The 576716-nt window shown below is 43.8% G+C and overlaps 1 protein-coding gene and 2 long non-coding RNA genes across 3 annotated transcripts; 1 reads left to right on the top strand and 2 right to left on the bottom strand.

The window, feature by feature from the left end:
• Positions 1-239179: 239179 nt before the first annotated feature.
• On the bottom strand, positions 239180-271761 carry LOC130295967 (uncharacterized). Its single transcript, XR_008849077.1, has 3 exons — positions 271692-271761; positions 239734-239884; positions 239180-239653 (listed from the first exon to the last, which is right to left on the bottom strand). It is a non-coding gene; the product is annotated as an uncharacterized LOC130295967 (long non-coding RNA).
• Positions 271762-275189: 3428 nt separating this feature from the next.
• On the top strand, positions 275190-525886 carry GALNT16 (polypeptide N-acetylgalactosaminyltransferase 16). The gene is made up of 15 exons (XM_056547334.1): positions 275190-275560; positions 387449-387624; positions 395739-395837; positions 421735-421802; positions 441976-442041; positions 463644-463765; positions 466372-466459; positions 478200-478284; positions 483885-483988; positions 501476-501602; positions 505601-505693; positions 513970-514053; positions 517384-517525; positions 518385-518501; positions 524860-525886. The coding sequence occupies exons 1-15, from the start codon at positions 275381-275383 to the stop codon at positions 524995-524997; spliced, it is 1689 nt and encodes a 562-aa protein (XP_056403309.1). The 5' UTR covers positions 275190-275380; the 3' UTR covers positions 524998-525886.
• Positions 466489-479930, bottom strand: LOC130295966 (uncharacterized). Its single transcript, XR_008849076.1, has 3 exons — positions 479264-479930; positions 467170-467345; positions 466489-466804 (listed from the first exon to the last, which is right to left on the bottom strand). It is a non-coding gene; the product is annotated as an uncharacterized LOC130295966 (long non-coding RNA).
• Positions 525887-576716: the final 50830 nt, after the last annotated feature.

Here is a 576716-nt window from a genome sequence, read left to right as displayed (position 1 = left end):
GCCCAGACAGCCGTTTGCTGTTTGTGCATGCTGGGAGTTGTAGTTATGCAAGATCTGGAGGGCTACAGTTTATAGACCACTGTACGGTGATCTGCAAACTGTAGCCCTCCAGATCTTGCAAAACTATAAATCCCAGCATGCGAAGACTGCTGGGCATTCTTGGATTGTAGTTTTGCAAAATCTGGACAGCCACAGTTTAGAGACCACTGCACAGTGATCTCCAAACTCTGGCCCTTCAGATCTTGCAAAACTACAAATCCCAGCATATCCAGAGAGTAAATGGCTGTCTGGACATGCTGGGAGTTATAGTTTTGCAAAATCTGGAGGGCCACAGTTTAGAGACTACGCACAGTTGTTTCCAAACTGTGGTTCCCAGATCTTTGAGGACCTCTGCCGCATCAACGACGCCTCCTGTCAGGATGGCAGTGCCGCTGATCTTTGCCCGCCAGGGTTGAGCTGCCTGCCGCTGATCTTCACCCTCCAGGGGTAAGCCGCCCCTACTTCACAGTTCCCCTGCTCTTCCTGGACTACCATTGGTGGGCAGAGTGGAGGGACTAAATTTTGCCCCCGCGCCCTCCTGACCGACCAATGCCAAGGACAGGAGGGGTGGCACCCCTGCCACCTCACTCCAATCCCTTCAGGGTAATAGGTGCTGTCTTAGACAGCACCGGTCACCCTTATTTCCCGATCCATTGGGTCACCAGCTTGGCCCTGAAAAACAGCGATTACTGTTATGGGTGGGTCTCAGGCCACCCCTAGGCGATGTGCCGGGAAAAAAAGAAGCCTATAGTGAAATAATGTCATACATGCCATTTCTGGTATTAACTAGCTGAGTACCCGGTGCTGCCCAGTTTTTCCTACCTTATCCTTGTGGGGGAGTAAAAGTAACATAGGAGGAAGCTTTTGTCCTCATATCCCATCCTTAAATCCTGACCCCATATCCCCTCCTCATATGCCGACCCCAAATCCCTTCCTCCTATTTCAACCTCATATCCTGTCACCATATCTTGTCCCCATATCCTGACCTCCATATCCTGTCCTTATATCCCATCCCTATATCCTGTCCCCATTTTCCGACCTCGTATCCCGCCCTCATATCCCGTCCTCATATCTCGACCTCATATCCTGTCCCCATATCCCGACCTCATATCCCATCCCCATATCCCGACCTCATACGCCGACCCATATCCTGTCCTCATATCTAATCCTCATTTCTAATCCTCATATCTTGTCCTCCGGGGGGGCTGCGTTGTGGTTAAGATATCGTAAGCTGAAAATAAAAGGGGTTTGGCTTAAATGGTGGGCGTGTCTAGTGCACGATGGGGCATGAAATGTGGCCTGCCAGCCGGACTGACGCATTTTTCAGGAGATGCAGAGCGGAGATTGTGGAGTAAGGTACCAGAAGTCCTATATACATGCATGGGAATTGAAACAGAGTCCCCATCCTTCACATATCGGGGTAGGGGTTAATTTAATTATTATATATTTTTATTTGACATATAAGTAACATGTGACCAAGTATTATTTTTACTGGACTTTAACCGGTTGCTGTCTAAGGACGAGCCGGCTCGTCATGAGACCGCAAGCGGTGTATGACTCAGGCTGCATCATAACGGCCGGCCACCAGCTGATTCCTGTAGCTTGGGGCTGCCGTTATTAACCGACATAGCCGCAGCCGGCTATTAACCCTTTAGATCGCCTCTGTCAAAGTTGACAGCAGCGTCTAAAGGGACATTTAAACCATCCCTGGTGGTCCAGTGGAGTGGATTGCCCCCCCCCCCCCCCCGCAGTGCAATCCACTGTGGGCGTACCCGGAGGGCTTGCCTCTCCTGTTGAGGCCGTCCCGGCTCTGTGATTGATATGGCAGAGTTTTCACACCAGCCAGGTGTGAAGGGCTGAGGGATAGATGACAGCGCTGTCCACAAGCTGGATGGGTAACTTTTATTCACATGTAACGCGTTTCAAGGACGCTCCGTCCTTTTCCTCAGACATGCTAAATATACATAAAAACAACACATATATACTCATTTGGTTATAGGAACCGGAAATGACATCACAAATCAATTTGCATAAAATGACGTTTTTCCATGTGATCCAAGATAATATAAAAAAAAAATTCTTTAAAAATTCTTTATATACATGGATAAATAAATAAATAAATAAGACTCCGAACCTATCATTGAAATGTTTTATCTATTGTCTCATTTAATCCCCTGGGCCACAAGGAGTTAAGAGAATAAATCCAAAAGGATTCCCTATTCACTAATTTTTTTAAGCGGTCATCATATTCTAAAGGGATACTTTCCAAGATAGTTAGTTTCAAACAATTGTGGTTACTGTTGTGTAAAGCTGTGGTGTGTCTTGATACACTATGTAGTATAACATTGTTTTTGATATTATATCTATGTTTATGTATGCGGGCACGTACAGTTTGTACCGTGCGGCCCACATACTGAAGCCCACACTCACATGTAAGGAGATAAATAACAAAGGAATCGGAGCAGTTAAATTTTTCTTTCAATGAAAAAACTTCGCCTGTAGAGAAAGATGTTACTGAATCACAGGGAGGAAACGCAATCCATTCGCAGCACAGACAGCGTTTTTTTTATCGCAGCGGAATGTACCAATCATGGTAGGTATACAAATATTTGGTTTGATAATTATATCGTCATAATAATTGGCCAGTGGTTATTTAATATGTTTCTTATTTTGTTTGTGGCATTGTTAAAAGTAGTAATAAAATTTAATTTGGGTGTATTTTTTTGTTTTTGTTTTACCTCATATTTAATCAAATCAGTCTGTTTTAGTCCCTCTACTCTTTTATATGTGTTTGTTAATATTTTTTGGGGTAATTTTTTTCTTTAACCCCTTAACGATGCAGGACGTAAATGTACGTCCTGGTGATGTGGTACTTAACGCACCAGGACGCACATTTACGTCCTGAGCATAACCGCGGGCGTCGGAGCGATGCCGGCATCATGCGCAGCAGGTCCCGGCTGTGGATCGCAACCAGGGACCCGCCGGTAATGGCGGACACCCGCGATCCCGCGGATGTCCGCCATTAACCCCTCAGATGCAGATCAATGCAGATCACGGCATCTGCAGCATCGCGGTCACTTAACAGGACGATCGGATCGCCCGCAGCGCTGCCACGGCGATCCGATCATCCTGCACGGCAGATGGAGGTCCCCTCACCTGCCTCCGCTGCATTCCGGGAGTCTTCTGCTCTGATCTGCCTTCCTGCAGACCAGAGCAGAAGATGACCGATAATACTGATCAGTGCTATGTCCTATACATAGCACTGAACAGGATTAGCAATCGAATGGTAGCTATAAATAGTCCCCTATGGGGACTATAAGAGTGTAAAAATAGAAGTAAAAAAAGTTAAAAAATAAAGTAAAAAAAAATGTGAAAAACCCCCTCCCCCAATAAAAACGTAAATTGTCCCATTTTCCCTATTTTACCCCCAAAAAGTGTAAAAAAATTATTTTATATACATATTTGGTATCACCGCATGAGTAAATATCCGATCTATTAAAATAAAATTTAAATGATCCCGTACGGTGAACGGCGTGAACGTAAAAAAAAAAAAGTCCAAAATAGCTGCTTTTTATAACATTTTATTCCCCAAAAAATTTATAAAAAATGTCAAAAAAAGTTTTGTATAAGCAAGTATGGTATTAATAAAAAGTACAGATCACGGCGCAAAAAATGAGCCCTCATACCACCGCTTATACGGAAAAATGAAAAATTTATAGGTCTTCAAAATAGGGGGATTTTAAACGTACTAATTTGGTTAAAAAGTTTGCGATTTTTTTTTATCCCCTTAAGGACCAAGGGCGTACAGGTACGCCCTTGGCCCTGCTCTCCTGATATAACGCGGGGTTACACAGTAACCCCGCGTCATATCACGGCGGGCCCGGCGTCATAGTGAAGCCGGGACCCGCCTCTAATAGCGGCTAAAAGTGAAAGTGGCCGGCTAGCTCAGTCGGGCTGTTCGGGATAGCCGCGGCTAATCGCGGCATCCCGAACAGCTGACAGGACAGCGGGAGGGCCCCTACCTGCCTCCTCGCTGTCCGATCGCCGAATGACTGCTCAGTGCCTGAGATCCAGGCCTGAGCAGTTATGCGGCAGAATCGTTGATCACTGGTTTCTTATGAGAAACCAGTGATCAATGATGAAGATCAGTGTGTGCAGTGTTATAGGTCCCTATGGGACCTATAACACTGCAAAAAAAAAGTGGAAAAAAAAAGTGAATAAAGATCATTTAACTCCTCCCCTATTAAAAGTTTGAATCACCCCCCTTTTCCAATAAAAAAAAAAACACAGTGTAAATAAAAATAAAAATAAACATATATGGTATCACCGCGTGCGGAAATGTCCGAATTATAAAAATTAATCATTAATCATTAATTAAACCGCTCGGTCAATGGCGTGCGCGCAAAAAAATTCCAAAGTCCAAAATAGTTCATTTTTGGTCACTTTTTATATAATTTAAAAATGAATAAAAAGCGATCAATAAGTCCTATCAATGCAAAAATGGTACCGTTAAAAGCTTCAGATCACGGCGCAAAAAATGAGCCCCCATACAGCCCCATACACGGAAAAATAAAAAATTATAGGGGTCAGAAGATGACAATTTTAAAGGTATTAATTTTCCTGCATGTAGTTATGATTTTTTCCAGAAGTCCGACAAAATCAAACCTATATAAATAGGGTATCATTTTAATCGTATGGACCTACAGAATAAAGATAATGTGTCATTTTTACCGAAAAATGTACTACGTAGAAACGGAAGCCCCCAAAAGTTACAAAACGGCGTTTTTTTTCAATTTTGTCGCACAATGATTTTTTTTTCCGTTTCACCATAGATTTTTGGGCAAAATGACTGACGTCATTACAAAGTAGAATTAGTGGCACAAAAAATAAGCCATCATATGGATTTTTAGGTGCAAAATTGAAAGAGTTATGATTTTTTAAAGGCAAGGAGCAAAAAACGAAAAGGCAAAATCGGAAAAAACCCCGGTCCTTAAGGGGTTAAGCGCAACAGTAATAGAAATGTGTATAATCATGGGTATCATTTTTATCGTATTGACCCAGAGAATAAAAAAGACATGTCATTTTTACCATAAATTGTACGGCGTGAAAACAAAACCTTCCAAAATTTGCAAAATTGCGGTTTTCTTTTTAATTTCCCCACACAAATAGTATTTTTTTGGTTGCACCATACATTTTATGGTAAAGTGAGTGATGGCATTACAACGGACAACTGGTCGCGCAAAAAACAAGCCCTCATACTAGTCTGTGGATGAAAATATAAAAGAGTTATGATTTTTTGAAGGGGAGGAGGAAAAAATGAAAGCGTAAAAATAAAATTGTCCTTAAGGTCCAAATGGGCTGAGTCCTTAAGGGGTTAAAACGCTTATATAAAATTTTTGATTGTTCTTTAAAATCCTCGGAGGAAGTACAATTTTGTTCTTATCCTCCGGTACTGTCCGTAGGGGATATTTGTAAGCCACTTAGAATAATGACAACTATCAAAGCCAGATCGAGAAAAACTGTAGAATTAAAAGAAAATTTCATAGTGAAATTAAGACCCCAATCATTTTTGTTTAAAAATTCAACAAATTCAAAAGCTTCTTCCCGTGACCCCTTCCACAAAATAAACAGATCATCTATAAATCTCTTAAAATACATAATATTACCATTAAAATACCAGGGAGACTGTGCGATGGACACACTCTCAAATAGACCCATATATAAATTTGCATAGCTTGGTGAGAAACGTGTGCCCATCGCACAGCCTCTCATCTGGCGATAGACCACTTACAAATATCCCCTACGGACAGTACCAGAGGATAAGAAAAAATTGTACTTCCTCCGAGGATTTTAAAGAACAATCAAAAATTATATATGTGTTTTAAAGAAGAAAAAAAAATACCCTAAAAGAATATTAACAAACACATATAAAAGAGTAGAGGGACTAAAACAGACTGATTTAATTAAATATGAGCTAAAACAAAAACAAAACAATACACCCAAATTAAATTTTATTACTACTTTAAACAATGCCACAAACAAAATAAGAAACATATTAAATAAACACTGGCCAATTATTATGACGGATCCTATTTTAAAATCATTAATCCCAAAACGTCCTACCCTAACATTCAGACGATCAAAAACATTAAGGAATCATTTACCCCAAACAAACTAAAAAATTAAATTATCAAACCAAATATTTGTAAACCTACCATGATTGGTACATTCCGCTGCGATAAAAAACGCTGTCTGTGCTGCGAATGGATTGCGTTTCCTCCCTGTGATTCAGTAACATCTTTCTCTACAGGCAAAGTTTTTTCTTTGAAAGAAAAATTAAACTGCTCCGATTCCTTTGTTATTTATCTCCTTACATGTGAGTGTGGGCTTCAGCATGTGGGCCGCACCGTACAAACTGTACGTGCCCGCAAACATAGATATAATATCAAAAGCAATGTTATACTACATAGTGTATCAAGACACACCACAGCTTTACACAACAGTAACCACAATTGTTTGAAACTAACTATCTTGGGAAGTATCCCTTTAGAATATGATGACCGCTTTCAAAAATTAGTGAATAGGGAATCCTTTTGGATTTATTCCCTTAACTCCTTGTGGCCAAGGGGATTAAATGAGACAATAGATAAAACATTTCAATGATAGGTTCGGAGTCTTATTTATTTATTTATCCATGTATATAAAGAATTTTTAAAGAAAAGTTTTTTTTTTATATTATCTTGGATCACATGGAAAAATGTCATTTTACGCAAATTAATTTGTGATGTCATTTCCGGTTCCTATAATCAAATGAGTATATATGTGTTGTTTTTATGTATATTTAGCATGTCTGAGGAAAAGGACGGAGCGTCCTTGAAACGTGTTACATGTGAATAAAAGTTACCCATACTTAGCTTGTGGACAGCGCTGTCATCTATCCCTCATCCCCTCACACCTGGCTGGTGTGAAAACTACCGTTCTTATTCCCACGCTGTTGCCTGGGCGGGATATAGCTGCAGCCCACATCGGATTGTTGTGCCTCTATCCTAGCACAACTATATCTGGTGAGTCTACCGATTCCTCCTAAAAGTCCCCTAAGGGGACTAAAAGTGTAAAAAAAAAAAAAAAGTTTTAAAAAACACCCATTAACCACTTCCATATTAAAAGTTTGAATCACCCCCTTTTCCAAAATTCCATATAAGAAATACGTAAACATAATAAAAATAAACATATGTGGTATTACCGCGTGTGTAAATGTCCGAACTATAAAACATAATGTTAATTAAACTTCACAATCAATAGCATACACCATGGGTGTCAAACATGCGTCCCACAATGAATATCTTTCTGGCCCGGCAAAGATATTCATTGCTCTGGTTACCTGGAAACGGGCAGAGATAAAATAAAAAAGTCAGAGGCTGTCCAGGAGCGGTTGAAGGATGGCGGAGGCGGTCCAAGAGAAGTTGGAGGCAGTCCAGTAGCTGACAAGCGGTCCAAAAGAGGATGGAGGCTGTCGGAGGCAGTCAAGAAGCAGTTGGAGGCGGTCCAGGAGAGGATGGAGGTGCGCAGAGGTCAACGTCATGTCCTGATGTGACGTCATCAGGCTGCTCCTTAAAGGAGTTCTGACACATGCTGCGGACGGCACCATTGCGGCTATAGACACAGGACACCAGATTGACAAGGTGAGAAAAGTAAATATTAATGCTAATATTGTTGTTTGATTTTTTTGTTTTTTTAAACAGGGAATGGGGTCTTGTGCAGGGGGGTCATGGGGGCAAAAGGGGCATGGGGTGTTGTGCAAAAGGGGCCTGGGGTCTTGTGAAGGAGGGGCATGGGGTCTTGTGCAAAGGGGCATGGAGTCTTGTGAAGGGGGGTCATGGGGTCTTGTGAAGGGGGTCCTTGGGTGTTTTGCAGGGGGGCATGGGGGTCTTGTGTAGGGTGAGCAGTGTAGGGTGATACAGTGTACCCAGTATACCCAATATACCAGTGTACCCAATATACCAGTGTACCCAGTGATAGTGTACCAAATATACCAGTGATCCAGTGTACCCAGTATACCCAATATACCACTGTACCCAATATACCAGTGTACCCAGTGATAGTGTACCAAATATACCAGTGTACCCAGTGATCCAGTGTACCCAGTATACCCAATATACCAGTGTACCCAATATACCAGTGTACTCAATATACCAGTGTACCCTATATACCAGTAAACCCAATATACCAGTGTACCCAATATACCAGTTTTACCAATATACCAGTGTACCCTATATACCAGTATACCCAATATACCAGTGTACCCAATATACCAGTTTTACCAATATGCCAGTGTACCCAGTGATAGTGTACCAAATATACCAGTGATCCAGTGTACCCAGTATACCCAACATACCACTGTACCCAATATACCAGTGTACCCAGTGATAGTGTACCAAATATACCAGTGTACCCAGTGATCCAGTGTACCCAGTATACCCAATATACCAGTGTACCCAATATACCAGTGTACCCAATATACCAGTGTACCCTATATACCAGTATACCCAATATACCAGTGTACCCAATATGCCAGTTTTACCAATATACCAGTGTACCCTATATACCAGTATACCCAATATACCAGTGTACACAATATACCAGTTTTACCAATATGCCAGTGTACCCAGTGATCCAGTGTACCCAGTATACCCAATATTCCAGTGTACCCAATATACCAGTGTACCTAATATACCAGTGTACCCTATATACCAGTGTACCCTATATACCAGTATACCCTATATACCAGTGTACCCAATATACCAGGGTACCCAATATACCAGTGTACCCAGTGATACAGTGTACCCAGTATACCAGTGTACCCAATATACCAGTGTACCCAATGATAGTGTACCCAATATACCAGTGTACCCAGTGATACAGTGTACTCTCCCCAGGGCATCGGCTGCTCTTCTGCCCCACATAGTGGATAGTCCTGATGGGCAGGGGCATATATTGTCACTAGGGTCCGGGTATATACTGTCACTGGGGTCCGGGCATATACTGTCACTGGGGTCCGGGCATATACTGTCACTGGGGTCCGGGTATATACTGTCACTGGGGTCCGGGTATATACTGTCACTGGGGTCCGGGTATATACTGTCACTGGGGTCCGGGCATATACTGTCACTGGGGTCCGGGCATATACTGTCACTGGGGTCCGGGTATATACTGTCACTGGGGTCCAGGTATATACTGTCACTGGGGTCCGGGTATATATACTGTCACTGGGGTCCGGGCATATACTGTCACTGGGGTCCGGGCATATACTGTCACTGGGGTCCGGGCATATACTGTCACTGGGGTCCGGGCATATACTGTCACTGGGGTCCGGGCATATACTGTCACTGGGATCGGGTATATACTGTCACTGGGATCCGGGTATACACTGTCACTGGGGTCCGGGTATATTCCTCTTTCCTTCCTCATTAAACTAAAGGGCTCTTGTTTTTCTTGTCCTGTGTTTTCAAATATTTAGATAATGTGGAAGTTAGTAGGCAGGGGGGGGGGCCTTGAGTTGTGTAAGGGGCCCCAACATTTCTGATGGCAGCCCTGGTCTTGTATATAATCACTTATATGGTATACAGACCCTGTGTACAGCTGGTAACTTTTGCTATATGGGCACTGTGTGGGGGAATACTGGTCTGTGTATAGTGGTTTTATTCAGTACAGTATGGCGGTATTATCAAGTTATTGTGTGATGTATATATTTCCTCCTTGTATACTGGTATTATTGTGTGATGTATATATTTCCTCCTTGTATACTGGTATTATTGTGTGATGGTATATATTTCCTCCTTGTATACTGGTATTCTTGTGTGATGGTATATATTTCCTCCTTGTTTACTGGTATTCTTGTGTGATGTATATATTTCCTCCTTGTATACTGGTATTATTGTGTAATGGTATATATTTCCTCCTTGTATACTGGCATTATTGTGTGATGGTATATATTTCCTCCTTGTATACTGGTATTATTGTGTGATGGTATATATTTCCTCCTTGTATACTGGTATTCTTGTGTGATGTATTTATTTCCTCCTTGTATACTGGTATTCTTGGTCATGGAAAATTATCTTACCTATGTTAACTTGTTATATATTTTCTTTTATTTTGTGTGTAGGTTGGGGCATTAGGAGGCATTTGGGTTGGATAGGGGCGTGGCAGAGGTGTGGCCATGTGCGGAGCCTCACAGGGGGCCCTTGCTTTATTTGGTCCGAGGGCCCTGAGTGTTGTCAGTCGGCCCCTGCCTGGGTGGTCACATGGGCTGTGTAACCTCCTGACCAGCGTGACACGGTATCGTAGGACGCTCCTCCCCCCTGTCAGAAAGAGGATGGTATGTGCTGCTTTCCTGCCTGGCCCACGCCCATCAAAAAATTTTACTGTGTGACAGTGGCTGAGGTCCCGCCGGCGGTCATTGTTCTCTGCTTCTGAATTCCCCTAAAAAGGTACCACCACCAGTCATGAACTGACTTGCCATTCAGGTACATAGAAAAGCTAGGGGACAATTTCTCACCTAGCTTTTCCATGCTCCTGAATGGCACGCCTTCTTATAAATGCTCAGTTATTATAGGCAGACATGCCATTCAGGAGCATGAAAAAACTAGGTGAGAAATTGTCACCTAGCTTTTCTGTGTACCTAAATGGCAATGGTGCTTATCATAGGTCAGCTGTTATAGATAGATTTACCTATAACCTATAGTCATATCTGTCTATTCTATGGTAAGCACATATGCCATTCAGGAGCCCAGAAAAGCTAGGTGACAATTTCTAACCTAGCTTTTTAATTCTCCTGAATGGCATATCTGCTTATAATAGCTCATCTGTTATAGATAGATTTACCTATAACCTTTCTGTCATATCTGTCTATTCTATGGTAAGCAGATATGCCATTCAGGAGCCCAAAAGCCCAGGACCTACAAAATAAAGCTAATGGGAGAGACTTATCAAAACCTGTGTAGAGTAGTGGTGCAGTTGCCCATAGCAACCAATCACATCGCTTCTTTAATTTTTTTTTAAAAAGCCTCTGAAAAATTAAAGAAACAATCTGATTGGTTGCTATGGGCAACTGCACCACTCTTCTTCACAGGTTTTGATAAATCTCCCCCAATGTGGAACTGTTTGCAAAAAGTGCAGTGTAGAAAGCCCTCAAAATTGGATTTTTTTTCAAGTTTGTCCCACAAATATTTGTTTGTTTGTCATTGCAAAGTATAATTGGTGATGCAAAAAAACAAGCCCTTATATGAGTCTGTAGGTAGAAAAATAAGAGTTATGTCTAGAGATGAGCGAATCGGAGCTGACGATCCAGAATTCATTACAAATTTCAGAAAATATATATGATTCGCAACAAATGCGAATATTGCTGCGATTCTATCGCACAAATCGCTTCATTAAACTCCATTTACTGTGGTGCAGGCTCCAGGGCATCTAAAATGGCGGATCCACATGTCAGTATATGGGGCAAGGAACGCTGGGAAGGTGGGAAGAGAAGTAGGCGGGATGACCCTGAATCACATGCAGGATGTAGCCAGTCACCCCTGTGATGTCACAGCCCTATGTAATCGCAGCCATATTGCGGCCAGTCACTTCATTATATTACACTGCAGAAGGATCATAGGACGCAGAGCCTGTGTGTGTGTTACAGCAGAGAACAGCGCAGTCCAGCAGTGTTTAACATCCTCCTAGTAACATCAGATAAAAGAAGCGATCTGATTGGTTGTTGTGGGCAACTCAGCAACTTTTGGACACTAACATATATTCATCTATCCTGGTAATTTAATGTGCATAATACGTGACGGATGCGCTTTATTTGTGTTAAACAAAATTGCTTTGTGTTGCTTTTTCATTTTATATATTTCGATAAAAAGGCCCATCAAAATCTTCAGCACCAGGCCCATGATCCTCTTAATCCGGCCCTGCAAGTATCATCAAAATATCTCCAGCTGGAAGTTATGCAATAACATATACCGTAATTCTCATAGACTTGTATGGGACTTTAAACAAAAACCTAAATCACCTATCCTATGTTTGTTGTTAACATACAAGTAACATGTATACCAAGTTTCATTTTAATATTTTTAGCCATTTGGTGATGCTGGAACATACATACATACATACACACACACACATTGAGTTTCATATATATATATTTACCATGGATATACTCTGTTTTTGTTAATTATGGCATATGCACGCACGCTCCATATGAGCGTGCATATTATCATCTTTTACCATATAATACCATATTACATACTTTTTAATTGCTCTGTAAGATAATACCTCCCTAATTTCATTATACCATAAGGCTACGTTCACACAGGCAATGTCCACATGGAAAAATTCTATGCAGACATTTCCCCGACAGCAGAACGCTGGCAGAACAAGCCAGCGCTAGGACTGCTCGGAAATGCTGCATCTCCTAGATGGCAATGCATTTCTGTGCAGACTCTGCAGAAAGAATAGACACGCCCATTTTTTTTGCAGACTGCAAAATCAGGATTTGTGCAGCAGAAGCATCTGCAGTGGAAATTCCGCTGTGTAAACCATGCAGCAGAATCCCATTAATATCAATGCTCCGTGTGGAATTCCATTGTGTGAAAATTTGTTTTTGATATCTGATTGTAGAATATATTATTTTGCTTTTTACACAATAGTACTCTACACTACACTAAATTGGGAAAAAAGAGGGCATCAAATGAGGGAAATAAAGTATGCAGCACATAGTACTACACTAAATTGCCATACATTTACCATTGGTATATGATCGTTTTTTTAATACCATATAAGAGGTTCAAGCTAGGTACAATCAAATGTATTGTTTAGCCCAGTGTCTGTGTATATATACTGATTCACTAGAATAGTACTTATTTAATTTCATTGTGGACCAAAATCCTGTATTATTTGTTGGCATTTTTGATGCACTCTTTAGTTTCTTCTCTTTGAAGTCCTTTATGTAGGTCTTGTCTTCACATGTATGAAATTGTTTAGCAATTCAGTTCCCCCCCCCCCCCCCCAATATAAATAAATTGGCCAGATACCAACCAAGCAGCAACAGCCTGACATTACCAGGGTGGGTGAGGACCATTATTATTGGTCCTGCCCAGCCTAAGATATGTCAGCCTGTTATTGCCTAGGCCCAGGAGCGCCATGTTTGACGATCTGGCCCTTTTGGTACCGTCGCTTCTCGGCACCCCTGGGGCGATGGGTACCAGGGTAATATTTGGAGGTCAGCGCTAGCTGTTTTTGGGGCTAACACTAAGGCTGCTTTCACACTATAAAAATTCATCTGTTATAAACGTCCGTTAGAAAAGCTTTAAAAAAGGATGTTAAATGTCCATTACAAAATCCCATTAAAGTCTATGGGATTTTTTGATTATCCGTTATGACCCATTATAGTCCGTCATGACTAGCGGACGTTAATTGTGATGGAAGAATTAACGGCACATGCACTAATTTTTCTTCTGTCACAAGAAACGGATAAATTAACGGCCATTATTTTTAACATTGAAGTCTATGGCAAACGGATGAGCCTTTATGTCATCCGTTTGCACCTGGTTTATAATATCCGTTATTTCTGAGGTGACATCAGCAGACTCCTGCAGTGCTGAGGGACTACTACTACTCCCATTATGGAACAGACTTATTTCCATGATCGGAGTAGTAATTCCCCGGCTGCGGGAGTCTGCAGACAGCTGGGGAGGCTACATTAGTGTTTGTACTACTACCCCATCATGGAACAGAGTCTGTTCCATGATGGGGGTTGTAGTACAGGGGCTGAGGGATTGATAGCACTCTGCAACCCTGCGATGTATGGTGTGTTTTAACATTTATTTTTGAATCCCCCGTGGGGAGTCCTGAGTGGCCGATACCGAAGGGCCATTCAGGGCTCGCAGCGAGAGATTTAAAAATTACCATTGTGAGTAGCAGGGGGCCATATCTATATTAAAAGCGCTGTGGGGGCAAGATATATATAGTGCTGCAGGGGGGGGGGCAGACATAAAGCCTATATATCTAGCCCCCCAGCGCATTTATAATATGCCCCCTGCAGCACATTAATAAAGATATGACCCCCCCCGGCACATTTATACATAAATTCCCCTGCCGGCACATTTATACATATGTACCCCCCGCCGGCGCATTTAATAAATATATACCCCCCGCCGGCGCATTAATAAATATATACCCCCCGCCGGCGCATTAATAAATATATACCCCCTGCCGGTATATATAAGTAGTGAGACTGTCCAGGCATGCTGGAAGCTGTAGTTCTGCAACATCTGAAGGGCCAGATGTTACAGAACTATAACTCCCAGCATGTCTGGGCATGCTTGGAGTGGTAGTTTTGCAACATCTGTAGGACTACAGCTTGGGCACCACTGTATGGTGGTCTCCAAACTGTGGCCCTCCAGATGTTGCAAAACTACAACTTCCAGCATGCCCAGACATCCTTTGGCTGTCTGGGCATGCTGGAAGTTGTAGTTTGGCAACTCCTAGAAGGCAGCAGTGAAGATCACTTACCACTGATCTTCACTGCTGCCTCCACCGCTGCTCGTTTGCCGCCTCCTTACTTCCGCTGATGCCTGCCGGTTAGTCCCAATGTGAAATCAGTCAAATGCATTCTACACCTCCCCCCTTTTCTTCATACTCTTTTCCTACCATATCTTTCACTCCCCTGCTATTTGGGGAAATTGGAGAAGGGAGTGCCTACATACATTGTCTTGGCTCAACAGGTGTCGTGTCAACTGTGTCCCTCCATATACACCAGGTGAGTTCTACTACATAAATGGCATTAGTGACTGTTTGGATGAGCGCTGCCCGTTTTGTAATTCTTACTGGGGGGTATTCATCAAGAGTGGTGTAGGTGAACGTTTTTTTACCTTATTAAATCATGTGTAGAGATGAGCGAACTTACAGTGATTTCATTCGTCACAAACTCCTCAGCTCGGCAGTTGCTGACTTTAGCCTGCATAAATTAGTTCAGCTTTCAGGTGCTGACTTTAGCCTGCATAAATTAGCATACCTTTCAGGTGCTCCGGTGGGCTGGAAAAGGTGGATACAGTCCTAGGAGAGAGTCTTTTTATGTAGGGTTTTTCTTTTTTTTAATAGTGTTAACTGTGCGGGATAAATAACTTTATTTAATTATTATTTTATAATACAGGGCTTTATTAGAAAAGGGACATTTATATAGTTTTTTTGTATTTTTTATTGAAAAACATTTTATTTTCACACTTTTTACCTGTTAAACTATACTGCAGTACAACTTAACTGCAGTATAGTATAACTGCTATGACAGTTCAGGCTAGGATATAGCCTGTACAATTCATGCTAGGACTGGACCTTACAGGCTTCCATACTGAGAAGATAGTAAGCTATCCACTGGCTTTCTGTTGCCATGGTAACCAGCCAGGTCGCGTTGACAATCTTGCGGGAATATAGACACAATTTTTCCTGGAATGAATGGAACGCATTCACCGCTTTAATCATTGTGGGGTTAGTGGACATTTCCAGGAATGGGAGCGTACCTGTACACCCTACGTCTTCAACTGGTTAAACCAGTGCCAACAAATAAATGAAAGGATGGCAGCATATGGCAACTTTACTGACCTGCATTATGAACCTGAAAACCCTCATGGGTTTTTCGGGTTGAAAATGTGTAATTTTCCCTTATGCTGCTACCCTCTTATAATCCATAATTTTTGGGCCAGGTAGTCCGATAACTTGGCGACAAGATAACAGTATAAGTGTATGATGGTTTGGGAAAATAGGTGTAAAAGGACAAATGGATGAAAGGATGGCAGCATATGGCAACTTGACTGTTTGCTTTTTTCAAAGCAAAAGAGGAGCATATAATTGTTAAAAGGCTATTCTTGGAGATGGACAGGCAGGCTGCAGGGGAGGAGGTAGGCCTGTAATTTGAACTTAAGAACTTAAATGGATTTTTGGGTTCAAAATGTGTAATTTTCCCTTATGCTGCCATCTTTGTAATCCATAATTTTTGTGCCATTTAGTCCAATAACTTGGTGACATGAGAACAGTATGAGTGTATGATGGTTTGGGAAAATAGGTGTAGAAGAAGCATGGATGAAAGGATGGCAGCATATGGAAACTGTACTGTTTGCTTTTTTCAAAGCAAAAGAAGAGTGTAAAATTTGTAAAAAGGGCAATTTTGGAGATGGACAGGAAGTCTGAAGGAGAGGAGGAGGCCTGCATTTTGAACCTGAAAACCATCATGGGTTTTTGGGTTCAAAATGTGTAATTTTCACTTATGCTGCTACCCTTTAATAATCCATAAATTTTGGGCAAGGTAATCCGATAACTTGGTGACATGAGAACAGTATGAGTGTAGGATCGTTTAAAAAAAAAAAAAAAGAGGTGTAAAAGGACAAATGGATGTAAGATGGCAGCATATGACAACTTTACTGTTTGCTTTTTTTCAAAGCAAAAGAGGCGTGTATAATTATTACAAAGGTTATTTTTGAAGATGGACAGGCAGGCTGAAGGGGAGGAGGTAGTCCTGTATTTTGAACTTAAAAACTCGAATGGGTTTTTGGGTTCAAAATGTGTAATTTTCTCTTATGCTGCCATCTTTATAATCTGAACAAACAAGCGGTCAAAAACATTTGGAAAAACAGGACATCGCTTCGGGGCGCAACTTCAAAGTAAAGGAATTCTTTATTTCCACGAGGAAGGATGCAACGCTATGGCTTACATAGTTACATAGTTAGTACGGTTGAAAAAAGACATACGTCCATCAAGTTCAACCAGGGAATTGAAGTGTAGGGGTGTGGCTCAATATTGGGGAAGGGATGGGATTTTATATTTCTTCATAAGCATTAATGTTATTTTGTTCCAGGAATGTGTCTATCCCTGTTTTAAAGCTGTTACATTTTCCTGCTGTGACCAGTTCCTGAGGTAGACTGTTCCATATGTTCACAGTTCTTATGGTAAAGAAGGCGTGTCGCCCCTTGAGACTAAACCTTTTTCTTTTCAGATTGAGGTAGTGCCCCCTCGTCCTTTGGGGGGGTTTAACCTGGAACAGTTTTTCTCCATATTTTTTGTATGGGCCATTAATATACTTATATACATTTATCATATCCCCCCTTAAACGTCTCTTCTCAAGACTAAACAATTGTAACTCCTTTAATCGCTCCTCATAGCTAAGATGTTCCATGCCCCATATTAGTTTAGTCAGCATATCCCAGGTGAGGCCGTGCCAATGCTTTATAAAGGGGGAGTATTATGTCCCTGTCCCTCGAGTCCATGCCTCTTTTATACATGACAATATCCTGCCGGCCTTGGAAGCAGCAGCCTGACATTGCATGCTATTCTGAAGTCTGTGATCTACAAGTACACCCAGATCCTTCTCTACCAGTGACTCTGCCAGTTTAATCCCCCCAAGACATACAACACATGCATGTTATTAGTACCCAGATGCATAACTTTACATTTATCCCCATTGAAGCTAATTTGCCAAGTGGATGCCCAGTCACTTAGTCTATCCAAGTCATCTTATGACCTATACACATCCTCCATAGACTGTACCATGCTACAAAGCTTGGTGTCATCTGCAAAGAGAGAAACAGAGCTGTTAATGCCATCCTCTATATCATTGATAAATAAATTAAACAACAGCGGGCCCAGTACTGAACCTTGGGGTACACCACTAATAACCGGGGACCAATCAGAGTACGGATCATTGACCACCACTCTCTGTGTACGAACCATGAGCCAGTGTTCAATCCAGTTACAAACTAAAGTTTCCAAACCCAAAGACCTTAACTTACCTGTCCGACGTCTATGAGGGACAGTATCAAATGCTTCAGCAAAATCCAGAAACACTATATCCACAGCCATTCCTCTGTCAAGGCTTCTACTCACCTCTTCATAAAAGCTAATTAGATTGGTTTGACAACTTCTATCCTTAGTAAACCCATGCTGGCTATCACTTATAATACTATTATCCCCTATGTATTCCTGTATGTAATCCCTTATAAGTCCTTCAAACAATTTACCCACAATGCATGTTAAACTTACCAGTCTATAGTTTCCTGAGGAAAACCTAGAGCCCTTTTTGAAGATTGGCACCACAATCGCCTTGCGCCAGTCCCTTGGCACAATACCAGACACTAGTGAATCTCTAAATATCATGAACAGGGGTACAGATATCACTGAACTCAGTTCTCTAAGAACTCTTGGGTGCAATCCATCTGGCCCTGGAGATTTGCTTACATTTATATTACTTAACTTACCTTGTACCATTTCTACATTAAGCCAGTTCAGTACATTACATGATGTGTTACCAGCACTGACCTGTCCAATGTCAGCGCCTTCTTCCTTAGTATATACAGAACTAAAGAACCCATTCAGTAGCTCTGCTTTCTCTATATCGCCTGTGACAACCTCCCCATTATCATTATTAAGGGGTCCTACACATAGGCGTGCGCAGCCTATTGCTTTAGGGTGTGCACCCTAAAGCACAAACTCACGCCGTGCGTATATATATATATATATATATATATATACGCACGCATGCACACAGTTAGTATAGTTCCCCCACATTAGGTGCAGTATAGTTCCCCCACATTAGGTGCAGTATAAGTCCCCCCACATTAGGTGCAGTATAGCTCCCCCACATTAGGTGCAGTATAGTTCCCCCACATTGGGTGCAGTATATCTCCCCACATTAGGTGCAGTATAGTTCCCCCACATTAGGTGCAGTATAGCTCCCCACATTAGGTGCAGTATAGTTCCCCCACATTAGGTGCAGTATAGCTCCCCACATTAGTTGCAGTATAGTTCCCCCACATTGGGTGCAGTATAGTTCCCCACATTAGGTGCAGTATAGTTCCCCCCACATTAGGTGCAGTATAGTCCCCCACATTGGGTGCAGTACAGTTCCCCACATTAGGTGCAGTATAGTTCTCCCCACATTAGGTGCAGTATAGTTCTCCCCACATTAGGTACAGTACAGTTCCCCCACATTAGGTGCAGTATAGTTCCCCCACATTAGGTGCAGTATAGTTCCCCACATTAGGTACAGTATAGTTCCCCCACATTAGGTGCAGTATAGTTCCCCCACATTAGGTGCAGTATAGTTCCCCACATTAGGTACAGTATAGTTCCCCCACATTAGGTGCAGTATAGTTCCCCCACATTAGGGGCAGTATAGTTCCCCCACATTAGGTGCAGTATAGTACCCCCACATTAGGTGAAGTATAGTTCCCCACATTAGGTACAGTACAGTTCCCCCACATTAGGTGCAGTAGTTCCCCCACATTAGGTGCAGTACAGTTCCCCCACATTAGGTGCAATATAGTTTCCCCCACATTAGGTGCAGTATAGTTCCCCCACATTAGGTGCAGTATAGTTCTCCACATTAGGTGAAGTATAGTTCCCCCACATTAGGTGCAGTACAGTTCCCCCACATTAGGTGCAGTACAGTTCCCCCACATTAGGTTGGCAGTATAGTTCCCACATTAGGTGCAGTATAGTTCCCCCACATTAGGTGCAGTATAGTTCTCCCATATTAGGTGCAGTATAGTTCCCCCCACATTAGGTGCAGTATAGCTCCCCATATTAGGTGCAGTATAGTTCCCCACATTAGGTGCAGTATAGTTCCCCCACATTAGGTGCAGTATAGTTCTCCACATTAGGTGCAGTATAGTTCCCAACATTAGGGGCAGTATAGTTCTCCCCACATTAGGTGCAGGATAGTTCCCCCACATTAGGTGCAGTATAGTTCTCCCCACATTAGGTGCAGTATAGTTTCCCCACATTAGGTGCAGTATAGTTCCCCACATTAGGTGCAGTATAGTTCCCCACATTAGGTGCAGTATAGTCCCCCACATTAGGTGCAGTATAGTTCCCCACATTAGGTGCAGTATAGTTCCCACATTGGGTTGGCAGCATAGTTCCCCCACATTAGGTGCAGTATAATTCCCCACATTAGGTGCGGTATAGTTCCCCACATTAGGTGCAGTATAGTTCCCCACATTAGGTGCAGTATAATTCCCCACATTAGGTGCAGTATAGTTCCCACATTAGGTGCAGTATAGTTCCCCCACATTAGGTGCAGTATAATTCCCACATTAGGTGCAGTATAGTTCCCCCACATTAGGTGCAGTATAATTCCCCACATTAGGTGCAGTACAGTTCCCCCACATTAGGTGCAGTATAGTTCCCACATTAGGTGCAGTATAGTTCCCCACGTTAGGGGCAGTATAATTCCCCACATTAGGTGCAGTATAGTTCCCCACATTAGGTGCAGTATAGTTCCCCACATTAGGTGCAGTATAGTTCCCCACATTAGGTGCAGTATAGTTCCCCACATTAGGTGCAGTATAGTTCCCCACATTAGGTGCAGTATAATTCCCCACATTAGGTGCAGTATAGTTCCCACATTAGGTGCAGTATAGTTCCCCCACATTAGGTGCAGTATAATTCCCACATTAGGTGCAGTATAGTTCCCCCACATTAGGTGCAGTATAATTCCCCACATTAGGTGCAGTACAATTCCCCCACATTAGGTGCAGTATAGTTCCCACATTAGGTGCAGTATAGTTCCCCACATTAGGTGCAGTATAGTTCCCCACATTAGGTGCAGTATAGTTCCCCCCACATTAGGTGCAGTATAGTTCCCCACATTAGGTGCAGTATATTTCCCCCCACATTAGGTGCAGTATAGTTCCCCACATTAGGTGCAGTATAGTTCTCCACATTAGGTGCAGTATAGTTCTCCACATTAGGTGCAGTATAGTTCCCCACATTAGGCGCAGTATAGTTCCCCCACATTAGGTGCAGTATAGTTCCCCCACATTAGGTGCAGTATAGTTCCCACATTAGGTGCAGTATAGTTCCCCCACATTAGGTGCAGTATAATTCCCCACATTAGGTGCAGTACAGTTCCCTACAAAAGCAAAATAGATATGGAGGCCACCAGCCTCTGGGGGTGCTACCTTCCTACTGGCAGGAAGAGGGGGTTAATTTGAGGGTACTACTTTCTTACTGGGGGGAAGAGGATGCTAATTTAAGGGTACTACTTTCTTACTGGGGGGGTTAATATGGGGGTACTACCATCCTACTGGGGGGAGGGGGGTTAATCTGGGGGTACTACCTGCCTACTCAGGGCCCCAGATTAACCCCCCCGGTTGGCCGGTAGTACCCAAGATTAACCCCCTCCCCCCAGCAGGCAGGCAGTACCCCCAGATTAACCCTCTCCCCTCAGCAGGCAGGAAGTAACCCCCAGATTAACCCCCTCCCTCCAGCAGGCAGGTAGTACCCCCAGATTAACCCCCACCCCCCCAGTAGGATGGTAGTACCCCCCAGTTTAACCCCCTCTCCCCCCCTGTACGAATGCAGTACCCCCCAGATTAACCCTATCCCCCCCACCCTGTTAGAAGGTAGTACCCCCCTGATTAACCCCCTCCCCCCCCCTGTAGGAAGATAGTACGATGTCCCAGATTAACCCCCTCCCCCCAGACCCAGTAGGCAGGTTGAAATAACATTCACTCACTCAACGCGGTAATCCTGTGAGCCGCGTACCGTCACGTGACACGTCACGTCACGCTCTGGGGCCGGCGTCCTTGAATACAGCGTGACGTCCTGATGGTCATGTGACGGCAGTGACGCGCGGAAATACAAATCCCGGACCAACTGAAGGTGAGCCAGAGCGGAGCTGGGCGGGGCACAAAAAGGAGCATGAAGCTGCGCTGTGCGGACAGGCGCACCGTACCGGGGGGGGGGGGGGGGGGTTGGGCTGGGCTGGTGAAGGACGGTCGGGCTGGGGATGCTGCGGAGCGTCTTGGTGTCACCCCATTAGGTTGGTGTCACCCGGTGCGGGCCGCACCCCTCCGCACCCGGGTCGCAACGCCATTGGATTAGGGTGTGCCTGGGCACACCCGGCACACCCCGTGCGCACGCCTATGGTCCTACATGCTCTGTCCTTGGTTTCTTTGCATTTATATATCTAAAAAATTATTTAGGATTAGTTTTGCTTTCTTTGGCCACCTGTCTCTCATTTTGAATTTTTGCTGTTTTTATTACATTTTTACAGATTTTATTAAGCTCCTTGTACTGTTTAAATGCTATAGCTGACCCATCAGATTTGTATTTTTTGAAAGCTGTTTTTTTGTTGTTTATTGCTCTTTTAACATCATTCGTCAGCCATGTAGGATTTAGTTTTAATCGTTTATATTTGTTCCCCTTTGGTATATATTTAGCTGTATAGTTATTTAGAGTTGATTTAAAGATGTCCCATTTACCTTCTGTATCAGTGTTTGACAACACCTCCCCCAGTCTATGTCCTGTAGTGCAGCCCTCAGCCCAGGAAAGTTTGCCTTTTTAAAGTTATATGTTTTTGCCTTCCCCGCCTGTCTTTGTTTTCTACATTTTAAGTCAAGAGTAACTATATTGTGGTCGCTATTACCAAGGTTTTCCCGCACAGTTACATTACCAACCAGCCTTGCGTTGTTGGAAATGATCAGATCCAACACTTCTTGTTGGGTCGTCCACAAACTGGCCCATAAAATTATCCTGCAATACATTTAGGAATTGTCGCCCCTTTGTAGTTTTAGCCAACCCCGGACCCCAATCTATATCTAGATAGTTGAAATCTCCCATTATTACCACTGTACCTGCCCGGGTGGCCCTCTCTATTTGTTTATGCAAATGTGATATTAGGGGGTCTGTAGATTAGATTACACCAAATATTATTTTTTCAATATTTCCCTCCTTTTGTAATTCTACCCAAAGTGATTCCACATCCTCAGAATCATCACACACTATGGCATCGTTCACACTGACTTTCATATCACTTCTTACATACAGACAGACTTCACCACCTTTTCTGTTCATTCTATCTTTGCAAAACAATGTAAACCCCTGCAGATTGACAGCCCAGTCATGCGAGGAGTCCAGCCTTGTCTCAGTGACCCCAACTATATCAATATGTTCCTCCAGTATCAAGGCCTCAAGCTCCCCAATTTTATTTGCTAGGCTTCTTGCATTTGTGAACATACACTTTACATTTCCATACTTTATGTTATTGGGGTTAATGGGATTCAAGGGTGTAAGTTTTATTTTCCTATTTCCTATTTCCTAAGCCTATTCCTATTAACTATTCTAACCCCTCCATCCGCTCCACCCCCAGGTACATTATTAAGTTCCCCCTCTCTATCTACACTATCTTCCCCCTCTTTGCTGTAGGTTCCCTCCCCCCAAGTCCCTAGTTTAAACACTCCTCCACCATTGTAGCCATCTTCGCTCTGAGCACAGCTGCACGCTCCCCATTGAGGTGCAGCCCGTCCCTACGGTAGAGCCGGTAGCCGACAGCGAAGTTGGCCCAGTTCTCCATGAACCCAAACCCCTCCATTTTTAAGGTCCCTCCACCTACCTCTTACTTTGTCATTGGTACCAATATGTACCATGACTGCTGGGTCCTCTCCAGCCCCACCCAGCAACCTGTCAACCCGATCCGCAATGTGCCGAACTCGAGCGCTAGGCAGACAACACACTGTTCGGCTATCCCGGTCTTTGTGACAGATCGCCCTAAAAGTTACAAAATGAAATTTTTTCTTCAATTTTGTCGCACAATGATTTATTTTTCCGTTTCGCTGTAGAATTTTTGGTAAAATGACTAATGTCACTGCAAAGTAGAATTGGTGGCTCAAAAAATAATCTATCATATGGATTTTTAGGTGCAAAATTGAAAGAGTTATGATTTTTAGAAGGTGATGAGGAAAAAATGTAAATGCAAAAACAAAAAAAACACTGAGTCCTTAAAGGGTTAAATAAAAACCCTGACCCTGGCAAATGGGGTTGAGTAAGGGTTAACTCACCTATCATATCTTTGTTCTTGACATATAAGTAACATGTGTGCCAAGTTTCATGTTAATATCTTTTGCCGTTTGGACGTGATGCTGGAACATACACACATACATACACACACACACATTGGGGGAGATTTATCAAAACCTGTCCACAGGAAAAGTTGTCCAGTTGCCCATAGCAACCAATCAGCTTGCTTCTTTCCTTTTTTAAATAAGGCCTCTGTAAAATGAAAGAAGCAATCTGATTGGTTGCCATGGGCAACTGCACCACTCTTGCTTTGCACAAGTTTTGATAAATCTCCCCCATTGAGTTATATATATATACTAGCTGAATACCCGGCATTGCCCGGTTTTTCCTTCCTAATCCTTGTTGGGGAGGAAAATAAACAAAGGAGGAAGCTTTTGACTTCATATCCCGTCCTCATATATTGTTGTCATATCCCAACCCCATATCCCGTCCTCATATCCCAACCTCCTATCCCGACCTCCTATCCCGTCGTCATATCTCGACCTCATATCCCGTCTTCCTATCCCGACCTCCTATCCCGTCCTCTTATCTCGACCTCCTCCTATCTTGACCTCCTCCTATCTCGACCTCCTACTATCTCGACCTCCTACTATCTCAACCTCCTATCTGGATCTCCTATCCTGACCTCCTATCTCGTCCTCCTATCTCGTCCTCCTATCTAGACCTCCTATCCCGATCTCCTATCCCGTCCTCCTACCTCGTCCTCCTATCCCGTCCTCCTATCCCGTCCTCCTATCTCGACCTCCTATCCAGTCCATCTATCCCAACCTCCTATCCCGACCTCCTATCCCATCCTCATATCCCGTCCTCATATCTCGACCTCCTATCCCGACCTCCTATCCCAACCTCCTATCCCGGTCCTCCTATCCCGACCTCCTATCCCATCCTCCTTTCCTGTCCTCATGTCCCGACCTTCTATCCCTACCAGTAATATGTGTACCAGGTATTGAAATGTCTCCAGCCGTACGGAAGTTATGTGGGAACATACATTTCCCATTGACTTGTATGGGACTTTAAACATAAACCCCGCCCCTGGCAAATGGGGGTGAGTAAGGGTTAAATCACCTATCCTATGTTTGTTGTTGACATATGAGTAACATGTGTACCAAGTTTCATGTTAATATCTTTAGCCATTTGGACGTGATGCCAGAACGTACACACATACACACATTGGGGGATATTTATCAAAACCTGTCCAGAGGAAAAGTTGCTGAGTTGCCCATAGCAACCAATCAGATCGCTTCTTTCATTTTTAGGAAGGCCTCTGCAGAATGAAATAAGTGATCTGATTGGTTGCTATGGGCAACTGGGCAACTTTCCCTCTGCACAGGTTTTGATAAATCTCCCCGATTGAGTTTTATATATATAGATATATAGATTAAAGCATGCAGAATAGAACTGCTATGTAGAAGAAAATGGCAGAAAAATTACCCTTTTCCATAGACATGTATCTATCTATCTATATATATATATATATATATATATATATATATATATATATATATATATTTATGGTCAGGGCCTTTCAGTGCGTATGGAACGTACGCCTACCTAACCTAACATACCATGATAACTATAACCCTATTTCCTATCCTGTAACAAGAATACCGGACATAACCTACCTTATCTAATCTGCGGCAGAGGTGTGCCCATGCCGCCGTCGGGGGGTACACCTTAAGTGGGCATACCCTGAATGAGGATGATGGAAGACCTGAAAAAAGAGGGAGGGCTGATGGGTGGGACAGCGTGACGTCCAACGTGCACCTGAACCTGCACGTGCTGGTATTTATACCACCCAGGCCCCTCCCATAAACCCAGGTTGTCATTCAACCTTTCACTTATGGTCAGGGCCTTTCAGTGCGTATGGAACGTACGCCTACCTAACCTAACATACCATGATAACTATAACCCTATTTCCTATCCTGTAACAAGAATACCGGACATAACCTACCTTATCTAATCTGCGGCAGAGGTGTGCACCTTAAGTGGGCAAAAAACAGCATGCCTAGGGGAGTGGTATAATATGCCCTTGTGATACCAGAGCCTGAGCTGCCGACCCAGTCTTCAGGCCATGTTCCCAACCCCCTCAGCGAATATCCGATATTACTGCGGACATCCCTATGATGACACCTTCCTCACCAGAAGCCCTAGCTACCATCTAGACACCATGTGCATATTCGCCACCTGAACTTGCTGAATGGACTGACCAACCCGCTCCCTATCCTACTGTACCACATGACCCACTATCCGTGAACCTAGTATGTAGTTTCCAGGATTATGGCCAAAACCTGACAACCGTAGGGAGCCCTAAAAAGAAACCCAAGTGTCATGAGACACAGAACATTACAGATATATACTGCCGATACCACGAACTATTCCCTAAATCAACGACCATAACTATGGGAGAAAACAACTAACTGAACCATGTTAACATGTGTGCACAGGTCACCTGTAAATGATCACTTAATACCGGTATAACAGTCGTATGCTGCAAACGAGTCAGAACATACGACTATGCAGTGCATCCCACCTGAGAACGTGACGGGTATACAGCTGCCTATGTGTAGTGCCGTTACTGCTCTGAAAATGTGTCAGCAACAATAACCAAGTAGTATATCCCACCTGAGGACGTGTCAGGCATATCAGGTATATACTCCTCTATGTGTCCTGCTGCTACTGCTCGGGAAAACGTGCCCGAAACAATAGCCCAAATGATGTATTCCCCTGCAGACGTGGCAGGCAGTGTGAGAATATCCGTAACCTGTAAACGTAACCCGATTCAAAATGGTTGATAATGCGCCTATGTGCCTGATGCAAATGACCATCACGTGTAAGATCCGTGCACTGTGGTTACCATGAAAGTAAGCACTATGCCTAGCACGTAGTGTCATACCCGCAACAATGACGTAAGCGTATGACTACTGTATGCAAAGTAAGATAGCTTGACGTAGAACCTATAACGGTGGTATGTTAACGTAACCTGACCTATTCATGAACGTAGAATCAGGACTAAGTAACCTGCTTAAAATAACATACGTGTACGGAGACCTTTACTGGGTACCCGAAACAAATGGGCAAATAAGCATTGCGTCATGCAAGTAGTAACTTATACGTAGAATGCCCGAACTTACGTGGCGCATGTGCCGTAGTAAATGCTATGATAGTAAGCGAAATTACATAAGGTATACATACCCATATTATAGCAACCAGACTCAGTACACCCGTAAATGATCACTTTAATACCGGTATGGCAGTCGTATCCTGGAAACGTGTCAGAACATACGACTATACAGTGCATCCCAACCTGAGGACGTGACAGGCATAACAGGTATACAGCTGCCTATGTGTGGTGATGTTATTGCTCTGAAAACGTGTCAGCAACAATAACCAAGTAGTATATCCCACCTGAGAATGAGTCAGGCATATCAGGTATATACTCCTCTATGTGTGCTGCTGCTATTGCTCAGGAAAACGTGTCTGAAACAATAGCCCAAATGATGTATTCCCCTGCAGACGTGGCAGGCAGGTTTAGAATATCCACAACCTGTAAACGGGACATGACCCAAAATGGTGAAAATGCACTCAGTAAGACATGTCTAACCCAATTATCATAGACACCTATGCTTACCACGGTGAGAAAACATGATCCAGTTATACTATAGCCCGGTAAGCGTGTAATACCGTATGGAAGGCCTACGGGTATGTGTAAGCTATATGGAATTTGATCGCATTAATCGTATGGAACACCACGTGTTATGCCGTATAGACACCTAAGCGTATGATAACGTGTGGAAACCTATGCGTATGCCACGTATGTGACATGAGCGTGTTGTACCCTATGGTGAACAATAGTATGCCATGGCATATGGAAATATGAATGAAATCTCGTAATGCAACATCAACGTTGTAAGCCATCGGAAACCTGAGAGTCACACCATCTAAACCATAATCGTGTTATCCCTAATGGAAACTGAGCGTGTAACTGAATGGAACATACAAGTATGTATACTGTGTGCTAATTACCAGCACACACACCGAATGGTAAAACACCCACGCGCACCCCGTATGCCAACCACAGGCAGGCACACCGTACAGAAAACACCGGCATGCCCGCCGTACAGTAGACCCCAGTGCGCGCACCCACAACAACCGCCGGCATGCACCCACAACAACCACCGGCATGCACACCGCATGGCAACCACCAGCGTGCCTACAGAATGGAAATGCCATCGTGTATACCGTTATGAAAATGCCATCGTGTATACCGTACGGAAAATGCAATCGTGTATACTGTACGGAAAATGCGATCATGTATACTGTACGGAAAATGCCATCATGTACACTGTCCGGAAAATGCCATCATGTATACTGTACTGAAAATGCAACCACGTATACTGAACGGAAAATGCAACCGTGCCTGCTGTACAGAAGATACAATTGCATATACTGTATGGAAAGTGCAATCATGTATACTGTACGGAAAAAAGCAATCATGTATACTGTACCGAAAGTGCAATCATGTATACTGTACGGAAAATGCAATCGTGCCTGCTGTACCGAAGATACCATCGCGTATACTTTATGGAAAGTGCAATCATGCATACCGTTCAGAAAATACCATCGGAAAATACAATCGTGTATACTGTATAAAGAAAATACGAACGTATATTATATAGAAAAGTGAGCGTGTCTACTGTACTGGAAATACGAACGTGTATCCTGACCTGAAAATACTAGAATGCATATTATACTGGAAATACGAGCGTGTATACTGTTCTGGAAATACGAGAACACTGTACTGGAAATACTAGCGTGTATACTGTACTGGAAATACGAGCATGTATACTGTACTGGAAATACGAGCATGTACACTGTGTGAAAGAGTAAGCGTTCATACTGTACGAATTACAGTCATGTGTACCGTATGAAACACCAGTGTAAATATTGCATGAGAAACACGAGTGTGTACATCGTAAGAAACCCAAGCGTGTAATCTATATGGAAAATGCAAGCGTGCCTACCTTACAAGCGCGTATACTGTGTGAATGTGCAATCGCATATTTGTATGCAAATACCATCACATGTTCTAGAGAAAACAAGAGTGTACACTGTATGCAAATACAAGCATCTATACTGTACGCAAGACAAGCGTGCATTCTACCTGGATGATAAAAGCACTTACACTGTAGGACACACAGCGTACACACTGTATGCAAATCCAAGCGTGTACCCTGTATGAAAATCCAAGCGTGTTCTTGAAAATACAAGCGTGTCATACTGTATGGCAATGCGGGCGTGTCCTTGTATGAAAACCCAAGCGTGTCCTACTGTATGAAAATACACGTGTGTTCTATTGTACGAAAATACAAGCGTATTCTATTGAACAAAATACAAGCATGTTCTGTTGTATGAAAATACAAGCATGTTCTATTGTATGAAAATACAAGCATGTACTGTAAGGACAATGCAAGCGTGTATACTGTATGGTCAATACAAGCGTGTATACTGTATGGAAATATAAGCGTGTATACTGTAAGGAAATATAAGCGTGTATGTTGTATGGAAAAAACAAACGTGTATACTGTATGGAAAATGCCAGCGTGTGTACTGTATGGAAAAATGCAAGCGTGTATACTGTATGGAAAATACAAACGTGTATACTGTATGGAAAAATACTAGCGTGTATACTGTATGGAAAATACAAACGTGTATACTGTATGGAAAATACCAGCGTGTATACTGTATGGAAAAAACAAGAGTGTATACTGTATGGAAAATACCAGCGTGTATACTGTATGGAAAATACAAACGTGTATACTGTATGGAAAATACCAGTGTGTATACTGTATGGAAAATACAAACGTGTATACTAAATGGAAAATACCAGCGTGTATACTGTACGGAAAATACAAACGTGTATACTGCATGGAAAATACCAGCGTGTATACTGTATGGAAAATACCAGCGTGTATACTGTATGGAAAATACCAGCGTGTATACTGCGTGGAAAATACCAGCCTGTATATTGTATGGAAAATACAAGCGTGTATACTGTATGGAAAATACCAGCGTGTATACTGTATGGAAATGCAAGTGTGTATGCTATATGGTAAATGCAAGTGTGTATACCGTGTAGTAAATGTAAGTGTATACTGAACGAAAATATATGCGTGTATATTGTATGGTAACATGTAATGACTGCACGGTGTAAATGCTATGAGTGACTGCACTGAGTGAAAGCTATGAGTGACTGGATGGTATAAATGCTAGGTGACTGCCAGGCATGAATGCCGAGTGACTGTACGAAATAAAATTCTGTGAGCGACTGTGCATTATCAACTGTTATGAGTGACTGTATGGCACAACGTTGTGAGCGGCTGCATGGCATGGCCGCTACGTGAACCGTCAGCCACCATTAAACGTGGTCCGTGGGGACCCTGCGTCCGGCAGGGAAACCTCGGGTCTGATAAGTGGAGGAGGGGAATTGCAGCGGAGACTTCCCCCTTGGCATACCCGCGGCCCTGTGGTCGCGGGGAGCCGGGCCCTTAGATGAGTCCCTCGTCTATAGGGAAGCCGGTGTATTGACCCGCTTTACCGATCCTGCCACTCGGCCACGGGTGGCGGGAACCTCGGTAAAACTCCCAGGCAAGGGATTCGGGCCCACCCGCAGAGGTCAGAATCTCCTCCGCCGCTCCGGCAACCCAGTAGCCGCCAAGGCCCCTCCCCATGCACCGTCCAGCAGAGTTAAAACGGCAAAGGGGGGGGGGGGTCCAGGGGCCACCGCAAAGAGAGCGGAGGAGAGTTCGGGACGGGGGAATCGGGGACGGAGTACGGGAACCCGGTGCGTAAGTGGGAACATAATTAAAAAAAACTGGAGGTGCTGAAACCGTGGCCGGGGCTGAGCGAGGGCGCCCTCCGTGCTCCGGCTTACCTCAGGAGAGTGGGCTGCCGCGGATGTCGGCACGCCGGCCGGCCCCGGCCGCTTACCATTACCCTGAAAACCGTGAATCCTGTGCATCAGCTGACTGGCGTGTCAGCTGATCCCCTACAGCGTGACGTCCAACGTGCCCCTGAACCTGCACGTGCTGGTATTTATACCACCCAGGCCCCTCCCATAAACCCAGGTTGTCATTCAACCTTTCACATATATATATTATATGTGTGTGTGTTTTTTACATTTCTTCCCTTGCTTATAGAACTGTGAGACAAGGTTGGTGACATCACACATGTGACATCACAGGGGATCATCTATATCTTTGCCTTTCCTCAGCAAAGAAGACAAGAAATTTCAAGGATCAGAGGGAGGATGGCCAGGAGCAGCCGAATACAACCAACAAACCAAGAAGATTGGTTCCTAGCATGCCTTCAAAATGCCTAGGACAGGATAAAGAAAACATTCAGAAAAGAGAAGTTGAAAGGGGTAATCCAGGATGAGAAAATCAGAGCTGATTTCTTCTGAAAACTGCACCACCTCTGTCCTAATGTTGTGTGTGATATCGCTGCTCAATTCTTCAAAAGTGAATGGAGAAAACTTGTAATATTACATACAACATGAGGACAGGTATGGTGCTGTTTTTGGAAACAAATAGCTCTGTTTTCTATTCCCTTTTAACAAACTCCTAGGATGCAGCAACATTCATCTGATGGACGGCACAGGTAGGACACTACATGTTTTTCTATACATTTCTCACTATTAACACCAGATTCATGTAACTAACACAATCATTTCAATGGCCTCAGTGCTGAACTTCTAGACACATGGGATATTTATCAAAACCTATGTACAGGAAGAGTATCGTCTTTCATCCTTTAGAGATTTTTGGTGAGATTTATCAAAATCCGTGCAAAGGAAAAGTTGACCAGTTGCCAATAGCAACCAATCAGATTAATTTTCATTGTCAGATTAAAATTAATTTTGCAGAGGCCTTGTTAAAAATAAAATAAGCAAGCTGATTGATTGCTATGGGCAACTGGGCAACATTTCCTCTGCACAGGTTTTGATAAATTGTGAGCTCCTGGAGGGGACTTTTTTTGTGCGAACTTGGCGAGTAGTACTGGTTGCCTAGTTTTGGTCACCCCAATGTGAAATCAGTCAAATGCATTCTACACCTCCCCCCTTTTTCTTTATACTCTTTCCCTACAATATCTTTCACGCCCCTGCTATTTGGGGAAATTGGAGAAGGGATTGCTTACACACATTGGGGGACATGTATCAAAGATTTTAGCCCTGTTTTGTGTTTAATTTTTTGCGCAAAATTTTGCACAAGCTGTTTTTTTGCGTCTTTTTTTTGCACACATTCTGGTGGAGTAGGTTTTGGTGTACCTTGGAGTGATATATTTAGTACACACAAATGTATTAACTGCATACATTTCATTTACCCACAGAAATCTTGCGTGATGACCATATTTTTAAAGCAAATATAAGCCATCTTGTACTGCACTTAGCAAGATGCTCTAAATCATGCATTTAATTTTCCATTTGGATTGCGGAGATTACTATGCTTCTGTCATCAGTCAGATTATCTCTGTGATACTTAAAATCTTTTTCATGTACCTTTTAAAAAAAATGAAATGATTATAGACCACTTATGATCACCCCTTCACCCGCAGTCTAACCTGATTCAACTGGAAAATACATCAGGTTATAGTGCAGGTGAAATACTTCCGGCACAGTTCAGACTTCAAACTGTGTAAAATTCAAACTCCCCAGCTGCTCTTGATGAGTGCAGGAGATTGCACCTGTGTAGTGTAACCATGGTGACCACAGCTAAGAATATACCACTGTATGTGCAGGGAGAGACAAGAAGGTATCGCTGTTAGGTCTATGTATATGTGTGAGTGTGTGTATGTAGCAGAGGCAGGTGTGTAAGTGTGTGTATGTAGCAGAGCTGAGTGTGTAAGTGTGTGTATGTAGCAGAGCTGAGTGTGTGAATGAGTGTTTGTAGCAGAGTTGAGTGTGTGAGTGTGTGTATGTAGCAGAGTTGAGTGTGTGTATGTAGCAGAGTTGAGTGTATGAGTGTGTGTATGTAGCAGAGTTGAATGTGTGAGTCTGTTTATGTAGCAGAGTTGAGTGTGTGTATGTAGCAGAGTTGAGTGTGTGAGTGTGTGTGTATGTAGCAGAGTTGAGTGTATGTATGTAGCAGGGTTGAGTGTGTGAGTGTGTGTATGTAGCAGAGTTGAGTGTGTGAGTGTGTGTATGTAGCAGAGCTGAGTGTGTATATGGAGCAGAGTTGAGTGTGTGAGTGTGTATGTAGAAGAGTTGAATGTGTAAATGTGTGTATGTAGCAAAGCTAAGTGTGTTTATGTAGCAAAGTTGAGTGTGTGTATGTAGCAGATTTGAGTGTGTGAATGTGTGTATGTAGCAGAGTTGAATTTGTAAGTGTGTGTATGTAGCAACGTTGAGTGTGTGATTGTGTGTATGTAGCAGAGCTGAGTGTGTATATGAAGCAGAGCTGAGTGTGTGTGTGCATGTAGCAGAGCTGAGTGTGTGAATGTGTGTATGTAGCAGAGCTGAGTGTGTGGTTGTGTGTATGTAGCAGAGTTGAGTGTGTGAGTGTGTATATTAGGCAGAGCTGAGTGTGTGATCAGGTGTATTTAGCAGAGCTGAGTGTGTGATCAGGTGTATGTAACAATGTTGAGTGTGTGTGTGTGGTCATGCTTACACATAATCACATTCAGCTCTGCTACATACCCATGTTGCACACTAATTTCTGCTAACAGGGTGCCTCCAGCTTTTGCAAAACTTCAACTCCCAGCATGCCAAGTATTGCAACACTTGGAGGCATTCTGGTTGGTAAACAATGATATAGAGTTAAGGGGACAGATTGTTCAGCAAAATTACATATGTTTTTAATCCCAGACATTCTGGGGGAGATTCTCAAAAACTACTGTTATTATTCACACCTTCTTTTTCTCCTCACATTTTCAAAGGTCTCTTTTGTTGCTTTGAAAATATGTGAAAATTCATTTTTGTGCCACTTTTGTTTGTTTTTTTGCACCAAAATATTTTTTTTGTTGGCTAATACTACAAAGGGGCAACAATTCCTAAATTTATTGCAGGATAATTTCATGGGCCAGTTTGTGGAGGACCCAACAAGAAGTGATGCCTTGTTGGATCTGATCATTTCCAACAACGCAGAGCTGGTTGGTAATGTAACTTTGAGGGAAAACCTTGGTAATAGCGACCACAATATACTGTATATACTCGAGTATAAGCCGAGTTTTTCAGCACGATTTTTCGTGCTGAAAACACCCCCCTCGGCTTATACTCGAGTGAACTCTCCACCCGCAGTGGTCTTCAACCTGCGGACCTCCAGATGTTTCAAAACTACAACTCCCAGCAAGCCCGGGCAGCCATCGGCTGTCCGGGCTTGCTGGGAGTTGTAGTTTTGAAACCTCCGGAGGTCCGCAGGTTGAAGACCACTGCGGCCTTGGACATCATCCAGCCCCCTCTCACCCCCCTTTAGTTCTGTACAGTACTCGCCTCCGCTCGGCGCTGGTCCGGTGCTGCAGGACTGTCCGGAGAGGAGGTGGTCCGGTGAGATAGTGGTTCCGGGCTGCTATCTTCACCGGGGAGGCCTCTTCTAAGCGCTTCGGGCCCGGCCCCAGAATAGTCACGTTGCCTTGACAACGACGCAGAGGTACGTTCATTGCCAACGTACTTCTGCGTCATTGTCAAGGCAACGCCTCTATTCCGGGCCGGAAGCGTGGAGAAGAGGCGCCCCCGGTGAAGATAGCAGCCCGGAACCACTATCCCACTGGACCACCTCCTCTCCGGACAGCCCTGCAGCACCGGACCAGCGCCGAGCGGAGGCGAGTACTGTACAGAACTAAAGGGGGTGAGAGGGGGCTGGATGATGTTGATGGCCGCAGTGGTCTTCAACCTGCGGACCTCCGGAGGTTTCAAAACTACAACTCCCAGCAAGCCCGGACAGCCGATGGCTGCCCGGGCTTGCTGGGAGTTGTAGTTTTGAAACCTCTGGAGGTCCGCAGGTTGAAGACCACTGAGGGCGGATGATGAGAAGAGGATGATGAAGGGGGGGTGTGGGATGATGACAAGAGGATGATGAAGGGGGGGTGTGGGATGATGAAGGGGGGTGGGGATGATGACAAGGGGATGATGAAGGGGGGTGGGGATGATGACAAGGGGATGATGAAGGGGGGATGTGTGGGATGATGACAAGGGGATGATGAAGGGGGGATGTGTGGGATGATGACAAGGGGATGATGACAGGTGATGATGATGAGGGTCTGGATGATGACAGGCGGTGATGATGATGAGGATGTTAATGACGGGTCTGGATGATGACAGGGGGGGATGATGTATTTCCCACCCCAGGCTTATACTCGAGTCAATAACTTTTCCTGGGATTTTGGGTTGAAATTAGGGGTCTCGGCTTATACTCGGGTCGGCTTATACTCGAGTATATACGGTAGTTACTTTTGACTTAAATGTAGAAAACAAAGACAGGCAGGGAAGGCAAAAACATATAACTTTAAAAAGGCAAACTTTCCTGGGCTGAGAGCTGCACTACAGGACATAGACTGGGGGGAGGTGTTCTCAAATACTGATACAGAAGGTAAATGGGACATCTTTAAATCAACTCTAAATAACTATACAGCTTAATATATACCAAAGGGGAACAAATATAAACGATTAAAACTAAATCCTACATGGCTGACAAATGATGTTAAAAGAGCAATAAACAACAAAAAAAATAGCCTTCAAAAAATACAAATCTGATGGGTCAGCTATAACATTTAAACAGTACAAAGAGCTTAATAAAATCTGTAAAAATTTAATAAAAACAGCAAAAATTCTAAATGAGAGACAGGTGGCCAAAGAAAGCAAAACCAATCCTAAATATTTTTTTAGATATATAAATGCAAAAAAACCAAGGACAGAGCATGTAGGACCCCTTAATAATGATAATGGGGAGGTTGTCACAGGCGATAAAGAGAAAGCGGAGCTACTGAATGGGTTCTTTAGTTCTGTATATACTAAGGAAGAAGGAGGAGCTGACATTGGACAGGTCAGTGCTAGTAACACATCATGTAAGGTACTGAACTGGATTAATGTAGAGATGGTACAAGGTAAGTTAAGTGATTTAAATGTAAGCAAATCTCCAGGGCCAGATGGATTGCACCCAAGAGTTCTTAGAGAGGTAAGTTCAGTAATATATGTACCCCTGTTCATGATATTTAGAGATTCTCTGGTGTCTAGTATTGTGCCAAGGGACTGGCGCAAGGTGAATGTGGTGCCAATCTTCAAAAAGGGCTCTAGGTCTTCCCCAGGAAACTATAGACCGATAAGTTTAACATGCATTGTGGGTAAATTGTCTGAAGGACTTATACGGGATTACATACAGGAATACATAGGGGATAATTGTATTATAAGTGATAGCCAGCATGGGTTTACTAAGGATAGAAGTTGTCAAACCAATCTAATTTGCTTTTATGAAGAGGTGAGTAGAAGCCTTGACAGAGGTATGGCTGTGGATATAGTGTTTCTGGATTTTGCTAAAGCGTTTGATACTGTCCCTCATAGACGTCTGACAGGTAAGTTAAGGTCTTTGGGTTTGGAAATTTTAGTTTGTAACTGGATTGAACACTGGCTCATGGATCGTACCCAGAGAGTGGTGGTCAATGATTCGTACTCTGATTGGTCCCCGGTTATTAGTGGTGTACCCCAAGGTTCAGTACTGGGCCTGCTATTGTTTCATTTATTTATCAATGATATAGAGAATGGTATTAACAGTTCTGTTTCTATTTTTGCAGATGACACCAAGCTTTGTAGCACGGTACAGTCTATAGAGGATGTGTATAGGTTACAAGATGACTTGGATAGACTAAGTGTCTGGGCATCCACTTGGCAAATGAGGTTCAATGTGGATAAATGTAAAGTTATGCATCTGGGTACTAATAACCTGCATGCGTCGTATGTCTTAGGGGGGATTAAACTGCCAGAGTCACTGGTAGAGAAGGATCTGGGTGTACTTGTAGATCACAGACTACAGAATAGCATTCAATGTCAGGCTGCTGCTTCCAAGGCCGGCAGGATATTGTCATATATAAAAAGAGGCATGGACTCGAGAGACAGGGACATAATACTCCCCCTTTATAAAGCATTGGTACGGCCTCACCTGGAATATGCTGTTCAGTTTTGGGCACCAGTCCATAAAAGGGACACTGCGGAGCTGGAAAGGGTGCAGAGTCGTGCGACTAAACTAATATGGGGCATGGAACATCTTAGCTATGAGGAGCGATTAAAGGAGTTACAATTGTTTTGTCTTGAGAAGAGACGTTTAAGGGGGGATATGATAAATGTATATAAGTATATTAATGGCCCATACAAAAAATATGGAGAAAAACTGTTGCAGGTTAAACCCCCCAAAGGACGAGGGGGCACTCCCTCCATCTGGAGACACGCCTTCTTTACCTTGAGAACTGTGAACTTATGGAACAGTCTACCTCAGGAACTGGTCACAGCAGGAAAAATGAATAGCTTTAAAACAGGATTAGATACATTCCTGGAACAAAATAACATTAATGCTTATGAAGAATTATAAAATCCCATCCCTTCCCCAATATCGCGCCACACCCCTAACCTTCAATTCCCTGGTTGAACTTGATGGACATATGTTTTTTTTCGACCATACTAACTATGTAACTATGTAACCATGAGATATTTTTATGCCAAAATTGCCGAGTTTGGTGCCAAAATCGGCAATTTTTGTGCCAACTTTTACATCCAAGAAAATTCTGGTGGAAACATCTCACAAAATATTCTATGGTTACTAGTGCCCAGACAAGCAATAACTGTATAAATAAAACATTTCTGAGCTTAACCCCTTCAGGACGGAGCCCATTTTGGCCTTAAGGACCGGAGCGTTTTTTGCATATCTGACCACTGTCACTTTAAACATTAATAACTCTGGAATGCTTTTAGTTATCATTCTGATTCCAAGACTGTTTTTTTCGTGACATATTCTACTTTAACATAGTGGTAAATTTTTGTCGATACTTGCATCCTTTCTTGGTGAAAAATCCGTAAATTTTATGAAAAATTTGAAAATTTAGCATTTTTCTAACTTTGAAGCTTTCTGCTTGTAAGGAAAATGGATATTACGAATACATTTTTTTTTTGGTTCACATATACAATATGTCTACTTTATGTTTGCATCATAAATTTGACGTGTTTTTACTTTTGGAAGACACCAGAGGGCTTCAACGGTCAGCAGTAATTTTCCGATTTTTCACAAAATGTTCAAACTCTGTATTTTTCAGGGACCAGTTCAGGTTTGAAGTGGATTTGAAGGGTCTTCATATTAGAAATACCCCATAAATGACCCCATTATAAAACTACACCCCCCAAAGTATTCAAAATGACATTCAGTCAGCGTTTTAACCCTTTAGGTGTTTCACACGAATAGCAGCAAAGTGAAGGAGAAAATTCACAATCTTCATTTTTTACACTCACATGTTCTTGTAGACCCAATTTTTGAATTTTCACAAGGGGTAAAAGGACAAAATGTTTACTTGTATTTGTAGCCCAATTTCTCTCGAGTAAGCACATACCTCATATGTCTATGTAAAGTGTTCGTCGGGCGCAGTAGAGGGCTCAGAATGGAAGGAGCAACAAGGGGATTTTTGAGAGTATGTTTTTCTGAAATGGTTTTTGAGGGGCATGTTGCATTTAGGAAGCCCTTATGGTGCCAGAACAGCAAAAAAAAAAAACACATGGCATACCATTTTGGAAACTAGACCCCTCGGGGAATGTAACATGGGATAAAGTGAGCCTTTATACCCCACAGGTGTTTCACGACTTTTGCAAATGTAAAAAAAAAAAAAATTTTACCTAAAATGCTTGTTTTCCCAAAATTTTTTAATTTTGAAAAAGGGTAATAGCAGAAAATACCCCTAAAAATTTGAAGCCCAATTTCTCCCGATTCAGAAAACACCCCATATGTGGGTGAAAAGTGCTCTGCTGGCGCACTACAGGTCTCGGAAGAGAAGGAGTCACATTTGGCTTTTTGAAAGCAAATTTAGCTCTGGGGGCATACCGCATTTAGGAAGCCCCTATGGTGCCAGGACAGCAAAAAAAAAACCCACATGGCATACCATTTTGGAAACTAGACCCCTCGGGGAACGTAACAAGGGGTTAGGTGAACCTTTATACCCCACAGGTGTTTCACGACTTTTGCATATGTAAAAAAAAAAAAATTTTTTTACCTAAAATGCTTGTTTTCCCAAAAATTTTAAATTTTTAAAAAGGGTAAAAGCAGAAAATACCCCCCAAAATTTGTAACACAATTTCTCCCGAGTACGGCGATACCCCATATGTGACCCTAAACTGTTGCCTTGAAATACGACAGGGCTCCAAAGTGAGAGCGCCATGCGCATTTGAGGCCTAAATTAGGGACTTGCATAGGGGTGGACATAGGGGAATTCTACGCCAGTGATTCCCAAACAGGGTGCCTCCAGCTGTTGCAAAACTCCCAGCATGCCTGGACAGTCAACGGCTGTCCGACAATACTGGGAGTTGTTGTTTTGCAACAGCTGGAGGCTCCGTTTTGGAAACAGTGACGTACCAGACGCTTTCATTTTTATTGGGGAGGGGAGGGGGGCTGTGTAAGGGTATGTGTATGTGTAGTGTTTTTTACTTTTTATTTTATTTTGTGGTAGTGTTGTGTAGTGTTGTTAGGGTACAGTCGCATGGGCGGGGGGTTCACAGTAGTTTCTCGCTGGCAGTTTGAGCTGCGGCAGAAAATTTGCGGCAGCTCAAACTTGCAGCCAGATACTTACTGTAATCCTCCGCCCATGTGAGTGTACCCTGTAAAATTTGCAGATGACACCAAGCTTTGTAGCACGGTACAGTCTATAGAGGATGTGCATAAGTTACAAGATGACTTGGATAGACTAAGTGTCTGGGCATCCACTTGGCAAATGAGGTTCAATGTGGATAAATGTAAAGTTATTCATCTGGGTACTAATAACCTGCATGCGTCGTATGTCTTAGGGGGGATTAAACTGTCGGAGTCACTGGTAGAGAAGGATCTGGGTGTACTTGTAGATCACAGACTACAGAATAGCATGCAATGTCAGGCTGCTGCTTCCAAGGCCGGCAGGATATTGTCAGGTATAAAAAGAAGTAGTTAAACGGATCCCTCCAAGGAACAAACCAGGATAGAGGCAGCGCACAGGACTTCAAAGGTAAAATGGTTTATTTACCCGGCATGCAACGCCTTTCGCTGGATAACCAGCTTCATCAGGCATGCCTGATGAAGCTGGTTATCCAGCGAAACGCGTTGCATGCCGGGTAAATAAACCATTTTACCTTTGAAGTCCTGTGCGCTGCCTCTATCCTGGTTTGTTCCTTGGAGGGATCCGTTTAACTACTTCGCCTGTGTGTCCAGGAGCAGCTGCCGCTCTTCGCCCGTTGCAGGGTCACTTCACGCCTTCACCATAGTTGTACTTGGTCGCAGTACAACTATACTTGGTGAGCAAGTTTTCTTGTCTGTTTATATTATCTTTGTATTACAGTATCACACTAGGAGCGCTCTCCTTGTCTGTATATTGATGTATAAAAAGAGGCATGGACTCAAGTGACAGGGACATAATACTCCCCCTTTATAAAGCATTGGTACGGCCTCATCTGGAATATGCTGTTCAGTTTTGGTCGCCTGTACATAAAAGGGACACTGTGGAGCTGGAAAGGGTGCAGAGACGCGCGACTAAACTAATATGGGGCATGGAACATCTTAGCTATGAGGAGCGATTAAAGGAGTTACAATTGTTTAGTCTTGAGAAGAGACGTTTAAGGGGGGATATGATAAACGTAAAGTATATTAATGGCCCATACAAAAAATATGGAGAAAAACTGTTCCAGGTTAAACCCCCCTAAAGAACGAGGGGGCACTCCCTCCGTCTGGAGAAGAAAAAGTTTAGTCTCAAGGGGCGACACGCCTTCTTTACCATGAGAACTGTGAACTTATGGAACAGTCTACCTCAGGAACTGGTCACAGCAGGAAAAATTAACAGCTTTAAAACAGGATTAGATACATTCCTGGAACAAAATAACATTAATGCTTATGAAGAAATATAAAATCCCATCCCTTCCCCAATATCGCGCCACACCCCTACCCCTTAATACCCTGGTTGAACTTGATGGACGTATGTCTTTTTTCGACCGTACTAACTATGTAACTATGTTGCAAAACCATAAGTCCCAGCATGCCCATAAGGGAATGCTGGGAGTTGTGGTGGTCTGCCTCCTGCTGTTGCATAACTACAGCTCCCAGCATGCCCTTTTTGCATGCTGGGAGCTGTTGCTAAGCAACAGCAGGAGGCTGTCACTCACCTCCAACGATCCACACTGCAGGTCAGTCCCTCGTTGTCACCGCCGCCGTCGCTGCTCCTGGGGCCCCGATCCCAACATTGACGCCGGGGATCGGGGTCCCCAGCACCCGGGGTGCACGTCCCGCACCCGCTCACGTCCTCCGGAAGAGGGGCGGAGCGGGTGCGGGAGTGACACCCGCAGCAGGTGCCCTGATTGGTCGGCCGGTAATCCGATTACCGGCCGACGAATCAGGGCGATCGTGAGGTGGCACTAGTGCCACCTCACCCCTGCAGGCTCTGGCTGTTCGGGGCCGTCAGAGACGGCCCCGAACAGCCAGTAATTCCGGGTCACCGGGTCACTGGAGACCCGATTGACCCGGAATCGCCGCAGATCGCTGGGGGGCATAATGACCCCCCTGGGCGATATGCCGGGATGCCTGCTGAACGATTTCAGCAGGCATCCGGCTCCGGTCCCCAACCGGCTAGTGGTGGGGACCGGAATTCCCACGGGCGTATGGATACGCCCTCGGTCCTTAAGGACTCGGAATGCAGGGCGTATCCATACGCCCTATGTCCTGAAGAGGTTAAATGTGAGGGCTGGTGCAGTGACCAAGAAAAAATAAAATAAAAGTGTGTGTGTGTATGTGTATGTATGTATATATATATATATATATATATATATATATATATATATATATGATTAATTAATTACTTTTTTAATAATTACTTACATAACACCTTTTCCCAAAAAAACAAAGAAAAAAGACCCCAAAACAATAAAATGACAACCATTTCTTTGATTTCTACACTATCAAAAAGCTGGTGTGAAATGTTTGATGTAAACTGGACTCTCACCCCTTTGAAAATATCATATTAAGCAGACAATATACGTGGACACACCCACTTTAAAAAAACTAACATGAACAGTGTAAACCGTGGCACAAAGCTCTTTGAAAATGTGGTTGATACTTTTCGCGCCAAAATAGATTTTTTTTTACGCAAAATTCTTTGATAATCTTCCCCTCTGTGTACTTGATAAAGAATTAAGATTTTACTATTATGCAAAGTTTTGTTCGGCGCACACTGCTGCTCCAGCACTTCTAGCTATGAGCAGTGAGCAGTGTACCGTGTGAGGTAGAGAAGGATGCACGGTAGAGCGAGGGGGGGCCTTTCTTTATTTGCACAAAATTTATCAAAGGACATGCACAACTTTAGTAAATCTTGAGCAAGAGTGTAAATTAGACAAGCAGTGTAAAGGGTAGAACTGTGTCTACAATAGACACCTAATGATACAGGTCCCCCATTGTCTTGGCTCAACAGGTGTTGTGTCAACTGTGTCCCTCTATATATACCAGGTGAGTTCTACTACATAAATGGCATAAGTTTGGATGAGCGCTGCCCGTTTTATAATTCTTTTCTTATGTAATGAACAGAGTCATGTCCTTCTGGATCTATTTACTGGGGGGGGGGGTATTCATCAAGAGTGGTGTAGGTGAACGTCTTTTTATCTCATTAAATCACGTGGTTTCCCTGTTTGTGTGGCCATAACTTTTTAATTTTCATCCAACCTCATTGTGTAAGGGCTTATTTTTTGCAGGACAAGCCATACTTTTTATTTGTAATATTGTTGGGACACATGTTACCTTTTCATCATTTTTATTCCAGTTTTTTAAACAAAATTAGCAAATTTTGCGTTCTTATGTAGGGTTTTTTTGTTACCAATGTTTACTGTGCGGGACAAATAACATAATTTTAAAGTAAAAGTCATTATGAATGTGGCAATACCTATTATGTATAGTTTTTTTTTTTCCAATTGTTTAGTAATACAGGGCTTTATTAGAAGAGGGAAATTTATATAATTTTTATTTATTTTCACACTTTTCACCTGTTATACTATACTGCAGTACAAATTTACTGCAGTATGGTATAACTGTTATGACAGTTCGCCTGTATGGTCCAGACTAGCACTGGACCTTACAGGCTCCCATACTGAGAAGACAGAAAGCTATCCACTTGCTTTCTGTTGCCATGATAACCAGCCAGTTCCCGTTGACATTCTTGTGGGAATGTAGACACAATTTTTCCTAGAATGGATGGAACGTACCATTACCTCCGCAGCCACCGCTTTAATCTTTGTGAGACTAGTGGACATTTCCAGGAATGGGAGCGTACTTGTACACCCTGCGTCTCCAACTGGTTTAACCAGTTCCTCTTGAGGAATAACATACTGGAAAATTTGACTTCACTTTTTAAACTTATGTTGTTAAATTATTTAGCAATATATTAAATTATACAAATACCCACATAAGTATTGAGTTCAAAATACCGTATTTATCGGCGTATAACATGCACTGGTGTATAACACGCACCCCCATTTTAATAGAGAAATTTAAGTAAAAAAAAAATACATATAAGATAAATGACAGACTAAATGCCATATCATCCCTCTAACTTTGATTTTGCCTGAACTTCAGTTTGGTTCCCCCTTCCAGTGCCACATCATTCCTCCCCTTTTATCAGCCCCTGTGCCACATTTACACGCATCCCCCCCCCTTACCCTCTCATCATTCCCCCACTGTCTTATCATTCCTCCACGATCTCATCATTCCCCCACTGTCTCATCATGCCCCCCTGCTCATCATGCCCACCTGCTCATCATGCCCCCCTTCTCATCATGCCCCGCTTTCATCATGCCCCTCTGCTCCTCATGCCCTTTCCCCCCCTGTTTTTGATATATATACAGTATATATATTTTTCCCCATCTTCCTTACCTAGCCGCGCTCAGCAGGCCAGGTCCGGTGTTGGGTCTTGCGGGCTGCGGTCCGCTGCACAATCAGGGATGTCACTCATTCAACGGTGCTGCCGGTGTGACTATTCTAATGGCTGCGGTTGCTGTGACCACACTGACCAGCGGCGTCTGCAGCGAATGATGAGTGACGTCCCAGAGGCTGTGCAGCCGGCAGAGGACGTCACTCATCCTGCTTCTCAGACCGCAGCCGGCAAGACCCGACACCGGACCTGGCCTGCCAAGCTCGGCTAGGTAAGGGGGGAAGGGGAGAAAAAAAAAAAAAAAGTGGGAGCCGCGCGCTGGTCACTGATTTAAATCTTTGACAAAACTTTAAAACAGTGACAAAAAGATTTATCGGCGTATAACACGCAGGAAGACTTTTTGCCTTGAATTTAAGTGTTAAAAGTGCATGTTATACTCTGATAAATACGGTATGTAATTTTCCCTTATGCTACTATCCTTTTATAATCAATAATTTTTGGGCCAAGTAGTCCGATGACTTAGCCATCTTTATCATTTTTGACTTGGCAATATTGATAATTTTTAGGTTCAGGTCATCGGGTTACACGTAAAAAGTATGAGTGTAGGATGGTTTGGGAAAAAGGCTATTTTAAAAGGGGTACTCCGGTGAAAAACCTTTTTCTTTTTTAAATCAACTGGTGCCAGAAAGTTAAACAGATTTGTAAATTACTTCTATTAAAAAAATCTTAATCCTTCCTGTACTTATTAGCTGCTGAATACTACAGTGGAAATTCTTTTCTGTTTAAAACACAGAGCTGTCTGCTGACATCATGAGCACAGTGGTCTCTGCTGACATCTCTGTCCATTTTAGGAACTGTCCAGGGTAAAAGGAAATCCCCATAGCAAACATATGCTGTTCTGGACAGTTCATAAAATGGACAGAGATGTCAGCAGAGAGCACTGTGCTCGTGATGTCAGCAGACAGTTCTGTGTTTCAAAAATAAAAGAATTTCCGCTGTAGTATTCAGCAGCTAATAAGGTATACATTTTGAACTTGAAAACCCTCATGGGTTTTTGGGTTCAAAATGTGTAATTTTCCCATATGCTGCTACCCTTATATAATCCATAATTTTTGGGCAAGGTAGACCAAAACCTTGGTGACGAGCACAGTATGAGTGTAGGATGATTTCGGAAAAGGCTAGTTTTAGAGATGGACAGGCAGGCTGAAGGGGAGGAGGTAGGCCTATATTTTTAACTTAAAAACTTAAAGGGGTATTCCGGTGCTTAGGGGATATGGGATAAGATGTCTAAGCACAGAAGTACCCCTTTAAATAGTTTTTGTGTTCAAAATGTGTAATTTACCCGTATGCTGCTACTATTTTATAATCCATCATTTTTGGGCCATGTAGTCAGATAACTTGGCGACACGAGAACAGTATGATTGTAGGAAGGTTTGGGAAGAGGCTACTTTTAGAGATGGATAGGAAGGCTAAATTGGAGGGGAAGGCCTGCATTTTGAACCTGGAAACCCTCATGAGTTTTTGGGTTCAAAATATGTAATTTTCCCTTATGCTGCTACCATTTTATAATCCATAATTTTTGGGCCAGATATTCCGATAACTTGGTGACATGAGAACAGTATCAGTGTAGGATGGTTTGGGAAAATCGGTGTAGAAGGACAAATGGATGAAAGGTTGGCAACATATGGAAACTGTACTGTTTGCTTTTTTCAAAGCAAAGGAGTGTAAAATTGGTAAAAAGTCAAATTTTGGGGATGGAGAGGAAGGCTGAAGGGGAGGAGGAGGCCTACATTTTGAACCTGAAAAGCCTCATGGGTTTTTGGGTTCAAAATAATTTTCCCGTATGCTGCCACCCTTTTATAATCCATAATTTTTGAGCCAGGTATTCCGATAACTTGGCGACACGAAAACCGTATGAGTGCAGGATGATTTGGGAAAAGTCTATTTTTGGAGATGGACAGGCAGGCTGAAGGGGAGGAGGTAGGCCTTTGTTTTGAACTTAAAAACTCAAATGGGTTTTTGGGTTCAAAATGTATATTTTTCCATTATGCTGCTATCCTTTTATAATCCATAATTTTGGGGTCAGGTTGTCCGATAACTTGGCAAAGTGAGAACAGTATGAGTGTATTATGGTTTGGGAACATAGGTGTAGAAGCACAAATCGATGAAAGAATAGCAGCATATGGCAACTTAACTGTTTGTTTTTCCAAAGTAAACGAAAAGTGTATAATTATTAAAAAGGTATATTTGGAGATGGACAGGCATGCTTAAGGGGAGGAGGTAGGCCTGTATATTGAACTTTAAAACTCAAATGGGTTTTTGGGTTCAAAATGTGTATTTTTCACTTATGCTGCTATCCTTTTATAATCCATGATTTTTGGGCCAGGTAGTCTAATTACTTGGCGACATTATAACAGTATGAGTGCATGGTTTGGGAAATAGGTGCAGAAGGACAAATGGATGGAAGGATGGCCGCATCTGGCAACTTTACTGTTTGCTTTTTTTCAATGCAAAGGAGGAGCATATAATTATTAAAAAGGGTATTTTTGGAGATGGACAGGCAGGTTGAAGGGGAGGAGGTAGGCCTGTATTTTAAACTTAAAAAGTCAAATGGGCTTTTGGGTTCAAAATTTGTATTTTTCCCTTATGCTGCTATCCTTTCATAGTCCTTAATTTTGTGGGCAGGTTGTCCGATAACTTGGCAAAGTGAGAACAGTATGAGTGTATGATGATTTGGGAACATAGGTGTTGAAGCACAATTCGATGAAAGGATGGCTGCATATGGCAACTTTACTGTTTGATTTTTTTCAATGCAGTGGAAAGGCTTAATAATATTAAAAAGGGTATTTTTGGAGATGGACAGGCAGGCTGAAGGGAAGGAGGTAGGCCTGTATTTTGAACTTAAAAACTCAATTGGTTTTTGGGTTCAAAATTAGTGTTATATTCGCGAATTCGCGAATATTGCGAATATAGCACTATATATTCGTAATTATGAATATTAGTTTTTTTTTTTTTGCATATGCGAAAATATATGCGAATATTAAGTCCTCCCTTATTTAATGGTATAGGGAACTGTGACTAGTGCTTAACGCTGTGATTTTTTTGCCCATTGTAACCATTAGGCCCATTGTGGTCTATGGGGGATCTCATGGCATGTAAAACAGTAAGCTAAGCAGGACTATCTTGGCAGCACAGTGGATGGGAGACTACCACTGGTTCGAGTCCCAGGGTGGGACAGAGTTTTACAGTGTTGTGGTTTAACTTTACTTTCATGGAAAAGCTGCTGAGTTGCCTATAGCAACCAGATTGCTTCCTCCATTCTTCAGAGGCCTTTTCAAAAATGAAGGAAGCAATCTGATTGGTTCCTATGGGCAACTGCACAACTCTTCCTCTACACTGGTTTTGATGAAACTCCCCCATAGAGGGAGATTTATAAAAACCTGTCCAGAGGAAAAGTTTCTGAGTTGCCCATAGCAACCAATCAGATCGCTTCTTTCATTTTTCACAAGGTCTCTGCAAAATGAAAGAAGCGATCTGATTGGTTGCTATGGGCAACTCAGCAGCTTTTCCTGGAAGTTTCTGAGTTACCCATAGCAACCAGATTGCTTACTTCATTTTTCAGAGGCCTTTTCAATAATGAAAGAAGCAATCTGATCGTTTGCTATGGGCAACTGCACAACTCTTCCTCTACACTGGTTTTGATGAATCTCCCCCATAGAGGGAGATTTTCAAAACCTATCCAGAGGAAAAGTTTCTGAGTTGCCCATAGCAACCAATTCCTCTATGTGGGAGATTTATCAAAACCAGTGTAGAGGAAGAGTTGTGCAGTTGCCCATAGCATCCAACCAGATTGCTTCCTTCATTTTTGAAAATGCCTCTGAAAAATGAAGGAAGCAGTCTGGTTGCTATGGGCAACTCAGAAACTTTTTCAGGAAAAGTTTCTAAGTTGCCCATAGCAACCAATCAAATCGCTTCTTCCATTTTGCAGAGGCCTTGTGAAAAATGAAAGAAGCAATCTGGTTGGTTGCTATGGGCAACTCAGCAGCGTTTCCAGGAAAGTAAAGTTAAACCACAACACTGTAAAACTCTGTCCCACCCCGGGACTCAAACCCGTGGCGGTCTCACATCCACTGTGCTGCCGAGAAGGTCCTGCTTAGCTTACTGTTTTAAATGCCGTGAGATCCCCTTAGACCACAATGGGTGAAAAATCACAGAGTTAATGCACTAGCCACAGTTCCCTATACCATTAAAGAAGGGAGGGCTCAATATTCGCGAATATGCAAATATATTTTCGCATATGCGAAAAAACGAATATAACGAATATGCGAATTTTGCGAATATATGACAAATATTCGTCCATATATTCGCGAAATATCGCGAATTCGAATATGGCCTATGCCACTCATCACTATAAATTTGTATTTTTTCCTTATGCTGCTATCCTTTTATAATCCATAATTTTGGGGCCAGGTTGTCCGATAACTTGGCAAAGTGAGAACAGTATGAGTGTATGATGGTTTGGGAACATAGGTGCAGAAGGACAAATGGATGAAAGGATGGCCGCATCTGGCAACTTAACTGTTTGCTTTTTTTCAATGCAAAGGAGGAGCGTATAATTATTAAAAAGGGTATTTTTGGAGATGGACAGGCAGGCTGAAGGGGAGGAGGTAGGCCTGTATTTTGAACTTAAAAACTCAAATGGGTTTTTGGGTTCAAAATGTGTATTTTTCCCTTATGCTGCTATCCTTTTATAATCCATAATTTTCGGGCCAGGAAGTCTAATTACTTGGCGACATAATAATAGTATGAGTGCATGGTTTGGGAAAATAGGTGTAGAAGCACAAATCGATGAAAGGATAGTTGCATATGGCAACTTAACTGTTTGTTTTTCCAAAGCAAAGAAGAGTGTATAAGTATTAAAAAAGGTATCAGTATCTTTACAGTTCTTGGGTTTCCCGCGTGACTAGCGGCAGAATGCCTAAGAAAAGAGGTCTGATTGTCGATGAAAAAAGAACAAAGATGATGGAAATATTTTTCGAAACTAAAGATGTATTCCAACTAAAGGATCTGGAGAAAATTGCCCCAAAGCAAAAGGGAGATGGACAGGCAGGCTGAAGGGGAGGAGCTAGGCCTGTATTTTGAACTTAAAAACTCAAATGGGTTTTTGGGTTCAAAATGTGTATTTTTCCCTCATGTCTTTTTATAAACCATAATTTTGGGGCCAGGTTGTCCGATAACTTGGCAAAGTGAAAACAGTATGAGTGTATGATGGTTTGGGAACATATGTGTAGAAGCACAAATCGTTGAAAGAATAGCAGCATATGGCAACTTAACTGTTTGTTAGCTTTTCCAAAGCAAAAGAAGAGCGTATAATTGTTATAAAAGGTATTTTTGGAGTTGGACAGGCAGGCTGAAGGGGAGGAGGTAGGCCTGTATTTTGAACGTAATAACTCAAATGGGTTTTTCGGTTCAAAATGTGTACCGTATTTATTGGCGTATAACACACATTTTGTAGGCTAAAATTTTTAGCCTAAAGTCTATCTGCGTGTTATACGACGATAAGCCGCTGCAGTTCAGTGATTCAGGGCGCTTTAAATCAATGAACTGCAGCGGCTTTTGCAGGTGCAGAGACCTGGTGTCGCTGACGGCTTCTCTCCCCCTGCTATTGGTACCGCTGCCCCTTCTCTCCCCCTGGCTATCGGTGCCGCTGCCCCATTGCCGGCGCTGATAGCCAGGGGGAGAGAAGCGGCGCCAGCAATGGGGCAGCGGCGCCAACAGACAGGGGGAGAGAAGGGTCAGCGGCAGCTATTGTATAATGTTGTATAATTACTTGTGGCCGGGGTCCTGTCAGCGCTGCTTCAGGCCTCCGGTGTGCATCCCGGTGTGCATCCCCTGCGTCGTTGCTATGCGCTGCATGGCGCTGCGCATTGACAGGTGACGTTACTCGTCATTGTGTCTTGCAGCGCATAGCAACGACGCAGGGGACGCACGCCGGAGGCCTGAAGCAGCGCACCAGCACTGGCAATGGGTGCCGCTGCCCCTTCTCTCCCCCTAGCTATCGGCGCCGCTGCCCCATCGCCGGCGCCGCTTCTCTCCCCCTGGCTATCGGCGCCGGCAATGGGGCAGCGGCACCGATAGCCAGGGGGAGAGAAGGGGCAGCGGCGCCGATAGCAGGGGGAGAGAAGCGGCGGTAGCAGGGCTCTAGACCCCAAGAAAGGCAGGGGGAGAGAAGCGGGCAGCGACGGCCTCTCTCCCCCTGCCTTTCGGGTATACACATGCACACACACGCACCCTCATTTTATCAAGGATATTTGGGTAAAAAACTTTTTTTACCCAAATATCCTTGGTAAAATTAGGGTGCGTGTTAGGGGCCGGTGCGTGGTATACCCCGATAAATACGGTAATTTTCCCTTATGCTGCTACCCTTTTACAATCCAAAAGGAGGAGCGTAAAATTATTAAAAAGGGTATATTTGGAGATGGACAGGCAGGCTGAAGGGGTGGACGTAGGCCTGTATTTTGAATGGGTTTTTGGGTTCAAAATGTGTATTTTTCCCTCGTGCTGCTATCCTTTTATAATCCATAATTTTGGGGCCAGGTTGTCTGATAACTTGGCAAAGTGAGAACTGTATGAGTGTATGATGGTTTTGGAACATAGGTGTTGAAGCACAAATCGATGAAAGGATAGCAGTAGAGATGAGCGAATTTACAGTAAATTTGATTCGTCACGAACTTCTCGGCTTGGCAGTTGATGGATTATCCTGCATAAATGAGTTCATAAACTCAAAAACTGAAATGTTTTGACCTATCTTGACTTCATATCCCATTCCCGTATCCTGTCCTGATATCCAATCCTCCTATCACATCCTCCTATCTCCACCTCATATCCCGTCCTCTTATCATGTCCTTATATCCCAACCTCATATCTTGTCCTCATATGTTATCCTCATATTCTATCCTCATATGCTGTCCTCATATCCCGACCTCATATTCCATCCTCATATCCTGTCCCCATATGCTATCCTTCTATCCCATCCTCATATCCCAACTTCATATCCCTTCCTCATATCTCAACCTCACATCTCAACCTCACATTCCGACCTTATATGCCGTCCTTATATCTTGTCCACATATCTTTCCTCATATCATGACCTCATATCCTGTCCTCATATCCCAACCTCATATCCCATCCTCTTATCCTGAACTTATATCCCAACCTCATATCTCGTCCTTATATCCTGTCCTCATATCCCGACCTTATATCTCGTCCTCATAGTGCAACCTCATATCCCGTCCTTATGTCCCATACTCATATCCTGACCTCATATCCTCTCCTCATATGCTATCCTCATATCCCATCCTCATATGCTGTACTCATATCCCGACCTTATATCCTGACCTTATTTCCCGACCTTAAATCTCATCCTCATATTCCAACCTCAAATCCCGTCCTTATGTCCCATCCCCATATTCCGACCTCATATCCTGACCTCATATCCCATCCTCATAACCCGACCTCATATGCTGTCCTCATATCCTGACCTCATATCCCATCCTCATGTCTCAACCTAACATCTTGTCCTCATCCTGTCCTTTTATCCCGTCCTTATATCCCTTCCTCATATCTATCCTTATATCTCGACCTCATATCATAACCTCCTATCCTGACCTCCTATCCCGACCTATGCTGACCTCCTATCCTGACCTCCTTTCTCAACCTCATATCCCATCCTCCTTTCCCATGCATATATCACAACCTCCTATCCCGTCCTCCTATCTCCACCTCCTCCTATCCTGTTCATTTCCCGTCCTCATAGCCCAACCCCATATTCCGTCCCCATATCCCGACCTCATATCCCGTCCTCATATCCCGTCCTCATATCCCAACCTCATATCCCATCCTTATATCCCATCCTCATATCCCATCCTCATATACTATCCTCATATCCCGTCCCCATATCCCGATTTCATATGCTATCCTCATAACCCGTCCTCATATCATAACCTCATATCCCATCCTCCTATCCCGTTCTCATATCCCGACCTCATATCCCGTCCTCCTATCTCGACCTCATATCATGTCCTTATATCCGTCCTCATATCCCAACCTCATATATCCACCTCCTATCCTGACCTCCTATCCCAACCTTCTATCCTGACCTCATATCCTGTCCTCATATCCTGATCTCCTATCCCCTCCTCCTATCTCGACTTCATATCCCGTCCTCATATCCCGACCTCCTATCCCGTCCTCCTATTTCAACCTCATATCCTGTCCTCATATCCTGTCCTCATAACCTGTCCTCCTATTTCGACCTCATATCCCGTCCTCATATCCTGACCTCCTATCCTGTCCTCCTATCTTGACCTCATTTTCTGTCCTCATATCCCTCCTTATATCTCGACCTCCTATCCCCGACCTCCTATCTTGACCTCCTATCCCGACCTCCTATCTTGACCTCCTATCCCATCCTCATATCCCTTCCTCATATCCCGACCTCATATTCCGTCCTCATATCCATCCTCTTATCATGACCTAATATCCTGTCCTCACATCCCGACCTCACATCCCGTCCTCACATCTTGTCCCCATATCCCTACCTCATATCCCGACCTTATATCCCATCCTCTTATCCGGTCCTCATATCCCATCCTCATATCCCGACCTCATATGCTAACCTCATATGCCATCCTCATGCTGTCCTCATATGCTATCCTCATATCCCTTCCTCTTATGCTGATCTCATATCCCGTCCTCATATCCCGACTTCATATCCTGTCCTCATATCCCGACCTCATATGCTATCCTCATATCCCATCCTCAAATCCTGTCCTCATATCTCGACCTCCTATCCCGTCATCGTATTCCATTCTCATATTCTGTCCTCATATCTCAACCTCATATCCCATCCTTATATCCTGTCCTCATATTCCCACCTCCTATCTTGACCTCATATCCCATCCTCATATCCCGACCTTATATCCCATCCTCATAGCCTATCCTCACATCCCATCTTTATATCCCGACCTCATATACCGTCCTTGTATCCCATCCTCATATCCTGTCCTCATATCCCGACCTTATGTCCCATCCTCATATCCTGTCCTCAGATGGGACTGATTTGTGATGAAGATATTGTAAGCTGAAAATAGAAGGGGATGTGGCTTTGTGGGACTGGGCATGATTTGCAAGCCAGACCGATGCACATAAAAGGGTAGATAATATAAGGAGTGGGGCTCAAAATGTGGGCTTTAAACAAAAACCCTGACCCTGGCAAATGGGGTTGAGTAAGGGTTAAATCACCTATCATATCTTTTTTGTTGACATATAAGTAACATGTGTGCCAAGTTTCATGTTTATATCTTTTGCCATTTGGACGTGATGCTGGAACATACACACACATACATATACACACACACACATTGGGGGAGATTTATCAAAACCTGTCCACAGGAAAAGTTGTCCAGTTGTTCAGTTGCCCAGTTGCCCATAGCAACCAATCAGCTTGCTTCTTTCCTTTTTTCATAAGGTCTCTGTAAAATGAAAGAAGCAATCCGATTGGTTGCCATGGGCAACTGCACCACTCTTGCTCTGCACAAGTTTTGATAAATCTCCCTCATTGAGTTTTATATATATATATACTAGCTGAATACCCAGCATTGCCCGGTTTTTCCTTTTTAATCCTTGTTGGGGAGGAAAATAAACAAAGGAGGAAGCTTTTGACTTCATATCCCGTCCTCATATATTGTTGTCATGTCCCAACCCCATATCCCGTCCTCATATCCCAACCTCCTATCCCGTCATCATATCTCAACCTCCTATCCTGTCAACATATCTCTACCTCCTATCTCGACCTCCTATCCCGTCCTCATATCCCGTCCTCCTATCTCGACCTCCTATCCCTACCTCCTATCTCGACCTCCTATCCCGACCTCCTATCTCGACCTCCAATTCAATCCTCATATCTCTTCCTCATATCCCGACCTCATATCCTGTCCTCATATCCATCCTCTTATCACAACCTAATATCCTGTCCTCATATCCCGACCTCACATCTTGTCCTCATATCCCTACCTCATATCCCGACCTTATATCCCATCCTCTTATCCTGTACACATATCCCGACCTCATATCCTGTCCTCATATCCCATTCTCATATCCCAAACTCATATGCCATCCTTATATGCTGTCCTCCTATCCAGACCTAATATCCCGGCCTCCTATCCCGTCCTCATATCCCATCCTCATATCCCGACCTCATATCCTGTCCCCATATCCCATCCTCATATCACATCCTCATATCCCGTCCTTATGTCCCATCCTCCTATCCCGTCCTCATATTTCATTCTCATAGTCTGTCCTCATATCTCAACCTCATATCCCATCCTTATATTCTGTCCTCATTTTCCCACCTCCTATCTTGACCTCTTATCCCATCCTCACATCCCGACCTTATATCCCATCCTCATATCCTATCCTCAGATGGGACTGATTTGTGATGAAGATATTGTAAGCTGAAAATGGAAGGGGACGTGGCTTTGTGGGACTGGGCATGATTTGCAAGCCAGACCGATGCACATAAAAGGATAGATAATATAAGGAGTGGGGCTTAAACTGTGGGCTTGTCTATGTGAGATGGGGTATGGCTTTCAAGCCGGATTGACACATTCACCAGGAGATGCCGAACGGAGCTTGTGGAGTAAGGTACTGGAAGTCCCATATACTTGCATGGGACTTTAAAAAAAAAAAACATCTTTTATATAAGGGTGTATGTAAGGGTTAATTTAACTATCATATCTTTTTATTTGACATATAAGTAATATGTGTAGCAGGTATTATTGAAATATCTCCAGCTGTACGGAAGTTATGTGGGAACATACATTTCCCAATGATTTGCATGGGACTTTAAACAAAAACCCCGATCCTGACAAATGGGGGTAGTTAAGGGTTAAATTAACTATCCTATAGTTTAAGTTGTCATATAAGTAACATGTGACCAAGTATTATCCAAATATCTCCAGCCATTTGGAAAGTTATGCAGTAACATATATTTTCCATAGACTTGTATGGGACTTTAACCCCTGAAGGACCAGGCCATTTTACACCTTAAGGACCAGAGCGTTTTTTGCAAATCTGACCACTGTCACTTTAAACATTAATAACTCTGGAATGCTTTTAGTTATCATTCTGATTCCGAGATTGTTTTTTCGTGACATATTCTACTTTAACTTAGTGGTACAATTTTATGGTAACTTGCATCCTTTCTTGGTGACAAATCCCCAAATTTTATGAAAAAAATGAAAATTTTGCATTTTGAAGCTCTCTGCTTGTAAGGAAAATGGATATTCAAAATAATTTTTTTTTGGGGTTCACATATACAATATGTCTACTTTATGTTTGCATCATAAAATTTATGAGTTTTTACTTTTGGAAGACACCAGAGGGCTTCAAAGTTCAGCAGCAATTTTGAAATTTTTCACAAAATTTTCAAACTCACTATTTTTCAGGGACCAGTTCAGTTTTGAAGTTGATTTGAAGGGTCTTCATATTAGAAATACCCCATAAAAGACCCCATTATAAAAACTACACCCCCCAAAGTATTCAAAATGACATTCAGTAAGTGTATTAACCCTTTAGGTGTTTCACAGGAATAGCAGCAAAGTGAAGGAAAAAATTCAAAATCTTCATTTTTTACACTCACATGTTCTTGTAGACCCAATTTTTGCATTTTTGAAAGGGATAAAAAGGAGAAATTTTTTAATTGTATTTGAAACCCAATTTCTCTCGAGTAAGCACATACCTCATATGTCTATGTTAATTGTTCAGCAGGCGCAGTAGAGGGCTCAGAATGGAAGGAGCGACAAATGGTTTTTGCGGGACATGTCACCTTTAGGAAGCCCCTATGGTGCCAGGACAGCAAAAAAAAACACATGGCATACCATTTTGGAAACTAGACCCCTCAGGGAACGTAACAAGGGGTAAAGTGAACCTTAATACCCCACAGGTGATTCACAACTTTTGCATATGTAAAAAAAAAAAAATTTTTACCTAAAATGCTTGGTTTCCCAAAAATTTTACATTTTTAAAAAGGGTAATAGCAGAAAATACCCCCCAAAATTTGAAACTCAATTTCTCCCGATTCAGAAAACACCCCATATGGGGGTGAAAATTGCTCTGCTGGCGCACTACAGGTCTCAGAAGAGAAGGAGTCACATTTGGCTTTTTGAAAGCAAATTTTGCTCTGGGGGCATGCCGCATTTAGGAAGCCCCCTATGGTGCCAGGACAGCAAAAAAAAAAAAAAAACACATGGCATACCATTTTGGAAACTAGACCCCTTGGGGAACGTAACAAGGGGTAAAGTGAACCTTAATACCCCACAGGTGATTCACGACTTTTGCATAGGTAAAAAAAATAATTTTTTTTTTACCTAAAATGCTTGTTTTCCCAAAAATTTTACATTTTTAAAAAGGGTAATAGCAGAAAATACCCCCCAAAATTTGTAACACAATTTCTCCCGAGTATGGAGATACCCCATATGTGACCCTAAACTGTTGCCTTGAAATACGACAGGGCTCCAAAGTGAGAGCGCCATGCGCATTTGAGGCCTAAATTAGGGACCTGCATAGAGGTGGACATAGGGGTATTCTACGCCAGTGATTCCCAAACAGGGTGCCTCCAGCTGTTGTAAAACTCCCAGCATGCCTAGACAGTCAGTGGCTATCTAGCAATACTGGGAGTAGTTGTTTTGCAACAGCTGGAGGCTCCGTTCTGGAAACAGTGGCGTACTAGACGCTTTCATTTTTATTGGCGAGGGGGGCTTTGTAGGGGTATGTGTATATGTAGTGTTTTTTACTTTTTATTTTATTTTTGTTAGTGTAGTGTTTTTTGGGTACAGTCGCACGGGTGGGGGGTTCACAGTAGTTTCTCGCTGGCAGCTTGAGCTGCGGCAGAAAATTTGCCGCAGCTCAAACTTGCAGCCGGATACTTACTGTAAACCTTCGCCCATGTGAGTGTACCCTGTACGTTCACATTGGGGGGGGGGGGGGGGGGAACATCCAGCTGTTGCAAAACTACAACTCCCAGCATGTACGGTCTATCAGTGCATGCTGGGAGTTGTAGTTTTGCAACCGCTGGAGGCTCCGTTTTGGAAACAGTGACGTACCAGACGTTTTTCATTTTTATTGGGGAGGTGGGCTGTGTAGGGGTATGTGCATATGTAGTGTTTTTTACTTTTTACTTTACTTTTTGTTAGTGTAGTGTAGTGTTTTTAGGGTACAGTCGCACGGACGGGGGTTCACAGTAGTTTCTCGCTGGCAGTTTGAGCTGCGGCAGAATATTTGCCGCAGCTCAAACTTGCAGCCAGATACTTACTGTAATCCTCCGCCCATGTGCGTGTACCCTGTACGTTCACATTGGGGGGGGGGGAGAAACATCCAGCTGTTGAAAAACTACAACTCCCAGCATGTACGGTCTATCAGTGCATGCTGGGAGTTGTAGTTTTGCAACAGCTGGAGGCACACAGGTTGTGAAACACCGAGTTTGGTAACGAACTCAGTGTTTTGCAACCAGTGTGCCTTCATTTCCCAATGATTTGCATGGGACTTTAACCCCTTAAGGATGCAGCCCATTTTCACCTCTAGGACGAAGCCCTTTTTTGCAAATTTGACCACTGTCACTTTAAACATTAATAACTCTGGAATGCTTTTACTTATCATTCTGATTCTGAGATTGTTTTTTTGTGACATATTCTACTGGTAAATTTTTGTGGTAACTTGCATCCTTTCTTGGTGAAAAATCCCCAAATTTGATGAAAAAAATTGAAATTTAGCATTTTTCTAACTTTGAAGCTCTCTGCTTGTAAGGAAAATCCGTGAGGGGTGTATTTTCCAAAATGGAGTCACATGTGGGTGTTTTTTTTTTGCGTTTGTCAGAACCGCTGTAACAATCAGCCACCCCTGTGCAAATCACCTCAAATGTACATTGCGCATTCTCCCTTCTGGGCCTTGTTGTGTGCCCCAGAGCACTTTGCGCCCACATACGGGGTATCTCCGTACTCGGGAGAAATTGCGTTACAAATTTTGGGGGGCGTTATTCCCTTTTACCTCTTGTGAAAATGAAAAGTATAGGGCAACACCAGCATGTTAGTGTAAAAATGTGTGTTTTTTTACACTAACATGCTGGTGTAGACCCCAACTGTTCCTTTTCATAACGGGTAAAAGGAGAAAAAGGCCCCCCAAAATTTGTTAGGCAGTTTCTCCCGAGTACGGTGATACCCCATATGTGACCCTATACTGTTGCCTTGAAATACAACAGGGCTTCAAAATGAGAGCGCCATGCGCATTTGAAGCCTGAATTAGGGACATAGGGGTATTTTATGCCAGTGATTCCCAAACAGGGTGCCTCCAGCTGTTGCAAAACTCCCAGCATGCTTGGACAGTCAATTGCTGACCAGAAATGCTGGGAGTTTTTGTTTTGCAACAGCTGGAGGCTCCATCTTAGAAACACTGCCGTACAATAAGTTTTTCATTTTTATTGGGGAAGGGGGGTGGTAGGGGGGGCAGTGTAAGTGTGTATATGTAGTGTTTTACTCTATTTTATGTTAGTGTAGTGTAGTGTTTTTAGGTTGCATTCACACTGGAGGCAGATTACACTGAGTCTCCCGCTAGGAGTTTGAGCTGCGGCGGAAAATTTGCTGCAGCTCAAACTTGACGCGGGGAACTCACTGTAATCTGCCGCCAGTGTGAATGTAGCCTGTACATTCACATGGGAGGGGGGTCAAAACTACAACTCCTAGCATGCACTGACAGACCATGCATGCTGGGAGTTGTAGTTTTGCAAAAGCTGGAGGCACACTGGTTGGAAAACCTTGAATTAGGTTCTATGACCTAACTCAGTATTTTCCAACCAGTGTGCCTCCACCTGTTGCAAAACTACAACTCCCAGCATGTAGTGATTGCGAAAGGGCATGCTGGGAGATGTAGTTATGCAACGGCTGGATGCACGCAAGTACAACTCCCAGCCTGCCAAGACAGCCTTATGCTGTTCCAAAATGCTGGGAGTTGTAGTTTTACAAGATTTAGAGGGGTTCAGGTTGTAAATCACTGTCCAGTGGTCTCTAAACTGTGGCCCTCCAGATGTTGCAAAACTACAACTCGCAGCATGCCCAGACAGCAAACTGCTGTCTGGGCATGCTGAGAGTTGTAGTTTTGCAACATCTGGAGGTCTACAGTTTGAGACCACTGCATAGTGATCTACAACCTGAACCCCTCTGTAAACTGTGGCCCTCCGGATGTTACTAGGCAACAACTCACCTGGCAGGACCCGGATGAATTGCTGCCGCTGCCGCACATGGGGGATCGCGCTCCGGGATCTGGGTAAGGGACCTTCGGCGCCGGTTCCTGGACAGTTCCCCCATTTTGCCCGGACACTGATAGGTGGCCAAAGCGGGGAAACCGAACTTTAACCCCCCCTCCCCCGGTCTGCTATCGGTCGGTTGCTCGGCCGACCAATAGCAGGGATAGGAGGGGTGGCACCCCTGCCACCAAACTCCTATCCCTTCAGGGGGATCGAGAGTGTCTCGGACACCCCCTTCCCTCTTATTTTCCAGGTCACCGGGTCACCAGTGACCCGTATGACCCGGAAGCGCGCAGATCGCAGGTCTTAATTGACCTGCGATTTGCGCCCATCGCGGTCATGGGGGGGTCTCAGTAACCCCTCGGTGATGTGCCGGGATGCCTGCTGTTAGATAACAGCAGTCATCCCGGCCCGATCACCGCTACCGGTGACGCGGCGCTCTCGCAACCCTGCGACGTACATGTACGTCGCTGCGCGCCAAGTGACACTTCGTGGCGCCGTACATGTACGTCACTCGTCGTGAAGGGGTTAAAAAATAACCTGACCCTCACAAATGGGGGTAGTTAAGGGTTAAATTAACTATCCTATAATTTAAGTGGTCATATAAGTAACATGTGACCAAGTATTATCGAAATATCTCCAGCCATTTCAAAAGTTATGCAGTAACATATATTTTCCATAGACTTGTATGGGACTTTAAACAAAAACCCTGACCCTGGCAAATGGGGTTGAGTAAGGGTTAAATCACCTATCATATCTTTGTTGTTGACATATAAGTAACATGTGTGCCAAGTTTCATGTTAATATCTTTTGCCGTTTGGACGTGATGCTGTAACATACACACATATATACATACATACACACACACACACACACATTGGGGGAGATTTATCAAAACCTGTCCACAGGAAAAGTTGCCCAGTTGCCCATAGCAACCAATCAGCTTGCTTCTTTCCTTTTTTAATAAGGCCTCTGTAAAATGAAAGAAGCAATCTGATTGGTTGCCATGGGCAACTGCACCACTCTTGCTCTGCACAAGTTGTTATAGATCTCTCCCATTGAGTTTTATATATATATATATATATATATATATATACTAGCTGAATACCCGGCATTGCCCGGTTTTTCCTTCCTAATCCTTGTTGGGGAGGAAAATAAACAAAGGAGGAAGCTTTTGACTTCATATCCCCTCCTCATATATTGTTGTCATATCCCAACCCCATATCCCATCCTCATATCCCAACCTCCTATCCCGACCTCCTATCCCGTCGTCATATCTCGACCTCATATCCCGTCTTCCTATCCTGACCTCCTATCCCGTCCTCCTATCCCGTCCTCCTATCTCGTCCTCCTATCCCGTCCTCCTATCTCGACCTCCTATCCAGTCCATTTATCTCGACCTCCTATCCCGTCCCCTAGCCCTTCCTCCTATCACGTTGTCATATCCCGTCCTCATATCCCGTCCTCCTATCTCGACCTCCTATTCCGACCTCCTATCCCGACCTCCTATCCTGGTCCTCCTATTCCGTCCTCCTATCCCGACCTCCTATCCCATCCTCCTTTCCTGTCCTCATATCCCGACCTCCTATTCCATCCTCCTTTCCTGTCCTCCTATCCCGACCTCCTATCCCATCCTCATATCCCGACCTCCTATCCCGACCTCCTATCCCGACCTCTTATCCTGGTCCTCCTATCCCGTCCTTCTATCCCGACCTCCTATCCCATCCTCCTTTACTGTCCTCATATCCCGACCTCCTATCCCGACCAGTAATATGTGAACCAGGTATTGAAATATCTCCAGCCGTATGGAAGTTATGTGGGAACATACATTTTCCATTGACTTGTATGGGACTTTAAACATAAACCCCGCCCCTGGCAAATGGGGGTGAGTAAGGGTTAAATCACCTATCCTATCTTTGTTGTTGACATATAAGTAACATGTGTACCAAGTTTCATGTTAATATCTTTAGCCGTTTGGACATGATGCCGGAACGTACACACATACACACATTGGGGGAGATTTATCAAAACCTATAAAGAGGAAAAGTTGCTGAATTGCCCATAGCAACCAATCGGATCGCTTCTTTCATTTTAGGAAGGCCTCTGCAAAATGAAATAAGGGATCTGATTGGTTGCTATGGGCAACTGGGCAACTTTTCCTCTGCACAGGTTTTGATAAATCTCCCCGATTGAGTTTTATATATATATATATATATATATATATATATATATATATATATATATATATAAAAGCATGCAGAATAGAACTGCTATGTAGAAGAAAATGGAAGAAAAATTCTAAAATTACCCTTTTCCATAGCAATAGAGACATGTATCTATCTATATATATATTATATGTGTGTGTGTGTTTTACATTTCTTCCCTCGCTTATAGAACTGTGAGACAAGGTTGGTGACATCACACATGTGACCTCACAAGGGATTAGCTATATCTTTGCCTTTCCTCAGCAAAGAAGACAAGAAATTTCAAGGATCAGAGGGAGGATGGCCAGGAGCAGCCGAATACAACCAACAAACCAAGAAGATTGGTTCCTAGCATGCCTTCAAAATGCCTAGGACAGGATAAAGAAAACATTCAGCAAAGAGAAGTTGAAAGGGGTAATCCAGGATGAGAAAATCAGAGCTGATTTCTTCTGAAAACTGCACCACCTCTGTCCTAATGTTGTGTGTGATATCGCTGCTCAATTCTTCAAAAGTGAATGGAGAAAACTTGTAATATTACATACAACATGAGGACAGGTATGGTGCTGTTTTTGGAAACAAATAGCTCTGTTTTCTATTCCCTTTTAACAAACTCCTAGGATGCAGCAACATTCATCTGATGGACGGCACAGGTAGGACACTACATGTTTTTCTATACATTTCTCACTATTAACACCAGATTCATGTAACTAACACAATCATTTCAATGGCCTCAGTGCTGAACTTCTAGACACATGGGATATTTATCAAAACCTATGTACAGGAAGAGTATCGTCTTTCATCCTTTAGAGATTTTTGGGGAGATTTATCAAAATCTGTGCAAAGGAAAAGTTGACCAGTTGCCAATAGCAACCAATCAGATAAATTTTCATTTTCAGATTCAAATAAATTTTGCAGAGGCCTTGTTAAAAATAAAATAAGCAAGCTGATTGGTTGCTATGGGCAACTGGGCAACATTTCCTCTGCACAGGTTTTGATAAATTGTGAGCTGCTGGAGGGGACTTTTTTGTGTGCAAACTTGGCGAGTAGCCCTGTTTTGTGTTAAATTTTTTGCGCAAGCTGTTTTTTTGTGTCTTTTTTTGCGCACATTCTGGTGGAGCATTTCCTCCAGATGTGTAAGTTTTGGTGTACCTTGGAGTGACATATTTAGTACACACAAATTTATTAACTGCGTACATTTCATTTACCGACAGAAATCTTGCGGGATGACCATATTTTTAAAGCCATCTTGGACTGCACTTAGCAAGATGCTGTAAATCATGCATTTAATTTTCCATTTGGATTGCGGAGATTACTATGCTTTTGTCGCCAGTCAGGTTATCTCTGTGATACTTAAAATCTTTTTCATGTACCTTTTAAAAAAAATTAAATGATTATAGACCACTTATGATCACCCCTTCACCCGCAGTCTAACCTGATTCAGCTGGATAATACATCAGGTTATAGTGCAGGTGAAATAGTTCCGGCACAGTTCAGACTTCAAACTTTGTAAAATTCAAACTCCCCAGCTGCTCTTGATGAGTGCAGGAGATTGCACCTGTGTAGTGTAACCATGGTGACCACAGCTAAGAATATGTGTATGTAGCAGAGGCAGGTGTGTGAGTGTGTGTATGTAGCAGAGCTGAGTGTGTGTATGTAGCAGAGCTGAGTGTGTGAATGTGTATATGTAGCAGAGCTGAGTGTGTATATATAGCAGAGTTGAGTGTGTGAATGTGTGTATGTAGCAGAGTTAAGTGTGTGTGTGTGTATGTAGCAGAGTTTATTGTGTGAATGTATGTAGCAAGAGTTGAGTGCGTGAGTGTGTGTATGTAGCAGAGTTGAGTGTTTGAGTGTGTGTATGTAGCAGAGTTGAGGGTGTGTAATAGAGCTGAGTGTGTAAGTGTGTGTATGTAGCAGAGTTGAGTGTATGTAGCAGAGTTGAGTGTGTGAGTGTGTGTATGTAGCAGAAATGAGTGTGTGAGTATGTGTATGTAGCAGAGCTGAGTATGTAAGAGTGTGAATGTAGCAGAGCTGAGTGTGTGAATGTGTGTATGTAGAAGAGCTGAGTGTGTATATGTAGCAGAGTTGAGTGTGTTAATGTGTGTATGTAGCAAAGCTGAGTATGTATATGCAGCAGAGTTGAGTGTGTGAGTGTGTGTATGTAGCAGAGTTGAATGTGTGAGTGTGTATGTGGCAGAGTTGAGTGTGTGTATGTAGCAGAGTTGAGTGTGTAAGTGTGTGTATGTTGCAGAGTTGAGTGTGTGAGTGTGTATGTAGCAGAGCTGAGTGTGTATATGGAGCAGAGTTGAGTGTGAGTGTGGATGTAGCAGAGTTGAATGTGTAAATGTGTGTATGTAGCAGAGCTGAGTGTGTTTATGTAGCAAAGTTGAGTGTTTGTATGTAGCAGATTTGAGTGTGTGAATGTGTGTATGTAGCAGAGTTGAATTTGTAAGTGTGTGTATGTAGCAAAGTTGAGTGTGTGAGTGTGTGTATGTAGCAGAACTGAGTGTATACGTGTGTGTAGCAGAGCTAAGTATGTGAGTGTGTGTATGTAGCAGAGCTGAGTGTGTAAGTGTGTGTATGTAGCAAAGTTGAGTGAGTGATTGTGTGTATGTAGCAGAGCTGAGTGTGTGAGTGTGTATATGTACCAGAGCTGAGTGTGTGTGTGTGCATGTAGCAAAGCTGAGTGTGTGAATGTATGTATGTAGCAGAGCTGAGTATGTGAATGTGTGTATGTAGCAGTGCTGAGTGTTTGGTTGTGTGTATTTAGCAGAGTTGAGTGCGTGAGTGTGTATATTAGGCAGAGCTGAGTGTGTGATCAGGTGTATTTAGCAGAGCTGAGTGTGTGATCAGGTGTATGTAACAATGTTGAGTGTGTGTGTGTGGTCATGCTTACACATAATCACATTCAGCTCTGCTACATACCCATGTTGCACACTAATTTCTGCTAACAGGGTGCCTCCAGCTTTTGCAAAACTTCAACCCCCAGCATGCCAAGTATTGCAACACTTGGAGGCATTCTGGTTGGTAAACCCTGATATAGAGTTAAGGGGACAGATTGTTCAGCAAAATTACATATTTTTTAAACCCAGACATTCTGGGGGAGATTCTCAATAACTACTGTTATTATTCACACCTTTTTTTCTCCTCACATTTTCAAAGGTCTCTTTTGTTGCTTTGAAAATATGTGAAAATAAATTTTTGTGCCACTCTTGTTTGTTTTTTTGCACCAAAATATTTTTTTGTTGCAACCATGAGATTTTTTTTATGCCAAAATTGCCGAGTTTGGTGCCAAAATCGGCAATTTTTGTGCCAACTTTTACATCCAAGAAAATTCTGATGGAAACATCTCACGAAATATTCCATGGTTACTAGTGCCCAGACAAGCAATAACTGTATAAATAAAACATTTCTGAGCTTAAATGTGAGTGCAGGTGCAGTGACCAAGAAAAAAATATATAAAAGTGTATATATATATATATATATATATATATATATATATATATATATATAACATATAATTACTTTTTTAATAATTACTTACATGACACCTTTTCCCAAAAAAATTAAAAGAAAAAAGACAACAAAACAATAAAGCTACAACCATTTCTTTGATTTCTACACATCAAAAAGCTGGTGTGAAAGTTTTGATATAAACTGGACTCTCACCCCTTTGAAAATATCATATTAAGCAGACAATATACGTGGACACACCCTCTTTTACAAAACTGACATGAACAGTGTAAACCGCGGCACAAAGCTCTTTGAAAATGTGGTCGATACTTTTCGCACCAAAATAGATTTTTTTTTACGCAAAATTCTTTGATAATCTTCTCCTCTGTGTACTTGATGAAGAATTATGATTTTACTATTATGCAAAGTTTTGTTCGGCGCACACTGCTGCTCCAGAACTTCTAGCTATGAGCAGTGAGCAGTGTACCGTGTGAGGTAGAGAAGAATGCACGGTAGAGCGAGGGGGGCCTTTCTTTATTTGCACAAAATTTATCAAAGGACATGCACAACTTTAGTAAATCTTGAGCAAGAGTGTAAATTAGACAAGCAGTGTAAAGGGTAGAACTGTGTCTACAATAGACACCTAATGATACATGTCCCCCATTGTCTTGGCTCAACAGGTGTCGTGTCATCTGTGACCTTCTATATATACCAGGTAAGTTCTACTACATAAATGGCATAAGTGACTGTTGGATGAGCGCTGCCCGTTTTGTAATTCTTTTCTTATGTAATGAACAGAGTCATGCCTTTCTGGGTCTATTTACTGGGGGGGGGGGGGTATTCATCAAGAGTGGTGTAGGTGAACGTCTTTTTATCTCATTAAATCATGTGGTTTCCCTGTTTGTGTGGCCATAACTTTTACATTTTCATCCAACCTCATTGTATAAGGGCTTATTTTTTGCGGGACAAGCCATACTTTTTATTAGTATTATTGTTGGGACACATGTTACCTTTTGATCATTTTTATTCCAGTTTTTTAAACAAAATTTGTAAATTTTGCATTTTTATGTAGGGTTTTTTGTTACCAATGTTTACTGTGCGGGACAAATAACATCATTTTAAAGTAAAAGTCATTATGAATGTGGCAATACCTATTATGTATAGTTTTTTTTAAATTATTTAATAATACAGGGCTTTATTAGAAAAGGGGTATTTATATAATTTTTTTGCACTGTTTATTGAAAAACATTTTATTTTCACACTTTTCACCTGATTTACCAAATTTACTGCAGTATGGTATAACTGTTATGACAGTTCGCCTGTATGGTACAGGCTAGCACTGGACCTTACAGGCTCCCATACTGAGAAGACAGAAAGCTATCCACTTGCTCTCTGTTGCCATGATAACCAGCCAATTCCCGTTGACATTCTTGCGGGAATTTAGACACAATTTTTCCTAGAATGGATGGAACGTACCATTACCTGCGCAGCCACCAATTTAATCTTTGTGGCGCTAGTGGACATTTCCAGGAATGGGAGCGTACTTGTACACCCTGCGTCTCCAACTGGTTAAACCAGTGCCTCTTGAGGAATAACATACTGGAAAATTTGACTTCACTTTTTAAACTTATGTTGTTAAATTATTTAGCAATATATTAAATTATACAAATACCCACATAAGTATTGAGTTAAAAATATGTAATTTTCCCTTATTCTACTATCCTTTTATAATCAATATTTTTTTGGCCAAGTAGTCCGATGACTTAGCCATCTTTATAATTTTTGACTTGGCAATATTGATAATTTTTAGGTTCAGGTCATCGGGTTACACGAAAAAAGTATGAGTGTAGGATGGTTTGGGAAAAAGGCTATTTTTAACTCCTTGGGGACGAAGAGCGTATGCATACGCCCTCGCGTCCCGTCACTTAAGGACGGAGGGCATATCCATACGCCCTCGGCATTTCCGATCACTGCCGCTCGCCGGGCGGTGATCGGACCGGGTTGACTGCTGATATCTATCAGCCGGCATCCAGTGGCAATGCCCCCCCCCCATATCGGCGATCGCAGCAAATCGCAGGTCAATTCAGACCTGCGATTTGCCACGATCTGGGCACATCGGGTCACTGTTGACCCGATCTCCCAGAAAATAAGACTGATCGGAGCTGTCAGAGCCAGCTCCAACCAGCCTAAAGGATAGGAGCGAGGTGGCAGTGTTGCCACCCCCTCCTATCCCCTGCCATTGGTCTGTCAGGCTGACCACCAATGGCAGGAGGGGAGCGGGAGGTTAGAGTTCATTTCCTACGCTCGGGCCACCGATCGGAAGTCGGTACAGAGCGGGGGAACACGGGCGGAGTGGAGGGAGCATGGCCCGGCTTATCCGGACCTTTGGAGGCGGCATCCCGTAGCAGTGGCGCAAGCAGGAAGAGCGGCGGCCGGAAAGTGCGGCGGAGAAGGCTGCAGTGAAGATCGCGATAAGTGATCTTCACTGTGGCCTTCTAAAAGCTGCAAAACTACAACTCCCAGCATGCCCACACAGCCAAAGGCTGTCTGGGCATGCTGGGAGGTGTAGTTTTGCAACATCTGGAGGGTCACAGTTTGGAGACCACTGTGTAGTTGTCTCTAAACTGTGGTCCTCCAGATGTTGCAAAACTACAACTTTCAGCATGCACTGACTGTCTGGGCATGCTGAGAGTTGTAGTTGTGCAACATCTGAAGTGGCACAGTTTTGAGACCACTATATGGTGGTCTCCAAACTGTAGCCCTCCAGATGTTGCAAAACTACAACTCCCAGCATGCCCAGACAGTCAGGGATGCTGGGCGTGTAGTTCTGCAATATCTGGCCCTTCAGATGTTGCAGAACTACAACTCCCAACATACCTGGACAGTCTGGGCATGCTTGGAGTTGTAGTTTTGCAACATCTGGAGGGCTACAGTTTGGAGGCTACTACTTAGCGGTCTCCAAACTGTTCTTCCCCAGTTGTTGCATAACTACAACTCCTAGCATGCCCAGACGGTCCAGGCATGCTGGGAGTTGTAGTTCTTCAACATCTGAAGGGCCAGATATTGCAGAACTACACGCCCAGCATCCCTGACTGTCTGGCCGTGCTGGGAATTGTAGTTTTGCAACAGCTGTAGGCACACTGGTTGGGAAACACTGAGCTAGAGTCTGTTTCCTAACTCAGTGATTCCAACCCGTGTGCCTCCAACTGTTGCAAAACTACAACTCCCAGAGTGCACTGACAGACCGTACATGCTGGGAGTTGTAGTCTTGCAACAGCTGGAGGCACATGGGTTGGAATCACTGAGCTAGAGTCTGTTTTCTAACTCAGTGGTTCCCCACCAGTGTGCCTACAGCTGTTGTAAAACTACAACTCCCAGCATGTACGGTCTGTCAGTGCATTTTGGGAGTTGTCATTTTGCCACAGCTGAAGGTTTGGGGTGACCCCCATCCATGTGAATGTACAGGGTACATTCACACAGGCGGGTCTACAGTGGGTTTCCTTCAAGAAAACTTACTGTGAATCCCTGCCTGCGTGAATGTACACTAAAAACACTACACTAACAAATAATAAAAAGTAAAACACTACATATACACCCCCTTACACGTCGCCCCCCCCCAATAAAAATTAAAAACATCTCATACGGCAGTGTTTCCTAAACGGCGCCTCCAGCTGTTGCAAAACCACAACTCCCAGTGTTGCCGGACAGCCATAGACTGTCCTGACAGGCTGGGAGTCTTGCAACAGCTGGAGGCACCCTGTTTGGGAAACACTGCTGTAGGGTTTTGGTGGAGACAAGCCCCGTCCTTGTAACCGGGTCCGCCCCTATTGAAAATTCCTTATTCAGGCCTCAAATGCGCACTTCAGAGCCCTGTCTTATTTCAAGGCAACAGTTTAGGGCCACATATGAGGTATCTCCGTACTCGGGAGAAATTGTGTAACAAATTTTGGGGGGATTTTTCTCCCATTACCCTTTGTAGAAATGGTAAATTTGGGGGAAAAAAAGTGCACTTTAGTGAAATTTGTTTTTTCATTTACACATCTGAATTTAACAAAAAGTCGTCAAACACCTGTGGGGTGTTAAGGCTCACCGGACCCCTTGTTACATGCCTTGAGGGGTGTAGTGTCCAAAATAGTATGCCATGTGTTTTTTTTGCTGTTCTGGCACCATAGGGGCTTCCTAAATGTGACATGCCCCCAAAAACCATTTCAGCAAAATTCACTGTCCAAAATCCCATTGTCGCTCCTTCCCTCTACTGCGCCCGCCGAACACTTGACATACACATATGAGGTATTTCCATACTCAAGCGAAATTGGGTTACAAATTTTGGGGGGCCTTTTCTCCTATTACCCCTTGTAAAATTTCAAAAACTGGGTCTACAAGAACATGCGAATGTAAAAAATGAAGATTTTGAATTTTCTCCTTTGCTGCTATTCCTGTGAAACACCTAAAGGGTTAACAAACTTACTGAATGTCATTTTGAATACTTTGAGGGGTGCAGTTTTTATAATGGGGTAATTTATGGGGTATTTCTAATATGAAGGCCCTTCAAATCCACTTCAAAACTGAACTGGCCCCTGAAATATTCCGATTTTGAAAATTTTGTGAAAAATTGGAAAATTGCTTCTGAACTTTTAAGCCCTCTGATGTTTTCCAGAAGAAAAAACATGTCAACTTTATGATGCAAACATAAAGTAGACATATTGTATTTGTAAATCAATATATATTTTATTTGGAATGTCTGTTTTCCTTACAAGCAGAGAGCTTCAAAGTTAGAAAAATGCAAAATTTTCAATTTTTTCATCAAATTTTGGAATTTTTCACCAAGAAATGATGCAAGAATCGACAAAAAATTACCACTAACATAAAGTAGAATATGTCACGAAAAAACTATCTCGGAATCAAAATGAAAAGTAAAAGCATCCCAGAGTTATTAATGCTTAAAGTGACAGTGGTCAGAATTGCAAAAAATGCTCCCGTCCTTAGGGTTATAATGGGCTCTGTCCCCAAGGAGTTAAAGGGGTACTCCGGTGAAAAACTTTTTTTTTTTTTTTTAAATCAACTGGTGCCAGAAAATTAAACAGATTTGTAAATTACTTCTATTAAAAAATCTTAATCCTTCCTTTACTTATTAGCTGCTGAATACTACAGTGGAAATTCTGCTGACATCATGAGCACAGTGGTCTCTGATGGCATCTTTGTCCATTTTAGGAACTGTCCAGGGTAAAAGGAAATCCCCATAGCAAACATATGCTGTTCTGGACAGTTCATAAAATGGACAGAGATGTCAGCAGAGAGCACTGTGCTCGTGATGTCAGCAGACAGTTCTGTGTTTCAAAAAGAAAAGAATTTCCGCTGTAGTATTCAGCAGCTAATAAGTAGAGGTAGGATTAAGATTTTTTAATAGAAGTCATTTACAAATCTGTTTAACTTTCTGGCATCAGTTGATTAAAAAAAAATATATTTTTCCCTGGAGTACCCCTTTAACCTCTTAAGGACTCAGGGTTTTTCAGTTTTTGCACTTTCGTTTTTTCCTCCTTACCTTTTAAAAATCATAACCCTTTCAATTTTCCACCTAAAAATCCATATTATGGCTTATTTTTTGCGTCGCCAATTCTACTTTGCAGTGACATTAGTCATTTTACCCAAAAAGGCACGGCGAAACGGAAAAAAAAATAATTGTGCGACAAAATCGAAGAAAAAACACAATTTTGTAACTTTTGGGGGCTTCCGTTTCTACGCAGTGCATATTTCAGTAAAAATTACACCTTATCATTATTCTTAAAATGATACCCTACTTATATAGGTTTGATTTTGTCGCACTTCTGGAAAAAATCATAACTACATGCAGGAAAATTTATATGTTTAAAAATGTCATCTTCTGACCCCTATAACTTTTTTTATTTTTCCACGTACAGGGCGGTATGAGGACGCATTTTTTGCGCTGTGATCTGAAGTTTTTATTGGTATGATTTTTGTTTTGATCGGACTTTTTGATCACTCTTTATTCATTTTTTAATGGTATAAAAAGTGACCAAAAATGCGCTTTTTTTGACTTTGGAATTTTTTTGCGGGTACGCCATTGACCGTGCGGTTTAATTAATGATATATTTTTATAGTTCAGACATGTTTTGCCGCAAGACGCGGCTTTGTCAAGAGGCTTGACAAAGCCGCGTCTTGCGGCGAAACATGTCGAGGGGGGCATAGGATAGGTTTTTAATATACAGTGCGGACTCCCCCACCAACCGTGTGTACACTGCAGGTACACACAGGTAGATAATAGGTGATGCCTGGTTGGCACAGACAATTACTAATAATACGGGAGGAGAGATACACTGCAATTTTTAACTCCTTTTTTGTTGGTGGTTTGAAATGAATAAAGATTATACCTTTTAACAAATATATGGGAAATATAGGGAATTAGTGGATCACCTCGGTGATCTTTTGGTGAATTGGTTTAAATAACCCTCCATATATTGGTCTGCAGTTGGATCAATGATCAGTGTTATCGGCGCTGGACTGCTCCTGCCTGGATCTCAGGCACGGAGCAGTCATTCGCCGATCGGACACTGAGGAGGCAGGTAAGGGCCCTCCCGGTGTCCTGCAAGCTGTTCGGGACGCCGCAATTTCACCGCGGCGGTCCCGAACAGCCTGACTGAGCAGCCGGGTAACTTTCACTTTAGTAGCGGCGTTCAGCTTTGACCGCCGCTTCTAAAGGGTTAATACCGCACATCGCGGTAAAAGTAAAGGCATCCCAGAGTTATTAATGCTTAAAGTGACAGTGGTCAGAATTGCAAAAAATGCTCCCGTCCTTAGGGTTATAATGGGCTCTGTCCCCAAGGAGTTAAAGGGGGACTCCGGTGAAAAACTTTTTTCTGCTGAATACTACAGTGGAAATTCTGCTGACAACTGCTGAATACTACAGTGGAAATTCTGCTGACACCATGAGCACAGTGGTCTCTACTGACATCTCTTTCCATTTTAGGAACTGTCCAGGGTAAAAGGAAATCCCCATAGCAAACATATGCTGTTCTGGACAGTTCATAAAATGGACAGATATGTCAGCAGAGAGCACTGTGCTCGTGATGTCAGCAGACAGTTCTGTGTTTCAAAAAGAAAATAATTTTTGCTGTAGTATTCAGCAGCTAATAAGTACAGGAAGGATTAATATTTTTAATAGAAGTAATTTACAAATCTGTTTAACTTTCTGGCACCAGTTGATTTAAAAAAAAAAAGTTTTTCACCGGAGTACCCCTTTAAAGATGGACAGGCAGGGTGAAGGGGAGTAGCTAGGCCTGTATTTTGAATTTAAAAACTCAAATGGGTTTTTGGGTTCAAAATATGTAATTTTCCGGTATGCTTCTACCATTTTATAATCCATAATTTTTGGCAAGATAGACCGAAAACTTGGTGACATGAGCACAGTATGAGTGTTGGATGATTTGGAAAAAGGCTAATTTTAGAAATGGACAGGCAGGCTGAAGGGGAGGAGGTAGGCCTGTATTTTGAACTTAAAAATTCAAATGGGTTTTTTGGTTCAAAATTTTTAATTTTCCATTATGCTTCTACCCTTTCATAATCCATAATTTTGGGCAAGGTATTTTGATAACTTGGCGACATGAGAACAGTATGAGTGTAGGATGGTTTGGGAAAATCAGCGTAGAAAGACAAATGGATGAAACTATGGCAACATATGGAAACTGTACTGTATTTTTTAAAAGCAAAAGAGTGTAAATTGGTAGAAAGGCCAATTTTGGAGATGGATAGGAAGGCTGAAGGGGAGGAGGAGGCGGCCTACATTTTAAATCTTAAAACCCTCATGGTTTTTGGGTTCAAAATGAGTAATTTACCCATAGGCTGCTACCCTTTTACAATCCATAATTTTTGGGCCAGGTATTCTGATAATTTGATGAAACGAAAACAGTATGAGTGTAGGATGATTTGGGAAAAGTCTATTTTTGGAGATGGGCAGGCAGGCTGAAGGGGAGAAAGTAGACCTTTATTTTGAACTTAAAAACTCAAATGGGTTTTTGGGTTCAAAATATGTAATTTTCCATTATGCTTCTACCCTTTCATAATCCATAATTTTTGGGGCCAGGTATTCTGATAATTTGATGAAATGAGAAGAGTATGAGTGTAGGATGGTTTGGGAAAATCTGTGTAGAAGGACAAATGGATGAAAGGATGGCAACATATGGATACTTTTTGCAAAGCAAAGGAGTGTAAAATTGGTAAAAAGTCCAATTTTGGAGATGGAGAGGAAGGCTGAAGGGGAGGAGGAGGCCTACATTTTGAACTTGAAAGCCCTCATGGGTTTTTGGATTCAAAATGTGTAATTTTCCCATATGCTGCTACCCTTATATAATCCATAATTTTTGGGCAAGGTAGACCGAAAACTTTGCGGCAAGAGCACCGTATGAGTATATGATGATTTCGGAAAAGGCTATTTTTAGAGATGGACAGGCAGGCTGAAGGGGAGGAGGTAGGCCTGTATTTTGAACTTAAAAACTCAAATGGGTTTTTGGGTTCAAAAGGTGTATTTTTCCCTAATGCTGCTATCCTTTAATAATCCATAATTTTTGGGCCAGGTAGTCTAATTACTTGGCGACATTATAACAGTATGAGTGCATGGTTTGGGAAAATAGATGCAGAAGGACAAATGGATGAAAGGATGGCCGCATCTGGGAACTTTACTGTTTCCTTTTTTTCAATGCAAAGGAGGAGCGTATATTTATTAAAAAGGGTATTTTTGGAGATGGACAGGCAGGCTGTAGGGGAGGAGGTAGGCCTGTATTTTGAACTTAAAAACTCAAATGGGTTTTTGGGTTCAAAATGCGTATTTTTCCCTCATACTGCTATCCTTTTATAATCCATAATTTTGGGGCCAGGTCATCCGATAACTTGGCAAAGTGAAAACAGTATGAGTGTATGATGGTTTTAGACCATAGGTGTAGAAGAACAAATCGATGAAAGGATAGCAGCATATGGCAACTCAACTGTTTGTTTTTCCAAAGCAAACGAAGAGTGTATATGTATTAAAAAAGGTATTTTTGGAGATGGACAGGCAGGCTGATGGGGAGGAGGTAGGCCTATATTTTGAACGTAATAACTCAAATGGGTTTTTGGGTTCAAAATGTGTACCGTATTTATCGGAGTATACAACGCATTTTTTAGTCAAAATTTTTTAGCCTAAAGTCTATCTGCGTGTTATACGCCGATAAGCCGATGCAGTTCAGTGATTTAAAGTGGGCGCTTTAAATCAATGAACTGCACCGGCTTTTGCAGGTGCAGAGACCTGCTGTCGCTGACTGCTTCTCTCCCCTTGCTGTCGGCACCGCTGCCCCTTCTCTCCCCCTGGCTATCGGTGCCGCTGCTCCTTCTCTCCCCCTGGCTATTGGTGCTTCTGCCCCATTGCCGACACCGATAGCCAGGGGGAGAGAAGCGGCGCCAGCAATGGGGCAGCGGCGCCAACAGACAGGGGGAGAGAAGGGGCAGCGGCAGCCATTGTATAATGTTGTATAATTACCTGTTGCCGGGGTCGGGTCAGCGCTGCTTCAGGCCTCCGGTGTGCATCCCCTGCGTCGTTGCTATGCGCTGCATCGATGAAAGGATAGCAGCATATGGCAACTTAACTGTTTGTTAGTTTTTCCAAAGAAAAAGAAGAGTGTATAATTGTTAAAAAAGGTATTTTTGGAGATGGACAGGCAGGCTGAAGGGGAGGAGGTAGGCCTGTATTTTGAACGTAATAACTCAAATGGGTTTTTTGGTTCAAAATGTGTACCGTATTTATCTGCGTATAACACGCATTTTTTAGGCAAAATTTTTTAGCCTAAAGTCTATCTGCGTGTTATACGCCGATAAGCCGCTGCAGTTCAGTGATTTAAAGCGGGCGCTTTAAATCAATGAACTGCAGCGGCTTTTGCAGGTGCAGAGACCTGCCGTCTCTGACGGCTTCTCTACCCCTGCTATCGGCGCTGCTGCCCCTTCTCTCCCACTTGCTATCAGTGCCGCTGCCCCATTGCCAGCGCCGATAGCCAGGGGGAGAGAAACAGCGCCGGCAATGGGGCAGCGGCGCCGACAGGCAGGGGGAAAGAAGGGACAGCGGCACCCATTGCCGGCGCCGCTGCCCCGTGGCCTCCCCCATCCCCGGTTGTATAATTACCTGTTGCTGGGGTCGGGTCAGCGCTGCTTCAGGCCTCCGGTGTGCATCCCCTGCGTCGTGCCGCTGCCCCATTGCCAGCGCCGCTTCTCTCCCCCTGGCTTTCGGCGCTGGCAATGGGACAGCGGCACCGATAGCCAGGGGGAGAGAAGGGGCAGCGGCGCCGATAGCAGGGGGAGAGAAGCGGCAGTAGCAGGGCTCTAGACCCCAGGAAAGGCAGGGGGAGAGAATCAGGCAGCGATGGCCTCTCTCCCCCTGCCTTTCCTGGGGGCTCTGTGGGGTGAGAAGCAGTGTATCGGGGTATACACATGCACACACACGCACCCTCATTTTATGAAGGATATTTGGGTAAAAAAAATTTTTTACCCAAATATCCTTGGTAAAATGAGGGTGCGTGTTATAGGCCGGTGCGTGGTACACCCTGATAAATACGGTAATTTTCCCTTATGCTGCTACCCTTTTATAATCCATAATTTTTGGGCCAGGTAGTCTAATAACTTGGCGACATGATAACAGTATGAGTGCATGGCTTTGGAAAATAGGTGCACAAGGACAAATGGATGAAAGGATGGCTGCATTTGGCAACTTTACTGTTTGCTTTTTTTCAATGCAAAGGAGGAGCGTAAAATTATTAAAAGGGTATATTTGGAGATGGACAGGCAGGCTGAAGGGGAGGACGTAGGCCTGTATTTTGAATGGGTCTTTGGGTTCAAAATGTGTATTTTTCCCTTATGCTGCTATCCTTTTAAAATCCATAATTTTGGGGCTAGGTACTCCGATAACTTGTTAAAGTGAGAACAGTATGAGTGTATGATGGTTTTGGAACATAGGTGTTGAAGCACAATTCGATGAAAGGATGGCCGCATATGGCAACGTTACTGTTTGATTTTTTTAAATGCAGTGGAGGAGCTTATAATTATTAAAAAGGGTATTTTTGGAGATGGACAGGCAGGCTGTAGGGGAGGAGGTAGGCCTGTATTTTGAACTTAAAAACTCAAATGGGTTTTTGGGTTCAAAATGTGTATTTTTCCCTCATGCTGCTATCCTTTTATAATCCATAATTTTGGGGCCAGGTTGTCCAATAACTTGGCAAAGTGAAAACAGTATGAGTGTATGATGGTTTGGGAACATAGGTGTAGAAGCACAAATCAATGAAATGATAGCAGCATATGGCAACTTAACTGTTTGTTTTTCCAAAGCAAATGAGGAGTGTATAATTATTAAAAAAGGTATTTTTGGAGATGGACAGGCAGGCTGAAGGGGAGGAGGTAGGCCTGTATTTTGAACTTAAAAACTCAAATGGGTTTTTGGGTTCAAAATGTGTGTTTTCACTAATGCTGCTATCCTTTTATAATTCATAATGTTTGGGCCAGGTAGTCTAATTACTTGGCGACATTATAACAGTATGAGTGCATGGTTTGGGAAAATAGATGCAGAAGGACAAATGGATGAAAGGATGGCCGCATCTGGCAACTTTACTGTTTGCTTTTTTTCAATGCAAAGGAGGAGCATATAATTATTAAAAACGATATTTTTGGAGATGGACAGGCAGGCTGTAGGGGAGGAGGTAGGCCTGTATTTTGAACTTAAAATCTCAAATGGGTTTTTGGGTTCAAAATGTGTTTTTTTCCCTCATGCTGCTATCCTTTTATAATCCATAATTTTGGGGCCAGGTTGTCCGATAACTTGGCAAAGTAAAAACAGTATGAGTGTATGATGGTTTGGGAACATAGGTGTAGAAGCACAAATCGATGAAAGGATAGCAGCATATGGCAACTTAACTGTTTTCCAAAGCAAATGAAGAGTGCATAATTATTAAAAAAGGTATATTTGGAGATGGACAGGCAGGCTGATGGGGAGGAGGTAGGCCTGTATTTTGAACTTAAAAAACTCAAATGGGTTTTTGGGTTCAAAATGTGTATTTTTCTCTTATGCTGCTATCCTTTTATAATCCATAATTTTGGGGCCAGGTAGTCTAATTACTTGGCGACATAATAACAGTATGAGTGCATGGTTTGGGAAAATAGATACAGAAGGACAAATGGATGAAAGGATGGCTGCATCTTGCAACTTTACTGTTTCTTTTTTTCAATGCAAAGGAGGAGCGTATAATTATTAAAAAGGGTATTTTTGGAGATGGACAGGCAGGCTGTAGGGGAGGAGGTAGGCCTGTATTTTGAACTATGCTGCTATCCTTTTATAATCCCTAATTTTGGGGCCAGGTTGTCCGATAACTTGGCAAAGTGAAAACAGTATGAGTTTGGGAACATAGGTGTAGAAGCACAAATCAATGATAGTATAGCAGCATATGGCAACTTAACTGTTTGTTTTCCAAAGCAAACGAAGAAGGTATAATTATTAAAAAAGGTATTTTTGGAGATGGACAGGCAGGCTGAAGGGGAGGAGGTAGGCCTGTATTTTGAACTTAAAAACTCAAATGGGGTTTTGGGTTCAAAATGTGTATTTTTCACTAATGCTGCTATCCTTTTATAATCCATAATTTTTGGGCCAGGTAGTCTAATTACTTGGTGACATAATAACAGTATGAGTGCATGGTTTGGGAAAATAGATGCAGAAGGACAAATGGCTGAAAGGATGGCCGCATCTGGCAACTTTACTGTTTGCTTTTTTTCAATGCAAAGGAGGAGCGTATAATTATTAAAAAGGGTATTTTTGGAGATGGACAGGCAGGCTGTAGGGGAGGAGGTAGGCCTGTATTTTGAACTTAAAAACTCAAATGGGTTTTTGGGTTCAAAATGTGTATTTTTCACTAATGCTGCTATCCTTTTATAATCCATAATTTTTGTTCCAGGTAGTCGAATTACTTGGCGACATAATAACAGTATGAGTGCATGGTTTGGGAAAATAGATGCAGAAGGACAAATGGATGAAAGGATGGCCGCATCTGGCAACTTTACTGTTTGCTTTTTTTCAATGCAAAGGAGGAGCGTATAATTATTAAAAAGGGTATTTTTGGAGATGGACAGGCAGGCTGTAGGGGAGGAGGTAGGCCTGTATTTTGAACTATGCTGCTATCCTTTTATAATCCCTAATTTTGGGGCCAGGTTGCCCGATAACTTGGCAAAGTGAAAACAGTATGAGTTTGGGAACATAGGTGTAGAAGCACAAATCAATGATAGTATAGCAGCATATGGCAACTTAACTGTTTGTTTTCCAAAGCAAACGAAGAGTGTATAATTATTAACCCCTTAAGGACTCAGCCCATTTTGGCCTTAAGGACTCAGACAATTTAATTTTTACGTTTTCATTTTTTCCTCCTCGCCTTCTAAATATCATAACTCTTTTATATTTTCATCCACAGACTAGTATGAGGGCTTGTTTTTTGCGCGACCAGTTGTCCTTTGTAATGACATCACTCATTATATCATAAAATGTATGGCGCAACCAAAAAACACTATTTTTGTGGGGAAATTAAAACGAAAAACGCAATTTTGCTAATTTTGGAAGGTTTTGTTTTCACGCCGTACAATTTCTGGTAAAAATGACATGTGTTCTTTATTCTGAGGGTCAATACGATTAAAATGATACCCATTAATATATACTTTTATATTATTGTTGCGCTTAAAAAAAATCACAAACTTTTTAACCAAATTAGTACGTTTATAATCCCTTTATTTTGATGACCTATAACTTTTTTATTTTTCCGTATAAGCGGCGGTATGGGGGCTCATTTTTTGCGCCATGATCTGTACTTTTTTTTGATACCACATTTGCATATAAAAAACTTTTAATACATTTTTTATAATTTTTTTTTAAATAAAATGTATTAAAAAAGTAGGAATTTTGGACTTTTTTAATTTTTTTTCGTTCACGCCGTTCACCGTACGGGATCATTAACATTTTAGTTTAATAGTTCGGACATTTATGCACGCGGCGATACCAAATATGTCTATAAAAAATGTTTTTTACGCTTTTTGGGGGTAAAATAGGAAAAAACGGACGTTTTACTTTTTTATTGGGGGAGGGGATTTTTCACTTTTTTTTACTTTTACTTTTACATTTTTTTACATTTTTTTTTACACTTGAATAGTCCCCATAGGGGACTATTCATAGCAATACCATGATTGCTAATACTGATCTGTTCTATGTATAGGACATAGAACAGATCAGTGTTTTCGGTCATCTTCTGCTCTGGTCTGCTCGATCACAGACCAGAGCAGGAGACGCCGGGAGCCGCACGGAGGAAGGAGAGGGGACCTCCGTGCGGCGTTATGAATGATCGGATCCCCGCAGCAGCGCTGCGGGCGATCCAATCGTTCATTTTAATCGCGAACTGCCGCAGATGCCGGGATCTGTATTGATCCCGGCACCTGAGGGGTTAATGGCGGACGCCCGCGAGATCGCGGGCGTCGGCCATTGCCGGCGGGTCCCTGGCTGCGATCAGCAGCCGGGATCAGCCGTGCATGACACGGGCATCGCTCCGATGCCCGCGGTTATGCTTAGGACGTAAATGTACGTCCTGGTGCGTTAAGTACCACCTCACCAGGACGTACATTTACGTCCTGCGTCCTTAAGGGGTTAAAAAAGGTATTTTTGGAGATGGACAGGCAGGCTGAAGGGGAGGAGGTAGGCCTGTATTTTGAACTTAAAAACTCAAATGGGGTTTTGGGTTCAAAATGTGTATTTTTCACTAATGCTGCTATCCTTTTATAATCCATAATTTTGGGGCCAGGTTGTCCGATAACTTGGCAAAGTGAAAACAGTATGAGTGTATGATGGTTTGGGAACATATGTGTAGAAGCACAAATCGATGAAAGGATAGCAGCATATGGCAACTTAACTGTTTGTTTTTCCAAAGCAAATGAAGAGTGCATAATTATTAAAAAAGGGTATTTTTGGAGATGGACAGGCAGGCTGTAGGGGAGGAGGTAGGCCTGTATTTTGAACTTAAAAACTCAAATGGGTTTTTGGGTTCAAAATGTGTATTTTTCACTAATGCTGCTATCCTTTTATAATCCATAATTTTTGTTCCAGGTAGTCGAATTACTTGGCGACATAATAACCGTATGAGTGCATGGTTTGGGAAAATAGATGCAGAAGGACAAATGGATGAAAGGATGGCCGCATCTGGCAACTTTACTGTTTGCTTTTTTTCAATGCAAAGGAGGAGCGTATAATTACTAAAAAGGGTATTTTTGGAGATGGACAGGCAGGCTGTAGGGGAGGAGGTAGGCATGTATTTTGAACTATGCTGCTATCCTTTTATAATCCCTAATTTTGGGGCCAGGTTGTCCGATAACTTGGCAAAGTGAAAACAGTATGAGTGTATGATGGTTTGGGAACATAGGTGTAGAAGCACAAATCAATGAAAGGATAGCAGCATATGGCAACTTAACTGTTTGTTTTCCAAAGCAAACGAAGAGTGTATAATTATTAAAAAAGGTATTTTTGGAGATGGACAGGCAGGCTGAAGGGGAGGAGGTAGGCCTGTATTTTGAACTTACAAACTCAAATGGGTTTTTGGGTTCAAAATGTGTATTTTTCCCTCATGCTGCTATCCGTTTATAATCCGTAATTTTGGGGCCAGGTTGTCCGATAACTTGGCAAAGTGAAAACAGTATGAGTGTATGATGGTTTGGGAACATAGGTGTAGAAGCACAAATCAATGAAAGGATAGCAGCATATGGCAACTTAACTGTTTGTTTTTCCAAAGCAAATGAAGAGTGCATAATTATTAAAAAAGGGTATTTTTGGAGATGGACAGGCAGGCTCATGGGGAGGAGGTAGGCCTGTATTTTGAACTTAAAAGCTCAAATGGGTTTTTGGGTTCAAAATGTGTATTTTTCCCTCATGCTGCTATCCTTTTATAATCCATAATTTTGGGGCCAGGTTGTCCGATAACTTGGCAAGGTGAAAACAGTATGAGTGTATGATGGTTTGGGAACAGAGGTGTAGAAGCACAAATCAATGAAAGGATAGCAGCATATGGCAACTTAACTGTTTGTTTTCCAAAGAAAATGAAGAGTGTATAATTATTAAAAAAGGTATTTTTGGAGATGGACAGGCAGGCTGAAGGGGAGGAGGTAGGCCTGTATTTTGAACTTAAAAACTCAAATGGGGTTTTGGGTTCAAAATGTGTATTTTTCACTAATGCTGCTATCCTTTTATAATCCATAATTTTGGGGCTAGGTTGTCTGATAACTTGGCAAAGTGAAAACAGTATGAGTGTATGATGGTTTGGGAACATATGTGTAGAAGCACAAATCGATGAAAGGATAGCAGCATATGGCATCTTAACTGTTTGTTTTTCCAAAGCAAATGAAGAGTGCATAATTATTAAAAAAAGGGTATTTTTGGAGATGGACAGGCAGGCTGTAGGGGAGGAGGTAGGCCTGTATTTTGAACTTAAAAACTCAAATGGGTTTTTGGGTTCAAAATGTGTATTTTTACCTTATGCTGCTATCCCCATCCCTGGTTGTATAATTACCTGTTGCTGGGGTCGGGTCAGCGCTGCTTCAGGCCTCCGGTGTGCATTCCCTGCGTCGTTGCTATGCTTTGCATGGCGCGGCGCAATGACGAGAGACGTCCCTCGTCATTGCGTCTCGCAACTCATAGCAATGATGCAGGGGACGCACACCGGAGGCCTGAAGCAGCGCGGACCCGACCCCGGCAACAGGTAATTATACAACTAGGGATGGGGGAGGCAACGGGGCAGCGGCGCCGGCAATGGGTGCGGCTGCCCCTTATCTCCCCCTGGCTATCGGTGCCGTTGCCCCATTGCCGGCGCCGCTTCTCTCCCCCTGGCTATCGGCGCTGGCAATGGGACAGCGGCACCTATAGCCAGGGGGAGAGAAGGGGCAGCGGCGCCGATAGCAGGGGGAGAGAAGCGGCGATAGCAGGGCTCTAGACCCCAGGAAAGGCAGGGGGAGAGAAGCAGGCAGCGACGGCCTCTCTCCCCCTGCCTTTCCTGGGGGCTCTGTGGGGTGAGAAGCAGTTTATCGGGGTATACACATGCACACACACGCACCCTCATCCTTTTATGAAGGATATTTGGGTAAAACTTTTTTTTTCCAAATATCCTTGGTAAAATGAGGGTGCGTGTTATAGGCCGGTGTGTTGTGCACCCCGATAAATACGGTAATGTTCCCTTATGCTGCTACCCTTTTATAATCCATAATTTTTGGGCCAGGTAGTCTAATTACTTGGCGACATAATAACAGTATGAGTGCATGGTTTGGGAAAATAGATGCAGAAGGACAAATGGATGAAAGGATGGCCGCATCTGGCAACTTTACTGTTTGCATTTTTTCAATGCAAAGGAGGAGCGTATAATTATTAAAAAGGGTATTTTTGGAGATGGACAGGCAGGCTGTAGGGGAGGAGGTAGGCCTGTATTTTGAACTTAAAAACTCAAATGGATTTTTGGGTTCAAAATGTGTATTTTTCACTAATGCTGCTATCCTTTTATAATCCATAATTTTTGTTCCAGGTAGTCGAATTACTTGGCGACATAATAACAGTATGAGTGCATGGTTTGGGAAAATAGATGCAGAAGGACAAATGGATGAAAGGATGGCCGCATCTGGCAACTTTACTGTTTGCTTTTTTTCAATGCAAAGGAGGAGCGTATAATTACTAAAAAGGGTATTTTTGGAGATGGACAGGCAGGCTGTAGGGGAGAAGGTAGGCATGTATTTTGAACTATGCTGCTATCCTTTTATAATCCCTAATTTTGGGGCCAGGTTGTCCGATAACTTGGCAAAGTGAAAACAGTATGAATGTATGATGGTTTGGGAACAGAGGTGTAGAAGCACAAATCAATGAAAGGATAGCAGCATATGGCAACTTAACTGTTTGTTTTCCAAAGCAAACGAAGAGTGTATAATTATTAAAAAAGGTATTTTTGGAGATGGACAGGCAGGCTGAAGGGGAGGATGTAGGCCTGTATTTTGAACTTAAAAATTCAAATGGGTTTTTGGGTTCAAAATTTGTATTTTTCACTAATGCTGCTATCCTTTTATAATCCATAATTTTGGGGCCAGGTTGTCCGATAACTTGGCAAAGTGAAAACAGTATGAGTGTATAATGGTTTGGGAACATAGGTGTAGAAGCACAAATCGATGAAAGGATAGCAGCATATGGCAACTTAACTGTTTGTTTTTCCAAAGCAAATGAAGAGTGCATAATTATTAAAAAAGGTATTCTTGGAGATGGACAGGCAGGCTGAAGGGGAGGAGGTAGGCCTGTATTTTGAACTTAAAAACTCAAATGGGGTTTTGGGTTCAAAATGTGTATTTTTACCGTATGCTGCTATCCTTTTATAATCCATAATTTTGGGGCCAGGTTGTCCGATAACTTGGCAAAGTGAAAACAGTATGAGTGTATGATGGTTACCTCTGCTATCGGCGCTGCTGCCCCTTCTCTCCCCCTGGCTATCAGTGCCACTACCCCATTGCCGGCGCCAATAGCCAGGGGGAGAGAAACGGCGCCGGCAATGGGGCAGCGGTGTCGACAGACAAGGGGAAAGAAGGGGCAGCGGCACCCATTGCCGGCGCCGCTGCCCCGTTGCCTCCCCCATCCCCGGTTGTATAATTACCTGTTGCTGGGGTCGGGTCAGCGCTGCTTCAGGCCTCCGGTGTGCATTCCCTGCGTCGTTGCTATGCTTTTCATGGCGCGGCGCAATGACGAGAGACCTCCCTCGTCATTGCGTCTCGCAACGCATAGCAATGATGCAGGGGACGCACACCGGAGGCCTGAAGCAGCGCGGACCCGACCCCGGCAACAGGTAATTATACAACTAGGGATGGGGGAGACAACGGGGCAGCGGCGCCGGCAATGGGTGCGGCTGCCCCTTATCTCCCCCTGGCTATCGGTGCCGTTGCCCCATTGCCGGCGCCGCTTCTCTCCCCCTGGCTATCGGCGCTGGCAATGGGACAGCGGCACCGATAGCCAGGGGGAGAGAAGGGGCAGCGGCGCCGATAGCAGGGGGAGAGAAGCGGCGATAGCAGGGCTCTAGACCCCAGGAAAGGCAGGGGGAGAGAAGCAGGCAGCGACGGCCTCTCTCCCCCTGCCTTTCCTGGGGGCTCTGTGGGGTGAGAAGCAGTTTATCGGGGTATACACATGCACACACACGCACCCTCATTTTATGAAGGATATTTGGGTAAAACTTTTTTTACCCAAATATCCTTGGTAAAATGAGAGTGCGTGTTATAGGCCGATGTGTTGTGCACCCCGATAAATACGGTAATGTTCCCTTATGCTGCTACCCTTTTATAATCCATAATTTTTGGGCCAGGTAGTCTAATTACTTGGCGACATAATAACAGTATGAGTGCATGGTTTGGGAAAATAGATGCAGAAGGACAAATGGATGAAAGGATGGCCGCATCTGGCAACTTTACTGTTTGCATTTTTTCAATGCAAAGGAGGAGCGTATAATTATTAAAAAGGGTATTTTTGGAGATGGACAGGCAGGCTGTAGGGGAGGAGGTAGGCCTGTATTTTGAACTTAAAAACTCAAATGGGTTTTTGGGTTCAAAATGTGTATTTTTCACTAATGCTGCTATCCTTTTATAATCCATAATTTTTGGGCCTGGTAGTCTAATTACTTGGCAACATAATAACAGTATGAGTGCATGGTTTGGGAAAATAGATGCAGAAGGACAAATGGATGAAAGGATGGCTGCATCTTGCAACTTTACTGTTTGCTTTTTTTCAATGCAAAGGAGGAGCGTATAATTATTAAAAAGGGTATTTTTGGAGATGGACAGGCAGGCTGTAGGGGAGGAGGTAGGCCTGTATTTTGAACTTAAAAACTCAAATGGGTTTTTGGGTTCAAAATGTGTATTTTTCCCTAATGCTGCTATCCCTTTATAATCCATAATTTTTGTTCCAGGTAGTCGAATTACTTGGCGACATAATAACAGTATGAGTGCATGGTTTGGGAAAATAGATGCACAAGGACAAATGGATGAAAGGATGGCTGCATCTGGCAACTTTACTGTTTGCTTTTTTTCAATGCAAAGGAGGAGCGTATAATTATTAAAAAGGGTATTTTTGGAGATGGACAGGCAGGCTGTAGGGGAGGAGGTAGGCCTTTATTTTGAACTATGCTGCTATCCTTTTATAATCCCTAATTTTGGGGCCAGGTTGTCCGATAACTTGGCAAAGTGAAAACAGTATGAGTGTATGATGGTTTGGGAACATAGGTGTAGAAGCACAAATCAATGATAGGATAGCAGCATATGGCAACTTAACTGTTTGTTTTCCAAAGCAAATGAAGAGTGTATAATTATTAAAAAAGGTATTTTTGGAGATGGACAGGCAGGCTGAAGGGGAGGAGGTAGGCCTGTATTTTGAACTTAAAAACTCAAATGGGTTTTTGGGTTCAAAATGTGTATTTTTACCTTATGCTGCTATCCTTTTATAATCCATAATTTTGGGGCCAGGTTGTCCGATAACTTGGCAAAGTGAAAACAGTATGAGTGTATGATGGTTTGGGAACATATGTGTAGAAGCACAAATCGATGAAAGGATAGCAGCATATGGCATCTTAACTGTTTGTTTTTCCAAAGCAAATGAAGAGTGCATAATTATTAAAAAAGGGTATTTTTGGAGATGGACAGGCAGGCTGTAGGGGAGGAGGTAGGCCTGTATTTTGAACTTAAAAACTCAAATGGGTTTTTGGGTTCAAAATGTGTATTTTTACCTTATGCTGCTATCCTTTTATAATCCATAATTTTGGGGCCAGGTTGTCCGATAACTTGGCAAAGTGAAAACAGTATGAGTGTATGATGGTTACCTCTGCTATCGGCGCTGCTGCCCCTTCTCTCCCCCTGGCTATCAGTGCCACTACTCCATTGCCGGCGCCGATAGCCAGGGGAAGAGAAACGGTGCCGGCAATGGGGCAGCGGTGTCGACAGACAAGGGGAAAGAAGGGGCAGCGGCACCCATTGCCGGCGCCGCTGCCCCGTTGCCTCCCCCATCCCCGGTTGTATAATTACCTGTTGCTGGGGTCGGGTCAACGCTGCTTCAGGCCTCCGGTGTGCATTCCCTGCGTCGTTGCTATGCTTTGCATGGCGCGGCGCAATGACGAGAGACGTCACTCGTCATTGCGTCTCGCAACGCATAGCAATGATGCAGGGGACGCACACCGGAGGCCTGAAGCAGCGCGGACCCGACCCCGGCAACAGGTAATTATACAACTAGGGATGGGGGATGCAACGGGGCAGCGGCGCCGGCAATGGGTGCCGCTGCCCCTTGTCTCCCCCTGGCTATCGGTGCCGCTGCCCCATTGCCGGCGCCGCTTCTCTCCCCCTGGCTATCGGCGCTGGCAATGGGACAGCGGCACCGATAGCCAGGGGGAGAGAAGGGGCAGCGGCGCCGATAGCAGGGGGAGAGAAGCGGCGATAGCAGGGCTCTAGACCCCAGGAAAGGCAGGGGGAGAGAAGCAGGCAGCGACGGCCTCTCTCCCCCTGCCTTTCCTGGGGGCTCTGTGGGGTGAGAAGCAGTGTATCGGGGTATACACATGCACACACACGCACCCTCATTTTATGAAGGATATTTGGGTAAAAAACTTTTTTTACCCAAATATCCTTGGTAAAATGAGGGTGCGTGTTATAGGCCGGTGCGTGGTACACCCCGATAAATACGGTAATTTTCCCTTAAGCTGCTACCCTTTTATAATCCATAATTTTTGGGCCAGGTAGTCTAATAACTTGGCGACATGATAACAGTATGAGTGCATGGTTTGGGAAAATAGATGCAGAAGGACAAATGGATGAAAGGATGGCCGCATCTGGCAACTTTACTGTTTGCTTTTTTTCAATGCAAAGGAGGAGCGTCTAATTATTAAAAAGGGTATTTTTGGAGATGGACAGGCAGGCTGTAGGGGAGGAGGTAGGCCTGTATTTTGAACTTAAAAACTCAAATGGGTTTTTGGATTCAAAATGTGTATTTTTCCCTTATGCTGCTATCCTTTAATAATCCATAATTTTGGGGCCAGGTAGTCTAATTACTTGGCGACATAATAACAGTATGAGTGCATGGTTTGGGAAAATAGATGCAGAAGGACAAATGGATGAAAGGATGGCCGCATCTGGCAACTTTACTGTTTGCTTTTTTTCAATGCAAAGGAGGAGCGTCTAATTATTAAAAAGGGTATTTTTGGAGATGGACAGGCAGGCTGTAGGGGAGGAGGTAGGCCTGTATTTTGAACTTAAAAACTCAAATGGGTTTTTGGGTTCAAAATGTGTATTTTTCACTAATGCTGCTATCCTTTTATAATCCATAATTTTTGGACCAGGTAGTCTAATTACTTAGCGACATAATAACAGTATGAGTGCATGGTTTGGGAAAATAGATGCAGAAGAACAAATGGATGAAAGGATGGCCGCATCTGGCAACTTTACTGTTTGCTTTTTTTCAATGCAAAGGAGGAGCGTAAAATTATTAAAAAGGGTATATTTGGAGATGGACAGGCAGGCTGAAGGGGAGGACGTAGGCCTGTATTTTGAATGGGTTTTTGGGTTCAAAATGTGTATTTTTCCCTTATGCTGCTATCCTTTTATAATCCATAATTTTGGGGCCAGGTTGTCCAATAACTTGGCAAAGTGAAAACAGTATGAGTGTATGATGGTTTCGGAACATAGGTGTAGTAGCACAGATCAATGAAAGGATAGCAGTATATGGCAACCTAACTGTTTATTAGTTTTACCAAAGCAAAAGAAGAGCGTATAATTGTTAAAAAAGGTATTTTTGGAGATGGACAGGCAGGCTGTAGGGGTGGAGGTAGGCCTGTATTTTGAATGTAATAACTCAAATGGGTTTTTCGGTTCAAAATGTGTACCGTATTTATCGGCGTATAACACACACTTTTTAGGCTAAAATTTTTAGCCTAAAGTCTATCTGCGTGTTATACGCCGATAAGCCGCTGCAGTTCAGTGATTTAAAGCGGGCGCTTTAAATGAATGAACTGCAGCGGCTTTTGCAGATGCAGAGACTTTCTCTACCCCTGCTATCGGTGCCGATAGCCAGGGGGAGAGAAGTGGTGCCGGCAATGGGGCAGCGGCGCCGACAGACAGGGGGAGAAAAGGGGCTGGCGCCGCTGCCCCGTTGCCTCCCCCATCCCCGGTTGTATAATTACCTGTTTCTGGGGTCGGGTCAGGGCTGCTTCAGGCCTCCGGTGTGCATAACCTGCGTCGTTGCTGCGCGCTGCATGGCGCGGCGCAATGACGAGTGACGTCACTCGTCATTGCGTCTCGCAGCGCATAGCAATAACGCAGGGGACACACACCGGAGGCCTGAAGCAGCGCGGACCTGACCCTGGAAACAGGTAATTACACAACCAGGGATGGGGAAGGCAACAGGGCAGCGGTGCCGGCAATGGGTGCCGCTGCCCCTTGTTTCCCCCTTTCTATCGGTACCGCTGCCCCATTGCCGGCGCCGCTTCTCTCCCATGGCTATCGGCGCAGGCAATGGGGCAGCGGCACCGATAGCCAGGGGGAGAGAAGGGGCAGCGGCGCCGATAGCAGGGGGAGAGAAGCGGCGGTATCAGGACTCTAGACACCAGGAAAGGCAGGGGGAGAGAAGCGGGCAGCGACGGCCTCTCTCCCCTTGCCTTTCCTGGGGGCTTCTGTGGGGTCAGAAACAGTGTATCGGGGTATACACACGCACCCTCATTTTATGAAGGATATTTGGGTAAAAAACTTTATTTAACCCAAATATTCTTGGTATAATGAGGGTGCGTGTTATAGGCCGGTGTTTGGTATACCCCGATAAATACGGTAATGTTCCCTTATGCTGCTACCCTTTTATAATCCATAATTTTTGGGCCAGGTAGTCTAATAACTTGGCGACATGATAACAGTATGAGTGCATGGTTTGGGAAAATAGGTGCAGAAGGACAAATGGATGAAAGGATGGCTGTATATGGCAACTTTACTGTTTGCTTTTTTCAATGCAAAGGAGGAGCGTATAATTATTAAAAAGGTTATTTTTGGAGATGAACAGGCAGGCTGAAGGGGAGGAGGTAGGCCTGTATTTTGAACTTAAAAACTCAAATGGTTTTTGGGTTCAAAATGTGTATTTTTCCCTTATGCTGCTATCCTTTGATAGTCTATAATTTTGGGGCCAGGTTGTCCGATAACTTGGCAAAATGAGAACAGTATGAGTGCATGGTTTGGGAAAATAGGTGCAGAAGGACCAATAGATGAAACGATGGCTGCATGTGGAAACTTTACTGTTTGCTTTTTTTTCAATGCAAAGGAGGAGTGTATTATTATTATTAAATAGGGTATATTGAGATGGACAGGCAGCTTGAAGGGGAGGACGTAGGCCTGTATTTTGAATGGGTTTTTCGGTTCAAAATGTGTATTTTTCCCTTATGCTGCTATCCTTCTATAATCTATAATTTTGGGCCAGGTTGTCCGATAACTTGGCAAAGTGAGAAGAGCATAAGTGTATCCCAACCTCATATCCTGTCCTCATATCCATCCTCTTATTACAACCTAATATCCTGTCCTCATATCCCGACCTCACATCCCGTCCTCACATCTTGTCTTCATATCCCTACCTCATATCCCGACCTTATATCCCATCCTCTTATTCTGTCCTCATATCCCGACCTCATATCCTGTCCTCATATTCCATTCTCATATCCGGACCTCGTATGCCATCCTCATATGCTGTCCTCCTATCCAGACCTAATATCCCGTCCTCCTATCCCGACCTCATATCCTGTCCTCATATCCCATCCTCATATCCCGTCCTTATCTCCCATCCTCCTATCCCGTCCTCATATTTCATTCTCATATTCTGTCCTCATATCTCAACCTCATATCCCATCCTTATATCCTGTCCTCATATTCCCAACCTCCTATCTTGACCTCATATCCCATTCTCATATCCCGACCTTATATCCCATCCTCATATCCTGTCCTCAGATGGGACTGATTTGTGATGAAGATATTGTAAGCTGAAAATAGAAGGGGACGTGGCTTTGTGGGACTGGGCATGATTTGCAAGCCAGACCGATGCACATAAAAGGATAGATAATATAAGGAGTGGGGCTTAAAATGTGGGCTTGTTTATGTGAGATGGGGTATGGCTTGCAAGCCGGATTGACACATTCACCAGGAGATGCAGAACGGAGCTTGTGGAGTAAGGTACTGGAAGTTCCATATACTTGCATGGGACTTGAAACAAAAACCCATCTTTTATATAAGGGTGTATGTAAGGGTTAATTTAACTATCATATCTTTTTATTTGACATATAAGTAATATGTGTACCAGGTATTATTGAAATATCTCCAGCTGTACGGAAGTTATGTCGGAACATACATTTCCCAATGATTTGCATGGGACTTTAAACAAAAACCCTGACCCTGACAAATGGGGGTAGTTAAGGGTTAAATTAACTATCCTATAGTTTAAGTGGTCATATAAGTAACTTGTGGCCAAGTATTATCGAAATATTTTGGAAAGTTATGCAGTAACATATATTTTCCATAGACTTGTATGGGACTTTAACCCCTTAAGGACCCAGCCATTTTACACCTTAGGACCCGGCCATTTTTTGCACATCTGACCACTGTCACTTTAAACATTAATAACTCTGGAATGCTTTTAGTTATCATTCTGATTCCAAGATTGTTTTTTCGTGACATATTCAACTTTAACTTAGTGGTAAAATTTTTTGGTAACTTGCATCCTTTCTTGGTGAAAAATCCCAAAATTTGATGAAAAATTTGAAAATTTTGCATTTTTTTTTAACTTTGAAGCTCTCTGCTTGTAATGAAATTGGATATTCCAAATATTATTTTATTTTATTCACATATACAATATGTCTACTTTATATTTGCATCATAAAATTGACGAGTTTTTACTTTTGGAAGACATCAGAGGGCTTCAGAGTTCAGCAGCAATTTTCCAATTTTTCACAGAATTTCCAAAATCACAAATTTTCAGGGACCAGTTCAGGTTTGAAGTGGATTTGAAGGGTCTTCATCTTAGAAATACCCCACAAATGACCCCATTATAAAAACTGCACCCCCCAAAATATTCAAAATGACATTCAGTCAGCATTTTAACCCTTTAGGTGTTTCACAGGAATAGCAGCAAAGTGAAGGAGAAAATTCACAATTTCCATTTTTTACACTCGCATGTTCTTGTAGACCCAATTTTTGAATTTTTACAAGGGGTAAAAGGAGAAAATGTATACTTCTATTTGTAGCCCAATTTCTCTCGACTAAGCACATACCTCATATGTCTATGTTAAGTGTTCGGCGGGCGCAGTAGAGGGCTCAGAAGGGAAGGAGCGACAAGGGGATTTTGGAGCGTACGTTTTTCTGAAATGGTTTTTGGGGGGCATGTTGCATTTAGGAAGCCCCTATGGTGCCAGAACAGCAAAAATCCCCCACATGGCATACCATTTTGGAAACAAGACCCCTTGAGGAACGTAACAAGGAATAAAGTGAGCCTTAATACCCCACAGGAGTTTCACGACTTTTGCATATGTAAAAATTTTTTTTAAAAATTTCAATAAAATGTGTGCTTCCCCCCAAATTTCACATTTTTGCAAGGGTTAATAGCAGAAAATAGCCCCCAAAATTTGTAACCCCATCTCTTCTGAGTATGGAGGTACCCCATAAGTTGACATGAAGTGCACTATGGGCGAACTACAATGCTCAGAAGAGAAGGAGTCATATTTGGCTTTTTGAGAGCAAATTTTGCTCGGGGGCATGTCTCATTTAGGAAGCCCCTATGGTACCAGGACAGCAAAAAATACCCACATGCCATACCATTTTGGAAACTAGACCCCTTGAGAAACGTAACAAGGAATAAAGTGAGCCTTAATACCCCACAGGGGTTTCACGACTTTTGCATACGTAAAAAAATAAAATAAAATTTCACTAAAATGTGTGTTTCCCCCCAAATTTCACATTTTTGCAAGGGTTAATAGCAGAAAATACCCCCCAAAATTTGTTACCCCATCTCTTCCGAGTATGGAGGTACCCCATAAGTTGACCTGAAGCGCACTACGGGCGAACTACAATGCTCAGAAGAGAAGGAGTCATATTTGGCTTTTTGAGAGCAAATTTTGCTCGGGGGGGCTTGTCGCATTTAGGAAGCCTAAATGGTGCCAGAACAGCAAAATAACCCACACAAGGCATACCATTTTGGAAACTAGACCCCTTGAGGAACGTAACAAGGGGTACAGTGAGCATTTACCCCACACTGGTGTCTGTCAGATCTTTGGAACAGTGGGCTGTACAAAATTTTTAATTTGCGCAGCCCACTGTTCCAAAGATCTGTCAGACACCAGTGGGGTGTAAATTATCACTGCACCCCTCATTACATTCCGTGAGGGGTGTAGTTTCCGAAATGGGGTCACATTTGTTTTTTTTTTTTTTTTTGTGTTTGTCAAAACCGCTGTAACAATCAGCCACCCCTGTGCAAATCACCTCAAATGTACATGGTGCACTCTCCCTTCTGGGCCTTGTTTTGCGCCCCCAGAGCACTTTGCGCCCACATATGGGGTATCTCCGTAGTCGGGAGAGGTTGCATTACAAATTTTGGGGGGCTTTTTTCCCTTTTACCTCTTGTCAAAATGAAAAGTATAGGGCAACACCAGCATGTTAGTGTAAAAAATTTATTTTTTACACTAACATGCTGGTGTAGACCCCAATTTCACCTTTTCATAAGGGGTGAAAGGAGAAAAAGCCCCCCAAAATTTGTAAGGCAATTTCTCCCGAGTACGGCGATACCCCATATGTGACCCTAAACTGTTGCCTTGAAATACGACAGGGCTCCGAAGTGAGAGCGCCATGCGCATTTCAGGCCTAAATTAGGGATTTGCATTGGGGTGGACAAAAGGGGTATTCTACGCCAGTGATTCCCAAACAGGGTGCCTTCAGCTGTTGCAAAACTCCCAGCATGCTTGGACAGGCAACAGCTGGAGGCTCCATTTTGAAAACAGTGGCGTACCAGACGTTTTTCATTTTTATTGGGGAGGGGAGGGGGGCTGTGTAGGGGTATGTGTATATGTAGTGTTTTTTACTTTTTATTTTATTTTGTGTTAGTGTAGTGTAGTGTAGTGTTTTTAGGGTACAGTCACACGGGCAGGGGGAGTTACAGCGATTTTCCCGCTGCGAGTTTGAGCTGCCGCGCAAAATTTGCTGCATCGCAAACTTGCAGCCTGATACTCACTGTAAGCCCCCTGCCCATGTGAATGTACCCTGTACATTCACAAGGGGGGGACCTCCAGCTGTTGCAAAACTACAACTCCCAGCATGCACAGTCTATCAGTGCATGCTGGTAGTTATAGTTTTGCAACAGCTGGAGGCACACGGGTTGGGAAACACTGAGTTAGGAAACAGACAATGTTTCCCAACCAGTGTGCCTCCTGTTGTTGCAAAACCACAACTCCCAAACATTCTCAGGCATGCTGGGAGTAGTAGTTCGGCAACATCTTTAGAGCCAGATGTTGCCGAACTACAACTCCCAGCATGCAACATCTGGAGGACTACAGTTTGCAGACCACTAAAACAGTGGTTCCCAATCTGTGTCCTTCCAGATGTTGCAAAACTACAACTCCCAGTATGCCAAAACTGTCCAGGCATGCTGGGAGTTGTAGTTCTGCAACATCTGAAGGGCCAGATGTTACAGAACTACAACTCCCAGCATGCCTGGACAGTAAGGGCATGCTGAGAATGTGTAGTTTTGCAACATCTGGAAGGGCACAGTGGTCTCCAAACTGTGGACCTCCATATGTTGCAAAACTGCAACTCCCAGCATGCCCAGACGCCAAGGGCTGTCTGGGCATGCTGGGAGTTGTAGTATATAGGGTCCCAATACAGCAATGCATGTCGCTTTACGGCGACGTGCATTGCTGTAAAGGGCCCGACCACGGCTGAAGATCTACTCACCTGTCGCCGCCGCCGCCATCTTCCTCGCCGGGATCCGGGTCTTCAGGGACGAGGTAAGTACCGGGGCCGGTCCCCAGCACTCCCCCGTCCCCCGCCACGTTCTCCAGTCTTCCTCCCGTCCTCTCCGGACTTCAAGGGGCCGGGCAGGACGGGAGGAAGTAACCGCCCCCCCTCCTGCGATTGGTCGGTTAACTAACCGACAGATCGCAGGGAATAGGAGGAGGTGGCAGGTTTGCCACCTCGCTCCTAGTCTTCACCATGGTCCTGGCTGTCTGTGACAGCCGGGATCATGCGAAATTACCGGGCGGTCGGGTCCCAGAGACCTGATCAGCCCGGTATCGCCGCAGATCGCAAGGGCGATTTCCCTTGCGATTTGCGGCGATCGCCGACATGGGGGGCATACATGGCCCCCCTCGGCGTTTGCCCTGGATCCCTGCTGAAGGATTTCAGCAGGCATCCGCTTCCGATCTCCGCCGGGTGAGCGGCGGAGACCAGGAAAAGACATGACGTATGCATACGTCATGGGTCCTTAAGACCCAGGGTGTGATGACGTATGCATACGTCATGGGTCCTTAAGACGTTAAACAAAAACCCTGACCCTGGCAAATGGGGTGTAATGGGGAGTAAGGGTTAAATCACCTATCGTATCTTTGTTGTTGACATATAAGTAATGTGTGTGGCAAGTTTCATGTTAATATCTTTTGCCGTTTGGACGTGATGCTGGAACATACACACACATACACACACACACACACATTGGGGGAGATTTATCAAAACCTGTCCACAGGAAAAGTTGTCCAGTTGTTCAGTTGCCCAGTTGCCCATAGCAACCAATCAGCTTGCTTCTTTCCGTTTTTAATAAGGCCTCTGTAAAATGAAAGAAGCAATCTGATTGGTTGGAAAATAAACAAAGGAGGAAGCTTTTGACTTCATATCCCGTCCTCATATATTGTTGTCATATCCCAACCCCATATCCCGTCCTCATATCCCAATCTCCTATCCCGTCATCATATCTCGACCTCCTATCCCGACCACTTATCCCGACCTCCTATTCCGTCCTTCTATCCCATCCTCCTATCCCGTCCTCATATCCCGTCCTCATATCCCATCCTCCTATCTCGACCTCCTATCCCGACCTCCTATCTCGACCTCCAATCCAATCCTCATATCCCTTCCTCATATCCCGACCTCATATCCTGTCCTCATATCCATCCTCTTATCACGACCTAATATCCTGTCCTCATATCCCGACCTCACATCCCATCCTCACATCTTGTCCTCATATCCCTACTTCATATCCCGACCTTATATCCCATCCTCTTATCCTGTCCTCATATCCTGACCTCCTATCCTGTCCTCATATCCCATTCTCATATCTCGACCTCGTATGCCATCCTCATATGCTGTCCTCCTATCCAGACCTAATATCCCATCCTCCTATCCCATCCTCACATCCCATCCTCATATCCCGACCTCATATCCTGTCCTCATATCCCATCCTCATATCACAACCTCATATCCCGTCCTTATGTCCCATCCTCATATCCTGTCCTCATATGCTATCCTCATATCCCATCCTCATATGCTGACCTCATATCCCGTCCTTATGTCCCAACCTCATATCCCATCCTCATATCCCGACTTCATATCCTGTCCTCATATCCCGACCTTATATGCTATCCTCATATCCCATCCTCAAATCCTGTCCTCATATCTCGACCTCCTATCCCGTCCTCATATTCCATTCTCATATTCTGTCCTCATATCCCGACCTTATATCCCATCCTCATATCCTGTCCCCACATCCCGTCTTTGTATCCCGACCTCATATACCATCCTTATATCCCATCCTCATATCCTGTCCTCATATGCCGACCTCATATCCCTTCCTTATGTCCCATCCTCATATCCTGTCCTCAGATGGGACTGATTTGTGATGAAGATATTGTAAGCTGAAAATAGAAGGGGACGTGACTTTGTGGAACTGGGCGTGATTTGCAAGCCAGACCGATGCACAATATGGGTAGATAATATAAGGAGTGGGGCTTAAAATGTGGGCTTGTTTATGTGAGATGGGGTATGGCTTGCAAGCCGGATTGACACATTCACCAGGAGATGCAGAACGGAGCTTGTGGAGTAAGGTACTGGAAGTTCCATATACTTGCATGGGACTTGAAACAAAAACCCATCTTTTATATAAGGGTGTATGTAAGGGTTAATTTAACTATCATATCTTTTTATTTGACATATAAGTAATATGTGTACCAGGTATTATTGAAATATCTCCAGCTGTACGGAAGTTATGTCGGAACATACATTTCCCCATGATTTGCATGGGACTTTAACCCCTTAAGGACGCAGACCATTTTCACCTCTGGGACGAAGCCCTTTTTTGCAAATCTGACCACTGTCACTTTAAACATTAATAATTCTGGAATGCTTTTACTTATCATTCTGATTCTGAGATTGTATTTTCGTGACATATTCTACTTTAGCATAGTGGTAAATTTTTGTGGTAACTTGCATCCTTTCTTAGTGAAAAATCCCCAAATTTGATGAAAAAAATAAAAATTTTGCATTTTTCTAACTTTGAAGCTCTCTGCTTGTAAGGAAAATCTGTGAGGGGTGTAGTTTCCAAAATGGGGTCACATGTGGGTGTGTTTTGTCAGAACCGCTGTAACAATCAGCCAACCTGTGCAAATCACCTCAAATGTGCATGGCGCACTCTCCCTTTGTGCCCCACACTTTGTGCCCACATATGGGGTATCTCCGTACTCGGGAGAAATTGTGTTACAAATTTTGGGGGGCGTTTTTCCCTTTTACCTCTTGTGAAAATGAAAAGTATAGGGCAACACCAGCATGTTAGTGTAAAAATGTTTATTTTTTTACACTAACATTCTGGTGTAGACCCCAACTGTTCCTTTTCATAAGGGGTAAAAGGAGAAAAAGCCCCCCAAAATTTGTTAGGCAGTTTCTCCCGAGTACATTATACTGTTGCTTTGAAATACAACAGGGCTTCAAAATGAGAGCGCCATGCGCATTTGAGGCCTGAATTAGGGACATAGGGGTATTTTATGCCAGTGATTCCCAAACAGGGTGCCTCCAGCTGTTGTAAAACTCCCAGCATGCTTGGACAGTCAATTGCTGTCCAGAAATGCTGGGAGTTTTCGTTTTGTAACAGCTGGAGGCTCCATCTTAGAAACACTGCCGTACAATAAGTTTTTCATTTTTATTGGGGAAGGGGGGTGGTAGGGGGGGGGCAGTGTATGTGTGTATATGTAGTGTTTTACTCTTTATTTTATGTTAGTGTAGTGTAGTGTTTTTAGGTTGCATTCACACTGGAGGCAGATTACACTGAGTCTCCCGCTGGGAGTTTGAGCTGCGGCAGAAAATTTGCTGCAGCTCAAACTTGAAGCGGGGAACTCACTGTAATCTGCCGCCAGTCTGAATGTAGCCTGTACATTCACATGGGAGGGGGGTCAAAACTACAACTCCCAGCATACACTGACAGACCATTCATGCTGGGAGTTGTAGTTTTGCAACAGCTGGGGGCACACTGGTTGAAAAACCTTGAATTAGGTTCTATGACCTAACTCAGTATTTTCCAACCAGTGTGCCTCCAGCTGTTGCAAAACTACAACTCCCAGCATGCATGATCTGTCTGTGCATGCTGGGAGTTGTAGTTTTGACCCCCCTCCCATGTGAATGTACAGGCTACATTCACACTGGAGGCAGATTACACTGAGTCTCCCGCTAGGAGTTTGAGCTGTGGCAGAAAATTTGCCTCAGCTCAAACTTGAAGCGGGGAACTCACTGTAATCTGCCGCCAGTGTGAATGTAGCCTGTACATTCACATGGGAGGGGGGGCAAAACTACAACTCCCAGCATGCACTGATAGACCATGCATGCGGGGAGTTGTAGTTTTGCAACAGCTGGAGGCACACTGGTTGGAAAACCTTGAATTAGGTTCTATGACCTAACTCAGTATTTTCCAACCAGTGTGCCTCCAGCTGTTGTAAAACTACATCTCCCAGCATGTACTGATTGCGGAAGGGCATGCTGGGAGATGTAGTTATGCAACGGCTGGAGGCACGCAAGTACAACTCCCAGCATGCCAAGACAGCCTTATGCTGTTCCTGAATGCTGGGAGTTGTAGTTTTGCAAGATTTAGAGGGGTTCAGGTTGTAAATCACTGTCCAGTGGTCTCTAAACTGTGGCCCTCCAGATGTTGCAAAACTACAACTCGCAGCATGCCCAGACAGCAAACTGCGCCGGTCCCTGGAAGGTTCCCCCATTTTGCCCGGACACCGATAGGTGGGCAAAGCGGGGAAACCGAACTTTAACCCCCCCCTCCCCCGGTCTGCTATTGGTCGGTTGCTCGGCCTACCAATAGCAGGGATAGGAGGGGTGGCACCTATCCCTTCAGGGGGATCAAGAGTGTCTCGGACACCCCCGAACCCTCTTATTTTCCAGGTCACCAGGTCACCAGTGACCCGTATGACCCGGAATCGCGCAGATCGCAGGTCTGAATTGACCTGCGATTGGCGCCCATCGCGGTCATGGGGGGGTCTCAGTACCCCCTTGGCGATGTGCCGGGATGCCTGCTGTTGGATAACAGCAGTCATCCCAGCCCGGTCACCGCTACTGGTGACGCGGCGCTCCCGGAACCCCGCGACGTACATGTACGTCGCCGCACGCCAAGTGACACTTTGTGGCGCCGTACATGTACGTCACTCGTCGCGAGGGGGTTAAACAAAAACCCTGACCCTCACAAATGGGGGTAGTTAAGGGTATTATCGAAATATCTCCAGCCATTTCAAAAGTTATGCAGTAACATATATTTTCTATAGACTTGTATGGGACTTTAAACAAAAACCCTGACCCTGGCAAATGGGGTTGAGTAAGGGTTAAATCACCTATCCTATCTTTGTTGTTGACATATAAGTAACATGTGTACCAAGTTTCATGTTAATATCTTTTGCCGTTCTGACGTGATGCTGGAACATACACACATACATACACACACACACATTGGGGGAGATTTAAGTTGCCCAGTTGCCCATAGCAACCAATCAGCTTGCTTCTTTCCTTTTTTAAAAAGGCCTCTGTAAAATGAAGAAGCAATCTGATTGGTTGGGCAACTGCACCACTCTTGCTCTGCACAAGTTTTTATAAATCTCTCCCATTGAGTTTTATGTATATATATATATATATATATATATATATATATATATATATATATATACTAGATGAATACCCGGCATTGCCCGGTTTTTCCTTTCTAATCCTTGTTGGGGAGAAAAATAAACAAAGGAGGAAGCTTTTGACTTCATATCCCCTCCTCATATATTGTTGTCATATCCCAACCCCATATCCCATCCTCATATCCCAACATCCTATCCCGACCTCCGAACTCGACCTCCTATCCCGTCCTCCTATCTCGTCCTCCTATCTCGTCCTCCTATCTCGACCTCCTATCCCGACTTCCTATCCTGACCTCCTATCCAGTCCATCTATCTCGACCTCCTATCCCGTCCCCTATCCCTTCCTCCTATCACGTTCTCATATCCCATCCTCATATCCCGTCCTCATATCCCGTCCTCCTATCTCGACCTCCAATCCCAACCTCCTATCCCGACCTCTTATCCTGGTCCTCCTATCCCGTCCTCCTATCCCGACCTCCTATCCCATCCTCCTTTCCTGTCCTCATATCCCGACCTCCTATGCCGACCAGTAATATGTGTACCAGGTATTGAAATATCTCTTGAAGTTATGTGGGAACATACATTTCCCATTGACTTGTATGGGACTTTAAACATAAACCCCGCCCCTGGCAAATGGGGGTGAGTAAGGGTTAAATCACCTATCCTATGTTTGTTGTTGACATATAAGTAACATGTGTACCAAGTTTCATGTTAATATCTTTAGCCGTTTGGACGTGATGCCGGAACGTACACACATACACACATTGGGGGAGATTTATCAAAACCTGTCCAGAGGAAAAGTTGCTGAGTTGCCCATAGCAACCAATCGGATCGCTTCTTTCATTTTTAGGAAGGCCTCTGCAAAATGAAATAAGTGATCTGATTGGTTGCTATGGGCAACTGGGCAACTTTTCCTCTGCACAGGTTTTGATAAATCTCCCTGATTGAGTTTAATATATATATATATATATATATATATATATATATATATATATATATATATTAAAGCATGCAGAATAGAACTACTATGTAGAAGAAAATGGCAGAAAAATTCAAAAATTACCCTTTTCTATAGCAATAGAGACAAGTATCTATCTATCTATCTATATATATATTATATGTGTGTGTGTGTTTTTTACATTTCTTCCCTCGCTTATAGAACTGTGAGACAAGGTTGGTGACATCACACATGTGACATCACAGGGGATCATCTATATCTTTGCCTTTCCTCAACAAAGAAGACAAGAAATTTCAAGGATCAGAGGGAGGATGGCCAGGAGCAGCCGAATACAACCAACAAACCAAGAAGATTGGTTCCTAGCATGCCTTCAAAATGCCTAGGACAGGATAAAGAAAACATTCAGCAAAGAGAAGTTGAAGGGGGTAATCCAGGATGAGAAAATCAGAGCTGATTTCTTCTGAAAACTGCACCACCTCTGTCCTAATGTTGTGTGTAATATCGCTGCTCAATTCTTCAAAAGTGAATGGAGAAAACTTGTAATATTACATACAACATGAGGACAGGTATGGTGCTGTTTTTGGAAACAAATAGCTCTGTTTTCTATTCCCTTTTAACAAACTCCTAGGATGCAGCAACATTCATCTGATGGACGGCACAGGTAGGACACTACATGTTTTTCTATACATTTCTCACTATTAACACCAGATTCATGTAACTAACACAATCATTTCAATGGCCTCAGTGCTGAACTTCTAGACACATGGGATATTTATCAAAACCTATGTACAGGAAGAGTATCGTCTTTCATCCTTTAGAGATTTTTGGGGAGATTTATCAAAATCTGTGCAAAGGAAAAGTTGACCAGTTGCCAATAGCAACCAATCAGATTAATTTTCATTGTCAGATTCAAATTAATTTTGCAGAGGCCTTGTTAAAAATAAAATAAGCAAGCTGATTGGTTGCTATGGGCAACTGGGCAACATTTCCTCTGCACAGGTTTTGATAAATTGTGAGCTGCTGGAGGGGACTTTTTTTGTGCGAACTTGGCGAGTAGTACTGGTTGCCTAGTTTTGGTCACCCCAATGTGAAATCAGTCAAATGCATTCTACACCTCCCCCCTTTTTCTTTATACTCTTTCCCTACAATATCTTTCACCCCCCTGCTATTTGGGGAAATTGGAGAAGGGAGTGCTTACACACATTGTGTTTAATTTTTTGCGCAAAGTTTTGCGCAAGCTGTTTTTTTGCGTCTTTTTTGCGCACATTCTGGTGGAGCATTTCCTCCAGATGTGTAAGTTTTGGTGTACCTTGGAGTGACATATTTAGTACACACAAATTTATTAACTGCGTACATTTCATTTACCGACAGAAATCTTGCGTGATGACCATATTTTTAAAGCCATCTTGGACTGCAATTAGCAAGATGCTCTAAATCATGCATTTAATTTTCCATTTGGATTGTGGAGATTACTATGCTTTTGTCGCCAGTCAGATTATCTCTGTGATGCTTAAAATCTTTTTCATGTACCTTTTAAAAAAAATGAAATGATTATAGACCACTTATGATCACCCCTTCACCCGCAGTCTAACCTGATTCAACTGGAAAATACATCAGGTTATAGTGCAGGTGAAATAGTTCCGGCACAGTTCAGACTTCAAACTGTGTAAAATTCAAACTCCCCAGCTGCTCTTGATGAGTGCAGGAGATTGCACCTGTGTAGTGTAACCATGGTGCCCAAAGGCTGTCTGGGCATGCTGGGAGTTGTAGTTTTGCAGCATCTGGAGGGTCACAGTTGGGAGACCACTGTGTAGTGGTCTCTAAACTGTGGTCCTCCAGACGTTGCAAAACTACAAATTTCAGCATTCACTGACTGTCTGGGCATGCTGGGAGTTGTAGTTTTGCAACATCTGAAGTGGCACAGTTTGGAGACCACTATATGGTGGTCTCCAAACTGTAGCCCTCCAGATGTTGCAAAACTACAACTCCCAGCATGCCCACACAGTCAGGGATGCTGGGCATGTAGTTCTGCAATATCTGGCCCTTCAGATGTTTCAGAACTACAACTCCCAACATGCCTCGACAGTCTGGGCATGCTTGGAGTTGTAGTTTTGCAACATCTGGAGGGCTACAGTTTGGAGGCCACTACTTAGCGGTCTCCAAACTGTTCTTCCCCAGTTGTTGCATAACTACAACTCCTAGCATGCCCAGACTGTCCAGGCATGCTGGGAGTTGTAGTTCTGCAACATCTGAAGGGCCAGATATTGCAGAACTACATGCCCAGCATCCCTGACTGTCTGGCCACGCTGGGAATTGTAGTTTTGCAACAGCTGTAGGCACACTGGTTGGGAAACACTGAACTAGAGTCTGTTTCCTAACTCAGTGATTCCAACCCGTGTGCCTCCAGCTGTTGCAAAACTACAACTCCGAGTGCACTGACAGACCGTACATGCTGGGAGTTGTAGTCTTGCAACAGCTGGAGGCACATGGGTTGGAATCACTGAGCTAGAGTCTGTTTTCTAACTCAGTGATTCCCCACCAGTGTGCCTACAGCTGTTGTAAAACTACAACTCCCAGCATGTACGGTCTGTCAGTGCATTCTGGGAGTCGTCATTTTGCCACAGCTGAAGGTTCGGGGCGCCCCCCCCCCCCATGTGAATGTACAGGGTACATTCACACAGGCGGATCTACAGTGGGTTTCCTTCAAGGAAACTTATTGTGAACCCCTGCCTGTGTGAATATACCCTAAAAACACTACACTAACAAATAATAAAAAATAAAACACTACATATACACCCCCTTACACGTCGCCCCCCCCCCCCCCAATAAAAATGAAAAACGTCTCATACGGCAGTGTTTCCTAAACGGCGCCTCCAGCTGTTGCAAAACCACAACTCCCAGTGTTGCCGGACAGCCATAGGCTGTCCTGACAGGCTGAGAGTCTTGCAACAGCTGGAGGCACCCTGTTTGGGAAACACTGCTGTAGGGTTTTGGTGGAGACAAGCCCCGTCCTTGTAACCGGGTCCGCCCCTATTGAAAATTCCTTATTCAGGCCTCAAATGCGCACTTCAGAGCCCTGTCGTATTTCAAGGAAACAGTTTAGGGCCACATATGGGGTATCTCCGTACTCGGGAGAAATTGTGTTACACATTTTGGGGGGATTTTTCTCCCATTACCCTTTGTAGAAATGGTACATTTGGGGAAAAAAACTGCACTTTAGGGATTTTTTTTTTTTTCATTTACACATCCGAATTTAACAAATAAGTCGTCAAACACCTGTGTGGTGTTAAGGCTCACCGGACCCCTTGTTACGTGCCTTGAGGGGTGTAGTTACCTAAATAGTATGCCATGTGTTTTTTTTTTTTGCTGTTCTGGCACCATAGGGGCTTCCTAAATGTGACATGCCCCCAAAAACCATTTCAGCAAAATTCACTCTCCAAAATCCCATTGTCGCTCCTTCCATTCTGAGCCCTCTGATGCGCCCGCCGAACACTTGACATACACATATGAGGCATTTCCATACTTGAGAGAAATGGGTTACACATTTTGGTGGCTTTTTCTCCTATTCCCCCTTGTAAAATTTCAAAAACTGGGTCTACAAGAACATGCGAGTGTAAAAAATGAAGATTTTGAATTTTCTCCTTCACTTTGCTGCTATTCCTGTGAAACACCTAAAGGGTTAACAAACTTACTGAATATCATTTTGAATACTTTGAGGGGTGTAGTTTTTATAATGGGGTAATTTATGGGGTATTTCTAATATGAAGGCCCTTCAAATCCACTTCAAAACTGAACTGGCCCCTGAAAAATTGCTTCTGAACTTTTAAGCCCTCTGATTTTTTCCAAAAGTAAAAACATGTCAACTTTATGATGCAAACATAAAGTAGACATATTGTATTTGTAAATCAATATATAATTTTTTTGGAATGTCTGTTTTCCTTACAAGCAGAGAGCTTCAAAGTTAGAAAAATGCAACATTTTACATTTTTTCATCAAATTTGGAATTTTTCACCAAGAAATGATGCAAGAATCGACAAAAAATTACCACTAACATAAAGTAGAATATGTCACGAAAAAACAATCTCAGAATCAGAATGAAAAGTAAAGGCATCCCAGAGTTATTAATGCTTAACCCCTTAAGGACAATGGACGTACTCCTACGCCCCCGTTTCCGAGTCCTTAAGGACCGATGACGTAGGAGTACGTCCTGTCCATTCCCGGCCCCCCGCCGCTAGCCAGAGGGGAGCCGGTGCCCGATGCCTGCTGAAATCGTTCAGCAGGCATCGCGGCATATCGCCCAGGGGGGTCATTATGCCCCCCAATGTCGGCGATGGCCGCAGATCGCTGGACAATTCAGTCCAGTAATCTGCGGCGATTCCGGGTCAATCAGGTCTCCAGTGACCCGGTGACCCGGAATTACTGGCTGATCGGGGCCGTCAGAGACGGCCCCGAACAGCCAGAGCCTGCAGGGGTGAGGTGGCACTGGTGCCACCTCACGATCGCCCTGATTCGTCGTCCGGGACATGCACCCCTGGTGCTGGGGACCCCGATCCCCGGCGTTAATGTTGGGATCGGGGCCCCAGGAGCGACGACGGCGGCGGCGGCGGGACTGACCTGTGCGGCGATCAAGCAGCAGCAGGAGGTGAGTGACAGCCTCCTGCTGTTGCTTAGCAACAGCTCCCAGCATGCAAAAAGGGCATGCTGGGAGCTGTAGTTATGCAACAGGAGGAGGCAGACCACCACAACTCCCAGTATGCACTTATGGGCATGCTGGGACTTATGGTTTTGCAACAGCTGGAGGCACATTCTTTCTATGGAAAAGTGTACCTTCAGCTGTTGTGTAACTACAACTCCCAGCTTGCACAAACAGCTAAAGTGCATGCTGGGAGTTGTAGTGGTGCATCTGCTGGTTGCATAACTACAACTCCCAGCATGCCCGTTGGCTGTCGGTGACTGCTGAGAGTTGTCGTTTTGCAACAGCTGAAGGCACACTGAGTTAAGTAGCAAACCAGTGTGTCTCCAGCTGTTGCATAACTACAATCCCCAGCATCTCCAGCCAAAGTAGTATGCCTCCCGCTGTTGCATAACTACAACACCCAGCATGCCCTTCCGCTGTCCGTACATGCTGGGGGTTGTAGCTTTTGCAACAGCTGAAGGCACACTGGTTGCAAAACACTGAGTTTCTTGCCAAACTCGGTGTTTCACAACCTGTGTGCCTCCAGCTGTTGCAAATCTACAACTCCCAGCATGCACTGATAGACCGTACATGCTGGGAGTTGTAGTTTTGCAACAGCTGGATGTCCCCCCCCCCACCAATGTGAATGTACAGGGTACACTCACATGGGCGGAGGATTACAGTAAGTATCCGGCTGCAAGTTTGAGCTGCAGCAAATTTTCTGCTGCAGCTCAAGCTGCCAGCGAGAAACTACTGCGAACCCCCCGCCCGTGTGACTGTACCCTAAAAACACTACACTACCACAAAATAAAATAAAAAGTAAAAAACACTACATATACACATACCCCTACACAGCCCCCCTCCCCAATAAAAATTAAAAACGTCTGGTACGCCACCGTTTCCAAAACGGAGCCTCCAGCTGATGCAAAACTAAAACTCCCAGCATGCACTTATAGACCGTACATTCTGGGAGTTGTAGTTTTGCAACAGCTGGATGTCCGTCCCCCCCCCCCAATGTGAACGTACAGGGTACACTCACATGGGCGGAGGATTACAGTAAGTATCCGGCTGCAAGTTTGAGCTGCGGCAAATTTTCTGCCGCTGCTCAAACTGCCAGCGAGAAACTACTGTGAACCCCCCGCCCGTGCGACTGTACCCTAAAAACACTACACTACACTAACACAAAATAAAATAAAAAGTAAAAAACACTACATATGCACATTGCCCTACACAGCCCCCCTCCCCTCCCCAATAAAAATGAAAAACGTCTGGTACGCCACTGTTTCCAAAACGGAGCCTCCAGCTGTTGCAAAACAACTACTCCCAGTATAACCAGACAGCCACTGACTGTCCAGGCATGCTGGGACTTTTACAACAGCTGGAGGCACCCTATTTGGGAATCACTGGCGTAGAATACCCCTATGTCCACCCCTATGCAAGTCCCTAATTCAGGCCTCAAATGCGCATGGCGCTCTCACTTTGGAGCCCTGTCGTATTTCAAGGCAACAGTTTAGGGTCACATATGGGGTATCACCGTACTCGGGAGAAATTGTGTTACAAATTATGGGGGGTATTTTCTGCTATTACCCTTTTTAAAAATCTAATATTTTTGGGAAACCAACATTTTAGGTATAATTTTTTTTTTTTTTTTACATATGCAAAATTTGTGAATCACCTGTGGGGTATTAAGGTTCACATTACCCCTTGTTACGTTCCCTGAGGGGTCTAGTTTCCAAAATAGTATGCCATGTGTTTTTTTTTTGCTGTCCTGGCACCATAGGAGCTTCCTAAATGCGGCATGCCCCCAGAGCAAAATTTGCTTTCAAAAAGCCAAATGTGACTCCTTCTCTTCTGAGACCTGTAGTGCACCAGCAGAGCACTTCTCACCCCCATATGGGGTGTTTTCTGAATCGGGAGAAATTGGGCTTCAAATTTTGGGGGGTATTTTCTGCTATTACCCTTTTTAAAAATGTAAAAAATATGGGAGACCAAGCATTTTAGGTAAAAATTATTTTTTTTTTAACATATGCAAAAGTCGTGAATCACCTGTGGGGTATTAAGGTTCACTTTACCCCTTGTTACATTCCCTGAGGGGTCTAGTTTCCAAAATGGTATGTCATGTGTTTTTTTTTGCTGTCCTGGCACCATAGGGGCTTCCTAAAGGTGACATGCCCCCCAAAAACCATTTGACGCTCCTTCCCTTCTGAGCCCTCTACTGCGCCCGCTGAACAATTAACATAGACATATGAGGTATGTGCTTACTCGAGAGAAATTGGGTTTCAAATACAAGTAAAAATTTTCTCCTTTTTACCCCTTGCAAAAATTCAAAAATTGGGTCTACAAGAACATGCGAGTGTAAAAAATGAAGATTGTGAATTTTCTCGTTCACTTTTCTGCTATTCCTGTGAAACACCTAAAGGGTTAATACACTTATTGAATGTAATTTTGAATACTTTGGGGGGTGTAGTTTTTATAATGGGGTCATTTATGGGGTATTTCTAATATGAAGACCCTTCAAATCCACTTCAAACCTGAACTGGTCCATGAAAAATAGCGAGTTTGAAAATTTTGTGAAAAATTTCCAAATTGCTGCTGAACTTTAAAGCCCTCTGGTGTCTTCCAAAAGTAAAAACTCATAAATTTTATGATGCAAACATAAAGTAGACATATTATATATGTGAACCCAAAAATGTTTTATTTTGAATATCCATTTTCCTTACAAGCAGAGAGCTTCAAAGTTAGAAAAATGCAAAATTTTCATTTTTTTCATCAAATTTTGGGATTTTTCACCAAGAAAGGATGCAAGTTACCATAAAATTTTACCACTAAGTTAAAGTAGAATATGTCACGAAAAAACAATCTCAGAATCAGAATGATAACTAAAAGCATTCCATAGTTATTAATGTTTAAAGTGACAGTGGTCAGAATTGCAAAAAACGCTCTGGTCCTTAAGGTGTAAAATGGCCTGGTCCTTAAGGGGTTAAAGTGACAGTGGTCAGAATTGCAAAAAATGCTCCCGTCCTTAGGGTTATAATGGGCTCTCCAAGGAGTTAAAGGGGTACTCCGGTGAAAAACTTTTTTCTGCTGAATACTACAGTGGAAATTCTGCTGACAACTGCTGAATACTACAGTGGAAATTCTGCTGACATCATGAGCACAGTGGTCTCTGCTGACATCTCTTTCCATTTCAGGAACTGTCCAGGGTAAAAGGAAATCCCCATAGCAAACATATGCTGTTCTGGACAGTTCATAAAATGGACAGATATGTCAGCAGAGAGCACTGTGCTCGTGATGTCAGCAGACAGTTCTGTGTTTCAAAAAGAAATTAATTTTTGCTGTAGTATTCAGCAGCTAATAAGTACAGGAAGGATTAATATTTTTTTAATAGAAGTCATTTACATATCTGTTTAACTTTCTGGCACCAGTTGATTTAAAAAAAAAGGTTTTTCACCGGAGTACCCCTTTAAAGATGGACAGGCAGGGTGAAGGGGAGTAGCTAGGCCTGTATTTTGAATTTAAAAACTCAAATGGGTTTTTGGGTTCAAAATATGTAATTTTCCGGTATGCTTCTACCATTTTATAATCCATAATTTTTGGCAAGATAGACCGAAAACTTGGTGACATGAGCACAGTATGAGTGTTGGATGATTTGGAAAAAGGCTAATTTTAGAAATGGACAGGCAGGCTGAAGGGGAGGAGGTAGGCCTGTATTTTGAACTTAAAAATTCAAATGGGTTTTTTGGTTCAAAATATTTAATTTTCCATTATGCTTCTACCCTTTCATAATCCATAATTTTGGGCAAGGTATTTTGATAACTTGGCGACATGAGAACAGTATGAGTGTAGGATGGTTTGGGAAAATCAGCGTAGAAAGACAAATGGATGAAACGATGGCAACATATGGAAACTGTACTGTATTTTTTAAAAGCAAAAGAGTGTAAATTGGTAGAAAGGCCAATTTTGGAGATGGAGAGGAAGGCTGAAGGGGAGGAGGAGGCCTACATTTTGAACTTGAAAGCCCTCATGGGTTTTTGGGTTCAAAATGTGTAATTTTCCCATATGCTGCTACCCTTATATAATCCATAATTTTTGGGCAAGGTAGACCGAAAACTTTGCGGCAAAAGCACAATATGAGTATAGGATGATTTCGGAAAAGGCTATTTTTAGAGATGGACAGGCAGGCTGAAGGGGAGGAGGTAGGCCTGTATTTTGAACTTAAAAACTCAAATGGGTTTTTGGGTTCAAAAGGGGTATTTTTCCCTAATGCTGCTATCCTTTTATAATCCATAATTTTTGGGCCAGATAGTCTAATTACTTGGCGACATTATAACAGTATGAGTGCATGGTTTGGGAAAATAGATGCAGAAGGACAAATGGATGAAAGGATGGCCGCATCTGGCAACTTTACTGTTTGCTTTTTTTGTCAATGCAAAGGAGGAGCGTATATTTATTAAAAAGGGTATTTTTGGAGATGGACAGGCAGGCTGTAGGGGAGGAGGTAGGCCTGTATTTTGAACTTAAAAACTCAAATGGGTTTTTGGGTTCAAAATGCGCATTTTTCCCTTATACTGCTATCCTTTTATAATCCATAATTTTGGGGCCAGGTCATCCGATAACTTGGCAAAGTGAAAACAGTATGAGTGTATGATGGTTTGGGACCATAGGTGTAGAAGCACAAATCGATGAAAGGATAGCAGCATATGGCAACTCAACTGTTTGTTTTTCCAAAGCAAACGAAGAGTGTATATTTATTAAAAAAGGTATTTTTGAAGATGGACAGGCAGGCTGAAGGGGAGGAGGTAGGCCTGTATTTTGAACGTTATAACTCAAATGGGTTTTTGGGTTCAAAATGTGTACCGTATTTATCGGCGTATACAACGCATTTTTTAGTCAAAATTTTTTAGCCTAAAGTCTATCTGCGTGTTATACGCCGATAAGCCGCTGCAGTTCAGTGATTTAAAGCGGGCGCTTTAAATCAATGAACTGCAGCGGCTTTTGCAGGTGCAGAGACCTGCTGTCACTGAATGCTTCTCTCCCCCTGCTATCGGCGCTGCTGCCCCTTCTTTCCCCCTTGCTATCAGTGCCGCTGCCCCATTGCCGGCGTCGATAGCCAGGGGGAGAGAAACGGCGCCGGCAATGGGGCAACGGCGCCGACAGACAGGGGGAAAGAAGGAACAGCGGCACCCATTGCCGGCGCAGCTGCCCCGTTGCCTCCCCCATCCCCGGTTGTATAATTACCTGTTGCTGGGGTCGGGTCAGCGCTGCTTCAGGCCTCCGGTGTGCATTCCCTGCGTCGTGCAGCTGCCCCATTGCCGATAGCCAGGGGGAGAGAAGGGGCAGCGGCACCGATAGCCAGGGGGAGATAAGGGGCAGCGGCGCCGATAGCAGGGGAGAGAAGCGGCGGTAGCAGGGCTCTAGACCCCAGGAAAGGCAGGGGGAGAGAAGCAGGCAGTGACGGCCTCTCTCCCCCTGCCTTTCCTGGGGGCTCTGTGGGGTGAGAAGCAGTGTATCGGGGTATACACATGCACACACACGCACCCTCATTTTATGAAGGATATTTGGGTAAAAAACTTTTTTTACCCAAATATCCTTTGTAAAATGAGGGTGCGTGTTATAGGCCGGTGCGTGGTACACCCCGATAAATACGGTAATTTTCCCTTATGCTGCTACCCTTTTATAATCCATAATTTTTGGGCCAGGTAGTCTAATAACTTGGCGACATGATAACAGTATGAGTGCATGGTTTCGGAAAATAGGTGCAGAAGGACAAATGGATGAAAGGATGGCTGCATATGGCAACTTTAAAATTATTAAAAAGGGTATATTTGGAGATGGACAGGCAGGCTGAAGGGGAGGACGTAGGCCTGTATTTTGAATGGGTTTTTGGGTTCAAAATGTGTATTTTCCCTTATGCTGCTATCCTTTTAAAATCCATAATTTTGGGGCTACGTACTCCGATAACTTGTTAAAGTTAGAACAGTATGAGTGCTTGATGGTTTTGGAACATAGGTGTTGAAGCACAATTCGATGAAAGGATGGCCGCATATGGCAAGTTTACTGTTTGATTTTTTTCAATGCAGTGGAGGAGTTTATAATTATTGAAAAGGGTATTTTTGGAGATGGACAGGCAGGCTGTAGGGGAGGAGGTAGGCCTGTATTTTGAACTTAAAAACTCAAATGGGTTTTTGGGTTCAAAATGTATATTTTTCCCTCATGCTGCTATCCTTTTATAATCCATAATTTTGGGGCCAGGTTGTCCGATAACTTGGCAAAGTGAAAACAGTATGAGTGTATGATGGTTTGGGAACATAGGTGTAGAAGCACAAATCGATGAAAGGATAGCAGCATATGGCAACTTAACTGTTTGTTTTCCAAAGCAAACAAAGAATGTATAATTATTAAAAAAGGTATTTTTGGAGATGGACAGGCAGGCTGAAGGGGAGGAGGTAGGCCTGTATTTTGAACTTAAAAACTCAAATGGGTTTTTGGGTTCAAAATGGGTATTTTTCACTAATGCTGCTATCCTTTTATAATCCATAAATTTTGAGCCTGGTAGTCTAATTACTTGGCGACATAATAACAGTATGAGTGCATGGTTTGGGAAAATAGATGCAGAAGGACAAATGGATGAAAGGATGGCCGCATCTGGCAACTTTACTGTTTGCTTTTTTTCAATGCAAAGGAGTAGCGTATAATTATTAAAAAGGGTATTTTTGGAGATGGACAGGCAGGCTGTAGGGGAGGAGGTAGAAAGAAAGAAGGGGCAGCGGCACCCATTGCCGGCGCCGCTGCCCCGTTGCCTCCCCCATCCCCGATTGTATAATTACCTGTTGCTGGGGTCGGGTCAGAGCTGCTTCAGGCCTACGGTGTGCATCCCCTGCGTCGATGCTATGCGCTGCATGGCGAGGCGCAATGACGAGTGATGTCACTCGTCATTGCATCTCGCAACGCATAGCAATGATGCAGGGGACGCACACCGGAGGCCTGAAGCAGAGCGGACCCGACCCTGGCAACAGGTAATTATACAACTAGGGATGGGGGAGGCAATGGGGCAGCGGCGCCGGCAATGGGTGTCGCTGCCCCTTAGCTCCCCCTGGCTATCGGTATCGCTGCCCCATTGCCGGCGCCGCTTCTCTCCCCCTGGATATCGGCGCTGGCAATGGGACAGCGGCACCGATAGCCAGGGGGAGAGAATGGGCAGCGGCGCCGATAGCAGGGGGAGAGAAGCGGCGGAAGCAGGGCTCTAGACCCCAGGAAAGGCAGGGGGAGAGAAGCAGGCAGCGACGGCCTCTCTCCCCCTGCCTTTCCTGGGGGTTCTGTGGGGTGAGAAGCAGTGTATCGGGGTATACACATGCACACACACGCACCCTCATTTTATGAAGTATATTTGGGTAAAAAACTTTTTTTACCCAAATATCCTTGGTAAAATGAGGGTGCGTGTTATAGGCCGGTGCGTGGTACACCCCGATAAATACGGTAATGTTCCCTTATGCTGCTACCCTTTTATAATCCATAATTTTTGGGCCAGGTAGTCTAATTACTTGGAGACATAATAACAGTATGAGTGCATGGTTTGGGAAAATAGATGCAGAAGGACACATGGATGAAAGGATGGCAGCATCTGGGAACTTTACTGTTTGCTTTTTTTCAATGCAAAGGAGGAGCGTATAATTATTAAAAAGGGTATTTTTGGAGATGGACAGGCAGGCTGTAGGGGAGGAGGTAGGCCTGTATTTTGAACTTAAAAACTCAAATGGGTTTTTGGGTTCAAAATGTTTATGTTTCCCTCATGCTGCTATCCTTTTATAATCCATAATTTTGGGGCCAGGTTGTCCGATAACTTGGCAAAGTGAAAACAGTATGAGTGTATGATGGTTTGGGAACATAGGTGTAGAAGCACAAATCGATGAAAGGACAGCAGCATATGGCAACTTAACTGTTTGTTTTTCCAAAGCAAATGAAGATTGCATAATTATTAAAAAAGGTATTTTTGGAGATGGACAGGCAGGCTGATGGTGAGGAGGTAGGCCTGTATTTTGAACTTAAAAACTCAAATGGGTTTTTGGGTTCAAAATGTGTATTTTTCCCTTATGCTGCTATCCTTTTATAATCCATAATTTTAGGGCCAGGTTGTCCGATAACTTGGCAAAGTGAAAACAGTATGAGTGTATGATGGTTACCCCTGCTATCGGCGCTGCTGCCCCTTCTCTCCCCCTAGCTATCAGTGCCGCTGCCCCATTGCCGGCGCCGATAGCCAGAGGGAGAGAAACGGCGCCGGCAATAGGGCAGCGGCGTCGACAGACAGGGGGAAAGAAGGGGCAGCGGCACCCATTGCCGGCGCCGCTGCCCCGTTGCCTCCCCCATCCCCAGTTGTATAATTACCTGTTGCTGGGGTCGGGTCAGCGCTGCTTCAGGCCTCCGGTGTGCATTCCCTGCGTCGTTGCTATGCTTTGCATGGCGCGGCGCAATGACGAGAGACGTCACTCGTCATTGCGTCTCGCAACGCATAGCAATGATGCAGGGGACGCACGACGGAGGCCTGAAGCAGCGCGGACCCGACCCTGGCAACAGGTAATTATACAACAAGGGATGGGGGAGGCAACGGGGAAGTGGCGCCGGAAATGGGTGCCGCTGCCCCTTATCCCCCCCTGGCTATTGGTGCCGTTGCCCCATTGCCGGCGCCGCTTCTCTCCCCCTGGCTATCGGCGCTGGCAATGGGACAGCGGCACCGATAGCCAGGGGGAGAGAAGGGGCAGCGGCGCCGATAGCAGGGGGAGAGAAGCGGCGGTAGCAGGGCTCTAGACCCCAGGAAAGGCAGGGGGAGAGGATCAGGCAGCGACGGCCTCTCTGCCCCTGCCTTTCCTGGGGGCTCTGTGGGGTGAGAAGCAGTGTATCGGAGTATACACATGCACACACACGCACCCTCATTTTATGAAGGATATTTGGGTAAAAAACTTTTTTTACCCAAATATCCTTGGTAAAATGAGGGTGCGTGTTATAGGTCGGTGCGTGGTATACCCCGATAAATACGGTAATTTTCCCTTATGCTGCTACCCTTTTATAATCCATAATCTTTGGGCCAGGTAGTCTAATAACTTGGCAACATGATAATAGTATGAGTGCATGGTTTCGGAAAATAGGTTAAGAAGGACAAATGGATGAAAGGATGGCTGCATATGGCAACTTTACTGTTTGCTTTTTTTCAATGCAAAGGAGGAGTGTAAAATTATTAAAAAGGGTATATTTGGAGATGGACAGGCAGGCTGAAGGGGAGGACGTAGGCCTGTATTTTGAATGTTTTTTTGGGTTCAAAATATGTATTTTTCCCTTATGCTGCTATCCTTTTAAAATCCATAATTTTGGGGCTAGGTACTCCGATAACTTGTTAAAGTGAGAACAGTATGAGTGTATGATGGTTTTGGAACATAGGTGTTGAAGCACAATTCGATGAAAGGATGGCCGCATATGGCAAGTTTACTGTTTGATTTTTTTCAATGTAGTGGAGGAGCTTATAATTATTGAAAAGGGTATTTTTGGAGATGGACAGGCAGGCTGTAGGGGAAGAGGTAGGCCTGTATTTTGAACTTAAAAACTCAAATCGGTTTTTGTGTTCAAAATGTGTATTTTTCCCTTATGCTGCTATCCTTTTATAATCCATAATTTTGGGGCCAGGTTGTCCGATAACTTGGCAAAGTGAAAACAGTATGAGTGTATGATGGTTTGGGAACATAGGTGTAGAAGCACAAATCGATGAAAGGATAGCAGCATATGGCAACTTAACTGTTTGTTTTTCCAAAGCAAATGAAGAGTGCATAATTATTAAATAAGGGTATTATTGGAGATGGACAGGCAGGCTGATGGGGAGGAGGTAGGCCTGTATTTTGAACTTAAAAACTCAAATGGGTTTTTGGGTTCAAAATGTGTATTTTTCCCTTATGCTGCTATCCTTTTATAATCCATAATTTTGGGGCCAGGTAGTCTAATTACTTGGCGACATAATAACAGTATGAGTGCATGGTTTGGGAAAATAGATGCAGAAGGACAAATGGATGAAAGGATGGCCGCATCTGGCAACTTTACTGTTTGCTTTTTTTCAATGCAAAGGAGGAGCGTATAATTATTAAAAAGGGTATTTTTGGAGATGGACAGGCAGGCTGTAGGGGAGGAGGTAGAAAGAAAGAAAGAAGGGGCAGCGGCATCCATTGCCGGCGCCGCTGCCCCGTTGCCTCCCCCATCCCCGGTTGTATAATTACCTGTTGCTGGGGTCGGGTCAGCGCTGCTTCAGGCCTCCGGTGTGCATCCCCTGCGTCGTTGCTATGCGCTGTATGGCGCGGCGCAATGACGAGTGACGTCACTCGTCATTGCGTCTCGTAACGCATACAAATGATGCAGGGGACGCACACCGGAGGCCTGAAGCAGCGCGGACCAGACCCCAGCAACAGGTAATTATACAACTAGGGATGGGGGAGGCAACGGGGCAGCGGCGCCGGCAATGGGTGCCGCTGCCCCTTATCTCCCCCTGGCTATCGGTGCCACTGCCGGCTCCGCTTCTCTCCCCCTGGCTATCGGCGCTGGCAATGGGACAGCGGCACCGAAAGCCAGGGGGAGAGAAGGGGCAGCGGCGCCGATAGCAGGGGGAGAGAAGAGGCGGTAGCAGGGCTCTAGACCCCAGGAAAGGCAGGGGGAGAGAAGCTGGCAGCGACGGCCTCTCTCCACCTGCCTTTCCTGGGGACTCTGTGGGGTGAGAAGCAGTTTATCGGGGTATACACATGCACACACACGCACCCTCATTTTATGAGGGATATTTGGGTAAGAAACTTTTTTTACCCAAATATCCTTGGTAAAATGAGGGTGCGAGTTCTAGAACGGTGCGTTGTACACCCCGATAAATACGGTAATGTTCCCTTATGCTGCTACCCTTTTAAATCCATAATTTTTGGGCCAGGTAGTCTAATTACTTGGCGACATAATAACAGTATGAGTGCTTGGTATGGGAAAATAGATGCAGAAGGACAAATGGATGAAAGGATGGCCGCATCTGGCAACTTTACTGTTTGCTTTTTTTCAATGCAAAGGAGGATCGTATACTTATTAAAAAGGGTATTTTTGGAGATGGACAGGCAGGCTGTAGGGGAGGAGGTAGGCCTGTGTTTTGAACTTAAAAAGTCAAATGGGTTTTTGGGTTCAAAATGTGTATTTTTACCTTATGCTGCTATCCTTTTATAATCCATAATTTTGGGGCCAGGTAGTCTAATTACTTGGCGACATAATAACAGTATGAGTGCATGGTTTGGGAAAATAGATGCAGAAGGACAAATGGATGAAAGGATGGCCGCATCTGGCAACTTTACTGTTTGCTTTTTTTCAATGCAAAGGAGGATCGTATACTTATTAAAAAGGGTATTTTTGGAGATGGACAGGCAGGCTGTAAGGGAGGAGGTAGGCCTGTATTTTGAACTTAAAAACTCAAATGGGTTTTTGGGTTCAAAATGTGTCTTTTTACCTTATGCTGCTATCCTTTTATAATCCACAATTTTGGGGCCAGGTTGTCCGATAACTTGGCAAAGTGAAAACAGTATGAGTGTATGATGGTTACCCCTTCTATCGGCGCTGCTGCCCCTTCTCTCCCCCTGGCTATCAGTGCCGCTGCCCCATTGCCGGCGCCGATAGCCAGGGGGAGAGAAACGGCGCCGGCAATGGGGCAGCGATGTCGACAGACAGAGGGAAGGAAGGGGCAGCGGCACCCATTGCCGGCGCCGCTGCCCCATTGCCTCCCCCATCCCCAGTTGTATAATTACCTGTTGCTGGGGTCGGTTCAGCGCTGCTTCAAGCCTCCAGTGTGCATTCCCTGTATCGTTGCTATGCTTTGCATGGCGCGGCGCAATGATGAGTGACGTCACTCATCATTGCGTCTCGCAATCTCGCAACGCAGAGCAATGATGTACGGGACGCACACCGGAGGCCTGAAGCAGCGTGGACCCGACCCCGGCAACAGGTAATTATACAACTAGGGATGGGGGAGGCAACGGGGCAGCGGCGCCGGCAATGGGTGCTGCTGCCCCTTATCCCCCCCTGGCTATCGGTGCCGTTGCCCCATTGCCGGCGCCGCTTCTCTCCCCCTGGCTATCGGCGCTGGCAATGGGACAGCGGCACCGATAGCCAGGGGGAGAGAAGGGGCAGCGGCGCCGATAGCAGGGGGAGAGAAGCGGCGGTAGCAGGGCTCTAGACCCCAGGAAAGGCAGGGGGAGAGGATCAGGCAGCGACGGCCTCTCTCCCCCTGCCTTTCCTGGGGGCTCTCTGGGGTGAGAAGCAGTGTATCGGGGTATACACATGCACACACACGCACCCTCATTTTATGAAGGATATTTGGGTAAAAACTTTTTTTCCCAAATATCCTTGGTAAAATGAGGGTGCGTGTTATGTGCCGGTGCGTTGTACACCCCGATAAATACGGTAATGTTCCCTTATGGTGCTACCCTTTTATAATCCATAATTTTTGGGCCAGGTAGTCTAATTACTTGGCGACATAATAACAGTATGAGTGCATGGTTTGGGAAAATAGATGCAGAAGGACAAATGGATGAAAGGATGGCCGCATCTGGGAACTTTACTGTTTGCTTTTTTTCAATGCAAAGTAGGAGCGTATAATTATTAAAAAGGGTATTTTTGGAGATGGACAGGCAGGCTGTAGGGGAGGAGGTAGGCCTGTCTTTTGAACTATGCTGCTATCCTTTTATAATCCATAATTTTGGGGCCAGGTTGTCCGATAACTTGGCAAAGTGAAAACAGTATGAGTGTATGATGGATTTGGAACATAGGTGTTGAAGCACAAATCGATGAAAGGATAGCAGCATATGGCAACTTAACTGTTTGTTTTTCCAAAGCAAATGAAGAGTGCATAATTATTTAAAAAAAAGGGTATTTTTGGAGATGGACAGGCAGGCTGATGGGGAGGAGGTAGGCCTGTATTTTGAACTTAAAAACTCAAATGGGTTTTTGGGTTCAAAATGTGTATTTTTACCTTATGCTGCTATCCTTTTATAATTCATAATTTTGGGGCCAGGTACTCCGATAACTTGTTAAAGTGAGAACAGTATGAGTGTAGGATGGTTTTGGAACATAGGTGTTGAAGCACAATTCGATGAAAGGATGGCCGCATATGGCAAGTTTACTGTTTGATTTTTTTCAATGCGGTGGAGGAGCTTATAATTATTGAAAAGGGTATTTTTGGAGATGGACAGGCAGGCTGAAGGGGAGGAGGTAGGCCTGTATTTTGAACTTAAAAACTCAATTGGGTTTTTGGGTTCAAAATGTGTATTTTTCACTAATGCTGCTATCCTTTTATAATACATAATTTTTGTTCCAGGTAGTCTAATTACTTGGCGATATAATAACAGTATGAGTGCATGGTTTGGGAAAATAGATGCAGAAGGACAAATGGATGAAAGGATGGCCGCATCTGGCAACTTTACTGTTTGCTTTTTTTCAATGCAAAGGAGGAGCGTATAATTATTAAAAAGGGTATTTTTGGAGATGGACAGGCAGGCTGTAGGGGAGGAGGTAGGCCTGTATTTTGAACTTAAAAATTCAAATGGGTTTTTGGGTTCAAAATGTGTATTTTTCCCTTATGCTGCTATCCTTTTATAATCCATAATTTTGGGGCCAGGTTGTCCGATAACTTGGCAAAGTGAAAACAGTATGAGTGTATGATGGTTTGGGAACATATGCGTAGAAGCACAAATCGATGAAAGGATAGCAGCATATGGCAACTTAACTGTTTGTTTTTCCAAAGCAAATGAAGAGTGCATGATTATTTAAAAAAAGGGTATTTTTGGAGATGGACAGGCAGGCTGATGGGGAGGAGGTGGGCCTGTATTTTGAACTTAAAAACTCAAATGGGTTTTTGGGTTCAAAATGTGTATTTTTCACTAATGCTGCTATCCTTTTATAATCCATAATTTTTGGGCCTGGCAGTCTAATTACTTGGCGACATATAAAAACAGTATGAGTGCATGGTTTGGGAAAATAGATGAAGAAGGACAAATGGATGAAAGGATGGCCGCATCTGGCAACTTTACTGTTTGCTTTTTTTCAATGCAAAGGAGGAGCGTATAATTATTAAAAAGGGTATTTTTGGAGATGGACAGGCAGGCTGTAGGGGAGGAGGTAGGCCTGTATTTAGAACTTAAAAACTCAAATGGGTTTTTGGGTTCAAAATGTGTATTATTCCCTTATGTTGCTATCCTTTTATAATCCATAATTTTGGGGCCGGGTTGTCCGATAACTTGGCAAAGTGAAAACAGTATGAGTGTATGATGGTTTTGGAACATAGGTGTCACGATGCCGGCTGGCAGGTAGTGGACCCTCTGTGCCAGAGAGGGATTGGCGTGGACCGTGCTAGTGGACCGGTTCTAAGCCACTACTGGTTTTCACCAGAGCCCGCCGCAAAGCGGGATGGTCTTGCTGCGGCGGTAGTGACCAGGTCGTATCCACTAGCAACGGCTCACCTCTCTGGCTGCTGAAGATAGGCGCGGTACAAGGGAGTAGGCAGAAGCAAGGTCGGACGTAGCAGAAGGTCGGGGCAGGCAGCAAGGATCGTAGTCAGGGGCAACGGCAGAAGGTCTGGAAACACAGGCAAGGAACACACAAGGAACGCTTTCACTGGCACTAAGGCAACAAGATCCGGCAAGGGAGTGCAAGGGAAGTGAGGTAATATAGGGAAGTGCACAGGTGAAAACCCTAATTGGAACCACTGCGCCAATCAGCGGCGCAGTGGCCCTTTAAATCGCAGAGACCCGGCGCGCGCGCGCCCTAGGGAGCGGGGCCGCGCGCGCCGGGACAGAACAGACGGGGAGCGAGTCAGGTAGGGGAGCCGGGGTGCGCATCGCGAGCGGGCGCTACCCGCATCGCGAATCGCATCCCGGCTGGCAGCGGGATCGCAGCGCCCCGGGTCAGAGGACGTGACCGGAGCGCTGCAGCGGAGGGAGTGAAGCGAGCGCTCCGGGGAGGAGCGGGGACCCGGAGCGCTCGGCGTAACAGTACCCCCCCCCTTGGGTCTCCCCCTCTTCTTGGAGCCTGAGAACCTGAGGAGCAGACTTTTGTCAAGGATGTTGTCCTCAGGTTCCCAGGATCTCTCTTCAGGACCACAACCCTCCCAGTCTACTAAAAAAAAATTTTTCCCTCTGACCTTTTTGGCAGCCAAAATTTCCTTGACCGAGAAGACGTCCGAGGAGCCGGAAACAGGAGTGGGAGGAACAGATTTGGGAGAAAAACGGTTGAGGATGAGTGGTTTGAGAAGAGAGACGTGAAAGGCATTAGGGATACGAAGAGAAGGAGGAAGAAGAAGTTTATAAGAGACAGGATTAATTTGACACAAAATTTTGAAAGGACCAAGATAGCGTGGTCCCAACTTGTAGCTAGGGACACGGAAGCGGACATATTTAGCGGAGAGCCATACCTTGTCTCCAGGGGAAAAAACGGGGGGAGCTCTTCTTTTCTTATCCGCGAACCTCTTCATGCGTGAAGAAGCCTGTAAGAGAGAATTTTGGGTCTCTCTCCATATAATGGAAAGGTCACGAGAAATTTCATCCACAGCGGGCAGACCAGAGGGCAAGGGGGTAGGGAGGGGGGGAAGAGGGTGACGGCCGTACACCACGAAAAATGGGGATTTGGAGGAAGATTCAGAGACCCTGAAGTTATACGAGAATTCGGCCCATGGAAGGAGATCTGCCCAGTCATCCTGGCGGGAGGAAACAAAATGTCGCAAATAATCACCCAGGATCTGGTTAATTCTTTCTACTTGTCCATTGGACTGGAGATGATATGCAGAGGAAAAATTTAATTTAATCTTGAGTTGTTTACAGAGAGCCCTCCAGAATTTAGACACGAATTGGACCCCTCTATCCGAGACAATCTGCGTAGGCAACCCGTGAAGACGAAAAATGTGTACAAAAAATTGTTTAGCCAACTGAGGCGCAGAAGGAAGACCAGGAAGAGGGATGAAATGTGCCATTTTGGAGAATCGATCAACGACCACCCAAATAACGGTGTTGCCACGGGAAGGGGGTAAATCAGTAATAAAATCCATACCAATCAGAGACCAAGGCTGTTCGGGGACAGGCAGAGGATGAAGAAAACCAGCGGGCTTCTGGCGAGGAGTCTTATCCCGGGCACAGATAGTGCAGGCTCGCACAAAGTCCCCAACATCCGTCTCCAGAGTCGGCCACCAATAGAAGCGGGAGATGAGTTGCACAGATTTCTTGATGCCCGCATGACCTGCGAGATGGGAGGAGTGACCCCATTTGAGGATTCCGAGGCGTTGGCGTGGAGAAACAAAGGTCTTTCCTGGAGGAGTCTGCCTGATGGAGGCAGGAGAAGTGGAGATCAGGCAGTCAGGTGGAATGATGTGTTGCGGAGGGAGATCAACTTCTGAGGCATCCGAGGAACGAGAGAGAGCATCGGCCCTAATGTTCTTATCGGCAGGACGAAAGTGAATCTCAAAATTAAATCGGGCAAAGAACAGAGACCACCGGGCCTGGCGAGGATTCAGCCGTTGGGCAGACTGGAGGTAGGAGAGGTTCTTGTGGTCGGTGTAGATAATAACAGGAAATCTTGATCCCTCCAGCAGATGCCTCCATTCCTCAAGTGCTAATTTAATGGCTAGAAGCTCTCGATCCCCGATGGAGTAGTTCCTCTCCGCTGGAGAGAAGGTCCTAGAGAAAAAACCACAAGTGACAGCATGCCCGGAAGAATTTTTTTGTAGAAGAACAGCTCCAGCTCCCACTGAGGAGGCATCAACCTCCAATAGGAAGGGTTTGGAAGGGTCAGGTCTGGAGAGCACGGGAGCCGAAGAAAAGGCAGACTTGAGTCGTTTAAAGGAGTCTTCTGCTTGAGGAGGCCAGGACTTGGGATCAGCATTTTTTTTGGTTAAAGCCACGATAGGAGCCACAATGGTAGAAAAATGTGGAATAAATTGCCTGTAATAATTGGCGAACCCCAAAAAGCGTTGGATAGCACGGAGTCCGGAGGGGCGTGGCCAATCTAAGACGGCAGAGAGTTTGTCTGGATCCATCTGTAGTCCCTGGCCAGAGACCAAATATCCTAGAAAAGGAAGAGATTGGCATTCAAACAGACATTTCTCAATTTTGGCATAGAGTTGGTTGTCACGAAGTCTCTGAAGAACCATACGGACATGCTGGCGGTGTTCTTCTAGATTGGCAGAAAAAATTAGGATATCGTCCAGATATACAACAACACAGGAGTATAACAGATCACGAAAAATTTCATTGACAAAGTCTTGGAAGACGGCAGGGGCATTGCACAGTCCAAAGGGCATGACCAGATACTCAAAGTGTCCATCTCTGGTGTTAAATGCCGTTTTCCACTCGTCCCCCTCTCTGATGCGGATGAGGTTATAGGCGCCTCTTAAGTCCAATTTAGTGAAGATGTGGGCACCTTGGAGGCGATCAAAGAGTTCAGAGATGAGGGGTAAGGGGTAGCGGTTCTTAACCGTGATTTTATTAAGACCGCGGTAGTCAATGCAAGGACGTAGGGAGCCATCTTTTTTGGACACAAAGAAAAATCCGGCTCCGGCAGGAGAGGAGGATTTACGGATAAAGCCCTTTTTTAGATTCTCCTGGACGTATTCGGACATGGCAAGAGTCTCTGGGGCAGAGAGAGGATAAATTCTGCCCCGGGGTGGAGTAGTACCCGGGAGGAGGTCGATAGGGCAATCATAAGGCCTGTGAGGAGGTAGAGTCTCAGCTTGTTTTTTGCAGAAAACATCCGCGAAGTCCATATAGGCCTTAGGGAGACCGGTTACTGGAGGAACCACAGAGTTACGGCAAGGGTTACTGGGAACCGGTTTTAGACAGTTCTTGGAACAAGAGGACCCCCAACTCTTGATCTCCCCAGTGGACCAATCCAGGGTTGGGGAATGAAGTTGAAGCCAGGGAAGTCCAAGGAGAATCTCCGAGGTGCAATTGGGGAGGACCAAAAGTTCAATCCTCTCATGATGAGATCCGATGCTCATAAGAAGGGGCTCCGTGCGGAAACGTATGGTACAGTCCAATCTTTCATTATTTACACAATTGATGTAGAGGGGTCTGGCGAGACTGGTCACCGGGATGTTGAACCTGTTGACGAGAGAGGCCAAAATAAAATTTCCTGCAGATCCAGAGTCCAAGAAGGCCACTGTAGAGAAGGAGAAGGCAGAGGCAGACATCCGCACAGGCACAGTAAGACGTGGAGAAGCAGAGTAGACATCAAGGACTGTCTCACCTTTGTGCGGAGTCAGCGTACGTCTTTCCAGGCGGGGAGGACGGATAGGACAATCCCTCAGGAAGTGTTCGGTACTAGCACAGTACAGGCAGAGGTTCTCCATACGGCGTCGTGTCCTCTCTTGAGGTGTCAGGCGAGACCGGTCGACCTGCATAGCCTCCACGGCGGGAGGCACAGGAACAGATTGCAGGGGACCAGAGGAGAGAGGAGCCGAGGAGACGAAACGCCTCGTGCGAACAGAGTCCATATCTTGGCGGAGTTCCTGACGCCTTTCAGAAAAACGCATGTCAATGCGAGTGGCTAGGTGAATAAGTTCATGTAGATTAGCAGGAATTTCTCGTGCGGCCAGAACATCTTTAATGTTGCTGGATAGGCCTTTTTTGAAGGTCGCGCAGAGGGCCTCATTATTCCAGGACAATTCTGAAGCAAGTGTACGGAATTGTACGGCATACTCGCCAACGGAAGAATTACCCTGGACCAGGTTCAACAGGGCAGTCTCAGCAGAAGAGGCTCGGGCAGGTTCCTCAAAGACACTTCGGATTTCCGAGAAGAAGGAGTGTACAGAGGCAGTGACGGGGTCATTGCGGTCCCAGAGCGGTGTGGCCCATGACAGGGCTTTTCCGGACAGAAGACTGACTACGAAAGCCACCTTAGACCTTTCAGTGGGAAACAGGTCCGACATCATCTCCAGATGCAGGGAACATTGGGAAAGAAAGCCACGGCAAAACTTAGATTCCCCATCAAATTTATCCGGCAAGGATAAGCGTATCCCAGGAGCGGCCACTCGCTGCGGAGGAGGTGCAGGAGCTGGCGGAGGAGATGACTGCTGAAGCTGTGGTAGCAACTGTTGTAGCATAACGGTCAGTTGAGACAGCTGTTGGCCTTGTTGCGCTATCTGTTGTGACTGCTGGGCGACCACCGTGGTGAGGTCAGCGACAACTGGCAGAGGAACTTCAGCGGGATCCATGGCCGGATCTACTGTCACGATGCCGGCTGGCAGGTAGTGGACCCTCTGTGCCAGAGAGGGATTGGCGTGGACCGTGCTAGTGGACCGGTTCTAAGCCACTACTGGTTTTCACCAGAGCCCGCCGCAAAGCGGGATGGTCTTGCTGCGGCGGTAGTGACCAGGTCGTATCCACTAGCAACGGCTCACCTCTCTGGCTGCTGAAGATAGGCGCGGTACAAGGGAGTAGGCAGAAGCAAGGTCGGACGTAGCAGAAGGTCGGGGCAGGCAGCAAGGATCGTAGTCAGGGGCAACGGCAGAAGGTCTGGAAACACAGGCAAGGAACACACAAGGAACGCTTTCACTGGCACTAAGGCAACAAGATCCGGCAAGGGAGTGCAAGGGAAGTGAGGTAATATAGGGAAGTGCACAGGTGAAAACCCTAATTGGAACCACTGCGCCAATCAGCGGCGCAGTGGCCCTTTAAATCGCAGAGACCCGGCGCGCGCGCGCCCTAGGGAGCGGGGCCGCGCGCGCCGGGACAGAACAGACGGGGAGCGAGTCAGGTAGGGGAGCCGGGGTGCGCATCGCGAGCGGGCGCTACCCGCATCGCGAATCGCATCCCGGCTGGCAGCGGGATCGCAGCGCCCCGGGTCAGAGGACGTGACCGGAGCGCTGCAGCGGAGGGAGTGAAGCGAGCGCTCCGGGGAGGAGCGGGGACCCGGAGCGCTCGGCGTAACAATAGGTGTTGAAGCACAATTCGATGAAAGGATGGCCGCATATGGCAAGTTTACTGTTTGATTTTTTTCAATGTAGTGGAGGAGCTTATAATTATTGAAAAGGGTATTTTTGGAGATGGACAGGCAGGCTGTAGGGGAGGAGGTAGGCCTGTATTTTGAACTTAAAAACTCAAATCGGTTTTTGTGTTCAAAATGTGTATTTTTCCCTTATGCTGCTATCCTTTTATAATCCATAATTTTGGGGCCAGGTTGTCCGATAACTTGGCAAAGTGAAAACAGTATGAGTGTATGATGGTTTGGGAACATAGGTGTAGAAGCACAAATCGATGAAAGGATAGCAGCATATGGCAACTTAACTGTTTGTTTTTCCAAAGCAAATGAAGAGTGCATAATTATTAAATAAGGGTATTATTGGAGATGGACAGGCAGGCTGATGGGGAGGAGGTAGGCCTGTATTTTGAACTTAAAAACTCAAATGGGTTTTTGGGTTCAAAATGTGTATTTTTCCCTTATGCTGCTATCCTTTTATAATCCATAATTTTGGGGCCAGGTAGTCTAATTACTTGGCGACATAATAACAGTATGAGTGCATGGTTTGGGAAAATAGATGCAGAAGGACAAATGGATGAAAGGATGGCCGCATCTGGCAACTTTACTGTTTGCTTTTTTTCAATGCAAAGGAGGAGCGTATAATTATTAAAAAGGGTATTTTTGGAGATGGACAGGCAGGCTGTAGGGGAGGAGGTAGAAAGAAAGAAAGAAGGGGCAGCGGCATCCATTGCCGGCGCCGCTGCCCCGTTGCCTCCCCCATCCCCGGTTGTATAATTACCTGTTGCTGGGGTCGGGTCAGCGCTGCTTCAGGCCTCCGGTGTGCATCCCCTGCGTCGTTGCTATGCGCTGTATGGCGCGGCGCAATGACGAGTGACGTCACTCGTCATTGCGTCTCGTAACGCATACAAATGATGCAGGGGACGCACACCGGAGGCCTGAAGCAGCGCGGACCAGACCCCAGCAACAGGTAATTATACAACTAGGGATGGGGGAGGCAACGGGGCAGCGGCGCCGGCAATGGGTGCCGCTGCCCCTTATCTCCCCCTGGCTATCGGTGCCACTGCCGGCTCCGCTTCTCTCCCCCTGGCTATCGGCGCTGGCAATGGGACAGCGGCACCGAAAGCCAGGGGGAGAGAAGGGGCAGCGGCGCCGATAGCAGGGGGAGAGAAGAGGCGGTAGCAGGGCTCTAGACCCCAGGAAAGGCAGGGGGAGAGAAGCTGGCAGCGACGGCCTCTCTCCACCTGCCTTTCCTGGGGACTCTGTGGGGTGAGAAGCAGTTTATCGGGGTATACACATGCACACACACGCACCCTCATTTTATGAGGGATATTTGGGTAAGAAACTTTTTTTACCCAAATATCCTTGGTAAAATGAGGGTGCGAGTTCTAGAACGGTGCGTTGTACACCCCGATAAATACGGTAATGTTCCCTTATGCTGCTACCCTTTTAAATCCATAATTTTTGGGCCAGGTAGTCTAATTACTTGGCGACATAATAACAGTATGAGTGCTTGGTATGGGAAAATAGATGCAGAAGGACAAATGGATGAAAGGATGGCCGCATCTGGCAACTTTACTGTTTGCTTTTTTTCAATGCAAAGGAGGATCGTATACTTATTAAAAAGGGTATTTTTGGAGATGGACAGGCAGGCTGTAGGGGAGGAGGTAGGCTTGTGTTTTGAACTTAAAAAGTCAAATGGGTTTTTGGGTTCAAAATGTGTATTTTTACCTTATGCTGCTATCCTTTTATAATCCATAATTTTGGGGCCAGGTAGTCTAATTACTTGGCGACATAATAACAGTATGAGTGCATGGTTTGGGAAAATAGATGCAGAAGGACAAATGGATGAAAGGATGGCCGCATCTGGCAACTTTACTGTTTGCTTTTTTTCAATGCAAAGGAGGATCGTATACTTATTAAAAAGGGTATTTTTGGAGATGGACAGGCAGGCTGTAAGGGAGGAGGTAGGCCTGTATTTTGAACTTAAAAACTCAAATGGGTTTTTGGGTTCAAAATGTGTCTTTTTACCTTATGCTGCTATCCTTTTATAATCCACAATTTTGGGGCCAGGTTGTCCGATAACTTGGCAAAGTGAAAACAGTATGAGTGTATGATGGTTACCCCTTCTATCGGCGCTGCTGCCCCTTCTCTCCCCCTGGCTATCAGTGCCGCTGCCCCATTGCCGGCGCCGATAGCCAGGGGGAGAGAAACGGCGCCGGCAATGGGGCAGCGATGTCGACAGACAGAGGGAAGGAAGGGGCAGCGGCACCCATTGCCGGCGCCGCTGCCCCATTGCCTCCCCCATCCCCAGTTGTATAATTACCTGTTGCTGGGGTCGGTTCAGCGCTGCTTCAAGCCTCCAGTGTGCATTCCCTGTATCGTTGCTATGCTTTGCATGGCGCGGCGCAATGATGAGTGACGTCACTCATCATTGCGTCTCGCAATCTCGCAACGCAGAGCAATGATGTACGGGACGCACACCGGAGGCCTGAAGCAGCGTGGACCCGACCCCGGCAACAGGTAATTATACAACTAGGGATGGGGGAGGCAACGGGGCAGCGGCGCCGGCAATGGGTGCTGCTGCCCCTTATCCCCCCCTGGCTATCGGTGCCGTTGCCCCATTGCCGGCGCCGCTTCTCTCCCCCTGGCTATCGGCGCTGGCAATGGGACAGCGGCACCGATAGCCAGGGGGAGAGAAGGGGCAGCGGCGCCGATAGCAGGGGGAGAGAAGCGGCGGTAGCAGGGCTCTAGACCCCAGGAAAGGCAGGGGGAGAGGATCAGGCAGCGACGGCCTCTCTCCCCCTGCCTTTCCTGGGGGCTCTCTGGGGTGAGAAGCAGTGTATCGGGGTATACACATGCACACACACGCACCCTCATTTTATGAAGGATATTTGGGTAAAAACTTTTTTTCCCAAATATCCTTGGTAAAATGAGGGTGCGTGTTATGTGCCGGTGCGTTGTACACCCCGATAAATACGGTAATGTTCCCTTATGGTGCTACCCTTTTATAATCCATAATTTTTGGGCCAGGTAGTCTAATTACTTGGCGACATAATAACAGTATGAGTGCATGGTTTGGGAAAATAGATGCAGAAGGACAAATGGATGAAAGGATGGCCGCATCTGGGAACTTTACTGTTTGCTTTTTTTCAATGCAAAGTAGGAGCGTATAATTATTAAAAAGGGTATTTTTGGAGATGGACAGGCAGGCTGTAGGGGAGGAGGTAGGCCTGTCTTTTGAACTATGCTGCTATCCTTTTATAATCCATAATTTTGGGGCCAGGTTGTCCGATAACTTGGCAAAGTGAAAACAGTATGAGTGTATGATGGATTTGGAACATAGGTGTTGAAGCACAAATCGATGAAAGGATAGCAGCATATGGCAACTTAACTGTTTGTTTTTCCAAAGCAAATGAAGAGTGCATAATTATTTAAAAAAAAGGGTATTTTTGGAGATGGACAGGCAGGCTGATGGGGAGGAGGTAGGCCTGTATTTTGAACTTAAAAACTCAAATGGGTTTTTGGGTTCAAAATGTGTATTTTTACCTTATGCTGCTATCCTTTTATAATTCATAATTTTGGGGCCAGGTACTCCGATAACTTGTTAAAGTGAGAACAGTATGAGTGTAGGATGGTTTTGGAACATAGGTGTTGAAGCACAATTCGATGAAAGGATGGCCGCATATGGCAAGTTTACTGTTTGATTTTTTTCAATGCAGTGGAGGAGCTTATAATTATTGAAAAGGGTATTTTTGGAGATGGACAGGCAGGCTGAAGGGGAGGAGGTAGGCCTGTATTTTGAACTTAAAAACTCAATTGGGTTTTTGGGTTCAAAATGTGTATTTTTCACTAATGCTGCTATCCTTTTATAATACATAATTTTTGTTCCAGGTAGTCTAATTACTTGGCGATATAATAACAGTATGAGTGCATGGTTTGGGAAAATAGATGCAGAAGGACAAATGGATGAAAGGATGGCCGCATCTGGCAACTTTACTGTTTGCTTTTTTTCAATGCAAAGGAGGAGCGTATAATTATTAAAAAGGGTATTTTTGGAGATGGACAGGCAGGCTGTAGGGGAGGAGGTAGGCCTGTATTTTGAACTTAAAAATTCAAATGGGTTTTTGGGTTCAAAATGTGTATTTTTCCCTTATGCTGCTATCCTTTTATAATCCATAATTTTGGGGCCAGGTTGTCCGATAACTTGGCAAAGTGAAAACAGTATGAGTGTATGATGGTTTGGGAACATATGCGTAGAAGCACAAATCGATGAAAGGATAGCAGCATATGGCAACTTAACTGTTTGTTTTTCCAAAGCAAATGAAGAGTGCATGATTATTTAAAAAAAGGGTATTTTTGGAGATGGACAGGCAGGCTGATGGGGAGGAGGTGGGCCTGTATTTTGAACTTAAAAACTCAAATGGGTTTTTGGGTTCAAAATGTGTATTTTTCACTAATGCTGCTATCCTTTTATAATCCATAATTTTTGGGCCTGGCAGTCTAATTACTTGGCGACATATAAAAACAGTATGAGTGCATGGTTTGGGAAAATAGATGAAGAAGGACAAATGGATGAAAGGATGGCCGCATCTGGCAACTTTACTGTTTGCTTTTTTTCAATGCAAAGGAGGAGCGTATAATTATTAAAAAGGGTATTTTTGGAGATGGACAGGCAGGCTGTAGGGGAGGAGGTAGGCCTGTATTTAGAACTTAAAAACTCAAATGGGTTTTTGGGTTCAAAATGTGTATTATTCCCTTATGTTGCTATCCTTTTATAATCCATAATTTTGGGGCCGGGTTGTCCGATAACTTGGCAAAGTGAAAACAGTATGAGTGTATGATGGTTTGGGAACATAGGCGTAGAAGCACAAATCGATGAAAGGATAGCAGCATATGGCAACTTAACTGTTTGTTTTTCCAAAGCAAATGAAGAGTGCATAATTATTAAAAAAGGGTATTTTTGGAGATGGACAGGCAGGCTGATGGGGAAGAGGTAGGCCTGTATTTTAAACTTAAAAACTCAAATGGGTTTTTGGGTTCAAAATGTGTATTTTTCCATTATGCTGCTATCCTTTTATAATCCATAATTTTGGGGCCAGGTTGTCCGAAAACTTGGCAAAGTGAAAACCGTATGAGTGTATGATGGTTATCCCTGCTATCGGCGCTGCTGCCCCTTCTCTCCCCCTGGCTATCAGTGCCGCTGTCCCATTGCCGGCGCCGATAGCCAGGGGGAGAGAAACGGCGCCGGGAATGGGGCAGCGGCGTCGACAGACAGGGGGAAAGAAGGGCCAGCGGCACCCATTGCCGGCGCCGCTGCCCCGTTGCCTCCCCCATCCTCGTTTGTATAATTACCTGTTGCTGGGGTCGGGTCAGCGCTGCTTCAGGCCACCGGTGTGCATTCCCTGCGTTGTTGCTAGGCTTTGCATGGCGCTGCGCAATGACGAGAGACGTCACTCGTCATTGCGTCTCTCAACGCATAGCAATGATGCAGGGGACGCACACCGGAGGCCTGAAGCAGCGCGGACCCGACCCCGGCAACAGGTAATTATGCAACTAGGGATGGGGGGGGCAGCGGCGCCGGCAATGGGTGCCGCTGCCCCTTATCTCCCCCTGGCTATCGGTGCCGCTGCCCCATTGCCGGCGCCGCTTCTCTCCCCCTGGCTATCGGCGCTGGCAATGGGACAGCGGCACCGATAGCCAGGGGAGAGAAGGGGCAGCGGCGCCGATAGCAGGGGGAGAGAAGCGGCGGTAGCAGGGCTCTAGACCCCAGGAAAGGCAGGGGGAGAGAAGCAGGCAGCGACGGCCTCTCTCCCCCTGCATTTCCTGGGGGCTCTGCGGGGTGAGAAGCAGTGTATCGGTGTATACACATGCACACACACGCACCCTCATTTTATGAAGGATATTTGGGTAAAAAACTTTTTTTACCCAAATATCCTTGGTAAAATGAGGGTGCGTGTTATAGGCCGGTGCGTGGTACACCCCGATAAATACGGTAATTTTCCCTTAAGCTGCTACCCTTTTATAATCCATAATTTTTGGGCCAGGTAGTCTAATAACTTGGCGACATGATAACAGTATGAGTGCATGGTTTCGGAAAATAGGTGCAGAAGGACAAATCGATGAAAGGATAGCAGCATATGGCAACTTAACTGTTTGTTTTTCCAAAGCAAATGAAGAGTGCATAGTTATTAAAAAAGGGTATTTTTGGAGATGGACAGGCAGGCTGATGGGGAGGAGGTAGGCCTGTATTTTGAACTTAAAAACTCAAATGGGTTTTTGGATTCAAAATGTGTATTTTTCCCTTATGCTGCTATCCTTTTATAATCCATAATTTTGGGGCCAGGAAGTCTAATTACTTGGCGACATAATAACAGTATGAGTGCATGGTTTGGGAAAATAGATGCAGAAGGACAAATGGATGAAAGGATGGCCGCATCTGGCAACTTTACTGTTTGCTTCTTTTCAATGCAAAGGAGGAGCGTATAATTATTAAAAAGGGTATTTTTGGAGATGGACAGGCAGGCTGTAGGGGAGGAGGTAGGCCTGTATTTTGAACTTAAAAACTCAAATGGGTTTTTATGTTCAAAATGTGTATTTTTCACTAATGCTGCTATCCTTTTATAATCCATAATTTTTGGACCAGGTAGTCCAATTACTTGGCGACATAATAACAGTATGAGTGCATGGTTTGGGAAAATAGATGCAGAAGGACAAATGAATGAAAGGATGGCCGCATCTGGCAACTTTACTGTTTGCTTTTTTTCAATGCAAAGGAGGAGCGTATAATTATTAAAAAGGGTATTTTTGGAGACGGACAGGCAGGCTGTAGGGGAGGAGGTAGGCCTGTATTTTGAACTTAAAAACTCAAATGGGTTTTTGGGATCAAAATGTGTATTTTTCCCTTATGCTGCTATCCTTTTATAAGCCATAATTTTGGGGCCAGGTTGTCCGATAACTTGGCAAAGTGAAAACAGTATGAGTGTATGATGGTTTGGGAACATAGGCGTAGAAGCACAAATCGATGAAAGGATGGCCGCATATGGCAAGTTTACTGTTTGATTTTTTTCAATGCAGTGGAGGAGCTTATAATTATTGAAAAGGGTATTTTTGGAGATGGACAGGCAGGCTGAAGGGGAGGAGGTAGGCCTGTATTTTGAACTTAAAAACTCAATTGGGTTTTTGGGTTCAAAATGTGTATTTTTCACTAATGCTGCTATCCTTTTATAATACATAATTTTTGTTCCAGGTAGTCTAATTACTTGGCGATATAATAACAGTATGAGTGCATGGTTTGGGAAAATAGATGCAGAAGGACAAATGGATGAAAGGATGGCAGCATCTGGCAACTTTACTGTTTGCTTTTTTTCAATGCAAAGGAGGAGCGTATAATTATTAAAAAGGGTATTTTTGGAGATGGACAGGCAGGCTGTAGGGGAGGAGGTAGGCCTGTCTTTTGAACTATGCTGCTATCCTTTTATAATCCATAATTTTGGGGCCAGGTTGTCCGATAACTTGGCAAAGTGAAAACAGTATGAGTGTATGATGGTTTGGGAACATAGGTGTAGAAGCACAAATCAATGAAAGAATAGCAGCATATGGCAACTTAACTGTTTGTTTTCCAAAGCAAACGAAGAGTGTATAATTATTAAAAAGGTATTTTTGGAGATGGACAGGCAGGCTGAAGGGGAGGAGGTAGGCCTGTATTTTGAACTTAAAAACTCAAATGGGTTTTTGGGTTCAAAATGTATATTTTTCCCTTATGCTGCTATCCTTTTATAAACCATAATTTTGGGGCCAGGTTGTCTGATAACTTGGCAAAGTGAAAACAGTATGAGTGTATGATGGATTTGGAACATAGATGTAGAAGCACAAATCGATGAAAGGATAGCAGCATATGGCAACTTAACTTTTTTTTTTTCCAAAGCAAATGAAGAGTGCATAATTATTTTAAAAAAAAGGGTATTTTTGGAGATGGACAGGCAGGCTGATGGGGAGGAGGTAGGCCTGTATTTTGAACTTAAAAACTCAAATGGGTTTTTGGGTTCAAAATGTGTATTTTTCCCTTATGCTGCTATCCTTTTATAATCCATAATTTTGGGGCCAGGTTGTCCGATAACTTGGCAAAGTGAAAACAGTATGAGTGTATGATGGTTTGGGAACATAGGTGTAGAAGCAAAAATCGTTGAAAGGATAGCAGCATATGGCAACTTAACTGTTTGTTTTTCCAAAGCAAATGAAGAGTGCATAATTATTAAAAAAGGTATTTTTGGAGATGGACGTGCAGGCTGTAGGGGAGGAGGTAGGTCTGTATTTTGAACTTAAAAACTCAAATGGGTTTTTGGGTTCAAAATGTGTATTTTTCACTAATGCTGCTATCCTTTTATAATCCATAATTTTTGAGCCAGGTAGTCTAATTACTTGGCGACATAATAACAGTATGAGTGCATGGTTTGGGAAAATAGATGCAGAAGGACAAATGGATGAAAGGATGGCCGCATCTGGCAACTTTACTGTTTGCTTTTTTTCAATGCAAAGGAGGAGGGTATAATTATTAAAAAGGGTATTTTTTGGAGATGGACAGGCAGGCTGTAGGGGAGGAGGTAGGCCTATATTTTGAACTTAAAAACTCAAATGGGTATTTGGGTTCAAAATGTGTATTTTTCACTAATGCTGCTATCCTTTTATAATCCATAATTTTTGGGCCAGGTAGTCTAATTACTTTGCGACATAATAACAGTATGAGTGCATGGTTTGGGAAAATAGATGCAGAAGGACAAATGGATGTAAGGATGGCCGCATATGGCAAGTTTACTGTTTGATTTTTTTCAATGCAGTGGAGGAGCTTATAATTATTAAAAAGGGTCATTTTGGAGATGGACAGGCAGGCTGTAGGGGAGGAGGTAGGCCTGTATTTTGAACTTAAAAACTCAAATGGGTTTTTGGGGTCAAAATGTGTATTTTTCCCTCATGCTGCTATTCTTTTATAATCCATAATTTTGGGGCCAGGTTGTCCGCTAACTTGGCAAAGCGAAAACAGTATGAGTGCATGGTTTGGGGAAAATAGGTGTAGAAGCACAAATCGATGAAAGGATAGTTGCATATGGCAACTTAACTGTTTGTTTTTCCAAAGCAAAGAAGAGTGTATAATTATTAAATAAGGTATCAGTATCTTTACAGTTCTCGGGTTTCCCACGTATCTAGCGGCAGAATGTCGAAGAAAAGAGGTCTGAGTGTTGAAGAAAAAAGAACGAAGATGATGGAAATATTTTTCGAAACTAAAGATGTATTCCAACTAAAGGATCCGGAGAAAATTGCCCCAAAGCAGAAGGGAGATGGACAGGCAGGCTGAAGGGGATGAGGTAGGCCTGTATTTTGAACTTAAAAACTCAAATCTGTTTTTGGGTTCAAAATGTGTATTTTTCACTAATGCTGCCACCCTTTTATAATCCATAATTTTTGGGCCAGGTAGTCTATTAACTTGGCGACATGATAACGGTATGAGTGCATGGTTTGGGAAAATAGGTGCAGAAGGACAAATGGATGAAAGTATGGCCGCATCTGGCAACTTTACTGTTTGCTTTTTTTCAATGCAAAGGAGGAGCGTATAATTATTAAAAAGGGTATTTTTGGAGATGGACAGGCAGGCTGTAGGGGAGGAGATAGGCCTGTATTTTGAACTTAAAAACTCAAATGGGTTTTTGGGTTCAAAATGTGTATTTTCCCCTTATGCTGCTATCCTTTTATAATCCATAATTTTGGTGCCAGGTTGTCCGATAACTTGGCAAAGTGAAAACAGTATGAGTGTATGATTTTGGAACATAGGTGTAGAAGCACAAATCGATGAAAGGATAGCAGCATATGGCAACTTAACTGTTTGTTTTTCCAAAGCAAATGAAGAGTGCATAATTATTAAAAAAGGGTATTTTTGGAGATGGACAGGCAGGCTGATGGGGAGGAGGTAGGCCTGTATTTTGAACTTAAAAACTCAAATGGGCTTTTGGGTTCAAAATCTGTATTTTTCCCTTATGCTGCTATCCTTTTATAATCCAAAATTTTGGGGCCAGGTTGTCCGATAACTTGGCAAAGTGAAAACAGTATGAGTGTATGATGGTTTGGGACCATAGGTGTAGAAGCACGAATCAATGAAAGGATAGCAGCATATGGCAACTTAACTGTTTGTTTTTCCAAAGCAAATGAAGAGTGTATAATTATTAAAAAAGGGTATTTTTGGAGATGGACAGGCAGGCTGATGGGGAGGAGGTAGGCCTGTATTTTGAACTTAAAAACTCAAATGGGTTTTTGGGTTCAAATTGTGTATTTTTCCCTTATGCTGCTATCCTTTTATAATCCATAATTTTGGGGCTAGGTTGTCTGATAACTTGGCGAAGTGAAAACAGTATGAGTGTATGATGGTTTGGGACCATAGGTGTAGAAGCACAAATCGATGAAAGGATAGCAGCATTTGGCAACTTAACTGTTTGTTTTTCCAAAGCAAACGAAGAGTGTATAATTATTAAAAAAAGGTATTTTTGGAGATGGACAGGCAGGCTGAAGGGGAGGAGGTAGGCCTGTATTTTGAACTTAAAAACTCAAATGGGTTTTTGGGTTCAAAATGTGTATTTTTCACTAATGCTGCTATCCTTTTATAATCCATAATTTTTGGGCCAGGTAGTCTAATTACTTGGCGACATAATAACAGTATGAGTGCATGGTTTGGGAAAATAGATGCAGAAGGACAAATGGATGAAAGGATGGCCACATCTGGCAACTTTACTGTTTGCTTTTTTTCAATGCAAAGGAGGAGCGTATAATTATTAAAAAGGGTATTTTTGGAGATGGACAGGCAGGCTGATGGGGAGGAGGTAGGCCTGTATTTTGAACTTAAAAACTCAAATGGGTTTTTGGGTTCAAAAGGTGTATTTTTCCCTTATGCTGCTATCCTTTTATAATCCATAATTTTGGGGCCAGGCTGTCCGATAACTTGGCAAAGTGAAAACAATATGAGTGTATGATCGTTTGGGAGGGACCATAGGTGTAGAAGGACAAATCGATGAAAGAATAGCAGCATATGGCAATTTAACTGTTTGTTTTTCCAAAGTAAACGAAGAGTGTATAATTATTAAAAAGGTATTTTTGGAGATGGACAGGCAGGCTGAAGGGGAGGAGGTAGGCCTGTATTTTGAACGTAATAACTCAAATGGGTTTTTGGGTTCAAAATGTGTATTTTTCACTTATGCTGCTATCCTTTTATAATCCATCATTTTGGGGCCAGGTAGCAGGCCCGGACTGGCCTACCGGGATACCGGGAATTATCCCGGTGGGCCATTGGGCCTGGGGCCGCTTTGGGGCCGGATTAGTAGGGGCTCCAGGCCCCTACATGAAAATAGGTCCAGCGGGCTGCACAGGTGGCCCGCATAGGCCGCCTGGCGCCGACGATAAAGAGGGCCGGCCCTGCTTCTTACTTACGGTCCTGGGTGGTTGGCTGCCTCCGACTGGGCGCATTGCTACGCTTAGACGCAGGCCCGGCACTGCCCCACAGACCTCCTCCATCCGCCCGGCAAACCCCCCTCCCGCCACCGCAGCCTCCGCCAGCAAATTATTGTCTGGTTCGCGCTCACCTGAATTGCCGCCCGTGGCCCCTTTAAGAGCGCAGGGGCTGATGGTTCAGGCGCACGGCCGCAAGTTACGTCTGGATGACGTCCGCCCGCACGGGAGAGGCGCAGGCCGCACTTACAGCCACGCTGCCAGGACTGGAGCCCCTCTGCCAGGACAGGAGCCCCTTTGGCCGTTGCCAGGACAGGAGCAGCCACGGCCCCGGCTCTGGGCTACTGGAGAGGCTAAGAAGAGAGAGGCCTGCAGCAGCAAGTGCCGGTAAGTGGCTGCTGGCCTGCTGCCAAGGTCAGGGTTGCACTGTAGCACTTAAAGTGTTAAAAATTATAAATGGTCACAATCCTACATGATGGGGATGTAGTTCTGGACTGTGAGCCTACATAAAATAGACAGTCACACAACCATACATTATGTAGGCTCACAGTTCAGGACTACGTCCCCATCATGTATGATTGTGACTTCTTTATACGTAGGCTACATATAAGAGTCAAAATCATACATGATGGGGATGTAGTCCTGAGCCATGAGCCTACGTAGAAAGAAGTCACAATCATACATGATGGGAATGTAGTCCTGAGCCATGAGCCTACCTTTAATGGAGTCATAATAATACATGATGGGGATGTAGTCCTGGGCATGTGTGGTGTGGTCAAGGCATGCTTGGAGTTGCAGTTACTAATTGTAATAGTATCAGGGCATGCTGGGCATTACAGTTAGTATTCACTGCAACTCCCAGCATGCCCTGACACAATCTCGGTCTGCTCTGGAGCTGTCCCAAAATTAGTTTTGGGTCAACGACAAGACCATAGGCTGCATCAGCCTGATACAGTCTATGGTTTTGCCGCTGACCCAAAATTACAACTATCATTATGTTGAACTATACTCCTGGGGAAGCAATGCATTAATTTTGGGACAGCTGCAGAGCAGACCAAGATTGTATCAGGGCATGCTGGGAGTTGCAGTTACTAACTGTAATGCCCAGCATGCTCTGAGACAGCCTATGGTTTTGCAGCTGACCCAACACTACAACTCCCATTATGTTGCACTATACTATAGTATAGGTTATATGGTGCTACATGCTGGGGGTAGCTGTAGTTTCGGTTCAGCTGCAGAGATATAGGCTGGAATCTGGATCACGGAAATTTCCTTGATCCAGATTCCAGCCTATATCTCTGCAGCTGACCCAAAACTACAGCTCCCCCCAGCATGTAGCACCATATAACCTATACTATAGTGCAACATAATGGGAGTTGTAGTTTTGGTCACCATATATTGTATCAGGGCATGCCGGGAATTGTAGTTGGTAACTGCAACTCCCAGCATTGCATTCGCTGCAGTTACCAACTACAATTCCCAGCATGCCCTGATACAATCTATGGTGACAAAAACTACAACTCAGCACATCTTGTACTTTATAGAAGTACAATTTAGATTATGGCTGCAGACCCAAAACTACAACATGTGTGCTGCTCCAAGGCATGTTTCAGAGTTTGCTGGGTGTTGCAGTTACTAACTGCAACTCCCATCATTCTTTGACAGCCTATAGCGCTGCAGGTTGCAGCATAACCTAAACTACTATATAGTGAAATACTTGTAACACTATGTAAAATGGCCATATTAAAACAGTACTACAGACACTAGGGTGCAATCTCTTTGTAAGCATATACTGCCATGCGTATAGGAGACGAAGTGCCCATGACCGTGCAATTTAATTAACATTATTTTTTAATAGTTCAGACATTTACGCATGCGGCAATACCACATAAAAACATTTTTTACACTATTTTAGTTAAATGGGAATGGCCGGGGGGAATTCAAACTTTTATGTAGCAGTATGTATGCACATTCCTATACAGGTGGGGGTATGTGCAGAGCATTGCACCCTTGTCTTTAGTAGGGTGCAATGCTCTGCACATACCCCTACCTGTACAGAAATGTGCATACACTGCTATACACCTGGGGGGGGATTAGGTTATGTGCAGGCTGCAGAACATTGCACCCTAAGACCCTAGAGTGAAATGTTTTGTCTGCAGTCTTCTCTGCACATAACCCCATGTGAATAACAGCCAAAATGGAGCTTTGCATGTGTTGGCAGAAATCCTTGCACCGGCCCTGCTTAGACCTGAGGTCACGTCACCGTGGGGGTGACTTGACCTCACGTCTAAGCGCAGCAGTGCAACGTCGGAGTTCATCGTGCCACCGATTAGTGCGCCCGCCGCCCTGGCTGCACTCTCTCTCGTACAGAGCCCCGCTTGTCCTCAGTGTACAGATCCCTGCTTGTCCTCAGTGTACAGAGCCCTGCTTGTCCTCAGTGTACAGAGCCCTGCTTGTCCTCAGTGTACAGAGCACCGCTTGTCCTCAGTGTACAGAGCACCGCTTGTCCTCAGTGTACAGAGCCCCGCTTGTCCTCAGTGTACAGAGCCCCGCTTGTCCTCAGTGTACAGAGCCCCGCTTGTCCTCAGTGTACAGAGCCCCGCTTGTCCTCAGTGTACAGAGCCCTGCTTGTCCTCAGTGTACAGATCCCTGCTTGTCCTCAGTGTACAGATCCCTGCTTGTCCTCACTGTACAGATCCCTGCTTGTCCTCAGTGTACAGAGCCCTGCTTGTCCTCAGTGTACAGAGCCCTGCTTGTCCTCAGTGTACGGAGCCCCGCTTGTCCTCAGTGTAAAGAACCCCGCTTGTCCTCAGTGTACAGAGCCCCGCTTGTCCTCAGTGTACAGAGCCCCGCTTGTCCTCAGTGTACAGAGCCCCGCTTGTCCTCAGGTACTGCACCTAATGTGGGGGAACTGTACTGCACCTAATGTGGTTGAACTGTACTGCACCTAATGTGGGAGGAACAGTACTGCACCTAATGTGGGGAACTATACTGCACCTAATGTGGGGAGCTAAACTTCAGCTAATGTGGGGAGCTATACTGCACCTAATGTGGGGAGCTATACTGCACCTAATGTGGGGAACTATACTGCACCTAATGTGGGGGGAACTATACTGCACCTAATGTGGGGAGCTATACTGCACCTAATGTGGGGAGCTATACTGCATCTACTGTGGGGAGCTATACTGCACCTAATGTGGGGAACTATACTGCACCTAATGTGGGGAGCTATACTGCACCTAATGTGGGGAACTATACTGCACCTAATGTGGGGAGGAACTGTACTGGACCTAATGTGGGGAGGAACTGTACTGCACCTAATGTGGGGGGGAACTGTACTGCACCTAATGTGGGAGGAACTATATTGCACCTAATGTGGGGGGGAACTATACTGCACCTAATGTGGGGAAACTAATATGCTTTAAAATGCATGATTTTACGTTTTATGAAAAAGAAAATTACGACGCGCTGGTATAATGACGCAACACTATGGGGCTGGTATGTAATTTTTTCCAGGGCTGGTTTTCACGCCCAGTCCGGTCCTGCCAGGTAGTCTAATAACTTGGCGACATAATAACAGTATGAGTGCATGGTTTGGGAAAATAGGTGCAGAAGGACAAATGGATGAAAGGATGGCCGCATCTGACAACTTTACTGTTTGATTTTTTTCAATGCAAAGGAGGAGCGTATAATTATTAAAAAGGGTATTTTTGGAGATGGACAGGCAGGCAGAAGGGGAGGAGGTAGGCCTGTATTTTGAACTTAAAAACTCAAATGGGTTTTTGGGTTCAAAATGTGTATTTTTCCCTTATGCTGCTATCCTTTTATAATCCATAATTTTGGGGCCAGGTTGTCCGATAACTTGGCAAAGTGAAAACAGTATGAGTGTATGATGGTTTGGGAACTTAGGTGTAGAAGCACAAATCAATGAAAGGATAGCAGCATATGGCAACTTAACTGTTTGTTAGCTTTTCCAAAGCAAAAGAAGAGCGTATAATTGTTAAAAAAGGTATTTTTGGAGATGGACAGGAAGGCTGAAGGGGAGGAGGTAGGCCTGTATTTTGAACGTAATAACTCAAATGGGTTTTTCGGTTAAAAATGTGTACCGTATTTATCGGCGTATAACACAGATTTTTTAGGCAAAATTTTTTAGCCTAAAGTCTATCTGCGTGTTATACGCCGATAAGCCGCTGCAGTTCAGTGATTTAAAGCGGGCGCTTTCCTATACCGCTGCCCTATTGCCGGCGCCGATAGCCAGGGGGAGAGAAGCGGCGCCGGCAATGGGGCAGCGGTGCCAACAGACAGGGGGAGAGAAGGGGCAGCGGCAGCCATTGTATAATGTTGTATAATTACCTGTTGCCGGGGTCAGCGCTGCTTCAGGCCTCCAGTGTGCATCCCCTGCGTCGTCGCTATGCGCTGCACGGCACGGCACAATGACGAGTGACGTCACCCGTCATTGCATCTCGCAGCGCATAGCAACGACGCAAGGGGACGCACGCCGGAGGCCTGAAGCAGCGCACCAGCAGCGGCACCGGCAATGGGTGCCGCTGCCCCTTCTCTCCCCCTGGCTATCGGCACCGCTGCCCCATTGCCGGCGCCGCTTCTCTCCCCCTGGCTATTGGCGCCATCAATAGCACCGATAGACAGGGGGAGAAAAGGGGCAGCGGCGCCGATAGCAGGGGGAGAGAAGCGGCAATAGAAAGGCTCTAGACCCCAGGAAAGGCAGGGGGAGAGAAGCAGGCAGCGACGGCCTCTCTCCCCCTGCCTTTCCTGGGGGCTTCTGTGGGGTCAGAAACAGTGTATCGGGGTATACACATGCACGCACACGCACCCTCATATTATCAAGGATATTTGGGTAAAAATCTTTTTTTACCCAAATATCCTTGGTAAAATTAGGGTGCGTGTTATAGGCCGGTGCGTGGTATATCCCGATAAATACGGTAATTTTCCCTTATGCTGCTACCCTTTTATAATCCATAATTTTTGGGCCAGGTAGTCTAATAACTTGGCGACATGATAACACTATGAGTGCATGGTTTGGGAAATTAGGTGCAGACGGACAAATGGATGAAAGGATGGCTGCATATGGCAACTTTACTGTATGCTTTTTTTCAATGCAAAGGAGGAGCGTAAAATTATTAAAAAGGGTGTATTTGGAGATGGACAGGCAGGCTGAAGGGGAGGACGTAGGCCTGTATTTTGAATGGATTTTTGGGTTCAAAATGTGTAGTTTTCCCTTATGCTGCTATCCTTTAATAATCCATAATTTTGGGGCCAGGTTGTCCGATAACTTGGCAAAGTGAGAACAGTATGAGTGTATGATGGTTTTGGAACATAGGTGTTGAAGCACAATTCGATGAAAGGATGGCCGCATATGGCAACTTAACTGTTTGATTTTTTTCAATGCAGTGGAGGAGCTTCTAATTATTAAAAAGGGTATTTTTGGAGATGGTCAGGCAGGCTGAAGGGGAGGAGGTAGGCCTGTATTTTGAACTTAAAAACTCGTATGGGTTTTTGGGTTCAAAATGTGTATTTTTCACTTATGCTGCTATCCTTTTATAAAACATAATTTTTGAGCCAGGTAGTCTAATAATTGGCGACATGATAACAGTATGAGTGCATGGTTTGGGAAAATAGGTGCAGAAGGACACATGGATGAAAGGATGGCCACATCTGGCAACTTTACTGTTTGCTTTTTTTCAATGCAAAGGAGGAGCGTATAATTATTAAAAAGGGTAATTTTGGAGATGGACAGGCAGACTGAAGGGAAGGAGGTAGGCCTGTATTTTGAACTTAAAAACTCGTATGGGTTTTTGGGTTCAAAATGTGTATTTTTCACTTATGATGCTATCCTTTTATAATCCATAATTTTTGATCCAGGTAGTCTAATAACTTGGCGACATGATAACAGTATGAGTGAATAGTTTGGGAAAATGGGTGCAGAAGGACCAATGGATAAAAGAATGTCCGCATCTGGCAACTTTACTGTTTGCTTTTTTTCAGTGCAAAGGAGGAGCGTATAATTATTAAAAAGGGTATTTTTGGAGATGGACAGGCAGGCTGAAGGGGAGGAGGTAGGCCTGTATTTTGAACTTAAAAACTCAAATGGGTTTTTGGGTTCAAAATGTGTATTTTTCCCTTATGCTGCTATCCTTTTATAATCCATAATTTTGGGGCCATGTTGTCCGATAACTTGGCAAAGTGAGAACAGTATGAGTGTATGATGGATTTGGAACATAGATGTAGAAGCACAAATCGATGAAAGGATAGCAGCATATGGCAACTTAACTTTTTTTTTTTCCAAAGCAAATGAAGAGTGCATAATTATTTAAAAAAAAAGGGTATTTTTGGAGATGGACAGGCAGGCTGATGGGGAGGAGGTAGGCCTGTATTTTGAACTTAAAAACTCAAATGGGTTTTTGGGTTCAAAATGTGTATTTTTACCTTATGCTGCTATCCTTTTATAATTCATAATTTTGGGGCCAGGTACTCCGATAACTTGTTAAAGTGAGAACAGTATGAGTGTAGGATGGTTTTGGAACATAGGTGTTGAAGCACAATTCGATGAAAGGATGGCCGCATATGGCAAGTTTACTGTTTGATTTTTTTCAATGCAGTGGAGGAGCTTATAATTATTGAAAAGGGTATTTTTGGAGATGGACAGGCAGGCTGAAGGGGAGGAGGTAGGCCTGTATTTTGAACTTAAAAACTCAATTGGGTTTTTGGGTTCAAAATGTGTATTTTTCACTAATGCTGCTATCCTTTTATAATACATAATTTTTGTTCCAGGTAGTCTAATTACTTGGCGATATAATAACAGTATGAGTGCATGGTTTGGGAAAATAGATGCAGAAGGACAAATGGATGAAAGGATGGCAGCATCTGGCAACTTTACTGTTTGCTTTTTTTCAATGCAAAGGAGGAGCGTATAATTATTAAAAAGGGTATTTTTGGAGATGGACAGGCAGGCTGTAGGGGAGGAGGTAGGCCTGTCTTTTGAACTATGCTGCTATCCTTTTATAATCCATAATTTTGGGGCCAGGTTGTCCGATAACTTGGCAAAGTGAAAACAGTATGAGTGTATGATGGTTTGGGAACATAGGTGTAGAAGCACAAATCAATGAAAGAATAGCAGCATATGGCAACTTAACTGTTTGTTTTCCAAAGCAAACGAAGAGTGTATAATTATTAAAAAGGTATTTTTGGAGATGGACAGGCAGGCTGAAGGGGAGGAGGTAGGCCTGTATTTTGAACTTAAAAACTCAAATGGGTTTTTGGGTTCAAAATGTATATTTTTCCCTTATGCTGCTATCCTTTTATAAACCATAATTTTGGGGCCAGGTTGTCTGATAACTTGGCAAAGTGAAAACAGTATGAGTGTATGATGGATTTGGAACATAGATGTAGAAGCACAAATCGATGAAAGGATAGCAGCATATGGCAACTTAACTTTTTTTTTTTCCAAAGCAAATGAAGAGTGCATAATTATTTTAAAAAAAAGGGTATTTTTGGAGATGGACAGGCAGGCTGATGGGGAGGAGGTAGGCCTGTATTTTGAACTTAAAAACTCAAATGGGTTTTTGGGTTCAAAATGTGTATTTTTCCCTTATGCTGCTATCCTTTTATAATCCATAATTTTGGGGCCAGGTTGTCCGATAACTTGGCAAAGTGAAAACAGTATGAGTGTATGATGGTTTGGGAACATAGGTGTAGAAGCAAAAATCGTTGAAAGGATAGCAGCATATGGCAACTTAACTGTTTGTTTTTCCAAAGCAAATGAAGAGTGCATAATTATTAAAAAAGGTATTTTTGGAGATGGACGTGCAGGCTGTAGGGGAGGAGGTAGGTCTGTATTTTGAACTTAAAAACTCAAATGGGTTTTTGGGTTCAAAATGTGTATTTTTCACTAATGCTGCTATCCTTTTATAATCCATAATTTTTGAGCCAGGTAGTCTAATTACTTGGCGACATAATAACAGTATGAGTGCATGGTTTGGGAAAATAGATGCAGAAGGACAAATGGATGAAAGGATGGCCGCATCTGGCAACTTTACTGTTTGCTTTTTTTCAATGCAAAGGAGGAGGGTATAATTATTAAAAAGGGTATTTTTTGGAGATGGACAGGCAGGCTGTAGGGGAGGAGGTAGGCCTATATTTTGAACTTAAAAACTCAAATGGGTATTTGGGTTCAAAATGTGTATTTTTCACTAATGCTGCTATCCTTTTATAATCCATAATTTTTGGGCCAGGTAGTCTAATTACTTTGCGACATAATAACAGTATGAGTGCATGGTTTGGGAAAATAGATGCAGAAGGACAAATGGATGTAAGGATGGCCGCATATGGCAAGTTTACTGTTTGATTTTTTTCAATGCAGTGGAGGAGCTTATAATTATTAAAAAGGGTCATTTTGGAGATGGACAGGCAGGCTGTAGGGGAGGAGGTAGGCCTGTATTTTGAACTTAAAAACTCAAATGGGTTTTTGGGGTCAAAATGTGTATTTTTCCCTCATGCTGCTATCCTTTTATAATCCATAATTTTGGGGCCAGGTTGTCCGCTAACTTGGCAAAGCGAAAACAGTATGAGTGCATGGTTTGGGGAAAATAGGTGTAGAAGCACAAATCGATGAAAGGATAGTTGCATATGGCAACTTAACTGTTTGTTTTTCCAAAGCAAAGAAGAGTGTATAATTATTAAATAAGGTATCAGTATCTTTACAGTTCTCGGGTTTCCCACGTATCTAGCGGCAGAATGTCGAAGAAAAGAGGTCTGAGTGTTGAAGAAAAAAGAACGAAGATGATGGAAATATTTTTCGAAACTAAAGATGTATTCCAACTAAAGGATCCGGAGAAAATTGCCCCAAAGCAGAAGGGAGATGGACAGGCAGGCTGAAGGGGATGAGGTAGGCCTGTATTTTGAACTTAAAAACTCAAATCTGTTTTTGGGTTCAAAATGTGTATTTTTCACTAATGCTGCCACCCTTTTATAATCCATAATTTTTGGGCCAGGTAGTCTATTAACTTGGCGACATGATAACGGTATGAGTGCATGGTTTGGGAAAATAGGTGCAGAAGGACAAATGGATGAAAGTATGGCCGCATCTGGCAACTTTACTGTTTGCTTTTTTTCAATGCAAAGGAGGAGCGTATAATTATTAAAAAGGGTATTTTTGGAGATGGACAGGCAGGCTGTAGGGGAGGAGATAGGCCTGTATTTTGAACTTAAAAACTCAAATGGGTTTTTGGGTTCAAAATGTGTATTTTCCCCTTATGCTGCTATCCTTTTATAATCCATAATTTTGGTGCCAGGTTGTCCGATAACTTGGCAAAGTGAAAACAGTATGAGTGTATGATTTTGGAACATAGGTGTAGAAGCACAAATCGATGAAAGGATAGCAGCATATGGCAACTTAACTGTTTGTTTTTCCAAAGCAAATGAAGAGTGCATAATTATTAAAAAAGGGTATTTTTGGAGATGGACAGGCAGGCTGATGGGGAGGAGGTAGGCCTGTATTTTGAACGTAATAACTCTAATGGGTTTTTCGGTTCAAAATGTGTACCGTATTTATCGGCGTATAACACGCATTTTTTAGGCTAAAATTTTTAGCCTAAAGTCTTTCTGCGTGTTATATGCCGATAAGCCGCTACAGTTCAGTGATTTAAAGCGGGCGCTTTAAATCAATGAACTGCAGCGGCTTTTGCAGGTGCGGAGACCTGCTGTCGCTGACGGCTTCTCTCCCCCGGCTATCGGCACCGCTGCCCCTTCTCTCCCCCTGGCTATCGGTGCCGCTGCCCCATTGCCGGCGCTGATAGCCAGGGGGAGATATGCGGCGCCAGCAATGGGGCAGCAGCGCCAACAGACAGGGGGAAAGAAGGGGCAGTGACAGCCATTGTATAATGTTGTATAATTACCTGTTGCCGGGGTCGGATCAGCGCTGATTCAGGCCTCCAGTGTGCATCCCCTGCGTCGTTGCTATGCGCTGCACGGCGCGGCGCAATGACGAGTGACGTCACTCGGCATTGCGTCTCGCAGCGCATAGCAATGACGCAGGGGACGCACGCCGGAGACCTGAAGCAGCGCATCGGCAGCGGCACCGGCAATGGGTGCCGCTGCCCCTTCTCTCCCCCTGACTATCGACGCCGCTGCCCCATTGCCGGCGCTTCTTCTCTCGCCCTGTCTATCGGCGCCGGCAATGGGGCAGCGGCACCGATAGACAGGGGGAGAAAAGGGGCAGCGGTGCCGATAGCAGGGGGAGGGAAGCGGCAATAGCAAGGCTCTAGACCCCAGGAAAGGCAGGGGGAGAGAAGCGGGCAGCGACGGCCTCTCTCCCCCTGCCTTTCCTGGGGTCTTCTGTGGGGTCAGAAACAGTGTATCGGGGTATACACATGCACGCACACGCACCCTCATATTATCAAGGATATTTGGGTAAAAAACTTTTTTTTCCCAAATATCCTTGGTAAAATGAGGGTGCGTGTTATAGGCCGGTGCGTGGTATACCCCGATAAATACGATAATTTTCCTTTATGCTGCTACCCTTTTATAATCCATAATTTTTGGGCCAGGTAGTCTAATAACTTGGCGACATGATAACACTATGAGTGCATGGTTTTGGAAAATAGGTGCAGAAGGACAAATGGATGAAAGGATGGCTGCATATGGCAACTTTACTGTTTGCTTTTTTTCAATGCAAAGGAATAGCGTAAAATTATTAAAAAGGGTATATTTGGAGATGGACAGGCAGGCTGAAGGTGAAGACGTAGGCCTGTATTTTGAATGGGTTTTTGGGTTCAAAATGTGTATTTTTCCCTTATGCTGCTCTCCTTTTATAATCCATAATTTTGGGGCCAAGTTGTCCGATAACTTTGCAAAGTGAGAACAGTATGAGTGTATGATGGTTTTGGAACATAGGTGTTGAAGCACAATTCGATGAAAGGATAGCAGCATATGGCAACTTTACTGTTTGTTAGCTTTTCCAAAGCAAAAGAAGAGCGTATAATTGTTAAAAAAGGTATCTTTGGAGATTGACAGGCAGGCTGAAGGGGAGGAGGTAGGCCTGTATTTTGAACCTAATAACTCAAATGGGTTTTTCGGTTCAAAATGTGTACCGTATTTATCGGCGTATAACACACATTTTTTTGGCTAAAATTTTTAGCCTAAAGTCTATCTGTGTCTTCTACGTCGATAAGCCGCTGCAGTTCAGTGATTTAAAGCGGGCGCTTTAAATCAATGAACTGCAGCGGCTTTTGCAGGTGCGGAGACCTGCTGTCGCTGACGGCTTCTCTCCCCCTGCTATCGGCACCGCTGCCCCTTCTCCGGTAGCCTGGGGGAGAGAAGCAGCGCCGGCAATGGGGCAGCGGCGCCAACAGACAGGGGGAGAGAAGGGGCAGCGGCAGCCATTGTATAATGTTGTATAATTACCTGCTGCCGGGGTCGGGTCAGCGCTGCTTCAGGCCTCCAGTGTGCATCCCCTACGTCATTGCTATGCGCTGCACGGCTCGGCGCAATAACGAGTGACGTCACTCGTCATTGCGTCTCGCAGCGCATAGCAACGATACAGGGGACTCACGCTGGAGGCCTGAAGCAGCGCACCGGCAGCGGTACCGGCAATGGGTGCCGCTGCCCCTTCTCTCCCCCTGGCTATCGGCGCCGCTGCCGCTTCTCTCCCCTTGGCTATCGGCGCCGGCAATGGGGCCGCGGAGACAGGGGGAGAAAAGGGGCAGCGGCGCCGATAGCAGGGGGAGAGACGCGGCAATAGCAAGGCTCTAGACCCCAGGAAAGGCAGGGGAGAGAAGCGGGCAGCGACGGCCTCTCTCCGCCTGCCTTTCCTGGGGGCTTCTCTGGGGTCAGAAACAGTGTATCGGGGTATACACATGTACGCTCACGCACCCTCATATTATCAAGGATATTTATGTAAAAAACTTTTTTTACCCAAATATCCTTGGTAAAATGAGGGTGCGTGTTATAGGCCGGTGCGTGGTATACCCAGCTCTCTGCGGTTCTGGACTGGCCACGCCCCTCTGGTCTCTGAGCCATACAGCGGTTCCTGGGTTTTGCCAACTACTACAGACAATGTATTCTTCAGTATTCCACCCTAGTGGCTCCTCTTGTGGCTTGACTAGAAAGGGTGCTAATCCCAAAACCTTGCCTCCTCACGCTGAAGAGGCCTTCCATTCCCTGAAAGCCGCCTTTGCTTCTGCACCTGTTCTTTCCCGGCCAGATTCTTCCAAGCCATTCTATCTTGAACTGGATGCATCCTCGGTGGGAGCTGGAGCTGTGCTAACTCTGAAGTCATCCAGAGACAAGACCATAACTTGTGCCTTCTTCTCTAAAACTTTTTCTTCCGCCGAGAAAAATTACGCTATTGGGGACAGAGAACTGTTGGCAATTAAATTAGCCTTGGAGGAGTGGAGACATCTTCTCGAGGGTGGTCCTCACCATGACCATTTTCTCGGACCATAAGAACCTAGCCTACCTCCAGTCAGCTCAGAGACTAAATTCCCGTCAAGCCCGTTCGTCCATCTTCTTCGCCTGCTTCAATTTCCAGATTAATTTCCTTCCCGCTGCCAAGAACATGAGGGCAGATGCCCTTTCTTGCTCTTCAGATGTGGTGGGTGACGTACCCACTCCTCAACACATTATCCCACCAGAATGTCTCATCTCGGTTGCACCCGTGGACTTGCAGCTTCTTCCCCCGGGTAAGACCTATGTTCCTCCTCGTCAGCGATGACAAGTTCTCAAGTGGGGTCACGCTTCCCTCTTTGCTGGTCATCCTGGGATTAAGACTTCTCTTCAATTAATTTCCCAAAGATATTGGTGGTCCTCGCTGGAGAGAGACGTCACAGAATTCGTCCAGTGCTGTGCAATCTGTGCCTGTGACAAGACTCCTCGTCGTAAACCTGCGTGTCTTCTTCTGCCTCTTCCTGTTCCGGAGACCCCTTGGTCGCACATCGCCATGGACTTTATCACTGATCTTCCCTCCTCCCATGGTATGACGGTCATTTGGGTCGTGGTGGACCGATTTTCGAAGATGGCTCACTTTGTGTCCCTGCCTGGTCTCCCGTCCGCGCCATAGTTGGCCAAACAGTTTTTTCTACACATCTTCCGACCTCCACGGTCTTCCCAGACACATCGTCTCTGACCGTGAGGTGCAGTTCATTTCCAAATTTTGGAAGGCTCTTTGTGGTCAGCTCGGGGTCAAGCTGGACTTTTCTTCCTCGTATCACCCTCAGTCCAATGGCCAAGTAGAACGGGTGAACCAGATTCTGGGAGATTATCTACGCCATTTTGTGTCCTCCCGCCAAGATGATTGGTCGGACTTACTCCCTTGGGCAGAGTTCTCTTATAATTTCAAACAATCTTCCGCCTCCAATAAGTCTCCATTTTTTGCAGTTTATGGTCGTCATCCTCTGCCACCTCTACCTCGGACCTCCGTCCCTCTTCTGTACCAGCTGTAGAGGACCTCCTTCAGGACTTCTCTTCTATTTGGTGAGAGACCCACTCAGCCCTCCTCAAGGCCTCGGCCCGTATGAAGTTCCAGGCCGATAAAAGTCGTAGAGCTCCTCCGGAATTAAGTCCCGGTGACAAGGTGCGGCTCTCCTCGAAATACATCAGATTTAAGGTACCAAGTTACAGGCTGGGCCCTAGTCAAGAGCCGCATCAATCCGGTGTCCTATCAGCTCCATCTTCCCCTCTCCCTCAGAATTCATAACTCTTTCCATGTCTCCCTTCTCAAACCTGCTATCTTTAATCGCTTCTCTCCTAAACTTCTTTCTCCCACCCCTGTCACTGGTACCTCAGATATTTTTTCGGTCAAAGAAATCCTAGCTACCAAGGTCGTTCGGGGGAAAAGATTTTTTTGGGTCGACTGGGAGGGCTGCGGTCCTGAGGAGAGGTCTTGGGAGCCTGAGAATAACATCTTGGACCGCAGTCTCATCCTCAACTTTCTTGGTGCCAAAAAGAGGGTGAGGGGGGGTACTGTCACAGCGAGCGCTCCGGTCATCACCTCCAGACCGGAGCGTCCGCTGCCTCAGCCCTCAGTCCCGGGGTCCCGGCGTCTCTCGGTCAGACACACTGACCGGCAGTGCGGGTTCCACAGCTTCAGGGACGCGGCTGGTGTGGCTGTTGGTTCCCGCTCACACGCCGCGTCCCTGCCCCGCTCACCTGATCCTCGGCGCACGGCTCCCTGCACTCCTGTATCCCAGCACGCGGGCCCGCTCTCTAGGGCGTGCGCCGGCTTCAGTAAATTTAAAGGGCCAGCGCACCGGTAATTGGTGCTCTGGTTCCTCACCTCCTAATGTGTCCTTCATATATAAACTGCCTCCCCCTTCCTGCCTTGCCGGATCTTTGTGCCTTATGCCTCTGAGAAAGCATTCCCTACTGTGTTTGTTTGCCTTGCCAGTTGCCGTACCCGTTGCTACCGTCTACTCGCCTGTGAACCTTTGCCGCCTGCCCTGACCTCTGCTACGTCCGACTACGCTCTTGCCTTCTCCCTGTGTACCACGCTATATCAGCTGCCAGAGAGGTCAAGTTGTTACTGGGGGACATGACCTGGTAGTTACCGCTGCAGCAAATCCATCCCGCTTTGCGGCGGGCTCTGGTGAAGACCAGTAACTGCTTAGAACCGGTCCTCCAGTACAGCCTTTGCCATCACCTCTCTGGTCCAGAGGATCCACTACCTGTCCTGCCGGTTCATGACATGGTTATTATACCGTCTACAGACTAGTATAAGCAGCAGATGATTTCTTGTGGGAAAAATACACAGAATTGCACTGAGAAATAACTTCTGCCTCCTGTGATAAGGTTCAGGAAGTTAAGGCATCTTGTTGATATGTATGAGGCAACGAAAAGCTATCTGCCCCCTCTCTGATAAAATGCTGAATAACGTGACTGGGAGGTTAATGGCTGGCATAAAAATCCTTCTCAGTAAGAACAAGCACTGCACTTCTCTCTGTCCACGTCGCTGATGCGACTAGCAGTTGGCAGTGGAATGCTGCATTATAATCAATTCAGCGTGTCTGTGTAACACATGCAGTCCGTCCTATCCCTGCAGTGTATATGGCACGAAATGAGCAGCCGCAAAATGGATGCCGATTATATAGGGCTGTGACATCATAAGTGTCAGGATCCGGACTGGTATGCGGGGAGGACACGGGTAGTGGATCCTCTGTGTCAGTGAGGCGCTTGGCATGGGCCGTACCAGGGGAACGGAATCTAAGGGGTGACTGGTTTTCACCAGAGCCCGCCGCAAAGCGGGATGGACTTGCAGTAGCAGGCAACCCCCAGGTCGTTCCACCCGATAGTGACTCAACCTCACTGACAGCTGAGACAGGCGCTGTACACAAGGACAAGGCAAGAGCAAGGTCGGACGTAGCAGAAGGTCTGGGCAGACAGCAACGGTTCGTAGTCAGGGGCAACGGCAGGGGTCTGGATACACAGGCAATAGAACACACAGAAACGCTTTCTCAGGGCACAAGGCAACAAGATCTGGCAAGGACAGGAAGGGGAAGTGAGTATTTAAGTGTTTTACATTGATTGGGCCAGGCACCAATTAGTGGTGCACTGGCCCTTTCAATTTCAGTAAGCCGGTAATTTCAGTAATTTGTGGATGAGATCCTTGTCCAAAATATTGGCCTCGGGTTCCCAAGATCTCTCTTCGGGGCCACAATTCTCCCAATCTACAAGAATTTTTTTTTTTTACCTCGGACGACCTTGGAGGCGAGGATTTCCTTGACGGAGAAGACATGAGAGGAGCCAGAGATAGGAGCAGGAACAGTGACCTTGGGAGAAAAGCGGTTAAGTACGAGAGGTTTGAGAAGAGAAACATGGAAAGAGTTAGGAATACGAAAAGAAGAAGGAAGATGGAGATTGTAGGAGACAGAATTGATTTGATTTTTGATTTTAAAAGGCCCGAGGTACCGAGGACCAAGCTTGTAGCACAGAGCCATACTTTGTCACCGGGGGCAAAGACAGGAGGAATTCTTCTCTTTTTATCAGCGTGTCTCTTCATGCGAGATGAGGCCAGTAGGAGCGACTTTTGGGTCTCCTTCCAAATAGAGGAGAACTCTTGTGTCAATTCATCTACGGCAGGAACTCCAGATGAAGTGGGAATGGGGAGGGGGGGGGGGAAGCAGATGACGGCCGTACACCACAAAGAATGGAGATTTGGAGGAAGACTCAAAATTTTTGAAATTGTACGAGAATTCAGCCGAAGGCAGAAGGTCGACCCAATCATCTTGACGGGAGGAGACAAAATGCCGCAAGTAATCACCAAGAATTTTGCTTACTCTTTCCACTTGTCCATTGGATTGGGGATGATAGGAGGAAGAGAAATTCAATTTTATCTTTAATTGATTGCAGAGTTCTCTCCAAAATTTAGAAATAAATTGAACACCTCTATGCGAGACAATATGCGTGGGAAGCCCGTGAAGACGAAAAATCGGCAGAAAAAATTGTTCTGCCAATTGTGGCACAGAGGGAAGACCCGGAAGCGGGACAAAATGGGCCATTTTGGAAAAGCGATCAACGACCACCCAAATGACAGTGTTTCCATGAGATGAAGGTAGGTCAGTGATAAAGTCCATAGCTATATGGGACCAGGTTTGTTTGGGCACAGGCAGAGGAAGGAGAAGACCAGCCGGCTTCTGGCGTGGAGTTTTGTCACGTGCACATACAGTACAAGCCCGAACAAAATCAGTCACATCTTTCTCCAAGGAAGACCACCAATAGTGTCTGGAAATTAACTGTATGGACTTTTTGATTCCAGCATGACCAGCCAGGTGGGAGGAATGACCCCATTTGAGAGTCTGGAGGCGAAGACGTGGAGGAACATAAGTTTTTCCCGGAGGAATTGGCACCAGAGAAGCAGGGGCAGAGACGACCAGACACTCAGGAGGTATGATGTGCTGAGGAAGAACTTCCGATTCTGAGACATCGGTGGAACGTGATAGTGCATCAGCCCTGACATTCTTGTCCGCAGGACGAAAATGAATTTGGAAATTGAAACGGGCAAAGAACAATGACCATCTAGCCTGGTGAGGATTTAACCACTGGGCGGATTGAAGATAAGACAAATTTTTGTGGTCTGTGTAGATGGTGATGGGATGAAGGGATCCTTCCAGAAGATATCTCCACTCCTCAAGTGCCAACTTAATGGCCAATAGTTCTTGGTCTCCAATAGAGTAGTTTTTTTGAGGGGGGGGGGGGAAGTTTTGGAGAAAAATCCGCAAGTGATATTTTTCCCTTTAGCGGTTTTTTGAAGAAGAACAGCTCCGGCTCCAACGGAGGAGGCGTCAACCTCAAGGAAGAAGGGCTTCAGAGGATCTGGCCTGGACAGGATTGGAGCAGTGGTGAAGGCGGCTCCGGGAGGGCAGGGGGACCCGGAGCGCTCGGTGTGACAACAAGGGTCAATGAATGCTAATATGCTGCTTCCCACATGTGATTCAGGGTCATCACGCCTACCTCTCTTCCCGCCTTGCCTTCCCAGCATCCCCTGCCCCATGTATTGACATGTGGATCCACCATTTTAGGTGTCCCGGAGCCTGGAACACTGTCAAATGGAGTTCAATGAAGCGATTTGCGCTATAGAATCGTGGCAATATTCGCATTGGTTGCGAATCGAATAGATCATGAAATTCGTAACGAATTTGGGTTCGTCTGCTTCGATTCGCTCATCTCTAGTCAGAAACAGCATTAGTAAAACATGACGTGGCGAGTGGGCTTATACTTTTTGATCAAAATGTATACTAACAACCTGTTAGTTTTTGAAATTATGCTGAGAAGCAAGTAGATCAAATTACAAATGGTGGATGTGCGGCTGTGTTTCTCTTTTTGTATTGCACATTTGTAGTCTCTCCCTTCTTCCACAGCCAGCACTCCACTCCACCCATTTGGCCCAGGCGTTTTTAGTTAGCAGGAAACTGCATAAGGGTTTCCTCATACCATTCTCCCAGCCCTCTGGCAGTGAGCACATGGTAGGTTTCATGCTGGTGTGGTTCTCTGTGGACCCACTCTAACAAAGTGGCCTTGATGTGGCGAGTGGGCTTTTACTTTTATACTAACAACCTGTTAGTTTTTGAAATTATGCTGAGAAGCAAGTAGATCAAATTACAAATGGTGGATGTGCGGCTGTGTTTCTCTTTTTGTGTTGCACAGTATTAGTAAAACAGGTTTCAGGAAAATAATGCAATAATGCAATAAAACAAAGACAATGATCAGTTTATTGTCAGGCACATATCAAAACCTGTGTAGAGGAAGAGTGTTGCTGTTTCCCATTGCAACCAATCAGATTGCTTCTTTTAGCCGTGAGCGCATAGTACTGTTACCTGCTGCTGCCGGCAGGTCTGGGACTCACATACGAGCCCCAGTCCGTCACTGATTTGGTGCTTCTCCTGCCCCAGACTCTGTCTCTCTGCTCATGCACGCATGTCTCCGTCCCCTAGGGTGTGTGTATGCTGGAGCTTTAAGATTTAAAGGGCCAGTGCGCTCATTAGTATAATTCACCTGTGGCTCATTGATACATTCCTCCACCCTCCTCACTTCCCTCATCTTTGCTGCCTTGTGCCTGAGAGAAAGCATTCCTGAGAGTTGCCTTACCGTGTATCTGATCCTTTGCTCTGTGACTTAACCTTGCTCCTCTGCCACCTGCCTACTGAACTCCTGCTACGTCCTGACTAAGCTACTTTGCCACCCTCCTGTGCCTCGCCTCTCCTCAGCCGCATGTGTGCTCGAGCCGTGCCAGGGTTAGCGACCTGGGTGCCGCCTGCTGCAGTAAGTCCATCCCGCTTTGCGGCTGGGCTCTGGTGAAGACCAGTGGCACCTTAGACTCCGCTCCCTGGTACGGTCCGAGTCATCTGCCACACAGGTCCAGCGGATCCACATCCACTGGAGTTCCTGTCTTCTTAAACGTGAGTGTTACAGGTATCAATATCATAGAATACTCCAAAAAGGTGAAAAATCAATGGGAAGTTTATTTCCTCATGGAAAGATGCAATGTTTCGACTGTCTGCACAGTCTTTATCTAGCATGTATAGTGACCAAAAATCTCCATAATTATGTGGTTTCACATGCATAATCTTATTAGTGTTCATTTGTTATAAATACAAAATTATTCACATTATAATGCATGAAAAAACGTGAAGAAACACAGTGATATGTAAGGATACAGTAAAACATGTGCAAACATATTGTAATATTACATATACAATCCCGTATATGTTTATGTTACAGTGCCAATAGTTAATTGTGATAATGATCAGTGCAGGTTCAGGATTAAAAGAAAGATTAGGAGGAGGGGACAAAATACTGGTCAAACACTCACTATTGTTTGTAAAGATAGTGGATGATGCCAGACACCGTGCATACACACCGCTCCCACACATCACCTAGTGTGTAAGAGGTGTAGCCAATCATTGTGAAACATGGGTGTCATTATGTTATAATAGCCAATCTGTGTTGAGCATTATCGGTTTCTAGGTGACCCTCTCATCACGTCATGGTCCGCACACACTCACTGTGCATTAGGGGACCCGGGATTACCATGATGAGAAAGGGCAAAGAGAAAATATATGAAGCATAGTGCGCATGCGCATGTAATACTATGCGCATGCGCAAAGGAGGAATATGGTTGATAACGGCCATGAAAGATAAGGGCATATAGGAGTAAACCCAGTGCGCACGCGTACCTCACATACTATGCACTTGCGCACCAAAGGTAAGGCACAATGCGCACGCCTGTCTCCCATGTAATGCGTAGTGCAATGTCAATGATAAATTGCTAATGTATCACCCGTATAAATAACAGATATGGACTGGAGACATGTTTGTAACTAGTAAATGTATATAAAGAGAATAGGTAATGGCAATGAATGATGGGCATCTATATGGCTGTATATATAAATACCTATATGTATACAAATGTGTATATACACACATATACCTGTGTCATGTGTTAGTGGACTTGTGTATATCGCTTGTGTATATCGCTTGTGTAAGCACATGTCAAGAGGATGTCTATACCCAATGTGAAAGAAAATAAATACTATGTGTCAAAGAAAAATGTGTATAAAAATATCTAGAAAAATATGTAGAGAAATATACGTAGGAAAATTAAGATAAAAATAAAATAAAAATAATTTAAAAATAATGGTAAAGTGAAAATTGGAATACAAACAAGTGAAGGAAATGTACTGTTACTGTTTCTTGGTCTTCTCTAACTCATTGATAGATTTTCCACTCTCACCAATCTGTTCAGATAGATCTAAGATCTCCTGTTGCAAGTTCTTGTTTTCATGTTGCAGAGTCTCAACTTGTTCCAGGGCCTCCTCATACTGCTCACGGAGCAAGTTATTGTCATGACGAGCAGATTGAAGAGCATGTGCAAGGGCATTCTTCGCCTTGACTTCCTCCTCAAGTTGTCTCTTAGCTTTAAAGACACACTCCAGATTGCTGGCAAGAGCATCAACTTCCATCTTCATTTCATTCTTCTCTTTTTCAGTTTTTTCCATGGCTACCCGCCTAGCCTTGTGATCACTCCGCAGAGCCTGATATGCACCATGTAGAAGACTCGCTTCTTCTTCCTGGAATGACATCCGCTTGGCCAGACTCTGCACTTCACTCTCCTTGCTGGTCACAAGACCCTGGGAGCGGGACAGTTCATCCTGCAGAGCCACAAACTCACTTCTGTGGTGCTCCATGACTTTTTCCAGCTGAAGCCTTGCTTCTTGCTCTTTCTTAAAGTCAGCAAGCGATTTGTCCCTCTCCTCTGTCAAGCGATGTACCTCTTTTTCTTTCTCCGTCAACTTCACAGAAACCATCTGCAGGGATTCTTCCAGATTCTGGATCTGCTCCAGTTTTTTTCCAAGGCCAGCTCGTCTTTTCCGAGACCTTTTACTGACAGCGGTCTCCTCACTCTAGCTGTTAGACCTTGAGACTTCCTCTGGTCCTCTGTCAGACACTCGACCCAGCTCTTCTCCATCTCTAGATGAAATCTCCCCCTTTTTCGGGGTTGCGGCCACTTGTACCTCGTTATCATCATCAACCACAGGTGCCATCGACACCTGGCACTCTTCCTCTCCCACCACGTTGGCAACTCTGGAGACTCTCGCTAAATACTCCTGTCGGACCGGCAATCCCTTGGCGGTAAGTTACATAGTTACATAGTAACAACTTCAATGGCTCTTGGCACGAGCGAGTCAGGGTGATTCCCGATCAGTTCCTCTGAACTGTCTCTTGGCTTCTTGGCAGACTTTTCTTTTGTCTTGTCACAGTCTCCTTCACTTAGGACTCTGTCTGTGATCGTAAGCGCAGCACCCAGCTCCACTGGTACTCTCTTCCGAAGTTTTGGTTTTTCCGCAGCCATCTCCGTAGCTTCTATTCCAGTCACCTCTTTAACTTGACTCGTGGACTGTTCTTCAGCTCCCCTAGTGATCTGGCACACTCCCACCTGACATATACCTAGGGTCTGCTGACACTCCCCGTCCTCAGCCTCTGCTGAGTTACTGTCCCCTGCTATGTGTTGAAAACCAAGTGTTGTTAGCCTATCAGGTGTTCCTGCTCTAGTCAACTGACTATCTTCCCACAACTGCTGAAAAAATGGAAAATCCTTCCCCAGCACTACTTCATACTCTAAGGAAGGCTCTATTGCAACCTTGTGACTTATGGTAACATAGGGAGTAGAAATATACATATTAACTGTTTTATAACCCCAAATACCGGCCTGTATAGACACTATAGCGGGGTCTGGCTTTCTGCAGCTGGTCTTTACCGGACTTATTACACATTTCGGATCTAACAAAACTGTCATCTTTTTACCTTCTATTTCCAGCTCACACAGGTTTTCTTTTGTCCTGCGAGAGGTGGCAACAGTACTCTTTACATCAGAATACATTAACATAAGTGTTTCAAGAAAAACATTATCAGCCTGCATGGGTTCACAATATACAGCACCATTCACACAGTCCAGTAGAGACCCCCCAGTCCTCACTACTTCCGGAACCTTTGGTTGCGAACTCTCAAGTGCACTCTCGGCATCCCACAGCTGCCAGAAATACGGAAAGTCTCTGCCCAGTACAATTTCAACGGTAAGTTCTGCACATACCTCCATCATATGGCTTACTGTCCCAAAACATGTATCTAAGGTAATTTGAACAGTCTTACCGGGAGGAACTTCACAAATGGAATTATTTCTGGTATAATCCGAGATACAGTCTGGCAACAATCAAAGTCCACCCACAGTGGGATTCCGCCCACCAACAACTCACGGGACCTCGGCTTCATCCTGGCGACCACCGGTTGTGGCCCACATCGGTTGCCCCCAGCAACGGCCTGCCGATATCCTTTTTCCAGAAAAAAAAATCTCTATCCGTTGCCCCTAGCAACACTCCTCCACAGACACCATCATGTGCTTGAACTCCTCTGCTGGGCTCCTCCGACTTGCAATCTTGCAGGGGGTTGCTCCTAGCAACGGCTCTTCTCCAACTCGCCCGTTGGTTGCCCTTGGCAACGGGTTGCCCTTAGCAACGGCGTGCCCACATCCTCCACCAAAATGTAAGGATTCCTCCTTGGGGATTAGCTCTGGGATCGTCCTGGTCACTTGCCGCGGGACACGTTCCTCACAATACCACCACAGACCACAGTTCCGCATACAAGTCTGGCTCCTCGCCAGCTTTATTTCCACTGGTTGCAGGTCCCTTGAGTCCGCAGTGTCGCCAACACAAGAGGGAGGAGTCTGGGTATATACGTGCTAGTTTCTCAGGTGTGTAATACCATTGGAGGGTGGTCTTAGATAGGGACTCCACATGGGAGACACATTGAAAAGCTCTGTGTGCTATTATGAACGCTCGCTCCTGTGCCTCTATGACTACCCCTAGCGAGCTTTCCCAAGTGCGAAACGGGTGGGACTTTTGAAACTCAGTAGAGTATAGCATCCCTAATCCTTTAATGTTGCTGTTCAGAAAAGCTAGTGTCGCCATGTGAGGTCGGATAGCTGAGGGAGTCAGAGCGGTAAGGAAATGTCTGATTTGTAAATACATGTAAAATTCCCTTTTGTAAACATTATACTTAGATTGTAGGTCTTGGAAAGTCATTAAGTGCCCCGAGTCTAGTAGGTTTTTGACTTGTGTGATGCCTCGAATGCACCACCTTTGTATGTCTAGTTGAGGGATAGAGGCCTGAATAAAAGTGGGGGGATAGCATCAATATGGGCGGGCCCCTCAGCAGCAGCTGCTATCAAGTATTTCAACCAGGCATTGTACGATGCTTTAGTGATGGGATTGTGTAATGGCAATGGCGAGGTGGTGTCCCATAGAGAATGCAACATAATGTCGTAAATATGATAAGGGGATGTACATGTGTGTTCTATATGCACCCAAGGTGTGTCCAGATGCCCCTTCCACCACTTGCGTAGCGAACTGATTAGGGTGGTAATGTAATAGCCTAATAGCCATGTAAGTTCGGTAGACCCAAGCCCCCCGCTTCCCTTGCCTTAGTCAATATAGAGGACGCTACCCTAGGTTTCTTACCCGCCCAGACAAATTTGGTCAGGATCGCCTGTGCAGCAGAGAAGAAGGAGTTGGGGATAGCAATGGGTTGAGTCCTATACAAATAAAGGAACTTCGGCAACAAAAACATTTTGAATGTAGCCACTACCATGCTAGTCTGTTAGTTTCTTCCTCCATAGTTTTTAGAAAAGGTTCGTAATTTGCATGGTACAAGTGTTTATGAAGGAAAGCTAATTGTATGTCCAAGTAACTAATGTTCGAAGTGCGCCAGTCGAAGGAATATGTATGCGTGAGAGATTGTATCGTCATGTCAGTTAGATAGAGAGGTACAGCTTGTGTTTTTGAAGCATTTAGATGATAATATGAAAGGTTACCGAAATTATGAATAACGTCTAGGGCAGCTGGAGTAGATATAAGGGGTTTAGTGAGGGTAAGGATGATGTCATCTGCATTTAAGGAAATTAGGTGCCGTCTTTGAGCTATACAGACTCCTTAAATGTCAGTGTGAACTCTGAGTGCATGTGCGAGGGGCTCTAAACATAATATGAAAATGAGGGGTGAGAGGGGGCACCCCTGTCTGGTGCCATTAGTGATATTCAACGACACAGACAGCATCCCATTGGCAAACACTCTAGCCGTGGGGTTCGTGAAGAGCAAGGAGATGGCTTACATAATCGGGCCAGTGAAGCCCATGTGCCGTAGTACCGAGAAGGCGTACGACCAGCGAAGCCGGTCAAGCGCCTTCTCGGCATCCAACACAAGGATCAGGGCAGGGGTATGTGTCCTCTCAATGTGGTGGAGGACATTTAATATGCGTCTGGTGTTATCCGACATCTGTCGGCCTGGTACAAAACCTGACTGATCTGCGTTGATCAAGGAGGGCAACACAGTAGCTAATCTAGAGGCGATCAGCTTGACAAAGATCTTAACATCCTGGTTGAGCAACGAGATCGGCCTGTAGTTCTGAGTGAGTTCCTGGGATTTCCCTGGTTTGGGTAGTGTCACTATTAAAGCTTGCAATTTTACTTTTGGAAAGGTGCCCCCATTGAGGGCAGCCTGGCAAAAATCCCTGAGGTATGGCGATAAGGTATCACTAAAAGTTTTATAATATAAATTAATAAACCCGTCGGGTTCTGGGGCTTTTTGGGAAGGGAAGGACTTTATCATTTTTGCCACTTCAGGTAAAGTTATTGGGGCATTGAAGGTCTCTAGTTTGTGCTTGGTGAGCTTTGGCAGTGGGAGACTGGAGAGGAAGGAGCAGATGGAGGTGTCTAGGGAAGGGGGAGAAGGGACGCTATTTTGCAGGTTGTATAGGGAGGAATAAAAGGCTTGAAAGCCGTCTACTATGCCTTCGGGGTGTACAAGGTAGAACCAGAAATAGGGTGCGCTAGATGGGCAATGCGGGAGCGGTCGTGCCTAGCTTTCAGACGAGATGCTAGCAGTTTCCCTGCCTTGTTGTTTTGTGAATAAAATTTAGCTTTTGTACTCCTAAGGTTTTTTTCATACTGAAACAGGAGAAGACCTCTGAGGTCTTGACAGAGCGAGGACAACTGCGCAGCTAATGCAGGTGTGGGTGTTATGCCGAGCGCTCCGGGTCCCTGCTCCTCCCCGGAGAGCTCGCGGCATTCTGCTGTCTGCAGTGCCCCGGTCAGACCCGCTGACCGGGAGCGCTGCACTGATACTGCCGGCGGGGATGCGATCCGCGTAGCGGGACGCGCCCGCCCGCAGGTTGCATCCCAATCGTCTCACCTGTCCCGTTCCCCTGCTGTCATGTCCAGGCGTGCGCAGCCCCGCTCTCTAGGGCGTGCGTGCGCCGGCTCTCTGAAATTTAAAGGGCCAGTGCACCACTAATTGGTGCCTGGCCCAATCAGTTGTTAATCACTCCCATTCCATATAAAAACCCACTTCCCCTTCCTGTCCTTGCCGAATCTTGTAGCCCTAGTGCCCTGAGAAAGCGTTTTGTGTATCCCAAGCCTGTGTATCCAGACCCTTGCCGTTGCCCCTGACTACGAAACATTGCTGCCTGCTCTGACCTTCTGCTACGTCCGACCTTGCTCTTGCCTTGTCCCTGTGTACTGCGCCTGTCTCAGCTGTCAGTGGGGTTGAGTCGCTATCGGGTGGAACGACCTGGGGGTTACCTGCCGCTGCAAGTCCATCCCGCTTTGCGGCGGGATCTGGTGAAAACCAGTAACCCCATAGATTCCGTTCCCCTGGTATGGCTCATGCCATCACCTCACTGACACAGAGGATCCACCTCCAGTGTCCTCTCTGCATACCAGTCCGGATCCTGACAGTGGGCTGGGACTTATTTTGCGCTTCTAGTATTCGCAGCTGATCTAGAACCTCTTTCAGATGTGTGTCTCTCTGTTTTTTACTGATAGAACCATATTTAATAAAAAAAAAACTCTAATAAATGCTTTATGACAATTCCAGAGGTTGAAGGCATCCACCCCTGGAAGAGAATTAGTAGAAAATAAATCAGTGAGATCTTTTTGTAGTTTCTGGATCTGCTCCGGGGTGGGATAACAAAAAAAGGCTCGCCCTCCAGAGGTACACAGGAGAGGCGTTAGAATAGTTGTTTAAGGACAGAGATATGGCCGCATGGTCAAACCAGGATATGACTTCAAGAGAGGAAGCCACTAAAACAGCGAGCAGGGGCCGCTCCACCAGGAACATGTCCAAACAAGAGTATGTGTTGTAAGTTAAAGAGTGAAGTCCCTCTCATCAGGGTGTTGTATACGCCATGTGTCATATAGTTCTTCAGACCAAAGGAAGTGAGCTAAAGAAGGAGGTGATATGTGTGTGGTGGATGTGGAGTCCAGGGAAGGGTCTACGACCAGATTAAAGTCCCCACATATGATAAGTGGACCTTTTTTTAATGCAATTAGTGAGTTTTAGAGTACTACACAAAAAGCGATGCTGCCCCAAATTGGGTGCATACAATGCTACTAATGTGTACGGAATGTTGTTGATTATGCAGTAGAGAATGATATGTCACCCTCTGGGATACTCTGGTATTCCAGAGTCAGCGATTAGAGGACCAGTCCTCCCGAATTCTGCGAGGCGACTTTCAAGGTGGTCCTTTTGGAGCGTCCACGGAGAGGTGCCATGATCGCAGAAGAGCTTCATCCTCTTCAGGTGAGCAGATCACATAGTTCTTGTCTTCGTGGCGAATGAGAAGACGAACCGGAAAAACCCAGCGGTATTGGATGTTAGCTGACCGAAGCATAGAGGTGACCGGTTGTAACGCCCGGTGGAGCTGTAAGGTGGCCGCAGAGAGGTCAGTATAAATAGCCACCTGGTGGCATGGGGCCGGGAGACCGCCATTTGTGCGGGCAAAGTTCATTAGTCTCTCCTTTACGGTGAAGAAATGCACCCTTGCTAGAACATCCCTTGGAACAGATTCGTCCAGGTGCTTAGGGCGAGGCATGCGGTGTGCCCAATCAATCTCAAGCTCTTGTGGGGAGCAAGTGGGCAGTCCATCTTTCATGAGGGATCAGACATAGGATGGTATATCAGCAGCTGCCACCGATTCAGGTATGCCACGTAGTTTAATGTTATGGCGTCTGCTGCGGTCCTCTAAATCGGCGACTTTCACTTTAAGCGTGGCGATGTCGTCTTCCGCGGAATTGTGAGAGTCTATAATTTCGAGCAGCAAACTCTCCAAATTTTATCTCAATGTGGTCAACTCTAGCCCCCAGCTCCTCAGATCCCGACCTGGGCAGTATCTGAGCGCCAGAGGCTTCTGGAAGTGGGTCAACAGAACCCGTTTGTCAAGGAACTGCCTTGACTGAGTCCTGATCTCCCACACTCCCAGACCCCACCAACGTATCACCTTCAGAGTCGGGGTAGCATAAGCCGGAAGATATCCATGTGGCGTACGGAGGTCCTTCACTCGCCCTCCTGTCTCTCATTCCTGGAAGAAAGGCCGAAAACATTCCCTGCAGGAGATTACCCACGGAGGAGCCCTCTCTGACCAGAGGTTTGAGATGTTAGCTTTCAAGAAGGTGTTTGTTAAGAACATCACAGGGTTTACCATAGATAAACCCCCTAGTCTCCTCGTGCGGTACGTAACCTCCCTCTTGACTAGGTTCATCCTGTTGCCCCATAACAGTTGGAAAAACAGGCTGTAGATCCTAGTGTAGTAAGCCTCTGGCAAGATAAATACGCTGCCCAGATAGATAAACAAGGGGAGCAGGTACGATTTGATCAGGTGTACCCTTTCCCTGAGGGTCATAGACCAACCCTTCCACTGGTCCACCCTCTGAGTGGCATCCCGGAGCTTACCATCCCAGTTTTTGGTGGGATAATCATCCTGGCCGAAAGTGATGTCCAAAACTTTTGCTGACTCTTGGGGCCCTGGAAGGGTGTCCGGGAGATCAAACGTGGGATCTCCCCCTCCCAGCCAGAGACTCTCACACTTATCCCGGTTGATCTTAGACCCGGATGCCTCCGAGTAGCGGTCCACTTCCAACATCACCACATCGACCTCCTCTCTCTCGAGGACACGAAAATGGTGACATCACCAGCGTACGCCACCACTCTCTGGGCGACATCCAGCTCCGCCAGACTCATCCCGACTCCCGCCAACAGCCCACAATCTACCCTCCGGACGAAGGGATCGATCGCAAACATGCATAAAAGCGGGCTCAAAGGACAACCCTGACGGACTTCGGACCCCACCTCAAAAGAGCGGCCAGAACACCCGTTCACCAGAGGGAAACTCTCTGCCCCTGCATACAAGATCTTAAGCCAATTAACAAAAGTACTTGGTAAGCCATATCTCAGGAGGACAGACCAGAGGTACTCGTGGTTCACCCGATCAAACGCTTTGGCCTGATCCAGGGACAGCAAGTACCCCTTCCAGAAATCCGCACTACTCCGCTCCACTGCCTCCCTGACACTAAGGACAGCACTTAAGGTGCTTCGGCCTGGAACCGAGCAGTGCTGAGCCCCCGAAAGGAGCCAGGGTGCAAACTTCACCAGCCGATTAAACAGTATCTTGGCCAGAAGCTTCCTGTCCATATGGAGAAGAGCTATGGGCCTCCAATTCTCAATACGGCTGTGATCTTTACCCTTCAGGGCGGACCTCCTCATTGACTTCGGCAGAGTGCCCGAGGAGAGACACTCATTGAATACCTCAGTCAAGAGGTGAGCTAAAGACTCCTTAAAGGTCCTGTACCACTTGGATGTTAAGCCATCCGGACCTGGCGACTTCTTGGGGGCGAGCCCCTCGATCGCCAGTCTCACTTCCTCTTCCCTGATTTCTTCTGCCAAAACATCAAGAGAGGGGTCTACCGCTGGCTCAGGAATGGTTTCAGCCAGGAAAACCGACATCTCATCTTGATCTAGATCCTCCCTCCCCAAGAGGTGCGAGTAGAAGGATCTGACGACCTCCAAGATCCCTGATCTGGACCGATTCAGAGATCCTGTACTATCAATCAGTCCTGAAATGACTTTACTACTCACTGACATCTTACAGTTTTTGTAAGGGTCGGGCGAGTGGTACTTCCCGAAATCCCTCTCAAAAACCAAAGATGCGTGCCTATAGTAATGACACCTCATCAGCAAGGATTTCACTCTGGAGATATCCTCTCGGCTACCTCCAGTCGAGACAAGAAGCTCTAGTTTCCTCCTCAGACCCTGATACAACCGATACCTGTTCAGGGACCTGAGGCTCAAGAGCTGGCGTAAGAACCCCGAAACCCGCTTCTTGAATATCTCCCACCACTCCAGCTTATTACTACAAAGATCCAGTAAAGGAACCTGACTCTGAAGAAAATTCTCAAAGGACTATCTTACCTCTGCTTCTTCCAGGAGGGACGAATTCAGCTTCCAGTAACCTTTACCCATCCGAGGGGTCTCTGAAACATTCAGGGAAAACAAAATCATACAGTGATCGGAGAACTCCACCTCAACCACGGACACTGCGGAAGAGATGGCTTCCTCCTTTAAATAAAACCTATCTATTCTAGACCTGCGGCTACCTTGATGATAGTGTTGAGCGGCATAAGCCATATTCGAATTCGCGAATATATGGACGAATATTCGTCATATATTCTCTAAATTCGCATATTCGTAATATTCTCGTTTTATTTTCGCATATGCGAAAATCCGCGTATGCGAAAATTAACATATGCTAAAATTAGCATATACAAAAATTAACATCTGCGAAAATTTGCATATGAGAAAATTTGCATATGCTAATTTTTGCATATACGAAAATTTGCACGCCAGTCTCAGACAGTAGTATTAGAGCCTTCTTTACACCACACAAGCTGGAAGCGGAGAGGGGTGATCACTGTGATGTGTACTGTGAAAAAAAAAACCAAAAAACCAAAAAACAATATTCGTAATTACGAATATATAGTGCTATATTCGCGAATATGCGATATTCGCGAATAAAGTTTGCATTGCGAATATTCGCGAGCAACACTACTTGATGATAAGTGAAACACGCGTGGCCCGAGGGGCTCCAGATGTGGGCGTCCTCTAGGCGAGCTTCTCTAGTTATGCTAATAAGTGCCACACTATCGCAAGTCAGTGGACCATTGGAGCCTCTCCTATCCTGGGACCTCGTGACATTATTGAAGTCCCCTCCAAAGATCACCTGCCGACTCATAAAAAGAAAGGGCTTAATCCTCATAAAGAGATCTTTCCGGCCCGCTTAGTATAAAGGGGGTAGATGTCAATGAGCCGGAGCTCTTGTTCCTTCATGAAGACATCAATGATCAGGCACCTCCCCATTTCTAGCTCAATAACCCGTCTGCATTCAACAGGAGCGGAAAAAAGGACCGTCACCCCACTATACGGCTCAGCCGCAAGAGACCAGTCGGAGGGACCGCGCCTCCACTCTCTCCTGGCTTTTACCAGAGAGGCAAGATCTGACAACCTGGTCTCTTGTAAAAAGAAAATGTCGGCTTCAACACGGCCGAGAAAATCAAAGGCTGCAAATCTAGCCGTATCCGACTTTATGCTGGCACAGTTAATAGCTGCCATCCTGGGTGATTGAGTTAGATGGCCTCACCCCTTAAACCTTCTTCCTCTCCTTCCCTCCACCCCCATCTGAATCAGAGGAAGACCCTTTACTTCTTTTTAAACTCTGGGACATATCCATCCCAGGATCTTTACCTCCGGCACCTGTTGTCACCTCTCCCCCTGAGGAAACTGCCCCAGAGGAAGGAGGCACGGCACCTCCTGGAGGCCACACCGCCTCCTCACCCTTGAGAGAAGGAGGGGATATAGTATCCCCGAGGGCCTCATATCGATTTGAAAGGATGATCAGAGGGTCGGAGACTGAGTTGTTCCTTCTATGGTCTGAGGCTACAACTGAGGAGGAGGACGGCGTCGCCTTACTCTTACCCATCTTCCTCCTCTTCTTTTTCTGGCCACCATTTACTGTCTTCCCCTCCTCCTCCTTCAGAGGCATGACTGGAGGGAGGAGCATCTTGACCTTCTTCCCTAGGCAGTCTCCCTATCTCCTCGTCCAGTTTGGCCCTTAACCCAAAGCCTCAGAGTAATTCTGACCTCCTTCTGAGCCAGTGTCTGGAGTGGGACCCCGAGCTACCCCTGGCACCTGGGCATTCTCAAGGGCCCTCTCCAACCTGCGCTTCTCCTCTCGCCTCCACATAGATGGGGTCTTATGTTTTTCCTTCACTGGCTTTGGTGCCCCCTCTCCTCCACTGGTCCCCTCCCCCGCCGGGGCAACCGTTAGGCTTTCCCCAGTCGGGGCGGTCACAGTGTTAGAGAACGAGCGCAGACACCGGCTGAATGGGTGACCTAAGTCACCACACAAGTTACACCGAATCTGCCCACAGGTGGCCGCCATGTGACCCACCCCAAAGCAGAGGGCGCATATCTGCTGAGTGCAGTTGGCACTAAAGTGGTTTGGGTCACCACACATGTGACACTGCTTCGGTTGCCCCTGGTAGAAGATCTGAATCCTGTCGCGTCCCAGGAAGGCGGCCGAAGGAATGTGGGTGACCGTGTTCCCTGAACGCCTGAGACGGACGGAAAACGTCCAGGCCCCAGACCATATATTGTGCTCATCAAAGTTCGTCACATCCCCGTACCTGCCCAGCCAGGTCATAATGTCATAACAAGAAAGTGACTTGTTACGGGTCAAAACAGTCACTTTCTTTACCATACTCTGGCGAGATACCGCTTTTACAGCGAAATATCGCGATCCGGGCTCGTTTTTCACCAGCTCATAATTGGACCAGAAGAGATCTAGTCCCTCCGGCCTTACAAAGCGGACGTCAAACTTAGAGGAGCCGAAAGGGTGGATCAGGGCAAAGATGTCCCTAGCCCTGAAACCCATCTGGAAGAGAAGCTCCACCATCTTTCCCCTTTGGGGGCACGCATCTTCGCCTTTCCAGACCAGACGGGCCACATTCCTGCGACCTACCTCCTGCCCGGGTGTCTGGAGGGACCATACGGTCTCCCCATTTCTCTGTCGGAATGCTCCCAGACCATGTCTCTCCACCCAGAAAGATAGGTCCATCTCCTTTCTCCTCTCTTTAGTGCCTCCAGGAGGCGCCGTTGCAACTGACTATCAGCAGATCCAGGAGGTAAAGATCCCACTGAACCCCCAGCCACCACGCTGGCATAACTCCTGGTGACCGAGGGGGCAGCCGGACCAGACCCTGTCCCTACGGCTCCACCTAAACCACCTGCACTGCCACAAATGTCACTATTATCCACATCACTACTACTCCTCTCATTCACTCCACTATCACTCCTCCCATCTGCACCACTCCCACTCATTCCACTACCACCGGCCCATTCACTCCACTACCACTCCTCCCATCTGCACCACCACCACTCCTCCCATTCAATCCACCAGCACCACTCCCACTCACTCCACTACCACTCCTCCCATCTGCACCACTGCAACCCCGCCCATTCACTCCAATACCACTCCTCCCATCTGCACCACTACCACTCCTCCCATTCACTCCATTACCACTCCTCCCATTCACTCCATCATCACTCCCACATACACCCCTCATATCCACAGCGCTACTACTCCCATCATTCACACACCTTGTAATGACATTGCTTTTGGTTTTATTAGCAGTGTTTTTGGGATCAGCCGCTGCTTCACCCACTACCTCTGGGCTGGCCAGGACGTGCTTTAGCTGGATCTCTGTCGGCGATGCTGATTCCTCCTCCATACGGGATGTCACCGCAGACGTCACATCCCGAGGCCAAGGCTGCCCCTCCAAGCGCACCTCTGCCCCTCCACCTGCCACTGACTTGCAGGGACCCCCCTCCCTCACAGGGGAAATCCCTACAGCATCCACGCCACACACTGCGCCTGACTGCACGGGCTCAGCAGCGGGTCCCGGTGCCCGTACACCCCCTCCCCTCTCAGGGGAGTGCTGGTCCCGTTCCACAGCAGAAACGGAATCTGGCAGACTTGCTCCTCAGCCTTTTTCTTCTTCTGGCTCTCCTCAGGGCCCAGGTCCTGGCCAAAACTGAAATTTTCCAGATGGGTGGGTGACTCCTGCATCACTATGGCCCGCAGGAGCCCCCCACCGACTGGGCCGCTGTCACCGCCATCACTACTGTCGCTTTCCTCTGAGGTGGTTGGTAAGGAGACTTGGGCAGGGTTAATATATTCTGCACTTGGGGTGACAGAGGTCTTAGGGGTACACGGGGTATCACACACATCCCCCTCACTCTCATCACCCTCACTGCCGCCATCTCCCTCACCACCTTCCTCCATCTTCTCCTCTGTATCACACAGGCGTTCTTCCTCCCCCTGGCTATCCTCTTCCTCTTTCACAGGGGTCCGCATGATTTTATAGCGGTCCTTGTTTTTTTTTATTTTTCTTGAAACATACCCGCTCCCTCTACAATCAGCATTCAGGCTCTCACCACCTCCTGCTCCTCTGCCTTCAGCTCGCACACTCTAGCAGCAAACTTAGCCCTCATAGCCTTGGCAGAGTTATCTGTCTGGTAGCGGGCAAACTTCAGATCTTCCCTTAACACTTTCAGCTTCTTTCCCAGCTGTTCATATTCCACCAGCTTTGCCTGCATGCAGGATCCAAATGTGGCAAGCGACTCCCTTGGTCACTTCACCCCCCCATTGCTGGGGTTCCGTAACATTAGAAACAGTCCCTGAAGACACAACAGTAATCTTCCTACCATATGCCTTGCGGTTTCCAGCGATGGACGTCCAGGGAATCGGCCGTAGCTCTCTCACTCCCACCCCCGACGGCCTAGTACGGGAGGTGGAAGGCCGTGGGTCCATAGAAGGAGGCTCTTCCCAGGAGTCTGCCACCCTCCTGTGGACAAGGTTGCTGGAAAAACTGCTTCTCTCCCCTCTCTCTCTGGACAACTCTGGAAGTGACACACCCAACAGCTGCTGTGTTCCACAGGAAGTGCTCTCTGCTGACACTCTTTTTATTAGAAAAATACAAAACTTATCAAATACAAAACACAAAGCAAGCTTAACCAGCTATAACATAAATAAGAAATACTCTAGAACCAAAAGCAAAACCTCATAAACAAAACCCTGCCTAACCGGCCAGCCCAGCTTTACTAAGATACTAAAATACTAAGATATTAAAATATCTAATCAAACACTCACACACTTACCGAAAATGAACATAAGAAAAATAAATAAATAAATAAAATAGCACAACTTGGCTTGTCAAAATATAAACATAAAAATGATCATTACCCGGCTATAACTCAAAACCATCCATACTTGGGAACACGCAACAAGAAAACTAAACAGAAATGTAGCAAGCACACCTAAAAAAAAAACAAAAAAAACAAAAAAAATAAAAATAATTTTTTTTATAAATAATAAAAAAAAATTATATATTTTTTTTCATTTTTTTTATATTTCTTTTATTTTTTTTACATTTTTTAATCTTTTTTTAATCTTTTTTTATATATATATATATATATATATATATAAAAATAATAATAGTAATAATAATAATAATCATCAAAATAATCATATCACACATACATTCACTTACAAAACGTCCAAATTAACTGGATCCTCTATCCGGGACTAATGAAAATACCAAAGAAAACATAAAACAGACCAAATAACTGAAATAAACGAAATAAACCACATATAAACACAGCAACTGGTCCGGCTACCATAACGCTGAAACAATATGAAACAATATAGATATAACACAATATAGGTACAAAATTACTAAATATACTATATAAATAAAATAAAATATAAACAAAATACATGCACTACAGAAAACACCTACAAAATCAATAGAAAACCCTAGGAAAAACCCTACACTAAAACTGTACCCTCACCCACACCACCCCTCCTGTGCATGGGTCAGAGTCCATACCGTTCTTACAGTTCACAAAGTCCAGTCCTTAACTGACCCATATCAGGTCCCCCAAAGATGAACACCACCACCCACAAGCACACCCTCCCCACCTAGCACTCCTCCCAACCAACTTATACACAAACTTATACACACTGAACCACAACCCACTTTAGGCCCAAGTTTGGTCGCCTCTAAGCCCTTCATACCATATCAGCTTAAAAACAAAACAAAAAACTAGCGTGCACATGCATTAGCCTACCACCAGGGAGAAGGATGGCAGACTTGATACATTCAAAATAATTTTACACTCTTTCCCTAACTCCCCCTACAATTCTCCCTAATCCTATCCCTTCATTCAAACTAACCCTGTTCTCATCCTATCTCTGTCCCTCTGACACTGTCCCTAACCAAAATAAAGGTACTCTACCTAAAAGGTCTAGTACCTAGGGCACATCAAAGGAAAACCCTCTCCATAGGAGAGAAGCCCTACTGGTACCAAGACTGCCATGCTCCAAATACCTGATCTTCCCAAGGTCACCGGTGATGTTCCTACAGACCTCCACCTCGGAGAGGATTTTCTGTTGGGTCGACACTAAACACCGTGCATTCCACGTGTAGTACCTAACCACTAAACTGACTAAGAATAAAGTGCCCTGATCTCGGCCACCCAGGTTCCTGAATGCCCCATAAGCCCACTCCTGATAGGTAAGGCCGGCAAGTTGACTCCAGCCGATGGAAGCACCCACCCTGTTGTAAACTCCTATATTAAAGGGACAATGAAGCAGGAAATGGTCCATGCTTTCCAGCATGTCCCCGCACTCTTCTCGGGGACATCCCCGGTCATCAGAGTTCCTACACTTCAAATTGTCCCTCACATATAGCTTCCCCTGAAAGCAGCGCCAGGCCAAGTCCCAAAACTTCTGGGGGATCCTTTTCATGTTTAAAAGGTACAACCCCACCCTCAGATCCCGACCTGGGCAGTCCCTGAGCGCCAGAGGCTTCTGGAAGTGGGTCAACAGAACCCGTTTGTCAAGGAACTGCCTTGACTGGGTCCTGATCTCCCACACTCCCAGACCCCACCGACGTATCGCCTTCAGAGTCGGGGTATCGTAAGCCGGAAGATATCCATGGGGCGTACGGAGGTCCTTCACTTGCCCTCCTGTCTCCCATTCCTGGAAGAAAGGCCAAAACCATTCCCTACAGGAGAGTACCCACGGAGAAGCCCTCTCTGACCAGAGGTTTGAGATGTTAGCTTTCAAGAAGGTGTTGGTTAAGAACACCACAGGGTTTACCATAGATAAACCCCCTAGTCTCCTCGTGCGGTACGTAACCTCCCTCTTGACTAGGTTCATCCTGTTTCCCCATAACAGTTGGAAAAAAAGGCTGTGGACCCTAGTGTAGTAAGCCTCTGGCAGGATACATACGCTGCCCAGATAGATAAACAAGGGGAGCAGGTACGATTTGATCAGGTGTACCCTTTCCCTGAGGGTCATAGACCAACCCTTCCACTGGTCCACCTTCTGAGCGGCATCCTGGAGCTTACCATCCCAGTTTTTGGTGGGATAATCATCCTGGCCGAATATGATGCCCAACACTTTTGCTGACTCTTGGGGCCCTGGAAGGGTGTCCGGGAGATCAAACGTGGGATCTCCCCCTCCCAGCCAGAGACTCTCACACTTATCCCGGTTGATCTTAGACCTGGATGCCTCCGAGTAGCGGTCCACTTCCGACATCACCACATCGACCTCCTCTCGCGAGGACACGAAAATGGTGACATCGTCAGCATAGACCACCACTCTCTGGGCAACATCCAGCTCCGCCAGGCTCATCCCGACTCCCGCCAATGGCCCACAATCTACCCTCCGGACGAAGGGATCGATTGCGAACACGTATAAAAGCGGGTTCAAAGGACAACCCTGACGGACTCCGGACCCCACCTCAAAAGAGCGTCCAGACCAACCGTTCACCAGTGGGAAACTCTCTGCCCCTGCATACAAGATCTTAAGCCAATTAACAAAAGTACTCGGTAAGCCATATCTCAGGAGGACGGACCAGAGGTACTCGTGGTTCACCCGATCAAACGCTTTGGCCTGATCCAGTGACAGCAAGTACCCCTTCCAGAAACCCGCTCTACTCCTCTCCACTGCCTCCCTGACACTAAGGACCGCACTTAAGGTGCTTCGGCCTGGAACAGAGCAGTGCTGAGCTCCCGAAAGGAGCCGGGGTGCAAACTTCACCAGCCGATTAAACAGTATCTTGGCCAGAAGCTTCCTGTCCGTATTGAGAAGAGCTATGGGCCTCCAATTCTCAATACGGCTGGGATCTTTACCCTTTGATAGAAGAATCAGGGCTGACCTCCTCATTGACTTTGGCAGAGTGCCCGAGGAGAGACACTCATTGAATACCTCAGTCAAGAGGGGAGCTAAAGACTTCTTAAAGGTCCTGTACCACTCGGATGTTAAGCCATCCGGACCTGGCGACTTCTTAGGGGCGAGCCCTCGATCGCCAGTCTCACTTCCTCTTCCCTGATTTCTTCTGCCAAAACATCAAGAGAGGGGTCTACCCCTGGCTCAGGAATGGTTTCAGCCAGGAAAGCCGACATCTTGTCTCGATCTAGATCCTTCCTCCCCAAGAGGTGCGAGTAGAAGGATCTGACGACCTCCAAGATCCCTGATCTGGACCGATTCAGAGATCCTGTACTATCAATCAGTCCTGAAATGACTTTACTACTCACTGACATCTTACAGTTTCTGTAAGGGTCGGGCGAGCAGTACTTCCCGAAATCCCTCTCAAAAAACAAAGATGCGTGCCTATCGTACTGACACCTCATCAGCAAGGATTTCACTCTGGAGATATCCTCTCGGCTACCTCCAGTCGAGACAAGGAGCTTGAGTTTCCTCCTCAGACCCTGATACAGGCGATACCTGTTCAGGGACCTGAGGCTCGAGAGCTGGCGGAAGAACCCCGCAACCCGCTTCTTGAATATCTCCCACCACTCTGACTTACTACTACATAGGCCCAGTAAAGGTACCTGACTCTGAAGAAAATCCTCAAAGGACTGTCTTATCTCCGCTTCCTCCAGGAGGGACGAATTCAGCTTCCAATAACCTTTTCCCATCCGGGGGGTCTCTGAAACATTCAGGGAAAACAAAATCATACAGTGGTCGGAGAACTCCACCTCAACCACGGACACTGCGGAAGAGACGGCTTCCTCCTTTAACCCATTTAGGACATAGGGCGTATCCATACACCCCCGTTTCCAAGTCCTTAAGGACCGAGGGCGTATGGATACGCCCTGAGCATTTCCGGCCCCCACCGCTAGCCGGAGGGGAGCCGGGGCCGGATGCCTGCTGAAATCGTTCAGCAGGCATCCCGGCATATCGCCCAGGGGGGTCATTATGTCCCCCCATGTCGGCGATTGCCGCAGATCGCTGGACAATTCAGTCCACCGATCTGCGGCGGATTCCGGGTCAATCGGGTCTCCAGTGACCCGGTGACCCGGAATTACTGGCTGTTTGGGGCCGTCTCTGACGGCCCCGAACAGCCAGAGCCTGCAGGGGTGAGGTGGCACTGGTGCCACCTCACGATCGCCCTGATTCGTCGGCCGGATTACCGGCTGAACAATCAGGGCGCCTGCTGCGGGTGTCACTCCCGCATGGGCATGCTGGGACTTGTAGTTTTGCAACAGCTGGAGGCACATTCTTTCTATGGAAAAGTGTACCTTCAGATGTTGTGTAACTACAACTCCCAGCTTGCACAATCAGCTAAAGTGCATGCTGGGAGTTGTAGTGGTGCATCTGGTGGTTGCATAACTAACACTCCCAGCATGCCCGTTGGCTGTCGGTGACTGCTGAGAGTTGTAGTTTTGCAACAGCTGAAGGCACACAGAGTTAAGTAGTAAACCAGTGTGTCTCCAGCTGTTGCATAACTACAATCCCCAGCATCCCCAGCCAATGTAGTATGCCTCCGGCTGTTGCATAACTACAAGACCCAGCATGCCCTTCCGCTGTCCGTACATGCTGGGGGTTGTAGCTTTTGCAACAGCTGAAGGCACACTGGTTGCAAAACACTGAGTTTGTTACCAAACTCGGTGTTTAACAACCAGTGTGCCTCCAGCTGTTGCAAAACTACAACTCCCAGCATGCACTGATAGACCGTACATGCTGGGAGTTGTAGTTTTGCAACAGCTTGATGTTTCCCCCCCAATGTGAACGTACAGGTACACTCACATGGGCGGAGGATTACAGTAAGTATCCGGCTGCAAGTTTGAGCTGCGGCAAATTTTCTGCCGCTGCTCAAACTGCCAGCGAGAAACTACTGTGAACCCCCGCCCGTGTGACTGTACCCTAAAAACACTACACTACACTAACACAAAATAAAATAAAAAGTAAAAAACACTACATATACACATACCCCTACACAGCCTCCCTCCCCTCCCCAATAAAAATGAAAAACGTCTGGTACGTCACTGTTTCCAAAATGGAGCCTCCAGCGGTTGCAAAACTACAACTCCCAGCATGCACTGATAGACCGTCCATGCTGGGAGTTGTAGTTTTGCAACAGCTGGATGTTCCCCCCCCAATGTGAACGTACAGGGTACACTCACATGGGCGGAGGATTACAGTAAGTATCCGGCTGCAAGTTTGAGCTGCGGCAAATTTTCTGCTGCAGCTCAAGCTGCCAGCGAGAAACTACTGTGAACCCCCGCCCGTGCGACTGTACCCTAAAAACACTACACTACACTAACACAAAATAAAATAAAAAGTAAAAAACGCTACATATACACATACCCCTACACAGCCCCCCTCCCCTCACCAATAAAAATGAAAAACGTCTGGTACGCCACTGTTTCCAGAACGGAGTCTCCAGCTGTTGCAAAACAACTACTCCCAGTATTGCCAGATAGCCACTGACTGTCTAGGCATGCAGGGAGTTTTACAACAGCTGGAGGCCCCCTTTTTGGGAATCACTGGCGTAGAATTCCCCTATGTCCACCCCTATGCAATCCCTAACTTAGGCCTCAAATGCGCATGGCGCTCTCACTTTGGAGCCCTGTTGTATTTCAAGGCAACAGTTTAGGGACACATATGGGGTTGTCGCCGTACTCGGGAGAAACTGGGCTTCAAATTTTGGGGGGTATTTTCTGCTATTACCCTTTTTAAAAATGTAAAATTTTTGGGAAAACAAGCATTTTAGGTAAAAAAAAAAATTTTTTTTTACATATACAAAAGTCATGAAACACCTGTGGGGTATAAAGGTTCACTTAACCCCTTGTTACGTTCCCCGAGCGGTCTAGTTTCCAAAATGGTATGCCATGTGTTTGTTTTTTTTGCTGTCCTGGCACCATAGGGGCTTCCTAAATACGGCATGCCCCCAGAGCAAAATTTGCTTTCAAAAAGCCAAATGTGACTCCTTCTCTTCTGAGACCTGTAGTGCGCCAGCAGAGCACTTTTCACCCCCATATGGGGTGTTTTCTGAATCGGGAGAAATTGGGCTTCAAATTTTGGGGGATATCTTCTGCTATTACCCTTTTTAAAAATGTAAAATTTTTGGGAAACCAAGCATTTTAGGTAAAAAAAAAATTATTTTTTTTACATATGCAAAAGTCGTGAAACACCTGTGGGGTATTAAGGTTCACTTTACCCCTTATTACGTTCCCTGAGGGGTCTAGTTTCCAAAATGGTATGCCATGTGTGTTTTTTTGCTGTCCTGGCACCATAGGGGCTTCCTAAATGCGGCATGCCCCCAGAGCAAAATTTGCTTTCAAAAAGCCAAATGTGACTCCTTCTCTTCTGAGACCTGTAGTGCGCCCGCAGAGCAATTTTCACCCCCATATGGGGTGTTTTCTGAATCGGGAGAAATTGGGCTTCAAATTTTGGGGGGTATTTTCTGCTGTTACACTTTTTAAAAATGTAAAATTTTTGGGAAATCAAGCATTTTAGGTAAAAAAAATATATTTTTTTTACATATGCAAAAGTCGTGAAACACCTGTGGGGTATTAAGGTTCACTTTACCCCTTGTTACGTTCCCTGAGGGGTATAGTTTCCAAAATGGTATGCCATGTGTGTTTTTTTGCTGTCCTGGCACCATAGGGGCTTCCTAAAGGTGACATGCCCCCCAAAAACCATTTGTCGCTCCTTCCCTTCTGAGCCCTCTACTGCGCCCGCCGAACACTTAACATGGACATATGAGGTATGTGCTTACTCGAGAGAAATTGGGTTTCAAATACAAGTAAAAATTTTCTCCTTTTAACCCCTTGCAAAAATTCAAAAATTGGGTCTACAAGAACATGCGAGTGTAAAAAATGAAGATTTTGAATTTTCTCCTTCACTTTGCTGCTATTCCTGTGAAACACCTAAAGGGTTAATACACTTACTGAATGTCATTTTGAATACTTTTGGGGGTGTAGTTTTTATAATGGGGTCTTTTATGGGGTATTTCTAATATGAAGACCCTTCAAATCCACTTCAAACCTGAACTGGTCCATGAAAAATAGCGAGTTTGAAAATTTTGTGAAAAATTTCAAAATTGCTGCTGAACTTTGAAGCCCTCTGGTGTCTTCCAAAAGTAAAAACTCATAAATTTTATGATGCAAACATAAAGTAGACATATTGTATATGTGAACCTCCCCAAAAAATATTTTGAATATCCATTTTCCTTACAAGCAGAGAGCTTCAAAGTTAGAAAAATGCAAAATTTTTATTTTTTTCATCAAATTTGGGGATTTTTCACCAAGAAAGGATGCAAGTTACCATAAAATTTTACCACTAAGTTAAAGTAGAATATGTCACGAAAAAACAATCTCGGAATCAGAATGATAACTAAAAGCATTCCAGAGTTATAAATGTTTAAAGTGACAGTGGTCAGAATTGCAAAAAACGCTCCGGTCCTTAAGGTGAAAAAGGGCTCGGTCCTTAAGGGGTTAAATAAAACCTATCTATCCTAGACCTGCGACTACCTTGATGATAGGTGAAACCCGTGTGGCCTGAGGGGCTCCGGATGTGGGCGTCCTCTAGGCGAGCTTCTCTAGCTATGCTAATCAGTGCCACACTATCGCAAGTCAGCGGACCATTGGAGCCTCTCCTGTCTTGGGACCTCGTGACATTATTGAAGTCCCCTCCAAAGATCACTTGCCGACTCGTAAAAAGAAAGGGCTTAATCCTCATAAAGAGATCTTTACGGCCCCGCTTAGTTTGCGGGGCGTAAATGTTAATGAGCCGGAGCTCTTGTCCCTTCATGAAGACATCTAAGATCAGGCACCTCCCCATTTCTAACTCAATAACCCGTCTGCATTCAACAGGAGCGGTAAAAAGGACCGTCACCCCACTATACGGCTCAGCCGCAAGAGACCAGTGGGAGGGACCGCGCCTCCACTCTCTTCTGGCTTTTACCAGGGAGGCTAGATCTGACAACCTGGTCTCTTGCAGATACAAAATGTCGGCTTCAACACGGCCGAGAAACTCAAAGGCTGCGAATCTAGCCGTATCAGACTTTATGCTGGCACAGTTAATAGATGCCAGCGTCAGTGGGGTGAGTGCCGCCATCCTGGGTGATTGAGTTAGATGGCCTCACCCCTTAAACCTTCTTCATCTCCTTCCCTCCACCCCCATCTGAATCGGAGGAAGACCCTTTGCCTCTTTTTAAACTCAAGGATATATCCATCCCAGGATCTTTACCTCCAGCATCTGGTGTTACCTCTCCCCCTGAGGAAACTGCCCCAGAGGAAGGAGGCTCGGCACCTCCTGGAGGCCGCACTGCCTCCGGACCCTCGAGAAGAGGAGGGGAAATGGTATCCCCAAGGGCCTCATATCGATTTGAAAGGACGATCAGAGGGTCAGAGACTGAGTTGTTCCTTCTATGGTCTGAGGCTACAACTGAAGAGGAGGACGGCGCTGCCTTACTCTTACCCTTCTTCCTCCTCTTCTTCTTTTCCTGGCCACCATTTACTGTCTGCCCCTCCTTCTCCTCCTCATCCACAGTTTCGGATTCAGAGGCATGACTGGAGGAAGGAGCATCTTGACCTTCTTCCCTACGCAGTCTCCCTATCTCCTCATCCAGTTCGGCCCCACCCAAAGCCTCAGAGTTATTCTGACCTCCTTCTGAGCCAGTGTCTGAAGTGGAACCCCGAGCTACCCCTGGCACCTGGGCATTCTCAAGGGCCCTCTCCAACCCGCGCTTCTCCTCTCGCCTCCGCATAGAGGGGGTCTTATGTTTTTCCTTCACTGGCTTTGGTGCCCCCTCTCCTCCACTAGTCCCCTCCCCCGCTGGGGCAACCGTTAGGCTCTCCCCAGCCGGGGCGGTCACAGTGTTGGAGAACGAGCGTGGACACCGGCTGAACGGGTGACCTAAGTCACCACACAAGTTACACCGAATCTGCCCACAGGTGGCCGCCAGATGACCCACCCCAGAGCAGAGGGCGCATATCTGCTGAGTGCAGTTGGCACTAAAGTGGTTTGGGTCACCACACCTGTGACACAGCCTCGGCTGCCCCTGGTAGAAGATCTGAATCCTGTCGCGTCCCAGAAAGGCGGCCGAAGGGATGTGGGTGACCGTGTTCCCTGAACGCCTGAGACGAACGGAAAATGTCCAGGCCCCAGACCATATATTGTGCTCGTCAAAGTTCTTCCGGGGGACGTCCGTCATCTCCCTGTACCTGCCCAGCCAGGTCATAATGTCATAACAAGAAAGTGACTCGTTACGGGTCAAAACGGTCACTTTCTATACCATACTCTGGCGAGATACCGCTTTTACAGTGAAATCTCGCCATCCGGGCTCGTTTTTCATCAGCTCATAATTAGACCAAAAGAGATCTAGTCCTTCCGGCCTAACAAAGCTAACGTCAAACTCGGAGGAGCCGAAGGGGTGAATCAGGGCAAAGATGTCCCCAGCCCTGAAACCCATCTGGAAAAGAAGCTCTACCACCTTGCCCCTTTGGGGGCACGCATCTTTGCCTTTCCAGACCAAACGGGCCACATTCCTGCGACCTACCTCCTGCCCGGGTGTCTGGAGGGACCATACGGTCTCCCCATTCCTCTCTCGGAACGCTCCCAGACCATGTCTCTCCACCCAAAAAGACAGGTCCATCTCCTTTCCCTCTACCTGGAGCATCCTTTCTCCTCTCTTTAGTGCCTCCAGGAGGCGCCGTTGCAACTGACCTTCACCAGATGCAGGAGGTAAAGATCCTACTGAACCCCCAGCCGCCACACTTGCATAACTCCTGACGACCGGGGGGGGCAGCCGGACCAGACACCGTCCCTACATTCCCGCTTAGGCCACCTGTACTGCCACAAAAGCCACTCTTATTCCTACCATCCACACCACTACTACTACTCTCCTTCACACCACTACTCCTCCCATCTGCACCACTACCACTCCTCTCATTTACACCACTACCACCCCTCCTATTCACTCCACTATCACCACTCTTAATCACTTCACTGCCACTCCTCCCGATCATTCCACTACCACTCCTCCCATCTGCACCACTACCACTCCTCTCATTCACTCCACTATCACCACTCTCATTCACACCACTACCACTCCTCCCATCTGCACCACTACCACTCCTCCCATCTGCACCACTACCACTACCACATACACCCCTCTCATCCACAGCACTACCACTCCCATCTTTCACACACCTTGTATTAACATTGCTTTTATTGACAGTATTTTGGGGATCAGCAGCTGCTTCACCCACTACCTCTGGGCTGGCCTGGACATGCTTTAGCTTGGCCTTTTTGTACATTCTCAGGTCACCGGCGGCTGCCATTGTCGGCGACGCTGACTCCTCCTCCATTCGAGATGTCACCGCCGACATCACCTCCCGAAGCTGAGGCTGCCCCTCCAGGCGCACCTCCACCACTCCTCCTGCCACTGATGTGCAGGGACTCCCCTCTCTCACATGGGAGATCCCTGCAGTGCCTGCGCCACACACTGTGCCCAACCGCACGGGCTCAGCAGCAGGTTCTGACACCTGGACGCTCCCCCCCCCTCTCAGGGGAGTGCCCCGCAGCACCGACACTACTAGCAGCGCCCAGGGGACCGCCCCCCGAGCAGAAGATCTCACCACACACCTCAGGCGCCTGGACACTCCCCCCCCCTCTCAGGGAAGTGCCCCGCAGGGCTAGTAACATTGCCCACAATACTCGGGGAACCGCTCCCCTTGCAAACTGCCGCATAACTATTGCCCACTATTAGCCCGTGCTGCTCTTCCCTACAAGCAGGACGCGTGACTGTAGAACCCGCGGCCATGTTGGATGCAGCACTGTACCGCCCGTGCTGGTCCCGTTCCACAGCAGAAGCGGGATCTGGCAGGGTGGGGGGCCCAGCAGCCTGAACCAACTTTTCAGGTGGCCCAGACTGCTGGATAGGAGAGAAAACAAACTTTATCTTCTCCTCAGCCTTTTTCTTCTTCTTTTTCTTCCTCTTCCTCTCCTCCGCACTCGGGGTGACAGAGGTCTTAGGGGTACACGGGGTATCATACACATCCCCCTCACTCTCATCACCCTCACTGCCACCATCTCCCTCACCACCTTCCTCCATCTTCTCCTCCGTGACACACAAGCACTCTTCCTCCCCCTGACTATCCTCTTCCTCCTTCACAGGGGTCCGCATGGTTTTATAGCGGTCTTCATTCTTTAATTTTTCTTTAAACATGCCTGCTCCCTCTACAATCAGCATTTGGGCTCTCACCACCTCCTGCTCCTCTGCCTTCAGTTCACACACCCTGGCAGCAAACTTAGCCCTCATAGCCTTGGCAGAGTTATCTGTTTGGTAGCGAGCAAACTTCAGGTCTTCCCTTATGATTTTCAGCTTTTTCCCCAGCTGCTCATATTCTACAAGATTTGCCTGCATGCGGGAACCGAAAGTAGCTAGCGACTCCCTGGGACCCTTCACCCCCCATTGCTGGGGTTCCATAGTATCAGACACATTCCCCGAAGACATAACCATAAGCTTCTTACCGGACGCCTTGCGGTTTCCAGCGAAGGACAGGGGAGTGGGCTCCACATTACTGCGGAACCTGCTGGATCTTCTCACCCTGTCCTGGGAATCGGCCGTAGCTCTCTCACTCCCACCCCCCTCCGGCCTAGTTCGAGGGGTGGAAGTCTGGGGCTCCATAGCAGGAGGCTCTCCCAAGGAAGCTGCCACCCTCCTGGGGAAAAGGCTGTAGGAAACACTGCTTCAATCCTCTCTCTCTGGAAAACTCTGGAAGTCAGACACACCCAACAGCTGCTGTGTTCCACAGGAAGTGCTCTCTGCTGACACCTCCGTCTGTGTCAGGAACTGTCCGGAGCAGTAGAAGTTTGCTAGGGGAATTTGCTCCTCTAAAGTATTTGTCTACAGTGTATTTTAACAGGGAGATAACAACACTGAAAAAAGTCCTTGAGGTGTTCTGGTAGATTCATTTTCTGTGTTTTTTTGTGTGCTTTTTTTGTGTGTGTTTTTTTTTTTAAATCTACATTTTCAGTAAAGATTTTTAGTTCCCTTCAAAGTTTCCACATTTTGTTTCCTTAATGGGGCATTGGAGAATTTTGGTATGAGGTAGATCATTTACTGTGAGAAAGCACTTTGGATCACACTTCTATATGTGCAGTTGAATTAAGGAAATCAACGCATTTCTAAATGACCAACTGTATTGAATCTTGAAAACCAAGAAAAAGGAAAGGACAAGCAAAGGTGTGGGTAAATGAATGAACAAAACAATGAATGAACACCAAGTATATGGAACTATGCACAAGACTGGAAGCATGTTACAAAGTGCACACAGGAAAGTGTTCTCTGCCCCTAGCAGCTGTTTGCTGTATATACTCCAATCAATTTGACCCAAGCATGACCAGTAATAAGAAATGAGACATTTTTTCCTAAGCTGCTCATGAATGGACCTATTGTATACTGCTTGGAATTCCCAACAGAGAAAGTGTATGACTTAGATGTTAACTCTTCCACTGCCAGGAGAAACTTAATAAAAAGTGAATTTTAATGGGCTGCAGACCTCTCGTTGGCAGAGGATCTGTGCGCAAAAAGCAGGTTGCTGTATATACAATTACAATAACCCACTTGTTACTTGAGTACTTGACTCAAAAAATAAAAAAATTATATTTTTTTAAAGCCTTTGACCAAACGGCAGTTTCAGACAGCTATAACATGGGTGCATTGTAGGCTGTGCTCTCACTTTTTCACTATTTTTGTACGTATTTTGTTTAGTATTTTTAACCACAACCAGTAAAATGGGTTCAATCACAAAAAGGTGCATACCTTTCTATTAAAGTTTACCAGAACAAGATACTGACCAAAGTAATGTGTGTGTGTGTGTGTGTGTGTGTGTGTGTGTGAGAACATTGCATAGGTCCATATTATGGTTTCAACACCATGAACCTGAAAGGTTACTGCAAGAAAAAAAGGTTACTATAAAGTTTAGTGGAATCACACCAGATGTGGGTATTTTGGTAATATGGGCTGTAACAGGCCATTTATATAGCCATAGTTACATAGTTCATAAGGTTAAAAAAAAGACCATAAAGTTCAACCTATATCTCTATTGTGTCCCTACTGAGTTGATCCAGAGGAAGGCAAAAAACCCTTATGAGGCTGATGCCAACTGCCCCATACAAGGAAAAAAAATTCCTTCCCGACTCCAAATATGGCATCAGAATAAATCCCTGGATCAAGGTTATCTATATATATAAAACTCAACGTGTGTATGTGTGTGTATGTGTGTATGTATGTGTGTATGTTCCAGCATCACGTCCAAACGGCTAAAGATATTAACATGAAACTTGGAACACATGTTACTTATATGTCAGCAACAAACATAGGATAGGTGATTTAACCCTTACTCACCCCCATTTGCCAGGGGTGGGGTTTATGTTTAACTCCTTGGGGACAGAGGGCGTATGTATACGCCCTCGCGTCCTGTCACTTAAGGACGGAGGGCGTATCCATACGCCCTCCGTATTTCCGATCACTGCCACTCGCCGTGGCAATGCCTAGGGGGGTCCTGAGACCCCCCATGTCGGCGATCGCAGCAAATCGCAGGTCAATTCAGACCACTACCACCCCTCCTATTCACTCCACTATCACCACTCTTAATCACTTCACTGCCACTCCTCCCGATCATTCCACTACCACTCCTCCCATCTGCACCACTACCACTCCTCTCATTCACTCCACTATCACCACTCTCATTCACACCACTACCACTCCTCCCATCTGCACCACTACCACTCCTCCCATCTGCACCACTACCACTACCACATACACCCCTCTCATCCACAGCACTACCACTCCCATCTTTCACACACCTTGTATTAACATTGCTTTTATTGACAGTATTTTGGGGATCAGCAGCTGCTTCACCCACTACCTCTGGGCTGGCCTGGACATGCTTTAGCTTGGCCTTTTTTACATTCTCAGGTCACCGGCGGCTGCCATTGTCGGCGACGCTGACTCCTCCTCCATTCGAGATGTCACCGCCGACATCACCTCCCGAAGCTGAGGCTGCCCCTCCAGGCGCACCTCCACCACTCCTCCTGCCACTGATGTGCAGGGACTCCCCTCTCTCACATGGGAGATCCCTGCAGTGCCTGCGCCACACACTGTGCCCAACCGCACGGGCTCAGCAGCAGGTTCTGACACCTGGACGCTCCCCCCCCCCTCTCAGGGGAGTGCCCCGCAGCACCGACACTACTAGCAGCGCCCAGGGGACCGCCCCCCGAGCAGAAGATCTCACCACACACCTCAGGCGCCTGGACACTCCCCCCCCCTCTCAGGGAAGTGCCCCGCAGGGCTAGTAACATTGCCCACAATACTCGGGGAACCGCTCCCCTTGCAAACTGCCGCATAACTATTGCCCACTATTAGCCCGTGCTGCTCTTCCCTACAAGCAGGACGCGTGACTGTAGAACCCGCGGCCATGTTGGATGCAGCACTGTACCGCCCGTGCTGGTCCCGTTCCACAGCAGAAGCGGGATCTGGCAGGGTGGGGGGCCCAGCAGCCTGAACCAACTTTTCAGGTGGCCCAGACTGCTGGATAGGAGAGAAAACAAACTTTATCTTCTCCTCAGCCTTTTTCTTCTTCTTTTTCTTCCTCTTCCTCTCCTCAGGGCCCAGGTCCTGGCCAAAACTGAAATTTTCCAGACGGGTGGGTGACTCCTGCATCACTATGGCCTGCAGTAGCCCCCCACAGACCAGTCCACTGTCACCGCCATCATTACTGTCACTTTCCTCAGAGGTGGCTGGTAAGGCGACTTGGGCAGGATTGATGTAATCCGCACTCGGGGTGACAGAGGTCTTAGGGGTACACGGGGTATCATACACATCCCCCTCACTCTCATCACCCTCACTGCCGCCATCTCCCTCACCACCTTCCTCCATCTTCTCCTCCGTGACACACAAGCACTCTTCCTCCCCCTGACTATCCTCTTCCTCCTTCACAGGGGTCCGCATGGTTTTATAGCGGTCTTCATTCTTTAATTTTTCTTTAAACATGCCTGCTCCCTCTACAATCAGCATTTGGGCTCTCACCACCTCCTGCTCCTCTGCCTTCAGTTCACACACCCTGGCAGCAAACTTAGCCCTCATAGCCTTGGCAGAGTTATCTGTTTTTGTACGTATTTTGTTTAGTATTTTTAACCACAACCAGTAAAATGGGTTCAATCACAAAAAGGTGCATACCTTTCTATTAAAGTTTACCAGAACAAGATACTGACCAAAGTAATGTGTGTGTGTGTGTGTGTGTGTGTGTGTGTGTGTGTGTGTGAGAACATTGCATAGGTCCATATTATGGTTTCAACACCATGAACCTGAAAGGTTACTGCAAGAAAAAAAGGTTACTATAAAGTTTAGTGGAATCACACCAGATGTGGGTATTTTGGTAATATGGGCTGTAACAGGCCATTTATATAGCCATAGTTACATAGTTCATAAGGTTAAAAAAAAGACCATAAAGTTCAACCTATATCTCTATTGTGTCCCTACTGAGTTGATCCAGAGGAAGGCAAAAAACCCTTATGAGGCTGATGCCAACTGCCCCATACAAGGAAAAAAAATTCCTTCCCGACTCCAAATATGGCATCAGAATAAATCCCTGGATCAAGGTTATCTATATATATAAAACTCAACGTGTGTATGTGTGTGTATGTGTGTATGTATGTGTGTATGTTCCAGCATCACGTCCAAACGGCTAAAGATATTAACATGAAACTTGGAACACATGTTACTTATATGTCAGCAACAAACATAGGATAGGTGATTTAACCCTTACTCACCCCCATTTGCCAGGGGTGGGGTTTATGTTTAACTCCTTGGGGACAGAGGGCGTATGTATACGCCCTCGCGTCCTGTCACTTAAGGACGGAGGGCGTATCCATACGCCCTCCGTATTTCCGATCACTGCCACTCGCCGTGGCAATGCCTAGGGGGGTCCTGAGACCCCCCATGTCGGCGATCGCAGCAAATCGCAGGTCAATTCAGACCTGCGATTTGACGCGATCCGGGCAAATCGGGTCACTGGTCTATCTCCCGGAAAATAAGCATGATCGGAGCTGTCAGAGACAGCTCCGACCAGCGTAAAGGATAGGAGCGAAGTGGCAGTGTTGCCACCCCCTCCTATCCTCTGCCATTGGTCGGTCAGGCTGACCACCAATGGCAGGAGGGGGCCGGGGGATTAGAGTTCATTTCCCCCCGCTCTGCCCACCGCTGGTTCCTGATGCTGCCTCCGCTGCCTCCAAAGGTCCGGGTAAGCCGGACCATGCTCGCCCCTCTCTGCCCGTGCAGAGCGGGGGGAACAAGGGCGGAGAGGGGCGAGCATCGTCCGGCTTACCAGGACCATTGGAGGCGGCGGAGGCGGCATCAGGAACCAGCGGCTGCAGCAGGAGGAACGGCGGCCGGAAAGTGCGGCGGAGAAGGCTGCAGTGAAGATCGCGATAAGTGATCTTCACTGTGGCCTTCTAAAAGCTGCAAAACTACAACTCCCAGCATGCCCACACAGCCAAAGGCTGTCTGGGCATGCTGGGAGTTGTAGTTTTGCAACATCTGGAGGGTCACAGTTTGGAGACCACTGTGTAGTGGTCTCTAAACTGTGGTCCTCCAGATGTTGCAAAACTACAACTTTCAGCATGCACTGACTGTCTGGGCATGCTGGGAGTTGTAGTTTTGCAACATCTGAAGTGGCACAGTTTGGAGACCACTATATGGTGTTCTCCAAACTGTAGCCCTCCAGATGTTGCAAAACTACAATTCCCAGCATGGCCAAACAGTTAGGGATGCTGGGCATGTAGTTCTGCAATATCTGGCCCTTCATATGTTGCAGAACTACAAATCCCAGCATGCCTGGACAGTCTAGGCATGCTTGGAGTTGTAGTTTTGCAACATCTGCAGGGCTACAGTTTGGAGGCCACTACTTAGCGGTCTCCAAACTGTTCTTCCCCAATTGTTGCATAACTACAACTCCTAGCATGCCCAGACTGTCCAGGCATGCTGGGAGTTGTAGTTCTGCAACATCTGAAGGGCCAGATATTGCAGAACTACACGCCCAGCATCCCTGACTGTCTGGCCGTGCTGGGAATTGTAGTTTTGCAACAGCTGTAGGCACACTGATTGGGAAACACTGAGCTAGAGTCTGTTTCCTAACTCAGTGATTCCAACCCGTGTGCCTTCAGCTGTTGCAAAACTACAAGTCCCCGAGTGCACTGACAGACCGTACATGCTGGGAATTGTAGTCTTGCAACAACTGGAGGCACATGGGTTGGAATCACTGAGCTAGAGTCTGTTTTCTAACTCAGTGGTTTCCCACCAGTGTGCCTACAGCTGTTGTAAAACTACAACTCCCAGCATGTACGGTCTGTCTGGGAGTTGTCATTTTGCCACAGCTGAAGGTTTGGGGCGCCCCCCCTTCCCATGTGAATGTACAGGGTACATTCACACGAGGGGGTTTACAGTGGGTTTCCTTCAAGGAAACTTAATGTGAACCCCTGCCTGTGTGAATGTACCCTAAAAACACTACACTAACAAATAATAAAAAGTAAAACACTACATATACACCCCCTTACATGTCGCCGCCCCCCCCCCCCCCCAATAAAAAAAAAAAAACGTCTCATACGGCAGTGTTTCCTAAACGGCGCCTCCAGCTGTTGCAAAACCCCAACTCCCAGTGTTGCCGGACAGCCATAGACTTTCCTGGCAGGCTGGGAGTCTTGCAACAGCTGGAGGCACCCTGTTTGGGAAACACTGCTGTAGGGTTTTGGTGGAGACAAGCCCCGTCCTTGTAACCGGGTCCGCCCCTATTGCAAATTCCTTATTCAGGCCTCAAATGCGCATGGTGCTCTCTCACTTCAGAGCTCTGTCGTATTTCAAGGCAACAGTTTAGGGCCACGTATTGGGTATCTCCGTACTCGGGTGAAATTACGTTACAAATTTTGGGGGTATTTTTCTCCCATTACCCTTTGTAGAAATTGTAAATTTGGGGAAAAAACAGCAATTTAGTGATAAAATTTTTTTTTTGTTTACACATCCGAATTCAACGAAAAGTCGTCAAACACCTGTGGGATGTTAAGGCTCACCGAACCCGTTGTTACATGCCTTGAGGGGTGTAGTTTCCAAAATAGTATGCCATGTGTTCTTTTTTTTTTTTTTTGCTGTTCTGGCACCATAGGGGCTTCCTAAATGTGACATGCCCCCAAAACCCATTTCAGCAAAATTCACTCTCCAAAATCCCATTGTCGCTCCTTCCCTTCTGAGCCCTCTACTGCACCCGCCGAACACTTAACATACACATATGAGGTATTTCCTTACTTTAATTAGGTTACAAATTTTGGGGGGCTTTTTCTCCTATTACCCCTTGTAAAATTTCAAAAACTGTGATACAAGAACATGCGAGTGTAAAAAATGAAGATTTCGAATTTTCTCCTTCACTTTGCTGCTATTCCTGTGAAACACCTAAAGGGTTAAAACGCTGATGTCAGTTTGAATACTTTAGGGGGTGCCGTTTTTATAATGGGGTCACTTGTGGGGTATTTCTAAAATGAAGACCCTTCAAATCCACTTCAAACCTGAACTCGTCCCTGAAAAATTCCGATTTTGAAAATTTTGTGAAAAATTGGAAAATTGCTTCTGAACTTTTAAGCTCTCTGATGTTTTCCAAAAGTAAAAACATGTCAACTTTATGATGCAAACATAAAGTAGACATATTGTATTTGTAAATCAGTATATCATTTATTTGAAATGTCTTTTTTCCTTACCAGCAGAGAGCTTAAAATTTAGAAAAATGCTAAATTTTCTATTTTTTCATCAAATTTTGGAATTTTTCACCAAGAAATGATGCAAGTATCGACAAAAATTTACCACTAACATAAAGTAGAATATGTCACAATAAAACTATCTCGGAATCAGAATGAAAAGTAAAAGCATCCCAGAGTTATTAATGCTTAAAGTGACAGTGGTCAGAATTGCAAAAAATGCTCCCGTCCTTAAGGTTATATTGGGCTCTGTCCCCAAGGAGTTAAAGTCCCATACAAGTCAATGGGAAATATATATTACTGCATAACTTCCAAACGACTGGAGATATTTTGATAATACTTGGTCACATGTTACTTATATGTACCCTTAAAATATAGGATAGATAATCTAATCCTTAACTACCCCCATTTGTGAGTGTCAAGGCTTTTGTTTAACCCCTTCACGACGAGCGACGTACTTGTACGGCGCTGCAAAGTGTCACTTGGCGCGCGGCGACGTTCATGCACGTCGCAGGGTTCCCGGGAGCGCCGCGTCACCGGTAGCGGTGATCGGGCCGGGATGACTGCTGTTATCTAACAACAGGCATCCCGGCACATCGCCAAGTGGGGGTCCTGAGACCCCCCTATGACCGCGATGGGCGCAAATCGCAGGTCAATTCAGACCTGCGATCTGCGCGATTCCGGGTCATACGGGAAAATAAGAGGGATCAGGGGTGTCCGAGACTCCCTCGATCCCCCTGAAGGGATAGGAGTTTGGTGGCAGGGGTGCCACCCCTCCTATCCCTGCTATTGGTCGACCGGAGCGACCGACCGATAGCAGACCGGGGGAGGGGTGGTTAAAGTTCGGTTCCCCCGCTTTGCCCACCTATCGGTGTCCGGGCAAAACGGGGGAACTGTCCAGGGACTGTCGCCGAAGGTCCCTTATCTGGATCCCGGATCCCGGAGCGCGATCCTCCATGCGGGGATCCCCCATGTGCGGCGGCGGCGGCAGCAATTCATCCGGGTCCTGCCAGGTGAGTTGTTGCCTAGCAACATCCGGAGGGCCACAGTTTACAGTGGTCTCTAAACTGTGGCCCTCCAGATGTTGCAAAACTACAACTCCCAGCATGCCCAGACAGCTGTTTGCTGTGTGGGCATGCTGGGACTTGTAGTTTTGCAATATTTAGAGGGGTTCAGGTTGTAGATCACTATGCAGTGGTCTCAAACTGTAGCCCTCCAGATGTTGCAAAACTACAACTCTCAGCATGCCCAGACAGCAGTTTGCTGTCTGGGCATGCTGCGAGTTGTAGTTTTGCAACATCTGGAGGGCCACAGTTTAGAGACCACTGGACAGTGATTTACAACCTGAACCCATCTTAATCTTGCAAAACTACAACTCCCAGTATTCAGGAACAGCATAAAGCTGTCTTGGCATGCTGGGAGTTGTGTGCCTCCAGCCCTTGCATAACTACATCTCCCAGCATGCCCTTCCGCAATCAGTACATGCTGGGAGTTGTAGTTTTGCAACAGCTGGAGGCACACTGGTTGGAAAATACTGAGTTAGATCATACAACCTAACTCAAGGTTTTCAAACCAGTGTGCCTCCAACTGTTGCAAAACTACAACTCCCAACATGCATGGTCTGTCAGTGCATGCTGGGAGTTGTAGTTTTGACCCCCCTCCCATGTGAATGTACAGGCTACATTCACACTGGCGGCAGATTACAGTGAGTTCCCCGCTTCAAGTTTGAGCTGCGACAAACTTTCTGCTGCAGCTCAAACTCCTAGCGGGAGACTCAGTGTAATCTGCCTCCAGTGTGAATGTAACCTAAAAACACTACACTACACTAACATAAAATAAAGAGTAAAACAATACATATACACACGTACACTGCCCCCCCCCCCCCTACCACCCCCCTTCCCCAATAAAAATGAAAAACGTATTGTATGGCAGTGTTTCTAAGATGGAGCCTCCAGCTGTTGCAAAACAAAAACTCCCAGCATTTCTGGACAGCAATTGACTGTCCAAGCATGCTGGGAGTTTTACAACAGCTGGAGGTACCCTGTTTGGGAATCACTTTCATACCCTATGTCCACCCCTATGCAAGTCCCTAATACAGGCCTCAAATGCGCATGGCGCTCTCTCACTTTGGAGCCCTGTTGTATTTCAAGGCAACAGTATAGGGTCACATATGGGGTATCACCGTACTCGGGAGAAACTGCCTAACAAATTTTGAAGGGCTTTTTCTCCTTTTACCCCTTATGAAAAGGAACAGTTGGGATCTACACCAACATGTTAGTGTAAAAGAATAAAGATTTTTACACTAACATGCTGGTGTTGCCCTATACTTTTCATTTTCACAAGAGGTAAAAGGGAAAAACGCCCCCCAAAATTTGTAACGCAATTTCTCCAGAGTAGGGAGATACCCCATATGTGGGCGCAAAGTGCTCTGGGGGCACACAACAAGGCCCAGAAGGGAGAGTGCGCAATGTACAATTGAGGTGATTTGCACAGGGGTGGCTGATTGTTACAGCGGTTCTGACAAAAAAAAAAACACACCCACATGTGACCCCATTTTGGAAACTACACCCCTCAAGGAATGTAATAAGGGGTACAGTGAGAATTTACACCCCACAGGTGTCTGACGGATCTTTGGAACAGTGGTCCGTGAAAATGAAAAATTTTGCACAGCCCACTGTTCCAAAGATCTGTCAGACACCGGTGGGGGGTAAATGCTCACTGCTCACTGTACCCCTCATTACATTCTGTGAGGGGTCTAGTTTCCAAAATGGTATGCCATGTGTTTTTTTTTTTTTTTTTTTTGCTGTCCTGGCACCATAGGGGCTTCCTAAATGCGACATGCCCCCCGAGCAAAATTTGCTCTAAAAAAGCCAAATATGATGCCTTCTCTTCTGAGCATTGTAGTTCGCCCGCAGTGCACTTCAGGTCCACTTAAGGGGTACTTCCATACTCAGAAGAGATGGGGTTACAAATTTTGGGGGGTCTTTTCTGCTATTAATCCTTGCAAAATGTGAAATTTGGGGGGAAACGCCCATTTTTGTGAAAAAAAAATATTTTTTTTACATATGCAAAAGTCGTGAAACACCTGTGGGGTATTAAGGCTCACTATATCGCTTGTTATTTTCCTCAAGGGGTCTAGTTTCCAAAATGGTATGCCATGTGTTTTTTTGTTTTTGCTGTTCCCGCACCATAGGGGCTTCCTAAATGCGACATGCCCCCCAAAAACCATTTCAGAAAAACGTACTCTCCAAAATCCGCTTGTCGCTTCTGAGCCCTCTACTGCGCCCGCCGGACACATTATATAGACATATGAGGTATGTCCTTACTCGAGAGAAATTGGGTTACACATACAAGTATACATTTTCTCCTTTTACCCCTTGTAAAAAATTCAAAAATTGGGTCTACAAGAACATGTGAGTGTAAAAAATGAAGATTTTGAATTTTCTCCTTCACTTTGCTGCTTTTCCTGTGAAACAACTAAAGGGTTAAAACACTTACTGAATGTCATTTTGAATACTTTGGGTGGTGCAGTTTCTATAATGAGATCATTTATGGGGTACTTCTAATATGAAGACCCTTCAAATCCACTTCAAACCTGAACTCGTCCCTTAAAAATAGTGAGTTTGAAAATTTTGTGAAAAATTGGAAAATTGCTGCTGAACTTTCAAGCCCTCTGGTGTCTTCCAAAAGTAAAAACACGTCAATTTTATGATTCAAACATAAAGTAGACATATTGTATATGTGAATCCAAAAAAATTTATTTGAAATATCCATTTTCCTTACAAGCAGAGAGCTTCAAAGTTAGAAAAATGCTAAATTTTTAATTTTTTCATAAAATTTGGGGATTTTTCACCAAGAAAGGATGCAAGTTACAACAAAAATTTACCACTATGTTGAAGTAAAATATGTCACGAAAAAACTATTTCAGAATCAGAATGATAGTAAAAGCATTCCAGAGTTATTAATGTTTAAAGTGACAGTGGTCAGATTTGCAAAAAAGGGCTTCGTCCTAGAGGTGAAAATGGGCTGCGTCCTTAAGGGGTTAAAGTCCCATGCAAATCAATGGGAAATGTATGTTCCCACATAACTTCCATACGGCTGGACATATTTCAATATCTAGTACATATATTACGGGTCGGGATAGGAGGTCGGGATAGGAGGACTGGATAGGAGGACTGGATAGGAGGTCGGAATAGGAGGTCGGGATAGGAGGCCGGGATAGGACATCGAGATAGGAGGTCGAGATAGGAGGTCGGGATAGGAGGACGGGATATGAGGATGGGATAGGAGGACGTGATAGAAGGTCTAGATAGGAGGTCGAGATAGGAGGACTGGATAGGAGGTCGGGATAGGAGGACGGGATAGGAGGATGGGATAGGAGGACGGGATAGGAGGTCGAGATAGGAGGTTGGGATAGGAGGTCGGTATAGGAGGACGGGATTGGAGGTCGGGATAAGAGGTTGGGATAGGAGGTCAAGATAGGAGGTCATCATAGGAGGTAGTGATAGGAGGTCGAGATAGGAGGACGAGATAGGAGGACGGGATTGGAGGTCTGGCTAGGAAGGTTGGGATAGGAGGTCGAGATAGGAGGTCATCATAGGAGGTCGTGATAGGAGGACGAGATAGGAGGTCGGGATAAGAGGTCGGGATAGGAGGTCGGGATAGGAGGTCATCATAGGAGGTCGTGATAGGAGGACAAGATAGGAGGATGGGATAGGAGGTCAGGATAGGAGGTCAAGATAGGAGGACGACATAGGAGGTCAAGATAGGAAGTCAGGATAGGAGGTCGAGATGGGAGGACGGCATAGGAGGTCACAATAGGAGGTCGAGATAGGAGGTCGAGATTGGAGGACGGGATAGGAGGTTAGGATAGGAGGTCGGGATAGGAGGATGGGATATGAGGACAGGATATGAGGTTGAGATATGATGACGGGATAGGAGGTAGGGATATGAGGATGGGATATGAGGTTGGGATATGACAACAATATATGAGGACGGGATATGAAGTCAAAAGCTTCCTCCTTTGTTTATTTTCCTCCCCAACAAGGATTAGGAAGAAAAAAACGGGCAACGGTACTCAGCTAGTATTTCAATAAATCTAGTATCCATAACCTGTAATGCTTTCCTCTAGACATAAAGGATTGCCCCTTGTTTTAGATACATTCCTGGGTATGAATAGATCATGAGAGATATCTCTACTGCCCCTTTCATAATTAAATAGACCTAAGCCTTCTTTTTTCCAAACTAACTAACCATAGTTCTGATAATCTTTCTGGGTACTGCAGTCCTCCTGTTCCCCTTTTACTCTGGTTGTCCATCTTAAACCCTCTCCAGCGCATAGTAACATAGTAACATAGTTCATAAGGTTAAAAAAAGACCAGAGTCCATCAAGTTCAACCTATATCCCTAATGAGTCCCTACTGAGTTGATCTAGAGAAAGGCAAAAAACCCTTATACTAAAGGTGGAAATTCCTTCCCGACTCCAAATATGGCAGTCAGAATAAATTCCTGGATCAATGTTCTGTCCCTATAAATCTAGTGTCTATAACCTGTAATGATATTACTCTCCAAAAATGCATCCAAGCCTCATTTGAACTTTTTTACAGAGTTCATCATGACCACCTCCTCTGGCAGAGAGTTCCATAGTCTCACTGCTCTTACAGTAAAGAACCCCCATCTGTGCTGATGTAGAAACCTTCTTTCTTCTAGACCTAGAGGATTCCCTCTTGTTATAGATACAGTCCTGGGTATAAATAGGTCATGGGAGAGATCTCTGTACGGTCCCCTGACATATCTATACATAGTTATAAGGTCACCCCTAAGCCTTCTTTTTTCTAAACTAAATAACCCTAATTCTGATAATCCTTCTGGGTACTGTAGTCCTTCGCATTCCCCGTATTACTCTGGTTGCCTGTCTTTGAATCCTCTCCAGCTCCACTATATCTTTCTTGTACACTAGTGCCCAGTACTGTACACAGTATTCTATGTTTGGTCTGACTAGTGATTTTCACAGCGGTAGAATTATTTCATTGTCGTGGGCATCTATGCCCCTATTGATGCACCCCATGGTTTTATTTGCCTTGGCAGCAGCTCCCGACACTGGTCACTACAGCAAAATTTACTGTTAACTAAGACCCCTATGTCCCAAGTGTGCTCCCATTTAATACATAAACCTAGCCCGGATTTTTTCTCCCCATGTGCATTACCTTACATTTATCAATTTTGAACCTCATCTGCCACTTCCCAGCCCAAACCTCCAACCTATCCCCATCCATTTGTAACAGTGCACTGTCCTCTATTGTGTTTACCACTTTACAGAATTTAGTATCATCTGCAAAGATTGCTACTTTACTATTCAAACCCTCTACAAGGTCATTAATGAAATAGTTAGCTCCACTAAATCTTTCTTGTAAATTGGTATCCAATATACAGTATTCCATGTGTGGTCTGACTAGTGATTTGTACAGTGGTAGAATAATTTCCTTGTCGTTGACATCTATGCCCCTATTGATGCACCCCATGATTTTATTTGCCTTGGCAGCAGCTGCCTGACACTGGTCACTACAGTTAAATTTACAGTTAACTAAAACTCCTAAATAATTTTCCATCCCCAGGGTTTTCCCATTTAACCCCTTAAGGACCAAGGACGTACCGGTACGTCCTTGGTCCTGCTCTTCTGATATAACGCGGGGTTACACAGTAACCCCGCGTCATATCATGGCGGGCCCGGCATCATAGTGAAGCCGGGACCCGCCTCTAATAGCGCGCAGCACCGATCGCGGCGCCGCGCGCTATTAACCCTTTAGCCGCGCGCTCAGAGCTGAGCCGCGCGGCTAAAAGTGAAAGTGAAAGTTCCCGACTAGCTCAGTCGAGCTGTTCGGGATAGCCGCGGCTAATCGCGGCATCCCGAACAGCTGACAGGACAGCGGGAGGGCCCCTTCCTGCCTCCTCGCTGTCCGATCGTCGAATGACTGCTCAGTGCCTGAGATCAGGGCATGAGCAGTCATGCGGCAGGATCGTTGATCACTGGTTTCTTATGAGAAACCAGTGATCAACATAGAAGATCAGTGTGTGCAGTGTTATAGGTCCCTATGGGACCTATAACACTGCAAAAAAAAAGTGAAAAAAAAAAGTGAATAAAGATCATTTAACTCCTCCCCTATTAAAAGTTTGAATCACCCCCCTTTTCCAATAAAAAAAAAAACACAGTGTAAATAAAAATAAAAATAAACATATATGGTATCACCACATGCGGAAATGTCCGAATTATAAAAATATATCATTAATTAAACCGCTCGGTCAATGGCGTGCGCGCAAAAAAATTCCAAAGTCCAAAATAGTGCATTTTTGGTCACTTTTTATATCATTTAAAAATGAATAAAAAGTGATCAATAAGTCCTATCAATGCAAAAATGGTACCGTTAAAAACTTCAGATCACGGCGCAAAAAATGAGCCCTCATACCGCCCCATACACGGAAAAATAAAAAAGTTATAGGGGTCAGAAGATGACAATTTTAAACGTATTAATTTTCCTGCATGTAGTTATGATTTTTTCCAGAAGTCCGACTAAATCAAACCTATATAAGTAGGGTATCATTTTAATCGTATGGACCTACAGAATACATATCAGGTGTCATTTTTACCGAAAAATGTACTACGTAGAAACGGAAGCCCCCAAAAGTTACAAAACAGCATTTTTTTTTCAATTTTGTCGCACAATGATTTTTTTTCCCGCTTCACCATAGATTTTTGGGCAAAATGACTGACGTCATTACAAAGTAAAATTGGTGACGCAAAAAATAAGCCATCATATGGATTTTTAGGTGTAAATTTGAAAGAGTTATGATTTTTTAAAGGCAAGGAGCAAAAAACGAAAATGCAAAAACGGAAAAACCTCCGGTCCTTAAGGGGTTAATACATATTCCCAGGCTGGATTTTCCCTCCCCACATGCATTACCTTACATTTATCAGTGTTAAACCTGATCTACCACTTCTCTGCTCAAGCTTTCAAACTATCAGAATACATTTGTATCCTCACCCATCCTGAGAATGAAAATATATACGTGTTTTAAATTAATTAATTCATTGTTTTTCAGTGTGTGGTTGACTTGTGCACTAGAAAAATTTTCGTTTCGTTTTGTTTTTTCATTTTAGAAAAATTTTTCGGTTCGGTAATATTTTCGGTTTTGATTTTTCTGATACATTCGATATTCGGGTGTTCGGTCTGATTTTTCAGATACATTCGGTATTCAGGTACATTCGGTAAATCTTTTTGTTCTTTTTTGGACTTTAGCGATCCCAAAAAATTATGGAGATACCTTTTTTATTAAAATTTTGTAGGGTACCATAAAAAAGTTATCATAAAAAAGATACAGTAGTGATGGAAAAAATTGTATCTAATGAAATGTATCTTTTTTATTATGAAATGTTTATAAATTTTTAAACAGGGATCAATTTATGTGAGCGGGTAAAGCACTAAAAATGTAGCCGACAATAATAAAAATGTATTGTGTGCGTGTTTTTCACTTTTTTTAAATAAAATTTTTAGGTAGTACTACTACTCCCAGCATGGAACACACTGTTCCATGATGGGAGTAGTAGTTACCTGTACTAATTGACAGATCGCCGGGGTCCCTTGCGATCCTCTTGCATAATGTATAGATGCGGCGGCTGCTCTTCTATGGTCCCCTGCACTGCCGTATATATACACATATTCATATTTCCTGCAGAGCTGTGATTGGCCAGATGGTTCCAGCCAATCACAGCTCTCTGTGAGAAATAGGAATATGTGTATATATACGGCCGTGCAGGGGACCATAGGAGAGCGGCCGCCGCATCCATACATTATACAGGAGCATCACAGCGAGTGTCAGGAGTGATACCCGCAGTGATCTTTCCTTTACTACAAGTACTACTACTCCCAACATGGAGTACACTCTGCTCCATGTTGGGAGCTGTAGTACCTGCATTAATATACAGATCGCAGTGGGTGTCAGAAGTTACACTCGCTGTGATATGTCTATTAATGCAGGTACTACAGCTCCCAGCATGGAGCAGAGTGTGCTCCATGTTTAGAGTATTAGTACCTGCAGTAAGGGACAGATCCCAGTGGATGTCACTCCTCCTGACACCCGCTGCAATCGTCCTTATGTGAATGTCGGGATCAGCTGTTCTCAGGGCTACAGAGCCAGGAGAACAGCTGACGCAACTTACAGTGAGCCTGCAATGTGTATACAGTATATACATTGCTGGCTCACTTAACCCTTTGCTGAGCTGTGAGCTATGTGCAAGCCCAGCAAGGGAAGAGTTAACTTACACAGCTGGACAGTGTAGGTTAACCCTTTGGGCGGTATACACTATATACAGCTATCTATACTTCCCTCGAGTACCAGGCAGGTCCGTGTAGCTCCGCCCCCTAGTGATGACGTCATTAGGGGGTGGATCTACAGAAGTGAACAAGGCTAGTTAATCTGAAGCTCTGTTCACATTGTCCGTTTTGTATAATGTGAACAGACCCTTCTGGCAGTGTCTACACAGACAGGAAGACTCCAGCTGTTGCTAAACTACAACTCCCAGCATGCCCAGACAGCCATAGGCTGTTTGGGCATGCTGGGAGTTGTAGTTTTGCACCAATTGGTGGCTCCCTGTTTCGGTAGACATTGCATCATGGGTGCTCTCCCCAGCGGACAGTGCCAAAAATGTCATAACCAATTTTTTGTGTTTTTTTTCTTCTCGTTTCAGATCCGTGTTACTGCGGATACAATGGATTACGGTGGATTATTTTTTTTCTTTTAATAAAATGGCTAACGAGGGCTGTGGGGGAGTGTTTTTTTTAAATAAAATAATTTTTCCAATGTGTTGTGTTTTTTTTTTTAATTGAATTTTCAGGCGAAGTAGTGGAAGCTGGTCTGTCAGAAGGGTCTGTTCACATTATACAAAACGGCAAAACGGAACAATGTGAACAGAGCTTCAGATTAACTAGCCTTGTTCCCTTCTGTAGCCCCGCCCCCTAATGTCATCACCACTAGGGGGCGGAGCTACACGGACCTGCCCGGTACTTGAGGGAAGTAAGCGGACTTCGTCTTCTGTATACACTGTATACAGCTATCTATAGATAGCTGTATATAGTATATACCGCCCAAAGGGTTAACCTACACTGTCCAGCAGTGTAAGTTAACTCTTCCCTTGCTGGGCTTGCGCATGGCGCACAGCTCAGCAAGGGGTTAAGTGAGCCAGCAATGTATGTACTGTATACACATTGCAGGCTCACTGTAAGTTCTTGCTGGGCAGTAGATATACAATGTATACCTACGGCTCAGGATCAGCTGATCTCCGGGCTCTGTAGCCCTGAGAACAGCTGATCCCGACATTCACATAAGGACGGCAGGTGTCAGGAGGAGTGACATCCGCTGGGATCTGTCCCTTACTGCAGGTACTAATACTCCCAACATGGAGTACACTCTGCTCCATGCTGGGAGCTGTAGTACCTGCATTAATAGACATATCGCAGCGAGTGTAACTTCTGACACCCACTGCGATCTGTCTATTAATGCAGGTACTACAGCTCTCAGCATGGAGCAGAGTGTACTCCATGTTGGGAGTAGTAGTACTTGTAGTAAAGGAAAGATCACTGCGGGTATCACTCCTGACACCCGCTGTGATGCTCCTGTATAATGTATGGATGCGGCGGCCGCTCTCCTATGGTCCCCTGCACGGCCGTTTATATACACATATTCCTATTTGTCACAGAGAGCTGTGATTCGCTGTAACCATCTGGCCAATCACAGCTCTGCGGGAAATATGAATATGTGTATATCTACGGCAGTGCAGGGGACCATAGAAGAGCGACCGCCGCATCTATACATTATGCAAGAGGATCGCAAGAGACCCCGGCGATCTGTCAATTAGTACAGGTAACTACTACTCCCATCATGGAACAGTGCCATCCTGGGAGTAATAGTACTACCTATAAAATGTATTAAAAAAAGTGAAAAACACGCACACAGTTCATTTTTATTATTGTCGGCTACATTTTCAGTGCTTTACCCGCTCACATAAATTGATCCCTGTTTAAAAATTAGTAAACATTTCATAATAAAAAAGATGCAATTCATTAGATACAATCTTTTCCATCACTACTGTATCATTTTTAGTATTTTTTTGTTATTAGAATGAATTATTTCCGTTCGTTTACGGATAACGAATGCATTCGTTATTTACCGCATGCATTCGGTAAAAAACGAATGCATTCGTTATTTTGCTATTTGTATCATCGTGGCTATTCGGGAGTGTTCAAAATATGTTTTCGTGCATTCGGATCGGTCCGAATGCCCGAAAATGGTTTAATTCGGTAAATTAGACATTTGTGCCGAACCGAATTGCGCATGTCTAGTGTGTGTTTCCCCAAATGTATTCATTCATGCTACCTGGGTTGGTGAGGACTGTTACCGACTAGGCCCAGGAGCACCATTTTTGATGCTATGGACCTGTTGGTACAACTGGGTTGGCGGGGAACGGGGTAGTAATTGGGGGGTTAGCGCTAGCTGGTTTGGGGGCTAACACTAAGCCGTAGCTTAGTCATGGACTCCATGAGACTGCTGCCCCTACTAAGCCTGAAAATTACCTCGTCCCTGAAGACCCGGATCCCGGCGAGGAAGATGGCGGCGGCGGCGACAGGTGAGTAGATCTTCAGCCGCGGTGGGGCCCTTTACAGCAATGCACGTCGCCGTAAAGCGACATGCATTGCTGTAATGGGACCCTGTAAACTACAACTCCCAGCATGCCCAGACAGCCCTTGGCGTCTGGGCATGCTGGGAGTTGCAGTTTTGCAACATCTGGAGGTCCACAGTTTGGAGACCACTGTGCCCTTCCAGATGTTGCAAAACTACACATCCTCAGCATGCCCTTACTGTCCAGGCATGCTGGGAGTTGTAGTTCTGTAACATCTGGCCCTTCAGATGTTGCAGAACTACAACTCCCAGCATGCCTGGACAGTTTTGGCATACTGGGAGTTGTAGTTTTGCAACATCTGGAAGGGCACAGATTGGGAACCACTGTATTAGTGGTCTGCAAACTGTAGTCCTCCAGATGTTGCAAAACTACAACTCAAAGCATGCTGGGAGTTGTAGTTCGGCAACATCTGGCTCTAAAGATGTTGCCGAACTACTACTCCCAGCATGCCTGAGAATGCTGGGAGTTGTGGTTTTGCAACAACTGGAAGCACACTGGTTGGGAAACATTGTCTGTTTCCTAACTCAGTGTTTCCCAACCCGTGTGCCTCCAGCTGTTGCAAAACTATAACTACCAGCATGCACTGATATACTGTGCATGCTGGGAGTTGTAGTTTTGCAACAGCTGGAGGTCCCCCCTGTGAATGTACAGGGTACATTCACATGGGCAGGGGCTTACAGTGAGTATCAGGCTGCAAGTTTGCGATGCAGCAAATTTTGCGCGGCAGCTCAAACTCGCTGTAACCCCCCGCCCGTGTTACTGTACCCTAAAAATACTACACTACACTACACTAACACAAAATAAAATAAAAAGTAAAAAACACTACATATACACATACCCCTACACAGCTCCCTTCCCCAATAAAAATGAAAAACGTCTGGTACGCCACTGTTTCCAAAATGGAGCCTCCAGCTGTTGCAAAACAACTCCCAGTATTGCCGGACAGCCATTGACTGTCCAGGCATGCTGGGAGTTTTGCAACAGCTGGAGGCACCCTGTTTGGGAATCACTGGCGTAGAATACCCCTATGTCCACCCCTATGCAAATCCCTAATTCAGGCCTCAAATGCGCATGGAGCTCTCTCACTTCGGAGCCCTGTCGTATTTCAAGGCAACAGTTTAGGGCCGCATATGGGGTATCGCCATACTCGGGAGAAATTGCCTAACAAATTTTGGGGGGCTTTTTCTCTTTTCACTCCTTATGAAAATGTGAAGTTGGGGTCTACACCAGCATGTTAGTGTAAAAAAATAAATTTTTTACACTAACATGCTGGTGTTGCCCTATACTTTTCATTTTCACAAGAGGTAAAAGGGAAAAAAGCCCCCCAAAATTTGTAATGCAATTTCTCCCGACTACGGAGATACCCCATATGTGGGCGCAAAGTGCTCTGGGGGCGCACAACAAGGCCCAGAAGGGAGAGTGCACCATGTACATTTGAGGTGATTTGCACAGGGGTGGCTGATTGTTACAGCGGTTTTGACAAACGCAAAAAAAAAAAACCCACATGTGACCCCATTTCGGAAACTAGACCCCTCACGGAATGTAATGAGGGGTGCAGTGAGAATTTACACCCCACAGGTGTCTGACAGATCTTTGGAACAGTGGGCTGTGCAAATTAAAAATGTTGTACAGACCACTGTTCCAAAGTTCTGACAGACACCAGTGGGGGTAAATGCTCACTGTATCCCTTGTTACGTTCCTCAAGGGGTCTAGTTTCCAAAATGGTATGCCATGTGGGGTTTATTTTGCTGTCCTGGCACCATAGGGGCTTCCTAAATGCGACATCCCCCCCAAGCTAAATTTGCTCTCAAAAAGCCAAATATGACTCCTTCTCTTCTGAGCATTGTAGTTCGCCCGTAGTGCACTTCAGGTCAACTTATGGGGTACCTCCATACTCAGAAGAGATGGGGTTACAAATTCTGGGGGGTATTTTCTGCTATTAACCCTTGCAAAAATGTGAAATTTGGGGGGAAACACACATTTTAGTGAAATTTTATTTTATTTTTTTACATATGCAAAAGTAGTGAAACCCCTGTGGGGTATTATGGCTCACTTAATTCCTTGTTACATTGCTCAAGGGGTCTTGTTTCCAAAATGGTATGGCATGTGTTTTTTTTTTGCTGTTCTGGCACCATAGGGGCTTCCTAAATGCAACATGCCCCCCAAAAACCATTTCAGAAAAACGTACTCTCCAAAATCCCCTTGTCACTCCTTCGCTTCTGAGCCCTCTACTGCGCCCACCGAACACTTTACATAGACATATGAGGTATGTGCTTACTCGAGAGAAATTGGGCTACAAATATAAGTATACATTTTCTCCTTTTACCCCTCGTAAAAATTCAAAAATTGGGTCTACAAGAACATGCAAGTGTAAAAAATGAAGATTGTGAATTTTCTCCTTCACTTTCCTGCTATTCCTGTGAAACACCTAAAGGGTTAAAAGGCTGACCGAATATCATTTTGTATACTTTGGGGGGTGCAGTTTTTATAAGGGGGTCATTTGTGGTGTATTTCTAAGATGAAGACCCTTCAAATCCACTTCAAACCTGAACTGGTCCCTGAAAAATAGTGAGTTTGGAAATTTTGTGAAAAATTGGAAAATTGCTGCTGAACTTTGAAGCCCTCTGGAGTCTTCCAAAAGTAAAAACTTGTCAATTTTATGATGCAAACATAAAGTAGACATATTGTATATGTGAAAAAAATTTTTAAATATTTTGAATATCCATTTTCCTTACAAACAGAGAGCTTCAAAGTTAGAAAAATGCTAAATTTTCAAATTTTTCATAAAATTTTCAAATTTTTCACCAAGAAAGGATGCAAGTTACAATTTTTTTTTACCACTATGTTAAAGTAGAATATGTCACGAAAAAACTATCTCGGAATCAGAATGATAACTAAAAGCATTCCAGAGTTATTAATGTTTAAAGTGACAGTGGTCAGATGTGCAAAAAATGGCCGGGTCCTAAGGTGTAAAATGGCTGGGTCCTTAAGAGGTTAACCTCTTAATGACGCAAGGCGTACCCGTACGCCCTGCGCCCGGTCCCGGTATTTAAAACGGGGTCACGCCATGACCCGCATTATACCGGGTCAGTCCCAGCTGCAAATGATAGCCGGGACCCTGGGCTAATAGTGCGTGGCACAGATCGTTGTGTCGCGCGCTATCAACCCTTCAGACGCGGCGATGAAAGTTGATCCCCATGTCCAAAACGAAAGTAAAAGCTTCCCAGAAGCTCTGTTGGGCTGATCGGGACTATTGCAATAAAATCACGATGTTCCAATCAGCTAGGACTCAAGCGGAGACCCCCTTACCTTGCTCTGTCGCGTCTGACCGGCGTTTGATTGCTCCAAGCCTGAGCTACAGGCTTGAGCAATTGAGCCTCTAGAACGCTGATTCATGCAAAACTATGGCTTTGCAGGGATCAGGGTAAAAGATCAGTGTGTACAGTGTTATAGCCCCCTATGGGACCTATAACACTGCAAAAAAAATGTGAAAAAAAAAATTAATAAAGGTCATTTAACCCCTTCCCTAATAAAAGTTTGAATCACCCCCCTCTTCCCATAAAAAAAAGTGTAAATAAAAATAAACATATGTGGTATCGCCGTGTTCGTAAATGTCCGAACTATAAAAATATATCGTTAATTAAACCGCACAGTCAATGGCGTACGCGCAAAAAAATTCCAAAGTCCAAAATAGCGTATTTTTGGTCACTTTTTATATCATGAAAAAAGGAATAAAAAGCGATCAAAAGGTCTGATAAATACAAAAAAGATACCAATAAAAACTTCAGAACACGGCGCAAAAAATGAGTCTTCATACCGACCCGTACGTGGAAAAATAAAAAGTTATAGGGGTTAGAACATGAGAATTTTAAACGTATAAATTTTCCTGCATGTAGTTATGTTTTTTTTTCAGAAGTACGCCAAAATCAAACCTATATAAGTAGGGTATCATTTTAACCGTATGGACCTACAGAATAAAGATAAGGTGTCATTTTTACCAAAAAATTAACTCCGGAGAAACGGAAGCCCCCAGAGTTTACAAAATGAAATTTTTTCTTCAATTTTGTCGCACAATACATTTCTTTTCCATTTCACCGTGGATTTTTTGGTAAAGTGTCTAATGTCACTGAAAAGTAGAATTAGTGGCGCAAACAATAAGCCATAATATGGATTTTTAGGTGCAAAATTGAAAGCGTTATGATTTTTAGAAGATGATGAGGAAAAAATGAAAATGCAAAAACGGAAAAACGCTGAGTCCTTAAGGGGTTAAGTAGGCTGTGCATCGGTACTTACTAGGGATGCACCGATATATCGTTGGCCGAAAATAGGTATTTTGGGGAAATGCCGAAACAACAAAAAATTTGCCGATAATGACCCACCTCCCCTGCCCACCCACAGCACAAGTTACAAACACTGCCAGTGGCGTAGCGTGGGGGGTGCCGGGGGGGGGGGGGGGCGGCCGCACCAAGCGCAACATCTGGGGGTCGCGCTCTCCGGGATAGGAATACTTCTTTTTATGTGCCCGGGCCTGCTCCTGTGTGTGGCTGCAGGCGGGGGCCGGCCAGAGCATATAAAAACTAATACTGTATACTAAAAACCAGGGGGCCTCCAGCTGTTGTGAAACTACAACTCCCAGCATGCCCGGACCGGCAAAGGCTGTCCGGGCATGCTGGGAGTTGTAGTTTCACAACAGCTGGAGGCCCCCTGGTTTTTAGTATACAGTATTAGTTTTTATATGCTCTGGTCGGCCCCCGCCTGCTGCCACACACGGGAGCCGGCCCGGGCACATTCTAGAAGTATTCCTATCCCGGACATCCCTGTGTCCTGAAAAATCTTTTCCTGGACATAAGGATGTCCGCCGGTCACTCACCATTCCCCGGCCAGCGCGCGTCCTCCTTTGGTATTTCGCTTCTCCGCCTCTATGGTTGTACGCACTGCACGGGACATCCTCTGCGTACAACCATAGAGACGCAGGAGGACCGCAGGATCGTCGCCAGAGAACGCGTGCTGGCCAGGGCCTGGTAAGTGACCGCGTCATCTTTTTCTGTGTTCCGGTCACCGCTCCTCCAGTCCCGGCACCTACTGCTATGGTCCATAGGCCATAGCAGTAGATGTGAACCCGAGCCAGAGGAGCGGTGACCGGATCACTGTGGGGGCAGCAGTACAGACATACAGCCTCCAGCCATACACTGTATATGGCTGGAAACTGTATGTCTGTGGGGTGGGGGGAAGCTGCCTACTATTGTGGGGGAACTGCTGACCTAATGTGGGGGGGGAGCTGCCTACAAATGTGGGGGGAGCTGCCTAATATTGTTGGGGGGAGCTGCCTAATATTGTGGGGAACCTGCCTACTATTGTGGGGGTAATGCTGACCTAATGTGGGGAAGCTGCCTACTATTGTGGGGGAACTGCTACTATTGTGGGGGAGCTGCCTACTATTGTTGGGGAGCTGCCTATTAATGTGGGGGAGCTGCCTACTATTGTGGGGGAGCTGCCTACTATTGTTGGGGAGATGCCTATTAATGTGGGGGAGCTGCCTACTATTGTGGGGGAGCTGCCTACTATTGTGGGGGAGCTGCCTATTAATGTGGGGGAACTCCCGACCTAATGTGGGGGAGCTGGCAATCTAATGTGGGGGAATCTAATCTAATGAGCGGAGCGCTGCATTTTACCAGAAGACGGGGAGAAGTCATTTTCGGTATCGGTTTCGGACGGACATTTTTTTTAAATTTCGGTTTCGGTTCTGAAATTTCCATTTCGGTGCACCTCTAGTACTTACTCTATTGAGAACCTTTTGTCGTCCTCCCCCCTGGGCTGAGTGCTCTGTGCAGGGTAGGAGGTAACTAGCAATGCATGGCGACTTAACTCTTCAAGGGCTATCCAGTATACTGTTATGCTGAGCGTGAAAACCAGTAACTCCTTAGACTCCATTCCCCTGGTACAGCCCACGTCATCTCCTCACTGGCACAGCGGATCCACCTCCAGCTCCTGCTACCTCCTGCCAGTCCTGACAGTAAGATCCGGCCATGGATCCCGCTGAGGTGCCTCTACCTAACCAAGCTGCAGATTTCCCAGCAAGGTCAACAACTGGCTCAGTTGACCACCATGTTGCAGCAATTCCTGCCAGCTCAGCAGCAACCGTCACCTCCGCCTGCACCTGCTTCACCACCACTGCCAGCTGCCCTCTCCAGCTCCAGAATCCACCTGTCCATGCCAGCCAAGTATGACGGTGATCCCAAGCTGTGCCGCAGATTTCTGTCGCAATGCTCCCTCCATCTTGAGATGTTGGACGACCAGTTTTCCTCTGAGCGTGCCAAGGTGGCATTTGTAGTCAGCCTGCTTTCTGGTAAGGCCCTGGCCTGGGCTACACCGCTTTGGGACCGCAACGATCCTGCCACTGCAAGTGTCCAGAATTTCTTCCGGGAATTACGGAGTGTCTTTGAGGAGCCAGCCCGGGTTTCCTCTGCAGAGACTGCATTACTGAACTTGACCCAGGGGAGTTCTTCAGTGGGCGATTACGCCATCCGTTTCCATACCCTTGCTTCTGAACTCTCCTGGAATAATGAGGCATATCCAGCGATATAAAATATGTCTTAGCCGCACGAGAAATGCCTACCTCCCTGGGTGACCTCATCCACTTGGCCACCAGGATTGATTTGCGTTTCGCTGAGAGACGTGAGAAAATTCTTCAGGAAAAGGGAAGTGTTTGCCCCAGACGCTATCCTCATTTGGCTCCTGTCCTCCTGCATCCACCGCAACCCTCTACTGGGCCTCCCGCCGAGGAAGCAGTGCAGGTGGATCGGTCTCGCCTGACCACTGAAGAGAGGAACCGCCGCAGAAACGAGAACCTCTGTTTGTACTGTGCTAGTACAGAGCACTTCCTAAAAGACTGTTCTCTCCGTCCACCGCGCAGGGAAACGCGCGCACCTACGTTGGAGAGGCGTTGCTAGGTGTGAATACCACCTCATCACGGCTTACTGTATCCGTGTGCATTTCAGTATCTTCCAAGACATCCTTTGCTGCCACCGCCTTTCTAAATTCCGGCTCCGCCGGTAACTTCATAGATGCCTTGCTGGTCAGCAAGTTCAACATCCCTGTGGTTCGTCTGCAAAAGTCCTTCTTCATCTCTACTGTCAATGGAGAGAGACTTGACAGCACTGTGCAGTTTCGTACTGAGCCCCTCCAGATGGATATTGGAGTCCAGCATTCAGAGAAATTGGAGTTCTATGTGTTACCTCACTGCACCTCTGAACTTCTTTTAGGACTGCCCTGGCTCCAGCGCCACTGTCCCATTCTGGATTGGTCCTCCGGAGAGGTCCGAAGTTGGGGTTCTTCTTGTTTCGGCAGATGTTTCAAGCCGGTTCAAGCCAAGTTTGTACCTGTTGTCTCTCCTCCTCCAGGCCTGCCTGAACCATATATGGACTTTGCGGACGTTTTCTGTAAGAAACAAGCAGAGGTGTTGCCTCCACACAGGCCATATGACTGCCCCATTGACTTGCAGCCTGGTACCACTCCGCCTAGGGGAAGGATCTACCCTCTTTCTCCTCCAGAGACTCTCGCCATGTCTGAGTACATTCAGGAGAATTTACAGAGAGGGTTTATCAGGAAATCCTCCTCTCCAGCCGGAGCTGGATTCTTTTTTGTTACCAAGAAAGACGGCACTCTTCAGCCGTGAATTGATTATCGGGGACTTAACAGCATTACTATCAAGAACCGTTACCCTCTTCCCCTGATTGCTGAACTCTTTGACCGTCTACAAGGCGCCAAGTTCTTCACTAAGTTGGATCTTAGAGGGGCCTACAAACTTATTCGGATTCGAGAGGGTGACGTATGGAAGACCGCTTTTAATACCCGAGATGGTCATTTGGAGTATCTGGTCATGCCCTTCGGACTCTCCAATGCACCTGCCGTCTTCCAAGACTTCATTAATGACATTTTCCGAGACCCGCTCTACACCTGTGTGGTAGTTTATTTGGACGACATCCTCATATTTTCCTCTAATCTGGATCAACACCGTGCACATGTCCGTCTTGTACTTTTCCGTCTGAGGAATAATCGTCTGTATGCTAAATTTGAAAAGTGCCAGTTTGATCGTACCAGCCTTCCCTTCCTGGGGTACATCATTTCTTCCAAGGGTCTTCAAATGGATCCTGACAAGCTTTCTGCAGTCCTGGACTGGCCTCGTCCCTCTGGCCTACAGACCATACAGCAATTTCTAGGTTTCGCTAACTACTACAGACAATTCATCCCTCATTACTCTACCCTTGTGGCACCTATCGTGGCCTTGACCAAAAAGGGGGCTAATCCCAAGTCGTGGCCTCCACAGGCCGAGCAGACCTTCTGCACTCTCAAGTCTGCCTTTGCCTCTGCTCCAGTCCTATCCAGACCTGATCCCTCAAAATCTTTCTACCTGGAGGTAGACGCCTCCTCCATGGGAGCAGGAGCCGTGCTCACACAGAAAATCTCTAAAGGTAAAACAGTTTCCTGCGTTTTTTTCTCCAAGACCTTCTCCCCGGCAGAGAGGAATTATTCCATTGGAGACAGGAAACTTTTGGCCATCAAGCTGGCTCTGGAGGAGTGGAGGCACCTACTGGAAAGTGCTCCTCACCCCATTAATATCTACACAGATCACAAGAACCTCTCCTATCTTCAATCCGCACAGAGACTCAACCACCGCCAAGCTCGCTGGTCTTTGTTTTTTGTTCGGTTTAACTACCAGATTCACTTCAGGCCTGCAAGTAAGAACGTCCGTGCCAACGCCCTTTCCCATTCCTCTGATGTCGAGGTCACACCACATCGTCCCGCCAGAGCGTTTGGTCACCGTGGCTCCTGTGGATTTACGCTGCCTTCCTCCTGGGAAAACTTACTTATCTCCCCTTCTTCGCCTGAAAGTACTAAAGTGGGGACATTCTTCTTTGCTGGCCGGACATCCCGGTATCCGAAAGACCCTTCTTCTCATCTCCAGACAGTATTGGTGGCCGTCCATGGAGAAGGACGTAACTGAGTTTGTCCAAGCTTGTGCGGTCTGCGCCCGGGACAAGACTCCTCGCCTGAGACCAGCTGGTTTTCTCCACCCTCTCCCAGTTCCTGAGACTCCATGGTCTCATATCGCCATGGACTTTGTCACCGATCTGCCACCCTCTCATGGCAAGACTGTCGTTTGGGTGGTGGTGGACCGTTTCTCCAAAATGGCGCACTTAATTCCCTTGTCTTCTCTTCCTTCTACACCTCAGCTGGCGAGACAGTTCGTTAGCCACATCTTTCGCCTCCACGGACTACCAACCCATATTGTATCTGACAGAGGGGTTCAGTTCTTCTCAAAATTCTGGAGAGCCCTCTGTGGACAACTAAAGATAATGCTGGACTTCTCATCTTCTTACCATCTTCATTCCAACGGACAAGTGGAACGCATCAATGAGATTTTGGGAGACTATCTACGGCACTTTATCTCTTTCCGCCAGGATGATTGGGTGGATCTCCTTCTGTGGGCAGAGTTCTCCTACAACCACAAAGAATCTTCTGCCACTTCTAAGTCTCCTTTCTTTGTGGTGTATGGCCACCACCCTTTGCCGCCTTTGCCCTTGTCTACCTCCTCTGGAGTTCCAACTGTGGACGAATTTGTACGGGACTTTTCTGCCATATGGTGAGAGACGCGTCTCTCTCTTCTCCAGGCCTCAGCCCGCATGAAAATCCACGCTGACAAGAAGCGTCGGGCCCCTCCAGTTTTCCTCCCAGGAGACAAGGTGTGGTTGTCCGCCAAATTTGTACGTTTTAAGATCCCAAGTTATAAATTGGTCCCCCGCTACTTGGGTCCTTACAAGGTCAAGAAAAGGATCAACCCTGTGTCCTATCAACTCCATCTCTCTCCATCTCTCCGGATTTCCAACAGCTTCCATGTGTCTCTTCTGAAACCTGCCATATTTAAACACTACTCCCCCAAGGATCTTCCTCCTACGCCATTCTCTGGTACCTCAGATGTCTTTTCCGTTAAACAAATCTTGGCCGTTAAATCAGTCAGGGGAAAGAAATTTTTTCTGGTTGACTGGGAGGGCTGTGGTCTTGAGGAGATATCTTGGGAGCCGGAGGAGAACATCCTGGACTGCAGTCTCATCCTCAAGTTCTTGGGTACCAAAAAGAGGGGGAGACCTAAGGGGGGATACTGTTACGCTGAGCGCTCCGGGCACCCTGCTTACCTTGGTGCGCTCACAGCGTGTGTCCCCAGGCAGCGCTCTGGTCACCCTGTTTCGGCGTGCGCGTCCCCACTCTATAGGGCGCGCGCGTGCCGGGACTCTTAAATTTAAAGGGCCAGTGCACCAGTGATTGGTGCCTGGTCCAAAGTGGTTAATCCAGGGTTAAAGGTTCTGCTTTGACTTAATTAGGCCTGCACCTGTGCACTGCCTATAAGTACCATCTCCTCCCACAGCTTCCTGCCAGATCTTTGTTGCCTTAGTGCCCTAGAGAAAGCGTTTGTGTGTATTTCCTGCCTGTTGCTGAACCTGTTGCTATTGACTACCGCCTGAGAACCGTTGCCACCTGCCCTGACCTTTTGCTACGTCTGACCTCGTCTCTGCCTGATCCTCATGTACCTTACCTCATCTCAGCAGCCAGAGAGGCTGAGTCGCTACTGGGTGGAACGACCTGGGGGTTACCTGCCGCAGAAAGACCATCCCGCTTTGCGGCAGGCTCTGGTGAAAACCAGTAGCTCCTTAGACTCCGTTCCCCTGGTACGGCCCACATCATCTCCTCACTGGCACAGTGGATCCACCTCCAGCTCCTGCTACCTCCTGCAAGTCCGGATCCTGACATATACAGCAATCTATATAGATGGCTGGTTTACATACAGGGGGAAATAAATTCAGTGGCTTTAAGATCTAATACCCCATCAAATGTTGGTATTTTGCATCAGTATTTTGAATACAAAATCATGATTAGCAACAAAAAAGAAAAGAGTTCCTTGTTTTAGCTTTAAAATACTGATCATATCTCCAATGTGTAAATCAGACTCAAAATCTGCACTGGATATACTGTAGTCATCTAAAATTCTCTGACTATCTCTTGAGAACTGTGGCATGAATGCTTCTTTGATTAATGGCAACCTACATAGAGGCCAGGGCCGGACTGGGACTAAAAATAGGTCCGGGCATTTTTGACTATGCAGCCAATTTGTTTTCGGTGGGGGTTGTAGCAGTCAGACCCCTATTGAAATAAAATGGGCTGCATAGTCTCAAATCACCTCGGTTCAAGTGCCTCTCCAGCTGTTGCAAAGCTCCAAGCATTATGAAGGTTGTAGTTTTTTAACCTCTTAAGGACAAAGGGCATACATTTGCGCCCTATGACCGATTCCCTTCTATGTCGCGCGCTCAGGAGCTTTTTCTCCTTTTACCCCTTATGAGAAGCAAAAGTTGGGGGCTACACCAGCATGTTAATATAAAAAAATTTAATTTTTTACACTAACATGCTGGTGTTGCCCCATACTTTTCATTTTCACAATAGGTAAAAGGAGAAAAAGACTCCAAAATTTGTAACACAATGGAAAAACCCATATGTGGACATAAAGTGCTCTGCAGGCGCTCGACAAGGCTCAGGAGTCAGAGCACATAATGTATTTGAGGCCTAAATTGGTGATTTGCATTGGAATGGCTAATAGTTGCAGCGGTTCCTACGTAAAAGCTAAAAAAAAAAACTACACCCCTCAAGGAATGCAACAAGGGGTGCAGTGAGCATTTACACCTCACAGGTGTCTGATAGATTTTTGGAACAGTTGTCCGTGAAAAGTCTTTTCACGTCCAACTTTTTAATGAAAAGTCGTCAAATATCTTTGGGGTGTAAATGCTTACTGTACACCTTGTTACGTTCCTTGAGGGGTGTAGCTTCCCAAATAGTGTGCCATGTGGGTTTTGTTAATGTCAATTGTCAATTAATGGTGCACTGGCCCTTTAAATCTGAGAGACCCGGCGCGCGCGCGCGCCCTAGAGAGCGGGGCCGCGTGCGCCGGGACAGAACAGGAGGACGGGGCAGGTGAGAGATACGGGATGCGATCCGCGGGCGGGCACGTCCCGCTACGGGGATTGCATCCCTGCCGAGGGACACAGAGCAGAGCTCCCAGTCAGCGAGTCTGACCGTGGCGCTGCTGGCAAGAGAGTAACGCCGCGAGCGCTCCGGAGGGGAAGCGGGGCCCGGAGCGCTCGGCATTACACAGGCTTTCACTCCGGGCCAGGGTGTTATGATTTCTGAAGCAAAAGATGAGTGCAGCCGAAGACCTTAACAGGTCACCAGAGCCACTGTTGGAGCACAGGAAGTAATTAAAAGTTTTTTTGCCTGAAGTCCTCTGGATAACCCCTTTTATATGCCTGTGTTAATATGCTAGTTCCTCATCTGAAAAAACTATTTCTAGGATAGATAGCATATAAAGTTAAAAAGTTAATAATTTTTAACAAAATAAGCATGCTTTAAAATTGCTCTAATCTGACTCCTGTATGGTTTGTACTTTTTCTGTTTATGGGGCTGTTTGGTGGCTGATTTTTGCACTGCGATCTGTTGTATTTATTGGTGCCATTTTGGTTTAGATGGGGCTTTGTGATCTATTTTCTAATTTTTATTCCTGATATATGATGTGACCAAAAATCTGCAAATTTTTGTTTTGTGTTTTCATTCACACTGTTCTTATGGTATCAATAATGTTCTGCTCGGACAATTGTGCAAATAGCAATACCAAATATATATGTTTGCTTATTTGTTTATTTTTTATTAAGGAAGGTGCTTTTTATTAAGAAAGGTGCTTTTTCTTAATATTTTTAAAAACTTTTTTATTTTTACACTTTTTAAGTTTCTCTAGGGAACTTTTATAAGCAATCGTTGGATTTGCATTTTAATAGTAAAGTCTTCCTGAGGAAAACTCTATAAGCGGATAGCCAACCAGTACTAAGGCCTTCAGAAAACTAAAATTAAAACCGATCATATTCCTGCAGTCACATTGCGGGGGTTCAAGCCAAACAGGTGACAGGCGCCAAAAGCAAAGGAACCATTGCTATACCACAACTGTGGAAGAGGTTTACAGTTTAAAGTAGCTAGTTTTGAGATTGAACTTGGTTTGCACCGAGGATCTGGGACTTTTTTAGTTTTCTTTTGGCATATTGTTTAATTTAACTATCACCGACTGGGATTAGTAATCAGTATTGTGCAATCCCTGCACTAGAGAGAGACAAGGTTATACAAAAACAAAGTCACCGAGCAAACTAAACCTCTATTCATAACAGTAGCGGGTTAAAACATAACCTTTATTATATAAGGTAAAATACTCATGAGAAAAACAACATAGATCACCTCCAAAACTGTGTGCACACTACCACAACCACAATACTTGATAAAAAAAACACATAAACACATGCCACTAGGTGACGGGATGGGGACAATATAGATGGTAATTGTTATAATGGGTATTGCTGGAAGGGAAATTTCTGATAGAGAGGCAAATGTAGAACTGATACTACCCCTGAGATGTTATAGCTTCAAGAGATGGCAAATATATAGAAAGGAAAATAAAGGGGGAAGTGCCCACTAAACCTAAGCCTCCCTCTCCAGCTGTCCCTGCCTTTTGAGGGACCCACCTCCTTAAAAGGGTGTCCACAACTACGGAGACGTTCCCTCTCCTGATATAAAGTGAGGGGAGAAAACAATAAACAAAAAGAATAGCGATATACAGAGAGCTTTAAGATAATGTCACCCAATCCCATCACACTGATTGCACAATGTCACAATGAAAGTATTCACAAATGAACATCAAAGCATCTAGTTATATGCTAAGATAATTATGGTCACACGTTCCAACACGTTTCCCCCATCCAGTCACTTGTTCATCAGGGAACCAACAGACCAATGCATCCAAAATCATGCCTTACATAGGTGACCATACAAACACAATGAAAATAATCAAAAAGACGTTAAAAGATAAAACATGGGTCTAAACTGCCCTAATGGTATTGCTTCTAGATAGCAATAAAGATAAATACAGCAATAGGCTGAAGCTCTAATTGCGCATCTTGTACCCAATATACGTGGTAACACCCAGCTCAGTCTTAGATATACATATAGATATGCAATAGCATCTGTGCAATAATAAAACATCAGCCAGTACCTAAGAACAAAAGATATAGTAAGATTCATATACACAGGTAAGTATATGTAGAAGTGGTAACACTATTATAGTAAGACCAAAATGCCACAGCTGTGCATACAACAGAGCGATATGTTAGTAGATGCACTCAAATAAGGGTCATGGCTACTACAGAAGCAAAAGAAGAATCCAGGTGTGTAATGGCACACACTGGATGTACTGATCATAAAGACCGATCCACGCCAACGATCAATAGGGGATCCCCAGGTGTCACATAGTCCTGATAGTAGACTACGAAGGGCAGTGCTGACACTCACATTCAATCCCGCCACTATTTATATTGTGTGCCGCGACTTGATTACGTCACAGTCTGTGGCCATAGGGATGTGAATGGCAGAGGGGCTGGATGTTAACGCACAGTGGCGTGCGTGTCAAATACTGGAAATGGCTGTGCACCATTTCCGGTGCGTACCCTGAGGCGGGGACGCGCATGTGTATAGATAACACCAGTGCTCCAAGAAATATATTAGTTTCCGCCCCAATTAAATTACGTAGCTCCCACTACTACTATTGTAGTGCTATTAATAGGATGTTAACCCCTTAAGGACCAAGCCCATTTTAACCTTAAGGACCAGACCAATTTTATTTTTGCGTTTTCGTTTTTTCCTCCTCGCTTTCTAAAATCCATAACGCTTTTATATTTCCTTCTACAGACCAATATAAGGGCTTGTTTTTTGCGTGACCAATTTTACTTTGTAATGAAACCTCTCATTTTACCATAAAATGTACGGCGAACCCCCCAAAAAATTTTTAGGGAGGAAATTTTTATGAAAACCACAATTTTGCTAATTTGGGAGGATTGTGTTTTCACACTGTACACTTTACAGTAAAAATGGCATGTGTTCTTTATTCTGTGGGTCAATATAATTAAAATGATACCCATGGCTAGATACTTTTATATTTTTGGACCGCTTAAAAAAAATCTAAAACTTTTTGTACAAAATCAGTAATCTAAAATTGCCCTATTTTGACCACCTATAACTTTTTCATTTTTCCGTATATAGGGCAGTATGTGGGCTCCTTTTTTGCATCATCATCTGTACTTTTTTATTGATACCACATTTGCATATATAAAACTTTTAGATAGTTCTTTATTCATTTTTTTTAAATAAAATGTGACAAAAAAGCTGCATTTTTGGCCTTTTTATAATTTTTTTTTACGTTTACGCCATTCACCATACGGGATCATTAACATTATATTTTGATAGTTCGGACATTTACACACGTGGCGATACTAAATATGTTTATTTAAAAAATGTACGCTTTTTGGGGGGTAACATGGGAAAAACTGACATTTTTTTTTTTTATTGGGGAAGGGGATTTTTGACCTTTTTTTACATTTTTTTTTTATTTATCTACTTTTTTTTTACACTTTTTATGTTCCCATAGGGGACTATCTATAGCAATCATTTTCTTACTAATACTGTTCAGTGCTATACATAGGACATAGCACCGATCAGTATTATTGGTGATCTTCTGCTCTGGTCTGCTCGATCTCAGACCAGAGCAGAAGATGCTGGGAGATGGCCGGAGCCAGGTGAGGGGACCTCCGGCCGCCAAGCTGGATAATCGGATCGCCGGGGCTGCTCTGCGGGCGATCCGATCATCCATTCAAAGTATCGCACTGCTGCAGATGCCGTGATCTGTATTGATCACGTCATCTGAGGGGTTAATGGTGGACATCCGCACGATCGCTAGCAGCTGGAACCTGGCGTGTATGACGCGAGCACCGTTCCGATGCTCGCGGTCATACACAGGACGTAAATGTACGTCCTGGTGCGCCAAGTCCCGCCAAACCAGGACGTACATTTACGTCCGTGGTCGTAAAGGGGTTAAGCTAGCAGTATTCTATGCAGGGTTAGGGGACTAACCTATCTTGTCAGTATTAGATTGGAAAATGCAAGTGTGCATAGCCTGATGGGGATCTTAGTACAATGAAAAAATATGATGGCTGAGTGATGTAAATAAAATATGTGTTTGATGCTGCAATCAAAATTGCTGGTTGTTATCAGTACATGATACAAACAATAATACAATTAGTAACATGACATAATAAAGATAATGTATTATAAGACGTACCCTACATGATAATAGAGGATACCCATTAAAGCCCAGATAGTATTTCATAGATGTATGTCCATATTTAATAATTATGTACTGGTATGAAAGTAAATATCAATTCACCTATAGAGAAGGGGAAAGTTACGCAAAGCAACATTTAATAGCTATATTGGTATAGGCTATACAGAATGTAATAGCAGCAACTACATGCTTTCCTAAGTGGGCTATAACTGCATGAAGGTGAGGGGCGTATGACAGGGGTTAAATAAATTATGTAGACAGACGTCTACTTATAAAAAAGAGAAACAGTGGATTTACCGCTTGGGTACACTTTCCCCAAAGTGGTTAAATGACTGTCTTTCTTTTACATCACCACCTCTTTGGTTTAACCCCTTAAGGACCAGGCCATTTTATACCTTAAGGTCCGGAGCGTTTTTTGCAATTCTGACCACTGTCACTTTAAACATTAATAACTCTGGAATGCTTTTAGTTATCATTCTGATTCCGAGATTGTTTTTTCGTGACATATTCTACTTTAACTTAGTGGTAAAATTTTATGGTAAATTGCATCCTTTCTTGGTGAAAAATCCCAAAATTTGATGAAAAAAATGAAAATTTTGCATTTTTCTAACTTTGAAGCTCTCTGCTTGCAAGGAAAATGGATATTCAAAATATATTTTTTTGGGGTTCACATATACAATATGTCTACTTTATGTTTGCATCATAAAATTTATGAGTTTTTACTTTTGGAAGACACCAGAGGGCTTCAAAGTTCAGCAGCAATTTTGAAATTTTTCACAAAATTTTCAAACTCACTATTTTTCAGGGACCAGTTCAGTTTTGAAGTGGATTTGAAGGGTCTTCATATTAGAAATACCCCATAAAAGACCCCATTATAAAAACTACACCCCCAAAGTATTCAAAAAAACATTCAGTAAGTGTTTTAACCCTTTAGGTGTTTCACAGGAATAGCAGCAAAGTGAAGGAGAAAATTCAAAATCTTCATTTTTTACACTCGCATGTTCTTGTAGACCCAATTTTTGAATTTTTGCAAGGGGTAAAAAGGAGAAAATTTTTACTTGTATTTGAAACCCAATTTCTCTCGAGTAAGGACATACCTCATATGTCTATGTTAATTGTTCGGTGGGCGCAGTAGAGGGCTCAGAAGGGAAGGAGCGACAAATGGTTTTTGGGGGGCATGCCGCATTTAGGAAGCCCCTATGGTGCCAGGACTCCCTATTCTTACTGCGGATCTGGTAATTGTGGATCTAGTTGGTGAGCGACCGGTGATTACTTATAGATGAGGGAGAAACCTGAGAAACCGTCTAATGCATTGTCACTATATACCACCACCTCTTGAGAGAACTTGGCAACATAAAAAAGTGACAGGACATATCGTTGTGGCACCTGTAAAGCCTGTAAATTTGTAAAAGTGACCAAGTATTTAGAGAGCACCAAGGATGGTAAATGGTTTTTTAATCGCTTCTTTGCTAATTGCAAAACCTTCAATGTCGTTTATGCCTGTGTATGTCTGTGTACTCGTATATGTGGGCAAAACGAAAAGAGAACCCCATCGGAGAATATTGGAACACGTGGAGGATGTTATCCATCACAAAGATAAGCCCCTAGCCAATCACATGCACTCTACTCATCCCACCAATCTTTTGGCCGTGCAATTTCAGGTTTTGGAGGTGATTAGTTTAACCCCTTAAGGACACATGACGTTCTCATACGTCTCCATTTCCGAGTCCTTAAGGACACATGACGTATGAGAACGTCATGTGTTTTACCGGCCCCCCGCAACCATCTGGAGCGTAGCCGGTGCCCGATGCCTGCTGAAATCGTTCAGCAGGCATCGGGGCATATCGCCCAGGGGGGTCATTATGACCCCCCATGTCGGCGATGGCCGCAGATCGCTGGACAATTCAGTCCAGCGATCTGCGGCGGATTCCGGGTCAATCGGGTCTCCAGTGACCCGGTGACCCGGAATTATTGGCTGATCGGGGCCGTCAGAGACGGCCCCGAACAGCCAGAGCCAGCAGGGGTGAGGTGGCACTGGTGCCACCTCACGATCGCCCTGATTCGTCGGCCGGATTACCGGCCGACCAATCAGGGCGCCTGCTGTGGGTGTCACTCCCGCAACCCGCTCCGCCCCTCTTCCGGAGGACGTGAGCGGGTGCGGGAAGTGCACCCCGGGTGCTGGGGACCCCGATCCCCGGCGCCCCTGTTGGGATCGGGGCCCCAGGAGCGGCGGCGGAGACGACGAGGGACTGACCTGGTGCAGCGAGGATCGTTGGAGGTGAGTGACAGCCTCCTGCTGTTGCTTAGCAACAGCTCCCAGCATGCAAAAAGGGCATGCTGGGAGCTGTAGTGGTGCATCTGGTGGTTGCATAACTACAACTCCCAGCATGCCCGTTGGCTGTCGGTGACTGCTGAGAGTTGTAGTTTTGCAACAGCTGAAGGCACACTGAGTTAAGTAGCAAACCAGTGTGTCTCCAGCTGTTGCATAACTACAATCCCCAGCATCCCCAGCCAAAGTAGTATGCCTCCAGCTGTTGCATAACTACAACACCCAGCATGCCCTTCCGCTGTCCGTACATGCTGGGGGTTGTAGCTTTTGCAACAGCTGAAGGCACACTGGTTGCAAAACACTGAGTACACTCACATGGGCGGAGGATTACAGTAAGTATCCGGCTGCAAGTTTGAGGTGCGGCAAAATTTCTGCCGCAGCTCAAACTGCCAGCGAGAAACTACTGTGAACCCCCCGCCCGTGTGACTGTACCCTAAAAACACTACACTACACTAACACACAATAAAATAAAAAGTAAAAAACACTACATATACACATACCCCTACACAGCCCCCCTCCCCTCCCCAATAAAAATGAAAAACGTCTGGTACGCCACTGTTTCCAAAACGGAGCCTCCAGCGGATGCAAAACTACAACTCCCAGCATGCACTGATAGACCGTACATGCTGGGAGTTGTAGTTTTGCAACAGCTGGATTCCCCCCCCCCCCCCCCAATGTGAACGTACAGGGTACACTCACATGGGCAGAGGATTACAGTAAGTATCCGGCTGCAAGTTTGAGCTGCGGCAAATTTTCTGCCGTAGCTCAAACTGCCAGCGAGAAACTACTGTGAACCCCCGCCCGTGCGACTGTACCCTAAAAACACTACACTACACTAACACAAAATAAAATAAAAAGTAAAAAACACTACATATACACATACCCCTATACAACCCCCCTTCCCAATAAAAATGAAAAACGTCTGGTACGCCACTGTTTCCAAAACGGAGCCTCCAGCTGTTGCAAAACAACTACTCCGAGTATTGCCAGATAGCCGTTGACTGTCCAGGCATGAAGCGCCGGCTTCAGTAAATTTAATGGGCCAGCGCACCGGTAATTGGTGCGCTGGTTCCTCACCTCCCACTGTGTCCTTCCCATAAAAGGCACCTGCCCCTTCCTGCCCTTGCCGGATCTTTGTGCCTTGTGCCTCTGAGAAAGCATTCCCTACTGTGATTGTTGCCTAGCCAGTTGCCGAACCCGTTGCTACCGTCTACTCGCCTGTGAACCCTTGCTGCCTGCCCTGACCTCTGCTACGTCCGACTACGCTCTTGCCTGCTCCCTGTGTACCACGCTATATCATCCGCCAGTGAGGTCGAGTTGTTACTGAGGGATACAACCTGGTAGTTACCGCCGCAGCAAGTCCATCCCGCTTTGTGGCGGGCTCTGGTGAGGACCAGTAACTGCTTAGAACCGGCCCTCCAGTACAACCCGTGCCATCGCGTCTCTGTTCAAGAGGAACCACTACCTATCCTGCCGGTACGTGACACCCCTTGTGAGACCATATGCTGGTGTGGTTAGCCCTGGTTTCATCCTAATGCAAGACAATGCTAGACCTCATGTGGCTGGAGTGTGTGAGCAATTCCTGCAAAAGGAAGGCATTGATGCTATGGACTGGCTCGCCCATTCCCCAGACCTGAATTTGATTGAGCACATCTGGGACATCATGTCTCGCTCCATCCACCAACGCCATGTTGCATCACAGACTGTCCAGGAATTGGCAGATGCATTAGTCCAGGTCTGGGAGGACATCCCTCAGACGTCACCTCATCAGGGCCACCTTATCAGGAGCATGCCCAGGCTTTGTAGGGAGTTCCTACAGGCACGTGGAGGCCATACACACTACTGAGCCTCATTTTGACTTGTTTTAAGGACGAAAGTACCATATTTATCGGGGTATACCACGCACCGGCCAATAACACGCACCCTAATTTTACCAAGGATATTTTGGTAAAAAAAGTTTTTTAACCCAAATATCCTTGGTAAAATGAGGGTGTGTGTGTGTGTGCATGTGCATACCCCGATACACTGTTTCTGACCCAGCAAAAGCCCCCAGGAAAGGCAGGGGGAGAGAGGCTGTCGCTGCCCGCTTCTCTCCCCCTATCTTTACTGGGGTCTAGAGCCCTGCTGCCGCCGCTTCTCTCCCCCTGGCTATTGGTGCCACTGCCCCATTGCCTCCCCCATCCCCGGTTTTATAATTACCTGTTGCCGTGGTCGGTTCCGCGTCGTTGCTATGTGCTGCGAAGCGCAGTTACGAGTGACGTCTTCAATGTGACGTCACTCGTCATTGCGCAGCTCAGCACATTGCTTCTCCTGCGTCGTTTCTATGTGCTGCGAGGCGCAGTCACAAGTGACGTCTTCAATGTGACGTCACTCGTCATTGCGCAGCTCAGCGCATAGCAACAACGCAGGAGACGCGACACCGGAGCCGGAAGCAGCGCGGACCCGACCTCAGCAACAAGTAATTATAAAACCGGGGATGGGGGATGCAATATGGCAGCGGCGCCGGCAATGGGGCAGTGGCGCCGATAGCCAGGGGGAGTGAAGCGGCGGCAGCAGGGCTCTAGACCCCAGGAAAGGCAGAGGGAGAGAAGCGGGCAGCGACGGCTTCTCTCCCCCTGCCTTTCCTGGGGGCCTCTGCGGGGTCAGAAAAAACGGGGATGGGGGAGGCAATGGGGCAGCGGTGCCGGCAGTCTCTGGACCCCAGGATAGGCAGGGGCAGAGAATCGGGCAGCGACGGCAGCTCTCTGGACCTGCAAAAGCCGCTGCAGTTAATTGATTTAAAGTGCCCGCTTTAAATCATTGAACTGCAGTGGCTTATCGGCGTATAACAGGCAGATAGACTTTAGGCTAAAAATTTTCGCCTAAAAAATGCGTGTTATGCGCCGATAATTACGGTATTTCATATGATTTCGTTCCTTCATTCAGATCTAGGATGTGTTATCTTAGTGTTCCCTTTATTTTTTAAGCAGTGTATATCTTTTGTTCTGAAGTACTGGCTGATGTTTTATTATTGCACAGATGCTACTGCATATCTATATGTATATCTAAGACTGAGCTGGGTGTTACCACGTATATTGCGTACAAAATACGCCATTATAGCTTCATCCTATTGCTGTATTTATCTTTATTTCTATCTAGGAGCAATACAATTAGGGCAGTTTAGCCCCATGTTTTATCTTGTAACATCTTTTTGATTATTTTCATTGTGTTTGTATGGTCACCTATGTAAGACATGATTCTGGATGCATTGGTCTGTTGGTTCCCTTATGAACACGTGACTGATTGGACAGGGGAAACGCTGACCAAGTCAGTTGACCATAAATATCTTAGCATATAACTAGATGCTTTGATGTTCATTTGTGAATACTTTTGTTGTAATATTGTGCCACCAGTGTGATGGGATTGGGTGACATCATCTTAAAGCTCTCTGTATATCTCCATTCTTTTTGTTTATTGTTTTCTCCCCTCACTTTATATCAGTAGAGGGAACATCTCTGTGGTTGAGGCCACCCTGTTAAAGAGGTGGGTACCTCAAAAGACAGGGACAGCTGGAGAGGGAGGCTTAGGTTTAGAGGGCACTTCCCCCTTTATTTTCCTTTCCATATATTTGCCATCTCTTGAAGCTATAACATCTCAGAGGTACTATCAGATCTACCTTTGCCTCTCTATCAGAAATTTCCCTTCCAGCAATACCCATTATTACTATTACCATCTATATTGTCCCCATCCCGTCACCTAGTGGCACATGTTTTTTATCTAGTATTGTGGTTCTGGTAGTGTGCACACAGTTTTGGAGGTGATTTATGTTGTTTTTTACCTTATATGATAAAGGTTATGTTTTAACCCGCTACTGTTATGAATAGAGGTTTAGTTTGCTCGGTGACTTTGATATTGTATAATTGCATAGAAACATAATACATCATAATACTTAGACTACTGACATACATTATACTATTTACCATAATAGCTGCTGTGGCCAAGGGTTTGCTGTCTAATCTGATTTGAGTGTGACGTGTTAGCTTTTTGCTGGCTTTCATGTTACAACCCAAAGAAAGTCTAATTGGATTGGTATTAGACATGCACATGTAAATGTATTAAACCCACCGCTAATAAAAAAAGCTACTTAACAAAAGAACTGCTTATAAAATTCCCATAAATACCGTACATGTACCATAATTCTTCCTAAAGATTCTACGAACACACTATAAAGTATTGATCATTACATAGAATGAGAATCAGATTAAAAACCATCAATAATTCATCAGTATTTCGTCCATGCTTTGCAATGATGGACGTCTTTTAGACAGGTAATTGAATTACACTTTGAAAAAGGGATGATAAAATAAATGAGAAAATCAATGAAATACAGACGCAATAAGCAACAAATACGTATGTATCCATATTTTAATCCCACTCCATAGACTTCAATATGTGTATTCCATATGAAAAAACAGTGAAAGTACCACCTGCTTTGTTTTTAACCCCTTAAGGACCAGGCCCATTTTCACTGCTGGGGACACCCGGGATCTCGGCTGCAGCACCCATTTGTCATTATTACACAGAGCAAACTCGCTCCATGCGTAATGACGGGCGATACAGGGGCCGGAGCATCTTGACGTCACGACTCCGCCCCCTCAACATGTCACCGCCTGCCCCTTAATGCAAGTCTATGGGAGGGGGCCTGAAGGGAGGGAGCCGCCACATAGACTTATATTGAAAGGCGGGCCGTGACATCACGATGGGGCGGAGCTGTGATGTCACATTGCTCCGGCCCCTGTGCTCCCCAGGTTCAGACATCTTATCCCCTATCCTTTGGATAGGGTATAAGATGTCTAGGGGCGGAGTACCCCTTTAAGGACCAGAGCGTTTTTTGCACATCTGAGCACTGTCACTTCCAACATTAATAACTCTGGGATGCTTTTACTTTTCATTCTGATTCAAAGAGATTGTTTTTTCGTGATACATTCTTCTTTATGTTAGTGGTAAATTTTTGTTGATACTTGCATCATTTCTTTGTGAAAATTTTCAAAATGTTATGAAAAAATTGAAAATTTTGCATTTTTCGAAATTTGAAGCTCTGTGCTTGGAAGGAAAATAGACATTCCAAATAAATTATATATTGATTCACACATAAAATATGTCTGCTTTATGTTGGCATCATAAAGTTGACATATTTTTACTTTTAGAAGACATCAGAGGGATTCAAAATTCAGCATCAGTTTTCAAGTTTTTCACAAAATTTTCTAAATCAGAATTTTTCAGGGACCAGTTTAGTTTTGAAGTGGATTTGAAATCCCTTCATATTAGAAATACCCCATAAATTACCCCATTATAGAAACTGCACCCATTAAAGTATTCAAAATGATATTCAGAAAGTTTATTAACCCTTTAGCTGTTTCACAAGAATAGCAGCAAAGTGAAGGAGAAAATTCAAAACTTCATTTTTTACACTCGCATGTTCTTGTAGACCAAGTTTTTGAATTTTCACAAGGGGTAATAGGAGAAAAAGCCCCCCAAAAATTGTAACCCAATTTCTCTCGAGTAAGGAGATACCTCATATGTTTATGTGAAGTGTTCAGCGGGCGCAGTTGAGGGCTCAGAAGGGAAGGAGAAACAATGGGATTTTGTAGTGTGAATTTTGATGAAATGGTTTTTGGGTGGCATGTCGCACTTAGGAAGCCTTTATTGTGCCAGAACAGCAATAAAAACCCTACATGGCATACTATTTTAGAAACTACACCCCTCAAGCCACATAACAAGGGGTCCATTGAGCCTTAAAGGGGTACTCCGCCCCTAAACATCTTATCCCCTATCCAAAGGATAGGGGATAAGATGTCAGATCGCTGCGGTCCCGCTGCTGGGGACCCTTGGGATCCCCGCTGCGGCACTGCGCTATCATTACAGCACAGAGCGAGTTCGCTCTGTGCATAATGACGGACGATACAGGGGCCGGAGCAGCGTGACGTCATTGCGCCGCCCCTCGTGACATCACAGCCCGTCCCCTTAATGCAAGTCTATGGGAGGGGGTGTGATGACCGCCACGCCCCCTCCCATAGACTTGTATTGAAAGGGGCGGGCCGTGATGTCACGAGGGGCGGAGCCATGACGTAACGATGCTCCGGCCCCTGTACTGCCCATCATTATGTGCAGAGCGAACTCGCTCTGTGCTGTAATGATAGCGCGGTGCCGCAGCGGGGATCCCAGGGGTCACCAGCAGCGGAACCGCAGCGATCTGACATCTTATCCTCTATCCTATTTTTTTACTAAAATGCTGGTTTTTCCCCAAATTTCACATTTTTACAAGGGGTAATAGGAGACATTGCCCCCCAAAATTTGTAACCCCATTTCTTCTGACAATGGAAATACCCCATGTGTGGATGTCAAGTGCTCTGCTGGTGCACTACAATGCTCAGAAGAGAAGGAGCACTATAGAACCTTTGAGATCATTTGTTTGGAATAGAAGTCCGGGGCTATGTGAGTTTACAAAGCCCCCGTGGTGCCAGATCAGTGGACCCCCCCCCCTCCCCATATGTGACCCCATTTTGGAAACTATACCCCTTACAGAATGTAATAAGGGGTGCAGTAAGCATTCACACCCCACTGGCGTTTGACAGATCTTTGGAACAGTGGGCTGTGCAAATGAAAAATAAAATTTTTCATTTTCACGGATGACTGTTCCTAAAATCTGTCAGGCACCTGTGGGGTGTAAATGCTCACTGTACCCCTTATTACATTACGTGAGGGGTGTCGTTTCCAAAATGGAGTCACATGTGGCGGGGGGGTCCATTGTTCTGGCCCTATGGGGGCTTTGTTAACACACGTGGCCTTCAATTCAGATTTTCAGAAACATTTTCTCTCTAAAAGCCCAATGGCACTCCTTCTCTTCTGAGCATTGTAGTGCACCCGCAGAGCACTTTACATCCCCATATGCGGTATGTTCTTACTCAGAAGAAATGTGGTTACAAATTTTGGGGGGCTTTTTTCCTATTTTCCCATGTGGAAATCAAAAATGTAGGGTAACACCAGCATTTTAGTAAAAAAAAAAATGTTTTCTCATTTTCCCATCCAACTTTAACAAAAATTCCTCAAACACCTGCGGTGTGTTAATACTCGCTATACCCCTTGGTACGTTTCGTTAGGGTTGTAGTTTACAAAATGGGGTCACATGTGGGTATTTATTTTTTTGAGTTTATGTCAGAACCGCTGTAAAATCAGCCACCCCTGTGCAAATCACCAATTTAGGCCTCAAATATATATAGTGCGCTCTCACTCCTGATTCTTGTTGTGCGCCCGCAGAGCATTTTCCGTCCACATATGGGGTATTTACGTACTCAGGAGAAATTGTGTTACAAATTTTGGGGGTCTTTTTTTCCTTTTACCGCTTGTGAAAATAAAGTGTAAAAATTTTAATTTTTTTACACTAACAGGCTGGTGTAGACCCCAACTTTTCCTTTTCATAAGGGGTAAAAGGAGAAAAAGTCCCCCAAAATTTGTAGTTCAATTGCTCCCGAGTATGGAAATACCCCATATGTTGCCCTAAACTGTTTCATTGAAATACGACAGGGCTCCGAAGTGAGAGAGCGCCATGCGCATTTGAGGAATAAACTAGAGATTTCATAGGGGTGGACATAGGGGTATTCTATGCCATCGATTCCCAAACAGAGTGCCTCCAGCTGTTGCTAAATTCCCAGCATGCCTGGACAGTCAGTGGCTGTCCGGAAATGCTGGGAGTTGTTGTTTTGCAACAGCTGGAGGCTCCATTTTGGAAACACTGCCGTACGATACGTCAGTGTAAGGGGGTGTATATGTAGTGTTTTACTCTTTATTATGTGTTAGTGTAGTGTAGTGTAGTGTTTTTAGGGTACATTCACCGTAGCTCAAACTTGAAGCAGAAAACTCACCATAAACCCGCTCGTGTGAATGTAACCTCCAGGGGGCAAACTTCCAGCATGCATTGAAAGACCGTGCATGCTGGAAGTTGTACTTTGGCAACAGCTGGAGGCACACTGGTTGGAAAACCTTCGGTTAGGTTCTGTTACCTAATTCAGTATTTTCCAACCAGTGTGCCTCCAGCTGTTGCAAAACTACAACTCCCAACATGTACTGATCTCCGAAGGGCATGCTGGGAGATGTAGTTATGCAACAGCTGGAGGTAGACAACTACAACTCCCGGCATGCCGAGACAGCTGTTTGCTGTTTGGGCATGCTGGGAGTTGTAGTTTTGCAAGATCTGAAGGGCAACAGTTTAGAGACCACTGCACAGTGATTTCCAAACTGTGGCCCTCCAGATGTTGCAAAACTACAAATGCCAGCATGCCCAGACAGCAAACTGCTGTGTGGGCATGCTGTGAGTTGTAGTTTTGCAAGAGCTAGGGGGCCACAGTTTAGAGACCACTGCACAGTGATCTCCAAACTGTATCCCTCCAGCTGTTGCAAAACTGCAAATCTCAGCATGCCCAAACAGCTGTCTGGGCATGCTGGGAGTTATAGTTTTGCAACATCTGGAGGGCTACAGTTTAGAGACCACTGTATAGTGGTATCAAAACTGTAGCCCTCCAGATGTTGCTAGGCAACTTCTCACCGGCTTCCGTAGGATTGCCGCACCAGGGAGCCGCATCGACATCCTCTGGCGCCGATTGTAAGTGGAACTCTGGCGCTGGTCACCGTCGGTTCCCCTGTTCTGCCCGACCAATAGCAGGGATAGGAGGGGTGGCACTTGGACAACCCTGATCCCCCTTATTTTCCGTGTCACTGGGTCTCCAGAGACCCGTATGACCCTGAATCGCCGCAAATCAGCGGCCGATTTGCGGTGATCAACGACATGGGAGGTCTCAGGACCCAACTGGGCATTGGCACAGAATGCCTGCTGATAGATATTAGCAGTTATCCCAGTCCGAAATTCCCACGGGTGTATAGGTACGCCCTGTGTCCTTAAGTACCAGGACATCAGGGGTTAAAATATGCACAAATATTTTATACATCCATGTAAATAGTCCTATAGATTAACATTAACTCTGTTACATAGTTACATAGTTACATAGTTAGTAAGGTTGAAAAAAGACATACGTCCATCAAGTCCAACTATGGAATTGAAGGGAAGGGTGTAAGGGAATAAGGGAAAGGGATGTAGTTTTATAATTCTGCATAAGCATTAATGTTATTTTGTTCCAGGAATGTATCTAACCCTGTTTTAAAGCTGTTAATTGTTCCTGCTGTGACTAGTTCCTGAGGTAGACCGTTCCATAAATTCACAGTTCTCATGGTAAAGAAGGCGTGTCGCCCCTTTAGACTAAACCTTTTCTTCTTCAGATGGAGGGAGTGCCCCCTCGTCCTTTGGGGGGGTTTAACCTGGAACAGTTTTTCTCCATATTTTTTGTATGGGCCATTAATATACTTATATACGTTTATCATATCCCCCCTTAAACGTCTCTTCTCAAGACTAAACAATTGTAACTCCTTTAATCGCTCCTCATAGCTAAGATGTTCCATGCCCCATATTAGTTTAGTCTCGCGTCTCTGCACCCTTTCCAACTCCGCAGCGTCCCTTCTATGAACAGGCGACCAAAACTGAACAGCATATTCCAGGTGAGGCCGTACCAATGCTTTATAAAGGGGGAGTATTATGTCCCTGTCCCTTGAGTCCAAGCCTCTTTTTATACATGACAATATCCTGCTGGCTTTGGAAGCAGCAGCCTGACATTGCATGCTATTCTGTAGTCTGTGATCTACAAGTACACCCAGATCCTTCTCTACCAGTGACTCTGCCAGTTTAATCCCCCCTAAGACATACAACGCATGCAGGTTATTAGTACCCAGATGCATAACCTTACATTTATCCACATTGAACCCCATCTGCAAAGTGGATGCCCAGACACTTAGTCTATCCAAGTCATCTTGTAACTTATACACATCCTCTATAGACTGTACCTGCTACAAAGCTTGGTGTCATCTGCAAAGATAGAAACAGAGCTGTTAATACCATCCTCTATATCATTGATAAATAAATTAAACAGCAGCGGGCCCAGTACTGAACCTTGGGGTACACCACTAATAACCGGGGACCAATCAGAGTACGAATCATTGTCCACCACTCTCTGGGTACGATCCATGAGCCAGTGTTCAATCCAGTTACAAACTAAAGTTTCCAAGCCCAAAGACCTTAACTTACCTGTCAGACGTCTGTGAGGGACAGTATCAAACGCTTTGGCAAAATCCAGAAACACTATATCCACAGCCATTCCTCTGTCAAGGCTTCTACTCACCTCTTCATAAAAGCAAATTAGATTGATTTGACAACTTCTATCCCTAGTAAACCCATGCTGGCTATCACTTATAATACTATTATCCCCTATGTATTCCTGTATGTAATCCCTTATAAGTCCTTCAAACAATTTACCCACAATGCACGTTAGACTTACCGGTCTATAATTGCCTGGCAAAGACCTAGAGCCCTTCTTGAAGATTGGTACCACATTCGCCTTGCGCCAGTCCCTTGGCACAATACCAGACACCAGAGAATTTCTAAATATCATGAACAAGGGTACAGATATTACTGAACTTACCTCTCTAAGAACTCTTGGGTGTAGTCCATCCGGCCCTGGAGATTTGCTTACATTTACTTTGTGGCTGATGAAGGGCGGTGCAGCGGGATTCCCGCGATCTAACATCTTATCCCCTATCCTTTTGATAGGGGATAAGAAGTTTAGCACCGGAGTACTCCTTTAACTGTACTTAGGATTTCACAGCTTTCACAGATTTCACACAATTGTCAAGACAAATAATATATCTTAATGTCTTAAACATTGTGCTGCTGGCATAGAACACATTTGCTTTTTCTTTGCTCCATGCAATTGAATTAAGTGAAAACGTCTGTGGTTATGAAGGTGTGTTTACATGTTCAAGTTTTTATTTAACCCCTTAAGGACCAGGCCATTTTACACCTTAAGGACCAGAGCGTTTTTTGCAATTCTGACCACTGTCACTTTAAACATTTATAACTCTGGAATGCTTTTAGTTATCATTCTAATTCCGAGATTGTTTTTTCGTGACACATTCTACTTTAACTTAGTGGTAAAATTTTATGGTAACTTGCATCCTTTCTTGGTGAAAAATCCCCAAATTTGATGAAAAAAATGAAAATTTAGCATTTTTCTAACTTTGAAGCTCTCTGCTTGTAAGGAAAATGGATATTCAAAATAAAACATTTTTGGGTTCACTTATACAATATGTCTACTTTATGTTTGCATCATAAAATGTATGAGTTTTTACTTTTGGAAGACACCAGAGGGCTTCAAAGTTCAGCAGCAATTTGGAAATTTTTCACAAAATTTTCAAACTCGCTATTTTTCATGGACCAGTTCAGGTTTGAAGTGGATTTGAAGGGTCTTCATATTAGAAATACCCCATAAATGACCCCATTATAAAAAGTACACCCCCCCCAAAGTATTCAAAATGACATTCAATAAGTGTATTAACCCTTTAGGTGTTTCACAGGAATAGCAGAAAAGTGAAGGAGAAAATTCACAATCTTCATTTTTTACACTCGCATGTTCTTGTAGACCCAATTTTTGAATTTTTGCAAGGGGTAAAATGGAGAAAATTTTTACTTGTATTTGAAACCCAATTTCTCTCGAGTAAGCACATACCACATATGTCTATGTTAATTGTTCGGCGGGCGCAGTAGAGGGCTCAGAAGGGAAGGAGCGTCAAATGGTTTTTGGGGGGCATGTCACCTTTAGGAAGCCCCTATGGTGCCAGGACAGCAAAAAAAAAACCACATGGCATACCATTTTGGAAACTAGACCCCTCAGGGAACGTAACAAGGGGTAAAGTGAACCTTAATACCCCACAGGTGATTCACGACTTTTGTATATGTAAAAAATAAAATAAAATGTTTTACCTAAAATGCTTGGTTTCCCAAAAATGTAACATTTTTAAAAAAGGATAATAGCAGAAAATACCCCCCAAAATTTGAAGCCCAATTTCTCCCGATTCAGAAAACACCCCATATGGGGGTGAAAAGTGCTCTGCTGGCGCACTACAGGTCTCAGAAGAGAAGGAGTCACATTTGGCTTTTTGAAAGCAAATTTTGCTCTGGGGGCATGCCGCATTTAGGAAGCCCCTATGGTGCCAGAACCGCAAAAAAAAAAACACATGGCATACCATTTTGGAAACCAGACCCCTCGGGGAACATAAAAAGGGGTAAAGTGAACCTTAATACCCTACAGGTGTTTCACGACTTTTGCATATGTTAAAAAAAAAAATAATTTTACCTAAAATGCTTGGTTTCCCAAAATTTTTACATTTTTAAAAAGGGTAATAGCAGAAAATACCCCCAAAATTGGAAGCCCAATTTCTCCCGATTTAGAAAACACCCCATATGGGGGTGAGAAGTGCTCTGCTGGCGCACTACAGGTCTCAGAAGAGAAGGAGTCACATTTGGCTTTTTGAAAGCAAATTTTGCTCTGGGGGCATGCCGCATTTAGGAAGCCCCTATGGTGCCAGAACAGCAAAAAAAACACATGGCATACCATTTTGGAAACTAGACCCCTCGGGGAACGTAACAAGGGGTTAAGTGAACCTTAATACCCCACAGGTGTTTCACGACTTTTGCATATGTAAAAAAAAAAACATTTTTTTTTTACCTAAAATGCTTGGTTTCCCAAAATTTTTACATTTTTTAAAAGGGTAATAGCAGAAAATACCCCCCAAAATTTGAAGCTCAATTTCTCCCGATTCAGAAAACACCCCATATGGGGGTGAGAAGTACTCTGCTGGCGCACTACAGGTCTCAGAAAAGGAGGAGTCACATTTGGCTTTTTGAAAGCAAATTTTGCTCTGGGGGCATGCCGCATTTAGGAAGCCCCTATGGTGCCAGGACAGCAAAAAAAAAACACATGGCATACCATTTTGGAAACTAGACCCCTCGGGGAACGTAACAAGGGGTAATGTGAACCTTAATACCCCACAGGTGATTCACAACTTTTGCAAATGTAAAAAAAAAAAAAATTTTTTTACCTAAAATGTTGGTTTCCCAAAATTTTTTGATTTTTAAAAAGGGTAATAGCAGAAAATACCCCCCATAATTTGTAACACAATTTCTCCCGAGTACGGCGATACCCCATATGTGACCCTAAACTGTTGCCTTGAAATACGACAGGGCTCCAAAGTGAGAGCGCCATGCGCATTTGAGGCCTGAATTAGGGACTTGCATAGGGGTGGACATAGGGGTATTCTACGCCAGTGATTCCCAAATAGGGTGCCTCCAGCTGTTGTAAAAGTCCCAGCATGCCTGGACAGTCAGTGGCTGTCTGGTAATACTGGGAGTAGTTGTTTTGCAACAGCTGGAGGCTCCGTTTTGGAAACAGTGGCGTACCAGACGTTTTTCATTTTTATTGGGGAGGGGAGGGGGGCTGTGTAGGGGTATGTGTATATGTAGTGTTTTTTATTTTTTATTTTATTTTGTGTTAGTGTAGTGTAGTGTTTTTAGGGTACAGTCGCACGGGCGGGGGTTCACAGTAGTTTCTCGCTGGCAGTTTGAGCAGCGGCAGAAAATTTGCCTCAGCTCAAACTTGCAGCCGGATACTTACTGTAATCCTCCGCCCATGTGAGTGTACCCTGTACGTTCACATTGGGGGGGGGGGGGGGGGACATCCAGCTGTTGCAAAACTACAACTCCCAGCATGTAGGGTCTATAAGTGCATGCTGGGAGTTGTAGTTTTGCAACAGCTGGAGGCTCTGTTTCTGAAACGGTGGCGTACCAGACGTTTTTCATTTTTATTGTAGGGGTATGTGTATATGTAGTGTTTTTTTACTTTTTATTTTATTTTGTGTTAGTGTAGTGTTTTTAGGGTACAGTCGCACGGGCGGGGGGTTCACAGTAGTTTCTCGCTGGCAGCTTGAGCTGCAGCAGAAAATTTGCTGCAGCTCAAACTTGCAGCCGGATACTTACTGTAATCCTCCGCCCATGTGAGTGTACCCTGTACATTCACATTGGGGGGGGGGGGGGGGGAACATCCAGCTGTTGCAAAACTACAACTCCCAGCATGTACGGTCTATCAGTGCATGCTGGGAGTTGTAGTTTTGCAACAGCTGGAGACACACAGGTTGTGAAACACTGAGTTTGGCAACAAACTCAGTGTTTTGCAACCAGTGTGCCTTCAGCTGTTGCAAAAGCTACAACCCCCAGCATGTACGGACAGCGGAAGGGCATGCTGGGTGTTGTAGTTATGCAACAGCGGGAGGCATACTACTTTGGCTGGGGATGCTGGGGATTGTAGTTATGCAACAGCTGGAGACACACTGGTTTGCTACTTAACTCAGTGTGCCTTCAGCTGTTGCAAAACTACAACTCCCAGCAGTCACCGACAGCCAACGGGCATGCTGGGAGTTGTAGTTATGCAACCACCAGATGCACCACTACAACTCCCAGCATGCACTTTAGCTGTTTGTGCAAGCTGGGAGTTGTAGTTATACAACAGCTGAAGGTACACTTTTCCATAGAAAGAATGTGCCTCCAGCTGTTGCAAAACCATAAGTCCCAGCATGCCCATAAGTGCATGCTGGGAGTTGTGGTGGTCTGCCTCCTCCTGTTGCATAACTACAGCTCCCAGCATGCCCTTTTTGCATGCTGGGAGCTGTTGCTAAGCAACAGCAGGAGGCTGTCACTCACCTCCTGCTGCTGCTTGATCGCCGCACAGGTCAGTCCCGCCGCCGCCGCCGTCGTCGCTCCTGGGGCCCCGATCCCAACATTAACGCCGGGGATCGGGGTCCCCAGCACCAGGGGTGCACGTCCCGCACCCGCTCACGTCCTCCAGAGGAGGGGCGGAGCGGGTGCGGGAGTGACACCAGCAGCAGGCGCCCTGATTGGTCGGCCGGGAATCAGGGCGATCGTGAGGTGGCACCATTGCCACCTCACCCCTGCAGGCTCTGGCTGTTCGGGGCCGTCTCTGACCGCCCCGATCAGCCAGTAATTCCGGGTCACCGGGTCACTGGAGACCCGATTGACCCGGAATCGCTGCAGATCGCTGGACTGAATTGTCCAGCGATCTGCGGCCATCGCCGACATGGGGGGACATAATGACCCCCCTGGGCGATATGCCGCGATGCCTGCTGAACGATTTCAGCAGGCATCGGGCACCGGCTACCCTCCGGCTAGCGGCGGGGGGCCGGGAAAGGACAGGACGTACTCCTACGTCCTCGGTCCTTAAGGACTCGGAAACGGGGGCGTAGGAGTACGTCCATTGTCCTTAAGGGGTTAAATTATTGAATACAAAGCCATCGATCTAAAAAGAGAAGATTCTCAGTCTTTCCTTTACTACGCTATTTATGATATATTCCTAGCATTCAATAATTGTAAATTTAAAACCTGAACATGTATACATACCATAAAGAATAAAAAACAATCAAAGGTTACAATTTGAAGGAAGTGAATGCCACAGTGAAATCTCATGAGATGTTTAATACCGTCCATAAATATTCACAAACTATTTGCAACACCTCCAGGGCTGCGCAATACTATCCTGCGACATAGTTGTCTCTGAGGGACCTTCACCCTCCGTTAAGCCAGCATTGGACATGGCCCCACAGGTTCAGGAAACTTAAAGCACTAAAGTAACCAAAAAAAAAAACAACTCAAGTTAAAAATAAAATCCATTTCACATGGAGGCTATAAACCCCACAAAAGAAAATAACTCATGTCGCTTGCTGATATACTGCAGGAGGGTCTCCGAAATGGCTGCTCTACAGGGTAAAATATGCCGTCCTCTGTGGTGGTAAGTTCTGTGTAAAAGGCGCTGTGGACAGCTGATTTCAACATTTGAGCCAAAATTACTAACAACTTGCACCAAATGATAAATGTGGTGCATGCACACGAAAACCAAAGTGAAAAAAAAAGGGTAAAAAGAAACTGTCAACAGGCAAAATTGATAAATACCCCCCCCCCCCCCATGTATATAGGCATGTTTTCTAATTGTATAAAGTACCAGTCGGTTATATGGGAAGTCGGTCAGCACCCAATTAGTTTTATTTTCAGGTTGCAATGGTCAGGAGGGATTTTTACGGACATTTGTTTATACAAACCTCTATACGTTATTGTCACTGTCACATCCCCTGTTTACATGTAGCAATGTTGTGTCAACAAACAATAGTTTTCATGTTTGTGTGATCAATGACAAATAAGTGTTTAATCCTTTGTTGTTTGATTGCTGGGCAGGTTTACATTGGGTAATGGTTGGAAGCAAGTGTTTGTTCATGAGATCATCTGCCCCCGCAGGCTTTGCCGCATTTGATTGTTAGCAGCCTTTGGCCATAAAGATGGAATTTTCTGATGTTAAAAAATGTCTGTGCAGTCTAAAGGCTCATCTACACATCTACGTAATGGCTTAGTAAACTTTAAAATTATTCAGAGCATCATATGGACCAGTAGAAGTTTTTGGGGCCCTACTGGTTTTCTGTATGTGTCTCATGCCACAAGTCATGTCATGTTACATTAAATTATATTGGAGATCTGCCCTCATGATGATGCTGTTACATTGGGTAATTAAACCCACATTTGGGCCCGGATTTTTGGCTGTATTACTGGAAACTCACTATAATGAAGTACCTTTATTAGGCTAGGTTTCCACAGGTTTTTCTCTAGTGTTTTTTTTGGAAAACTGCCCCTGCAGTTTTTAAGACAAAGTCAGAAGTGAATACAGTATGAAGGAGAAGTGTAAGTCTTCCCTCTATATTTCCTATTCCCGAATCCTTTTGAATACACTTCAGGCTTTGGCTCAAAAACTTCAGTGGCATTTTCCAGAAAAAAAGTCCAGAAAAAAAACCTGTGTGGAAACCTAGATTTTCGGTGATGAGAATGAGTAGAAAATGCTAAGCATGGCTGCTAAGGGTGGGTGTCATTAGTTTTGCATATTCACTGTTCAACCCTCTCTTTCTCTCTTCTATATTTCTTCATCCTTTTGTGGACCCTTCTAAGATCACTATTTGGGCATATTGTATTAACATAGTGCAAGTGTTTAAAGGGGTATTCCAGGCCCAAACTTTTTTTATATATATATCAACTGGCTCCGGAAAGTTAAACAGATTTGTAAATTACTTCTATTAAAAAATCTTAATCCTTCCAATAGTTATTAGCTTCTGAAGTTGAGTTGTTGTTTTCTGTCTAACTGCTCTCTGATGACTCACATCCTGGGAGCTGTGCAGTTCCTATGGGGATATTCTCCCATCATGCACAGCTCCCGGGACGTGACATCATCAATGAGCAGTTAGACAGAAAACTTCAGAAGCTAATAACTATTGGAAGGATTAAGATTTTTTAATAGAAGTAATCTACCAATCTGCTTAACTTTCCGGAGCCAGTTGATATATATATAAAAAAAGATTTTGCCTGGAATACCCCTTTAAGTTCTCATATCTGCATATTTGCTGCATAGTTTTAAAGGCATTTATCAGCCCCATTGTTATTGTTTTATTATATTTCTACAAATATGCCTTGGTCATCTCATTGTATGCTCAGACGCTTGTGTTTACTGTTCATGGTCTCTTGTTTAACACTACTATTAAAATTTAGTATAAACAGGTTTAACCATAAGCTCTAATACATAATGCAATCACTCTGTTCTGATTGGTTTTGTTCATCATTACACGGTCCTTTTTCTTGCAGCAGACTCAAGTAATTCCTCGTGAATTTTTCGTTTCAATAAATTGAACATCTCATCTGGCCATAGACTTTATGTATTTTCCGCTTTTCAGTTCACACTGCGTAAATTCAGCTCACGGAATTCCGCTGCAGGATTTTCATCTCCGCTTGAAGAAAGAGCATGTTCATTCTTCGAGCAGAATCCCATTGAAATCAATGGGAAAAAAATTTCCGCCCAACACCGTTCTCATGTGTAATATGGGCGTAATAAACCGGAATTGGTGCAAAATTTGTGCAGATTTTTTTTAATCGAGCTCCTGAAAAACCATTTTGAGTATCAACAAAATGTTTTTAAAAAGGCTTGTGCATTTATTGCTCCAATCAAAATGACGTAACAAGGTACATCAGCCATGGAGGAATGTCGTATGACCCTTCACCCCCCCCCCCCCCCAGAACTGGGGCTACTATTAACAATAATGGTGAATGTCATCCGTCGTCACCGGCAACGTTTTCATAATTATTAAGTTAATTAAGCAAGTTTTCATAATTATTAAGTTAATGTACAGACCTTTGCGTTTTTGCAATGTTAAAAAAAATTCAAATGTTTTGTATTTTGACTCAGACAAGGCACAGAAGATACTGGGAGCACCCCATCAACAGCCTCCGAGATTCCCGTGGCCACATCGGACAACTATATGATGAGATTAGAAGGTAAGTGTATATGATTTTCCACACACCACTATTCTTTTTTATTATTGTAAACAAAAAAACATTTTTCCTTATTTTTTCTTTACTTATAGGCATCCTTAAATATTCCTAAACTTTGTGAAGATATACCTATGACAAACTGCTGGACATTCTTGATCCTCACCTCCAGCATCAGGATACAAGAATTCGTCAAGCCATCAGTCCCGCAGAACGTTTGTTAATCACATTTCGGTAAGTATTTTTTTTTTATGTTTTACTTCATGGAAAATTATTGTATTTTACCTTACAAAAAGGGGATGGGGATCCTTGCATGGCGTTGGAGTTTTGACACAGCTGCAAAGCCATAGGCTGCTTCAAAGATTTATGGTACATGCAACACTCAGCTTGCCCAGATGCAACCTACAGCTCTGCAGCTGACCCTAAACTACAACTCCCAGCATGGCGCACCATATAATATTATATTCAATGTAATGGTGCAAAATGCTTTGAATTTTAGTGTAAGCTGTAAATCTCTGTTTTTACACGTTTTATTGATATTGTATAAATAATTTTTTTTTTCTTTTTCAGATTTCTTGCAACAGTTTTGCATCGTTGCACCTCCAATTCCGGGCTGGTAAATTTACCATCTCTGGAATTGTGAAGTCAACATGCCACGTGATCTGGCAACACTTGCAGCCCATTTCATTGCCCAGGCCATGGTGAGGGGGAATGCTGTCCAACTTAAAGGGGTTCTCCACTGCCCTGCCTTCCGGAGCTCCACTCACAGCGTCCGGAAGTTTATTACTCCAAACGCTGTGTGCGGGCTTCCGTGTTCAAGGCTGCCCCCTCGTGATGCCACGCCCGCCCCCTCCCCCTCGTGACGTCACGCCCGCCCCCTCAACGAAAGTCTATGGGAAGGGGGCGTGACATCACGAGGGGGAGGGGGCAGGCGTGGCGTCACGAGGGGGCGGGCGTGACATCACGAAGGGGCGTCCTCGAACACAGCGTTTGGAGTAATAAACTTCCAAACGCTGTGAACGGAGCTCCGGAAGGCAGGGCAGTGGAGAACCCCTTAAAATTTTTAGGTCTTTAACTAAATCCTCTACTGGAGGAAGAGTATCACCAGAGGCAAACACCATTGCTGCAGCAAAACAATAGGACATAAAATCTTGTCGATTAGCGTTTGGGATTTTCCGACAATGTGTGGCCAGTGTATACGAGAAGTAATCACATTCATCGCTCCCGTCGACCCTCCGGATAAGAGATAAAGCTGGTTCTTCTACTTCCAACTGTTTATCTCTTCTCCGGAGGGTACGACGGGGACGACATTGGGTAGACTAGGATGAAGGAGGGTTGGTCTCCTGTGAGGTAGGAGTTTAGGAGGAACCCGGAGCATCTTTACCAGGATTTTTCTCTCTTCCATCACTCTCTGTTGAAGTTTCCGGAATTGGAGTTGTTGTTCCTGATGCACTTGGAGTAATATCCTTTAGTAGGATGCCTCTTCTTCAGCGGGTTTTTCCACCTGGTAATTTCCACTTGTTCTGTTCAAAAGAAATAAAATAAAAAATGAAACTTAAAAAAAAAATGAATTAATAACATTTTAAGGAAAAAAAAAACTTACGGCCGAAGTTGTCTGCTTGGTTGCAGGAAACTCAGCTGGTCCTCATAAGGGATTTTTGCCCACTTTGCCGGGGATGATCCACTAGTCTCCTGTTGTGTATTAGAGACCTTTATGTCCATGGTGGACTTCTATCTGATACCTAGTTCTTTTACTGTAAGATAAAAGTGTAAAAAAAATAAAATAAATAAAATAATTACACATATATATATATATATATATATATATATATATATATATATATACATATATATATATATATATATATATACCGTATATACCGTATATACTCGAGTATAAGCCGAGTTTTTCAGCACGATTTTTCGTGCTGAAAACACCCCCCTCGGCTTATACTCGAGTGAACTCTCCACCCGCAGTGGTCTTCAACCTGCGGACCTCCAGAGGTTTCAAAACTACAACTCCCAGCAAGCCCGGGCAGCCATCGGCTGTCCGGGCTTGCTGGGAGTTGTAGTTTTGAAACCTCCGGAGGTCCGCAGGTTGATGACCACTGCGGCCTTCGACATCATCCAGCCCCCTCTCACCCCCTTTAGTTCTGTACAGTACTCGCCTCCGCTCGGCGCTGGTCCGGTGCTGCAGGACTGTCCGGAGAGGAGGTGGTCCGGTGGGATAGTGGTTCCGGGCTGCTATCTTCACCGGGGAGGCCTCTTCTAAGCGCTTCGGGCCCGGCCCCAGAATAGTCACGTTGCCTTGACAACGACGCAGAGGTACGTTCATTACCAACGTACTTCTGCGTCATCGTCAAGGCAACGCCTCTATTCTGGGCCCGAAGCACGGAGAAGAGGCGCCCCCGGTGAAGATAGCAGCCCGGAACCACTATCCCACCGGACGACCTCCTCACCGGACAGTCCTGCAGCACCGGACCAGCGCCGAGCGGAGGCGAGTACTGTACAGAATTAAAGGGGGGTGAGAGGGGGCTGGATGATGTTGAAGGCCAATGGCTGCCCGGGCTTGCTGGGAGTTGTAGTTTTGAAACCTCTGGAGGTCCGCAGGTTGAAGACCACTGAGGGCGGATGATAAGAGAATGATGAAGGGGGGGTGTGGGATGATGACAAGAGGATAATGAAGGGTGGTGGGGATGATGACAAGGGGATGATGAAGGGGGTGTGTGGGATGATTACAAGGGGATGATGAAGGGGGTGGGGATGATGACAAGGGGATGATGAAGGGGGGGTGTGGGATGATTACAAGGGGATGATGAAGGGGGTGGGGATGATGACAAGGGGATGATGAAGGGGGGGTGTGGGATGATTACAAGGGGATGATGAAGGGGGGTGGGGATGATGACAAGGGGATGATGAAGGGGGGGGTGGGATGATGACAAGGGGATGATGACAGGTGATGATGATCCCCAGATAGCCCCAATAGCACTGGGGATACAGGCAGTGTTGGAGATAACTAGGTGTTTGGTGGGGATTTGATTATTCGAAGTCTTACTGAATAGACAAAGTAGAAATATAGAAAGAAAATCGTTGATTGTGACTGCACATCCAGCTCTCCATAATATGTTGGGCTTCTTAAAATTGCCAATATTTGTGCTAAATATCTAAATACATTTAGAGGTCTGGAGGGCTGGCTTTACATTTGCACTAAGCTCAAATTATTGGGGGAGGGAGGGGGGGGGGAGCAATTCGCTACTCCTGTTCTAATCTCCTTGTTTTACATCCAATTCTCTTGTTACTAGATACATATTTATTGGATATATCTAATTTGTCTATTTTATATTTGTTGTAGAAATACATTTTATTAAAAACCCATTTTGCCCCATTGCCACACCCCCTGGATCCGCAAATGTGCAGACATCATGTTCCATCATGTATCTATATAACTGGTTAATATATGGTGCAATTTGAAACTTATTGCCGCTCTTAAAATTTGATCTACCATAATACATCATTTAACATGTTTCTTGTTGACTATTAACCCCTTAAGGACCCAGCCATTTTACACCTCAGGACCCGGCCATTTTTTGCACATCTGACCACTGTCACTTTAAACATTAATAACTCTGGAATGCTTTTAGTTATCATTCTGATTCCGAGATTGTTTTTTCGTGACATATTCTACTTTAACATAGTGGTAAAATTTTGTGGTATCTTGCATCCTTTCTTGGTGAAAAATCACAAAATTTGATGAAAAATTAGAAAATTTTGCATTTTTCTAACTTTGAAGCTCTCTGCTTGTAAGGAAAATGGATATTCCCAAAAAATTTTTTTTAATTCACATATATAATATGTCTACTTTATGTTTGCATCATAAAATTTGCGTGTTTTTACTTTTGGAAGACACCAGAGGGCTTCAAAGTTCAGCAGCAATTTTCAAATTTTTCGCAAAATTTCCAAACTCACAATTTTTCAGGGACCAGTTCAGGTTTGAAGTGGATTTGAAGGGTCTTCATATTAGAAATACCCCACAAATGACCCCATTATAAAAACTGCACCCCCCAAAGTATTCAAAATGACATTCAGTCAGCATTTTAACCCTTTAGGTGTTTCACAGGAATAACAGCAAAGTGAAGGAGAAAATTCACAATCTCCAATTTTTACACTCGCATGTTCTTGTAGACCCAATTTTTGAATTTTTACAAGGGGTAAAGGGAGAAAATGTATACTTATATTTGTAGCCCAATTTCTCTCGAGTAAGCACATACCTCATATGTCTATGTAAAGTGTTCGGCGGGCGCAGTAGAGGGCTCAGAAGCGAAGGAGCGACAAGGGGATTTTGGAGAGTATGTTTTTTTTAAATGGTTTTTGGGGGGCATGTTGCATTTAGGAAGCCCCTATGGTGCCAGAACAGCAAAAATCCCCCACATGGCATACCATTTTGGAAATTAGACCCCTTGAGGTACGTAACAAGGAATAAAGTGAGCCTTAATACCCCACAGGCGTTTCACGACTTTTGCATATGTAAAAAAATAAAAATAAAATTTCACTAAAATGTGTGTTTCCCCCCAAATTTCACATTTTTGCAAGGGTTAATAGCAGAAAATACCCTCCAAACATTGTAACCCCATCTCTTCTGAGTATGAAGGTACCCCATAAGTTGACCTGAGGTGTACTATGGGTGAACTACAATGCTCAGAAGAGAAGGAGTCATTTTTGGCTTTTTGAGAGCAAATTTTGCTCGGGGGGCATGTCGCATTTAGGAAGCCCATATGGTGCCAGGACAGCAAAATAACCCCCACATGGCGTACCATTTTGGAAACTAGACCCCTTGCGGAATGTAACAAGGTGTAAAGTGAGCATTTACCCCCCACTGGTGTCTGTCATATCTTTGGAACAGTGGGCTGTACAACATTTTTAATTTGCACAGCCCACTCTTCCAAAGATCTGTCAGACACCTGTGGGGTGTAAATTCTCACTGCACCCCTCATTACATTCCGTGAGGGGTGTAGTTTCCGAAATGGGGTCACATGTGGGGATTTGGTTTTTTTGCGTTTGTCAAAACCGCTGTAACAATCAGCCACCCCTGTGCAAATCACCTCAAATGTACATGGCGCACTCTCCCTTCTGGGCCTTGTTGTGCGCCCCCAGAGCACTTTGCGCCCACATATGTGGTATCTCCGTACTCGGGAGAAATTGCGTTACAAATTTTGGGGGGCTTTTTTCCCCTTTACCTCTTGTCAAAATGAAAAGTATAGGGCAACACCAGCATGTTAGTGTAAAAAGTTTATTTTTTTACACTAACATGCTGGTGTAGACCCCAACTTCACCTTTTCATAAGGGGTGAAAGGAGAAAAAGACCCCCAAGATTTGTAAGGCAATTTCTCCCGAGTACGGCGATACCCCATATGTGGCCCTAAACTGTTGCCTTGAAACACGACAGGGCTCCGAATTGAGAGCGCCATGTGCATTTGAGGCCTGAATTAGGGATTTGCATAGGGGTGGACATAGGGGTATTCTACGCCAGTGATTCTCAAACAGGGTGCCTCCAGCTGTTGCAAAACTCCCAGCATGCCTGGACAGTCAACGGCTGTCCGGCAATACTGGGAGTTGTTGTTTTGCAACAGCTGGAGCTCCATTTTGGAATGAGTGGCGTACCAGACGTTTTTCATTTTTATTGGGGAGGGAGGGGGGCTGTGTAGGGGTATGTGTATATGTAGTGTTTTTTACTTTTTATTTTATTTTGTGTTAGTGTAGTGTAGTGTTTTTAGGGTACAGTCACACGGGCGGGGTTTTACAGCGAGCTTGAGCTGCCGCGCAAAATTTGCTGCATCGCAAACTTGCAGCCTGATACTCACTGTAAGCCCCTGCCCATGTGAATGTACCCTGTACATTCACAGGGGGGGGGGGGACCTCCAGCTGTTGAAAAACTACTACTCCCAGCATGCCTGAGAATGTTTGGGAGTTGTGGTTTTGCAACAGCTGGAGGCACACGGGTTGAGAAACACTGAGTTAGGAAACAGACAATGTTTCCCAACCAGTGTGCCTCCAGCTGTTGCAAAACCACAACTCCCAAACATTCTCAGGCATGCTGGGAGTAGTAGTTCGGCAACATCTTTAGAGCCAGATGTTGCCGAACTACAACTCCCAGGATGCTTGGAGTTGTAGTTTTGCAACATCTGGAGGACTACAGTTTGCAGACCACTAATACAGTGGTTCCCAATCTGTGCCCTTCCAGATGTTGCAAAACTACAACTCCCAGTATGCCAAAACTGTCCAGGCATGCTGGGAGTTGTAGTTCTGCAACATCTGAAGGGCCAGATGTTACAGAACTACAACTCCCAGCATGCCTGTACAGTAAGGGCATGCTGAGGATGTGTAGTTTTGCAACATCTGGAGGGGCACAGTGGTCCAAAAACTGTGGACCTCCAGAAGTTGCAAAACTGCAACTCCCAGCATGCCCAGACGCCAAGGGCTGTCTGGGCATGCTGGGAGTTGTAGTTTACAGGGTCCCAATACAGCAATGCATGTCGCTTTACGGCAACGTGCATTGCTGTAAAGGGCCCGACCGAGGCTGAAGATCCCCTCACCTGTGGCCCCTGCCGCCGTCTTCATTGTCTGGATCCGAGTCTTCAGGGACGAGGTAAGTACCGGGGCCGGTCCCCAGCACTCCCCCGTCCCCCGCCGCATCCTCCATTCTTCCTCCCGTCCTCTCCGGACTTCAAGGGGCCGGGCAGGACGGGAGGAAGTAACCGCCCCCCCCCTCCTGCGATTGGTCGGTTAACGAACCGACGGATCGCATCGAATAGGAGGAGGTAGCAGGCTTGCCACCTCGCTCCTATATGTTACGCCTAGCGCTCCGGGTCCCCGCTCCTCCCCGGAGCGCTCACGGCGCCTTTCTCCCTGCAGCTCCCCGGTCAGCGCTGACCGGGAGCGCTGCCCTGTCATGGCCGTTGGGGATGCGATTCGCACAGCGGGACGCGCCCGCTCGCGAATCGCATCCCAGGTCACTTACCCGTTCCCGTCTCCTGCGGTCATGTGCTGGCGCGCGCGGCTCCGCTCTCTAGGGCGCGCGCGCGCCAGCTCCCTGAGACTTAAAGGGCCAGTGCACCAATGATTGGTGCCTGGCCCAATTAGCTTAATTGGTTCCCATCTGTTTCCTGGCTATATCTAGTCTCCTCCCTTGCACTTCCTTGCCGGATCTTGTTGCCCTAGAGCCTAGTGAAAGCGTTTTTGTGTGTTTATACCCTGTGTACCAGAACTTTGCTATCTCCCCTGACTACGAACCTTGCCGCCTGCCCCCGACCTTCTGCTACGTCCGACTTTGCTTCTGCCTACTCCCTTGTACCTCGCCTATCTTCAGCAGCCAGAGAGGTGAGCCGTTGCTAGTGGATACGACCTGGTCACTACCGCCGCAGCAAGACCATCCCGCTTTGCGGCGGGCTCTGGTGAAAACCTGTAGTGTCTTAGAACCGGTCCACTAGCACGGTCCTCGCTATCCCTCTCTGGCACAGAGGATCCACCTCCTGCCAGCTGGCATCGTGACAGTAGATCCGGCCATGGATCCCGCTGAAGTTCCTCTGCCTGTTGTCGCCGACCTCCCCACACTGGTCGCCCAGCAAGCCCGACAGATTGCCCAACAAGATTACCAGCTGTCGTACTTGACCACCATGACTCAGCAACTCCAGTCGCAGCTACAGCAGATTCAGTCTCAGCTACAGCAGCAGCAACCATCTCCTCCGCCAGCTCCTGCACCTCTTCCGCAGCGAGTGGCCACTCCTAGCCTCCGCCTGTCTTTGCCGGACAAATTTAATGGGGACTCTAAGTTTTGCCGTGGCTTTCTTTCCCAATGTTCCCTGCATCTGGAGATGATGTCGGATCAGTTTCCTACTGAAAGGTCTAAGGTGGCTTTCGTAGTCAGCCTTCTGTCTGGAAAAGCCCTGTCATGGGCCACACCGCTCTGGGACCGTGATGACCCCGTCACTGCCTCTGTACACTCCTTCTTCTCGGAAATTCGAAGTGTCTTTGAGGAACCTGCCCGAGCCTCTTCTGCTGAGACTGCCCTGCTGAACCTGGTCCAGGGTAATTCCTCCGTTGGCGAGTACGCCATACAATTCCGTACTCTTGCTTCTGAACTTTCCTGGAATAATGAGGCTCTCTGCGCGACCTTTAAAAAAGGCCTATCCAGCAACATTAAAGATGTTCTGGCCGCACGAGAGACTCCTGCTAGCCTGCATGAACTCATTCATCTAGCCACTCGCATTGACATGCGTTTTTCTGAGAGGCATCAAGAGCTCCGCCAGGAAAAAGACTTAGATCTCTGGCCACCTCTCCCACAGTCTCCACTGCAATCTGCGCCTAGGCCTCCCGCCGAGGAGGCCATGCAAGTGGATCGGTCTCGCCTGACCCTGGAAGAGAGGAATCGCCGTAAGGAAGAGAATCTTTGTTTGTACTGTGCCAGTACTGAACATTTTCTGGTGGATTGCCCAATCCGTCCTCCACGTCTGGGAAACGCACGCTCACACTCAGCTCTCGTGGGTGTGGCGTCTCTTGATGCCAAGTCGGCTTCTCCACGTCTCACGGTACCTGTTCGGATTTCCACTTCAGCCAGCTCTCCCCTCTCAGCCGTGGCCTGTCTGGACTCTGGAGCTTCTGGGAATTTTATTCGGGAGTCCTTTGTGAATAAATTCCATATTCCGGTGACCCGTCTTGTCAAGCCACTCCGCATCTCCGCGGTCAACGGAGCCAGGTTGGACTGTACCATACGTTTCCGCACGGAGCCCCTTCTTATGAGCATCGGATCTCATCACGAGAGGATTGAACTTTTGGTCCTCCCCAATTGCACCTCGGAAATTCTCCTTGGACTTCCCTGGCTTCAACTTCATTCCCCAACCCTGGATTGGTCCACTGGGGAGATCAAGAGTTAGGGGTCCTCCTGTGCCAAGAACTGTCTAAAACCGGTTCCCAGTAACCCTTGCCGTAACTCTGTGGTTCCTCCTGTATCCGGTCCCCCTAAGGTCATTAAGGACTCTGCCTGCCACAGGAAATGCCCCTCCCCCCCTCCCAGGCAAGCTTCTGTGTCCCCTCATGGCCCTCGTCCTGGTGTCACACTGCCCCGTGCCAGGTCTCGCCCTCTGCCCTCTCTCCCCATTCCTACTCCTGCGGTTCTGCCTGCCGTTAAGGAATCCCTCCTTCCTTTCCCGGTGTCCTCATCCCAGGGGAGGCAGTTACCCGATAAAGAGAAGGGGAGACCTAAGGGGGGGGGTACTGTTACGCCTAGCGCTCCGGGTCCCCGCTCCTCCCCGGAGCGCTCACGGCGCCTTTCTCCCTGCAGCTCCCCGGTCAGCGCTGACCGGGAGCGCTGCCCTGTCATGGCCGTTGGGGATGCGATTCGCACAGCGGGACGCGCCCGCTCGCGAATCGCATCCCAGGTCACTTACCCGTTCCCGTCTCCTGCGGTCATGTGCTGGCGCGCGCGGCTCCGCTCTCTAGGGCGCGCGCGCGCCAGCTCCCTGAGACTTAAAGGGCCAGTGCACCAATGATTGGTGCCTGGCCCAATTAGCTTAATTGGTTCCCATCTGTTTCCTGGCTATATCTAGTCTCCTCCCTTGCACTTCCTTGCCGGATCTTGTTGCCCTAGAGCCTAGTGAAAGCGTTTTTGTGTGTTTATACCCTGTGTACCAGAACTTTGCTATCTCCCCTGACTACGAACCTTGCCGCCTGCCCCCGACCTTCTGCTACGTCCGACTTTGCTTCTGCCTACTCCCTTGTACCTCGCCTATCTTCAGCAGCCAGAGAGGTGAGCCGTTGCTAGTGGATACGACCTGGTCACTACCGCCGCAGCAAGACCATCCCGCTTTGCGGCGGGCTCTGGTGAAAACCTGTAGTGTCTTAGAACCGGTCCACTAGCACGGTCCTCGCTATCCCTCTCTGGCACAGAGGATCCACCTCCTGCCAGCCGGCATCGTGACACTATACATTAGCATGGTCCTGGCTATCTGTGACAGCCGGGATCATGCGAAATTACCGGGTGGTCGGGTCCCAGAGACCCGATCAGCCCGGTTTCACCGCAGATCGCAAGATCGCATGGCCCCCCTCGGCGTTTGCCCTGGATGCCTGCTGAAACATTTCAGCAGGCATCCGGTTCCGATCTCTGCCCGGCGAGCGGCAGAGACCGGAAAACGCCAGGACGTACGGGGACGTCCTGGGTCCTTAAAGCCCAGGGTGCGGGGACGTCCCCGTACGTCCTGGGTCCTTAAGAGGTTAAAGGGGTTATCCACCATAAGGTGATTTTAGTACGTATCTGGCAGACAGTAATGGACATGCTTAGGAAGGATCTGCGCTTGTCTTGGGGCTAAATGTTCTGAGATTACCATAATACTGTGGCTATCTTTTTGTGAACTGGTATTTCCTGTTTGACTTTTCTTTTTTTGATCCCACAATTCCATTTTCCTCCCTCCCACACATCAGTCACCCCACCTATTGAAACATAAATGAGCTGCATCCATTCAAAAGACCTGTGGTTTTCAATCAGGGTGCCCACAGCTGTTGCATTTGTTGCAGATTGATCTCTCTCCCACCAAGATCGCTCAACCCATTGAAGCAAACAGCCTCCCTGTCATCAGCTGACTAGTGAGTCAGGTCTCGGCCGCATTGCAACCTGGGAAAAATCTGAGACAACAGTAATTTTGTATGCTGTTAAAAAAAATATTGGGGTGAAACTCACAGAAGAATTGTGAGAAAACCGTCACACACAGGTACAGACACTATATTATGATCTACACTAACTTTACAGCCCCTGTAGCATAGTCAAATAAAATAAATTCCTGGAATACCCCTTTTAATTACTGGGGGCATCTTTTGCAGTACAACATTAGGGATCTAATAGGTTCCAAGTTTTTTAGTGAATATTTTATTGTTAGTTTTAAAGATAAATGGTTATCAATTAAATTGCATTTTGTTTTCTGTTTGTGGAGATGGACAACGTATTCTGCCAACAAGTCTTATCCCAGTATTCCCTATTTCTTTCATGCTGACAGAATATAATAAAAAAAAAAATCATGCTCTGTAATATTGTTGAATATGTAAGAAGTACGCTTTATTACAATTCTATTAATGAACTGTGGTGTCCTGGTACAGGCCTTGTCCTGTCCCCTCCTTAACCCCTTAAGGACAATGGACGTACTCCTACGCCCCCGTTTCTGAGTCCTTAAGGACCGAGGACGTAGGAGTACGTCCTGTCCATTCCCGGCCCCCCGCCGCTAGCCAGAGGGGAGCCGGTGCCCGATGCCTGCTGAAATCATTCAACAGGCATCGCGGCATATCGCCCAGGGGGGTCATTATGCCCCCCCATGCCGGCGATGGCCACAGATCGCTGGACAATTCAGTCCAGCGATCTGCGGCGATTCCGGGTCAATCGGGTCTCCAGTGACCCGGTGACCCGGAATTACTGGCTGATCGGGGCCGTCAGAGACGGCCCCGAACAGCCATAGCCAGCAGGGGTGAGGTGGCACTGGTGCCACCTCACGATCGTCCTGATTCGTCGTCCGGTTTCCCGGCCGACCAATCAGGGCGCCTGCTGCGGGTGTCACTCCCGCAACCCGAACCGTCCCTCTTCCGGAGGACGTGACCGGGTGCGGGACGTGCACCCCGGGTGCTGGGGACCCCGATCCCCGGCGTCAATGTTGGGATCGGGGCCCCAGGAGCGATGAGGGGACTGACCTGCGCGGCGTGGATCAGCAGCAGCAGGAGGTGAGTGACAGCCTCCTGCTGTTGCTAAGCAACATCTCCAAGCATGCAAAAAGGGCATGCTGGGAGCTGTAGTTATGCAACAGGAGGAGGCAGACCACCACAACTCCCAGCATTCCCTTATGGGCATGCTGGGACTTATGGTTTTGTAACATCTGGAGGCACATTTTTTCTATGGAAAAGTGCACCTTCAGCTGTTGTATAACTACAACTCCCAGCTTGCACAATCAGCTAAAGTGCATGCTGGGAGTTGTAGTGGTGCATCTGGTGGTTGCATAACTACAACTCCCAGCATGCCCATTGGCTGTCGGTGACTGCTAAGAGTTGTAGTTTTGCAACAGCTGAAGGCACACTGAGTAGCAAACCAGTGTGTCTCCAGCTGTTGCATAACTACAATCCCCAGCATCCCCAGCCAAAGTAATATGCCTCCAGCTGTTGCATAACTACAAGACCCAGCATGCCCTTCCGCTGTCCGTACATGCTGGGGGTTGTAGCTTTTGCAACAGCTGAAGGCACACTGGTTGCACAACACTGTTGTTACCAAACTCGGTGTTTCACAACCAGTGTGCCTCCAGCTGTTGCAAAACTACAACTCCCAGCATGAACTGATAGACCGTACATGCTAGGAGTTGTAGTTTTGCAACAGCTGGATGTTTCCCCCCCCCCCCCCCCCCCCCCAATGTGAACGTACAGGGTACACTCACATGGGCGGAGGATTACAGTAAGTATCCGGCTGCAAGTTTGAGCTGCGGCAAATTTTCTGCCGCAGCTCAAACTGCCAGCGAGAAACTACTGTGAACCCCCCGCCCGTGCGACTGTACCCTAAAAACACTACACTACCACAAAATAAAATAAAAAGTAAAAAACACTACATATACACATTCCCCTACACAGCCCCCTCTCCAATAAAAATGAAAAACGTCTGGTACGCCACTGTTTCCAAAACGGAGCCTCCAGCTGTTGCAAAACAACTACTCCCAGTATTGCCAGATTGCCGTTGACTGTCCAGGCATGCTGGGAGTTTTACAACAGCTTGAGGCACCCTGTTTGGGAATCACTGGCGTAGAATACCCCTATGTCCACCCCTATGCAAGTCCCTAATTTAGGCCTCAAATGCGCATGACGCTCTCACTTTGGAGCCCTGTCGTATTTCAAGGCAACAGTTTAGGGTCACATATGGGGTATCGCCGTACTCGGGAGAAATTGTGTTACAAATTTTGGGGGGGTATTTTCTGCTATTACCCTTTTTAAAAATGTAAACTTTTTGGCAAACCAAGCATTTTAGGTAAAAATTTTTTTTTTTTTTTTACATATACAAAAGTTGTGAATCCCCTGTGGGGTATTAAGGTTCACATTACCCCTTGTTACGTTCCCCAAGGGGTCTAGTTTTCAAAATGGTATGCCATGTGTTTTTTTTTTGCTGTCCTGGCACCAACGGGGCTTCCTAAATGCGGCATGCCCCCAGAGCAAAATTTGCTTTCAAAAAGCCAAATGTTACTCCTCCTCTTCTGAGACCTGTAGTGCGCCAGTAGAGCACTTTTCACCCCCATATGGGGTGTTTTCTGAATCGGGAGAAATTGGGCTTCAAATTTTGGGGGGTATTTTCTACTATTACCCTTTTAAAAAATGAAAACATTTTGGGAAACCAAGCATTTTAGGTAAAAAAATATGTTTTTTTTTACATATGCAAAAGTCGTGAAACACCTGTAGGGTATTAAGGTTCACATTACCCCTTGTTACGTTCCCCGAGGGGTCTAGTTTCCAAAATGGTATGCCATGTGTTTTTTTTTTTTGCTGTTCTGGCACCATAGGGGCTTCCTAAATGCGGCATGCCCCCAGAGCAAAATTTGCTTTCAAAAATCCAAATGTGACTCCTTCTCTTGTGAGACCTGTAGTGCGCCAGCAGAGCACTTTTCATCCCCATATGGGGTGTCTTCTAAATCGGGAGAAATCGGGCTTCAAATTTTGGGGGGTATTTTCTGCTATTACCCTTTTAAAAAATGAAAACATTTTGGGAAACCAAGCATTTTAGGTAAAAAAAATGATTTTTTTTACATATGCAAAAGTCGTGAAACACCTGTAGGGTATTAAGGTTCACATTACCCCTTGTTACGTTCCCCGAGGGGTCTAGTTTTCAAAATGGTATGCCATGTGTTTTTTGTTTTTTTTTGCTGTTCTGGCACCATAGGGGCTTCCTAAATGCAGCATGCCCCCAGAGCAAAATTTGCTTTCAAAAAGCCAAATGTGACTCCTTCTCTTCTGAGACCTGTAGTGCGCCAGCAGAGCACTTTTCACCCCCATATGGGGTGTTTTCTGAATCGGGAGAAATTGGGCTTCAAATTTTGGGGGGTATTTTCTGCTATTATCCTTTTTAAAAATGTAAAATTTTTGGGAAACCAAGCATTTTAGGTAAAAATTTTATTTTTTTTTTACATATGCAAAAGTCGTGAATCACCTGTGGGATATTTAGGTTCACTTTACCCCTTTTTACGTTCCACGAGGGGTCTAGTTTCCAAAATGGTATGCCATGTGTTTTTTTGCTGTCCTGCCACCATAGGGGCTTCCTAAAGTTGACATGCCCCCCAAAAACCATTTGTCGCTCCTTCCCTTCTGAGCCCTCTACTGCGCCCGCTGAATAATTAAATTAACATAGACATATGAGGTATGTGCTTACTCGAGAGAAATTGGGTTTCAAATACAAGTAAAAATTTTCTTTTTTTTACCCCTTGCAAAAATTCAAAAGTTGGGTCTACAAGAGTGTAAAAAATGAAGATTGTGAATTTTCTCCTTCACTTTGCTGCTATTCCTGTGAAACACCTAAAGGATTAATACACTTATTGAATGTCATTTTGAATACTTTGGGGGGTGCAGTTTTTATAATGGGGTCATTTATGGGGTATTTCTAATATGAAGACCCTTCAAATCCACTTCAAACCTGAACTGGTCCATGAAAAATAGCGAGTTTGAAAATTTTGTGAAAAATTTCAAAATTGCTGCTGAACTTTGAAGCCCTCTGGTCTCTTCCAAAAGTAAAAACTCATAAATTGTATGATGCAAACATAAAGTAAACATATTGTATATATGAACCAAAAATTTTTTTTTTGGAATATCCATTTTCCTTACAAGCAGAGAGCTTCAAAGTTAGAAAAATGCAAAATTTTCATTTTTTTCATCAAATTTTGGGATTTTTCACCAAGAAAGGATGCAAGTTACCATAAAATTTTACCACTAAGTTAAAGAAGAATATGTCACAAAAAAACAGTCTCGGAATCAGAATGATAACTAAAAGCATTCCAGAGTTATTAATGTTTAAAATGACAGTGGTCAGAATTGCAAAAAACGCTCTGGTCCTTAAGGTGTAAAATGGCCTGGTCCTTAAGGGGTTAAGTCCCCTCAGGAAGAGTCCCTTGAGTCCATAGGGCTCTCCTGCAGGGCTCTCCTGCAGGGTGCCTCATATAAATGTTATGTATTTGCATTGTGTACATATTGTCTGTATGTATAAAGTTGTATAGTTTGTATACTATGTATAGGACCTTCCTTGGTCATGTGACCTCCTGTCATGTGATATACCCAGAGTTCCTTGGGCACAGGAACCCCAGGCATTAGCAACCAATGGGCTTTAGTCCAGCCCCCTACTGAACATACCTTTATTACAAAACCGTTTTGGGTTGCTTGACGGCGGTTACCATACTGGAAAACCACATCCTGGCGTCACGAACACTAAGGGGTTAACAACATCTTGCCCCCAGGGTTAATACCCCCAGACCCTGCTACATACTGCAACACCCCAGTCACCACAGAACCATTAAATGAAAATATATTAACAGTTACCAGGCAGCTCCTAAAAATAAAGTAACTCCTTTACATATACATGTAGGTTATTGTGCCTTTTAAGGGGTACTCTGGTGGAAAACAATTTTTTTTTTTTTCCAAATCAACTAGTGTTGGAGGATAAGACTCCAGGGAAGCAGTTTGTCATTGTTACCTGACCCTCTGTCGAACCAATGTTGTGATCAGTTATGACAGTAAAATCCCTGCCATACAGGTATGGCTGTAATTTTTGCAAAGCCCAAATCACAGCTAGAGATCCTTCTCTATGACTGCATAGGCCTCTTCTCTAGGCAATAGCTTTCTACTAAGGTAGAGCATGGGGCGTTCGAGTTTACTTGGCTAAGAACAGCCTCCTGCCCAAAATTGGAAGCATCTGTTTGTACCACAAACCTTGTACTGAAATCAAGGGCCTGGAGGACAGGAGAGTTGGACAATGCTGTCTTTAGGGCAGTAAAGGACTTATCACAATCCTCAGGCCAGGTAATTTGATTGGACACCTTTTTTCAAGTCTGTGAGAGTGTTTGCTATCTTACTATAGTCAGGGACAAATCTACGATAATACCCTGCAGTCCCCAAAAAGGACCTGCTTTTACCTCTGGGGATACCCGGTAGGCTACCTGTCTTGGCGGTGGCTGGTCACCCGTATCAACATGGTTGGTGGCCAGGGTAGTTTGCCCTGGCTTCCCAGTAAAGGTGGCACTGAAGCGGCCTACTGCCTGCCTCTTTCTTTCCTCTGAGAGCTTTGGATTGATCTCCACATCCTGAAGGGATCCCTGGCTCTTTGTTTCCTCCACTAGGTCCAGTAAGAGATCACTACCCAGCCCTTCCTCTGGTGCACTGCACACACTGAGTACCACCTCCTCAGTGTCATAGTATTCCTTTAGCATATTAATGTGGTACTGTCTCTGCCTCTGACCTTTCTCATCAAGGGCAACTACATATGTGGTGAGTTCTAGGCACTGCAAAATGGGGAAGGGACCCTCCCTCCCAGGCGGCCTGCAACTTATTCTGCCTGATAGGGTTCAGATCCATTACCTTCTGTCCCACTTCATAGACTTCTGCCTGGACTGTGCTGCTGTGAGGTTGTCATGTACCAGCCCAGTCAATGCCTGCATCCTGTCCCTGAATCTCAGAACATACTCCACCACAGAAGTCTCAGGGGCATGTACCCCCCCTTCCCATTCCCCCCTAACTTTGTGACTGTGGTGTCCCGGTACAGGACCTGGTCCTGTCCCTTGTCTAAAGTCCCCGCAGCTAGAGTCCCTCCATGTCTATAGGGCTCTCCTGTAGGGTTTACCCCTAGTCGCTTCATATAAATTTGTTATTTAACCCCTTAAGGACCAAGCCTAGTTTCACCTTAAGGACAGGCCAATTTTATTTTTGTGTCTTGTTTTTTTCCTCCTCGCCTTCTAAAATCCATAACTCTTTTATATTTCCATCTACAGACCCATATAAGGGCTTGTTTTTTACGTGACCAATTGTACTTTATAACCGCTCATTTTACCATAAAATGTACGGCAAACCCAAAAACATATTTTTTTAGGGAGGAAATTTAAATGAAAACCACAATTTTGCACATTTTGGAGGGGTTCATTTTCCTACTGTACACTTAAGGGTAGAAATGACATGTGTTCTTTATTCTGTTGGTCAATGCGATTAAAATGATACCCATGGCTAGATACTTTTATCTTTTTGTCCCGCTTAAAAAAAATCTAAAACTTTTTGTACAAAATCAGTAATCTAAAATTGCCCTATTTTGACCACCTATAACTTTTTCATTTTTCCGTATATAGGGTGGTATGAGGGCGAATTTTTGTGCCATCATCTGTACTTTTTCTTGATACCACATTTAGATAATTTTTTATAAAATTTTTGTTTTTTAATAAAATGTGACCAAAAAGCAGCATTTTTGGACTTTTTTTTTTTTTTTTTTTTACGTTTACGCCGTTCACCATACGGGTTCCAGTCTCCATGCCCTTTCACCATCCACTGTTGCTCCTCCGTTTGGGGTTTGCTTGCTGTCTGGTATTATCTGCATATTGTTTATTGTATTGCATGCTTCCACTTACTACTATATTTATTGGGCTTATTGCTTGTCTATATGCAATCTTTTCTTTGGAGTTAGCAATGCTTATTTATTCCAAGCATCATGTACAGAGCAGGGTAGGGGTCAGGGGGTCATTACCCCTTCCCCATTGATGTTACCAGGCTTGTGTAGAGCCTTTTTAATTGTTTTTAGACGTTTGTGTCTTCTTGTTTATCAGTGATTTTCTGAATAAAGCTTATTTATACCTATATTTGTTTTTTGGGTGTGAACTATATGTAGTCCACTTTTTCCTTGACATACATTGTACTAGTTTGGCTGCTAGTACCACCCTTTGTCACACTTATTAAATTTTTTGGTTGAGCCCTCCCCTTCCTCTCCTTGCTGTTCACCATACGGAATCATTAACATTATATTTTGATAGATCGGACATTTACGCATGCGGCGATACCAAATATGTTTATTAAAAAAATTATGCTTTTTGGGGGTAAAATGGGAAAAAGGGACAATTTACATTTTTATTGGGGGAGGGGATTTTTCACCTTTTTTTTTTTTTTTTTACATTTTTCAACTTTTTTTTTTTACACTTTTTATGTCCCCATGGGGGACTATGGATAGCAATCATTTGATTGCTAATACTGTTCAGTGCTATGCATAGGACATAGCACTGATAAGTATTATCGGCTATCGGCTCGATCTCAGACCAGAGCAGGAGACGCTGGGAGACGGACGGAAGCAGGTGAGGGGACCTCCGTTCACAGATGATCGGATCGCTGAGGCAGCGCTGCAGGCGATCCGATCATGTATTTTAATGTGCGCATTGCCGCAGATGACGTGATCTGTACTGATCACGGAATCTGAGGGGTAAATGGCGGACATCCGCGCGATCGCGGATGTCGGCCATTACCGTCGGGAAGAAGTTAGTGCCCCTTCTGCTGAGACATTAGGAGCCTCTGCCAGGCCAACACAACCCTCACCACCTGTTGTGGCACCAATACCTGCGCCTACAAGTCCTGCACCCTCAGACTTGCAGAGTGTATGACAGGACATTGATCAGTTAACCAAGGCTGTTAAAGAACTGGCGAGCAGGTCTAGTCCACCTAGTCAAGAGACACTTCCACCCAGAAAACCTGCTCCCCGTCCTGCTAATCCACCTCAGTACCCCCCTGTGAGGCCTCCAGGGACTCAGAGACCTTTCTGTAGTCATTGCAACAAAGCCGGGCATTGGAAAATTCAGTGCTGGCCTTTAAATGGGAATCCCCTGAGGTCGAGGACCGCCCCTCAGGAGCATCATCACTACAGGACTTTCAATGTATGTTGCCCCATGTCCTTATGTGAAAATGATTGTGGAAGGAGTACAGTTAGAGGCCCTTGTTGATATATGTTCCCAGGTATCCACTATTCCGAAAGATGTGTTTTATAGATATTGGGGGCCTGAAATGCTGTGTGAACCAGATGATGTGGATTTTAAAGTGAAGGCAGGGAACGGGAAACCAGTAACCAGGCATGGGTACTGGGAGACAACCATACAAGTGGGAGAGTATGTCCTCCGAGGACAAGGTGTTATTATAACCAATGTTGTAGATAAAGGGGCAGCAGAGTTTATCCTAGGGATGAACATTATGAGGACCTGTTTTGAGGAGATTGTAGGGTCACTGCATGCATCTCTCCCAAACTTGTCGCCCTCAGGCCGGCGAGCTGCGCAACACCATCTGAAGACTCTGCAAGCTGAACAGAAGTTTGTCAACCGCCAAGGGGAGATCTGCCGTGTGAGGATTCAGGTTATGCGGTCTGTGATCCTCCAACCACAGACGGAAACAATCATCTGCTGCCAAGCCCGACCAGGGGTGAAGAATCACGATTATAAGGCCTTGCTGGAGCCAATTCAACTAGAAGAATACACTTTGGTCCGTGCAGCGAGGAGTCTGGTTACCGTATCTAAGGGAAGAGTCCCGGTCCGAGTAGTTAACTTATCGGATGTCGCCACCAGGCTGCCGAAGTATACTCCTGTCGCTCATCTATACCATCTTGGGCCCAAGGATGTACTGACGATGCTGCAGGTAGCCCGACAGTGGACTGCCAAGACTGCTTGTGGAGCCGATAGCAGCTCTCCAGAACCATGGTGGACCCAGCTGCAGATAGGGGTGAGAATACCCCCAGAGATCAAATTGGAGGAGTTATCCAAATGGCCAAGCAATATCAAGAGGCCTTCAGCAAGCACCCCACCGATTTTGATCGGACCACAATGATCCAGCATCGGATCCTAACAGGGGATAGTCCCCCAATCAAGGAAAGACATTGCCCAGTGGCCCCTGGTATGTACCAGATGGTGAAGAAAATGCTGACCGAGATGAAGGAGGATGACGTCATCCGGGAGAGCCAAAGTCCCTGGGCTGCTCCCTTGGTCCTTGTCAAGAAAAAGGATGGGACCATCCGCTTCTGTGTGGATTACCGGAAGCTGAATAACGTCACTCACAAAGATGCCTACCCTCTACCTCGGATTGAGTATAGAGGAGGCGCAAATATTCCCATTTCAAATTTTTATCGCGAATATCGCAAATTCGCAAATATTGGGAATATATTTGCTATATATTCAAAATTGCGAATATTCGCTTTTCTTCCGCATATGCGCATTTGCGCATATTTGCATGTGCAAATATTCGCATATGCGCATATTCACATATGCAAATTTTCGCATATTCCTTCTTTTCACTTGTGGGCCAATTAGAAAGATGCAAATACACTTGTCAGAGGTTATCAACAACATCCCTAGCAACCAAAAGTAAAGTTGCCCACCCCCTCACTGTTTTCTTCCTCAAATACGCGAATATGCGAATATTCACATATGCGAATATTCGCATATGCGAATATGCAAATATAACGAATACGCAAAATTCGCAAATATAGGAAGAATATTCGTCTATATATTCACGAAATATGGCAAATTTGAATATGGGCAATGCCGCTCATCACTATTGAGGAACCTCTGACTGCCCTGGGATCAGCTGCCTACTTCTCTACCCTAGACTTGACCAGTGGATACTGGTAAGTGCCGATGGTGGAAGAAGACCACAAGAAGCCTGCGTTTGTGACCCCCGATGGGGCTCTTCGAGTTCAAGAGTATGCCCTTTGGGCTATGCAATGCCCCTGCCACTTTTCAATGCCTAATGGAATGATGCCTAGGACATCTCAACTTCCAGAGCGTGTTACTATATATGGACGATGTCATTGTCTATTCCAAGACTTATCTGGACCATTTGAAGGAGGTGTTTCAAGTTCTGATTCAACACGGGCTGAAGATTAAACCTTCTAAGTGTCATCAATTGAAGCCATGGATCTATAGTTCCTTCAAGTTGGAGCTCCTCGCCTTGGTCTGGGCAGTGACTGAAAAATTTAAGGACAATCTAGCAGCCCCCCCCCCTGTGTACACCGACAACAACCAGTTGGCACATCTGAATATAGCAAAGTTGGGAGCCATTGAGCAGCGTTGGGCCTCCAGACTGGCCAACTACGACTTTAACATTAAATACAGAAGTGGCAAGTCTAAGGAGAATGCTGATGTACTATCCCGTATGGCTCCTGGCGAAGAACCACCTGTCGAGGACGAGTGGGAAGATGTGGAGATGCCCCTATTCTTTCAAAGGTTCGTGAGTCAAAACGTATTGACAACACAAGAAGACTGTGAACCTAGATCTACCAAGGTTCCCGAGGACCTCTATACGTGGAAGACTCTACAAGATGAGAGTCAAGTCATAAGGGATCTGTTGGACCACCTACTTCTAAAAAAAGGTACCAACCCGTCTACGCCGGTCACAGTGTGACTTTGAATTGAAGAGGTTGTGGTGACAAAGGAACCGACTGTTTATCCACAAAGGGCGGTTGTACAGGAACTCATTGGATCCAGTGTCTGGTGAAAGACTCCATCAGATCCTGATCCCTAGAAGAGATGCTGCCATGGTCCTTAATCATGATCAGTCGGGACACTTTGGGATCCAGAAAATCGAAGCCACCATCAGACAGAGGTTCTATTGGATAGGGATGCGAGGAGACATTGAAAAGTGGTGCGGTGAATGTAATGTCTGCAACATCACCAAGAACCTCCGCAAGGATGCGAGAGCATGCCTTCATCCCATCCAAACCGAAAGTCCTACCAGCTCGTCGCCTTGGATAATGTGAAGTTGTCCTCTACAAGGTCTGGATACACCTACGCCCTCACCATGGTAGACCACTACTGCAAGTGGGTGGTGGTAGCGCCTGTCAAGGACCTCACACCGAAGACTGCTGCGCAGATGTTCTATTCCAACTGGGTCCAGACCCTGGAATGTCCGGAGTCGGTCCTCACGGACCGGGGAACAGCCTTTGAAGCTCAACTGTTTCAAGAACTGTGCCAGTTTCACAACTGCAAGAAGCTTCGGACTACAGCCTACCATCCCCAGGGGAATGGGTTGTTAGAACGCATCAACCAGGTCTTCATACACATTCTGCGAGCAGCGTCCGTATCCAAGCACGAAGAGTGGCCCTGGCTATTGCCTGAACTGTTGGAGATATACAATAATACCATCCACTGCTCCAAGGGGTACACTCCCTTCTTCCTCATGATGGGACAACATGGGTAACTTCCCAAGGACCGAGCATTTGGGCTGCAAGCAGCTTTCAGAAATTCTCCACAAGCCTCACAAGACTGGGTCTCAGGCCATCAAAGGAGAATTCAGGAAGCTAAGGAGATTATTGGGAAGAAAAAGGGGCGAGGCCCAAGAACGTCAGCAGAGAGACTACAACCGCCATGCATCTGCTAAACCGTTACAACTGGGAGACAGAGTCTGGCTGAGGAAGTTTCCCAGAACACACAAGTTGGTTTCCATATGGGAGACGGAACTGTATACGATAACAGTTATGCCCTACCCAGACTCAGACGTCTATGAAGTCCAGAAGACTGGATTTGAACCACAGGTGGTCATCGGAACCGGATTAAATTTTGCCTCAAAGAGGACTTAGCAGAACCGCCTTCTCCTGCTCCCACAGCTGCTAGACCCGGGAGGGAATATGTCCCAGGAGAAGGGATCCATCTGTCAATGGATATTTTGATGTTCTCACTCCATCAACCTGCGATGTTCTGTGGCGTGCCCTATCCAGTTCCAGCACAGCCGTCTCTGGTTTCCTCACCTGCTGTAAGTTTGTCTCCTGTAATAACTCCAGCAAGATCAGAACCAATCTCACCAATCCCCATGGGTTCTCCCAGTCCAGAGTTAAGTGCAACCCCTGCGTCCAGTCCTCAAGCTGGTCGCTCTGGGATTGAAGTCACGAGAGTTCAAACAGAAGGAGAAGACACTCCTGAAACCCAAGAGGTGGTGTTGCATCGGTCTCAAAGGTCGACCCAAGGAAATATCCCCCTCAGATACCAAGACTGGCTCTATTCATTCAATACAATGTACACATAGTACATTATACAAAATTCATTAGTGTACATTCAGAATCCAGTACATATAACTTAGAAATATATATATATCTATCTATCACACACAACAACATATTTCTTAGGAACTGTAACATGCTATATCTCAGTTCTATACCACTGTTTATGCACTAATGTGTCATTTTGTCTCTTACGTGTTCAGGATGCTCTTCCTGGCCAGAAGGTGCTCCTCTAGCTCAATAAAAAAAATGCACAAATCCAGAAAGGTAACAGTATGTCATTGTTATCTAGTTCAGACAGTTCTAGGGGTAGGTGTGTAGAACCTATAGACCCTAGTAACCAAGGCATTGGGCAGGAAGCCTCAGGCAACCCAATCTGCAACCAGTGTATAACGGTAGAAAATGAATATGTGGTATAATAAATGTTTGGTCTAATATTTGCTATCTGTCAAAGGAAAAAAAATTGTGAGATCTGTTAAAGTGTGTAGAAGCCTTGCTGTCACTATACATACTTCATAGTCAGTGATTAAACAGTCAAAAATCTGTCAGTCAAACATCTAGAATCATATATCCTTAATGTTATGCATAGTCAATAATGCAGTCTTATGTGCTAAACCAAGAAAAGAAAAAAACAAGGTAATATCCTGTTTATGGGATCCTGTTAGTGTAAATAGTACTAGTATGTTTCATCTCTATATAGTATTATTTATCTTTATATAGTATTATAGCTTGCTTATAACTTGTTTTCATGTGAATTTTGGAGCTTGTATGGACATTTCACTATGCACAAAGACTCTATACCGTTACTCATCTACAGCCTGAATACGGACATTTGTATTAATGCTCAGGACTACATCCGGCCCTATGGCCATTCCATTCCTTTACCTAGGGAATGTACGTTGAGGACGACTTATGTCAAGAAAGGGGGTTTGTGGTGTCCCGGTACAGGACCTGGTCCTGTCCCTTGTCTAAAGTCCCAGCAGCTAGAGTCCCTCCATGACTATAGGGCACTCCTGTAGGGTTTACCCCTAGTCACCTCATATAAATGTGTTATTTAATGTATATATATATATATATATATATATATATATATATAATTTAATGTATAGGAAATATATGTATAGGACCTTAGTGGTCACGTGATACACAGTTGTAATGTATAAAATGCTTAAGGACCTTTGGAGGTCTTGTGATGTTCATAACTTACAGGTTTGCTGACCAATGAGCTTAGTCCAGCCTCTTATTATATAAAGGGCTGTAGTCAATCAATTCTCTCTCTTAGTTCTGGATTATCAAGCCAAGCAGATCCCACCAACTCATCAGCATCAATTCAATTCAAGCTAGGCCCTGCAGCCACAAAACGTGAGTTACTCAAAGCTCAAACTACTGAATCCTGTTTGACTACTATCAGCTCAAATATTCTAAAAGAGTAGCACGGTGGCTAGCATCAAAAGCTCATTGCTTCCAAGTCCCAGCAAACCTGTGAGGAACCTGTATCCCGGTTCACTCTTGAAAAGACTGTTATGTTCAATACCATTGCATAAAATCTGCAAGTAAACTTTCTTCAGTTTACTTCATAAAATCTGCTATGGACATTCCATTATTTCTCCCTGCTGTTTGTGGGACGGTTGGCGGTAGGAACATTACTATTGAGGAAACCTCACCCTGGCATCACGACATTCAAGGGTCAATACCACCAGACCCTACACTATTACCGCAACACCCTAGACACCATTACTTTCTCCCGGCACCACACGACCATACAATAATTCAAAGGGCGAGAAACTTGCAGACTCTTGGGGTACCACCCTGTAAGCATATAACAGATAGGGTAAATACTTTACCCAGTCTCTGCGCTCCGATTCTACAAAGGTTTTCAACATTTGTTTCAAGGTCCCATTGAACCTCTCACAGAGACCATTTGTTTGGGTTTGGTATGGGCTTGCTACCAAGTGCTGTACATTCACCTTCTTACAGAGACTTTGCATTAGATTGGACATGAACGGTGTGCCCTGATCAGTGAGCATTTCTTTGGGGAATCCCACCCTGCAAAATATACTGATCAGTGCATCTGCCATCTTATCTGCCCGGATGGAGGATAAGGCAACAGCCTCAGGGTACCTGGTTGCATAATCCACCACAGTAAGAATAAATTGTTTCCCTGTGCTGCTAGGTATAGCTAGAGGCCCCAAAATATCCACTGACACTCATTCAAAAGATACCGATATGACTGGTAGGGGCACTAGGGGAACACGAGTAACATCCCCAGGCTTACCCACCCTCTGGCAGACACAACAGGATCTACAGTAATTTGCAACAGCAGTACCCATACCTGGCCAGTAGAAATTGTGTGGCAACCAGGACTTTGTCTTGGCCACTCCCAAATGTCCTGCCAGGGGGGTCTCATGAGCTAACCTCAGCAGCTCTTTCCTGTACTGGCTAGGAACTACTAACTGCCTGTCTCTCTCCTGGGGCCCTAGCATGCCTTTGGAAAGGGACTCCCAGTGCAAGATATTGTCTTCCCAATATACCCGATGCCCATCGGTGTCAGCACCTGGCTGTTCAGCACGTTGTCCCAGCCCTTCAAGGGAAGGGTCACTGCGCAGAGCTTTCCGGAAATGCTTATTGCCCTCCACCCATCTTGTGGCATCAGAGAGCACATTTCCCTCAGGTGAACTAGCATCTTCACCTTCCTCTGCTTTGGTTTGCAAGTCAAACAGCTTGCCCCTTTCATCACCATCCTCCCTTCTTTTTACAGCTGCAGCCCTGACACGCTGTTGATGTGTTACCACTGCCACCATTGGTATACCTCCCTGGGGTTTACCTTTCTCCCCCTCAGTCCCAGACATAACAATGTTATAGGCATCATACACAGGCCCATCACTCCTTCTCTCCTCCTCCTCCTCCTCAGCCATCTTAGGCTCACAGGATTGGGACATATCAATCAGTGCTGGTCCCTCATTCTTTTTTTTTTTTCTTTTTTTTTTATCTTTATTTACAATTTTCAAGTATACAAAAAGGACAGGAGACTCTCTCCTGATGTACATAGGACAAAACATTTTGAAAACAATGGTGTAACCAGCAATCAAGAAGACCATATCAGGTCTCATTGCAGTATTCAAATCCCTCTCCCCCACAGACAGTAAAGAGAAAGCAACAAAAGGAGGTCAAATAAATTGTCATGAATGACTACCAAAAGTTCTTCATAGGGTCATGAGGCCACCCCACCACGAAACACGCGAAGAGCACAATATCAAATACCATGAGGAAGTTTAAAGGGGTTATCCAGGAAAAAACTTTTTTTTATATATCAACTGGCTCCAGAAAGTTAAACAGATTTCTAAATTACTTCTATTAAAAAATCTTAATCCTTTCAGTACTTATGAGCTTCTGAAGTTTAGGTTGTTCTTTTCTGTCTAAGTAATCTCTGATGACACGTGTCTCGGGAACTGCCCAGTTTAGAAGAGGTTTGCTATGGGAATTTGCTTCTAAACTGGGCGTTTCCCGAGAAACGTGTCATCAGAGATTACTTAGACAGAAAAGAACAACCTTAACTTCAGAAGCTCATAAGTACTAAAAGGATTAAGATTTTTTAATAGAAGTAATTTACAAATCTGTTTAACTTTCTGGAACCAGTTGATATATAAAAAAAAGTTTTTTCCTGGAATACCCCTTTAAGCCGTCCCTCATACTTACAAGTCACCAGGGGCACACCAAACCCTCCCCCTATCCCATCTCCACTAGGTTTTGGCACTGGTAATTCATTGTCATCACATTTTTCAATACACCCCATTTCACTTTTGGAAAACATCACTGGTTCAGTCACAGGTAAACATTTATCAATCCCCTGCACTCCCTCCCAGTTATCACATTTCACAGTGTCTCCCAAAGTCTCGCACAGTACCTCAGAAGGAACCGGGCTCTCTCCTAGCCCATCTGGTGTGCAGGTAGTGTCCTCCGGAGCATAATGACAGAACATCCAACCCAAATCATTCCCCAGCAGAACATTAACATTGTCCTCAGAGACCCCCACCTCCTGCAAACCTTTGCCTGTACCCCAATCTAGGGACACACGGGCCATGGGTACAGCAGGTCACACACCTCCAATTCCTTTTAAAGTCATGGTTCTTCCAGGGATGATGTCCTCTGTATCCACCACTTCAGGCCGCACCAAGGTAAATGAGGCTCCAGAATCTTGTAAACTCACTGTCACCCGGACACCCACAGTTACACACAGTTACACTCGGACACCCACAGTTCTCCACTGCTCCAGAAACCAGAAGAACGGCTGTGTGTCCTCCAGCTGCCAGTGGAGAATTCTTCTTATTGGGGCAAGTGGCACTCAGGTGCCCAGTTTTATTGCATCTGTAACATTGGCGGGTGTCCCCTTGACCCAATGTGGCTCCTGTTCCTTTTGATGATGATGGCAAGAATTTCTCAGCTGGCCTGGTGGTGCTTTGTGGTTGTGTGGCTCCCCTGCAGGTATTTGCTCCAGCTTGTGCAGATCCACGCTTTGCTGCTGGTGCCCGGTTATTAGCAAAGTCATCTAGTACAGCTGCTTCCGCTGCTATCTTGGGCTTGCGGTCCATAATCCACTCTCTTGCTTCAAAACTCCATGTTTGGAGATACTGATCCAGGACCATCAAGTTATCCAGGGCCTTATAAGTAGTGACTTGTAAGCCATCAGTCCATTGCCTGAATGCAGTCTGTGGCACTTTGTTGCAAAATCTGAAATCTCTTCCAATAAGCCTCTGGAGTCAGATTAAAACTTTTTAGCAGGGCAGATTTTATTGCCTCATAGTCCTGGTCACTTTCAAAGGGAACAGAAGCAAATACATCCAGAGCTTTCCCTCGCAACCGTGGGGTAAGATATTGTCCCCACTGTTCCTTTGGTAGATGGAACTGCCAGTAAACCTCAGGAACACATCCAGATCACCATCTTTCTCCAACATTGGGAAATGTTCCAAGCGAGGTTTGTGGTCTCCTTGATCCTGCACATCACTGCATGCGGATAAAGCATCCCCTCTCAGCCTCAGAACTTCTAATTCATGCCTCCGCTGGGCATCTCTTTCTGCGGCTCGTGCCTCTCTCTCTGCAGTTTGGTACTGAAGAAGCAGTTGGAGTTTTATATTAGCATCCACATTCCCATAGTGTTGTAAGGCAGTCTGCATATAAGAGTCCAAGGCCTCATGTGGAGTACTGTCCTGATGGGGAGTAATGTTGTATTCCCCAGGAGATATCAGTCCTTGGGTTTCAGCTGTAGAACTTTGCCTCATGTCACTCAGCTCTGCTGCATGGGCATCAAACTCCACAAGATCAGCAATAAGTTATTCCTTGTTCTTTCCTGCAGTAGGGTTCTCCTTTTCTTGGCACATTAGCTCCAGTGCAGGCTTTGACTGCTTGCCATATACCTCCATTTTCTGAGATGAGAGAGAGGAGGTAAAACAGGAGATGGTGAGGGCAGAACTGTCTTGCACTCTTTTTGTATGTCTTTTAAACCAGCACTGAGTTCTGTCTTTGGAATTTACACACAAGAATATGTATGCAATTTCTTTTAGTGCTAAGATTTCCTTACAGGTAAAATCCAGCAAGCACTAAAAATCTCTAAATATATCCCGACGCTGCCACCAGTTGTCACGATCATACCCTTTCGGTCCAGCCAAGATGCTAGAAAGAGTGTGATGGTGCAAGGGTTAAAGCCACCAGACCTCTGGGTATCCACTACTAGTCCCAGCAAGTCATCAAATTAACCCTTTGCTAAACGTGTTTCACCAGAGCTTCCTTCAGAAAGGTGAGCTCCTATATTTAGGGATAAAAGACCAGAGCTGATTATTTAAACATTTAATATGAAAAAAGGTATCACAGTGCTACATATAAAATAAACATAGACATAAAAAAATATATAAAATAGTTCGGCAAAACAAGTGCAGAAATCAAAAAGAAAAGTCCTTACAGCATAATGGTATAGCAGTCCTTGTGAGTGAGAGTCCAGCTGTATCTTAGGATGTCATGACAGCTTTTGCCACAGGCTTGAACAAAGGGTTGTCCAGCATCTCAGTTTTATAGTGGCTTTTTAGGAGGGAAAAGGGAATTTATCTGACCCCACAAGGTATGGAAGAAACTGCCATCCCTCTTTCCTGGTCCCTTATCTTAGTTTGTTTTATGATGGCCACAGTGCCTGACTTCAAAGGAGGTATAACACAAATAGACAGACCCCCCCCCCCCCAATAAAACTGGAATACATAATACACAGTCCGAATGAACCCTCACCCATGTCTTAGATTGTACATCATACACAAATGCAATTATAATACACATGTATAATTCCATAATCAGGCCTTGGGCCTAACAGTGACCCACAATGCTAAATTTTTTATGCACTTTACTTAATTTCACTCCACAAATATTTTTTTGAGGTAACGTGAAAAGTGTCATTACAAAGTAGAATTGGTCCCACAAAAATGGGACATTTAGTAGTTTTTTTTTTTTGCTTACAATTGTCGCAAAAAAGTCGCATTTACGACTACTCTATTATTCGTGCAACTTTTTGATTGTGCAGTGCCCTAAGCAAAAAAGAAAAAAGAAACTTGCTTACCAAAGCAAAAAGTGATTTTTGACTTACAGTGGTCAGAGATTTATTACGTGTAAAAGTCGCATTGCATGAAAAAACCTACTAAATTGACTCCAGCTCAGACATGGAGCAGAAAAAGCCACTACCAAAGCAAAATAAAATAAAAAATGCTTGCGTGAAAGAAATTTATCAGGTTGAAACCAGTTGATAAATAAGTCATACATAAGCAAAAAAAAATTGTAAGAAAAAAATAACTAAAAAAAGCAATACATAAGCAAACAATGATAAATGTCCCCCCATAAGACTCTGTGGTAAGAATTATTTAAGAGATTTCTTTATAAAAGAGAGGGACTGAAAACAAATACTACACAATGAAAATTGGCTTGGTGATTGAAGGGTTAAAGGCTATATTTATTCAATAATTGTTTAGCTTTTAGTCTCTAGCATCTTACCCCATCCTCATAAAGATCACTACCCTGTGGAAAGGATATATATAACGCTTCAGTTATTACATTATAACTTTAATTAACTTTGGCTACACTTTATCTACTAAACGTTGTTGATTTAAGAAAAATATATATCTATTTCAACACCTATGCGCAATTAATATTCTCAGTAATTATTAGATAAGATTTTGTTTTTAATCTAATCTTACATAAATAATTTTACTTAGAACCTGAAAATATTAAAATTGAATTCAATGAGAATTGTAAAATTTTCCCTGTTGGTGACAATTTTTATTACATTTGGTTTTTCTGTATTTTAGTCAGGTGAATCGATTTGTAAAATATAATTACATTCTATATGTAAATATTGCATAATTTTTTTAATTTTTAATAATGGGTATTTAAACTTATAACACTTATACTCCAAAGATTTAGGCAGGCTTGTGGTCGCGTACCCTGCACTCAGGTACATCACTTAAAGGGGTTAGGGATTTAGACATGGTGTACATGATTACAAAAGAAAGGGGCAAGGCATCCCACAAGTTTCAGGCTGACAATCCAAAGTGGATTGTTAGCATGTCTCAGGCTAATCATGATCGGCTTTTTTATGGTTTATGGAAAACAGCAAAATTTTGCCTTGCTAACTTAAAAATTACTTTAAAAATTGTGATTTGACTGCAATGTGCAAATATGCCGTCATGGCCGTAAATGTTGGCACCCCTGAAATTTTTCAAGAAAATGAAGTATTTCTCACAGAAAAGGATTGCAGTAACACGTTTTGCTATACACATGTTTATTCCCTTTGTGTATATTGGAACTAAACCAAAAAAAGGGAGGAAAAAAAGCAAATTGAACATAATGTCACACCAAACTCCAAAAATGGTCTGGACAAAATTATTGGCACCCTTAATATTTGGTTGCACACCCTTCGGAAAGAAAAACTGAAATCAGTCGTTTCCCATAACCATCAATAAGCTTCTTACACCTCTCAGCCAGAATGTTGGACCTTTGCAAACTGCTCCAGGTCTCTCTTATTGGAAGGGCGCCTTTTCCCAACAGCAATTTTGAAGGGGTATTCCAGGAATTCTTTTTATTTGATTATGCTACAAGGGCTGTAAAGTTTGTGTAGTTCATAGTATAGTGTCTGTACCTGCGTGTGACAGTTTTCTTACAATTCTTCTTTGATTTTCACCCCGATATTTATTTTTAACAGCATACAAAATGACTGTTGTCTCTGATTTTTCCCAGGCTGCAATGCGACCGAGACCTGACTCACTAGTCAGCTGACTATAGGGAGCCTGTCTGCTTCAATGGGTGGAGCAATCGCTTGGTGGGAGAGATATCAATCTGAAACTAATGCAACAGCTGTAGGCACCCTGATTGAAAACCACAGGTCTTTTGAATGGATGCAGCTCATTTATGTTTCAATGGGTGGGGGGGGGCTGATGTGTGGGAGGGAGGAAAATGGAATTATGGGATTTGTAGTAAAATACCAGTTCACAAAAAGCTAGCCACAGTATTATGGTAATCTCACAACGTAGCCATTTAGCCCCAAGACAAGCGCAGATCCTTCCTAAGCATGTCCATTACTGTCTGCCAGGTACGTACTAAAATCACCTTATGGTGGATAACCTCTTTGAGATCTCTCCACAGGTGATCAATGGGATTTAGATCTGAACTCATTGCTGCCACTTCAGAACTCTCTAGAGCTTTGTTACTATTTCTGGGTGCTTTTTGACGTATGTTTGGGGTCATTGTCCTGCTGGAAGACCCAAGATCTTGCATGCAAACCCAGCTTTCTGACACTTGGCTGTACAGTGCGACCCAAACTCTGTTGGTAATCCTCAGATTTCATGATGCCATGCACACAATTAAGGTACCCAGTGCCAGAGGAAGCAAAACAACACCAAAACATAATTGAACCTCCACCATATTTCACTGTAAGTACTGTGTTCTTTTCTTTGTAGGCCTCATTCCATTTTTGGTAAACAGTAGAATGATGTGCTTTACCAAAAAGCTCTATCTTGGTCTCATCTGTCCACAAGATGTTTTCCCTGAAGGATTTTGGCTTAATCAAGTTCATTTTGGAAAAATGTAGTCTTGCTTTTTTATGTCTCTGTGTCAGCAGTGGGGTCCTCCTGGGTCTCCTGCCATAGCGTTTCATTTCATTTAAATGTTGACGGATAGTTCGCTGTGACACTGATGCTCCCTAAGCCTGCAGGACAGCTTGAATATCTTGGAACTTGTTTGGGGCTGCTTTTCCACCATCTGGACTATCCTGCATTTACAATTTTTATAAATGTTTCTCTTCTGTGTATGCCCAGGGAGATTAGCTACAGTGCTATGGGTTGCAAACGTCTTGATAATGTTGCGCACTGTAGACAAAGGCAAATCAAGATCTCTGGAGATAACATAGTAACACAGTTCATAAGGTTGAAAAAAGACCAGAGTCCATCAAGTTCAACCTATAACCCTAATAAGTCCCTATTGAGTTGAGTTGATACAGAGGAAGGCAAAAAAAACCTCATACTAGAGGTAAAAATTCCTTCCCGACTCCAATATGGCAGTCAGAACAAATCCCTGGATCAACCTTCTGTCCCTATAAATCTAGTATACATAACCAGCAATGTTATTACTCTCCAAAAATGCATCCATCCACTTTTTGAACTCTTACAGAGTTCACCATAACCACCTCCTCCGGGAGAGAATTCCACAGTCTCACTGCTCTTACAGTAAAGAACCCCTGTCTTTGCTGGTGTAGAAACCATCTTTCCTCTAAACGGAGAGGATGTCCCCTTGTTATTGATACAGTCCTGGGTATAAATAGATCATGGGAGAGATGGACTTGTAACCTTGAGGTTGTTGATATTTTTCCACAATTTTGGTTCTCAAGTCCTCAGACAGTTCTCTTCTCCTCTTTCTGTAGTCCATGCTTAGGGTGGCACACACAGACACACAATGCAAAGACTAAGTGAACTTCTCTCCTTTTTATCTGCCTTCAGGTGTGGTTTTTATATTGCCCACACCAGTTACTTGCCCCAGGTGAGTTTAAAGGAACATCACATGCTTGAAACAATCTTATTTTTCCACAATTTTGTAAGGGTGCCAATCATTTTGTCCAGCCCATTTTTGGAGTTTGGTGTGACATTATGTCCAAATTGGCATTGCTAGGGTTAGTGTCACCTGGTGCGGTAAAAAATGGTCTCACCCCCCAGATGACCCCCCCCCCACCTCCGCATTAGTAATTTTTTTAGCCTGTTGTGATGGACGCCAGTGGAGTAGCACGTTTCAGAAACTTATTTCCAGTATAATAATTAAATATACCAATTGCCAAGAATGGTGACATGCTAGAGAAGTTTTTACCATTTAAAACTACAGCTCCCAGTATGACCTAAGCAGTAATAAGGTTCTGCTGGGAGTTGTAGTTTCACACATCATAACTGCATAGCTGTGAATACAGGTGACGTCTTCTCTATAGTGTTTCTTTATATAATTCAGCTGGTACATACCACCAGGTCCAGCTAAATCTTCTCTCTGCAGAAGTTGATGCCCAGACGGCTCCTCACTATGTCAATTCTGATCCTCTATATGAAAACAATAATTATTATAACCATGCCAGACAGTATGCCCATGAATATAATACGAACACGCAGTGCATCCTCTAAATATAATACCATGACACACTGTACCCTCTGAATATAATACTGCCACACACTGCACTCTCTGAATATATTACTACCACACACTGCACACTCTGAATATAATACTGCCACACACTGCACTCTCTGAATATAATACTACCACACACTGCGCTCTCTGAATATAACACTGCCACACACTGTACCCTCTGAACATAATACTGCGACACACTGCACTCTCTGAATATAATACTGCCACACACTGCGCTCTCTGAATATAATACTGCCACACACTGCACTCTCTGAATATAATACTGCCACACACTGCACTCTCTGAATATAATACTGCCACACACTGTGCTCTCCTGAATATAGTACTGCCACACACACACTGGGCCCTGTGATTATAATACTTCCACACACTGCGCCCTCTAAATATAATACTACACCATTTGAATATACTACAACACTCTGTGCCCTTTGTATATAACCTTGTTTTTCAGTGAAGATTTTATGATGCCACTGTGCCCCAGAATTAATGGTGCCACTGTGCCCCAGAATTAATGGTGCCACTGTGCCCCAGAATTAATGATGCCATTGTGCCCCAGAATTAATTATGCTGCTGTGCCCCCAGAATTAATTATGTCACTGTGCCCCCAGAATGAATTATACCACTCTGCCCCCAATATTAATGATACCACTGTTCCCCAGAATTATTGATGTCATGTGCCCCCAGAATAAATTATGCCGCTGTGCCCCCAGAATTAATTATACCACTGTTCCCCAGAATTATTGACGTCATGTGCCCCCAGAATAAAGGATGCCGCTGTCCCCCCAGAATAAATGATGCCGCTGTCCCCTCAGAATAAATGATGCCGCTGTCCCCCCAGAATAAATGATGCCGCTGTCCCCTCAGAATAAATGATGCCGCTGTCCCCCCAGAATAAATGATGCCGCTGTCCCCCCAGAATAAATTATGCCGCTGTCCCCCCAGAATAAATGATGCCGCTGTCCCCCCAGATGATGCCGTTGTGCCCCCAGAATTAATAATGCCACTGTGCCCCAGAATTAATGATGTCACGGTGCCCCCAGAATTAATTATACCACTGTGCCCCCAGAATTAATTATACCTCTGCGCCCCCAGAATTAATTATACCACTGTGCCCCAGAATTAATTATGCCACTGTGCCCCCAGAATTAATTATGCCACTGTGCCCTGGTATATTATGCTGGATGATGGGGGTGCTCCTGCCAGGAAGATATTGCTGCCGATGGATGATGAGGGTGCTACTGTGATAGAGGTGGGGTGTTACTGGTGGATGATGGGGGTGCTACTGCCAGGAAGGGAGTGCTGCCGATAGATGATGAGGGTGTTACTGCCACCCTGGTAGTAACCCGCCCATCATCCATCGGCAGCACTATCCTCCTGGCAGTAGCACCTCCAACATCCACCAGCAACACCCCACCCCCCCACAGTAGCACCCCTCATTATCCGTTAGCTGATGCATCATGGGGTGGTTGATGGGGGTCCTCCTGGCAGTAGCACCCCCATCATCCACCAGCAGGATCTGCTGATGGGGGTGCTACTCCAGGGGAGGGGGGTGTTGCTGGTGGATGATGAGGGTGCCATGGGGGATTGGTAGCAGAGCGGACACTGCTACACGTGGACGGGGGGGATGGGGTGATGGCAGACTCAGCTACGTGAGAGGTCCGGGGGCGGGAATGTTTGGGGGATGTTGGTGGCTGGCGAATGGAGCTATCTGAGGAGCTGAGGGGGCATCATGGTGTCACCCCATCAGCCTGGTGTCACCTGGTACGGCCTGCACCCCGGCTGCTATGCTATAGCATACACCCGCCGCTGCAACCTCAATATCATACATTTCCTACATAAAAAAAAGAAAACAACCACCCACTCGATCACCCCATCCCACCCCACTCCATCACCCCCCCACCCCATTACCCCCCCCCCCACCCCACTCCATCACACCCCCCCCTTTCACCAACCCACCTCACTCCACTACATCATCACTCCCCCCTGCAGAGTGGGGGTTTAGCTCAGCACAAGCCCCCCCAGCACCTAGAGCCCCCCCAGTACCTAGAGCCCCCCAAAAAAACTAGAGCCCGAGTCCCTAAGGAGCAGCTTACCAGGGCCTGTTGCTTTCTGACTTCCTTCCTATGCATGTCGGCGTCCAGAAAACTCCGCCCACCTCCCGCTGACGTACCGTCACAGGGCACTACAAGCACATGATGGGTGTCTGAAAGCTGAGGACCGGGGGTGAGTGGAGGAGCGTCGCCGGACAGATAAGTGGAGAAGCGCCGCCGGACAGATGAGGAACGGGGGGTGGGGGTGCTAGTGAACCGGACAGGTGAGGAACAGGGGGGTGGGGGTGCTAGTGAACCAGACAGGTGAGGAACGGGGGGTGGGGGTGCTAGTGAACCAGACAGGTGAGGAACGGGGGGTGGGGGTGCTAGTGAACCAGACAGGTGAGGAACGGGGGGTGGGGGTGCTAGTGAACCAGACAGGTGAGGAACGGGGGGTGGGGGTGCTAGTGAACCGGACAGGTGAGGAACGGGGGGTGGGGATGCTAGTGAACCGGACAGGTGAGGAACGGGGGGTGGGGGTGCTAGTCAACCAGACAGGTGAGGAACGGGGGGTGGGGGTGCTAGTGAACCAGACTAGGGTGCTAGTGAGTGAGAACATATAAGGAAGGGGGGGGGGGGTGTAAGCGGTGCCGCGCCAGACAGATGAGGTGAGCTAGGGACATGGTGTCACCCCATCAGGCTGGTGTCACCCGGTGCGGGGCACACCCCCCCCCCGCACCCCGGTCCCTACGCCACTGCCAATTTGCTTTTTTTCCTCCCTTTTTTGGTTTAAGTGAAATACACACAAAGGGAATAAACATGTGTATAGCTAAATACGTGTTACTGTAATCCTTTTCTGTGAGAAATACTTCATTTTCTCGAAAAATTTCAGGGGTGCCAACATTTATGGCCATGACTGTACCCTTCCTGTCCTGCATTGATCATAACAGAGAACAATCAAACCACAATTCATTTATCATATGTAAGAAAACAGAAATGGAAAAATAGATGCACAGAGAAGCATTATGTGTATGACTGTGTGCATGGGTCATATTACTATTCGTATTGTCAACAGTAAAATACCCACAAATTGTGAAATAATGCATTGAACAGCCATGATTTTCCTTCTGACCTATTGCATTCCCTATGGATAAACGTTTATATGTTGTAGAGAGGAATTTACATCTGACAGGCAGGGTGGACATTAGGACCCTGAGGAGGATGTACTCTCTGCAGGACTGAGCTAAAACAAACAGCTGAGTGAGAGGAGAGAGAAGGGAGGGAGATACAGAGAGAGTGAGTGAGGCAGATACAGGGGAGAGGGGGAGACTGGAGGCTGTAGGAAGGCAACAGCAGGAGAGGAGGAGGACATCACAGGGGGTAGATACACCACAGGCTGAGAGAGAATGTAAAGGAGCTGGCAGCCTCTCACCTCCCCCATTCATACAAATCTCTCTATCATCCTGCCTGCAGTAAGCATGAGAAGGATCAGGGCTAATGCCATCGCCATCCTGACTGTAGCCTGGATACTGGGCACCTTCTACTACCTATGGCAAGACAACAAACCTCATCCTGCAACATCCAGCAAATCACCAGGCAGAAGCCGGGCAGCAGTGAGGCAGGAAGGGCACAGAGAGGACAGGACCAGCCCTGGGGCTGTAAGTATCAGCACCTTATCATGTATACCCATCAAGGGGAGGGGGATTGAGGACTGGTCCCTTGGTCTCTGAACAAGGATTCCTTTACTGACTGGCTGTAATAGACCTATTCCCTTAATGTACAGTAAAACCATAACCTCTCAGCTGCTGGATTAGACATGCAGATGTATTCTGGTACTGTAGCCTCATCTTTCATATCTAGTACATAAAGTCTCCTCCATAGAGTAACTTCTCACTGTATATCAGGTAGCTGATGACTCCTTATCTATGAAACTTATTGCCATTCCTTAATTACCCTTGACAGCCAGGCCACATATTATGCCATGTTTTTGGAATCATTCTCCGGATAGGATGACCATTAATAAGACCCTGATCGGGCCTTCTGCGAGAAAGATCTGTTAACTAGTTTACATTGATTCTTGCTCCCAGGACAGATGACTTTATCTTAGCACAGTTTCTCTTTACTCTGGATCAATGACTTATAAGTTTCCCCATATTAACTGACATTTACATTTCTGGTTTTGAACCTGTGGCTTTCCAACTATTGCAAAACTACAACTCCTAACATGCCGTGACTGCCGCAGGTTGTCAAAGTATGCTGGGAGTGGCAGTAGTGCTGCTACAGTTGGAGAACCACAGGTTCAAGAGTATTGATGTACAACATGGTATCTTGATAGAACCACCTAAAATAGATAAATGTATTTACTTTATCTTGGCACAGTTTCTTTCTTTTTTTTTTTTACATTTGATATCCATTCATTATAATGGCTTACCAGCCACAAACTGTCATGGGATGCTGGGAGTGCTGGTTCCGCAACAGTAAGAGAACCTCAATATAGAATCTTTACCATTCTAATATACTTGTTAATTTAGATTTGTTTACCTTCTTGTCACTAGTGTTTCTATAGTAATAAGAAGAGGTATACCTGGCACTGCCACTTCACACACCTAATGGGACCCCTTAAATGTGACACACTATTGCAGCTGCTCTGTAAATGCACTGGTAGTGGTGCTAAACTTGTGAAAGATACAGTTCAATGTATATATAGGTAATTGTAGAAAGTAGACAAGGGCACTCACCACATTGTTTGCTTCATCTCTGCTTTTTTCACACGGGTACAGAGACTTATGTGCATAGGGGATAAGATGTCAGATCGCCGCAGTGCCGCTGCTGGGGACCCCCGGGATCCCCGCTGCGGCACCCCGCTATCATTACTGCACAGAGCGAGTTTGCTCTTTGCGTAATGACGGGCGATACAGGGGACGGAGCCGCGTGATGTCATGGCTCCGCCCCTCGTGACATCACGGCCCGTCCCCTTAATGCAAGTCTATGGCAGGGGGCGTGACGACCGCCGCACCCCTTCCCATAGACTTGTATTGAAAGGGGCGGGTCGTGACGTCACGAAGGGCGTAGCCATGACGTAACGATGCTCCGGGCCCTGTATTGCGGGTCATTACGTGCAGAGCGAACTCGCTCTGCGCAGTAATGATAGCGGGGTGCCGCAGCAGCAATCCCTGGGGTCCCCAGCAGTGGGACCCGGCGATCTGACATCTTATCCCCTATCCTTTTGGATAGGGGGATAAGATGTCTAGAGGCGGAGTACCCCTTTAAGAAGCGCATGTAGCACGAGACGGTTCCGTAGCCCATACTCACCTCCTTCCTCTGTCATCCCCCGGCACCTATGTCTCTGTACCCGTGTGAATAAAAGCAGAGATGAAGCAAACAACGTGGTGAGTGCCCTTGTCTACTTTCTACAATTACCTATATACTAGTGTTTCTATGTTGCCATTGTTGAACTGCTTTTGTTGCTTTTACATATGTGCAGTAGACAGAGTATTCTATAATATTCTTGCCTCTATGTAAATAATCTATGTGTGATATGCTATACCAGATCACATCTAGTAACAATTCTTCAAGATGTTTTTTCGGACGTTCAGAACCACGTTGCTGCTTGTATTTAATGTTACAGTGGGAGCTGCATTTTTGGATTGTGGAACAAATTCACACTGAAATTTACCATATTCTTTTGTTATCTATTGTTTACATGGCTCCAACATACTTTTCACAACTAAAAAGAGACTTAAAGGAGTACTCCACTGGAATATATTTATTTTTAAATCAACTGCCAGAAAGTTAAACAGATTTTTAAATTACTTCTATTAAAAAAAGCTTAATCCTTCCAGTATTTATCAGCTGCTGTATGATCCACAGGAAGTTCTTTTCTTTTTGAATTTCCTTTCTGCCTGACCACAGTGCTCTCTGCTGACACCTCTGTCTATTTTAAGAAGTGTCCAGAATAATAGCAAATCCCCATAGAAAACTGCACTGGACAGTTCATGACACGGACAGAGGTGTCAGCAGAGAGCACTGTGGTCAGACAGAAAGGAAATTCAAAAAGAAAAGAACTTCATGTGGATCATACAGCAGCTAATAAGTACTGGAAGGATTAAGATTTTTTTTAATGGAAGTAATTTACAAATCTTTTTAACTTTCTGGCACCAGATGATTGAATTTTTTTTCTTCCAGTGTAGTACTCCTTTTAAATGTCAGTACAACAATAGTGAGGTGCAGAGCCCCGCATCGGGATTGGGATCCCATGGGTCCCGCAGGGTCCAATAAAAACCTTGCAGGTGGTAATGAGGTTGTTGCTGGCAGGAGTGGATTGTTACAGAACATACATTATAGTGGGTCTTGCAAAATCCTGTGCAGTCCTTTAAAACTCTGAAAGGCCACAGGGGGCTGATGAAATGGACTAAAGGAGTAATGAAATAACGTGGGGGGTAATGAAATAGCACAGGGAGTAATGAAATGACATGTGGTGTACTATCACCAAAAGCTGTGACAAAATGTTTGAGGGAGCGGGCAGAATTGGACACTAGTGTTGCAGGAGCAGGAGGAAGTGGAACACACACCTTGCGGGAGCGTGCAGTAATAGAAATCTAGTGGGAACGGGTGGGAGCGAGATTAAGAAAATAGTTTGAGACAGCCTTCTCAATAGTACTCTTTTTTTTATTCTCCAAACAGCAATAAATGGAGTCTATGCATGCTATAGAATACTGTGTCAATTTTGCTTTGGAAACCACAGGAGTTCTTAGACCATTACCATTATCATTATATAACATGTTATTAGGTAATTTTAAGGGGTTATCCAACATAAGGTGACTTCAGTACGTACCTGCCAGACAGTAATGGACATGCTTGGGAAGGATCTGAGCTTGTCATGGGGCTAAATGGTTGTGTTGTGAGTCCACCAAAAGGCTGCTGCTTTGTTTTTGTGAAATGGCTATTTCCTTTTGGAGTTCTTTCCCTCTAATCACAAGTCCCAGAATCCCTTGTTTGTAAGTGTGATAAAAGACAAAAAACACACAAAAAAATCTCATAGATTTCTCATTGCTCATAGTCATATAGAGTCACTATCTGAAACAATGCGTCTCCATATATCGGCCAACGCGTTTCTGACAATATGTCAAATGTCTTCCTCAGGGGCAGGAAAGGAGACAGTTACCTACATAAGATATAAATTATTGCATGTACTTAATAGCAAAGAGATATTTATATATATCATGAAAAAAAAAAGAGAGTAGCTGATACAGTAGCGACTTAGGTTATTAATGTGCACAAAAGTTTTTTTGGCACAATAAGCACTAGGTGAGCAGTCCGGTCTGTAGACCTGTTATGCTTCTGCGTCCGTGCTCGTCTCATGCGCAGTAGCCGGCACAACTGCACAGCTCCCCGCTATCGCGGGTTTATGCATGAGACGAGCACTGACGTAGAAGCCTCAGGTCTACAGACCGGACCACATGAGGGGACTCCTGCTCACCTAGTGCTTATTGTGCCAATAAACTTTTGTGCACATTAATAACCTAAGTCGCTACTGTATCAGCTACTGTTTTTTTTTTTGTTCATGATATATATAAATATCTCTTTGTTTATTAAGTACATGCAATAATTTATATCTTATGTAGGTCACTGTCTCCTTTCATGGCCCGGAGGAAGACATTTGACATATTGTCAGAAATGCGTCGGGCGATATATGGAGATGCATTGTTTCAGATAGTGACTCTTTCTATAGGACTATGAGCAATGAGAAATCTATGACTTTAACAGTTGTCTGTATTGCTTCGAATGGAAGGTATCATCATTACCTACATTGTTTCTACACTTATACTCATGTTATTTTGTGTATTTTAATGCATAACGAGTAAAAGCTAGGTTTTAATTCCCTCCCCCATATTCTATTGTATTTATTGAGACTGGGAGCACTGCATGTGAAAGGTGTTAAGATACCTGATTTATCTATTATTTTCTAAGTTTTGAAGTCTACATAGTAATACCTACAACACATCCCCAAAAATGAGTCATCTTCAGGCTATTGTTTCTTATAGTACATGTGGCTACTGTAAATGCATGTCTCTAAATGTCGTAAATAGAGCAGAAGATCAGAATATTTACAATAGAAAGTATATTTACAATTAGAAAAAATAAACAGAAAATTAAAAAGAATGGGGGAGATTTATCAAAAGCTGTGCAGAGGAAGAGTGGTGCAGTTGCCCATAGCAACCAATCAGATTGCTTCTTTCATTTTCCAGAGGCCTCTAAAGAGGCCTGTGGAAAATGAAAGAAGCAATCTGATTGGTTACGATGGGCAACTACACCACTCTTCCTCTGCCCAGGTTTTGATAAATCTCCCCAAATATGTTTCAGTATCTGGCTCTAATTGGCAAAAAAATAATAATGCTGTAATGAGGCTGTATTGATCTCCTGTATTAAGGATCATTGATCCTGACCTTCCTTCCATCTTATGTAAAAGAAGATTTTTTATTTACCAGATTTGCGACTTGAATATCCAACATTAGATACCACATGAGAGTAGGGAATGTTTTATTAGCCCTATCATGTAGTTAGTATATACTTTATATGCTGGGTAAGAAAAATCCTGCTACTATGGAATTGTATCCTCTTCCCATTCAGGTGGCAGGCTTGGGTCATTCTGGAGATATGTGGGGGTGGATAGTTTTTAATCTCTGTGTGTACATGCTGATATTATGTGTTCCAGTATCCATGGCAGCCAGTGTTCGAGAAATGTGATTGTACGTCTCCTGGCTTTTTATGAAATCTGGTGCGGACTTCGCAGCGGAAAGCAGACATACATTGAAACCTGAAGAACAGTTAACCTCAATTGTTATTACTCTTTATGATGGATGACCTCTAAAATGTGATGAATGTACACTCGAGTCCTTTTAAGAAAAGATATGTGACACACAAGTTTCTATGGCAAAGCATTCGTTTCTTGATTTAATCTCTTACCACAGCCTTTAGCATGTAGCGTTGTAGACTACTCTTTTGATAAAACCTTTTGTTAAATAGCTTTATGTCATGTAGTACAATAGATCCAGTGACCTGTGTGTTCGCGGGGTGGAAAATATACCACTTTTATATTGATGTTAGAAAAGGCCATGAGATTTGATTGATTTATTGATGTACTGTGTCGTCATAGTGCCCGTAGGGTATATTAACATGGAAGTTAGAATTCCTGGAATGTCATCGATGTCCATTTAAATGTGCATAATATAATTTAAAGAACCTCAATTTTCTTCATTAGAATTATGTGAACTACAGCTTAAAGACTTTGTTTCTTCATAAAACACCTCAATTGTGATTATGGGTGTAATCACTTTCACCCCATAGCACTATTTGTCTAAAAACACTTTAAATAAGGAAACGTATCAAAACTGCACATAGTTTGAACTGACCCCAACCCACTTAGGAGTAAAGTTGTCCGAACTTTTTTGTAAAATGTATAACACTGCCTAAGAGCTGTAAAGCCCTGTATAACACTGCTACACTGCTACCTAGAAGTGTAATGAAGTAGTTTAAAATGTATTAAGGTTAAGTTAATGTCCCAGTTACATGCGGTAACCCATGGTAACTACCAGCTTGTTGAAAGACTCATAGTGTCTGTCAGAGAAAGGGCACAGCTTAAGTATGTTCAGGTGGTGGTGTATATCCCTTTGGTAATGATTCATGTCAGGTCAGGGCCGGCCTTAGGTGTTCAGGCGCCCAGTGCAAGCTAACCTTGTGCCCCCCCCCCCCCCCCCCCCCCCGTGGCCTGCCCCCAATATTATTTTAAGGATAAGTTATAGATTGCGGGGGGCCCGAGCATTAGGTCCCCCGCTATCTCCTGCACAGAGTCCTGGCAGTCGACTGGAAGAGGGGGCATGCCGAACCCCGCACGGAGTGCCGGCCGACACGGCCCTCCATGTACCCCATAGACATACCTGGAGGGGGGGTGCCTTCCTGCGGGGTACAGACGTCAGCTTCCAGCAAGCTGCCGGGGCATGTGCCGGAGATCGCGGCGGGGGGGGGGGAGGTTGGGTACTGCTGAGACCCCCACCGATCACCTCAATTGAAGGGGGTTCTCCAGCTGTTGGAAAGCTAAAACTCCCATTATGTCTGAGGCATGTCTGAGCCTCAGGCATTATGGGAGTTGTAGTTTTGTAACAGCTGGAGAGACACAGATTGGGCACTGTTTTACCCATCATCACTGCAGAACTTACAAGTGACTACAGCTCTGATGGGACAGTCAGGAGAGTTCACAATGATATCAGTGATCTGAGTGACATCTTCTGACTTGAGTGATATCTTCTCTGTTATTTTCTCTGTTCTCTGGTCCAGAGACCAGGTCTTCCTCCAGCTCCATCTTCTCTCCAGAGTCGGACATCCAGACATCGTTGGCTCCTCACTTTGTCAGCAGATTCTCATCCTCTGCATGAAGACAGTAATCATTATAACCTTGCCAGAAAGTGTACCCTAAATGAAATACTGCCAGAAAGTGTACCCTAAATGAAATACTGCCCCACACTGTACCCTAAATATAATATTGCCCCACACTGTACCCTAAATATAATACTGCTATACACTGTACCCTGAATAGAATCCTGCCACACACTGTACCCTGAATATAATTCTGACATACATGCATACACATCATATATACATATACACCCCCTCTTATCCTCTGTGTCCTCATCACCCCCAAAAAACCCCGCCAAACCCCTCCTCATCACTACTATAACCCCCCCTCTTCTCATCACCCCCATAACCCCCCCTGCACCTCTCATCCCCTCCATAACCCCCCTGCACCTCTCATAATCCCCATAACCCCCCCTGCACCTTTCATTACCCCCTCCTGCACCTCATCACCTTCATAACCCCCCTCTCCTCATGACCTCCATAACCCCCCACACCTCTCATCACCCCCATAACCCCCCCTGCACCTCTCATCACCCCCATAGCCCCCCCGCACCTCTCATCGCCCCCCATAACCCCTCCTGCACCTCATCACCCCCATAACCCCCCCTGCACCTATCACCCCCATAAACTCCCCTGCACCTCTTATCACCTCCACATAGCCCCCCCCCACCTGCAAGTTCACTTACCCTGCCGGGGATCGGTGCAGCGGCGTGAGGCTGCATCTGCTCCTGTCACTGCACGGGGGAGGAAATCTCACATCACACCATGGAGGACGCAGCTCTGCATTACACAAGCAGATAGAGCAGGGGGAGAGCGAGGATGTACACAGCCCCTCCCCCCCCTGCTCTGTCTCCAGAGGATGTACACAGCCCCTCCCCCCTGCGCTGTCTCCAGAGGACATCAGACATCATCTACCACGGGAGGTTTCAAATTTGCACGGGGAAAGGAAAACACAGAGCGGGGGGAAGGGGAGGGGACGTACGTGCACAGCTCCTCCTCCCCTCCCCCTGCTCTGTCTTGGGAGGACATAAGTTTGCACGGTCAAAATAAGCCACAGCAGGGGAGAGAGGACGTACATGCACAGCTCCCCATCTCCCTAATGACTGTGTAATGTGTAATGGACTGGCCCTGCAATGACTAAGAACCGGACGGTTCGAAACGCATCAGCGTTTCTACCCAGCTTTTAACCCTACTTTTTCTTTATCATGTGGATTTTTGCTTTTTTAATGATTTGATTTAAAGTTTGGACTTTTATCTGTATTTTGGGAGCTGGAGTTCTGCACTTTTGATCTTGATTTTGGTCTCATTCTGCCAAGATGCGGATATTCACTCCATGCTCCGTGACCACTACCATCATATATCTACAAGGCGGTGAGCTGTTTTTTTTCTATATTTCTATATATTTTTTTTTTATATTTGACTGGCCCTGCAATGATTCTTAACCGTGTCCTAGAAATAGGTTTTAAAAAAAAAAAAAAAAAATGAGATGTGTCGGCCGCCCGGCGCCCCTGTTGCTATGGCGCCCTGTGCGGCCGCACAGCTCGCACACCCCAAAGGCCGGCCCTGTGTCAGGTTGGAATACCGGATGTTAAAATTTTGTCATCATGTACTCCAATGATGCTGCTGCTTCTGCCTCTTACAAAAGTAGCGCTGGCTGAGGAAGTGGGGAGCAAAGAGTAGACGCCTGGTCGCCAAGTGTTTGCTTTTATAAAGCCATGGAACGCTGACTGTGTAGCTTCTCCCTATAAAAATCCAATTTAGCCTCGTTCTCACAAGCTGTAAAAAATCCCCCCCATTCTGTTTTTTTTACTGAGGTATCCAGTAGTCCTCTTTTTCCTTCATGCATTCATTCCTTCATTCATCCTCCATACTTGACAGCTTTTCCAAGGGTCCAGCAGGTTCTGCCATCGTCCCATACTGCCATGGTTGGTTATCATAGTTGTCATCTTTCCCTTCGACAGATTCCATCTTCAAATCCATCTTAGGTCCCACTTCCTCCTCATCCATCTCCTTAAGAGGAAAAGCCATACTGCCGCCAGCCCGATATAAATTTTGCTCCGTTGCTTTCTGGATCATCACTGTGAGCGCTTGCTCCAGAAGTAATATCAGCATCATAACATCACAAATTTCACTGTTGTCATTGCTGATAATTTGTTACCTCTTTGTAAGGCTGGAGCATGCGATAGGTGTCTTTGAATAGCTTTGTTGAAAGTCACAAATGCTCCAAAAGGGGTCAGTTTTCTGCATTTCGTAATCTGTCATCTCTTTGCGCTGCTGGCACAGGTGGTCCAACATGTGTAATGTTGAGTTCCACTGTGTTGGAACATTGTAAAAGGGGCAATGTTGAGGAATACCATTTTGGTGCTGTAGGTCTAAGAGGGCATGTTTTAAGATATAAGAATGGCTAAACGGCCGTAGCCCAGGGTAAAAACACCCTATCTATACAACCCCTAAAAAACATAACTTTTACTGTATTACTTTTAAAAAGTATATTTCCTAGACAATTTGTTTAAAATTGCCAGAACAAAACAAGTTGTTTGGATTAACCGTATTTTAGAGTTAAAGGGGTACTCCGGTGGAATATTTTTTTTTTTTTTTTTTTTTTAAATCAACTGGTGCCAGAAAGTTAAACAGATTTGTAAATTACTTCTATTAAAAAATCTTAATCATTCTAGTACTTATTAGCTGCTGAATACTACAGAGGAAATTGTTTTCTTTTTGGAACACAGAGCTCTCTGCTGACATCATGACCACAGTGCTCTCTGCTGACATCTCTGTCCATTTTAAGAACTGTCCAGAGTAGAAGAAAATCCCCATAGCAAACATATGCTGCTCTGAACAGTTCCTAAAATGGACAGAGATGTCAGCAGAGAGCACTGTGGTCATGATGTCAGCAGAGAGCTCTGTGTTCCAAAAAGAAAAGAATTTCCTCTGTAGTATTCAGCAGATAATAAGTACTAGAAGAATTAAGATTTTTTAATAGAAGTAATTTACAAATCTGTTTAACTTTCTGGCACCAGTTGATAAAAAATAAAAATAAAAAATAAAAAGTTTTCCACGGGAGTACCCCTTTAACACTCCATTGACTGAAGCAATGCTTGTTTGTTCTGGAAATCACTTAAAATGTCACTCTATTTCCAGCCTCTACATGTTTTGCCGTTACAACAGCGTTCTCAAGAGGCAATAGAGAATGCTGTTGTAACGGCGAAACATGTAGAGGCTGGCAATAGAGTGACATTTTAAGTCATTTCCAGAACAAACAAGCATTATAGTGGCAACTGCAGTGCCGTGCATCACAGTCAATGGAGTTAACTCTAAAACACAGCTAATCCAGACATCTTGTCTTGTTCTGGCATCAGTTTTAAACCACTTGTCTGGGAAGTATCCTTTTAAACAGTTAAATTTTAGGGGTTGTATAGATGTTTTTTTTTTTACCCCGGGCTATGGCCCTGGGGTTCGGTTAGTATATTAAGGGCCCCTTACAGCCCTTGGGTAGCGGAGTTTAGTAATGTCGTGTCATCTAGATGCAGCCACAATGTTTGTGCCGTTATTGTTGACCACTTTTTCCACTCTATGAGCAGAGAGCCAGTGTGGAACTTCCTGCTCCAGACATGGAAGCAACTCCTCCTCTGTGGGGCATTTTTCACCCAGGCTTAGCAGTTTTAATGCAGCATGGTGGCACTAGACTTTGCACCGATCAAAGGAGAGAGGAGGAAGATAACCTATCTTCCTGGAATTGTGGGACTTCTCGACTGTCCCACGCAGCCTTGTGATATTACATGCTCTTAGGTAGAGATGTATCTCCTACACTCAGACCCAGCCCACGGCTTACTTTCTGTTTGCAGAGACTGCACTGTGCCACTTTTTCTGAATCTGGCAAAGTAGAAAACAATTACCACACAGCAGAATACTGGACAGGTACACCACCTGAGTGTGCCACTTATCTAGAAGGCTTTTTTCTCGTGCCTACAGATACAGCAACATTGCCATCAGCTGCCCCTTAGCTGATCATACTAGCAGGCCTACATCTTGTACATTTGACAGATGTTCTGTCCCTACTTTTGCTTTTCACTTCATTACTAACAGTACCACTACCCTACTGATTGAAACACATCACCTCCTCATGACCTGGTGTCAACATCCTGTCCAAAACGACGACATCATGATCCAACTCCTTCTCATCGTCCTACCACATTAGCATGAACTTCTGATGTCTGATCATAGGTTCTTTGCTTCTTCTCAGAATATCCACCATGATGCCTAACAAAATCACCACCACCTGTTCCACAAGTGTAGGCATAGGCAACCTTCGGCACTGCAGATGTTTTGGACTTCATCTCCCATAAGGCTTTTACAACCAAAATGCTACCAAAGTTATCATGGAAGATGTAATCTAAAATATCTGCAGTGCAGAAGGTTGCCTACGCCTGCTCTAGTGCTATGCTCAGCCAGCTTCAACCTCCACCACCTCTGCAACACTATCCAACTGCCACCAACATGCTTACTGGCAGAGGACATGGCTGGGGTGTTCTTTCCTCTACCTTGTCCTTGTCTAACCATTCTTTTACCAGACTTTTTTTTTTAAATGTGTCTGTATGTAAGAAGTGGTATGAAAGTCAGTGTGAATGATGCCATTGTGTGTGATGATTCTGAGGATGTGGAATCACTGTGGGTAGAATTACAAAAGGAGGGAAATGCTGAAAAAAATAATATTTGGTGTAATCTACAGACCCCCTAATATCACTGAAGAGATAGAAGGTCGGCTGCATAAACAAATAGAGAGGGCCGCCCGGTCAGGTACAGTGGTAATAATGGGAGATTTTATATATCCAGATATAGATTGGGGTTGGGCGTTGGCTAAAACTACAAAGGGGCGACAATTCCTAAATTAATTGCAGGATAATTTTATGGGCCAGTTTGTGGAGGACCCAACTAGAAGTGATGCCTTGTTGGATCTGATCATTTCCAACAACGCAGAGCTGGTTGGTAATGTAACTGTGCGAGAAAACCTTGGTAATAGCGACCACAATATAGTTACTTTTGACTTAAAATGTAGAAAACAAAGACAGACGGGGAAGGCAAAAACATATAACTTTAAAAAGGCAAACTTCCCTGGGCTGAGAGCTGCACTTTTTTGGGACATCTTTAAATCAACTCTAAATAACTAAACAGCTAAATATATACCAAAGGGGAACAAATATAGACGATTAAAACTAAATCCTACATTGTTGACAAATGATGTTAAAAGAGCAATAAACAATAAAAAAATTGCTTTCAAAAAATACAAATCTGATGGGTCAGCTATAATATTTAAACAGTACAAGGAGCTTAATAAAATCTGTAAAAAATTAATAAAAACAGCAAAAATTCAAAATGAGAGTCAGGTGGCCAAAGAAAGCAAAACTAACTTTAAATATTTTTTTAGATATATAAATGCAAAAAAAACAACGACAGAGCATGAAGAACCCCTTAATAATAATAATGGGGAGGTTGTCACGGGTGATCAAGAGAAGGCGGAGCTCTTGAAGGGGTTCTTTAGTTCTGTATATACTAGGGAAGAAGGAGAAGCTGACATTGGACAGGTCAGTGCTGGTAACACATCATGTAATGTACTGAACTGGCTTAATGTAGAGATGGTACAAGGTAAGTTAAGTAATATAAATGTAAGCAAATCTCCAGGGCCAAGAGTTCTTAGAGAACTAAGTTCAGTAATATCTTTATCCCTGTTCATGAATACATAGGGGATAATTGTATTATAAGTGATAGCCAGCATGGGTTTACTAAGGATAGAAGTTGTCAAACCAATCTAATTTGCTTTCATGAAGAAGTGAGTAGAAGCATTGACAGAGGAATGGCTGTGGATATAGTGTTTCTGGATTTTGCTAAAGCGTTTGATACTGTCCCTCATAGATGTCTGACAGGTAAGTTAAGGTATTTGGGTTTGGAAACTTTAGTTTGTAACTGGATTGAACACTGGCTCATGGATCGTACCCAGAGAGTGGTGGTCAATGATTCGTACTCTGATTGGTCCCCGGTTATTAGTGGTGTACCCCAAGGTTCAGTACTGGGCCTGCTGTCGTTTAATTTATTTATCAATGATAAAGAGGATGGCATTAACAGCTCTGTTTCTATATTTGCAGATGACACCAAGCTTTGTAGCACGGTACAGTCTTTAGAGGATGTGTATAGGTTACAAGAGGACTTGGATAGACTAAGGGGGAGATTTATCAAAGGATTTAGACTGGTTTTTCTTGTCTAAATTTGTCGCACAGAAAGTCGCAGTCTAAATATGTGTGACTTTTCTGCAACTTTTGCTCTAGAGGATTTTTAGAACATGATGCATGCTAGTCTATTTTAGACTGAAATGCATTGGAAAATGCATTGGTGCTGAATTTATCAAAAGCGACTTTTCAGCGACAAGTCGCATAGGCTGAAAGTACGCCAAAATGTCAGACCATGTTGGAGCAGGTTTAAATATAGACTAAACCATAGATCATGCAGTCTGTGCACAGAATTTATCAAGAGCTGTGCGCCATTTGATAAATTAGGCGCACAATAGACCAGCCAAACACTCTGTAGTTTGGTCTATATTGATGCGGGACATAGACAACTTTGATAAATATCCCCCTAAGTGTCTTAGGGGGGATTAAACTGGCAGAGTCACTGGTAGAGAAGGATCTGGGTGTACTTGTAGATCACAGACTACAGAATAGCATGCAATGTCAGGCTGCTGCTTCCAAGGCCGGCAGTATATTGTCATGTATAAAAAGAGGCATGGACTCAAGGGACAGGGACATAATACTCCCCCTTTATAAAGCATTGGTACGGCCTCACCTGGATTATGCTGTTCAGTTTTGGGCACCAGTCCATAAAAGGGACACTGTGGAGCTGGAAAGGGTGCAGAGACGCGCAACTAAACTAATATGGGGCATGGAACATCTTAGTTATGAGGAGCGATTAAAGGAGTTACAGTTGTTTAGTCTTGAGAAGAGACGTTTAAGGGGGGATATGATAAATGTATATAAGTATATTAATGGCCCATACAAAAAATATGGAGAAAAGCTGTTCCAGGTTAACCCCCCCCCCCCCCCCAAAGGACGAGGGGGCACTCTGTCCGTCTGGAGAAGAAAAGGTTTAGTCTCAAGGGGCGACACGCCTTCTTTACCATAAGAACTGTGAACTTATGGAACAGTCTACCTCAGGAACTGGTCACAGCAGGAAAATTTAACAGCTTTAAAACAGGGTTAGATACATTCCTGGAACAAAATAACATTAATGCTTATGAAGAAATATAAAATCCCATCCCTTCCCCAATATCGTACCACACCCCTACCCTTCAATTCCCTGGTTGAACTTGATGGACGTATGTCTTTTTTCAACCGTATTAACTATGTAAAATAACCTGTTAACGACCAAGGACATGTATACACATCCTTGTGCCGTTAACAGTGTATAGCGCGGGCTCCCGACTCGAGCCCATGTCATACTGGCTGGCCTCCAGCTGATTCTTGTAGCTGGGGGCTGCCATTAAAAGCCGACATGTAGTGGCCAGCTATGAACCCTTTAGATTGCCACTGTCAAAGCTTACAGCGGCATCTAAAGGGACCTTTGAACACTCCCTGGTGGTCCATTGGGTTGGATCGCCCCCGCCCCCTACAGCGCAATCGTGGTGGTGGTGGGGGGTAATTCACTGTGGAGGTAGCCGGAGGGCTTACCTTTCCTCCGGCTCTGGTCCCAGCTCTGAGATTGATAAAGCCTGTCTGAACCAGGCTTTATCAATCAAGCGCAGAGCCCACAGATCAATATATTTCTATGGAACTGCATTGATCTGTGTGAGGAATCTAATGATTCCTCCTAAAAGTGTTATAGGGTAGCTCCCACCATCCTATTTTTTTTTCTGTCCCTGCCTATTGCCAATCTATCCCTAACCCCCTCCCTGCTTTTAATTTTTATTTTTACTATATTAAAAATGCCTTTTGTCTGCCTGGCAGTGTGCTCACTACCAGGCAGACTTCCCCAGCAGGCACCACGTCACTGATGCCTGCTGGGGGGGACTTCCCCCCTTAGTTCATCTACACAGGGTGCCTCCAGCTGTTTCATCACTACAACTCCCAGCTTGCCCTGACATCTATTGGCTGTCAGGGCATGCTGGGAGTTGTAGTATTGAAACAGCTGGAGGCACCCTGTGTAGATAAACTATTAGTTACATGCGGCGCTAGCCCGTCCCCTCCGTCTCCCTCCCCCCCCCCCCCCCGCGCCATACCCCGTTCCCTCCATCACAACCCCAGAGTGCGGCAGCGGGCGTGCAGGGACGCCGGCAACGAGGCGGCGACGAGGCAGGGAGCGAGCACAGGCTGAATGAAAAAGGACCGATGCCCAGCCGCATCGGTCCTTTTTCAGGCGTGACATCACGCCAGGCTGCAGCCGGCCACTAGTGGCCGGTTTTCAAATGTAAATTAAACAATTTTAATAAAAAATAAATAAATAATAAAAGTATATTAGAGATATGTTGTAGTACATAAGTACTACAACATATCAAAAAATAAAGTTGGTGACAGTGCCCATTTAATTAAGCGTAAAAAAAAGTTTAATAAAAGTTAAAAAAAAAAAAAAAAAACACCCATTAACCCCTTCCATATTAAAAGTTTAAATCACCCCCCTTTTTCCAAATTCCATATAAAAATATATAAACATAATAAAAATAAATACACACACTAAGGAGACCAATATATGGAGGGTAAATTATAGATAATTCACTTATAGGCTGCCAACAGGCAACCCAAAAAGACCCTGTTTTCCCATATACCAAAATCATATGATTAAAAGTGCAATCTTTATTAATTTGTATCCGCACATGTGAGATTAAAACATACAAGTGCCGTGTTGTTCTATTAATAAATATGTATCCTGACCATCCGGTCTAATACCAAGTACACCAATCTGATATAGTGCAGGTGCCTGCAGATACACCACCATTTGTGGACTTAGGACATCGGCAATTTAAAATCAATGTGGAACGGCCCCCCCGACATGTTTCACTCAAGAGGCAAATGGGCACTAAGTTCCAAAACGTCGTGCAGGGGGTTATAAAACCTCCCCTCATGATGTCACAGGAAGCGGTCATGTCCATGCAAAATTATATTATCCAATGTGTTATCTATACTATTGATCGGTGGCTCGATTGAACAATAAGAATTTCTTATTCCTACCACCAATCAAATCCAATTTATCCTTGTCCAATAAGGAACTACCATTATTGATTGACATTCTGTTTGACCAATGATCCTATTTGGGATCAGTGGTGACGTGGTCCGCTAAGAATACCTGCACAACCTAATAGACTTCCACCTGATATCAGCAGATAGATGGTTCCTTTTGCGCATGTGCGGTCCCCTGACGGCCGCTCTGTCAGTTCCAGCTGCGCGTTGTTGCATGCGGCGGGACTTAGACTGAATAAGAGATGCGCAGTGAAGGTGTGCCAACACTTAGAACAATGTTCCAAGTGTTGTGCATCACTCAATGTGTCAGATCCTGAACGAATGATAGATGTGCAGGCAGAATGCGCTATCACCTAGAATCAGAAACAGAGAGTAAGTGATTAGTGGGTGTACTCCGGATGTGCGATGAAGATGCGCAATTACTTAGAATCAACAGCACTAGGTACATATGGTAAGTATACAATTCTTTCACCTCTTAGGGCATTTAATTCCTTTATATTGGGTAAGTATATAGAATTCCCCTGTACCTATTAAACTCTATGAATGACATTAATGACTTGTGTTTCTTATTTATCTTAAGTAATCCACTAAAAGGAAAAGAGGGTGAATTAATATTAGTGTAATTTTGTCAAAATGATGTGGGGATTTTTTTTTAAACAATCACCCACAGGACCCATCCAACAAATTTTATCCGAATCTTATCAGGATGTATCTATGAAATCTATAAAGGGACATTTCAATTCATATAAATGTTGGAATATTTTATCATATGTGCACAGATATCTGTGTGCACATATGAATGAGCAAGAATTAGTTTTCACACACACACATATATATATATATATATATATATATATATATATATACATACACAGATATCAAATTACACAATTCCCTATGGCTCATAAGGCAAAGATGTCAGGATACAAATAGTATTAATCGATTTCTGTAGGAATATCATTATTAACATGATTGTCAGGTTCCTATATGAAGGCACTGAAGGTAAACCCCTCATTTAACCCTTGAGGGGACAATGATCCAAGTTTATGAATCCACTTTGCCTCTTCGGGTAAAAGTTTTTTGTCCAAATTTCCATGTCTTGAACCAAGTCGTAGTTTGGCCATTCCAAAGAAACTAAGGCTAGACCAGTCACCTCCCTATTCTGACTAGAAATGTCTCCCCAAAGCAGTGTCTGCCCTCGTATGGATCGTACTTATATGTAGGGAGATCCTCCTTCTAAATTGTTGTATTGTCTTCCCAACATAAATCTGAGGGCATCCACATTGGGCAATGTATACAATTCCCATTGTTTGGTAATTTATGAATTCCCTAATTTCATACTTGCGTCCATCAATTGGATTGACAAATTCTTTTGTTCTGGGGACCATTTGGCAGAAGGAACAGTTGCCACACAGGTAGGATCCAATGATGGTGGATCTTAACCATGTCCTACATGTGGTTTCCGCAAAGTGACTTTTCACTAGATGTTCCCTAATGTTTCTTCCCCGTCTATATGTTACTTACGGATATGAAGTGAGCACTTCTCTTAAATCTTGATCCGCAAGAAGGATCGGCCAAAATTGTCTCAATACGTTTATCACTTGACTGTTGTGCCTATACATCTCACAATTTTCTTGTTTGATGGGGTCTCCATTCCTCTCTTCAAAACGAGTAGGTCACTTCTCGGTGTATCCCTGGCCCTTGAAAATGCCCTATGTAGGACCTTTTTGGGGTACCCTCTCGATAGAAATCTTTCGTATAGTATTTTGCTTTCTTCCAAGAAGGCCTCGTTTGGAGAACAATTCCGCCTGGCTCTCAAATATTGTCCTACTGGAATCCCTCTCTTAAGGGCCATTGGATGGTGACTTACCCATTGTAGAAAACTATTTCTTGAAGTTGGTTTTCTGAAAATCCTTGTTTGGATGCTGCCACTCGAATCCAGGGAAATTCTTAGGTCCAAAAATTAAGAGTGTCAGTGTGTATCTCGTGTGAATTGCATACCAATATTGTTGTGATTAAGTGCCGTGACCAATTCCTGAAATAAAGTGACTGTGCCATTCCAAAATAACAAAACATTATCAATAAAGCACCCCCAAAATAAAATGTGACTTGCGTACTTTTGCAAGGTGTCAGAAAAAACTATAGTGTCTTCCCACCACCCTAAAAAGAGGATTGCGAAATTGGGTGCACATGCTGTCCCCATAGCGATGCCTTTACATTATAAATAAAAATGACCATCAAATGTGAAATAATTATGAGTGAGAAGAAAGTGAAGAAGAGATAAATTCATTGGGACATGTGTATTGTGTACCCCTGGTGGACAAAAAATACTGTACTGCCTCCAAACCAAGTTTGTGTTTAATGTGTGTTTATAACGCCTCCACATCAAGGCTCGCTATAAAAGTTTGAGGCAGAAAGGTAATTTCCTGGAGTCGAGTGACAGCATCCCCTGTGTCTTAATATAGGAGGGTAACACAGATACAAATGGTGCCAAGATTTGATTCACAAATAGGCTGATTCCTTCTGTCAAGCTCTCATTCCCTGAAACTATTGCAAGTCCAGGGATGGGGGTCCTCTGTTTATGAATCTTGGGTAATGCGTATAGGGTTGCCAAAACAGGTTTGGGATTAAACATTACTCTAAACTCGTTATCCGTAATTAAGGAATTGGCCTTAGCTTCTGTCAAAATTACCTTAAGCTCCGACATGTAGCCCTCAATTGGATTACTATCCAATTTTTTGTAAAATGAGTTTCTTGACCAACCTCAATGCCATGTCCTTATAATCCTCCTCATTCATTATCACAATGTTTCCTCCTTTATCGAAGGGTTTCATGATGATCTCTTGATTTTGTTCCAATTCTTTCAGTGCCCTACACTCAGCTGTTATGTTACCTTGTGTGGTATGGTTCTTTATTTTCACCAGTTCTTCCGCAACCATCTCCACAAAGGTTTGGATGTTATTATACTGACTAAACGGGGGTGTCAGTTTTGATTTGGGTCTCATATCAGAGAATGGCGGATCCAATCTCCTTATCCTGTCTCATTTTCCTCCAGGAAACCCACCAGATCAGAGAGAGCCCCTCTCTTTACGTTCAGCTGTGAATGATGGATTGGATTCCCTACTTTTATGCATTTTGTGAAATGCTAGCTTCCCTGCAAAAAGGTTGATATCTTTAATCCACATAAAGGAATCATAATGTGGTGTAGAATCGTACGTTAACCCTTTCTTCAATATATCCAATTGTGATGGGGTATGTTCACAGGAGGACAGATTGATTACTTGCATCTCATCTTTCAATGTCTCGACTGGGCGGGATAGGCCCATTTTTCTCGATCTTGGAGCTGTATTCCTCCCCCTAAAAAAGTAGCAGGTGTAGGTATGCCCATTTGTCCTGTAGTCATAATTGGGGCGGCCGTGGTCATCACCGGTTGTTGAGCTAAAGGTGCAAAATGGGCCGAGGAGGAGTAGGCAGGCATAGAAGAAGATGATGAAACCCCTCCTGTATTCTGTCCCTCCATGTTTCTTTGGATCGCTTTGGGGTGATATGGTGGTTGAAGATGAGATAACCCACTATATAGCTGGTTAGAAGAAGGGATACCTATCGGTACTGGCCCAGATGCCTGTTAATATTGGCCCAGGTATCGTGCAGGAGGATTCTTAGAATAAGGGCGTCTATTATAATTCTTCCGTTTGTTCTTATATCTTGGTTTGATATTTGGATTGGGTGGCCGTGCTGACCCATTGGATATGTCTCTGATTCAGAAATATCTGTATATAAATTAGGGAAATTGGTTTGTGGTCTTTTGATATAAATTTGACCCGTGTCAAAATCCCTCTTATCCCTGATAGATTTATTGTGTTTCCTTTCTATTATATCTGACTGGAAGTTCTATATGTGTTTCTGTAATCTTTCTTCCAGATTATTAAATTCTGGATTATTTTTAAAGATCTGAATCTCATCAATCTGGCTCTCCAGTTGTGCACTTATGTTCACGAAGGCTTTTATCTCGTATGTTACTAAATAATCAAGCATACGCAGATAATTCTCAGTTAAGAGCTAATGCCAACCTTGTATAAGGCTACACACGGCTATTAGCCATTTATATCGCTGCTTTCAAGCTGACGGCAGCGTCTAAAAGGACATTTAACCCCTTAAGGACCATGGACGTACGCGTACGTCTAAGCATTCTGGTATTTAAGGATCAAGGGCGTACGTCCGTGGGAATTTTGGTCCCTGCCACGCGCCGGGCGGGGACCGAACGGGGGTGACTGCTGATATCGATCAGCTAGCTGTCACCCCGCGCAAATGCCCAGGGGGGTCATCAGACCCCCCCCCCCCCATGTCGGCGATCACCGCAAATCACAAGTGAATTCACACTTGCGATTTGCGGCTATTCCAGGTCATACGGGTCTATGGTGACCCGGTGACCCGGAATATAACAGGGATTGCCGTTGTCCAAGACACCCACGATCCCCCTGAACTGATAGGAGTGAGGTGGCAGGGGTGCCACCCCTCCTATCCCTGCTATTGGTGGTCTAGACGCGACCACCAGTAGCAGATCGGGGGCGGAGGGCTTTACTTTCGGTTTCCCCGTTCTGCCCACCCACAATAGGCGGGGCAGAACGGGGAACCGACAGAGGACCGGCGCCGACATCCACTTACCCCGCTGGCAAGGCTGTGGGCGACCATCGGGGGAGGAGATCGGAGTCCGGCGATGTCGTGCGGCAGGTTCCCTGGATCCGACGGAAACCGGTAAGTTGCCTAGCAACATCTGGAGGGTACAGTTTGAGGCCACTATACGGTGGTCTCTAAGCTGTAACCCTTCAGATGTTGCAAAACAACAACTCCCAGCATGCCCAGACAGCTGTTTGGGCATGCAAGGATTTTTAGTTTTGCAACAGCTGGAGGGCCCCAGTTTGGAGATCACTGGCAGTGATCTCTAACTGTTGCCCTCCAGATGTTGCAAAACTGCAACTCCTAGCATGCCCAAAGAGCAGTTTACTGTCTGGGCATGCTGGGATCTGTAGTTTTGCAACAGCTGGAGGTCCACAGTTTGGAGATCTCTAAATTGTAGCCCTACAGATGTTACAAAACTGCAAATCCCAGCATGTTCAAACAGCTGTCTCGCCATGCTGGGAGTTGTAGTTGCGTACCTCCAGCTGTTGCATAACTACATCTCCCAGCATGCTGGGAGTTGTAGTTTTGCAACAGCTGGAGGCACACTGGCTGGTAAATACTGAGTTAGGTAACAGAACCTAACTGAAGGTTTTCCAACCAGTGTGCCTCCAGCTGTTGCAAAAGTGCAACTCCCAGCATGCACTGTCTGTCAGTGCATGCTGGGAGTTGTAGTTTTGAAACAGCTGGAGGTTTGCCCCCCCCTCCCATGTGAACGTACAGGGTACATTCACACGGGCAGGTTTACAGTGAGTTTCCTGCTTCAAGTATGAGCTGCCGCAAATTTTTCGCCGCAGCGCATACTCCTAGCGGTAAGCTCACTGTAAACCGCCGCCAGTGTGAATGTACCCTAAAAACACTACACTACACTACCACAAAATAAAGGGTAAAACACTACATATACACCCCCTTATACTGCCCCCCCCCCAATAAAAATGAAAAATGTATTGTACGGCAGTGTTTCCAAAACGGAGCCTCCAGCTGTTGCAAAACAACAACTCCCATCATTTCTGGACAGCCACTGACTGTCCAGGCATGCTGGGAGTCTAGCAAAAGCTGGAGGCACCCTGTTTGGGAATCACTGGCGTAGAATACCGCTATGTCCACACCTATGCAATCTCTAATTTAGTCCTCAAATGCGCATGGTGCTCTCTCACTTTGGAGCCCTGTCATATTTCAAGGAAACAGTTTAGGGCCACATATGGGGTATCTCTGTACTTGGGAGAAATTGCACTACATATTTTGGGGGCTTTTTCTCCTTTTACCCCTTATGGAAAAAAAAGTTGGGGTCAGCACCAGCCTGTTAGTGTAAAAAAAAAAAAAAATTTACACTGACATGCTGGTGTTGCCCCATACTTTTTCATGTTCATAAGAGGTAAAAGGAAAAAGACCCCCAAAATTTGTTACGTAATTTCTCCTGAGTATGGAAATACCCCATATGTGGGTGTAAAATGCTTGCACAACAAGGCTCAGGAGTGAGAGCGCACCATGTACATTTGAGGCCTAAATTGGTGATTTGCACAGGGGTGGCTGATTTTACAGCGGTTCTGACATAAACGCAAAAAAATAAATACCCACATGGGACCCCATTTTGAAAACTACACGCCTCACGGAACGTAACAAGGGGTATAGTGAGCCTTAACACCCCACAGGTGTTTGACGAATTTTCATTAAAGTTGGATGGGAAAATGAAAAAAAAATATATATTTTCAATGAAATGCTGGTGTTGCCCTAAATTTTTCATTTTCACAAGGGAAAATAGGAAAAAAGCCCCCCAAAATTTGTAGCCCCATTTCTTCTGAGTAAGAACATACCCCATATGTGGATGTAAAGTCCTCTGTGGGCGAACTACAATGCTCAGAAGAGAAGGGGCGCCATTGGGATTTTTAAGAGAAAATTTGTCCAGAATTGAAGGCCACATGTGTTTACAAAGCCCCCATGGTACCAGAACAGTGGACCCCCCCCCCCCCCCCACCCCCCCCCAACATGTGACCCCTTGTAAAAATTTTAAATTTGGGGAAAAACCATCATTTTAGTGAAAAAAAAATTTTTTTCATTTACACATCCAACTTTAACAAAAAGTCGTGAAATACCTTTGAGGTGTTAAGGCTGACTGTACCCCTTGTTACGTTCCTTGAGGGGTGTAGTTTCCAAAATAGTATGCCATGTGGGTATTTTTGCTGTTCTGGCACCATAGGGGCTTCCTAAATGCGACATGCTAAATTTAATGCGAAAAATGCTAAATTTTCAATTTTTTCATACAATTTTGGAATTTTTCACTAAGAAACTATGCAAGTATCGACAAAATGTTACCAATAACATAAAGTAGAATATATCATGAAAAAACATTCTCGGAATCAGAATGATAGGTAAAAGCATCCCAGAGTTATTAATGCTTAAAGTGAAAGTGGTCAGATGTGCAAAAAACGCTCTGGTCCTACAGCGAAAATTGGCCTGGTCCTTAAGGGGTTAAACAGTCACAGTTTAATAAAAGTTTTAAAAAACACCCATTAACCTCATCCTTATTAACAGTTTAAATCACCCCCCTTTTCCCAAATTCCATATAAAAAATAAACATTATAAAAATAAACACGTGGTGTCGCTGCATGCATAAATGTCCAAACTATAAAAATATGTTAATTAAACTGCACGGTCAATGGCATACACGTAAAAACATACCAAAGTCCAAAATTGGTATTTTTGGTCACTTTGTATACCCTAAAAAAGTATAAAAAGCAATCAAAAAGTCCCATCAAAACAAAACAAAAATACAGATAAAAACTTCAGATCACGTTGCAAAAAGTGAGCCCTCATACATCCATATGGAAAGATAAAAAAAAGTTATATGGGTCAGAAGATGACAATTTTACCTATACTAATTTTGGTGTATGTAGTTATTTTTTTAAGCAGTAAAATAAAATAAAACCTATATAAATTCGGTATCCTTGTAGTTGTATGGACCTACAAAATAAAGATATGGTGTTATTTTTTACCGAAAGTGCACTGCGTAGAATCGGAGGCACCCAAAAGTTACAAAATTGTGTTTTTTTTCCAATTTTGCCCCACAAATATTTTTTTTCTTGTTTCACCGTAAAATTTATGGTGAAATGATTGATGTCATTACAAATTATAATTGGATGTGCAAAAAACAAGCCTTCATATGGGTCTGTAGGTTCAAAATTCAAAGCGTTCTGGTTTTTAGAAGGTAAGATGGAAAATACGAAAGTGGAAAAATGAAAAAAATCTGTAATCTTTAAGGGGTTAAAAATATTTTGAGATGACTTTTCTGTGGTGATTTTTCACTCAGGCCCCCTTCACATATATGAGTTTTCTGGCATAGTTTCCCTCTGGCGTGCACCGGAGGGAAACTGATGCTAGAACTGATTTCCTTTCATTTGATTGGGACAGTTTACAATCATCCGGCATCTCAATTTGGACCCTGGATGGTTGGACATGCCAGACAGCACCACACAGGTGAACGCAGGGCCGGCCTTAGGTGTTCAGGCGCCCTGTGCGAGCTAACCTTGTGGCGCCCCCCCCCCCCCCTCCCCCAGAAACGTACACAAAGAGGAAAAAAATCTTTGTGACAAATATTTTTTTTTATATCTAATCAGTCCCTGCCCCTTAATCAGTCCCATGTACCCCTTCACCAGTCCCCTGACCCCCTTTAATCAGATGCAGTATAGTTCCCCCACATTAGGTGCAGTATAGCTCTTTACATTAGGTGCAGTATAGTTCCCCACATTAGGTGCAGTAAAGTTCCCCACATTAGGTGCAGTATAGTTCCTCACATTAGGTTGGTAGGACAGTTCCCCCACATTAGGTGCAGTATAGTTCCCCCACATTAGGTGCAGTGTAGTTCCCCCACATTAGGTGCAGTATAGTTCCCCACATTATGTGCAGTATAGTTCCCCACATTAGGTGCAGTATAGTCCCCCACATTAGGTGCAGTATACAGTAGTTCCCCCACATTAGGTGCAGTATAGTTCCCCCACATTAGGTGCAGTACAATTCCCCACATTAGGTGCAGTGTAGTTCCACCACATTAGGTGCAGTATAGTTCCCCCACATTAGGTGCCATATAGTTCCCCACATTAGGTACAGTACAGTTCCCCCACATTAGGTGCAGTATAGTTCCCCCACATTAGGTGCAGTATAGTTCCCCCACATTATGTGCAGTATAGTTCCCCACATGAGGTAGTAGCAGGTTCCCCTCATTAGGTAGAAGCAGGTTCCCCTCATTAGTTAGTAGCAGGTTCCCCACATTAGGTAGAAGCAGGTTCCCCACATTAGGTAGAAGCAGGTTCCCCACATTAGGTAGTAGCAGGTTCCCCACATTAGGTAGTAGCATGTTCCCCACATTAGGTTGTAGCAGGTTCCCCACATTAGGTAGTAGTAGCAGGTTCCTCACATTAGGTAGAGGCAGGTTCCCCATATTAGGTAGTAGTAGCAGGTTCCCCACATTAGGTAGTAGCAGGTTCCCCACATTAGGTAGTAGCAGGTGCCCCACATTAGGTAGTAGCAGGTGCCCCACATTAGGTAGTAGCAGGGGTTCCCCCCCCCCCCGGACTCACACACACACACACACACACACACACACACACACAGACAGACGCCCACACATGCACACACACAGACAGACACCCATACATGCACACACACACACACACAGACAGACACCCACACATGCACACACTTACATAGACACACTTACCTGTCCTGTGCTGCGCTTCTCTCTGGGGTTGGCCTGAGGAGTTACATCACTGACGTCCTCCTGTGCGGATCTGCGGAGGGACGTCACATGCGCGATGTCCTTCTTCAGACTCGGGCTGGACAGCCAACCAGAGACGCTGAGGAGTGCGGGGTAAGTGAAACCTCCCTGTGTAATGAAGAAAACTGAGCGCAGAATGAAGTGGAACTGTGAGCGGAACTGAAGTGGAATGTGACCCTCCGCATAGGGACACAGTTGAGGGAAGGTAGTGGAAATGGAATGAGAGGGAGCGGCCTGCAAAGCATAAAACTGTGTCCCTGTGCGGAGGGTCACATTCCGCTACAGGGCAGTTTTCTTCATTACATCGGCATTTAACGCTGCTAAATGTCTGAAGAAGTTACCTGCCCGGTGCCCGGACTGCACGTCGGGCAACACAAATTACATATACCTGGTGCGAGCTGTGTCGGCCGCCCAGCGCCCCTGTTGCTATGGCGCCCTGTGTGGCCGCACAGCTCGCACACCCCTAAGGCTGGACCTGGGGGAACGCAGCTTGCTACATTCCCTGTCCAGCATTCAAGAAACAATGAACGCCAGATGCTACACAACTGATGAAAACTGATGCATGTTGTCATCAGTTGTGGCATCAGTTGTGTTGAGATTTAGGCTGAGTTTACCTATGCCGTAAGCTGAACATATGTGAACTCAGCCATGAAGAAACTGCCAGTCAACATTTACTCTTAATGCTAGAAATGCTGTTATTTTGGTTAAACCCAGCTAGAGATACTGTTTTCACTAAAACCCAGTAAATACAGGTAACGCGGCATAAAAGGCCTTATCAAATTTCACTCTCACTGCGGAAAATGCTTTTTTTTTTTTTTTTTTTTTTTTTTAAAGCCTGCTAGGAATGCTTTATATTTGGTTCAACCTATAAAATACAGGTAACATGGCGTAAAAGACTTAGACAAATTTCACTCTGCACCACTAGATATGCTAATTTTTATTAAACCCAGCTAGAATTTCTGTTTTCACTACAATATACAAAATACAGGTAACATGGCGTAAAAGGCCTATAAAAATTTCACTCTGACTTCTACAAATGCTGCTTTTAATAAAAACCCAGCTAGAAATGCTCTGTATTTGTGTAAATCCTGAAAATAAAGGTAACTTGACGTAACAAGCCTAGTGCTAGAAATGCATTTTTTTGTCAATCCAGCTAAAAATGCTCTATATTTGTTTAAACCCAGGAAATACAGGTAAGGTGGCGTAACCGGCCCAGTTAACTTTTACTCATCTACTAACCGCTACAAATCTTTTTTTTTTTTTTTTTTTTGTGAAGCCAAGCTAGAAATTCTCTATATTTGTTTAAACCCATAAATTTAGGTAAAACACAGGTCAGCTCACTTAAAAATGCTTTAGCTTTCTATGGGCTTATTCTGCAGTCACACTGCTGGGATTTGTAGTGCAGCAACTATATAGAGTAATACAGTTCACTGAGCTCAGTCTACTGCACAATGGTTTGCTCAAATTGCTTTGTATGAGAAGTGTGGAAGCTTTCTGGGATTAGTAGTTCCAGAGTGAGTTGTTTTGGGCACTGCTCAGCTTCCATTCCAAAATGGTGGCCGCATCCCCTATGCTGTCTCTTGATTGGCATGGGAACTGTATGCAAGCAATAATTGGCTAACCTGTGGTCATGTGATAATGCTGATAGCTGGGCTACCCTGACATCAACTCATGTTCATGCTTCCTCATCCTATGCTAAAATAGCCCCAAAACGGCATGTGTTTCTCATCACTTCTCCTAAGATAGCCCAGTTTCCAGGCCCACGTTTACAAGTACTGTGGAATAGACCAGATCCCCTCCCAAAAACTCTGGATTTAAAAAACTGAGGACTTCAGGTGAAAAGAGGACTTGATCACTCAAATATGTAATCGCCATGACCGGTTTGACATAAAGTGGCATTAATAAAACATATTCCAGGACTCTAGGACAGGATTAGTATAGGCCCATCATGGGCAAGTAGGAAACCATATCCCTAATGCTTTTCTCTCTTCTCCTCATTACCCAATATTATCATTATCTCATTATCTCTTTTCTTTACCTACTTTTCCCCTTCCCCCAGCATACCATCCACCTGTCCCTAACTCCCTTCCCAATTCCTTTCTTATTTCCAGATGCAGAGACACCAACTGGTGTCCGGGGTTGGTCACAAGTTAGGTCTATTCTTGCCAGTCTGGCATGCTTTTTATCCCCCTCTCTGCAGGGATGAATTAAGATAGAAGCTTCCTTAAAGGGGTATTCCGCCCCTAGACATCTTATCCCCTATCCAAAGGATAGGGGATAAGATGTTAGATTGCCGGGACCCCCTGGATCTACCATGCAGCACCCACCTGTAGCGGCTTCCGGAACCGCTGGAGGTCCTCAGGCTGAGTCCATCTTGACCACCGGGATGGAAGATCGTGATGTCACGACTCCGCCGCCGTGTGACGTCACATCCCGCCCCTCAATGCAAGTCTATGGGAGGGGCGGGGTGCCTTCAGATGTGCCTGCTGATAGTGACAATACGCCACTACGAGCAGATACACTGCTGCGATGTGCAAGTTGTCGCGCATGCGCGGTGTACTCGCACACATCGCACCTGCTCCCTGAGCTAGGCCAAGAGCATCCGCGATGTGCAAGTATACTGCGCATGTGCAGCAACTGGCACATCGCAGTGTGTCTACTCGTAGTGGCAGATTGCCGCTCTGAGCAGGCACCTGTAAAGGCAGCATACAGCGGTCCTTCAGCGGCAGATCCGCAATGTAATACGTGCTGGGGATCCGCTCGTGTGAATGTACCCTAAATGTTGTTTTGCTGCTTTTTTAAATATTTTAAATTAGCTGTAGTTCTTGTCTACATGACAAGATAATTTGGGTCCATATCCTTAATGTCATATGTGTGACAACTCTATGTACCTTAGTATTCTAATTCTTGAGGTAGCATGTGATGGAACGTGCGGATTTTTTTTTCTCCTCGTGGTCATTGTGAAAAATACCATTTGGAGATATTTACAGTAGGATCTATATAACATTAATACTGCAAAAAGTGATGGCGCAGCACTCCAAAGATAGAAAAAAAAACTGAATTTATTTACCACATGTTACCAACAGCAACGTTTCAGCTCAACACTAGAGCCATTTTCAAGCATAGCATCATCAAGTAAGGGGATTATATACCCAATCACAAAATACATCCCATAAAACCAATAAACATTAATAACGTGCAATATATTCAAAAACAATACATACAGTGTAATACATAGTGCAAATAATAATACTAAATTAAGAGTACTGATAAGTACATACAGTGTAAAGTGCTGAATAATAACCATATGTTAAAAACAAGGCTTGAAAAATTATACTCATACATAATTGAATATGAACAATCATTAATATCACATGTAATTTATTAAACTAAACCATGTGTCACAGGGGAAAACTTACAAGCTCCATAGCTGTCATGGCGCCGCCGGCTTGTAGTAAATCGCCGTGCGCATGCACCAAGCCATACGTTCACGTGACACAACCACGTCAACGTGTAGTCACATGACAAGTCTCCTAGGAGACCGTTGACGCTTATAGGCTATCAGTGCCTTCCTAAGCTGTATACGGGAGACTAACTACATCTCACATGACTCATTACCCAGGATAACACCGACGCTAATAAGCTGTCAGCGGTAAACATTGATCTTACGGTCAACATGTATGTACTCCGCAATCAAAACTTCCCTAAATAAGTGGAGAAAGAAAAGACCAGTGACAACTCGCAGGACAAGGATATTTCTATATCTCCATTCAATATAACATTTAAATGTGCTACAACCATATATATATATATATATATATATATATATATATATATATATATATGCCCATATGTATATATATACAGATGACATATCAGGAACTGTCCAGAGCAGGAGAGGTTTGCTATGGGGATTTGCTTCTACTCTGGGCAGTTCCTAAAATGGACAGAGGTGTCAGCAGAGAGCACTGTGGTCAGACAGAAAGTAAATTCAAAAAGATAAGAACTTCCTGTGGAGACATTTTTTTCCCATTGGAGTACCCCTTTAATATTACAATGGTTTTTATATATTTACTGGAGCCATAATTCTTGAGATGTGTTCCCAGGGACCAAATTATTGTAAAAGATGTATTACATACTAGGCACATCAAGTGTTCTGCTAAGGGAACTTTGTACAAACTCCAAGTACCTCATTTAAAGAGTACACCTATATTTCTGCCAAGCCTTTTCTGTCTTTGGGCAGTGTGGGTGGATGTATACAGCTGGCTTGTGGGCAGAAGCAGATCTGCATGCGCTTTCTAAACAATTAGGCCATTGAATTGTTTTCACGTTATACAATTTGAAAACTTTTGCATGTAAGTTTTAATCTGATGAACCTACATAGCGGATTTCTGATTTCTGTAATAAAAAGCAGGGGTGCATACAGGGTAATAATGCATGTTCATAAGAAGTAGTTATTACATGCACATAGTTCTCAATATCATTTTAAACCATTCGTAGGAAACAGAAACCTTCTAGTAGGCAGTGCTCTCACTGTATGTTTTTGTTGTGTTTTTAACATCAGTTTTTTGAACTGATAAAGAGACTTGGGAATTCACCACCAAAAAACACAGAAAATGGAAAAAACGCAACAAAACCAGACAGTGTGTACCAAGCTATATAGATAAAAGACCCTACATTTCTACACTGGCACTCTGTACTGTAGACAGTACAGTGATTATTGGAAAAATCTGTGAATAAATATCATGTACAAAAATACAAAACATTCATTTCACAATGAGTTCAAACAAAGCAAGGAAAAGGTCTAATTGCTTTGGGCAGCAGACGTTTTGTCCTTTTATGAATGCCTATATCATTATGTAGGCTGTTAATGGTTTGGGTCATCTTTCTACAGTACAAAATATACATGTTTTAGTCATCAAAAAATGATGTCCTGTTGTTCAGCAATCACAGTAGAAGGGTTTTCGGTGCACACAGGTTTGCAGATCCAGCTGCCAGATCAGTAGGTTCGAGAGTGGAAAGGTAGAGCTCCAGTGCCAAACCTTTTCTTAAAATGACATAGAAGATTTAGTGCATTTTATGAACAACCTCTGTTTACTGTCCCTAAAGAAACATGGATAGTTTGCTTTTAAACTAAAGAGCAGCATTTAAACCACAGCAGTCAAACAAACAGTCAAAAAACATGGCCCACAGCTGTGTCTTTTTGCAGTGTTGGTCTTTGGGTGGCAGTAGATGGATCTCTCACAAGCATTGATCGTGACAAACAAACAGCAAACATATTTCTTTATTTTTTGTTTATAAAAAGAAAGGAACATATTAATCATTACATGAACATTTTCCAAAATGTTGAGTAATTTCTGTGGGTGAGAATGGTGTTATCACCGTCATGGCCTTCCTTCAGAGGAACAATTTCACAACATACAATGAAAACATGTTACTTTCCTACTTCTCTGGCCCCTTTTACTATCCCTATGTGAGCGTTGCTGTCTATCACACCTACAGCCTTGGATACAATCTCCCAGATTTTTTTTTCTGTCCCTTTGTTTCCAGCCATACTGTATACAACTAACATACTGTATGTCTATGGATGACTGGAATAAGGTACTAAATCAAGGGACTCTTTACTGGCAATGTATATGGGTTCATTGCCAAGAATTCCAACAATGCCCTTCATTATGAACCTAGTAATATGGCATCTGGTGCCCAAACTCCCAACTTTTTCTATGTCCATTCTGACCCCGGTGAAATACCCTTGAGAAGCTGTCTTTGGTAAGACTGGCCTTTTCTGTGGTCTCAAAAACTGGTCCTCAATATATTTTTAGCAACCAAACTTTCTATTAGGATATCAATAAAAAGTGTATTTATTTTTTTGTTTACACTTTTTAAATTTGGAAAATGGGAAAAGAGTGGCAATTAGAATTTTTATTATGGGGGGGAAATAAATATATATTTAGGCCATCTAGTTGTTTTCACATTATACCACTTGCAAGTACGGTAAGTTGCAAACTAATGGATCTACATACTAGACTTCTGATTTCTCTAATATAAAGCAGGAGTACATGCAGGGAAATAATCCATGTTCAGAAGAAGTACTTAATACATGCACATAGATCTCAATATCATTTTAAACCATTTATAGGAAACAGAAACCTTCTCCTAGGCAGTGCTCACACTGTATATTTTAGTTGTGTTTTTAACATCAGTTTATTTTTAACTGATAAAGAGACTTTGGAATTCACCACCCAAAAACAGAAAACTGATGTTAAAAATGCAACAAAAACAGACAGTGTATACCAAGCTATATAGATAAAAGAAATTAAGTCATACAAATAAGCAGATCTTTAAGTAATAAAAATTCCCTATGTAATAGAATGCTATTGAATTTATTTAGAATATATACTGTAGATAAAAATATATATAAGACAATTATAACATGTAATAGGAGACTAGAAACCGCAGGCCCTTGCAGTCTAGCTACTAATAATTTTTTAAATACCATACAGTATACATATGTTAAGATGTATATAAATATTAAATGTATTAGGTCTCAGATAAGTTATAACAGTCAGATGTCAGAAATTAAGATACGTTGCAGGGAGGTTCCGTTTCAGTGAACAGAACAGTGTTTATAAATCACACAGAGAAAAGTGTTGAAGCGCAACTGTCATTAAATCTGGGTGCAATAACCTGCACACAGCCTTTGTACTGTGTGCAGGTGGTGGCTATAGCAATGTTTTTATGTAATATTTGCAGGCTTTCATGACCTAAAAAAATGCTTTTGACCCAAGCCACTGATGGTCGCATAGGCGTGGTGCGAGGTACGCGATGCCCCGCAGCCGCCATGCCCACCCCTGTATGTCAGTGCTGGGACCGCTGTGTGATTGACACACAGGTCCCAGCACATGCACCCTTCAGCTAATCTAGCGTGCGTGCCGCTGCGTGTCATCCAGCAAGCGCCCGCTCCCGCCGCTGTCTTCTTCCTTAGTGCGCAGTGGTAGCTGGATGACACGCAGTGGCACACACGTTAGATTAGCTGAGGGGCGCATGCGCTTGGACCTGTGTGTCAATCACACAGCAGTCCCAGTGCTGACATACAGGGGGTGGGCGTGGTGGCGGCGGGGTATCGCCTACCTTGGCGTGGCACCTATCCGACCGTCAGTGGCTTTGATCAAAGGCATTTTTTGGGATCATGAAAGCTTGCAACTATTACATAAAAACATTTCTATAGCCACCACCTGCACACAGTACAAAGGCTATGTGCAGGTTATTGCACCCAGATTTCATGACAGTTGCGCTTTAAAGATGAAAATGAATTGTCTCACCGGTGATATTTGGGATGTTTCGTATCTGGAGATCTTTATTGGGTATTGAACCCCACTCACCACTGTTGCAGAGTCCAAGGATGCCCATACTTTAATCAGATCCTGCAGAATGATGGCGGAGAACTCTAAGCCCAAGGATCCCCGTAACTTTTACCAGGTCCTGGAAGGTGGTAGCGTAATCCGGCCAGCAGCCTTGTGGCTTGGGTGCACCACGATAGTCTAGGGGATCGCGGTTCTGTGGCAGCAGATACTGGGAGCTCTAATGATGAACATGGCATCCTTGTGGGTCCAGAGCATGCGCACTCTATCTTTGAGACAGGTATACTGATGGTTAATGATTTAGGTTAAAATCTAAGATAAAATATATGATGTATGGGTTTCACGGCGTGGCAACCCTTTCATTAGCAGCAGGTATATAATAGTCATAATAATTTTTATTACTTAGAGGTCTGCTTGTTTGTATGACTTAATTTCCTTTAATTCTTCTTGAGTATTGAATTAGCTGTACCTCTGTAATGATCTGCACCCCATTGTTAGAATATAGATAAAAGACCCTAGAGTACTACACTAGCACTAGAGTACTGTAGACGTTACAGTGATTATTGGAAAAATCTGTGAATAAATACATGGTGAGATACAGTCATAGCCGTAAATGTTGGCACCCCTGAAATTTTTCAAGAAAATGAAGTTTTTCTCATACAAAAAGATTGCAGTAACACATATTTTGCTATATACATGTTTATGCCATTTGTGTGTATTGGAACTAAACCTAAAAAGGGAGGAAAAAAAGCTAATTGGACATAATGTCACACCAAACTCCAAAAATGGTCTGGACAAAACTATTGGCACCCTTAACTTAATATTTGGTTGCACACCCTTTGTAAAAAATAACTGAAATCAGTTGCTTCCTATAACCATCAATAAGCTTCTTAAACCTCTCAGCCGGAATGTTGGACCACTCTTCCTTTGCAAACTGCTCTAGGTCGCTCTTATTGGAAGAGCTTCCCATGGGAAGGTATTGCTGGATTCTAGGTGTGTTCATGTATGAACAAAAATAGCAAAACTGCTTACCTTTTGGTAGTTGTGTATGAGCCACAACTGCTGTGTCCGTAGGTATCCAAGGGATTGGTGCCGCTTTCCCGGGGTCGGTGTGGGGAGATTCCAAACCAATGGTTAGAATGGAAGAGATAAAAGAAAAAAGAATGATAGCGCGATCCACTCAGAAGTAAGTTTCAAATAATGTTCTTCTTTATTAAAGCCAAATCACAATGCGTTTCGAGGCTTGTACATGCCTATTCCTCAGGTAAAAAAGGCTTACATACATACAAAGTAAAAGTGTCTGTTTAAAAGGGTTTTTTGGTGCCAAAGATCACTAAGCCACACCGCATGGGTGCTAAGCCATGCCCCCTGGTGGCAGGATTGCGGTCCTGACATCAACTCACTGTTACACAACTAAACATGTATTTAACTCCTTAAGGATGCAGGGCGGGACCCTGGACTAATAGCGTGCGACACCGATCGCTGCATCTAAAATGAAAGTGAAGGCTTCCCGGCAGTTCAGTCGGGCTGATCGGGACCATCGTGATAAAATCGCAATGTCCCGATCAGCTAGGATGCAAATGGAGCTCCCCTTACCTTCCTCCGTCGCGTCCAATCGGCGATTAATTGCTCCAAGCCTGAGACCCAGGCTTGAGCAATCGACCGCCTATAACACCGATCAGTGCAAAGCTATGGCTGGATCAATGTAAAAGATCAGTGTGTGCAGTATTATAACCCCCTATGGGAGCTATAACACTGCAAAAAAAAGTTAATAAAGGTCATTTAACCCCTTCCCTCATAAAATTTTTAATCACTCACTTTTCCCATTTAAACATAAAAAAAACTGTGTACATAAAAATAAACATATGTGGTATCGCCGCGTGTAGAAATGTCAGAATTATAAAAATATATAGTTAATTAAACCATCATTTTAACCTTATGGACCTACAAAATTAAAGATAAGGTGTCATTTTTACAAAGAAAGGCACTGTAAAACAAAATTCAATTTTTTCTTCAATTTTGTCGCACAATGAATTTTTTTTCTGTTTCGCCATGGATTTTTGGGTAAAATGACTGTCACTGCAAAGTAGAATTGGTGGTGCAAAAAATAAGCCATCATATGGAATTTTAGGTGCAAAATTGAAAGCGTTCTGATTTTTAGAAGGGGACGAGGAAAAAGTCAAAATGCAAAAACTGAAAAACCCTGCATCCTTAAAATAGCATAAAATAGTGTCCACTGATTGTATCATGTGGATAGAACAGTATAGAGCAGGTTTTCATTGTGAAATATGAGTGCAGGGTTTATCTTGTGATGCGCTGCTGTGTGTTCGGGCTGGTCCTGTTTGTTCTCTAAATTCCGGCGTGTGAAGTGCTGAGGATTAAGACCAGAACCTGCCTTCAAAGATGATGCCCAGTTTGTGGAAGAATGGAAAGAAATGATACATGGGTTCTCTCTGACCATCATGGAATTACTATGCAAAAACGGGAATCCGTGTATCATAGTTTAAATGCAGACATAATAAGTCTCACGGAAACCATCGACCAACATAGAAACCATCAGGACTTTCCCAGATTGGACAGAGCCCTAACAGTAACAGTTCTCAATGCTGAAAGAGACATCCTGGAAAAGAAAACCCACAAACTGAACCATGACAGGAGGGGCTACTCGACAGGGAACATCAAATACTGGCTTAAAGAGAATCCTAATAGCATGGAAAAGGAGAACCCTAACCATAGAAGGGTGGAGAACCACCCATTGAATAATAACAAAAACACGTATTCCAGTACCACCCCACATGGACCCAGAAAAAGATACCCTGTGGCCAACAAAACACACAGACAAGAATGCACAGTATACCAGGAACTTCACCAACAGTAGGTACCACTCACTTTCGAATAAAAATAACTACCATGGTCACAAAGAAGATAAGGAGTCTAAAAAGAAAACCCCTCACAACATCCGACAACATCCAACCAGAAGATTACAGAACAATACCCACACCCCATAACCAAAACTACAATACCAGGGTCATTGGAAGATCTTCCAGTCAGATTACCCGATTTTCCTTCACTTTCCAAACGGCTATCGGACCAAGCAGCCCTCATCAATGAGCTACAAAACATCATGAATAACCTGGACAAAGTCACAGGTACGGAAACCCCTGGAACAATAACCCCCCACTAACAACATGATCATGGTGGATATAGGAACACCCAAGATTAATACAACAAATACCCTCAATACCAAAGATTTAGGCAAACTTTATGAGGAAGCATCCATCCGCTCATCACTAGCCCTCCCTCCTACCTTTTTTGCAGATATCTTACCGGGAGACCTAAGATCCTCAGCCATCACAGAACTTCTGGAGGACTCCCTAATTACTATATGCGGATCATTGGATCTGACAAAGAGGGGTCCCACCCCCTCGAAACGCGTTATATGTGATCTCTATCAATAAAATCAAACTATGAACTAACTCCACCGAGCCTGGCTACTTTTTCATATGACCACCATCTGAATCCTAAACCTGTGAGCTGACGCAGAGGAGAGAGCGCTTCTGGACATCGACTTTTTTCTCCTGAGAACCAGTGTCCCGGGGACCTTTACTAATTGCATAATTACTATATGCGAGACACAGCTTCCTAACAATTCATCTATTGATGAACACATCAATACCAGTCCGAAGAAAACCACACCTGGCAATCGGGTTTCAAGTCATTCTATGACTTTTTTAGACCTTCCCACAACCCTCACACCAACACCGACGTATACCATAAAAAAAGATTCAGGAACATCATATATCGCCATCTTTTACAGCCCAAGACCCCAGAAGAGAAAAGAACCAGAGGAAGAAAGAGAAAAAACAAAACAGGACTGCAGGGGGAGGGGGGGGGAGGAGCAAGAAGGAAAGAATCACTCTTGCCGAAGGTAAAGAAGAACAAAACACACAAATAACTGGGAGCAGAACAGAAAAGAGAGAAAGTATTAAAATATTTCACCTTTTGAACCACATACTAAACAAATACAAACTGAGTCTCCTCAATAAGGGTCTCTTGTTCTGCCCATCCAATGGAATCAATGATTTTGAACTGTTTGTCGACCACAACAAATTAATCCGCAAAGTCACGTTAACCAGACATCTTAACCTACCCAACCAACATGGTAAACCACAATACCTCCACTAGATCAACCCCCAATCTCTACACATCTAAAACCCCCATCCACGTTCTTTCCCACTCACCATAAGGGTCACTACATACAAACCTTTTTCGAATTAACTGCAGCCTAATTTAGGAACCTGAAGCAAAAAAAAAAAAAAAAACAGATCACAACCATCGCAACCAAAAAAGAACAGTAAGCCTTGAAAACACTATCTAAAAACCCCAACATAGTGATTAGGAGTGCAGACAAGGGAGGAAGTGTGGTGATACAGAACCGGGAAGACTACACCAAGGAAGACCAAGAATATTATACCACACTCACCTTCAATCCAACAGAAAAATATCAGAAGATGTGTATGGATTTGGCACAAGATGCCTTCAAAGGCATTTTGACAAAAAAAAAAAAAATTATTCATCATAAATCCAAAAACACCATTACTGTGTCACCTCCCGAAGGTCCACAAGGACATTACCAATCCCCCTGGATGACCAATTATTTCGGGGATTAATTCCATTACAAGCAACACGTCTAAACATGTGGCTATCCTACTCCAGAAATATGTCATCAGACTAGACTCCTATCTGAAGGACACCCCATCCTTGATAGAACAGCTGAAAGATGTGTAATGGCAACCCAGCTTTCTATGGGCAACCCTAGATGTCTCATCCCTATACTCAAATATTCCCCATGAATCAGGCCTTAAAATAATAGCTGATGTTCTAAAAGAGGAAAGCTCTGTCAGGGACCGATCAGGGGACAGGGAGAGTGAGCCCTAAACTGACCCTAAAACATCTCTCCCTGCCTACTTGCCCATCCATCCTAAATGATGGATCAAAAACTGGGCGCCGGTCCCTTCCTGCGCTAAATTGCAGTAGCGTAAAAACACATAATATACATAGCCGGTCACAGACCAGAACAGAAACAGAAAACTACCAGACAACCAGATATACAAGACAGGATACAAATACTAACAGGGCAGAATATAAACTCACAAATAGACCAGAATATAGTGAATTAACAAACCGTTCATAAACCAGATATCAGATAAACGGCAGACATGATAAAATTAACAAGACCAGGCATGATATGAGTATACAGCAGAATCCAGGAGATGAAGGGGATAAACAGAAGAACTGAGAGCCAAAACACTAAACTGAACAGGTAGCATATGACTCTGTTCATAAACAGGTACAAGTACAAAGGACAAAGATCAGATCAACCAAACAGGATATAAAAATAGGACACTGTTCACACTGGGACTCAGAACATACAAACTGGACTCCCCACTCCACTATAGGAGTAGCCATTAGTAGCCAGCAGACACACTCCACCGTGTGGACAAAATGCTGACCCAACAGGAATATAACATACAGGGCACAGGTAACAGGCAAGACTCAGACATAGTGTGAACACAGACAAAGCTGAACAGAAATAATCCTAAAACAGACTAATGTAACACAGACTAAAATACAAGGAGCATGCTATATAACCATGGGTAAAAACCCAGATAAAATGGCAAGATAAATACAAAGTAGATGCTCAAGCAGACATAGTCAGAATATAACGCAAACAGACATAGTAATATTGCACTAAATAACCAGCACCAGAATGTAGGAGAACTCTGGCTAAATAACTCCACCCGAGTTCTCATTCGTTCAGAGCATTAACTATTCCCTATCCAGGTGGAATAGCAAACTACTCTGAACAGACTAGTGTGTGAATACACACCTAAACAGAAAAATACAAAAACAAATAAACAGACATTACAAGCTCCATGCCAGATGCACAGAAAACATTCATCACAGACTGCATTAGATTCATCCTGTATCAGAATTATTTTTCATTTGAAGACATTTACCATCCGACCTGTAGGACCGCCATGGGCATACGGTTTGCACCGGCGTTTGCCAACTTGTATAACGGCGGCTTTGAGAAGAACTACATCTATGATCACCCCTGGACGAACAACATAAAATTATTAAAAGAGGTACATAGATGATTTGCTTTTATCTGGAGTGGAACAAGAGAAGAATTCATGGAATTCACCAATCATCTCAACAATAACCATTACAACATTACACTTACCGGCAAATGTGATAACCATATGGAATACCTGGACCTTGAACTATCCAGCGAAAAAGGAAAGATCATAATTTAAACATACTTCAAAGAGGTGGACTGTAACAGCCTTCTATCCTACAGCAGCTGCCACTACAGGAAGTGGAAACTAAACCTACCATACGTAGAAACTGTACGAAAACGAAAGACTAAAAGGCCCAAAGAAACTCCATATTCAACCGCCTCATCAAAAAGATATACCCTAAGAAGGTCATAAAAGCAGCCTACCAGCGAGCCCTGACAGAAAAAGAGAGGAGTGACAAGGTAGAAAGGAGCACAGAACCTAGAGACCATAATGTGGAATGCAATGGAGTGGAGAACCCAAACAGGAAGAAAGAGAAAAGTAGACAAAAAGGTAAAGCACAAGCCGACTATAAACACAACTTTATAACCACTTATTCCAAAAAGCACAACACCATTAGGCGGATGTTGGAAAATAACTGGGACATTCTCCTTAAAGACCCAGTCTTAAGTCAGCACAAAAAAAAAAAAAGCATCTAACATACAGAAGGGCTGCTACTCTCAAAAGCAAGCTAGCTCCCAGTCGACTGAAGAGCCTACAACCGATCACAAGAGTCATAGAAAAAATGCCTTGTACCTTCAAATGCGGCAGCCATTCTTGTAAGTGTTGCCTGAATATTCAACAGGGGACCAAAACATTCAAAAGCAACGTCACAGGGGAAACCTTCAAAATAAAAAAACAAAAATCGACTGCTCTACAACACACATCATTTACTTATTGGAATGTGAATGCAAGTTACAATATGTCGGATGGACCATACAACAACTGAGATCAAGGATGAACAAATATCTGTCTCATGTCCAAAAGGGCTTTATGTTCCAAAGCATTTCACGCCATGCGAAGGAACTACACAACAATAACTTTTTTGCATATAAAATCACAGCCATAGAATGCATCCCGGTTGAAACACACAACAGATTCGAAAAACTACAACATAGGGAGTCGTATTGGATTTACAAACTAAACATGATGTCACCCGCAGGCCTGAACAAACGTATGGATTTAGTCCGGGGATGCACCACCATTTATTATTCTCTAACATACGTGACATGTACACTATGTATATATACAAAAATCTCCTGTCAACCCAGTTCTATCAGGGCATCATCCCAAAATGTGTGACACATAAACTAAATAGGGAAATCCATTTATATTCATATTTTTATTCTATTTCCTTATCATTCATTATACAATTCTCTTTGCCATTCCAGGTGGTCTCATCTTTTACCCACATTCCCCTCCAACCCCCCACCCCCCTTGAGGTACAGCTCCATCCATTATACCTACCCATGTGCTATCCACTCTAGTTGGCATCATCTACCAACTTATACAGGACTTTCCATTACCATATGTATGATATCTACCCCCCCGCCCATGTCTACCCCCTCCATGTCTATCTGTGTATTACCATGGTTTACTACTGTACCCACCATAAAATGCCATAATCAGTAATTATCCCATTCATTCATTCCAACTGATTGGGCAGTTTTTCCCCCACTTCCCACACACAGATCCGCACAGCAGCGTAAGCTGTGGCATCTCTAAAGGATCGCATCATCCCTGAAAGATAAACAGTCATCATTACATCTTGCGCAGCTAGCGTCTGCCCTATCACTTCTCAGTTGCAGCGCCGATCCCCATAACACGGGGATCGTCATCCCCTAGTATCTTTTTCAGTTGGTGCATGCCCAGGAGCGCCAGTCAGCACTTCACACGCCGGAACTTAGAGAACAAACAGGACCGGCCCGAACACACAGGAGCGCATCACAAGATAAACCCAGCGCTCATATTTCACCATGAAAACCTGCTCTACACTGTTCTATCCACATGATACAATCAGTGGACACTATTTTATGCTATTTTTAATTAATTCAAAATACATGTTTAGTTGTGTAACATTGAGTTGATGACCCGGGGTGTGGCTTAGCACACGGGGCGTGGCTTAGCGATCTTTGGTGCCCAAAAAATCCTTTTAAATAGACACTTTTACTTTGTATGTATATAAGCCTTTTTTACCTGAGGAAGAGGCATGTACAAGCCTCGAAACGCATTGTGATTACGCTTTAATAAAGAAGAACATTATTTGAAACTGACTTCTGAGTGGATCGCACTCTCTTTCGTTTTTTTTTTTTTTTCCTGTATCTCTTCGCCTTTTCCCAACAGCAATTTTAAGGTCACTCCACAAGTGTTCAATGTGATTTAGATCTGGACTCATTGTTGGCCACTTCAGAACTCTCTAGAGTTTCATTGCCATCCATTTCTGGGTGCTTTTTGACGTATGTTTGGGGTCATTGTTCTGCTGGACGACCCAAGATCTCGGACGCAAACCCAGCTTTCTGACATTGCGCTGTACAGTGCAACCCAAAATGTGTTGGTAATCCTCAGATTTCATGATGCCTTGCACACAATCAAGGCACTCAGTGCCAGAGGCAGCAAATCGCCCCTTAAACATAATTGAACCTCCTCCATATCTCATTGTAAGTACTGTGTTCTTTTCTTTGTTGGCCTCATTCCGTTTTCGGTAAACAGTAGAATGATGTGCTTTACCAAAAAGCTCTATCTTGGTCTCATCTGTCCACAAGACGTTTCCCCAGAAGAATTTTGTCTTACACAAGTTCATTTTGGCAAAATGTAGTCTTGCTTTTTTATGTCTCTGTGTCGGCAGTGGGGTCCTCCTGGGTCTTCTGCCATAGTGTTTCATTTCATTTCAATGTTGACGGATAGTTTGCGCTGACACTTGCTCCCTGAGCCTGAAGGACAGCTTGAAAATCAATTTTTGGGGGGCTGCTTATCCACCATCCAGACTATCTTGGGTTGACACCTTTCATAAATTTTTCTCTTCCATCCATGTCCAGGGAGATTAGCTACAGTTGATAATGTTGTGCACTGTGGACAAAGTCAAATCTAGATCTCTGGAGATGGACTTGTAACCTTGAGATTGTTGATATTTTTCCACAATTTTGGTTCTCAAGTCCTCAGACAGTTCTCTTCTCCTCTTTCTGTTATCCATGCATAGTGTGGCGCACACAGACACACAATGCAAAGACTAAGTGAACGTCTCTCCTTTTTATCTGCTTTCAGGTGTGATTTTTATATTTCCCTCACCTGTTACTTGCCCCAGGTGAGTTAAAAGGAGCATCACATGCTTGAAACAATCTTATTTTTCCACAATTTTGAAAGGGGGCCAATCATTTTGATGAGCCCATTTTTGGAGTTTTGTGTGACATTATGTCCAATTAGCTTTTTTTCCTCCCTTTATTGGTTTAGTTCCAATAAACACAAAGGGAATAAACATGTGTACAGCAAAACATGTGTTACTGCAATCCTTTTTTGTGAGAAATACATTTTAGAGAAAAATTTTAGGGTTGCCAATATTTACGGCCATGACTGTATGTGATGAAAGAAACTGTACTGTTGCCTGTTGCAGCTAGATTATAAAAAGAAAGGAACATGTTGGATGGAGGACCTGTGATCAATTTACATCAATTTGTAGCCTCAGGTGCTCGCATTTGTTTCTACGAACCCCCCCCCCCATTACAGTTCCCAAGATATAGAGATTTGCAAATCTACACATTTCCCCCAACAGTCAATTGAGGTAACTTAGTTTCAGAGGAGTCCAGATGGGGTTTAAGCCTTCCCATGGAGGACACATGAATGTTGGGCCATGCCAAACGGAAGGGTTGGGAGAGATAACGTCCAGCCGACAGTTATTGAAAATGGCCACCTTAAAGGGCTACTCCGGCGCTAAGACATCTTATCCCCTATCCAAAGGATAGGGGATAAGATGCCTGATCGCGGGTGTCCCGCCGTTGGGGACCCCCGTGATCTTCCACGCAGCACCCTATTAGAATCAGTCCCCGGAGCGTGTTCGCTCCCGGTCTGATTACTGGCGTTCACGGGGACGGAGCATAGTGACGTCACGGCTCCACCCCCGTGTGATGTCACAGCTGTCATACCCCTCCAGTAGACTTGCATTGAGGGGGTGGAGCGTGACGTCACACGGGGGTGGAGCCGTGACGTCACTGTGCTCCGTCCTCGTGGTCGAGATGGACTCAGCCTGAGGACCTCCAGCGGTTCCGGAAGCCGCTAAGGTTGGGTGCTGCATGGTAGATCCTGGGGTCCCCAGCAGCGGGACCCCCGCGATCTGACATCTTATCCCCTATCCTTTGGATAGGTTATAAGATTTCTAGGGGCGGAGTACCCCTTTAAGATTCATGGCCGCGGGACTTAGATTTAGACCCCCTCTTTGGTATTCTGTGATGCATTTGTTATCAAAGAACACAGAAAATATGTTCATGTCTAGCATACCAGTAATAGATATTGAGCTGTTAAATTTAATAAAATTGTTCTTACACAGAGAGTTTTTTCACCTGTGGTTTATGACCATCATGAAGTTTACCAGTGACTAATCAATAGTTGTAAAGATGGGCTATAAAGAATATAGTAGGAAAATTATTTTCAGACGTTACTGAAGTTTTGGCTGAATTTCAGTTTTTGTATTGCAAAAATCCACGGCTATTCTGCAAGATAAGAGTCATGCTAAATATTTTTTTATCTTCACAAAGCCACATAAAAGAGCTCTGCTACACATGCCTGGGTACAATTAGAATTTTAAAAATATAGATTACATTTAGAAATGGACTTTATTTATTTATTTAAACACTATACTGAAACAAAAAAATTAAAGGGGTACTCCGGTGAAAAACTTTTTTTTTTTAAATCAACTGGTGCCAGAAAGTTAAACAGATTTGTAAATTACTTCTATTAAAAAATCTTATTCCTTCCTGTACTTATTAGCTGCTGAACACTACAGTGGAAATTATTTTCCATTTGAAACACAGAGCTGACTGCTGACATCATGAGCACAGTGCTCTCTGCTGACATCTCTGTCCATTTTAGGAACTGTCCAGGGTAAAAGGAAATCCCCATAGCAAACATATGCAGTTCTGGACAGTTCCTGAAATGGACAGAGATGTCAGCAGAGAGCACTGTGCTCTTGATGTCAGCAGACAGTTCCGTGTTTCAAAAAGAAAAGAATTTCCACTGTAGTATTCAGCAGCTAATAAGTACAGGAAGGATTAAGATTTTTTAATAGAAGTAATTTACAAATCTGTTTAACTTTCTGGCACCAGTTGATTAAAAAAAAAAAAAAAAAAAAAAAAAGTTTTTCACCGGAGTACCCCTTTAAAACAAACAAAATGAGGCAATTCTTTCAAAAATTATGTCCTTTTGTCAGACAGGTATCATGGACAGACTGGAAAACACAAACCAAACATAAATGTAAAATGTAGATAAACAGCAGCCTAAAAACGCTCATGCATATAGTTATATTATGGCTCAGTACAATGTTTGTGGTGTAGGGTGGAGTGTATGGACCCTTACTGTTGCTTTGTGTGCCCCATATTACTCTATCAGAGTGATCCATGGCTAAAAAAAACTGCACCAACACAAGTCTCTAAGAATACACTGTACCTTTATATGTTTCCAATATCATATGGAGGCATAGAGGTTTTTCTTTGTTAACTTACAGCATTGTTTCTAGTGGAGAATATATTTGTAGTACAGTGAGGCTGCATATGGTGGCACATGAAGTGCCTTTAGCTCTAAAGCATGGTAGTTTAAGAATTCAGTGTGCAATGTCATGTGGACTCAGAATATAAAATATTAGTTTAGATGCAGGGCCACAAACTCCACTTTTTAGCACCCCACCTTCTTGTAAAATGTAAGTGCATAAGGGTATTTGTCTACCCCATTGTATTTGTATACCCCATTTGTATACCGTATGTGTATGTATGTATGGAAAGGTAGGGCAGATAAGTTCTTTACTATTATAAAACATGTATTGACACAATGCAACTCACTATTTGTCCTAATTCACTTAAGAATTTGGTATCTGCAGTAGAGCAAATTATAATGTAAGTGTAAGTTTTTAACCGTTTTACTGGAATGATTGAAAATTATTTTTACCAGGGAGGCTCCCTAAAAAGGGGTGTTTGCGGATTTTGATTATATATATAAAGAGATGAGCGAATATTTGAAAAATTTTATTCGGCCGATTCGCCAAATTTATTTGCGGCGAATCGCTATTAAAAATGGGTATTTCTGGCCTACAGAGAGCCTCAATAGGGGTGTAGAACACTTTGCCTTGCTGTAACACGCATATCGTATATGCTGGGCTACTGAAATAATACTGTTATTCAGTCTGACATGCAGATTGGAGGCATCGCTATTAGAATCACTTTCGCAGAGCCTGGAGGTGACATCAGTATGAGGAGACCATATAGTGGCTGAATGACACAGCATGGAGGTGGCAGCGGCATGAGGAGACCATATAGTGGCTGAATGACACAGCTTGGAGGTGGCGGCAGCATGAGGAGAACATATAGTGGCTGAATGACACAGCCTGGAGTTGGCGGCAGCATGAGGAGAGCACATAGTGGCTGAATGACGCAGCCTGGAGTTGGTGGCAGCATATAGTGCCTGAATGACACAGCCTGGAGTTTGCGGCAGCATGAGGAGAACATATAGTGGCTGAATGACACAGCCTGGAGGTGGCGGAAGCATGAGGAGACCATTTAGTGGCTGAATGACACAGCGTTGATGTGGCGTCAGCATGAGGAGACCATATAGTGCCTGCCGGATCTTTGTGCCCTGTTGCCTTAGAGAAAGTGTTTCCTTGGTTATCTGCTATTACGTGTACCAGTTCTCTTGCTACTTTTCCTGACCACAGTTGCTTGCCACCAGCCCTGACTTACCTGCCTGTCCCCGACTCGGAGTACGTTTCTTCCTTCTGTGCCTCGCATCACCTTGGCTGTCTTAGTGGGCGAGTAGTGCCAGGGGTAGTGACCTGGGAGCCGCCTGCCACAGCAAGTCCATCCCGCTTTGTGGCGGGCTGTGGTGAAAACCAGCGGCTCCTTAGACTCTGCTCCCTGGTGCAGCTCACGTCATCGTTCACACAGGTATTTAAAGGGGTTATCCAGTAAAAAACTTTTTTTTATATATCAACTGGCTCCAGAAAGTTAAACAGATTTGTAAATTACTTCTATTTAAAAATCTTAATCCTTTCAGACTATCAGCTGCTGTATGCTCCAGAGAAAGTTCTTTTCTTTTTGAATTTCCTTTGTCTGACCACAGTTCTCTCTCCATGTCAGGAACTGTCCAGAGTAGGAGCAAATCCCCATAGCAAACCTATCCTGCTCTGGACAGTTCTTGACACGGACCGAGGTGTCATTAGAGAGCACTGTGGTCAGACAGAAAATAAATTTAAAAAGAAAAGAACTTCCTGTGGAGCATACAGCAGCTGATAATATTTTAAATAGAAATAATTTGACTTTTTGGCACCAGTTGATTTAAAAAAAATGTTTTCCAACTGGACAGTCTTCCATTAGGCCCTGACCATGTTACATATAATCCTAGGTAGAAAACACTGGTAGTCTACTGCATTGCAAAACCATTGAAAATGCATAATACACAGATGAGCCGTACCATTTGAACCTCTGGCAAGTTAAGTGTTTTTCCAACTGTAAATAACTATCCAGTGCTTTAGAATCCCATTACAGTGGGTCACAAGCTGTAGACGGGTGCTATGGAGGCAAAGAAGGAAGCTATCTCATAGTGTTTTTTAGCCATATTGTGTCCTATTTATTTAAAAATCTTAATCCTTTCAATACTTATGAGCTTCTGAAGTTAAGGTTGTTCTTTTCTGTCTAAGTGCTCTCAGATGACACGTGTCTCAGGAAACGCCCAGTTTAGAAGCAAATCCCCATAGTAAACCTCTTCTAAACTGGGCGTTTCCCAAGACACGTGTCATCAGAGAGCACTTAGACAAAAAAGAACAACCTTAACTTCAGAAGCTCATAAGTACTGAAAGGATTAATATTTTTTAATAGAAGTAATTTACAAATCTGTTTAACTTTCTGGAGCCAGTTGATATATATAAAAAAAGTTTTTTCCTGGAATACCCCTTTAAGATCCACTCCACCAGCCATTACAGCCAGCATGAGAAGAACATATATAGTGGCTAAATGACACAGCGTGGAGGTGGCGGAAGCATGAGGAGACCATACAGTGCCTGACTGACACAGCGGGGAGTTGGCGGCAGCATGAGGAGATCATATAGTGGCTGGTTGACAGCTTCTGGCCTGCTTTAGCCTATATAAATACAATCCTACAGTTAGAATTTCAAGTGTGCGCTCAACTTTGCACACAATTTAGCAGTTTAGGTATAGGAGACTGTAGAAATGTTTTATTTATTTCCTCTTCTTTTCCTCTATTCAGTTGTATAGCATTGTATATACAGTTTAGGAAACAGGAGCAGTATTTTCTCATTGGATAAATGATTATGTAATAGTAACAATTGCCACCTTATAAGTATTTTTAGTAGTAGCTCAAGTGTCTTGGAAAACAATATGATCACTTTCAGTTTTTTTTTTTTTTTACATTTTAGGAGATTTGATAAATAAAAATATTGAATGGTCTATAGAATATGTATACATTAAAATAATCAAAAATAAATGTTATCATTATATACAAGAGGTAGCTTTAGCCCCTTAAGGACCAGGCCATTTTACACCTTAGGACCAGAGCGTTTTTTGAACATCTGACCACTGTCACTTTAAACATTAATAACTCTGGAATGCTTTTAGCTATCATTCTGATTCCGAGATTGTTTTTACGAGAAATATTCTACTTTAACATGGTGGTAATTTTTTGCATCCTTTCTTGGTGAAAAATCCCCAAATTTGATGAAAAAATTGAAAATTTTGCATTTTTCTAACTTTGAAGCTCTCTGTTTGTAAGGAAAATGGATATTCCAAATATATTTTTTTTATTCACATATAAAATATGTCTACTTTATGTTTGCATCATAAAATTGACAAGTTTGTACTTCTGGAAGACACCAGAGGGCTTCAAAGTTCAGCAGCAATTTTCCAATTTTTCACAAAATTTTCAAACTCACTATTTTTCAGGGACCAGTTCAGGTTTGAAGTGGATTTGAAGGGTCTTCATATTAGAAATACCCCATAAAAGACCCCATTATAAAAATTGCACCCCCCAAAGTATTCAAAATGACATCCAGTCAGCGTTTTAACTCTTTAGGTGTTTCACAGGAATAGAAGCAAAGTGAAGGAGAAAATTGACAATCTTCATTTTTTACACTTACTTGCATGTTTTTGTAGACCCAATTTTTGAATTTTTACAAGGGGTAAAAGGAGAAAATTTATACTTGCATTTGTAGCCCAATTTCTCTCGAGTAAGCACATACCTCATATGTCTATGTAAAGTGTTCGGTGGGCGCAGTAGAGGGCTCAGAAGCGAAGGAGCGACAAGGGGATTTTGGAGAGTACGTTTTTCTGAAATGGTTTTTGGGGGGCATGTTGCATTTAGGAAGCCCCTATGGTGCCAGAACAGCAAAAAAAAAACATGGCATACCATTTTGGAAACTAGACCCCTTGAGGAACGTAACAAGGAATTAATTGAGCCTTAACCCCTTAACGACGCAGGACGTATATTTACGTCCTGCGCCGGCTCCCGCGATATGAAGCGAGATCGCGCCGCGATACCGCATCATATCGCGTCGGTCCCGGCGCTAATCAACGACCGGGAATCGCGGCTAATACCACACATCGCCGATCGCGGCGATGTGCGGTATTAACCCTTTAGAAGTGGCGGTCAAAGCTGACCGCCGCTTCTAAAGTGAAACTGAAAGTGACCCGGCTGCTCAGTCGGGCTGTTCGGGATCGCCGCGGTGAAATCGCGGCGTCCCGAACAGCTGACCGGACACCGGGAGGGCCCTTACCTGCCTCCCCGGTGTCCGATCGACAAATGACTGCTCCGTGTCTGAGATCCAGGCAGGAGCAGTCAAGCGCCGATAATGCTGATCACAGGCGTATTAATATACGCCAGAGATCAGCATAGGAGATCAGTGTGTGCAGTCTTATAGGTCCCTATGGGACCTATAACACTGCAAAAAAAAGTTTAAAAAAAGTGTTAATAAAGGTCATTTAACCCCTTCCCTAATAAAAGTTTGAATCACCCCCTTTTCCCATAAAAAAAATAAAACCGTGTAAAAAAAAAAAAAATAAACATATGTGGTATTGCCGCGTGCGTAAATGTCTATAACTATAAAAACATATCATTAATTAAGCCATACGGTCAATGGCGTACGTGCAAAAAAATTCCAAAGTCCCAAAAAGCGCATTTTGGTCACTTTTTATAACATTAAAAAATGAATAAAAAGGTGATCAAAAAGTCCGCTCAAAACAAAAATCATACAGATAAAATCTTCAGATAATGGCGCAAAAAATGAGTCCTCATACCGCCCCGTACGTGGAAAAATAAAAAAGTTATAGGGGTCAGAAGATGACATTTTTAAACGTATAAATTTTCCTGCATGTAGTTATGATTTTTTCCAGAAGTGCGACAAAATCAAACCTATATAAGTAGGGTATCATTTTAACCGTATGGACCTACAGAATAATGATAAGGTGTAATTTTTACCGAAATATGCACTGCGTAGAAACGGAAGCCCCCAAAAGTTACAAAATGGCGTTTTTTTTCGATTTTGTCGCACAATGATTTTTTTTTCCGTTTTGCCGTGCATATTTGGGTAAAATGACTAATGTCACTGCAAAGTAGAATTGGCAACGCAAAAAATAAGCCATAATATGAATTTTTAGGTGGAAAATTGAAAGGGTTATGATTTTTAAAAGGTAAGGAGGAAAAAACGAAAGTGCAAAAACGGAAAAACCCTGAGTCCTTAAGGGGTTAATACCCCACAGGTGTTTCACGACTTTTGCATATATAAAAAAAAAAAAAAAATGTTCACTAAAATGTGTGTTTCCCCCCAAATTTCACATTTTTGCAAGGGTTAATAGCAGAAAATACCCCCCACCATTTGTAACCCCATCTCTTCTGAGCATGGAGGTACCCCATAAGTTGACCTGAAGTGCACTACGGGCGAACTACAATGCTCAGAAGAGGAGTCCTATTTGACTTTTTGAGAGCAAATTTTGCTCGGGGAGCATGTCGGCCACTGGGTCCCTCTCATAGGGGGTGCTTGGCCTTCGCCTGGTGGCGTCTCCGCCGTACAGGGGACTCATCATCACTACTAGATGATGAGGAGGACGAGAAAGAACACAAAAATGTAGGATCTTCCTTGTTCTCACTGGCAGATTAGGAGTCGGAGGCTATCGCCTTTTTTCTACGGTGGCAAGGGGGGCAGTGGCGGGGCAGGGGGTGTGTGCGGGGGGGGGTATGTAGTGTGTGGTGCTTGGTGCTTGTAAAAAGTGTACAACAGTATTAAAAAAATAAAATAAAAAAAAAGCTGCTGGGCCAAAAAAAAAAAAAAAGGGGTGGCGCACGCAGCTCCCTGAACCCCTAATAGGACCTGGGGTAAGGGATCAGACCCTAATAGGGGGTCAGGGGGGGATTTTTTTTATTAAAAGAAAAAAAAAAGCTGTGGCCCAAAAAAAAAAAAAAACTGATGGCGCACGCAGCTCCCTGGTGTCAGGGATCAGACCCTAATAGGACCCTTTGGGACCTATTAGGGGGTCGGGGGGGGACCCTTTTCTTTAACTTTTTTTTTTTTTACTTTTTTTACTTTTATTAACTCCTACCTGTCCCTGCAATCCGCTGTCCCTATTCTAAGGGGGCTCCGGAGCTCCGAGGGGGGGATCCACGGTCTTCTCCTCACTGCTCCTTCACCCCTCCTCTGCCGCACTGCTATTGGCTGGATAATCGTCAGCCAATAGTAGCGTTGCTGGGGAGGTGAAAGTACGGTCACCTCTCCCCAGCAACGGCAGGTGATTGGCGGTATATTGTACACCGCCGATCAGATCACCATCTAGTTCCTGGTCATCGGGTCACCACTGACCCGAATGACCGGAATCACCGCAGATCGCCTGCTCGATTTCGCGGACTATCTGCGGTGATTGCCGACATGTGGGGGTCCCGGGACCCCCCTCGGCGTTTGCCTCGGACGCCTGCTGAACAATTTCAGCAGGCGTCCGGTTTCGCAACCCGCCCGGCGCGCGGCGGGATGCGAAATTCGCCAGGACGTACTCATACGTGCCTGGTCCTTAAGACCCAGGGTGCAGGGACGTACTCATACGTGTCTGCTCCTTAAGGGGTTAATGAGCTACAGCAATTATTACTGTATCGGGTAATATCTGTGCTTTTGATATGTGCTCCTGTTGATATCTTTAGTAAGTCTAATAAGGAAAATTAAACAGTTTTAAACAGTTTGTTGTCTTCTGCTACATAATTTTGGGTAATTCTTCATGCAGAAACTTAACTTTCTCTGGGAAGGAAAACCTTGGAACTGTGGGAAGGAAAACCTAGTGTCATGACTAACTGGGGGGACAGGGAGAGTGAGTCCTAAGCTGTGGATTGACAACGTGGAGCTGGTCCCTCCCTGCGCTACAGTGCAGTGGCGTAAAAACAAATAATATACATAGTTGGTCACAGGCCAGAATCAGAAACGGAAAACTACCAGGCAACCAGATATACCAGACAGGATACAAATACTAACAGGGCACAGTATAGTGTATAAACAAACAGTTCACAAACTGGAATCCAGATAAATGGCAGATGTCATAAAATGAACTAGGTGTGAAACAGGTATACAGCAGAAACCAGGAATTGCATGGGATGATCAAAAGAACTAAAAGCTAGACACTAAACTGATCAGGAACATAGGACACTGTTCACACTGGGACACAGAACAAACAAACTGGACACCCCACTCCACAAAAGGAGTAGCCATTATAATAAACCCAAATAGACTACTGGCCAGTGGGCACACTCCACCATGTGATCAGGATGCTGACCCAGCAGGAAACAGAAATATAATAAATGAAAATCTAGTCCAGAATAAGATGAGTCTAAATAGACTTCAGGATACCAAACAAGAATTATTACATAAAGAACACAGGTAACACTAGACTAACACAGTGTGAACACAGACTAAGCAGAACTGACATACTAATCCTAAAACCGACAAATGAAACAGACTAAAATCTACAATATACAAGACTATTTAACCATGGGTAAAACTCATAAAATCACAAGATAAATACAAGGTAAATGCTCAAGCAGACATAGACACAGTATTGCAAAAACAGACATCATAGTAGCATTATTGCACAAAATAACCAGCAGAGAATGCAGGAGAACTCTGGTTAAAATAGATACACCTGTGGTCTCATTGGTTCTGAGCATTAACCATTCCCAAACCAGGGAGAATAGCAAACTGCTCAGAACAAACAAATGCGTGAATATATACCTAAAAGGAAAAATACAAAACCAAATAAATGGACATTACACCTAGCTCATTAACCCCTTAAGGACCAAGCCCATTTTGACCTTAAAGGGGTATTTTGGGCAAAAACGTCTTATCCCCTATCGAAAGAAAAGGGGATATGATGTCTGATTGTGGGGGGCCCAGCGATCTCCCGGAAGCAGCCCGCATTCTATGCGTAGCTGTGTCTGAAGTTTCGGAAACTGACGAGCTTCCGAGACGGGGACGTGACGTCACACCACGCCCCCTCCATTCATGTCTATGGGAGGGGGTGTTGCGGCCGCCCCTCCCTTAGAAATTAATAGAGGGGGCGTGGCATGACATCACATCCCCGTCTCGGAAGCCCAGCGGTTTCCAAAAATACGCATAGAATGTGGGCTGCTGCAGGGAGATCGCGTGGGGTCCCAGCGGCGGGCCCCCGGCGATCAGACATCTTATCCCCTATCCTTTCGATAGGGGATAAGATGTTTTTGCCTGGAATACCCCTTTAACTCCTTGGGGACGGAGCCCATTATAAACCTAAGGACGGGAGCATTTTTTGCAATTCTGACCACTGTCACTTTAAGCATTAATAACTCTGGGATGCTTTTACTTTTCATTCTGATTCAGAGATTGTTTTTCCGTGACATATTCTACTTCATGTTAGTGGTAATTTTTTGGCGATACCTGCATCATTTCTTGGTGAAAAATTCCAAAATTTGATGAAAAAAATTGAACATTTTTCATTTTTCTAACTTTGAAGCTCTCTGCTTGTAAGGAAAACAGACTTTCTAAATAAATGATATATTGATTCACAAATAATTTGATGTGGATGTACTCAATCTGTATGGTGGTCCGAGAACTTTCACCTGGTGGTATCCTCAGCCCACCTTAAATATTTGAAAAATAGGAAATAAAGGATTGGAGAGTTTCTCAAGGACTGTGGATGAGTCTGTGTATAGTGTATGAGAATTAGTACATAGGGATAGGGCCTAGAAGGTGATGTTTAATTGTGAAAAAAGGTAGTGTTAGAACAATGGGATGTTCAGATATAAAGCAAGTACTATGTAAAATGTGTAATGTCGCTGTGGGATATGTAATATAACTGTGTCAGACTGAGCAAAATGTATCAGGTGTATAGATAACTGTGTGTTAAGCTCTGTGTGTTGTAGCTGATGGCAATGGATGTAAGATAGATGTCACTGAATGAAACTAAAACTAAAGGTCCAAGGTACAAGAATATTTATTTGGATATATAATCAGAAAACAGTGTGGAGAGAGAGATGCAGGGCCTTTGCACTCTTCTCCTAAACACAATACAAATAATTAAGATAATAAAAAAATTGCAAACAATATAAAATTGTTAATGATGCCACAAAAAATGGTCCAATAAGTATGGTATGCCTCAGTTCTTGAGCGAGAATAGTATAAAGTCTTAATGGTAAAACTACAATTTGCAACCTCTGGAGCTACATGAAAATAGCCCACTGTTGCTAGAGTGTCGCACGGTGGCGGTAGATAAGTGGAAAGATAGAACAGATAAATCCTCCAATGTGGTAACTGGGTTCAATGGTGGTGCAGTGGTACTTCCCCTTATAGTGACACAGCGGTCACACAAGTCAAACAGGGGAAAGTGCCAAGGAATATGCAGGGCGGCTTGGTGGCCGCGAACTATGAAGGGCGGCCGCGATCTAGTTAATAAGCCTTACGGTACTATGTACCGCTTACCCGACCATGGTGGGGCTGGGGTCTTCGGTGTCCTGGTGGCTGTGGCGGAGTGGATTCTAGTGGCGAGGTCCGTCTCTCAACAGACCGGTCACTGGCTGCGCTCGCTGCTTCCAAGGATGATTCACCGGTTTCCCTTCCTCGTGGTGGTGTCAGCCTGCGTGATGAGATGTCAGCATTTAGTGGAGGTCGGATAGTTGTCGGTAGGTTGATTGGCTGACAGCGATGTAGTTCTTTCAAAAGAGAGATGATGTGTGTCTGTGTCAGTAAGAACAGACGCGTTTCGGGCCTACGTGGTCCATCCTCAGTGATCACTGAGTTAGAAAACAGACTCTAGCTCAGTGTTTCCAACCAATGTGCCTCTAGCTGTTGCAAAACTACAACTCCCAGCATGTACGGTCTGTCAGTGCATTCTGGGAGTTGTAGTTTTGCAACAGCTTGAGGCACACGGGTTGGAATCACTGAGTTAGGAAACAGACTCTAGCTCAGTGTTTCCCAATCAGTGTGCCTACAGCTGTTGCAAAACTACAATTCCCAGCATGGCCAGACAGTCAGGGATGCTGAGCGTGTAGTTCTGCAAAATCTGGCCCTTCAGATGTTGCAGAACTACAACTCCCAGCATGCCTGGACAGCCTGGGCATGCTAGGAGTTGTAGTTTTGCGACATCTGGAGGGCTACAGTTTGGAGAGCACTACTTAGCAGTCTCCAAACTGTTCTTCCCCAGTTGTTGCATAACTTCAACTCCTAGCATGCCCAGACTGTCCAGGGATGCTGGGAGTTGTAGTTCTGCAACATATGAAGGGCCAGATATTTCAGAACTACATGCCCAACATCCCTGACTGTCAGTGCATGCTGAAAGTTGTAGTTTTGCAACATCTGGAGGACCACAGTTTAGAGACCACTACACAGCCTTTGGCTGTGTGGGCATGCTGGGAGTTCTAGTTTTGCAGCTTTTAGATGGCCACAGAGAAGATCACTTACCACGATCTTCGCTGCAGCCTTCTCCGCCGCACTTTCCGGCGGCTCCTCCTGTGTCGATGCTGCCGCTGGTCCAGGATGCCTCCGCTGGTCCGGGTAAGCCAGGCCATGCTCCCCCCTCACCGCTCGGGTTCCCCCCGCTCTGCCCCGACTTCGATCGATGGGCAGAGCGGGGGAAATGAACTCTACCCCCCCCACCCCCCTCCTGCCATTGATGGTCAGCCTGACCGACCAATGGCAGGGAATAGGAGGGGGAGCAACACTGCCACCTTGCTCCTATGCTTTAGGATGGTCGGAGCTGTATCTGACAGCTCCGATCATTCTTGTTTCACCAGTGACCCGATTGGCCCGGATCGCGGGCAAATCGCAGGTCTTAATTGACCAACGATTTGCCGCGATCGCTGACATGGGGGGGGGGGTCTCCGAACCCCCTAGGCATTGCCACGGGATGCCTGCTGATAGATATCAGCAGTCATCCCGGTCCCATCACCACCCGGCGAGCTGCGGTGATCGGAAATACAGAGGGCGTATGGATACGCCCTCCGTCCTTAAGTGACGGGACACGAGGGCGTATGCATACGCCCTTCATCCCCGAGGAGTTAAGGACCAGGCCAATTTTATTTTTGCGTTTTCGTTGTTTCCTCCTCTCCTTCTAAAATCCATAACTCTTTTATATTTCCATCTACAGACCCATATGAGGGCTTGTTTTTTGCGTGACCAATTGTACTTTGTAATGAAGCCTCTCATTTTATCATTAAATGTACGGCGAAGCCAAAAAAAATTAATGTAAATGATGATGGAAATGTAAATGAAAACCACAATTTTGCACATTTTGGAGGGTTTTGTTTTCACACCGTACAATTAACGGTAAAAATGACGTGTTCTTTATTTTGTCGGTTAATACGATTAAAATGAAACCCATGGCTAGATACTTTTATATTTTTGTACAAAATCTAAAACTTTTTGTACAAAATCAGTTATCTAAAATCACTCTATATAACTTTTTTATTTTTCTGTATATAGGGTGGTATTAGGCCTCATATTTTGCGCTGTCATCTGTACTTTTTATCGATACCACATTTGCATATATAAAACAGATTCGGACATTTACGGACGCGTCAATACCAAATATGTTTATAAAAAAAAATGTTTATGCTTTTTGGGGGTAAAATGGGAAAAACTGACTTTTTTTTACTTCTTATTTTTACATTTTTCAACTTTTTTTTTAATACTTTTTATGTCCCCATAGGTCATTATCTATAGCAATCATTTGATTGCTAATACTGTTCAGTGCTATGCATAGGACATAGCACTGATCAGTATTATCGGCTATCTCCTGCTCTGGTCTGCTCGATCTCAGACCAGAGCAGGAGACGCCGGGAGACAGAGTGAGGCAGGTGAGGGGACCTCCGTCCGCCATTACAGATGATCGGATCGCTGCAGCAGTGCTGCGGGCGATCCGATCATCTATTTTAACATGCGCATTGCCGCAGATGCCATGATCTGTACTGATCACGGCATCTGAGGTGTTAATGGCGGACATCCGCATGATCGCGGATGTCAGCCATTACCGGCGGGTCCCCGGCTGCTGATAGCAGCCGGAACCTGCCGTGTATGACCTGCTCCAGTGTTCGCGGTCATACACAGGACGTAAATGTACGTTCTGGTGCGCGAAGTACCTCGGTCGTGGTCGTTAAGGGGTTAAAGTAGTTGCTAAAGTGTTTGAAGCTAAATCTATGGACTATAGACTTGCACTTTGATAAATCAACTCCTTACCTTTCGTGTCAGCATGTGGTGAGTCTGGAGGATCTTCATGGCAGAGGACAATAACAATTTCTGACAGATTCTGCTCCTGCAGCTATTGCCTGTGTGTCTCTGTGAGGAGACCAAATACAGGAAGTGTGGGAAGGACAAGCAGGGCTCTGTGCAGGCTCCTGGCGTCTCAATCATTTTTTCATCCAAAAATAAACCCATTTTTAACCAATGTATATTAACAAATATACATATATTGTGACAATATATACTTTTTTTTGCAAATGACAGGTACACTTTAAGGAGATAATCTGACATTGGATGATTTATCATAATTCACACACTGGAGAAGTGGTTGAATTGTACACAGCAACTAATCAGGTTGCAGGACTAATTCTTCAGAGTGTCTTTGTCAAAGTAAAGTGTTGATGGGATTGTTTGCTATTAGAATATACTTATCCATTGTAAGTATTAAAGTTGTCTTGAACTCTGTTTTCTAAAATAAAACATAACAAAATAGGACTCTGGGATATTGAAACAACAGCTTATTTTGAATCTAAACTAGACTCTTTGTCTGGTAATACTTACCTGATGAAGAGCCTAGTTCAGAATTGAAACAAGTTGTTATTTGGTATGTTTTCTCAATAAATCAGTCACTTGGTTTTTACACTTCTGTTTATGTGCCGCACTATCCGAGGATCCTATTTTTTGATTTAGCATATTATTACTGACCTGGTTGCATGGGTTTCAGGACTGATTAGAAAGGCAGCTGTCCTGCCACATGTGATCTTACCAGTTTGTACTTGGTGAGTGCAACACTTTCTGTTCATTGATGTATTGGTGGTGGTCTACACTGATGGCACACTTCTTTTTTTTTTTTGGCCTTTTATCTTTAGAACACTATTTTGCTAAAAGAGGTTATTAGGGAATACCATTGCCATTAAGAGGTGTACTTGGTCTGCAAGGTATAGTAGCTGTACACCTTTTCTGAGGCTATGTTCACACATTTCATGTTTTTTTTAAGTGATTCCAAAAATTATTTACTTATATACCTATACTATTTAATTGCACAAATTGTGGTAAAAATATGTAATTTTGACAGTGATTTTGAAAAATCACAGCAAAAATATGGCCAAAATGCAGTGAAAATGTGTCAAACATACTGTGAAAATGTAACATGTGAATACAGCCTGAAGACTTCAGATCTTCATAAAGCACCGCGAATGTGATTATAGGTCAAATTGCTCTCTTTCTCTAAAAAAAATGCATTTGAAATAAGAAAACGCATTAAAACTGCATTCGCTGTCCACTGACACCAACCCACTTATGAGTCTATGCAGTTTAGGCTTCTGGTTACTGAATCTATCCAGTTAATAAGGTTACAACTCATTAGGTGAATTGCACCACCACTCCACTCTGCAAAGCCAAAGGATTCATGGTAAATAGGCAGCAGGAGAAATAGGACACAATATGGCTAAAAAACACTATGAGATAGCTTCCTGCTTTGCCTCCATAGCACCCGTCTCCAGCTTGTGACCCACTGTAATGGGATTCTAAAGCACTGGATAGTTATTTACAGTTGGAAAAACACTTAACTTGCCAGAGGTTCAAATGGTACGGCTCATCTGTGTATTATGTATTTTCAATGGTTTTGCAATGCAGTAGACTACCAGTGTTTCCTACCTAGGATTATATGTAACATGGTTAGGGCCTAATGGAAGACTGTCCAGTGGGAAATTTTTTTTTTAAATCAAATGGTGCCAAAAAGTCAAATTATTTCTATTTAAAATATTATCAGCTGCTGTATGCTCCACAGGAAGTTCTTTTCTTTTTAAATTTATTTTCTGTCTGACCACAGTGCTCTCTAATGTCACCTCGGTCCGTGTCAAGAACTGTCCAGAGCAGGATAGGTTTGCTATGGGGATTTGCTCCTACTCTGGACAGTTCCTGACATGGAGAGAGAACTGTGGTCAGACAAAGGAAATTCAAAAAGAAAAGAACTTTCTCTGGAGCATACAGCATCTGATAGTCTGAAAGGATTAAGATTTTTAAATAGAAGAAACTTACAAATCTGTTTAACTTTCCGGCACCAGTTGATTTAAAAAAAAAAAAGTTTTCCACCAGAGTACCCCTTTAACTCCTTGGGGACGAAGGGTGTATGCATACGCCCTCGCGTCCCGTCACTTAAGGACAGCATTTCCGAGCACTGCCGCTCGCCGGGCGGTGATCGGACTGGGATGACTGCTGATATCTATCAGCAGGCATCCCGTGTCAATGCCTAGGGGGGTCATGAGACCCTCCCCCCCCCATATCGGCGATCGCAGCAAATCGCAGGTCAATTCAGACCTGCGATTTGCCGCGATCCGGGCAAATCGGGTCACTGGTGACCCGATCGCCCGGAAAATTAGACTGATCGGAGCTGTCAGAGCCAGCTCCGACCAGCCTAAAGGATAGGAGCGAGGTGGCAGTGTTTCCACCCCCTCCTATCCCCTGCCATTGGTCGGTCAGGCTGACCACCAATGGCAGGAGGGGGGTTAGAGTTCATTTCCCCCGCTCTGGCCACCGATCGGAAGTTGGTGCAGAGCGGGGGGAACACGGGCGGAGAGGGGGGAGCATGGCCCGGCTTACCCGGACCTTCGGAGGCGGCAGAGGCGGCATCCCGGAGCAGCGGTGCAATCAGGAGGAGCGGCGGCCGGTAAGTGCGGCTGAGAAGGCTGCAGTGAAGATCGCGATAAGTGATCTTCACTGTGGCCTTCTAAAAGCTGCAAAACTACAACTCCCAGCATGCCCAGACAGCCAAAGGCTGTCTGGGCATGCTGGGAGTTGTAGTTTTGCAACATATGGAGGGTCACAGTTTGGAGACCACTGTGTAGTGGTCTCTAAACTGTGGTCCTCCAGATATTGCAAAACTACAACTTTCAGCATGCACTAACTGTCTGTGCATGCTGGGAGTTGTAGTTTTGCAACATCTGAAGTGGTACAGTTTGGAGACCACTATATGGTGGTCTCCAAACTGTAGCCCTCCAGATGTTGCAAAACTACAACTCCCAGCATGCCCAGACAGACAGGGATGCTGGGCGTGTAGTTCTGCAATATCTGGCCCTTCAGATGTTGCAGAACTACAACTCCCAGCATGCCTGGATAGTCTGGGCATGCTTGGAGTTGTAGTTTTGCAACATCTGGAGGGCTACAGTTTGGAGGCCACTGTTTTTCCCAAGTTGTTGCATAACTACAACTCCTAGCATGCCCAGACTGTCCAGGCATGCTGGGAGTTGTAGTTCTGCAACATCTGAAGGGGCAGATATTGCAGAACTACACGCTCAGCATCCCTGACTGCCTGGCCGTGCTGGGAATTGTAGTTTTGCAACAGCTGTAGGCACACTGGTTGGGAAACACTGAGCTAGAGTCTGTTTCCTAACTCAGTGATTCCAACCCGTGTGCCTCCAGCTGTTGCAAAACTACAACTCCCAGAGTGCACTGACAGTCTTGCAAAAGCTGGAGGCACATGGGTTGGAATCACTGAGCTAGAGTCTGTTTTCTAACTCAGTGGTTCTCCACCAGTGTGCCTACAGCTGTTGTAAAACTACAACTCCCAGCATGTACGGTCTGTCAGTGCATTCTGGGAGTCGTCATTTTGCCACAGCTGATGGTTCGGGGCGCCCCCCCCCCCCCCATGTGAATGTACAGGGTACATTCACACAGGCGGGTCTACAGTGGGTTTCCTTCAAGGAAACTTACTGTGAACCCCTGCCTGTGTGAATGTACCCTAAAAACACTACACTAACAAATAATAAAAAGTAAAACTCTACATATACACCCCCTTACACCTCGCCCGCCCCCCCCCCCCCCAATAAAAATGAAAAACGTCTCATACGGCAGTGTTTCCTAAACGGCGCCTCCAGCTGTTGCAAAACCACAACTCCCAGTGTTGCCGGACAGCCATAGGCTGTCCTGACAGGCTGGGAGTCTTGCAACAGCTGGAGGCACCCTGTTTGGGAAACACTGCTGTAGGGTTTTGGTGGAGACAAGCCCCGTCCTTGTAACCGGGTCCGCCCCTATTGAAAATTCCTTATTCAGGCCTCAAATGCGCACTTCAGAGCCCTGTCGTATTTTAAGGCAACAGTTTAGGGCCACATATGGGGTATCTCCGTACTCGGGAGAAATTGTGTTACAAATTTTGGGGGGATTTTTCTCCCATTACGCTTTGTAGAAATGGTAAATTTGGGAAAAAAACCTGCACTTTAGTGAAATTTAACGAAAAGTCGACAAACACCTGTGGGGTGTTAAGGCTCACCGGACCCCTTGTTACGTGCCTTGAGTGGTGTAGTTTCCAAAATAGTATGCCATGAGTTTTTTTTTTTGCTGTTCTGGCCCCATAGGGGCTTCCTAAATGTGACATGCCCCCAAAAACCATTTCATCAAAATTCACTCTCCAAAATCCCATTGTCGCTCCTTCCCTTTCTGAGCCCTCTAGTGCGCCCGCCGAACACTTGACATACACATATGAGGTATTTCCATACTCGAGAGAAATTGGGTTACAAATTTTGGGGGGCTTTTTCTCCTATTGCCCCTTGTAAAATTTCAAAAACTGGGTCTACAAGAACATGCGAGTGTAAAAAATGAAGATTTTGAATTTTCTCCTTCACTTTGCTGCTATTCCTGTGAAACACCTAAAGGGTTAACACACTTACTGAATGTCATTTTGAATACTTTGAGGGGTGCAGTTTTTATAATGGGTTAATTTATGGGGTATTTCTAATATGAAGGCCCTTCAAATCCACTTCAAAACTGAACTGGTCCCTGAAAAATTCCGAATTTGAAAATTTTGAGAAAAATTGGAAAATTGCTTCTGAACTTTGAAGCCACTGATGTCTTCCAAAAGTAAAAAACATGTCAACTTTATGATGCCAACATAAAGTAGACATATTGTATTTGTAAATCAAAATATAATTTATTTGGAATGTCTGTTTTTCTTACAAGCAGAGAGCTTCAAAGTTAGTAAAATGCAACATTTTCAATTTTTTCATAACATTTTGGAATTTTTCACCAAGAAATGATGCAAGTACCGACAAAAATTTACCACTAACATAAAGTAGAATATGTCACGAAAAAACAATCTCGGAATCAGAATGAAAAGTAAAAGCATCCCAGAGTTATTATTGCTTAAAGTGACAGTGGTCAGAATTGCAAAAAATGCTCCCGTCCTTAGGGTTATAATGGGCTCTGTCCCCAAGGAGTTAATGGTGACCTTTACCTGTTGAATGACACTTATCAGTACCTAGAGAAGCAGTCAACAGATCCTTTCCAGAATTTATTTTTGAGCGTAATAGAATATTTTGTCCAAGTCATACATATTTTAGGTAGGGTATATTCTTTAGTCATCTCACAGCCTTAGTTGGACCCTTTCCTAAAAACAGACTTTATTGGTATGCATTAAAATGTACAAAAATAATTCCTCAAACAATCTTAATAGACACCTGTTATGGTGCTGGATGTGGATCCTACTAACCTGTGTGGCGATGACTCAGACGGTATCAGCGAGCGGACTCTAAGGTGCCACTGGTCTTCACCAGAGCCCGCCGCAAGGCAGGATGGGCTTGCTGTGGCAGGTGACACCCAGGTCGCTTTCCCCGACGTGGCTCGACCACACAGGTAGCTGGGCAAGACGAGGTACCAGAGGATGAGGCAGAAGCGTAGTCAAACTTAGCAGGAGGTCAGGGCAGGCGGCAAAGGTGTATAGTAAAATAATGTAACCGGAAGGTCTTGATACACAGGAAGAGGCAAACAGGCAAAAGAAATGCTTAATCTCAGGCTAGGGGCACTGAAGATCCGCAGGGAAGTGGTGGAGGAGCTTGCATAAATAACATATGGGATGGACTAGACACCAATTAGTGGTGCTCTGGCCCTTTGAATCTAGAGAAGGTGCCGCACGCGCGCCCTAGGAGGCGGGGGCGTGCACACGGGGAAGCAGAGAGCCGGGCAGCAGGAAATAAGCCACGGGCCGTAATTCGCATGCGGCCAAGTGCCGAGATGCAAATTGCGGTCCCAGCGGGAGACGGCGGGCACTCACAGTCGGGGCGCGGGACAGGAGCGGTCGCAGTGACAACACCATTAAGGACAACAGTGTATGGTTCAAAAATAATACAATATAAATGATAGTGTGTTTCGTCAGTAACCGTGCACTCTAATGGAACAGGTGTATACTTTCAGTTGCGGAGCTGCTGCCTTTAGAGAAAATGCATCATAGCTATAACTTTTTCTGTGTAACCACTCACTTTATATGCAAATCCTATAAGAATAGCTCATCTGTGTCCACTTGTCACACTTTAGCCACCAAAATTGTCACACATGACTAGATCCCTGTTCAGACCATACCTGACCACAATTTGATCAATAACCACTGGGTCCAAAAGCAATCATATGTTCTAACGGCAAGTACTGGGGATCACTACCAATTACTTAGAACCATAGTATCCCAGAGTTAAATTAGACTGCCATATACAAAGTTACCAAACAATAAACACAACAAAAAACGAAACACCACGTGTTAAATAGTGTCGGTGCTATATACAAATATGCATTACACTCATCTTGGCTTGATTCCCCCCCATGATATCGGGATTTCTCAAGGGACAGTCAGCCCCCCACGATCTGGGGTGGTGTCATTCCTGATGCCATACATTCTTTACCCACAAAACTATGTGCCCATTAACAATCAATTTTTTAAAACCGTATGTCGGTGCAGTTTCCAGCCACCTGGAAGCCGCTTAATCTGACTTAACCCATAAAGAATAAATGTGATTGAGAATTGTGTGGAGTTTAATCCTTACCAGCTGCACTACAGTGACACATCACATTAAATATATAAGATTTTATAAATGCAGCAGGAAAAGAAAGCAGTGCTGCGATATCTACAATATGTAGTGTGCTCATGACCTAATGGTTTATTGTGCTAGGGCTGTCAGTAAGATATCTGGATTCATTTAGCCAATTATATTTTTAACACAGAAATCAGATGTGAATTTATAAAAGCAGCTGGAGTTCTGTATTAGCATTTCCCCACCCTCTTCCTCTCTTAAACATTGGGGGGGAATATTTTCCACCCCCGCTCAATGATCATCTTCATATGTGATTTCCATGAACTTGGACAAGTACATCTAAAAGTGACATTATTGCAGGATTGTGTGATTCTGGCCTTTTATGAGATGGCAGTCTCCCTAGGGGTACTCATCTGAGGATCATGTTTCGCTGTTACTTACCATACTTTGTTTCTCACAGTTTTGGATCAGACTAGAATCAGAATGCCTGACTTTGTGGAGGAGATTTATCAAGACTTGTGCAGAGGAAGAGTGGTGCAGTTGCCCACAGCAACCAATCAGATCGCTTCTTTCATTTTTAAAGAGGCCTGGTAAAAATGAAAGAAGCAGTCTGATTGGTTGCTATGGGCAACTGCACCACTCTTCCTCTACACAAATTTTGATAAATTTCCCCCTGTGTCTTTAACTTTCATCAATAAAAAATGATAAAATGCTCCAAACTGTTGGTGACTTTATGGGGGTAATTGACTGAGAGTGTTACCCCCATAAAGTGTTGGAGTGTTGTTTTCATTACGGTAATTTTTTCCCTCGACAGGTAGTTTTATATGGTATTCACCAATTTGGTGCTTTTCCCAAGGTTTTGCTACTTTTTACAACTGCTTTGAGTTGTAATTTTTTTTTTTCAGAGCTCAAATTCACTACATTTTATGTGGGAACATTAGTAAATGTGTTGGGATTTTTCTGAACTGTTGGCATCATGCCTCTTTTCTGGGTTTCCCAAGTAAAACAGTGTTATTCTGGGTTTCTGGATTATTTGGTCGCAAAATCTGGTGCACAAAACGATTTGAGCACAAACCCAAAGAAAAAAAAGAGTCAGGATCACATTAGTAAATCACTACCTGTGAGATTATTATATTAAAGGATGTTACGTTATGCGCTACGGCTGCACACGCTAGCCATGAGCGCATGGTCCCATTACCTGCTGCTGCCCTAGACAAATTCAAAAGATGGGCCCCAATAATCGTAATAGTGCACTAACCAGAATTGCACATTTTTCGTCACTTCATAACCATAAAAAATATCTAAAAAGCAATTGAAAAGTTCCATTAAAAAAAAATGGTACCGATAAAAACTACAAATCAAAGGGCAAAAAATTACCCTCATACATCCCCATATACAGAAAAATAAGAGTTATAGGGATCAGAATAGTACAATTTTATATTTTTGTATAGTTCCCCCCCACATTAGGTTGTAGTTCCCCCACATTAGGTTGGCAGTATAGTTCCCCCCACATTAGGTTGTATTTCCCTCATATTAGGTAGGCTGTATGTTCCCCCACATTATGTAGGCAGTATAGTTCCCCCACATTAGGTTGTAGTCCCCCCACATTAAGTAGGCAGTATAGTTCCCCACATTAGGTGCAGTATAGTTCTCCCACATTAGGTGCAGTATAACATAGTAACATAGTTCATAAGGTTGAAAAAAGACCAGAGTCCATCAAGTTCAACCTATAACCCTAATAAGTCCCTATTGAGTTGAGTTGATCCAGAGGAAGGCAAAAAAACACTCATACTAGAGGTAAAAATTCCTTCCCGACTCCAATATGGCATCAGAATAAATCCCTGGATCAACCTTCTGTCCCTATAAATCTAGTATACATAACCAGCAATGTTATTACTCTGCAAAAATGCATCCAGCCCCTTTTTGAACACTATTACAGAGTTTACCATGACCACCTCCTCCGGGAGAGAATTCCACAGTCTCACTGCTCTTACAGTAAAGACTTGTTACTTACAGTAAAGATCTTTGCTGGTGTAGAAACCTTCTTTCCTCTAGACGTAGAGGATGCCCCCTTGTTATTGATACAGTCCTGGGTATAAATAGATCATGGGAGAGATCTCTGTACTGTCCCCTGATATATTTATACATAGTTATTAGGTTACCCCTAAGCCTTCTTTTTTTCTAAACTAAATAACCCTAATTCTGATAATCTTTCTGGGTACTGTAGTCCTCCCATTCCCCATATTACTCTGGTTGCCCGTCTTTGAACCCTCTTCAGCTCCACTATATCTTTCTTGTACACTGGTGCCCAGTACTGTACACAGTATTCTATGTATGGTCTGACTAGTGATTTGTACCGTGGTAGAATTATTTCCTTGTCGTGGGCATTTATACCTCTATTGAAGCACCCCATGATTTTATTTGCCTTGGCTGCAGCTGCCCGACACTGGTCACTACAGCTAAATTTACTGTTAACTAAGACTCCTAAGTCCTTTTCCATGTCAGTCGTCCCAAGTGTTCTCCCATTTAATACATAATCCCAGCCCGGATTTTTCTTCCCCATGTGCATTACCTTACATTTATCAGTGTTGAACCTCATGTGCCACTTCCCAGCCCAAACCTCCAACCTATCCAGATCCATTTGTAACAGTTCACTGTCCTCTATAGTGTTTACCGTTTTACAGAGTTTAGTGTCATCGGCAAAGATTGCTACTTTACTATTCAACCCCTCTGCAAGCTCATTAATGAATATATTAAATAGGACAGGACCCAAGACGGACCCCTGTGGTACCCCACTAGTAACAGTCACGCAATCAGAATAAGTATCATTAATAACCTATCATTGAGCCAGTTCCTTACCCACTTGCACACATTCTCCCCCAGCCCAAACCTTCTCATTTTATGCACCAACCTTTTTATGTGGAACCGTATCAAATGCTTTGGAAAAATCCAGATATGCGACATCCAGCGATTGCCCCTGGTCCAGTCTGGAGCTCACCTCCTCATAAAAGCTGATCAGGTTATTTTGACAGGACCGATCCCTCATAAATACATGCTGATACGGGGTCATACTTTTTTTTTTTTTTCTCAAATCTTTATTTTGGTTTTCAGGTATGCATAACAGTAATAGCATTAACATAAACATGTACATGAACAAGGATCAGTGCCTAGGCCCGGTATCCGACCTAGCAACAATGGCCGGAGCAATCCAGGGGATGACAACCTACCCAAGGAAAACAGCTCAAACTATAAAGACGGGTATCCGTCTTATTTACGAAAGTATACAATAGAACATAATGCTGATGCAGTAGGCCATCCGTGCAGGAATAACTAGTAGTACTTATGAGATGGGGCACTGGGTCAATGAATACAGATCAGTGTCTTAGCCATAAAACATAACTAATAAAGACAACCGATGAACAAGATATATAAGAAGATTGTGAAGAGAGCATAGTAGTCAGGTAAGATAAAGGAAGAGAGGTTGAAGGAGAGGAGAGATGGAAAGGAGGATAAGGAGGGGGGGATGTGAGGGGGGGGGAAAGTAGGGGGGGAAAGGAGAAGAGAGGATGGGATAGAGAGGGAGGGGGAAGGAAAGGAAGGAAGACGGAAAGTGGAGGACGGAGGACGCCGCGGTCAGGAAAAAGGATTAGAGTGGGAGAGAGGTAGAGGTAGAGTGGAAGGAGGGGAGAGCCGAAGGGGGGGGGGAGTACGAATATAGTGAAAAGTGGTAGCAGTGGGGTGAGTAGGGGAGCAGAGTCAGAGTAAAGATCTAATACAAAAGCTGGGGGGTGGGCCAGGAAAGAGGTTAAGGAATCCGGACGTCAACAGGCTAGGTGGGCACAGCAAATCGGTAGAGGACAGTATGAGGGTTATCGGGGAGCCAGGCGATGTAATTACATAAAATTGGGTACTCTATCCTTGAATGTCAACCAGGGATGCCACGTTTTGTAGTATCTATCATAGGACCTGGTATTCCAACTGGAGAGTTCCTCCATTCTACAGAGATGTGCTACTTTAAGAAGCCATTGTGAGCTTGAGGGTGGGATAGTCTGGAACTAGAGCTTTTGCTGCAGAGAGCAGATGGGTCAACAGGCAGTGTCTGTGGAGTGTGACCCCAACACCAGGTAAGCCCAGTAGGACCAGTGTGGGTGTTAGGTGAATGTCAGAGCCAAGTATAATTCCCATGAGCCCCTCCACTTTTGTCCAGTATGGTTTAATAACAGAGCAGAACCACCATATATGAGAAAGGGAACCAAAGTGATTTTTGCAACGCCAACAGCTTGCTGAGTTGGATAGGCCCCAGTAATACAGAAGTTCTGGGGTCCTGTACCAATGGGCCAGGAGTTTGTAGGGGTTTTCCTGCAACCTCACACAGTTGGAGAGGCCATGGGAGTTACGAAGTATAATGGCTATATCCGTATCTGTGAAACTAACGCCTAGTTCTTTCTCCCAAGAGAGCAAGAACCCAGGAGTTGTAGTATTACCCTCGTCCAGCAGGTGCGAGCGAAAAACACATAGCCTCGATCTGATTTGATATGCTGTTTGCACAATACGTTCCAACCAGCCCAGGTCGGGAGCGATGACACACCGCCTAAGCATTTCAATGCAAGTCCTTCTAATAAGGTATGATTGGAGAAAGTTCAGTGGGTAAGAAGGTAGTAATGACTGTATATGGTCAGGTGAGGGAGGTTGTCTGTATTTACATAGGTCAAGGAGTGGTATACCATCCAGTTTAGTCCAGACATCATCAGGTTGCGTCAGGGTAGGGAGCAGTAGGTAAGGTGTCAGTGACGAAGGGATGCTGGGAGGGACAGAGCGAATTGTCCCCGGAGTCTTCCCAGCCCGAGTGTCCCGTCGTTGCTTGATCTGCAACGTGCCGTGTAGAATAGGGATAGATACTACAGATATGCTCCCGGTCGTAGGAAGCCATATGTTTCTTGAGGCTTGGAGCGTCGTAGGGCCCAGTTGAGCAATTTCCAGGTCATGTACATGCAGCAGACTCGTGCGAGACGCTAGTTCAGTCCACCTCTGCAAGTGGGTTGCTAAGTAAAGCTGTTCCACATCGGGCACGCTAAAACCCCTGTCGACCCGTCTCCTGGCCAGGAGTTTGTACGGCAATCTGGGTTTCTTCCCTGACCAAAGAAAGGAGGTAAACAGATGCCTCCATTGTGACAAATAGGTGACAGGCAGGTAGATCGGAACCATTCTTAGTACATACAAGATGGAGGGAATCACATATGTCTGGAGCAAGTTCCTCCTTCCGAGCCATGACAAGTAAGGAATTTTATATTCAGAAAGCTGTGATTTAATCCTGGCCAGTAGAGGGGTGTAATTTAAACTAAACAATTCTGTTAGGGACGTGGGGATGGAAATACCCAAATATGTGATACTCTTGGAGGGCCACCTGTACGAGGATGTTTCCTGCAGGTGACGTATACTGTGTGGGGGGGACTGAGACATTCAGAATCTCCGATTTAGAATAGTTCACTTTAAAGTTGGATAGTGAGCCATAGCGGTCAATTATAGATTGGATGGCCAGAAGGGAGTCTACAGGATTCGTCACCATTATAAGGAGACCATTAGCGAATGCAGCAGTAAGGTGGACATGTCCCGATATCGTCAGTCCCCGTACAACGGTGTCTTGTCTCAAAGCCTGCAATAGAGTCTCCATTACAATAACATAGAGACTCGGGGAGAGGGGGCACCCCTGTCGTGTACCATTTCGGATTAGAAAAGAGGGGGAGAGGGTGCCATTGATCCGAATCTGCGCACTGGGTGAGTCATAGAGAGTCATTATTGCTGTGATAAATCTAGTGGGGAAGCCAAATTTGGATAGGACAGCTGCCATATAGTCCCATGCTACCCTGTCGAATGCCTTCTCTGCATTTGTGCAGAGAAGGATTAGTGGTGTGTTAGACATGCGAGCGTAGTGGACCGCATGGAGCACCCTCAAGGCGTTGTGTCTTCCCTCCCTGCCCTTGACAAATCCCGTTTGGTCAGGGTTAATGATCTTAGGTAAAAGATCCCCCATCCGCAAGGAAAGTAATTTGGCCCAGGTCTTGATGTCCAAATTTAACAGGGATATTGGCCTGTAGCTTGAGCAGAGCACAGGGTCTTTGCCATCTTTTGGGAGTATGGTGATGTGGGCGCCAAGAGCCTGAGGAGGGAGTCGGGAACCCCCCATAAGGGAGTTGCACCACCTGGTGAGGTGGGGCAACAAAACTGTAGACAGTTTTCTGTAATAAAAAAGGCTCAGGCCATCTGGGCCTGGGCTTTTGCCCGCGGGGAAGGATTTGATGACATCTAAAATTTCCTCTACAGTGCACGGTCTGAGCAGGTCGTTCCCCTCCTCTGGCGATATGGTGGGCAAGTTCAGTGAGCGTAGGAAAGTCTGGATCGCAGCTGTCTGTGTAGTGTCTGTAGGTGTCTCAGGAGTCAGGTTATAGAGAGCGTTATAGAATGCCTGGAATGCTCTCGCTACATCAGGGGTATTGGTACAGGAGAGGCCAGTGCCGTCCACCACTTTGTGGATGAACGCCTCCTCCCTCCTCTTTTTTATCATCGCGGTCATGAGCCTTTCCCCCTTGTCCCCATGCATGAAGAGCTTCTGCTTAAAGCGGATTACGTTGTCCGCATGTTTTTTGTTGAGGACATCTTTCAGTCTATCCCTGTAAGAGAGTAACTCTGTCTCATCAAAGCCAGACCTTCCCAATAATTCCATACACTCCAGTTCTGTGATTTTGGCCAGTAGGTCCGAGATCAGTTTGGAGCTGTCCCTCTTAACTTTGGTCCCCAGAGCAATTAAGTGCCCCCTTATGAAAGCTTTGTGCGTGATTCCCATACAATTGGCACGGAAACATCCGGGGTGGAGTTGATTTCAAAGTAGGATTGTAGGTGAGAGGTCAGGGAAGCAAGGTCAAGGTCATTCGTCAATAGTGACTCATTGAGCCACCATGTCCAGTCCTTCCTAGGGAGATGTGTCAAGCAGAGGTCAGCTGTCACAGGTGAGTGGTCAGACAGTGTTCTAGCTCCAATGTCTGCGGACGCAACTGCTGGTAGAAGACTGTCGTGGCACAGTAGATAGTCAAGTCGGTGGTGCGTGCGGTGTGGAGTAGAGTAGAATGTGTAGGTTCTGTCACCTGGATGAAGAGTGTGCCACACGTCAACCAGACCTAGCTCGTGTAATTTGTTTCTCAGAGTCCTAAGGGCAAGAGTGGGAATGCTGGATCCCCTGCCGGAGGTGTCCCATATAGTGTCTAACACTAAATTCAGGTCAGCTCCAATAATAATGGGGCCCCCGGCAAACGAACGCAGCTTTTCCAAAGTCTGAAGAAGCCATGTGACCTGTCCCTTATTGGGTGCATACAGCGTAGCCAAGGTGTGTGTCACCCCTCCCAACCTACCTTTCATGAATAGGGCCCTGCCGTTTCCACTATCATAGCTGGATAGGAGTGTAAACGGTACATCCCGATGCAGTGCTATCGAGACACCTCTGGACGATGAGTTAGAGCTGCCACTGTGGAACCAATGGAAAAATAGTTAATAGGAAGGGAAGGTATCCTGCCATCTTTAAAATGCGTCTCTTGTAAAAACAGAATGGATGCCTTGTCTCTTCTCAGTAGAGAAAGTATGCCATGTTGTTTTTCGGGCGAATTAAAACCTTTTACATTATACGTCAATAATTTGAGAGAGGTCATGTTTGCGGGAGGCGGGGGATGCTGCGACTAGAGTGTGGGGTGTTGGGGATGGAGACTCTGCCCTGTACACTGTCAGGATCAGAGCCAGGATTAGGGGAGCAGGTAGATGGGGGGAAAACCCAAGTGAGGGGAGGGAGAGGAGCGGGGACGTAGAGGTATGGGGAAGAAGAAGGAAGTGAAGACTGCGGCGTGCAGGGGGGGAGGAAGGAGAGGGAGAAAAGAAGGACAGAAAAGCAGAAAAAGGCTGAAAAAAAGGGGGGGGGGGGAAGTCAGAGAGGGGGAGAAAAGAGAAGCGACGAGAACAGGTATAAAGGCTAAAGTAAGAAGGGGAGGCTCCACCAAGGGATGGAATCAGTTGAGCAAGTCCGGGTCAAGGCGACAGGGACTCTCAGGAGCAGACAATAGGAGAAGGGAGAAGAAGTAGTAGTAGAAAGTGAGTGGGTGAGTCGGAATTATAGCCTGAACCGACAGCCCACCCAAAGCTGCAAATGTAAGTTACTAACACATAGAGAGAGAGGCACTAAGGAGCCATGGCAACACAAATCAAACATCTTAGTCGTAATACAAAAATTTGCAACCAGGTAAAACGGCAATACACGCAAAAATGGGTACATATGCAAAGCAAAATGTAGAACAGCGGGTAGGGGACGCAAAGAACAAAACCTGACTGGAGAGTGGTCGGGCTAGCACCGTCCTTTCTCTGCAGAGTTTGATGGGTAATAGGGGGATAGGGGAGGGTGGGAGGAGGGAAAGGGTACTCACAGGGGGGGAGGATGGAAAGGGTAACGGAAAGAGGGGTGTTGTGGGGGGGGGACAGGGGAGGGGGGGTGTAAAAGCTTGCCCTTTTTTTTTTTTAGGTGCTGCAAGGGGAAATCCAAAGAGGCATGGGTAACACAGTGAGGGTAAATACTACAAAAGACAGTATGCGGTATAATGAAAACAATGTCCAATATTAGTAGTTCGCAGAGACAGGATACTCATCTATTCACAGGAGGTGAGAAGGGTTGGCCGAATGGATAATGAGTCCTGAGTCCAGATGAGCTGTGGTAGTGATCGATCCTTCAGACATCCCCTCATCCTGCTGAAAGGGAAGTCTAGGTCTACAAACAAGAACCAAGTCCAGATCAAATAAAACAGACAGGAAACAATAGGAGGGAGAGGGAGAGACAGGGTGACAAGTGAGACAAGGAGAAAAACAAAAAGGGGGGGGGGGGTGTCACGGGGATGCTGGAGAAAGAGTCCCTGAAAGGATAACAGTCCGTTCTTCCATAGTCCGGGGATAAGAGTAGAGGCTTCCCATTGTCAGGGGAGACGATGAGAAGATACAGTGGACGGTGTATACGAGAGCTCAGGCAGTCATCAGGAACAACTAACAAGTCCCGAAACTTGAAGGTGAACATAAACAGTCCCGCAAGAACGGTGTCGGGTCCAGGCAAGCCGCAACATCAGGGGTTAGTTATACCAATGCACGCAGTCTTCCCTGCGATTACACAAGCGGGGAGGTGAATCAGGTCGGTGCAGCGTCATCCTTGGACTGTTGCCTTTGGGCGGCTTTGCGCTGCTGCTTTGGAGATTTAACTTTTTCCAATTTAGACCATGGGGCCACCTTGGGCAAAGGTGGGAGCAAGTGAGATAGCTGGACCGGGAGCCAGGACGGGATGTCCATGGGGTCAATGCCGAGGAAGCGCCAAGCTTTTTGCAGGTCCGAAGGGTCCCTGATGGCGAATCTCTTGCCGTCTTTCAATATGGACAGGCTGAAGGGGTATAGCCACGTATATGGTAGGCGCATTTCGCGGAGCCGCTGCAGCAGTGGGTTCAATATTCTGCGTTTGGCGAGAGTGGATGGGGCAATGTCCTGATATAATTGGACTGGGACCCCTTCAAAGAGCAGTTGGTCCGACTCTCTATTAGCTTTAAGGACCGTTGCGGTGTCCACAAAACTGAGCAACCCACAGATAATATCTCTAGGGGGTTCCGTGGCTGAGGGCTTGGGCCTAACCGCTCTGTGGACCCTTTCAATTACGATCTTTCCTGCCATCTCATCCCCCAACAGTGTAGAAAAGATTTATGTAGTTATCGCATGGAGGGATTCGGGTGCGTTGGACTCCAGGACCCCCTTCAGGCGAATATTCCTCCTCCTGCTCCTATTCTCCTGATCCTCCAGGAGCAGGAAACCGCGGTTCAGTTGGGTTTCTTGCGCCTGCATCTGGTGGGCTGCCGAGTCACAAAAGGAGACAGTCTCGGTGAGTTAGGTTTCTAGTTGTTCCGTACATGGCCTAGGGGAGGCTTTGGTGTTAGGTTTTTAGATACAGCTGAGTGTCAACAATATAGATCCTGTAGCACTGCAGGCACAGGAGATACATGATTTGGAATACCAAATAGTAATACCTTATATCAGTTGGACGAGATCAGCTGGGCTTTTAAATTGTTCTGTTTACCCCCAACAACATTTTAACATGCAATGGAAATAAAAGTGAAGTTTTAGGGAGGGTGCTTTGAAAAGGGTTTTGCACCCCCACCTGGAGTAGCATCTAGGTGTGGGGTTTGGATAATATTGTGGTTTATAGTACCCTAGCACAACTCCTGGGGCATTTGTTTGTTTGAAATTTGTTTTTTTGAGGACATTATCCCATTTCATATTGTTAAGGGCTTCTCTGAGTTGATCGAACTTTGCCTTCCTAAAGTTCATTGCTTTTGTGGCCCCTCGAGAGTTCCCCCACATTAGGTGCAGTATAGTTCCCCCCACATTAGGTGCAGTATAGTTCCCCCACATTAGGTGCAGTATAGTTCCCCCACATTAGGTGCAGTACAGTTCCCCCACATTAGGTGCAGTACAATTCCCCCACATTAGGTGCAGTATAGTTTCCCACATTAGGTGCAGTATAGTTTCCCACATTAGGTTCAGTATAGTTCAACCACAGACATACAGCCTTCAAACATATACAGTGTATGGCTGGAAGCTGTATGTCTATGTACTGCCCCACTTCAGTGTTCTGACCACCGGTCCTCCGGACCGGGGTCACGATCTACTGCTATGGCCTATAGACCATAGCAGTAGGTCGCGGGACCAGAGGAGCGGTGGTCGGAACACTGAAGATGACGTGCTGCCAGCTGGTGTTGGTGATTTACCATTCCGGCCGGCGCGTGTCCTCCTCCACGATGTGCCGCTCCTCCGTTGCTATGGGTGCACACACGGGATATCAGTGACGACGTCCCTGCGCGCGCTACCTCCCGGCGGCCCCTGCATTTTTAAACTTAACACGGGGGCCGCCGCAGAAAGGTAACCGAGACATCCTTGTGTTCCGAAAAGATCTTTCGGAACACAGGGATGTTAAGAATGTGATGGGGGCCCCCTGCGGACTGCTCAGTGGTGGCTGCGGATCCCCCCCATGGCTTGATTAGGGTGTGCCCAGGCACACCCATGCACACGCCTATGCTGAGCAGCCAGCAGGGGGCCCCCTGCAATTGCCTGGTTTGCCCCGCCCTAACGCCAGCCCTGGAAATATCCTCTCAGATGTTTTCAGTTGCCACAGCAAAATCACATGGTGTGAATATGGGTGTTATTATGATGTCCACTATTTCTTTTCACCATTCACCAAACGTGTTTCCGGGTGCATATAGATATCATCCGACCATTTCTTCAGTGGTATAAAATAAAACACACACCAGCTCTATTCATATAAATTTGATAGTCCCTATCTATACCAATTCTGGACAATGAGTATAATCTGGTTATGGACCATAATATAGTGGAACTTAGTAAATTAATGCGGCCATTAAATCATGATACAAATAGTACCAGTATATATGTGTTGGCAGCATATATCTATAAGGAAAAAATCAATATTAATATTGAAAGCTTGGCAAGCTTTAACATTTCTGTCTGATAAATGTTATTTATAGGAGGTATTGTCACACTAGATTGTTTTATTTTTTATTTTTTTTTATTTTACCTTCAACTACATCAAAATGGCAATCTCTTCCTACACTGTAGGGTATAGTGGAATAACAATATAAAATACTAAAATATATAAAATATAAAAATAAAAAATACAAAAAAATGAATGATATACATTAAATAATATACAAAAAATTATACAAACTAATTATACAATGTATATTTCTTTTATTATAAATATGATAAATATGTGGAGTAGATTCTTGCTGACATTCAATATACCTGCAGATGATCAATGGATGGGATGAGGTCTGTTGTGGGGGGTGCCCTGTGTATCTAAACCCACTATAGAAACCTGAAAATCTCCAGACTCTCATTCAGACCTTTTGGTTCCAAATCCTCGAACTCCTCCATTCTGTTGATCAGTGGGTGTCCCAGCAGGCAGACCTCACCGATCACCTAGCTATCCCCAATCATGTGGATGGAAGATTATTTAACATTTTGGGAATACCTCTAAGAGCAATAGTTGATGTGATTTGATCATAACCATCAATTTTGTCGTTTGGAATTTTTTAAAGTTTACTCCGTCCACTGTGTGAGATAACAATGCATTTTCACAGATTTTTTTTTATACATATTTTTACATTTTTTAATGGGAAATGGTGCCAACTTTTATTTTTATTGGGGGGAGTGTTATATATTTTTTAAATCTTTTTATTTTTTATTTTTTTTACTACCTGGCTGGTTAGTAAATAAAGAGGGAACATCATGCATTTTTTCTTATTTAACCCCTCAGGGACCTGTGCCGTAAATGTACTCTGCAGTGAGTAAAGTCTGTCTGCCACGAGGAGATGCTGTTCTCCCGCTCTCCGTGCCTATCCGAGCCTGAAAAACTGAAATCTTCTGAGATCGCAGCTATGCGTGGAGGGCGGGAGGACCGCAGGGCTGACAGGTGCCAGGAGCATTGTGTCACTTCCCAGAAGCCAATGAACCGAAAAAGAAACATGCGATAGCTAGAGACCCGCGGCTATGCGCCTGAGACCTTGGGCTACTGCCCCATTAGCCCCCCCCTAGTAACGCCCCTGTTGTCAGTAAAATAATGGAGGGGTATTGGAAATGGGTCATGGAAAAAAAGGGGCCATGCCTTTCTGTCCTGGGGGCAAAAATTAGACATAATAGAAGGCCCATTTCAATACTATATACTTCTATGTACATTACTGGTCAGCTGTGTTTCAGTTCTCGCACTGTGTTGAGATTCTTTAGATGTAAACTGAGCCTAAGATCTACACATTAAACTATGTCTATACAAATATTAGTTCCCCCCCAACGCCAAATATAAAGGCCACAGTTTTAGTGGTGACAAGGTGTTCTTATGGATTGGGAAATTTTATGTATACTCCTATGCATATACTCAACCTCTATTGAGATTCTGTATATAAGCATACCCGGCAGTCTTATAAACATGAACACCAAGGCCGCCGAACAAATCACAATGCAGTGTATGTTTCAGTGTCTGAGCACATTTTGTGCTTTAAGTCTCCTCTAACTAGTCCCAGTGAAGCCATTTAATGTAAACTGCAGTTGGCCAGTCTGCTTAGTGAGTATGAACTTATGATCGTCTATAACATGCATAATTCATATACTGTAAAAGGCAACACGGTGGCATCTCCTTTAGGATTTTGGACTTAGAATCTCTCCTATCCTTTGGCATGTAGCAGGAAAGGGGCCTATGGAACCACAAGTTTTAATGGGAGGAAAATTACAGGTGTGTCTTATTTTTCCCTAAGCCATGCGCTTGTACTGAACAATGTTCTATTCAGGGCAAAGTTAGCACTGTATTCAAGCAGAGTGTTCATGAAACGTGTGTCCACCCTGCGTGAGGGCCTAACCTGGAAAAAAAAAATCTATATACTGTTTATAAGATCTTTCAGCAGATAATAGTATTAGCCCTGTTTGCATCATGTCAATTTTAAAGGGAATGTGTCACATACACTGCTCAAAAAAAAATAAAGGGAACACAATGTAACTCCAAGTCAATCACACTTCTGTGAAATCACACTGTCCACTCAGGAAGCAACACTGATTGACAATCAATTTCACATGCTGTTGTGCAAATGGAACAAACAACAGGTGGAAATTATAGGCAATTAGCAAGACCCCCCCCAATAAAGGAGTGGTTCTGCAGGTGATGACCACAGACCACTAATCAGTTCCTATGCTTCCTGGCTGATGTATTGGTCACTTTTGAATGCTGGCGGTGCTTTCACTCTAGTGGTAGCATGAGATGGAGTCTACAACCCACACAAGTGGCTCAGATAGTGCAGCTCATCCAGGATGGCACATCAATGTGAGCTGTGGCAAGAAGGTTTGCTCTGTCTGTCAACATAGTGTCCAGAGCATGGAAGCGCTACCAGGAGACAGGCCAGTACATCAGGAGAAATGGAGGAGGCCGTAGGAGGGCAACAACCCAGCAGCAGGACCGCTACCTCCACCTTTGTGCAAGGAGGAGCAAGAGGAGCACTGCCAGAGCCCTGCAAAATGACCTCCAGCAGGCCACAAATGTGCATGTTTCCACTCAAATGGTCAGAAACAGACTCCATGAGAGTCGTATAAGGGCCCAACGTCCACGGGTGGGGGTTCTGCTTACAGGTTCACACTGAGCACATGTGACAGACGTGACAGTGGAGAATGTTCTGCTGCCTGCAACATCCTCCAGCATGACCGGTTTGGCGGTGGCTCAGTAATGGTGTGGGTTGGCATTTCTTTGGGGGGCCGCACAGCTCTCCATGTGCTTGCCGGAGGTAGCCTGACTGCCATTACCGAGATGAGATCCTCAGACCCCTTGTGAGACCAAATGCTGGTGCGGTTGGCCCTGGGTTCCTTCTAATGCAAGACAATGCTAGACCTCATGTGGCTGGAGTGTGTCAGCAGTTACTGCAAGAGGAAGGCATTGATGCTATGGACTGGCCCACCCGTTCCCCAGACCTGAATCCGATTGAGCACATTCGGGACATCATGTCTCGCTCCATCCACCAGGGGCGTTGCCAGGCCTCCAAAAGATTCGGGGCATGGGCCATGGGCGGAGCCACAAAAGAGGAGGGGCAATGGGGCGGGCCACTAAATGGGTGGGGCCACTCTGAAGTATAATACAGGATATAACTCAGGATCAGTACAGGATAAGTAATGTAATGTATGTACACAATGACCTCACCAGCAGAATAATCATTACAGCTCAAGAGTTGCACTCATTGTTCTGTTGTTGGGGTCACTGTATAGAATTACATTACTTACCCTGTATGTACATGGATTTACATTAGTGTCTACACTGTATACCAGTATTCCCCAACTAGGGTGCATCCAGCTGTTGCAAAACTACAACTCTCAGCATGCCTAGACAGCCATAGTATATTGATGGTCTGTAGAGCAAATAAGGAGAGGTGCAGTACATATGCAGTGCAGTTTGCCAACCAGCCTGGGTGCCTCCAGCTGTTAAAAAACTACAACTCCCAGCATGCCCAGATAGCCAGAGGGCATGCTGAAAGCTGTAGTTTTGCAACAGCTTGAGGTACATTGGTTAGGGAACACTGTCTTAGAAGTTACAGATGGATTAAATATGGTGGTGAGGAGATATAGGTACGTGGTACTTTACACAGCAGGGCATATCTGCATCTCCTCACCACCATCTTTACTCTAAGGCAGTGTTCCCTAACCAATGTACCTCAAGCTGTTGCAAAACTACAGCTTTCAGTATGCCCTCTGGCTATCTGGGCATGCTGGGAGTTGTAGTTTTTTAACAGCTGGAGGCGCCCAGGCTGGTTGGGAAACTGCACTGCATATGTACTGCACCTCTCCTTATTTGCTCTACAGACCATCAATATACAGCAGTGTATATTCCCAACCAGGGTGCATCCAGCTGTTGCAAAACTACAACTCCCAGCACGCCCGGACAGCCTGAGGGAGATGCAGTTTTGTCACAGCTGGAGGCATCCTGCTTGAGAAACACTGCTTGGAGGCACCCCGGTTACACCTGTGGGTGTAATGCACAAGGAGGCAGCTGTCCCTACACTTTGGAGGCTTTGTCCAATGGCCCCTGAAGTAATGTCTGGAGCAGCCCCCGTCTCTTACCTCCACACAGCAGTGTCGGCCTCTCCTGGGTCATGGTCGCTTTCTGGGTCCTCTCCCCCGGACTCTGCCCCCTCCTCCGATCTGTGTCCAAGGCACCCTTGATTGACTGGTGAGAGAGTCAGTGCAGGCAGAGGCAGGAGGGGATGCAGCAGCAGGCACCCTGAGGGCCCACACATGCACCTGCTCCCCAGAGCGCTGTACCACTGACACGTGACATCCATTTCCTCCTGTGCGGGTCAGCAAGCTCACGGTCTTAAAGTGGCCACGGCCGGTGCTATTAAGCAGCTCGGGCTGCGTCGGCGCTGTGGCCACTTTAGAACTGTAAGAGCAGGGGCGGCACAGGGGTAGGGACCTAGGTGGCCCTAAAAAAAAATTTTTTTTAAACGGCCGTGTGCATGTCAGCTGACATTTGGGGCACCTTGGCTTAGCATTCGTGGCAGGGGCCCCGAATGATTTGACCTAGTGATGCCCCTGCCATCCACCAACACCACGTTGCACCACAGACTGTCCAGGAGTTGGCGGATGCTTTAGTCCAGGTCTGGGAGGACATCCCTCAGGAGACCATCCTCCACCTCATCAGGAGCGTGCCCAGGCGTTGTAGGGAGGTCACACGGGCACGTGGAGGCCACACATACTACTGAGCCTCATTTTGATTTGTTTTAAGGACATTACATAAAGTTGGATCAGCCTGTAGTGTGGTTTTCCACTTTGATTTTGAGTGTGACTCCATATCCAGACCTCCAGGGGTTGATAAATTTGATTTCCATTGATCATTTTTGTGTGATTTTGTTGTCAGCACTAGTGTTGAGCGGCATACCCCATATTCGAATTCGCGAATATTCGCGAATATTCGCGAATATATCGACGAATATTCATCATATATTCACGAATATTCGCATATTCGTAATATTCTCAATTTATTTTCGCATAAGTGAAAATTCGCACATGCGAAAATTAACATATGCGAAAATTAACATGAGCGAAAATTCGCATATACGAAAATTAGCATATGCAAACTTTCGCATATGCGAAAATTCGCACGACAGTCTCACACAGTAGTATTAGAGCCTTTTTACACCACATAAGCTGGAATGTGTAATGTAAAGACGAAAGTATTTCATACAATTAGTTCATTCATATCTATGATGTGTTATCTTAGTGTTCCCTTAATTTTTTTTGAGCAGTGTATTTAAAAAAATTTTTAAAAAAAGGAATCAATTTTTTTATTGTATTGTAACAGTAAATATGAAAAATTGAATTTTAATTTAGCATATTTACCAGTTTTATACACTAGAGGGCGCTCCATCAGGGAAACAAGGTTTTTAAACCTTGGGACCAGGCTGCTGAAGAAAAGAGTCAGTCCCTGCCACCATAGCTGTGACCTCATCGCTTCCCTCCTTTTTATGCAACATGTAAAAGAAGGGGGAGATGATATTGGGGGAGTTTAATCAAAACCTGTCAGGAAGAAAAGTGGCCCATAGCAACCAATCAGATCACTTCTTTCATTTTTCAGAGGCCTTTTAAAAAATTTAAGATGCAATCTGATTGGTTGCTATGGGCAACTTAGCAACTTTACCTCTGGACAGGTTTTGATAAATCTCCCCCATTATATATACAATAGTGGAGCACCATCTACTAAACGTATGTATCTATAGTCGTTTAATGATGGATAACACATCCCTTAGACTATAATGGCATCCAGTTAAAAAGCTCCTTAAGTATCTGTAAAACTTGCAGTGGTAACAGATTTATCAAGTGCAAATGTTGCACAAAAAGTCGCAAACCCTCCAAAACACCACTAATCTACACCAGCCCAGACCTGGCTTACAAAACTACCTTTGGAAAGTCACATATGTTTTAGTGCAGAAAAGTCGCAGAGGAAAGAAGAAATCAAGGAAGAATCAAAATACAAAGTGGTGTTCTGAAGTTAATCATTTTTGCTTTAGTGCGCCAAATTTATCAGTCCCCCTGCGATAGTATGATAAATTTGCAAATAAGCAAAATCAAAGCAAAAGTATATTACTTCAAAACACATTTTCTAAAGACAACAATGATAAATCTCCCCCTATATGTTTAACCCCTTAAGGACTGAGCCCTTTTTCACCTTAAGGACTGAGCCCCTTTTCGCAATTCTGACCACCGTCACTTCATGCATTAATAACTCTACTTTACATATTCTACTTTATTTTGGTGGTAAATTTTCGTCGATGCTTGCATCCTTTCTTGGTGAAAAATCCCCAAATTTCATGAAAATTTTGAAAATTTTGCATTTTTCTAACTTAGAAACTCTCTGCTTCTAAGGAAAATTGATATTCCAAATAAATTATATATTGATTCACAAATACAATATTGTCTACTTTATGTTGGAATCATAAAATGGACATATTTTTACTTATTGAAAAATTAGAGTGCTTCAAAGTAGAGCAGCAATTTTCAAAATTTTCACGAAAATTGCAAAATCATAAGTGACAGATGTTACAGAACTACAACTCCCAGCATGCCTGGGCAGTCTTGGCATGCTGAGAGTTGTAGTTTGGCAACATCTGGAGGGCTACCGTTTGGGCACCACTGTAATTGTGGTCTCCAAACTGTGACCCTCCAGATGTTGCAAAACTACAACTCCCAGCATGCCCAGACAGCCTTTGGCTGTCTGGGCATGCTGGGAGTTGCAATTTGGCAACCACTAGAAGGGCAGCAGTAAATATCGCTTTACTGCCACATTTCTTTTTCCCCCCCACCATCGCCTCCCTACCTGTGCCGCTGATCTCCGCTGTCTCCACCGATGATCGGCGGACCCCACGGCATCTTGTCCTTAGGTACCAGCCTCCATCTTCTTCCCCCGTTCTGCCCGACATCCAGGGGTGGGCAGAGTGGGGGTTTCCATGGCAACCCCCTGTCGTGCGCTGCCATTGGTCAGAATTCATTTCTGACTAATGGCAGGGGATAGGAGGAGATCGCACCACTGCGACCTCGCTCCTATCCCTCAGGATGATCGGGGCTGTCACTGACAGCTCCGATCATCCCTATTTTCCGGCGGTCGGGTCACCAGAGACCCGATCAGCCCGGAATATCAGAAAATCGCATGTCTGACTTCACATGCAATTTCCTGCGATCACCAATATGGGGGGGGTCTCAGGACCCCCCTCAACGATGTGCCGAGATGCCTGCTGAATGATTTCAGCAGGCATCCTGGTCCGGTCTCTGACCAGCTAGCGGCGGGGACCGGAATTCCCACGGGCATATCCATACGGCCTACGTCCTTAAGGATTCGGGATGCAGGGCGTATGCATATGCCCTACGTCCTGAACAGGTTAATGTATAATATTGTGGGATGAAATATATTATACTATGCTATTCCATAACACCCCCGCCGCCCCTCCCCTTTGTTTAAGATATATATTCCTGCTACATGGAAGTGTGGTGAGCCGCCGGGGGTAAGGTGAGGTGTAAGGGGCAGATGGTATTAACCCCTTCATGTTTGTGACACCAGGGCGTAGTTTTCCTATATAACCACCCGAAGGTAGTACCACTAATCCTAGGTCAGGCAGGGGAAATAAAGAGTCCAAGGCCAGGTTAAGCGTAGCGGTAGCTTTTGAGGTTAGACAGGTGTTACAGTCTATACAATTCAGCCAGTATCCCAGAGAGGTGGGCAATGACACAGAGAGACCTTGCAGGCTTGATGGGACTTGCAGTAGGTAGACTGACTATCATGCAGGCCACAGTGACTAGACAGTAGACTTGACTTGACTCACTTGATGACTGACAATTAGATGACTTTAGCTTACTTGCAATTGACTGGTGGCTGCAGACTTTAGGCTTGAGGCCTCCAATGCTCTGGACACACACTGAGACATCTGCACTGCACTGGACCCCAGATTGCAGCTCCTCCCTATATATATATAATTATATATATATATATATATATATATATATATATATGAGGCTGTACAAAGAGCCAATAGGTTACTTAGGAGGTCACCTGGTCACTGGTGGGGTTCTCTGGATAACAATCATATGACTTAAGCATGTGACTCAAACACAATCATGTGGTACAAATGTAATCATGTGACAAACAATAAAGGTCCTTTACTTTTTATGTGAAAACCCTTTATGTGAAATCTATATACACAGGGGGAGATACTGCAGGAGAGCCCTGGGGACAGACAGGGACTCAACCTGGCGGGACAGAAGGGCCATATCCCATACTGGGACACCACAGAAGCAAACAGGCACACTCTTGGTCTCCGCCTTGCAATGAAAGGATATGCACACATTGGAAACTCTCCCACCTTAACCTGTTAACCCCTCAGCCACGGAGCCCATTATAACGCTAAGGATGGAAGCATTTTTTGCAAATCTGACCTCTATCACTTCATGCATTAATAACTCTGGGATGCTTTTACTTATAAATTTGGTTCCATGATTGTTTTTTCGTGACATATTCTACTTTATGTTAGTGGTAAATTTACGTCCATACTTGCATCATTTCTTGGTGAAAAATTCCAAAATTTCAGGAAAAATTTTAAATTATAAATTTTTCTAACTTTGAAGCTCTCTGGTTGTAAGAAAAAGGGACATATTGATTCACAAATACAATATGTTAACTTTATGTTTGCATCATAAAGTTGACATGTTTTTACTTTTTGAAGACATTAGAGGCCTTCAAAGTATAGCAGCAATTTTTCCCAAAAATTTCAAAATCTGAATTTTTCAGGGACTAGTTAAGTTTAGAAGTGAATTTGAGGGTCTTTTTTGTTGGAAATCCCCTATAATGGACCCCATTATGAAAACTGCACTCCTCAAAGTATTCAAAATGACATTCAAAAAGTTTGTTAACCCTTTAGATGTTTCACAAGAATAACAGAAAATGGAGGAAAAAAATCTAAATCTCAATTTTTTTTACACTAAAATGTTATTGTAGCCCCATTTTTTTTTTCATTTTTACAAGGGGTAAAAGGTAAAAAGGCCACCCAAAACTTGAAATTCATTTTATCTCGAGTAAGGAAATACCTCATATATGGATGTAAAGTGCTCTGTGGGTGCACTAGAGGGCTCAGAAGGGAAAGAGTTTTTGGGGGGCATGTCCCATTTAGGAAGCCCCCATGATGCCAGAACAGTAAAAAAAAAACACATGGCATACAATTTTGGAAACTACACCCCTCAAGGAACGTAACAAGGGGTGCAGTGAGCCTTAATACCCCACAGGTGATTGACGAACTTTTAAAGTGGGACGTGAAAATGAAAAATTACATTTTTAACACTAAAATGCTGGTGTTACCCCAAACTTTTCATTTTTACAAGGAGTAATAGGAGAAAATGCCCCCCAAAATTTGCAACCCCATTTCTCTCGAGTAAGGAAATACCTCATATGTGGGTTGTAAAGTGATCTGTGGATGCACCAGAGGGCTCAGAAGGGAAGGTGCGATATTGGGCTTTTGGAGAGCGAATTTTACTGAAATGGTGTTTGGGGGCATGTCATATTTAGGAAGCCCCCATGATGCCAGAACAGTATAAAAAAAAAAAACACATGGCATACTATTTTGGAAACTACACCCCTCAAGGAACGTAACAAGGGGTACAGTGAGCCTTAACACCCCACAAATGATTGACGAACTTTCGTTAAATTGGGACGTAAAAAACATATATTTTTTTTTCAATAAAATGCTGGTGTTACCCCATGTTTTTAATTTTCACAAGGGGTAAAAGGAGAAAAAAAATGTGTAACCCCATTTCTTCTGAGTATGGAAATACCCCATATTTGGATGTAAAGTGCTCTGCGGGCGAACTACAATGCTTATAAGAGATGGAGCCCTATGGGGTTTTTGTGAGAGAATTTGGTTGGAATGGAAGTCGGGGGCCATGTGCATTTACAAAGCTCCCCATGGTGCCAGAACAATGTGACCCCATTTTGGAAACCATACCCCTCACAGAATTTACTAAGGGGTGCAGTGAGCATTTACACACCACTGGCATTTGACAGATCCAAAAAAAATGTAAATTTTTTTTTTTTTAATAAATAAATGTTTTCATTTTTACAGACAACTGTTCAAAGAATCTGTCAGACAACAGTGGGGCGTAAATACTCACTGTACCCCTTATTACATTCCATGAGGGGTGTAGTTTCCAAAATGGGGTCACTTGTGGGGGGGGGATTCCACTGTTCTGGCACCATGGGGACTTTCTAAACACACATGGCCTTCAATTCCAACCTAATTCTCTCTCAAAAAGCCCAATGGCGCTCCTTCTCTTCTGAGCATTGTAGTTCGCCCGCAGAGCACTTTACATCCACATATGGGGTATTTCCATACTCAGAAAAAATGGTATTACAAATTTTGGGGGGCATTTTTCCTATTACCCCTTGTGAAAATGAAAAAATTGGGGTAACACTAGCATTTCAGGGGAAAAAAACACATTTTAAATTTGTGGGGTGTTAAGGCTCACTATACCCCTTGTTACGTTCTGTGAGGGGTGTAGTTTCCAAAATGGGGTCACATGTGGGTATTTTTTTTTTTTCGTGTTCAGCCACCTCTGTGCAAATCACCAATTTAGGCCTCAAATGTGCATGTTGCTCTCTGTCACTCCTGAGCCACATAGTGCGTCCGTAGAGCATTTTACGTCCACATACGGGGTATTTCCGCACTCGGAAGAAATTGCGTTAGATATTGTGAGTGTAAAATGTTTAATTTTTTTACACTAACATGCTGGTGGAGCCCCCAACTTTACCTTTACAGAAGGGATAAAAGGAGAAAAAGCCCCCCAAAATTTGTAACAGAAATACCCCATATGTGGCACTAAACTGTTTCCTTGAAATACGATAGGGCTCTGAAGTGAGAGAGCATCATGTGCATTTGAGGCCTAAATGAGGAATTTGCAATAGGGGCGGACCCGGATACAAGGATGGGGCTTATCTCCACCAAAACCCTACAGCAGTGTTTCCCAAACAGGGTGCCTTGTTGGTTGCAAGACTCCCGGCCTGCCGGGACAGTCTATGTCAATACTGGGAGTTGTGGTTTTGTAACAGCTGGAGGCGCCGCTTAGGAAATACTGCCGTATGAGACTTTTTTTTTTTTTTTTTTTTGGGGGGGGGGGGGGGGGGAGATGTAAGGGGGTGTATATGTAGTGTTTTACTTTTTATTATTTGTTAGTGTAGGGTAGTGTAGTGTTTTTAGAGTACATTCACACGGGCGGGGGTTCACAGTGAGTTTTCTGCTGGGAGTTTGAGCTGCGGCGGAAAATTTGCTGCAGCTCAAGCTTGTAAAAGGAAACCCACTGTAAACCTGCAACAACTGGGGAAGAACAGTTTGGAGACCGTGGTCTCCAAACTGTAGCCCTCCAGATGTTGCAAAACTACAACTCCAAGCATGCCTAGACTGTCCAGACATGCTGGGAGTTGTAGTTCTGCAACATATGAAGGGCCAGATATTGCAGAACTACACGAACAGCATCCCTGACTGTCTGGGCATGCTGGGAATTGTAGTTTTGCAACATCTGGAGGGCTACAGTTTCTAGACCACCATATAGTGGTCTCCAAACTGTGGCACTTGAGATGTTGCAAAACTGCAACTTCCAGCATGCCCAGACAGTCAGTGCATGCTGAAAGTTGTAGTTTTGCAACATCTGGAGGACCACAGTTTAGAGACCACTACACAGTGGTCTCCAAACTGTGGCCCTGTAGATATTGCAAAACTACAACTCCCAGCATGCCCAGACAGCCTTTGCATGCTGGGAGTTTGCATGCTGCCACCTCGCTCCTATCCTTTAGGATGGTCGGAGCTGTCTCTGACAGCTCCGATCATTCTTATTTTCCAGGCGATCGGGTCACCAGTGACCCGATTGGCCTGGAATCGCCTCAAATTGCCGGTCTCCATTGACCGACGATTTGCGGCATTTGGTTGGTCTCAAGACCCCCCCAGGCATTGCCATGAGATGCCTGCAGATAGATATCAGCAGTCATCCTGGTCCGATCGTCCGGTGATCGGAAATACGGAGGACGTACAGGTCCATCCTTAAGTACCGGGACGCGAGTACTTAAGTATTCATACGCCCTCCGTCCACAACAGGTTAAAGGAGTAGTGCAGTGAAAAATAACATATCCCCTATCCAAAGAATAGGGGTTAAGTTATAGATTGGGGGAGAGGATTCTGACCGCTGGGAATCGCCCGTGATCTTCTGAAAGGGGCCCTGGCAGTCTGCTGGAAGTGGCCGTTCCAACCCCCACAAGAAGCCGCGGCTGACACGTCCCCCCCATGTTTCTCTATGGGGGTTGGCACGCCCCCTTTTTTTCAGACTAATGGGGCCCGTTCAGGAGATCGCAGGGTGTCCCAATGGTCGGACCCACCACGATCTATAACTTATTCCCTATCCTTTTTATAGGGGATAAGTTATCTTTCACTACACTACTCCTTTAACCCCCTTCCCTTTTTGGTGATTTTTCATTTTTGCACTTTTGCTTTTTTCTCCTCACCTTCTAAAAATCATAACACTTTCAATTTTCCACCTAAAAATCCATATGAGAGCTTGTTCTTTGCACCAATAATTTTACTTTGTAATACCATTAATAATTTCACTACAAAATGTACGGCGAAACCAGAAAAAAATTATATGTGGGGCAAATAATAAAAACATTTTTTAGTGGCTTCCGTTTCTACACAGTGCAGTTTTAGGTAAAAATTGCACCTTACATTTATTCTTTAGGTCCATACAGTCATAAGGATACCCAATTTATATATGTTTGGTTTTATTTTACTACAAAAAAAAAAAATAACTATATGCACCAAAATTAAAATGTTGAAAAATGTCCTCTTCTGACTCCTATAACTTTTTTATTTTTCCTTTATAAGGGGTGGTATGAGGACTGCTTTTTTGCACCGTGATCCAACGTTTTTATGGTATAAAAAGTGGTATAAAAAGTGACCAAAAATAAGCTTTTTTGGACTTTGGAATTTTTTTTACGTGTACACCATTGACCGTTCGGTTTAATTATAGTTCGGACATTTACACACGTGGCGATACCACATATGTTTATGAGCTAATCGGCAATGTTTACTTTCGTTTTAGATGCGGCGATCAAGTTTGATTGTCGCGTCTAAAGGGTTAATGCTGGACATCAGCCCGATCGGTGATATCCGGTATTATCCGTGGGTCCTGGTTGCCTATAGCAATTGGGACCCACCGGGTATGAAGCACGCTCACCTGCTGAGCGCGCGTCATACCTCGAGAGCCGCAGATGGACCTTTGCAGCAAGGGTTTAAGGACATAGGGGGAGATTTATCAAAACCTGTGTAAAGGACGAGTGGTGCATTTGCCCATAGCAACCAATCAGCTTGCTTTTATTTTTATAAAGGCTTTTAAGAATTCAAGAAGCGATCTTATTGGTTGCTTTGGGCAACTGCACCACTCTTACTATACACAGGTTTAAATAAATCTCCCCCATTGGGCAGACAGATACCTTTGTCCCCTGGTAATTAAGGACCAAGGGCGTAACTATATGCCCTAAAGACTTAAGTGACTTTGAAGCGAGTGCAGAGACAGGCAATGATGATCCTGCCGCTGCTCATCATTTAAACCTTTTAGGAGGATCATCATCTGTACTGTACTGGGAGGTGGCAGTGTTGCCACCCCCCCAGTACAGCTGTGATTGGGCGGCCGTAGTGACCGCACCAATCACAGCAGTGTGGGGAGGGGGGAGGTGGGTGAAGAAGCATGTTGCTCCGTTCTGCCCACCATACTTCAGTGATCTGGTGTGCAGGATGGAGTCCCGTGCTGCTATCTCCCCCCTGAGAGTGAAAAAAGTGCCCCTTACCCACCTTTCTGTGGCCCCTTGGCACAGAAAGCAGTCAGGAACAGTTAGGATTAGGTAGGGACAGGTTAGGAGTAAAAAAAAAATATATATATATATATTTTTTTTAAAGCGTACCATATTGTAGGTGTCTGCGGTTCCACAGCACCTTTAGCTGCGTGACCCTGGCCCTACTTGGTTGTTGCGGTCTGCCACCAGCCTTTCTTTTTTATTTATTTATTGGCGCAGACCTTTTTTTATTTTTTTGCTAAATGTGTGGCCGGGCCCTCTTAGCTATAAATATCTGCCACTGTTAGCTAAAGCCCACCCACCGCTGATCAGTCCCGTAGTACTGATGAGCATTTATTTTTTTGTGGTGCAGGTGCTTTTTCGAGTTAGGCTGGAACTCCACTGAGGTTTTGTTTTTAGCAAAAACGCCATTAAAAACACCAATTTTCCCGCACAGCGTTTTTTCAGTGAAAAAACGCTGCGGCCAGATGTTAGCTGCAAGTCAATAGTAAAATGTAAAAAGCTCAGTCCTCAGTGTTCCACTCACAAATGAGTGTGTAATGGATATCTGGTGATAATGAATTCTTATAAAGCCAGTTAGTATTCAAAATTATATAATAATATTTATTGCACAGTTCTAAAAATATCTCTAGAAGTCTGCCTGCCGCAGGGCCCTTGCGGTATGTAGGCTCGCTTCAGAGAATAAATAAAATAAATATATATAATGCGGTTCACCTTTATAGTCATATTAATTACAATGTATATGAAATAATCCTGTGATGATCCTGCAGCAGAAAAAATAATGATATACGCTGTAATAGAAATTGTCCTGTAACAAAGGATAATGTAGCAAAAAATATATCACAAAAAATAACCTAAAAAAAAAAAATTTTGGATGTTCACTCCGATATACTGGTAAATGGCGCCCGATTTCTATTTACCAGTATATCGGAGTGAACATCCACGATGTCTACGGCAATTACCGGCTGGCAGTGTTTTTAGGCTGCAAGAAGAGGCTAGACCCTGACATCAGGTGTCGCCACCTCCAGCCAGACGGTTACCATCCCGGAGAATCATCAATTCCACTAAAGGGCGGTGAGTGGCACAGTGTGCCGAAACTTCTCCTTTAACAGGATTCTTACCAACATAGATATACTACACAGGTTCTGCTTGGCTTGAATCCTATTGCAAAAATTGTATCACTTGATCAAGTATATTGCAACAATTTGATTGACAGATACAACGGCAGTGTTTGAAGAGATTTATACCCTTACAGGATCTATAAATCAAATTGGATTTATTTACAGGTTATATTTTGGACTAGTATATATTTTCTTTGGACTTACTAATATTTTATTTCTTTTTAAAAGATCTGAACTTAGTTTTACAGGATATTTCTACCCAATTTTTTTTTTTTTAGGTTATTTTTTTGTGATATATTTTTTGCTACATTATCCTTTGTTACAGGACAATTTCTATTACAGCGTATATCATTATTTTTTCTGCTGCAGGATCATCACAGGATTATTTCATATACATTGTAATTAATATGACTATAGAGGTGAACCGCATTATTATATGATCTTAATTTTTACATTTTATTTATTCTCTGAAGCGAGCCTACATACCGCAAGGGCCCTGCGGCAGGCAGACTTCTAGAGATATTTTTAGAACTGTGCAATAAATATTATTATATAATTTTGAATACTAACTGGCTGTATAAGAATTAATTATCACCAGATATCCATTACACACTCATTTGTGAGTGGAACACTGAGGACTGATCTTTTTACATTTTACTATTTTTCTCCCTATCCTTTGAGTGAAGGAAATCAGTTAACCTCGTGTTCCTTAGTGTGAACTCCACGTCTTTTTTAACCCCTTAAGGACCAGGCCATTTTACACCTCAGGACCAGAGCGTTTTTTGCACATGTGACCACTGTCACTTTAAACATTAATAACTCTGGAATGCTTTTAGTTATGATTCTGATTCCGAGATAGTTTTTTCGTGACATATTCTACTTTAACATAGTGGTAAAATTTTATGGTAACTTGCATCCTTTCTTGGTGAAAAATCCCAAAATGTGATGAAAAATTTGAAAAATTAGCATTTTTCAAACTTTGAAGCTCTCTGCTTGTAAGGAAAATGGATATTCCAAATAAAAAAATTTTTGATTCACATATACAATATATCTACTTTATGTTTGCATCATAAAATTGACAAGTTTTTACTTTTGGAAGACACCAGAGGGCTTCAAAGTTCAGCAGCAATTTTCCAATTTTTCACAAAATTTTCAAACTCACTATTTTTCAGGGACCAGTTCAGGTTTGAAGTGGATTTGAAGGGTCTTCATATCAGAAATACCCCACAAATGACCCCATTATAAAAACTGCACCCCCCAAAGTATTCAAAATGACAGTCAGTCAGTGTTTTAACCCTTTAGGTGTTTCACAGGAATAGCAGCAAAGTGAAGGAGAAAATTCACAATTTTCATTTTTTACACTCGCATGTTCTTGTAGACCCAATTTTTTAATTTTTACAAGGGGTAAAAGGAGAAAATGTATACTTATATTTGTAGCCCAGTTTCTCTCGAGTAAGCACATACCTCATATGTCGTTTTTCTGAAATGGTTTTTGGGGGGCATGTTGCATTTGGGAAGCCCCTATGGTGCCAGAACAGCAAAAAAAAAAAAACCATACCATTTTGGAAACTAGACCTCTTGAGGAATGTAACAAGGAATTAAGTGAGCCTTAATACCCCACAGAAGACCAACCAAAATAGCTAAAATTTAACAACTTTTATTAAATCCAGTTAAAACCTATAGTTACTATAAAATGGATACAGAGTCATCGGTCTATAATACATAAAGACTCAAAACAGGGTAGATCCCCTCCAGGGTCGATCCCCTATTTAACACCCTTATCAAACCCGACGCGTTAGACATTGACACGCACCCATGGTACACGTCCGGAAGTGACGCAGTTGGCGTCCTGGTCCGGTGCGTGTATCAACACATGGAAGGAGGCATATATAAGGAGCAGGTGTGCTCCGCATAGATGCCGCCAGCCTGGATCGGAGTCTGGTATGGTCATTATCCGTACCCGGATCATAGTAGAGGTGAGGATTATTTTCGCTTTCTTATTGTAGAGTTTTTGTACCATCTGGCTTTATTACAGTGTATGTTCTATTCAGACAGGATAGACCTTAAGCAAGCAGGGGAGATTTACCTGTGTGGATTTGTGGCAGTCAGGGATATATTGAGGTAAGAGTGAGCTTTGCCTATCTCTGTGGCACCATGTTGTGGTTCTTTCTTTTTACAGATCCCTAGTAATAATACAGTTTGTGTATCCTACTTTTTTTCGTTAGCCTCTCTGCAGTGAAGTATAGGAAGTATGGGAATTATTATTGGTTACATAATCCCTCACATGGAGGAAACCTTTCTTTAAAGGTAATGTTGTATTGTCATCTTACTTGGTACCTAATGGTATATTATTATGGGGTCTTACTGACAAGGGGTCTGTCTATCTCTAGTGTGGATTCTGTGGGAGCTATAACAGTACCTTGGTTATCATCAGTATATACACACGGAGGTAATTTGAACGTAAAGGCACATTTGAGCGAATATGCGATTTTAATTAATAAATTATAGTTCATCAATTTATATTATTGTATTTTCTTAAGCTAATAGGGGCCATTGCTGAGGAAGAAAATTATTGTATTTATTAGCCTATTTCATATCATATGGGCGTTCTTTGATGTACCCTGACATTCAGGTACTTTTCAAAATTATTCTATTCTCTGTGTTTAATGGTCTTTGTATTTGTATTTGTATTCTGCTATCTGGTTTCTTTTGCTATATGTGCTTAATGTGCCTGAGCCACATGTTTGTTTACTATTTATTATTAATTATTATTTATTATTTTTTATTTTTAGTCTGTCTGCTCTGAGTTTGTTTATTTATCAACGGCTATATGTCTTTGTGTCGTTTTCCTGCCTGTTTGCTTTTTGCTTTTCAGGAGGTGGCACTAAACCTGGAGGTCATATCAAGGACCTTGGGTCTATTGGCTATCAAAGACACTATTGGAGATTATCCATAAAGAAGAATCCCACAGAAACTATATCGTACATTTATTAACCCTGCTTGCTTTGTGTTTTATGTGTTCTTCCTGCCTGTTATACATTGAATGGAATAAGTTATAAGATATACTCCTCCACTGTGTGTCCGGGGTTTAATTATAACCCCTGATGAACCGTGGATATATCTAACCCACGGGGAAATGCGTCGGGTTTGATAAGGGTGTTGAATAGGGGATCGACCCTGGAGGGGATCTACCCTGTTTTGAGTCTTCATGTATTATAGACCGATGACTCTGTATCCATTTTATAGTAACTATAGGTTTTAACTGGATTTAATAAAAGTTGTTAAATTAGCTATTTTGGTTGGTCTTGAATTAGTAATTAGCTAAATTGGATTTATGTTCCATATATCAGTGATTTGTTAATACCCCACAGGTGTTTCACGAGTTTTGCATATGTAAAAAAAAATTATAATTTTTTCACTAAAATGTGTGTTTCCCCCCAAATTTCAAATTTTTGCAAGAGTTAATAGCAGAAAGGACCCCCCAAAATTTGTAACCCAATCTATTCTGAGTATGGAGGTACCCCATAAGTTGACCTGAAGTGCACTACGGGTGAACTACAATGCTCAGAAGAGAAGGAGTCATATTTGGCTTTTTGAGAGCAAATTTTGCTCGGGGGGCATGTCGCATTTAGGAAGCCCCTATGGTGCCAGAACAGCAAAAAAAAAAACAAACACATGGCATACCATTTTGGAAACTAGACCCCTTGAGGAACGTAACAAGGAATAAAGCGAGCCTTAATACCCCACAGGGGTTTCACGACTTTTGCATATGTAAAAATAATAATAATAATAATTTCACTAAAATGTGTGTTTCCCCCCCAAATTTCACATTTTTGCAAGGGTTAATAGCAGAAAAGACCCCCCAAAATTTGTAACCCCATCTCTTCTGAGTATGGAAATACCCCATGTGTGGACGTCAAGTGCTCTGCTGGCGCACTACAATGCTCAGAAGAGAAGGAGCACCATTGAGCTTTTGGGAAAAAAATTGTGGAACAGTGGAACCCCCCACATGTGACCCTATTTTGAAAACTACACCCCTCACAGAATTTAATAAGGGGTGCAGTGAGTATTTACACCCCACTGGCGTTTGACAGATCTTTGGTACAGTGGGCTGTGCAAATGAAAAATTAAAGTTTTCATTTTCACGGACCACTGTTCCAAAAATCTGTCAGACACCTGTGGGGCGTAAATGCTCACTGTACCCCTTATTACATTCCGTGAGGGGTGTAGTTTCCAAAATGGGGTCACATGTGGGTATTTTTTTGGGGGGGTTTATGTCAGAACCGCTGTAAAATCAGCCACCCCTGTGCAAATCACCAATTTAGACCTCAAATGTACATGGTGCGCTCTCACTCCTGAGCCTTGTTGTGCGCCCACAGAGCATTTTACGCCCACATATGGGGTATTTCTGTACTCAGGAGAAATTGCGTTACAAATTTTGGGGGTAATTTTTTCCTTTTAACGCTTGTGAAAATAAAAAGTAAAGGGCAACACCGGCATGTTAGTGTAAATTTTTTTTTTTTTTTTACACTAACAAGCTGGTGTAGACCCAACTTTTCCTTTTCATAAGGGGTAAAAGGAGAAAAAGCCCCCCAAAATTTGTAGTGCAATTTCTCCCGAGTACGGAGATACCCCATATGTGGCCCTAAACTATTTCCTTGAAATACGACAGGGCTGTGAGAGAGCGCCATGCGCATTTGAGGACTAAATTAGGGATTGCACAGGGGTGGACATAGGGGTATTCTATGCCAGTGATTCCTAAACAGGGTGCCTCCAGCTGTTGCTAAATTCCCAGCATGCCTGGACAGTCAGTGGCTGTCCGGAAATGCTGGGAGTTGTTGTTTTGCAACAGCTGGAGGCTCCGTTTTGGAAACACTGCCGTACAATACGTTTTTTCATTTTTTATTGGGGGGACAGTGTAAGGGGGTGTATATGTAATGTTTTACCCTTTATTATGTGTTAGTGTAGTGTAGTGTAGTGTTTTTAGGGTACATTCGCACTGGCGGGTTACGGTGAGTTTCTCGCTAGAAGTTTGAGCTGCGGCGAAAAATTTGCCGCAGCCCAAACTTGAAGCAGGAAACTTACTGTAAGCCTGCCCGTGTGAATGTACCCTGTACGTTCACATGGGGGGGGGGGGGGGCAAACCTCCAGCTGTTTCAAAACTACAACTCCCAGCATGTCCTGACAGACCGTGCATGCTGGGAGTTTTACTTTTGCAACAGCTGGAGGCACACTGGTTGGAAAACCTTCAGTTAGGTTCTGTTACCTAACTCAGTATTTTCTAACCAGTGTGCCTCCAGCTGTTGCAAAAGTACAACTCCCAGCATGTACTGATCGCCGAAGGGCATGCTGGGAGATGTAGTTATGCAATAGCTGGAGGTACGCAACTACAACTCCCAGCATGCCGAGACAGCTGATTGCTGTTTGGACATGCTGGGATTTGCAGTTTTGCATCTGGAGGGCTACAGTTTTAGAGAACACTGCAAAGTGATCTCCAAACTGTGGTCCTCCATCTGTTGCAAAACTACAATTCCCAGCATGCCCTGACAGCAAACAGTTGTTTGAGCATGCTAGGAGTTGTAGTTTTGCAAGATCTGGAGGGCTACAGTTTAGGGACCACTATATAGTGGTCTCAAACTGTAGCCCTCCAGCTGTTGCAAAACTACATATTTCAGCATGCCCAAACAGCTGTCTGGGCATGCTGGGAGTTGTAGTTTTGCAACATCTGGAGGACTACAGTTAGAGACCACTGTATAATGGTCTCAAACTGTACCCTCCAGATGTTGCTAGGCAACTCACCGGCTTCCGTTGGATCCAGCCGCACGTCATCGCCGCCCGCCGATCTCCGTCGCCTGCAGCCTCCGCCGCCCGCCTGGATCGGTAAGTGGATCTTCGGCGCCAGTCCCTGTCGTTTCCCCCGTCCTGCCCCACCTATTGTGGGAGGGCAGGACGGGGAAAACGAAAGTAAACCCCCCCCGCCCCCGATCTGCTATTGGTGGTCGCGTCTAGACCACCAATAGAAGGGACCTGTCGCTTCAGGGGGATCGTGGGTGTCTTAGACACCCGCGATCCCCCTTACATTCCGGGTCACCGGGTCACTATAGACCTGTAATGACCCGGAATCGCTCAAATCGCAGGTGTGAATTCACTTGCGATTTGCCGCGATCGCCGACATGGGGGGGGGGTCTGATGACCCCCCTGAGCATTTGCACGGGATGCCTGCTGAATGATTTCAGCAGGCATCCCGCTCCGATCCCCGCCCGGCGCACCGCAGGGACTAAAACTGCCCATGACGTAAATGTACGTCCCTGGTCCTCAAGACCCAGGGTGTCGGGACGTACCGTTACGTCATGGGTCCTGTAGGGGTTAAGCAAGTCAATAGTAAACTGCAAAATGCCAGATTCACTTGGTGTTTTTCAGTTTGGCGTTTTTTTTATCCTTTTGGCGTTTTTCAGCAATTTCAGGCTCAGAGGCTGGATTTTCAAAACGCCTGACAAAACCTAGTTTGGCGTTTTTTGCCCTAAAAATGTGGCGTTTTCCTCCCATAGAAATCTATGGGAGAGTAAAAACGCCAAGAAAAATGTCATGTTGGTTTTAAATTTTGCGTTTTCGCAGGCGGTTTTTATTCTTTTTTGGACTTGAGCGATCCAAAAAAATTATGGAGATACCTTTTTATTAAAATTTCGTAGGGTACCATAAAAAAAAAATAATAAAAAAGATACAGTAGTGATGGAAAAAATTGTATCTAACGAAATGTATCTTTTTTTATTACAAAATGTTTATTAATTTTTAAACAGGGATCAATTTATGTGAGCGGGTGAAGCACTAAAAATGTAGCCGACAATAATAAAAATGTAGTGTGTGTGTGTTTTTCACTTTTTGCATTTTTTAGGTAGTACTACTCCCAGCATGAAACACACTGTTCCATGATGGGAGTAGTAGTACCTGTACTAATTGACAGATCACCTGTTGCGATCCTTCTGTATAATATATAGATGCGGCGGCCGCTCTTCTATGATCCACTGCCCTGCCGTATATATACACATATTCATATTTCCCGCAGAGAGCTGTGATTGGCCAGATGGTTCCAGCCAATCACAGCTCTCTGTGAGAAATCGGAATGTGTATATATACGGCGTGCAGGGGACCATAGGAGAGCGCCGGCCACTGCATCCATACATTATACCGGAGGATCATAGCAGGTGTCAGAAGTTACACTCGCTGTGATCTGTCTAATAATGCAGGTACTACAGCTCCCAGCATGGAGCAGAGTGTGCTCCATGTTGGGAGTAGTAGTACCTGCAGACATCACAGTGGATGTCACTACTGACACCTGCTGTGATCGTCCTGTCTATAGCAGAGATGGAGCGACTGTATACAGCGCTCGCATCCCTGCTCTGCACTATACTCCGGGCCGGCCACTCATTCATTGATATTTTCCTCAGAGCTGTGATTGGCTGCTCTGGGTGGAAAATATGAATAGAACATCACTCAGAGTACAGAGCAGAGGTGCGAGCGCTGTATAGAGCCGCTCCGCTTCTCTGCCATATAATGGACGATTGCATCGGGTGTCAGACTGAAACCCGGGGCGATATGTCTATAGTACAGGTACTACTACTCCCAGCATGGAACAGTGTGTTCCATGCTGGGAGTAGTAGTACTACAAAAAAAGTATTAAAACTTTGTTATAAAAAAAAGAAACATTTAGTTAAATACATTTTTACATCCCTACTGCATCCTTTTTTTTTTTTTTTTTTTTTTTGGTACCCAACTATTTTGTAAAAAAAAAAATGCAAAAGGGGCCAAAAAAGGCAAATTCCACACAAAGGTAAAAACGTCTAAAAAAAAACGCCAGAAAAAACGCCAAAATGCAGGGAAAAACTGGCAGTTTTTCTGGTGTTTTTTTCTGGCGTTTTTATGCCACAAAAATCGCAGGGCAAAAATCTCAGTGGAGTCCTAGCCTAATGGAGGCTTTTTTTTGTTGCACCTATAGGTGGCCCATGCCACCAGTAGCAGGTCTGTGCTGTGTGGACGGACCGTACCTCTGTGTGCGGCCTGCTTCACCACTGTCAGTGATTTATCACTGATCAGCGTTTTTTTTTTTGGGGGGGGGGGGTTCAGACGGGTGCATTTTTTCAGGGTTCAGCGTTTTATTATTTTATTTTTCGTGTATCTTGTGTGGGGGTCTGTGTATGTGCCACCAGCCTCTGACTTCTGCACCCCCTGCTGCCACCAAGCTCTAATCAGTGCGCCCACCACTGATTAGGTAAATGCTTTTTTTTTGGTGCAGGGCTTTTTTTTTTAAGTTTTTTTTCCCTTTTTAGTTTATATTTTTTCTGTTAGGGCGGGTTTAGTTAGTTAGGTTAGGGAGGTAGTCTCGCACCACACCAGACACAGCACATACACAAATAAAGTTTTTCCCACACACACCCCCATCCCCATTAGAGTGGGGAAATGGTCCACATGGCATTTTCAGCGGAGGAGGCATATGCCATACTTGCCTCTGACACTAAAAGCGCCACAAAGGACGAGGAAGACCACATCTTCCTTATTTCCTCGTCCTCCTCATCATCTGGTTCTGATGATGAGCCACCAAGGCGGTGTAGATGCCGCCATGCGGGACTGCAAACCTCCTCTGCTCCTGACCCTGTGCCCCATGCTAGTATGAGTCCCCCTGGCGCTCATACTAGTCAAGCCTCCCTGCCAAGTTCACTGGTGCCCCGTACCGGAGAACTTGTCAGCCACTGACTGTTAAGGCATGCTGGGAGTTTTGCAACAGCTGGAGACACCCTGTTTGGGAAACACTGCCGTAGGGTATTTTGGTGGCAGATGCAAATCCCAAAAATAGGCCTCAAATGCGCTTGATGCTTTCTCGCTTTGGAGCCCTGTCGTATTTCAAGGAAATAGTTTAGGGCCACATATGGGGTATTTCCATACTCGGGAGAAATTGCGTAACAAATTTTGGGGGGCTTTTTCTCCTTTTACCCATTATGAAAAGGTAAAGTCTAAACCAGCATGTTAGTGTAAAAAAATTAAATTTTTTACACTAACATGCTGGTGTTGCCCCATACCGGTAAAAGGAAAAAAAAAGATCCCCAAAATTTGTAATGCAATTTCTGGAAATACCCCATATTTGAGTGTAAAGTGATCTGTGGGCACACAAGGCGGCTCAGGAGTGAGAGCGCAATGTACATTTGAGGTCTAAATTGGTGATTTGCACAGGGGTGGCTGATTTTACAGTGGTTCTGACATAAATGCAAAACAATAAATACCCACATGTGACCATTTTGGAAACTACACCGCTCATGGAATGTAACAAGGGGTATAGTGAGCCTTAACACCCCACAAGTGTTTGACAAATTTTCGTTAAAGTTGGATGTGAAAATGAAAAAAAACATTTTTCACTAAAATGCTGGTGTTACCCTAAACTTTTCATTTTCACAAGGGAGAATAGGAAAATAGCTCCCCAAAATTTGTAACCCCATTTCTTCTGAGTAAGAACATACCCCAAAAGTGGATGTAAAGTGCTCTGCGGGCGCACTACAATGCTTAGAAGAGAAGGCGTGGATTTTGGAGAGAGAATGTGTCCGAAATGTGTGTTTACAAAGCCTCCATAGTGCCAAAACAGTGCCCCACCCCACATGTGACCCCATTTTGAAAACTACACCCCTCACAGAATTTAATAAGGGGTACAGTGAGCCTTTACTCCGCACAGGTGTCTGATAGATTTTTGGAACAGTGGTCCGGGAAAATGAAAAATTTAATTTTTCATTTGCACAGACCACTGTTCCAAAGATCTGTCAAACGCCAGTGGGGTGTAAATGCTCACTGCACCCCTTATTAAATTCTGTGAGGGGGTGTAGTTTCCAAAATGGGGTCACATGTGGGGGGGGGGGTCCACTGCTCTGGCACCATGGGGGGTCTTTGTAAACGCACATGGCCCCTGACTTCTATTCCAATCAAATTCTCTCTCCAAAAGTTCAATGGCGCTCCTTCTCTTATGAGCATTGTAGTTTGCCCACAGAGCACTTTACATCCACATATGGGGTATTTCCATACTAAGAAGAAATGGGGTTACAAATTTTGGGAGGCTTTTTCTCCTATTACCCCTTGTGAAAATGAAAAATTTGGGGTAACACCAGCATTTTAGTGAAAAAATCTAATTTTTCATTTTCACGTCCAACTTTTGCGGAAATTTGTCAAACACCTGTGGGGTGTAAGGGCTCACTGTACCCCTTGTTACGTTTCTTGATGGGTGTAGTTTCCAAAATAGTATGCCATGGGTTTTTTTTTTCCGCTGTTCTGACACCATAGGGGCTTCCTAAATGTGACATGCCCCCCAAAAACCATTTAAGCAAAATTTGCTTTCCAAAAGCCAAATGTGACTCCTTCTCTTCTGAGCATTGTAGCGCGCCAGCAGAGCACTTGACGTCCACACATGGGGTATTTCCATACTCAGAAGAGATGGGGTTACAAATTTTGGGGGGCATTTTCTCCTATTACCACTTAAAAAAAAATTAAATTTGGGGGAAAACTAGCATTTTAGTGAAAAAAAATAATAATTTACACACCCAACTTTAACGAAAAGTCTTCAAACACCTGTGGGGTGTTTAGGCTCACTGTACCCCTTGTTACGTTCCTTGAGGGGTGTAGTTTCCAAAATAGTATGCCATGTGTGGGGGGGGGTTGCTGTTCTGGCACCATAGGGGCTTCTTAAATGTGACATGCCCCCCAAAAACCATTTCCGAAAAACTCACTCTCCAAAATCCCACTGTCACTCCTTCCCTTCTGAGCACTCTAGTACACCCACAGAGCACTTGACATACACATATGAGGTATTTCCTTACTTGAGAGAAATTGAGTTACAAATTTTAGGAAGATTTCTCTCCTTTTACCCCTTTTAAAAATTCAAAAACTGGGTCTACAAGAACAAAAAATGAAGATTTTGAATTTTCTCCTTCAATTTGCTGCTATTCCTGTGAAACACCTAAAGGGTTAACAAACTTTTTAATGTCAATTTGAATACTTTGAGGGGTGCAGTTTTTATAATGGGGTCATTAATGGGGTATTTCTAATAAAGAAGGCCCTTCAAATCCACTTCAAAACTGAACTGGTCCCTGAAAATTTTTGATTTTGAAATTTTTGTGAAAAATTTGAAAATTGCTGCTGAACTTTGGAGCCCTCTGATGTCTTCCAAAAGTAAAAACATGTCAACTTTATGATGGAAACATAAAGTAGACATATTGTATATGTGAATCATTTTGTGGAGCTTTTTTTCTTTTACTACTTGTAAAACTAAAAAAATTTTTGTTATTACCAGCAATTCAGTGTTAAAATTGTTAAAATTCTATTCTTTCACTTTTACGGCCCACTGTGCAAAAAACATGTGAGGTGTAAGTACTCACTATAACCCTTGTTACATTCCTTGAGTAGTTTCTAATATGGTGTCACATGTGTGGGGTTACTGTTATTCTTGCACAATGGGGGCTTTGTAAACGCACATGGCCCCCGACTTCAATTCCAACAAACTTTTCACTCCAAAAGCCCAATGGCGCTCCTTCTAGTAACATAGTAACATAGTTCATAATGTCGAAAAAAGACCAGAGTCCATCAAGTTCAACCTATAACCCTAATGAGTCCCTACTGAGTTGATCCAGAGAAATGCAAAAAAATACTTGAGGTAAAAATTCATTCCCAACTCCAAATATGGCATCAGAATAGATCCCTGGATCAACCTTCTGTCCATATAGATCTAGAATCCATAACCTGTAATGTTATTCTCCAAAAATGCGTCCAGACCCCTTTTTAATTCTTTTACAGAGTTCACCATGACGACCTCCTCTGGCAGAGAATTCCACAGTCTCACTGCTTTTACATTAAAGAACCCCTGTCTGTGCTGGTGTAGAAATCTTCTTTCCTCTAGACGTAGAGGATGCCCCCTTGTTATAGATACAGTCCTGGGTATAAATAGATCATGGGAAAGATCTCTGTATGGTCCCTTGATATATTTATACATAGTTATTAGGTCGACCCTAAACCTTTTTTCTAAACTAAATTCTGATAATCTTTCTGGGTACTGTAGTCCTCCCATTCCCCGTATTACTCTGGTTGCCCGTCTTTGAACCCTCTCCAGCTCCACTATATCTTTCTTGTACACTGGTGCCAAGTACTGTACACAGAATTCCATGTGTGGTCTGACTAGTGATTTGTACAGCGGTATAATTATTTTCTTGTCGTGGGCATCTATGCCCCTATTGATGCACCCCATGATTTTATTTGCCTTGGCAGCAGGTGCCCTACACTGGTCACTACAGCTAAATTTACTATTAACTAAGACTCCCAAGTCCTTTTCCATGTCAGTCTTCCCAAGTGTTCTCCCATTTAATTCATCATCCCAGCCTGGATTTTTCTTCCCCATGTGCATTACCTTACATTTATCAGTGTTGAACCTCATGTGCCACTTCCCAGCCAAAACCTCCAACCTATCCAGATCCATTTGTAACAGTGCACTGTCCTCTATAGTTTTTACCGCTTTAAATAATTTAGTATCATCTGCAAAGATTGCTACTTTACTATTCAATCCCTCTACAAGGTCATTAATGAATATATTAAATAGAACAGGACCCAAGACTGACCCCTGTGGTACCCCACTAGTAACAGTCACCCAATCAGAATAAGTACCATTAATAACCACCCTCTGTTTCCTATCACTGAGCCAGTTACTTACCCACTTGCACACATTTTGCAACAATCCAAGCATTCCCATTTTATGCACCAACCTTTTATGTGGCACCGTATCAAATGCTTTGGAAAAATCAAGATATTTGACATCCAGCGATTGCCCCTGGTCCAGTCTGGAGCTCACCTCCTCATAAAAACTGATCAGGTTAGTTTGACAGGACCGATCTCTCATAAATAGTGTTGAGCGGCATAGGCCATATTCGAATTCGCGAATATTCGCGAATATATGGACGAATATTCGTCATATTCGCGAATATTCGCATATTCGTAATATTCTCGTTTTATTTTCGCATATGCGAATATTTGCGTGTGCGAAAATTAACATATGCTAAAATTTGCATATACAAAAATCAGCATAAGCGAAAATTAGCATATGCGAAAATTCGCACAAGCGAAAATTAGCATATGCAAATTTTCGCATATGCGAAAATTCGCACACCAGTCTCACACAGTAGTATTAGAGCCTTCTTACACCACATAAGCTGGAAGCAGAGAGGGATGATCACTGTGATTTTTACTGTGAAAAAAAACAAAAAAACAAAAAACAATATTCGTAATTACGAATATATAGCGCTATATTCACGAATATTCGTGAATTCGCGAATATGCGATATTCGCAAATAAAATTCGAATTGCGAATATTCGCGAGCAACACTACTCATAAAGCCATGCTGATATGGAGTCATAAAATTTTTTTTATCCAGATACTCCAAAATAGCATCCCTTAGAAAATCCTCAAACAATTTACATACAGTGGAGTTTAAACCTATACAGGCAGAGAGCGAGCACAGCGCTCGTGCGTGCGCGGCACGTGAAATTTAAGTATCCCCTGTCACGATCACACCCTATCGGTCCAGCCAAGATGCTAGAGAGAGTGTGATGGTGCAAGGGTTAAAGCCACCAGACCTCTGGGTTTCCACTACTAGTCCCAGCAAGTCACCAAATTAACCCTTAGATAAACGTGTTTCACCCGAGCTGCCTTCAGAAAGGTGAGCTCATATATTTAGAGATCAAAGACCAGAGCTGATTAATTAAACATTTAATCTGATTAAAGGTATCACAGTGCTGATTATATAAAAATACAGAAACAAATGACATACAGGTATAAGAATATATATAAGAGTTCAGCAATCAAGTTCAGAAAAGTAAAAATGAAGTTCTTACAGCATTGATATTATAACAATCCATGAGAGAGGGTCTCCAGCTGTTCTTAGGATGGTCTTGTCAGCTTGGGGCACAGATCTTAACCACTCACTCTAGCATTGTTACATATTATATATCTCCTTTTTGGAGGGAGACTCCATTCCCCCCTCCCCTCTGGTCCCACCAGGGGGGCATCTCTCTTCCTGGCCCTCTTATCTGGTTGATTATATGCAGGACTTCAGAGACGATGTAAACACACAGCCAGACCCCCCCCCCCCCCCCCCAAAAAAAAAACTGCAATATACAAAAGACACAGGATACACCGTCTAAATGACCCCTCACCCCCCAGGTCTTAGTTTATACATAGATGCAATAATAAAACACAGGTATGTTTCCATAATCAGGCCTTGGGCCTGACATCCCCGTCCCCCTGAATCTCCCTCTCCTCATTCATTGCAGCGTGCGAGCTGCAGGAGAGAGAGGAGACTGGCGGAAGCGAGCCCCGGCCAGGCTTCAGATGACGTTGCGCCTGCTGGGGCCGCCCACTTCCTGCCCTCACCAGAGAGCTCAACTCTGAGCTCCTGCAGCTGTGCAAAAAAAGGTAATTTTATGGGGATTTGGTGAAAAATAAAGACAAGGATAGATGTAGTTAGTGTCAGGGACAGATGGGGAGGGGGAATAGGGAAATCTAATTTAGTGATAGCTACTCTTTAAGGCAAAAATGAGCTGCATCTTTAGGGGGTTAAGATGCAGCTTTTGGATGGATTATGTAATGGTTATATTCTACTTGTACACGTGGCTGTATCTAAGGAATACATTGCGCAAGAAACACATATTACATCCAATGTTCCAATGTTGTCTTTATTTTTGTTAGTAAGTCACAGATTTATTTCCTGTGCCAAATCTTCAAATAACCCATCCTTTTTAATAGGCAGCATTTATTGGTTTGGTCAACTTTTTGGCAGGTGAAGTGGTTTTCATCTAATGCATAAATCTGCACTATGTTGCTGCTGACAAAGTGGACTAATTTAAGCAATGCTATGATCCCAGCTGCCCCCACAAGAACATCTGCTTATAAGAATAATGGTTCAGCCCACTGTGATATAACTAAGAAACTATTTGGCCAGAAGAGAAATGAGATATGTGTTTTAATTAGCCTATGACAGTACAACCATAACTCTTTCATGTTGTGCAATTTAATTCATATGACATGACCAAGAAGGATCTAAAAGACTCTTTATAATGTGCTAAAGGTGCCAGGACAGAGAGTATTGTGCTGTGTTTGCACAACGCACTCCAAAATTATCTGTATATTACTATAACATGTATGACGTTATTTATTAAGCAGCAGCAGTGCTGTACAATTAGTAACAGGGTCCAGTGACCCAAAACTACAAATAGATACAATGATATATAAACAAAGAATGAAGCATAAGAGAATATGCTGCCAAACATTCACATAGATGCTGCAGTCAATAGTAACCATAGCATCAAAGTGGTTAGACTAGAAAGAAAGACAGGGCTCCCTCTGTCTTGCAATATCCCCACTGTAATGCAATTGCGCAAGCATTGGTTGTCATAACAATTTGAGGCTTAAAAAAAGCCTCCCATGTCTGCCTTTCAGAAGTATTGTAGTGTATTTTATGAGCGATCAGAGGACTGCACACTCCATTATAAAACAAAAATATTAATAAAAGTCAAAAGGAGGTTTGAGGAAATTACATGAAATTATCCTGCACATATATATACACCTGTATATACCTGTGAGCCAATCATTGGCTGAGGTGGGACATGTGGCACTTCCTTGTTTCATATCACAAAAATGCTTCCCTCATCAGGCTCCTTTCTGCACTTTCACAAGATGGGCTAACAGCCATTGAGGAATCAAGTGAGGGATTATACTGTCCATACAATGGAGAGGCAGTGAGGTAGATGAGAGCCTGAAGCAAACATACCCTACAACAAGAACACAAACATACCGCTTACACTGCTAAGTACTGCTCTATATGTCTCTAATGCTGCTGCCTCTTAGGGTTTACCATAAAGAGATAGAAGGGATCGCAGGATCTTCATGTGTGGGTTTGTGTGTGACATCATAGGGGCTAGCTTCCACCCACCAGTTAAGGGACAACTGAATATTACAGATGGAACCTGCAGAACAAAAATCTGGTTAAAAAAATGCCATTAAGAACTACACACACAGGACAGCTTATCCTGAATAGTTGCTGACACAACAGGAATACTTTCATGAATGATACTGAAGAACTGTTATATATTGCTGGGGATGGCATAAAAAAATAAAACATACTTACCTTATCTGGTCCTTTGGGGCTCTCACTGTAATATCATCAGGTCCCCACAAAGATACATCTACCTTCTACTTCTGAGACAAGCTCTTGTTTTAGAGACAGCCTGTTCAGCCAATCACTGGATTATCTTGTCTGGGATGCAGCTGTAGGGGACTGGATGACATCACAGCAGAAGTTCCAGGAGACCAAGGTAGGTAAGTATGTGGGGTTATTTTGTTTGTTTGTTTTTATGCCACCCCCAGAATAATATAAAGTTTATACATTTAGGACATGTTCACACTGATGAATTGGAGCGGAATTGAAGAGGAATAATTTCGGCCAGGAAAATCAAATTTTTACCAAATTCCTCAGTGTGAACGTTCATTCAAGGATAAATTGAAGCAGAATAAATTCCTGTCCAATTCCTCAGTGTGAACATACGTTTATCCAGATAATTCCTTTAAATTCCAAAATTGTTCTAGTGAACATTTGCATAAAAAGTAATACATTCCTAGTTATGATTAGAAAAATAGAATAGAATGGAATATTTCTGAATCTAACTTTTAGCACATGTGCAGCTAAGCCACAGTACGGCCAGGTCTGCATCAAAAATTCTTCACTGTGGATCTTAGGCTAAGTTTCTACTTGTTTAATTTTTTTGGGAAAAACGCCAAGAAAAACGCCAATCCTGCCGCTTTGAGTTTTTTCTGCCGAAAAACGCTGTGGCCAGATGTTAGCTGTAAATCAATGAGAAATCACAAAATTCTTTTTCCACTTGGCGTTTTTCAGTTTGGTGTTTTTTTAATCATTTTGGCGTTTTTTTCACTGTATTTTAGTTTCTTGGCGGTTTTTCAAAGTCGCAGCATGTTGAGCCAATGGCGTTTTTTCCCTGAAATTGTGGCGTTTTTCTCCAATAGAAGTCTATAGAAAAAATTGATCAATAAGGCATAGCGTTTCCTGGCATTTTGCACAAAAACACAACAATACCCCAGAATGATTAAAGCTTACCATTATTGATGAGATCCCTGAAGATCAGAGAGATCGTTTCCGTAAATTGATCAATAAGGAATCCTATTGGATATTTAAATTGAAATGCCTCCATCCTGATGGTTTAAATGATACGATTGAAAATGTAACATAACAGATATATCTAGGTCTTATTGTCTATTATATGGTTTTTCATGTATTGTATATTTATAATTTTGTGATTTTTAATGTATATTGTTTTATATTTACTGCTTTGATGCATTCCGGTCCGCTTTCTTTGTACTTCCTCTGACACGCTGTGACCCTGATGACCACTTCCGGTTCGACGTGTCTGGAGGAATTGTTTTGTGTTTTAAGTATGTATAAATATGTCTATGTGACCATTAGATTTTGTGAACTTGAAAAAGACGCCTGTCCTGGCGTCAAAACGCGTTGTTCCCAATAAATCGCCTAGCTATGTATATTGTTCCTTATCCATTCTGCGCCGACCTAAGTCCCTGTGGAGTTGGGAGGTTTTGCTGCAATAGAAGTCTATGGGAGTGAAAAACACATGTGGGTTTTAACTTTGGCGTTTTTGCATGTGGTTTTTATTCCTTTTTGGACTTTAGCAATCCAAAAAAGTGATGGAGATACCTTTTTTAATAAAATTTCGTAGGGTACCATAAAATAAAAAAAAAAAAGATACAGTAGTGATGGAAAAAATTGTATCTAACAAAATGTATTTTTTTTTATAACAAAACAGGGATCAATTTATGTGTGCGGGCAGGGCACTAAAAATGTAGTCGACAATAATAAAAAGGTAGTGTGTGTGTTTCACCTTTTGTCTTTCTTTTTTTTAAATTTTTTTAGGTAGTACTACTACTCCCAGCATGGAACATACTGTTCCATGATGGGAGTAGTAGTTCCTGTACTAATTGATAGATCTCCAGGGTCCATTGCGATCCTTCTGTATAATTTATTGATGCGGCCGGCCAGATGGTTCCAGCCAATCACAACTCTGTGGGAAATATGAATAGGTGTACATATATGTCAGTGCAGGGGACCATAGAAGAGTGTCCACCCGACCGCATCTATACATTGTATAGGAGGATCACAGCGGGTGTTAGGAGTGACATCTGCTGTGATCTTTCCTTAACTGCAGGTACTACAGCTCCGAACATGGAGCACACTCTGCTTCATGCTGGGAGCTGTAGTATCTGCATTAATAGACAGATTGCAGTGAGTGTAACTTCTGACACCTGATGCGATCTGTCTATTAATGCAGGTACTACAGCTCCCAGCATGGAGCAGAGTGTGCTGCATGTTGGGAGTAGTAGTACCTGCAGTTAAGAACAGATCACAGTGGGTATCACTCCTGACATCCAATGCGATCGTCCTATCTATTGCAGTGATGCGGAGCAGGTCTATACAGTGCTCATATCTCTGCACTATACTCCGGCCAGTGAAATGAATAGAACATCACTTCATATTTCCCGCTGAGAGCTGTGATTGGCTGCAACCATCCGGCCAATCTCCACTCTGGGCGGAAAATATGATGTTGGGATGAGTGATGTTCTATTCACATCACTGGCCAGAGTATAGTGCAGAGATGTGAGTGCTGTATAGAGCCGCAATATTATGGAAGATTGCATCGGGTGTCAGGACTGACACCCGGGGTGATATGTCTATTAGTACAGGTACTACTACTGCCATCATGGAACAGTCTGTTCCATGCTGGGAGTAGTAGTAATACCTAAAAAATGTAAAAAGAGAGAAAACAAAGTGAAACACACACTTTATAAAAAAAAACGATTAACATTTCGTTATAAAAAATAAAAATTTCGTTAAATACATTTTTTCCATCACTATTGCATCCTATTTTTTTTTTTTTTTTGGTACCCAACTAATTTTGGGTACCAAAAAAAAAACGCCAAAGGGGCCAAAAATGCAATCTCCACTCAAATGCAAAAAAAGCCAGAAAAAACGCAAGAAAGATATGCCAAACACAGGAAAATGCCAAACACAGGAAAATGCTGTGGGTTTTTTTCTGGCATTTTTTTCTTGTGCTGTTTTGGGCCACAAAAAAAAAAGTAGAAACTTAGCCTTACTGCAAACCTAAAGGAGTATTCCTTTATTTAGAATTCCAAAATATTCATGTCTTAGGCTAAGTTTCTACTTGGTTTTTTTGTGGCCCAAAAAATGCAAGAAAAAAAACGACAGAAAAAACAAATTTTTTTCTTGCGTTTTTGCTGGTGTTTTTTGCATTTGAGTTGAAATTGCATTTTTTTGCCCCCTTTGGTGTTTTTTTTTTTTTTTTTTTTTGTTACCCATAAAAGAAAAAAGGATTCAGTAGTAATGGAAAAAAAATGTATTTAACAATATGTATATTTTTAACAAAATTTTTATAAATTTTTAATAAAGTGTGTGTGTTTCACTTTGTTTTCTCAATTTTTACATTTATTAGGTTGTACTACTACTCCCAGCATGGAACAAACTGTTCCATGATGGGAGTAGTAGTACCTGTACTAATAAACATATCGCCCCGGGTGTCAGTCCTGACACCCGGTGCAATTGTCCATAATATTGCAGGGATGCGGAGCTGCTCTATACAGCGCTCCGCATCTCTGCACTATACTCCGGCCAGTGATGTGAATAGAACATCACTTATCTTTTCACTCCTATTTCCCGCCCAGAGTGGGGATTGGCCAGATGGTTGCAGCCAATCACAGCTCTCAGCTGGAAGTATGAATGAGTGATGTTCATCACTGGCCGGAGTATAGTGCAGAGATGTGAGCGCTGTATAGAGCCGCTCTGCATCCCTGCAATAGATAGGACGATCGCATCGGGTGTCAGGAGTGATAACCACTGTGATCTGTTCTTAACTGTAGGTACTACTACTCCCAACATGGAGCACACTCTGCTCCATGCTGGGAGCTGTAGTGCCTGCATTAATAGACAGATCGCAGCCAGTGTAACTTTTGACACCTGTTGCGATCTGTCTATTAATGCAGGTACTACAGCTCCCAGCATGGAGCAGAGTGTGCTCCATGTTGGGAGCAGTAGTACCTGCAGTTAAGGAAAGATCACAGCGAATGTCACTCCTGACACCCGCTGTGATCCTCCTGTATAATGTATAGATGCTGTCGTCCGCTCTTCTATGGTCCCTTGCACTGATGTATATATACACCTATTCATATTTCCCATAGAGAGTTGTGATTGGCTGGAACCATCTGGCCAATCACAGCTCTCTGCGGGAAATATGAATAGGTGTATATATATACGGCAGTGCAGGGGACCTTAGAAGAATGGCGGCCGCATCTATAAAATTATACAGAAGGATCGCAACGGACCTGGGTGATCTGTCAATTAGTACAGGTACTACTACTCCCATCATGAAACAGTGTGTTCCATGCTGGGAGTAGTAGTACTACCTAAAAAAAAAAAAAAAAAGTAAAGAAAAAAAGTGGAAAACACACACACACTACATTTTTATTATTGTCGGCTACATTTTTAATGTCCTGCCCGCCCACATAAATTGATCCCGGTTTTAAAAATTAATAAAAATGTTGTTATAAAAAAAGATACATTTCGTTAGATACAATTTTTTCCATCACTACTGTATCTTTTTTATTATTATTTTTAATGGTACCCTACGAAATTTTAGTAAAAAAGGTATCTCCATCACTTTTTTGGATCGCGAAAGTCCAAAAAAAAAAAAAAAAAAAAAAAAATATATATATATATATATATATATATATATATATATATATATAAAAACCACCTGCAAAAACGCCAAAGTTAAAACCCACATGTCATTTTTTTTTCTGTGTTTTTTTTTACTCCCATAGGCTTCTATTGGACAAAAATACCACAATTTCAGGGAAAAAAACGCCATTGGCTAAACATGCTGCGACTTTGCAAAACCACCAAGGAGCTAAAAAACTGTGAAAAAAACGCCAATAGGATTTAAAAAAACGCCAAACTGAAAAACGCCAAGTGGAAAAAGAAGTTTGCGATTTTTAATTGATCTACAGCTAACATCTGGCTGCAATGTTTTTTGGCCGAAAAGAATTGGCGTTTTTCTTGGTGTCCCCCCCCCCCAAAAAAAAAAAAACAAGTAGAAACTTAGCCTTACAAACACATTATTTGCTATGGATTTACTGCAGATTTCATCCCCGCCAACCTGAAAGTGGTGAAATCTGCAGGGGGTTCATATTTCTTGAAAAAAATCTGCAGCATATGGAGAAGATTTGGAAACGTTGCTGTGTTGCTGTGGATTTTACCTATTTATATCCGTTATGTGTGGATTTAGCCTTATAATGTCACAATCAGTATTAAACAAACTTTCTGTTCTTGTTTCTTCACCTTTTAAATCTGCCAAGAATATCTGAGAATGGAGAATTGTATAGGGATTTGCAGACTAAAATACAGTCACAGCACGTTTCATGAAATGGGTTTTGTTCCAGGTGACGTCAGCCTTGCAGACAGAGAAGGGGAAGCTGAATAGTTTTGATGAGAAGTTGTATCTCTCCTCAAAGTTTCTAAAAGCTGGAGAAGATCCTTACCGGCAGCATGCCTTCAACCAGCTGGAGAGTGACAAGCTGAGCAGTGACCGGCCTATTCGGGACACAAGACATTACAGGTAGTATAGAACTGTTGGGAAAATGAGCAAAAAAAATGTTTGTGGGAAGAATAGAAAAGTCAGGGACACTGAGCTGGACCCTGCATGCCTGGCTTTGTGTCAAACAGCTGTGAAGATTAGATTCACTGTACATACTAAGCCAATTTTTTTTCATTTTTTTTTTTTTTATTTCTTTTGGGAGGGGGGGGGGGGCTAAAAAAAAATTACTGCACAGAAGAATATTAGTTGTTTCTTTGATGTTGAGTCAAAATGCAATAATGCATAGTTATAGGTTTAGTAAATTGTGAATAGTCTTTAGTTTCCATTTTTAGATGTCAATTATTACTCAAAGTCTGGGTCTCTTCTGCCAAAAGCCAATCCAACATGTGCCTGCAGCAGCTCCGAGTTTACCAGTTTTTGTAGAGAAGATTTGTCTTGATGATGTTCACCTGAAATTCAATATTTCTTTGTAAAGAATTAAGAAAAGAGTATGCAGTCCTTTATTGCAATGGATTTTTATAAAGGTTTGGTAATCTGTATAACATTTATAATATTAAAGGGGTACTCCGGCGCTAAGACATCTTATCCCCTATCCGGATGGCGGGGGTCCCGCCGCTGGGGACCCCCTTGATCTTCCACACCGCACCCCGTTAGAATCCCGTTAGGGGTACTCCGGCGCTAAGACATCTTATCCCCTATCCAAATCGCGGGGGTCCCGCCGCTGGGGACCCCCTTGATCTTCCACGCCGCACCCCGTTAGAATCAGCCCCCGGAGCATGCTCGCCAGCACGCTCCGGGGGCTGATTCTAACGGGGTGCGGCGTGGAAGATCACGGGGGTCCCCAGCGTCAGGACCTCCGCAATCAGGCATCTTATCCTCTATCCTTTGGATAGGGGATAAGATGACTTAGCGCCGGAGTACCCCTTTAAAGTATTAAAGCCCGCTTCCATATACAACCTGAAAATAGCATTTGACAATTGTTTTAGGCACAAACATGACTCCAGGCACACCTGAATTTTAGGATATGTATACAGATGAATTTTGATCTGTTAGGAAAATGACGAGTACAATATATTTCCCATCTGATTTATATCAGCCTGTTTTATGGCTAAGGAGTAGCATAAGCGCTGCGGAATCTGTAAGCGCTATATAAATAAAATGATTATTATATAAATAAAAAATTATTATTATTTACAAGCTGTTGGCATCTACCAGTAGCGTGATTGCGCCTTCCCTGCTTTTTATGACAAAACTTAACCAATTTAAACCAGCCATAAACATGAGACAAGTGCAAGCTGAACATGCCGATTTTGGTGTGTATTATGGCGTCCCAGATATCCCCCAACAGATGATGTCAGGGAAAAGAGGAATCAGTTCTGTTGTATTTCCAATGCCCAGTGGAGATAAGCCACCACCATAGGAGTCTGGCAGTGGCATTTTTCCCTTTTCCCATTCCAAATGCTTTGTTAACCAAACAAGCTTATGTGCATGGCTTTCTTTACTGCTTGGATTCTAGCTAAAGCTGCATTGATAATTATTTAGCCCTCAGTGCTGAAGTTACCAGAAAAGTTGCTCCGGTCCTTTTCAACCCAGGGAAGCATAGTGTTTACTCCAGACATTATACAGTAATCTGAGTTACATCTAAATGTCCTGGTGTAATATAGGAGCTCTGCTAAATTGCTGGGTTTGTTCCTGACAACATACTTGTGGACTCCAATAGCAACCAGTGGAATTGCCTTGAACTTTACTGTACAAACTCAGGAACAGTAGAAGATAAATAAAGCATAGTTGTTTACGATATACTATATAGAAATTGTAAAATGTGGACATACCTTCTAAACCTACTATATACTGTATAGTCTTTCTTTAGGTTATATTCCTCAAAGGCAATGTGTCAGCAGAAAATTACCTGTAATCCAATGAAAGATCACTCTTTCAAATTTGGTCAGGGAGGGGGTTAATAAAAAAACTGCAATATAATGAAGGAGGTCCCAGCACTCACCGATGCAAGCAATTGATATTTTATTGTATATCCAAGTCACAGGACGCGTTTCGGCACTTAGCCTTCCTCTGCTCAGCAGAGGAAGGCTAAGTGCCGAAACGCGTCCTGTGACTTGGATATACAATAAAATATCAATTGCTTGCATCGGTGAGTGCTGGGACCTCCTTCATTATATTGCATTACTTTTTTCCTCGTGCACCACCACCTTTTCAGATAGTTCAGCCCGGGTTCAGCAATATGATGTCACATGCCCGCTCAGCCAAACAGTAGGTGTCTGACATCAGGTCACCAAACCCAGAAGCAGAGCTCTATTATACCAGCGACAACGAGGGAACAAGGATATTAAGACAAATTCTATTTTTTTCTAACCCCTTTCATGACCAGATGTTAAAGAAAAGTTTTTGCTAGAAGATAGGCTTCCAGAAGAAGTGGGAGTTGCAAATACAGCAAATGACCATACATGGGATAGGCATGAGGCTATTTTTTATATAGGAGAGGACCAGGGACTATTGATAGTATTCAGAATATTGGGCAGACGAGTTTTTTTTAGTAATTACATTTTTTTTATCCAAAATGTATTGCAAATTTTTGAGGCAGTTTTGTCAATTTTGCAGCCACATCGTGTGGGTCAAAGATGTCTTTAAATCATAAACTATTGAAAGTACCAGAGTTGAAAAATATTTGCCTAGAGGAGCTGTATAAAATTTTTTATGTTTATTCAAAGGGTTATCCAGAATCAGCAAAACAGCTGCATTCTTCAAAAACAGAGCCACACCTATCCTCAGGATAGGTGTGGTATTACAACTTAGCTTTATTGAGGCTAAGTTTCTACTTGTTTCTTTTTATTTAAAACGCAAAGAAAAACGCCAATTCTGCCGCATGGCGTTTTTTCAGCGAAAAAAACGCTGCGGCCAGAAGTTAGCTGTAAATTAATGAGAAATTGCAAAATTCTTTTTCCACTTGGCGTTTTCAGTTTGGTGTTTTTTTTTTATCCTTTCGGTGTTCTTTCACTCTTTTTTGGCATTTTTCAGCTCCTTGGTGGTTTTCCAAAATCGCAGCATGTTGAGCCACCGGCAATTCTTTTTTGTCAAAATCATGGTGTTTTTCTCCCATAGAAGTTTATGGGAGGGAATAAACGCCAAGAAAAACAATATGTCGGTTTTAACTTTGGCGTTTTTGCAGGCGGTTTTTATTCTTTTTTGGACTTTAATGATCCAAAAAAGTGATGGAGATACCTTTTTTTAATAACATTTCATTGGGAACCATTAAAAAAAAAAAAAAAAAAAAAAGATACAGTAGTGAAGGAAAAAATGGTATCTAACGAAATTTATCTTTTTTATAACAACATTTTTATACATTTTTAAAACGGGGATCAATTTATGTGGGCGGGTGGGGACCTAAAAATGAAGCCGACAATAATAAAAATGTAGTGTGTGTGTGTGTTTTTCACTTTTTTCTTTATTTTTTAAATATTTTTTAGGTAGTACTACTACTCCCAGCATGGAACACACTGTTCCATGATGGGAGTAGTAGTACCTGTGCTAATAGACAGATCGCCCATTGCGATCCTCCTGTATAATTTATAGATGTTGCCAGCCACTCTTCTATGGTCCCCTGCACTGACGTATATATACACCTATTCAAATTTCCTGCAGAGAGCTGTGATTGGCCAGATGGTTCCAGCCAATCACAGCTCTCAGTGGGAAATAGGAATATGATATAGGAGGATCACAGTGGGTGTCAGGAGTGACATCCACTGTCATCTTTCCTTAACTGCAGGTACTACTACTCCCAACATGGAGCACACTCTGCTCAATGCTGGGAGCTGTAGTACCTGCATTAATAGACAGATTGCAGCAGGTGTAAGAAATTAAACTCGCTACGATATGTCTATTAATGCAGGTACTACAGCTCCCAACATGGAGCAGAGTGTGCTCCATGTTGGGAGTAGTAGTACCTGCAGGTAAGAACAGATCACAGTGGGTATCACTGCTGACACCCGATGCGATCGTCCTTTCTATTGCAGAGATGCAGAGCGGCTTTCTCCTGCACTCCGCATCTCTGCACTATACTCCGGCCAATCACTCATTCATATTTCCCTCAGAGCGGTGATTGGCTGCAACCATCCGGCCAAACACCACTCTGGGCGGAAAATATGAATGAGTGATGTTCTATTCACATCATTGGCCGGAGTATAGTGCAGAGATGTGAGCGCTGTATAGAGCCACTCCACATCTCTGCAATAGAAAGGACGATCGCATCGGGTGTCACGACTGACACCCGGGGCGATATGTCTATTAATACAGGTACTACTACTCCCATCAGGGAACAGTCTGTTCCATGCCGGGAGTAGTAGTACTACCTTAAAAATGTAAAAAATAGAGAAAAAAGTTAAACACACACACTTTATTAAAAATGTATTCAAATGTAGTTATAAAAAAAAAAATTTTGTTAAATACATGCATTTTCCATCACTACTGTATCCTTTTATTTTTGGGTACCAAAAGGTGCAATTTCCACACAAATGAAAAAAAGGCAGAAAGAACGGCACTGGTGTTTTTTCAGGCGTTTTTTTCCACCCAAAAAACACAGGACAAAAAAACAAGTAGAAACTTAGCCTTATAGAGGGGCATTTACTAATCTTTTACTATGTAGTCTGGTTTTTCCCCTGTTTTTTTCTACTTCATTTTTGACTGTGCGACAAATTTACTAAATTGTTGCACGGCATTAATAAATTTGGCACACATAGGCAAAAGTGGGAAATTTACTTCATGTAGTAGAAAAAATAGTCTGTTCCTTTTTCCTGCTGTCTGAATAGGTTTGGCTGCTAGGTTTCCTTCTGGATCTTTTGTTTTTGAGTTTTTTTTTAGCTTTTTCACCACATCTAAATAATTCAATAACTACAGTGGTCCCTCAAGTTACAATATTAATTGGTTCCAGGACAACCATTGTAAGTTGAAACCATTGTATGTTGAGACCATAACTCTATGGAAACGTGGTAATTGGTTCTAAAGGCACCAAAATGTAATCCAAAAATAGGAAAAAGTGACAAAGAAAAATAAGTAGATAACTAATATAGATAAAGCAAATCCTTACATATAAAAGTAATAAAGATCTGCTGGGAGCTGTAAATCACTGTCTATGTCAGTGTTTCCCAAGCAGGGAGCCTCCAGCTGTTGCAAAACTATAACTCCCAGCATGCCTGGACAGCCAAAGGCTGTCCGGGCATGCTGGGAGTTGTAGTTTTGCAAAAGATGGGGGCCACCCTGCTTGGGAAACACTGGTCTAAGTAGAGGACAGGAGCTTCTTCAAGGGTCCTGTACAGTACAGGCAATGTCCCAAACAAGTAATGGAGTTGCCCTCACCTGTTGTCCAAAAGAGCAGCTAACCCTGATACAGGTAAAGTGTACAGAACATGTAATACCAGACACGAGTCAGTGCATACACTTCAGTAATACAGGGGTTTTACCAGTGAATGCCCATTTTGATTGGTTGGTTCTTCCAGCCATTGACACGTTTCACAGATCTGGACTGTCTGTACATTGTATGTTGAGTCTGGTTTCAACTTACGATGGTCCAGAAAAGACCATTGTATGTTGAAACTATTGTATGTTGAGGCCATTGTAAGTTGAGGGATCACTGTAAATTGTAGTCATGGCTCAGAAGTGGTAAACGGCGTTTAGTGTGTGTGTGTGTGTGTGTTTATTACATTTTTTAAACCACTTTTTTTCTCCCTAAATGTACTTACACTTTTTTTTTTTTTTTTGGTTACTTCTTGGACTCCTTCAGATTCGGTGGACTACTTCGACGACCAGCGTTTTTCTTTGCTTGATGTTAATAAAATGGTTAACGAGGGCTTGTGGGGGAGTGTTTTTTTGTAATAAAAAAATTTTTAAACCTGTTGTGTTTTTTTTTATTTTACTTTACTAGACAGGCTTAGTAGTTGAAGCTGCCGTATAGACAGAGTCCATTACTAAGCCGGGCTTAGCGTTAGCCACAAAAATAGCTAGCGCTAACCCCCAATTATTACCCCGGTACCCAACACCACAGGAGTGCCGGGAAGAGCCGTACCAACAGGCCCGGAGCGTCAAAAATGGGGCTTCTTGGCCTAGGCGGTAACAGGCTGGCATTATTTAGGTTGGGGAGGGCCAGTAACAATTTGGCTGAGAATAAAAATAGGGGTCCCTGTGTGTTTTTTAAATATATTTAATTATTTGATTTAAAAAAAAACAAAAAAAACGCATAGGGTCCCCCCTATTTTCATTCTCAGCCAAATACCAACCAAACAGTAACAGCCTGACGTTCCCAGGGTGGGCAAGGACCATTGTTACTGGCCCTCCCTAGCCTAAATAACGCCAGCCTGTTACCGCCTAGGCCCAGGAGCGCCATTTTTGACGCTCCAGGCCTGTTGGTACCGGCTCTTCCCGGCACCCCTGTGGCGTTGGGTACCGGGGTAATAATAGGGGGTTAGCGCTAGCGGTTTTTGTGGCTAACGCTAAGCCCAGGTTAGTAATGGACTCCGTCTATAAGACAGCTTCCACTACTAAGCCTGTCTAGTAAAGTAAGGAAAAAACACAACAGGTTTTAAAAATTTTTTCTTACAAACAACACTCCCCCACAAGCCCTCGTTAACCATTTTATTAAAATCAAACAAAGAAAAACGCTGGTCATCGAAGTAGTCCACCGAATCCGAAGGAGTCCACAGGATACACGGATCTGAAATGAGAAGAAAAAAAAAATAGGTTAGTGCATTTATTATCACCTGCCCTTACAGTAAGAACATGCTGGGAGTTGTAGTTGTGTGGTGCAGGAGATGTGTGGGCAAGTGACAAGCTTGTCCCCTGCCCTCAGCTGCAGGACTACAACTCCCAGCATGCCCTTACAGTTAGGTGGGGCGGAGGATGGGCACAGTGTTTCCCAACCTGAGACTTGTAGTTTTGCAACATCTGGAGGCACCCTGGTTGGGAAACACTGTTTTAGGCCAGTGTTTCCCAACCAGGGTGCCTCCAGGTGTTGCAAAACTACAACTCCCAGCATGCCTGGACAGCCAAAGGCTGTCTAGGCATGCTGGGAGTTGTAGTCTTGCAACATCTGGAGGCACCCTGGTTGGGAAACACTGGCCTAAAACAGTGTTTCCCAACCAGGGTGCCTCCAGATGTTGCAAAACTACAACTCCCAGCATGCCCTGACAGCCAAAGCCTTTGGCTCTCAGGGCAGGAGCCGGGCTGAGATTACTCCTCATACGGCCTCCCGCTACCCCCCCTTGTCTCCCGCCCGGGCTCCTCATACGGCCTCCCCGCTACCCCCCCTTGTCTCCCGCCCGGGCTCCTCATACGGCCTCCCCGCTACCCCCCCCCTTGTCTCCCGCCTGCGCCGCTCAGCTCCCGCTGCTACAAGACTACAACTCCCAGCGTGTCCTCACTGTAAGGGCATGCTGGGACTTGTAGTCTTGCAACAGCAGACAGATGGAAGTTGTGTGGCGCTGGCAGGTGAGAGGGGGGGATGTAAATCACTGCAGTGTCCCGGTAGCGCAGTGAGGGTAGCGGGGAGAAAGTATGTCGGAGCCCGGGCGGCAGTAGCTTTTCCTGCTCCATGTTGGAGCTGGAGTAAATTTAGTCATTTTTTACGCCCGTTGCGACAGTTTATTGCGCAACTGCGACTGTCTCAGTTAATAAATACCTGACCACTGCAAGTAAAAACTGAAAACTTGCGTAAATTAAGCGGGAATTTTTTTTTTACTTTCTAGCTCTTGCTAGAGAAAGTCGCACAAAAAATAGGGTAGGCGCAATTGCGACAATTTTGCGCCAAAAATAGTCAGAAAAAAATGACTAAACCCCTTAATAAATGCCCCTCATAGTGATTAGAGCCAAGCTGTTATACAACGCACTGCTGGAGGACAGGTGTGGTGCTGTTTTTGGAAGATATTAGCCCTGTGTCAGAAGCAGCAAGTTTATTTTAGATGTTGCATGAGAGTTGAAGGAAAAGGTGGCATGTAATCTCATAACTAGCTACAAAGTCTTCAAAATGAATTGGTTTACATTTCCAGCCATGTGACTTCTAGACGATTAGGGATCATCAGAGAATGCTTTGAAGGAAATTGCTGTTATATTTTGTTTATTCTGTTTCTTTCCAGATGCACCTCTGTACATTACGACAATGACCTTCCATCCACTAGTATTATTATTACTTTTCATAATGAAGCACGTTCTACTCTGCTCAGAACCATTAAAAGGTTGGTACTGATTCTGAATAGTATACCTCTGTTTATGATACTGTGTGTTGATACTGTTTTATCCTATACAACTAGTGTTTGTGTGATGAACATTTTATAGTACAATGTATAAAAAGTGGTAGTTGGGTGCCAATAAAGTATTTAGGCTTGAGGCCCAATGGGTCTTCTCTGGGCATTTAATATATCATGTAGAAAATTATCAAAAACAGCTACAGGATAAAGTGAAGTTAATTTTGAATAGACACCCAACTTTTCTGTTGCTTGCAAAGTTACAAAAAGAGGTGAATTACTCTTTGGCATTGAGTATAGGCAAGTTCCCTATTACCATATTTTCCACAGCTCAGCTGACTAGTGAGGGCTGGGCTGGCTGTTTCAACTATGCATTAAAGGGGTACTCCGCCCCTAGAAATCTTATCCCCTATCCAAAGGATATGGGATAAGATGTCTGATCATGGGGGTCCCTACCATAAACTTGCATTAAGGAGGCGGGCCGTGAGGTCACAAGGGAGCAGAGCCAAGACATCACGACGCTCCGGCCCCTGTATCGCCTGTCATTACGCATAGAGCGAGTTTGCTCTGTGCAGTGATGACAGCGGGGTGCCACAGCCGAGATCACTGGGGTCCCCAGCGGCAGGACCCCCGCGATCAGACATCTTATCCCTATCCTTTAACCACTTAACGACACAGGACGTAAATGTACGTTCTGGTGCGATGGTACTTAACGCACAAGGACATACATTTACGTCCTGTACTTGACCACGGGCATCGGAGCGATGATCAGGTCATGCGCGGCAGGTCCCAGCTGCTGATAGCGATCGCGCGGATATTTGCCATTAACCCCTCAGATGTCGTGATCAGTACAGACCCTCCCCCAATAAAAATGTATACTGTCCCTTTTTCCCCCCATTTTCCCCCCAAAAAGTTTTTTTTTTTTTAAATAAACATATTTGGTGTCGCCTAAATATCTGAACTATTAAAATATAATGTAATGATCCCGTACGGTGAACGGCGTGAACATAAACAAAAAAAGTTCAAAATTGCTGCTTTTTTTATAACATTTTATAAAAGTTTTTTAATAAAAAATGTATTAAAAGTTTTACATATGCTTATGGGGTATCAATAAAAAGAACAGATCACGGTGCAAAAAATGAGTCCTCATACTGCCACTTATACGGAAAAATAAAAAAGTTATATGTCAGCAGTTTAGAGTGATTTTAAATGTACTAATTTGGTTAAAATGTTTGCGATTTTTTTTTAAGCGGTAAAATAATAGAAAAGTATGTAATCATTTTAATCGTATTGCCCTACAGAATAAAGAAAACATGTCTATTTTACCATAAAGTGTACAGCGTGAAAACTAAACCTTCCAAAATTTGCAAAATTGCGGTTTTCTTCTCATTTTCCCCGACACAAATAGTATTTTTTTGGTTGCGCCATACATTTTATGGTAATGAATCATGTCATTACAAAGGACAACTGGTTGCACAAAAAACAAGCCCTCATACTAGTCTGTGGATAAAAATATATGAAAGAGTTATGATTTTTAGAGTCCTTAACCCCTTAAAGGGGTACTCCACCCCTAGACATCTTATCCCCTATGCAAAGGATAGGGGATAAGATGTCAGATCGCCGGGGTCCCGCTGCTGGGGAGCCCCGGGATCGCTGCTGCGGCACAGCGCTATCATTACTGCACAGAGCGAGTTCGCTCTGTGCGTAATGACGGGCGATACAGGCGACGGAGCTGCGTGATGTCATGGCTCCGCCCCTCGTGACAACACGGCTCGCCCTCTTAGTGCAAGTCTATAGCGGGGGCATGACGACCACCACGCCCCCTCCCATAGAATTGTATTGAGGGGGTGGGCCGTGACATCATGAGGGGCGGAGCCGTGACATAACTATGCTCCGGCCCCTGTATTGCCCATCATTACGTGCACAGCGAACTCGCTCTGTGCAGTAATGATAGCGCGGTTCCGCAGCGGCGATCCCGGGGGTCCCCAGCAGCAGGACCCCGGTGATCTGATATCTTATCCTCTATCCGTTGGATAGGGGATAAGATGTCTAGGGGCGGAGTACCCCTTTAAGGACCCATGACGTACCGGTTCGGCTTGAGTTCACTCCCGATCTATAACGCGGGGCCACGGCTGGGACCAGTGGCAAATAGATTGCTGAGATCCAGGCATGAGCAGTCAAGCGGCAGAATCATCGATCAGTGGTTTCTTATGAGAAACCACTGATCAATGTAAAAGATCAGTGTGCGCAGTGTTATAGCCCCCTATGGGAGCTATAACACTGCAAAAAAAAGTGGTAAAAAAAAGTGACTAAAGATCATTTAACCCCTTCCCTAATAAAAGTTTGAATCACCCCCCTTTTCCATTAAAAAAAGTGTAAATAAAAATTAATATATGTGGTATCGCCGCGTGCGGAAATGTCCAAAATAGTGCATTTTTGGTCACTTTTTATATCATGAAAAAATGAATAAAAAGGGATCAATAGGTCCTATCAATGCAAAAATGGTACAGCTAAAAACTTCAGATCACGGCGCTAAAAATTAGCCCTCATAGCGCCCCATACGCGGAAAAATAAAAAGTTTAACTACATCCCTCACAGAATTTAATAAAGGATGCAGTGAGCATTTACACCCCACTGGCGTTTGACAGACTTTTGGAACAGTGGGCTGTGCAAATGAAAAGTTACATTTTTCATTTTCATGGACCACTGTTCCAAAAATCTGTCAGACACCTGTGGGGTGTAAATGCTTATTAAATTCTGTGAGGAGTGTAGTTCCAAAATGGGGTCACATGTGGGGGGGGGGGGGGGTCCACCGTTCTAGCACCACGGGTGCTTTGTAAACGCACATGGCCTTCAATTCCAGCCAAATTCTTTCTCCAAAAGCCAAATGGCGCTCCTCTTCTGAGCCCTGTAGTTCGCTCGCAGAGCACTTTAAATCCACATATGGGGTATTTATATACTCAGAAGAAATGAAGTTACAAATTTTGGGGGGCTTTTTTACTATTACCCCTTGTGAAAATAAAAAATTTGGGATAACACCAGCATTTTCGTAAAAAAAATAAAAATTTTTCATTTTCAATGAAAATTCTTCAAAAACATGTGGGATGTTAAAGGGGTATTCCAGGCAAGAACTTTTTTTAATATATCAACTGGCTCCGGAAAGTTAAACAGATTTGTAAATTACTTCTATAAAAAAATCTTAATCCTCTTAATAGTTATTAGCTTCTGAAGTTTTCTGTTTATCTGCTCAATGATGATGTCACGTCCCGGGAGCTGTGCATGATGGGAGAACATCCCCATAGGAACTGCACAACTCCCGGGACGTGAGTCATCAGAAAGCAGTTAGAAAGAAAAAGACAACTCAACTTCAGAAGCTAATAACTATTGCAAGGATTAAGATTTTTTAATCAAAGTAATTTACAAATCTGTTTAACTTTCCGGAGCCAGTTGATATATGAAAAAGTTTTGGCCTGGAATACCCCTTTTAAGGCTCACCATACCCATAGTTACGTTCTGTGAGGGGTGTAGTTTCCAAAATGGGGTCAAATGGGGGTGTTTTTTTTTCTTTTTGTGTTTATGTCAGAACCACTGTAACGATCAGCCACCCCTGTGCAAATCACCTCAAATGTACATGGCGTTCTCACTCCTGAGCTTTGTTGTGCACACGCAGAGCATTTTACGTCCACATATGGGGTATTTCCGTACTCAGGAGGAATTGCATTACAAATTTTGGGGGTCTTTTTTTCCCTTTTACCTTTTGTGAAAATACAAAGTATGGGGCAACACCAGCAATTTACTATAAAAAATGTAATAGTTTTTTACAATAACATGCTGGAGTAGACCCCAACCTTTCCTTTTCATAAAATGGTAAAAGGAGAAAAAGCCCCCCAAAATTTGTAGTGCAATTTCTCCCGAGTACGGAAATACCCCATATGTGGTCCTAAACTGTCGCCTTGAAATATGACAGGGCTCCGAAGTGAGAGAGCGCCATGCGCTTTTGAGGCCTAAATTAGGGATTTGCATAGGGGTGGACATAGGGGTATTCTACGCCAGTGATTCCCAAACAGGGTGCCTCCAGTCTCCAGTCAATGGCTGTCCGGCAATACTGGGAGTTGTTGTTTTGCAACAGCTGGAGGCTCCGTTTTGGAAACACTGCCGTACCTGATGTTTTTAATTTTTATTGGGGAGGGGACTGTGTAGGGGTATGTGTATATGTAGTGTTTTACTCTTTATTTTGTGTAGTGTAGTTGTGATAGCCTGGGGGATGTAGGGTATGGGGAGCGTAGCTGTGCAGTAATTAAAGGGTGTTTGTTAACCCATGCTATTCGTGACGCCAGGTTGAGGGCTCCTCAGTAACACTTGTCCTACCGCCACCCTTCCCAAGAGCAATAGGGAGCAATAGCAATAATAATAGATTGTCCACAACCGGAGAGTTTTCTGAAACAGGATTAACTTTTACTGAAGAATTTCTGCAAGCTTCAATAACAGAACAGTCTCTAAGCATAACAACTGCTTTCCTTGGAGATTGACAAAGGTTGGGACTTTAGCATTTAGAGTCTTTTAGTATTGTGCTTTGTTCCACTGGATTTAGGGGTTTAGTTGCGGTCCAGTAGTCACGCTGGCATTAGCAGGGATTTAGATTTGAACTCATGGTTTTGGTTCAGCTGAGGCCGGCAGGTTCTTCAGGCCTAGCGTGTCTTTGAAAGTTGCGCAGAACCGTCCTGTTAGTCCGGCATCCACGAGAGCAACAACCCAAGAGAGCGATAATTGGACGCAGCTCCCTTATATGGGCAGGGGCTGGACTAGTGCTAATTGGTCCATACTGATGTCAATCACAATAACAAAGACTTGTGGGTAACACATGACCCAAGGACCTCCAAAGGTCCTCCAACATACCATAGAGGGATGGGCAGAGCGGGGATCTGAACTTTAACCCCCCAGTCAGCGATGACTGTGATTGGTCCACAGGGACCAATCACAGTGATCGCTGACCAGGACCATCCACACAGATGGTCCTGGGGGGGTTGCAGAAGTTGTCCCCCGCTGCTAACAGCGGGACTTCTGCAAGTTAACCCGTGCGATGCCGCGCATTGCCGGGTTAACTGAATTACTTTTATAAACGTCATGATGCGCGAACTACCAGCACATCATGACGTTTATATAAGTCATTCTGCGGGAAGGGGTTAAGGGATTAAAGGGGTATTCCAGTATTTTATTTTTATTTGACTATGCTCCAGTGGCTATAAAGTTAGTGCAGTTCATAATATAGTGTGTGTACTTTTGTGTGAGGGTAGTGTTGCATTTCTTCTGTAATTTTCGCCCCAATTTTTATTTTTAACAGTATACAAAATTACTGCTGCCTCAGGTTTTCCCAGGTTGCAGTGCGGCCTGAGACATTTCATTACTAGTCAGGTGATGACAGGTAGCCTGTGCTGCTTCAATTGGTGAAGTGACCACTGGGTGGGAGAGAGATCATTCTGCAACGAATTGTATTTTTGCAACGGATGTAGGCACCCCGGTTAGAAAATTCTGGTCTTTTGACTGGAATGCAGCTCATTTGTGTTTCAATGGGTAGAGTGGCTGATGTGTGGGAGGAAGAAAAGTGACCTCAAACCTTTTAACTTAAAAATAAGGTATTTAGGAATGTTTTTTAATTTTACTAAAACAGACAACTGCTTTAATCTGTCTCAGAGTGTAGTCTTTAATTGTAGAGCAATCCCTGGAACATTGGAAATTTGACAAGTACGGTATAAATGAGCTAAAATCTCTCTCAAATGTTTGACTTGGAAATAAGTTTACATTCATTTCCTGTGGATTAGCTCATGTCTGCACAGCAAAAATACCAATGATATCTCCACCTTTAAGATAAGGAAATGTATCTTATTAATAACAGTGTTGCTCATGTTCCTTTAAAGGGGTATTCCAGGCAAAAACTTTTTTTTATATATCAACTGGCTCCGGAAAGTTAAACAGATTTGTAAATTACTTCTATTAAAAAATCTTAATCCTTCCAATAGTTATTAGCTTCTGCAGTTTTCTGTCTAACTGCTCAATGATGATGTCACGGGAGCTGTGCATGATGGGAGAATATCCCTTGCATGATTGGAGAATATCCCCATAGGAGCTGGACAGCTCCCGGGACGTGAGTCATCAGAAAGTAGTTAGACAGAAAACAGCAACTCAACTTCAGAAGCTAATAACTATTGGAAGGATTAAGATTTTTTAATAGAAGTAATTTACAAATCTGTTTAACTTTCCGGAGCCAGTTGATATATATATAAAAAAAAGTTTTTGCCTGGAATACCCCTTTAATATGGCACATTTTGTGTAAAACCCATTAACCTCATAAGTCTGGTTTTCCTTTCAAATATAATTGACCAGATATTGCACTAATATTTGCAGATCTTTATTTATCTTGCTTTGTATTTACAGCATGTAGTCCAATGTTAGTGCCATGTCTATTCCGAGAATGACTTCAGTGTAATGTTTTTAGATCTCTGAATTGGAATACAATTTACTATGTATTTTCAAAACCTGTCTTATTTATCAGAGGCCTTTTCAAAACTGAAAGAAGCGATCTGATTGGCTGCTCTGGGCAACTCAGCAACTTTTCCTCAAGACAGGTTTTGATAAATCTCCCCCATTGTGTTTAGAAAATCATGAACCTCAATAAAAACTGCACGGTGGTGCTTACTACAAACCTTTGCATCTCACTAGCAGCATTCTCATTTCTTCAAATGCTATTTACGCTTTTGCAAGCGTTTTCCAGTGCATCTACCAAAAATGAAGCAACTTTGCAAATAATGCTAAATCTAAATATTCTACTTTTTGTGTATATAGCTACTACTACTATAGAAAACCTACATAAGTTACAAGCCGGCCAAGGAAAAGTTGACCAGTTGCCCATAGCAACCAATCAGATTACTACTTTTTTTTTATTTATTTTTTTTAAAGGCCTCTGGAATATGAAAGAAGTCATCTGATTGGTTGCTATAGGTGACTAGTCAACTTTTCCTCTGCACAGGTTTTGATAAATCTCCCCACTGAGTGTAAAAAGAGACATTATGGAGCTGGAAAGAGCACAGAGACAGTAATTTAACTAATAAGTGGCATGAAACTTGAAAGATTAACCCCTTAAGGACATTGGATGTAAATGTACGCTCACCAGGGTGTACATTTACATCCTATACATGAAGGGACCCAAAAGCTGTGCTTTTTTTATGCACGGCGGGACCAAGCTGCTGTCAGGAGTCAAGGACCCGCCAGTAATGATCGAAATCAGCGATCACGCATTATAGACATTAACCCCTCAGATGCCATGATCAGTATCTGCGGCAATGCGGCGGCTCTGATGTGGGGATCAGATGAGCCTAGCTGGTGGATGGAGGTCTCCTGACTTGCTTCCAGCTGCTTTCATGGGGTCTTCCTAGTGTTATTCCTATGCATAGCACTGAGCAGTATTAGCAATCTAATGATTGCTATAAACAGTCCCCTATGGGGGACATAAAAAATGCAAAAAAAATAATAATAATTTTTAATGGGAAAAAGCCCCTTCCCCAATAAAAATGGCAGAACTATCAAAATATAACATTAATAATCCCGTGCATTGAACGGCATAAACATTAAATGATAGTCCAATTTGCTGCTTTTTGGTCACATCATATTCCAAAATATTTAATAAAATGGGATTCAAAAGTCACATTAACGCTAGAGATGAGCGAATCGAAGCTGATGAACTCCAATTCGTTACAAATTTCAGGAAATATTTGATTTGCAATGAATGCGAATATCTCCGCAATTCTATCACGCAAATCGCTTCATTAAACTCCATTTTACAGTGTTCCAGGCTCCAGGACATCTAAAGTGGTGGTTCCACATGTCAGTACATGGGGCAAGGGACGATGGGAAGGTGGGAAGGCAAGGCGTTAAGGGAAGTAGGTGATATGACCCTGAATCACATGCAGGATGCAGCCTATCAGCAGCCAGTCAACCCTGTGATGTCACAGCCCTATATAATCGGCAGCCATATTGCGGCCAGCCACTTCATTCATTACACTGCAGAGAGATAGGACGGACAGCCTGTGTGTGTTACAGCAGAGAAAAGCTCATTCCAGAGGCATTTAACATCCTCCTAGTCACATCAGCGTTCTCGTGGATGGAGAGCATTGTTTTTTTACTGAAAATGATTTTTACTGCAGCTGCAGGCATTAACCTTCCAGTCACTTTCTTCAGCATAGTATTACAGAGAGGGGCACAAAGCTGTGTGTTGCCTTATACATTTCAACAAGCTGCATCAACTTCAGAAACCTTAGCAGAGGAGGCAGGAATAATTTTTCAGCGCAATTCAGTGTCTTTGTTCCACAAAAAATCATCTGCTGGTTATACTAGTCTGTAGATGGTATAATACCCAGCAGTCCATTCCTAATAGTCTGTGACAGAGTGCAATTTTGTGTTTAGTGCACAGCTTTTTTGGCTGCAGCACTGTTGTGTACTGCTAGTGTTTTACAAAAATATATGTTTTTTAAGGGTACTGTAGTGCATTTTTCTGCCCTCATCAGTGCATACTGCATACGTACATCAAAGTAGTGTACTATTTTGTACCTGTTAATCGGTCAAGAGCCTAAATAATGTGAAAGGACAGCCAAAAGTAATCATCTGCTGGTGTTGTACTCAGATACTTTTTAAGTGTACTGTAGAGCATTTTTCTGCCCTCATCAGTGCATACTACATACCTACATATAACTAGTGTACTATTTTGTACCTGTTAATCTGTCAAGGGCCTAGATACTGTGAAAGGACAGCGAAAAGTGCACACCTGCTGCTGTTCTTGACACATACTGTTTTAAGCGTAGTGTAGCATATTGTACTCCTCTCATATTCGCACTAAGTATGTCAGGCAGAGAAGTGCCAGGACGTGCACAGAAGAGTGGCAGAGGCCTAAATCCTTCAGGCAGAGGTCGCAGCAGACTAGGGGTGAGTGACAGCAGGAGTCGCAGCGAGAGGCATTAGCTCCCGTTATCAGCTAGTGGTCATGTCTTGCCCAGCAACATATCTGCCGTTGGCGATTAGTTAACACGGTCATCCACTTCAGCACAAATGACATCTGACACCCCCAGTCAACAGTTGGTGGGTTCCTCAGACACAACCCTCAGTTGGCATGGCCCGGGAGCAGTCCCTGTCCTACCATTGCCTCTGTCCAATGCTGTTCCCTCTCCTACAGAAGTATCTTATGCTGTGGGTTCAGCTCCACTGTTCACTGAGGACGATCTAATAGAGGACAGACAGCAGCTACTGCCCAACCAAGAAGTGGAGGAGACATCCGCCGCTTCCTCCGCTAGGCGGGCAAGTAGTGATGAGGAGAGGGACGTGGGAGGCGGTGTTGCCAGGGTTCAGGGTCCTGAAGCAGACACTGTTGAGGAACCTGAGGAGGACATCAGTGACATGCAGACACTTGTTGATGATGATGAAGCCGATCGCAATTGGGAGCCGAGTTCAGAAGGGGCTTCATCATCATCAGGAGAAGAGAGTTGCAGGTTGCCCTTGAGGCAGCAGCTTAGCCAGCAAGGCAGTAGCATGGTTGGCAGTCAGCGTGTTGGCAGAAGTGGAAATTCTTGAGCCAAACATGCCCAGGGGAGACCACCTGCTTTGCAGCAGCCTACCTTCACGGGAGGTAGTGGAACAGGGGTTCCTGGAGAGGGCGGCAGTAGCAGACAATTAGTGCGGACTGTTGGTGGGAAAATCAGCTATTCGGCGGTGTGGCAATTTTTCATCAAGCATCCGGAGATATGTCGGCAGAAGGTGAAGCGTGGCCAGGGTCCAAATGTTGGCACCACGGCCCTGCGTCAACATATGCTTTGCCACAATAAAGAACTGGGAGAACCGGGGCTCCGATGTAGTGGTCCAGCCTGCTGCATCACCCAGTGGCACACCGCTCTCTCTTTCAGCCTTTTGTCACTCCAAATGCTGCTTCTTCCACTTTTAGTCAGCCATTCCGCCAACAATCCATCTGCAAAGCCATGTCCAAGAGACAACAATATGCGCCCACTCATCCAACAGTGTAGAAGCTGAATGTGCTCATTCCCTCCCTTTTCAAGTGGTAGACTCTGCACCTTTCTGATGGCTTGCGCCGAGGCGAGGTGGAGAGAGTAATTTCTTTGTGAAGAAGGAAGTACCATCCCTGCACAATTTTGTGCAAGAGAAGATGGGCCAGTCCTTGAGCCTGTCGATGTGTTCCAAAGTGCACGGCAGCGCCGACGTCTGGAGCTGTAACTACGGTCAGGGACAATACATGTCCTTTACTGCTCACTGGTTGAATGTGGTTCCTGCACAGCCACAACCCCAACTTCCTCCTCCACACTGTCAGCCCATTGGTCCTGTGACAGTGCATGACTCTGCCTCCTCATCCTCCACCTTGTTCTCAGCCTCCATTGCCCGGATAAGTCTCAGTAGCCCTTCAGCATACCATGTGTGCAGGGCACGGCGGTGTCACGCTGTTCTTCACATCATTTACCTTGACGAAAAGAGTCACACAGGGGAGGAACTGCTAAAAGTAAAATCGGAGCACGGCTTACTCCATGAAAACTGGAAATGGGAACAATGGTGGCCGACAACGGGAAGAACATCGTGTCCGCACTGTGACAAGGAAGTGTGAAACATGCGCCCTGCATGGCACACGTGTTCAATCTGATTGTCAAGCACTTCCTGAAGTCTTCACCCCATTTGCAAGACATCCATGGGAAGGAAACTATGCATGCACTTCAGCCACTCGTACACTGCAAAGCACACCCTCCTTGAGCTGCAGCGTCAGAACGGTATCCCACAACATAGTCTTATTTGTGACGTTGCCACACGTTTGAATTCCACCCTCCATATGTTGGACAGACTAATAATCGCAGCTTAAATCAATCTGCCTAGTTCAAATCCGGACCCTAAATATACCAACAGAAAAAAGTGCATTTAGCAGCGAAAAGGGTGCCTTATTGTTTATCCATCTCTGGTTCTCAACAGTCCATATTGCACACATGCCACAAATAAATACATAAGAGAAAAATGGAAGTACAAACCAAGTGGTGGGTAGCCCCAAATACTCCAGTGTTCCCCCACCTCACACTCCAATGCGTTTCGCCCCCTTCGTCCGGGAGTGATTACTTTTGCCTGGACTTTCACAGTATCTGGGCCCTTGACAGATTAACAGGTACAAAATAGTACACTACTTAGAAGTACATATGTGGTATGCACTTATGAGGGCAGAAAAATGCGGTACCGTATGCTTTCAAAACATTTTTTTATCAGAACTCCAGCAGTACACAACAGTGCTGCAGCCCAAAAAAGCTGTGTACTAAACACAAAACTGCACTCTGTTAAAGACTATTAGGAATGGACTGCTGGGTATTATACTGTCTACAGACTAGTATAACCAGCAGATAATTTGTTGTGGAACAAAGACACAGAATTGCACTGAAAAATTATTCCTGCCTCCTCTGCTAAGGTTTATGAAGTTGAGGCAGCTTGTTGAAATGTATGAGGCAACACACAGCTATGTGCCCCTCTCTTTAACCCCTTAAGGACCCAGCCAATTTTCACTGTGGGACCCGGCCATTTTTTGAACATCTGACCACTTTCACTTTAAGCATTAATAACTCTGGGATGTTTTTACCTTTCATTCTGATTCCAAGATTTTTTTTCGTGACATATTCTACTTTATGTTAGTGGTAAAATTTTGTCGATACTTGCATAGTTTCTTGGTGAAAAATTCCAAAATTTGATGAAAAAATTGAAAATTTTGCATTTTTTTAAATTTGAAGCTCTCTGCTTACAAGGAAATACATTATATATTGATTCACATATACAATATGTCTACTTTGTTTGCATCATAAAGTTGACATGTTTTTACTTTTGGAAGACATTAGAGGGCTTCAAAGTATAGCAGCAATTTTCAAATTTTTCACAAAATTTTCAAAATCGCTATTTTTCAGGGACCAGTTCTGTTTTGAAGTGGATTTGAAGGGTCTTCTTATTAGAAATACCCCACAAATGACCCCATTATAAAAACTGCACCCCTCAAAGTTGCCCCTCAAAGTATTCAAAATGACATTCACCTTTAGGTGTTTCACAGGAATAGCAGCAAATTGAAGGAGAAAATTCAAAGGCTTCATTTTTTTACACTCGCATGTTCTTGTAGACCCAGTTTTTGAATTTTTACAAGGGGTAAAAGGAGAGAAATTTTCCTTAAATGTGTAACCCAATTTCTCTCGAGTGAGGAAATACCTCATATGTTTATGTCAAGTGTTCGGCGGGCGCAGTAGATGGCTCAGAAGGGAAGGAGCGACAGTGGGATTTTGGAGAGTGAATTTTTCTGAAATGGTTTTTGTGGGGCATGTCGCATTTAGGAAGTCCCTATGGTGCCAGAACAGCAAAAAAAAAAAAAACATGGCATACTATTTTGGAAACTACACACCTCAAGGAACGCAACAAGGGATACAGTGAGCCTTAACACCCCACAGGTGTTTCACAACTTTTTGTTAAAGTTGGATGTGTAAATGATTTTTTTTTCACTAAAATGCTAGTTTTCCCCAAAATTTTTAGTTTTTACAAGGGATAATAGGACAAAATGCCCCCCAAAATTTGTTACCCCACCTCTTCTGAGTATGGAAATACCCCATGTGTGGGCGTCAAGTGCACTACAATGCTCAGAAGAGGAGTCACATTTGGCTTTTGAAAAGCAAATTTTGCTGAAATGATTTTTGGAGGGCATGTCGCATTTAGGAAGCCCCTATGGTGTCAGGACAGCAAAAAAAAAAAAAACACATGGCATACTATTTTGGAAACTGCACCCCTCAAGGAACGCAACAAGGGGCACAGTGAGCCTTAAAGGGGTATTCCAGGCCAAAACTTTTTTTTATATATCAACTGGCTCCGGAAAGTTAAACAGATTTGTAAATTACTTCTATTAAAAAATCTTAATCCTTCCAATAGTTATTAGCTTCTGAAGTTGAGTTGTTGTTTTCTGTCTAACTGCTCTCTGATGACTCACGTCCCGGGAGCTGTGCAGTTCCTATGGGGATATTCTCCCATCATGCACAGCTCCCGAGACGTGACATCATCATTGAGCAGTTAGACAGAAAACTTCAGAAGCTAATAACTATTGGAAGGATTAAGATTTTTTAATAGAAGTAATTTATAAATCTGTTTAACTTTCCGGAGCCAGTTGATGTATATAAAAAAAAGGTTTTGCCTGGAATACCCCTTTAACCCCTTCCCGCTATTGGACGTATGCATACGTCCAGGCGAATTACACGTTTGCGCAAATGGACGTATGCATACGTCCAAGCGATCTCCTGCTCTGCCGCGGGCAGCGCAGGAGATCGCGGTTGGGAGTCCCACTGCAGCTGCCGGGGCCGCGATCGCGCCGGTCCCGGCAGCATTAACCCCATAGATGCCGTGATCAGTTCTGATCACGGCATCTATGGTGTTTGCAGGGGGAGCGCTCTCCCCCTGCCCATCAACGGCGGCGCCGCGATAAAATAAGGGGGATCGGAGGTGTCCAAGACACCCTCGATCCCCCTTGAAGAGATAGGAGTGAGGTGGCAGGGTTGCCACCCCTCCTATCCCTGCTATTGATCGGCCGAGCGACCGACCAATAGCAGACTGGGGGCGGGGGGGTTAAAGTTCAGTTCCCCCCCGCTATGCCCACCCATCAGTGTCCGGGCACAGCGGGGGGAACCGTGTAGTAGCGGCAGCGGCGGTCACTTACCCGGCGGAGGCTGTGATCATGGCGGCGGTGGAGGTGAGTATGGCGCCGTGCGTCCGGGAGTCTGTTGCCTAGCAACATCTGCAGGGCGACAGTTTGGAGAGTGGTCTCTAAACTGTGGCCCTCCAGATGTTGCAAAACTACAACTCCCACCATACCTTGACAGCTGTTTGCTGTGTTGGCATGCTGGGAGTTGTAGTTTTGCAAGATTTAGAGGGGTTCAGGCTGGAGATCACTGACAGTGGTCTATAAACTGTAGCCCTCCAGATATTACAAAACTACAACTCCCAGCATGCCCAGACAGCAGTTTGCTGTCTTAGCATGCTGAGATTTGTAGTTTTGCAACATCTGGAGGGCCACAGTTTAGAGACCACTGTCAGTGATCTCCAGCCTGAACCCCTCTAAATCTTGCAAAACTACAACTCCCAGCATTCAGGAACAGCAAATGGCTGTCTCGGCATGCTGGGAGTTGTACTTGCGTGCCTCCAGCTGTTGCATAACTACATCTCCCAGCATTCCCTTTGGCAATCAGTACATGCTGAGAGTTGTAGTTCTGCAACAGCTGGAGGCACACTGCTTGGGAAATACCGAGTTAGGTTACCTAACTCAGTATTTTCCAACCAGTGTGCCTCCAGCTGTTGCAAAACTACAACTCCCAGCATGCACGTTCTGTCAGTGCATGCTGGGAGTTGTAGTTTCCCCCCCCCCCCCCTACCATGTGAATGTACAGGTTACATTCACACTGGCGGCGGATTACAGTGCGTTCCCTGCTTCAAGTTTTAGCTGCAGCAGCCTCAGCTCAAACTCCTAGCGGGAGACTCAGTGTAATCCGCCGTCAGTGTGAATGTAACCTAAAAACACTACACTACACTAACATAAAATAAAGAGTAAAACACTACATATACACATGTACACTGCCCCCCCCACCACCCCCCCTTCCCCCCCAATAAAAATTAAAAACGTATCCTACAGCAGTGTTTCCAAAACGGAGCCTCCAGCTGTTGCAAAACAAAAACTCCCTGCATTTCCGGACAGCCATTGACTGTCCAAGCATGCTGGGAATTTAGCAACAGCTGGAGGCACCCTGTTTGGGAATCACTGGTGTAGAATACCCCTATGTCCACCCCTATGCAAATCCCTAATTTAGGCCTCAAATGCGCATGGCACTCTCACTTCGGAGCCCTGTCGTATTTCAAGGCAACAATTTAGGGCCACATATGGGGTATCGCCGTACTCGGGAGAAATTGCCTAACAAATTTTGGGGGGCTTTTTCTCCTTTTACCCCTTATGAAAAGGTAAAGTTGGGGTCTACACCAGCATGTTAGTGTAAAAAAAACATTTTTGTACACTAACATACTGGTGTTGCCCCATACTTTAAAATTTCACAAGCGATAAAAGAAAAAAAGCCTGAGGACGGAGATATGTGGGCGCAAAGTGTTCTGGGGACGCACAACAAGGCTCAGAAGGGAGAGTGCACCATGTAAATTTGAGGTCTAAATTGGTGATTTGCACAGTGGTGGCTGATTTTACAGCGGTTCTGACATAAGTGCAAAACAATAAATACCCACATGTGACCCCATTTTGGAAACTACACCCCTCACGGAATGTAATAAGGGGTACAGTGAGCATTTACACCCCACAGGTGTCTGACAGATCTTTGAAACAGGGGTCTGTGAAAATGAAAAATAAAATGTTTAATTTGCACAGCCCACTGTTACAAAGATCCGTCAAATGCCAGTGGGGTGTAAATTCTCCCTGCACCCCTTATTACCTTCCGTGAGGGGTGTAGTTTTAAAAATGGGGTCACATGGGGGGGGGGTCCACTGTTCTGGCACCACGGGGGGGCTTTGGAAATGCACATGGCCAAATTCTCTCTCCAAAAGCTCAATGATGCTCCTTCTCTTCTGAGCATTGTAGTTCTCCCCCAGTGCACTTCACATCCACTTATGGGGTATTTCCATACTCAGAAGAGATGGGGTTACAAATTTTGGGGGGTATTTTCTGCTATTATGCCTTGTAAAAATGTAAAATTTGGGGGAAAACAAGCATTTTAGTGTAAAAAATATATATTTTTTTTTACATATGCAAAAGTCGTGAAACACCTGTGGGGTATTAAGGTTCACTTTACCCCTTGTTACGTTCCCCAAGGGGTCTAGTTTCCAAAATGGTATGCCATGTGGTTTTTTTTTTTCTGTCCTGGCACCATAGGTGCTTCCTAAATGCGGCATGCCCCCAGAGCAAAATTTGCTTCCAAAAAGCCAAATGTGACTCCTTCTCTTCTGAGACCTGTAGTGTGCCAGCAGAGCACTTTTCATCCCCATATTGGGTGTTTTCTGAATCGGAAGAAATTGGGCTTCAAATTTTGGGGGGTATTTTCTGCTATTACCTTTTTTAAAAATGTAAAATTTTTGGTAAACCAAGCATTTTTGGTAAAAAAAAAATATTTTTTTTTTACATATGCAAAAGTCGTGAAACACCTGTGGGGTATTAAGGTTCACTTTATCCCTTGTTACGTTCCTCAAGGGGTCTAGTTTCCAAAATGGTATGCCATGTCATTTTTTTTTTTGCTGTCCTTGCACCATAGGGCTTCCTAAATGCGACATGCCCCCCGAGCAAAATTTGCTCTCAAAAAGCCAAATATGACTCCTTCTCTTCTGAGCATTGTAGTTCGGCCGTAATGCACTTCAGGTCAACTTATGGGGTACCTCCATACTCAGAAGAGATGGGGTTAAAAATTTTGGGGGGTATTTTCTGCTATTAACCCTTGCAAAAATGTGAAATTTGGGGGGAAACACACATTTTAGTGAAAAAATATATATATTTTTTTACATATGCAAAAGTCATGAAACACCTGTGGGGTATTAAGGCTCACTTAATTCCTTGTTACGTTCCTCAAGGGGTCTAGTTTCCAAAATGGTATGCCATGTGTTTTTTTTTTTTTTGCTGTTTTGGCACCATAGTGGCTTCCTAAATGCAACATGCCCCCAAAAAAACATTTCAGAAAAACGTACTCTCCAAAATCCCCTTGTCGCTCCTTCGCTTCTGAGCCCTCTACTGCGCCCGCCGAACAATTTACATAGACATATGAGGTATGTGCTTACTCGAGAGAAATTGGGCTACAAATTCAAGTATAAATTTTATCCTTTTACCCCTTGTAAAAATTCAAAAATTGGGTCTACAAGAACATGCAAGTGTAAAAAATGAAGATTTTGAATTTTCTCCTTCCCTTTGCTGCTTTTCCTGTGAAACACCTAAAGGGTTAAAACACTTACTGAATGTCATTTTGAATACTTTGGGGGGTGCAGTTTTTGTAATGGGGTCATTTATGGGGTATTTCTAATATGAAGACCCTTCAAATCCACTTCAAACCTGAACTGGTCCATGAAAAATAGCGAGTTTGAAAATGTTGTGAAAAATTGTAAAATTGCTGCTGAACTTTGAAGCCCTCTGGTGTCTTCCAAAAGTAAACACTTGTCAATTTTATGATGAAAATATAAAGTAGACATATTGTATATGTGAATCCAAAAAAAAAAATATTTGGAATATCCATTTTCCTTACAAGCAGAGAGCTTCAAAGTTAGAAAAATGCAAAATTTTCAATTTTTTCATCAAATTTTGGGATTTTTCACCAAGAAAGGATGCAAGTTACCACAAAAATGTACCACTATGTTAAAGTAGAATATGTCACGAAAAAACAATCTCGGAATCAGATTGATAAGTAAAAGCATTTCAGAGTTATTAATGTTTAAAGTGACAGTGGTCAGATGTGCAAAAAAGGGCTGCGTCCTAGAGGTGAAAATGGGCTGTGTCCTTAAGTGGTTAACACCTCACAGGTGTTTGAAGACTTTTTGTTAAAGTCGGATGTGTAAATGAAAAAAAAAATGTTTTTCACTAAAATGCTGGTTTTCCCCCAAATTTTACATTTTTACAAGGGGTAATAGGAGAAAATGACCCCCAAAATTTGTAACCCCATTTCTTTTGAGTATGGAAATACCCAATGTGTGGATGTCAAGTGCTCTGCTGGCGCACTACAATGCTCAGAAGAGGAGGAGCGCCATGGATCCTTTGGAGACAGAATTTTGTTGAAATAGAAGTTGGGGGCCATGTGCGTTTACAAAGCCCCCCGTGGTGCCAGAACAGTGGAACCCCTCCACATGTGACCCCATTTTGGAAACTACACCCTTCACAGAATTTAATAAGGGGTGCGGTGAGTATTTACACCCCACTGGCGTTTAACAGATCTTTGGAACAGTGGGCTGTGCAAATTAAAAATAAAATTTTTCATTTTCACGGACCACTGTTCCAAAAATCTGTCAGACACCTGTGGGACGTAAATGCTCACTGCACCCCTTATTACATTACATGAGGGGTGTAGTTTCCAAAATGGGTCACATGGGGGGGTACATTGTTCTGGCACTATGGGGGCTTTGTAAACACACGTGGCCTTCAATTCAGGAAAAAATTTCTTTTCAAAATCCCAATGGCGCTCCATCTCTTCCGAGCATTGTAGTGCACCAGCAGAGCACTTTTCATCCGCATATGGGGTATGTTCTTACTCAGAATAAATGGGGTTGCAAATTTTGGGGGGCTTTTTTCCTATTGTTCTGTTAGAAAATGAAAAATTTAGGGTAACACCAGCATTTTAGTGAAATTTTTTTTTTTTCATTTTTCCATCCAACTTTGAAGAATTTTCATTAAACACCTGTGGGGTGTTCAGGCTCACTATACCCCTTGTTACGTTCCGTGAGGGGTATAGTTTCCAAAATGGGGTCACATGTGGGTATTTCTTTTTTTGCGTTTATGGCAGAACCACTGTAAAATCAGCCACCCCTGTGCAAATCACCAATTTAAGCTTCAAATGTACATGGTGCGCTCTCACTCCTGAGCCTTGTTATGCGCCCGCAGAGCATTTTACGCCCACATCTGGGGTATTTCCGTACTCAGGAGAAATTGCGTTACAAATTTTGGGGGTCTTTTTTTCCTTTTAACACCAGCATGTTTGTGTAAATTTTTAAATTTTTTTACACTAACAGGCTGGTGTAGCCCCCAACTTTTCCTTTTCATAAGGGGTAAAAGGAGAAAAAGCCCCCAAAATTTGTAGTGCAATTTCTCCCGAGTACAGAAATATCCCACATGTGGCCCTAAACTGTTTCCTTGAAATGCGACAGGGCACCGAAGTGAGAGAACGTCATGCGCATTTGAGGACTAAATTAGGGGTTGCATTGGGGTGGACATAGGGGTATTCTACGCCAATGATTCCCAAACAGGGTGCCTCCAGCTGTTGCTAGACTGTTGCTAAACTAATACGTTTTTCATTTTTACTGGGTGGGGGGCAGTGTAAGGGGGTGTTTATGTAGTGTTTTACCCTTTTTTGTGTTAGTGTAGTATAGTGTAGTGTTTTTAGGGTACATTCGCACTGGCGGAGGTTTACAGTGAGCTTCCCGCTAGAAATATGCCCTTCGGCAAAAAATATGCCGCAGCTCATACTTGAAGCAGGAAACTTACTGTAAACCTGCCTTTTGAATGTACCCTGTACGTTCACATGGGGGGACAAACCTCCAGCTGTTTCAAAACTACAACTCCCAGCATGTACTGACAGACCGTGCATGCTGGGAGTTGTACTTTTGCCACAGCTGGAGGCACACTGGTTGGAAAACCTTCAGTTAGGTTCTGTTACCTAGCTCAGTATTTTACAACCAGTGTGCCTCCAGCTGTTGCAAAACTACAACTCCCAGCATGTACTGATGCTGGGAGATGTAGTTATGCAATAGCTGGAGGTACACAACTACAACTCCCAGCATGCCGAGACAGCTGTTTGGGCATGCTGGGATTTGCAGTTTTGCAACATCTGGAGGGCTACAGTTAGAGACCAGTGCACAGTGATCTCCAAACTGTGGACCTCCAGATGTTGCAAAACTACAAATCCCAGCATGCACAGACAGAAAACTGTAGGTGGGCATGCTAGGAGTTGTAGTTTTGCAAGATCTAGAGGGCAGTATAGAGATCACTGTGCAGTGGTCTCTAAACTGTAGACCTCCAACTGTAACCCTCTAGATCCAGGGAGCCGTCCTCTTCTGCCGCACGACATCGCCGCCTGCGCTGATCACCGCAGCCGATCCCGTCCCGCAGCCTCCACCGAAGGGTAAGTGGATCTTCGGCGCCGGTCCTCAGTCATTTCCCCGTCCTGCCCCGCCTATTGTGGGTGGGCAGAATGGGGAAAACGAAAGTTAATCCCCCCGCCCCCGATCTGCTATTGGTGGTCGCTTCTAGACCACCAATAGCAGGGATAGGAGGGGTGGCACCCCTGCCACCTCACTCCTATCCCTTCAGGGGGATCGTGGGTGTCTTAGACAACCGCTATCCCCCTTATATTCCGGGTCACCATAGACCCGTATGACCCGGAATTGGCGCAAATCGCAAGTGTGAATTCACTTGTCTGATGACCCCCCTGGGCATTTGCGCGGGGTGCCTGCTGATCGTACAGGTACACCCTGGGTCCTTAAGACCCAAGTACACAGGACGTATCCATACGCCCTGGGTCCTGTACGGGTTAATACAATGCTGAAGAAAGTGGCTGGGAGGTTAATGGCTGCCATAAAAATCCTTTTCAGTGAAAAAAACACTGCTCTCTGTCCACCAGAACGCTGATGTGACTAGGATGTGAAACGCTGCTGGAATGAGCTTTTCTTTGTAAGACACACAGCGATGTCCATCCTATCTGTATGCTGTGTAATGAATGATGTGACGAGCCGCAAAATGGCTGCCGAATATATAGGGCTGTGACATCACAGGGGTGACTGGCTGCATCATGCATGTGATTCAGGGTCATCCCGCCTACTTCCCTTCCCGTCTTGCCTTCCCACCTTCCCAGCGTTCCTTGCCCCATGTACTGACACGTGGATCCACCCTGGAGCCTGGAACACAGTAAATGGAGTTTAATAAAGCGATTTGCGCGATAGAATAGTGTTGATATTCGCATTCGTTGCGCATCAAATATTTAATTAATTTCGTAAAGAATTCGGGTTCGTCATCTTTGATTTGCTCATCTCTATGTATAGCAAAACATGTGTTACTGCAATCATTTTCTGTGAGAAATACTTAATTTTCTTGAAAAATTTCAGGGGTGCCAACATTTATGACCATGACTGTATTGCACACTAAATATTCAAACAAAGGGAATAAGCTGACTACAGGATCAAAGTGTATTCTGTTTCTTTGGAAATGGCTTTGCATAGGAGTTGTAGACCCATAACATCAGGACCAGACCAATTTTATTTTTGCGTTTTTCGTTTTTTCCTCCTCACCTTCAAAAATCCATAACTCTCTTATGTTTCCATCTACAGACCCATATAAGGGCTTGTTTTTTGCATGACCAATTGTACTTTGTACTGAAACCTCTCATTTTACCATAAAATGTACGGCGAACCCAAAAAAATATTTTTTTGGGGGGATGAAATTTAAATGAAAACCACAATTTTGCACATATTGGAGGGTTTAGTTTTCACACTGTACACTTTACGATAAAATTACACGTGTTCTTTATTATGTGGGTCAACATGATTTAAATGATACCCATGGCTAGATACTTTTATATTTTTTGTACCGCTTAAAAAAAAATCTAAAACTTTTTGTACAAAATCAGTAATCTAAAATTGCTCTATTTTGAACACCTATAACTTTTTCATTTTTCTGTATATAGGGCGGTATGAGGGCTCATTTTGTGCGCCATCATCTGTACTTTTATTGATACCACATTTGTATATATATACAAATTTTAGAGGTGTTTTTAATAATTTTTTTTGGAATAAAATATGACAAAAAAGCAGCATTTTTGGACTTTTAATTTTTATTTTTTACGTTTACGCCGGTTACCGTAAGGGATCATTAACATTTTGATAGTTTGGACATTTACGCACGCGGCAATATCAAATATGTTTATTTTAAAAACTTACTTTTTTTTATTGGGGGGAGGAGATTTCTCACTTTTTTTTACTTTTTATTTTTACATTTTTCAATTAATTTTTTTACATTTTTTACACTTTTTATATCCCCATAGGGGGACTATCTATAGCAATAATTTGATTGCTAATACTGCTTAGTGCTATGCATAGTTATCTGTGATCTTCTGCTCTGGTCTGCTCGATCTCAGACCAGAGCAGGAGACGCCGGGAGACGGATGGAGGCAGATGAGGGCGCCATTACAGATGATCGGATCGCCGCGGCAGCGCTGTGGGCGATAAAATCATCTATTTTAACATGCGCATTGCCGCAGATGCCATGATCTGTACTGATCGGCATCACGGCATCTGAGGGGTTAATGGCAGACATCCGCGCGATCGCGGAGGTCTGCCATTACTGGCGGGTCCCCGGCTGCTGATAGCAGCCGGAACCTGCCGTGTATGATGGGAGCACCACTCCGATGCTCGCAGTCATAAACAGGACGGAAATGTACGTTCTGGTACTAGGACTTACATTTAAATCCGTGGTCGTTAAGGGGTTAAATTAGACTATCTGCAAATAAATTAGTTGTTGTTCATTCATTAAAATGTTTAATGTATTCAGGAAAAGGAGAAACTATGGTTGCAAAAGAACACATCTCTATGAAAAAAAGAATAATAATAATTTGAGTTGGCAACCTGTTGTTACATAGTTACATAGTTAGTACGGTCGAAAAAAGACATACGTCCATCAAGTTCAACCAGGGAATTAAGGGGTAGGGGTGTGGTGGGATATTGGGGGAAGGGATGGGATTTTATATTTCTGCATAAGCATTAATGTTATTTTGTTCCAGGAATGTATCTAACCCTGTTTTAAAATTATTAATCATTCCTGCTGTTACTAGTTCCTGTGGTAGACTGTTCCATAAATTCACAGTTCTTATGGTAAAGAAAGCGTATCGCCCCTTGAGACTAAACCTTTTCTTCTCCAGACGGAGGGAGTGCCCCCTCGTCCTTTGGGGGGGTTTAACCTGGAACAGTTTTTCTCCATATGTTTTGTATGGGCCATTAATATACTTATATACATTTATCATATCCCCCCCTTAAACGTCTCTTCTCAAGACTAAACAATTGTAACTCCTTTCATCGCTCCTCATAGCTAAGATGTTCCATGCCCCATATTAGTTTAGTCGTGCATCTCTGCACCCTTTCCAGCAACATAGTGTCCCTTTTATGGACTGGTGCCCAAAACTGTTAATACCATCCTCTATATCATTGATAAATTAATTAAGCAACAGCGGGCCCAGTACTGAACCTTGGGGTACACCACTAATAACCGGGGACCAATCAGAGTACGAATCATTGACCACCACTCTCTGGGTACGATCCATGAGCCAGTGTTCAATCCAGTTACAAACTAAAGTTTCCAAACCCAAAGACCTTAACTTACCTGTCAGACGTCTATGAGGGACAGTATCAAATGCTTTAGCAAAATCCAGAAACACTATATCCACAGCCATTCCTCTGTCAAGGCTTCTATTCACCTCTTCATAAAAGCAAATTAGATTGGTTTGACAACTTCTATCCTTAGTAAACCCATGCTGGCTATCACTTATAATACTATTATACCCTATGTATTCCTGTATGTAGTCCCTTATAAGTCCTTCAAACAATTTACCCACAATGCACGTTAAACTTACCGGTCTATAATTTCCTGGGGAAGACCTTGAGCCCTTCTTGAAGATTGGTACCACATTAGCCTTGCGCCAGTCCCTTGGCACAATACCAGACACCAGAGAATCTCTAAATATCGTGAACAAGGGTACAGATATTACTGAACTTACCTCTCTAAGAACTCTTGGGTGTAGTCCATCCGGTCCTGGAGATTTGCTTACATTTACTTTACCTAACTTATCTTTTACCATCTCTACATTAAGCCAGTTCAGTACATTACATGATGTGTTACCAACACTGACCTGGCCAATGTCAGCTCCTTCTTCCATAGTGTATACAGAACTAAAGAACCCATTCAGTAGCTCTGCCTTCTCTTGATCGCCCGTGACAACCTCCCCATTATCATTATTAAGGGGTCCTACATGCTCTGTCCTTGGTTTTTTTGTATTTATATATCTAAAAAAATATTTAGGATTAGTTTTGCTTTCTTTGGCCACCTGTCTCTCATTTTGAATTTTTGCTGTTTTTATTACATTTTTACAGATTTTATTAAGCTCCTTGTACTGTTTAAATGTTATAGCTGACCCCTCAGATTTGTATTTTTTTAAGGCAATTTTTTTGTTGTTTATTGCTCTTTTAACATCATTTGTCAGCCATGTAGGATTTAGTTTTAATCGTTTATATTTGTTCCCCTTTGGTATATATTTAGCTGTATAGTTATTTAGAGTTGATTTAAAGATGTCCCATTTACCTTCTGTATCAGTATATGAGAACACCTCCCCCCAGTCTATGTCCTGTAGTGCAGCTCTCAGCCCAGGGAAATTTGCCTTTTTAAAGTTATATGTTTTTGCCTTCTCCGCCTGTCTTTGTTTTCTACATTTTAAGTCAAAAGTAACTATATTGTGGTCGCTATTACCAAGGTTTTCCCCCACAGTTACATTACCACGAGCTCTGCGTTGTTGGAAATGATCAGATCCAACAAGGCATCACTTCTTGTTGGGTCCTCCACAAACTGGCCCATAAAATTATCCTGCAATAAATTTAGGAATTGTCGCCCCTTTGAAGTTTTCGCCAACCCCCGACCCCAATCTATGTCTGGATAGTTAAAATCTCCCATTATTACCACTGTACCTGCCCGGGCGGCCCTCTCTATTTGTTTATGCAGCCGACCTTCTATCTCTACAGTGATATTAGGGGGTCTGTAGATTACACCAAATATTATTTTTTCAGTATTTCCCTCCTTTTGTAATTCTACCCACAGTGATTCCACATCCTCAGAATCATCACACACTATGACATTGTGTATAGTTATAAGTTACAACAGTGATAACACTGACTGCGCAAGTGGGAAGATTTAAAATAAAAAAATTAGAAATGTGAAGTTGTCTTGCTGGCCAATCTTCTTCTTACCTGGGCAGTTCTTCCAAATTCACATTAAAGGGGCACTCCATTGGAAAAACAATTTTGTTAAATCAACTGGTGCCAGAAAGAACACCATAAACAGATTTGTAAATTGCTTCTATTGAAAAATCTTAATCCTTCCAGTACTTATCAGCTGCTATATGCTCCACAGGAAGTTCTTTTCTATTTGAATTTCCTTTCTGTCTGACCAGTTCTCTCTGCTGACACCTCTGTCCATTTTAGTAATTGTCCAGAGTAGGAGCAAATATCCATAGCAAATTTCTCCAGCTCTGGACATTTCCTAAAATGGACAGAGGTGTCAGCAGAGAGCACTGTGGTCAGACAGAAAGGTAATTCAAAAAGAAAAGAACTTCCTGTGGAGCATATAGTGGAGCATATAGTAGCTGATAAGTACTGGAAGGATTTTTTAATAGAAGTGATTTACAAATCTATTTAACTTTCTGACACCAGTTGATTTAAAAAAAAATTCCAGTGGAGTACCCCTTTAACGCCAGGCACACTTCCCAAACGGCCTTGCAGCTTCATGCTGTAGGCATCTTCTTCACCTAAGAGTACTCTAATACATAAGTTCCACAATACATTGTATGGTAAATTGAGAGATGCTTTTTAAATGTACATTTGGTCCATCAAAAAAAGAAGCCCTTATTTGCCCCTGACAAATGGCTCCTAAAAGAGGAAAACATTTTTTGGGAGTTAACCCCTTGACAGACCTTGACATAACAGTGCCATAAATAGCTTAGACAGTAAGTGCAGGCTTACTATTACCGTACCTCATGGTGATTGCATGGTCATTGTCACTGTGCCATTTGATTGTAAGAGCATGCGTATTATGAACATGAGACAAAAAAAGTGAACAGGTAATATTTTATGTATAACTGTAATTGGGGGGGGGGGGCAAATAATGATTTCCACTGGTGGGCCCTTGGCACCTCAGTCTGATACCGTGTGCTTGTATGTGTATGACACAATATAGACTCTCTGTGTATCCTCTGTTTTACAATCTTTTTATTGGGTTTTCAAAACCTAAACATAACAGACATTTATAACATAGAGTCCTCTGATAAGCTACATATTTCACAAGCTTATTATTTCCTTTCTCTCTCAGTGTTTTAATCCGAAGCCCTCCAAATTTAATACAAGAGATCATTTTGGTGGATGACTACAGCACTGATGGTGAGTATTTTTTGTAATGTTTTCTATATTTAAACCTTGTCTGCTATAAAGACGCATAGTACAGCATGAGTGAGATGAGCTAATTGTGCGGTGTGAGTACAGAAGGTGTTATTCTGTATAGCAGATGGGATCTATTTATGGGTTTTTTAGCCTTAAGAATTTGAATCCTATACAGACTCTATCTGTTAGATAACCAGGACATGAAAAATAAGAAACACTGGAGTCATTTGTAGAAAATTAATAATTATACTTTATTAGAAAATCACATGTCTAGATAGACTAAAATGTAAGTATATGATGTACACAGAGGAATCTAGCAGCAAGATAAACAAGGAGGGTAAGCCCTTGATAGCAAGAGTAATGGTATATAATCAATGACAGCAACAAACACTTATTGCACATATAATATTGGTAATGCTGGTAACATATATGATAGTGCCTGGTGACTAATAATAAAAGATTATTATTGTTAGGGACCGACTGGGGGACAGGGAGAGTGAGCCCTAAACTGACCCTGACTGCCTACTTGCCCATCCACCCTAACTGGGGGATCGACAACTGGGTGCCAGTCCCTCCCTGATCTAATAAAAACACATACTAAGAAATAGTCAGTCACAAACCAGGAACCTAACAGGAACATACATTTCTATAATATATTCAGTTCAGAGGACACAGATCAGAGAGCAGCACAGAGGACACTATCAGCGGACATGAACAAAGGACACTATAGATAATCGGACATGAACAGAGGACTCAGTGGTCATGAACAGAGGACACAATAGATCTGTGGTAGTGAACAGAGGACATTATAGATCAGTAGTCATGTACAGAACTCCAAAGATCTGAAATCAAGAACTAATAAACATAGAGTTCAAAAGAACAGATAGGAAAACGGATAAGTCAACAGACTTTAGGAACAGACAGGAATATAGCATAATCCCCAGAACATCCAGAAGACACAAAGTCCCCATGGTTCAGAAACAGGGATCTATCGCTAATCAGGAATATTCACATTCCCTATGCAAAACCTCCAGTAGACACAAAGTCCCCATGGACAGGAATAGGATACACAGGATATATTTATAGAACACTGTTCACACTGAACACAAGACAGAAATCGCAATCCCTCAGGAAACCTCCAGTAGACAGGATTGTCCCCGTGGAGCAGAAATAGGGATGCCTAACATAGGACACTGTTCACACTGAACACACAAAGTGGACACTCCACTATAGGAGTAGCCATTAATAATAAATCCAAATAGACTACTGGCCAGCGGCACACTCCGAGGTCAAGATGCTGGCCCAGTAGGAAAACAGAAATATAAAACACAGAACTTCACATAAACGAATACAAGAAAAAACAGTGTGAACAGACACATAGCAGAAAGGATGAATAAATCCTAAAACCAACTAAACAAACACAGCTTAAAATCTACTAAGAGCATGCCACATAACATGGCTAAAACCAGAAAATACAAGGTGCATGCTAAAACAGAGATAGTGGATTAAAAGCTCAAATAAGAAGAGTATCACCCAAAGCCTCCATTAGCAGCATGTCCAGCATAGCAGTAAGTCAGAATATAATGAAGATAATCAGGCTAGGCTGACATTAAATAGACACCCTAAAGGCTATTGGCTGACAGAGGCTGAGGCTGAAAGAGCCAGAGAAATTAACTATTCCCTGACCAGGAAACATAAAACTGTTCACACACAGCAAAACCAATAGGCTGTGTGTGAACACAGGCCAATACAGACATGACAATTATATTGCACTTATAGTACTAGTAACAGAACAGTGTGTCACCATAAAACCTACATTATATAATGTATATCCATAATAGGACGGTTTTGCAACATAATGTTACATACAATAGTAAAACAGCGGGGGGCACCCACACTACAACGTCTGTTTCGGCACATATGCCTTCTTCTGGGAGTGGCATAACCCCAACCTTCTTATATATATATATATTTATATATGTATATATATATATATATATATATATATATATATATATAATCACTTCGCATAATATACATGATCTGTCCCACCTGTCTCGCCATGTGGCCCAGTGTAATGGCGCATGTACGCCTACTCCAGCAACTGCCGCAGTCCCCGGAAGACCCCGCGTCATGTGATTGCATCACGCGCAAAGTCACGTGACACATACCACATAGTGACGCGACCGCCTGGGATGCCGGGGCAAAGGTCGTCAGCGCATGCACACATGGCGACATGGTCAGTAAGGAGAAATCTCCTATCCTGATAGATGAGACACTGACACCTAGTGGTATAATTAGAAAATTACATTATAATGTTAAATAACATTGTCTACTAAAATGTATACAGAGTATCTGAGCAACTAAACATAGTGTTATCTAAATTAACAACATAGAATAACAATTATTATTCTGTACATACATATATGCCATTGCCATAAAAAAGAGATATGTGTGATATAAATTACCGATTGAAATCAGTTATGACGTGCCATAACACCACTACATATAATATAATTGTAATTAAAATAAACTGTGCCAGGCTCACAATCTGTAGATACATTGTTAAATATGTGTACAAAGGAAAACACCAAAGTGTCCCACAATATGGTGAACACTAATTATAAACCCAATAAATAATGTAAGGGTAATGATAAAATCCATTACCAATGTGTGCATTTATATGGAAAAAGGGAACTATTCAAACTCATTGAAAGTGCCAATATATATGCATAAATAATGAATAAATAATGTACAATACCATCCATATATGTGACACATTGTGAGCCATGTAATAAATTAACTGTGCCAAGCAAATTAGTGACTAAATGAGATTATGACCACCGTGCTCCCAAGTAGTGAAGTATGCCAATAAATAATTGGCAAATACATAACAGTGACAAACAATGTACAAGGCAAAAATATTATGGCCATATATATAGTGAAAGGAAACTTAAAAAAAAGCACTACAAACTATTTTAATGATGATCATTATATAGAAAATACATGGTCATCATACTAAATGTGCAACTAATATATGATGAAGATCACTATATCAAGATGGTCATCATGTAGTGTATTGAATTACCCACTACAAAAAACCTATGTCTGATCATCCGAAAATCATATAAAGTGGGCAAGTGGCATCATAATGTATGATTTGTGACATCAATAATAATAATAAAAGGATATGACCGCCCCATATCCAATATGCCAGCCGTAATGGCCACTCTATCATCACCCCCCCAACCCAGACATGCTGAGACCATACAACCAACTTGAGAATATAACCAAGAGCAGAACAGTAATTACCGGTAGATATTATTATATATGACATATAACAAAATATTATGTAAAGATGTAAAGGACGGGGGCGAAGTGAAGGATATAAGAGAAGAAAAAGCAATGGAACATGAAGGGCCGACCAATTACTGTAGTTAGATGCATATATATCCACTCAATTTGAATATGGTAGATGTCCAAGTAAGATAAATATATACCAGGCAAAATGATATCCTATGGAAAAGGCAAAATAAAAAAATGAGATTAAAATGAATAAAATTTTTGGTAAAAACAAAACCTGGAACAAATGAATTACACACTAGGTTCCCATGATCAGAGGAATGGTGCAAAACGAAGTACCTCATTCAGGCCCCAAGGTTGAGTAGACTTCAACCTCCAAATCCATTGACATTCTCGTTGGGCCAACCATTTGCCAAGATCCTCTTCATGTATACCGGGACAGATACAATCAATACCTCGAACCATCAGTACACTCGGATCACATCCATGTTGTAATTTAAAAAGGCATGGTATCGGTTTCAAATCGCCAATCTCAACTGTTGTGTTGGCTAGTTTGATGTCCTGAACATACTCACGAACCCATATTTTCAACGGGCGTGTAGTCAGTCCCACGTAAATCTTAGGGCAAGGACATGTGGTATAATTTACCACATATCGAGTAGAACAGGAGATGTGATGTTTACTCAGATACGTTTTCGACCCTTGTGAGTCTACAAAATCCATTGATCTCTGTATTTTAGGGCATGCTACCATGAGGTATTCATCCATTTCTTAACCCACTTAATCCAAAATAGTTCCTGATAGGGCTTGTGGTTCGATATTCACTTTTTACTAAAAGATCACCCAAATTTATAGCTCGTCTGGCGGTAATGGATGATCATAATGTTTTAAAATAGGATCAGTGGAAAGGATTGGCCAGTATTTCTCAAAACATGATCTCAAGCGATTCCAATATGAATGGTAAGTTGTCACAAATCGTATCTTGTCATTATCCATCTGTCTTCGTGAAGGTTGTACTAGTTGCTGACGTGGGATACCTCTCGCTTTGTTGTAAGCCCTTTTTAAAGTACAGTTACTGTATCCCCTGTTATGAAATCTCAGTCGCAAGTCATCGGCCTGCCGTTTAAAGGTATTCTCAGAGGAACAGATGCATCTCATCCGAAGATATTGGCTATAAGGAATTGCTTTGATGGTATGCTCCGGATGTGAAGATGTGGCATGTAGATAGGAATTGACTGAAGTAGATTTTCCAAAAACGCCAGTTTGAATGTAACCATGCTCGTCCTGCTGTAAAAGAACATCCAGAAATTCAATTTGATTTGCATGGTAAGTATAGGTTACCTTAAGGGAAGAGACAAATTGGGATAGTTGGACAGAATCACCCTGTCAGATCATGAGTCAAAACACGGTCAATTGCGACATCCCCAAGACCTGACAAGAATAGCTCCCTCTCCCACAGCCCCAGGAAGAGACAAGCATACGAGGGTGCACAATAGCTGTTCCCCGGAGCTTCAGGTAGAGGGACCCATTAAATCAAAAAAAGTTGTGGGATAGTGTAAATTTCAGAAGTTCCAAAATGAAAGAACCCATTGATGATAAGTGATTACTGGAGTTGAAAAAAAACAAAAAACATACTGCAGCCAAACCATCTTGATGTTTGATACTAGTGTATAAGAATTCCACATCCAGGGCCACTAATAGTGTTCCCGGATCCAAATGGATGCCATCCACCCAACGTATCAGGTCGGTGGTATGATCCTTTACAAAGGAAGGTAGGCTTTCCACCAAAGGATTGAGTTTACAGTCAATAAATTTAGCCACTTTTTCAGTTAGATTACCTGTGCCAGTGATAATAGGTCTTCCGGGTGGTTTGACTTGACTTTTATGAATCTTCGGCAAGAGATATCATTTGGAAACCATAGGATGGGGAACGCGTAGTGCGTCCGCCAAATTACGTGAAATAGTTGAAGTGACTGCAGCATCCAAAATAGTATTCAAAGCAATCTGAAAACTGGACAAGGAGTTAAATGTGAGTTTTTTGTAGCAAGAAGGATTGTCGATTCACCTCTGCTTCGTACATTTTTCTTGGCCAGACTACGATGTTACCGCCTTTATCTGCCTGTTTGAAAATCACATCAGGTAGATTAGTTAATTTTTTTAGGCTATTATGGCGTTGTTCCTCAGTTAGATTGTCATGTGAAATAAAATGTGGAAATGACTCATTGCTGACCATTTTCACAAATAAATCTATCGGTGGCTAAAGGGATAGGGAAGGGAACTTTAAGGAGACTGGTAAAGCTGAGTGACAGGCAGTTTATAAAGTTGGGGGAGTACTGTGAGCCCTGCACAGTGTACTGTCAGTCACCAAGCTTTCCTAGTCTCCTGAAGACCCAGAAGTGATGGGCTCCCTTGTCATGGCAGTCATGAGCTGATACACAGAGCTATGGCAGCAGCAGGGAGCTCGCTGTGCCGTAACTCTGTGCGTGCTGCGCATCCGTGGCATCAAATACGCTGCGGATGCGCTCCTGTATATCATTGGTAATTTTGGTCTTGATACTGGGTTTATTCAGTATTAGTATATGGTGACATTATTCGGTCACCGTGTGGTAGTAATGTATCATAATTACATTGGCAGTATTGTATGTCTTTTGTGTAGTGGTATTAATCTTGATGTTGGTGTTATTATACTGGTCTAGTGTGATGTGATGAGGGGTTGGGGGTCCAGGTTTGGTGAACATTTTGGTGTATAGTAGTTAATCCGCCCTTGCATATATATATATAATATATTCCATATTTAAATGTGCCTGTATATATATCCAAGATTTGTTAGGGAACATTTTTTCTGGGATATTACATTTGAGCTTTTTTGTAGGTTCATAGTGCAAGACACCATTGCTGGACTTTTCCCTATGAGTCTATGTTCACACATAGCATTTTGACTGAAAACTATTTTGTTCCTGTGTTCTGATGATCAGTGGGGTCTCAGAAGCCAGACCCCTACTGTCAAAGATTGAATAAAAGTTGATAAAAAAAAAAAACTTTTTTCTCCATTTAAATGCCAAAGTCTGGCCATATTTTGACTTGTAATGCTGCACAAATGGGATTTTGCTGCCCTGTGCAGATGGCAGAAATTATACGGCAGATGTGTCTGGTGCAAAATTCCTGATTTCGGCATCCGCAAAATCATTGAACATCTTCCATGTTTTTGCAAGGAAATGTATTGCCGCATTTCCGAGCAGTCCTAGCAGCTGCCGGTTGGTCATATGTGCGAAATGTCTGCACCTGTTTTTCGTGCAGACATTCTGTACATTTTTCGCTTGTGTGAATCCAGCCTAAGGGGGGCCCAGACACTATGGCTGTATGGGGCCCCGAAGTTCCTGATGGCGGCCCTGGATGCATGCATCTGGTCATCATTCTCCGGTCGTCTTTGGGCATTTTGTCGCATGTCGTCCTTCTTCCTTCTATTGCGACGATTTTGTGGGTTGAATCTGAATTCTCCATACTCCCTAGAATAGGATATGGATGAGGCAGAGTCGGATCTCCTCCTCCCTCCCTCTATAGGGGGACGACACCATCTGTATACACGATTGGTATGAACATCATTCAAGTCTCTCAACAGTTTCTTGCTTTTACTTTCTGAGATATCCTTCTCCCATTTTTCAAATTGCTTTTCCATGTTTTTTATTAAAAGTTTCCAAATCCTCAGTTAAATAATGATTGTGTCTGTTCTATTTCATTCTCAATCTGTGAAAGAGAGTCCATATTCAACTTCACCAGTAATTCCACGCTGATGTACATGCATCCCCCCATGATGACACAAAAGCCGCATCCTCAACCAGAAAGGAAGGGAACACTTGCACCTGGAGACCACGAGGGATCAGACCTCTTCTTATATAATTTTCTAAAAACAACTTGTTTCGCCATGTTTTGAGATGTTTATGATGAAGATTAATAAAATGTTTCTGTAAAAAAAAAACAACACAATTTCTCTGACCATTAAAATCACTTGATGCCGATTCCTCTTTTAAAACTTGATCCAATTTGGACAGCCACATACGGTCTCCTCCACGCATTTCCATAATGAAATGTTTGTAATAGACCTTTTGACATACACAGAAATCAATTAACAAATCCACAAGCAAAAAATAGGGATGAAATAGGTAACCTATAGTACTACCACAGTGAGTGTAACAAACTGTAACCCTGTTGTTAATAATACAGTATATATATACATATATATATATATATATATATATATATATATATATATATAATTGGCCCTGATGCCCTGATTTACTAAGAGTGGAGTGTAGTTTTCTTTGTGGCTTTTAATTCCCTACAAGTATTTTTCCATGGTATTTACTAAGGTTTCTCTACATTTTGCACTTTTCCCTACGTTTTTTTTTTCTACACATGCTCTGAGCTGTAGGGTTTTTCTCAGCAAAAATCCACCACATTTTCTATGGAAATCTTAGCAAATACGTTGGAATTTTTGTAAAATGTCGGGGCCCCTGGCGCAAATTCTGGCAAAGACCCAACAAAACAGGTCGGGTTTACAATAGTAAATCAGGGCCAATGTGTTTATGTGTGTGTATGTTTCAGAATCACTTCCAAACAGCTAAAGATATTAACTAGAGATGAGCGAATTTCTGAATAATTCGATTCGGGTGATTCGCTGAATTTTCCGAAAAAATTAAGTTCGGATTGAATTTATTTGCAGTCAATTGCTATTAAAAACAGCTATTTCTGGCTTACAGAGAGGCTCAATAGAGGTGTAGAACACTTTGCCTTGTCCTAACACGCATAGGGAGTGTGCTGTGTTAGTGAAATAATACTGTTATTCAGGATGACATGCAGACTACAGGCATCGCTATTAGAATCACTGCCACAGAGCATCTGGATGTGGCAGATTTTAACGTAACTTTTATTGAATTTAATTTGAATTTATAAAAAAATTTTGGTTACCCATTCTGGTGAACATCGAGCTGGCGGTCCTCCGCCGGGTGAGATACCACCTGTTCCAGCCCCTGCCTCTCAGCGCCCCCGACTGTGAAAGTGCAAATGTTTCATTTAATCAGTTAAGGTTCATTGTTATCGCTTTAAGCTGTTTGTAATGTCTGCACTCCGGCCAGACACGCTGGCCGTGAGCGTTCTCCTCTGATGTTGGCAGGGCTTGGATTCGCATCGCAGGACTCGCCCACATGCGAGTTCTAGCCCGTCACTCACCTCCCTGGTCTTCAGTGTTCTCAGTCCCGGTGTGCGTGCCCCCTCATCCTAGGGCATGCATGCGCTGGAGCTCTGTGATTTAAAGGGCCAGTACGCCCTAATTAGTGTCTTCATCTGTTCCTTCCCTATAAGTGTGTGCACCTCCTCCTGCCTGTTGCCGGATCTTTGTTGCCCTAGTGCCTGAGAGAAAGCTACTGTGTTCCTGTTTATCTGTGCACCTGATCCTTGTTCCATGACCTGACCCTGATACTGTGCCGCCTGCCCTGACCTTCAGCTATCCTGACCATGTCTTCTCTTTATCCTTCTTTAACACGCTTCATCCTAGCAACCTGTGTGGACGAATCATGCCAGGGGTAGCGACCTGGGTGCCGCCTGCCTCAGCAAGACCATCCTGCTTTGCGGTGGGCTCTGGTGAAAACCAGTGGCACCTTAGACTCCGCTCCCTGGCACGGCTAACGTCATCATCCACACAGGCCCAGCGGATCCACCACCTGCCGTGATCCACCACCTTACACTGTTTCATTGGATTCTTGTGATAATTCCACAGGTAATATGACGTCGACGATCATAGGGCCTCAGTCTTTAAGAGATTACATACATTTTTTTGAATTTTTTAAAAGATTTATTTAGATTACCAAGTTTAATGTCCCGGCGTTTACTTTGAACTAATACTGTATGACCACAAAACCCAATCTAACAAGGAGTCACATAGTGGCACTATGACAGATCCTAGAAGTGGCAGCAGTATGAGGAGACCATAATCTGGCAGAATGACACAGCCTGGAATTGGTGGCAGTAAGAGGAGACCATATAGTGGCTGAATGACACAGCCTGGAGTTGGCAGCAGCATGAGGAGACAATAGGGCCTCCCAATCCCTAAGATTACAAGATTAATTTTCAAATTCAAATTGAAGATTTATGGTAGCTAGTGCTACCATAAACATTTTTAGTTAATGTCCCAGGCCCAGGAGCATCAGTAAACCATATAGTGGCTGACTGACACAGCCTGAAGTTGGCGGCAGCATGAGTAAAACATATAGTGGCTGAATGACACAGCCTGTAGTTGGCAGCAGCATGAGTAGAACATATAGTGGCTGAATGACACAGCCTGGAGTTGGCGGCAGCATGAGTAGAACATATAGTGACTGAATGACACAGCCTGGAGCTGGCGGCAGAATGAGAAGAACATATAGTGGCTGAATGGCACGGCGTGGAGGTGGCGGCAGCATGAGGAGAACATATAGTGGCTGAATTACACAGCCTGAAGTTGGTGTCAGCATGAGTAGAACATATAGTGGCTGAATGACACAGCGTGGAGGTGGTGGAGGCATGAGGAGACCATATAGTGGCTGAATGGCACAGCCTGGAGTTGGCGACAGCATGAGTAAAACATAAAGTGGCTGAATGACACAACGTGGAGGTGGCGGCGGCATGAGGAGAACATATAGTGGCTGAATGACACAGTGTGGATTTGGTGGCAGCATGAGGAAAACATATGGTGGCAGAATGAGACAGGCTTGAGGTGGCAGCAGCAGCATCAGTAGTCCTGCCGAATGGTGACAATTAGGCGGTCACTATGCAAGCAAGTGAGCCTGCATCGTGTTATTTATGCAAGTGACTCAGTGGGAATCCCTGCCTCCATCTCCACTGCATACTGCCACGGTGTGTCTGGGTCCTCTGTCTCGCCTTCCTCATAACCCTCTAGCTCCTCTGGCTACTCCTTCTCTCCTGTCAGATGACTAGAAAAACCGCCCATTTCGCGGAACCTAAACTGTGCTCCACTGTGCCCCTCCCCCTCCTCCTCCAGTTCAGCCCCCACAGGGCTCATGTTGCCGTGAGATGTAGGTGCCACGTCTCCAGTGCCCTGACCAGCCATTGTTTCCAACACGTGTTGTAGAAAGTGAAGCAGTGGAATGACGTCATTCATCCTGTAATCCTGGCGACTGACTTATAATGTGGCTTCCTCAAGGGGCCTGAGCAAACGGTAGGTGTCACATATGAGCTGCCACTGGTTGACATTGAAGTTACACAGCGGAGTCCCCCTATCGGCTTGAATCATCAAGAAATCGGTGATGGCTTTTCTCTGTTCATTTGTCTGTCCAACATATGGAGGGTGGAATTCCAATATGCGGCAACGTTGCAAATCCGACTATGTTGGGGGATACCGTGCTGATGCTGCAGCTCAAGGAGGGTGTGCTTTGCGGTGTATGAGTGACTGAAGTACATGCAAAGTTTCATTCCCTTTGTTCGGATATCTTGCAAATGGGGGAACACTTCAGAAACCACTTAACAACAAGATTGAACACGTGTGCAATGCAGGGCGCATGGCTCAGCATTCCTTGTCGCAGCACAGACAAGATGTTCTTCCTGCTGTCAGTCACCATGGTTCCCATTTCCAGTTTTTGTAGAGTAAGCCTGCTCTGATTTCTTTATGAATGACTTTTAGCAGTTCCTCCCCTGTGTGACTCTTTTTGCCAAGGCAAACTATGTGAAGAACAGCGTGACACCTCTGTGCCCTGTACACATGGTATGCTGAAGGGGCACTGAGACTTGTCTGTTCAGTGGAGGATGAGGAGGAGGCAGAGTTGCACACTGTTACAGAACCAATGGCCTGAGAGCGCGTAGGAGGAAGCGGCGTGACCTGTCCAAGTTGGGGTTGGGGCTGTGCAGGAACCACATTCACCCAGTGGGCCATAAAGGACATGTATTGTGCCTGACCATAGTTACAGCTCCAGACGTCGGCGCTGCTGTGCACTTTGGTACACACCGACAGGCTCAAGGACTGGCCCACCTTCATTTCCACCACTTCTAGTCCGCCACTTGAAAAGGGAGGGACTGCAGCACCAGCAACTTGGACAGGAGCACATTTTAGCTTCTGCGCCGTTGGATGAGTGGGCGCACACTTTTGTCCCTTGGACATGGCTTTGCCGATGGATTGCTTGCAGAAGGACTGCCTAAAAGTAGGAGGAGCATGAGCATCTGGAGCGACAGAAGGAGCGTATGACACACAGCTCCCTTCGGCTGAGGTGGTGGAGCCTTGGCTGGCTGAAAGAGGGAGTAGCATGCCACTGGGTGATGCAGCAAGCTGGACCACCACATCGGAGCCACAGTTCTCCCAGGCCGCTTTATGGTGGCGCAGCATATGCTGATGCAGGGCCGTGGTGCCAACATTGGGACACTGGCCACGCTTCACCTTCTGTCGACACATCTTGCATGTAGCTGTGTTAACCTCCTCCAGATGCTTGATGAAAAATTGCCACACTGCCGAGTAGCATGTTTTCCTACCAACAGTCCACACTTATTGACTGCTACTGCTGCCGTCTCCAGGATCCCCTGTTCACCTACCTCCCGGGAAGGTAGGCTGCGGCGAAGCAGGTGGTCTCCCTCGGGCACGTTTGGGTCCAGAATTTCCACTTCTGCCACCATGCTGACTGCCAACCATGCTACCACCTTCCGGGCTTAGCTGCTGCCTCACGGGCAACCGGCAACTCTCTTCTCCTGATGATGATGAAGCCCCTTCTGCACCCAGCTCCCAATTGCGATCGGCTTCATCGTCATCAACAAGTGTCTGCACGTCACTGATGTCCTCCTCAGGTTCCTCAACAGTGTCTGCTTCAGGACACTGAACGCTGGCAACACCACCTCCCACGTCACTCCCCTCATCAGTACTTGCCCACCTAGCTGAGGAAGCAGCGGATGTCTCCTCCACTTCTTGGCAGGGCTGTAGCTGCTGACTGTCCTCTATTAGATCGTCCTCACTGAATAGTGAAGCTGAACCCACAGCATGAGATACTTCTGTAGGGGGGGGGGGGGACAGCAGAGGGATGTGTCTGAGGAACCCACCGAATGTTGACTGGGGGTATCAGATGTCACTTGTGATGAAGTGGATGACCATGTTAACCAATGACGGCAGATGGGTTGCTGGTCGAGACACGACCTCTAGCTGATACATCAGGCCTCTCGCTGCAACTCCTGCTGCCACTCGCCCCTAGTCTGCTGCGACCTCTGCCTGCGCCTGATGAATTTCGGCCTCTGCCACGTCCTGGCACTTCTCTGCCTTACATACTTAGTGCGTATGAGGGCAGTACAATATGCTTCACTATGCTTAATACAGTATTTGTCAAGAACAGCAGCAGGTGTGTACTTTTGGCTGGCCTTTTACAGTATCTAGGCCCTTAAGACTTTTTCAGGAACAAAATAGTACAACACTTTGATGTATCTATGTGGTATGCACTTCTGAGTGCAGAAAAATGCGCTACAGTATGCTTAAAAAAGTTTTTGTGTACAACACCAGCTAGTGAGTACTTTTGGCTGCCCTTTCACAATATCTAGGCCCTTGAGACTATCAGGAAAAAAGGAACATCACTTTGATCTACGTATGTGGTATGCACTTATGAGGGCAGAAAAATGCGCTACAGTACGCTTAAAGTTTTTGTGAAAGACACCAGCAGTAGACACCAGTGCTGCAGCACACAGTCGCTGTGTACTACAGCCAAAATTCTCACTTCCTTCCCTATCAGTGCTTCTAGCCAGGATTTGTGCTTGAGATGAATCACTGCTGTTCTTCTGTGCAACACACTTTTCTCTGATCCTCTCTATTATAGACCACTGTAGACAGTGACTGGGAGGTGGATTGCTGCAGTAAGCATGCTTTTCTGTGACAAGCAAACTGCTCTTTGTCCAACAGAACGCTAACTTGACTAGAAGGTAAATCATTGCTGGAAAAAGCTTTTCTGTGTAACACACACAGGGCTGTCTGTGCCTATGTATCTCTCTGCAGTGTAAGGATGAAGTGACTGGCCGCAATATGGCTGCTGAGTATATAGGGCTGTGTCATCACATGGGTGACTGGCTGCTGATACACTGCATCCTGCATGTGATTCAGAGTCATCCCTCCTACCCTTGTTCCCGCCTTCCCAGCGTTCCTTGCCCCATGTCCTTACATGTGGATCCGCCATTTTAGATGCCCTGGAGCCTGGACAACACTAAATGGAGTTTAATGAAGCAATTTGCGCAAATAATCACGGAGATATTCGCATTCGTTACAAATCAAATTTTCCATGAAATTTGTAACAAATTCGGTTTCGTCAAATTTGATTCGCTCATAGTTACATAGTTACATAGTTAGTATGGTCGAAAAAAGACATATGTCCATCAAGTTCAACCAGGGAATTGAAGGGTAGGGGTGTGGCGCGATATTGGGGAAGGGATGGGATTTTATATTTCTTCATAAGCATTAATCTCTAATATTAACATAATATTAACATTATACTTGGTACCCATGTTACTAAATGTTTTTCTATTTAAGAGCCGAGGTACATGCTCTCAATTCACCCAAGTGCAAGTAAAAAGCACAAGTGTTCATACAAAAAATCGTGCACAAGGATGTGATCCATCGCAAAATCTTCTCCAACAGGAGAGAGCACCCCTAACAAACCAAACCATTCGCCTCCAGGCCAAAAGACACCTGCAAGGCTCCAGGTACAATGTTCCCTTTGGACAAAGCTTCTCAGGGACCGAAAAGTTCTCCTGGCAAACAACTAGGCATTAACTAAGTTGGCACAGAGGAACCAGTAAAACCGGTTCAGCATTCCTGCCGAAGCAGGGGGTGCCCAGGGTATGGCAGTGAAATGAGGAACCTAATGGCTACACACACACCTCCTAGACAGACAGGAGGAACACCCTAAAGGGCTACTGCACCCTGACCAATTCCTAGTGTACATATAAAAGGAACACAAACGTAAGCACAGTGACAACATAAAAAAATAAGTGGATGTGCACAATGTGATACTGCCCGGACATCTGGCCAGATCTATAAAAATTCCTCTGCAGATCAACAACCATAAGGCCGGAACACTAGAGGTGAGTGCTCAGAAGAGTGAGAAATGTAATGTATAAAATACATATTAAGTATATACAAGACATATAAAATATATGCACATTCAATGATAACATATAAAGAAAAAAACATTGCTTAACTCCAGACACCTCGATTTGTTAAACCAATGAACCTATGATAATCATATCCATAACCCATGATAAATCTACAATGTTAAATCAATCTCGAGATTTGGATGGGTACACTACCAACAAATCCAGTCCTATACAGTTGCCACCGAGAACCACTGACACACTAGCCAAAAAAATTTACAATTTTTTTCTTCCCCAAAGAACAAAAAAAAAAAAATCAAGAAAAATAGGATCAAGAGGGGGCCAAAAAATAAAAGTGTTCCCCCACAATTAACCCCTAATCCCAAAAAGCAAAAGGAGTCCATATACAATATCTACAAATACAAGCTATCTACTTACGAAACACTGTTGCTCCAAAGAGAACTTTCCTTTTGCCCCAAAAACTATTCAAATTCTTTTCAGTTATTTATGGATTTTTAACGCTTTTTCAGAAAGCTTACCCTCCAGAGACATTTCGTAATTCAGGAATCAAAAAATGGTCTTGATATATCACCTTCCCATTTACTTACTGATGGCATTAAACACCAAATGACAAAGCCTGTCTCCAAATTTTACCTGGTTCAGTCCCAAGGACCGCATATTGAAGTCTTCCTGCAGTTGGTATGACAAAATTTTAATAAACTCAAAAAAAAAGTTAAATCAATTTATCTAATGACAACCTCTCCAAGAAAGAGAGATTAGCCTTTAAAAAAAAAAAAAAAAAAAAAAAAAAAAAAACTTATGCAGCAACTCCGAGATAGTCTTTTAACCTGCAGGTAAAGGAGGTTGTCTAGTGATCTTAGATTACGATCAATACCACACTGAGGCTCTCCATATTCTCTCTGATGAGGTATATTACAAAAAAGTTACTGAGGATCCATTTAAACGGATTGAGAAAGACCTTTTGTCTCTGGCATCTGCAGCAATGGAACTTGGGATTCTTAACCACGATGAATGCAAGTTTATTAATGTTACCAACAACAACAAAGCCTACGGTACTTTTATTACTTATCCAAGATCCACAAGTCCATCAATAACCCTCCTGTTTGTCCTATTATATCATAAACTAATTTCACACTCAGTGGGGGACATGTATCAAAGAATTTACACAATTTTTGTGTGTAAATTCTTGCGCAAAATTTTACGCAAGCTGTTTTTTGGATCTTTTTTTTGCGTACATTCTGATACCTTGGAGTGACATCTATAGTACGCACTGATTTATTAACTGCGTACTTTTCCTTTACACCCAAAAAATTCCGCAAGTACCTTTTTTTTTTATGCAAATATAAGCCATCTTGGACTGCACTTAGGAGATGCTCTAAATCATCTATTCCATTTTTCTGAGTGAATTGCCGCGATTACTATGCTTCTGCCGTTAATCAGGTTATCTCTGTGATACTTAAAATCTTTCCATGTACCTTTTAAAAACAATGAAATGATTATGGACACTTGTGATCACCCCTTCACCCGCAGTCTAAACCGATACATCTGATAATACACTGGGTTATAGTGCGGGTGAAATACTTCCTTGCAAAGATCAGACTTCACATTCTGTAAAATTCAAACTTCCCGCTGTTCTTGATGAGAACAGGAGATTGCACCTGTGTAGTGTAACCATGGTGACCGTACAGCTAAGAATATACCACTGTAATGTTCAGTAAGGGAGAAGTAAGTACAGGTGTTAGGTTTATGTATATGTGTGATTGTGTGTATGTAGCAGAGGTGAGTGTGTTATGTGTGTATGTAGCAGAGTTGAGTGTGTTATGTGTGTATGTAGCAGAGCTGAGTGTGTGTGTAGGTTGCAGAGTTGAGTGTGTTATGTGTGAATGTATGAGTTGAGTGTGCAAGTGTGTGTATGTAGCAGAGCTGAGTGTGTGTATGTAGGAGAATTGAGTGTGTTGTGTGTATGTAGCAGTGCTGAGTGTGTTATGTGTGTATGTAGCAGAGTTGAGTGTGTTATGTGTGTGTTTAGCAGAGCTGAGTTTGTAAGTGTGTGTATGTAGCAGAGCTGAGTGTGTGAATATGTATGTAGCAGAGTTAAGTGTGTGAGTGTGTGTATGAAGCAGAGTTGAGTGTGTGAATGTGTGTATGTAGCAGAGCTGAGTGTGATCAGGTTTATGTAGCAGAGTTGAGTGTGTGCATGGTCATGCTTACATGTAATCACAGATTGAGCTCTGCTGCATACCCATGTTGCAGACTTCTGCTACCAGGGTGCCTCCAGCTTTTGCAAAATTACAACTCCCAGCATTCCAAGTTTTGTAACACTTGGAGGCATTCTGGTTGGTAAACACATATATAGAGGTAAGGGGACAGATTGTTTAGCAAAATTACATATTTTTTAAACCCAGACATTCTGGGGGAGATTCACAAAAACTACTGTAAATTCTGTTCCAGCGATCTTATTCACACCTTTTTTTTTCTCCTCACATTTTCAAAGGTCTCTTTTGCTGCTTTGAAAATATGTGAAAATTCATTTTTGCACCACTTTTTTTTTATATTTTTGTGCCAAAATTGTCGATTTTTGCACCAACTTTTACATCCAAGAAAATTCTGGTGGAAACATCTCACGAAATATTCCATGGTCACTAGTGCCCAGACAAGCGATAACTGTAGAAGCAAAACATTTCTGAGCTTAAATGTGAGTGCAGGTGCAGTGACCAAGAAAAATATAATAAATAAAAGTATATATATATATATATATATATATATATATATATATATATATATATATATTATAACATAATAATTCTTTTTTTTTATCATTACTTACGTAACACCTTTTCCCCCCCAAAAAAACACACACAAAAAAAAAATACAACTACAACCATTTCTGTCATTTCTAAACTATCAAAAATGTGCTCGATACCTTTTCGCGCAAAAATAGATTTTTTATTTTATTTTTTGGCGCAAAATTCTTTGATAATCTCCCCCTCTGTGTACTTGATAAAGAATTATGATTTTACTATTATGCAGAGTTTTGTTCGGCGCACACTGCTGCTTCAGCACTTCTAGCTATGAGCAGTGAGCAGTGTACCGTGTGAGGTAGAGAAGGATGCACGGTAGAGCGAGGGGGGGCCTTTCTTTATTTGCACACAATTTATCAAAGGACATGCACAACTTTAGTAAATCTTGAGCAAGAGTGTAAATTAGACAAGCAGTGTAAAGGGTAGAACTGTGTCTACAATAGACACCTAATGATACATGTCCCCCAGTAACCTTGCACATTACTTGGATTTATATTTGCAGGAGTATGCCATGCACCTTCCCAGTTACCTTTGAGATTCAACACATCTGATTGAACACTTGTTGCCTATGAAGTGGGAATCCAACTAAATCCTTATTACAGTGAATGTTTAATCTTTATATTCAGACATTAGCCACTCACTTAGTCTTCGGTGTGTACAAGAACAGCTAAAATGATCCAGACATTACAGCTAATCACCAAGAATTTCTCCTTAAATCATTGGAATACATTCTTAAAAACAATTATTTTTTATATGACCATGAGAACTTTACCGTGAGAACTGTGAACTTATGGAACAGTCTACCTCGGGAACTGGTCACAGCAGGAAAAATGAACAGCTTTAAAACAGGATTAGATACATTCCTGGAACAAAATAACATTAATGCTTATGAAGAAATATAAAATCCCATCCCTTCCCCAATATCGCGCCACATCTCTACCCTTCAATTCCCTGGTTGAACTTGATGGACATATGTCTTTTTTCGACCGTACTAACTATGACAGAGCCATTTACCACCAACAGCATGGGACCGCGATGGAGGCCAAAGTCGCACCTGCGGATAGGGGATAAGATGTGTGATCGTGGGGATCCCACCACTAAGAACCCCTTGATCTCTCCTGCTGCACCCCCTGTTATCTGGTGCACGGAGCAAACTTTGCTGCGTGCCTGATGACTAGCGATGCAGGGGCCAGAGGCTCATGATGTCATGGCCCGCCCCCTTGTGACATCACACCCCGCCCCCTCAATGCAAGTCTATGGGAGGGGGCATGGCCAAAAAGTGTGTACCATCCCATCACGTTAAGGTGACCTCATTTGGGACAGACCCTACACTATAGCTGTAGAAGAATATCCATAGTGTAGGGTCCATCTCAAATGAGGTCACCTTATCGTGGTGGGATGGTACACACTATTTGGTTGATACACGACACCACTCACCACCTTGTAGATAGGTGGTGAGTGGTGCTGTGCATCAACCATTCCAATTGCTTTTAAAGTGGTGCTCCAATGGAAAACATTTTTTTTTTAATCAACTGGTGCCAGAAAGTTAAACAGATTTGTAAATGACTTCTATAAAAAAATCTTAATCCTTCCAGTACTTATCAGCTGCTGTATGATCCACAGGAAATTCTTGTCTTTTTGAATTTCCTTTCTGCCTGACCATAGTGCTCTCTGCTGACACCTCTTTCCATTTTAGGAACTGTCCAGAGTAGGGGCAAATCCCCATAGAAAACCTATCTTGCTCTGTACAGTTCCTGAAATGGACAGAGGGGTCAGCAGAGAGCACTGTGGTAAGGCAGAAAGGAAATTCAAAAAGAAAAGAGCTTCCTGCAGATTATGACAGCAGCTGATAAGCACTGGAAGGATTAAGATTTTTTAATAGAAATAATTTACAAAATTGTTTTGCTTTCTAGCACCAGTTGATTTAAAAAAAATGTTTTTCAGTGGAGTACCCCTTTAAGGGACTTGCTGCACACTTATCTTGAGTGAATTTCTATAAGAGACTGATCATTTGATTATGGACATTTGATTCCTTATAGGTGGTTTTATTCTATTTTATTTAAATTCTGTTTTACTCCATTTTATGCTTGTGATTATACTTATATGTCATTTTTACTACTTTACTACGTCCATAGCAAGGGCCCTGCTTGGATAGTAGCGGATTACCATTTTATAAATAATAAATATTTTACACGTATTTAGCTACATCTCTAGTCCAGAATACTGATTATATAATTTACCACCTTTATTGTGACATTTACACTAGATATCATCCTTTTTCTCTATTTATCTACCCACTTTTTACTCCTCACGATCCTTTGATGAACGATTTATTGCATTTTTATTCAATTTTGGGTCTACTGTTTATCTATAGGGTTTAGATTACACCAGTTATCCTTTGGAACGTCTTTATGCTTTACTGAGCTACACTACTCTTTTCATCCACCTCTTTAATATGTGACAGTGTATTTTCACTGGAGTACCCCTTTAAAATTCTGATAATATACACCGAAATGGAGGAATTTTTGGATGAAGTTTATTATTTGACATTTTTTAAGCTGAAGAAATAATATTCTCTTCTTAGTGATTGATATTAATAATATATCATCCTGCCATGTCTACTGTTTAGACAATGGCATTTATGTGTAGTTGCTTGGTGCCCTGATCTGTTTGCAGACAAGTTGTGCATTAGATGTAGCTGTAATTGAGTGTGGTTTCTGCATGAATGGGCCTGATGAGGAGACATAAAGGCGTTTACTATGTGAAGTGCTTTCTATCTGAGCAGATGAGCATGAGTGCACTTTAGCAGAGAGGATTAGTGCTGTCAGTCTGATTAATATGATAATAAGTGAAAGCAGATTCTTATATGGAAACGCTCTTGGGAGTTCATTTTTTTAGGCAAATCATAATTACAATGTGCCAATTATTTGTTTCTTCTCTCATTTCCACAGCCGATGACTGCCAGCTCCTCACAAAAATACCCAAGGTGAAATGCTTGAGAAATAACCGGAGAGAAGGTAATATATTTAAAAAAAAACATGATGCATGACATTTATAGAAATGTCTACCACAGTCTTTAAAGAATATGTGGAAATGTAATTTAAGTTCAGATTTGAAAAAGTTTCTATCCTTTCCTAAGTCAACAATTTTTCTTGAAATAAATTTGAATAGGGCAAGGCAGGAAATCCACCCATTTTTGGGTGCCATACCATCAACACTTGGATTATCCAGACAACCTATTGGTCTTTTTTCAACCATACTAACTATGCAACTATTAATGCATACGTAGAATTTTGGTATCATATCCCCTTTCCTTCATCCACCTATACCACTTTCTTCCTTCTGGTGTGGGAGCGCAGAACATTCTTGTTTGCTGGTGATGTCACTGCTGCTGGCCTAAATGAGCGCTCTACCAATGCTGCTTTGTGAACCATTCATACCAGCATTGGGACTTGGTACTTGCACCGGTTGTTTGAGTGCTGGGGATCGTCACATCAAGACATGGTAAGCTCTGTTGTGACAATCTGCAGTCATGAGTGCATAATGATAATGTGAAAACAGACTTATAGAAATTTTTGCAAATTTATTAACCCCTTGGGGACGGAGCCCATTATGACCCTAAGGACGGGAGCATTTTTTGCAAATCTGACCACTGCCACTTTAAGCATTAATAACTCTGGGATGTTTTTATTTATAAATTTGATTCCGAGACAGTTTTTTCGTGATATATTCTACTTTATGTTAGTGGTAAATTTTCGTCGATACGTGCATCATTTCTTGGTGAAAAATTCTAAAGTTTCATGAAAAATTAGAAAATTTTGCATTTTTCTAACTTTGAAGCTCTCTGCTTGTAAGGAAAATAGATATTTCAAATAAATGATATATTGATTCACATATACAATATGTCTACTTTATGTTTCCATCATAAAGTGGACATGTTTTTACTTTTGGAAAACATTAGAGGGCTTCAAAGTTCAGCAGCAATTTTCCAATTTTTCGCAAAATTTTAAAAATCTGAATTTTTCAGGGACCAGTTCAGGTTTGAAGTGGATTTGAAGGGTCTTCTGGTTAGAAATACCCCATGAATGACCCCAACAACTGCACCCCTCAAAGTATTCAAAATTACATTCAGTAAGTGTGTTAACCCTTTAGGTGTTTCACAGGAATAGCAGCAAAGTGAAGGAGAAAATTCAAAATCTTCATTTTTTACACTCGCATGTTCTTGTAGACCCAGTTTCAGAATTTTTACAAGGGGTAAAAGGAAAAAAATCCTCTCAAAATTTGTAACCCAATTTCTCTCGAGTAAGAAAATACCTCATATGTGTATGTCAAGTGTTTGGCGGGTGCACTAGAGGGCTCAGAATGGAAGGAGCGACAATGGGATTTTGGAGAGTGAGTTTTTCTGAAATGGTTTTTGGGGGGCATGTCCCAATTAGGAAGCCCCTATGGTGCCAGGACACCAAGCCCCCCCACATCGCACACTATTATGGAAACTACACCCCTCAAGGACCGTAACAAGGGGTACGGTGAGCCTTAACACCCCACAGGTGTTTTTTTTCACTAAAATGCTGTTTTTTCCACAAATTTTACTTTTTTACAAGGGGTAATAGGAGAAAATGCCTCCGAAAATTTGTAACCCCATTTCTTCTGAGTGTGGAAATACCCCATGTTTGGACGTCAAGTGCACTGCGAGCGAACTACAATGCTCAGAAGAGAAGGAGCGCCATTGAGCTTTTAGAGAGATAATTTGTTTGGAATGGAAGTCGGGGGCCATGTGCATTGCCTGAACAGTGGACCCCCCCACATGTGACCCCATTTTGGAAACTACACCCCTCACAGAATGTAATAAGGGGTACAGTAAGCATTTACCCCCTACTGGGGTTTTACAGATCTTTGGAACAGCTGTGCAAACCAAAAAATAAAATTTTTCATTTTCACGGACCACTGTTCCAAAAATCTGTCAGACACCTGTGGGGCGTAAATGCTCACTGCACCCTTTATTACATTCCGTGAGGGGTGTAGTTTCCAAAATGGGGTCACATGTGTGTATTTTTTTATGTCAGAACCGCAGTAAAATCAGCCACCCCTGCACAAATCATCAATTTAGGCCTCAAATGTACATGGTGCGCTCTCACTCCTGAGCCTTGTTATGCGCCCGCAGAGCATTTTACGCCTACATATGGGGTATTTCCGTACTCAGGAGAAATTTTCTTTCTTTCCTTTTACCTCTTGTGAAAATAAAAAGTAAAGGGCAACACCAGCATGTTAGTGTAAAAAAAATTTTTTTTTACAGTAACAGGCTGGTGTAGACCCCAACTTTTCCTTTTCATAAGGGGTAAAAGGAGAAAAAGCCCCCAAAATTTGTAACGCAATTTCTCCTGAGTACGGGAATACCCCATATGTGGCCCTAAACTGTTTCCTTGAAATACGACAGGGCTCCGAAGTGAGAGAGCGCCATGCGCATTTGAGGACTAAATTAGGGATTGTATAGTGGTGGACATAGGGGTATTCTACGCCAGTGATTCCCAAACAGGGTGCCTCCAGCTGTTGCTAAACTCCCAGCATGCCTGGACAGTCAGTGGCTGTCCAGAAATGCGTGGAGTTGTTGTTTTGCAAGAGCTGGAGGCTCCGTTTTGGAAACACTGCCGTACAATACGTTTTTCATTTTTATTGGGGAGGACAGTGTAAGGGGGTGTATATGTAGTGTTTTACTCTTTATTGGGTGTTAGTGTAGTGTTTTTAGGGTACATTCACACTGGCATGTTACGGTGAGTTTCCCGCTAGGAATTTGCGCTGCGGCGAAAAATTTGCCGCAGCTCATACTTGAAGCAGGAAACTTACTGTAAACCCGCCCGTGTGAATGTACCCTGTACGTTCACATGGGGGGGGGGGGGGGCAAACCTCCAGATTTTTCATAACTACAACTCCCAGCATGTACTGACAGACCGTGCATGCTGGGAGTTGTAGTTTTGCAACAGCTGGATACACACTGGTTGGAAAACCTTCAGTTGGGTTCTGTTACCTAACTCAGTATTTTCCAACCAGTGTGCCCACAGCTGTTACAAAACTACAACTCCCAGCATATATCAGTACATGCTGGGAGTTGTAGTTTTGCAACAGCTGGAGGCACACTGGTTGGAAAACCTTCAGTTAGGTTCTGTTACCTAACTCAGTATTTTCCAACCAGTGTGCCTCCAGCTGTTGCAAAACTACAACTCCCAGCATGTACTGACAGACCGTGCATGCTGGGAGTTGTAGTTTTGCAACAGCTGGAGGCACACTGGTTTGAAAACCTTCAGTTAGGTTCTGTTACCTAACTCAGTATTTTCCAACCAGTGTGCCTCCAGCTGTTGCAAAACTACAATTCCCAGCATGTACTGATCACAGAAGGGCATGCTGGGAGATGTAGTTATGCAACAGTTGGAGGTACGCAACTACAACTCCCAGCATGCCGAGACAGCTGTTTTCTGTTTGGGCATGCTGCGATTTGCAGTTTTGCAACATCTGGAGTGCTACAATTTAGAGACCACTGAACAGTGATCTGCAAACTGTGGACCTCCAGATGTTGCAAAACTACAACTCCCAGCATGCCCAGACAGCAAACAGCTGTGTGGGCATGCTAGGAGTTGTAGTTTTGCAAGATCTAGAGGGCAGTATAGAGATCACTGTGCAGTGGTCTCTAAACTGTAGACCTCCAGCTGTTGCAAAACTACAACTCCCAGCATGCCCAGACAGCAAACAGCTGTGTGGGCATGCTGGGAGTTGTAGTTTTGCAACATCTGGAGGGCTACAGTCTAGAGACCACTAGAGTGGTCTCAGACTGTAGCCCTCTAGATGTTGCTAGGCAACTCACTGTCTTCCGTCGCATCCAGGGAGCCGTCCTCTTCTGCCGCCCGCAGATCTCTGTCGCTGCCCGCCGATCACAGTCGCTCCGCTGCCTCCGGACGGGTAAGTGATCTTCGGCGCCGCTCCTCTTCGTTTTCCCCGTTCTTCCCCGCCTATTGTGGGTGGGCAGGGCGGGGAAAACGAAAGTAAACCCCCCTGCCCCCGATCTGCTATTGGTGGTCGCGTCTAGACCACCAATAGCAGGGATAGGAGGGGTGGCACCCGTGCCACCTCACTCCTATCGCTTCAGGGGATCGTGGGTGTCTTAGACACCCGCGATCCCCCTTATATTCCGGGTCACCGGGTCACCATGGACCCGTAATGACCCAGAATCGGTGAAAATCGCAAGTGTTAATTCACTTGCGATTTGCGCCGATCGCCGACATGACCCCCCCTGGGCATTTGCACAGGGTGCCTGCTGATAGATATCAGCAGTCACCCCGGTCCGGTCCCCGCCCGGCGGGTGGCGGGGACTGAAATTCCCACGGGCGTATGGATACGCCCTTCGTCCTTAAGTACCAGGACGCAAGGGCGTATGCATACGCCCTTTGTCCCCAACAGGTTAAAAAGGAAAATCTGAAATTTGACATAGACATAAGTATGTATGCCCTTTACTCAGTACTTTAGCCTTTAGTCTTCTTGGGTATGATACAACAAGGTTTGTTGTGATTCAAACTACAATTCCCTGCAGCCCTGTGGAGAATGATCTCCTTCCCACTCAGCAGTCGCTCCACCCATTGAAGCACTACAATGCTCCCTTTCGACCCCTGACTAGTGATGTAATGTCTTGGGCTGCACTGCACTCTGGGAAAAGCCAGAGACAAAACTCATTTTGTATGATGCTAAGAGTGAACATCAAGGCAAAGATCACCTAAGAATTGCAAGACCAGTCATCAAACACAGGTACAGAGACTATATTATGAACTTTACAAACAGCCCCTATAGCACAGTCAAATAAAAAAAAATCCTAGAATAAACCTTTAAATACTGTCCCCAACCTTCTGCTTTGATCCCAGCCATGCAGTTTTTCTCTGCCCACCATTCTGGTCTTCTTTGCTTCCTCTCCCTATGCGTCACCTGAAGACTACACTTGCCAGCAGTCCTTGCTTCACATGCTCTTTAAAGGGGTTATCCACCATAAGGTGATTTTTAGTACATACCTGCCAGGCTATCTTTTTGTGAGGGGGTATTTCCTGTTGAAGTTTGGTCTCTTAGACCTCACATCCCATAGTTCCATGCTTGTAAGTGTGAAGTTACATTCCTCCCTCCCACACATCAGCCACCCCATCCATTGCAGCACAAATAAGCTCAAAAGATCAGTGTTTTCTAATCAGGGTGCCCACAGCTGTTGCAAAATGATCTCTCTGTTGCTCCACCCATTGAAGCAGGACTGGCTCCCTTTGCACAACTGACTAGGGACGTCAGGTCTCGACACACTGCAGCCTGGGAAATCCCAAGACATGAGTAATTTTGTATGCTGTTAAAAATAAATATTGGGGCGAAAATCACATAAGAATTGCGAGACCACCATCACACACAGGTACAGACACTATATTATGAACTACACTAACTTTACAGCCCCTGTAGCATTGTCAAATATAAAAAATTCCTGGAATACCCCTTTAACCCCTTAAGGACACAGCCCATTTTCACCTTAACCCCTTAAGGACTCATCATTTTTATTTTTTCCTCATCACTTTCTAAAAATCATAACGCTTTCAATTTTTCACCTAAACATCCATATAATGGTTTATTTTTTGCGCCACCAATTCTACTTTGCAGTGACATTAGTCATTTTACCAAAAAATCCACGGCGAAAGGGAAAAAAAATCATTGTGCGACAAAATTGAAGAAAAAATTTCATTTTGCAAATTTTGGGGGCTTCAGTTTCTACACAGTGCATTTTTCGGTAAAAATAACACCTTATCTTTATTCTGTAGGTCCATACGGTTAAAATGATACCCTACTTATAGAGGTTGGATGTTGTCGTACTTCGGAAAAAAATCATAACTACATGCAGGAAAATTTATGTTAAAAATTCTCATCTTCTAACCCCTATAACTTTTTATTTTTCCGTGTATGGGGCGGTATGAGGACTCATTTTTTGCACCTTGTTCTTACGTTTTTATCGGTACCATTTTTGTATTGATCTGACTTTTTGATCGCTTTTTATTCATTTTTTCATTATATAAAAAGTGACCAAAAATACACTATTTTGGACTTTGGAATTTTTTTGCACGCACACCATTGACCGTGCAATTTAATTAACAATATATTTTTATAGTTCGGACATTTTCGCACGCGGCGATACCACACAGTTTTTTTTAATGGGAAAAGGGGGGTGATTCAAACTTTTAATAGGGAAGGGGTTAAATGACCTTTGTTAACTTTTTTTTTTTCACTTTTTTTTTGCAGTGTTATAGCTCCCATAGGGAGCTATAGCACTGCACACACTGATCTCCTATGCTGATCCCTGCAAAGCCATAGCTTTGCAGGGATCGGTCAGATAGGGGCTCGATTGCTCAAGCCTGTAGCTCAGGCTTGGAGCAATCAATCCCCGATTGGACACCGCGGAGAGAGGTAAGGAGACCTCCGCCTGCGTCCCAGCAGAATTTATCGCGATGTCCCTATCAGCCCGACTGAGCTGCCGGGAATCGTTTACTTTCGTTTTCGTTGTCAACTTTGATCGCCGCATCTGAAGGGTTAACAGCGCGCCGCACAACGATCGGTGCCGCACACTGTTAGCCCAGGGTCCCGGCTATCGTTAGCTGGGACCGACCCCGTTTTTCCCACTGAGACCGTGCTTAGGGCGTACAGGTACGCCCTAAGTCCTTAAGAGGTTAAAGAAGTACTCTAGCGGATAGGGGATAAGTTATAGATCGCGGGGGGTCCGAGTGCTTTTGAAATTTTCAAAATCGCAATTTTTCAGGGTCCAGTTCAGTTTTAGAAATATCCCATAAATTACCCCAATATAAAAACTGTACCCCTCAAAGTATTCAAAATGACATTCATAAAGTGTGTTAACCCTTTAGGTGTTTCACAGGGATAGCAGCAATGTGAAGGAGGGAATTCAAAATCTTAATTTTTTACACTTGCGTGTTCTTGTAGACCCAGTTTTTAAATTTTTCCAAGGGCTAAAAGGAGAGAAATCTTCCTAAAATTTGTAACCCAATTTCTATCGAGTAATGAAATACCTCTTATGTGTATGTCATGTGCTCTGTGGGTGCACTACAAGGAGTGACAATGGGATTTTGGAGAGTGAGTTTTTCTGAAATGGTTTTTGGGGGGCATGTCACATTTAGGAAGCCCCTATGGTGCCAGAACAGAAAAAAAAACACACATGGCATACTATTTTAGAAACTACACCCCTCAAGGAACGTAACAAGCAGTACAGTGAGCCTTAACAACCCACAGATGTTTGATAATTGTTCAAAGTGGGATGAGAAAAGGAAAAATTTTATTTTTTACACTAAAAATTTGGAGTTACCCCAAATTTTTCATTTTCACAAGTGGTAACAGGAGAAAATGTCACCTTAAATTTGTAAATACATTTCTTTGGAGTAAGGACATACCTCATATGTGGAGGTTAACCGCACTGCGGGTGCACACCAGGTCTCAGAAGAGCGCAGTCAAGGGGCCTTGAGCATTTACATAGCTGCCTATGGAGCCAGAACAGCGGGACCCCCCCTCAAGGAGTGTTACATGGGGTACACTAAGTTACTAAAGTGGGGTACAGTGGAACGTAAAATGATAAAACAGGTTATGCTCCCAGAATGATGACCCAGAGCATAGCCAAAACTAAAAAATATGCCCACCCCAAACCCTATGCTTGGAATCATCATTCTGGGAATGTGATGTGTGTGGCCGTCCCAAACCTGCTGCCTCAAATGCGCACCCCGCGCAGGTGGAGAGAGAGCTCTGCGCATTTGAGGCAACATAAAAAAAGTCCCCAATGATAGTGACTCAGTGACCCATGACCCATTTTTGGAAAAAATATCCCCAGAGGTCTTATCAGGGTTTTTTTTATGAAAGATTTTTTGGGGCAATTTAGTGGTTTATGGGGTTAAAACTTGGAATGTACTCTGGATTTGGTACATTGGGGTCAAATTATGGGAATTTAAAATGAATAGGGAAAATTTTGTACTGCATGGAAGTGTGATATTCCCTGAAGAAATTTTTATGCTGAGGCCCAAATGATCGGGGCAATTCTCACATTGAGTGGTGGTGTCCTTCTGTATCCCCCTCTTGTGACACACTCTCTGAATTTTTTCTGGGATATATAACACCAGTTTCTTGGGAAGTCCAGCCTGCTCTTTTCCGGTCGCAAAAGATCAGGGCCCTTAGGACTTCTTGGAACTGAAGGAATGTCCCTGTGTTGCCAGCGTACTGGTACAGTACAAAAGAGTTGTACATGGCAACCTGTACCAAGTAGACCGCAACTTTTTTGTACCATACCCGTGTTTTCCGCATCACCATGTATGGCTTGAGCACTTTTTTTCTATTTTCAACCTCCTACCTTGCCCTGCAGACTGTACCAAAGCTGGATGTGGATCCTCTAACCTGTGTGGCAGATGATTCGGACCATATCGGGGAGCGGATTCTAAGGTGCTGCTGGTCTTCACCAGAGCCCGCCATTTCAGGACTCAGAGTCTTAAATGGGGAGGTACAGAAGTCTTCCCTGGTGGCAAGTGCTGAAGGCACACTGGCACTGCTAAGATTAGACAATCTGGGGGAATAATATGTTGAGAATGGGATTCCAGGCCTTGAACATCGGAGGATCTGGACAGAGCATCAGCACGAAGATTCTTCTTTGCAGGACGGAAGTGGACTACGAAGTTAAATATGGAGAAAAACAGAGACCAACGAGCCTGTCGGGAGTTGAGACAATGGGCAGACTGGTGATAAAGCAAGTTCTTGTGGTCGGAATAGATAGTAAGCAGATGTACAGAGCCTTCCAAGAGGTGACGCCATTCTTCTAATGCCAACTTAAAGGTCAAGAACGATCTCCGATGGTATAATTTCTCTCCGCAGGGGAGAAGGTTTTGGAAAAAAATCTGCAGGTTAAAGTTCTCTCCTTAGAAGACTTCTGCGTCAACACTGCACCTGCTCCAACTGACAAAGCATCCACTTCCAAGATGAATGGCTTGCCAGGATTGGGTCTAGATAGAACAGGAGCCAAAGTGAATGCAGACTTTAACAGTTTGAAAGCTTTTTCAGCCTCAGGAGTCCAAACTCTTGCATTATCAGTCTTCTTGGTAAGCAAGACGATGGAGGCCACCAGAGTGGAGTTGTGAGGAATAAATTGCCGATAGTAATTGGCAAAGCCGAGGAAGCGCTGAATTGCTTTCAAGCCCGAAGGTTGAGGCCAGTCCAGTACTGCAGACAGCTTGTTGTGATCCATTTTAAGGCCTTGACTGGTAATAAATTATATACCCCAGAAATGGAAGGCTGTTTTTTCAAAAGTACATTTCTCTAGTTTAGCATAGAGATGATTTTTACGGAGAAGCTGTAACGCTTGGCGAAGGTGAGAGCGATGAGACTGGATATTGGGAGAGTAGATGAGTATGTCATCCAAATAAACGACAACACAGGAGTACAGGAGGTCACGAAAAATATCATTGACAAACTCCTGAATAACTGCTGGAGTGTTGCAGAGTCCGAATGGCATCACTAGATACTCAAAATGACCGTCACGAGTATTAAATGCGGTCTTCCATTCGTCCCCTTCTCGTATACGAATCAAATTATAGGCCCCACAAAGATCCAATTTAGAGAAGATTTTGGCACCGCGCAGATGATCAAATAACTCCGAGATTAAAGGAAGTGGGTAGCGATTCTTTACTGTAATTTTATTCAGACCTCGATAGTCGATGCAAGGTCATAGAGACCCTTTTTTTTTTCCACCAAGAAGAAATTGGCTCCAGCAGGAGAAGAGGACTTCCTGTTAATTCCTTTCTGAAGGTTCTCGTGAATGTAATTAGACATGGCCTGAGTTTCAAGAACAGACAAAGGGAGGTGTCCCTGGGAGGTGTGGTGCCAGGCATTGAGTCAATTGGACCATCGTAGGGACGATGCGGTGGTAACACTTCGGCTTGCTTTTCACTGAAGACATCAGCATAGTCCTGAAGAAAGGAAGGCAAACCAGGCAGTGGAAGCGATGATGGTTCCAATTTTGAGATACGTATGTGGATACAGTTGTTATTGCAATGCGGACCCCAGTGAAGAACTTCTCCAGTTTTCCAATCCAGCTGTGGAGCATGGAGTTGCAACCACAGTAGGCCAAGCAAGAGAGGTGAAGTGCAATGAGGGAGAACATAGAAGGACAAGTTCTCCTTATGCGAGACTCCGACCTGCATAGACAATGGATCTGTGGGATATGGCACAGTACAATCCAGTCTTTCACCATTCACCGTAGAGATGTACAGAGGCTTTAACAGGTGGGACACCGGCAGACGATGCCTATGTACTTGGGAAGCATCAATGAAATTTCCCGCAAGCCAGAGTCCAAAAAGGCAAGAACGGAGAGGATCTCTTTGGAAGGTAGGAAAAGCTGGACCGTCATATTTAAGCATGGAGAGGTGATATTCACACCTAGGGAGGCCTCTCCCACAAACCCTAGGTGCGAGTGTTTCCCTGTGATTGAGGACGCAGAGGACAATCTTTTAGGAAGTGATCTGCACTGGCGCAATATTGGCATAGATTCTCGGTTCATCGGCGAGTATTTTCCTGCGGGTCAGTCGAGACTGATCCACCTGCATAGCCTCCATGGCTGGAGGCAACGTAGAAGGTTGCGGTGGCTGCTGGAAGACAGGTGCCAGACGGGGGAAAGCGCAGAGGTCGTGCAGACTCCCTTTCTTGGCGTAGTTCCTCACTTCGCTCTGAGAAACGGATATCAATTTGGGATGCCAACTGTATAAGCTCATTCAGATTAGATGGCAATTCCCGGGCAGCGAGGACATCCTTGATTTGACTTGATAATCCTCTCTTGAAGGTGGCGCAAAGAGCTTCATCATTCCATGCTAACTCTGAGGCCAGGGTACGAAACCTGATGGCATACTCTCCCACAGAGGAGTTGCCCTGAGTAAGACTCAGCAATGCCATCTCGAGCAGATTCTTCGAAGACACCCCAAAATTCCATCAGGAATGACTGGAGATTGGTAGTGAGAGCCTCACTGCAATCCCAAAGCGAAGTTTCCCAGGCCAAAGACCTTCCAGTTAAGACTGAGGATGAAGGCCAGTCGTTCCGTAGGGAACTAATCCGCCATGAGTTCAATGTGCATGAAGCACTGAGTCACAAAACCACGGCAGGACTTGGGATCCCCCTCATATTTCTCAGGAAGAGACAGACGGAGTCTTGATCTGGAGATGACTGCAGGAGCGGGAGGTAGCTGTGGTTGTGGCAGTTGCTGCTGAGCGGTTAGCAACTGCTGGATCATGGCAGATAACTGGTTCAACTGCTGTGCCTGTTGGGCCATTTTCTGTGACTGGAGCGCCACAATGGAAGCGAGATCCAGACTATCAGGCAGAGGAACACCAGTGGGATCCATGGCCGGATATTGCTGTAACGGACTGAATGTGGATACTCTAACCGGTGTGGCCGATGACTCGGACCGTATCGGGGAGCGGAGTCTAAGGTGCCGCTGGTCTTCACCAGAGCCGTCCGCAAGGCAGGATGGACTTGCTGCGGCAGGTGACACCCAGGTTGCTACCTCCGACACTGCAAGGTGAGGTACTGAAGGATAAGGCAGTAGCATAGTCAAACATAGCGGAAGGTCTGGATACACGGGGCACTGAATATCCGGCAGGGAAGTGTGTGTGGGAAGTGCATAGAATTATGGGATGGTGTCAGGTGTACACAATAATTATGGGTATACTGGCCCTTTTAAATTTTTGAGCTCCGGCGCGTGCGCCCTAAGGGATGGGGACGCGCACGCCGGAGCTGAGACACAGCGGAGGTAGCAGAGGAGAGAGGTGAGTGATGTGCTGGGATTCGCATGCGGACACGCCCCGCCATACGAATCCCAGCCCTGCCGGCGTCCGGGACATGACACAGACAAACTCACCCTGAACTAATGGACACTTCTTAAGCCCTGAGGGGCACAGATCTCGGCAGAGGGGGTGTCCCTGGCTCTCTCTCTCAGCTCTGCCTGCTGACTGAACGCGTTGTGCGAGCAGAGCTTAGAGAAGGGGACATTAACCCCTTCTCTGCCGGCTGCTATTGGTTGGTCTGCCAATATCAGCGCTCCTGCGGGGGGTGACTGGATCCCCACCTCCCCCCCCCCAGCTACAGGAGGTGATTGGCGATGTATGCTACCGATCACCATTTAACCCCACGTCATCGGGTCACACGTGACCCGTATGACTGGAATTGCCGCAAATTGTCGGTGTGAATTCACCGGCGATCTGCGGCGTTTGCCGACATGGGGGGGGACTCAGGACCCCCCTGGGCATTGTCACGGGATGCCTGCTGAATGATTTCAGCAGGCATCCCGGTCTGATCCCCACCCCGTCATGTGGCAGGGACCGGAAATTCCTACAGGCGTACAGGTACGCCCGGGGTCTTCAAGTACCAAGGAGCCAGGGCGTACCCATACGCCCTGGGTCCTTAAGGGATTAAGCCCCTCTCTTCTTCTCTGCATTTGGGGCCACAGCAGGGGGCTTGACTTGCAGCTGTGACATCAGAACAGGGGCTGGTTTACACTGAGATTAATTTACAAGCGAGGCCCCTGACCTCTGCTGTGATCATGTGGGCTCTGTCCCAGTCGGGGAAGGGGGGTAGAGAGTAAGGGAGCGATGTGGAGATGGTAGGTCAGGACTTTTCCACTACTTCCTGCCCTTAAGTGATGGTGTGAAGAGGTAGAACAGGGCAGGTACCTTAAGACATAGTGTCGGGCAAGTGAGAGCAGTGCCTAGTTTCCTCCAGACTTAGCACTTAGAATTGATGCCAAAATGTTTAATCCTGGTTTTATCAGACCATAGAATCTGATTCCTCTCGGTGTGAGTCCTTGGAGTGGAATGTTGCAGTGATGGTTGACCACCTGGAAGTTTCTTCCATCTGCACACAGGATCTTTGGAGCTCAGCCAGAATAACCTTTGGGTTTTTCGTCTCTTCTCTCACCAATGCCCTTATCTCTCGATTATTTAGTTTAGTTGGGCAGCCAGCTGTAGGAACAGTCCTGGTTGTTTCAATGTTCCATTATGGAGGCACAAGGGTGCTGGTACTTAGTATGGGGTAGAATATATACCTCAGAACTGAACCCCAGTATTAACCCTCCTATAAAATGTGTCCCCCATAATCAGACATCCTGTGTAACACGTGATTCATAATCAGACCCCAGTCTCTGCCCCACTTGTCTTATATATCCCCCATAATCCGATGCCAGTATCAGTGCCCCTGTATGATATATAATCAGAACCCGACAGACACCCTGTATAATATATACCTTATAATCAGACCCCAGTATCAGTGCAACTGTATAATATATCCCCAGGATTAGACCCAAGTATTATAGAAGCTATTAAGGGGTCTTCAAATGGCATTAAAGGAGCACTGCAGCCTTAGACAACTTATCCCCTATCCCCTGGGACCCCCCGCGATCTCCCTTATGTGGACCCGGAACCGCCGTGGCTCTGTGTCGCTTGTGTTGTCGACCTCACGAAGAGGCTGAAAGGCATGCCCCTTACATTCAGCTCTATGGAAGATACATAGAGGGGACGTGCAAAGCCGGGGCCATGTACAGGAGATCGCCGGGGGTCCAAATGCTCGGACCCCCCGTGATCAGTCACTTATGCCCTATCCTGCGGATAGGGGATAGGTTGTCTAAGGCTGCAGTACTCCTTTAAGCAGCAGTCAGAGACAGTGACACAGTTCAAAAGCAGGCCTTCTCTTGCTCTTTATTGTCAGTAACAGAACAAATACATATATAAAAAGGGGATTTGGAGTGGCTCTTTGTCCTCACCGTAACCAACAGCAACCCGGGCTACCCAAAAAAATCACCTATACCGAAGGTGAATGAAAATGGTATATTTTACAAGAAAGAATTGGGGCTCAGGGTAAATGATGTATGGACACAACTGGCTAAATAGGTTAAATGAGGATATTTATTATTAATAATTTATAGTAATCAAATTAATAGTAAGACATGGTAAGTACCGTGACTTACAGGGCCCTTGTAGAGCCACGGCACTCCCTACAAAAGTATAGTAAAATATAGATAAAATTGCGAATAAGAAATAAATCATGAATATAAAATATTATTTAAAACATAATAGTACTATTGAGACCACTCAAAAAAATTAAATTATGGATATCCAACAAAGGTCCTCTTTAGAGTTTGGACCTCTTTTAGATGTTAGTATCTAATAGCAACCCATGGGGCTATTTATAGCAATATAACCACAGTCTATTGAGTCTTTTGATAAATAGTTGAATAGGTTTGTATCCAGTTCGTTAAAGCATATCAGTGTAGCGCTGTTATGTCCCTTGGTAACAGAGTTAATATATCACTTGGTAGCAGAATTGTAATAATTGCCGGCAATTGTAACAGTTAGTAGAATGATACAGTTATGCTCACTGCCCCGGGACCGGTACTTGTCAGGATGCTGTTGCTCTTTGGGGATACTGCGATCCCTCCTGCGGTCTCTCCTGCTGCTTTTATGGATGGTTGGAGATACTGCGATCTCTCCTGCACTTTCTCCTTTGCGCTTTACTGGAACGAACTCTGTTATCTCTCTCACTGCGGGAGAGGATACTGTTGGAGGACTCTGCCGTCTCCTATGGTGAAGGTGCCGTGACTGGCGGTGGGCTCCGAATGTTGTAGCTCCAGCGCTTCTATTCAGAGTAGCGGTCGCGTCCTCGTGGCTACAAGGCGCGCGTACGTGGCTGGCAACTGACCGGGTGAGACACCTATCGATGCGGGACTCACAAAGGTTTATGTAAGTGGTTTCAATAGTCGTATTGGGGGGGCTGGACGCGTTTCAAGACCATACTCAGTCTTTTCCTCAGCAGCAATAACAAATACAGCCTTTAACTTTAGACATAAACACAAAATAAAACCTTCTTGCCCACAGCACTATCTATTCAATTACTGTCCCCTCTCTATACAGGCGGCTGACTACCTGCCACACCACAAAACAGTCATTTAGGGTAGGGTCACAAGGAACGGATCCGCAGCACATTTTACACTGTGGATCCGCCGATGATGGACCCTACAGTGTGCCTCCATCTGTGCCTGCTTGTAGCAACAATCCGCCACTATGAGCAGACACACAGCGATCTGCGAGTCGCTGCACGCATTTACTTTGTACTTGCACGCATCACGGATTACCTCAGCCTCGCTCAGGGTGAGTACACTGCGCATGCACGCAGCAACTCTCAGATCGCTGTGTCTGCTCATAGCTGTGGATTGCCGCTACAAAAAGGCACAGCTGGAGGCACACTGTAAGGTCCATTAAATAGGCTGAGGATCTGTTCCATGTGACCCTTAATGTGTTACTCATAAAGTCCACTTTTGAGGCTACACAACCTCAGGGCTCCAACTCTCTTCAGAGTTACAGAATCCTCTCATCTCTTCAGTGCAGACTGAGTTACATGTTTTTTATAACCAGTTATAAGCAACTTCAGCGCTTTTGCTGACTTGGGGCCAAGCTGAAAACCTGGCCCGGCCAGGAAGGGAATGACAGGTTGAATTTACACATCTCACCGAGCTTTCCTTGGATCAGATGTTAACTTCAAGTCTCATAGACATAAGGGAGGAATCTTGCAGAACTATAGTGATCCCTGAGCACCACTGTTGTCTCTGTTTCACACCATGTATAATATATTACACAGAATTTGGCACTAGTATACACACCCACAGTCTTCTAAATAGGAAAACGATTAGAGTGAAAAAACGGTATTTGGGGGCGCTGCTCAAATTGCGGATATCAAAACAGACTATGACAAATAGTTATAACAGGATAACAAATAATTTATGGGGTATTGGGGATAACGCATTTGGCATTCACTGATGCCTTCCTCAGGTCCACTAACAGTTCCCAAATTTCATTGGTGTTCAGTGTGCTGGGGTACTGGTATGGAGATCATGCTCAGTAGCTGTGCTGTCACAGTCTCAGGGACTGGTTTGAGTGCCGTAGCCAATATTCTTCCCACGCCATCGTCAGACATCATCACCATTACAGTTACATATCCTAGTGTAACTCTTACAAGGTCGGTATATCACTGCGGTGTGGTGAAGGGTGCACACCAGTGGATATACCTCATCAGGGAGCGCCCCCAGTTTGTTTAGTTTTTTTCCTCCCCTGAACCTCAATCTTGCAAATACACACACATAGTCACACACTTACATACACAAATACTCATACATAGACACGGTCACACACTTCACTGAAACCACCTTATTATATACTACCTCTTAGAATTAATCCAGTGCTTATTTTAAAAATTGAGAAGTTAGACCTTTGGATGACATGATCACAGGGCCTCCTAACGCTAAAAGAATAATAATGTGGTCAGAGTTGCATAATACGTGTATGTGGTGGTGGCTGCACATTGCAGATATAGAGGGCTGTCCTGGAGAGCGTCCTTCCCAGCAGTCTGGAGGCCATCCATACTGATCTAAACACATAAGGTGGCTGGGCAGGCGAGCCAGCATGCATGCTGGGAATAGCCCTTTAACCTGTGGAGGACACAGGATGGACCTGTACACCCTGGCTGCCTGGTACTTGGCTTGCCCTGCCAGGATGTACATGTACAGGATAAGGCTATTACCTTATTGGGCTAATCCTCTAGAGCCTAGAGCAATATATTGATGAAGTTGATGTTAAGCTAATCAAAGGGTTGTAATAAACGCATATAAAAAAGAAAGAGACAGAGAAATGTCTCTATTAGCTATTGGGTATTTAAAAACAAGATATAAGAATATATTGCACTTGCAGACATAATTTAGACTTATTGCTAAATAGAGCTTACTGTGAGAAAAATTTAAAATGCTTTCACTTTATTGTAATAGTTGCAATTTCTTATAATTATAAAAATTTTGTTCAATTAGCTTTGACCATAAATTCCTTTAAAATCCTTTTTTTATTTTTTTTATCATGAATTTTTTTAAATCTTTCATATTAAACATAATAATAACATTCCCCAATTTCCCTGAGTAGAGATGCCAAGAAACACAGAAGGAGTGCTTCTAGGGCCCACCAAAGTCCTGATGATCCAAAAGTCTTTAGATAGGGTAAAAAAAAGAGCTAATGTCTCACATTAGTGAGCAGGTGATAGGTAGGATATGAATGAGAGGCCCCATATGTAACATGCTGGTATCAAAACATGGTGTTAATACATGGAATCAATACACCAGTTAAAGGGGTTGTCTGAATATTTTCTGATTGATATTTTATTAGGTAGCCTAGGAGCAAACACTTTAACTCACCTTCCTCCACTCCCTCATGGCTTTGGTATCAGGGTGTCAATATTCAGAGTCGGCACTCATGTATAGTCGTGGTGCACGCAGACAATTGAATGAATGATATAAAGGATGGATCTCGGCACTCACTAGTCTTTGCAATTCTTCGTGTTTATTCACATATCAAAACGATACACAGGACGCGTTTCGGCTAGCACGCCGTTATCAACTGTTATGCTCACAGGTCGATATACACAATCATTTATATAGACGGAAGCCAGCCCCATCCGGTTAGCTGCTCATTAATCCTAATACTATACAGGTGACTTCTAATCCTGGTGAAAATTAAGGATAGACATACTACCATATAGAACATATGCAACAACTAAAGGGAATGTGAAAACCTGTACTCCAGGGCACTGTCTCTTGACTGTATTTTCCTTACATTATTCTCTACGTTGTATCTAAAATAAAAGATACATTAATATATCTAAGTAATGCCCTGGAGTACAGGTATTCACATTCCCTTTAGTTGTTGCATATGTTCTACATGGTAGTATGTCTATCCTTAATTTTCACCCAGATTAGAAGTCACCTGTATAGTATTAGGATTAATGAGCAGCTAACCGCTTTAAAACAGGGTTAGATACATTCCTGGAACAAAATAACATTAATGCTTATGCAGAATTATAAAACTACATCCCTTCCCCTTATCCCCTTACACCCTTCACTTCAATTCCCTGGTTGGACTTGATGGACGTATGTCTTTTTTCAACCATACTAACTATGTAACCGGATGGGGCTGGCTTCCGTCTATATAAATTATTGTGTATATCGACCTGTGAGCATAACAGTTGATAAGCTAGCCGAAACGCGTCCTGTGCTGTGTATCATTTTCATATGTGAATAAACATGAAGAATTGCAAAGACTAGTGAGTGCCGAGACCCATCCTTTATATCATTGGTATCAGGGTGCTCTGCCTGCAGCCGGTGACTCTACTTTTCCCCTATCTACATATTGTAGCATTTACAGCTATCCTAAATATTGCACAAGATGCTTGGTAATGCCACAATAAAGAAAGATGAAGGATGCACTCACTGCTGTTCAATCAAAATATAGATTTATCAATCAGCCTGAAACCCTAATTGGTTTTTCCCACAGCAACCAATCACAGCTCAGCTTCCACATCTTATTGAGCTCTTGTAAAGGAAAAATGTAACTGTGAATGGTTGCTGTGGGAAAAAACAGACAATTAGGGTTTCAGGCTGATTGATAAATATGGGCCATAAAGTTAAGGATCCTATACGGTGAACGGCGTAAATGTAAAAAAAAGTCAGAAATTGATGCTTTTTGGCCACATCACATCCCTGTACACGGAAAAATAAGAGAGAGTTAGAGGGTCAGAACAGGCAGATTTAAAAATGTTTATGGTAAAATAAAACATATCATTACAAAGTACAATTAGTCACACAAAACATAAGCCCTCATATGGGTATGTGGATGGAAAAATAAAAAAGTTATGGATTTTAGAGGAAAAAAGGAAATGCAAAAATGAAACTTTAAGGCCAAAATGGCCTGTGTCCTTAAGGGGTTAAGTAGAGCATCATAACCCCAATGAAAAAGATAGACACAAATCGAAATAGATCTTTCTGAGAATCAATCTGACTCTGGGTTTATTTCTGACAGGCCTCACATCAAGTAATCATACAATGTCTTAATAAATAGAATGGCACAAGGCCAGGAATATCCAATCACGGGGCCCAGATAACCTGAAAGGTCCATAGGACACCCCTTTTCTGGTATACAAAGAGCTCCCTCCCAATAATGATGTTCACTCTAGCCTTATGTTCTACCAAAAAAGGGGGAGCAGGGTTTTTCCAATGAAACACTTTATGAGTGGATCAGTGACTGGATCAAGCATAGTATAGAGGACAGCAAGTTGGTGGTTCCTCATCATAGATAGCACAGAGGCATAACCTAAAACACAGGACAGAGCCTACAGCAATAGATAGAGTAAATAAACGCTACTAAGTTTGACCAGTACCTCCGGAGAGTTCCACATAATATGAATTAAGTCCGCTTTTGGTTAAGCACAACTGTATTATCTGCTCTGTATCCCTTCTTGAATAGAAGGGAGGGTGTCCTATATACCCTGCGGACTAGGTTTATTTGTGATAGTCTATGTGATTCACTGACTGATGAGAGTAAAATAATATCCAGGACAACTCTCCCAAGTATTCTTCGGCTTGAACCCAATATCTTTCTTTCATGTAAATACACATTGTAATATAGTTTGCGTAGAGTAAAGCATGATGAAGTGTGCACTTTAGGAACAGTTTATGTTATAATATATGTATGAAGCATGAATACAGTTATAGCATCATCTAAAATGTGTAATTCATATACATTGAAAATGTATACCTGATACTAAGGAGATACTTTTAACATAGTCTGGTGTGTTTCTAAGTTTATTTTGCAAATGTTTTAAGGATTCATGGATTGATGGATTATGTTGGGTTGCCAAGTATGTAGGCTAATGATTTTTATGTATTTACATTGTGGGTTTATGGTTTCTTTTTGGGTTTTACTATAAGAGGGTCAAAGTTGATGGGATAAGTGGCTGTAAGAGTGACTTCATACAAAATGTCTTAGGGGTTTATTATCACTCTTTGACTGTATATTATAAAGTAGGCATCGTACTTGTGTAAAAAAACTTCCTGACACTCTTAATGTAAGTACTCACCTTACTCTTGTGTAAATTGGACACATTTGCACTTCAATATGTAATATACTATAGTCCAAAAAAGTTATACTGTTTGTTTTTATTTTCCATAGACATAGCTGTTTGAGGGCTTGTTTTTTGTAGGATGAGTTGTATTTATTAAAGGGATACTCCAGTATTTTACAATGTATACCCTATATTTTTTAATTTAGTTTTTAGTTTTTACTGCGTTCACCATTCTGTAAAAATGACATGTTAACTTTATTGTGAAAATGACTGCAGCAATACATACTGTACATACGGTTTGTTATGCCTCACTATTTAGAAAAAATAATCTTGGTGTTGCCATGTTTACACCTATGTTTTTTTTATTCCCTTTTTATTAAGATTTTAATATGCAAGAAACACTAAATGTCTACGAAGATAGAGAAAAAAAAATATATAGGGTTGTTCAACAGACCAAAGAAAAATTACACCCATTTGCAGGATGAGCTGTAGTTTAATTGGTACTATTTTGGGGTACATACGACTTTTCAGTGATTTTTTATTCCAATTTCATTTGGAGTTAAGTGACCAAAAAACTGCAATTCTTGGCAAAAAAAAAACTTGCCAGTATGCAGTGTTTTAGTGTTTTGTCTAACTTTCCAAATGACCGCAGCACCATAGGTGATAAACAGTTGGGATCAGAGTTAGGACTGAACAGGCATTTCCTATCTATCAAGTGGAGAAAAGGAATCCCTCAGCAACAGAGAATGGCACTGTCAGCTACCCTGAAATCTTTTATATATAGAATGAATTAATGATACTAGCTAGTAATAAGGTGCATTTCTTTACTAGAAGAGAAGAGAACTGCTTGAGATTTATGTTGTGACCATTAAAGTTCAGCATCAACAATAGCCGCAGTGTGTCACTTTGCACCTTGTGAAACTGCCTATCTAGAGCCTTCAGCTCCACCTCCAAACAACCTTAAAGGGGTACTCCGGTGAATTTTATTTTCTAATTGACTAGTGCCAGAAAGTTAAACAGATTTGTAAATTATTTCTATATAAAAATAGTAATCCTTTCAGTGATCTCTGCTGAGACCTCTGTCCATGTCAGGAACTGTCCAGAGCAGGAGAGATTTGCTATGGGGATTCGTTCCTGCCCTGGACAGTTCCTGACATGGACAGAGGTGTCAGCAGAGAGCAGAGATGGTCAGACAGAAAAGAACTATACAACTTGCTCTGCAGAATAGTAGCTTATAAGTACTGGAAGGGAAATAGAAGTAATTTACAAATCTGTTTAACTTTTTGACAATAGTTGATTTAAAACAAACAAACAAGCAAACTTGTTTTCCACTGGATTACCCCTAGATGGAGCAGGGTGGTGTGCTGCTTTGCATGCTTTATTGGTTTCAATATGTACTTAGGGAGTCTCCCGTAGAAGCAATGCTCCTTGGGCAGAATGCCTCCATACACATGAAAAGAATGGCCACTCTGACACATGAAAAGAACAGCTATTATACAGCCATGTGCAGTATGTGCACCATCTGCAGCAAGCCTTTATTAGGCAAGGTGAGGATGAAAAAAGCTTAAATATTGACTTGATTTATTTTTATTTTTCGGCCTGTAGGACTTATTCGTTCCCGTGTTCGAGGAGCTGAAGCAGCTGTTTCTGGAATTCTCACTTTTTTGGACAGCCACTGTGAGGTTAACAACGAGTGGCTTCAGCCTTTGCTTCAGAGAGTCAAGGAGGTGAATTTCTATCAAAAGTCTTCTCTTACACTGCTAAACCATCTCAGTCAACCCCTTAAAGAGGTACTCCGGTGAAAAACTTCTTTTTTTTTTTTTCAATCAACTGGTGCCAGAAAGTTAAACAGATTTGTAAATTACTTCTATTAAAAAATCTTAATCCTTCCTGTACTTATTAGCTGCTGAATACTACAGTGGAAATGATTTTCCGTTTGAAACACAGAGCTGTCTGTCTGTCTCCATTTTAGGAACTGTCCAGAGTAAAAGGAAATCCCCATAGAAAACACATGCTGTTCTGCACAGTTCCTAAAATGGACAGAGATGTCAGCAGAGAGCACTGTGCTTGTGATGTCAGCAGACAGCTCTGTGTTTCAAAAAGAAAATAATTTCTGCTGTAGTATTCAGTAGCTAATAAGTACAGGAAGGATTAAGATTTTTTAATAGAAGTAATTTACAAATCTGTTTAACTTTCTGGCACCAGTTGATTTAAAAAAAAAAAAAAAAGTTTTTCACCAGAGTACCCCTTTAAGGACACGGCCAATTTTGGCTTTAAGAGCACAGCCAATTTTATTTTTGCATTTTCATTTTTTCCTCCTTGCCTTCTAAAATCATAGCTCTTTTATATTTTCATCTATAGACCCATAGGAAGGCTTGTATTTTGTGTGACCTATTGGCCTTCGTAATTACATCAATCATTTTACCTTAAAATGTATGTCGCAACCAAAAAAATATTGTTTATGTGGGAAAATTGAAAAGAAAACCGCAAGTTTGCAAATTTTGGAAGGTTTTGTTTACATGCTGTACACTTTATGGTAAAAATGGTACCCATGTTATATGCTTTTTAACTACTATGTACTATGTTTAAATTCACTCTTTTTTGACCACCCATAACTTTCAAATTTTTCTGTATACGGGGTTGTATGAGGGCTCATTTTTTGCGGCATGATCTGTACTTTTTATCGGTTCTACTTTTGCATATATGTAGGTTTTTAAAAGCTTTTTATTAATTTTATTTTGAATGTGACGTCACAAAAACACAGCAATTTTGGAAGACTTTTTCAAGTTTACGGCGTTCACCGTATATCATTAACATTATATTGGGATAGTACGGACATTTATGCACGTGGCGTTACCAAATATGTTTATAAAAAAAAATTACGCTTTTTGGGATAAAAAGGAGGCCATTTACATTTGTACTGGGGAGGATGGGCCTTTTCAATTTTTTTTTACTTTTTTTACAATTTTTTTTTTTTTACACTTTTATAGTTCCAATAAGGGAACTATTTATAGCAATCATCAGAATGCATATATTGAATAGTGCTATGCATAGGCATAGCACTGATCAGTATTTTTGGCAATCTTCTTCTCTGGTTTGCTCGATGTCTGACCAGAGCAGAAGACCCCGGGATGATGGCCGGAGCAGGTAAGGGGACCTCCGTCCGCCATGTTGGAGGATTGGATCCCCACGGCAGGGCGATAATCAATTTTAAGGACTGCAATGCCGCAGATGCCATGATCTGTATTGTTCATGGCATCTGAGGGGACATCAGCACGATCGCTCATGTCGGCTGTTACCGGCGGGTCCCTGGCTGCTGATAACAGCCTGGTACCTGCCATGCATCACGCGAGTCATGTATAGGACGTAAATGTGCGTCCTGGTGCGTTAAGTACCAGGGCATCAAAACGTACATTTACATCCTATGTCATTAAGGGGTTAAATCATCTTATGGTTAAAGTGTTACTGTTGTTAAAAACTACTCTTTATTCCATTTAATACTTTTGTAAAAACTAAGCATTTTCCTAATATATTTAAAAAAAAAATGTAATTGCTAAAGATGTGAAAAAAAGTGTTAAAAAAAATAGCCACTAGGGGTTTCTGTCTTTAATTTTGCAAACGAACCCTGAAAATCCAGCCTTTTTGGTCCATCAAAGAAAATGACCAAAATATCTGCCTCAGAGCACAGACAAGATTCAGACAGCTTGCAATCGTTAAGAATAGACTGCGAGCTGTGTGACATGCACAGTGACAAGCAATACAAGGTGCTAAACTATTATTTCTATGCCAAAAAAAATCTCTTTAGTCATTTTAGGAACTTATTTCTTGTGTATTTACACCATATAGGTCCCACATTGCTGCTTTGGGGTTATTAAAAGCATGCACAAAGCTCAGGACACAAAGCAAAGTCTTTATTTTGTTGCACAAAATGCAGGTTTTTCTTCTGTCCTTGCACCATATAGTTCCACATGGCTGCATTAGAGAGCATGCATTTAGGTAGAATGTTTTGCAAATGTAAAAATGTCTGTGCAGACCTCATGCCAGGAGAGAGGGAGGGGGGAGTAGAGGAGCTCATCATGCTCCAGGGGAAACACCACCAGCCTCTCAGAGAAATTCAGAAAGACTCATCACAGTAATACATAGATCAAAAGGTGTTTTACATATTTACAAATGCATATTATTATGCATACAGGTCTTAGGGCACATACTACACTGACTTAAGCATTTTTTTTTCTTACTAATGACAGTGACACTTTAAATTCTTAATGTGTTTTAATAGCAGGACCTTATAAGTATAATTTGGTATTCATTCTTATATTCCATATTTAAATAGGATCACACCTGTGTTGTTAGCCCAATCATTGATGTCATCAGTCTGGATAATTTTGCTTATCTTGCGGCTTCTGCAGATCTCAGAGGAGGTGAGTAAAAGTTCCCTTTCTATATCACTTTATGCCATAATTTTTATATTTTAACTCACCAGGAGTTTGGTTCAAAGCACAAAAAAAAGCTGTACAATTTTCTGTTATAGTTTTTTTTTCCGTGTTGCTCTCTGTGTTGGTTTCCACTGTGTCGGTGCCATGACATTGTGCTGGTGAAAAGGCACTGAACAGTCTGCACTGTGCTGGGGAATGGTTTTATAGTATAGTTCTATAAATGGCATGTGGATGGAGAAGAGATTTCTGATGCACTGTGTTTTTAAGGTCTTCCCAAACAGGCTGTTGCTATACTACAACCCTCATCATTCCCAGACAGCCAAAGGCTACCTGTTTGGGAAGACATTGCCAAAAGGATCAGAGCAACTAACATAGTAGCATCCACTTTACCTAGTATGGAGCACGAGAATATGACAATAAAAATAAAATCATGGTAGCTAAAAGTAAAAATACACATCACATATTTTAGCTGTGAAAAAAAATTAACAAACAACCTGTAAATCTAAGTTTATGAAAATCATAATTGAAACATTAACATATCTTACAAAAATGCATACATGTAATAATATATATGAACCAACAAGCCAAATTAAACCTGAAGAAGATAAATCAAATACATCAATCATTTATTTATCATTCATTCATGATTCATTCATGTTTTAATCTATCATTTCAAATCATACATTATATTTTACCTGGCTTCCATTGTTAATATTGTCTGTGGCTTTCTTTCAGGTCCTCATGTCCCTTTCCACTTTGGAAAATTGTTCTCATATTTAAAATAAAAAATTATTTTGTTTCAAAACATCGAAAATTTGCTCCCAACTTATTCCTGCTTTCCAACTGCATCACTGTTGTAGCTTTTATTTTCCTACCAAATTAATAAAAGCTGTCTTAGTGGAAAACTGTTAAAGTAGCTGAAAAGGTAAAAATACCAGAAAGCTGCAAAAATGCAGGGACATTTAGTGGCAGTTTTTCTGGCAGTTCTTTCAGCCCCAAAAAAACCTAGCTGTAGGGCTTATTCATAGGAGCGCATTTTGTTTAAAAAAAAATCTGCTGCAGACCCCATTGACTTCAAAGGGGTCTGTGGCAGAATTTCCGCAGTGGAGATTCCACTACTGAAAATCCGCTGCTTACAGCCGGCAGAGAGCCCGGCCCTTTCAAACTCGCAGTGGTTTATTTTTACTGTAAGCAGGATGTGTATCATTCCATACATGAATATGGCTTTTTGGCTAACAGTCTGCAACTTTGGCCTTGCTAAATGTGATACAGACCCTACTCACTTTAGTCTGCGGAAACCGTATGGGCCTGGCATCCACTCCTTACACCAACTTGAAGAAATGCTGCCTGAATCTATTGCATGCTATAAAATAATGAAAAAAAATACAAAAAAGAGGCCTTACTTTAGCTATTTCTATATCCCTTTGCTGTTTCTCATATTACAGACATTGCTTTGTGCAATACTATTACTGATGGCCTTTTATGAATGTCGCCTTCTACAAATTCACAACGGATGCAAACTTTTAGGAAAGGCTTTTATAATTTCACACGACAGGATGCAGTCCAGAGCTATACTGCAATAATCGACAAAGAGCCTTATTCTGAAGAGTAATTTCATATTCTCTTGGTTTGGAACTTATTAAAGTCTGAGAACACAAGAGCCAGGCCAGAGCTAAAGGCTTAAATCCTATATGACAGTTGAAGAAAGTAGGGTTATAAAATCCGAAATCTCTGTAATACTGAATTATAGAGGAGATGCAACCAACTACATTTAGGTTGAAATCTATACAAAATAGGTCAAAGCACCAAAAAAAGGGGGGAGGGAGATATGCTCATAGATGTATAGGGTCCTGTGGTAAACACTCTAAATATGAAACCAAAAGAAAAAGAAACCAATTGAGAACGGACCATGTATAAACTAAAATGAATTTTATTTAGAATAATATAAAGACATATAATGATTACACACACAGCGTGGACAAACAAAAGTGGGAACCAGGGAGCAGGGGGAGATAAAAAGAAGATAACAATAGTATATATAGTGTCCAAGTGTGCTAAACAATTTAAAGTGCCAGCAGCGTGCCCTAAATAAATAGGACCAATATGTTAAAAACGCACACAAAACGGATCACAGAGAAAACCAGATGTAGTAGTGGCATAAAACAGTAACACTCCCTCCGCTCCCCAGTTACCCACCAGACCTCCAACGCGTTTCACCCAACGGGGCTTTATCCAGGAGTGATAAAGCCCCGTTGGGTGAAACGCGTTGGAGGTCTGGTGGGTAACTGGGGAGCGGAGGGAGTGTTACTGTTTTATGCCACTACTACATCTGGTTTTCTCTGTGATCCGTTTTGTGTGCGTTTTTAACATATTGGTCCTATTTATTTATGGCACGCTGCTGGCACTTTAAATTGTTTAGCACACTTGGACACTATATATACTATTGTTATCTTCTTTTTATCTCCCCCTGCTCCCTGGTTCCTGTCACGATGCCGGCTGGCAGGAAGTGGATCCTCTGTGCCAGAGAGGGATTGGCGTGGACCGTGCTAGTGGATCGGTTCTAAGTCACTACTGGTTTTCACCAGAGCCCGCCGCAAAGCGGGATGGTCTTGCTGCGGCGGTAGTGACCAGGTTGTATCCACTAGCAACGGCTCAACCTCTCTGGCTGCTGAAGATAGGCGCGGTACAAGGGAGTAGACAGAAGCAAGGTCGGACGTAGCAGAAGGTCGGGGCAGGCAGCAAGGATCGTAGTCAGGGGCAACGGCAGGAGGTCTGGAACACAGGCTAGGAACACACAAGGAAACGCTTTCACTGGCACGATGGCAACAAGATCCGGCAAGGGAGTGCAGGGGAAGTGAGGTGATATAGGGAAGTGCACAGGTGAACATACTAATTGGAACCACTGCGCCAATCAGCGGCGCAGTGGCCCTTTAAATCGCAAAGACCCGGCGCGCGCGCGCCCTAGGGAGCGGGGCCGCGCGCGCCGGGACAGGACCGACGGAGAGCGAGTCAGGTACGGGAGCCGGGGTGCGCATCGCGAGCGGGCGCTACCCGCATCGCGAATCGCATCCCGGCTGGAGGCGGTATCGCAGCGCCCCGGGTCAGTGGATCTGACCGGAGCGCTGCAGTGAGGAGAGTGTAGCGAGCGCTCCGGGGAGGAGCGGGGACCCGGAGCGCTCGGCGTAACAGTACCCCCCCCCTTGGGTCTCCCCCTCTTCTTAGAGCCTGAGAACCTGAGGAGCAGACTTTTGTCTAGGATATTGTCCTCAGGTTCCCAGGATCTCTCTTCTGGACCACAACCCTCCCAATCAACTAAAAAAAAAGTTTTCCCTCTGACCTTTTTTGATGCCAGAATCTCTTTGACGGAGAAGATGTCCGAGGAGCCGGAAACAGGAGTGGGGGGAACAGATTTGGGAGAGAAACGGTTGATGATAAGTGGTTTAAGAAGAGAAACGTGAAAGGCATTAGGAATACGAAGAGAAGGAGGAAGAAGAAGTTTGTAAGAGACAGGATTAATCTGGCACAAAATTTTGAAAGGACCAAGATAGCGTGGTCCCAACTTGTAGCTAGGGACACGGAAGCGGACATATTTAGCGGAGAGCCATACCTTGTCTCCAGGGGAAAAAATGGGAGGAGCTCTTCTTTTCTTATCCGCGAACTTCTTCATGCGTGATGAAGCCTGTAAGAGAGAATTTTGGGTCTCTCTCCATATGATGGAAAGATCACGAGAAATTTCATCCACAGCGGGCAGACCAGAGGGCAAGGGGGTAGGGAGGGGGGGAAGAGGGTGACGGCCGTACACCACGAAAAATGGGGATTTGGAGGAAGATTCAGAGACTCTGAAGTTATACGAGAATTCGGCCCATGGTAGAAGATCTGCCCAATCATCCTGGCGGGAGGAAACAAAATGTCGTAAATAATCACCCAAGACCTGGTTAACTCTTTCTACTTGTCCATTGGATTGAGGATGATATGCAGAAGAAAAATTTAATTTAATCTTGAGTTGTTTACAGAGAGCCCTCCAGAATTTAGACACGAATTGGACGCCTCTATCCGAGACGATCTGCGTAGGCAACCCGTGAAGACGAAAAATGTGTACAAAAAATTGTTTAGCCAACTGAGGCGCTGAAGGAAGACCAGGAAGAGGGATGAAATGTGCCATTTTGGAGAATCGATCAACGACCACCCAAATAACAGTGTTGCCACGGGATGGGGGTAAGTCAGTAATAAAATCCATACCAAACAGAGACCAAGGCTGTTCGGGGACAGGCAGAGGATGAAGAAAACCAGCGGGCTTCTGGCGAGGAGTCTTATCCCGGGCACAGATAGTGCAGGCACGCACAAAGTCCACAACATCCGTCTCCAGAGTCGGCCACCAATAGAAGCGAGAGATGAGTTGCACAGATTTCTTGATGCCTGCATGACCTGCGAGATGGGAGGAGTGACCCCATTTGAGGATTCCGAGGCGTTGGCGTGGAGAAACGAAGGTCTTTCCTGGAGGAGTTTGCCTGATGGAGGCTGGAGAAGTGGAAATCAGGCAGTCAGGAGGAATGATGTGTTGCGGAGAGAGTTCAACTTCAGAAGCATCCGAGGAACGAGAGAGAGCATCGGCCCTAATGTTCTTATCGGCAGGCCGAAAGTGAATTTCAAAATTAAATCGGGCAAAGAACAGGGACCACCTGGCCTGGCGAGGATTCAGCCGTTGGGCAGACTGGAGGTAGGAGAGGTTCTTGTGGTCGGTGTAAATAATAACTGGAAATCTTGATCCCTCCAGCAGATGCCTCCATTCCTCAAGTGCTAATTTAATGGCTAGAAGCTCTCGATCCCCGATGGAGTAGTTCCTCTCCGCCGGAGAGAAGGTCCTAGAAAAAAAACCACAAGTAACAGCATGCCCGGAAGAATTCTTTTGTAGAAGGACAGCTCCAGCTCCCACTGAGGAGGCATCAACCTCCAATAGGAAGGGTTTAGATGGGTCAGGTCTGGAGAGCACAGGAGCCGAAGAAAAGGCAGACTTGAGCCGTTTAAAGGCGTCTTCCGCTTGAGGAGGCCAAGACTTGGGATCGGCATTTTTTTTGGTTAAAGCCACGATAGGAGCCACAACGGTAGAAAAATGTGGAATAAATTGCCTGTAATAATTGGCGAACCCCAAAAAACGTTGGATAGCACGGAGTCCGGAGGGGCGTGGCCAATCTAAAACGGCAGAGAGTTTGTCTGGATCCATTTGTAGTCCCTGGCCAGAGACCAAGTATCCTAGGAAAGGAAGAGATTGGCATTCAAACAGACATTTCTCTATTTTGGCATAGAGTTGATTATCACGAAGTCTCTGAAGAACCATACGGACATGCTGGCGGTGTTCTTCTAGATTGGCAGAAAAAATCAGGATATCGTCCAGATATACAACAACACAGGAGTATAAGAGATCACGAAAAATTTCATTAACAAAGTCTTGGAAGACGGCAGGGGCGTTGCACAGGCCAAAGGGCATGACCAGATACTCAAAGTGTCCATCTCTGGTGTTAAATGCCGTTTTCCATTCATCCCCCTCTCTGATGCGGATGAGATTATAAGCACCTCTTAAGTCCAGTTTGGTAAAGATGTGGGCACCTTGGAGGCGATCAAAGAGTTCAGAGATGAGGGGTAGGGGGTAGCGGTTCTTAACCGTGATTTTATTAAGACCGCGGTAGTCAATGCAAGGACGTAGAGAGCCATCTTTTTTGGACACAAAGAAAAATCCGGCTCCGGCAGGAGAGGAAGATTTACGGATAAAGCCCTTTTTTAAATTTTCCTGGACGTATTCAGACATGGCAAGAGTCTCTGGGGCGGACAGAGGATAAATTCTGCCCCGGGGTGGAGTAGTGCCCGGGAGGAGGTCGATAGGACAATCATAAGGCCTGTGAGGAGGTAGAGTCTCAGCTTGTTTTTTGCAAAAAACATCCGCAAAGTCCATATAGGCCTTAGGGAGACCGGTTACAGGAGGAACCACAGAGTCACGGCAAGGGTTACTGGGAACCGGTTTTAGGCAGTCCTTGGAACAAGAGGGCCCCCAACTCTTGATCTCCCCAGTGGACCAATCCAGGGTTGGGGAATGAAGTTGAAGCCAGGGAAGTCCAAGGAGAATTTCAGAAGTGCAATTGGGGAGGACCAAAAGTTCAATCCTCTCGTGATGAGGTCCGATGCACATTAGAAGGGGCTCCGTGCGAAAACGTATGGTACAGTCCAATCTTTCATTGTTTACACAATTGATGTAGAGGGGTCTGGCGAGACTGGTCACCGGGATGTTGAACCTGCTGACGAGAGAGGCCAAAATAAAATTTCCTGCAGATCCGGAGTCCAAGAAGGCCACAGCAGAGAAGGAGAAGGCAGAGGCAGACATCCGCACAGGCACAGTAAGACGTGGAGAAGCAGAGTAGACATCAAGGACTGTCTCACCTTTGTGCGGAGTCAGCGTACGTCTTTCCAGGCGGGGAGGACGGATAGGACAATCCTTCAGGAAGTGTTCGGTACTAGCACAGTACAGGCAGAGATTCTCCATGCGGCGTCGTGTCCTCTCTTGAGGTGTCAGGCGAGACCGGTCGACCTGCATAGCCTCCACGGCGGGAGGCACAGGAACAGATTGCAGGGGACCAGAGGAGAGAGGAGCCGGGGAGAAGAAACGCCTCGTGCGAACAGAGTCCATATCCTGGCGGAGCTCCTGACGCCTTTCGGAAAAACGCATGTCAATGCGAGTGGCTAGGTGAATGAGTTCATGTAGATTAGCAGGGATTTCTCGTGCGGCCAGAACATCTTTAATGTTGCTGGATAGGCCTTTTTTAAAGGTCGCGCAGAGGGCCTCATTATTCCAGGATAATTCTGAAGCAAGAGTACGGAATTGTACGGCATACTCGCCAACGGAAGAATTACCCTGGACCAGGTTCAACAGGGCAGTCTCAGCAGAAGAGGCTCGGGCAGGTTCCTCAAAGACACTTCGAATCTCCGAGAAGAAGGAGTGTACAGAGGCAGTGACGGGGTCATTGCGGTCCCAGAGCGGTGTGGCCCAAGACAGGGCTTTTCCAGACAGAAGGCTGACTACGAAAGCCACCTTAGACCTTTCAGTGGGAAACTGATCCGACATCATCTCCAGGTGCAGGGAACATTGGGAAAGAAAGCCACGGCAAAACTTAGAGTCCCCATCAAATTTATCCGGCAAGGATAGTCGTAGACCAGAAGCGGCCACTCGCTGCGGAGGAGGTGCAGGAGCTGGCGGAGGAGATGATTGCTGAAGCTGTGGTAGTAACTGCTGAAGCATAACGGTCAGTTGAGACAGCTGTTGGCCTTGTTGCGCTATCTGTTGCGACTGCTGGGCGACCACCGTGGTGAGGTCAGCGACAACTGGCAGAGGAACTTCAGCGGGATCCATGGCCGGATCTACTGTCACGATGCCGGCTGGCAGGTAGTGGATCCTCTGTGCCAGAGAGGGATTGGCGTGGACCGTGCTAGTGGATCGGTTCTAAGTCACTACTGGTTTTCACCAGAGCCCGCCGCAAAGCGGGATGGTCTTGCTGCGGCGGTAGTGACCAGGTCGTATCCACTAGCAACGGCTCAACCTCTCTGGCTGCTGAAGATAGGCGCGGTACAAGGGAGTAGACAGAAGCAAGGTCGGACGTAGCAGAAGGTCGGGGCAGGCAGCAAGGATCGTAGTCAGGGGCAACGGCAGGAGGTCTGGAACACAGGCTAGGAACACACAAGGAAACGCTTTCACTGGCACGATGGCAACAAGATCCGGCAAGGGAGTGCAGGGGAAGTGAGGTGATATAGGGAAGTGCACAGGTGAACATACTAATTGGAACCACTGCGCCAATCAGCGGCGCAGTGGCCCTTTAAATCGCAAAGACCCGGCGCGCGCGCGCCCTAGGGAGCGGGGCCGCGCGCGCCGGGACAGGACCGACGGAGAGCGAGTCAGGTACGGGAGCCAGGGTGCGCATCGCGAGCGGGCGCTACCCGCATCGCGAATCGCATCCCGGCTGGAGGCGGTATCGCAGCGCCCCGGGTCAGTGGATCTGACCGGAGCGCTGCAGTGAGGAGAGTGTAGCGAGCGCTCCGGGGAGGAGCGGGGACCCGGAGCGCTCGGCGTAACAGTTCCCACTTTTGTTTGTCCACGCTGTGTGTGTAATCATTATATGTCTTTATATTATTCTAAATAAAATTCATTTTAGTTTATACATGGTCCGTTCTCAATTGGTTTCTTTTTCTTTTGGTTTCATCTATACAAAATAGCTATATAACCTTCAATGAAACCCAACTCTCCTAGTCTCAGTGGCAGTATCAGAACGTTTCATCCCTGGGGTCTCTTTTGTTTTTATACAAATTGAATAGCTCCTGGAGAAGGTGTGGTGTCGTAATTGAGTTACCACCCCTAAATCCCCTCCTTAATCTAACATAGTCAGACAAAGAGTTTTAAACAAATAATAATTACACATGGCCAGGAGTGATCAAAATGAGGTGTATACTTAACTGTCAGTATTTTTTAGCCAAAACCAATAATGGTTCTAATTCTAAACACAGAAAAATTGCTTATATTGTTGTTGTAGATTTTGCCAGTTTCACTCCTGGTTTTGCCAAAAAAAAAAACTGACCAAAATACTATGTGTGAACCCAGCCATTTGAAGATTTGCTACATGCATGGGATTTTACTTGTGGTAGAATGGGAGAGAAGAGAGAGGTTAGAATCATATGTTTTCATTTAATTTCAGGATATTAAATTAGACATTTTCCTCTTTCTAATTTATGCATTGTTCAAATTAATAAAGTATTAATGATCTAAGATTGTAGTTGAGGTTATATATACATTGCTCTTTTATGGCTCTGTGAGCAGAACTTCTCCAATTATCCTAAAATGAAAAATACTGGCTTGTTTTTTTGGAATACAGTGACCCCCCCCGACCTACGATGGCCTTGACATATGATGAAATCGACATACGATGGCCTCTCAGAGGCCATCGCATGTCGATGTCAGCATCGACATACGATGCTTTATTATGTCGGGGCCATCGCATTAAGTGCTATCCGGCAGCGCCAAATGCTTAAGCTGCTGCCGGATAGCAGCTTAATGTTCCCTGTGTGGTGCGGTAAGTATTATTTACCCCTCCGCGATGCTCCGGGGTGCCCTCCGGGTCCAGCGCTGGTCTTCCGGTGTCTTCTCGGCCCTCTCCGATGACGTCAATACGCTGCTGCGCACGTCATCCAATAGGAATGGAGTACGCAGCGGTGTAATGACGTCGCTACGCAGGCCCAGTAAGGCCTTGCGGAAGACAGAAGAGGACCGGAGAAGACAGAAGAGGACCGGAGGAGACAGCAGAGGACCGGAGAAGACAGCAGAGAGCCCAGTGGAGGCCGGGTCACCATCGGGAGCGGCGGGGACACCATCTCGAGCGGCGGAGACAGGTGAGTATAACTTCCTATACTTTACATTGCACAGATCCCTCAACATATGATGGATTCGACAAACGATGGCTCGTTTGGAACGAATTACCATCGTATGTTGAGGGACCACTGTACTACGTGACAATTGTTAGCCTTGAGTGCTTTGCAATACAAGAGCTTAAAAGGGGTTGCCCAGTGAAAGAAACAACCTGTGTATAGTGTAATAAAGCAACTTATATAATTTACAACTTACTAATATATTTTTTTAGGCAGCAGAAAGCCCCTTCTGACGAGAACTACTGTGACTTAAAACGGGCTCCCTGCTGCCTATAGAATGAGTTATAAATCTAATGAGCTTGATCCCACTTCACATCACTGGTCTCATCCTGTGCTGACAGGAGGGGAGGAGTGAAGGAGTGAAGAGAGCTCTCTGCTTTTTTTTAATTTCTATTATAATTACTAGCTGAGTACCCGGTGTTGCTCAGTTTTTTCTTCCTATTCCTTGTTTTGGAGGAAAACCAACAGTGGAAGCTTTTGACTTCATATCCCATCCTCATATATTGTTGTCATATCCCAATCCCATATCCCGACCTCCTATCTTGACCTCCTATCCCGACCTCCTATCCCATCTTCCTATCCCATCTTCCTATCCTGACCTCCTATCCCGACCTCCTATCTCGACCTCCTATCCCGTCCTCCTATCCCGTCCTCCTATCCCGTCCTCCTATCCCGTCTTCCTTTCTCGACCTCCTATTCCATCCTCCTATCCCGTCCTCCTATCTCGACCTATCTCGACGTCCTATCTCAATCTCCTTTCTCGACCTCCTATCCCGTCCTCATATCCTGTCCTCATATCCCGTCCTCCTATCTCGACCTCCTATCACGACCTCCTTTCCCCTCCTCCTTTCCTGTCCTCAAATCTCGACCTCCTATCTCGACCTCCTGTCCTGACCTCCTGTCCTGACCTCCTGTCCCAACCTCCTGTCCCGTCCTCATATCCCGTCCTTATATTCGGTCCTCATATACCAACCTCCTATCTCGACCTTCTATCCCGACCTCATATCCTGTCCTCCTATCCCGACTTCCTATCCCGACCCGTAATATGTGTACCAGGTATTGAAATATCTCCAGTCGTACGGAAGTTATGTGGGAAAATACATTTTCCATTGATTTGCATGGGACTTTAAACAAAAACCCTGACCCTCACAAATGGGGGTAGTTAAGGGTTAAATTAACTATCCTATATTTTAAGTGGACATATAAGTAACATGTGACCAAGTATTATCGAAATATCTCCAGCCGTTTGGAAGTTATGCAGTAACATATATTTCCCCTAGACTTGTATTGGACTTTAAACAAAAACCCAGATCCTGGCAAATGGGGATGAGTAAGGGTTAAATTACCTATCCTATGTTTGTTGTTGACATATAAGTAATGTGTGTGCCAAGTTTCATGTTAATATCTTTAGCCGTTTGGACGTGATGCTGGGACATACATACACACACACACATTGAGTTTTATATATATATATAGATAATGTGTATCAACCCCTATGGTACTGTACCATTTTTTTTTTATATATCACACACTAAGGACACTATGTTATGGGAAATTACATTGCTTTTTATATTTGATCTACATTTATTACCATTCCAGTGATTGCTTGTGGACCTGAGGAAGCGCGTGCCAGCGCCGAAACGCATTGTCTGAAATCTCTTATTCTAATAAAATAGTCTAGTGCAACTGTGGCGTCCTGAGTTCCGTCTTTATTAGCAGAAGAGCTCCATTGATTCCCCATTTTTTCTGTTCACCCTGCCTCCATATTTCCGTACTCTTGGGGATACGGATAGGGGAAATTTAGCCGCATACTGTACATACCCACCCCACCACCCTCACAGTGTTTTGCTTGCTCTGTTGTACAATCCCAACAGGTCAGTGTGATACTCCAGGTGAGGTGGTGGGTCTTGTCCACTTTTTCCTGTCAAAACCACACCAGAGAACGCCCCTTTTTTTCTTTCTGCCTTTGCACTGCTTTCAGAGCCTGTGATATGTCACAGCTTACAAGGGAAAGTGCATAGTTCATATGGAAGATCTCTGCACTATGGCTAATAACATTATATTAACAAGTTGCTTTATTAACCTTTTTCACACGATGTACAGGTGGTCTTGCAGGACAATCCCTTTAAAAGTTTTTGGTTCTTTCTGGTCCTGATCCTTATTGTAGAGCGCAACATACAAGTCTAAAGTAGACTTTCTCCTTCAATAGCTACAATTTTATGTATAATGTCTACTGATTACAGTTGTGCATTTATTCTTACCTCGTTAGGTTTTGACTGGAGTCTTCACTTTAAGTGGGAACAGATTCCTATAGAACAAAAGATGTCCCGAACAGACCCAACTTCCTCAATACGGTGAGCGTTGCTTCCTTCCTTAGGGTATGTTCACTCAGGCAGTTGTTTAGAATTTCCCAATGCAGGTTTTTCTGCAGCAGACGCCATTAAAGTCCATTTAGTCTGGCACAGGTTTTCACGCAGTAGATCCTGCCCATGTGAGAACATGCCCTTAAAGGGAATTTGTCAGCTCTATATCATGCTCAGAGCTCAAGTGTCAAGAAGGCTGTGCTCAGCATTCATGCCTCCTCCCTGATGCACAGCTCCCTGCCTTAACTGATTGACGTGCAAGGCTCATTGCTGGAAGCTGAGCCCTCTACCTCAATCAGCTAAAGTGGTAATTTGCACCTAGACATCTTATCCCCTATCCAAAGGATAGGGAATAAGATGTCTGATCGCAGAGGGTTGCCGCCAGGCTTCCCCCCCCCCCCCCCCCCGCGATCTCTGGCGCGGCACCCCAGTCATCTGTGCACAGAGGGAAAACCACTCTGTATCGGATGATGGGTGACCACAGCTATTACGCCCCCTCCATTCATGTCTATGAGAGGAGGCGTGACGGCTATGTGCTAGCCATCATGCCCACTCCCATAGACATGAATAAAGGGGGCGTGGCGTGACATCACAAACACGTAAGTTCGAAGCTTGTGTTCAGAACACCGCGGCGCCAGCTTGGAGATCGCAGGGGGTGCAGCTTTGCACTGCCTCCTTCATACTTGAGCTTTCAACATGATATAGACTTGACAGATTCCTTTAGACAAATTTATGGGTACATTCTGAGATATATACATACACTAAATGTTGTTGTTCATTCATAGTTTTTATGTAATATGTGATGGAATTAAGCTATTTACGGTAACTACCAGGACGCCTGTGCTTTGCTTTCTTTACAGGGGGGGGGGGGGGGGTGCTCAGCTTAGAAATGTATAATATGTATGATTTCATTAATATATTATTCATATTTTACTGGGGGTGTGGTAAAAATAAACAAGGTGATACTCACCTTCCCTGGTTTCCTAAAGCTCCCACTGTGAACACTGTTTGTTCCTGCTTCTGATAAAGCAGACGATTCCGGAAGGATGATGGGACTTAGCGCCAAGAGAGCTTCCACACCAAAGTAGTGAGAAACGAAACATCAGGTTTATTACCCAGCATGCAACATGTTTCATGGCAACACTATAGAGCACTTTCTGCTTTTATTGTTGTTCCTGCTTCTGGATACACATGCAAAAAAAATCAGCAGTGCTTCTAATCTTGTATCATCAATGCACCAATATAAAAAAAAAAAATCTGTCACTCTACTGATGGCTCACTCACCTGATATAGTTGTGTCCTAATATAGGTACAGCTAACAGAAGCCAGCACGGAGAGTAACTGCTGCTCTGTGATCATCCCATAAAATCCAAGTAGATTGAGGGGTCTTCTAAAACAATACTCCAGATTTCACCTAGGCACTGCTTCTCTCACTCCCACTTCACAGGCAAATAGGACTTCAAGCTTTTTATATAACAAGTAACAAATGTACAACACGTTTCGGCATGAAGGTCCTTCCACATACACAGTAAACACACTTTAATGTATCAAATTAATACATTTAGTAAATTTCAGTGATTTAAGGGATCAAAACATAAATTAAATTAACAAAATTGCATGAAACTTATGAAATTGTAAAGAACACATAAACATTTAAAGGGGTATTCCAGGAAAAAACTTTTTTTATATATATATATATATATATATCAACTGGCTCCAGAAAGTTAAACAGATTTGTAAATTACTTCTATTAAAAAATCTTAATCCTTTTAATAATTATCAGCTGCTGAAGTTGAGTTGTTTTCTGTCTGGCAACAGTGCTCTCTGCTGACATCTCTGCTTGTCTCGGGAACTGCACAGAGTAGAATAGGTTTGCTATGGGGATTTTCTTCTAAACTGGGCGGTTCCCGAGACAGGTGTCATCAGAGAGCACTTAGACAGAAAAGAACAACTCAACTTCAGAAGCTCATAGGTACTGAAAAGGATTAAGATTTTTAATAGAAGTAATTTACAAATCTGTTAAACTTTCTAGAGCCAGTTAATATATATATAAAAAAATTTTTTTCCTGGATAACCCCTTTAAATACAGTGGTCCCTCAAGTTACAATATTAATTGGTTCCAAGGCAACCATTGTATGTTGAAACCATTGTTGAGACCATAACTCTATGTAAACATGGTAATTGGTTCTAAAGCCCCCAAAATGTCATCCAAAAACAGGAAAAAGTGAGGATTAAAGGGGTACTCTTTTTTTTTTTTTTTTTTTTTATCAACTGGTGCCAGAGAGTTGAACAGATTTGTGAATTACTTCTATTAAAAAATCTTAATCATTCCAGTACTTATCCGCTGCTGTATACTACAGAGGAAATTCTTTTCTTTTTGAATTTCTTTTCTGTCTGACCACAGTGCTCTCTGCTGACACTTCTGTCCATTACAGGAACTGTCCAGAGCAGGAGCAAATCCTCATAAGCAAACCTCTCCTGCGCTGGACAGTTCCTGACATGGACAGAGATGTCAGCACTGTGGAGAGCCCTGTGGTCAGACAGAAAATAACTTCAGAAAGAAATACAACTTCCTCTGTAGTATACAGCAGCTGATAAGTACTGGAAGGATTGATATTTTTAAATAGAAGTAATTTACAAATCTGTTTAACTTTCTGTAGCCAGTTGATTAAAAAAAAAGTTTTTCCACCAGAGTACCCCTTTAAACAAAAATAAGTAGATAACTAATACAGAGAATGTAAGTCCTTACATTTAAAAGTAAGAAAGAGCTGCTGGGAGCTGTAAATCACTGTCTGTCTATGTAGAGGACAGGAGCTTCTCCAGGGTCCTGTACAGTACATACAATGTCCTAAAAAATTAAAATGGAGCCTCCCTTACATGGTGTCCAAAGGAGCAGCTAACCGTGGCACAGGTAAAGAGTAGTACAGAACAGGTTATACCTTCCTGTACTGTAGGGTGCACTACCAGACAGAATTCAGTGCATGCGCTTCAGGAATACAGGTGTTTTAACAGTAAAATGCCCATTTTGATTGGTCAGTTCTTCCAGCCAGTCACGTTTCACAGATCTGGACTATCCATAGTATTGTATGTTGAGTCTGGTTTCAAGTTACAATGGTCCAGAAAAGACTATTGTATGTTGAAACTATTGTATGTTGAGGCCATTGTAAGTTGAGGGGCCACTGTATACAAAACTACATTTAATAATCATCCACATTAATAATACCAATGTGAGCCAATATTACAAGTAGAATATTGCTAGTATTCAATATGGCTTCAGCTTCGATAGCAAAAAAAATAAAAAAAATAAACACTACTATCTGGGTACCACCAATTCAAAAACACATTCACATACTAAAATATACTGTATAAAATTAGTTTATCCCATCTTAAATAGTGTTGCACTGAAACTTACCTTAAAATAGTTGCAGAGAATAAAGATCTGTATTCTAAGCTATAACTGGTGTGCTCTGCCAGAGTTTTGTGGTGGTTGCCATTAGACAAGTATATAGTGCTAGTTGCCTTTTTTGTTGTAGTAAACCTACATTACTGCACTCTGAATTAAAAGGCTTGTTCTAATATACCAAATTGAAACATAAACTAAAGCTGGTTTGCCCTGCCAAAAAGTTCTGTATTGATCGTAGCTGGGCAGTCATATAGAGGCAGGAACCATGTTCTGTCCAGTATAAGAATGCATTTCTACAATCTAAATAAATGTTCTGTACTATTATACTAAAACAATACATACTAAAGCTGTTATACTAGAACAAATTCCCTAACAATAAAACTAACAAACATAACACTAACTATTAACTTATTATACAATCACCCAGAATCCCATGAGCATGTAAAACAAAAATAAAGTTGTGAAAATCTGTAAATTTTATATAAAAAGAACCAAATCATGTCAGACCTAAAAATTCATCTCTATACTTTCATTTAACCCTTCTGTTGCCGGGCAACCCGATTTGTATATGCAGAAGGCCTCTCTTGTTTAGCATCAATGGCATGTTGCCTAGGTAAGGAATCTGTTCAACGGGGTAACTTTAATATTAACAAACTCTCCTCCATGTAGTCATGCTAACTGACTTGACACAATTGGGGAGATTTATCAAAACCTGTACAGAGGAAAAGTTGCCCAGTTGCCCATAGCAACCAATCAGATCTCTTCTTTCATTATTAACCAGGCCTCTGTAAAATGAAAGAAGCGATCTGATTGGTTGCTATGGGCAACTGGGCAACTTTTCCTCTGGACGGGTTTTGATAAATCTCCCCCAATATGTTTAGATAAATCTACCCCAATATGTTTATTTATCCTTAGCAGTATGCTTGTGATAAGAAATTTCTCAGGAGGACCTGCCGGTCAGTCAATCACTAACTGAGGTGGGACACTGCTGTACCCATTGAATGGTGGCTGAATGGGCATGTCTTGCTAAGATGTCTCATCTTGGAAGCAGGTACAAGCATTGACGGAGGACTGGGAGGAGCTGGAACAAGGGATCGGGGTAGGTATGTATTACTTTTTTTTTTTAACAAGCCCCAGCAAAATATAAAAACAATTTAATTTAAAAAAAAACAATATAAAAGTATTTACCTGTCACTGATCCCCATCTGTGTCATGTTGACAGTGCAGATCCACGCTACCAAGCACTTCCTTCTTCTGTCTTAACATATAGGAAATGCCAGCTCAGCCAGTCACTGACCCCAGAAGTGACTTGCCTCATCCACAATATTTCCTATTTTTTTAAAACACAAGCGGGAAGTTCTTGACAGCAGGGAAGAACACCGGTGAGGGATCAGTAGCAGGTGAGTAATATTTTTTTCATGTCACTCTTAACTCAATGTCCCTTCCTCTATTCATATAGGAGGATGAGAAAAAAGAACCACACAAAGCGCCTGGGGCGTTACCCAAATAAACCAGAGGGTTGTGGGGCTATGCTCAGTAGCATGCTCACTTTGAGAGCATTGGATATGCGCATATAACCCAATAGCATTGGGTGCAAGGAATTCCCGGGGTTGCTGCAAGGCCGTAAGGATATTCAGATGAACCTAGGTCCATCCGTTAGTAAATGCAGAAAAAATTGCATCTGGGAAATGATTAATCTCGAAACGCGTCATTGGTTAATAAAGAACATTTTCCTTTAGACAATTCCATGTAATTTCATGGGGAAAGCAGCGCCTAAATAGGGACTACTTTTGGTTTCTTTCTGCATCTATTCATATAGAGGACCATAGAACAACTGGCAGATCCACTTCAAAAAAACATTTCCATCCCTCAGCATAATTCTGTTATTTGAAAATATGAATGCATTACACTATAAATATCTTTACATTTGTAAACCCGATAGGTGCGAAAGACACAAAAACAAGGCTATCTGTCAAGAAGTTTCTGCTTTTAATACTCAAGGCTTGTTTACTCATAACAGCCATTATTACAGTTCATATGTTTCTGAGAGATCCTCATGACAAATGCTTAGTATAAATGAACACACAAAAAAAAAAAGAAAAATAGCATCTTTATGGTATTGAACGAAAAAGCTGCCCTTATTGGTATGAAGGTAATTCTGTCTTTGTTTCTCTTTTATTGTTTTTAGAACTCCAGTTATTGCTGGCGGTATATTTGTGATTGATAAGTCATGGTTCAACCAGCTAGGAAAGTATGATACTCAGATGGACATCTGGGGAGGAGAGAACTTTGGTAAGTTTTTTATTTTTCATTATTTATATGAAAATTTCACTTTAAGATTTTTCTTTAACCCCTTAACGACCACGGACGTAAATGTGCGTTCTGGTGTGGAGGTACTTCGCACACCAGGACGTACATTTACGTCCTGTACATGACTGCAAGCATCTGAGCAGTGCTAGCGTCATGCACTGCAGGTCTCAGCTGCTATCAGCAGCTGGGATCCCGCCAGTAATGGCGGACATCAGCGATCAGGCTGATGTCTGCCATTAACCCCTCAGATGCCATGATAAATACAGATCATGGCATCTGCGACAATGCGCATGTTTAAATAGATGATTGGATCGCTCACGGCGCTGCCGCAAGGATCCGATCATCTAAGATGGTGGCCAGAGGTCCCCCCACCTGTCTCCGGCCGTCTCGTGGGGTCTTCTAATTTGGTCTGAGATCGAGCAGACCAGAGCAGAAGATCACCGATAATACTGATCAGTGCTATGCCCTATGCATAGCACTGAACAGTATTAGCAATCAAGTGATTGCTATAGATAGTCCCCTATGGGGACATAAAAAGTGTTTAAAAAAAGTTTTAAAATGTAAAAATAAAAAGTTTAAATAATGTGAAAAATCCCCTCCCCCAATAAAAATGAAAAAGCATAAAAAATTATGAATAAACATATTTGGTATTGCCACGTGTGTAAATGTCTGAACTATCAAAATACAATGTTAATGATCCCATGCGGTGAACGGTGTAAGCGTAATTTTTTTTAAAGTCAAAAATGGCTGCTTTTTTTGTCACATTTTATTTAAAAAAAAGTGATTTAAAAGTTTCATATATGCAAATGTGATATCAATAAAAAGTACAGATCACAGCGCAAAAAATTAGCCCCAATACCGTCCCATATACGGAAAAATGAAAAAGTTATAGGTGGTCAAAATAGCGAGATTTTAAACATACTGATTTTGTAGAAAAGTATGTAATCATGGGTATAATTTTATGCATATTGACCCATATGAGTGTCCTTACAAAGTACAATTGGTCACACAAAAAACAAGCCCTTATATTGGTCTGTAGATGGAAATATAAAAGAGTTATAGATTTTAGAAGGTGAGGATGAAAAAACAAAAATGCAAAAAATAAAATTGGCCTGTCCTTAAAGGGGTACTCCAGTGGGAAACATTTTTTTTTTTAATCAACTGGTGCCAGAAAGTTAAACAGATTTGTAAATGACTTCTATTAAAAAAATCTTTACCCTTACAGTACTTTTTTGCGCCTATATGCTACAGAGGAAATTGTTTTCTTTCTGAATTTCTTTTTTGTCTTGTCCACAGTGCTCTCTGTCAACACCTCTATCCGTGTCAGGAACTGTCCAGAACAGTATATGTTTGCAATGGGGATTTTCTCCTGCTCTGGACAGTTCCTGATACAGGCACCAGGTGTCAGCAGAGAGTACTGTGGACAAAAAAATGCTTTCCACCAGAGTACCGCTTTAAAGTCAAAATGGGCTTGGTCCTTAGGGGGTTAAAATGAAGCATGCCCTGGATTGGGGTGGGGGTGAGAGTGGAATTTATTCCACAAGGTTAAAAAAAAAAAAAAAAGAGAAGAACGCATGTGACAAAATGTCATCCAAAGTACAAAACAACTCAAAAATATAGTGATAACATGCTAAAAAAAAAACATGTAACATTTTAGAAAATGCTGGCGTTTTATTGTGTGGCTTTTCATATAGTTTAGAAAGACAAAAAAAAACAGTTTGAGAATAAATACAGAATGTATTTATTATTTTTGCCGACTGAAGGGAATACATTGTACAGAAGGGACTGCAGCAATAGGTGAGAAGTTGCTTGGCAGCATAGGCGAATTTGTGCAGCTGGGTATTTGTTATAGAGAGACAGTAGTGGAGGCGTATTATCATTGCTGAACTGTAACAAAGTGCCATAAGTGATTTATTTTTATCGTAAAATGTTTTGTTACATTAAGAGACAAAACGAGCAACATTTTCTGAGCTCCTCAGGACGATTTATCGCAGCAGACTTTAATGAGATTTTTAACTGGGCATTACATCAAATGAAAGCCAAGTATATCACTTTGTATCCCTCACTCTGTAGAAAGAATCATTTTATTATTATGTGACAAAACTGTTTGCCTAGAAATGAAGACTGAATGTCTTTCCTTACTAAAATTATAAGTGACATAAACTTGATGAATACCAGGCTCTAACAGGGGTCATTTTACTTTGTTGCTAATGTTACATTTGCCAAGATGTCCCTGTGTTCCTGCAAGGAAATCTAAATAAGAAAATCACCAATGCAATAGTGTTATTGAACTAAGCCCAATACTATCCAATTAAAATGTCTAAAATATATAAATATAGTTTTTAGGGTCCACAATATGTATACTATATAATTGATGTTAGAGTCACTGGTAGAGAAGGATCTGGGTGTACTTGTAGATCACAGACTACAGAATAGCATGCAATGTCAGGCTGCTGCTTCCAAGGCCGGCAGGATATCGTCATGTATCAAAAGAGGCATGGACTCAAGGGACAGGGACATAATACTCCCCCTTTATAAAGCATTGGTACGGCCTCACCTGGAATATGCTGTTCAGTTTTGGTCGCCTGTTCATAAAAGGGACAATGCGGAGTTGGAAAGGGTGCAGAGACGCGCGACTAAACTTATATGGGGCATGGAACATCTTAGTTATGAGGAACGATTAAAGGAGTTACAATTGTTTAGTCTTGAGAAGAGACGTTTAAGGGGGGATATGATAAATGGATATAAGTATATTAATGGCCCATACAAAAAATATGGAGAAAAACTGTTCCAGGTTAAACCCCCCCCCCCAAAGGACGAGGGGGCACTCCCTCCATCTGGAGAAGAAAAGGTTTAGTCTCAAGGGGCGACACGCCTTCTTTACCATAAGAACTGTGAACTTATGGAACAGTCTACCTCAGGAACTGGTCACAGCAGGAAAAATTAACAGCTTTAAAACAGGATTAGATACATTCCTGGAACAAAATAACATTAATGCTTATGAAGAAATATAAAATCCCATCCCTTCCCCAATATCGCGCCACACCCCTACCCTTCAATTCCCTGATTGAACTTGATGGACATATGTCTTTTTTCGACCGTACTAACTATGTAACTATGTTATATCAGTACCCACACATCATTTGGACCTTTTAAAATGTTAAGTGTCCGACTTTAGCGTGATCGTGATACCAAGCATAGTCACAAGTACACTATTTTAGGCCTTGATGACCAAGCAATTTTCAAAGTTTTTGTTCTTGTTCCTTTCCCTCCCGGGAAAATTAATAGTTTTTTTATTGATGCCATTTTGGTTACATGTAACTTTTTGCTTGTTTTTTATTTTTTTTTTATTTTTTATTTTTTACAAATACAGCAATTCTGTCCCTGTTTTATTCGTATTTTTTTTACAGCTTCACCATGCAGTGTGAAAAATATAAGCTTGAGCCCTTATGAGCAAGGAGATACCAAATATGTCACATTTTTTTAAAATGTTTGTTTTATGTTACAAGTTATTTTGTATGCAGAATATGTTATAATATATAATGTTATATTTTTTATTTGGCAGTAGAATGGGAAGTGTTTCTTTATCATACTTAGCACTTTTTACTAGTCCCAATAGAGGATTTTCACCGGTGATCTTCTGATCACTCAAACTATACACTACACGACTGCATAAGGCTGACAGGCACTCTGGCATGGCTGTACAGAGGCACACTCATGGTAGGCCTTGAGTCCATTAGAAGGCACCAGGCTGCCAAGGAAACACATCAGTAATGATGTCATCAGGCGGCTAATGGGTACGAGAAATGCACAGAATGTACACACCCAAAACTGAGTTTCTCCACTCTGGGTAGTTATAGCAGGAGCCCAGCTAACAGCGCAATCCTGGTGTGGGAGCCCTGCACCACCTTAGTGGTCAGAATAAGACCCATTACCACTGTAAAAAAAAATAAAAAATACAGTGGTCCCTCAAGTTACAATATTAATCGGTTCCAGGATGACCATTGTATGTTGAAACCATTGTATGTTGAGACCAGAACTCTATGGAAACCTGATAATTGGTTCTGAAGCCATGAAAATGTCATCCAAAAAATAGGAAAAAGTGAGGATTAACCCCTTAAGGACGCAGGATGTAAATGTACGTCCTGGTGCGGTGGTACTTAACGCACCAGGACGTACATTTACGTCCTAAGCATAACCGCGGGCATCGGAGCGATGCCCGTGTCATGCGCGGCTGATCCCGGCTGCTGATCGCAGCCAGGGACCCGCCGGCAATGGCCGACGCCCGCGATCTCGCGGGCGTCCGCCATTAACCCCTCAGGTGCCGGGATCAATACAGATCCCGGCATCTGCGGCAGTGCGCGATTTGAATGAATGATCGGATCGCCCGCAGCGCTGCTGCGGGGATCCGATCATTCATAACGCCGCACGGAGGTCCCCTCTCCTTCCTCCGTGCGGCTCCCGGCGTCTCCTGCTCTGGTCTGTGATCGAGCAGACCAGAGCAGAAGATCGCCGATAATACTGATCTGTTCTATGTCCTATACATAGAACAGATCAGTATTAGCAATCATGGTATTGCTATGAATAGTCCCCTATGGGGACTATTCAAGTGAGTGTAAAAAAAAAATGTAAAAAAATGTAAAAGTTAAAGTAAAAAAAAAGTGAAAAATCCCCTCCCCCAATAAAAAAGTAAAACGTCCGTTTTTTCCTATTTTACCCCCAAAAAGCGTAATTTTTTTTTTATAGACATATTTGGTATCGCCGCGTGCGTAAATGTCCGAACTATTAAAATAAAATGTTAATGATCCCGTACGGTTAACGGCGTGAACGAAAAAAAAAAAAAAGTCCAAAATTCCTACTTTTTTAATACATTTTATTTAAAAAAAAATTATAAAAAATATAGTAAAAGTTTTTTATATGCAAATGTGGTATCAAAAAAGTACAGATCATGGCGCAAAAAATGAGCCCCCATACCGCCACTTATACGGAAAAATAAAAAAGTTATAGGTCATCAAAATAAAGGGATTATAAACGTACTAATTTGGTTAAAAAGGTTGTGATTTTTTTTAAGCGCAACAATAATATAAAAGTATGTAATAATGGGTATCATTTTAATCGTATTGACCCTCAGAATAAAGAACACATGTCATTTTTACCATAAATTGTACGGCGTGAAAACGAAACCTTCCAAAATTAGCAAAATTGCGTTTTTCGTTTTAATTTCCCCACAAAAATAGTGTTTTTTGGTTGCGCCATACATTTTATGATATAATGAGTTATGTCATAACAAAGGACAACTGGTCGCGCAAAAAACAAGCCCTCATACTAGTCTGTGGATGAAAATATAAAAGAGTTATGATTTTTAGAAGGCGAGGAGGAAAAAATGAAAACGTAAAAATTAAATTGTCTGAGTCCTTAAGGCCAAAATGGGCTGAGTCCTTAAGGGGTTAAAGAATAATAAGTAGATAACTAATATAGATAAAGCAAATCCTTACATATAAAAATAATAAAGATCTGCTGGGAGCTGTAAATCACTGTCTATGTCAGTGTTTCCCAACCAGGGTGCCTCCAGCTGTTGCAAAACTACAACTCCCAGCATGCCCAGACAGCCTTCGGATGTCCGGGCATGCTGGGAGTTGTAGTTTTGCAACAGCTGGAGGCACCCTGGTTGGGAAACGCTGGTCTATGTAGAGGACAGGAGCTTCTTCAGGGTCCTGTACAGTACACACAATGTCCTAGAAAATGTAAAATAGAGCCGTCCTCACCTGGTGTCCAAAGGAGCAGCTAATCCTGGTACAGGTAAAGTGTACAGAATATGTAATTCCTTCCTGTACTGTAGGGGGCACTACCAGACACCAGTCAGTGCATGCACTTCAGTAATACAGGTAAAGAGTAGTACAGAACATGTAATACCTCCCTGTACTGTAGGGGGCGCAACCAGACATCAGACAGTGCATACACTTCAGTAATACAGGTAAAGAGTACAGAACATGTAATACCTCCCTGTACTGTAGGGGGCGCTACCAGACATCAGACAGTGCATGCACTTCAGTAATACAGGTAAAGAGTACAGAACATGTAATACCTCCCTGTACTGTAGGGGGCGCTACCAGACACCAGTCAGTGCATGCACTTCAGTAATACAGGTGTTTTACCAGTAAGATGCCCATTCTGATTGGTCAGTTCTTCCAGCCATTGACACGTGTCACAGATCTGGACTGTCCATACATTGTATGTTGAATCTGGTTTCAAGTTACATTGGCCCAGAAAAGACCATTGTATGTTGAAACTATTGTATGTTGAGGCCATTGTAAGTTGAGGGATCACTGTAAAGTGTATTGGTCACTAAGGTGCAGTCTCCCTGTACCATATACCAGCTGTGTGTGGCTGAGGAGTTTCTCTCTCCAAATGTCTAAGCCTAATTTGTATAACTTTCCATTTTGTGTCTAACATTGTTACCAATGCATACACTTCAGTATTTGGAAGCACAAGGATTAACATTCCACTACTTTCATGACTGGTAGATTGTGAAAACTCGCTCTGTGGGTAATGACGGGCAATACAGGGGCCATAGCATCGTTACGTCACGGCCCGCCCCTCAATACAAGTCTATGGAAGGGGGTGTGGTGGCTATCACACCCCCTCCCATAGACTTGCATTAAGGGGGCGGGATGTGACGTCACGAGGGGGCAGAGCCGTGATGTCACGATGCTCCAGCCCCTGTATCGCCGGTAATTACGTACAGAGCGAGTGTGCTCTGTGCAGTAATGATAGAGGGGTGCCGCAGTGGAGATCCCGGGGGTCGCCAGCAGCGGGACCCCAGTGATCTGACATCTTATCCCCTATCCTTTGGATAGGGGATAAGATGTCTAGGGGCGGAGTACCCTTTAAGGACTGTTTTATTTTGGCACAGAAAATTTATTGCAATCACGCTCCTTTTTTTTTAATCAAATTGGCAAACCATTTTTTTCACCAAATCTGATGCTTATTACACACAAAAAATGGCAAATTCAGTTTTAAATATTTGTCCGTGTAACTTTGCGACCCTGTGGTCTGAGGAATATTTTTGTGTTGTACACAGTGGACTTCAGTAAAATTTAGCAAGTTACCTCCGTGTCTAGACTGTTCCAATTGCACACACCACCACAGGTACAACCCCCAGACACTTGTGGCCCACGTTTTGTGCATGCCCCCAGTTACAAGAGTTGCAAGAGTCCACAGGGGAACATATAGGGTTAGCCATCCACAAAGCCATCCGTGACTACATGAGAGACTTTTCCATAGGACTACTATCCTCAGATGGCCTGGACTGCTCCACTTATACTCTTCAGGAACACCATAAATGGGTTAATTTCTATGACAATGCCATGGGCATGCAGCTGTATTCTCCAGAATTCCCTTTTTCGTTATTCTGATGCATACTGACTGTGTGCAGACCCACTAAGAGTATCCTCTACTTCAGTCAACATGTCATGAACTTGGGGACCATTGTTTCCCACTGCCTAAATTCTTCAGATTAAGTATGTAACCTGTGCAGAGAAAAAGTTGACCAGTTGACTATAGCAACCAATCAGATTGCTTCTTTTATTTTTCAGAGGCCTTTAAAAAAAAATAAATAAAAAAAAAAAAAAGAAGAAATTATTTGACTGGTTGCTATGGGCAACTGGTCCACTTTTCCTCTGCACAGGTTACATACTTAATCTGAAAATTTTTCTGGAAATTATAGCATACTGGGAACTCAAGATTATTATGTTGTAGATTCCCATAGACTTGTATTGACGGGGGCAGGCCGTGACGTCACGAGGGGCGGAGCCGTGACGTAACGATGCTCCGGCCCCTGTATTGTCCGTCATTACGTGCAGAGCGAACTCGCTCTGTGCAGTAATGATGGCGGGGTGCCGCAGCAGCGATCCTCGGAGTCCCCAGCAGCGGGACCCTGGCAATCTGACATCTTATCCCCTATCCTTTGGAAAGAGGTCTAGGGGCGGAGTACCCCTTTAATATGTAATGAACATCTCTGTGGTTTCTCTTGCCTGCTGCTTTCTCTGTGCTGAAAGTGTTGCTTGTTCTTCTCACTATATCAGATAAACAGTAAATTATCATTTACATGAAGTGTTATAATCCGCTGTACTGAGCGCTGATGGGTAATGGCTTACGCCGCTGCAGTGGTGTAAAAGTAAACTGTTTAAATTTGCTAGTTTTGGACCTGTTTATCGATTGCATCATAAAATAAGGATGAATCATTCTTCATTATATTTATCTGCTTGAATCTCGCCATAAATCTTTGGATTTGCTGTAAGTGTGTGGGTGAAGCTCCTGCCTCCTGTGTATGTCTATGATTTTTATGAGACGGTATAAACTTTGCAAAAAGATACATTTGAGGTCTATATACTTCAGAATAATAAACATGCACAGTTTACATAGACAATAAACTGTCCCATTTGTAAAGCTTTTATGTATTTTAGGCCTCATATTTAAAAAATATGTCTTTGAATTAAAAACTGTCCTTGGTACCCATGGCAACCAAATGTTATAAATATATGTGTATAATCGTCAGTATAAAGTATAAAGATTAAATGAAAGCAGACTGGTTGCTGTGAGCATCATGGCAACTATGTATTGAAGTGTCTATATTCCCAACCTTATCAATTCAGGGAATCCCTATGTTTTAAAAAATACTAGGTGTGGCAGAGAGAAAAGAATTCTAGAACTCAACATTTTTTTCTTGTTGGTTTTGTTTGACAGAGCAGGTTGAAATTAGTGGAACCATGGTTGGGAAGTGCTGGTCTAACCCCAGTGGTACCTGTATTTTAATGGTTGTTCTCAATCTCTGGATAACTTATTTCCATATATCCTATCCAGACATGTTGGGGGCATTTTCTAATCTCCCTGTGCACAAATGATCAATGTAGACAGAGAATTTGCAATCACCACATTTATTTTGCAACTTTCTGCTGGCGCAAATTCAATAAACACAGTGGACATAGTGGGCATGGTTTCACTGCGTATCTTTTGGTGCAGAATTTATCATCTTGTCTTTTGAAAAAAAATTCTTAACAGTACAATTGCAAGGTAATTAGTGACGGTACTACAAATCAAAGGGGTATTCCAGGATTTTTTTTTTATTTGACTATGCTACAAGGGCTGTATAGTTAAAATAGTTCATTATATTGTGTCTGTACCTGCGTGTGATGACGGCCTTGCAATTCTTCAGTGATTTTTGCCCCAAAGTTTATTTTTTAACAGCATATAAAATTTGTGTAGTCTCAGCTTTTCACAGGTTGCAGTGAGGCCCGAGACATGACATCACTAGTTAGGGGTTCAGAGTAAGCTTGTCTTTGCTTCAGTGGGTGGAGTGCCGGAAGGGTGGGAGGGAGATCATTCTGCAAGTAAATGTTTTACAACAGCTGGAAGCCCCCTGGTTAAAAAAAAACACTGGTCTTTTGCATTTAACCTCTTAAGGACCAATGACGTCCTGGGAAATTGCCCTTGCGATCTGCGGCGATACCGGGCTGATTGGGTCTCTGGGACCCGACCGCCCGGTAATTTTGCATGATCCCGGCTGTCACAGCCAGCCAGGACCATGCTAAAGTATAGGAGCGAGGTGGCAAGCCTGCCACCTCCTCCGATCCCCCGCGATCTGTCGGTTAGTTAACCGACCAATCGCAGGGGGGGGGGCGGTTACTTCCTCCCGCCCTGCCCGGCCCCTGAAAGTCCGGATAGGACGGGAGGAAGACCGGAGGACGCGGCGGGGGACAGGGGAGTGCTGGGGAGTGGCCCCGGTACTTACCTCGTCCCTGAAGACCCGGATCCCTGCGATGAAGACGGCGGCGGCGACAGGTGAGTTGATCTTCAGCCGCGGTCGGGCCCTTTACAGCAATGCACGTCGCCGTAAAGCGACATGCATTGCTGTATTGGGACCCTGTATACTACAACTCCCAGCATGCCCAGACAGCCCTTGGCGTCTGGGCATGCTGGGAGTTGTAGTTTTGCAACATCTGGAGGTCCACAGTTTGGAGACCACTGTGCCCTTCCAGATGTTGCAAAACTACACATCCTCAGCATGCCCTTACTGTCCAGGCATTCTGGGAGTTGTAGTTCTGTAACATCTGGCCCTTCAGATGTTGCAGAACTACAACTCCCAGCATGCCTGGACAGTTTTGGCATACTGGGAGTTGTAGTTTTGCAACATCTGGAAGGGCACAGATTGTGAACCACTGTATTAGTGGTCTACAAACTGTAGTCCTCCAGATGTTGCAAAACTACAACTCCAAGCATGCTGGGAGTTGTAGTTCGGCAACATCTGGCTCTAAAGATGTTGCCGAACTACTACTTCCAGCATGCCTGAGAATGCTGGGAGTTGTAGTTTTGCAACAACAGGAGGCACACTGGTTGGGAAACATTGTCTGTTTCCTAACTCAGTGTTTCCCAACCCGTGTGCCTCCAGCTGTTGCAAAACTATAACTACCAGCATGCACTGATAGACTGTGCATGCTGGGAGTTGTAGTTTTGCAACAGCTGGAGGTTCCCCCCCCCCCCCCTGTGAATGTACAGGATACATTCACATGGGCAGGGGGCTTACAGTGAGTATCAGGCTGCAATGCAGCAAATTTTGCACGGCAGCTCAAACTCGCAGCGGGAAACTCGCTGTAATCCCCCGCCCGTGTGACTGTACCCTAAAAACACTACACTAACACACAATAAAATAAAAAGTAAAAAACACTACATATACACATACCCCTACACAGCCCCCCTCCCCAATAAAAATGAAAAATGTCTGGTACACCACTGTTTTCAAAATGGAGCCTCCAGCTGTCGTATTTCAAGGCAACAGTTTAGGGTCACATATGGGGTATCACCGTACTCGGGAGAAATTGCCTAACAAATTTTGTGGGGCTTTTTCTCCTTTCACCCCTTATGAAAAGGTGAAGTTGGGGTCTACACCAGCATGTTAGTGTAAAAAAATTTTTTTTTTACACTAACATGCTGGTGTTGCCCTATACTTTTCATTTTGACAAGAGGTAAAAGGGAAAAAAGTCCCCCAAAATTTGTAATGCAATTTCTCCTGACTACAGAGATACCCCATATGTGGGCGCAAAGTGCTCTGGGGGCGCCCAGAAGGGAGAGTGCGCCATGTACATTTGAGGTGATTTGCACAGGGGTGGCTGATTGTTACAACGGTTCTGACAAACGCAAAAAAATTTAAAAAAACCACATGTGACCCCATTTCGGAAACTACACCCCTGCCAGAATGTAATGAGGGGTGCAGTGAGAATTTACACCCCACTGGTGTCTGACAGATCTTTGGAGCAGTGGGCTGTGCAAATAAAAAAAATGTTGTACAGCCCATTGTTCCAAAGATCTGACAGACACCAGTGGGGGGTAAATGCTCACTGTACCCCTTGTTACGTTCCTCAAGGGGTCTAGTTTCCAAAATGGTATGCCATGTGGGGGTTATTTTGCTGTCCTGGCACCATAGGGGCTTCCTAAATGCGACATGCCCCTTGGAGTCATATTTGGCTTTTTGAGAGCAAATTTTGCTCTTCTCTTCTGAGCATTGTAGTTCGCCCATAGTGCATTTCAGGTCAACTTATGGGGTACCTCCATACTCAGAAGAGATGGTGTTACAAATTTTGGGGGGTATTTTCTGCTATTAACCCTTGCATAAATGTGAAATTTGGGGGGAAACACACATTTTAGTGAAATTTTTTTAAATTTTTTTTACATATGCAAAAGTCGTGAAACACCTGTCGGGTATTAAGGCTCACTTTATTCCTTGTTACGTTCCTCAAGGGGTCTAGTTTCCAAAATGGTATGCCATGTGGGTATTTTTTGCTGTCCTGGCACCATAGGGGCTTCCTAAATGCGACATGCCCCCCGAGCAAAATTTGCTCTCAAAAAGCAAAATATGACTCCTTCTCTTCTGAGCATTGTAGTTCGCCCATAGTGCACTTCAGGTCAACTTATGTGGTACCTCCATACTCAGAAGAGATAGGGTTACAAATTTTTGGGGGTATTTTCTGCTATTAACCCTTGCATAAATGTGAAATTTGGGGGGAAACACACATTTTAGTGGAATTTTTTTTTCATTTTTTTACATATGCAAAAGTCGTGAAACACCTGTGGGGTATTAAAGCTCACTTTATTCCTTGTTACGTTCCTCAAGGGGTCTAGTTTCCAAAATGGTATGCCATGTGTTTTTTTTTCCTGTTCTGGCACCATAGGGGCTTCCTAAATGCAACATGCCCCCCAAACACCATTTCAGAAAAACGTACTCTCCAAAATCCCCTTGTCGCTCCTTCGCTTCTGAGCCCTCTACTGCGCCTGCCGAACACTTTACATAGACATATGAGGTATGCCCTTACTCGAGACACATTGGGCTACAAATATAAGTACACATTTTCTCCTTTTACCCCTTGTAAAAATTCAAAAATTGGGTCTACAAGAACATGCGAGTGTAAAAAATGAAGATTGTGAATTTTCTCCTTCACTTTGCTGCTATTCTTGTGAAACACCTAAAGGGTTAAAATGCTGACTGAATGTCATTTTGAATACTTTGGGGGCTGCAGTTTTTATAATGGGGTCAATTGTGGGGTATTTCTAATATGAAGACCCTTCAAATCCACTTCAAACCTGAACTGGTCCCTGAAAAATTGTGATTTTGGAAATTTTGTGAAAAATTGGAAAATTGCTGCTGAACTTTGAAGCCCTCTGGTGTCTTCCAAAAGTAAAAACACGTACATTTTACGATGCAAACATAAAGTGGACATATTGTATATGTGAATAAAAAAAATGATTTGGAATATCCATTTTCCTTACAAGCAGAGAGCTTCAAAGTTAGAAAATTGCAAAATGTTCAATTTTTTCATCAAATTTTGAAATTTTTCACTAAGAAACGATGCAAGTATCGACAAAATTTCACCAATAACATAAAGTAGAATATGTCACGAAAAAACTGTCTCGGAATCAGAATGATAGGTAAAAGCATTCCAGAGTTATTAATGTTTAAAGTGACAGTGGTCAGATGTTCAAAAAATGCTCTGGTCCTAAGGTGTAAAATGGCCTGGTCCTTAAGGGGTTAAAGGGGTATTCCAGGCACAACCTTTTTTTATATATATTTATATATATATATATCAACTGGCTCTGGAAAGTTAAACAGATTTGTAAATTACTTCTATTAAAAAATCTTAATCCTTTCAATAGTTATTAGCTTCTGAAGTTTTCGGTCTAACTGGTCAATGATGATGTCACGTCCCGGGAGCTGTGCATGATGGGAGAATATCCCCATAGGAACTGCACAGCTCCCGGGACATGTCATCAGAGAGCAGTTAGACAGAAAACAACAACTCAACTTCAGAAGCTAATAACTATTGGAAGGATTAAGATTTTTTAATAGAAGTAATTTACAAATCTGTTTATCTTTCCGGAGCCAGTTGATATATAAAAAAAAAGTATTGGCCTGGAATACTCCTTTAAGGGAGCACAGGGGTGTTTCAATGGATGGGGTGGCTGATGTGTGGGAGGGAGAAAAGTGACCTCACACTTACAAACAAGGAATTGTGGGACTTGTAGTTTGAGGAAACAAACTCCAACAGGAAAAAGCCAGTTCACAAAAAGATAGCCAAAGTGTTATAGTAACCTTACAACATAGCCTTTTTGCCCCAAGACAAGCACGAATCCTTCCTAAGCATGTTCATTACTGTCTGGCAGGTACGTAGCAAAATTACTTTATGGTGGATAACCCCTTTAAAAGTCCCATGTGAACACAGCCTAAAAGGAGGTTTCATTAGCAACTTCATTATGTGAGTTTGGCATTATGTTCTCACTGATTGGAGCCATTGGTGCTGTAGTGGTTTCAAAACTTAAACCTTAGGCTATGTTCACATGAGGGATTTTCCGCTTGTTTTGGGATTCTGCTACACTGTGCACATTGTGGAATTTTTGCGGTAGATGTTTCTGCTGCGGAAATCCTGATTTTGGGCGTCGTCAGAAAGAATAGACATGTCTATTCTTTCTGCAGAGTCTGCACAGTGATGCATTGCCATCTATAAGACGGCGCATCTGCGAGTTGTTCGCTGCTGTCAGAGGAGTGTCCACATGGAAATTTTGCGTGTGGACATTTGCCCGGGTGAACATAGCCTTAGGTGTCAACACCATCTCCAGTTTCCAAAGCCCCTTTTCCATACTCACTTCAAACCAGGCAAATAATGTTGCCAATCTTGCTAGTTTTGTGTAACATACATGTCAGGTGCACAGTTTTGGTGAGGTGGGGAGAGAAGGGGGGGGGGATTAGAGGAAACCAGTCCCCAGTACTCATTCCCTCCCTCTCCTTCATTACCCTAGTGGCCGATACTCATTGCAGCAAGTTAACAAAATTCATTAGAAACCGTCCAATCAGCCCAGATCTTGTCATTCATTTCTTGATTTCCATGTGCCTGCGCTATCCATTCTTTGGCTCTCTTTACAGCCAACAGTTTTTCATACCACTCACTAAGTCTATGGGTTGTCTCCCACCCCCCAATGTCTCGGAACTATCATTCTGGCAGCCACCAAAAAGAATCTTAAAATTCTCTTTTTATAAGATCTAATTGAGCCAGGCTTATACTTCAACAATGCCAGCTGTGGAGAGTTCTCTATCCTCGTTCCAGTTAACTCTCTGAAAACTCCAAATATTTTATCCCAAATGATCTTAATCCTTGGACATTCCCACCAAATGTGGCCCATCATCCCTCTCTCCATATTGCATCTCCAACAGCTATCTTATTTATCCGCAGAGATTTAATGTATTTTTGTGGGGCATCTATACAATCTGGAGATAATCTTATAGGGGGACATTTATAAAAGCATTTAGTAGGTTATTTTTTTTGCTTAAAATTGTCGCAAAAAAGTTGCATGTGCGACTACTCTATTTTTTGTGCAACTTTTTGATTGTGCAGTGCCCTAAGCCAAAAAAAAGAAACTTGCTTACCAAAGTAAAAAGTGATTTTTGAATTGCAGTGGTCAGAGATTTATCAAGCGCAAAAGTCACAAAAAAGTCGCATCGCATGAAAAAAACCTACAAAATTTACTCCAGCTCAGACATTCAGACATGGTGCAGAAAAAGCCACTACCAAAGCAAAAAATATATAAAGAATTGCTTACCTGAAAGAAATTTATCAACAAGCTGAAACCAGTTGATAAATGTCGCACATAAGTCGCACATAAGCAAAAAATAGTAAGAAAAAAAGAATAAAAAAAAGGAATACATAAGCAAATATTGATAAATGTCCCCCATAGTTTTTTTCCATAATGCTGAACGAAACCGACATTCTATCTGAAAATGGAATTAGCTGAAATTTATTACAGGGTGTATCCCTCATAGTAAATTCAGGCACTCAAATTGGTGCAGAATACATGTACCATGTCGCACCAAAACACTGCAGATAGTACATGTCCCCCATTGAGTTTATAGGAAAGAGCATGACAGTTGGTTGGGGTGCTTTAATAATTTATGGTGTACAATGCAGTAATTTAAATAAGTACCGTATTTATCGGTGTATAACACGCACAGGCGTATAACACGCACCCCCATTTTTTAAGTAAAAAAAATAAAATGTAAAATAAATGACTTGGACTATTCCCCCCCCCCCCCCTCATCATCCCCCACCCGGTCTCATCATGTCCCCCATCATTCCCCCTCATCATCCCCCCACCCTGTATCATCATGTCCCTCATCATTCCCCCCTCATTGCCCCCCTCATCACTTCCCCCTGTCTCATCCCCCCATCATCCCCCCCATCATTTCCCCCTGTCTCATCCCCCCTCATCATTTCCCCATCTCATCCCCCCATCATTCCCCCCCCCCTCATCATTTCCCCCTGTCTCATCATCCCCCCCATCATGTTCCTCCTATGGCATCCAGTGGTCTTTAACCTGCGGACCTCCGGATGTTGCAAAACTAAAACTCCCAGCATGCCCGGACAGCCAACTGCTGTCCGGGCATGCTGGGAGTTGTAGTTTTGCAACATCTGGAGGTCCGCAGGTTGAAGACCGCTCTTCCCCTTTCCTTACTTGTCTGCGCTTCGGCTGTCTTGCGGGGTCAGTGAAGCAGATGAGTTACGTCCTCTCCCGGCTTCTCTGTGCTGCATCACGGATGTCACTTTTCGGCGGTGACTACAGGAAATGAAGTGATGCCGCACAGAGAAGCCGGCAGAGGACGTAACTCATCTGCTTCATTGACCCCGCAAGACCCTCCGCCTGACCTGACCTGCCGAAGTGCAGACAGGTAAGGAAAATAAACAAAACTATAAAAAGCTGGGAAAGGGGGAATGATGAGGGAGGGGGGAGGGAAAATGAAAATTGAAACTCACTTGTCTCCCGCACGGTCCACAGGTACTGGTGGATTGTGCAGGAGATGCTGATTAAAAGGTAGGGCAGATCTGGGTAAGGTAGGGCTCATTTTAATCAGCATCTCCCGCACTATCCACCACACCAGTACCTGTGGATAGTGCAGGAGACAACAAGTGACAGAGCGGGGAGGAGACGCCGCTGGTCACTGACTTAACAAGCAGACGCTGCTGCGGCCACTTTAAATCAGTGACCAGAAGAAGACTTATCGGCGTATAACACGCAGGCAGACTTTTTGCACTAAATTTAAGTTTTAAAAGTGCATATTATACACAGATAAATATGGTACTGTGTACTGCAGCCTTGTTTAAGTCAATGGGAGCATTCAGCTCAAAGATTTTTTGGCATAAAGACATTTCTGAGCTAAAATCTGAAGAGACACTAATATAGATCAGCACTACTGCCCTTTGTTAACAATAGGAATTTTTTACAATATTATATCTGCTATCTATATATTAGCTTACAAGTAAATTCTTTGAAAAAAATAAAACATTTTCTATCCTGGTTAAATAGTGTTAGTTTGATGGTTGCATTGATTAGAGGGCCATGACTATAATAGTAGTCCCACCTCTCTCTTCAGCAGCTGTTTTTAATATTGGTAATGTTTATTCAGTACCATCTGCCATTTTTTGCAAAAGTGACAACAGGAATGAAGCCCTGATTAAGAGTACAAGGTGCACTACAAAACAGTGTTTTTAATGTTTGCACAGTGTTTTTGTTTAATTTTTTTTTTCATTTGAAAACGAAAAGGCTAAAAGTTTCAGCATCCAGACAGGGTGATGAGTGGTAGGCAGCTGAATTTAACAATTTCTTACTTGGCAACAGCAACAGGAGGCATTTGGTCCCCATCATTTACACTTGTTCTGTCATCATTTACTAGTGACATTTGTACAGTTTTCTCCCACCCAAAACACACGCACACACACAAAAATAAATAAGTAAATAAAACTGTTCAATAAGCATATTGTTTGAATTGTTTTCCTATTTGGCATTGATTGGATGAAAATAATAAAGAAACATCAAAATGAGGGGAAAAAAACAATTTCCAACTTTTGAGGTTTCCATGATCTATTGTTTTTGCAGAGCTCTCCTTCCGGGTCTGGATGTGTGGAGGCAGCTTAGAAATCGTTCCCTGCAGCCGTGTTGGCCATGTGTTTAGAAAGCGCCACCCCTATGAATTCCCAGATGGCAATGCTCTGACATATATCAAGTATGTAGTAACACATGATTTATGTTTTGGTGTGTAGATTAAATATTTTTATGTAAAACAACTAGAGAAAAACATGCATACCATCCTAAAATGGAATTTACCTGTGTCACCATGTGCACTATTCTGCACGTTTACATGATGCCCTTATTGTTAGTCTTATTATGTATTCCTCTATAAGGAGTTATGCAGGCTTTTCTTTGCAGGTAATATAACAAAGTGGGAATTATACCGTAGTTTTCTTGGATGTAACAATTACTGACATCTGAAAATAGGAACAATGCTGATTTCTAAAACCACAGCTAATAGCTGCAGTCACTAATATAATAGTGAATAATGACATCGGTAATCCTAGTCACCTTACTAACCGACGGATTCTATACATCATCATGTTGATATCTGACCAGTGAACTGTGCAACATTAATCTGTATCTAAACATGCATATAAAATTGACATTAAGCGTGTGATATTGATTAGATTAACAGAAATATAAAATAAATCTTAGTTAAACATATATCTGGTTTTGAAAATACTAAATGGAGAAATCCATAAAACATGTCCAGTATTATTAATGGATATGCTGATGGCAACAAGAACACTCACAGATCCAGATGGCAAACTCTTTAAACCATTTGCTGATCAGTTGAATCTGACTTTATGTCTTTGCCATAAATATTTTAACGTAGCCTCTAAAATCTGCACCGTAATGAGAATCTGTTCCAAGAAATGGCAACAATCGTTTACAAGCTGGAAGCCTCATCCAGATATACTCTAGTTATTATGTTAGTATTTTAACTATGTGTTTCATGTTCCTTTATCTAAAGGGTGTAATTGATCAGACAAGGATACCTGTTTATTTCAATGGGAAGAGCAGGAAAAAGCCATAATACAGTGTATTCTATTTTCTGGCAGCAGTTTATCTACCCTGGGAATAAAAGATTGGTCTAAACATTTTTATGTAATGATGAATGGTCAGCTTAGAGGAACACTCCGGGAGAAAACTATACTGTGTTATGCTTAGTGCAGGGTGCTTATGCTTAGTGAAGGTGCAGTGCATGACTACAATGTTTTGTACAATATTTTCTGGCCCTACACTCCTGGAAAAAAAGCAATAAAAATAGAGATGATCCAGCAGGGAAATTCAGTAAAATGAGTATTCTTATTCCTTCACGATTAAAAGTCAAACAGTATTGACGGAACAAACACACAAACAACTCCTAAAACCTACGTGTTTCAGTGCAGCTACACCCTTAGTCTAAACCTTTAATCTAAACAAACATCTCTCATTTATGAGAAAGACCTGGAAGTGAACACCCAGGGGTCACACCATTTGTTCATCATTTAACAGTTTCAGAAGATGTTGCTATACCAGTGAATAGTGTGAACACAGACATAAACTCCTAATCAGGAGCCACGCCTATTCGTCTTGGCCTAATTTCAAAAGACACTGCTTTACCATTGAATAATTTTGTAGGTTTGTACCATCAATGCTGTTTTACTTTTAATCGTGATGGAATAAAGACTACTCATTTTAGTGAATTACCTGATTGAGTCATCTCTATTTTTGTTTCCTACCGGAGTTTAAGTGGCAACTGTGTCTGTGCTGGAGGATATTCACCATCCACATAGGTGAGCTGATTTCTCTTTCTCATTACCAGAAAGAAGCATTACATAAAGACACCCTGAGGTTAGGATTCCACTTGTTTTTTTGTGCTGCATTTTTTGGGATTAAAAAACGTCTGAAAAAACGTCAGTGCAATGTGATGCGTCTGGCGTTTTTTCTGACGTTTTTTCATGTGCGTGGAAATTGCATTTTTGGCACCTTTTGGCTTTTTTTTTTTTTTTGGTACCCCAAATTAGTTGGGTAAAAAAAAAAAAAAAAGGATGCAGCAGTGATGGAAAAATTTTAATCAAACGAAATTTATTTATTTTATAACAAAATTTTTATTATTCTTAATAGTGTGTGTTTCACTTTTTTTTCTCTTATTTTTTTATTTTTTTAGATAGTACTACTACTCCCAGCATGGAACACACTGCTCCATGATGGGAGTAGTAGTACCTGTACTAATAGACATATCGCCCCAGGTATCAGTCTGACACCTGATGCGGTCGTCCATTATATAGCAGAGATGCGGCCCTATACAGCGCTAACATCTCTGCTCTGTACTCCGGCCAGTGATGTTAATAGAACATCACTCATTCATATTTCCCACCCAGAGCTGTGATTGGCCGGATGGTTGCAGCCAATCACAGCTCTGAGGGAAATATCAATGAGTGAGTGGCCGGAGTACAGAGCAGGAATGTGAGCGCTGTAAACAGTCGCTCCATCTCTGCTATAGACAGGCGATCACAGCAGTGGTGACATCCACTGTGATGTGTCCTTAACTGCAGGTACTACAGCTCCCAACATGGAGAACACTTTTCTCCATGCTGGGAGCTGTAGTATCTGCATTAATAGACAGATCGCAGCGAGCATAACTTCTGACACTCGGTGCGAGCTGTCTATTAATGCAGGTACTACAGCTCCCAGCAAGGAGCAGAGTGTGCTCCATGTTGGGAGTAGTAGTACCTGCAGTTAAGGAAAGATCACAGTGGATGTCACTACTGACACCCGCTGTGATCCTCCTGTGTAATGTATAGATGCGGCCCCTCTCCAATGGTCCCCTGCACTGCCGTATATATACACATTCCGATTTCCCACAGAGAGCTGTGATTGGCTTGAACCATTTGGCCAATCACAGCTCTCTGCGGGAAATATGAATATGTGTATATATGCGTCAGTGCAGGGGACCATAGAAGAGCGGCATCTATACATTATACAGGAGGATCGTAACGGGCGATCTATTAGTACAGGTACTACTACTCCCATCATGGAACAGTGTGTTTCATGCTGGGAGTAGTAGTACTACCTAAAAAAAAATAAAAAAAAAATAAGAAAATAAAGTGAAAAACACACTACATTTTTATTATTGTCAGCTACATTTTTAGGTCCTCGCCCGCCCACATAAATTGATCCCTGTTTAAAAATGAATAAAAATTTTGTAATAAAAAAGATACATTTCGTTAGATACAATTTTTTCCTTCACTACTATATCTTTTTTATTTTTAATGGTACCCTACGAAATTTTATTTAAAAAGGTAGCTCCATCACTTTTTTGGATCGCTAAAGTCCCCCAAAAAAAGCCTGCAAAAACGCCAAAGTTAAAACCCACATATCGCTTTTCTTGGCATTTTTTTTTCACTCCCATAGACTTCTATGGGAGAAAAACGCCACAATTTTGACTACGCCAAGTGGAATAAGAATTTTGCGATTTCTCAATGATTTACAGGTAACATCTGGCCGCAGCGTTTTTTGGCCGAAACAAAGCCATGCGGCAGAACTGGCGTTTTTCTTGGCGTTTCCCCCCCCCCCAAAAAAAAAAAAAAAAAAAAGTGGAATTCCAGCCACAGGTCCTACACTAGCATAACACAACATTTATTTCTGGGGACTCCTGTGGTCACTCTGAAAAATTACAGCAACATGTACATGCCGGTTTACAGCATGAGGATTGCACCCCCCCCCCCCCCCCCCATCCTCCTGTTCCTAAGTTGTAAGGCTTTGTAGTCCCCTCTGACGATAAGGCACGAACCATGATTATGTGTGCTGTGTTCTGTGTGGTGACTGTAATGGGTGCCATGCATATGTGCAGGTAACTGCTACTCTATTTTTCACAGGTTCTCTTTAAGGAGGTTGTCCCAACTCACTAAGTTATTCCTTATCTTATCGTAAAGAAGCAGAAGGAAGCATGTATCACCCATTGCTCTCTTCTAACAGAAGACTCAGGTCCCCATTTATCTTGTATATAGGGTTAACTTGGTGAATTAGAAAAACCCCTTTAACAACTTTCAATCAGGTATAATATCATATAGTATCATATGAACTGCTAGGAGTCTCTCTGTACAGAATAATGTCTTAAAATATTTTTTTAAGCCTTAAAAAGTAGCATTTTTTAATCTTCAGGAACACTAAACGCACAGCAGAAGTTTGGATGGATGAATATAAACAGTATTATTACCAGGCTAGGCCTTCTGCCATAGGAAAGTCCTTTGGAAGGTGAGTAGATTGTTATGACTCTTAAATAAAATGATTTTCATGTCGATACTGGACAACCCTTTAAGGCATGTTTTACATATTCTGAAAAATGGGCATCTTAAATCTGATTATGTCTTTGCTTCTATGGAGAGGAGTGTATGCTATCTGACTTGTCTTTGTATCTTTAGAAGTGCAGTTTGATGGGGCTTGATTACTTTGGATCATGTTCACCTCAAGGTGATATGTTTTACTTGGAAGGGCTTCTCCCCATTAGCTCTTCACCATTAGATAAAAAAAAGGCTCATCCATATTAAGCAGTGGTAGGCAACTAGCATGCAGCCAGCATGTGGCCTCCGTGGTAACCACAGGCTCTTATGCCTTTTTCTGCACAGTACTCAACTCAGCAAGGTTATGTATTCTCTCAGAGATAAAGACTAAGGGGGAGATTTATCAAAACCTGTCCAGAAGAAAAGTCGCCCAGTTGCCCATAGCAACCAATCAGATTGTTCATTATATATTTAACAAGGCCTCTGTAAAATGAAAGAAGCAATCTGATTAGTTGCTACTGGGCAACTTTTCCTTTTCACAAGTTCTATAAATCTCCCCCTTAAAGAGTACCTGTCATCAAACCATATTTTCTTAACTAACTCAGATTACATTCCCTAAATACTCCTAACACCCCTCCTGCCCTTGTTTTCTGAGCTTTAAAAGGCTCTGTATCATACATTTCCCCTTGCTCACATTATGTGAGCGCCCGGGAGCAGAAAGTTGGCGTTCCCTAGCAGGGGTGACATCACTGAAGCCTGGGAGAACTGTGCCTCATCATGCCCCGCACACACTTCTTGAGTGGCCATTTTTTCAATCACATTAAAAACATATAAGGGTTGAGAATAGAGAGGGGTGAATTTTTCAAAAATTCTATTCGGCCGATTCGTTGAATTTAGCGAAAAAATTTGTTTCAATACGAATAAATTTGTGCCAAATCGCTATTAAAAACAGCTATTTCTGGGCTACAGAGAGCCTCTGTGTAGGGTGTAGGACACTTTGCCTTGTTGTAACACGCATAGGGAGTGTGCTGGGGGTAGTGAAATAATACTGTTATTCAGTATAATATGCAGATTACAAGCGTCGCTATTAGAATCACTGCCGCAGAACGTCTGGATGTGGCAGCAGGGTCGGGAGACCATATGGTGTCACAATTGAAGAGATTAAAGAGATTTTTTTAAATGTCAGTTGAAGATTAAGAGATTAACAAGTTTAATGTGCCACCAGCAGAATGAGATCATTTGGCGGCACAATGACAGAGCCTGGAGGTGGCAGCAGCATGAGGAGACCATAGGGTGGCACAATGACAGAGCCCAGAGGTGGCAGCAGCATAAGGAGACCATATGGCAGCAGAATGACACAGCCTGGAGGTGGTTGCAGCCTATGTAGGCCGCAGAGCGACACAATGACAGGGCCTGGAGGTGGCGACAGCATGAGGAGACCATATGGTGGCAGAATGATACAGCCTTGAGGTGGCGGCAGCATGAGGAGACCATTTAGCGGCAGAAAGACACAGCCTGGAGGTGGCGGCAGCCTATGTGTCATGAAACAACCGGGGGATAGGAAGAGTGAGCCCTAAACAGACCCTAAAACCACTTTTCCTGCCTACTTGCCCATCCAACCTAAACGCTGGGTCGACAACTGGGCGCCGGTCCCTTCCTGCGCTAAAGTGCAGTGGCGTAAAAACACATAATATACATAGTCGGTCACAGACCAAAACAGATACAGAAAACTACCAGACAACCAGATATACCAGACCGAATACAAATACTAACAGGGCAGAATATAAACTCACAAACAGAGTAGAATATAGTGAATTAACAAAACAGTTCATAAACCGGATATCAGATGAACGACAGACATGATAAAATGAAAAAGACTAGGCATGATATGAATATACATAAAAATCCAGGAGATCAAAGGAAAAACAGAAGAACTGAGAGCCAAAACACTAAACTGAACAGGTAACATAGGACACTTCACAAACAGGTACAAATACACAGGACAAAGATCAGATAAATCAAACAGGATATAAATATAGCACACTGTTCACACTGGGACACAGAACCAACAAACTGGACTCCCCACCCCACCAATAACGAAGTAGCCATTAATAATAAAGCCAAATAAGCTACTGGCCAGCGGACACACTCCACCGTGTGGACAAAATGCTGACCCAATAGGAAACGGAAATATAATACATGAAACACTAGACTAGAACCGGATGAGTCTGAATAGACTCCAGAATACCAAACAAGAATATAACATACAGAGCACAGGGTACAAGCTAGACTCAGACACAGTGTGAACCCAGACAGAGCAGAACGAACAAACATAATCCTAGAACCGACTAATGTAACACAGACTAAAATACAAGGAGCATGCTATGTAACCATGGCTAAAAACCTAGATAAAATGACAAGATAAATACAAATTAAATGCTCAAGCAGAAATACTCAGAATATAGCACAAACAGACATAGTAGTATTGCACTCAATAACCAGCACCAGAATGCAGAAGTCTGACGTCATGACCAATTGGCTCATGCATGTCGCATGTGAAACCTGTCACGCCAATAGGATTCCTGGAGTGGAGGCTGAGGACATGGTGGAGGCAGAGTCGGACATTGTCGCTGGACCAACGAGACCTGGCCAAGTTGCTGGTGTGGCTGTGCAGGAACCACATTTACCCAGTGGGCATAAAGTACATGTATTGTCCCTGACCGTAGTTACAGCTCCACACATCAGCACTTCCGTGCACTTTGGTACACACCGACAGACACCTTCTGTTCTACATATCTGTGCAGGGCTGGTACTGCATTTTTCGAAAAGAAATGACAGCTTGGGACTCTCCACCTCGGCTTGGCACAAGCCATCAGTTATCTGAAAGGTGCAGAGTCCACCACTTGAAAAGGAAGGGACTGCAGCACCAGCAACTTGGACAGGAGCACATTCAGCTTCTGCGCCATTGGATGAGTGGGTACATACTGCTGTCTCTTGGACATCGCTTAGGTGATGGATTGCTGCCAGAATGACTCAAAGTAAAAGGATCATCTGGACGAACAGAAGATGGGAACGACAGACAGCTTCCTACGGCTGAGGTGGTGGAGCCTTGGCTGGCTGAAACAGGGAGCGGTGTGCCACTGTGTGATGCAGTGGTTACTGCAGCAGGCTGGACCACCGGATCGGAGCTACGGTTCTCCCAGGTTGCTTTCTGGTGATGCAGCATATGTTGACGTAGAGCCATGGTGCCAACATTGGGACCCTGGCTGACACATCTTTCACATTCTGCCGACACATCTTGCATGTGGCCATGCTAACATCCTCCAGATGCTTGTTAAAAAAAACTGCAACACAGCCGAGTAGCTGAATTTCCCCCCAACAGTCCGCGCTGACTGACTGCTGCTGTCGCCGACTTCGGGAACCCTTGCTCCACTACCTTCCGGGCAGGTAGGATGCTGCCAAGCAGGTGCTCTACCCCAGGAACGTTTGGCTCCAGACTTCCCACTGCTGCCACCATCCTGACTCCCAACCATGCTACCACCTTGTTGGCTCAGCTGTTCCCTCACGGGCAACCTGCCACCCTCTTCTCCTGATGAAGATGAAGCCTCTTCTGTACCCAGCTCCCAAGTCTGATCGGCTTCATCATCATCAAGTTGTGTCTGCACGTCACTGATGTCATCCTCAAGTTCCTCAGCGGTGTTTGTTTCAGGAGCCTGAACGCTCACAACACCCCTTCCCAAGCCAGTCTCCTCGTCACTACTTGCCCGCCTAGCGGAGAAAGTGGTGGATGTCTCCTCCACTTCTTGGCTGAGCAGAAGCTGCTGACTGCCCTCTAGTTGATAGTCCTCGCTGTATATTGGAACTGAGCCCACAGCATACAATACTTCTCTGGAGGAGGGAACAGAATAGGACAGGAGCAGTTGAAGAACAGGGACTGCTCCCAGGCCATGCCAACTGAGGGTTGAGTCTGAGGAGCCCACCAACTGTTTACTGAGGGTGTCAGAAGTCACTTGGGATGAAGTGGATGACAGAGTTAACAATCAATGATGGCAGATGGGTTGCTGGTCGAGACACGACCGCTAGCTGATACTGGAAGCTCAGGCCTCTCGCTGTGACTCCTGCTCGAACTCTGCCTGCGCCTGATGAATTTAGGCCTCTGCCACTCCTCTGTGCACGGCCTGGCACTTCTCTGCCTGACATACTTGTACAACAGTGGTATGCGTATATATTTAACTTTTTATAGAGCAATAAGCCCCTATACGGCTGCAACAGAAACTTGTGGAACACTCAATCCCTGCTTTTACACTAACAGGCCACTATACGCTTTAACTTGAAAAAACGTGGAACTGATAAGTGCGTATATATTTCACTTACACTGCTCAAAAAAATAAAGGGAACACTAAGATAACACATACTAGATCTGAATGAATGAACTAATTGTATGAAATAATTTCGTCTTTACACAGTTGAATATGCTGACAACACAATCACACAAAAATTATCAATGGAAATCAAATTTATCAACCCATGGAGGTCTGGCTATAGAGTCACACTCAAAATCAAAGTAGAAAACCACACTACAGACTAATACAAATTTGATTTAATGTCCTTAAAACAAGTCAAAATGAGGCTCAGTAGTGTGTGTGGCCTCCACGTGCCTGTATGACCTCCCTACAACGCCTGGGTATGCTCCTTATGAGGTGAACTAAAGCATCCACCAACTCCTGGACAGTCTGTGGTGCATGGAGAAAGACATGATTTCCCAGATGTGCTCAATTGGATTCAGGTCTGTGAAATGGGTAGGCCAGTCCATAGCATCAATGCCTCCCTCTTGCAGGAACTGCTGACACACTCCAGCCACATGAGGTCTAGCATTGTCTTGCATTAGGAGGAACCCAGGGCCAACCGCACCACCATATGGTCTCACAAGGGGTCTGAGGATCTCATCTCGGTACCTAATGGCAGTCAGGCTACCTCTGGCAAGCACATGGAGGACTGTGTGGCCCCCCAAAGAAATGCCAACCCACACGACTACTGCCCCACCACCAAACCGTTCATGCTGGAGGATGTTGCAGACATTAGAACCTCCTCCATGGAGTCTCCAGATTCTGTCACGTCTGTCACATGTGCTCAGTGTGAGCCTGCTTTCATCTGTTTAGAGCACAGGGCGCCAGTGGTGAATTTGCCAATCTTGGTGTTCTCTGGCAAATGCCAAATGTCCTGCACAGTGTTGGGCTGTAAGCACAACCCCCACCTGTGGACGTCGGGCCCTCATAGCACCCTCATGGAGTCTGTTTCTGACCTTTTGAGTGGACACATGCACATTTGTGGCCTGCTGGAGGGCTCTGGCAGGGCTCTGGCAGTGCTCCTCCTGCTCCTCCTTGCACAAAGGGGGAGGTAGCTCTGGCAGGGCTCTGGCAGCGCTCCTCCTGCTCCTCCTTGCACAAAGGTGGAGGTAGCTGTCCTGCTGCTGGGTTGTTGCCCTCCTACGGTTTCTTCCACGTCTCCTGATGTACTGGCCTGTCTTCTGGTAGTGCCTCCATGCTATGGTCACTACGTTGACAGACACAGCAAACCTTCTTCCCACAGCTCGCATTGATGTGCCATCCTGGATGAGCTGCACTACCTGAGCCACTTGTTTGGGTTGTCTCATGCTACCAATACAGTGAAAGCACAACCAGCATTCAAAAGTGACCAAAACATTAGTCAGGAAGCATAGGAACTGAGAAGTGGTCTGTGATCACCAAATGCAGAACAACTCCTTTATTGGGGGTGTCTTGCTAATTGACTATAATTTCCACCTTTTGTCTTTTCCATTTGCACAACAGCATGTGAAATTGATTGTCAATCAGTGTTGCTTCCTGAGTGGACAGTGTGATTTCACAGAAGTGTGATTGACTTGGAGTTACATTGTGTTGTTTAAGTGTTTCCTTTTGTTTTGTTTTTTTTGGGCATGTATTATATATATATATATATATATATATATATATATATAATATTTATGGGGCAGATATAAATATTATGCTGGTCTCTCAGTTATTCATTTCTAAATTTGCCTGTTGAAGGTGCCTCTATACTCAGAAAGCTTGCAAATATAATTTTTCTGGTTAGGCAATAAAAAGATCACCCCTATAAATGTATTTACCGTCTATTACAGAATCAGGCTGCAAGGGAACATGCGTGTCATTATGAACAATGCAAACTCTCCCATCTCCCCTCCCCCTATGCAGTTTCAGATCTGTAACTGTGTGTCTTATGAACTATACCCACCATCCCCCTCGAAGACCCCAGCTGACCATGCAGGCTCATAGCTACAATTGGTGTTGTTAACTTAACAGCTATGGAGCCTTCTAAGGGCAAAGGAATCTGGACACTGTGATAATGTCATATGACTTGTCCTGGGGAATAGGGATTTAAGTATGTGATTCTGCCAAATAAAATCAGTCTTCCTGTCTAGTTCCCATGAACTATTTGTCTAAGCCTTTTCCTTGAGGGAAGGGGACATAAGGATTAGTGTATAAGGCCTCTGTTACAACTGGTTGACAGTGATGGGACTGATCCCACTACTAGGGTGTAACATCTTAAGGACAAGTACCTGGATGTCCTGCCCAACTGGCACCTCAACAATAATAGCCACTTAAGTCTGAGCCCCATACCAGTCCAGACCCAGTCCTGCAACCTCTGCTCCCACCACTGCCAGACTATCCTACCTGCCCACAGCTGCTAAAACCCCACTGGCACCAGCTATTGAGAATAGAGGTTCCCCCCGATAAGACCAAAGCATTCAGACCTGAGAACCGTTTTTTGTTGCGAACAAGCAGAACATTAGATCAAAGGATCCAACAAACCTTTTAAGTGAACATATACAAGAAGAGGTCAGGGGATGTAGCTGCTATCTGTGCCCCAGAAGTTGACGACACTAAGCGATCTAGCCCTGCACCAAGTAGAAACCCTGGGACAGCCTCCCGTCAAGCAAGCCACTTACAGCATACCAGAGACTGTGAGAGCTGGGATGAGATTAGGGAGATGCTCAGTTTAGGAGTTATTGCAGCATCTAAGAGCTCATGGGAAAAAACTGTTCTTTTGTGGACTACCAGAGGCTCAATGACCGGACTACAACTGATGCCTACCCCATGCTTTTGGTCAATGAGTTGTTAGACCACACTTGTTTGGGGCAAGTTCCTCACCATCTTAGATTTTTGCAGGGGGTAATGGTAGATTCGGCTGCACCTTTTAAGTCGGTGTTCATCACCCCCTTCAGGCTGTGCCAGTTTAAGGTGATGCTTTTTTGGATGCTCCGGCAACGTTTCAGTGGATGATAACTAGGCTCCTTAATGGCATCCAGGAGTGTGCATACCTGGACGACATCGCTAGCTACAGCAATAACGGGGGGAAACACCTGGACCACCTGGGTATTGCATTAGACCTCATGCAGGCAGCAGGGCTCACCCTCAGGTCCGACAAATGTATAATTGGGGTAACAGAGTTTCCATACATTGGGTACAGGGTGGGTACATGCTGCAAGTGTACAAAGCCAGTGAACTTAGAGACAGTTGCCCCCTGGCCCTCCCATCCCAAACAAGACGCAGGTCATTGCATTCCTGGATATTTCAATGGTAAGGGTACAAAAAACCCATAACACAGTCTATTCTATTTTCTGGCAGCAGTTTATCTATCTGGGGAATAAATGATTGGTCTAAAACATTTTTCTGTAATGAGAATGGTAAGCTTAGAGGTATGCTTAGGAGAAAACTATACTGTGTCATGCTTAGTGCAGGATCTGGAGGTGCAGGTCATGACTACAATTCTTTGTACAATCTTTTCTTGCCCAACACTCCTGGAAAAAAAAAATTTATTTTATGCTAAATGCACTGATGAGTGACTTTCCCAGGCTCTTCTGCATGGCGTCAGTGATGATGGCTGCTGCAGGCCCCGGGCACGACACCTGAACTGAGGAGACCTCAGTTCAGATGTCACATCTAGGCCTGCAGCAGCAGTTGCAGCCACCGCTAGTCACTGTTCTAAAGTGGCCACGGCCGGGCTGCTGATCTTTAAAATGCAACCGCGGTGCTGCGGCCACTTTAAATCATTGGCCAGCTGATTTATCGGCGTATAAAACGCAGGTAGGGTTTTTTCCCTTAAATTTTTGTTAGAAAAGTTTGTGTTATATGCTGGTAAATATAGTATTTGTCTTGCAAAATCTAAGATTCTGCATTATAATCATCAATATTTGTCTCCTTATTCATGTAGTGTGTCCGACAGACTGGAGCTAAGAAAGAAGCTGAACTGTAAAACATTCCAATGGTACCTCCAGAATGTCTACCCTGAACTCAAGTAAGTTAGGAGCACAAGACCAGGTGATTGTGTATTAGGGTGTGTTTACATGTGCTTATTTTGCTGCATATTTTCCACAGCTTATTTTGCTATCCATTGACTTCAATAGATTGCCAATTCCCCTGCAAAAAATCTGCAGCAAAATATGCAGGATATGCAGCAAAATATGCAGGTTCATACACTTGGCTGTATTACTGTTTAATTAAAGGTGCCATAAGAAGGATGCCATAGGGGTATATTCTGCACACTGCTGTTTCTGGAGTTTTTTCTGTTTAGTTTAGTCAGAAAAAAAAGTGCAACTAGCAAAACACATACTTAGTAGGGCTGCATGTCTGCCCAAATTAGAATGCTGGCCTTACAGAAAAATATCATTCGAAAAATAATCAATAATAAATATCACCAATTTTTATAGGAGGCAAGTAAGGCCATGCTCACACGTCCAAATTTTTCATGCAGAATTCTGAGTTAGAATTCCACAGGAGATTCCAGAGCAGCAGAGTCCACTGTATTCAATGGGATTGTGCTGTGCTGGGAATATGTCAGAATTTCCACGCCAGATGTTTCTGGAACGGAAATTCTGAATTCTGTGCCCGCAGAAACAATGAACCTGTTCATTCTTTTTGCGGACTCTGCACGGAATGCATAGCTGTCTATAAGACAGCGCATTCCTGTGCGGTCTTAGCGCCAGCATGTTATGACAGATTTTCCATGCGGACATTTTGAAATGTGAACATAGACTAATATGTCCACCAAAGCCAAATAATCCAGATAGGGCAAGTGCTCTTGTAAGCATACACCAAACAATTTTCCCTCATGCCCACAGAATTCCCAGTGCTCTTCTATCCACATGTCTATTATAGACATGGGGACAACTTCAGGGGAATAAAGTGCCACACATAGAAGCAAATCATAATAATAAAATATAGAAACATCGGACTATGATGACAATCTTTGTACAGTGCTGCAAGATATTTTGAGTGCTATGTTAAGGCTGGAATTCCACTGAGGTTTTTGCCCTGCATTTTTTTAGGCTTAAAAATGCCAGAAAAACGATTTGTGGAATTTGCCTTTTTTGGCCCCTTTGGCGTTTTTTTTTTTTCAAAATTAGTTGGGTACCAAAAAAATAAAAAAAATAAAAAGGATACAGTAGGGATTGAAAAAAATGTATTTAACAAAATTTTTATTTTTATAATGAATTTTTTATACATTTTTAATAAAGTGTGTGTGTGTTTCACTTTTAATTTTTTTAGGTGGTACTACTACTCCCAGCATGGATCTGACTGTTCCATGATGGGAGTAGTAGTACCTGTACTCCTGACCAGTGTTGGGCATGAATATTCGCATTTCAAATTTTTATTGGGAATATCGCAAATTCACGAATTCGCGAATATTGCAAATATATTCACTATATATTCAAAATTGTGAATATTCATTTTTCCGCATATTCGCATATGTGAATATTCGCATATGCGCATATTCCTTCTTTTCACTTGTGGGCCAATTAGAATGATGCAAATACACTTGTCAGAGGTTATCAACAACATCCCTAGCAACCACGCTCTCACTGTTTTCTTCCTCGAATACGCGAATATGCAAATATAACAAATACGCGAAATTCGCGAATATAGGACGAATATTTGTCTATATATTCACGAAATATCGCAAATCCGAATATGGCCAATGCTGCTCATCACTACTCCTGACACCCGATGCAATCGGCCATAATATTGCAGAGATGCGGAGAGGCTCTATACAGCGCTCGCATCTCAGCTCTGTACTCTGGCCAGCCAGTGATGTGAATAGAACATCACTCATTCATATTTTCCACCCAGAGTGGGGATTGGCCAGATGGTTGCAGCCAATCACCGCTCTCAGAGGGAAATATGAATAAGTGATGTTTTATTAACATCAATGAGATTTATCCCCCAGCCCCTGCAGTCTATACATCCCCAGCCTGTGCACTTTGTCATCCTCCTGTTCTGTTCAGTGAACACAGGCAGAGCAGGGGGAGGGGAGATGAGGGGCCGTGTACATCCTCTCTCCCCTGCTCTGTCTTCTTTCTCCCGTGCAGACCTGCATCCTCCAAAGGCAGAGCAGGGAGAGGGGAGATGAAGGGGGCATGTACCTCCTCTTTCCCCCTGCTCTGCCTTCGCTCTGCCCTTCCCCCAGCTCTAACTTCAGAGAGCTGAGGGGAGGAGCGGAGGCAAGTCTGCACAGGGCACAAATTTCCATCTCACACTGGCCGGAGTATAGTGCAGAGATGCGAGCGCTGTAAAGAGCCGCTCTGCATCTCTGCAATAGATGGGATGATCACAGCGGATGTCAGGAGTGATACCCACTGTGATCCATCCTTTAACTGCAGGTACTACCACTCCCAACATGGAGCACAATCTGCTCCATGCTGGGAGCAGTAGTACCTGCATTAATAGACAGATCGCAGTGAGTGTTACTCCTCATGTATAGATGCGGGCAGCCGCTCTTCTATGCTCACCTGCACTGACGTATATATACACCTATTCGTATTTCCCACAGAGAGTTGTGATTGGCTGGAACCATCTGGCCAATCACAACTCTCTGTGGGAAATATGAATAGGTGTATATATATACGTCAGCGCAGGGGACTATAGAGGAGCGTCCGGACGCATCTATACATTACACAGAAGGATCGCAAGAGAACCCGGGCGCTGTCAATTAGTACAGGTACTACTACCCCCATCATGGAACAGTGTGTTCCATGCTGGGAGTAGTAGTACTACCTAAAAAATTTAATAAAAAAAAAGTCAAAAACACACACACACACACACACACACACACACACACACTACATTTTTATTATTGTCGGCTACATTTTTAGTTCCCTGCCACATAAATTGATCCCCTGTTAATAAAAATTTCGTTATAAAGAAGATAAATTTCGTTAAATACAAATTTTTCCATCAAGTCCAGAAAAGAATAAAAAATGCTTGAAAAATGCCAAAGTTAAAACCAACATGGCGTTTTTGCTCTCCCATAGACTTCTATGTGGGGAAAACGCCACAATTTCTGTGCAAAAAAAACCAAACTAGGTTTTGTTGGGCATTTTGAAAAACCAGTCTCTGATCCCAAAATTGCGGAAAAACGCCAAAATGATAAAAAAAAAAATACGCCAAAGTGAAAAACGCCAAGTGGATCTGGCATTTTGCTGTTTACTACTGACTTGCGGCTAACATCTGGACACGGTGTTTTTTGTAAAAAAAAAAAATCCTCAGTGGAATTTCAGCCTAATAAAGGTATTATTACAGAATTTATAAATGTTTTGTTTATATATGAATATCTTATTATGCACGATAGGATCCCAGAAAAGGAAGTGGTCACAGGGATCATAAAGCAGGGAGGAAACTGTTTGGAATCTCAGGGACCAGATACAGCGGGAAATACTCTGGCTGGGGTCGGCAGCTGCAAGGGAACTGCAGGCACTGCACCAGCCACACAGGTAATTGAAAACAATAATCCAATTACTTAGCTTAAAGGCCCCTTTCACACTACAAAATTACTCCATTTTAAAGATCCGTTCGAAGTTCCATCTGACAATCGGTTGTAAAACGGCAGTTGCAAAATCCTATACAGCCGTTAGAAAATCCCATAATAGTCTATGGGATTTTTACATTATGCTTTTTAACCCGTTATAGCCTTAATTTATTTTGTGACGGAAGATAGTAACGCGAGAAATAGTGCATGGACTATTTCTTCCGTTTATTTGCCTATCACAAAATAACAGTCGTTTTTAATAACGGGCTATAACGGGTTAAAAAGGATAATGTTAAAATCCCATAGACTATAATGGGATTTTCTAACGGCCGTATAGGATTTTGTAACTGCCGTTTTACAGCCGATTTTCAGACGGAACTTCGAACGGATCTTTAAAACGGAGTAATTTTGTAGTGTGAAAGAAGCATAACTCTTCATTTCAGGAAAATATTCATTCACCTACCATGATATCAGATGAGTATAGTTATCTCCTGCCCTCATTAATAAGCTGCGTTTCTATTATAAAGTATATCCTGTGGTCATTGTATTAGGTACATCTATTGTATACTGCTGCTTAATGGAAATATACAATTTGCCAATCAGGTTGCAACAACTCAATGCATAAAACTTTACAGAAATGATCAATACATTCAGTGTTTGTTCAACCCAAGCACAAGAAAGGGAAAGAATAAGCTTAGTGACTTGAGCGACTGGAACATTGAAAGATTGTTTGTGCCAGAGAGGATGGTGCCTCAATATACCAAGTAATATTGTATTATTATGTGATGATCCGTTACTCATTCTCTGGTCTGCTTATATTTCAGGAGTGGGTGCTTAGCGAAACTTTAATCCGACAGCAAGATAAATGCATGTCCATTACATCATTTTCCACAGGAGCTTTGGTAATGCTTGAACCATGCAACCAGAAAGACAGCAGACAGGTGACTATACATTTATCATTTTTGAATAACTTTAAAATGTAACAAAATGTGCAAAGAGATTCAAGCGTCTAAGTAAGGGTCCTATTAAATAGCCCTATACTCGCTCTAAACAAGCATCATTCTCATAGATCAGTTGTCTTTTTTTTGCTACAATTACCGCTGCAAGTCTTTTGAGGTATGTCTCTACCAGTTTTACACATCCAGAGATGGAAATCTTTCTCCATTTTTCTTGGCAAAAAAGCTGCAGCGCAGTCAGATTGGATGGAGGTCATCTTTGAACATACATTTTCAAGTCTTGGATTCAGGTCTGGGCTTTGACTAGGCCATTTAGGAAATGACTATGCTTTAATCTAAATTCTTGCTTTACTCTCATTCCATTGTATGACTGTATGTTTAGTGTCATTGTCCTACTGAAAGATGATTCCAGTCTCCAGTCTTTTGGAAACTATATGGGACTTTCTTCACGAATTGCCCTGTATTAGGCTCCATCCATCCTTCCATCAATTCTGAGCAGTTTTCCTGTACCTGCTGAAGAAAAGCATTCCCACAGCATGATGCTACCCCCGCCATGTTACAAGAATTGCCCTGTATTAGGCTTTCATTCATCTTTCCATCAATTCTGAGCAGTTTTCCTGTACCAGCTGAAGAAAAGCATTCCCACTGCATGATGCTACCCCCGCCATGTTTCACTGTTGGTGTGCTCAGCCTGATGGCACACATACAATGGGAGGAGAGAGGCAAGCTATAAGCCACACCAAAGTTGGCTAATGTGTTGCCGGCCTCACAGGTAAACCTTAATGCTGCCTAGAAAGTGATCAAGGCGCATTAAATGTGGAGTTTATACATCTCCAAGTATAAGATTTAAACAACAAGAAGAAAAAACGTGGTCTCAAAAAGCAGGAGTTGCTCAACCCCAAATGCAGTTGTGCATTTATGCTGGGGGAGAAGATCCTGCGCCTGAGGTCCGTTGTTAAGGGTAATCCCCAGCATAAAATGCATACAATCGAGGATGCCTGCAGCAGACTACAAGTGCCACAATGGCATCCTACACCAGATGAAAGGTGTGGATGTGTAACATATAGAGTAATAAATAAATTTAGGTGCACTACTGTGGTAGATGTAAACAGTGACATATGGCTAACCCTCAAACTGATGTTAATATTGAGACATTAGCCAGTATATCCTCATATGAAGGACATACCTGAGCCTGCACACCAACCCCAAAGTTTCTCAAGTGGCACGGGACCTAACACTAAACCTACCTGTGCCGTATGGGCAATACCAGGGGCCAGTGGTCAATTACAGCAGCATTAGATGAAAGGCGAAATAATGGTAAAGAAACCGGCTTAGTGGAGGTGCTGCACAACTGTAGCCATGAATAGAAGACTCGAGCAGCACAGGACAAAATAACTTTTATTGGTAGAATTTGGGACAACGCGTTTCGGCATACCCTTATGCCTTCCGAAGGTCCACTTATAGTTCTAAAAAAGACACATACGATAGATATATATATATATATATATAGGGAAATAAGTAATGGGGGCATAAAAGGTAAATATCCATTGGATGCCATGGAGTTGGTGGATATTACAATGTGGTTGGTTCAAGGGGTATGAGTGGACATCTATTGGGTGAATGCTTATACTAAAAAATATATGTATATGTGTATATATATATATATATATATATATATATATATGGATAAACAGACATGTGTATATACAAATAGGTAAAAGAAACGTATGCTGTATGCGTCTGGGTGGTAACACATTTTCTTGTATAATGTGATCAAAACATGCAGAAAGTATACAAGCTATATAATAAAAACATCCGACATTGTATTTAAGACACAGTAAAAGTATGCAACAATGTCCAAGTAATGTATTGAAAACATATGGCAGTTTGCTGATATAATTAAAATATGGGTATAAAATATCCTGGAAATATGGTAGCGATCAGTTATATATGACCCCTCTTTTCTTTTTTTAAAAGATGATAAATGTAGATGTAGTATAAGCCCTGTGTGCCGTAGAGCACCTGGCAATATGAGAAAACAGGTAGTAAAAAAGGCCATGCAGCAGTGCAGTCATGGAAAAAGTTTGGTGAACTTACCTTAGGAGTTGATTATGCTCAGTTCTGGGTCACTGTGGGCGGGACAGGTAATGGTAAAGACCGTGTGATGGTTAAAATATAGATTGCAAAAATAAAAAGAGGGAGAATGGCTCATTTCTAGGAGAAAGCAATTGCATATGGCAGATTAATAGTTAAAAAACAAGGTTGCAGTGCAGAAGGAACAGGGAGTGGTTAAAAAATTGAGGTTGCAGAGTGGGTTTGCTCGTTTCTTGGAGAGAACAAATACCTGGTGGTGGATGTCCTGTCTCTTTCTGTGCTGCCGGGGTCTGTGGCAGCGTGCCGGGAGCGCACCATTTGGCAGTGATAGTGCCGATACGTCACTTCCGGCAAGTGGTTGCCACAGGAACGGAGGATGCTGTGGGCATGTGTGAACTGTGTATGAGCACCGCTTGCTAGCGCTGGTGGGTTGTATATGTGCAATGAAGTTGTAGTAGTAGTACAGTTATGGGTGAGAGATGGGAAGTGTAGTCTAGTGGTATAATGTTATGGCTGGATGGCTATGGTGACATGGCCCTTTGCGATCTAAATACCATTAGATCTGCAGCAGTATAAAGAAGATGCTCAATTCATTACGGCTGCCATCTGTTCCTATTAATCAGACATACTGACTAGAGATGAGCGAACTTACAGTAAATTTGATTCGTCACGAACTTCTCGGCTCGGCATGATGACTTATCCTGCATAAATTAGTTCAGCTTTCCGGTGCTCCGGTGGGCTGGAAAAGGTGGATACAGTCCTAGGAAAGAGTCTCCTAGGACTGTATCCACCTTTTCCAGCCCACAGGAGCACCTGAAAGCTGAACTAATTTATGCAGGAAAAGTCAGCAACCGCCGAGCCGAGAAGTTCGTGACGAATTGAATTTACTGTAAGTTCGCTCATCTCTAATACTGACAGCTGCCTGCAATATATGTTTACTACTTTGTGACATTACAGCTCTGCACCTTTCAAACTCCACCCATTTCGGCATAGCGCCCTTACCTTTTCTACACAATGGCAGATTCACGCAGTAAAAGACATTGGGGGATATTTATCAAAGGATTTAGACTTTTTTTTTCCTGTCTAAATTTGTCGCACAGAAAGTCGCAGTCTAAATATGTGCCACTTTTTTGCGACTTTTGCTCTAGAGGATTTTTAGAACATGATGCATTCCAGTCTATTTTAGACGGAAATGCATTGGAAAATGCATTGGTGCTGAATTTATGAAAAGCGACTTTTCAGCAACAAGTCGCATCGGCTGAAAGTACGCCAAAATGTCAGACCATGTTGGAGCAGGTTTAAATACAGTCTAAAGCATAGATCCCGAAGTCTGTTCGCAGAATTTATCAAGAGCCATGCGCCTTTTGATAAATTAGGCGCACAATAGACCAGACTAACCCTCTGTAGTTTGGTCTATATTGATGCGGGACATAGACAGCTTTGATAAATATCCCCCATAGACTCCAGTGATTAAGGGAGGTTCCACCCCTTCTCAACTCCGCTTTGGCGACATAGCGCTTACACTGATACATTCACAGGCTAGCGCTGTGAACATTCTTAAAGATCTCCTATCTGTCAACTAAAAGTAAGTTCTAAACATCCAGCTCATCTTTGTACATGCCCTGTTCCAGTACTACAGCGCAAGTAATTACTTCACTGATACTGACAGACCAGCTTCTTATCTGAAGCGCGATCTTAAGTAACCAGCTTGTCACATTAATAACAGTTCCGCACAAAGAATAATGGAAGTGTAGACTTTGAATAGACATTCTCCTCCTCAACCATGTCTCTACATTACCAGTTGTTACTTTTGATTTTAAGGAATGTTTTTAGCTTAGTTGCTAATCGTTTGAGATACATTACGTATGTCATTGTGAATGCTCTGATGCATGTAACCTTTGCTAATACGTACTCTGTACATAAAAGCCAGCTCTTTTACTTAGTATGTATGCACTAGCCTGACGAAGAGTCCATTAGGACTGGAAACGCGTTGTTTGTGCCAAACGAATTAATCTTTAAGAACATTTACAGCTGTTTCAGTTTCAGTTCATGCCAGAGAACCAGCACTGTGGAAAGTAAAAACATGTCAACTCTATGATGCAAACATAAAGTAGACATATTGTATAAGTGAATCAATACATAATTTATTTGGCATGTCCATTTTACTTACAAGCAGAGAGTTTCAAAGCTAAAAAAAAAAATTGCTACATTTTCAAACTTTTCATGAAAGTTTGGTATTTTTCACAAAAAAATGATACAAGTATCAAGAAAAATTTACCACTATCATAAAGTAGAATATGTCAAGAAAAAAACATTCTCAGAATCAGAATGATAAGTAAAAGCATCTAAGAGTTATTAATGAATAAAGTGGCTTAGGTAAGATCTGCAAAAAAACACCCTGGTCCTTAAGGTCTAAATGGGTTTTGTCCTTAAGGAGTTAAATTCTCACTATGGGAGATACATTACATAAATAGTATAAAGGTTAAAACTGAAAGTGTTGGCCCTATAAAAAGTACTGAGGGAGGAATTATAGACAGGGCTGGTGCAAGGATTTTTGCCACCCTGGGCAATACCTCATTTAGAAGCCCCCTGGATGACCCTATATTTCATTGTACTGTTACTGAAAAAAACTACTATACATCAATATTCCCACATAAAGTGACCATATAGTGGTAAATGTTAGCTCTACGCAGGCTCTGCAGACTATATAAGTGATTACTGCTACATCAGGTGATTTACAGGTGACGTCTCCTCTGATCGGAGTTGTTCATTATTTTTTTTTTAATCCCCGGACCATTATTTAGAATTCTCCAGCCATGTCTTGTCCTTGCAGAATCTGCCAGACAATTTGTAAGAATTGTGATGGAATGAGGAGTCTAAAATGTTTATCTATTTGCTTCACACAGTAATAGTGCCCACTTTGTGCCCCCATATAGCAGGTCCCTTACATATTTCTTCACATTGCCCCTTATATGCTATTTCATTCCTCCCTCATATGCACTCTTATTGTCCCCCATATCCAATCACATTTCCCTGTCATACAGAGACGTTGCATGCACAGGAAGCACTGTCTGACATGACAAGACCTGCTGCGGCCGTAGCGTGTTTAAAACACTGTGCACGTCTTAAAGACGCACACAAAGTTTAAAGTTGTGCTCGCTCAGGGCACCCAGGACATGTGTCCTAGATCCCTGGGAGGTGCCTTCATCCCCTGGGTTCTCTAGGCTGGTGCCTAACACATCTATAGGTGGCGCCGACCCTGATTATAAAGGGTGATGAAGAAAATGAAAGCATATTAGCTTAAAGGGGTACTCCCCTGGAAAACATTTTTTTTTAATCACCTGGTACCAGAAAGTTAAACAGATTTGTAAATTACTTCTATAGACTTGCATTGATGGGGCGGGGTGTGAGGTCACGATACTCCGGCCCCGTGGTCATCACACGTCACACTCTGAGCCTCCAGCGCTGCGAACAGCTCACAAAGGTGGGTGCGGAATGACAGATTGCGGGGGTCCCCAGCGGCGGGAACCCCGCAATCATACATCTTATCTCCTAACCTTTGATAGGGGATAAGATGTATTAGGGCCGGAGTACCCCTTTAAAAAAAAAAGACAGCTTAGGGTTGACCAAATAACTATGCAAAAATATATCAGGGAGGCAGTGCAGATATTTCTCACATGCTTTATTTATACCGAGGAATTTATATATAACAAGAGGACATTCTCTGTCTAGAGCAGCGGTTCCCAACCTAGGATATACAGTGTAACAAGATCAGCACTGTACGGAATGCTGACAGTGTACAAAGATCAGCAATGTACAGCTTTAAATCCTGTCATTTTACCACCATTGTTGAGTATGCGGGTACACAACCTGCTCTGGTAAGCCGCTGATCTACCCTCCCTTGTCCTCATCTTGTAGCAAGCCTGCACCATGGAGCGTCTCTGCATTTTGTTCCAGGGGATCAACTGGCAGATTTAAATCCCAAGTCACCTATCTAATTATTAGACAGAGCATTCATAAATCATAAATGCTACTGTCTTATTGTCACCTACCTAGTATTGACGTCTATGATCAGTACAGCACAGGAACAAGTGCAGCATAACAGCCTGACACAAGCTTAATATTTAGCACCTGATCAAAGGCTGCGATGATAATGGTGAAGTCTGGAGAAGTCAAGCACAGTCTATTTGCTTAATATTGAACTGAAATATAAGTGTTTTCTTTGACTCTGATATCATGTATTTTGCAGAAATGGAAATTGAAAGGACACTTCTTGCAGCACCTGAGCAGCGCACTATGTCTGGATACTCATTCGTCCAGGGTCCTGATCAACCCTTGCCAGTCAGATCTAGCAAGCCAGCAGTGGGAGCTACTCCAGGCTACTTGAATCCTTAAACACAAGTTTGCATGGACTTGATCCATGAAGAAAGGACACTGGAACATTTTGTGGACCACCTCGTTCTCCACATTAAACAAAAAGATCCCTTGTAGGCGGTTAGACACTGCCCGACCATGAGTGGATTTACATGATATTGTCATGTTTTCTTTTGTTGTTTTTCTCAGGTGCTTTTGGATGTGGCACACACCATGAATTTATAATTGACCTGGTATATTATTCAGTCCCTTATATATGTTGCAAGCAGATTTACATATTCTTTGTTCTGCAACATTTTGTGGGTCCCCAATACTGATGTGATGTTCTTAAAACTTGACATTCTATGAGGCATTCTATCCTGATACGTAATATGACCATGTAACTTCTTAACATGTAGTAAGTAATATCTTCCAGACCATCTTATGTTTAAGACTTTGAAATAGCCTAGGATGTGAAACTCAAAATTTGTGTGTTACATGCATTATATACAGATCTAAAATCTTAATCTTCAGATGCACAGGATTTGTCGTTTTAAACAGATCTAAAATTTTCAGATTCACAGAATTAATTGTTTAAACTAAAATTGTTTAAAATAATAGCCTTTTTGTATGTACAGCTCTAGTATTTCAAGGTCTGATTGGGTTCTTCATCTGTGTAGTTCTAAATGTTAGAGGCTCAAACATGCAACCCTGAGTACTCATCCCTCTGATACTTAGCTCTGCATGTTAATAAAAATGGGGGAGTTGTGGCTCTGGCTTTAATAGTTTTGTGTTACTGTGTTTACGACCAAACTGATTGTCAAAAGAGTTATATAATATAATATGTTTGCCCTTTGATTGGAAACTGTACCTGAAAGACAATAATATTTTATAATAAGCTAATGTTAACTTATTGTAAGCAATTCCTCTGCATTGTTGACTTTACGACTCGGTTGGCCCCTGTCCTGTTTGTTATTCAGAAAGTCTGGTGCATAGGAACAGCAATTCTCAAAAAAGAAAAACAAATGGAAGTACATATACTTAACAGTTGCACATTCTGTTATAAATGTAATTAATATAGTCCGATAATACACATGGAGACAATGCAGACAATTCCACGTCAATGTCCTGATAGTGTTTCTACAGCATGTCGTTTGTTTACAACTAGTGTTGCTCGCGAATATTCGCAATACAAATTTTATTCGCGAATATCGCATATTCGCGAATTCACGAATATTCGCGAATATAGCACTATATATTCGTAATTACGAATATTCGTTTTTTTTTTTTTTTTTCACAGTACACATAACAGTGATCATCCCTCTCTGCTTCCAGCTTGTGTGGTGTAAAGAAGGCTCGAATACTACTGTGTGAGACTGGTGTGCGAATTTCCGCATATGCGAAAATTTGCATATGCAAATTTTCGCATATGCGAATTTTTGCTTGCACAGGTTTTCGTATATGCAAATTTTTGCATATGTAAATTTTTGCATAAGCGAATATTTGCATATGCGAAAATAAACGCGAATATTCGCGAATATATGACGAATATTCGTCCATATATTCGCGAATATTCGCGAATTCGAATATGGCCTATGCCGCTCAACACTATTTACAACAAATACATATAATTTTGCAACAAAACATACTATAGATTCCCCTTTCATTAAGATGTTTAATAAATAATAATGGATGGTAGATAGGTGCAATTTACATAAAATAAATATTTATTTTAAAAGAAAAGCCAGAGGTCCCGGGAATAAAGCTTACTGCTTTTATTCAATCCACCATGAAGGACATGAAGTTTTCTTCAGGGCAAATCTGCCTTTATCAAGCTTGATAGACAAATTTGTTCTTCTAAAACATTGCACTTTACAGTGAATTGCATAAAAAGTACTACATTTATACTCTGGACCTGCAGCTTTGCTGTACAGTGGCCTACTCAAGTTACAATATTAATTGGTTCCAGGACGACCATTGTATGTTGAAACCATAACTCTCGTTCTGAAGCCTCAAAATGCCATCCAAAAATAGGAAAAAGTGAGGATTAAAGAAAAAGTAGATAACTAACACAGATAAAGCAAATCAAAACTACAACTCCCGGCATGGCCGGACAGCCTTCGGCTGTCCGGGAATGCTGGGAGTTGTAGTTTTGCAACAGTTGGAGGCACCCTCTTTTGGAAACACTGGTCTATGTAGAGGATAGAAGCTGTACAGAACACAGAACATGTCCTAAAAAAAAAAAAGTAAAATGGAGCCGCCCTCACCCGGTGTCCAAAGCAGCAGCTAACCCTGGTACAGGCAAAGAGTACAGAACATGTAATACCTCCCTGTACTGTAGGGAGGCGCTACCAGACACCAGTCAGTGCATACACTTTAGGACTACAGGTGTTTTACCAGTGAATGCCCATTCTGACTGGTCGATTCTTCCAGCCATTGACACGTTTCGCAGATTTCATAGCATTGTATGTTGAGTCTGGTTTCAAGTTACAATGGTCCAGAAAAGACCATTGTATGTTGAGGCCATTGTAAGTTGAGGGATCACTGTATTTCCTTTTGAATTATTTGAAGCAAAGTAGACACCACACTGTGCCCATGATTAGCTGGGACGCCACTCCAGATTATATGCTGCTATCCAGTTTCAAATATATTAAAACACTTAAGTGAGTTATCCAGGAATCAAAAAACAGACCTAATTTCTTTCAAAGACCGCTCCCTGTCTGTCCACTTTGGGTGTGTTATTACAACTTGGCTCAATGTACTTAAATGGAACTGAGCTGCAGAACCACACCCAACCTGGAGAGAGACAGCCTTTGAAATAAATTATCTGTTTTTTGATTCCTAAAAACCCCTTTAAAGGGGGCCTGTGGCCAACCCTCAAATAATTAGATTCCATTACCATTAAATAGAATAGCTTAGTGTGCCCTGATCCCAGACCTTTTTACAGTCTCTTGATATGCTCTTCCATTCCTGAGATTTATAATTTGTCTGACATTTCAGGGAATCAGTCATATGGGGGAACTTTTTTATTTAATTTTTTTATTTGACTATGCTACAGGGGCTGTAAAGTTAGTGTAGTTCATAATATAGTGACTGTACCTGTGGTGGTCTCACAATTCTTCTGTGATTTTTGCCCCTAAATTTACTTTTAACAGCATACAAAATGAGTGTCATCTCAGGTTTTCCCAGGTTGCAGTGCGACCGAGACATTACATCACTAGTCAGATGTCCAGAGGGAGCCTGTCTTTGCTTCAATGGATGGAGCAACCACTGGGTGGGAGGGAGATCATTCTGCAAGAATTTGCAACAGCTGGAGGCACCCTGGTCAGAAAACACTGGTCTATTGCATTAAAGGCAACACCGGTGTGTTTGGGGTTGGGTGGCTGTTGTGTGGGAAAAATAAAAATGACCTCACACTGATCTGAAACGTATCCTTAGGATAGGGGATACATTTTTCACCACTGGACTAACCCTTTAAATGCTAAATTTTCAACTTTTGGGGGTTGGCCACAGGTCTTCTTTAATTCACTAAATATCCACTTCCATTAGTCATTTCATATAGTAAACATTTTGATATAGATTTGTACAAAAGTAACAAATTTATAGTCAGAAAGTACTGTAGTGTAATATTTTACATGCTACTAGTATATATATATTCACATATCCCATACTATTTAATACAGTATTTTATTCAGTTTTTAATACAGCACAAGATTTAATAACTATTATATTATACATGGTATTAGTGTTATGTTGGCCATTTTTGCGCAGTCTCACAGAAGAAACTTTGCTACAGCCCTTTTAGAAAGAGAGATAAGGTGGCAAACACCTCATGCAGTATCCATCAGTAATGTATTGTTTGTAAAAGTGTTTCTTATGTATTATTTTTGATGCTTGTACGTAACTTTAGTGACTCAATCTAGCTTTTCTATTGCTTGTATTTGGCCAAAAGTGTTTCAGAGATGGCAAACAACAGTTGTCAATGGGAAAACAATCATACCTTTTAGCACCTTTCATATATATATTTACATTTTCTCCTAATTTTACCAGACACATAACATTGACTAAAACTTTAGTATGCAGATTAAAACTGTTTATATGGTATAAATATTGAGCAACTATCTTTTATATGGTTCTGTTAGGGAAAATGGATATAGGTAACATTTTATTTAAAATAATCCTCATGAAATGGATTCAAGGAACACTATCAGTAATAATAAGTCACTAGTGGTTTGGGGCAGGGTTTACAGGGGTACTCCCGTGGAAAACTTTTTTTTTAAATCAACTGGTGCCAGAAAGTTAAACAGATTTGTAAATTATTTCTATTAAAATATCTTAATTTTTCCAGTACTTTAGGGTCTGTATACTACAGAGGAAATTATTTTCATTTTTGAACACAGAGCTCTCTGCTGAAATCATGACCACATTGCTCTCTGCTGACATCTCTGTACATTTTAGGAACTGTAAAATTAAATGCAACAGCAAACAAAAATTTTTGTATCAATATATCAGAATAATACTTATTACAATCAACCTATTGTGTACTCCTACACAAATATCATAGCAGAAAAAGAGAATGGAGACACTTATAATGTAAAAATTATATAACTTTATTAAATATACATTAAAAATTAATTAATTTAAAATCACAAATAGGGAGAAGCATCCACAAAGTGGAAAGACAAAGGCGTTGCTCACAGACAGATCCACATTAATAAGTTACATAAGGAAAAGTAACATGGTGCATAGTCACACGTGTGCATTAACAGCACATACATAGGCACAACAATGCTCTAATTATCATACAGTACAATGCACACAGTGAAGACAATAGGCATACCAAATTGTAACATCCAGTTCCTAACAGGGTCTGCCGGAGCAACGCCACCCCAACGCACGTTTTGGCTCGTCCTTCGTCCTGGGGGTGGCGTTAACTCAGCAAGCAATCCTATTTAAGGTGGTGTCCATCAATCAGAATTTGCCATAAAATTACCTTTAGCAGACAGACAGGTGATTCCTCTAAAGGTAATTTTATGGCAAATTCTGATTGGTGGACACCACCTTAAATAGGATTGCTTGCTGAGTTTACGCCACCCCCAGGACGAAGGACTCGCCGAAACGTGCGTTGGGGTGGCGTTGCTCCAGCAGACCCTGTTAGGAACTGGATGTTACAATTTGGTATGCCTATTGTCTTCACTGTGTGCATTGTACTGTATGATAATTAGAGCATTGTTGTGCCTATATATGTGCTGTTAATGCACACGTGTGACTATGCACCATGTTACTTTTCCTTATGTAACTTATTAATGTGGATCTGTCTGTGAGCAACGCCTTTGTCTTTCCACTTTGTGGATGCTTCTCCCTATTGATGATTTTAAATTAATTAATTTTTAATGTATATTTAATAAAGTTATATAATTTTTACATTATAAGTGTCTCCATTCTCTTTTTCTGCTATGAGATTTTAGGAACTGTCCAGAGCAGCATATGTTTGCTATGGGGATTTTCTCCTACTCTGGACAGTTCCTAAAATGGACAGAGATGTCAGCAGAGAGCACTGTGGTCATGAGGTCAGCAGAAAGCTCTGTGTTCCAAAAAGAAAACCATTTCCTCTGTAGTATTCAGCAGCTAATAAGTACTGGAAGAATTAATATTTTTTATTAGAAGTAATTTACAAATCTGTTTAACTTTCTGGCACCAGTTAATAAAAAAAAAAAAAAAAAAATTCCACGGAAGTGCCCCTTTAAAATCTGAATTTTTAAATGTCTTTTATATATTGTAAAGTGTCCCAATATGAATTTTCCATGAAAATTCCAATCATTAGTAAAACAAACAAAACACACATTTGAATACAAAATTGATACCTAAACTTGTACTCAGATTCTTCAGATATATAAATTCATCTAATAACCCCCAGAAGACTAGTATTAAACCTGTGTCATCCATTTACAATACATTGTAAGTAGAAATTAGAACCTACATAAAGACAAATGTCTTATTTATTCATGTTAATTCCTTGCATACAGTCAAAATAAAACAATCAATTGGGGAGGAATTCACTTATATATTATTATGTGTAAAAGCTGAGAAGTAGACTGTGTCCTCAAAACTATTTTTCTACAATGAGGCTTGGAACTAGTCCTTTGAAGCGGTGATAGAACATCCCTGAAACAATGTGTTCATTTTCTTAAAGTACATTTCCAGCAACAGGGACATTTGTGTCTATAATAAAATAACTGGTTCTTATTTGAACAAAATTTCTTCTCCTACCTTTGTTTTTAATGACGCCACAACACTAAAGTTGCATATGCCTTTCACTTTTTTTTAAAGGGGCCTAAATACCTCTTTCCTTCTTTACTAAACTCATTGGGGGACATTTATCATTGTAGTCTTTGGTAAGCAAGTTCTGAAGTCATTTTTTTGCTTTAGTTTTGCTTATGTGTGACGTATTTATCATATTATCACAGTGGGTTGATAAATTTCAACCCACTCTAGCTCACATCTGGCTAAGAAGGAAAATATGGGTAACTCCACATGTTCTTTGCATAAATAATTAATATTAAAATAAATGAAATAAAAAATAGTTTTCCCCTTAATTTTATTCTCTGCCAGATATCAACCAAGCAGCAACAGCCGGACATTACCAAGGTGGGCAAGGACCATTGTTACTGGCCCTCCCCAGACTAAATGACGCCACCATTTTTGAAGCTCTGGGCCTGTTGGTACTGGCTCTTCCTGGCACCTCTGTGGCGGTGGGTACCGGGTGGGTAATAATTGGTGTTAGCACTAGCGGTAACTATGGCTAATCTAAGCTCTGGCTTAATAATGGACTCCATCTATAACACAGCTTTCACTACTAAGCCTGTAAAGTAAATAAAAAATAATTAATAGTAAAAAAAATTGCAGGTCATCGACATAGTCCACCGAATCCGAAGTAGTCCACAGGATACATGGATCTGAAGAAAAAAATACACAAGAAATTAGTACATTTATCGTGCTCTCCCCGAGGGAGAACGCCCATAAAGCAGTGTTTCCAAACAGGAAGCCTCAAGCTGTTGTTACACTACAACCCCCATAATTTCCAGACAGCCTTTGGCTGTCTGGGAATTATGGGAGCTGTAATTTAACAACATTGAGACTACAGTTAAGCGCTAGTTGGAGTCTCGCTGCTGCTAAACTACAACTCCCGTGATGGGAGATATAGTTTAGCACCAGCTGGAGGCACCCTGGTCCTAAACTACAACTTCTGTGATTGGAGTTGTAGTTTAGCACCAGCTGGAGGTTCCCTGTTCCTAGACTACAACTCCATGTGGGAGTTGTAGTTTAACAACAGCTGGAAGCTCCTGGTGCTAAAATGGCTCCCCGGCCCTTGATAAATCTCCCCCATTATTTTTTATTAAAGCAAAGTATCATAGTAAATTCAATTTCATTCAATTTACTTTAGACTAATGTATTATGAACACCACTGATCCCAATATATATCCATCTGAAATGTCCTACAAATTTTTTTTTTTATCTATCTACAATGGAATAATTTTGTTTGGTGGATAAAATCTACCTGGAAAAGAACCTTAAGGGATTATATTACTTTTTATCAGACAACTGGGCCAGACTGTCATACACTGTGTAGGGCATCAACTTCTACAATTTTTTTTAATTAATATTTAACAGAGAGTATTTAGTCCCAACAATTAACCCCTTTTTAAATCAAAGCAATGAGAGAAAGTAACAACCTCACAGCAACTCTGACAGGTTGGCAAAGATTTTACCTGAATCCATTCAGAGACACCATGTGGGAATTATATATCTCTAGAAGGTGCAGTTCACAATTATGAATTTTTAATTAAGAGTCAATGAAGAGATTATTGTTTATATATCAGGACGATTGATACAAAACATCCCAGAAGATATAATTTACAAATTGCTGAAAGACAGCTGTGGTATAGCGTAGGGCAAGGCATTAGAAGGACTCACAGTGATTGTTCTGGGTGAAGACATATTTCTGAACATATTCTATTCCAACCCCTTCTTGGTTCAGATCAGTTATATAAACTGTGTAAATCCAAAGACAAAAGCTTCATTAATATGATCCAACAGTTTGAGAGCGAGTAGAATTTTTATAGAGGTTTTTATTTAACTAGTGATAATCACCTCTGAAAAACTCCCTTAGAATTGGAATAGTCTACATAAACAGTAAATAGCAGGAAAGATAATAGAACCAAGATTACCTCATTAACAAAAGGATCCCCACCTGATTATTTGCTAAAAGGGCCAACTGATCATTGGTAATGTTGTCTACACCTACACAACCTGAGGTCAGGTTCGGATCCAGAGTCGAGTCTCGGGAGGGGCACTATTAGAGTATTTTGTGTTGGCGGACAGAAAACAAGGTGTTGCTTACGGAACTTACAATATTATTAAATGTATCATACAGCCCTAACCTTGTTTAAGACTCTTAGGCTATGTTCACATGTCAGAATAATTATCACATCTACCAATTGCCACAGAATGGGAAAGTGCTAAAGAAGTTTTTACCATTTAAAACTACAGCTTCCAGTATGACCTAAGTAGTGGTAAGGGGATGCTGGGAGTTGTTGTTTCACCCATCATTACTGCAGAACTTCTTCAGTGATTACAGCTCTGATGGGACACACACAGGAGGATACAGAATGATATCAGTGACTACAGGTGATGTCTTCTCTATAGTCTTTCCTTATCTAATTCAGATGGTACATACCACCGGGACTTGTTTCAGCTAAATGTTCTCTCTGCAGAACTTGATGCCCAGACGTCTCCTCACTATGTCAGCGGATTCAGATCCTCTATATGAAAACAATAATTATTATAATACTGCCAAACACTGTATTCTTCGAATATAATACTGGCACATACCTTCTGAATATAATTCTGACACACTGTACCTCCTGAATATACAACACACTGTACCCTCTGAATATAATACCGCCACACACCGTACCCTCTGAATATAATACTATCACACACCGTACCCTCTGAATATAATACTACCACACACTGTGCCCTCTGAATATAACACTACCACACACTGTGCCCTCTAAATTTAATACTAACAAACACTGCACTCTCTGAATATAATACTACCACACACTGCACTCTCTGAATATAATACTACCACACTGTGCCCTCTAAATTTAATACTACCACACACTGCACTCTCTGAATAGAATACTACCACACACTGCACTCGCTGAATATAATACTACCACACACTGTGCCCTCTGTATATAATACTACCACACACTGCACTCTCTGAATATAATACTACCACACACTGTACCCTCTGTATATAATACTACCACACACTGCACTCTCTGAATATAATACTACCACACACTGTACCCTCTAAATTTAATACTACCACACACTGCACTCTCTGAATATAACTTGCTGTGCAGTGCACCCTCTGAATAAAATACCCAAATGTATTGTGGCCCATAAAAAAATGTACCACCCCAGAAATTCCTCATAATCTACAATATACTTCTGAAATGCAAAACACTCTGTGCCTTCACATATAGTAATAATGCCCCATCTTGTGCCCCTACATATAATAATTATGACCCGTCCTGTTCCCCCCACATAATAATGCCCTGTGCCCCTAACATATATTGCCCCCTGTGCTGTGCCCTTCACATATAATTCCCCGTTCTTTGCCCCTCACATATAATGCCCCCATCATGCGTCCCTCACATATAATGCCCCCTGTGCTGTGCCCCTCACATATAATGCCCCCGTGCTGTGCCCCTCACATATAATGTCCCCTGTGCTGTTCCCCTCACATATAATGCCCCCTGTGCTGTGCCCCTCACATATAATGCTCCTGTCATTTGCCCCACACATAATGCCCCCTGTGCTGTGCCCTTCACATATAATGCCCCCGTTCTTTGCCCCTCACATATAATGCCCCCATCATGCACCCCTCACATATAATGCCCCAGTTTTTTGCCCCTCACATATAATGCCCCCTATCCTGTCCAGTCAGGGGGCATTATATGTGAGGGGAACAGCACAGGGGACATTATGTGTGGGGCACAGCACAGGGGGCATTATATGTGTGGGGCACAGCACAGGGGGCATTATATGTGTGGGGCACAGGGGAAATTATGTGTGGGGCACAGCACAGGAGGCATTATATCATATAATGCCCACTATGCTGTGCCCCACACATATAATACCCCCTGTGCTGTTCCCCCCACACATATAATTTATATGTGTGGGCATAGCACAGGGGGCATTATATGTGTGGGGCACAGCACAGGGGGTATTATATGTGTGGGGCACAGCACAGGGGGCATTATATGATATAATGCCCCCTGTGCTGTACCCCACACATAATGCCCCCTGTGCTGTGCCCCACACATATAATGCCCCCTGTGCTGTGCCCCTCACATATAATGCCCCCTGTGCTGTGCCCACACATATAAATTATATGTGTGGGGGGCACAGCACAGGGGGCATTATATGTGTGGGGCACAGCACAGGGGGCATTATGTGTGTGGGGCACAGCACAGGGGGCATTATATTATATCATATAATGCCCCCTATGCTGTGCCCCACACATATAATACCCCATGTGCTGTGCCCCACACATATAATGCCCCCTGTGCTGTGCCCCCCACACATATAATTTATATGTGTGGGCACAGCACAGGGGGCATTATATGTGAGGGGCACAGCACAGGGGGGCCTCCCCTGTCATGTGCTCTTAACATATAGTGCCCCCAGTGCTTTGCCTTGCAGCACCTCACATTAAAAATTCCCCTTTCTCTCCCCCCCCCTAAGTTTTTAAATCCCCCTCCCCCTAAGTTTTTAAATCCCCCTCCCCCTCCGATACAGTGCCCTTAACAGTGGCACATATTCCAAATCCCCTGGGCCCTGAGCATACTCTTCTTACTTACTGTATGCTGGCCGCGGGGACGGGATTTCCGGGCGCCGGCGCGATGATGTGACGTCATCGCGCCGGCCTGCAGAGGATCGCGTCCCCGCAGCTCACACGCTGTGTACTCACAGCGTGTGACTGCCTATGTTAGTGAATGGTGGAGCGGAAGCTTACAGCTTCGGCTCCACCATTCTAGGGGGCGGGGGACAGCAATCTCGGGGGGGGGGGGGGGCAATTGCCCCTCCCCCCCCCTGGATCCGCCACTGCCTGAGATGTCCTGGTTTAGACAACATTCCTGATGATCAGAGCTCTGACTTTCTGTGAGTCAGCAGCCTCTTAGAAATTGTAGATCCATTCCCAGAAGAGTCTTTAAGTTCCGAGAACCTGAAATTCTACCATAGAGCCAAAGAGTCAAAGCTAGATACCCAAACCGACGGATTACAATATTTTGTCTTTGGGTAGAATGTCCACACAGGAAAGAAAGGTACATAAATCAAATCACAAAGAATTAATACATAACTGCAAAATTTACATACATTTAAAACCAATTTCATCAAAAATCAAAATAAGACAAAAAGTATAAAATATTAAGCTATTGTGGTGAAATGTTGGGTGACTGGGGCCCAGTCCAGTTTATCCACTTGGTAACTATTATTTGCCATTGTGCAGTAAAATGTTTTTTTGCTCCTTAGGTGAAAATTATTATTTTAAACTTTTTGTCTTATTTAGATTTTTGTGTACACAATTTATTTTCGATCAGTACACTTGGTTGTGTATATTTTACACTACCCTGCATTTTGCATTTACTTCCACTATTTAGGAGCCACGCAGACCCCCATGTTTTTTTTTTTCATTTTTTTTTTTTTGCTGTATCGAGTTGTATCTCTGTGGATATAAACCATTGATATTATTTGTGGTCAGGGCTAAACCACTTATTGTAATAGAAAAATACTTATCTGAGAGCAGTACTGCTAATTTTCATTATCACCTGTAACAAATTGACTGATTACCAAAACACATATAATGCGGTTAAACTGTGCCCAAAACTGCGACCGAGGATCAGCCTCTAGTGGGCATCCCCTATGTAAAAAGGTTGTGTGCAGTATAGGGAGGGAGGGTGGGTTGCGCAAATGCACCTGGATGCGGCGTGGTGTGTTATATATCTCCCGCCCCTCCCAGAAATACTGCCTAATTAGGCTTTAAACTTGTGGTCAGGGCTAAACCACGTACCTTAACCCCTTAAGGACTCAGGGTTTTACGTTTTTGCACTTTCGTTTTTTCCTCCTTACCTTTTAAAAATCATAACCCTTTCAATTTTCCACCTAAAAATCCATATTATGGCTTATTTTTTGCGTCGCCAATTCTACTTTGCAGTGACAATAGTCATTTTACCCAAAAATGCACGGCGAAACGAAAAAAAAATCATTGTGCGACAAAATCGAAAAAAAACGCCATTTTGTAACTTTTGGGGGCTTCCTTTCTACGCAGTGCATATTTCGGTAAAAATTACACCTTATCATTATTCTGTAGGTCCATACGGTTAAAATGATACCCTAATTATATAGGTTTGATTTTGTCGCACTTCTGGAAAAAATCATAACTACATGCAGGAAAATGTATACGTTTAAAAATGTCATCTTCTGACCCCTATAACTTTTTTATTTTTCCACATACAGGGCGGTTTGAGGACTCATTTTTTGCGCCGTGATCTGAAGTTTTTATCGGTATAATTTTTGTTTTGATCGGACTTTTTGATCACTTTTTATTTATTTTTTAATGGTATAAAAAGTGACCAAAATACGCTTTTTTGGACTTTGGAATTTTTTTGCGCGTACGCCATTGACCGTGCGGTTTAATTAATGATATATTTTTATAGTTCGGACATTTAAGCACGCGGCGATACCACATATGCTTATTTATTTATTTTTTTTTACACTGTTTTATTTTTTTTATGGGAAAAGGGGGGTGATACAAACTTTTATTAGGGAAGGGGTTAAATGACCTTTATTAACACATTTAAAAAAAATTTTTTTTGCAGTGTTATAGGTCCCTATGGGACCTATAACAATGCACACACTGATCTCTCATCCTGATTACAGGCGTGTAATAACACGCATGTGATCAGTGTTATCGGCGCTTGACTGCTCCTGCCTGGATCTCAGGCACGGAGCAGTCATTCGTTGATCAGACACCGAGGAGGCAGGTAAGGGCCCTCCCGGTGTCCGGTCAGCTGTTCGGGATGCCGCGATTTCACCACGGCGGTCCCAAACAGCCCGACTGAGCAGCCGGGTCACTTTCACTTTCACTTTAGAAGCGGCGGTCAGATTGCGGCGATGTGCGGTATTAGCCGCGGGTCCCGGCCGTTGATGAGCGCCGGGACCGACGCGATATGATGCGGGATCGCGGCACGATCCCGCTTCATATCGCGGGAGCCGGCGCAGGACGTAAATATACGTCCTGCGTCGTTAAGGGGTTAATAGAAAAAAACATAATTATATCCTGTAATAAATTGACTGATTACCAAAACACATATACATAATGCGGTTGAATTGTGCCCAAAATCACGACCGAGGATCAGCCTTTAGTGGGCAAAAAAGACACCATGTAGGGTATGAATTAAGAGTACTTTATTGAAATTAAAGTGGTAAATATTTAAACACATCAGCCATTTCGATACGAAGGTCAGGAATGTATGTGGCAAAACAACCTCTCCATCTCCCTAGTTTCCTTATGATGTGGGGTGGCACCTTATGTGCAGAAGCTGCCGAAGCGGCCCCGATACGAAATGAGTGTCCCGAATATGTCTTGGAGTCTAGATCCAGATTCTTGATTAATATACGCACATGAGTACTAAATTGTGATGTAGTGAGGGCGACTGAATTGAAAAGCAACAAGGGAGAATCTTCTGGTTTGTCAATCAAAGCTTTCATTAATCTTGACAAAACAGCAACGGGGCACCATTTATTTTCTGACAGGAAGTACTTAATGACCGTCCCACCTCTGCATGTCTTAGTGACCTTGAGACACAAGTCATAACAGCCATTGGACCATTTTAATTGTGACTTAGTCACCGCTATACCAGTTTTAGCTACGCATGTGAATTCCCCTGGCCGGAGAAAGCCGTAGAAAGCAAAGTAAATGGAGACTTTTAACACCAGACTAGGTAAGAACCCGAACGGGTTCCCATCCAGCTGGTCAGACATGGATCTGAACAATTCTGAAGAATGGGGAGGCGGCCCAGATCTTTGGGTCCTCTGCTCAACTGTGCTGCTTTGACTGCTTGCGTGGAAAGTATGGATGGTTTGTCTGGAGAAGAGAGGATAATGAAATGTTGGATGTCAGCAAGGTACTGTTTTAGTGGAGTAAGAGAGATTGAGTGCTGAGTGGCAAAAACCTATATAAGACAGTATTATGTGAGTATCAAATGAAAAGGGAATGTTGCATAATTAGAGGTAATGTTTGTATGATGTGAGAGCGGCATCGTATGGCCTCTTAGTGCTGGGAGCAAGGGATTTCTTGATTAGATTTACTGCAATGCCTGAAAAATGTGCTAATCCATCATCAACGTGTGGTATGGTGGTGCCGGACAACCCTCAGGATCCGCCTTGGGCATGATCTAAAAGAAAATGTCTCCTTTAGCTCAAGACAAAGCATCCACCGCAAGATTCTCTGCCCCAGCAACATGTTGACATATGAAATTGAATTTATGTTGGAGCGAGAGCCACACGAATCTCCTGACAAATTTCATAACTGCCTGTGATTTTGATATACCTTTGTTCACGATGTCAAATTGTCAGTTGCCACATTGTCACATGAAAATAGTACCATCTGTGGGGGGGAGGGGATCCCGCAGTCTTTTTTGCATTCTCTTATCACCCTGATACCTAAGCCTGGAAAAGATCCTCACGATTGTTCTAGTTATCGGTCTATTGCCCTCCTCAATTCTGATCTGAAACTCTTTTCTAAGGTATTTGGCAGTTCGGCTTTGCTCCTTTCTCCCGTCCCTAATCTATAAGGATCAGGTAGGGTTTATTCCAGGAGGGCAGTGGACCTTGTTGATCTGATCAATCGGCGATCTGAACAGGCGCTCATACTTAGCCTTGATGCTAAAAAGGCTTTTGATAGACTGGGATGGCCGTTTCTTTTTCCTATTTTGCTACCCTTCAGAAGTTTGAGATTACGGGTAATTTTTTAACTGCACTGCAGGGTCTCTACTCCTCTCCTACTGCCTCTTTAAAACTCCCTCACACCCCTTCTCCTACTTTTCCTTTGTTCAATGGGACCCGTCAGGGTTGTCTGTTGTCCCCCTTGATTTTTGCCTTATGTATTGAGCCTCTGGCTGCCATGATTAGGGGGGTTCCGTTACATGACAGGGAGTTCAAGATTTGCTTATTCGCTGATGATGTCCTTCTCACTCATCCTTTACTTTCTCTCCCTAGTCTCTATAGAGCTCTCCGTGCTTATGGTGAGGTTTCTGGCTACAAATTGAAATTGCTTCCTCTGAATCTCCCCTTGTCTCTCTCCACCCTCCTTCGCTCCAATTACTCCTTTAAGTGGTCTCCGTCTGCCATCAAGTACCTGGGGGTCTCTATTACTTCTCACTATTCCTCGCTTTATTCTACTAACTATCTCCCCCTTTTCCGGGAACTCCGTGCTCTTATGGAGAAATGGCGCTCGCAGTGTATTTCCTTTTTAGGGTGCATCGCGGTGGTTAAAATGACTGTCCTACCAAAACTACTATATTTTTTTGAAACCTTACCGGTCCGAGTGCTGCTGTCTGTCCTATGCTCGTTCCAGTCGGTTATTTTCAAATTCATCTGGGATGGGAAGCGGCACCGACTCCCTATGTCTGTAGTGATGGCTGGCAAGGTGTCTGAGGGTCTTGCAGTCCCAGATATGGTTAAGTATTATTGGGCTGCCCATCTGTGCCATCCCGCGGTGTGGTCATCTTACCATGAGTATAGCCACTGAATGGAGCTGGAAAAGCTCTGGTTAGCCCCTTTAAACCCCAATTTGCTCCTTTGGTCCCCTCCTTCATCTACTGTTTCATTGTCTCTTCTCTTGGGCCCTATGGGGTTTTCTAAGTATGTTTGGAGATATTGTTCTGTGAAATTTAAGATGTTTTCTCCTTCCTCCCCTCTCTACTCCTTTCTCTACCATCCTGACTTCCCTTCTGGTCAGTCTGCGTTTATGGTGCGGGAATGGGGATCTAGGGAACTTTTCTGTTGGGCGGATATTGTGGACCCTCTTTCTCGCACCCTTCTTTCCTTCTCTCAATTACAATCTCGTTGGGGTCTCCCCTCGTCTGAGCGCTTTCACTATTTCCAGTTGCAACATTTTCTGTCCTCTACCACTGGCTCTTCAGGGATCTCTATGCCCACTGGATTTGAGAGGCTATGCCGTGGTGGGCCTGAGACGCGGGGCCTCCTCTCCGACATTTATTCCCTGCTTCTTTAACCTCCCGTAGGTGTTCCAGTATCACACCTTTAAATGGGCAGTTGGGAAGACGCTCTTAATACTGTCATTACTGTCCCTCAGTGGAAAGTCATTTGGGAAAGGGCCTCGAAGGCGTCCATCTGCACGGCCTATAAGGAAACCCAATACAAATTGCTTATGGGATGGTGGTATACCCTGGAGCTGTTGAATAAATTGAACCCTGACATTCCCCCCTCAGTGCTGGCGGTGTGGGGTTGGTTTGGGCACATATTCCAAATCTTCTGGTCTTGTCCTCTTATAGTGAACTACTGGAATAAAGTGCAGGGTCTGCTCTCTGAGGTTCTGGGTGTGTTGGCTCCCCTCGACCCTCTTATTTACCTTCTTCAACTTTCTCACCCTGCTCTGTCTAGAAAGCTTTTTAAGCTTTTTATGCATATAGTTTTGGCTGCTAAAACCCCTATTGCTAAATGTTGGTAGAGGACCCTCCCTCCCTCCGAGTCTGACCTGTTAACACGCATACGTGAGATTCGTCCCCTGGAATGTTTAACAGCTTCCTTGAATAATTCTATTACTTCCTTTCAGTCTGGGAACACTGGTATCGCTTTTCTGACAGGCAACCGCCTTGTCACGAACCGGCAGGACGGGTAGTGGATCCTCTGGACCAGAGAGGCGATGATGCGGGTTGTACTGGAGGACCGGTTCTAAGCAGTTACTGGTCCTCACCAGAGCCCGCCGCAAGGCAAGATGGATTTGCTGGGGCGGTAACTACCAGGTCGTATCCCCAGTAAAAACTCGACCTCTCTGGCAGCTGATATGGCATGGTACACAGGGAGTAGGCAGGAGGGTAGTCGGACGTAGCAGAGGTCAGGGCAGGCAGCAAAGGTTTAAGGGAGAGTAGTGGGTAGCAACGGGTTTGGCAACAGGCGAGGCAATATAACACTGTAGGGAATGCTTTCTCAGAGGCACAAGGGCACAAAGATCCGGCAAGGACAGGAAGGGGAAGGTAACATTTATTAGGAAGTGGCCAGAGGTCAGGGACCAGCGCACCAATCAAAGGTGCGCTGGCCCTTTAAATTTACAGAAGGTGGCACGCGCACCCTCGGGGCGGGGCCGCACGCGCTGGGAGGCAGGGACAGACGGTGCAGGGATCGGGGAGCCAGGTAGGACAGACAGGGACGCGGCGCGTGAGCGGGGACCAGCCTCCACGGCAGCCGTGTCCCGGACACAAGGGAACCCGTGCCCCCGGTCAACGCATCTGACTGGGAGGGGCAGGGATCCCGAACAGGGAGGCCGGGGAAGTGGGCGCTCCGGTCTGGGGGAGGGGACAGGAGCGCACGCTGTGACAGTACCCCCCCCCTTAGGTCTCCCCCCTCTTCTTGTGCCCAGAAAACTGAAGATGAGACTGCGGTCCAAGATGTTCTACTCAGGCTCCCAAGACCTCTCCTCAGGACCGCAGCCCTCCCAATCAACCAGAAAAAATCTTCTCCCCCGAGAGATCCTCGTCGCCAAGATCTCCTTGACGGAAAAAATATCGGAGGTACCGGCAATAGGGGTGGGAGAAACAAGCTTGGAAGAGAAACGGTTAAAGACAGCAGGTTTAAGAAGGGAGACATGGAAGGAGTTATGGATTCGGAGGGAGGGGGGAAGATGAAGCTGGTAAGAGACCTGATTGATCAGACTCTTGATTTTATAGGGTCCCAAGTAATGAGGGCCCAACTTGTAACTTGGGACCCTAAATCGGATGTGTTTAGAGGAGAGCCAAACCTTGTCACCTGGGCGGAATTCCGGAGGAGCTCTGCATCTCTTGTCGGCTTGGACTTTCATACGAGCGAAAGCCTTGAGGAGAACAGTGTGAGTTTCACGCCAGACGGTGGAAAATTCCAGTACAATACTGTCAACAGCAGGTACAGAAGAAGGAGTGGAATACTGTGGCAGAGGTGGAAGAGGATGACGGCCAAAAACTACAAAGAAAGGGGACTTGTTAGAAGCAGAGGATTGTTTGTAATTGTAGGAGAATTCCTCCCAGGGAAGTAGATCCAGCCAATTGTCATGGCGAGAGATCACAAAGTGGCGCAAATAGTCTCCCAAAATTTGGTTGACCCGTTCTACCTGGCCGTTGGACTGAGGGTGGTACGAAGAAGAAAAGTCCAATTTGATCCCGAGCTGACCACAAAGAGCCTTCCAGAATTTGGAGACAAATTGTACCCCACGATCCTAGACAATATGTTTGGGTAGACCATGGAGACGGAAGATGTGTTTGAAGAATTGTTTGGCTTACATGGGTGCTGAGGGTAGACCAGGCAGGGGTACAAAGGGAGCCATTTTGGAGAAGTGATCTACCACAACCCAAATAACGGACATGCTATGGGAGGAAGATCAGTTACAAAGTCCATAGCGGTGTGAGACCAGGGAACTTCAGGAACAGGTAGAGGCAAGAGGAGACCCGCTGGTTTCTGACGAGGTGATTTATCCCGGGCTCAAATCGTACAGGCCTGGACGAAGTCCGAGACATCTTTCTCCAGAGAAGGCCACCAGTACCTTTGGGAGATTAGTTGGAGAGATTTTTGTACCCCGGGATGACCGGCAAAAAGGGAAGCGTGGCCCCACTTGAGAATTTGCAGCCGCTGACGTGGAGGTACGTAAGATTTGCCTGGAGGGAGAGGCGCAGGTCCACAGGAGCGACGGCAATAAGGCGTTCTGGTGGGATGATATATTGGGGAGATTACTCGTCGCCCACCACCTCCGAAGAGCGAGACAGAGCATCTGCCCTAATGTTCTTACAAGCAGGACGGAAATGAATCTCAAAATTAAAACGGGCAAAGAAGAAAGGCCAACGAGCCTGATGGGGATTTAGTCTCTGGGCAGACTGGAGATAAGCCAGATTCTTGTGGTCTGTGAAGATGTTCACAGGATGTGTGGCGCCCTCGAGTAAATGTCTCCATTCCTCCAGTGCCAACTTAATGGCCAGCAGTTCTCTGTCTCCAATGGAGTAATTTCGCTCCGCGGGAGAGAATGTTTTAGTATAGAAGCCACAAGTCACTGTCCTGCCCCCGGAAGACTTTTGGAAGAGGACAGCTCTGGCCCCCACCGAGGAGGCATCCACTTAGAGAGAGAAGGACTTGGTGGAATCTGGCCTAGAGAGATGCGGGTGCAGTGGCAAAGGTGGCTTTCAGTGACTGGAAGGCTTCTTCAGCTTGGGCAGGCCAGGATTTGGCATTAGCTCCTTTTCTAGTTAGAGCCACGATAGGGGCCACCAGAGTGGAATAATGAGGGATAAATTGCCTGTAGTAATTAGCAAAGCCCAGGAATCTTTGTATGGCTTGGAGACCAGAGGGGCGTGGCCAATCCAGAACCGCGGAAAGCTTTGCTGGATCCATTTGAAGTCCTTGGGCTGAGATAATGTATCCAAGGAAAGGCAGGGAGGACCGTTCAAAAATACATTTTTCAAGTTTGGCGTATAAGCGATTTCTCCTAAGGCGAGTGAGAACTTGTCGCACATGGACCCGATGTTGGTCCAAATTGGGGGGAAAGATGAGGATATCATCCAAGTATACGACCACGCAGGTATAAAGTAGGTCCCTGAAGATGTCGTTGACCCTCGGAGCCGGTCAAATAGCTCAGAGATTAGGGGCAGAGGGTAGCGGTTCTTGATGGTAATTTTATTTAGTCCTCTGTAGTCAATGCAGGGACGGAGAGAACCGTCCTTCTTGGCCATGAAGAAGAAACCGGCTCCAGCAGGGGAAGAAGACTTTCTTATGAACCCCCTCTGCAGATTCTCATGAATATAGTCGGACATGGCAAGAGTCTCAGGAGGTGAGAGAGGATAAATTCTGCCCCAAGGTGAAGTCGAACCGGGCATCAGGTCGATCGGGCAGTCATAGGGTCTGTGAGGAGGAAGGACCTCAGCTTGTTTCTTGCTAAAGACATCCGCAAAAGAATGGTATGGCTTGGGCAGACCAGGAGGCGGAGGAACTTGCGGGACCAGTTTGACCGGACCAGGCTTGAGACAATGGTCAAAACAGGAGGAACCCCAACGCAGGATCTCGCCGGTGGTCCAATTCAGGACAGGACAATGACGTTGAAGCCACGGCAGACCCAGAAGGAGTTCTGAGGAACAGAAAGGAAGGACAAAGAACTTTAAAGTCTCTGTATGAAATATTCCAATGTCCATCTGCAGAGGCTGGGTACGGAACTACACAGTGGTAGAGAGCCTCTCACCGTTAACTGTAGAGATGAGGAACGGCTTGGGTAGACGGATTACTGGAATGCGGTACTTGTCAACCAAGGAGGCGTGAATGAAGTTGCCAGCTGAACCGGAATCCAAGAAGGCGGTAGCGGAGAAAGAGGACTTGGAAGAGATGAACAACTGCACTGGTATGGTGAGACGTGGAGAGGATGAATCCACACCTAGCAACGCCTCTCCCACGTTTACTAGGTGCGAGCGTTTCCCGAACGTGGAGGACGGAGAGGACAATCTTTAAGGAAGTGCTCGGTACTGGCACAGTACAGACACAGGTTCTCGTCTCTGCGGCGGCTTCGTTCTTGCGGAGTCAGGCGTGCCCGATTCACCTGTATGGCTTCCACGGCGGGAGGCCCAGTAGCGGGTTGAGGTGGACGCAGAAAAACGGGAGCCAGACGAGGGTAGCGTCTAGGACGAACCTTTTCCTTTTCTAGAAGGAGTTCCTCTTGTCTCTCGGCAAAACGTTTGTCAATCCTAGTGGCCAGCAAAATGAGGTCACTAAGGGAGGGTAGGTCACGTGCAGCCAGAACGTCCTTTATCTCACTGTTGAGACCCTTCTTGAAGGTGGCACAAAGGGCTTCATTGTTCCAGTTCAGTACAGAGGCCAGGGTGCGGAACTGAATGGCATAGTCACCCACGGAAGAACCTTCTTGGGTCAAGTTAAGTAAGGCAGTCTCTGCGGAGGTAACCCGGGCGGGCTCCGCAAACACATTCCGGAACTCTTGGCAGAAGTTCTGGACGGAAGAGGTGGCTGGATCTGCGCGGTCCCATAGGGGAGTAGCCCAGGCCAGGACCTTCCCGGACAACAAACTGAGAATAAAGGCTACCTTGGCCCGCTCAGAAGGAAACTGGTCGGACAGCAGCTCGAGATGAAGAGAGCACTGCGACAGGAACCCACGGCACTGCTTCGGATCGCCGTCATATTTATCAGGCAGGGACAAACGGATCCTGGAACCGGTGGCAACTGCAGGCGGAGGTGTAGCGGCAGGTGCAGACGGAGAAGCTGGCTGTTGCTGAGAAGGCAGGAGCTGCTGCATCATAGCAGTCAACTGGGCCAGCTGTTGACCCTGCTGTGCCACAATGGAGGTGAGGTCCACTAGGCTTGGCAGGGTAACATCAGCGGGATCCATGGCCGTATCTTACTCTCACGAACCGGCAGGACGGGTAGTGGATCCTCTGGACCAGAGAGGTGATGACGCGGGTTGTATTGGAGAACCGGTTCTAAGCAGTTACTGGTCTTCACCAGAGCCCACTGTAAGGCGGGATGGATTTGCTGCGGCGGTAACTACCAGGTCGTATCCCCCAGTAACAACTCGACCTCTCTGGCAGCTGATATGGTGTGGTACACAGGGAGTAGGCAGGAGGGTAGTCGGACGTAGCAGAGGTCAGGGCAGGCAGCAAAGGTTCGAGGGCGAGTAGTGGGTAGCAACGGGTTCGGCAACAGGCGAGGCAATATAACACTGTAGGGAACGCTTTCTCAGAGGCACAAGGGCACAAAGATCCGGCAAGAACAGGAAGGGGCAGGTAACATTTATTAGGAAGTGGCCTGAGGTCAGGGACCAGCGCACCAATCAAAGGTGCGCTGGCCCTTTTAAATTTACAGAAGGCGGCGCGCACACGCCCTAGTGAGCGGGGCCGCGTGCGCCGGGAGGCAGGGACAGACGGCACAGGGAGCGGGCAACCAGGTAGGACAGACAGGGACCAGCCGCCACGGCAGCCGCGTCCCTGACACAAGGGAACCTGTGCCCCGGTCAGACGCGCTGACGCAAGGAGGCGCAGGAATCCCGAACAGGGAGGCCGGGGAAGCGGGCGCTCCGGTCCGGGGGAGGGGACCGGAGCGCACGCTGTGACACGCCTTGACTTTCCTTTCTCTCTTACTCCCTCTTGTCTTCTTTTCTCTTCCTTTTCACATCTGCTTCCTTATGTGTGGATATGCCATTTTTGTAGGTCTTTGTGCTTCCCCCTGTTTGGAGTCCCCCCCCCCCCCTTGTTATAGGGCTCCGGACCCTTTTTTCCTATGTTTGCTGACTTATCGATATTTGATGCTTGTTGGTCCCTTTCATTTATGCATGCTGATTGATGCTACAGTTAAGGATTTCTATGTTGGTGTCAGGGGCTGGCGGAGCAATTTCCCTTATTGTATTAGCATAACCTGGTCCCATCCCTTACATGCTTTATTTTGCTGTTTGTTTTGCATCGATTGTTCATGGGCTTTGGGCCAACTACTGTTTCTTCCTGTCTGGATTTATATTTATGAAAATTCTTTAATAAAAAAATAAAGTAAAAAAAAAAAAGTACCATCTGATTGGCCCAACTGTACCCCCAGGGTTGTGCAGCTGCTACCACAGGAAAGATCTCAAATAAAGCTGAAGTCTTGCTGAAACTGGTTATTGTAAGTAGCTCATTCAGCCATTGACCTGCCAGCCAGTAGATACCAAATAGTACGGCGAAACCTACTGATGCTGATGCATCTGTGATGACTCTGGGAGAGGTGGCTGAGACAGCCGGGATGAACATGGAAATGCCATTCCATTCGGCTATGTATCTCTCATTATCACGTCAGCCATTGCCTGTGGGTTGAGGCGGATGTAGCTATCCTGGTCAGATCCTAGCGGGAGTTGTGCTAGTAGACAGAAAATGGAAGCTCTACCCTCTGGTATTATGCACATGGCAAAGGCTAGCATGCCCAGTAGGCTCTGGAGCTCTGCCTTGCAGGCAATCATAGTGATTGTGAAATGGTGGATGATGTCTTTTATTCTATTTGAAGCACTCAGACGGATCCCTCCAAGGAACAGCACAGGATAAAAGCACAGGATAAAAGCGGCGCACAAGACTTCAAAGGTAAAATTATTTATTTACCCGGCATGCAACACGTTTCGCTGGACAACCAGCTTCATCAGGCATGTTAGGGGTAGGGACACATAAGGTATTTATACATAGTTATTAACCCATACATTGCTGATGTAAAAGCAATGTGCAGGAACACATAAAAAACACAAAAACTGATAAATTAATAATTAAATGTGCTACAAACATATACTAAACCAGATAAATATAAAAGATATATAGAAAAAATATAATAAAATATGAAGAAAAAAATAAAAAATAAATATAATAATGGAAAGCAGGTCATGCTACCCAGCGTTCTCAATCATCTCATTTAATCCACCAGGAAAAAGGGAACCAAGTGAAAAAATCCAGAATGATTCTCTATTAATTAACCTTTGAAAACGATTTTTTATAGTAGATGGTATAACTTCAATAATTTTTAATTTTATACAATCAAAATTACCTGCATGGATCTGACAAATATGTCGTGAGACACTGTGTAACATGAACTGCTTTCCTACATTGGACCGGTGTTTATTCATGCGGGACCGCACAGTCTGAACGGAGCAGCCCACATACTGCAAGCCGCAAATACAAGATAAAAGATATATCGCATAGTTGCTTTCGCAGCCATGCACTCCTTTGATCCGAAAGGTTTTCTTTGAAGTATTACAGATAAAGTTATCACCTTTCTCTATCATAGTGCAACATGTACATCTCATTTTTCCACATGGAATAGTGCCATTATCTTGTACTACAGAGTTGGATATAACAGATCGGTTATTCTTCAAACCATCACTAGGGGCCACCAGATCACAAAATCTGCGGAATGTGACACCCGGATGTTCTGACAAAGTATCTTTAAGAATCGGATCACCATTTAGTATATACCAATATTTATTGAGTATTGATTTTATCTTAGGTGATGCACAATTAAAATTAGTAATAAAATGATAACTATAATTCTTATTCAGTTTTTTATTTTTACATTTATCTATTGTAAGGTTTGTAGTCTCCTTCTCAATGTTATTAGCAGCAGTTTTTGAAGTTATCAAATCCTCCTGTCGTTGCACCTTAGCCCGATTGAAAGCTTTATTTAAAATAGATTTAGGGTAATTTGTCTCTCTAAAGAGGCTCTGTAAAATACAGGATTTGCTCTAAAAAATCAATATTAGAGGTACAATTTTTCCTGATACGCAAATATTACCCATAGGGCACATTGCGAATCCACTGAGGATAATGGGAACTATTGAAATCCAACAGGCTATTTATGTCCACAGGTTTAAAAAACATTTTAGTTTTTATGCTGCCGTCAGAATCCTTTCTGAGTTGGAGATCAAGAAAATCAATAGAAGAGGGAGAACAGTGTAAAGTAAATTTTAAACCCCAGGTGTTCATGTTAAGAGTATCCACAAACTCTTGTGCTTGGAGAAAAGAACCTGTCCAAATAATGAACAGGTCATCAATATATTGCCTATAGAAGGCGACATATTGATTAAAGGCAGGGGACTGTGCAATATGTGAGGACTCGAAACACCCCATAACCAAATTGGCATAACTGGGGGCGAATCGAGTCCCCATCGCACAGCCCCTGCATTATCTGTAAATATTATCATTGAAACTAAAAATATTATGTTCTAAAATAAAAAAAATAGATTCAATAATAAAAAGTGCTTGAGTAGGTGAAAAATTAACATCTGAGAAAAGAACATGTTTAATTTCAGTATTACCTGGAGTATCTAGAATTGGTAGATCTCTTATAATAGATTGCCCCGAATGGGGATCTTCTACCAGAGAATTACATTTATTCAAAAGAGAGAAATGTCTGCTGAGTGTAAGCTTGCGTATAAAACGATTCAAATCCAGAAATAATTGAAAAAATTATTTGGTAACGAAACTGGACAAAATGATAAACCTTTTGATAATAAATTGCTTTCATTTGGGCCAAAACATAAGAGGATAAATTAAAATGTTTTGGCCCAAAATGAAAGCAATTTATTATCAAAGGGGTTATCGTTTTGTCCAGTTTTGTTACCAAATAATTTTCAATTATTTCTGGATTTGAATAGTTTTATACGTAAACCTAAAAGGCCCTTATATTGAGACTTTTTACCAAATTGTTTCAAAGGAACTTTGCTCTTTGCGAGATAGCCATACTTTTGGGAAAATACAAGACAACCTAAGTGCTGATGAACGACAGGCTGTTAAAAGTTTACAGGATAATTCATCAATAATTATCCGCCCCGCTGATAAGGGGGGCGGAGTTGCAGTTTTGGATAGAACTGCATATATTAATGAGGCCAGGGGCATAGCTTGAAACCACAGGGCCCCGGTGCAAAAAATTGCCCTGGGCCCCCACCCCAGGGCTGGGCTTGGACCAAAAACAGGCCCAGGCATTTTAGAATAAGCAGTCCATTTTTTTTGGTGGGACCTCCACCAATCACCTTAGTTCAAGTGGTTCTCCAGCTGTTGCAAAGCTACAACTCCCATCATGTCTGGAGAGCCTCAGGAATTATGGAAGTTGTAGTTTTGCAACAGCTGGAGAGCCACAGATTGGGGTAGAGTGTCACCTATCATCCCCACAGAACTTACAAGTGACTAGAGCTGATAGGACAGGGGAGGGTGCAGCTTTGCTTGGGGAGAAGATGGCTAGAAGGGTGGAGGAGTGTTTAAACTAGGGACTTGGGGGGAGGGAACCTACAGCAAAGAGGGGGAAGATAGTGTAGATAGAAAGGTGGGAATTATAAATGTACCTGGGGGTGGAGCGGAGGGAGGGGTTAGAATAGTTAATAGGAATAAGCTTCATAGGAAAATAAAACTTACACCCTTGAATCCCATTAACCCCAATAATATAAAGGATGGAAATGTAAAGTGTATGTTCACAAATGCCAGAAGCCTAGCAAATAAAATGGGGGAGCTTGAGGCCTTGATACTGGAGGAACATATTGATTTAGTTGGGGTCACTGAGACATGGCTGGACTCCTCGCATGACTGGGCTGTCAATCTGCAGGGGTTTACATTGTTTCGCAAGGATAGAATGAACAGAAAAGGTGGTGGAGTCTGTCTGTATGTAAGAAGTGGTATGAAAGTCAGTGTGAACGATGCCATAGTGTGTGATGATTCTGAGGATGTGGAATCATTGTGGGTAGAATTACAAAAGGAGGGAAATACTGAAAAAATTGTATTTGGTGTAATCTACAGACCCCCTAATATCACTGAAGAGATAGAAGTTCGGCTTCATAAACAAATAGAGAGGGCTCTATTTGTAAAACTACAAAGGGGCGACAATTCCTAAATTTATTGCAGGATAATTTTATGGGCCAGTTTGTGGAGGACCCAACAAGAAGTGATGCCTTGTTGGATCTGATCATTTCCAACAACGCAGAGCTGGTTGGTAATGTAACTGTGCGGGAAAACCTTGGTAATAGCGACCACAATATAGTTACTTTTGACTTAAAATGTAGAAAACAAAGACAGACGGGGAAGGCAAAAACATATAACTTTAAAAAGGCAAACTTCCCTGGGCTGAGGGCTGCACTACAGGACATAGACTGGGGGGAGGTGTTGTCAAATACTGATACAGAAGGTAAATGGGACATCTTTAAATCAATTCTAAATAACTATACAGCTAAATATATACCAAAGGGGAACAAATATAAACGATTAAAACTAAATCCTACATGGCTGACACATGATGTTAAAAGAGCAATAAACAACAAAAAAATAGCCTTCAAAAAATACAAATCTGATGGGTCAGCTATAACATTTAAACAGTACAAGGAGCTTAATAAAATCTGTAAAAATGTAATAAAAACAGCAAAAATTCAAAATGAGAGACAGGTGGCCAAAGAAAGCAAAACTAATCCTAAATATTTTTTTAGATATATAAATGCAAAAAAACCAAGGACAGAGCATGTAGGACCCCTTAATAATGATAATGGGGAGGTTGTCACAGGCGATCAAGAGAAGGCGGAGCTACTGAATGGGTTCTTTAGTTCTGTATACACTATGGAAGAAGGAGCTGACATTGGCCAGGTCAGTGCTGGTAACACATCATGTAATGTACTGAACTGGCTTAATGTAGAGATGGTACAAGGTAAGTTAAGTGATATAAATGTAAGCAAATCCCCAGGACCGGATGGACTACACCCAAGAGTTCTTAGAGAGGTAAGTTCAGTAATATCTGTACCCCTGTTCATGATATTTAGAGATTCTCTGGTGTCTGGTATTGTGCCAAGGGACTGGCGCAAGGCAAATGTGGTGCCAATCTTCAAAAAGGGCTCTAGGTCTTCCCCAGGCAATTATAGACCGGTAAGTCTAACGTGCATTGTGGGTAAATTGTTTGAAGGACTTATAAGGGATTACATACAGGAATACATAGGGGATAATTGTATTATAAGTGATAGCCAGCATGGGTTTACTAAGGATAGAAGTTGTCAAACCAATCTAATTTGCTTTTATGAAGAGGTGAGTAGAAGCCTTGACAGAGGAATGGCTGTGGATATAGTGTTTCTGGATTTTGCTAAAGCGTTTGATACTGTCCCTCATAGACGTCTGACAGGTAAGTTAAGGTCTTTGGGTTTGGAAATTTTAGTTTGTAACTGGATTGAACACTGGCTCATGGATCGTACCCAGAGAGTGGTGGTCAATGATTCGTACTCTGATTGGTCCCCGGTTATTAGTGGTGTACTCCAAGGTTCAGTACTGGGCCCGCTGTTGTTTAATTTATTTATCAATGATATAGAGGATGGCATTAACAGCTCTGTTTCTATCTTTGCAGATGACACCAAGCTTTGTAGCACGGTACAGTCTATAGAGTATGTGCATAAGTTACAAGATGACTTGGATAGACTAAGTGTCTGGGCATCCACTTGGCAAATGAGGTTCAATGTGGATAAATGTAAATTTATGCATCTGGGTACTAATAACCTGCATGCGTCGTATGTCTTAGGGGGGATTAAACTGTCAGAGTCACTGGTAGAGAAGGATCTGGGTGTACTTGTAGATCACAGACTACAGAATAGCATACAATGTCAGGCTGCTGCTTCCAAAGCCGGCAGGATATTGTCATGTATCAAAAGAGGCATGGACTCAAGGGACAGGGACATAATACTCCCCCTTTATAAAGCATTGGTACGGCCTCACCTGGAATATGCTGTTCAGTTTTGGGCACCAGTCCATAAAAGGGACACTGCGGAGTTGGAAAGGGTGCAGAGACGCGCGACTAAACTAATATGGGGCATGGAACATCTTAGCTATGAGGAGCGATTAAAGGAGTTACAATTGTTTAGTCTTGAGAAGAGACGTTTAAGGGGGGATATGATAAACGTATATAAGTATATTAATGGCCCATACAAAAAATATGGAGAAAAACTGTTCCAGGTTAAACCCCCCCAAAGGACGAGGGGGCACTCCCTCCGTCTGGAGAAGAAAAAGTTTAGTCTCAAGGGGCGACACGCCTTCTTTACCGTGAGGACTGTGAATTTATGGAACGGTCTACCTCAGGAACTGGTCACAGCAGGAACAATTAACAGCTTTAAAACAGGATTAGATACATTCCTGGAACAAAATAAGATTAATGCTTATGAAGAAATATAAAATCTCATCCCTTCCCCATTATCGCGCCACACCCCTACCCCTTAATTCCCTGGTTGAACTTGATGGACATGTGTCTTTTTTCGACCGTACTAACTATGTAATAGTGTTGAGCAGCATAGACCATATTCGAATTCGCGAATATTCGCAAATATATGGACGAATATTCGTCATATATTCGCGAATATTCGCATATTCGTTATATTCTCGTTTTATTTTCGCATATGCGAAAGTTCGCGTATGCGAAAATTAACATATGTGAATATTAGCATATACAAAATTAGCATACGCGAAAATTCGCATATACGAAAATTAGCATATGCTAATTTTCGCATATGCGAATCTTCGCGCGCCAGTCTCACACAGTAGTATTACAGCCTTCTTTACACCACACAAGCTGGAAGCAGAGAGGGGTGATCACTGTGATGTGTACTGTGAAGAAAGAAAAAAAAACGAATATTCGTAATTACGAATATATAGCGCTATATTCGCGAAATTCGCGAATTCGCGAATATGCGATATTCGCGATTAATATTCGAATTGCGAATATTCGCGAGCAACACTACTATGTAACTATAAGTCAGGAGAATACAAAATTATATCACTGACCTGAGTGACATCTTCTCTGTTGGTTCGAGGCACCAGGACTTCTTCCAGCTACATTGTACTCTGCAGAGTCTGACACCCGGATCCTCATCCTTTATATAAAGACAATAATTATAATAATTCTGCCAAATACTGTACCTTCAGAATGTAACCCTGCCATACTATGTTCCCTAAAAGTAATACTGCCACACACTGTACTCCCTGAATATAATACTGCCAACCACTGTACCCCTGAATATAATACTGCCACATACTATATTCCTGAATATAATACTGCCACACACTGTACCCCTGAATATAATACTACCACACACTGTACCCCTGAATATAATACTGTCCCACACTGTACCCTGAATATAATACTGCCACACACTGTACCCCTGAATATACTACCACACACTGTACCCCTGAATATAATACTGTCACATACTATATTCCTGAATATAATACTGCCACACACTGTGCCCCTGAATATAATACTGTCCCACACTATACCCTGAATATAATACTGCCACACACTGTGCCCCTGAATATAATACTGCCACATACTATATTCCTGAATATAATACTGCCCCACACTGTACCCCTGAATATAATACTGTCCCACACTGTACCCCTGAATATAATACTACCACACACTGTACCCCTGAATACAATACTGTCCCACACTGTACCCTGAATATAATACTGCCACACACTGTACCCCTGAATATACTACCACACACTGTACCCCTGAATATAATACTGTCACATACTATATTCCTGAATATAATACTGCCACACACTGTACCCCTGAATATAATACTGTCCCACACTATACCCTGAATATAATACTGCCACACACTGTACCCCTGAATATAATACTGTCCCACACTATACCCTGAATATAATACTGCCACACACTGTGCCCCTGAATATAATACTGCCACATACTATATTCCTGAATATAATACTGCCACACACTGTACCCCTGAATATAATACTGTCCCACACTGTACCCCTGAATATAATACTGTACCACACTGTGCCCCTGAATATAATACTGCCACACACTGTACCCCTGAATATAATACTGTCCCACACTATACCCTGAATATAATACTGCCACACACTGTGCCCCTGAATATAATACTGTCCCATACTATACCCTGAATATAATACTGCCACACACTGTGCCCCTGATTATAATACTGCCACATACTATATTCCTGAATATAATACTGCCACACACTGTACCCCTGAATATAATACTGTCCCACACTGTACCCTGAATATAATACTGCCACACACTGCAAAACTACAACTCCCAGCATGCCAGGACAGTAGTTTTGCAACATCTGGAGGTCCGCAGGTTGAAGACCACTGAGCTACAGCGAAGTGGTTCCACTGGTCCCAGCTACACCTCAGGTGCTTTTCCCCAGCTAGTATCTCAGCTTACACTGTCCTCTGGTTTGCAGCAACAATGTCCTGTACAATATATTTGTATGTAAAATTTCACTTTACTGGATAATGTTAAGAATCCTGAATATTAATGGACTGTCCAGGAATGTTCCAAGCCATGCTGTCCCTCATCCCCTCCACCCCTTCCTCTATCTCCTCACATACATCTCCCCCTCCACCCCCCCCCCCTCAATCTCCTCACACACATCTCCGCCTCCACCACCCTCCTCGGTCTCCTCACACAGATCTCTGCACCCCCACCCTTCCTTTACACATCTCCACAGCTCACCTCCTCCTTCCCCCGTCCTCGCACTCTTCACTCCGCAGCCAGTTCTCTCCCTCCGCGGTGCTGATAAATAGTGAAGAGGCCCCAGTCAGTGTCAGAAATGTAATAGCAGGGTCAGAGGCCGGGAGACGTCAGGGGCTTGGTGAAGACGTGCGTGCGTCTTGTCCCAGCAGCCCCCAGCCTCTCTCCGGCCCTGCAGTCATTTTTAAAGGGCCCGCACCCGGCATAGGAGATGTGCTGGCAGCGACAGACTCCCCTTCCTCAGGCCCGGGCCGAGTGCCCGACGTGCTGCACCACATAAAATAGTGGCAGGGGGCCCTGCGGGCCTCCCTGGCTGTGAGGCCCGGTCGCAATTGCGACCCTTGCGACCTCTATAGCTACGCCACTGAATGAGGCCCTCAGAATCCTCTCCGATAAGGAGTACTATGAAGTTTTGGTTAGCGATCCTTCTTCTATGTATTTTTTGGAGTATGAAGAGCTAATAAAAAGTGCTACTGATAATAATCTATTAAATAAAAAGGAACGTGATTTTTTATTAGTTAAAAATTATTCTTTACCTATTTTTTATTATTTACCTAAGTTGCACAAATCCTTACTTTGTCCCCCAGGTCGCCCTATTATTTATTTCTGGTGTGGGTTCTCTCACTTGCAATTTATCACATTATATAGATTTGTTTCTACAACCTTTTGTTCTTTCCCTTCCATCCTATCTTAAAGATTCTACTCAGTTAATTAGGGAAGTTAGCAACATTATTTTTCCTGCGGATTTTTTGTTTTTGACACTGGATGTTTGTGCACTTTATTCCCATATAGCTACTCCCATAGGTCTAGCGGCCATTAAAGAGGTTCTTTTCTCAGATGTAAATTTTTCACCTACTCAAGCACTTTTTATTATTGAATCTATTTTTTTTATTTTAGAACATAATATTTTTAGTTTCAATTACCGTATATTATTTACAGACAATGCAGGGGCTGTGCGATGGGGACTTGATTCGCCCTCAGTTATGCCAATTTGGTTATGGGGCGTTTCGAGTCCTCACATATCGCACAGTCCTCTGCCTTTAATCAATATGTCGCCTTCTATAGGCGATATATTGATGACCTGTTCATTATTTGGACAGGTTCTTTTCTCCAAGCACAAGAGTTTGTGGATACTCTTAATCTGAACACCTGGGGTTTAAAATTTACTTTACACTGTTCTCCCTCTTCTATTGATTTTCTTGATCTCAAACTCAGAAAGGATTCTGATGGCAGCATAAAAACTAAAACGTTTTTTAAACCTGTGGACATAAATAGCCTGTTGGATTTCAATAGTTCCCATTATCCTCAGTGGATTCGCAATGTGCCCTATGGGCAATATTTGCGTATCAGGAAAAATTGTACCTCTAATATTGATTTTTTAGAGCAATCCCGTATTTTACAGAGCCGATTTAGAGAGAAAAATTACCCTAAATCTATTTTAAATAAAGCTTTCAATTGGGCTAAGGTGCAACGACAGGAGGATTTGATAACTTCAAAAACTGCTGCTAATAACATTGATAAGGAGACTACAATAACTACAATAACTACAAAACTGGAGACTACAATAACTACAAAACTGAATAAGAATTATAGTTATAATTTTATTACTAATTTTAATTGTGCAGCACCTAAGATAAAATCAATACTCAATAAATATTGGTATATACTAAAAGGTGATCCGATTCTTAAAGATACTTTGTCAGAACATCCGGGTGTCACATTCCGCAGATCACAAAATCTGCGGAATCTGGTGGCCCCTAGTGATGGTTTGAAGAATAACCGATCTGTTATATCCAATTCTGTAGTAAAAGATAATGGCACTATTCCATGTGGAAAAATGAGATGTAAATGTTGCACTATGATAGAGAAAGGTGATAACTTTATCCATAATACTTCAAAGAAAACCTTTCGGATCAAAGGAGTGCATGGCTGCGAAAGCAGCTATGCGATATATCTTTTATCTTGTATTTGCGGATTGCAGTATGTGGGCTGCACCGTTCAGACGGTGCGGTCCCGCATGAATAAACACCGGTCCAATGTAGGAAAGCAGTTCATGTTACACAGTGTCTCACGACATATCTGTCAGATCCATGCAGGTAATTTTGATTGTATAAAATAAAAAATTATTGAAGTTATACCATCTACTATAAAAAATCTTTTCTAAGGTTAATTAATAGAGAATCATACTGGATTTTTTCACTTGGTTCCCTTTTTCCTGGTGGATTAAATGAGATGATTGAGAACGCTGGGTAGCATGACCTGCTTTCCATTATTATATTTTTTTTAATTTTTTTTCTTCATATTTTATATTTTTTCTATATATCTTTTATATTTATCTGGTTTAGTATATGTTTGTGGCATATTTAATTATTAATTTATCAGTTTTTATGTGTTTTTTTATGTGTTCCTGCACATTGCTTTTACATCAGCAATGTATGGGTTAATAACTATGTATAAATACCTTATGTGTCCCTACCCCTAACATGCCTGATGAAGCTGGTTGTCCAGCAAAACGCGTTGCATGCCGGGTAAATAAATCATTTTACCTTTGAAGTCTTGTGCGCCGCTTTTATCTTGTGCTGTTCCTTGGAGGGTTCAGTCTGAGTGCTTCACCTGTGTTGCCAGGAGCGGATGCCGATCTTCGCACGTTGAGGGTTATTCCATGTTTACACCATAGTTGTACTTGGCTGTAGTACAACTATACTCGGTGAGCATTATTGCTTTTCTCATCTCCTTTTCTATATATTACGTTATCACACTAGGAGCGCTTCTCCTTGTCTATATTTTATTCTATTTAGCATCTCTACGGGGAGACTGGCCTGCATGTCCACCGAGTCCAGGACCACCCCCAAAAAACTCAAGCTTGTGGAAGGACCCTCGGTCTTGCTGGGAGAAACTGGGACCCCAATGTGATTGAATAACTGGACGAGACTGGACAGATCCGAAGGGTGCGCGGTGGGTGGTTCAATGAGCAGAAAATTGTCTAAGTAGTGTAAAATGTGTGAACAGCCCCTTGTGTTGACCAGTGCCCAGTGGAGTGCTTGTGCAAGTTGGTCAAATAGCCATGGGCTACTTTTTGAACCAAAAGTGAGTTTTGTGGAGAAGTAGTACATGTTCTGCCCTTTTATGCCATGCCACTGCCATAGGTCTGGATGTATGGGTAGCAGTTTGAAGGCATCCGTGATGTCCGCCTTGGACAGCCATGACCCTGGACCTAAGATGAATTGCCTGGTCAATGAAGGTGTATTTCATTGTGACCTCATTTGATGGGATTAATGAGTTCATATTAGATATCTCAGATGAGCATGGTGCAGACAAGTCGTAAATGATCCTCATTTTTTTTTTTATTAAACATGCCAGTAACTATACCAACAAGGCTTATGCGCCAACGATCAAATGGGGGTTGTGGGAAAGGACCGATCATGTAACCTCTGTCGAGCTCGATTTGTAGAAGCTCCGAAACCACCTGTAGTTCCCTACAAGCTGACAATAGGTTGCTACATTCAAAAGAGCATTGTGGTACTGCTACTAGGCCAGTATGGAAACCGTGTGAAAACCTATTGATTAGCCAGTTGACCAAGCTCGGATCGGGATGGTCATGCAATACCCGTGCCAGCGCCTGTACCTGGACCCCGCCTAGTCATGCCTGCCCTTTGACCGAACACATTGTGCTAGGATGGGCCCTGTACCACAGAAAGCAGCAATTGCTGTAATTACAAGTAATCAAATTGTAATTATTACAGATCTGGCTGCGGCCCAAGAATCTGACCGGGCTCCCCAACTTGTCGACTGAAAGAGCAGACTTCTGAGTGGGGCCTGGTCCAGATGTGACACCTTTGCTTGTACTGGGCTCGGGTTGTTGATTATTTCCGCACCAGGCTGTCGAGTGGAGAATAGATTGGCAGATTGTGCAGGCTGGGGATTTCAGACCAGCAAAATGTTTACAAAACAGGACCAAACTCATAGAACGCAACCAACCTCTTACTGAACCACTTGATACTATCAACGACGGGAATTCGGGCTGTAATGCGAATTCGGACCACAAAGTGGGTGCCGGCTAATTACCCCTACCGACACTAAATGACCTGATGGGGATTTAAGGGAAAGTGGTAAGCAATGCATATGTTGCTACAGTACTAAGGATTGGGACGTGCGAACGCAGGCAAGTAAAACGTTTTACAGTGTAAATGCTAGACCTGAAGTACACACATATGCCAGCTACCTCGTGGAGTGCAGGGCTGAGCTGCTGCCACCGAGCCAGGAAAATGCCGAGCTCCACTACACCAACCCCCCCCCCCCCACTCCACGGGCCATGAGTACCCACATGCTGTCACCGAGCACCGGACCGCCTGGCATCCCAATCTGACAGTCGGCTTTTTCACGGCGCTGCGCGACACCTGCCTGCCCCCCACGCCTGGCCTCAAACCCAGATACCAGCCAGTTGCAGGAAGAGCCAAGCCCAGTGCCCGCCGTGGCTCCTTCCTTCAACCCTGCCACGAGATCCTCTGCCGGCGCCCCAGTTGGAGCAAACGTCGCAAGCCAGGCCGCCGGGGGAGCCGAGCACCTGGCTGCACTGCCGGACAATACTGTAGTGTGCTCCGCAGAGCAGGTGACACGCCCTCCCCCACATACACCACCGTTAACCTCTTCAGGACATAGGGCGTATGGATACGCCCTGCATTCCGAGTCCTTAAGGACCGAGGGCGTATCCATACGCCCGTAGGAATTCCGGTCCCCACGGCTAGCCGGTTGGGGACCGGAGCCGGATGCCTGCTGAAATCGTTCAGCAGGCATCCCGGCATATCGCCCAGGGGGGTCATTATGCCCCCCCATGTCGGCGATGGCCGCAGATCGCTGGACAATTCAGTCAAGCGATCTGCGGCGATTCCGGGTCAATCGGGTCTCCAGTGACCCGGTGACCTGGGATTACTGGCTGGCGGCCCCGAACAGCCATAGCCTGCAGGGGTGAGGTGGCACTGGTGCCACCTCACGATCGCCCTGATTCGTCAGCCGGATTACCGGCCGACCAATCAGGGCGCCTGCTGCAGGTGCCACTCCCGCAACCTGCTCCGCCCCTCTTCCGGAGGACGTGAGCGAGTGCGGGAGGTGCACCCCGGGTGCTGGGGACCCCGATCCCCGGCTTCAATGTTGGGATCGGGGCCCCAGGAGCGGCGGCGACAACGACGAGGGACTGACCTGTGTGGCGGCAGCAGCAGGAGGTGAGTGACAGCCTCCTGCTGTTGCTTAGCAACAGCTTCCAGCATGCAAAAAGGGCATGCTGGGAGCTGTAGTTATGCAACAGCAGGAGGCAGACCACCACAACTCCCAGCATTCCCTTATGGGCATGCTGGGACTTATGGTTTTGCAACAGCTGGAGGCACATTTTTTCTATGGAAAAGTGTACCTTCAGCTGTTGTATAACTACAACTCCCACCTTGCACAAACAGCTAAAGTGCATGCTGGGAGTTGTAGTGGTGCATCTGCTGGTTGCATAACTACAACTCCCTGCATGCCCGTTGGCTGTCGGTGACTGCTGAGAGTTGTAGTTTTGCAACAGCTGAAGGCACACTGGTTGTGAAACTCAGAGTTTTTTTTTACCTAACTCAGTGTTTCAAGCCCGGTGTGCCTCCAGCTGTTGCAAACTCCAACTCTCAGCAGTCACCGTAGACCATGCACCGTACATGCTGGGAGTTGTAGTTTTGCAACAGCTGGAGGCACACTGGTTGTGAAACACTGAGTTAGGTCACAAACTCAGTGATACATAACCAGTGTGCCTACAGCTGTTGCAAAACTAAAACTCTCAGCATGTACAGTCTGTCAGCCCATGCTGGGAGTTGTAGTTTTGCAACAGCTGGATGTTCCCCCCCTCCCCCCCCCCCCCAATGTGAATGTACAGGGTACACTCACATGGGGGGAGGTTTACAGCAAGTATCTGGCTGCAAGTTTGAGCTGCCGGCGAGAAACTACTGTGAACCCCTGCCCGTGCGACTGTACCCTAAAAAAGTGTTTTTAAGGTACAGTCGCACGGGCAGGGGTTCACAGTAGTTAGTATAATATAATAATAGTTAGTCAACATAGACACAACTGAGTCATTGATTTTTTAAAGGGAAGCTGTCTATGCCTGGGTTTTAGTAGAAGGTAGGTAAATAATATATTCCACCTTGATCCAATGCTAAGTGCAAAGCTCAAAGCCTAAAGTACACTGGTTAAATTCATAACAGGGTAACATTCGATGTTGTCATAATAATAACAAAGACAAAATAACAAAGACAAAAAGAGAACAGGAGCACTCCCATGTGCAGGACCAGTAGGTAAATACCATATAAAGACAGGTGAGTAATATGCTCACCTTGTGATGTTGTGCATAACGCTACAAAATTACTTGGCTCCCAGTCAAATAAAAAAATCCAGCACACTGGGTGCGGGTTCTTCTTTTCCAGTAACCAATCTCCATACTACTGGCACTTTTCTCTGTAATCATTCACGATGCCTGTGTTGTACATTGATACCTACAGAAGGCATTGGAAGCTTTACATCTTGATCTGCAGGAAAAAAATGTATGCTAAAAACATCTGCCAATTGTTCTTCATGGTATGTGGTGTATTTATTAACTTGTCATTGCAGCATCCAATACATAGGCCAGACTATACAAACATTACAAGCTAGAATTAACAAGCATCGACATAATATAAATATCAAGTTGATGCTTCATAGTTTATCTAGCCACATAACAATGGTACATGCTGGTGATATGATCTGTTAATCTTTGTGTGTAATTGATTGATTGATTGTGTGTAATCCTAAGGTTAGGGGATAAGTTTTTAGATCGCGGGGGGCCCCCTGCGATCTCCTGTATGGGGCCCCAACAGCCCACGGGAAGGGGGCATGTTGACCACCGCACGAAGCGACGGCTGACATGCCCCCTCAATACAACTCTATGGCAGAGCCAGAGCGCTGTCTTTGGCAATCTCCGGCTCTGCCATAGAGTTGTATTGAGGGGGCGTGTCGGCCGCCGCTTCGTGTGGTGGTCAACATGCGTTATCTGTCCAGCGAGCCTGGGCCCCGTACAGGAGATCGCGGGGGGCCCCAGTGGTCGGACCCCCCGCAATCTGAAATTTATCCCGTATCCTTAAGTTTTTCACCACTGGACTACCCCTTTAATCAATCGTGAATCCTTCTGGATTTTTAGGGTTAACACATTATACCCGGAAGGACTGAATGAGATGACTGAAAGAACTACTATCTGATTTTTTTGTATATTATTGTTCTACTTTTCTGCTATGGTGATTTTATAATTTATATAGTTGTCATGATATATATTTGTAACCAAACCTGGGCATACCTGGATGTCCGTCACTTCCGCGGAAGTGACGTGCATCCTGATTCCTTTAAAAACATGTAATTTGCCTTATTGTGCACGCCTGATGAAAAGACCGTCCCAGCCTTGAAACACATTGGCCCTCATTTACTAAGCTAAAACCCACTAGTTTTTGTTGGGTTTTTCCAAGTTATTTTGGTGCATAGTGTCTGAGACATGTCTGAGTCTGTCTGAGACATGTCTCAGATGCTGTGCGACAGGAAAAATACCACTAACCTGACATTGCATTGTGAAAAGCCAAAAAAGTGGCGTGTTCTGCCGCAAAGGGGCGTGGCTGTCCCAAAGGGGCATGGTTTAACAAGCCAACCTATTTACTATTGAATTTCAAAATCCTTTGAATAAATGGCTGGAAATTTCCACCTAGAAAAAGCTGGTCAGAAAATTTTACCAACTTGTAAATCTGTGATCCCCATACTAAAAAGCGTAGAATCCTACAAGTCTGAAACAACATTTCACATTAGTAAAAACCATACACTCTTAGTAAATGAGGCCCAGTGTGGGACAGTGTGCACCAGGAAAATCCAACTAACCCGACATCACATTGTGAAAAGCCAAAAAAGGGGCGTGGTTTCACCACCCAACCTATTTACTATTCAATTCACAGAAAATCCTGTGAATAAATTGCTGGAAATTTCCACCTAGAAAAAGCTGGTCAGAAAATTTCCCCGACTTGTAAATCTGTGATCCCCATGAGAGAGGATTGTGTGTGTTAATAAACTTAGGAATTCAAGTTAGATCCCTGGCTCTTACTCCACTCAGTGACGACTAGCAGCGCGGGATTACTTCCACCACTTATTGGCCCTCATTTACTATTCTAAACCCGACTTCTTTTGTCGGGTTTTTTTGTCGCATCTTTGTCTGCGCCATGTCGCAGACATCGTGCGCAGTCTGCGACACGATGCGATATTTTTTCCCGACGGACCCGATGTGGATTCTCCCACACCAGAAAAAAGGGCGTAACCCGACATTTCTGAGCTTTCCCACGTATTTATAAAGGTTTCCAACCCGAATTTGTTGAATTGTTGTGGATTTTTTCCCGACAGCTCAGAGGAGTTGGAAACCAAAACCAACAAAACGCACGTGCGACAAACAAGATGCGACATAATAATAAATACCAGGGGAAAAAAGCAATCGGGTAAGAAAGCAAGATAGACTTACAACCCGATTTTCTAAGTAAATGAGGGCCATTGTGTTCATAATAATAACAACAGACTGCTAAGTATCTAGATTGTCAGTAATTGTAACAGCCAGTTGATCATTCAGTTTATTCACAAGGAAGAACACTTTATTTGAAGATAAAATCCCAATAATAAAGTATTCACTAACGTGATGAATTAAGGGTAATTTTTCTCTTCCTATAAGCATTAGTGCAAAAAAAATATGCAAGAGATCTGGAACTTCTGGAAAGACAAAGCTGAAAGGAACAGAAATTATTTTCCATACACAAGTAAGAGTTGTTGTGGCTTAAAGAGTACCTGTCATCAACTAAACTTTCCCTGATTCCCCTCCCCATCTGTCCCTTACTCTAACTATGCCTATCCCTGTGTTTATTGAGGTTTAAAACGCTGTGGAAATACCTTTTTTTTATCCCTCTTCATTAGCTCAGGAGCACTGTCTTTCTGAGGCGTGAAAGGAGGCGGGTCCCGGCAGGCATGATGTCACATGAAGCCTGGCCGGGACTCTGCTTCTGCCAGTCTTCCTGTATGCTGCTCTCCCTCTGCAGCAGTGTTTCCCAACCAGGGTACCTCCAGCTGTTGCAAAACTACAACTCCCAGCATGCCCAGACAGCCAACAGCTGTTCGGGCATGCTGAGAGTTGTAGTTTTGCAACAGCTGGAGGCACCCTGGTTGGGAAACACTGCTCTGCAGTGTGCATACGGACTAAGTACAGGGGAGGGGCGGCAGCCTCTATCTCTCTCTCTCCTGTGTCTCTCTGCACTAAAAAGTGAATGCTGAGAACGAGGGGCAGTGGGAGATATTACAGAGGCAGTAATTAAGATGAATGTCAGGGGGGGGCACAGAGCAGGGAGTGCAGTGAGATAATACAATGTATAAGATAACGTGTGGTGAGGGGCAGGGAGAACACAGAGCAGGGGGGAGGTGACTGGCCTCTGTTATATGAAAGGCATGTGCAGGCTTGTAGCTCACAGTGAGCTGAGAGTACTGAACTTCCTGTGGAAGGACCAGTGCCCTTTCAGCATTAGTCCTAAAAGCTGTACACTTACTATGAAAAGCATAGGAAGCTACCTGCAGACCAGGCATAGAAGAGAGACCCCTAGTGGCCAAAAGTATAAAATGAAAAAACTGATATAAATATTCATATGTTTTAAACGGGGTCAGTACTTTCCTCAGGGAGAGGACACCTCTTCAGGTATAACGGAGATTCAAGTTAGGCCATTTTGCACTCCGCGGGCTTCTGGGTAAAAAAATATTTAAATTAGCTCACCACACCACCTTCACAGGTAGTGTGTCCTGCAAAACAGCTCAGGTCCATTTAAGAAGTCTCAGAACTGATTGGGATTTATGCCAAGCCAGAACTCTCTCCAGAAGGAAAGAGGACCCATCTGCAGACAGCTGTTTTGGGGTGTTTGCCCCTCGTCAGTACAGAGCAGGGTGATCTGGCTTGGCTTAATTGTAATATATCTTTTAATGAAGATATAGTACAATATGTCTTCATTAATGATAATGAACAACATATTTTGATGTTGATGACAGGTACTCTTTAACAAAATGTCAAAAGCTGAGCACCTTCTATATTAGTTTATTTTTTGTCCATTATGTTTTATGTGGTTCTCTGCTCTTTTTAGTTTACTGTTGTAAAAATGAAGTAATTAAGGATTTCTGGGCCTGGACCTGCACATAGATTTTCTGTAAAATTTTAAGATTGCTGTCTACCTCTGAGGAAGAAAAGGGTGTTTTTTTGTTGGGGATAACACTATGAAGCAGCAGTTTGTTTAAACAAGGCCCACCTGTCAGATATGCAGACTTCAAAAAAACTTTTTAACTTAAAAAAACATACAAAAAGTAACAAGTTTCGTGCCTGATCCATTTGTACCTTCACCCTCATAAAACTCATAATGGCTAGATGCAGTTTTTCAGGAAAAAATTACTGATTACCTATCTTCAAGAGATAGGCCATGAATATCAGATTGGTGGGGTGGACAAAATAGGCATGATATTCATGCTTTAAATTGGGGGGCTGCTTCTCCATGTGAAGAACCGTGGCAAATCCACAATGAAAAGGATTTTTATTGAAGATAATGCAACACAAAACATAAGCATTTCCAGCCCGAACTGGGCTCTTCGTCAGGCATAGGGAGAATGCATACACGGACAACAATATAGGTATACATTAAAATGATTCTGGGTCAAATGATCGGAACGGAAACATATGAATAATAATATGATATGAAAATTACTAAAAGAAAAAACTAGCTGATGTTACATTAAAAACACTCAGTTCATGTAAATAAAGGACATAGCATTTAGTAAATAAAAAATTTTAATAACAGCAACATTGGTAAATCCATGTAACAATTCTGAGAAATCATGTTACTATAATCATCGTTTAGAGAGATGCCGATCTTTGGCCACTCACAACATTTTTTTTATAAGCAATAGTCATACCCTTAGGAACCAAGTCCAGCGTCAGTCGGTCATTATTACTAATCAGTTACGCTTACGGCTATTCATGGTAAGAGAAACTACTTTGGTATTGATGCAACCATGCACAGTGTCAGTCAGCCATTACTTCTAATCAGTTACGCTTACTTTGGCACCTATGAATACCAAGCATAATGCCAGTCTGTTTGCCCTAGGGGTTACCAACATTATCACAATGTGAACACAGCGATTCACCAAATTAATCACTCCGGCGGTGCCTATGGTAACATCCGTAAGCGGATCGATATCTAGCTGTAAGTCATCGTGATCAGTACAATGGTTATCATTATTATTTTCCACCTCGATGCTCTGCGGACACTGTCCTTAAGATATGAAGGAAGGTTTCCTTTCTGACCCGGCTCTTATGTTTACACCATTATATAAGATACTCAATGCATAACAAGCAATGCAAACAATAATGGTTATAGTTACATTGTTTCTTAGAATTGTTACATGGATTTACCGATATTGGGGGACATTTATCATCGTTGCTTTGGTAAGCGAGTTCTGTAGGCATTTTCTTTCCTAGCTTTTGCTTATGTGTGACACATTTATTATACTATCATGGTGAGTTGGTAAATTTGGCTTGCATAAGCAAAAATCAATAAATCACTTTTGAATACCATTTTTTTTAACCATACATAAGCAAAAACCAATAAATGACTTCAGAACACAAATTTGAAGCTTTGAAAAAAATGTGTGATATATATATGTTTTTTTTTAACATTTCTTATCGCTTTTCCCCCCCTAAATGTACTAACTCATTTTTTTTCTTCTCATTTCAGATCTGTGTATCTTGTGGATTACTTTAGATTCAGGGGAGTACAGTGATCGGCATTTTTTTGGTTTAATGTTAATAAAATGGTTAATGAGGACTTTTGGGGGAGTGTTTTTTGGGAATAAATTTTTTTTAAATGTGTTGTTTTTTTAATTTTATTTACTTGACAGGCTTAGTATTGGAAGCTGTCCATTAATAAGCCATTAATAAAAATAGGGGGAATCTTTTCTTTTTTTTTGCATAAATAATTAATTATTTAAAAAAAGCGCATAGGGTCCCCCCTATTTTTATTTTCAGCCAAATACCAACCAAGCAGCAACAGCCTGACGTTACCAGGGTGGGCGAGGACCATTGTTACTGGCCCTCCCCAGCCTAAATAACGGCAGCCTGTTACCACCTAGGCCCAGGAGCGCCATATTTGACGTTCCGGGCCTGTGGTTATTGGCTCTTCCCGGCACCCCTGTGGTGGTGGGTACCGGGGTAATAATTGGGGGTTAGCGCTAGCTGTTTTTGTGGCTAACGCTAAGCCTCAGCTTACTAATGGACTCCGTCTATAAGACAGCTTCCACTACTAAGCCTGTCAAGTAAATAATCAAAAAAATTTACTCCAAAAAACACTCCCCCACAAGCCCTTGTTAACCATTTTATTAACATTAAAAAGATTTTAAAAAACGCTGGTCATCGAAGCAGTCCACCAAATCCAAAGTAGTTCACAGGATACACGGATCTGAAATGAGAAATAAAAAAAAATGAAAAATAGGTTAATACATTTATTGCCACCCGCCCATGACTACAACTCCCAGCATGCCCTTACAGTAAGGATATGCTGGGAGTTGTAGTGTGGGGGGGAAACAATCTCCCGCACGACATGACTACAACTCCCAGCATATCCCCACTGTAAGGGCATGCTGGGAGTTGTATGGGGGCGGGTGACAACTACAACTCCCAGCATGCCCTTACAGTAAGGACATGCTGGGAGTTGTGGGGGGGGGGGGTGACAATCTCCCGCACCACATGACTACAACTCCCAGCATATCCTTACTGTAAGGGCCTGCTGGGAGCTGTAGTTGTGCGGCAGGGGGCAGGTGACAAGCACCCGCCCCCACCGCCCCTAAAACTCTCCCAGCATGCCCTTACTGTAAGGGCATGCTGGGAGTTGTATTCATGCCAGCCAGGGAAGCGGGTGGTAATGCGCTCCGCTCCCTGGCTGCAGTGATCAGAGAATCACTGTAATTTCATATTTCCTGCCGGGTCACGTGACACGGGACCCAGCGGGAAATATGAAATTACACCAAACTTCGCTGCGCTGTGGTAAGGAGCCCGGGCTGACATAACACTGCAGCCGGGAAGGGAGATGTGCAGAAGCCGCCCCTGCAATCTCTTGGCGTGTACCACAGTGCTGAGGGATGGCAGGGACGGCACCTACACATCTCCCTGCCCGGCTGTGGAAGTCCCGGGGGGCTGCTGAGTTATGTCAACCCTGGCTCCTTACCAGGCGCTGCTGAGATAATAGTTGACGGAGCCCGGGCAGCTGAAGTGTGGCTAGCCCGGGCTCCTTACCACGGCGCCGCAGGATATGTGAGGAGCCCGGGCGACTGAAGTGTGGCTAGCCCGGGCTCCTTTTAACATCTGGTCGAGCCCAGTATCTGCGGCTCCGAGGTATGTTAAAAGGAGCCCGGGCTGGCATCACTCTGCAGCAGCTCGGGCTCCTCTGATTCTATCCCCGCTACCCTAAGATAATGATGGGGATGGGGACACTGCTGTACATATCCCCACCCCCCCTTGTCTTCCACCCGCCCGTGCCGCACATTGTCGACCCGCTACAATACTACAACTCCCAGCATGCCCTCACTGTATGGACATGCTGGAAGTTGTAGTCTTGCAACAGGTAGCAGACAGATGGGAGATGTGCGGCGCAGGCGGGTAGTAGCTTTTTCTGCTCTTTGTTTGAGCTGGAGTAAATTTAGTTAATTTTTAACCTTGTTGCGACTTTTTTTGCGCAGTTGCGACTGTCGCAGTTAATAAATACCAGACTACCCGTAGTCCATTTTAAAATTATTACTACGTAGTTACGTTTTTGAAAACTTGCTTTTCTCGCTTTCCAGTCAAAATGTTGCTCGAAAAATCAACATTTGTTCGACATTTTTAGTTAAAAAAATTAACTAAATCGCTTGATAAATGTCTGTCATTGACATTTAAAAAATTTTTTATTTACTAAATGATATGTCTTTCATTTACATGAACTGAGTGTTTTTAATGTTTCAGTTGATTGTTTTATTTTAGTTTTTATATCATAGTATATGTTTCCGTTCCAGTCGGGTCATTGTCATTTGACCCGGAACCATTTTAATGTATACCTATTTTATAGTCCATGTATACATTCTCCCTATGCATGTTGAACAGCCCAGTTTGAGCTGAAAATGCTCAACACAAAGATGTTTTACGTTGCATTATCTACAATAAAAATGTATGTATACATCATGGATTTGCCACTGTTCCTTCAAATGGAGAAGTGTCGGAGCAGAAACACCATTTTATCCATGACTATCGTGCCTTTTTTGTCCAGTCTTATACCGGTGGAGTTCCTGCAATAACGGAGGGGATACCAGTCTTGACACAACTTTTCACACTAGTAAAAACCCTACACTCTTAGTAAATGAGGCCCAGTGTGTGACAGTGTGCACCAGGAAAATTCAACTAACCTGACATTGCATTGCGAAAAGCCAAAAAAAGGGGCGTGGTCTGCCAAAAAGGGGTCGTGGTTTCACAACCTGACCTATTTACTATTCAATTCACAGAAAATCCTGTGAATAAATGGCTAGAAAATTCCACCTAGAAAAAGCTTGTGAGAAAATTTTCCCGACTTCTAAATCTGTGATCCCCATAGTAAATAGAGAGGATTGTGTGTGTTAATAAACTTAGGAATTCAAGTGACGACTAGTAATTACTTCCACCACTTATTGTGTTCATAATAATAACAACAGACTGCTAGGTATCAAGATGGTCAGTAATTGTAACCAATTGATCATTCAGTTTATTCACAAGGAAGAACACTTTATTATTGGGATTTTATCCCAATGTTAGTTTATTTTTTGTCCATTATGTTTTATGTTGTTCTCTGCTCTTTTTAGTTTACTGTTGTAAATATTTAGTAATTAAGGATTTCTTGGCCTGGACCTACACGTAGATTTTCAGTAAAATTTAAAGATTGCTGTTAGGAATCACGGCAGGTGGACAGCAGGTGGTGGATCCTCTGGGCCTGTGTGGAAAGAGACTTGAGCCGTGCCAGGGAGCGGGGTCTAAGGTGCAACTGGTTTTCACCAGAGCCCGCCGCAAAGCGGGACCCTCTTGCTGCGGCAGGTGGCACCCAGGTCGCTACCCCTGGCATGACTTGTCCACACAGGTAGCTTGGGGGTGGCGATGTACAGAAGGAGACTGACAGGAAGTGGCGGGATGGCAGAAGGTCAGGCAGGTAACACAGGTAAAGTGTAGGGTAGCAAGGAAAAGATACACAGAAACAGGAACACAGGACTTCACAATGGCATAGACTACCAAAGATCCTGACCCGGGAACAGGGAGGAGCAGATACTTATGACAAGGGACAGGTGCAGACACTTTAATTAATTGGTACTGGCCCTTTAAGAAACAGAGCTCCGGCGAGGCCGCCCTAGGGTGTGAAGGCACGCACGCCGGAGCTGCGGGGACACCAGGAAGCAGAGCCACAAGAAGGTTAGTGACGGGCACGTCCCGCAATTCGAATCTCAGCCCCGCCGGCAGCAGGGACAGGGAGCGCTCAAGGCTGGAGAGTCCGGCCGGAGCACCACTGTAATACGAAATGGGTGCTTTTTTGTTGGGGCTAACACTATGAAGCAGCAGTTTGTTTGAACAAGGCCCACCTGTCAGATATGCAGACTTCAAAAAACTTTTTAAATTTAAAAAACATACAAAAAGTTTTGTGCCTGACCCATGTGTATCTTAGCCCTCATAAAACTCATAATGGCTAGATTCAGCCATTTTTATTTTAGCTCTTATGTCATAGTATATGTTTCCGTTCTGGTCATTAACATTTGACCCGGAACCATTTTAATGTGTACCTATTTTATAGTCCGTGTATACATTCTACCTGTGCCTGTTGAAGAGCCCAGTTTGAGCTGGAAATGCTCAACACAAAAAGATGTTCAATAAAAATTAATGTATACATCTTGGATTTGCCACTGTTCCTTTATATGGAGAAGTGTCGGAGCAGAAACCCCCTTTTTTTTATCCATGACTATTGTGCCTATTTTGTCCAGTGTTAAACCGGTGGAGTTCCTGCGATAACGGAGGGGATTCAAGGCTGCTGGCCATATCTTATTCTGACAAGCGCTACGAGGGGCTGTGCTTTTAGCATAACATGGTCCGGTAAGGGGCAAGCTTACTGGATTTTTTTTTCACTCACAAACCTAGCGATATTCACAATGTATGCACCTCTTTTTTTGTATTTTTTCTGTTTTAGATGGGTGGGGTGCAACACCTGTCACCTTTGAGGATCTGCTGTTTGCCACAGCTGGAAGCAGACAGTTTTCTATGCTCTGCTAGGTTCCTGCGGCTCTACTCGAATTGAAGAGAATGGTATCTGAGCAACTACATAGTTTACAGAACTGAAAAACAGCTTGTTTTCTCAGTGCTGAGTATCGGCACCCACTAATCTGACAGTAATGAGTACCTATGGAGGATAAGTCATCAATTAAGTTTGCTATGAGCAGACACACAGGGCTACCCCTCCGCAGCCTTGTGTGTGCATAAACCTTACTGCACACACAGGGATGCAGCAGGGTAGCCCTGTGTGTCTGCTCATAGAAGAATCTGCAGAGTATTTCCCGCTGTGCAGTGGATATGCTACATGTGACCCTACCTAAAAAGTGAATCAACCAAAGATGCTAAGCCCCACTTCACCCAGCTGTATCGAATGGCTATATCTTACAGGACTGATACCCCGACCAAGACTTACAGGACTGATCTAAATTTTGGATATTTGAAAAAATGTCCTAAGCTTAATTTTAGTGACAGGAATGCTTTAAATACAAAAATAGATAGTAATTTTTTAATAATAATAATAGTTTTCCCCCCCCTGTGGGCATTGGTGTCGCGGCGGTGGTGGTCGCCGCCCGGTGCTGCGCCATTTTATGCTAGGGACGCTAGGGACCCACTCTGGATAGGTGGCCTTGACGTGGCGAGTGGGCTTGTACTTTTTGATCAAAATGTATACTAACAACCTGTTAGTTTTTGATATTATGCTGAGAAGCAATCAGATCATTATACAAGATTGTAGATGTGCACCATGTCTGTTTCTTCTACCTGAATTCACAAAAATAGATAGATTTTATCACTATGTTATAGGACAGTAAGCCACCAGAATGTCTGGTATTTGTAGGCCAAAACTGCCTTTTGAACATTTTATTTGAGCAGACTCCTCGACTTGTGTACAACAGCTACAGGTGGATATACATTGTGCCTTTGAAGCATTGGACACTACACCACACTTTGTTCTGTCTGAATAGTGAAGCACGGTGTACTCTCCTCTGGTTCATCAACGCAATGTATACATGCCCCAAGTTGCTGGAGACGAGTATGGAAATCCACTCCAATAAAATACATTTTAAGTGTTCAATAGTGGGAATGGGTGGACTTCATAGAGAAGACATGATGGTGGTTTATTGTCTTAATGTGTAATGACAGGTAGGTTTGTGGTGACCCAGTACAGAATATAGCATACTGTCCATCCTGTGTGGCAGATGTTGTCTTCAGTATCCATCTTGGGCCCACATTACTCAGGACTCGATATGCCTTATAGTTATGCTATGGTTAATGTATTGGTAGTATTGGTATATTCTATGTACCTGTGACTTTAAGCCTGTCAAAAAAACTGTTGTTAGGGGAGTGTGCATGTGGGAAACCAGGTTACTTGTCAGCCCAATGGGGTTCCTCCAAATCTGCTCCTTATATAGTGTGGTAAGAGTTCAGTTGTAGCTGAGGTACAGTTTGGAGAAAGTCTGAGGAGAGAGTGGGAGGTGTTCTGAGGAGGCCTCAAGTCTAATCTTCAAAGCCTGAACTTCAAGTCTGAACTTCAAAGCCTGGCGGTAAGCACTAAAGTTCCGAGGATTCAAGTCCGTCATCTAATCCAGTCATCCACGTCAGTCATACAAGTCAGTCATTCAAGTCACTAAAGTCAGCGTCGGTTGCCATACAGCAACAGCAAGTCATATACCGCACAATCAACTACAAGTCCCAGCAAGGCAATAAGCTTCCAAGGTTTACCCTGCACTTTCCATTTGTACCAATCTGAGCTGTAATGCATTTTACCATCTATCCTGCCTCAGTAAAGTCAGTTTATCCGTAACCTTGCGTCGGAGTATTTATTGCCCCGTGCCTGGTCCAGGAGAAGCTGGCTCAACCTCGAACGGTGTTTATCTTAACCGTGTCCTGGCGTCACTAAAAGGTTAATTTGCACATTACCATCACCCAATATCACAGGTTCTCTTCAAGTTTTTAAACATCAAGGGGAGAAACTGGCATCGAAGGAGTTATTGAAGCTGGAAAAGGAAAAGGGCTCCAGCACCACCAAGTGGATAGGTTTAAAAACACCAAAATGTACATACATGTTAAAAACATGTGTTAGCACTGCAATGATAGCAACTGACATGTTTCCATTTTACAATAAGCTCTTCATCATAGTGCTACACACAAAAAACTAAATGTGCAAGGAAATAAAAAGTAGATAGGAGCAAAAGAGATGTGAAGTTAGAAAGCTACAATTACCTCTTTTCAAGCAGAACATCTTTATTTTGTGGCTTGGTATGATTATGGCGATAACTAATTTATATAGCTTTTCATGTTCTTTTTTCCTTTTCACAACAAAATTCTTTTTTTTTACCCCTTTTTGTGTCGCCATGTTCCGACAGCATTAATTTTTTTTTTTCTCGTCTTACCGCATTATGTGAGGGCTTATTTTTTGGGGGACAAGCTGTATTTTTTATTGATAACATTTTGCAATACATGCTTCTCCTAATCTTTTTTCTACTTTTTGGACCAAAATGAGCAGTTCTTGTGCTTTTTTTTCTTTTATGGTGGTAAAGATTCAGGATAAATAACATTATCGTTTTAAAGTACAAATCATTACGAATGTGGCAGTTTAGTTTAGGTGTTTTTTTTTTTTTTTTTTTATCATACAGGGATTTATTGGGAAAGGGAATTTTTTTTTACACTTTTAACCCCTTAAGTACAAGGGGTTTTTCCGTTTTTGCACTTTCCTTTTTTCCTCCTTACCTTGAAAAATCATAACTCTTTCAATTTTGCACCTTAAAATCCATATGATGGCTTATTTTTTGCACCACTAATTCTACTTTGTAATGACATCAGTCATTTTACCTTAAAATCTATGGCGAAACAGAAAAAAAAATCATTGTGAGACAAAATTGAAAAAAATACGCCATTTTGTAACTTTTGGGGGCTTCTGTTTCTACGAATTAAATTTTTTGGTAAAGATGACACATTATCTTTATTCTGTAGGTCCATACGATTAAAATGATACCCTACTTTTATAGGTTTGATTTTGTCGTACTTCTGAAAAAAAATCATAACTACATGCAGGAAAATGTATACGTTTAAAATTGTCATCTTCTGACCCCTATAACTTTTTTATTTTACCGCATATGGGCCGGTATGATGGCTCATTTTTTGCGCCGTGATCTTAAGTTTTTAGCGGTACCATTTTTGTATTGATCAGACTTGATTGCTTTTTATTAATTTTTTCATGATATAACAAGTGACCAAAAATACACTATTTTGGAATTTTTTTGCACGTACGGCATTGACTGTGCGGTTTAATTAATGATTAGTCATTCGGCGATCAGGCGGCAAGGTAGGAGACCATTCTCGTGTCTAACAGCTGTTCGGGATACCGCGATTTCACCGCGGACATCCCGAACAGCCCCCTGAGCTAACCGGCAGTGATTTACTTTCACTTTAGAAGCGACGTTCAACTTTGAATGCCGCGATCATTGCTGCACGCTATTAGCCACGGGTCCGACTTGCTTTGATGCGGGGCCACGTCGTGGCCCCGCGTTATAGAAAGGGAAAGGACTCAGGACGTACCGGTACGTCCTTGGTCCTTAAGGGGTTAAAAAGCATATAGAAGGAGATTTATCAAAACCTGTGTAGAGGAAGAGTGGTGCAGTTGCCCATAATAATCTATTAGATTAATTCTTTCATGTTTCGGAGGCCTTTTTTTTAAATGAAAGATTTGATTGGTTGCTATGGGCAAATGCACCACTCTTCCTCTTCACAATTTTTAATAAATCTCCCCCATGATCTTTATACTTTTACTGTTTTTCGCAGCATAGTATAACTGTCACATATACTCTCATAGTTCACCAGTGAGATCCAGGCTATGGTTGGACTTCACAGGCTTGCATACTCAGCAGACAGGAGGCCATCAATTGACACCATTGGAATCCCGTGATTACATTGCGGGGTCACCGACTGGGCACATGAAAAGCCCCATACCCTGATAGATCCTATAGATG

Source organism: Hyla sarda, chromosome 11 (assembly GCF_029499605.1).
Source record: "Hyla sarda isolate aHylSar1 chromosome 11, aHylSar1.hap1, whole genome shotgun sequence".
Lineage (NCBI taxonomy): Eukaryota > Metazoa > Chordata > Amphibia > Anura > Hylidae > Hyla > Hyla sarda.
This window is presented reverse-complemented; position numbering and strand designations above follow the sequence as displayed.

Coding starts and splice junctions, on each gene's coding strand:
- GALNT16 (XM_056547334.1), top strand. CDS start 275,381: ATGAGAAGGATCAGGGCTAATGCCATCGCCATCCTGACTGTAGCCTGG. Junction 421,803..441,975: donor GGATGACTACAGCACTGATG/GTGAGTATTTTT, acceptor TCATTTCCACAG/CCGATGACTGCCAGCTCCTC. Junction 442,042..463,643: donor GAGAAATAACCGGAGAGAAG/GTAATATATTTA, acceptor TTCGGCCTGTAG/GACTTATTCGTTCCCGTGTT.